We start from the raw sequence: 515,995 nt of genomic DNA on the forward strand, positions 1-515,995 counted from the left end.
CAAGGGATGGTGGGCAGCGCCCTCTGCAACTAAGATTGAACACAGCACCTTGAGCTGAGCTGCCGCTGAGCTCCCAGATGGCTCAGTTGGTTGGAGGGCATCCTCTCAACCACAAGGTTGCTGGTTCGACTCCCACAAGGGATGGTGGGCTGTGCCCACTGCAACTAGAAAACGGCAACTGGACCTGGAGCTGAGCTGCGCTCTCCACAACTAAGACTGAAAGGACAACAACTTGAAGCTGAATGGCACCCTGTACAACTAAGACTGAAAGGACAACTTGACTTGGAAAAAAGTCCTGGAAGTATACACTGTTCCCCAATAAAGTCCTGTTCCCCTTCCCCAATAAAATCTTTAGAAAAAAAAATAGTCTTGCCATCTGCTACAGCATGGATGGACCTATCGGGTATTGTGCTGAGTGTGGTTAAGTCAAATAAAAAAAGACAGATGTCATATGATTTCATTTATAAGTGGAATCTAAAAAACAAAAGAAACAAATGAAACAGAAACAAATCCATAGATTAAACAGCACATTTTGATGATTGCCAAATGGGAGGGAGGGGATTTAGGGATGGGTGAAAAAAGGGATTAAGAAGTACAAATTGGTTGCTACACAGTAGTCATGGGGATGTAGGGTATAACACAAGGAATATAGTCAATAATATTGTAATAATTATGTATGGTGTCAGATGGGTACTAGATTTATGGATGATAGATGGGAGGGATATTGGGGCAGGTTGAGAAAGGTGAAGGGATTAAGAAATACAAATTCATAGTTATAAAATTGTCATGGGTATGTATAGAGAAACATAGGGAATATAATCAATACTATGGTAACAACTATGTATAATGCTAAGTGGGTACTAGTCAGGGGTATCATTTCATAAATTATATAAATATCTAACCACTATGCCGTACACCTGAAATTATTGAAATATTGAATGATACCTGTGATTGAAATTTTAAAAAGGGGGGAAAATAAAGGGAAATAAGAGGTTCAAAATTCCAGGTATAAAACAAATAAGACTTGGGGATATAATATACAGTATAGGAAATATAGTCAATAATATTGTGATAGCATGGTATGGTATCAGATGGTTGCTGGACTTATCATGGTGATCACTTCTTTAGGTATATAAATGTTGAATAACTATGATGTACACCTGAAACTAATATAATATTGTATGTTAGCTATACTTTAATAAAAATCTTTAAAAAATAAAATTTTCATAAAGTGAAAAAAACTATCTAAAATTACAGGCAAGTATTAAAATGGAGCACTTCATATTATTTAAACTACCCACTCAAAATAGTTGTCATAAAATTTGTGTAAAATTAAAAAATAAAAAAACATAAATAGACTCATAGATACAAAAAGCAAACATGATTTTTAGATGGGAGAGGGTTGAGGAAATGCGTAAGAAAGGTGAAGGGATTAAGAAATACAAATTTGCAGTCACAAAATAGTCATGGGGATGTGAAATACAGTATGGGGAATATAGTCAATAATGTTGTAAAAACTATGTATAGTGTCAGATGGCTACTAGACTTATCGGGGAAATCACTTCATAAATTATATAAATGTCTCACCACTGTGCTGTACATCTTAAACTACCGTGTTTCCCTGAAAATAAGACCTAGCCAAACCATCAGCTCTAATGCATCTTTAGGAGCAAAAATTAATATAAGACCCGGTATTACATTATATTATTATATTATATTGACCCAGTATTTTATTTTATATTATATTATATTATATTATATTATATTATATTATATTATATTATATTATATTATATTAACTCGGTATTATTATATTATATTATATTATACCCGGTATTATATTATACCGGTATTATATTATATTATATTATATTATATTATATTATATTATATATTATAAAGACCCGGTCTTATATTATAGTAAAATAGGATGGGTCTTATATTAATTATTGCTACAAAAGATGCATTAGAGCTGATTGTCTGGCTACGTCTTATTTTGGGGGAAACACAGTAATATAAAATAATGTTGAATGTCAACTATAATTAAATATATACATATATGTTTACAGATGTAAAGTACAGCATAGGGAATATAGTCAATGATATTGGAATAACGATGTACAGTGTCATACGGGTAGTAGAGTTGTTGGGGTTATCACTGTGAGGGGTGTAAATGTCTAATCATTATGTTGTTTTGTACAATTGAAACTAATATTTTTTTTAAAAAAACTACAAAAGGAAGGTCTGGAGGAATGTCTTTCTTCTCCAACATGGGTTTGCCCATTTTGTTTATTTTATTCCTTATGGGAAATTGATAGATTGAAAACATCACAGTCACTGTTAGTTGTGAGTAAATGATATAATCAAAACTATAAAGCTGCTCATTATGTACTCAAATTTCTGCAAATAATAGTAGTGTATATACATATTTATACACATACACACATGTAATTTATATACATATGTACACATGTTTGCTTTATTTTCTTATTGTTTGTGTTTATTTGTTTTTTACTCAGGAAACATTTAGTATCTTTGTCACAGGAAGTCTGACAATATAAAACTCTTCTTATATGTGAAAACTCAAAAATAATCCAAACTGAGTGGCAAGTAAAATAATTGCTCTGAATAGCAAAAGAACAATCCAACATTTATTAACAAGTTTTTCCTGAATTTTCTTAAATTAAAAAAACACACAAGAAAGTTTGCTTGTACTCAAATTGCTGTTTTCTGTTTTTAATTTTGTTAACATATATTTCATTGCCTTTATGAGTAGAAATAGTGTATATACATAGAACCAACATTTGGGGATGGTGCTTTGCCTTTTGGGGTGCTTGCATATGGTGAGTTCTCTGATTACCCAGCTTCATCACAGCTCCCTCAACCAATACCCTCATTTAATTTGCAATATCTCTGCAAATTGGTCTCTCAATCGTACAATTAAATCACTTCTAGCCATTTTGGAATCGTATTTTAAGCAATCATCTTGACATAATTCTCACAGGCTCTGAGCTCCTGAGGGCAGAGACCAAGCATGACTTGTCTTTGTGCATCTAGCACAGGACCTGCCCAGAGCAGGTATTCAACAGATGTTTCCTGAGCAGAACTGTCAGTTACCTAATGGAAAACGAGAAGAAAGGCATTTTTTATTTTATTTTATTTTATTTTTTTACTGAAGTGACTGCCCCAAATTCAAATAGAAATGCATTTAGCCTTATGTAGAATATATATACTTAATCTCCCAAATGCAGACCAGTTTCTGACTGGTCACTCGGCAGCAGATCACAGGCTCAATCCCATCTGTTTTTGAACATCTTGAATCAAGTTCTCTCTCCTCTTGTAAAAAAGAGACGCACAGGTAGTTGTTTTGGGTCAGAGGAACATATTTAAAATATTGATATTTCAAAATTTTAGATGAAATGCTAATCAAAGGAAATTTGTGATGATTTGCTTTCTATCTCTATTCTTTAATTATGGATGACAATTTCTTAGGAAGAGCACAAGAGTTCTCTTTCACATCCCAAAATATTATTTTTTAACACACAAAATTCTTAAAACTATTTTGAGTTTTTAAAAATTGCTGGTTGTTTTGCATTTTGTTAAGTAGTTGGTTGGTTGGTTGTTTTTCTCCTAAATTTTATCTACAAAGGATTGAGTTATTTTTTTGTTTTTCACATTTCTTAACAGCAGTCTTAGAAGTTTTCAGAAAGATCGGTAACTCTAGTCAGATGGGACAAGTACAGTTAATTATCCCCCATGGCAATTATAAATATTAGGAGAGTTTTTTATGGTTGTGTCATAGCTTCCTAGTGATGCAGAATTGGTAAGACTTACATGATATATAAACATGTGACTTGTTACACATCATTATAGCAACCGTATGATAAGAACAATGTAAACAGCTTCCCCTTGCAACAGATCGTCATTAGAAGAATCACTGCATTCCAGGATCTGAGAGCATCCTTGTCCCTCAAGAAAATGTTAAGTTCTGGTCCCATCCAGAAAGCACATAAAAAGACCTCAAAATCAACTCCTCATTAAATATCCCCCCAAATTTTATAAAAATACTGAAATAATATTCTCACAAAGAAAGCAAAGTCAGAGTTTAGAGAATAAGTATCAAGTACATGCACAAAAGCTTTCATTTCACCCGTATACGAATGGCTCTAGAGAAAGATACATGAGAAAACAATCAACTACATAACACAATCTTCATGGCACCAAACTAGGGGTAGGGGAGGAGGAAATAAATAGTTCATAGGGTAAATCCTCTGTCCCACAGTCCAATCAGGGAGATTCCACGGTGTCACAAGGCAGAAAACGTCCAGATATCTTTTCAGATAACTTCCTGAGCGCTGGACTATTCAGAGTTTCTCATTATGCTCCTTCCAAATGTCAACATTATTGCCTTCAGTGTCCTCAGCCTGAAGTCAGCCATCCTGCAATATGAATGAGAACCTGTTGCACAGCTGGGTCTCGTTTAATACAATAAGAGTGTTCCTAGAAAGTAGTTTATCAGATAAATTTGAGAGATTATCTCAAATGATCAGTACTTTGTCCTCGCAAGATGTAGAGGGAATTAAAAGATCGTGTAGTCCACCCAGCATATGAAATCTTAAAGGTTCCCATATAGAGTCTAACAAGGATGTTTATGGCAATGCTTCCTAAAGGGTAATGCATAAAACATTGGTCTCTGAAAGCCTCCTTGTTGGGGTTTCTTTTTCTCACTCACTGTCATATTCTTATTCACTTTTATATTTCCAACTTGAACTGTGCTAGGCCAGTAGAAGAAGTGGAAAGATAGGACTGAACTACATATTTGCCACGATGACCAGTAGGGGAAGTGTTAAAAATAAAGTTGATATTGCAAATCTACAGGGAAAGAAAGTAAATCAGTTGGTTGCCTAGGGTGGGAGTGAGGTGGGGGAGATGAGGAGTGACGCTAATGGGTACAGGGTTTCTTTTTGGAGATGATACAACTGTTGTAAAATTAGGTTGTAGTGATAGTTGTGCAATGCTGTGACTAGACTAAAAACCATTGAATTATACACTTTAGATAGGTAATAATATTAAATTATATCTCAATAAAGCTGTTTTTAAAAGTTGGTGTTATCATAAAGGGAAAAATGGCTCTGCAGGAACTTAACAATAAACTTCATATGACTGATGATAACACGTGGTCTCCTTATTAATTGTCCTCAATGAGGAAGGAACTAGAGGAATTTTGGTTAAAGGTCATTGGAGTTTTGCTCATCATGGAAAACTATGTTTAGGTCTCCTGAAGAGTGTGGAATGTGGAGGACCACCCATAAGAATAAAGAGCCCTGGCTTGATCCGCGAGGATCTCTGCCTAACCCAATATTCGGTTCATGAGAATGATTCAGTAGGGAGGCAAATGGCTGCCCTCCATGACATTGCTTTAAAGGTTAGGAATATGACACCAATTTCCCTCAATCCTTTTGCTTAATACACTATGAGTGTTGACTAATAAATTTATCTAAGTCCATCTTGAATCAATTTATATTTTGAGCTTGTTCTAACAAATTCCATATGCTTCCCAATTTCCTTTGGATGATTGGAGTGTAATTTTTGTGTGGAGGCATATCCTGGCATACAAAACCTTGAAGTCCCCATGTCTCTGATTCTCACCACCCCATTCTCCCTGATGGTGTCAAAAGCGTCTTTTTTAAATAGGGGCAAAAGTTTCCAACTTTCCTTCTATATCTACTAGTCTTTTGCTTCCGCTGGCTCCCCTGTGTTTGGGCCCTGGTTCTAACTTGGAAAACTAAGCTGACTGGTCTACACACTGGTCCACTGAACATATATGATAATCATAGGTCCCTGGGACATCAATTCAGTACACAGATATGGCAACCTTCGCTAAGTTTACCCAGTTTAATATTATACATATGAAACAGGTCCAGAGAGACAAAACCATTTGCCCAGGGTCACATATCTGGCCAATTGCAAGACTGAAAAAGCGGTATTTCTTGATTCCCAACCATTCTGTTTTCAAAACTACCCAGATTGCCTCCGAGACTCACTGCAACACTCATCTCAGCCCCTTTCAACTTCCTCCTTCTGATTTTATTTGTGGTTTGACCCAACACTGACCTCACCATCCTGTCTGGTCTCACCCATGTCTGCTTCATCCTGGTCAAGTTCGAATTCTGTGCCACGGTCAACAACATCGACACCAGCCTGAACCCTGGGCTTCTCATTTTCCCACTTTGCAAAGCCTTTGTCTTTCGCTGCTTTGTCGTGGAACTTGGATTTCATTTTGGGGAAGGTGTGAGACCCCGAGTCCCCCCAGCCAGCTTCTGACCATACAGGCTCAGTCTGGGTGGCCTGGCTTGTGGTGGCCCGCTGCAGCCTCACAGAGATCTTCCGAGAAGAACCCGTAACCAGTGTGATGGCTCTGCTGTCTAGGTCTCGGTGGCCAGTAGCAACGCCAGGGAACTCGAACACCTCATCCTGCACTGGAAAGGGAAAGATTATTGTGATTATTTGACATCTGACTGCTTCATAGCAAACCATCAAAGTTGGTGCAAGTAACAGGCGTCTGATGGGCCAAAGTGCCAGAGGAACAGACCAGAGGCAGAATGAAACTAGCTGCAGGAGAGTCGCATGTTAGTGAGACTTGAAAGCAGAGAGATTCGAGGGGGACTCAAGGGTGTGGCCACTGCTGCTCACCCTGAAGAATGCCTTGGTGTTTATGATGATTCTGACCAGATTTAGATTCAGAACCCAACAGAGGTCCAGGTGTGGGAAGGTGAGCAGAGAGAAATCACGATGGGAAAGAAAGCACATAGAGGACATTACCTGGGGGCAAGGATGGGCTTCCAGGCAGCGACCCATGACTGCTCCCTAAGGAAGGTGCCCGGGCAAATCTTCTGCAGGCCAGAACCAGGAGGTCTTTGCATTGCTTGTGACAATTGGCTCCACAGTCTGAAAAATCCCAAAGTGTCACAGATGATCAGTGTGAACCAAGTATGTCTGACGCTGCCTGGGCTTCCAAGGTGGTGCTTGAGCTCCCCTCCTCCACCCTCCCCTCCTCCACCCTTGATTCTGTGCTGAATTTCAAAGTCTGACTCAGCCCCACAGGGTGTGACTACAGCCTGGAAAAGGGTCCTTCGGACTCTCATGTCTTCCTGGGGTTCCTAAAGTTCTCTTATATTTGTTCAGCTTCTTCCTCTACACATTGAAGCCTTGGAGAGGCAACAAGCAGGGCCTAGGCTGAGTGGGGAATTGCCTTTGCCCCAAACTAAATGCAAATCACGTGGGACTGGGGTTCTTTCCCAGGCCAAGATGGGTTCCCCACAAAGAGGCTCCCTAAGCCAGAATGAGGCACAAAGCCTCAGCTTCTAGTCTCTCCCAAGACTTTATTCAGTATTTGTCTGCATGCACACCTTTTAGGGGATACAGGACAGAAACCAGAATAAAACTAATGACTTATAGCTGAACAGTAAGATCCTGTAGTATCTTTGCTGCTTGAAAGAAAAATCCAAGTTAGACTAAGACTGATACAGAAAACTAAAGGAAATGTATTTTTTGAGCACTAAAACATGACTCTCTTTGAAGTTCAGGGAAATTCATGTTCATGCAAAATGAAGGCCAAATACTGAAAGATGGCTGGAGAAACAAGGGCATCACAAGCGAACAATATTAATCTGAAGTCATTCTGTGATCAAGTGTTTCCTTTTGTAGTTTTTTCAAGAGAATTACCAGATTCTTAAAGGAATCAGTATAAAGCATCTGCATAAAATATTCAGCAATTTCTTAATTACCAACAGTGTGTAATAATCTCATGTGTACACGTAGCAACACATCCCTAAATTCCCATTAATATTATGTATTGCATTCATCATATGTATTTATTCAGTTGTCTATACATTTTAATTAAATGAGGAGACATATGAATTAATTCATTGAAAGGGACAAAAATAAGTTTTAAGGTTTTCCCTCTTTTCTCATCATTATCTGTGATTTAGTAGAGAAAGAAATAGCTTTGTGACAGTGGCAGGAAATGCATATGTATTACAGAAATAAGTGACTTTTTTTTTCCCCCTGAAGGATAAAGTTCCTATATACAGCATTCTGATAAGGTCTTTCCCACTTCAGAATTCCCACCTTAACTGTGTGCTGATGATCAGCAAGACATTTTAGAGATGGGGGCTAGATGTATGCAGGCTGATAGGGGTGGTTTGCTTCCTATTCTAACAAGCTATAAAAATCCACTCGGGCTCTCCAACATTCCAGGGAGTCCTTTCCTGGACACATTAGCGCTTCATTTGCCAGTGGCCCAAAAGACCCGAGCTCTCCATGATGCCAAGAGCTGTTGTGGTTTCATCAGACAAATTTGATTCCTGTCCCAAATGTCACATTTTAAAAATTTTAACAAAGGAATATTTATTTACCTTTGCATTTGTATCCTTGCTTGATTATGCCCCAGAGCTGTAACAAAAGACAAAGGTATGTCAGGGAACCTGAAGAAAAATCTGGAAAGAAAACAAGGCCAGCCGAGGAGAAGGAAATCCTAGGCAGCTGATGACTCTCGGAGCACAAACAGGATGTAGCTGTCCCGGACTGACACCCTTCCTGTAGGACAGAAGAACCCTCTCCCAGCCCACTCCAGCTGGGGTGATAACAGGAATGTTGCTTCCCTTTTCTTTCTGGGAGCCAAATAGGAGCTGGGATTGGAAACTGACGTTGGTGCATTTCTTGGACTTTCGTATAATGCTCTCTCAGCAAAATTGACAGGGGAGACTTTATCACTCTATCCTCAGCCTTCTTTTTAATCACACGCTGCTCTTGGTGCCCACTGAGGGAAAGGAAGCAACGCAAGCAGTGCGCATCCCAGTAAGGCACTGATATTTTGCTAGGTTATTTTCTGAGTAGCATTTGTACCTTGAAAGACTACAGAAGAGGAAAAGAACTAGTATTTATTCATATATTCATTCTCCACCTTTGCTCAGTGTTGGGCCTGTGCCAGGGCTTTGGGAGATGCAGAGAAGGCCCAGATTCTCCCCACTGAATAGGAAATGGGATGTAGGAAGTGACAAATGTCTCACGAGAGATGTGATGGCTTACATTTCGGCGAGGGAGTGTTTGCCCAGGTGGTTCAAGAGCACCAACCTGGTGGTGATATCTTCGCCCTCCTGACACACCATAAACTTCATGAAGAAGAGGCCTTACCATGTTCTTTCTCATGCCTTCCTTAGCTCTTGCACGTGGGTACCAGAGACACTAGAAACATACAGTATGGATGAATTAAATGGTCTTAGCTCAAGCTGGAGAAGCCCCACTCCTAACCTAACTTTGGTGGTTAGGTTGGGTGACTGATATCTACTTAATAAAACGATTTTGAAAGAAGCAGGGCTGGTGGCCTCCTGGTACTGATGGAAGTGTCATTCCCAATACATTAGAGAGGAATATGCCCTGGGTGTGGGCATCACTGTCCTCTAAGAAGAGTAAGTAGCTGCCAATGTGAAGTGATTCAAGGCCTTCAGGAAGGCTGCTCCTCATCCTCCTTCTGACAAGAAAATTCCACCAGTGGAGAGTGATTCCTTTGAACTTTAGAAGTTATTGAGCCCTTTGGAATACATTGTCAAGATGCAAATGTCTCCTGGGACAGGGCAACATTTTGCTCTGGAGACAAGAAGGATTCTTAAGACAACTGACTGGAAGCAAGAGCATGACTGGAAGAGGAATGGGGAGGAGACTATACAGCGAAGGGAAGAGGGTGGGGAGAGCAATCTCATCATGTTAGAGCTATAAGGATCCTCAAGAGAATCTAATTAGCTTCTGTTTTATAAAAAGTGAGTGTGATGATCCAGGAAATTATGTAATTTGTAAAGTCCCACTTCTGGGAAACTTCACAGTGATAAGAAATTGTTTCCTCATGGAGCTCTTCATAATAGCAATAACAACAATAATGATGACAGCTAATGTTTTTAAACTCTTGCTATGGGAGAAGCACAGTTTTAAGCTCTTTATGTATATGAACTCATTTAATGCTCACAATACCCTTACGGGATAAGAATGATAATTTTCTCATTTTACAGATGAAATGACTGAGCTATAGAGCAGTGAAGTCACTTGGCAAGGTCTCACAGCTCGTAAGTAGGGAAAGGAGAAGAATGTGTAACGAGGGAAAGACAGGAAGGAAGCCATTGCTCCTGGGTGTGGTGTGTATAAGCAAAACCCATCAATCTAGGATAAGAAAGGATAGGATTTAAGAAGCATCCTAATATTGAAATGTGGCCCATTATTAGCACAGGTTCAGGAACTGCTGAAAAAGATATAGCCAAGCATGAGTCCTATCAGGAGGGGAAGCCAGGGCATTGCTTGCTAAGGCTTACTTAATACCTAGGAGACAACACTAGGCAGGAAGAAGCTCTAGGTCAGCATGCCAGCCAAGGAAAGGAGAGAGTGACCTCATTTAGAGGGCTATGCAGGAGATTTCCTACAGTCCTTTGATTCGAGACCTTGGACTGCTATAAGATTTGGAGTGACTGATTGTGGTGTAAGGAGCACTGGACTGGGAGTCAGGAGACCTGGATATGAGTCATGGTCCTACTGATCCATGTGACCTCAGGGAAGTCACTTAGCTTCTCCAGACCTCAAAATAAGGGAATTAGCAAAATTCTTTTAGTTCTTGAATTCTAACTCTAAAATAAGTATACTTAAAGTAGTGTGTTTGTTTTCTTTACCCTTAAAATAGAATTTATTTCAAAAGCAGGTGGTCTAGGGCTGAAAAAGGGTTTCTTGCATTCCCCTGTAATTCCTTTCAATGATATATTTAGAGAGTTATGTTTATATATCCCTTTGAAAACCAACAGATTTTTAAAATATTTGTGAATAAAGATCAAATTAAATTGTACCAATAAAATTAAATATATTTTGAAAAATGTAAAAGGGCTATTAAAACTTTGAGTTCATTTCCACTAAATTCCAAAAGTATCAAGGAACACTGGAAACCAAAAATAAAAAAAAATTTACTCTGAGGTATGTGACATGTAACATGTCTGATATCATTTAATCATCATAACAACATGACAGGTAAGAATTAACCCCTTTTACAGATAGGAAAACAGAGACTCAAAGATCGTCAATAACTTGGTCAAGGACAGAGATAATAAGGGGCAGAATTGAGATCCAAAGCCAGGGTTCCAGATTCCAAGTTCCGAGCTATCTACCTCATCACAGCTGCACCAAGAAACTAGCATCAGCAAACTCTTCTGATGAGTTGGGGAGAGGTGGAAGGTTCTGAGAGGTGGAAGGTCCGTGTGGAAGATCCTGAGAAACACTATCTTGCTGCTTCTGCAGAAGCAGTGCCTCCACAGAAAGGAGAGACATCCAGAAGGATCGGAGAGCAGAGCTAAGGCCCTGAAATTTGATAAGGGCCTTCCAACTCTCATACCACACACCAAAGGACAAATGTCTCAACTTGACTTTTGGCTGAGCCATGCCATGACCTAACAGATTCACTGGGCCTCGCTCTGCAGGAGAGAGTTACACATGACCCCATCCCACTTCAGCATTTTTCAGGTCTAGATACATCCCCAAATTCCCATTATAAGAGAGAAACATGAAAGAGAAGATGTGTCTATTTTACAATAAAGTGGTCCGGTGATGCAATCCCAGTGGTGAAGTATGAGAAGCTCTCCTTGTCTGGGGTGGACGAAGATAGCTTGGTTACGTTGGCCTCTCCCCTTGACCATGTCAGCTGCTGTGATAGCTTGGGGTCATCTTTGAGGTAACACTGCCTCTTATTTACCCACTCTCAGAGGGGTGTGTGCTTGAACATAAATTCCTGCCCTTAGGACCCCCAAAGCCAGTTCAAGCATAGAATGGGAAAAAGTATAATTTAGTAGTAGCACATAATATCGGCTATAGGCAAAGTAGGTCAACAATGACAGCTGATGGGCATTGATGAATGCCAACTATAATTTTATATATGTGGTGTGGTGGCTCGGTGTGGGGTCGGGGGGGTGGTGGGTGGGGGGAGGGTGTTCACAGTGTGAGGGATGTGAATGATGAACGTCTAAGTATTACCTTGTCTTGTACACCTGAAACTAATTAAAAAAAAAACAACAATGACAGCTCAGTGAAGCAAACATGATTGAGCTCTGGCATCTGGTAAAGGAGCAATAGTCATATTCATTTGGCTGCTGGGCCACCCTCAATTAGAGTATTACATTTTCCATCTTATTATAACTTGGGTATCAACTAAAAGATGTTTAGGGCCCAAGAGTCTTTGTTTAATGCCAGGGCCAAAGCTGACCTTAGGTGTTAAAGAATTATCAGATGTTGGGGGGCGGGAGGGTGTATGACATGTACAATCTTCATTTGTTGCAGTGGTGTAGGTAGAGAGCAAGATTCACAGTCAGAACACCTGCGTTTGAGTCCTGGCTCTGATAATTATTGGCAGTTCAATCCTGGCCATTTTTGGGTTATCCTCACTAGACCTCTTTATCTTGATAGGTAAATGGAGAGAGTAAAATGCCCACCTTGTGGGCTAGTTATGGGGATTAATTACACTAATATCTATGGAAGTACTTCACTACTGTCAAACGCTGAGTAAATGTTATTATTATATTCCTCTTCTCTCCGAAAAGATTTTTTTTGTCCTTTTTTTAGTTAGGAGTTAATGAGCTGCGCCGTGATGGATTTCTAGTGACTGACACCATATGAAACAAGAACTGGGAGGAACTGGCTAAGATAAATACTCTCCCTAATTGCACCCACTTGTGAGTATTAGTGACGAATGCCAGGGATCATTGGGCATGACATTTCCCAGCAGGGATTAACAGACAAACCACTCACTCACAGGGCTCACCAACCTTCTCTGTCTTCACTAGCCCTACATTCCTAGAAAGAACATAACTGAACCTGCAGATCTGGCTTTTGTTTTTAATTTAATTTTCAATTTCAGGGAGCGATCATGTTTTACTTCTGATCTGAGGCAGTCGATGGATTCTGTTTAGTGCAGCATTTTCCTACCTTCCAGAATGCTGCACAAATAACTACGTACGACAGAAAACAATGGCAGACAAACTTACAAATCCTGCACAGTGTTCGCAGAAGGTTGGCTTGAGATAGGTCATCTCCTGAAAATTATGGACAAATCCTGGTCCCATTTTACAGTGTAGTTGGGACTTAGCTCTCAGGAAGTAAGCCATCATTTCATCTTTACTAATTAGGCCATCCCTGTGAAGAGAATCAAAGAAGAGAGGGATCTTTGAATTCCATATTGCAAAGTGGTTGCCACACTTTAATCATTTATCTTCCAAATCTTTGTGGCCAAAAGCCAGTGGGGAATGTTCACTTTTCTGTTACATCAGAAAGGAGGAGAGGACCTCATAGGACAGCTTTAAGTGTCAAAGGCTTTTTTAGTATGCAGATGTGTGTGTGTGTGTGTGTGTGTGTGTGTGTGTTTGTGTACTGCAGGACACAAAGAGTCTCCTTTGTTACTGAATAGTAGCTTCCAGAAAGATATCTCCATTCTAGCCCTTGCCTCATAGTAGACTTTGCAACAATCAGGTTGCCGGAGAAAGGCAGAAAACTGATAACTGGACCTACCATTCTCAAATTCATTCAGCCTGACGTCATCCGAGCCACTGGCACTGGTGAGCCTATCTGGGAGTCATCCTGTCTCAGGGAAAGTCATGCTCCGCCCCCCCCCTCTCCAGTCTCCCCAGGACACTGCTCCTTCCAGGTCCTGCTCCTGCTCTTCACATACTACTTCCTCTGTTTACAAATATGCTCAGGATTTACCCTCCTAAAAACTGTCTTTCCTCAATCTGGCTGCCATCTCTAACACTTGTCTTTTCTCTCTTCCTTCTCTTACTCTGCAAATTTTCCAAGAGCATTCATTAGGCATTCTTTTCCATTCCTTCTGTTACTCTTTCCTCCATATATTCATATTTCTTACCCTACCATTCTATTGAAACTGTCACAATGACGTCCTCAGTGGCCTTTTCTCATTCCTTGCGCTTGTTGACCTGCTAGCAGCATGGGACATGGGGAACAGGTCTCCTTCTTTGTGACACTCACTCCTGTATGTACCTCCATGTTTCCCTGGTTTCCCTCTGCCTCTCATGCTCTTCCTTCTCTGGTTCTTCCACAGGATCTACTTCTTCCTTTCAGCTTCTACGTGTGGGGAGAGGAGTCCCCAAAGTCACATTCCTCAGGCCCCATGCTCACATTCCTCTCCACTCTCCCATCTTGGCTCACACATCTGGGAACCCCAGCTCACACCTATAGGCTGAAGACTTCACCTACTTCTCCATCCCAACTTCCCTCCTGAACCTTGGTGTCACATCTTCAACAACTTATTACAATCTCTTCCTGGATGGTCCCCTTTCCTCTCAAAATCAACGTATCTAAGACTAACAAAATAAATCATGTAAGCTATGAACACTTAAAACCTTCAGTTTTAGAAAAGAAAAATATATAGATAGATATAGATATAGGTCTATTGTTCTATATATCTCTATAGATCTATATCTATAGCTGTTGGGGCAGTCTCAGTTCCATCTAAAGAATCAGCAGAGAAAAAAAAGTAAAAAGACTGGGAAATGATTTTAAGTTTATGTTCTATGTACATGCCACTCATAGCAACAAACTAAGGGAAGATGTGGACTGTTTGCAGGTAACTTAAATTTTATTTTGTAAAGGTAGCTTGTTTCTAATAATTTAATTCACTTAAAAAGTATTTCTTGTTTGAGATATACAATAATGAGTTAAAGTTTTAAGACATTTATGATAAAGTACCAAGGGTTTCTTTTTTTTTTTTTTTTGGTGTATTGAATTACAGGTTTAATTTTTTTTAAATTCTTACACAAAAATATTAGAGGATTTTAATTGGATATAATTTGGACGTTTCACCAATATAAAATCCAGCAATTCATTACAGATCATTTTAAAACTACAAACTAATCTCATACAATTAAAAATTAATCAAATTATTAATACCAGGCTTTCTTGGCAATTATTTTTTAATCAGTATTATTTTTTTAATGAGCTGGGTTTTAGACTCTAAAGTCATCTAATTTTTCAAGCATTCTTTGAAGCTAAAGAGAAGTATATTTTTTCTTTGTTAAACAAGGCAAACTTTGAGCTGGCAAAGGAAAAAAAAAGAAAACAAAGCAAGGACATGTCTTGGCTAGCTGCAGCCATCACCTGCTCTCATGAAGACCATAAGTAATAATAATAAAAATAATAATAATAATAAATCTTAATTTCTTGGTGAGTTTTAAGATTGCCCTGGGGTTCACTGATGCTCAGGACTCTACCAGGCTAGCTCTAATCTTATTTCTCCTCTACTTTTTTCTGATGGAAGTTTTGGGGTTGATGAACGAAACAATAGAAATAATGTAGGAAATGGATAGTTGAGCTAATTTGCAAACGGGCACTTATACTCAACACTGATGATGTGTTCTGCCTTGCAATTCCATCCAACGAGTCATGTTTGTAGTCACCAAGAAAAAATTTAGTGAAAAGTTAGACTCATCAACCCACTCGGTTGAAAATGGCAAGATGTAAATTAACGGTGTCCTTGTTGTCCTCTGATAAGAATTTTCTGCTTCAGGATAGTTGCACTAAAATACAATAAAATTAAAACTTACTGATCTTTGTCTAGCACACAGAAGGAGTCCAAGAAGGGAAAGTTGGCAGCTATACTTTCAAAGTCCTCTTGGGAGATGTACCCATCATGGTCATGGTCATAGTTTCTAAACACAGACTGCAAAGGAAACACAAATATCTATTGAATGCCCAATAATGAGTTGAGCTCTGAACTCATATTGGGAAACAATGATAATTAGCATATTATTCTTTCTATTAAGGAGCTTAGAATCTAGTGAGAGAAAACAAAATCAAGAGCCTTTATGGTATAACAAGATATGAGTACAATGCTGAGGATAAAATCAGTGTGGTTTCCTGGAGAAATTGAGAGTTAAACAGACCTCAGGGTTGAGTAGAAGTTAGGCTTGGTGAATTCACAAATGCCAATACCATGACAATAGAAAATGAAGCTTAAAAATGTTAACTTATCTCAAAAGTTAAAGTATACTTTTAATACAATTTCAATCAAAATCCCAGTGGCAATTTGTTTTGAATGATCAAACTGATTCTAAAGTTCAAATAGAAATGAACACTTTGAGAACAGCCTAAAATTGTTTAAGACGAGAATAAGGGAGAATGTGCCCTATCAAATATTCTACAAAGCTATATTAATCAAAACGACATGGTATTATAACTTATTACAGAGTAGAGTCTGGAAATAGACCCAGGTTTATACAGCAATTTAGAATATCAAAAAGTACCTTTTTAAATCCACAGGGAAATTATAGATTATCCAATGATTGTTGAGTTAAATGACTAACAATCTAGCAAAATTAATTATCTCCCAACTAAATTCTAGATGCATTAAATATTATAATGTAAAAAAATTAAGCAATAAAAGTACAAAAGGTAAATACATGAAATTATATTTCATGTTTTGTAATTTTTGAGTGTGAAAGGCCTTTCCTAGCATGACATCAGAGCCAGAAGTCATAAACAAAAATATTTTATTACCATAAAATGAAAAATATCTGAATCAAAAAAGCTCAATTAACGAATCTAAAGATAAATGACAACAAATTATTTGCAACATATATAAGAGCAAAGAGACAAAATGAAAACTGGCAATCACCAAAGTAAAAATAGGAATGGCCAATACATTCATGAAAAGATGCTCAATTCTGCTAATAATAATAGAAATGCAAATGAAATGTGTGTTTTTTAACCTCTTAGATTAGAAAACATTAAAATAATTGGTAATTTCCTAGTGTATGAGAAAATAGGCACTCTCATATGAAGCTGGTGAAGTAAATAGCCAGTCTTTTTGGACGACATTCAGTGCTTACTCTCTGACATGGTAATTCTACTTCTAGGAATTGTTCTAAGGAAATAAGTGAACAAATTTGGTCAAAAATGTGTGTGTGTGTGTGTGTGTGTGTGTGTGTGTGTGCGCGCGTATGGGGGGGGATAAAATTGTACAAGGTAATTCACAAATTATCAGTGGTGATCCCCAGAGAGTAGAATTCCCAAGGCCTGAAAATAAAACTTGCATTTTCTATATTTTATGCAATATTTGAATATGTATGACTCTGACTTTCTTTATAATCAGAGAGAAATTAAAAAGATTTTTTACTAACCTCTGCTAAATTGGGTTTTCAAAAAGGTTTGTAAGATCTCCCTGCATACACATGTATGTAAACATATATGTGATCTGCAGTGCAGTTATAATGAATCTTTCTCCCTTTTTCCAATGCTTTCTGTCTATTCTACTTTATCTGTTTTGCCCTATGTTGCAAGCTGCTTCAGGAGTAATATTTTGGGAAGTAGGCAGGTATGAATGAACAAATTACTTAATTAAAATATGACTGTCTAACACTCATAAATTGTCTATAGATAACTGAATTGTACAAAATCACAAAGCATTACTTTTTGTTGCAACCCCAATATCAATATTTATCTACAACCAAACTTGCTTTAAAATTTAGCTATTATGGAGTGCCTACCATTTATAGTCTAATATCCACATTTATACTGAAAGTACAAGATTTTTTTGTGGAATAAAAAAAACCTCAGTCTTTCATTTGATTAAACCAATGTAGATAATTTGTCCAGACTGGGCCAACCCTCCCTGTGGAATTGGAATTGGAAAGAAGAAAAGAGAGAAGGTATAAGAGGCACAGAGGCAGGGAGGGAAAGGGAGAAGAAGGGAGAAACAGACTCCCCAGTGTGGATGGGGAGCAAAGAAAGTCAGTCTGCAAAGAAAGGACTGAGCATTCAGAGAAAAGCAGAGAGCAGAGTGGGGGAGAGAATAGTTCCATCTGTCTTCCACTTCTTGACTTCAGACCTCTTTCGCTGCAAGTCCACCGCACTACTGCCCCAGATCCTTTACCCATCTTCCCTGGTTCCGAGCTGGGTCTGTTACTATCACATCATCACTTCACCTTCCCTCACCTTTCATTGCTGCCTCACATGCACCATATAACTTCTTCCAGTGCCTCACAGTTTCCTAGATGATCCAAGATGTAGAACGTTCTTTTTCTTTAAACATCCTTTCTCAGCAAAAAGTACATGGTATCTCAGAGACACAATCCTATTGTGTCAGAGGTTGTACCCATCTATTAAAGTAAATTTTAATCAGGGATCACAGTTGCTAGTGCCTGAGATTTTCCCCACATTGGTGCTTCTACTCCTCTTTCTACATGGAAAATTCTGACAGAGCCGGACCCTTCATTAAATGGTATTTCTGACCTAAATGGCATTGTGCTGCTGTGTCACTGATCCCAAAATACATACTGCAAGAGAAAATATCCAGCTTACAGGATCTTCCCTACCCTCAGGTAAACAATGCATTGGGCATCTTATGGTGACTCATGTGGGTTTTTTTTTTTTATTTTAATTTATTAGTTTCAGGGACTGATGTGGGTTTTGAATGAGATTTTAATTCCCAAATAGTCCCTCAAGTTGCAGGGGCAACGGCAGAGGTGTCAAATGCTGGAGAGAGGAATTGAAAGTACATATCTGAGAGTATTTGGGCAACTGAGAACAGACTGACAAGAAAGGGAAAGGGGGACTTTTGGGGAGATTCTCTCCCCCAGAGGCTGAAGCCAGATAGAGCTAAGTGTATGCTAAAATGCTGTTACCTGCCAAGGGGCTGTTTTCATGGTCTCTATCTGATTCCTGGGCAACTACAGAATATTCTGGAAAAAGAAAGGGGCCTTCTAGGGCTCACTCTTTACTCTTCCTCAACCACTTACCTCAACTAATTTCCTTATGTGCTTGTTGATGACCGTGGGGTCTGGCTTTGGCATCACTCCTGATGCCCACTCTAGGGGCACCACAGGCTTGGTGGGTGTCGTAGGAGAGGTAGGCTGCTGACAGAAAACACACACATTTTTCAACTTTATCTGGGGCCTTGAATAATTAGAACCAGGGACACTAAGAAAGACATACGCATTTTGTGTATCAATAATACCAGTAAAAACTTGCATTTATATAGCACTTAAATGTTTTGAAAACAAACTTTTGTCGATGGAATCTAATCTGTAACTGAATACATATTTGGATAGTACATTTTGTTTAGCAACAGCCTAGATTCTATTATTTTAAAAAGATATTAATTGCTCTCCCGGACCATTTAAAAATCTACCCAAGCTTCCCAAATATTACTAAAACATTTTTAAACACCTATATAAAAATCCATACATATTTTGTATAATACAAAATAGATAAAATAGAAGTCAGAGGGGTACAAAAGATAATATTTCAAACTTCCAAGGGAAATACTATGATATCTAATATTCATCAGACACCAGGCAAACTACCAGCTTGAAGTATTTCACATGTCACACATTAGATCGTGCTACATTTCTTTCAATGATATCATTTATTTCCGAAGCAAAAAAAATCAATGTACAACAAGAAATAAGGGTGGCAGTATCCAGTCTGATTCCAAGATTTAAGAAATTGTACGGTGCCCAAGTGGCACACGTATCCATTCCTAAGTAATTGTGATTAAGAATGAAATTAAAATATTATTTTTATTTCAATGTGTGTTATTTTTTTTCAAGTGGGTACCAAGTCATTAGAACATAAATATTTAAGTTGATTGGCTCTAACTATTGTATAAGCGGAACTGTTAAGTATTTAGTTTAACCTAGACGTGGTGTGAAAAACCTGAGACACAAAGTAAAGCACAAAGAACTGGTGAGGCACTAAGTGTGCCACTATGAACAGAGAAAGGTTCACAGTGGGACTGACGGTTTAAGTGAGGTCGGCTGGCACCCACGGTAAGCGCATGGATGCCAGAGGCTCTCAGGTATATTATCCGGACCAGAACTTGTTCTCCAGCTCCCAGTACGTGTCGAACCTTAAGCACAAATTAGGATGACATTCCACTCAGAGACGAGACAGAAAGGGATGGGGAAATGTGTTTGTAAAGATACACAGGATTTTAGCCCTTGGAAGGGGCTTTGAAACTTCTTTTACAAAACAATAAAAATACTTTTCTATGTTTGATAGAAATGTCTCTCAAAATTGGCAAAAATTCATCCTGAAAATAAACTGAGTAAATCTAAAGAGCACAGATCAGTCAAGTGTGCTCGGTGGTTCCCAGCCTGTTCCTGATACAGGGGGTGGTAAGAAAATGACAGACTGCGCACGCGTCCTGCGGTAGAAAAAGCACAGATGTTGCACGCAGACAGGCTTGAGGCAAGATCACAGTTCTCCCACTTATGGGCAATGCCAGAGACCTGTGCCCACCAGACTCAGTTTCCTTAACAGAGTTAATGAGATAACGTGTATATGATGCTCTGGCTCGACATCCGACAACCTAACAGGTAGTAAGGTTCCTGGTTATAGGTAAAGGAAGGTGTCAGAGGTAGAAATGCTGTGTGCGCATGTGCACTACAGCTGACCACACCACAGTCAGCTTCATGACACCAAAGCTATGTAATGAGGGAGGAACTTACGGATTCCTTGTTTTTTCCCCCTATAACTTTACCTTTCTCTCTAGCTCTCTTAGTCATGCAAACTTTGCAGAGTCTTCCCACCCTTCCGTTCATGCTATGTCTTCCTACACGGCTCAGTTCAGCACTGTCGCCAGGAGATGGGCTTCTGGGAACTGGCAGGAGGTGAATGTGCTTAGGGAACCACCACACTCACTATTTTAACAAGATGCTACCAGGTCAACTGACTCAGATTCATGTGCGTGCCTTCCCAGTGCCAGAGAACAGCACTCAACAGTCATTCTGCCTCTTTCAGTCCCATGGTTCAGAATCACAGTAGGTAGTAATATAACAGATGAATAGACTTAGGATCTACAGTCGCTGGCAACATGCCCCAGAGTTCAACTGGTAAGGAGCTAAGCATGAGACCTTTATTTAAAAAATCGAAAAACTGGTCTCAGGATGTAGTATAACAAGTAAAGAAACACTTTTGCCTTCAACATGCAAACCACATCCTCACTGTAAATTTCAAATGCACCCAGATAATTTTTTATTAGAGCAAAACCATAGCTAAGACACAGTCCACTTGATAAAACTAATGAGCAGTGCACATTCAGTAATGCAGTTTCCTCAATCTCATATATAATGTTTCTTCACTAAGAGTTAGCCATCAATTAAGTGAGACACTTTCCAATGTGATATTGAAATTTTGAGCTGAGGCAATCACTAATAGAGAAATTTGTGAATCATGAGCAGGGTATTTAAAATTTATAAAGTCTAATTTATGTTCAATGGAATTTTTTTAAAAGCCTGGAAGGATCTAAATGATCTTCAATAAGATGAGTTATGATTCACTTTTTTTTGGTCCTATACGTAGGTGAATTTTCAAGCAGACACAACCCCTAGATCAATAATAAAACAGAGTAATTGCAAATGCTCTTTTTCTTTATTAGTCTATGTAAAGAAATAATTCTCAAACAGTCAGGGCTAAGCTGTTTCATTGCTAAAATGGGAATAATATAGATTTTTAAATGCTTCAATCTTTAGGTCATAAAGCACCACTGTAACAGCTAACTACCGTACATGACAAACCATGGTGTTTGACACCGATCCTTAGAGAGAAAGCAATACCTACCGATTTAGAATTTCTAGGCTCCAGCACCAGTGACAGTTGGTAAATATCATCTTCTGTGTGATAGAGGTCCAGAGAAAGCTACAACAAATTAGAAGGAATGATGTTGGATCATATTTATTTACACTGCTGAAATAGTTTTCAAACTGGATGTCTAAGCCTAATGTCTAATCATTGGAGTGAATGCAGAACAGTACAAAGATGGCCTGCAGAGGCAGAAAATGAAATTGAAAAGAGAAAAACTTAAACCTCGTGTGGTCATCAACATTCAGAACCACTGACTCAGTTCCTCAGTAATACTTATTGAGCAGTTTCTCAGCACTGAGCTGGAGATAAGGCACCTATGATGTTGAGAAACAGAGGCAGATTCATAAAGTAAGATTTGTAAATGCAATAAAAGCTGTGTTAGAGCTTTGATTAAAGAACCATAGAAATAAAGGAGCGGTGAACAGATTTCTGTTATTTTAGGGTATTGTGTTAAGTCCTGGTGTAAAATGGTATAAAATCATTCTTGCTCTGAAGGGCTCGACAATTTATTGGAATAAATGGGACCTGACCACAAGAAAAGATATGTTTATATCAACAAAAGGCAATACATGCTAAAAGTGAAGTAAGTTGCCCCACTGTAAGTGCTCGAGAAATTGTTCAGGGAGGCAGTGTATAAAGCCTGAGGGAGAGGATTTGGAGTTGAGTCCAAATGCTGAGCTTGCCACTAGTTAGCTCTGTGACCTTGAGCCAGTTCTTTCCTTCTGACAATCAGTTTCTATATCTGTAAAATGGGCATGATCAGAAAAGTCCTTACTGAATTAGATTTTTCTCAGGATCAAATGGAATAATGCTTGTAAAGCAGAATGCTTCACACAGAACCTGGTCTACAGTTTCTTAAGATCTCGAGAAATGTACTTTGGTGTTGTTGACGTTACTGTTATAATTATTGCTGTTACTACTAATATTATTATTATGTGTGAGGGCCACTGAAGACAGAAATGATGGGGATGGATTCTTACAGAAGCTTGTGGATAGGGTCCTAACTGGGAGGACTTGGACATAGAAAGAGAGAAAGAAACATCAGGGGAGGCATGGACAGCAAGACCAACATCGGAGAGCATGGGTGTAATCTAGAAAACCTTAAAATGCATGATCTCATTCACCTGAATCAGAAGTCATGAGACTTAAAATAAGCCTGGGTAATTCCTGTGTTCAATGTTAAGACAACTGACGAATCATAGCATTTCATCAGCAGTAAAGATAACCAAGTGCCAGTCCTTTCTTTGGCCATTTAGGTGTGAAAAATTTCCTCTAACATTGTGTCTAAAGGTAAGGCTTGTTTTTTATGGGTATATGGGTATGGAGTGAGGGGAAATAGATCTTAGGGTGGTGCAAGATAAAACTCACAGACAAAGGATATCTTTCAAGGATTTATCTTGTTCTAGCTCATTTAAAAAAGAAGTTGATATTACAAATTGGCATTTTTAATCATTAATTCATTCACTCAACAAATATTTATTGATCACTTAATATGGAACAGGGACCATTCTAGTCACTGTTCTAGCTACTAAATATAACATTTAAATTTAGGATTTTATGCATCAGGTCATATACTGCTTTACCTAGACTTTGTCACCTAAAGGTATTTTCTAAACATAATAAAATTGACTTTGCTATAAAATTGTCTCAGCATTATTTCCGATCATTAAAATCCTGCTCACAAAGAATGGACACTGTATCCACCTTCTCTTGACCAGCAATCACTCCTACATCCAGGGGCTCTGCCTTTTTGCAGGAAAGGACCATCCCTACATCACAAACTAATGCCTTAAGGAGACAGCCCATTATAAAAAACAAAAAGAGTGAAGTGGGATGTGTAAAAGGAATATTTTGATAGAGATATTGGTATAACAATGCACTATTTGGGAAAAGGGTCTTTGCAGATATAATTAAGTTGGGGATCTTTCCTCTTAGCTCAACAATAAGGAAAATATGTGATGATAAGTAGAATCTGACACTGGATCTCTGGGGTTGGAAAGCAATAGGGAATGGTGGGGTCTCTGATGAATGAGAGGCAGCCACTACTCAGCTAAGGCAAATGGTTGTCCTCCTGACAATTGCCATGTCTTCAGATTTGTTAAGTCAGAAATCTGGAGTTTTATATGAAATATCCCAATTTCTAAACACTGGCAACTAATAACAAAAATTTTTTCTGATTCCATGTAACCCAATAAAACACATCTGCTGAAGGCAGTTGCCCATTTTGTAATTCCACAATAGAAGACTCTGCTAGTCTCTAAGCCTCATGAGAGCAGGCATCGCATCTACGTTTTCCACTTCTGTTTTCCCTGTCCCAGCTTGTTGCCTAGCATTGTGACTGCTACATACATAGAAGAAAATCCAAGTGACTTCTTCCTTCTGAATTCCTTGTTACTAGGAGTTAATCTGGACTTTGTTGAGCATATTCCTGTCCTCTTAACTCTAATGGCTGGTGCTGGCATCTGCTGGAGAGGTGATGACAGCAGTGCCAGAACCTCTGACCAGAAATTCAAATAAGCCACACACTAAGTAAGGGAGATGCTCTCTCAAAAGACCCGGAATATCCTGGGGTATTTTCATATGTCAAATGGACAGATATCTAAGCCTATGATGGAGACGTTTTGATCTTCTCCAAATGTTTGCTCTCCATTGATTAGTGGTGGTATGAAGCTGGGCATGTGCTAAACCTTCTTGAATCTCAATCTCCAGATCTGTAACATGAGAATCATAAAGAATACATCCCTTCTACGACTGTTGTGAAGATTAAATTAGCTCATGTGTCCAATGGGGTTTGTTTAGAGAGCCGCACAGATGGGGACTGTAGGCTGTGACTTCCAGTCAGTTCAACAGCCAAATCCCATTGTGCTCATTGATGAAGGTGAACCTGTTCTCTGGGTTAGTCTTGCTGACTCTGTGTTTTCCCAGCCATGAGCCTACTTTCCATTCTCTGATCTCTTCTGGGTTTTATGACCCTGCAGTGTGACCTCGTCTACTTCCTATACCATTTTTATAATATAGGCAGCTTGTCAATGGGATTTCAAGAATATTCAATGGGATTTCAAGTGTGTGTAACTTCTTTTGAATTTGTTGTTCTGAAAAATGTTCTGAGTCACTGTTTGAGGTTGCTTCCATTACGCCCAAGCTTATCGGTAAAGATGGTTGTGGATTCAGTCTGGGCATTAGGACCTACATGGTCTGGACTGGGGAACTGTAACATAAAACATACTTGGTCACCAAACTATCTCCATTTGTGAGATTTTTCTTCTTCTGTTTTTTTCTTATGAGACTGTAAAAATACAGGGGCTTTCCAATTATTTGCATATACTCAGAACGGTAAAAGCAACTGATAGATCTAAAAATATTATGAAAAGAATCAGACGATTTCATATATCATGAAACAAGAAGCATCAGCTTTTAAAGCTCCTGGTACGTGAACTGGGATCACAATAAAAAAAAAAAAAATGTCTTCTCCAGATCTTTCCTGAAAAGAAGAACAATGTAAACCCCAGCAGTTTGGTGGTGTGGTGCTCCTTCCTCACGTGCCAAGGGCCGTTCAAGAGGCTAAGGTGACAGTGATTAAAACGGCATACATGTCCCTGCCCCCATAGATTTTTGTTGTGTAATTAACTTCTTTACACATCCATGAAGAGGGAGAGACAGAGAGAGATTATTTAATTTTTACAAATGTAAAATAAAATAAATGTCAACAATATCGCCACATTACAAAGTAAATGTCTATCAGAGAATGAGAGAAAGAGAGAAAGAGAGAGAGACCGACCAAGCTGGGATTTAGAAGCTTGCCGTTTGCAAACCTTTTGTCCTTTAGTAATCTCAATCTCTTCATTCTTAAAATACAAAGGGGCAGGGGTGATGTTACACACTCTGCCCTGCCCAGGCTACCTCACAGGGTGTTTGTGAGAATCTACTGGAAAAAAAGTACATGAAAAGTGCTGTGAAAACTATAATCACTTACTACAGAAAGTTCAAGCATTGCTACACGACCTACGGAACAGAGCAGGCATTTATTGATTGTTCATTAACTTAAGATTTCTCATTTTCTGTCTTCCAGGGCTCTCAATCATATATTGGCTTCCTCACCGGGGGCCATGTTTAGAAGCAAACAATCACTTCAGGCAGAAACTTGACCTAGAGTTTTGGTGCAAAATGAATTGCCCTTCAAATGCTGCACGTACAGACACCCTCACGTGCATCTGGGCAGCTATGGTCAATCGGATGGCTCTAGTCCCACCATGTAGGTGCTTCATGAAATGCCAACTGGGCTCTAGTGGGAGACTCTCCTGGGAGTCTCCTGGATCCTCATTCTGAGGAGATTAATCCACAGGCAGCTGTGACCAAAAAGAATAAATATATAATCCTGTTGCGGGGAGAGAGGAAGGATCTTGGTTTTTAAATAGAAACTGGCTTGATGACGGGTACTCATATGAGGGACTGTGCTATCCTGATGAATAGTTGGGCTGGAACCACAGAATCACATTGACACTTGGTTCCTTATTCTCAAGGCTCCATCATGCTTTACATCTAGAATCACAGAACTTTAGAGCTGGAAGTGACCTCACCAATGAGAACAAAATCCTTTGGAAAAATCCAAAGTCAAGGATAGTTAGCATGGAGACAAAGCTAAGTAATTGCAGAGGCAGGGCTAAAAGCGATCTCCCTTCTAGGATCTTGTCACTATGCTATAGTATATAACACTACTATTACTAAATATGGTGCATGGTACTAAATTTTCCTTCAATGTGAGAAAGAAAGATTGAGAGGAAGGGGAGGGAGAGAGGGAGGGAGGGAGGGAGGAAGTGAGGGAGAGAGATTGTGTCTTTTTCTTTTTCCTTTTCTTCCCAGCAAAAAGGAAATTATTTCTTAGCTTTTATTTCTAGAGCTCAGATTTTCAATTTGCACCCCAAAAACTGCATTCAAAACTCTTTCAATATTTCTCTAAATATCTGTCATGATGTCACTTGCTGCATTTATAACACAGAATTAATTTCCCTACTCTGTCATTACCTTTTGTCTGACTGAGAAATTATCTTAAGTGTAGGTCCCTGCTCTGTGATGTTTCCTCCGCATGCATCATGGAGACAGCCTGGACACATGAAACCTAGGCTGGTCTGCAGACATCACCTGTATCTGTCTGTGGCTTTGGAGTCTATTTGAGGTTGCCACTCTAGTCTCTTATTCATGGAAACAGATTTACATGGCAAATGATTAATATATGCAGGTGCCTGGATTATTGTGAGGTTTTCTTCCCCCCAGTAGAGAAAGTCTGTGTGTTTACTGTTTGTCACACAAACTCAACCCCAAGAGATTCATGTTTCTGTGACTTGGCCACTTCTGCTTTATACGAAGCGTGCAGCTGGCATCATTGTGTACCCCCCGTAGGAGTTCTCAAATTGGTGAACCATCATGTGCTCTAGGAACAGTTGGTGAGAAGGTCTAGGAACCACACTCTTACTCCAATGCAGCAGTCCGAGGGGATTTAGGCTCTCAGAGCTTCAGAAAGGTTATTGTTTTCACTTTCCATGTCCATTAAAGGAAAACAGTCCATTCAGTAGTGCAGCCAAGCTTCAGATGCTACCGTGTTACACACCCAAACAGGGAAGTTGCTACTCTACTTGTTTCAGCAAGGGTGAGAATTTGGTTATGCTTCTTTCCCCTGACAAAGAGACAGCCAATGGGAAATGTTCTCTTCTACACATCTGTTGTGTCTACAAGTGCTAGGAACCTGGAGACCAACTAAACGACCAACTAACAGCTGGGGCGGTGCCCGGTTAGCTCAGGTGGTTAGAGCGCAGTGCTGATAACACCCAGGTTGCCGATCCAATTCCCACATGGGCCAGTGAGCTGTGCCCTCCATAACTAAATGGAAAACAATGACTTGGGGCTGGCCCAGTGGCTCAGGTGGTTGGAGCGCTGTGCTCCTCACACCGACATTGCAGGTTCGATTCCCACATGGGTCAATGAGCTGTGCCCTCTTCAACTAAGATTACAAACAGCTGCTCTTCCTAGAGCTGGGCCGTCATGAGCAGCCGGAGGTTGGCGTAAGCTGCCATGGAATGCCGTGAGTGTTGAGCGGCCATGGGCTGCTGTGTGCTGCCATGGCCTACCATGTGCTGCCATAAGCGGCTGGCGGCCAGCGTGGGCAGCTGTGGGCTGCTGTGGGCTGCCGCCAGCAGCTGGGAGTGGGGCGCAAGGCTCATAATACCAGCATGTGCCAGGGAGCTGTGTCTTACACAATTAGACCGAGAAACAATGGCTTGAACCAGAGTGGGGTGGGGGGAGGCGGAAGAAGGGGGAAAGAAAAAAAGAAAACAATGATTTGACTTGGAGCTGATGGGTTCTGGAAAAACACACTGTTCCCCAATATGACTCAATAAAAAAAAAAAACTTTTTAATTAATAAAATAATAAGTAAATAAAATACAGTGGTACTTCGGTTTTCGAAAGTAATCCATTCCAAAAGACCATTCGAGTTCTGAAACGTTCGAAAATTGAGGCATGGTGTCCCCACAGAAAGTAATGCAGAATGGATTAATCTGTTCCAGACCTTTAAAATCAACCCCTAAAACTACAAATTTACCATGAATTTTACTATCTAATGATACCATAGCTCCATAAAATTTACAGCGTTCATAAACCAAAATGTTCATCAACAGAGATGTTCAAAACTGAGATACCACTGTCAAGGGATGTGACACAAATGCTGGAAAATATGAATGATGGGTGACTTCCGTCTGACCCCTACCATTCCTAAATGTAGCATTCAGTTCACTGGTTGAGCTCCTATCTATGCCAGGTATTGTGAGAGGGGCTGGGGACATGTCGTGTATAAGACATGTAAACAGAAGAAAAATCTAATGCAAATCGATATCCTGGAGTTTGAGGAGGTTGGCATTTGGGGGAGGTGGGATAGGGAGATCAGAGGAGGCTTTTGCATTACTCCAGGCTTCAGCGACAGCTGTGCAGTGAGGATAAAGAGAAGCAGATGCATTGAGGACATATAGAATGAGTTGAATAATTGCAAAAGTATGATGAAGAAAAGTGAGGGGCTGAGGACAGTTCTGGAGGGCCTTTCTGAGAACTCCAGAAGCTGGAGCTGCAGGGGTAGAGACTGGGTTCCTCAAAGCAAAGGGATATTTCTTTGGTCTGAGATTAGAGTCTTAAACCATGTGGTTATGAGTGTGTGGGGTCCCCTCCCCTCGTCCTTGAGATTTCTCCCACCTTATGACCCTGAATTCAACCTTTCTCTCTAGTGAATTACTTGCACAGATCTCATGCATCTGCAGGGAAGTAAGGTGCGGAATAGTTATTAGCACAAACCCCAGGCCCTTGGACTCACTGTGAGCAGGTTGATCAAATCCATGTTGGGTTCCAAGTGGTGAGAGGCATTCTGCAGGGAGACTAGTTCACTCAGAGTGACTGAGAGCTGGTGCATTTTCACAATGTTCACTTTGTTCTCCTCCATCCAGTCTGGGAAAATGACATGAACTGCTATCAAGTCTTTCAAGTGCACGCCAAGGATGGGGATTTTGAAGCCCTCGCAGTCGGCAAAAGCCTTGCGATAATTGCAGTAATTGCCGTTGGAGGAGACCAGCTCAGTCATTTCATTCCAGTTCTGGGAACAGATGGAAAGGAGAGATTTCAGACAGCTTTCCCTTCTGCCCACCACCAGTTCTCTAGTGTGTGGCAAGGAAATTCCTCGGCTACCAAGAGAAGTATCAATTGCACCAATGTTGATGCAAGGAAATATTAACGAGGAAAAAGAAAGAAAAATGTACTAGTGCTGGCTATGAGTTGGACAGCCTGTTCCGTTCTGCTACAACATGGAAATAGCCCACACCTCTGCCTACCTATTGCAGATGTTGGGATGTTAAATAGTGTCATGTATATGTAAGTATTTTGCAATGAATGGAAGTATTACACTTCACAAGTATAAGCAAGTATTGTATTAAGTATATAGTATAGTAAAATTTCCTAATTATTTCCAGAAAGTTGCTTTGGAGACGTTATTTGAAGGTTTATCTGGGAAAGTAAGGGGTAGGAAAAGTCACACTGAGGTGTGAGATAGTTATAATTTTGGACTCTGACACCAACTAGAAGGGTGACCTTGAGTAAGTCACCTCAGTTTGTGGGGGGGGGCCTCAGTTATTTTATGTGTAAGGAAATAGAGTTCGAATAAATATTTGAAGATATACTGGTGGTTCCAAGTTTCACCGAGATTCTATTGAATTCATATTCTTCACAACATTTAAAATTTGTTTTGCTCTTTACTTGAAATTCAGTACAAAGCTAAAGGAAAATGAAACACTTACATAATGAGCCCCATCATATTTGGAGTGAGTACAGTGTTTGAGGTCAGCAGTACTTCTGTGGTTTACATCCTCCTGTTATATGGACAAGTTATTGTTGGTTGCCTAACAGCAACCAGACCTTCCTAATCGACCCTAATTTTGATCAGTCTACTCTTTCCCAAAACAGCCCATGTGACTCACATGGAGCTGTTTCCATTCTCAGGTCCAAGGGTGGGTTCTGATTTACCATCATCATAATTCTGCCCCTCTGGTTTGTGATTGGTTCAGGAACACAGAGTTAAGCCAATCAGTACATTGTATTCCTCTGGCAACTGCGATTGGTCCAGGGGTGGGCATGTGACTTGAGATGGTCCAGTCTGTCTAAAAATAAGGTCTTTAATTCTATGGGGGCAGGGCTGAAAAGAGTTTCCCTTCTCTCCACTTTTTGTGAACAAGAAAGTATAGTTTTCTGTTGTTGCCAATAGCCTAATCAGGAGGAAAGCCAGTCTGATGGAAAAAACAAAACAAATCAAAACTGATACTCAGAGGAAGGCAGAGCAACTGAGCCCAAACTCTGATCAGACTATGCCTGAAATGAGCCTTCCAGGCGTATGAGAAGATGATCCATTTCCTTATTATTTAAGGAACTTCAAGATTAAAAAAAAAAAAAAAATCACAGCTGAGTGTCCTAATTGGTACAGCAAAGAACACCCTTACAAGGAAATCTTTTCATAATGATGAAATGTTCCTTTCTGCTCAATAAAGAAAAATATTATTATTATGGTCTGGAAATAAACATGGCAGAAATCTTGATTTGAGTAATGATCACTGTTTTTTGTTGTTCATTTTTTTTACTATCATTTTTTTTTTTTACTAAAAAGAAAAGGTGAATGGAAGTGTCATTCCATGACACTTACTCAAGGTCATTCATTTCAGGTGTACAAAACAATAGTTACACATTTACACTGCTCACAAAGTGACAACCCCTCTCCCCCAATCTACTACCCCTCTGACATCGTATGTAGCTGTTACAATTCCAGTGACTCTACTCCCTATGCTGTACTCCACACCCTGTGTTTTTTTTTTTTTTTTAATATGCTTTTGTTCCTGACAACTCAGGTATAAATCTAAGGGATTTCTATACAAGAACTACATCTCCCCTTTCCATTGTATCTTCTGCTGTGCCGAACACAGTGCCATGAACAGAGCGGGCGTTTGATGACTTCATTTGAGTAGGGGAGGGGAAGAATGATCTTATCTGCCTTGTACCCCATGTGGATCACAGTGCCTATCATGTAGTAAGCACCAAATACATATTTGTTGAATATTTACAACTACAATATGTTAATAGTATTCAAGATATTCTTACTGGGACACTTGCCACAATATCCAACCTATTTTCCAGGTGGCATGGTTATTCCATTCCTATTTTATACCCGATGTGTAACCTGCCATTGTCTAAGAAGAACAAATCCCCCCTTTGAGTGACATTTGTTAAGCATATCCTACCACTAAACAGTTTACAAATGAATTTTTTACTTGGGATTAGGATCACATCCACTGTACCTTTGTAACTTCTGAAGAAAGATGAGAATGCGTCTCTTTGAGGCGTGAAATGGAACTATGACTAAGGCCTCCCACCACTGCCATCAGGGTATTAAAATTTTTTAGCTGAAGGAGCTTCTGCAATAAAAAATGTTAACATCAATACTTTGTAACAATTTTTTAATTATTCTGAGCTTTCTGAATTACAGATGAATGCATGCACTATTTAATAACAAAGACCTAGGAAAAATAATATCAATTTTAAAATGAAGTGTAAATAAAATCCACTAGAAAAATATATCAATCATTTCACAGAAAAATAGTCATATAAAATGCTTTTAAGTATTACCACTTAAAATCAATCTTCTTGCATTAGAGAAATATGATTTGTTCATTAGACATTTATAGTTTAATTGTCCTTTGTACTGTGAATCCCAAATTTCCTTAATGACCTTTCTCAGTAGAGTGAATGAACGTCTCGAATTTTCAAAGAACCCCAGTGTAAATATGAGACCTGCATACCTTGGCAACATTGATAAACTTTGTGATGACTTCTGCCCTTTGCTGGGGGGTTGGTTTGCTAAGAACCATCAACTGGACCCATTTAGAGATGCCATTAAATAAAGCAATAGATCTCTCCAAGGTTGGGTTATTCTCCAGGCAGCCATGGATGACATAGCTTTGGTAATCGGTGAACTGGTAAAGGAAGATTTAAAGAGTCTGAATTATAATGAAGTCTTTGCAAAATCAAAAATTAGAGTGTTGCATGAAAAAGGTGAGATATTGTTTTATAATAATGTAACAATTTCTTTCATTTCACATTTGTAATGACATCTTACAAGTTTGAATATACAGGTAACTTTAGTGTGTTATTTTGCTGCGTTTTATTACACATGACAAGGTTGGTGAGGTGAAGAAGAGATGAGACTTACAGTCACATTCCAGTGAGCGCCAAATTTGCTGGATCATAATACCCACCTGGGACATTTGCTAAATAGTGGTTTCTGGGAACACCTCAGACCTAAATTTAGGATCAGTACCTCCAGAGGAAGAACCTAAGAATCTTCATTCTTCACCCATAACTGTGATTCTAATGGTCAGGCAAATTTGAGACACAATGGTATACATTAAAGAAGAGGAAATGGATAAATATAATCATTTCCAGTCACAATTTTGTCAAGTTTTTTCAAGAAAAAAAAAAAGTAGTAATCGAAGGAAGGCAGCTGTTTAACATAATGGACACATTTTCAGGAAGTCAGCATGGATGTCATCAACGACATATGAACCTTCTATCATATAAACAGTACAGGGGGTTCCCTCTTATGGCCTGCCTGCAGGGAATCATGAGGTCCTCTCCAAGGAAAAGATGACTCAGTGAAAAGAAGCAGCTATTCAGAAATGCATGCTTCTCACTTCATGTTGTTCTCTGCAAGGAGCAATGCAATTCATTCCCTGGCATTTCTGAGAAGAAGGAGGAGGAGGGACTGCCAGACAAAGACCAAGGCTGCTTGTAAACCATTGTGGAAATATTATCATAACAAGTCAGTAGTGAGTAGGTGGCTAAGAAGAGACCACAGTCAGGGGGAAAAAGAAAAGGGATGCAGAGAAGGAATGCTGTCAAGACAGAGTAGGAAAGAAGATTTAATGCAGGATTTCCATCCCTGGGAAACAAACAACCTGATGTTGAAATTCTCAAAGTCTACAATTCTTATTTCAACCTACACCCATAATTAGGCATTTATACAAATCCCAACCTAAATAAAAATTTCTTCTCCCCAAATGAGGGGCCTAGCAAAAGCCATTCACTTAGGAGAAATCAGTGGAGTTAAAGAAACCTCAAATGGTTAAATCTCCACTGAGCATTTAGAAAATCATGCTTTAATCCTATGAAAGGAGACATTGAAAATAGTGACAGCAGTGGAGCTCCTGAGCCATAAAATAAAGACAGGATAATATTTATTTTTGGTTGAAAAGGATTGTTCCTGTGAATTAAAGGCACTTTTCCAATAGAGCACAGTGACAGAGGCTGCCAGCACTTCAGAGGATGAAAACGCAGCTCTTGGCATGATGGTTGTTATCCTTGGAAGAATAAATGTCAAGTTTCTTACTGAGATCCTTCTAAAAGATTTATGCTCCAGAAAAGTGAGGTGCTCAGCCAATTCAATGGGCTCCAGATGGTCAAACAGCAGACAGGCTTTTCCCTTCTTGGATACTTTTTTCCTCTGTGTGACTCTTCTCATCCAGTCATAGGAAGGACTATAAAAGAAGAGTGAGTCTGGTCAGTGTGCCGAAAGCTCATTTCACTCAATGGAAGTTATTAACCTACTGACTTTGTAAGGCTTGGCCTACTTCCAGGGGCTTGTGCAAAATAAACGCCCTGTCCTGCATATTGGAAGAGAAAACCACTGACCCATCGCCAATAGAACATAAACTTTGAGTTGTTTTTCCAGACAGGGTGGGTTTGCACTGATCCATCCAGAAACTCTTACTTGGTCTTTCTTGTGGCCAGTAAGGTTTGGATGCTAAGGGAGAGGTCAGGGCCAGGTATATAAATCTGGGAGTTTATTAATATATAGATAGTGATTTAAGGCATGTGGGAACCACCAGAAGCTGGTTCTCACCCTTCAGCAAGATATGGATGATCTGAAAAGCTTGCTATAAAGGCAGAGGCCTGGACCTCCCTGCCAGAGATTCTGATATACTGGGAATGAACCTGAATAATCTGTATTTTTAGCAACATCCCTCATGATTCCTGGATCACTCACTGTTGATCACACTTGAAGTATTCTAGGAAAATAGAGTAGAATACGAATGCCTGGACACAAGAGCATATATTTGCAAGATGGATAACCAAACTTTAGGTAAAAAAATAGTTGTCTCTTTGCAAATTTAACTAGTTGATATAAAACACTAGCCTAATTAACACTGTTCCTAATAACTGAGCTAACCAGTTCCTGGCGCTACTGTGATCAACATTTGTACAGCGTCAGGCCAACCTCAGACGCACCACGCTACAGGGCTTCTCAAACTTGAACGAGCACATAGAATCATCTGAGGATCTTATTAAAATGCAGTTTCCTACTCAGCAGGTTCAGGATGGGGCCTGAGGTTCTGCATGTCTATTGATCTCCAGGAGATGCCACTGGGGCCTGTCCATTGACTACACTATGAGTGGCAAGGGCCTAGGAGACATTAACTAGATTCAGTAAACACTGGGCATCTATTATGTGCCAAATACTTTCACCTGCTATTTTATGTACCTGTTGGCTGCTCATGATAACCCTATGAGGAGGGTACTATCCCCATTTTACAAATAAAGAAGCTTGGAGAGATGAACTACATCCAATGGTGCTCATCATAGCAAGACTTTCCTGAAAGAAGCACACCTGGATTCTGAAATGGTATGGATTGGGGTCAAGTGGGGTCATCACAAGTCCCCCCCGCCCCATGCAGCGGACTCATCATGTTTGAAAAACGCTTGCATCACTCTTACATGCTGGATATGTCCATGAGGCTGACGTGTTTTTCATATCCTAGTTGACTAGCTACTTCGCGGAATTCCTCAGTCATACGGATCAAACCAAGGTCCAGATTAAACTCTGCAGGAAACTTTAGAATCCAGTACCTGAAATGCATCAAATATTTTTGACAACCAGATTTCAAGCTGGACCTTTATGGAAACTATTATATCATTTTACAGATTACATTTAACAATGAATCTAGGGCCATACCCCCAAATTAGCAGTCTCCTATCCCCCACCCATTACATTGAGTCTTGCTGATCCCTCCTTCAATCAAATACCCAACTCCATCACTCCCATGCTGAGTTTCTCATTCTGACTCTTTCCAGAAAGAAACCCTTCTCCCACCTCATGACAAGCTCGTAGGAATATGGATGGTGAGGGAGTAGAAAAAAAAGAATTTACTCGAAGAGCTGGTTTCATGCCCTAATCACATTTACCACTGCTTGAGCTCTAGTTTAAAAGAAAGATAAATTAATTCTACCCCAAAGGACAGAAAAGGGCCAATTTTAACAAAATCAATAGAAGGAGAATCTGAGTCCATTCTATTGTCAAACTAGGTCTACTTCTTGGGGAGAAGGAGAGTGTCAGTAATTCCAGGACCAGAAACAACTAAATTTGTAAGTATGTTTACCTCATGAAGTAGCAGATCTTTAATCGAAACTCATCGCAGCTTTCTCCACAGGCATTTCGATACGTACACTAGTTAAAGAAAAACTCTTTGCCTTTGTTTCCTTTGCACATCCCTTGCAGCTGTTTGATAAAATGGGATGACTTCTTGGTAATAGGGCCATACTGGGGACGTTTGGGTTGTGTAGACATTCAAATGGGGAGAGAAGTGGTTATTGATGATGTCAGCACTGAATAATTGAAACTATGTATTATTGCTCTGGGATGCCCTTTTTTGGTCTAGAAGAGAAGCCACTGATAAAATCCGTTTTACCTTCCTGAGCACCTACAAAGGGATGGCTGTCAACTGTGCTTACAAATATACTACCAACTAGAGATATTTAAACTTAGTAGTACACAGAAGTACCAGTTTAGCCAAAAAGATTTTGTATTTAGGATTTATACCTTATATACACACTCTAATTCCTATTTGAAAATGTCATTTTCGGGTATATTAATACACAGGTTGTGTTGCAATTGATTCTCACCTATTTATTTACACTTTTTTAAACAAATATTTGCCAAGCTCCTGCTATATGCCAGGCAACATGGGTATGCAATGAACAAGGGATCTAAAGGGAGGAAAATCTAAAGAAATGTCTATTCACAGGCAGTTTCAACTTTCATACAATCTGTACTTTCAGATATTAGACTTTACAGTACCTAAGTATCCATTTTTATTTGCATTTCAGATATCAGTGGATATATTAATGATGATAATGCTGTTTGAAGCACATTTCTTTGGACAGTGTTTGGATCCTGAGGAGGGATGGGGCCAGACTGAGTCAATTCCATCCATCCTTCCCTGCGAGCTACCCTCAATAGTGGGACCCATGGAACCCTTAAACCACTGGGGACTAGGATCTGGCTCACTTCCAGGGACCTCTGTTCAGGGTGACTGTCCCCTTACCCTTTCTAACATGCCATTCTGCCCTGAGGTTGTGGGGAAGATGGAGGGACGAAGTGGAGAGTGGAGAAAGCTTGAAGAGAGCAGATGGATGCCCCACTTGGCCTAATAACACTCCATGGACCCGCCCCCTCTCAGATTTCCCCTACCCTATAGGATTTCTCACTCCTCTGCAGGGCTCTCTGGACTTGAAGCAGGCAGTCTGTAGCAACCAACATTAGAAATTATACAAACATTAGATATTGAGGAATGAAACTTCCTTATAAATGTGAGACTATTATGCCGTTTCCAGTCGTTTGACTTTCAACCACCTTTTAGGACTGTATTATGTACAAGAGTTGACGAACTGTTGAAAGCCCTTGTAGAATGTGGGGCTTGGTTACTTTATTTTTTTTTGCTCTTACGTCAGAAGGAAATCTAAAATTAACATCAATCAACAAATTACAATAAACCTACGAGAATGTTTTTCTGTGTCTTGCCAGCAAGGGAAGATCTAAAACCTTAGGTGGTGTTTGCGCCTGAGCCAGATCATATTATTTTGGCTGGCATTTCCAAATGTCTAAAGTGTATCCTCTAGGTCCACCATTTTGCCATTCTCAGAGGAATCAATTAGGTCTTGAATCAGTGTTAAATATTCTTTCCTTGTACTAACAGCAGAAATGCTTAAGACAGGATAGAAACATTAAGCTTACAGCGCCTGTTTCATTTTATAACTAGGGATTATTTTCATGCACAGCCAAAATATCCAGATGGATAGTGCACCATTTGCTCCATCATCCAGATGTTTTGTCTAGACATTTATCTATATTCACAAAACAGCTGGATAACTGACTGAAGACTGTTTATTCATTTTGATTTACTGGCTTTGGTTAGACACTCTTTTTATATAAATATCGAACATGACTTATGCTTGTGAAAATTACACAGTAGTTGAAAAGATATATGCAGAGAAGTTTCTCCGCCAATTCAGTGGAAGATAAATACCATCGGTGCATCAGTAGAACTATTCTTGGCAAATAACTATTATTCAGCTCTCCACGGTCATCTGTTAAAAAATAAAATAAAATGAGGGGTGAGAAGGTAACAGTACAACTCTTCTCCTTTTCTAATATCAGGAGAGAAACACTAGTGTCAAAATTTTCTCATGGACCCAATTATCATTTTCCTTTTGCTTCTGCTGGCATTTTTTTGCAAGTTAAGCAGGTAGGTCTCACCTTTCTCCTGGTTTACGGTTGCCAGAATTTAGCAAATAAAAATCCAGGACACTTAGTTAAATTTGAATTAGGATTAAACCACAAATAGTTTTCTAGTATAGGTATGTCCCATGCATTATTTAGGAAATACTTATACTAAAAATGTGGTTTATCTGAAATTTAAATTTAACTGATAATCCTGTATTTTATCTGACAACCTTACTATGGTTTAACGCTTCCTATAAAATCAATTCAACAAATGACTCCTGTGTGACTCTATTTGGGTAAGGAACAATCCAAAATGCTGAAATGGCTCCATAAACAACATAAAAAGCATATAGCAGTAAAGTCTATAACCTAGTAGGAGGTGTAAGACATATATGCACATATAGAATGCAGCAGATTGTGCGACCCACACTTGTCGAAGCCAAAAAAAAAAACCCAAGAAATTATAACAGTAGCACATATACCATGTGCTATAAGAAAGTTACAAGGGGCTGAGGGAGGGTGGAGGAAGCATTCTTGACAGGGGAGATTAGGGATGGTATTGTGAACATCGAAGTGACACCTGAGATGAGTCCTGAAGCAGAATTTCAGTGAACGGGGTTTGATAAAAGTGGGAAGGTAGAAAGAGGCAAGGAATGTTCCAGAAACGTTAAGTGGACAGTGTGGATTATGAGCTGTGAGCAGTAAAGGAAAGGAGATAGAGAGGGCAGTGATACTGGGGAGACAGACTGAGGTCAACAAAAAAGATCTTAAATATCAAGGTATGGAGAATGAATTCTGTTTTATAGCAACACTTGCCTCTGAGTAGGAGGAAGTGATGGGAGGAAGATATACAAAGGGGGGAAAAGGCTCATACCAAACATCTCAATGCAAGTGCTCAGCAGTTCATCCAATGTTGCTGCTTTCCCAAGTCCACTTGACCCCATGGTTACTTAGCCGTTGTCAAAAAACTAGAGACATTTTCAGCATCAGACAGACCATCTCCATTATTGTGCAAATTGGTGGTGTTTGTGTCTAGTGGTGGTCTCGGTCCTTTGTTATCCTTCAAGGCTATAAAGGAGCAAGAAAAGAAAGCTATCCGACTAGAGTTCAGACCCCATTAAATCATCACTTTCCTACCTGAAAATATAATGACTTTCATTGGCTGCATTGTTTTACAAGAAAAGTATCAAAGTGACAGAGACTACATCAACCACCATAACGGCAAAATGCTTGCTAAGCTGTCCCTTTTCATGTACTGTGCTCTGTGACCACAGAGATGTTCCCTACTAAATACCATCTCATTTTGCAGCTGAAATATTTTTGGAAAAATCATGTTACACTTTCTTCATATTCTTATGTGATAAAACATCCAAGAATATTATAAACATTACTGGGTTTAATATTATGAGTATATAAAGGGAGATAAACTTTAAAGTGCAAATATATTTATGAGCATTATCCTTAGTGATTATGTAAATGTTGAACAACTGGTAAAAAAAAAATCTTATTTGTCTAAGTTCTCCAATAGTAACACTATTATTAGTAGTAGTAAAAATATTAACAATAATTTATTAACACCTACATTATGTACCAGGTACCATACCAAATGCTTTACATATGTTATCCAACTTGACCTTCATGATAATACTGTGAGATAGTAATTATTATTTCCAGTTTACAAATGAAGTCATGGGATTTACAAAGATTCAGCAGCTTGTCTAAAACCACAGAGTTATTATTAAGACTTAGAATCAGGACTCTATTATAAAATCAAGTTTGGGTTCCCTTTTTCCCTTTTATTAATCCCCCCAGTGTGGATATCATAAACTGTCATAATTTTGCCCCCTAATCTAGTGTGAAAAATATCACTCTTCTATACTATCTCGGAAAGAAGATATAAACTAGATTATCTGTCATAGAAGCAGAAGGAAAATGTGGAGATGACAACTGTCTTATTTTACAGCACTGTCCTATGGAAAATAGGGTCGGAAACAACCTCTCAGAGTTGCTTATACTGAAAGTATCCTGTCGGGGACACATCATTTTATTTTACAGATCCAGTCTTTGAGGCCAGGTCCACACAGGGCATGAAGAAGTCCAAAGGTCATTATGACATAAGATAGTTATTCATTTTGGATTAAACAGTAGGTAAATATGGCCACTGGAGATTCATCTTATGACCTGTTTGAAGTCACTGTCTATTTTACTTTCAAAATTAATTTATTCAACTGGTAATCACTGTGCTCAGCCCTGGGCTAGACATTGAGGCTGCCAACATGATCAAATCATTGTCCCATCCCTGCCTTTAGTGGGCTCGTAGTCCACTTCAGAAAACAAACACATAAATGAATAGAAAAACAACAACAACTAATGTCCATATGTATGGTTGTATTAGTTCAATAGGACACTGAAGAGTGATATTTGAGTGAGTCTGTTCACCAGGCACATCGCTCTGAAGGAAAATGTTTACTGTGTATTATGTCTGTGTAAGAATAATATTTCTGTGCTGAAGGTACCACTCTTAGAGCAGAGAAAGAAGGGTTATTTCATATGTGTAATAAAACTAACTGAAACCGTAGATCGATATTCTCCCAATTCTGCTGCTCAAATGGTTTCAGAAAGGGAAATATTAAAGTTATAGTTATCTGGAACCCACGCTTTTACATTTCTTAACCAAGTTACTTTATCAGTAAGAACTTTCCTGACCACCTATTTAAAACAACAGTTCTTTCAGCATGCCCACCTATCACTTGACATGTCCTACCTCACTTCCTGGATTTATTTTTCTTAACATGTACATGCATCTGACATTTCATATATTTTCTGTTTATTTGGTTTTTTTTTGTTTTTTTTTTTTAATGTCTTTAGCACTGTAAACCTAAGCTCCTTGAACGCAGGGAATTTTGTGGTTTTTTTCCTCTGGTGTATTCCCCAATTCCTAAGCTTTTGCCTCTCACATGTGCATAGAATATACTCATAAAAGCATTTGCTAAATTAATCAATGAGTGGATGAAGAAATGAATAAAATAAAAATTGTAAAAAGCTTGTCTTTGAATATATTTGTACAAATGTGTAATATAAATTCTGAAGAGGTGATTTTTAGTTTGTTTTACTAACTTAAGTCAGCTTTTAGTAAACATCACTAGCACAGAAGTTCTTGCCAGCATTCTAGACTTAATAGAATCTGCCTATATTTATAATAAGAATTTGGTTCCTCTTCCAAGATATTTTGGGGCAGCACTTCTCTGATTTCCCTAAAGTAAATTCTGTCAATCCCATTAAAAGTCAAGATTGGGCAATCGAGGAGTTTGATTACTTTCATGTATATACAGACTTTTTTTTTTATCTTATTAACTCTTGTTACTGAATATTAGATGGATTACTTTGAACCAAACAGTCTAGATTAACTAAACTAGTTTCTGAGGTCAAATTCAAAATTATTCATCTGAGCTGTTTAGAGATGGTGTTGACCTTCCACAGAGAGTTAGAAATAACCTGGTACCAAAACGCTGTCACCATGTTTGGAGTTATATTTGTGATCTGCAAAGAAGCCAGCACATGAAAGCCACGTGGGCCAGGCTATCCGGTTACAATCTGTTTCTATAATCAGTAGATGTGTCTACATCCCTGCTTAGTATTCTGTTTCCTACATTTACCTGAGATCTCATTTCATATGTGTGGATATTATTGTGTCTACAGCTGCTTTTCCAAAAGTGAACCTTCTTAACTGTAAAAGCAATATACAGTCATCATTTAAAATAGACAGTAAGGAAGAGGAAAGGAAGAAAATTTACCCATAATGTCATCATCCAAAAATAACTACTGTTAATATCATGGCATGTTTCTGTTAGTTTTTCTAGGCATATTTGTTTTGTAGATTTTCTTACATAACCTACAATAGTTTAAAAATACCTACCTATTGGTTTCACACAGATAGATTTCCAGGTCTGAAAGAATTTTAAGGGCAGCTATCATCATTGGCAAGTGAACTGGGAATGTAGTCTGCAGTACTGGCTTATCCAACTTAAATAGTAAGTACTTTGGAGAACCTGATAAAAGAACAGAAACAAATCCCTAGACAGAATCAAATAATAGAAACCCAAAAGAATCCACAATGTGTTAAAGCATTTCTAGAAACCTTGAATTATAGGTGTTGTTTGGTGTGTTTTTTTGAGATTTCTGTTTAAACCCGACCCACAAAATCAATTAAAAAGAAAAAAACATTTCAAAATCGTTATTTAGGACTTGATATTTTTTAAATCAAGCAGCTTTAAAAAGAATTCAGCCTATTAAAAACCTACAAATGGGGCAAAATCAAAATGTATACACATAGCGCAAAATATTTTAGTCCAAATATACTTATACTTTAGTCCAAATATACTTATATCAGTAGAGATTCCTCATTAAGAATGTCTAAACACTGACTTTGAAATGTTAGTAAATCTCTAAAACAGTTTGTTGTCATGACCCTCAAACTCTGACTCTAAATCACTCCTAACTGTCTCAATGTGAATGTCAATGTTATTTCGGTCCAGGCTGTTTAGTCTCCCAATGGTTTAGGAGTCATTTTAGTGTTGGTAGGTACTCTCTAGCTGCAGTGAAAATGATTGCTCCTCAGCATAGATATTTTCTCACACGTCTGAAAAGAACACAATAAGCCAACATTTTCCCAGGGCTTGAATCATTTCTAAGACAGAAGTTCTCACTTCTAAAGGGCAATAGTGTTCTATTGGGTGTCATTTCCAAAGGCCATGATGTGCTCATGCAGCAAAAAGACCTTTATTAATGTGACTGGAGAAGCCTCTATCTTCAAAAAAAAAAAAAAATCATTGTGGGGTTGCGTAGGACAAGAAGAACTGTGTTCCCAATTTTAGAAATAGTGAAAAGGAGTCAATTCCATGTTACTGCCTATTAACAGATATAAATGAGCACCCCAGGCTCTTAACTTAGCACTTTTAGACTTTAAAAAAACTAGATTTTAACATTAAGATAACCACATGAGGAAAGTTTTACTTAACCTCTGAGTAAAAGGCTATTAATGGTGCTTAGTTTACTAGATTATTTAAGGAGGTAGTGAGGTAGCATGTAAAACATATCCACCACATGGCCTGCAAAACGCTGGGTGCTCAGGGATGGTGTCTCCCTTTGCCCGCACTACCTCTCCCTTTCCGTCCTTTTCAATGGTATTTAAAGGGTTTTAAGTTGAGGGCTTAAGTTGAAGGAGAGGACCAATGTGTGGAAGTAACAAAGAGAGAGACGTAAATTTGAAGCAGGGAAAAGGAAGTAGAAGAAAAACTATTTTGACACTAGATCATCTGGTAGTGGGGCAACTGGCCTCATCAGCAATGGAATCCCATTCCTGTTCTCCAGCCAAAGCAAGGTAATGACTGTCAGAGATGCTATAGACTAAATTCCCAGACCGTGTCTAGGAAATATGCCAAAATGACAGTGAAGTTTCCTCCTGGCTTTAGGATTGCAGAATTTATGGGTGAAATATTATACCTAGTAAGTATTTTACTAAAATAGTTTTGAAATGAGGTTGGCCATATTAGAATTTCTGAAGATTGTCTTATCTATAACATTATCTCTATTCTGAGAGAAACAACAACAACAAAATAAAAATCCTTGAAGACTCTTCCCTCCTAAATGGCAAGTACTGTCTTTATGTATATGTAGGCATATATGATCATATATATGTCTTTACATTCATATGACCTTCTTATGAAGACAAGTGGTTTTCTCTAAATGCCTAAATCCTTTGTAAAAACGGGTGGTAATTATCACAAAACTTTAAGCCTTAAAGATTAATGATGAAGGTGTGATAGCATTTGTTATTCTGGCAACATTCAAGCTTTATCTCCCTTTCTCACCACACACATGAGATTTAAAAAGTTCTGTGATTACATTCTCTGAGACTCCACTGGAGAAAAAAGATGATTGAGTTCAGTAAAGAGAAATAATAGCAAAACTCTGAAAGGTAATTAATTTATTTGACAACTACTCTGAATCTATTAGACACCAGATACTAAGTAAGCAAGATAGCAGAGTAGCTGGCAGAAGAAGTTAGAGGTGAGCAGTGAGAAGGATAAATTGGTGAGCACGATAGACACATTTCTTGCCCTTATGTTCTAGCAAAGAATTAAACAAGTGATCACAATAAAGTATTCTATGAAGAAGTGGTGCACTAATTCAGTTTAGGAGCCAGAGAAGTATAAGCTAGGCAGAGAGTGGATGGGAAGATGGCAATTAAGAAAAATTGAAAGACATTTAGAATGACTAAAGTATTAAATGTGGCAAGAGATGAGACTAAGAAGTCAGTAGGAGTAGCTCATAAACAGTATTGTAAACTATATTGAGGAGTATGGACTTTTCAGCACAATGGGAAACCATTGTTTTAAAGGCAAAAGTAGAGTGGCATGATTATATTTGGATTTTTTAAAGATCCCTCTAACTGCAGTATGGAGAAGAGATTAGTAAAGACCTACACTTTAGGAAACCTGTTAGCAGTCAATTTTAACCATTCAGACAAACAGTGATAGTTATCTAAACCAGTGTGTGGTAATGGAGATGAAGAGGAGTAGTTGGCTATAGAATATATTTTGAAAAGAGATCCAACAAGATTTGCTGATCCATTGACTATGGGGAATGGGCAGAAATGAGGAATCAGGGATAATTTCCAGATTTATAGCTACACATTTGGTTGGGTTATGGAGCCATTCCTCTGAGATTAAGAAGTTGAGGGGAGGGGGCAGGAGTAGGAAATTCACGGGAGGCAAATGATGAGTTCACTCTTGGACATACTGAGTTTGAAATGTCTGAGACATCCAGGGGGAAATAATGAGTTAGCTTCTGGACCTGCTATAGATTTCTGAGTTGACACCTGAGCATGTAAGTGCTAAGAATCAGTAGAAAGAAAATTTTAAAGAACAGAAGAAAGATAATTTAATCCTTCTAACAAGGTCCCTGAGAGGACAGGAGTGCTGGACCCATGAACAGGTGGTGGAATTTACCTCAGATAAAGCAGAGAGGCACCTCTCTCAATATAACAGCAGAAAAAAAAAAAAAGAACACAAATGGGTATAGATATAGGTAGATTTATACTTTTGACAGCAGGAATTTGGGGAAATTCCTGTCTGATGTCTACTATTTATTCTATAAACAAGGAGAAAAGGTAATCTGATGGAAGGGACAACAGAGACAGGTCTGAGTTTTATCAAGAGGGGAAAATATGCAAAAGATGCTATGAAGAACAGAAGAAACTAGAGGTATAGAGCTTATTCCCATCCAGAGTAGAAGGCTAATGTTTTTCTTCTTCTGGAGTTTGTTTTGAGAAGGAATTTTAGTGTTCCTATTCCTTGGGTAATATAAGTCACTTGTGTCAAGTGTCTGAAATTATTTAAGGTAACTTTTCTGGAATAACTTATATGGCAAATCTCCTATGTATGGAGCAGGCAATTCTGAGTTTCTACTGTTATGCTGTAAATATGAATACATGCTTTCCATAAGGCTGAAGCTCAGAGCTAAAGCATGGCTGGCATTTGCTAGATGTTTCCTCAGAAGGGCATAGATTCCTGCTTGCACTTCACCTAGCTTTGCTTGCAATGGTGAAGAGGAAGAAAAACAGTACTGGAAGTGAAATAATGAAGAAATAATTTACCTCTCACCCTTTTGATCCAAGATATTTCATTCTGGAAACTACAACCACAGCCACCATCCCATGTTTTCCACCTTCCCAACCAGGCTTTCTATATCTTTGCCCACCACTCACCCTCTCCAATGCCCTCATTATCTGTTGCCTTGAAAAAGGTCATAAATCACAAGACACAGTACTGTTTTTTTTTCTCAGTTCACTCTTCACATTTGGTATTCTTTGTTTGTTTCTGCATTGGTCTCATTTTAATTTTAATTTCCCTTCTCATTTCTTTCAACATCACCTCTCAGTTCTTTGGATTTCTCTGTCTACTTTATTTCCTCCAATCAGTTACTTTTCTCAGCATGTTCTGTGACAGTCTCATTGACATCACTGTCAAAGTTGTTTTTATCACAAACCCACAGGGATACTATAAACTTAGGAAATGAGACCAATGCTTACAGCAAAGTAAAACCCTGTAAACAGACCATGATGATAACCCAGAGAATAAGTTATTGACATTGGAGCAATATCCCCAAAGGTTAGTTAACAATACAATATGGGGTAGCCATGGATAATGTTGTTTTTCTCAACTCTAAAAGAAATTTTTTTTCATTCTTGTCTTGGATGGGTTTATTTAATGTGATAATGTTTTCCTGGGTTTTCAATTTTTTTGGTTTTGTTTGTTTTTTCCTGCAAAGCGCTTTTATTAAATTAATGGAGCATTCATAATCAATGCTGTCCTGGGTTTTAGAAAACAATAACAAGCCTGTACAAATACCACTTGTGGTGGTATGTACTGTGTTGGACACAATGTTGGAAAAATTACTACTATTATGTTTAAACCTTATAACATGCTGAAAGCTGAGGATTAGCCTCTCTATTTCATGGATGAGGAAACTGAGGCCTAGAGAGGTTAAATAACTTGTCCCTATCATGTTTCTAGTTAAGATGCAAAGTCAGATCCATCCAAAAATGTGAATTTTTTCACTATCCGCACAAATTTTAGCTGTTGTTAAGGCTCACTTGCTAGATCAATTTCTAGACGTTTTCTAGAACAAATGTTTCCCTGTGCTTAGCTCCTAAGCATTCTATCACTGGCCCTATTGTCTGAAAATGAATAACCATCCTTATTACAGGAAGTTTGGCAATTCAGGGACTCACTGGTACCAAATACTGAACAGAAGTCAATAACCAGCTCAGAGCTCATCTCACAAGGCCTCCTTGGATTGCTTGGTTAACAATTAAGTAACAAAGTTAAATTCCATTTTATTTTATTTTTCTTGGTAACTGGTATTTATTATGAACAATTAAACTAACGTATTTACAACTATCTCATATGATTTGAATGAGAAATGAGAGTCTAGAAGAAGCTCTGGTAATAAATACCATGGAATTTCAAAGTCCCATCAAGGAGGTGTTTTCCTAGCATTTAGCTGGAGCCAAAAATGGGAGAGAACAAAGATATACACATGTCAGACATTTGCAATCAGGTGGTTTCCAGACAGACACATTCAGCAACATGGAAGGGCTATGATCTACTATGGCAACTCTAGTATTCAGATTGTAACTATTAATAATATCCCCAAACGAGGCTTAGAACTAGGAAATGTATAGCTCAGAAGTTAAAATTTTAAACTTTGGGAGAATTATTTATTTATTTATTTATTTATTTATTTATTTATTTATTTATTTAAGATCTGTGTTTTCTCCTCCTAAAGGTACCAATGTTGCATTCATAAGAATCCTGTCTGTTGCACTAATGTTCTGGAAGGACTGGTTCCAAATCCCTTTAAGGAGGAAGCCATCTTTCTGAGCGCACTTGTGCTAGTCGCTGTGCTGAGCACTGTACCCAATGAACTCTGGGAGTCCAGGTCCTACCCTCGAAACCCAGAAATAAATAAAATACAGCTAAACCTTGTCACTTAATTGTTACCAAAAAATGCAAGGAGGGCTTGTGAGTTGAGCTCAGAGCTAGTTATTGACTTCCATTTAGCACTTGGTATCAGCAATACTGTGTTCATTCCTACGTGCTCACCGTGAGCAAGAAGACATTTTCGATAATGGCCCCAAGTAAATAAAATTTTTAGAGATCCTCTCATTGGTACCAGATGACAACCTCAGAGGATAGAACCTACACAAAAGAGGTTCCAAGGGAACGATGACACTCTAGAGGAAGCCTCTAAGAAGCAAGAGAATGTGAACAGAAGGTGCAGCCTGGAGTACAAAATCTCTCTCTAATCTAGCATCACTCCATGCTGGGGGTCCGGAAAGGATTTTAAAACCGGTTCTAAGTGGCTACACAGGAAAGCAACAAGAAGCACTAACAATGAAAGATTGCCTTCAAAAGTATCTCCAGGCTCTCAGAGAAAAAGCATTTGTTTGGTTGAGCAAAAAAGCCAATGATTATTAAATATCTATTAAATGTTAAGTGCCGTGCTGTGGGCTGGAGAGGTAAAGAGCCTGTTTACAAAAGCCACATCCCCGTGTGGGAGACAGATTATAAACTGGTTATTATAAAATAATGAGTCGATGAAGTCCAGTGTCAGAGACACATGCCCAGGGTGCCATGGGAGCACAGAAATGGAACCGAATTCAACCAGAGAGATCCAGAAAGGCTTCCTGAAAGAGGAGACATCTCAGAGTAGGAAGTTTTATGGGTCACAAAACTAAAACAGAAAATACCAGCTAAACTCAGTGGTGCCGGGCAGTAAAGTGGCCGGAAATATCTGAGCACGATTCCAGAATTGGACATGGGATAGGTATCACCAACGTGCTATTGAGAAACTTACTATCATATGAATAAAAGAATAAAAACACACATAAAACAATATTTAGAACAAGAGCTGATGACAGTAAAATGATCGGGGTCAGGTAGGACCCTATCTGTTCTGAGATATTTTTGAATTTTTTTAAGAGAAAAAGCATAAGTAAATGAATGCACTATGAAAAGCAGAAGGGCTGTACAGTGCTGCTTTATTATTATAATTATTATTCATTTTAGTATCCAATTTCACTATTGACAGTGATAATCTTTAAAAGCTAAATTTCTTACACCATTTTGATGCTAACTTCTGTTAATAACACATAAATACAGACTTACTTGAAGATGCAATATTAATGTCTCTGTTATCATCTAAGTGAAAATATTTTGCTCTTGTTTACAAACCAGCATGTTTACAGTGATCTTTTATGGAATGGTAAAGTCTCAAGTTGAAATTATTTCTGAATCAGGGATTTGGAGCTCAGGAGTCTCATGTGCAGACTCCTGTAGAGGATAGAGTGGGGTCTGCAGAGAAACAGACTTGGGATTGCATCCTAACTCTGCTACTTATTACTGTGTGACTCTGGGCAACTTTTGCTTAACTTTTGGGTAAGTTTTCATACGTTCCTAGTGGAGATGTAAAATGATACAGCCACTTTGGAAAGCAGTTTGGCAGTTCCTCAAAACTTAAATGTGGAGATACTATATGACTCAGCAAATTCACTCCTAGGTATATACCCAAGAAAATTAAAAACTTATGTTCACACAAAAACTTGTACACAAATGTTCATAACAGTATTATTCTGAATAGCCAAAAACTGGAAACAACCCAAATGTTCCTGAACTGATGAATGGATATACAAAATGAGGTATATCTACAATGGAATATTATCCAACCATAAAAAAGAATCAGGGGCAGCTGGTTTGCTCAGTGGTTAGAGCTCAGTGCTCATAACACCAAGGTCACCAGTTCGATTCCCACATGGGCCAGTGAGCTGCGCCCTCCACAACTAGAGTGAAAACAATGACTTGGAGCTGAGCTGTGCCCCCCACAACTAGATTGAAAACAATTTGATTTGGAGCTGATGGGTCCTGGAAAAACACACTGTTCCCCGATATTCTCCAATAAAAATTTTTAAAAAAAAGAATCAAGTACTGATACTTGCTACAACATGGATAAATTTTGAAAACATTATGCTAAGTGAAAGAAGCCAGACACAGAAGACCATATCATATAGTGTATAATTCCATCTATATGAAATGTTCAAAATAGGTAAATCCACAGAGAGAGAAAGTAAATTAATGGTTGCCAGGGGCTAAGGGAAGGGAGGACGAAGAAATGACTGCAGAGTTCAGGGTTTCTTTTTGGGGGTGATGAAATGTTCTGGAATTTGATAGTAGTATTTGTACAACCTTGTGAATATACTAAAAAGCACTGAACTGTATACTTCAAAAGGGTAGATTCTAATGGTATAAGAACTATATATCTCAATTAAAATTTTTTAAATTAATAAGAAATGTCCTCTTTACTTTCCTAAACTGCTATATCTCTTATATATGTTTTCTTGATTTTGTGGTTCTATCTGCCTCCCAATATTTTATTCTAGAAACTCGAGACTCACAGCAGATTTCGTAGCACTTTCTTTCACTATCTCCATATCCAAGTATGACGAGCTACCTCACAATTGCTTCTTATATACCTCCACTCGGCTTCCTTTCCACTGCTACTCCTGGGTTCAAGCTGTCAATACCTACCCCCTGGGCTACAGCAATGCTTAGTTATAAGGCTTCCAGGTTGATTCTCACGTCCTTGTTCATCTCTACTCTTTATTTGTGCCAAATCAATCTTTCAAAATTATCAAACTCATCACATGACTCCCCTATTCAAAATTCTTCCACATTTCCCTATTGTCCCTATGTAAACCTTGCATGGCATACAAAACCTTTCATGAATAGCCCTCATTCTCTGTGCATACATACCCTTACTCTTTATTCACCTCTGCTTTACTCCCCCATGTTATATTGCTGTAAAATGAACTTTTTCATAGCGCCCGTGTGATATGGACTGAATGTTTGTGTCCCCCCAAAAACATGTATGTTAAAACACTAATCCCCAATGTTATGGTATTTGGGAATGGGGCCTTTGGGAAATAATTAAGTCATGAGAGTGGTTTGCTGTTGAAGACACCCAGTCTGTGATATTTTTGTGATAGCCTCATGCTTTGCACATATTCTTTCTTTGCACAAATGTCTCCCTTCCCCCAACATGTCTGCTTGGCAAACACATACTTCTCAAATACCTCCTTGAATTCTCCCCCTTCCTCCTACCTCTTCCAGGTAGACTTCGGCACTCAACATACTGACTTCATTTAGACTTTGGATGATTTATGTTACAAAATGGTTCTGTCCCCCTAGTAGTTTCTTGAGAACCATACCATAGCTTTTATCTTTCTAACACCAAGCACAGAAGTGTGTCTGATACCTTAATGTGGTTATCTGTCTCATCTCATTCTTCCAACATGGTCTTCAAACTTTAAATTTGACTCTTCTCCAATTTCCTTCTGTAATCCTACTCTTGTCGCAAATTTTCTCTTTTGATTATTGAATGAATTTACTGTTTGTATTAACATGTCCATAATGGAATTTTAAGACATGCTTCCAGATTTTTAGCATTACAGATTTATGTCAACAAGAATAAAATTACACTGAATACTTCTTCCAGCCATTTTATCATCTATTTAATAAACACTTATTTCTGTGCCAGACTGTGATTAACACCGTGGCAGAGGTATAAGTATACGAAGTCTGACAATTAAGTGTGTGAACTTGTTTCAAAGATGTTGCTAACCTTTTGTTGATATCAGAGGGATTACTCATTATGAATTTGTACCAACTGGACAAACAGTTAACCAAGTTTACTATTTGGACGTGCTGAGAAGGCTGCATGAAAAAGTTAGACGACCTAAACTTTTCTCCAACAATTCATGGCTCTTGCATCACGACAATGCACCAGCTCACACGGCACTGTCTGTGAGGGAGTTTTTAGCCAGTAAACAAATACCTGTATTGGAACACCCTCCCTACTCACCTGATCTGGCCCCCAGTGACTTCTTTCTTTACCCAGAGATAAAGGAAATATTGAAAGGAAGATATTTTGATGACATTCAGGACATCAAGGGTAATACAACTACAGCTCTGATGACCATTCCAGAAAAAGAGTTCCAAAATTGCTTTGAAGGGTGGACTAGGCACTGGCGTTGGTGCATAGCTTCCCAAGGGGAGTACTTCGAAGGTGACCATAGTGATATTCAGCAATGAGGTATGTAGCACTCTTTCTAGGATGAGTTCGAGAACTTAATTGTCAGACCTCACATATATTGGGCACAGATTTTGTGATCTCAGAAGCCTTAGGATCTACAGAGGGGGGCACACATGTATAGAAATTAGGGTACAAGGGCATTAGGAAAGAGTCATGAGAGAAGTAAAAACAACTTCTGACTCATAGAATTGAGATGTGTCTTGAAGCATGAGTGAAGTTGTACTAAGCAGAAGAAAGAAGACTGTGTGCCCAGAAAATGTCACTGAAAAAGGCAGAGAGGTATGGGAAAGCAGGAATGCCAACAGAAGGGTGAAGTCTTGAAACTGGAATTAAAGTGTACATGTGTCATTCTTTTACTCAACAAACACTGAGAAAGGGAAAGAGGAACTGCCATATTCTAAGCATCAGAACTAAAAGCCTCTGCAAAGGTCCATGTGACATAGTCCAATGTAGCCCTTTCTTGTGGGTCTGTATAGGCTTTACACATTTTACTCATTTAATGAATTCTTTTTGTGTAGAACTTAATGTTAAGAGCCTGGACTCTAGAATCAGATCATTGGGGTGCAATTCAACTCGTGCTTTTTAGTTGTGTGGTCCTCACCAAGTTATTTGATATTACTGTGTCGCTGTATTTTTATACCATGTTTCCCTGAAAATAAGACTTAACCAGAAAATAAGCCCTAGCATGATTTTTCAGGATAACATCTCCTGAACATAAGCCCTAATGCGTCTTTTGGAGCAAACCTTAATATAAGACCTGGTCTTATTTTCAAAGAAACATGGTAGTAGGATAATAATAGAATCTATGTTGTAGGGTTGTTAGAAGAATGAAATGAGTTAACATAGTTAAGTGCTTATTATCTGGCACACAGTATAGTCTCTATAAGTGTTAGCTATTATTATTATTTTCCTGGTAAGTGACCCAAAAGGGCCCTCTACTTAAAGAATGAAATAATCCCTTTATATCGTCTCTCTCTGACTCATAAGCCACATATATTTTATCTGCATATACATACAATGCAAAAGAAAAGAAAGAAGGAAAGAAAGGGGAGGGAGGGAAGGGAGAGAGAATGTTTCTGTTTCTTAGTCCCACCTTTTCATACATGAAGGTTTTATAATTAGGTCCATATTCTGTAGTATTAATTATTGTGAGAAGATAAAACTAGCTATCTCACATACAACTCAAACTATTCAATTATGTTTTTATTAATCAGTTGCAATCTAATTTTTATCATAAGTACTTAAGGGGTACAAAGACATATAGATGTCCCCAAAGAGGAGGTAGGAGATTTCAGTAGATACATATGAAAATGCCAGTAGTACCTCATGTGTACCAATGAGTCATGAACGGGACTTAACTCTTGATATTGCATTCATTCTTCTACATAATGGAAATAAATGCATATCAGGTGATTAATATCCCTGAAAACAATTCTTGGGAGTGTACGTTACATTACAAAATTACAAAATATTTTGTAATTACAAAATACAAAATTACAAAAATATTCCATGAAAAGCTTTGCTAATGGATCTACTAGTTACAATAAGGATGTTGAAAAGTTGAAATAGTAAGTGAAACCGAGCTGGGCACTAAAATTAGAACAAGAACCTCATCGGCTTCTGTGGTAATTTGTGGGGATTTCACAAGTCTGTGTGTTCACCCTAGCCAATATTTATCTCACCACAATATCTCATCTTCAGAGACTTCTTTTCAACACTTGCTTCTAATTTCTAGTCTAGGAAACAGAGTATGTATTTATTTATTTAACTTAGCAATCTTTAACTATTAATCAGACAAAACCTGAATGTACTTGTAGTCACCAAACATTTAGGTAAAAGACACTTCCTTGCTACTAAATGCAACATAAATTACTTATTCCATTTTTAAAACAGAAAAATGCAAATGAAAATATTAAACCTCTCGCTAAGTTATTACTAAGTTATAATGTAGTAATACTTGGTTTGAGAGATAAAGGCAAAAAGGCACCATAAAAATATCAATGACTAGGGAAAAAATACTGGAATATCTAAAGTGGTATCTAGACTGAAAAATCAAAACAACTATTTTATAAAAACTAGAAAATTCCTTATGTCATCTAGATATATCCAAATTTCCATGTCTCTTCTGTAATATGGAGCAATCTGAATCATTCAGTGAGTTTTTGGTTGAGGACCATATTCACAGCAAGATGACTGCACAGACGCCATATGCTTTACATCAACAATATCTCACATAGATGCGCTTGTGGGTCCTAACACAAAATCATGCTTTCCATAATAAACCAAGGACTCTGGCTCTGATGCTACAACAATTAGATATAAAAGTAGAGTGGCTGTTTAAACATTATAGATATTGTTCTCAAATGCCCTTCTTTCTTCATATTTTTTCTGTTATCTGAGAAAGCCTATTTAAAGACATACAAATAATAAGCCACAAGTCTTTGTTTTTCATCCCCAAATTGAAGATGGTGCAAATTATAAGCTCTCCCTTACTCAGCATCCACTGTTTATAAAATGGTGACCTCTTGGACAGAGAATTAGCCCACAGACATAATTTTTCTCTTAGGTCCACATAGGATTGACTTTCACAAAGTTAAATGTTTTAAGTAGTTGCAAAATATATACACTCAAACTTTCACTTTAAACAATCCATTTTTCTAGATTCTTGTGGAAAAATCAGATCTGCTAGTTTTAGGACTGTACCCTAGTGAGCCAGCTGGAGCTTACTAGAAATAACCTCCCAGTTCCCCAACGTCCTCACGACCCTCTGTTGTCTCCCCACACTGAGGTCAAGGGTCATTGCCATTTATCATCCCACTATGTGCCTTTCTTTTTTAGTAGATTTAAGAGAAAAGTGAAATTTAAAAGACAGAAAGAGAATTTTTTCCTATCCCTAATCCACTTCACTCATTATGCTATTTTCTTGGCCCTGCAGACACTTTCATCTCCAAGCCCTGAGGCTGCCTGCTGACATCAGAGATGCTAGGCAGAAGCTAAGGAGGGCTCTTCAATGTGTAGGTCTTCCAGTTGTTACCATTTGTGGATTGGATAAGGAAGAATCACAAGACAGCTACTACACCTTCTGACATATTTTCATTCAAAAAGTAGGTTCAACTTGTAAGGCAAACTTCACCTCTTGCTCAAGCAAGGCAGTAAGTTTGAGGATTTCTACAGCATTTGTTAAGCTTGGTTAGGCTAACAAATTATTATTTATTTCCATTTATAATATGCTTAAAATGTCTAGATTATCTCCAAGTTTTGCAATTTCTTCATATTTTTGTGTTTTTATTTTACCGAAAATTATTTTAATCAATAAAACAGATGTTCACTATTGATTTCCAACGAGCATGGGACTTGATGCCAATACCCTCTCAACACTTTGTAGATTCTGGAAATAATCAGGGAAAATAGAGTGTACACTGGGTGATCTATAAAAAAATATCTGTACCTACTCAAGCTTAGAGGCAAATACATTTTCAGATTCCACTCACTACAGTATCTAGTTTCACTCTCTCCCACTTCCTCTCTCCGTTGGTTTGGATTTGTTGACTACAACTAGTAACAGCTTACCCCTCCATGGCAAACTCAAGTAAATCACAGGTACTCTTCACTGTGGACTTTTTAGTATAATTTCCTGTGGATAATTTCCAGGATAATTTCCAGCACTTAGATAATGAGTCACTTGGATAATTAGTGACTATACAAGTAGAGCTGGTATTCTTTCTTTGTTGTTGTTTATTGAGCTAAAAGAAGAAACCAGAAACCAGGGAAGGGTTACTTACTGGTCAAGGCAGCTGCAAGGATTGGTCTCTAAACATCTGGTTTCAACATCTCACTCATTCAAGTCTTCTGATAGTGATTTTTTGGGTCTACTCAGAGAAACTATTTATAATAGAGAAAGAGATCGTGGTACAGGAGAAACACAGAACATTTCCACTTCTCAAGGGAACTTTTTATTTACCAGGTTACCTCATTTTATAAAGGAGAGCCCCAGGATCCAAAACATAACATAGTTTGCCTAGTTTAAACAGTGAGCTAATAGAAGAAAGGGAAATACTCCATCACAATGAGCTTCCACAGAATCCATACTGAGGTCCTGGGACAGAAAAAAGTACAGTAATAGAAGGCTGACTTTTAACTATTGCATCTGCTTAAAAAAGTATGAGGTTTTGGACATGAAGCATCTCTTTCGCCATTTAGACATGGAAAAATGAAGAAGCTATATTGCTGAAGTCATGGAATTTCTGCTCACAGTTCTGATTTCAAGGGAATTTGGCTCTTTGACTTTGCGAAAACTATCCAATCTAATCATCTCCCTTTGTCAAGATAATTTTCGTATTTAGGGGTCTAAAATGATAAATGATAGTGAAGGTTTTAGTAAGAAGCTGAAACCTCTGGCTGGTGGGTGCTGGATATCTGAAGCAGTTCTGGATACCTGAGATGGGCACAGATGTGTTGGTAAAGGTGAGCTGCACAGATGGAGCCTTGACACAGATGGCTCTTGGCACAAATAACTGGCTCTCTTGCTCTGACATTTGGGTCCTGAACCCTGTCTGGTCATTTACTCCTGTCATGTGGAACCCCACCTATTTTGTTGGTTACCTTTGGTCACTCAAATTTTGGCTTTTCTTTTGAAGTCTTCCAGAAAAGACCTGTACATGCTCGCTTCCCCCAATCTAAACCTACTCTTCCAGTACCACTAGGCTTTGAAACTCCGCCCCAGGTCTTCCAGGTTTGGGATCAAACAAGTTGCAAATTACAACTTCCATTGCCTTTGTCTTCAAATTCTGCCTATATCAGCTAATGGTAGCTTTTTAAAGAGGGATAAGGATGAGGTAAGTGGATTTTTAAGGAGCAAATATTTCCCACATTCCCGCCAGTTTGTTAAGGGCTTAGGTAGCTCCAATCTTAACAGTGGGGAAAGACTTCTCTACTTTACAAATGGGAATATTATATTCAGGAGGATACCTGCCTCTTATTAAACACTTGAGAGAAATTCAAGGAGGTCCTAGGTTCAGATGGACCACCTATCCAGGGGGTCAAAGTGTGTCGGTGAACCACTGCTCAAATGCACAAAGACTGAATGTCCCAGAGGATTTCAGAAGACAAAGGGGAATCAGTATTCCCTGAAGTTCCACCATTCAGTGTCATTTTTTTATACCTTAAAACAGATGGACTTGCCCAATGTAAAAGGAGAGGGGGAAAAAAAAACAAACATCATTTCCTGATTCCCACCATCAATTTTTTAGAGTCACAAAAATTTGAGATACTATTAGGTTGGTGCAAAACTGTGGTTTTTGCAACTATTTTAAACCTTTTAAACCGCAATTACGTTTTGTACCAACCTAATAAAATTTTCACTGCCTCCCGAGTCCATAAGCAGCCTCAAACTGAACATTCAATTTAAAAACATAAGGGTTTCCTTTTTGCAGAAACATCTATGACCCAGTGAAGATGTGCAGATACTACCCTTTCTTCTTCTTCCCCTTTGCTTCCTTTGCCATTTCGTTCACCTCTGTTACCCTTCAGTACTTTGGCCCGGGGTCATTGTACTGTGGCAGCCAGCAGCTTAGTGGGCCACTTTCCACCAGGCAGGGAAGCTGAGAGGAGGGCTCTGATTCTGCATAGGCAATGAGGTAATTCTAGCCTCTTCACAAAAATATTGTTATATGGTGTTCTTTCGAACAGGGCTTATAACAATGAAGATTAATGACATTTTGTTGGCCCACACCCCACCCAGAGTTCAGACATTACTGCAGTGCAGTCCTCAGACTAAGGAAATTGATAGTACATGTAATCTCTGCAACATCTTGAATGGGGCTTTGTATGTATTGAATGTCTTTCTTCAAAGATTAAAGGGCAACAATCTAACTTCATCATAGAAAATAATTCTGTAAAAGAGAGTGAATAGTATTATTTCTGTTATCAATAAACAAAACAGAAACAAAGAAATTAAGTGAATTTTCAATGGGTTACTCAATTGATCCATCCATCAACAAGCACTTATTAGACATGCTCTTGGGTTTTTTCTCTCTTTTTTTTTTTTGGAAGGTGTTTAAATGTTATCTTTTAATCCAACTAAACGTATGATTCTGACAGCAAAGGAACCTACTTCTGATTTGACAAGGGAAAACAAAGTATCTTTTTTAGGCCTAGTATCCAAATAGTTCTTCATTGACGCAACAAATATTGACTGAGCACACACCTCTACCTTCCTCACATTATGCCAGGGCCTGGGTATCCATTGGTGAATGAAACAGACCTGGTCCCTGTCCAGGGGAGTGGATCTTTTAGTGAGGAAGACCAATATCAAATAAGTAGACAGATAAATTGATGTATAATTCAAAATTGTTATAAGAGCTATGAATTAAAAACTCACATGGGATACTGGGATAGAGAATGAGATGAGGGATTATTTTAGGTGAGTGGTAAGGAAGGATCTTTTTCAAGAGATGATATTTAAGTCAAGAGCTGAAACTTGGAGATTAATTTAGTGAAATATGTGAGGGAATGAAAAGCTGGAAAAATTGGTTGGATCATAATTCCATTTACTGAGTTGGAAGTGATTGGCAGGGTGGCAGGATGGGTATATTGGAAGAAATTAAAATGTGTCAATGTTGAGATGCCTGTGAAACCTCTGGGTGCAGGTCTCAATATGCAGTTATTTATTCAAATATGGAGCTCCAAGAAAAGATCTGAGATAGAATTTTAAATCGGGAATTACCTCCATGTGAATAGCATTTAAAGCCATAGGAATGGTTCGGATGACTTAGGAGGAAAGTATAAAGAGAAAGGACAAGTGAACACACCCTTAAGCTTTAGGCATTCCAACATCAAGAGGTCAGAGAGAGGAGGTGAAGCAGCAATGCATCTTGAGAAGTTCTCCGAGATGCAGAAGAAAAATTTAAAGCATGTGTGCCATGAGACCAAAAGAATGTGTTCATGAGAGAAGAAACCATCAACTGTACTGAAGGCTACTGAGAAGTCAAATAACAGAAAGATGGAAAACTATCTGCTTTTACAGTTTTTGCTACAAGGAGGTTACTGGTAACCTTGACAGAGCAGCTTTAGTGGAGATGTGAGCAGAAGCCAGGTCTGTGTGAGTTGAAGAGGAGATGGGAGGTAAGAAATGAAGACAGCATGTGTAAAATATGAGTTTAATGAGTTTGTGTAGAATTGAAGAGAAATTGGTAGAGGATGTGGGGATCTAGGGACATTTCCCCAAGATGAGAGTTGCAGGAACATACCTGTACACTGATGGGGATAATCTAGTAGGGAGGAAGAAGTTAAATACTAGGGAGGCGGAGAGAATAACCCAAGATGAAGGGATGGGTACCTGAGATAACAAGAAGAAAGAAAGAAGGCAAATGCAGATAGAGTATATATAATTACAATGGTAAGGGGGAAATGAAAGAGAATAATGTAAATCAAAGACATATAATCATCAGGTTGGCAGAGGAGTTTATCTAATCCACCTGCTTCCGATAACTTCAGTTCCCCATCCCGAGTTTTTGAAGAGGAAAGAAGGAGGAGGGAAATGACCTCCCCTTGTCCCAGAGGGGAACATCCCAGGATGAGCCATGAGCCGTGCCCTGACTTAGGATCAATGATCCTTTTCCCAGTGCTGACAAACACAGTGTCCCTAATTCCTTTGAATACATTTCTGCTAGTTAAATATCTGTATTCTTGTTTGCCAACACCCGATGCTCTTGGCCATCAAAGAGTGCTGTGACCTTGTGTTGTGAACCACCCAGCTTGGCTTTGTGTGAGCCTTATTCTGGACTAGTCATTTTACATCTCTTTTTGTTAGTGCCCATACAGTAGTATTTTAGTAAGTGTATTAGGTCATCACTACTTACTGTTCAACAGTGGTTATGAGAAGAAATGTCACCTGTAAATCATCTAAAGTGTTTTGAAGGCATATTAGAGTAAGATTTATAATTGACTCATGGATCAGAGTTTCTCGACCTCAGTACTATTGATATTTCAGGTGGATAATTCTTTGTTTGGAGGGGGTCTGTGCATTGCAGGATGTTTAGCAGCACCCTTGGCCTCTACCCATTAGATGCTACTAGAACTCAGACCCCACGCCTAGTACTTGCAGCCAAAAATATCTCCAGACACTGCCAAATGTCCCCTGGTAAAATTGCCTCCAGTTGAGAACCACTGATATAGATTGATGTCATAACATCAAAATGGAAACTGAAAAGTCAATCAAACACCAAACCTGTTTTCTACTATCAGAATGTCTGTTTTTTGTGTAAACAAATGCATGGCTAATCATACTGAAGTTTTCAGTTTTCAAATGAATACAAGATAGCTTCATCAACAAGAAACGTTTGAAAAAAATGCATCTTCCAGACATCATCTCAGGTGGATTATCAATGCTTGAGCCAATTGATAGGATTGAACATGGCAAAATCTGACTTAATTTAAAACATTTCAAAGCTTTCTGAGTCTAAACTTATTCCTTACTCCACTAGCTGCTATATTTTGACCCTTGTTTTATTTCTGTTAATCACTTCCAGTTTTATTTTATTTTATTTTTGCTGTTTATCATAAACTGCTTTAATCTTTTTTTTTTTGGAGGAAGTCAGAGGGTAGATATTTATGAATACAGATCTTATTTTTGCAATATGTGAATAAAGAGTGCTCTTTTGTAAGAGTGTTTTACCTCCTTGCCTATTGCCCAAGTCCTGGCTCCTCTTGAGTAATCTCAGGATGACTCTGTATGGAAAGCATTACCTGTATTACAGTTTTTACTTTTCGATCATCCACTACATTACATTCTGACCCTGCAGAGTAGTTATAGGCAGGGAGTAATGCTCAATACAAAACTATTGAGGTCATTTGTTCTCATGCCAGCTCTATCACGTACGCTTATGCGTTTGGGTGTCAATTTCTTCACATTGAAATTCAATTAACATTTACTGACAGGTATATGGCTTTGCCAGGTAAATAGTGACAACTGTTTTGTTATAAGGTACGGCTACTCCATATGGCAACAACTTTTGAGGATCCATAGGTTCTCAGCTTCTCATTTTCATATCTCAGTAAGAATCAGCCATAAATTGTGTTAATCCTTTTTGAATCAGAACCTTTCCTTTTTGCAAAATAAATGTCTAAGTTTAATCTTGCTTACGTAAATTATAAATTCTGCATAAACAAATATTGAACTCTGGTTAGTGACATGTACGATCGAGTGTTTAGGTATGAAGTGTACTGTTGACCTCAACTGGTTTTGAAGGAAAAGAAAAAAACAAGCAAAAAAAATGGGCCAATGAATGGATGGAGGAGTAGATAAATGGATAGATGTGTGAAAAGGCAAATATAGTAAATTGTTAATGGTAAAATTGAATTGGTGGTATATGGATATTCACTATACAATTCTTTCAACTTTTTTTTGAACATTATCATGAGATATTGTGAAAAATTTTTCTTTCATCATTTTAAATTTACCTCTTTCAAAGCTTCAGTGTTTCAGAATTTGGTGAATTAGTCATGTTCCTTGGCCTTTAAGATTTTATAACTATTAATTAGATGTAATCAGAAGAGGTCTCAGTTAGCAGTCTGTCCAAGTGGCTCCTCTGTCCCATTAAGGATTTTAGATGCTATTCTCTCAATGTTTTCCAATTTTTGTTAATGACTTTCTTAAGGTGGAGAAATCAAAATTACTCCAAATAGGTCTCACAGTGTTGTTTGCAGGAAAATATTTTTGGATTTGTTTTCCTATAGTCTCTGGTAAATGAAGAACTAGCCTAAATTGCTTTTCAAAGAATCCCCACATGACATCAGTTAATGGCATATTTATATGCTAATTATGTAAGTTAAAATCTACAAATTTTCCTCAACTCCCTCCTTTCCTTCACTTCCATATGTAATTGATCTCAAGAACTGTTAGCTTTACTTTAAATATTTTGAAAATTCTTCCAACCTCGCCATCACCATTGATCTGAGGATTAAAACCCAAAACAACTTCTCAAACTTATATAAGTTACCTTCCACAAGTTTGATATGAGAGAGTATTCTAAATGGTTGCAGAATTTTATGCATGACATATGTCTCACTCATCCTCATAGCTGAAAAGATAAAGCCTCAATTGTTTCACGATAATACCACCATCACTTGCTTAAGTCAACCAATGTTACTGCAGCTTTCAAAGAGAGGTTGAAAGAACTATTTCTTCTGAAACACAGAGAATTAAAATAGCATGAGATATGTTCCACTGGTCCTGCTTCAAGGTCTGCTCAACCCTTTCATCTATTTGTTATCATGGCCCCAAGAAACAATTTATGGAGTAAGTATGACTGCCCCTCCTGGTGCCAGTGTTATGTCACTTCCTATAAAACATAAATATAACATAAAGCAAACTGTCACTGGTGGTGAAGTGGCCAGGTCATACATTCATGATCTTTTTGATACCTGTCATCATGTGAGATAATATAATGATTTTTGAGTGCTACCAGAGGCTTAATTCTGCAGAAGCACCTGGCCAAGGTTCAGAGCACCCCAGTTGATAGAACACCTCAACAATGGGAATAGGATGAGTGTATTCTAGGTATGGACCGAGAGGAGATGGTTGGACACAATCATGAATCCACAGAGTCCTAGGACGTTTCTTTTCCTACAGCATAACTTCTCATGGAAATGGCTATGTACTGGGCATGACATAATGTCAGTCGCATGACAACAGAATGGCGGCAGAATCTGGACTCCACCCAATGGCTTCTCTTTGCATAATGTGAATCAGTTTTTAATATAAACATAGTGAGAGACAGTGTGGTTAGAATAGAAAAGACATGCCCTTTGTTTCTAGGCAGACGAAGATCAGAACCTGGCTTCACTACTCATTGGCTTGTGATTCAAACTTCTCAGAAATGTAGTTCACTTCTATAATAGTGTCAACAGCAATGTCTACCTCTGGGAGTTGTGAAAATAAACATTGGTCTCTTTCCTGTCCCAGTAGCAGACTCAGCTTAAAAGCCTACCACAGAAGGAAAATAGAAAGAGATTCAGCTTAGAATCTGGGTGATTCGGGAAAGAAAGAAAGCACCAACATTCAGACTTGAACGCTGTCCTTGCCATAAAAAAAATAATGATCTCTAAAACATCCTGTCAACTCATAGGAGTTTGAATGGCAGGCATTCCATGCATAAATGAAATACTTTCAACTTTTAAAAAGCAGAACTGAAAGTAGAGCAGAATCCAAAGTCAGTCAAACTGAACCTATGGTATGAGTTTTCCAGAACCAAATAAGGAAATTTAGTCAGTTCTTCTATTTTAAAACTGTTTTAAATTCTTAAGTAGTTTTTGAGCTCCAGAAATTTATATTAACTTGATATTTGAGACATCATCCGTGACAGTCACAGGGGAAGTTGTTCGAGTGTGGTTGGAAAAGGACATTTGTTCCTAGCTCCTTCATTCCAGGTCTGAGGAGTTCTGGAAAACCAGGTTGGGCGGTTTTACAGTGTGTAAATTCCTCAAAAGGAGTCCCTAGGTGATACCTTCCCAAAGTGAACTCATGTAAAAGGCTCAAAAAGAAACTTCGTTCGGCCCATTTTGAATTTTTGGAAGAAAGGAAAAATATTATTATACATTCTCAAAACAAAACAGAGGAGTGACTCAACAGCTTCTTTTCCTTCCTTTTCTTTCTTCCTTCCTTCCTTCCTTCCATCTTTCCTTCCTTCCTTCCTTCCTTCCTTCCTTCCTTCCTTCCTTCCTTCCTTCCTTCCTTCCTTCCTAACATGAAGACTGATTTCATGGCAGATTCATAGCCTCTTTGTTTGAGGTCTTCTCCCATTGTCTAGCTTTTGGCTAATTCATCAATTGCTAAGGTTTCTACCATAGTACAGATACCTCAGAGAGGAAAAAGAAAAGAAATTAAAATCACTTATACACATTCAAATGCAGTTACTTGTCTATCATTTTTTTTAATTAAGCAGCAACTAAATAGTGACTAAAATGAAGTTCTGGAATTAACTATGCACTTAACTATTTCCATGATATTACCCCCCATTACTAGTTCTCTGTCAAAGATTGCACCTGGAACACATTCAAAGATGAAATTCTGAGTACACTAATACTAAAGCAAATCAATGGCATAATGATCTGTGCAAGGGTCTTGGAACATTTTGTACGGTGGGGACAGATCCACCTAAACCAACACTAAGTTATGTATAAAGATAGGGCAGCAACTTACACATAGAGAAGTCTTCAAAAAATAAAATTACCAATATGATCACATAGAAACTTTAAAAATTTTGGGATATCTGCAGTTACGTAAATCATTCATGTATTTCGTTGAATTCTCCACTTAAAATAGAGGAATCAGGGTTTATATGACTTGATAAAACAGCTCCAAGTTCTGCAGATTATAACCCACCATTGCATTTTCTTTTCTTTTTTAAAATTTTCCTTTGCTTTTTGTCCTCTTGAAAGGTGCTGAAAGTTCTGATGATTACAGTGGTCACTGAGGAAAAATACTCTTTGAGTCAGTTCATGAATTAAATGTTTTTCAGGATGTCTTAAATTCAAAGAAGGCAAACTTTCACACTCATACTCAGAAAAAGATACTTTAGAAAAAAACGCTATAATAGCTTTAATAGCTGTTACAATCATAAAGCTGTTCACCTGCTTCTGCACCACCCTCCCCAACCCCTGCCTCTAAGCCCTGGCCATTACAACGTGCAGCAGCACTGTAAAATCATCAGCTAGCACGCACTTTCATTTTTATGACCTTGCCGACATATTGATAATGCTGTTGTACAATGAACTGGGTTGCCATAATGGAAAATTGACTAGTAGTGGAGATTTTCCATTATTTCAGCAAGCTAAGACCCTCTCAGTTATAGCTATATAACTTTGCAAAGGGAAATGGTCACAGCGGACACTGTTCCCGGTCGTCAGAGTACACTCATTCCCATGGGCACGAGAGTACTGTAACCAGGCAGAACTTCCAAGAACGTTGATGGTTTTGTTGGGTAAGAAGAGTGCATGCTGTACATCAGACTGCATTTTTTTATATCTGAAAAAACAACCAGAGTTCTTCTAAAGCTGAATATTACATTATGCCATAGCTGGTAGGACTCCAGCTTAACCACACTGAGTCTGCAGGGGAAGAAAATGATCACTAAGTTTCTTTAAAAATGTGACCCTAAGCAAATACTATTGTGTCTATAACTAAGTTGACCCTTTTTCTGAAGCCAAGTATCCATAGGCTTAGAAATATCATCACTGACATGCATGCAATGGTATAGTATTGAATCAGTCATCCATTTAGCTTTTGTCCATCAGAAGATAATACAAATCACAGCACTTTTGATCACAAAGGACATTTTTATAAATATCATTTAGAACCAGAAGATTTAATTGAGCTCTGCCAGTTACTGGCTCCATGACCATGGATAATCATTCACTTTCTCTCATTCTCGATTTCCTTACTGTAAACGTGGTGATTACATCCTCTGTCTTTCATAGGATTGTAGCAAAATGCAAAAAAGTGCCTTATACTGGAAAATTCCCGTATAAATGCAGGAGTTTGTCTACTTGATATCGTGGGCTCAAAGACAATCAAAGCGCAGAGAACCTACACACCACAGACTCCAGAGATATTACTGTAATCCTCTGAAACAGCAAACAAAACCAGACTTCCAAATCCATATAACAATGGAAACGTGTCATGCAAACAGCTAAACAGCTCCAAGAACTGTAAATGAGCAATCCATATAAAGGGAAAGAGGGACCCAAGGGAGTTAACTCTTTGAGAACAGTTTCTTTGGAACATATAATCTGGCAAAAACAGAAACAAAACAGGCCCTTCATCAAAAAATTTGTTTCCTTGTCCTAAAAGTTGCCAAGAAAATAATCAAACACTATTTTGCTTCAAACCAGCTCTGGAGCATGACTTATGGACTCTGCTGTGATTTCATTCGAGTCCATCTCATGTGTCTCCGTGTAAGACCCACGGACTACACCAATTACTATGGAAATAAGGAATACCCAGCAGGAATTGGAGGTAATTTCCAGTAGATCTGTTTTAGCAGATTGTATTGCTGATGATTCTTGAGTTCTTAGTTTTAGAAGCATCAAGCAGGTGAAAAGCAGATTAAAAATTCTTTTTTCTTGCTATAAATAGCTTCATCTTCAAAATGTGTCATCTTGTCATAACAGCTTTGAAATAATGTTGATAACTTTCTCAAAGACATCCATGAAAAATCTGTCTACTTACTTAATTTTCCTCCTGATTAACCAAAGGACCTTTGGCTAGTTATGGATTTACTCAGGGCTCTTTCTCATTGCTAGCCTTCATTTTGACATTTAAACCACCTGGGGAAAGATAGAGAGCCAACAAAAATGTTTCGAAGGGTTCAAGAAGTAGGTTTCTCTAAGGGCTCTGTGTTTGGCTGGTGACCCAGAAAATCCTCAGGTTCATGGCTGGCAAGTGAGAGGGCCAGTTTTTAGATACATGGCAAGTAGAGGGGTGAAGCTTGTAACCACCAAGGCGGGTACAGGCAACATCCCAGTCTCCTCACTCCCCTGTTCTACCCAGTCTCCAGGCCTGCGACCCTCCCTCCCAGCTTAGAACAAATGAGTAAACAGAGGGAAAAAATGTATAGCTTCTATTCATAAACAACAACAATCTACATGGACAACCAACCTTCCAGGTTGAGCCGCAAAGAACAGGTCTGATAATAGTTTTATCACCACTAAGCCAGCTATTTGGGGTGGCGTGTGGGTGGATGGTTGTCCTCCAAAGGAAAGGAGAGACGGGAAAAACTGAGGCAAAGCCCAGAAGGGGCAGACAGAGCAGTGTGCTCCTGGGTAATAATAAAGCTCTCCTACCAATCAATGTGAGGGCCATTACTGAATTGCTCTCAAAGAGAAAACATACTGCAAGTCGGTGATCCTACATAGCTGGGGCTTGGATTATCACAAGGGGAAACCTCACCCTTCCTGCCATGGAGAGTTCGAAAGGGCCACGGCACACATGGCGTGTCTAATGATACTGTACTGAAATAGTCTCATTTGCATTTCACAAGCTTTTACATTTAACTGTGTGGGATTAGCAATGAACATGTACAGATTCTGGAGTCATACCTAGGTGCCACTTCTGCCTGTGCCAAATGCAGCTGAGGAGCTAAGGGGGTCTCTGAGCTTCAGTTCCTCCAACTATAAAACTAGAATAATAATACATAGCACATAGACTTATTGTGAGGGTCACATAAAAATAAATACCCTTGTTTAGCATGTCATCTGGCATAGTAAGTGCACAATAAATATATATTAAAATATTAATGCTAATATAGTGATGGTAAAGCAGGAGCTTTGAGCTCTTTTCTGGCTCTGGCATTAACTAGCACTGTGATCCAGATAAATTTGCTACAATTTCTTCATCTTTAAAAGGAAGGCGTTAAATTGCACATTCTATAATTCCTATTGGATGTACTATATGCATGTAAAATAATTATTTTTATTATTCTGTTATTAATATTTGGGAATTCAAGTTATCATTGGGTTTTTCAAAATAATCTACGGACTTTAAAAAAATCAGCACTTGAATACTTCAAAGGAAACTTTGCTGTTTAGACCCCCCATTTTATTTGTGGGTGGCTCTATTATTCTAGAGACACAGTTTCACTGGAAAGTTCTTTTCCACCATCAGCCGGTGGAAAAAGTGAAACCATACCAGAAGCAAACTCCCTGAAGAACAGCTCAGAGGGCAGCCAGCGCCCTGCAGTCAGACAGGGAAGTCATTGGGCCACGTGGCCACAGGCTGACCCAGGGACCTCACAAAAATGGCATAAAGAAGAATAGAAGCGTTGGAAATATTTTTTTCTCATTGAACACTCTAGGTTTTGTGAATTCTTCTACATTTTAAGGAAAAAGAAGTGGTGGGATAGTGTGTGGGGGGGAGGGGTGGGGGGGGGCGGAGGAGTCCTTCCCAATGCCAGGCTAACCATTTTTTTAGACAGGGCATCTGAAGCTCCTTCCATCCCAGATTTTTGGCTGATATGGGACTCAAGACCAACTATGTTGGGAAAAAACGTGGCAGAACCAGCACACTTTGGGTCATTTTCAATCCATTTCCACATACAACATGGGGTGGTGTTTGTGGAGGGACAGCAGTGCTTCCTCCAGGCAGGGGGCAGAAACTGCAAGAAAATTCTACAACCTGAGCATATATGACAAGCCATTATTCACCTGGGGAAACACTTCAGTATGCCTAGGGCTTGTCACAAGCCAAATAAATGTTTGCTAAAAACTCAAGTCAAAGCAACCACTTTCTGCCCACCCTCCCATCCTTAGTGTCTAAGCAATCCAGAAAAAGGAACTTGTTGGGTTATCTCCCCAAAATGTTTTGATTCAGAAACTAGAGGTTTACATCATCGAGTCAGTGTTCTCTCCTATCCCCTTTTCCTTTTCCTTTCATCTTAAACATCTGTCTGTAACTTTCACGGAAGGACAAAAGCCTCCAAACAACAGTTCTGCTCCAGGATGGTGCCAGTTTGCTGCTCTCCCCAAAGCAAGCTCCACTGTTGCTCAGCGAACCAGAAAAGGAACAAGTCCTCTCACTTATTTGGACACCAGACTCGCTAGAGTTGATAATCAGCTTCAGGCAACACTTTCATAATCCAGCCCATAAACAAGGAAGCAAGACTCTGAGCATCATAAAAACACGAACTTTCCCTTATTTAAAATAAGGAAGACCAGGGGCAACCACAAATTTTAACTTTAAAGTAAGGAAGGTGACTTAACCTATGGAAGAAAAGATCTATAAACTATATCTTTCAATGAATGAGAAAGTATGCCTGAAATCTAAATCTAACCTAAATCTAAATATTATCTTGTTAGTTTTCTGTATTGCAGATTATTATACATAGTTAAATCAGATAGTCTTCAAAATTGACTAGGAATAGTCAAGTCAGATACACAATACATTTACAACTTATTTCTCAAAACACAATTTTTCAAGTTTCAACTGTAAAACTGATTAAAATTAAATGTAGTCATCAAATCACTTCAATAGGTTCTCTCATAACCTGAACCTTGACTTTGAATCTAAATACCATAGATCATAAAAATCCCAAATACCAGGAAATAGACTGGCTATTTTCTAGATAAGAGTCAAGCAACAGGCCCCATTCATCCTCAAAATTAGAAAACAACGCTGCTGAAAATAACAGGTTCTAAGAAAAAAAAATCAATAAAAGTGAAAATGGCTATTAATAACAGGTACCTCCTTTAATGCTAGAGGGAAACAAAAATCAAAATTAAAAATTATCAGTGGCTTGCAACACACACACACACACACACGCGTCTCCAGTTACTTACTGGGGCAGTTCTGTCCAGTATGCCTCACACCAGCACCCTGCCTGTCCAGCTGCCAAGTGCCGGAGCTCACTACGAGCAGCTGTTTCCTTCAAGCTGGAGCTCTGTGTCTTAACCAGTCACATGTGTCTCCTGATAAATACTGCCGCCTGCGAGGAGGTCAGAAACTGAAGATCATTATTCTCCTAATTCTCAAATCTTCTCTTAACCCCTGAGCAGGCTCAGCCATTTCATTTTCATACAGAGCAGTACATTCCACAATGTGTTTTCTTTTAGCGACCAACTCCGAACAGCTGATAAGTCACACTGGAGGGCAGATCACTGCAAACGGCAAGTTGATGTGTTCCTGTAGGGAGTTGGGGGATGGGGAGGCTGGTAGTCCCTGTGCTCTCTCATTTCAATCAAGTCTACACCGTGGCTCTGAAACAGCAAGAAGAAGGAACCCACAGACTGGCCCAGCAGGTGGAAGCTGCTCTACTTTCCAGGTGCCCCTGGAAAACATCAATCTGTCGCTCCATCTTGCTTTCGTTTTCTCAGCATCCCACATTCTTGTTTGTTGGGAGAGCCACAAGACTGAATGGACTGTTCTGAGGAAAACAGACTAACAGTCTAAGAGTGCTTAGGTTTAATTTCAACACAGCCAGAGCTGCTGTGCCAAGTGATGTGGAGGGGCAAATGTGGAAGGGGGTAATGAAGACTATCAAATGCAGTTTTATGTAAAGAGCTAATGGAAGTGGTTTCAGGTAGTTTCAGAGCAAACTTCCACTAGTGTTATCTGTTGGGGTGTGCCAACATTTTGGGGCATCTCAGAGCAGTTGAGATTACCACCTGAGGCATGAAAGTGGAAATACAATTATGAAATTTGCAAAGGAGTGCTTCTGCCCCCTTTGGTGTGCTAGGAAATTGGATTTAACTGCTGCTTCCTGTGCTGCTCACAAAGGTGGCAAACCATCCTGGATGTTTTGTGGAAATCATAATTCTCACCTAAGCTGATTTTCCCAGCCCTTCCTTTTCATCCCTGTCTTCAAGGAAAGCCCTTGAACAATCTGACTTTGGATAGTATCTGACCTTGTGTAATCTCTGATATCTTGGTATAGTAAAACTGACACTTCTCAAGATCAGGGCCAGAGAAGGGTAGAGTGAGATATGACACAGTCAGCTCGTTTGGCAATGTGAACATCTGAAAAGATTTAAAAAGGTTAAAATGCCCCAGGGGATTTCTGAACCATAATGAGCCTGTTAAACTGTCAACCTTGATTTTTAATAAGTGAGATCCTACTCAATAAAGGAGCCTGTGTGGGCAATTTTTTGTATCTGGGTTTTGTCTCATAATTATTTACAGTGGTAATGAAACCAAAAGTTTTCCTCTATGCAGAGGATAGAGTGTTCTTCCAAAATAACAGAAAAAGACCAAAAGGCCTCAGTCTAATGATTCTTTCAGGGGACTGATTTGTTATCAATATCTGAGAGCCCAATGTGCAAATGGAAAAAAAAAAATTGCAAGCTTCAAAACTTATCCCTCTTTAAGAGTTCAAAGTTAGAAATAGAAATTTAAAAAACAAACATTAAAATCCAATGTGCTAAAATTAAAATGCATGTCACCTTCATAAACATTTCTCCTTACGTGATGTGATAATCATTATTCACAAACAAACAGAAAAAGAGCCTACTGAAGATTTGAAATATATATGTTGATTTATCTATACTTTGTATTTACAGTAACAAACTTTTGTGCTCTTATGGCATCCATCAATCACTTTATTTGCAACTGACAATTATTTCAACAATCCATTGCACACCACACAGCCAAAGAGAGACTTCTGGAAACCCTTCAACGACCCGTAGGAAAAAACAGCCTCGGGAAAAGTAAGCATAGAGATTCTACCCTTATTCTATTGGAAGATCGGAAGGGATGGATCCTCATCACACCTGTGAAGCAAATGTCAACACAGACCAAGACTCGACCTCTCCAACAGGCCCCAGGAGGGTAACTGAAGGTTCTACAATGACACCTTCTTCCAGCCTTGCAAAGAAATAGGGAGATGGTACTTCTCTGCCCAAACTGCCTACAGGTACCAATCATTTCCTCCAAGTCAAAAAGCGGTGCCCTCCTCCTGTCAGAGGCCACCCATCCCCTGGGCTTTGTGTCTCATCCTGCAGCTCCCACCTGCTCAGGCTCTTTCTCCAACAATGCCTTCTCTTGTTGTCTGTTCACCTTCCTCATTATCTACATATGTGCACATTGTTTTTATGGGGTTTTTTGTTTGTGTTTATTTGTTTGTTTGTTTGGTTGGTTTTTGATCCTCTACTCCTTTAATTACTGCCTTAACCCACTCATTCTCTTCACAGCTAAGTTTCTGGAGAAACACTTTTTGTCTCCTTTATCTCACATCCCATTTAAGTCTCAACTTGCTTACAGTCTGGCTTCTTCCCTCTTCACTGAAAATGATTTCTGCAAGTCACCAAAGACCAAGACTATTGGACACTTTTTTGGCTTTTATTTTTCTTGATCTCGGCTGCATTTGACCCAACCGACCAAGCACTCCTTAAAATATTCTCTCGTAGCTTCTTAAAATTTTACTCCTACCTCCTTCAGCCTTCTATGTGGACTTTTCTTCTTTCTGCTCCTTAAGTGTAAAAATCCCCTCTTTTTTCTATGCTCTAACATCTCTCATATGCCTTAATTTATTACCGAATGACTATAGTGGTTTCCTAATTAGTCACCTTGCCTCCAAAAACTTGTCTCTGCCTTCAATTTATTTATTTTTTTTTTACACTTTTGTACTGAAAGCCTCTCAGGGACTATGGTGGTATCTTGGGCACCTATGTATTGCTAGAACCTATGACAGGGCTGGAATCCCTCTTTTGTACATTCATTGCTGTTTCATTTCTTACTCTATATTATTAGGGTGGTGTAAAAGTAATTGTGGTTTAAAAGGTTAAAAATAATTGCAAAAAACGCAATTACTTTTGCACCAACCTAATACAATTAGGTCTTCACGTGTATGTTCCATCTAAATTTTGACAATCTTAGAGAAAGCTTATGACTTATTCATTTGATATCCTGCAGTGCCTAATACAATGCCTGGCATGTAGGAGACACGTAAATGAAACAATGCTGAATGAAGAAATGAATGACTAAAGAGCAGGATCTCCTGTCTATTCCTTTAATGAAAGATGTAAGTTTGCAAAAATTGATTTTATATTAGGCCACCAAAAATTTTTAAGTAATTCCCCCAAAGAAATTATTTTGCTCACATTCTCTGACTACACGGTAATAAAACTATGAAATAATTACAAAAGTATAAGTAAAAAGAAAAAAAAAGCCAAGCTTTTGGAATATTTTTATAATTCTTTTTAAAAAATTCATTGATTGGAGAAGAAATCAATAAGTTAATTAGACAATGCTGAGACGTTTTCAATGAGAACACCACATATGAAATATTGTGGGCAGAGCCAAAAGAGTTAATAACAGGCAAACTAACCCAAGAAGTAGTTGAAAAACAACAGATTAATAATCCTGGAAAAATGTAAAAGTTACTGAGAAACTGTTTCCAAGAAAAGTTTTTAGTCCAAATTACTTGCACAATCAAGTTCTCTCGAAGTTTCTAGCCACAGATAATTTCCAAGCTACATAAAATGTTCAAGTGGACCAAAGTAGCAGAACGCTAACATAACACCTCTGATTTAAAACAAATAAACTGATAAAGCATAATAAAGGAAACCACAGACTAACATCACATACACCCCAGAGATATAAAAATATGTCAGTATTAAGTAATTGAGTGCATTAGCATAATGACATAAATCAATCAAATGAAAAAAGATTTTGGATTAGCGCAATAGGTAATCTTGAAAAGTCTTTTGATAAAATTCAATATTAATTTTTCAAAATAATAAGATGGAGTTAGGAGAATTTTTCTTAGCATGCTAAAGTTATCTATGTAAACCAAACACAGGCATCATAGCTTATACTTATAGAGCCATATTAGAGGTACTAATACTAAAATAAAAAACAAGAAGAGGGTGCTCATTGTCATTACCACCATTTAGCACTGTTCTGGGCATTTGAGCCATTGCCACCAGAGAAGAAAAAGACACTAAAGAATTATGAGAAAGCGGGAGAAAAAATTATTCAACTTGCCTTTTACAATCATTTACTCAATAGAATCAACTTTTTAAAATGCTTTAAATAATTACAAATGTCAGTGAGGCAAACAGTTATAAAATAAACACACAAAATTGATATAACATATCCATATAACAGCCAAAAACTGTTTAAAAACATAATGGGGGAAAAAAAATCTCATTCATAGTTGCAACAACAATAACAAAATTTCTAGAAATAATTTAAAAAGTGAATAAAATATTTTTAAAATGTATACAACTCTACTTAGAAAATATTCCAATAAATGGGGAGTCACATAATTTTCCAGGAGTGGAAGACTCCACATTGTAAAAATGTCAATTCTCCCCTATTAAATTTATAAATACAATTAAATTTGAAACCCCAAAGTGATTTTTTTTAAAACAGGCCAAAAAGTATATCCTGAGGTTTATTTGAAAAAATATAAAAATGAGAATAGCAAAGAAAATTTTAGAGAACAGCAAGGCAGGTAGTAGGTATTAAATATTTACCGACATCAAAAATTAAAAGTTTGATACTAGTGCCAAAAGAGGCAGAGCAATGAAAAAGAACAGAAAGCCCAGAAATATAAATACAAGTATTACATTAAAATATTTCTTTGTTAAATATGGTATTTAAACCCAGTGGGAAAAAATTAATGATTCAATAACTGGCTGAATAGTTCATTATTATGAAAAATAAAGATGTAATTATTATCTCACACGGTACACAAAATAAATGCCGAGTGGACTGAAGAGTTAAATTTGAAAATAAAACCACAAGCAAACTTGAAGAAAATCATGTGATCGTTTTTATGATCTTAAATTTTTAAATCATGATTAAATACTTTTATCATAAAAATTATTTTAATTATGATCACAAAAGCGGAAACCATAAAAAGCAGAAAATTTTAAAATATTTACATAAATAAAATGTAAAATTTATGTATGTCAAAAATAACCCCATCATAACCAAAATTAAATCACAAATGGCAAAATGAGATTAAAAAATGAAACCTATATCTGGTAAATGATGAATCACCTTACCATATAAATAGCATTTATAATTAAGAACGGGGCAAGGGGATATTAGAAGAAATATAAAGGACCAGTATACATATGAAAAAGAATTTAGTGACCATAAAAAAGTACAAATTAAACAATTATAGGATACCATTTATTATCTCTAAACTTGACAAAGATGAAAATTGATAATTCCCAATGCTGGCAGGAGGTTTGGAAAATTCATACTTTGCTGGCAAGACTGTAAATTGGTACAATATGTAAGGAAGATAATTTTGTAATATGTAGCAAGAGCTTTTAAAAACATGTATACCCTTTAATTCAGCAGTTCCTGTTCTAAAAATATATCTTAAGAAAATCATATGGATTTTCATATGTATAAGGATGTTTCTCATGGCATTGTTTATACTAGTAAAAAATTAGAAACAATCTACAGAGTGCCAAAAAAATGTATACACATTTTAAGAAAGGAAAACTGTATAAAATTGTAATACTTAATATATACCAATAATAAAAAATGAATACAAGTCACGTTTGACTTCTGCAATTACAAGAGGTGCTCAGAGTGATTACCATCAGTGTCCAGACACTTCTGATTATGGAGAACTACTGCTTGAGCAACATTGACCAAAGTAGTTAAGTAAATTATAACACATTCATAAGAGATAGCACTTTGCAATTATTATAGAATAATGTGGTTGAACTATATAAAAATGCAATAATATTCAGCGTAGGTTAAGGTAAAAATACAAGTTTCTTCAGTATGATCTCATTTTACTAATATTAACATATGTAAAAGTCTGAAACATTATACATCAAACTTTTAATAGTGGTTATCTTTGGCAGTTGGGGTCACATACAGGTTTTTTCTCCCCTTCTTTATGATTATCAGCTTTTTTCTACGGTTTCTATGATAAACGTGTATCAGTTGTTCATTTTTAATTGAGATCTTTTTAACATAACGAAAGAGATACTAGACCTGCAATCATACTGAAGTACTTTAATCATCTCCACAAAGAATAGAAAGCCTTTGACAGGAAGCATGATAAAAAAAAATTTTTAAAAAGGGACCCAGAGCAGAAAAGCCTGACCATCCATTAACAAAGACAGACACTTCCTCCGGACTAAGTCTCAATTCTCTAACTTTCTGATCCTGGACCCAAGATTTGATAGCAAGTCACCAGAAGTGGTGGAACTACCAGGTTCAAAGGATGCAGGAAGAGGAGGGAAGCATGGTCTTGCTAGAGCACCTTAGATTCAGTTTCTCAGAGATATCCTGATGGGTCTTTGTGCCTATGAGGCATTCCCTTATGTAGAAATTCCCAAATGGTACCCATCCATCCCATGCACACATAGCGAGATAGCATGAACCTCCCATGTCAGCTGTCCCTCTTGAAGTTGCCCATCCATCCATCTGCCTTTTGCCAAACTCCAAACAGGCGACACCAATTTGGTGACACACCACCTGCTGGCCAATTTGAGGTACTAATGCCATATCCCAACTCCACCCTCACCTTCCTTTTCTTTCACCAGAACATTACTTACTCTCTCATTTCTTGAGTTCAGTAAATTCTACCTGGTCATCTCTTTCTCAGACAAATACACATTTTGGATTCCTTCTCTCCTTCTCTTTTTTCTTCCAACATTTGTCTAAGTTCAGGGAGAATTTTCTCTCCCGGTCCTGTTCTTCCCCTTTCCATCCCCTTGAACCATGTGTGAATCAAAATTAATACCCAGTCATAATCGGTTATCATAAGAGCTGTGTTAGCAACATGCCTATACTAAATGGAAAGAATATAATCGTGAAAGAATCAGAAAGTAGAGTTGTTAATCTCTAATCCCCCTGAACAAAGCAAATCATTGTCAATAAATGAAAAAATAGTGTCTGTGTTTGATGTGCCTAAGGATTCACCAAAGTATATGACAAAAATCTCTGCTCTCAAAGTTTATAATCTCTGGGAGAAAAGTGGAACAGGAGGAAAGCCATATATAAGGAATAATAATTACTACATATCATAACAATTAGTACCTATTAATATTATAATGTATTACATTAAAATATTATTAATCATATATAACAAGCTAAAATCTGTGCACAGTGCTCATTTAATTCTCACAGCAGTGCTCTAAGTGGATGCTATTATTACCTCTAGATGACGTTCAGTGAGATTAACTAGGCTGCCTACATCTGGTATGCCGCAGAAATACGCATGTGAACCAAAGGCTGTCTGACTTCAAACCTTGTACCTTTTCTCCGATTTAGTAGCCATAGAAGTGTTCATAGTCTCGCTTGTCTTTTTCTACTGGAACTTTATTTCTCTCAAACACAACAGCCAAGTCTATTGTATTGCACTTTGGGGTCTAATGATTGGTATTATAACAATAGTTTCCTATTAGTATCCATTGCAAATGTGTGATAGTTCACACAGGGATACCTGTTAAGTGAGTGTGGTGAAAGACAGCCTGAAAGACTAGGTGGCATTTATAATATTGTCCCTGTGGATAATGCCTTCTGTGAATGAAAAACAAGCTGAGTTCCAAATAACTGATTCACAAGTGAACCTTTGGAACACTAACAATTCATATATCAGAGACAGGCTGTATACAGATAAAAAGGAGAATGAATAAGGAGCGTCGCTTCTACCAGAGGAGGCCCCTACAGAGGGTGCCCCCCCCAGCCCAGTCTCTGTACCCCCTTCCATTCTTCAGCATCTCTGGAGAAACCCTCAGATTTTTGGACAAATTAATCCAGACTAAAAACAGACTGTTTTTTAGTCTCTTTCTTTTCCCTGTATTTTGTCTCCTCTCTTTCTTTCTTCCTCTTGGGAACATTTTATTTACTTTTTTAAAAACACAGTAGTTGCATTTACTTAATCTGATTCATTTAAATTTACTTGTATGGCAGCATTCTCCCCTCCACTGAATCAGCTTCTTAGATTAGGCTGGATTTCTAGCAGATTTCTTTGGTAAAAGATGAGAAGAAAATTTAGCATTCATGATACAAAACACCTTATACTCACATAATAACTTTTCCGCCTAATAGTTTTATTTCAAAACCCTGACTCGACAGCAACATTCATTAATCTGTGAGGATCCCACCCCTTTAAACCTCAGACTAGTGGGAAAGTTACTGACTCTAAAATGACACTATTTCCAGAATTCTTTTAGCTCTTGAAAAGAGTTGCTTAGTGTTAAAAAAAAAAAAAAAAAAAAAAATCCCTGAGGCTGCCTCTGAGACTCATTTGGTGTGCACAAAATAATAGAAGGGCAATTTTGCAATTTCTGATTTCCATTCTATATAAGTTTCAGCACCATTGCTGTTTCAAAGCTGAAAATACAAAGCTGATTTGAGGATAAATGAAGCAAAGAAAATATTTAATTTTTTTCTCAAAATGTGTGATAGCAAAATGCATGAGGTAGGGATCAGTTAGGTATTTGTAGGCTTCATAGGAAAAGTGGTTAGAGACCCTAAATCCTCTTACTCCCATTTACAAACTATAGGCCCCCTCTGCCTCACTTCTCCCCATCCTCCCATTGCTGCTTCACTCTCCTTGGGCACAGTCCTGAATTTGCTAAGCTGCCCTGGGTTCACACTACAGCCCAATGGCCTTGGCTGGAAGAGGAGGCTCAGTGTACACTTTCTGAATGAATGAATGTTCACACCACGGTTTTAATTAGAAAATAGCCATATCATTTTGATACCAAATCCATCTGCTCAAAATTGTGCGTAATTCTAAATCGTCTACCTAATCGCTTCTGTTTTACTTTAACTACCATGTTATCCAAACCCAGCTAGCTGATTACAAGCCCTGGTTTCCAGTCCTTCGTGCCAAACCACTTGCTCCAGTTTTAATCCAACTGTTACCACCTCTGTATTATAAATCTGGGAGGCATGAGTTTCTGACCTCATTTGCATATCCTTTCCTAAGGCATCACTGCCTTTATCAGATACTTCATTAAATGCCATGATTTACCCACACTGTATTTGCACAACCTTTTGGCTGCAGTCTTCGGATTACTTATACTCTTTGTGTGTAGAAAGCCTTTGGATAAGGTATTTCTTTTTATCACTTCCTGGGAACACAGAGGAAACGACAAGCAGAGTGGGAACCTGCCCAAGGAATGAGGATCTAATAGTCTTGCGACAGGATTTTCTTATTTGTAGATCAGAGGAGGGTAAACAACGAGAAAACTTTTAGAAGCACATTAAAAAAAAAAATGGTAGGGAAATTTCCAGTTTTCCTTCAGGTTTTAATTACACACGGGAGCGTTTATCCTCAGGGCTCATCTTTGTGACCGCCATTCTTATTACTGACAGGCAGTGGATCAATTTAAGCTGTGGGAAAACTCCGCAATGGAGGGGCAAGCAGAGAAGAGGGGTCAGAACTGAAAGATGGTGCTGCTCCCATAATGTAACCACAGGAAGTCAGAAGCTAACAAGCTTCTTGGCTGCTGGAGATAAACACATGGTAGTAAGAAATCAGTGCAGGGAGTATGGACTAAAAGAGCTGAAAAATACCAACCTAAATGGTGAGGCTTCGGTAGGTCTTTGAATGTCTATAAATTATTTTCAAATGTACATTCTACTGGTCGGAATAACTATATTATCACATTGAATAATAGTCTTGTGTCCTACAAAATAAGAAAAGCAGGACTCCTGTTTGTGGTTTTTACTTTATAAGATACTGAAAATTAAAAAGCAACAATGCTCATTATAGCAAGTTAAACAATGCAGAGATATATTTTGTAATCCGTCTTTCCCATCATTCTCATCTCCCTAAGATAACACACACCTATGAGAAATGTGTCTCATATATACATATATGTGTGGGGTTCTATTTTCCCATTAGAAAATTAATGTGTAATTAGATGTTTTCCCTTAACAATGTATCATGGTCATGTATACTGGCTCCAAAGCCAATAACATAGATTTAATTTATTCTTTGTAATAGTCATATACCCCTCCACAGTGTAGTTATGTCAGTTTATTCATGCTATTGATGAAAATACAAGATTCTCCCAGTGTTTTGTCTCTATAAACAACATTGCACTAGAACAGCCTTACGTGTATATTTTCAGTTTCTGGTGCTCTCTTTTCCATAATATAGATCTCCAAAACTGGCATTTTGGGGATTGCGAAGTCATTCATTTCACTATGCATTCTCAGTTATTTCCCCAAAACTAAACTAAAAGCAATGCAAGGGTCACAGCCTAAAGACTGATAAATTGCAACTTAGAGGATCAACATTATAATATGAGAAGCACTAAAAATTCATTTCAGAATCACATCCCAGACATATTAACAACTTGTTTTTGTTGAAAAATGTTTGTTTGCTTTTAATGTAGAATAATATTTTTTTAGAAACCAAAGCATCTTAAGCCAAATTGTCTAAAATATGTCAAAGCTGGAGTCTATTTCCACCCAGCTAGTCCTTATTATCTGCACACACCCAAAATTGTGCCAACTCTAAAGGCCATTCCAGTTGTAGAATCAATCGCTGATTGATTTTTAAAAATTTATGAGCACATTTATGAGAACTGATATTTTATAAAGAACAAAAATGGTAACATTGGACTAAAAATATTTTATTGTACTTTCAAAGCATGAAATGGTGCTCGTGTGAAAAAGGGTCAGTTGCACCCTCACTTGTTTCTACCTTGTTTTCTGGACTGTGACCTTGGTAACCAAAGAGCCAGCTCATTGGAAAGGCAGGAATGGGGCCCACAATCCAAACATGGGGATAGGTAGCACCCAGAGTCTATAGCTACACTCCTCCTGGCATGGGGTATTTATCTAAAAGAACTATTTCTAAATTCTATGTTTTCACTATGTCATTTGGTTTGAAACTTTGAAGTGAGAGACTGGACTATATTTTTAACAACATATATATTCCACATTACCGTTAACTCATATGGCTATACTAGCCAACACACTGTAAGACACAAATGACTGAGCATAGAGTTCCCTGCCGTCAGAGAAGAAAAAATAAGTTATGTTCAACATAAATTAAGGAAAATTTGTTCACATTGCCAAAGCATTCTTTGTTTTAGAAAGCCACTCACTGCAGGATTACAAGAAATGTTTGCACCCCTGGGTGCATTAAAAATGGCATTCAACCAACCAAAATCAACTCATATTATTCAAGAGCACATTTATTAAATAAAATAAACATGAGTCCGATTTTGGACCCAACTTACTGGCCCAGATGGTCTGTGTCCTTTCCTTCGGAACAAAAAAGTGGGGAAGCAATTCCTTGCTGCCTGTGATAGGCGCTTGCACAACCTCCCAAGGGTGCTTAAAAGTAACCTGCTAAAAATAGCCCCTCAGCTCTCACATTAATATCCTCAGCTGAGGGCCAGGTGAAAATATAAATTGTATGAAATATGTCCTCTGCATTCCAACTCCAGGGGACTACGATTAGTTGAAAATCCCCAGTAATCCTCCTGAGAATTCTAAAGTTAATAACCTTTTTCTTTTTTAACCATTTTCCAAACTGGTAGGAAAGGCAGTACATGACTGCTGAGAATATTGACACATTGGAGAACTGGAAAATGAGGATTCTCATTCCCCATCAGCCACTCAATAACTGAGGAAGTCACATAACCTTAAGTATAAAACCCTCAATTGTAAAAAGGCAATGTTACTATCCAATTCAAAAAGTGGTTGTGTGGGGTTGTAAATAACGCATTGCATTTCAGGGTTTTATCCTATTAAAATATTCAATAAGTACACAAAGATATATGTAAGACAATTCCATGTGATACTTGTAATGACAATAAAAAAGAGAAACAAACTAAAAATAAGGGGAGATGGATCAAAATAATCACAATGCATTCATTCAATGCTATATACATCAGGCAGCCACGAAAAAGATGAAATGGGAAGATGGCTTGCAAGCTGCAGAAAACACTATGCATAAATAATTATTGTTTTTAAGCCCCCCCAATCCCACTAATCATTTAGCTCCATTTTTATTACAATGATGTATGTTTTCAAATGTATAAAAAAAATCTGCCGTGACAACACGCAATAAACATATGCCCACTCTGAAGAAAAGAAGTGGGTTGCAAGGGTTGCAAGTCTTTCCTTTTTCATACTGTCCATTTCAGTACTGAGTACATTCATTTATAATAAACCTGTATTGCTTTATAATTAAAAATTTAAGACAATAAAGCAATGAGAAATAATTAATGAAAAGCACTTAGCACAATGCCTAGTGGACCTTGATGAATGGTGATTAGCAGAGTTATTTCTGTCAAGAAGCTACAGAACTCCTTAAGGAAAACTGGTTTACAGAAAACTGGCAGACCTCAGTAACATGCAATTAGTTAGGTTCCTGTGGGCACCAGATCCTTTTTTTTCAAATAGCTGTTTATCTTGATTGTGGTGATGGCGTCATGGGTGCATAAATATATCAAGACATTGAATTGTATACTTTTAATATGTGCCATTTATTATACATCAATTTACCTCAACAAAATTATTTTAAAAATAAAAAAGTGGTTTCATCAGTAATAATATGAAAGATGGGAGAATGAGATAAAAATTAAAGATTTGTAAGGTCTTTATGATGTTCAGAAGATGTCAATATGAAGATATTAATGTTAGACATTGTTAAATCAAATACGTATTTTAAGTGTAACCACTAAAAGAAAAGAAATGGATTACATAACTTCCAAAACACTAGCGGGGAGTAATTGGAATAGATAAAACTTAAAAACTCCAAAAGGAGACAGGAGAGGAGAGTACAACAATAATAATGGAAAATAAAAATGACATTATTAATACATCAATAACCACAATCAATATAGACTGTCTGACAACACCATTAAAATGCAAAGACTGTCATTAATTTGTGGACGGAAAAGGGGCTGCATGCTAAACCTGACAAGCTCAGGGCAGCCAGCATGGCGGGCCCTACAAACTCAGAGACCAAAAAGGAACCACATAGGATGGTCTGAACATAAAAGTTTCTAACTAAAAGCAGGTCATGATGGGTAGTCATGTCCTAGGCCTGTAGCTTCCTTGACAAAGGTCAGTCTTTACCTTCAGTGAGCCTGTGTGTTGTCTTTGTGCATCTAAGATAACATACCTTTGAAATGTCAGTCATCTTCTTTTCCAGACCCCTCCAGGTACAATTGCAGGCACTAGGGCACGAGACCACAGAACTCCTTGTTATCTTTTTGCCCACATACAATCTCTATATATTGTAAATGTTACCTATCCTGTACCCACCAAAGTAAAAGAAGTGTCTCTCCGTTTTGCTTTTTATCCAATCCCAGAGATTTCCCTGCTTTGCGTTCTCCCAGCCCCTTAATCTACCACCAATGGATTTCCTGTAACCCTCCTTGGGTATCCTCCTTTGATTATAATATATAAAATAAGCTGCAAAACTGCCATTCTCCAGAGCATTTTCTCAATCCATTGAGATTTTGCTTGTTGTCAGTTTGGCTCAAATAAATTCATAAAAATTTTCTACAGGTTTGGAGGTTTCTTAAATCGACAAAATAAACAAAAACGGATCCATTGTTAAATTAGTTCAGCTTCACAGGTGTAGCGTGTGTGTTGTGAGTGAGTGATTGTGTACACACACACAGATAAGAGGATCAGATACCTTTCCCCAACTCAATCTCTTTTAACTGCTTTTCTGAAGCCTTGAAATCAATTGAAGGAAAGTCCTTTATACCAAAAATAAGAGAACTAACTTGGTGGGGAGAGGAGAGGGTAAGGGAAGTGGAAGGGAGATAAAGAGAACTGGCAAACAGAAGTCAAGTTTCCCTGCTATAGCTTCAACATCACGGTCAATGAAATGCATGTGATATTGTCTAATGGATGATCAGCTGAAAATAATGCAGCCCTTCCTAGTACTCAGGTGAGGCCTTCACGGCAGGGTGGGGCTCTGGTCTGGGACCTCCCAGCAACTCCATTCCCCGAGGAGGCCTGAAGGTGGAAAAGCCTTCCTTGTGTTATGGAGCTGGAACTCTTCTGAGAATGTGAGCTAAACCTACCTAGGACAGACAGGACAATGCATCCCTTCTTTCAGGAAATCTGCAAAACTGGATGGATGGTTCTAATCAATCTTATCTGGAAAACAGATGGAAAATTTTCCCCAGAAGTTAATTCTTTAGGCTTTTTCCAAAAGGAGGCCATGTGGCTCCTCCCGGCTGTGTGTGTCTGGCAGCACTCTCTCAACCTCTACTGATTTTACATGCATTGGGGTTGGTGTGTAGGGAATTGTGGGCAAGACCCTAGGAGACTATGAACGGTTGTGCAGTTCATTGCCTGTAGGAAGCACCTCCAAATGTCCCTCCCAGCCCAGTTATCTGATCCTGGCCTGATCACTGAACGCTAAAATAGAATTCGCAGCAGACTAAGAATCAAAAGACAAGATTTCTCACACTAGCTCTGCCTTCGTCTAGTGGAGGGATAGCGAATGAGTCTATCCCATTACCACTATGAGTCTCCCTTAATAATCAGTTAAGTGGGAATGGCAATATCGGTCTCATGGATGTTTTTGGAAAGCAAATGAAATAATATAGGAAAAAAGTACTTTGAAACTGCATAATGTATTGTAGAAATGTAAAGTATACTCACTTCTTCCATCTATTGATGAACACTTGGGTTGTTTCCATTCTTTTGTGAATAATACTTCTATGAACACTGACATACGCGGAGGGATTTTCTTTAAAGCACAAAACATGGCTCATACCTCAAGGAATTTATAATTAAGTTGATGAGAGAAGAAACTCATGGAAAATTATCTATAAAGGTAAATAATGACTAAGTAAATGTGATTAAATATATTAGAGGGGGCAGCAGATGTAGGTAGATTGGGGCGTAGTTTTCCATGGCAAAAGAGAAACAAAGATGTTTTAAAGAAAATGTCCGAGAAACAAAAGAAGAGAGAGGGTACTAAAGAAGGGTGGGTTAACTGATTGGAAGGGGTGGGAGTGGTTGCAGATACTGAAAACATGGATCAAGTGTGCCTCTTTGAGCAGCATGTGGCACCACCACGCACCCATGGTCTTTATATTAGTGAATGGACCTCCATTGCCAGAGAGACAACCCAGGTTCCCAGCCAGAAGAAATTATAAAAAGTGTTCCAGAAGAGATATATCACAGGAATATATTATTCTCCTGGCCCAAATTACTGTTCCTTAAGCTACATACATAATCTCAACTCATTTATACGTCCCTAAATTTTCTTGCTGATTAGTGAAAACAACCCGTGGTCCCACTCAAGGTTTGTTGACCTTGCCTGAAGGCCAGTTAATGCCTGACTTTGCCACCCCCTCCTCATTTACTAGTGATTAGAAAAAGTCATGGTAGTGTCTGCAGGATCCTGCAGTTCATGGTACTCATGAAGCTATAAAAACTGACTTGGAAGGCTCACTCCACATGCCAAGGCCAGTTGCATGTGCCTCGCTCCCCTCCTTTTTTCCACCCTGGTGGTTGCAGGGGAAAATTTAGAGAATGATGCAAAGCTGGGTACCCTACTGCTCCGCCCTTCTTTCTCCCTCAGGAGAACCGAGAATTTGTACATGATTTTTTGTTTCACGTGCCCACATAGTCTCCTGCATTATAATCTTTCTCTCCACCTTTCTCTCTTCTTCATCTCTGCCAAATGTTACTTAAGGAAATCTTACCCTATTCGGGAACCAAAAAAGCTCCTAATTATGGCTACACATTAAGAGCAGTACTGGAGGTACTTCATCCTTAAAGAAAGGCAAATCCAAAGTTTGGGAGTAAAATTAGACATAGAAAAATAAAAGGCTTTTTCCACCTAAGAGTCACGTAGATAATGTAGTCTCCTTAGAAAAGAATTCCATCTATTTCCTCATTCTTGTCTAATGAATTTGCTTTCCTACCAACATTAACCGACAAAATAAATATGATTTATCTTTTATGCTTGTCTCGGCACCTGGTACTTCCTAGATTCTCTACCAGTGCTTGTTGCTTTGAATATAAAGAAAGTTTAGGTTGATTCAATATTTTGTTTTTTGTTTTGGTTAATTATTAATATATTATTCATGTAATGTAATCATTAACATAGTATAAATTTATGGTATAATATATCAATGTAGAAATGGTATGTTAATAAAATATTTCATTGTAAATGCATTGTAATAATTTAATAATACATATTTATAACAAATTGTAATGATTGAATAAAGAATAATAATTTTACTTAACACATTGAATACATTGTAAATATACTATAATAATTCTGTTGTAAGTATATAGTATTTTTAGGTGCACATACCAGTCACTATTTACGACTTTGTTTCTAGGAGAAAAATGGAAAGTGAATTCAGAGGGCCAGGAACATTCTTAAAAACAAGTTTTTGGAGCACTATCAATTTGTAAATCATGCAATGGATGGTCATTATTTATATTTTATATGTCTTTAACTTTTATTTTAATTTTAGAATTTTCTGACTGCTTTAACTCTAGCTTTACAACCAAACCCTAATGGAATAAGAAATGAACCCAAAATATGATTGTGCCAGTTGGCTGCGACTCATTGCCAAGTCTTCAGGAGCCCTTTTTCCACGTCTCTGCCATTGGCAGGGCCATAAGAACCTACAATGTCTTTTAGTTTTATCCACTTCCACCAGTTCTATTTTTGTATCTCCATATTTAGCACACAGAGCTATCTTTATCACTCCAGCTGACTGGCATGAGAGTCCCCAGGGCATAGTAGTTATACAAGATTATTGAAGCGTGCTTCCTACCCTTCAAATAAGACAATGCAGAATGTAGAAAAGACATCAGCAAGTGGTCACAATGTCAGAAGTGTGTGTGTGTGTGTGTGTGTGTGTGTGTGTGTGTGTGTGTGAATTGCTAAAGATTTCTTTGTGCTAAATTTTATGCAGTTAAGAGCACAATGTCTACAATGCTTCCTGGAAGTTAGTTTTAGGCTGTATAATGTAATCTATTCCTATACCTAAATTCACTGGATAACATCGTGATAAAGTAGTTCTTTCAACCATATAATCCAGATTTGAAAAATTGGGAGTTTTTAAAAAAAACTTCTATTATCCTTAATCTTAATTGAGGAATCCTTAGTTACACAGCCTAGATGAACAGTTGGATTGTGCTAATAGGCCAAAACTCAAACACTGCCAGTCCTTTGCTTGCTTTTCAATTATTCCGTTTTAATTGATACCAGTAAGAGTGGCCAGTTGAATGTCTCAGAATGGAGACAACTGTGAGCCCTAAACAGATAGTAGAATCTCTTCACATGCTATTTATGGAACTGTGGTAGTACTACAGCTCTTCTGATTAGATTTGTACCATCCAATAATGTCATCACTATGTACCACCGGAAGCTATTGACCCCATGAAATGAGGCTTGTCCACATTGAGACCTGTAGTATGCATAAAATCTATACTGGATTTTAAAGACGTGGTACAAAAGAAAGAATGTAAAATATCTCATTAATAGTCTTTTATATTGATTGCATTATAAAATGAAATGTTTCCGATATACTGGGTTAAGCTATATTCTTAAAATTAATTTTACCTGCTTCTTTTTATTTTTTTCATGTGGTCACTAGAAAATATAAAATGACACATGTGGCTCACATTTATGGCTTACATTATATTTTTATTGGACGGTGTGGTCCAGAGGCCTCCACAATAAATGGCGTTAGTCATGACCAGTAAGATAGGAAATCAAGGTGTGGCAAAACTTTACTCCAAAGGAGGCCCATCCTATAGGAATATGACTTGGAATAAAGGTTAAAGCAGCCCCTATGTGTTTAGTTTCCCCACCCAAAGAATTTTCATAGTACCTCACAGGACAGTTATGTCTATGAACACAAGCACTAGGAGAAAGAAGTGTTACCTTAGTGTATATAATACCTGCCTTTTTAGTTCTTTCCTAATTGATAACTTATCCCTCATTTTTATCTCAGCCATTATTAATTGTGCTCATTTCACATGATGGAAACTGGAGAATGAATCATGAATTCACTTGTTCTGAGTTTTGTTGTTTCCCCCCACCATTGCTGCTCAGATGAAAACTAGGAATCATTTCACAGAAATAGAAACATAAATTTGATTTAAGGTTAACGGAAAACAAACCTTTTTAAGATTCTATATATGGCAACAGGCAGCTAGTGATTATTATAGGAGCTTTATTACTGGACACAAACACAGGGAGAAGTTCCCAGTAACCCTGAATATTAATATATACCTAGAAAAATTCAGGACCAAATCCCTGATGTAGGATTACCAGATTACTGAATTAAAAACATATTGAGGGTCATTGCTGCCAGTAAAGAATTGGTGTAACTCCTGTTAAAAACAATAGTGATTTCAGGAGTAGGTTGAGAACAAAACAATAATATCTTTGTAACGTTCTGAAATTGTTGCATGAATATAACTGAGACTGGCTCCATGCATTTCTCAGTCTGATTTGCTGACCATCTTGTCTACCCATAATTGTTTTCTGCCATTCATTTCCTCCAATTGTCAATTATTACTAAAACAATTATGAAAAAAAAAGAGTGTGTGTCTTTGTTTCCTGTTGCTAATGAATGCAGTGAAGTCATAGACCAGACCAGTGCATCACAATCTTTTCCATTACAATGAATTATGTTGTCACAAACAGGATACAGCTCTTTACTGGGCAAAGAGGCTGTAAATGGGGTTGAATTAGCACAAACATTATTGTCATGACAGCAAGAAATTAGAACACTGGGGCTCAGCTTTCCACTGTTTAAAAACAAGCTGGGTTTTGTTCTGGATAATAAAAGTAGTACATGCTTATCCTGGAGACAAAATAGAAAATAAAAATCCTAATTACCCCCAACTGACCAGAGATTCCTATTGTTAACATTTCAATATATGGCTTTTTAGTTCTTAACTCTTTTTCACATGTACATACATAATTTTTAGGAAAATAAGATCACATCATGTACATCATTTTTTTACCTTCTCTTTTTCGCTTAATATTTACTCTGAACAGTTTCCAATGCCATTAACTATTTTTATGTAATTTAATAGCTCAATAAATTTCCATATTATGAAATATTATTGGACAGTTTCCTTATTTTGTATATTTGTCCAAAACTTGTCTGTTACAAATAGATAAACATTCTTTTACATACATTTCTGTCTCAATCTATGACTATTTCCTTAGGATACATTCCTAAAAGATAAACTATTTGCTTTTTACTAAAAAAATATGTTGTGTATTTTTAAGTAAATATGTGGAATAAAAGGCCTAGGAAATTTTCTTAACAATGAAGGCAGATGTGTGCATTAAAAGTTTAATAACCAAACCTGATACATGTGCCTTCCTAACAGGATAAACAAGTTAAATACTTTTAATGATTACAAAGTTTAAGAAATATCTAAAACTGGTCTACTCCAAATGCCTTTTGGGCCAGCAAATTATAAGGGTGTCTGTAGTTCTATTAAGTTCTTTTACAAAATCTCCAAGCACAACCAGCCTCCAAACCATTTAGGAGCCCACAGATAATTCCGCAGTGATTCTTTGAACTCTTGTTTTCCTAAGGAACTTGTTTCTATCGTCTGTCTGTGCTGTCTGCGGCGAGGGCTAAGCACTGTTACCTGGTACTGCCACGAGAGGGCAGCCGGGGACAGAGAGAGGAGTTGAACACCCTTCTTGGTCCTGCTTTCTTCTCAGCATAATCTTTATTTCACCAGATAAATGAGGAGAAATGGAAAACAAGGCACTGAAGGGGGAAACAATCTAGGTAATAAACTAATATGCAAATAAATAAATAAATAGACAAATAAATAAGAAAATCTCTTTGCAGAAACGATTCCCTTTTCCTCAGAGATTAACAAAAAGGTGCAGAATTCTGAGGGCTGCCAAAGTTACGAACAATGAAAGACCAGGTGTTAGCCAGGGGTGGCTAACACATTGTGACTGTAGGAATAATGCTGGAAACCAAGAAATACATTTCTATTTAATTAATTGGGAAAATTAATTGCCTAAAGGTGGCAATTTTTTTCCCCAAAATTTTAACCAGAAATCTAGTTAAAAATTGGGTTACAGCATGAACTGGTGCCCTTACATCTTTGCAGTTGGAAGAAGTGAATCCAGAGGAGATATTTGACATTCTCTCTCGGAATGAGCAGGAGCCCAGGCCTTGATCTCACACACACTTGGTTCCATTGTCTACCTGTCTCCCTAGCTAGGTAATCATGGACAAGTTACCTAACCTCTCTGAGTCTCCGTTTTCTCATCTATAAACAGTGGCTAACACTGGAAGCCGCCCAGGTGGTTGTGAACATTAAATAAGAGAATGGATATAAAAGGCTTGGCACACAGCAAAAAAATGCTCAGTGATGGTCATGTTACTTTTGGTCGCTACCTCCCTCCTAAGCTGTTTCCCATTTCCAGCTGTCCACTCATTATTTTACCTGTTCATCCCATCATCGCCTCAAATTAATATGCCTGAAACCCAAATCCTCATTTCCCTTACTACTTCCCTGACTTGCTGCTATCTCTTTGGTCATTTCTTTGAGTGGACCATAAACATAACATCCTCTCTAACACTTCCTCTCCTCCTAACCATATTCAATTAGTTTACAGAACCAGTTGATTTGTTCCCTAATGTGTCTCCATCTGGTTTCTTTCTCACTATTGTCACCAGCATGCAGGCCACGGTGACCTGTTCTCTTTGCCCCACTAGGTACTGCTTCAAATGGGCAGATCTTACTGACGTCATTTCCCTTTTCAAAACCCTTCAGTGGTCCCCAGTGTCTTTAAATTAGATTTTAAACTCCTTACTCCGGTATTACAGTCCCACAACTGTCTGACCCCAATTTCTCCAGACGCTTTTTTCTCTCTTGTTCCACACGCTCATGGCCTCTGCTCATGTCAAGCTGGTGGTGCACAGTTCCCTGGGATGGCCGCCAGATTCAGGAAATAAAAACACAGGATGCCCAGTTAAATGAGAATCAGGTAAACAACAAACAATATTTTGTATAAGTATGTCCAATGCGATGGGTCTCATCCACTCCTGTGCAATAGGACATACTTTTACTGAAAAAGTGTATGTTGTTTATCTGAAGTTCACATTCAAATGGGAATTCTGTATTTCATCTGGCAACCCAAGTATATTCTTAACTCTGCCCATGCACACAGCTCCATTCTTGGATGCTCTTATCTCTCACTGTACCCATCAGATTTCCTTCTGCCTTTCAAGGCCCAGCTCAACCTCATTCCTCCAGGAAGCCTGCCGGGATCAGGCCTTCCTTATCTGGTATTCATTCTCTACCTCATTCATTTGGTTCCATAGATAGGGTGCCTGGTGTCCTCTCTAATTCCCTTTCTCCAAGTAAATGTTAAGTTTATCAAAGGTAGAGTTTGTATTGGAAGTAGAATTTAATAAACATGCTTTGGTGGTGTGGTGCTGCTGCTAAAATAGGATGTGAGGGGGTGAGAGTGTAGGAGAAAGAGAAACTCCAGAGGCCACTAATTGGGTTTAAGGTGCTTATAGAAACGAAAATCAACACACAACTGACTCCCTCTCTCCACACAACATAAGGCCAGGTGGCAACAGCTGACTGACCTTGGCATGTTTCTCCCTGTGCCTCTCTCCAACACATTCTACAAATTGTGTGACATCTCAATTTCTCACCACTTCATTCTATTTCCTCAGTAATCTAATTTCACTGATATTTAAATGTGCGGCCAAGGGTGGCTATACTATATATCCTGTAAATACATAGTGATTATAGGAGTTAGACTGCAAATCAAGAAAAAAATTTCTATTTAATTAATAGAGAAAATTAATTGCTGCAAAAATGGCAATTTTTCTTTCAAAATTACTGCACTCTAATAATGTAAAATATTCTCAGGAGTTTGAAAGTACATCAGAAAACCTGTGATACTATTAATAAATTCCCAGGAAATCTATTTTAAATAACTGGCTTTTCATGAGTACATTTATCAACATCTACAGGCATCCAGAAACCAATAATCAACAATAAGATTTCTAAAAGGGGAAAATAAAAAAATACATTCTTAGAATAAAATATATAACTAATAATTTTATCTATAAATTAAATCTTCAATAGTGTTTAAAACATTTTTATCCTTATAACGTAACATACAGATGTATCAAATGAGTAAGTTGTTTTGAAACTGTAAGGGGAAGGAGTTCAGCATTAACAGAAATCAGGATCAATGAAAGCAATGACTCTTATCACTAGGCCCAGGTGGAGTGGCAATTAATTAGGTTACCTTAGATTTCATTTTGCGGAAATAATAAAATGGATTCAGAATTGGCTTTGCAGGAAATAAGTGCTGGAAATCTAAGGTTAACTTAGATTTCACCTTGCTGGAAATAAGTGCTAAGAGTTTGTTCTGCTTAATTCTTCAGACCCATCATATTTGTCCAATTAATTTTATTTCCCTCTATTTTTTAACAAACTAAGTTCAATTAAAAAACATTGATATTTCTATTTAAGAATATCATATTTTGCTGCACTTGCAATGGAATGAATTATAATTTCCTAGTCAGAAACAAAAAATAACCCCTTAAATTCTTCCAGGGAAGAGAAGAGCCCATGAGATTCCCCCACGGAGATAGGCCAAGCCTGGGCCTCCTATGGTAATCTGGCTGGCTCAGCTTTTCTGGCTTCCAGCTTTGCTATCTTCTTATAACAGATTCTAAACATACCAATTGCAAACAGGGAAAAGCCAAAATAACAGCAACATATTTCCTTCTGCTCTTCCTTTTCAACAAACCACCAAAAGAACCTTATTCCTTTGTTCGACATTGTGGTAACATTAATCAAGTTAGTCCAGGACACAGATGTGGATACTATCAGCAGTGGATACAAACATGGTACATCATTTAAACAAATGTACTTGTTTGATGGCAAGGAATGTTAAAAGAATTTGGAATGTCCCTAGGAGCTTTCCAAGTTTTTGTGGGCAGCGTCAACTGTTCTTGGATTTCATCCATTCCTTTTCGACCTTTCCACTTCCAAACCCAGTGACATTTTTCAGGTCCCTCAGAAAATACATGCTGAATGAATGTTTTGAAATAATAATGTAACGTAAATAATTATTGTGAACAGTGTCTATCACGAGAGCTGTTCAGCGCTGGGGTTTTTTGTGTGCTTCCAGTACGTTCTCCTTTGTCTGAAAATCAATGTCCAGGGGTAGAAGCTTTGTATTAAAAGAAATAATAACAACTTTATCTTCACTTAATTTTACACAAAATTAAAATTGTAGTTAAAATAACTTCTCTAACATGGACCATTTTTGCTTGAGTGCCTATTAAATGTATTCTAAACCAGTATTGATCCAAAAAGTGGTACATGGATTATGACTCAGAACTTCCAAAAGGACAGGAAAACAGGCAAATGTCCAGATATTATTTTTCAAAAATGATCTTCAATGAAATTACTTATATATTTAATCATCTGGTGATAATGAAACTGAGGAAAACTTAGTGAAGTTAAAGTTATCTTAAGTAAACAACTACTTTTTAAAAATTGTTTGTTATTATCAAAAACTGATGTCATAACTGAGGCTGATTTCTACATTTCTTCAGAGATATAAGCAAAGCTCAGTGAAAAGTTGCATACAATCTGTCCTCAAGTTATATATATACTCTGTAGTTAATATCCTAGTTCATGATAGGCATGTAGAAACAGCCTTAAAAATCACACTCACCTTAATTCGCAGACATGAAATCATTTCAAGTTCATCTCTCTATTGAATCACTTCTCTTTCCACTTCACCAGCACCTAACAAGCTTCTCTTCCACGTGTCTAAACACCTAGAGATTCCCGTTCTCTCTTCTGAAGTGCTCTTACCACCTCCATTGCCTAAATTCAGTTCAAAAGTGAAGAGAGAAAAAAAAATAAAATTTGCAAGCTGTTTACGCCTGACACGACAGTGAAGCTGCTAAGCTTTGAGCTCAATGAATTAAAGGTTGTTTGGCTAAATGGCAGGCACACTTCCTCCTATTCTTTCTGAACTTCGTTTTCCTGCCTCCAGTGGAGCTTTTTCCTTTCCTGGGCTATAAATAGGCTGGTCGTAAGAGTCCTGAGGAAAGAAGAAGGCAGGAAATGCATTTGATTTCAAAAAGCAGTCCTAGGTATGTGTATGTATGTGTGTGTGTGTGTGTGTGTGTGTGTTTCTTTCAAGTGAGCACTAATAAACAAACTGAGGAAAATTCAACTTTGGTATGTACGCCATAGTCAAAATTTTCTTTAATTTCCTAGAGTCTCAATTTCACTAAGTTGTCATTTCCCATAAGCAAATGGGTTGGCTTTGGAGATGTATCATTTTCTATACAAAATACCATGAACAAACCTGCACTTCATCTTTTACTTTCCAAAGAAATGCCATATAAGTTAAATTACCTGGGAGAAATTAGCATGAGAGCAGACAATGGGGGATACTATACTTGTTTTTCATTCATTCACAAGGAGGTGAAGTACTTTTTGAGGCCGAATTCAACAAAACACGATATTATCAGGTAAATATGAAAAGCAGACACTTTTGCTTAAAAGAAATTACAAATATGAGTTTACAAACCAGTCATTCATCTGCACTAAACAAATAGATTGTCCACAGTCTTGCTACTCCATGTTGTTTAACTTCTCTCATAATCACAACACAAACCAAAATAAAAATTATATGTCATTTTTCACATATCAGATTGGCAGATCAAAATTTGGGGTATGGTCTGATACCATGGACATGTGGAAAAATAAGCAATTTTATAACAGTAGTAAGTATAAACTGGCATAAGCTATTTGGAAGGCAACTCTCTATTTCTGTCAAAACATTAAGTGTACATACTCTAACAAGAGACTTTAATGTGGTTGATTCTGCAAAGTGGGAGTGTAGATCTGGGATGGGGGACAGTTTAGTTTCTGATATACATATTTTGTGCTCTTTTAATTTTTATACCGTATATTCCATGCTTTAAAAACTTACTGATGTTCAAGAAGGAATTTCAAAAACTGTCATTACTTTATATGATTCAATTTGATATCTATTTATTATCTATCTACAGATCACCCTAAACTTACTGTCAACAGGCTGCTCATTACATTGGGGTAACATCTTGAGAAACAATACAGGGATAGCTAGAGAACCACTTCAAAGGAGAGACTACTCTGAGTGCTATCCACCAACCACTAGCATCAGTAGCCTTTTGATCAGAATCTCTGGTGTGGGGCCCAGGAGCCTGTATTTTAACTTCAGGTGATTCTGATCCTCACTAAAGTATGAGAAGCACGGGTGTGTAGAATTGTTTTGTTTGTTTGTTTGTATATATCCCACCTTCTAAAACAGATTTGAGAAAATTGATTATTTTAATGTAAGAATGAGGAAAAGTTTGAAATGCTTTTTATGCTGGTGACCAACTCCTTTTTAGAAGGCTAGAAGAGTTTTTATACATAAGTTTAAGAAGGCACTAATTTCCCAATTACTTTGAAGAAGTAACCTGGAGCAAGGCAAAAGCAGTGGAAAGAACAAACTGATGGTATGTAAGGACAAGACAAAGGAGCTCTCACTTTGGAGCAGTCACAATAAAAAGGGACAAATTCAAATCAAACTTTACTAATATGTAGATTTGAAAATTATAAGTTTCCTGAGATAAGACGAAACCAAAGAAAACATGAAGAAACTACATTAAAAGTCTCTAGATGAAAAAAAAAATGTCCCACTCCCTATTCTTATTTAGTGATTTGATTATTGTTTTCTGACCCAGCCATTTCTTGTCCATTCATGCAAAGCCCTGTATATTGGAAACAATAGGCTGAACAATGAGCTCAGCCAGAGCTAGTGAGGGAAAAGCAAGAATATCTACATCCCAGGCACAGATGGGGGGAGAAAGATTTGAGAGAGAGAGAGAGAGAGAAGAGAGAGAGAGAGAGAGAGAGAGAGAGAGAGAGAGAGAGAGAGAGAGAGAGAGAGCAGTGAATGTTCTCCCTGTAATAGTAGAGAGGAAGAAGGAAGTCCATGGTGGTCAGGATATAACAGCTGCAGTGTACTCAATTGGCGAAAAGGTACACGAGTTGACACTGGCAAGAGAATGGCTGGCAGCAGGATAATATGTTTCTGGGACCAAACCCACACTCCCATGTGAGAAGAATGAACACTTCTAAGAAACTCCAAGAACATTTACCAGGCTTTCATTGTTCTATGGAAACATTCCTTCTTTTTGGGGGGGGAAATATTTTACTTCTCAAAAAGAACAACTTCACAAGCCACAAGCTCCCCATATAGCCCATCTCTAGAAATGAGGCATTAAATTATCTATGGGGACAGAAAGGCTCTGTACACTTAATCCAAAATTAATAATAGAATCTCTCAAAAAGCATTAAGGAAAAAGGTCAAAAGCCTTATGAGGAAAGGTAATGTGTGACTTTCTTCAACAATTTTCGTTCTGTAACTGAAGGAAAATAATTTTTTTAAAAAAAATTACAGTCACCTACAAAAAATTTCAGTGTACACATACAGTATAAAGGAAATCCAAACAAAAGTCCTCAAGGAAAAGGCAAAGAAAGTCCGTATATTAGTGCACAAATGAGCCAAGTGTACTATGTATATCTGAGCCTACATGCCTTGTAGATACTTTTAATAATAGCTTATCTTCGTTTACAAAGTGTGGAAGGTTTAGGTTATAACCAACTTGTGGGAACTGTGTTCTTTTGACTTGAATTGTATCATAGTAATTAAAATAAACCAGATTGCTGGACTGACTTGTCAAAAGGATGCAGGTGGGTCTCTAAATTTTAGCAGAAACACTGAAAAGATGGTTGAAGTTAGGAAGGAGTTCTACATCATACAAAAAAATATAAAAGTTAACTCTTCGAAGGAACTCTAAGATTTAGTGAAATAGAAATGAAACTTTTCCATTAATTCCATTAAAATTGGATTGTGTTCATCAGTAGTTCCTTTTTATTTAGCATATTCTCAGTAAGCAATAATGTTAAATTTACCTTGCAAAATTATAATACCACTGGCACAAATAAAACAGTTCACAGTATCTTCCAAGGGAAGTCCAGCCTTGGTAAAGTTTAGTGGGAAAATCTAAACCAGACTGCCTTCACTGGATTTGGCTTTGGCCTCTATTGGTATTCTGTTACTTTGCCATGCACCTAAAATAAAACAGTACTAGTTTCCACGTCATGAAGAAAAAGAAAAAAAAGGATCTTGAGACTTTCTGATAGTAAATGCCTAGAGCTTTTCCAGTTTTGTCAAGACTAAAACCTTGTGTCATAATAACTAAAGGAAATTCTAATTAGTTTTGTGATAAAAGGTTTTTCCATTAATTTTGAAACATAGATACTTTATTTTGCTGTTTCTACCAGGTGTGTGTTCCTTTGGACTCAACCATAGGGTGGTTTGTGAAGCTAATCACTGTTACAGGCAGGAACAAGCAAATCCATCACTGGGAGGGAATCTGCAGAAATGAAAACAGATTTTTGTAGAGACATGGCACACTTCTGAAGGCAGAGGGAGATTACCATGGGATCCAAGAGTAATGGTGCCCAAATATTACCATATTTTTGTACAACGTTTGCACAAAAGGAGGAAAGGAAGTGGGGCGAAAGCATGGCACTGAAATTGATTTACCCATCAAATATAACAATTTATTGCTTTGGCAGACACTCTGGTCTAGCAAAGGCCAAGCAGTAGGTCGGTTGCTGATTTAATAGTCCATACACGTTGTTTGAAAAAATAAAAGATTAGTTTGAATTCACAATAGAGTCAATATAGTCCATAATCCCCTGACCAATATAATTAAGCAATTAAAGAAAAGAAGTTTAAACTGAGTTGATATTGATAGTGTCATGGTGAACATAATCACAAGCCTCAGAATTCTAATATATGTAATGGGGTATAAATTCACCCCAATTAGATGCAGCAGGTTAAAATAATTGAGTTTCCTGGTCATATCCAATATGACCAAGAGACTCTTTCTCTCTCTTGCTAGCTTTGAGAAAGCAAGCTGCCATGTTATAAGCTACCTCTGGAGAGTGCCACATGGCAAGAAACTGAGGGTAGCCTCCTTCCAATAGCTAGCAAGAAACTGAGGCCCTTATTCTAATAGCATGCAAGGGACTCAGTGTTTCCCAACAACCACATGAGCTTGGAAGCCGTTCCTTCCCCAGTCAGGCCTCAGATGAAACCAAAGCCCCAGCCAATACCTTGATTGCAACCTTGTAAGACTGAAGCAGTGGACTGAGCTAAGCCATGTCTGGCCAGGAAGGCTAAAGAAGAATCTCCTATTAAGATGATTCACAGTTGTGTATAAGGTAATCATATTCACATAACCATGTATATCCCGTCACATTTGCATCATTCCATTGGTTAGAAGCAAGTCACAGGCCTTGCCCATACTCAGGGGGAAGGGATCAAAGGATGTGAATACCAAGACAAAGAGGATCATAGGGGCCACCCTAGAGTCTGTCTGCCAAAATGGGTAACCTACCTAGAAAGAAGAAGCAAGTACACATAATTCCTATTTCTAAAGGACAGTTAGGACAGTGTTACTCAAAAACAGATTAGATAAAACAGCTTCTTAATTTTTCCTCCTTTAAAGCAGTGGAAAGTGCATTGCCTTGAGAGAGAAACAAGTCATCTCTCTACCATTATGCACTTGAGCAACTCAGTAACAAAAATGTCCTCATGCTCCATCTCTGAGATCCTGTCAGTTCTAAACTTCTATGACTTTACACCTGCCCTTCCAAGCTTCTCAAGACATTTTGGAGTGCCCAAAATCCTGGTTCTAGTCACACAAAGCATTTGGTAACTTTGGTGTTACTGTTGATATCTTAATAAAATAATAGAGGAAAGAGAAAAAAAGAAAGACTAGTCCCTTAGAAAAGTTAGAAGCCACATCTATTGAGGTGTTACTATCTGATCCAATTTTTGGTTTTCCATTTGAATGTTTCTATTTTTAAAGCATGATGTCATTCTAAAACTACATTGCGATAAAACCATTATGAAATTCACTTTTTATAGGTAAGCTTTGGGCTAAGTAACATTGAGTGCACCAAGACTTTCAGGGTTAGAAAAAGCCTTCACAGACATCTATCTAACCACCCACCTGCTGGGCAAAGATCCTCCAGAATATGAAAAACAAGTTAATTTCTAAGTGAAAAGACTGTCATTGTCATCCTGTGATGTCATAAAGGTAAATGACTCTAAGCAGTCATAAGAAAAAGAAATAAAAAGGCATCCAAATTGGAAAAAAAGAAGTAAAACTGTCATTATTTGTAGGTGACATGATACTATATAAAGAGAGAACCCTAAAGGTTTCACCAAAAAACTATTAGAAATGATAAATGAATTCAGTAAAGTAGCAGGATACAAAATTAAATTCAGAAATTAGCTGCATTTTTATACACCAATAATGAACTATCAGAGATAAAAATTAAAAAAACAATTCCATTTATAATTGCATCAAAAAATAAAATACCTAGTAATAAATTTAACCAAGGAGGTAAAAGACCTGTACTCATAAAACTAAAAGACATTGAAGAAAAAAACTGAAGAGGATACAAATAAATGGAAGCATATACCATGCTCATGGATGAGAAGAATTAACATCATTAAAATCTCCATACTGCCCAAAGCAATCTATTGATTCAATGCAATTCCTATCAAAATATCAATGACATTTTTCACAGAACTAGAACAAATAATCCTAATAAATATATGGAACCAAAAAAGACCCTCAGTAGCGACAGCAATCTTGAGAAAGAACAAAATTGGAGGTAGCATGATACCTGATATCAAACTATACTACAAAACTATAGTAATCAAAATAGCATGGTACTGACATAAAAACAGACAAATAGATCAATGGAACAGAATAGAGAGCCCAGAAATAAGCCTATGCTTATATAGTCAATTAATCTATGACAAAGGAGGTGAGAATATATAATGGGGTAAAGACAATCTATTTAATAAATGGTGTGGGAAAAACTGGACAGATACATGCAAAAATAATGAACTTAAACCACCTTCTTGTACCATATGCTTATATAAGAATAAACTCAAAATGGATTAAAGACTGAAATGTAAGACCTGGAACCATAAAACTCTGAGAAGAAAACATAGGCAGTAACTCTCTGACTTTGCTTTTAGCAATATATTTTTTCTAATGGTTTTCTTGGGAAAGGGTAACAAAAGAAAAAATAAACAAATGGGACTAACTACATCAAATTAAAAAGCTTTTTTTATTAATTTATTGGGGTGACAATTGTTAGTGAAATTACATAGATTTCAGGTGTACAATTCTGTATTACATCATCTATAAATCCCATTGTATTCATCAATCACCCAGAGTCAGTTCTCCTTCCATCACCATATATTTGATCCCCCTTACCCTCATCTCCCTACCTCCATCCCCCTTACCCTCTGGTAACCACTAAGCTATTGTCTGTGTCTATGAGTAATTAAAAAGTTTTCACACAGCAAAGGAAACCATCAAGAAAACAAAAAGACAACCTAGTGAATGGGAGAAGATATTTGATAAAGGGTTAATATCCAAAATTTATAAAGAATTCATGAAACTTAACACCCCTCACAAAAAGTAATAATAATAATAATCCAACCAAAAATGGACAGAGGACCTGAGTAGATGTTTTTCCAAAGAGGACATACAGATGGCCAATAGACATAAGAAAAAATGCTGAATGTCACTAATCATCAGAGAAATGCAAACTAAAATGACAATGACATACCACCTCACTCCTGTCAGAATGGGTATCATCAATAAATCAACAAACAGCAAGTATTGGGAAGGAAGTGAAGAAAACGGAACCCTTCTGCACTGTTGGTGGGATTGCAGATTGATGCAGCCACTATGGAAAACAGTATGTGGGTTCCTGAAAAATTAAAAACAGAACTACCTTATGATCCAGCAAGTCCACTTCTGGATATTTATCCAAAGAAATTCAAAACACTAATCTAAAAAGATATATGCACCCCTATGTTCACTGCAGAGCTATTCACAATAGCCGAGATATGGAAGCAACCCAAGTACGCATCAATAGACAGTTGGATAAAGATGTGGTATGTATATACAATGAAATATTATTTTGCCATAAAAAAGAATGAGATCTTAACCATTCTGACAACATGGATGGAAATAGCGGGTGTTATGCTAAGTGAAATAAGTCAGACAGAGAAAGACAAATGCCATATGATTTCACTTATATGTGGCATATAAAGAACAAAAATAAATGAAAAGAAAAACCAATCAGACTCACAGATATAGATAACAAACTGATGGTTGCCATATGGGAGGGAGGTTAGGGGCTAGGTGAAAAAGGGGAATAGATTAAAAAGTACAAAATTGTCACAGAGATGTAAAGTACAGCATAAAGATATAGTCAATAATATTGTAATAACTGTATGGTGTCATGTAGGTTCTAGACTTATCAGAGGGATCAGTCTGTAAATTATATAAATGTCTAAACACTATGCTGTTCACCTGAAAGTAACATAAAATAATATTGAATGTCAACTATAATTGAAAAAAATAAAAATAATACATATAGAGAAATAAAAAATGTAAGACAAAAATGACTCTATTAAAAATAAAACTATGCATTTAATCTAAATGAGGCAATTATAAATTGTTTTTCTCACTGGATAAATGATCTCTTTCTTCAGGCAGAAGATTAAACTCTAAAGCATGTGGAACTTTAAACATATTCACAGTTATTCTTATGTGGACAGAAGATAAAATACATTATAAATGTTCTCTAATGCTTCATTAAAACACAGATTAAAAGTTTTAAGTCAGGTTGAAATGAGGAATGCTTCATTTCCATTTAGATGTTGGAGAAGGATACAAAGTTCAAAAAGGAAGGGACTTTTTAGAGCTATTTGAGATCAGAGCATCTGAGAGTCTGAATTTCAAAACCCTAAACACTAAAGCCAGTATCACATTATAGCTCCTTATTATATGGCTTGCTCAAATAGCAAATGTTAATGCCCAATTAATTCCGAAAGAAGCCACACGCTACAGATTATATTTCATTTGGACAAGTCCAGGGAAATACTTTTTAAAACTGTATCTTTTCAACCACACGTAAGTACCTATTAAGTACAAAGCTCTGAGCTTTAAGCCATAGAAGGAAAAATAAAATTAAACATTTGGTTCTTGCCCTAAAAGCGTCATACCATCTAAAGCAGAATTTCTCAAATTGTGCTCCAATGATAGCCCTGTATCAGAATAATATACCATTGATAGAACATGTGGATTTCTGGGCCTCAGCCTCACAGGATTCCCAATTAAGTAAACTCAGGGTAAGCCTTGGAATATGCGTTTATAATAAGCCTGTGATTGTTATTGCACACTGAAGTGATCTAGGGGACAAAACATATATTCTTAACTAATGTAAGAGAATGACCCAAGGGAACGGGTTATGAAAGTACTGAGTGAATTCTGATTATAGCTGTAGCCAACCTCAAGGTTTCATATTGGACCACATGTCATGATATCAACTTCCTTTAAAGTTACTTCTAATTTGTATCTCTTCCGGGCTCACATCCTCACAGTGACCAGACGGGAAAGGAGTCCTTTTCTCCCACGTCCGGTGAGAAAACTCCTGTGGCAGGACTCCGATTGGCTTGAGTAACATAGCCACCTCTTGTAATAATCACTGTGACCAGGGAAGAGGTCATATGACTGGCTCAGCCTGAGTCTGAGGACCATTACCAGAGCCAGAGAGGCTGACTGTTGGAGAGGAAGATGGGGAGGGGCCTACACAGAAAAAATAATGGAAATCCAGAACATTACTCCCACTCAGATACAGATTAGGGGCAATGCTAGGTCAAGGTAAGCCAAAATAAGGATGAAGAACTTGTATCTATAAGAATTCTGGCCTGGTGGCGGGAAAAGGTAGCTCTTCTTTGTGCTGTGTTAGTTAACAGAACATGAAGTGTGAGAAAACTCACTCCTGACATCTTGGGTGTAGAAAAACCTGGGAATTAGCTGATTACATCAATAAGGACCTTCTACCTCAGCCTGTGGATACCAAAGCTGGAATCATGAGCTGCCCTGGCTAAACCCAAATTAGCTCAGAACTCTGTTTCTGGTTTTCTGAAATGCTATTTCTCAGTCGGGGGAGGATGTTACTGCAAATTGGATAGAGTGCACCTATTCCAGGAGTTCGTATGATTTAAAGCCAAACATCGGCATTTCTTAAAATGGGATCTATGTGTAGATGTCGGCATTCTCTACACAAATATTTAATTTTTGAGTTATTTAAATGCTGATAATCTTTGAAGAATTAATATACAAATATTTTGGATTATCTGATCACCACCTTTTAACTACATGTTGCCATGTGATATCAGAGAAGGAATTTGCCATAAGTAAATAAGTAAAGGACATATATGGGTACCTAGAGAATAAATCAGTGGAGAACGGCGTGAACCAAAATTCCTAATGGTTAGAAGACAGAAGGTGATTAAAGAAATAAATCAAAATATTGGCCAGACTTTGAAGCTTAAACAGCAAATAGTACAACTCATATGAATGGGGCACAATTTAATCTTAGAAAATGACACCTAGCATATTAAATGAGTGCTATTAATTTAAAATACATTCATTTCACTGATTGATTTGCATGTAATTGGAAAAGCACAGGGAGTTTATGTTTTATATTTGAATATCTAAGTAACATAATAAAAAAGAATTGTCCAACACTGGGAAGCCACAAAGAAGGTTTTTAGGCTACACATTGGGGGCAGGTTGACTAGCATACTCCCCAAATTTATGTTTGCCCAGAACCTCAGAATGTGGCCTGATTTGGAAAGGGTTTTTGAAGATGTACTTTGTTGGGGATATCAAGATGAAATTATCCTGGATTTAAGGTTGAACCTAAATCCAATGTCTGGTGTCGTTATAAAAAGAGGGGAGGACATATAGAGATTAAGGCCATATAAAGACGAAGGCAGAGATTGGAGTGATGTAGCTACAACTCAGGGAACACCAAGGAACGCCTGGGCCCACCAGAAGGTAGGAAGAAGCAAGGATGGAGTCTCCCCTAGAGCTTTCAGAGAAGCATGGCCCTGTCAATATCCCGATTCAGAATTCTGGCCTTCAAAACTGGGAGGGAATAAATGTCCGTTGTTCGAAGGTAGCCAGCTTGTGGTAATTTGTGATGACAGGCCCAGTCCTTTGCCAGTTCCTAACAAGTACACTATGAATGGCTTATAGGTTACCAAGAAAGAAATGCACTCAACCTTCTGGACAGCAGGGTGGGTGGGGTTTGTAGTCAGTTGTCTCTCAGTAGAATAGGCCACACATATTTATTTTTATTTTTCTTAATGTTGAAGCATGTGAAAAGTGTTTGGAAGCTCCATGAAATATTTGTCTGGAAGCATGGTGTCATGCAGGCCCATGAGTTTTTCTAATATGCCATTTGTCGGCATTCAGAAAATGCAAAGGCCGGGACCATTACCAGGCACAGAGACACATCCAAGATGTGGCTTTTTTCATTTACTGCTCTCCCAGATTCTGGCAATGCTCTCTACCTTTTAAAGGTACAATTTTATGGAGATTCAGGTGCCAAAGAGTAGGTGTAGGAGTCAGTGATTAGAAAAAGGTTATAGGCCTGGAGAGGAATTCTCTAGAGGCAGCTGCTTGTTAGACTGTAATTCTAGATATGAGAAAAACAATTGTTCAAAATTTTCCCCAAACCGTAATGGGTAGGAGCCTAACGTGGCTTTTTTTTTTTTTTAGGAGTTTTAACTTTTTTTTTTTAATTTATTAGGGTGATGATTGTTAGTGGAAATTACATAGATTTCAAGTGTACAATTCCTAACATGGCTTTAAAAAATGTTTGCAAATTATTTGACACTTCTCCCACCAAATGGTGGAGTTTATGGTCCCTTCCCTTGAACCTGGGCTTTTATGATTGCTTTAATGAAACAGAATGTGACAGAAGTGATGACACGTCACTTTCTAGGTGAAACTATGAAAAAATAGCTTCTGCTGGCTTTTGGGGGGACAATTGCTCCGGGAAACATCGGCTGCCATGTAACGAACCTAGATAATCTGAGACCACCATGTAGAAGAACCACATGTGGGGGAGGGAGAGGGAGGTGAGAGAGAGAGAGAGAGAGAGAGAGAGAGAGAGAGAGAGAGAGAGAAAGCAATTGAGATATTGCGAGGAAGATACTGAAGGAGCCCCAGGTGTTTCTGCCTCCAGCCACTTAAATCTTCCAAGTCCAGATGCTATAAGCTTCTAAGATGATCCCAGCCTCAGCCACCACCTGACAACAGCCTCATGAGAGACCCCAACCCACCCAAGCTGCTTCCTACTTCCTGACCCACTGAAACCATGAGAGACAAATGCTTGTTATTTTAAGCTGCTAACTGTCAGGGTGATTTGTTATGCAGCATTCAATAACCAGACCAGAGCCTATGAATAACTGTAACTGCTCAAGAAAGCTCAAGAGATTCTAGGAATTACCTTCAAATTTCTCTGAAGAAAGGCGCAGAGGTAAGAAAAAGATTCTGCCACAGCTGAAGTTAGTGGCATCTGTACTGGTAAGGCAGATAGTCCATCCTCACCATGCTGAAATGAGCAAGGTGGACTTCTGCGTGAAGAGCACTACAGGCAGACCTCAAGATACTGTGGGGTCGGTTCCAGACCACCACCACGAAGCGAGTCATGACTTTTTTGCTGGAGGAGGGTCTTGCCTTCCATTTGTAAAAAAATGCAACATCTGTGAAGGACAACAAAGTGAAGCGCAATAAGACGAGGTCTGTCTGTATAATTTACTCATGCAGTATGATGGTATCAGGAATGGAAAAGTGACAATAATTTGCTCACGATTTCCGGGTCAAGAGCAGAGTCTCTGAGAACTAAAGTGTGAGTGATAAAAATGTCAAGTTATTACCGTATTCGCCGGCGTATAAGACGATTTTTTGGCCCCGAAAAATATGCCTCCAAGTGGGGGGGTCGTCTTATACACCAGGTACACTTCAGATAGACTGCCCATAGTGCTTGCCCCGTGCCATAGTGGCCTCCCGATGCCCGCCTACTTCATTCCACATACCGTTCAGGCATCAGCAGCGCTGCTGGGTGTATGCTCGGCTGTTATGCGATTTTGCTGTTATGCGATTTTACCACACTCGCAAAATCGCACACAGCCGAGCATACACCCAGTATGATAGCGCAAAATCGCTAATCGCGATACCATACTGGGTGTATGGTCGGCTGTGTGCGATTTTGCAAGTGTGGTAAATTCGGGTTACCGTATATTTCTTTACATATGCATTGAAGATTCGCGATTTTGCGCTATCATGGTGCCTGTTAGAATGTTGAAGAGCTCGCACTTGCGCACTAGTGAGGTCCCAGGGAGATGCTGATGCAAGGGTGGACCAGACTGCTATAGTGACAGGGCGGGCAAACAGGGAGCAGGGACCAATCAAATCAGGCTTTGTATACAGCCAACAGCCAACCACAATACTGCACCATTGTACAGTACAGCATAGAAAATGTCGTTGACCAGTCAAACCCCTATCATCCCTATCATGGCACCAGCCAAAAGAAAGAAGTATGATGCAAATTTTAAACTGAAAGTTATTTGGTGTGTGGAAGGTGTGCAGAAGAGGGGGTAGTCTTATACTGCGAGTATATAACAAACTCTGTATTTTGAGTGGAAATGTTAGGGGGTCGTCTTATACGACCAGTCGTCTTATACCCCGGCAAATACGGTAGTTGGGGGAGCAGTAGGAGCTGGCCCGGTGGTCAGGGTTAGGGTTGGGTTCCAGAGTAAGAGTGAGGCTGGGCCATTGTAAGTCATTATCTTTCAAGTCTAAACACCTTTCTGTACCCTGCTTTGAGACGCTGGGGATGAAACTCTGCAAATGACATTTCCACCTTTCTAGAGAGATCCCTTTTCGCTTCGATAGGGGGGTTTGGGGAAGCCTGCAAGTCTGGAAGAAGAGAGGTCCTGCTGCTGCCTGCCTCCTTCCTAATCCTGGGACATCACCCCAGCAAAGTTTCTTCTCCCTGCCCAAGGCACTGCCTTCCACAGTAACAGCTGAATCCACTTTTCAATTTTGTCCCACTTATAAAATCAGTTCCTTTGTACCTCTTCAGAGACACCAGCCTCAGCCGGCCAGTGCCACCTCCACAGATATTTGAGTTTCAGCTCTGCAGGCAATTCTGTGTATTAAAACCTCCCTGTTCACATATCTGGTGTGGTTTTTGCCTCCTGAATGGACCCTGACTGATATAGAGGTATTCCTGTCAAAGATAATCTTCAACAGTCACTTAACTGAGGTTTAAATACCAGGGAGACCCAGTTCAAATGCCAATGCAAGGACCAGAGACAGGATTTGAAGCAGTGATCACAAAGTCAGAAGGTTGAAGCTGGGCAGAGACAGAACCAAAATAAGAGTAGGACCGGAACAAAGTAGAAGGATTAGGGCAATTACTTTGAAGATAGTCCATTATCAATTCACTCCACTCCCCCAAGGTTTATGCTGCTGTGACACATAACTCAGTAAGGTGGTTAGGGCTGGCTTAAAAGTCCTGGGCAAAGTGGACATCAGTTGTCTAGATTTGGAATTGGTAGGTTCCAAGGGAAGCTTGCAAAATGATTCCTAACATATCTTGTGTATGCTTGTACAGTCGAAAAACAATTGTTAGACATGGAAGACAGGACTTCTTTTGCCTCATGGCTGTTTCTGGCCCACCATGTCCATTCCAAGGACCAGGGCTGCCTTGAGACCCAAGTTGTGAGAGCACTTACTCAATGTGTCCTCAAATGTTCTCTCTGAACATTGCAGAGTACCAAGCCCACTGACCTTCTCAGCTCCAGACTGGTCTAGCCCTAGACTCTCAACATCTCCCTCCATGTGGTGCTCCCGGGCATCTCAAACTCACCACATTCAAGACTGAATTCAATCTCTCTTTCATTTAGTTTTCCCCCATGGAAAGTAGGTATGAAGCACTAGCTTCCTTCATTGTAGCCACCAAAACCAGAAATCTGATGTCAGCCTAGAATCTTCCCTTCTCCCTTCTCTCTTACTGGCTTCAAACCATTTGAGTGATTTGTGTGGCATCTCAGTGAATAAGATGAAGTCTTGCTGCCTAGGGAAAAAGGAAAGAAAATCAGGAAGACTTTTTATTCAAATGTCTCTCTTAGGAGAGAATCATGAGAAATTGAGAAATAGGGCTGATGCTAGTGATTGAGAACATGGGAGGGAATTCTAAAGATCTCGAGCTCTCATCTGTGGGAGGAGTTTGAGAACAAAGACCCCAGGAGCTGTTGACTCATGTTGCTTGATTCTGAAATACTGAAGTCCCCTGACAGGAAACCCTGTGGAAACTACAGACTAAACTGTCCTGCCATTGTCAGTCCCACGAGGGGCTGAGCAACAATTGGAGCAAAAGGAAGTTGTTTTATTGGATTGTAATGTTTTGTTTTTGTCTTAAAGAGAAATCCTTCTTAATATTTATATTAACATCTTGAATAAAGATGTAGAAGAAATGCAACCTTGAAAGAGATAGCAACGCTATTGATTGACAGAATCCAACTCTCAAAAGATCTTGGTAGACTTAAAGGGACAAATGAGAGAAGGTAAAATTAATCAGAGCAAAGGTAAAATTCTGCCTTGATGTCCAAGACATTACTTGCATGAGTTCAGAATGGGGAGACATGGTTTAATAGGAGCCCTTACTTTCCAAATGCATTATTGATGTTATATCAATTGGGGCATGCTAATTGCTACAATTACAATTCTCAAACCTCAGTGTTTTTAAGATATCGTGTGGAGAAAAAGTACAGCGAGGATGGCAGGGCTGGCTCAGTCAATTAATCTTTTCTAGCAAGTCTTCAGGCATTTCCATTAATGTGTACCCAGTAATAGAATTTTTTTTAGATAATATGTTCTCATTTTAACTAAGTTAACACTAACATTGAAAAATGGCTTAAAAAGATTTCTGCCAAAAAGTAGCAGGTGAGGGGCTGGCCCGGTGGCTCAGGCGGTTAGAGCTCCATGCTCCTAACTCTGAAGGCTGCTGGTTCGATTCCCACATGGGCCAGTGGGCTCTCAACCCAAGGTTGCCTGTTCAAGTCCTCGAGTCCCGCAAGGGATGGTGGGCTGCGCCCCCTGCCACTATAATTGAACACAGCACCTTGAGCTGAGCTGCAGCTGAGCTCCTGAGCTCCTGAGCTTCCGGATGGCTGGGCTGGAGCTCATCCTCTCAACCACATGGTTACCGGTTCAACTCCCACAAGGGATGGTGGGCTGCACCCTCTGCAACTAGCAACGGCAACTGGACCTGAAGCTGAGCTGCACCCTCCACAACTAAGACTGAAAGGACAACAACTTGACTTGGAAAAAAGTCCTGGAAGTGCACTGTTCCCCCAATAAAGTCCTGTACCCCTTCCCCATAAAAAATCTTTAAAAAAAAAAGTAGCAGGTGAAAGATAATAGAAAAATAAACCTAAAGACAATGGCCAAGCAAACTTTTCTGCTCTGCGTTATAGACTGTTCATCAGTCACAGTATGAGGTAAAAAGCAAAACAAAACAAAAAATCCCTTTCATCAGCCACATTATGAAGTGATAATATAATTGGACCAGCAAGAAGTAATCCCTCTAAATTTAAAATTATCAAGAAGACCATTTGAAACATGGATTTACATCTGCCTCCATTAATGATAAAATTCTCTCTAGTTGGTAACCATATTATGTCTTGAGCTATTAACTAGTAATAACATGAATTCCAGTGATTAGCAAGGCATTTAAAAGCTAAGCATCCAGAACAGGAAGACAAATTTCAGCAGTTTTTCAGAGATACTTAGTTATGTGGAATAAACCCAGTTCTTGACAAATCTCACAAAACCTACTGATAATTACTTAGAAGCTTCTTTTGAGGTTTTTCACTTTACAATTAAGGACAAATGCCACAAATCTCTGGTTCTTCCTGTGATAGGAAAAAAAAGGTTGAAATAATTGTAAAACAAAAACCCAACAAACTAAAAGACATTCCTTTGTCAGCACATTTTTTGGGAAGTCACACAGAAAACATTTCTGAAGATATGAGAAAAATATGAGGATAGATCACTCTGTATTGGCCATGCCTTTAGGTGAAAGTACAAATGTTTATACCAAGTCTCGGTTTATGGTATATATTAGATTCTATTTCAAAAGTCACATTCCTGAAGAACTGCTCTTTTGCAAGGCATTAAAAAATCCTACTGAAAAATTTTATTGACAAATATCCCAATGATAAACGATTTTATGAATAAAAAATATGTTATGGGAAAATTCAGTGTAACCAATGAATTCAGAAGAATAAAAGGTATTCCTGCAGAGAAATAAAAGAAAGGATTTCAGAAAGCCCTGACAGGGGTGCTCATCTCTGTGGTGTTGAGCCAACATTTCATTCTTTGGGAAGGTAGTCTAGCAAAGAAATTGATGCTGGAAGTGAACACCATACTACTTGATGCCACTGATGTGGTTAGTTTTAACGAAAAACTTTAAACAGCAGAACTTCACAAGATTGTAATGAGATGGAGAGTCTGTTGAGATTGCATCATAACCAGTTTTCTTCTACTCAATATTGCTTCAAAAATATAAACCTGATCAACTCAGTCCCCTGTATAAAACCATTCAGCTGCCTTCCATTGTCTTCTGGACAAATTTCAGTAAATCCCCTGCTTACCTTCTCAGACTCATCTCATGCCATGTTCCCTCTTGCAGTCTGCACTCTCGTCATCCAATCACAATAAACTTTTAATTCCATGATTGTAATTCCCCTCCCTTCCACATGCATTGTTCCCAAGAACTCTCCCTACTTCAAAACATGTGTGGTGATCTCCATCTCAGAGTCTGCTTCTCAGGAAACCCAACTTTCAACAACGACAGGAGTGGTTTAAGAAAACAGATGCTCATATGGGATTCTGAAGCTGCCACCCATCTGTCATCTAGCAGTGATGATGCTGATCATCAGAAGGGGGAGGGCTGCTGCTACATAATGGGACAGAGAAGAATGTGGTGGCCTCCTGGTGATCCACTGGGGTGTCTCCTGACATTCCCTTGCTCAACTTAATGATAAGTGGACAAACACAGCAGTCATGCTTAAAAATGGCAAAGAGATCGAGAGCTCAGAAGCCTCAGGAATGAGGATCTGGGTCAGGCCAACAGGTAAGCCATCTTCTCAGCAAAGATGGTGGCTGAATATGGGCAATCAAGCATGGATAGTAGGTTATGAATATCAGTTGTGACCCTAACTGCTTACAGCTAGGGCTGCAATTTATCCTACTCACCTTCTTATTCATTTCCCCCAGGAAAAGGTGCAAGAGGATCTTGGAGAAACTCTTCCCAGAATTTACATGGAGAAGTGGACCTGAGTAGTGCAAATGATGGACCATGATTGGAGTGCCACCCTCACCCCTTTAAGACTGAAGGACTTAATCCTTCAGTTATTGAAGGTGTTATTGGATGACAGTCCTCAGAATTCATCCTTCACTGGAGAGTTCTGCCTTGCACAAAGTCATGCCTCCTTCCCCAAGGATCCAAAAACTGGTCAGTGAATAGTATAAAGACCCAGACCCCTCATTTTATCTCAAGACGTTAAAAGGCCATCACAGTTTCAAGGTCCCAACAGTTGGCCTAGTCTCTGTTGAGACTATGTCACAGCCCCATTTCTTTCTCTCTATCCAATCCCGACTGCTTCCTTCTCTTCCCTTCCTCATTGTTGATCCTGAGACAGCTCCCTATAAAAATTCCTGCACACTAATCTCCATCCCAGAGTCTGCTACTTGGAAAACCCATATTTCAGTATGAACATTATTGGGACACCTAATAAAATTTTCGCATATGAACTCTTGATTGGATAATAGGATTATATCAATGTTGAATTTTCTAATTTTGACCACATACTGCATTTATATAAGAGAATGTCCTTGTTTTTAAGAAACACACACTGAAGTAAATAGGGGTAAAGCCATACTTAATCTAATATGATTTAGAAAAAAATTGTACATGGACTGGTAGAGGATCAGAGAGAGAAAGATAGAAGAAAATAAGACAAAATGTAAACAATTGGTGAATCTGGGTAAATAGTATAGGAGTTATTTATATTTTTCTTAAAACCTTTCTGTAAGTTTGAGTTTATATCAAAATAAAAAACATTACAAAATTAAAACAACCAGACCTCATGCCATTTTCAGTGATTCTGATTCAATTGCTAACTCACCAACGTAAGTATTTTTCTTTTTAACTTCCCAGGGTTGACGATCATTGGTATCATGGGAAAGGTCAACATCAAACACAAGTAATTTCAATAAAGTATGATGAGTGTTATGAGAGAGGAGGTACTGAATTCTAAGAGAAAACACACAAAAATGGCCTAACCTAGTTAACTGGGTCAAGGAAGGTATCCTCGGAAAAGTGACAGTTAAGTTGACATCCAAATGTGCACTTAGACCAAGGAGTATTGATGAGAAAAAGAAGGGGAGTATTCCAGACAAGAACACATTGTGGGAAAGTCCCAAAGGAAGAAATAGTGAGTTACAATCATGGAATTAAAAGAAGTTTATTGTGACTGGGTGACTGGTGATTGGAGTGTAGACAGCAAAAGGGAATATGACATGAGATGAGTCTGAGAATGTAAGCAGGGGACATACTGAAACTTATCTGGAAGACAATGAAAGGCAATTAAGTTGGCTTTATATAGGGGAGAGACTTGATCAGGTTTATAGTTTTGAAACATCACTCTGGCTACTCCGTGGAGAGTGAATTGGAGGGAGGCAAGAATAGGAGCAGGCACACCAGTTAGAAAAAAGGTTGTGGCCATAGGAAGATGGCTTAGACCAGAGTAGTGGAAATGAGAAGGATGAGATATGGATGGAATCCAGAGATATTTACAACGTAGAATCAGTCATACCTCCTACTGATTGGTTGTGGGAGATGGTGGGGAGAGGGAAGGGTGACTTTCAGATTCTGGGTTGGACAACTAGATGAGGCAAGGAACATCTGAGCTCCTTGGAAGCAGGGGTCTTGTCTGTCCTGGGTACTGTTATATTCCCAAAGCTCAGCCCTAGGCTGTAGGCATTCAATTAATATTTGTTGAATAAATGAATGAATGACCTTGGAAATTAAGTTAGTGAGTTCAATTTTGGATATGGAAAATCTTGAGTGCCTGTGAGTCTTCTTTCGAAAGTCCACTCTGGGGATTATATAACATTTCATTCCATTTTGAGGGTAACCAGTAAAAAAATAATGCATGTGTCCTAATTTTGAGACCTTTATTCTCCCCTGTGTTTAGAGGTCTGAAGTCCCCATGAGACATTGTGTAATCAATATCTCATTGCTTTGAATCTGACTTGATTTTAAAATGACACTGATTGAGTATTGAACTTAACTAATGAGGGGTTTGCCTGATTTTTGCGGTCATTCAAATTTCTTTATCCAGTTTTGACTATAATATTATATTCTCTTTCCTTTTTTTTTTTCATTTTTGAACTTGAGCCTAACACGTTATATGTGTTCACATTAAGGTATTCTGATAAAAATTAACTCTAAAAGTGTGGCATTTTTAAAGTGGGCAAGAAGGACTAGCTAATGAGTAGGAAAAAAAGAAGAAGAAAAAAAGAATGAGAATAGAGGGAAATCCAAGGATTTTTACTGCCATCCAGTGGTGTTCCTCTCAGACAAATATGGGACAAAGCCCAGTTAATCTGTTTTCTACAGCAAAGTCTCAAATGCTGTTCATTCAAGTTTGCAGATTGATCTGCAACATTAACTTATGAAAATTATATTATGTTTTCCCGATTTTAAAGTAATAACTTTCATTGGTCCTCTTGTGGTCTTGAAGATCATAAACTTCTATAACAACCAGTTTACTTTAAGAGTGTACTCAGTGTACCCATGAAAGCCCTCATCTTGATGACACACCAAACTCCTGCCCTGGTCTCCCCAGCCCACCCCATATACACACCTTTACAGAGAGGGAACTTCACTGATTCACTTTCAGTCCCTACTGGACATTTCCAACTTATTTATTTATGTATTTTTTTATCTGTGCTCTTGTAAATGTGAGCTCCTACATTGACTGTTTAGGGATGATGGAAATAAAAAAGGGAATTGGCCAAACCCCAACTCATTGGTTTTTAACCAACCAAGAGCCTTTGCCAACCCACTGGAAGAAAAAAAAAAAAAAGAACATTGTTATTACAAAATTTAGAATAAATGAAAAAATTGGCCCAAGCATATCATGTAGTTTTGTATAGAGCACGTTTTGGACTTGATGAACACCATCCAGTTTGCATGAAGCTCATAAAAGTATTCATATTTCCTACTATAAAAACATACATATAGTATTCTCTGTACACTAATAATGTGGCCTGTGAACCAAGGTTTGGCCTTTCTGTGCTGTAAAGTCAAGCCCACCCACCAGCTTGTCCAAAGTCATAATCTCTGGCAGTGATGTCATTCTTTGACACTAAAAACAAATACTACCCAGATCTCTGTTTCCTTTTTCCTGCAGGTTTGTAGTCCATTGTAGAGGTGCTCATGGGTGGGGGTTCAGGAGACCACAAGGCTTTGCTTGTGCCCACTGGCTTGAGCTACTGGCTTCTAGGGACTGGCCCAGACCAAAAAAACAAAAGAAAAAAAAATGGCTTCCAGAGAATGCCGTGCAAGCTCTACTTATATAATTCATAAGGGTATGAAGACCAAAGCACACAGTTGGCATCCATTAAAGGTCAATATATATTGTATTTACTGGCAGATAAGACATGCCAGTTCTAAAAATAAATCTTGGGGTGGGGGGAATATGGAGGGAAAAGTTGAAATAGTTTTCATCTCACGTATTTTAAAGAGATTTTAAGTGGTTCTGGATACAGTATACTATATACAGAAGTCCAGATGAAAATCATTGGTTATATATAAAGTTATGCAATAATATTCTACTAACTCTGAAAAATATAAATTCATATGGTTAAAATGAAATATATCAGTGTTAGTGACTTTTGGTACTGGGTAGTCTACAGAAAAAAACAAATTTACTGATAAATGAAATCCCATATCCCATATGGAATACTGTATAAATAGATATCAATACAATCTTTCAATGAATACTGGAAACCAAAAGTAAATCACAACATGAAATAAATTAGAATAAATTTTTACAAAAACAAATACAAATCAACTAGCAAGACAAAAATACATGAGAACACTTTCCTATACAGTAACCAAAGGAGTCAGTAAAGTAAGAACTTCGCACAAACACACAGCAGGAAAATAAATGTGAAGGAGCACCCACTTCACACTCATACACTTATGCATGCATCATATTAAATAGGACAACAATAAAAAGATTTTTCTTTACAATTAAGATGCCTTCTGGGGCCCACCCGGTGGCTCAGGCGGTTGGAGTTCTGTGCTCCTAACTCCGAAGGCTGCTGGTTCGATTCCCACATGGGCCAGTGGCCTCTCAGCCACAAGGTTGCGGGTTCAACTCCTCTAGTCCCGCAACGGATGGTGGGCTGCGCCTCCTGCAACTAGCAACGGCAACTGGACCTGGAGCTGAGCTGCGCCCTCCACAACTAAGACTGAAAGGACAACAACTTGAAGCTGAACGGCACTCTCCACAACTAAGATTGAAAGGACAACAACTTGACTTGGAAAAAAGTCCTGGAAGTACACACTGTTCCCCAATAAAGTCCTGTTCCCCTTCCCCAATCAAATCTTTAAAAAAAAATTAAGATGCCTTCTGTCACCATACTGCAATTCAATATTGTACTGGAGGTCTTTCCTAGGTCAGTAGACAAGATAATTAAAAATATGAGGACTGGAAAGGAAGAAACAAAACTGTCGTTATTCACAGAAGACATAGTAAAATCCCAAAGTAATTTAAGGGTAAATTGTTCAAACTAAGAAGACAGGTTAGCACGTTTGTGATCAACATATGTCACTTGTATTTCTATACATCAGAAACAAACTATTACATATAAAAATTTTAAAAAGATATTTCCAAGAGCAACAAAAATAAGATACTTAAGAATAAATCTACTAAAATATTTGTAAAATCTTTATGAAGAAAATTAGAAAATTTCATTAACAGACATTAAAGAAAATCTAAACAAATGTAATGGACCAGAAGACTCAATATTGTAAAGATGTTATTTCTCCCCACACTGACCTATAAAATCAATCTAATTCTAATCAAATCTCAACATGGTGTTTCTGGGTTTTGTTTTATTTTTTGTTTATTTTTACTTTGACAAGCTGATCCTAAAGTGTATATATAAAAGCAAAGGGTTTAAGAGAACAAAAGACAAGCCACAGTCTGGGAGAAAAATCTTTGCAAAACATATTATCTGATAAAAGACTGGCGTCCAAAATATACAGAGAATCTTAAAAATCAACAATAAGAAAACAACCCACTTAAAATAATGGACAAAAGATCTAAACAGATAACTCCCTAAAGGAGATATACAGCAGGCAAATAAGCACGTGAAAAGATTCTCAACATCATTTGTCATTAGAGCATTGCAAATGAAAACAATGAAATCCTACCTGTTGGAATGTTGAAAATCCAAAACAGTGACCTCAAATTCTGGCAAGGTAGTGGAGCAACAGGAATTCTCATTCATTGCTACTGGGAATACAAAATAGTTCAGCCATTTTGCAAGACAGTGTGGCAGTTTCTTACAAAACTAAACATATTCTTACTATATGATCCAGCAATTGCACTCCTTCGTATTTACCCAAACGAGTTAAAAACTTATGCACACTCCAAAACCTGCACATACATAGCTACTTAATTCATAATTGCCAGAAGTTGGAAGCAACCATGGTGTCCTTTAGTAGATGAATCGATTACATTCTGGAAAAGGCAAAACTATTAAGACAGTAAAAAAGAGCAGTGAATGAATATGCGGAGCACAGGGGTTTTGAAGGTTGTGAAAGTGTTCTGTATGATTTTGTAATGGGGGATACATGTCATACATTTTTCAAAACTCATAGAATGCATAATACAAAAAGGATGAACCCTAAAGTAAACTACAATAGTTACTAACAATATATTAATAGTGGCTCATTATTTGGAACAAATGTACCACATGAATGCAAGATCTTTAACAGGGAAAACGAGGGGCAGGAGGGGCGGCAGGGTATTATAAGAGCTCTGTCCTTTCCTTCAATGTTTCAATAAACATAAAACTGCTGAAAAAAAATAAAGCCTATTATTTTTTTTAAAAGCCAAGGATGAACTTACTCCTAAAAAAAGAAGGAGGGTGAGAAATTTAGCTTACCAGAAATGAAGACCTAAGGAAAGGCTAGAACAATGAAAACAGTATGGAATTGATGCAGAGATAGACCAAAAATGATGGAATGGAGCAGAGAGCTCAGAAATAGATCCACACACAGGTGGAAACTTGGTCTATGAGAGAGCTGTCTCTATAGATCAGTGGGGGAAAGGTAACTATTAAATACAATGATTGGTTCCACCCACAGGTATATTCCTGAAATAATGCTTTCCAGTGTTTTTCACATGATGGCAAAAAGCCTGTTTCACAGGATATTTGACATACTGGGGTGAAAGGTAGAATTTTGAGGCCTCTGAGTAGAGCTTGATGGAAAAAATTAATTAAAACTTCTGTACATTATATAATCATTTTAAGAAAAATTAAACATGTAGCAGGTATAATATTAAACATTGAAGAATTTTTCTAACATTTCCTAGCAGAACGTTTTTCCAGTTTTATTGAGAAACTTGAACTTGTACCTAAAAACTTTTTAAAGTGCTTTATCTTTTAAATGACCACTTGCAGTTCCTGATCAAGACTTTGAATTTCATCTCTCAGATGCTTCACAGACACCGTCAGTGAAAACTTTGCACAAATAGATGGCTGACACTTTTAAATCTTCTAAAAATCATTCAGAAACTTAAAAGACATTTAAAATTGTTTTGAAAGAAGCTCTTCCTTTTTCATATTGGCAAATGTAAAGTTGAAATTTCTTGTCATGATGCCAGTGGATTTACAATCTAATTGATCTTTTTCACGTCGAGTCTTGCAAAATGTTGAAGCTCTAATTTGCAGAATGCCCACGTATTGTTGGCGAAGTCGTCACCTGCTCTTATGCGTCTATGGAACATAGAAACACCCTGCTTTGCAGAGATTTTTCCAGAGATTGGCTAGACTGTGACTTTGTGAAGCCATTGTAAAGTAACGAATCCTTTATGTGATCACAGTTAACAAGACTAAGAAATCAGGCTGGGAAAGAGGACAGTTTGAGAAAAGGGAAATCAAATAATTAGACGATTTTTGATACAGCAGGGACCTACCTTACAGTTCACTTGCCTGACGAGACAACTGGTACAAGAGATAGAGACTTTCGAGGTCTTAAAGCAGGCTGTGGAAGAGCCAGAAATTCGGACCCAGGTAGGTGTTCTAAGATGCCAAGTCCAGCGCGCTTTATGTAAGACCAGCTGCACTTTCTGTAAAAGTAGCAAGGGACAAGTGAAGTGACTATGTTAGTGTTCTCTGTTCTTTTTCCTAGGGAAATTTAAGACCTATGAAATTCCAATTATTTCATCTGCTCCCTAGGGCTTCCACCCTACCCCCATTCCACCTGTCCCACCCCATCCCCCTGCCATGATCATCTGGTTCCTCCTTGTTCCCACAACATGGAGTTCTAGCTTCCATAGGATTACTTACCTGGTTGAGTGAGGTACGATGAGTTGGGTTGACGTCTGTCTTCTGAGCTAGCTGTGGGTCAAACACTGCAAGTTACTCATCTCCATAGTCCCAGAGTCAAGCACAATGCCTGGTACAAACAAGCTATCACACCGAACAGCTCACATGTAGACTCTTCCCATCATCGCAGAAAGTTCTACTGGACAAGTTCTATCAAAAGCAGTGATTTCCCACAGGAGGCGAGTTTCTGCTCCACCGGTGAGGGCCCTCGTACACGCTCGACGACAGGTGACAGCTGGCTAGGGGCATCTCACATTCCTGTGATTATCAGTGTTTTATCCTAAATTAGGGAGCTCTTTTCACGGAGCAGTGTCTACTGTCTGATCAGACTGTGACTTATTCCTGCACTCTGAAGAGAGCTGCCCTTATTCCTTTTTTTCTCGTGATTGTGATTACTCATTGCTTTGCTATTGATCTGGGACAGCCATATTTAGTTTCTTCTTCTTACTCAAGATTTTAGCAGTAATTCATAGATGCTGTAGTACACACTCAAATCATTCTTATTTGAAAGTTGAAGAGAGTATTAGAATCATAGTGTTTTAATGCTGCAAGGTATTAGAACAATTCCTAAACTCAAAATTATAGTTTGTCCCCACAAGCAGGGGAATGTAGTATTGACATGCCTAGGAACTGTTTCCTTGAACTGTTGACCCAAATGAAATGTTCGTGAATCTCATTTCTTAAGCACATCAGGTTTGTCAATTTTTGCCAATAGAGGGACATTAAGATTTACCAGAATTCAAGTACATTTTAAAGTAAGAAAGTTAGTCCTTTGTGTGTCAGAATACTGAAGCTAAATTCTTTAGAACGTATATAAACATTTTTAAAGAGAAACATGAATGATGAAATTGTGTCAAACAACTTTGATATATTTAATAGGGGTTTGGTTTGCTGGATTTGCTCATTTCAGCTAACATGGCAGATTTCAAGATTATAACATCCAGCTGCACAGGCTTAAATCAGATAGCCACATCTAGTGTTTTTGGAGCAATGTTTTATTTTTATGACAATAGAATGTTATTAGTTGTTGGTATTTTAAGGTAAGGAGACCTGTTCTATGGATGGACAGAGACCTGATTCTTACTCAGGCACCTGGACAATACATGTGTTAGCATAATGGGTTATATATAGTTAGTAGAATGCCTGTAATAAGAGCCTATCTCTTCATGGCAACGAATTGGGACCACAGCCACAGAATCCCAAACCTGCAGTTTGGAGGACAACTGGGCTTTTAAAAGCAAAATTGCAGCAACTACTGAAAGGAGCTAAAAGAATTGGATGTATTACAGAAACAAAATGTTTTTTTTTCCAGGGCTATGAAGCAAAATTTATGTAACAAAACTTAACGCAAAAATATAAGAAGTTGTACTTAAAGCTATGTGTTATCATTATATATGCAGACATCTCCTGCTTAATGTTAGTAATTTGTAAAAATTAATTGTTCTGTGGGAAAATGCTAACAGGATTTATGATACTCCCCAACCAATTTTCTAAAAATACAACTAAAACCCAGTAAAACCACATTGGAATGTGAGATGCTTAAAACATCTCTTCTTGATTGTCAATGAGGTTTCACAAAGTTGCTTTGTGTGCAGTCTATCTTCTCTTCCATTCTAATTCCTCTTCTCACTCATGCACTCACGTAGCTTTTCAGTTTTTGACACTTGCTCTATTTTTTTGGTGGGGGTGGGGTGGGACTCACACAACACCAGGTAAAAACAAGGGCTAGACACACATGAAAAGCACTGTGGAAATGCGTTCAGGACAAGCATCTCCACAGTGAGCTGGTGGCTGGTCACCAGCTGATTATGACACGGTGGGCCTCTGTGCCAGCAATATCCTGGTTTCCATCCACTTTGTTGAGAATCTTTATGCTTTTCAAACATCTGTGTACTTCTAACTTATATTTTAGAAGGTTACTCAAGACCTTTTGAACACAGTATGTTGAGGATATAAGTTTCTCCTATATATAAACATTAATTGAAAAAATGTGCGAGAGATAGGTACGTTTTACGACGCTTGGGTATTGTTTTAGCTTTCTATTGCTGCTGCAATGAGCTACCACAAATTTAGTGGCTAGCTCATTAGCAACCTTCATTCCATCTGTAACCTTAACTCCCACTTGCCATATACGGTAACATATTCTTAAGACATGGACATCTTTGACGGGCTATTATTCTGCCTACTGCAGGTATTAAAAACCAAAAGCCTATCTTTCGGGAAAATGTTAAATTGGGAGATTTTCTGCTGGATATGCCTATACAGCTTTTTGGGATTTTTTTTAACTCAGATGTTTTATGAAGTAAAAAATGGACTCTGGAATTCAGTTTAAGTTATAAAGCAATTGCATGCTTGTGGATGTGGAATTTTGAAAGTTACTATTCCTTCTTCCTGAGATATGTACCTATGTTAGTTTGCTAGGGCTGCCATAACAAAGTATGACAGATTGGGTGATTTAAACAATAAAATTTATTTTCTTACAGTTCTGGAGGCTAGAAGTTTGAGATCAAGGTACTGGCAGGGTTGATTTCTTTTGAGGCCTCTGTCCTTGGCTTGTAGATGGCCATCCTCTCCCTGTGTCTTCACATGGTCTTTCCTGTGTGTCTATGTTGTAATCTCTTCTTATAAGGACACGGATCATATTGGATTAGGGCCCACTCCCAATGACCTCATTTGACCTTAATTACCTCTTTAATGACCCTCTCTCCACATATAGTCACCTTCTGGGGCAGTGTGGGATTAGGTCTTCAACATATAAATTTTGAGGGGACAATTCAGTCCTTTACAGTATCTATAACAAATTTAATCACTAGCCAGCAAAAGACTACATCAACAGAGAACCACTGTAAAAACAAAGGTGGCAGGAGATACAACTTGTACACATGTACTCATTGACAATTACTGTCAGGTAGAATTTTTTTATTCACCAAATGTTTATTGAGTACCTACCATGTACACAGGATTGTAATAAATGGGGATGGGGTGGGAATGAAAGTGGGGTTGAATACAAAAATGAATTAGACACAGTTCTCATGAAACATGCGTTCTAATGGGCAGACAGACATTAATAACTATTACAAGTGCTATAATGGAAAAGTCCAGTATGCGAGGAAAATGTCAAACCTACCTAGAGTGGGAAGGCTTCCTTAAAGTGACAACATACTTGAAGGATGAAAAGGGATGAGTCCGGTGAGCAAACGGGTTGGGAGAAGTGGGGAGAAAAGTAGCAGTCTAGGTAGATACGTCAACAAAGACCCAACCATGGGGAAGTGCTAGTGGAGTTTTAGGAGCAATGTGGGGTGGAGGATAAAAAAGAGAAGAGTGGCATGGAATGAAGTTACAGACTTAAAGTCACATCAAACATGGCTCCACTCTGTGGTTCAGAGAGATAAACAGCCATATACGGTTTGGAAATCAGGTAGAAATTTTTTTTTCTAAAAAAAAGGTAAGCTAATTTTAACATACAATGTAAATATACTGGGACCATCAAGTTTTCAAATTATTTTGCTCGGCTTACTTTATACATTATGAATACTAATGTACTTTCACTAGTTCTTCCATTTCAAGGTAGGAAAGGGATTCAACTGACACCTACTAGCAGCTTGGCTAAGAATGGACATTACAATCAGACAATACACTGTAAATATAAAGTACTTTTCTCCAAATGTGTGTAAAAGTTTTGAAGCAAAATCACTGCCTGCTCCACAGGACAGACAAGTTGGATTTTAACAATGTTCCAGACCAGGAATAGCATAACCCTGTGTAACAATACTTACAATACAGTTTAACAATATTTTATCAAAGACTTGTGCACTTGAGACTTAAAAAAAAAATCTGAAGAAAAACAGTAGCCAAGGAACTGCACAACCAAAAAAATGAAAATTATATAAAATATTTCCACCACTATTTAAATGCCAAATTTAATCAAGCAATAGTTTAAAATAACAGCACTGTTCTGCCTCTTTTCCACTGAATTTTACATATGAACAGACTATATATACTGGTTTTTCAGAGAGATGTCCATTTGGTCTGTCACACCAGTCAGGCTCACGCTGAATCCTTTCGTTCTCTTCCGAGGATATGCGACTCCGTGATGTTTCCGTTATGTCCGACATTCCGTGTTAGGTGCAATGTTTCACGTATAATACATTTCTCTCTTTTCCTTTACACAGTGCAGAGGATATGGGCTTAGGTTATGTGGATTCTCTTTTACTCCAGGTCACTGTCTTTTTCTAAATTCAAGGCAGTATTCAATGGGGTGCAGTAGTTCGGCTTGTCAGAAGGTACGTAGCCTGGCAGACACACACACTTGTAGGAACCTTCCGTGTTGATGCACTTGGCATTCTTGCAAAGAGACATCCGGTTGTTCAACTCATCACATTCGTTTACATCTGCAATAAGCCAAACCATGCAGGTAAACAAGCTGTGATATAGTTTGTGAGGAAAGGGAACCCACACCTTACCTGAGGCATCATGGCATCCGGCCTGAACACAACCTGGCTCTTCTCAGCTCTCCCCCCAGGAAACCTTTATAGTCTTTCCCATTCATGTCTGTTTCAGTCACATGCAAGATAAGTAAGACTTTCTAGATCTTACAATGGTAGATTATCAGGGAGAATCTAGAATTTCTTTCCCTAGTCTTTCACACAATAGGAAAAATTGGCCGGCCTGATTTTATAGTCAAATCTCAAGGAAGCTGGACCAACTAACTATCCTACTTCTACATTCCTTTCCACAGATATAGGAGAACAGTTAGATTTGTCAAGAGCCATACAGTTAAGAACCCAACCAGTGAGCAGAGAGCCCTCTGAGCAGCCCCTCTTAAGCTTTAAGTGACCCTCTCAGGTTTCTTTCCACAGGAAAAAAAGGCTCATATGCACTTGAAACACCTGTAATAACCCAGGTTACCTATTTTCCAGACCTACCACAGATTGAGACTAATAAAACTGCAGTAGGGAAAGGGACTGCTCCAGAAGGGAGAAGAGCCACAAAAAATAGAAGAAAAAAAACCCCACTTTGAGTTATGGGCCTTCTTGCATAGAGGCCAACAAGCCTGGAAGCCAATCTAGAGGATCATTACATGCTCACACGGAGAAGGATAAACGTTCGGTTAGTGTTCTTTTAAAAACAAGAGGAAAGGCAATGAGAGAGAGTTTTAGGAGGAACTTTTTCTGAAATGATTACCATGGAAGCTGTATTTTTTTCAGACCTCTATATTCCCTTATGCTTGTGTCAGGTATTCAGAAAAAACATTGCTCGTTGCATAGTCAAAAAACTAAATTTAAGAGTCAAAGTAATTCCCTGGAACCTTCTGGCCTTTCCTCTATATGTACTATTACGTGAATTCTTAAACGAGATATCAACTCTATTTTTTTAAAAAAAAACAACTTGTGGTACACTATACGGAACATAAATGTGACCAACTTAACTACGTTTAAGTGGATAATCCAGTGACATTAAGTACCGTTACCTTGTTGTGCAACCATCACCACCATCCATCTTTAGAACTTTCCTCATCTTGTCAAACTGAAACTCTGCAAAACTGTCTTAAATGGACTCGATTATATGAGATCTGAACATAGGGCATCTCAGAGAAAGACTTATTTCCCATACGAAACACATCATTCTTACCAACACAGGTCATCTTGGCCATATCCAAGTGATACCCATCAAAGCAGTCGCAGGTGTAACCTTCCTGCACCCTCACACAGCGGCCATTTTCACACCCATTAAGGATGCCACATTCCTCAGCCTGCAACTCCTCAAAGCTATTTAAAAAACCTGGAAAGGAAAGGGCAGAAGCCACGTTAGAAAATTTCACCCTCTAAACACCATTTTATACAATTGTATCATTAAGTTTATGGTTCATCAGATAGACACATTGCAGACCTCTAAAAGTTAACATCAAAATTTAATACCGAATATATCTGCAACACAATATTAGGCATTACATGTTAAAACTTTATATGTGTTCTATAGATTAGTCCCATAGCTTAAATTCTGATGTTCTAGATTAAAGCCACTTAAAATGATAAAGCAAATATGTTTTTTTTTTGTTTTTGCCTTTAATTATTAAAAGTTTTCATCTAAAATTCCAAATGTCAGAACATCTTTCAGGATGGAACCAACAATGAAATTTATCTGAGTTCTGGAGACATTTTTGCTCAGAAGACCCAGGAGAGTCTAAGGCAGAGTTATTCCCCTTGGAGTTCCCAGGAGAGTGGAAAGACCTCTAGCCTCACTCTGGCAAGTCTGTTTGTTTGCTCTGGCTTTGGAATGAGCCTGACAAAAGGGCTCTTGGGGGATCAAAGGATAAAGGCAGTAAAAGGGACTCAAAACATCCTGATAAATGAGAAAAGTACATCATACTTGTGTTTAGAAAACCAAAAGTCTTTTTGTATAGAAACAAAGAAGCTCTTGTTTGGCTCTTTGTATAGTTTAGATATCTTTAAACTAATTCAGGGCTAGAGTTTAGTAATATAAAAACAATTTAACCCAGCATTGGGAGTGGTTAGCTTTCTTTTGAGAGAAGACACTTGTAAATATAAAGCCATGGTGGCTCAAACACACTGTTGATGTGGCCTCTCATCCCTTCCCCACCTTCTTTCTGAATCTCACCACATATTAGCTTGGGGGAAAAAAAAAAAATGTGGCTAGAACGCTCTCTGGCCTTTGATGTAATTCTCCAGTGGCACTGCAGGGGGCAGCAAAATATCATCGCTTACTCAGGGCTGTCAGGTCTACCTCAGGGATTTAAAAATTTTAGTAATACATTCACAACAGACTTTTAAAGGAGACTTTTAAAACTTTTAAAGGAGACAAAATATTAAAGGTCATCAAGCATATGTCAGCAGATCCCCACAGCCAGTTGGGGAAATACTGACTTATAAAGTCTTAACCTATGAAAATATTTTCAAATTCCAGTTATCACAGCAAAATCATTTTGACTTTGTGACTAGTAAAGTTATTTTTTATTATAGAAATTAAAACATGAAATTAAATTTGAAATTCCTATACAGACATCACGTAGACGCTCCGAAATATACGGGACTCTAAAACGGGTCAGCACTGGGCAGCCCCTGCTCCAAATCTGGCCTGCTGCCTCATTTTTGTAAATAAAAGTTCTATTGGAACACAGCCACACCCATTCGCGGATGCATGGTCTGTGGCTGTTTTCATGAGACCATAGTAGAATCGGGTAGCTGCAACAGATACAGTATGGCTGTCATGTCTAAAAAATTTGCCATCTGGTCCTTTATAAGAAAAAGTTGATCTCTGCTCTAGGAGATTGCAGTTTTATAAATACTTCCCTAACTGAAGGTACCACCAGCTATCAGCTCAGCATTCTTAACCAACCAGAAAGCAAGAGATGGTGAATCATAAAGGTGATAAGAAAACTTAGCCTCCCCTCGGTCTATGTTTCTGTCACCCAATACGAGTGTTTTCTTTAGCAGGGCTAGAAGCTCTAGCTCCTGGCTGGGAAGGAGGAGCTCTTATTGCTCGTAACTTGTATGAAATTTAAAGGCCATTAGAATCAAACGTGGAGGTCTTGGAACTGCATTTCAACTTCCTATGTTGCTAATTAGGAAGTGGGTGTGACACCAACATGTTTTTCTTCACATTTGTAGTGAATTTTAAAAAAGAGTTTTAAGGCAATGTCAGCATTTAAAAAAAAGAAAAAAGATACATAAGCCAGAACATTTAAACAATAAATTCCTGGAATCTAAACTATACTGCGATAGAGGCTGCACACATCAACTACAGATGGGGCTGTGTCCGAGAGGTATATGGACTTAACCTGGTATTTCGGATTTCTTTTGACCTTAATATTTCTTCCTTTCTTTTCCTTTGTCTCCTTTTTTCAGGTAAATGTTTGTCGATTTACAACACATACACAGAGAAGTGTAGAAATCCTAAGTGCACAGTCTTACAGCCGTCAGTACATTTAGGCACATTTCATGAAGTTGTGCATGGTTAAATGTTGTTTACTACAAGAAATAATCTAAGGTGTCAGGAGTCAGGACAGTGGTCACCTGCGGTGGGGGACTGGGCAAGAACAGCAGGGCCTCTGGATGCTGGCAGGACCTAGACCTGGAGCAGGGGGTCACACAGTGTGTGTGTGTCAATCAACCCAGCTGAATGAACAGAAGGCTGTTTTCATGTAAATTTTAAAGCACTCTTAAATCTGTTGGATGAGCAATGCACTGCACCCTCCAAAAAACAAAAGGAAGAAAGGGAGGGAAGAAGAAAGTACGGAGGGAGAGGGGAAAGAAAAGGGTAAAGGAATAGGGAAGGAAGATAAAACTCCTTTACTCAGAATTGAAGTAGATCCAAATGCAACCGCAAAGCTTGCATTGCTCCTCAGGGACTAGCTCATGGCCAGTGTGTCAGTGCACAGGTGTCAGGGCCCAAAGGAAGCAAAACACTTCATTGTATTTTGTAATTCAGCAGCATCTTCGAAGTCCTAACCTCCACTCCCTCCCTGGTCAAGAGGGATTCCCTGTCTTGAAAATCTGGAGCAGAGGACGTCATGCTATGAAGGGGGCCTCTGCATAAGTAATGGGATGAGGCAGCTGGAATCTGTTTCCCTATTCCCTGTCTTAAAGGAACACAACCTAGTATCTACTACTATTTCATTTTGTATGGCCCTGTTTTTCAGACTTCAAATAATCAGTCTATATTTAAAAGCTCTGGTTTTCTCCATAGAAACATTTAGCTTGTGTGGCTTCCTCATCTAGGCTGCTTGGTTGTACACCGTCACACATTTACTTTCTAAATAACATGCACACTCCACCTCCCACAAGAAAACTCTGCTTGCAAATCCAGGAAAAGCTGGCAGACATAATTTCTTAATAAAGACCCTCATGAGTGGATTCTAAAAATTAATTTCTGACAGAGCAATTTTTTTAATTTATTTTTTTTACTTTCTACTCTAAAATACTTGCAAAGATCAACTCAGTACAGTTAACCTTTGTTCATTTCCTTGTACAAAAGGAGACTACAATTCTAAGTAGGCCTTCAAGAAAACCCTGGACCTCCAACCTTTACCCAGTGGGTAGAAGATGATTTTTGTTATGGAAATGATAACTTACTTTATCAATAACATAATTTACTTTACGTTACAATAACAATAGTTTATTGTTATGATAACAATAATTTACTTTAAAGACAGTGAACATAACAGCATCTCTGCCTGTGAGACAAATAATCTGATCTCAGGGTTCTCAAACTTGAGACATCTCAGGATCACCCCAAGGGCCGGTAAAACAGACTGTTGGGTCTTATCCCAGAGTCTCTGATTCAGCAGGTCTCGAGTGCAGCCTGAAAATCTGCGTTTCTAACAAGTTCCCAGGGATGACATTTAGAGAACCGCTGACTAATCTTTAAGCACACTTTAGTTTCATAGTAACTGAGGCATTTTGCTTACGGTCCTGAATGAAGTAGGGGTCAGCTTCTGGAGCATACTGTTCACTGAAGTCAACCAAGGCATCCCGTCCGTACGGCCGCCGGCTTCCTGTGATGGGGATGTTACACAGCTGGGCATAGTCATCTGAGAAGGAAACAGTGAGGACTGTGACACACCATCAACGTTTGCTCACACCTAGAGCACTGACCCCCAGCTCCGAGCAACAGAAATCTGCCGGGGCTGTCCACCGGTGCCCTACCCCACACACCACTGGTCCTGGAAGGTGTCTCAGGATTCTTCGTGGAGCTCAATACGTCTACACAATGCTTTAGAACATAAGATTCGAAACTGAAAACCAAAAACAGTCGCTGAACTGTTGATAGAACACATCCCAGGAGAGTAAGGAACTGAAAAAAATGAGCCACCTGAGAGTGCTGTTGGAAGGACAGCTTCAGCTGAACCCATTGGATGTTATCATCAAAACATTTTCAAGGTATAAAGTACTTATTCTTATAGACAGGTGCTTTTTCACTCACTAGTGAGGGAAACCATACATCTCTGGTGATCTGAAATAGAGACAACTACTAACCCAGCATGCTATGAGGTACCGTTTGAGTTTAGTAGCTCCTATGGTATTGTAACTCTGCACTCCAGAGCTGGTCTTCTGAATAGTATTCTAGTAATGATGAAGGAGGTGATACCTGATCATCACCATTGTGCAGTACTGGTAGCAGTAACAATAATAGCTAACCGTCGATAATGCTTGCTCTGCACCAGGTACTGTTATAAGCACTCAACACACATTGATTCACTAAAGCACTCACACTATTGTAGGAACAGGTGCTATTATCATGTCCATCTTACAGAGGAGGGGACAGAAGCGCAGAGTGGTTAAGTGATAGCCGGTATGTGACAGCATCAGATCTGAACATAGTATGAAGCTCCAGCTTGCACACTTAACACTCTGCCTCTCCTACAACTATCGCAGGTCCTTGGCAATTCTTATTTTTACCTCTTCTGCTCCCTGATACATCCATCTACAGTTTCCACTTTCCGAGGCTACATTCCCCTTCCAAGCTGGGTGACCCCGATGGCTTCCTGACTTCTAAACTCTCCTTTAGTCCTCACAGGACCCCACATGGGATCTTGGATCTCCGTTTGTCTGGGATGACTGAGCTTTCCATGCATTTCATGGTCCCAGGCTCCCGTCTGTATGTAGAAGCAGAGTTATTTAGAAGGTCTATAAACAAAAGCTTTAGAAAGGATGGTTTCATGTTCTGAATGCACGTTTTATAGAAATATGTTGCCCAAGAATTTATCTAGCTGATGGTGGACATTCTGGGGCGCCTTGGACTTCAACAACTCTGCCAGAGCTGTGACGTGCAGGTCAGTGGCCCCAGGACTGGAGGGACACTCTGAGGGCAAGACAACAGCCACTTGTCTGGACCACAGATGGGAAAGAGTTGCTTTCTCTTTTGTTTCCTTCTGTAACATATAAAACTAAGGTACCAGTGTGAACGCTCAAAGGCTATCTTTCATCCCCTTACGTAAAGTAGTCAAAGCTGTGTGTGTGTGTGTGTGTGTGTGTGCAAACATTGAGTGCGTGTACACCCACACACAGCTCTCTCCCCTAGAATTGCACAAAGAAAGTGTAAGGCCAGAAAAGACCATGCACCCCTGGATAGAGTGGAATTATGGTTGCCCCTTCCTAAAATTCTCCTCGTGCAGAACTACTCCAGGAACAACACACCCCAGACAACCCAACCTTTGGCATGAAACCATTTCATGAGAAATATTAATTTCATTAAGGAAATAGCTGAACCTGGAAAAAGATCCTTGACTGAAAAAAAGGAAAAAAGAAAAGAAAAACCAACTTCAAACAAAGACAACACACATGGCTGTCAGTTCTGCTTCAATGTTGAGAAAGAAGAATTAAGGATTTCCCTGTGAGGGCAAGATCACTGAAATGTTTACAAGTTTCAAGAGCTGAGGTCATTGTCTCTCATGACTTTTTATATGTATTTGTTGTACGTCTGAAAGGGAGACTTGTTCAATATTTTATATCCAATCAACTCTTGTGATCAAGAGTACATATTAAAAATAAATTTTTTTTTTTTAAAAAAGTAAGAACTCTTGTTCTTATTTTGCAAAACTCAATCCAGAGATGACTCAGCATGCTCCTCTCCCACATGTGGCCTCACCGAGACTCGAGGTCCTGGGGCTGTTGACTGCAAGTCAGGGCCATCCCAGGGCTGTGTGACCTTCCAGCCTATGCCCTTCCCCTAGACCATTCCTCCTCCACCAAGGAATGAGTTGGTCTCCACCCTCCAGGCTCTCACCACCTAGTATCGCAAAAGGAAGGGTCTGAATGTGAGAGGAGGAACAGACTTCTCTGTTCCTGTGAAATCCTTACAAGTAGCTTCCAGGAAAAGGTGCCATTTGACCTGAAATTAAATAGATGAGTAGAATTTACAGGAAAAGATATGTTGGATTCATTTTCAAAAGAGCTTACCCAAAGACATCAAGAAAGCAAACTATAAGCTGGGTTTGGGGACCACCTAATGCTCCTAAGGAAGGCTTCTGACTTGACATGGGCTGGTAAAGCGAGGCAGAGGACAGGAATGGGGGTGGGACCTCTGGGCCTTGCCCTATCTTCCTTCCCCTCCTCTCTTCCCCAGCCATGCATTTCTTCTCTTGTGATTCTAGAACTTACTGTCCTTTGCTGCTTTACTTTCTCTAACACATTAACATTCCAAAGTTCAAGACAGCTTTGGGCAGTTATCAAAACATCATTTCTGCATTAAATGTACTCTCTTTTATATTTGTAGATGTGCTGTGGTCTCATCATCGCCAGCACATGCATTTTGAGTTATTTTCTTTCTGGGAGCACAGATGGGGCTATCCCAATCCATCCATGCTGCCTCTCCTGTCGTGCACATCTGCTCTCATTCTTGGCCAGGGTCAAGGGTGAAGTGAGGATGGGGTAACAGAAATAATGTGGGCTTTAGAAGCAGAAGCTGGGGCTCGAGTCCTGATTGAACCACTTCCCTTCCAGCTTCGCAATTCTGGGCAAGCCTCAGTTTCCACATCTGTTACATGGGGATAATTCCTGTGTGCCTACCTCTGTGTTACTGGCATATAAAAAATGAGATAATGTTATGAAACTGTTCATAAATTTTGAAGCACCAAGGAAATGGAGGTTATATTCTTTTTCTCATAGGTCAAATCACGAAGTCCCTACTGCACATCTGGAAATAAATGAGGATTTTCAAAGACAGTATCAGAATGATTGATATAAATTTTATTGTTAGCCAAACTTAGAGGTGGTTGTCAATGGGCAAAGGACCATGCAGTAAATTAAGAGCAATGAAAGCACAGTCTCCAGATGCCTTTAGATATTGCTGCAAGATAACCTGGAATTTTCTAATACACGGAGAAAAACTCTAACTCAGTAAACAGAGAACAAAGTCTTATCTCAGACATAAGGCTTAAATTTATTGACAGCCTTGGCAAATGCAATTAATTGGTCGAGTGGTGATTAAGTCTGAGCAACAGCACACTTTAATGATAGACCCACAGAACTCAAAGTATCTGGGAAAAACTGATGTTCAACAAGACTTAGTACTATATATGCCTGCACTGATTAGAAATAATGTTGAGAGTAGGTTTCTACCATTTTTCAGGGGAGCAACTAGAATAGCACAGAATTTTCTAATGGGTCTTAAGCAAGGTGTCCTCCTTAGGATCTGGGCACATTCACGTTTCCAGCATGTGTGGGCCTCTGAGCAAACCCCAAGCCACAACCAGAGCCCATTCTGGCTTGGAGGAGGTTTGGTCTTGGTTACCCCTAGGGCTGGGTCATGGCTATAGGACAGCTCGGAGACACTGAATTACGGTTGGGTGAGGGAACAGAACCCGCAATAGTAGGATCCCTGAACTATTTGCAGAACTATTTGTCTCGTGAGAGCCAAGAATCTCTTGGCTGTCACTTCATCTTGCTCAACATGTGGAGATGAACATATATATTCTGTCCCCAGAGTCTTTTTCCTACTTCAAAACACACTTTATTTATGCACGTCAATAATGATTAAGCACCTAGTTGCCTGGGGTTTGGTACGAAGGAGCTTGGCTTAGCAGGGCTTGTACTTGGAGGCAAATACCATTTCTGAGACATCATACAATGGTTCCATCCAGGATCCAGCCAAATACGAATGTGAAATGAATAGGAAATGGAAATATTCACACCTCAAAGCCCCTGCCCCCACTGCAATCCCTACCTCCCGAAGCACAAATGCTAAGCTCTTGATCAAAGCTATGAAAGACACACATGGGAGGGTGTGGGACTCCGTCACTAAGTGGTCTAAACAAGATCCAGGCCATTGATCACACTCATTTCCCTGGCATGGCAGATTCATGTAACAGATGGGGCTTTGATTTTAATTTTAAATTGAAAAAAAAAAGTTTAAAAATTACCCCCTGGAGCCAGTGGGTCTGGGGCCCCTGCTGTCAGCAGCAATGGGAAGCACATTACTGTATCCTGGCAGGAAACCTCCATTCCTGATGACAGACACATCTGCAGGGCTGGTCTGGACAGTCACATGTCACCATGCCACTCTGGCATGTGGGGAAACTGGGAGGTGAAGTTTTAGTTCTGCCTGAGGCAGATTAAATTCAGCTGCTTTTAGAAATAACGAAGAAGCTGCATTTCGTTCTCTACACATCAGGGCTAAAAACTGAGTGCTCTAAAGGTTGAATTGCACCATTTTCCAATGTAGGAGAAACAAGGACCAATTCTTGTGCATTAATAAATGGGTCTTGTTTTGTTCAAATTTCTAGACCAGGCGTTTTTCTTACAGGTTTCCATATGTGTTATTAATGGATGATGGTGCTTGGAAAATATACACACACAAAACCAAGAAATGGAGAAAGGAGACAGGGAAAATGGAACGACTATTTACCCCAGTGCATGCTGAGCCTGCAGTGTAATAGGCATTTTTTTGTGGACTGAAATTAGCAAAATCTATGAAATTAGAAAAATGTTGACCATTTACAGAGCATTCCATCCAGTACAGATAAGAAAGGAATGTGAAAGAAAGGATTCCGCTGGCAATGTTACTGGTACATATACCCTATAGAACTGGACATCCATTTGGGTACTGGGTTTCCCCGAAAATAAGACCTAGCCGGACCATCAGCTCTAATGTGTCTTTTGGAGCAAAAATTAATATGAGATCGGGTCTTACTTTACTATAATATAAGACCGGGTCTTATCTATCATAGTATCATAAGACCGGGTCTTAGATTACTATTAGTAATCTCTTACTGCGCCTAACTTATAAATTAAACTTTATCATAGGTATGTATGTACAGGAAAAAATGTAGTATGTAGGGAGGGTCCAGTACTATCTGTTTTCAGCCATCCAATTGGGGGTCTGGGAATGTACCCCCCAAGGATAAGGGGGCACTACTGCATAATGGACAAGAAAGCATTAGGGAAACAAAACTACCATGCAAACGGTGGCTATTCTAGATTCCTGCTAAAGAATAGTTGAAAAAAAGGAAAGTGAGCCAACATGTACTATGACACCCCTATGTGCCAGGGGCTGTGTATTTTGCATATAATTTTTCATTTAAGTCTCAGAACAACCATACAAAATAGTGGTAATTAGCTCCTTTTGTTTCCAGTAAGAAAATTAAGGTTTATAGTGTCAAGGCTTAGTTTAGGTGAAGGATTTGAACCTAAATTGGTCTATGTGCAAAACCATGTCCTTTCCACTCCATAACTGCCCTTCTGCAACCCTAAGCAAGTTAGGAAACATACTCCCTTTGACCTTACCGACCAGGTAAGTACTTGGTTCAGCAATAAGCAATTGTGACTAAAATTCCAGGGAGAGTAATAAATATGAATGCTGATGAGCTCAGCCCCACCAAAGTCAGTTCTATCATTAGCAGGATTTATGTTTATTGATCTTGCTCGATTTATTAGGTGAAAGAGATCAAATTGCTTAATGTTCAATTAAATTGTACTTGTTGAAAACAGGGAAGTAATGAAGTCGAAAGACTTGGCAGGTTTTACATTCTGTGGCACTCCTGTACATGCTAATGCTCTAAGGAAACTCACTGGCTACAAACAAATCAGGGCCCCTACCACTTCCAAGTGCAGTCACTCCTAGCGTTTCCCATCAGATTGCTGTTTATTTAGTCAGACTCTAACTGAAGAGACAGATTTGCTGGGTCTAAATGCCAAAGCACGGAGACCCCCTTTGCTTTCTAAAATCTGGATTCAAAATTTATATACTTGTAAGAGTACTAAATTATGCTACACATGGAAAACTTAAAATAATGCTAACATGAATTTCTTATTAAAAATTACATAAAAGGTTTCCCCCATTTGTAAATACCCAGGGCTTCAGAACTATATCATTAAGTCTTACATTCAGGCAATCTCAGAGGAAATTAGGAATGAGATTAACCTCTAATATTTGGTAAGAGACAAACTCAACAATATCATGATAGACAGAGAGGCAAATAGAAGGAAAGGTAAACCTGCTAGGTTTTTATACTGATCTACTTCCTATTTCCTCTATCTGCAAGGACAGATAAACCATTTCACTTCCTCCTTTCCGGCTCTTTAAATGCTGCTCTGAAGTGACAATCTGAGAATTCAACAATTAGGAAAATAAATAAGTATGTTTAATATATGAGGAATACATTTTGTTTTCTTTTATTTGATTTTTTTTGCATTAACCAAGTAAGATTCATTTTTAAATAGGAGCTAAGTGTGTGCTTAAGAATAAAGTATGTGCTAAAATGTCACGTAACTGTTCACTTAAAAATGCACCATTTTACGTTATGTGACTGTCACCTCAATAAAAAAAGTCAAGCTATACAAAAAATAAAGGGAAAAAATTTATATATATACATATATATACACACACATACACACACACACATATATTAAGTATGGAGTTCATCTAAATTTTCTATTTTTAGTAAAATGAGGGAACTAGACTAGTTGATCTCTAAGGTCCTTTTTGGTTTACATATTCAATGATTCTAAATAGAAAATTTGTCCTATTAGGCTACAAAATCTTGGGAAGATAATTTGTCATTGGAAGTTGTGGCTATAGACATATGAAAAGATGTTCAACATCACTAATCATCAGAGAAATGCAAATAAAAACCACAATGAGATATGACCTCACTCCTGTCAAAATGGGTATCATTAATAAATCAACAAACAAGTGTTGGCGAGGATGTGGAGAAAAGGGAACCCTCGTGCACTGTTGTTGGGATTGCAAATTGGTGCAGCCACTATGGAAATCAGTATGGAGTTCCTCCAAAAATTAACCATAGAACTACCTTATGACCCAGCAATTCCACTCCCTCGTATTTATCCAAAGAAATCTAAAACCCTAATTAAAAAATATACATACACCTCTGTGTTTACTGCAGTGCTATTTACAACAGCCAAGATATGGAAACAATCAAAATGCCCGTCAATAGACAATTGGATGAAGAAATTGTGGTACATTTATACAATGGAATATTAATTGCTCTGCCATAAAAAAAGAATGAAATCTTACCATTTGCAACAACATGGATGGACCTAGAGGATATTATGCTAAGTGAAATTAGTCAGACTGAGAAAGGTAAATACCATATGATCTCACTTATATGTGGAATCTAAAGAACATAATAAACGAGCAAACTAAACAGAAATAGACTCATAAATACAGAGAAAAAAACTGATGGTTGCTAGAAGGGAGGGGAGCTGGGTGATGGGGCTGAAGGGGTTAGAAAGTACAAATCGGTAGTCACAAAATAGTCACGAGGATGTGAAATACAGTATAGGGAATATACTCAATACTGTTGTGATGACTACGTAGGGTGTCAGATGGGTGCTGGACTAACCAGGGGATCACTTCATGGATTATATAAATGACTAACCACTGTCCTGTACACCTGAAGCCAATGTAAAATAATACTGAATGTCAACTCTAATTAAATATATATGCATACATAGTTGCGAGGTGCAAAGTACAGCATAGGGAATGCAGTCAATGGTACTGTAATAGCTATGTATGGTGTCAGAGGGGTAGTAGACTTGGGAGGGTTATCACTTTGTGAGGGGTGTAAATGTTTAAACGTTATATTGTTTTGTATACCTGAAGCTAATTTTTTTTTAAAAAGCAAAAAAAAAAAAAAAAAAAAAAAAAAAAGTTGTGGCTGTAATACAAGGTAATCACCACTAGAGGATGCTATTGCCTCCAGATGGTGCTCACCTGGCTGTGTTCAGAATGACTGACAATTCTGGAATTTAACACATGGTAAGGTAAGCACGGACAAGCTCTTATTCATTTTTCTTTTGAGGAAACTGAAGTCCAGAGAAATGTAATGATATTCCAAAGGTCAAGTTAGGATAAATTCTCAAAATATAACATTTTCTTTTACCCAAAACAATAAATTATTAAAATATAAGGGTAAAGATTAAACGTGTTTGAAATATTATTTTCAACCTTGCTTAGTTTTTTAAAGTTCTGAAGCAGCGAAAGCTATGTTAGTACTTTTCAAAACTTTAGATAAAGTCAGAGGTATAGATCTCAAGTTTATGAAATAAAGACATACCGCCGAATCCATTATCATTATTAGAAGAGCAAACTCTAGGTATTTAATGTAATATTAAAGTAGCACTAAACATAGTCAACATGATTATTCATAAATATGTCTTCCATTCAATTACAAGAAATAAGAATACTGCAAAGCAAAACTGAACTCTTTTAAGACCCCTGTCTGTGTTTTATGATTTTCTCATATATTGCTATTTATCTTAAACTGAAATGACTCACTTGTTACATTTTGTTCTGGACCTGTTTAGAATGAGACACAGTCCTAGCTGCTCTTCCTTCCGGCAGTGATTTCTTTGGCTTTTCTTTGTAGGTGACCTTAGATTAACATGGGAATGGTATTTTCTAGGGGTGAGCAGTATACAACCAACACAACTGTTCACAACAGCCCTGCTTGCCACTGAGACGTGAGGCTCAGAACGAAGCATAAAGAAGGCTTTATTGTACCTGCAGCTTCCCAGTGAGCTAATCTTTTGTAATCTGCTTCTTTCTTAAGATTGGCTACTGATGCTGAGCAAAACAATTATCTTCCCAGTTTCTGCTCCTTGCAGATTTGTGTCAACACAAGGACAAGAATATGGTAGTTTTCTAAGCACCTTCTAGATGCTTTTCTTCCAATTACAAGAGGCACAAACTGCTGCATGAAGAGAGAGTTGACAAACTCTCCCTCACCCTTCCTCTGTCAGGCTTATGTGCCCTGGCCACGAGGTCCACATTTAAAAGGCAAGGACAGCCAGCGGCTTTGTTCTAGTCATAGTTGTCTTATAAGGTTAATTAAGAGAAGGTCAGAATAGATACAGCATTATTTGAACTCAAAACCTCAAACACAGAACAGGCTGTAAACAATTATATACAGTGATTTTTCTCATAGCCCCACTCATCATAGTTCATGTTTCTTAAAGTACATTTCAACTATTCTTATCATTGAAAAGAAAAATCGTAACAGCAACAAAATTTAAATATGTGAAAGTAAAATTTTGACTAAAGAGCAAATCGTCTGGTAAAAGAGAACACTGAAAAGGCGTTTCTAGAAAACTGAATGCCTATTTATAATCTCTGATTTCAAGTGAAAATTTAAACTGTTAAAATTTTATTTTAGAGATAAATTAGATGCTTCTTAATTAAAAATAAAAGTGTTGCTTTTGTGATCAGGTTGTTCATTTTACATGCATGTCTTCATTTCTCTACTTTGGCTCTAATTTAGAAAGATTCTAACAGGACGTCAGTGCAATTATTTATAGTCAGAACACAATTTATGCTCTATTCAGAATATTTTATATCACAAAGTATGGTCAAATTCTTAGCCCATCAGGGCATTATAGCTTTTAGGAAAATAAACATTGAATAAAACTGACACCGCAAAGTCCAAGCCATACACGGACTAAAATTTCAGAAGTGCTTATGACATCAACCGTAAATCTTTTCATCAAATTCCCCACATTTAACTGTCATCTAATTATCATTGACAATAGCTTCCAGCAGTCCTCGAAATAGAGAGTTCATGCTTGGGTTTGCATGAGACATTAGTTTCCACCAGTCCTCAAAATAGAGAGTGCATGCTTGGGTTTGCAGACTAACCAGGTCTGCTCGTCCTCCCCAGTGGCATTCCAAATGCTTGCTGGCTCACCCTGACTCTGGGGAACCGGGTCTGGGAACTGCCACTTGTTCTAAGATACTCCAAGTTCTGTCTCCAGCAGCTTAGTGGGAAATGGAGTCAGTATTCCCCTCTAAGAGGGTTTTGTTTTGTTTTGTTTTCTCCTTTTGAACTTTCCCCACTCTAAGGCAAACCATGTTTCCTTTTCCTCGAATACGTTTTTAATCAATGGCACAATATGATGATAACCCACATGTGGCTTACTTACCCATTGTTTTCTCTTTCTCTAAGGCACCTGCCAAAGACAAAGTTGTTTTAAAAACCTACAAATCCTTTGTAGTATTTTTCCCGTCCTCCTTTTTGTACCCGGCTCCTCTGTCATTCATTCCCATTTACTTATCCCCTTGCACAAGTCAGTATCTCTTTCCCAGTTTGGTCCTGTCTTGTGTGAAATATCTGACCTCCCACCACCCCTTGCCCTTCCTTCCCCAGGGTATATCTGGGGCAGAAGGAACAGTTAGCTCCAAACGGAAAATTGAGGCCCTTCTTTAAGAGTGTGTGATTTATACACACTTAGGGACAGTAGTGGGGACTGGAGAAGGTCCACAAAATGCAAATATAATATTTTCTTTAACTGGCTCTCAACCTTTTTCTCAACCCCAGTTGTGATGGCTAATTGCATGTGTTACCATGGCTAGGCCACAGGGTGACCAGATGTAATCGGTCAAATATTCTGTGAGGGTGTTTTTGGATGAGATAAACTTTTAAATTGCTAGACTGGAGTAAAGCAAATTGCCCTCCAGGATGTGGATGGGCCTCCTTCAGTTGAAAGCCTGAATAGAACAAAAGACTGACCCTCCTTTGAGTAAAAGCTTTCTCCAGCCCACTGCCAGCAGTCTTGGACTTCATCTGCAACACTGGCATCTCCTGCCTGACAGCCTTTGAACTGGAAATTCAGCTCTCCTTAGGCCCCCCAGGTTTTGAACTTACCGGTTTTTATAATCACATGAGCCGATTTCTTATAATGAATGACTCAATCAATCAATCAATCTCTCTGCTACTGATTCTGTTTTTCTGGAGAACCCTGACAAATACACCAGTCGATCTTACAGGAACAGGGAAGTGTGCCATCATCAGTCTAAGCCATCATCTCGAAGAAGGGAGCGCATCCCTTAGAAGAAGACACTAATTCTTGAGGGAAGTCACATGAAGTTGGAGTAAAGCTTTTCTTTATTAATTTTATCTGCCCTATTATTCTCTCTAGGGTCACTGTACTAGAAAATCCCATAACCCTAAACATGCTCCCGTCCTTGACTCCTACCTCCTTTCAAAGAGATTTCTAGCACTGCATAACAAGGTCACAGTGAGGAATAATCACTAGCTCAACTCATTTCCAGGAATAGGATTTGATTTACAATCATAGCTAACACCTACAAAGCATTTACTATATGAAAATATGTCACCCATGTTATCACATTTACCCCTCAAACAACCCTGTTGCTATTCGCCATTTTACAAATGAGGAAACCAACAGAATGACCACCTGACATCACAAAGCTCTATGTGCACAATTCACTACCAAGTTTTTTATTTTTCAACAATCCTTTGGTAGTAAGAAAAAATCTTTTCAGTAAGAAATATAAATTGCCTACTTGCCATCTCAAACGGCATCCAATTCAGTCTAGTTCGATGGGTACCAAGATTTCAGTCCCAACAGAACTGGACCACTTACCCCTGAGACCCTGTCTCAGTTTAGACATTCTGTGTGGAGGCATGGAAGCCACTCAATTTAGGATGCTTTTGATATCTTTCCTTTTGATTTTAATTCTCCACTATAGTTTGTTAACAGCCACACTTTCTTTAATCACAGTCTTTAGGATCTATGATCAACATGATAAATGCTTTCATACTCAGAGAGTATTAATTACCGTAACCTCACAAAAGAGTTCTCAACTTTGGCTGAAGGAAACTGAAGTAACTCATGCAGTGCAATTGACAGAAGCAGTGCCAAAAGCAGAGCGAGATCCCTGGAGTGCCTGAACCGAAGGCGGTGACCATGTACTGTGCCTCACAAGCACGATGTTCCAAAGTTATTATTAACATTTTTGGGGAAAACATATTTCTTGGAAAAGTCGTGACTGCTGAAAAAAGCCGTGATTGCTGAAAGGCCTTTTGCAGCCACGGCCCAGTTACAATATTTTTTCAAGTTTAGCCCATGAGTCAAATCCCTGTCTTCCTTCACACCTCCAAGGGTATTATGAATCTTCTTGCACTGAGATTTGGGGAACATGTAAGAGTCATGCGTGGGTATGGAAGAAATCACTAGTTCAATGGTTCAAAGGCAGATTCCAAGTTCTTTCACTTTTGTAAAACCTTACGAAAATATTGGAGGTAGATTAGCTGTAGGAAGTATTCAAAAATTTTGTGGGACAGCAAGTGGTAAATTTATTAAACAAGGGTATCATTTGTACATTTAAATGAGACCATATTTAGGAATAAACTATTCTAATTTAGCAATACAACATATTTGAATGGCATGCTAATTTCACAGAATTAAATTTTAAATTTCATGTAAATACAAACTGCATTTGTTTAAAAATGTGTTGCCTAGTACATAGGAGGTATTCGATAAATGATGAAATGAAGGAAGGAATAAATAATTGAACTTAAATTGAAAACAGATAAACTATAAATAATTCAGATGGCATTTCAGGCATGGTTCTTACGCTTAACCGCACCTTGCATATAACAGTTTGAAACATGTTCTTTGCCTTATTGAAAAATAAGATTTAGACATAATTCTGTCTTATGATCTATAGATATGCCTCCTTTAAAATAATGGCTGTACAGTATTTTCCACTGTATGGACACACCAAAAATAATCAACCCATTTCCTACGGAGAAGATTGAGTTCAAATTTTTTTATGCTGGAGTAATTATATTGTTCTTCCTGGCAGTCAAGTACAAGAATAATCTGTATTTTTAGAACTCAAATTTTTGAATGAAACGTATCTATATATCTATATTTTCAAACTTCTCTCTCAGCAAAATGGGGAGGACCCATACCTCTACATTCTACTCAATACTAGTGTTTTATAAAACTTTTTAAACATTTGCCAATTTCTTTTGCGACACTTCAGTTTCCTTGGAGACTTTTTTAAACCACTCTCACCTTTCTATACCTGACTTTCATCAAGAATACTTAAACTTCTGCGATTTTATTAACCAATGTCACCCCAGTAATCTTAATTTAAAAAAAAAAAGAAAAACAATATTTGTTAAAACACCTGTGATGCAGTACATTATACTACCAATAGGTGGCACTCTCCCAACACACTAAGTGTCCCACAGAGACAATTTCTTAACTTCAAAGTTTTAGATGAAGACTTTCTCAAGTCTTTATGTTCATTTTACATACAATAAGTCTAATTATTTAAAGAATTTACTTAACATAAGTGTAATTATTTTAACAAGATAACGAAGACACTGGGATCCCTGGGTACTTAAATCCAGTCTTCAAATGTGTCTAATTTTCTTTCACTTGCAGGTCAATAGGTTTTTATTTCCCTGAGATAATGACTCCCTATACATCTTGTAATCCATAGGTACATTTTCCAGAAAATTTAAGTTTATACTTTTAAGAGTATCAATAAATCAAAACATTAAAAATTTATTTTACATAAGTGCTAGAATTACCAACAGTTTTATTCACTGAGAATTACTGACTTGCTCTAATCTCTTAATTCATCAAATATATATTAGGTATCTATTTCACCCACCAGTGTGCTAGACTCTGATGCAAAGTTGATGAGACACCACCACTAAGTTTGCTAAGCTTACTGCCTAGTTCTAAAGATGTAGTTTTTCTCTTCTCTAAGCATGCAGTGTATGAGAAAATTTAAAAATCTCACCCTTTTCCCTTGGTGACTTTTATATTCTAAGGGATACTATTGATCTAAGATGTGCTTTGAGAGCTTGGGGCAAAAGGGACTGCAGACAATGAAGTAATTAAGAGGCATGGATATTGACCCAGAAGGCCAGGGTTTGAATCTGCCACTTACTGGTGATGACCATGGTGGGAAACAATCTTCTGGGCCACTGCTGCTCCTCCAGCAAAAGGAGGCAGTTAGACACCTCCTTCATATGATGGCTGGTGGAATATCTTAATTGATAGAAGCATTTTGAACAGTACCTGGCACTGTGCCATATACATGTTAGCTACCATTATTTTTTTACTACAGTGGAACAACCAAGCTACAGAAAACCCAATAAACTCCATATCTACCAAAGATTTCAAAGTTCAGATATTCTTATTATTTTCTTCTAGCATGGCACTGAAAATTCCCAGCAAGATCAAGTCATAACCATCCTCTCTCATGTATGATTTGGACACAATAGTTTGCTTTTCCTGACTTGGTTTTCCAAATTGCTTTTTCTCTTAGAAGCTGGCATGCTATCATGATAAAGAACTCAAATTTGAGAGCCTCCCAAAGCAGTTCAGCTCCTCCCCCAAAATATTTCAAGAGTGGGCAGGATTAGCTGATATTGAAAGAGAAAAGAAGAGGAGGCAGGGACAGGAAAAAGGGAACCACAGCCTCCAGAAGTCGAGGAGGGGAGACTGTCAGTACATGACCACTTCAACAAACTATTCACTGTGGCATCTGCTGTGCCACCCTCCATGGTCTGGAACCTTCTCGTAATGCCTGGTCTGGCCTCCAAGACTTTATTTGAGGATTGAAATGAAATCCTAAGCAGCCCCTCAAATGTACTGAATTACACAACCATGTAATTTTCCTCACATATAGTTACACTAACACAATCCATCACCCGCACTCATTTCCCCGGCATATGGTACAATCCATAAGATGCCATCTAACTTCAGAGAACACTATTTAAGGAGCCACACCCACCTCTTCCAACTACCAGTATTCATACATGTAGTTGCTGCCTTAGCAGGAATTAGTGCCCACGACCTATTGGACCAGAAGTGGGAAAGCCTGTTCTGGAGCCAAGAGTTTACTTGACACTGCACTTTAATGCTCAAAGCTGATGACAAGTGCTGCAATTTATTCCTCAAATTCCTCCAGCACTGTTTCCATCGGTAACTAATTGTTCCCCAAAGCAGTGCTGCACTCCTAAGGAGACTGAGGAAGTATCTGACAGGCTGGGATTAATCCAGTGCTCATGTTAACGTGGTCCTTCTCAACTAGCAAGATACCCACGGACAGCCTATTTAAAAGGGTCAGGGACAGAAATTATGAGCAAACCAGTTTTAAAATTCACACATTCTTTGCTTCCTCTTTGAAAAAGTAATAACAGCATTAAAGTCAGTTTTACTCAAATAAAGTTGGATGCCATGAGATGTCCCTAAAACCTTGCTACTGTGCTCGGAGGACCAGCAGCAGCTGCCTCACCTTGGGACTTGTTAGGAATGCAGAATCCTACCCACCTTTCTCCATCTGGGAACCAGAATCTGTTTTCTGATAAGAGCTCCAGGCAATTGATATGCCCATGAACGTTCATGAAGCAATGGCTAGATGAGAAAGTTCTATATGAGGATAATTATTTCTGCATTGGTCTGCCCTAAATTCATGTTCAGATGCTATTAGGTAATTGCCTATTTTGTAAGATCCTTGCAGTACAGATACATTTGAAAATGCCTGTGATCTGAGTCCCTCAGCAGGAGTAGCAACAGCTGCTAATAACTTCTGAATGCTTCATGTGTCAAGCACTATTCTAAGTGTTCAGGTATCAGCTTATTTAATTGTCACAACAGCCCTGTGAGGCAGGTGACATTATTTTCACTTGAGGACACCAAGGTACAGAGAGACAAAGTAACAAGGGTGTGGAGATAAGGTGTCACCAAAGGAAGATTCGAAGCCAGGCCACCCAGTTCCAGAGCCCATGTGTTAACCCCGATGCTCTAGCCCCTCTTGCTTTCCATACTCCAGTAGTAATGTGCTCAACGGGAGATGGATTCATAGAGGTATGACTAGGACACCAGGTGCTAATCAAGGGAATGCCAGCTTGTTATAGGACCTCCGGAAACATGGCTTACCTTTGCTGTGGACCTCTCTCTGCATTCAGAATAGATGATCCCTAAATCCAGCTCCAGGCCCATCATTTTAGGTCTAAGAAATATTCTTCTGGGCTGCCTAACTAATTCCTATACTCCGACTTAAATACTTAGAACAGTGCTTTTCTTTTTATAATTCATATTTAAATTTTGTTTTCAATTACAGTTGACATTCAATATTATATTAGTTTCAGGTGTACAGCATAATGGTTAAGGGTTTATGAAACTTATGAAGTGACCCCCCCCCATAAGATTAGTATCACTAGAACAGTGCTTTATCAACGTGTGTTCTCCGGGTTCTTACCAAAAGAGCCTAAGTGGGTATTCTCCCAACCAGCACACCTGGGATCTTTGATGTGAAGGAATTTATATATTGGAGGTTAAAATAATAATTCAGTTGACAAAGACTGAACAAGACCATAGATTTACAAAAATGAAAGATTAAAAACCACAAATTTTAAGGATTTGGCTGCTTATATACCAGACATTCTGGAGAATCAATCATAAGTGCTGCGCATATATAAACCAGAAAAAGTGTAGCAATCATGCACTTTTTTTTTTTTTACATTTGGCACATGGTACTTTTATTTCCTGATACCCCGTCCTTTCCTAAATATATTATACAGTACGTATTTGTTCACATTTACATTTGAACTGAGTGTTGTCAAATCTCAGTTAAAAAGAACTGATGCTGTATTGTAAACTTCACTTCTAACAGCGAAATATTTGAATACTCTTTTAAAAACGTAGTCAGTTAAATTTGATTTTCAAAGGCACTGGCTTGTCAGATTTACATGCAGTCAATACTTAATGTCACAGGCTCAGGATGGGAGACTAAAATGTAAATGCATGCAGAGCCTTTCATAAAGGAGTTTCCAAGACAATAAGCATACCATAACCCAACTGTCAAAGATGTAGGTAGAGTATGTACCAAGCTCCTACACATCAATAAGAAAAAGACACAGAGTCCAACAACAACAACCAAAAAATGGGCGAAGGATATGATAAATAATTCACTGACTAAGGAACACAAATCACATAAACGTGCTCAAATGCTCTAGAAATGAGGGAGATGCAGATAAAACTCCCTCTACATGCATCTGATAAAAACAGTTTTAAAGACAGTGGTAGAAGCGTATGAGGGACAAGTCATTTCAAACACTGCCAATGTGAGTGTAAATTTGCACAATATTTTTGGAGGGTAATATGGTAAATTTAAAGTGCACATACGTCCTGATCCAGTATTTTCCTTTGTAGAAATTTTCTTACTAAGGTACCTGTAGGTATATATGGGGTGCATACGAGTACATGAAGGTTCAATGCAGCATTGTGTATGTACAACAGGACAATCAAGATTGAGGCAGGGTGAGGCAGGGGACGGACCATCCAAATGTCCAGGATGGGATGTGAGTAAATAAAACATGGTACATCCATAAAACAGAGTCTGTGCAGCCATTTATCTTTTATTATATTCTTCCATCAATTCTAAGTTACCACAGACTTTAAAAATGCACCTTGACATATTAGATGTTAAAATGTGGAAAAATGGCTTATGGCCACTGTTAGATGCAACCAGTTCTAAGATACTCCCAGTCTCAGAGATGAAGAGTAAAACAATAAAAAAAGTGTGCCTTCGATCGATGTTATGGATGTCAGTTTAAAATATTCTTTTAAATACAAATATGTAACAATAACTAATATAAATACATGCTAACAATTAAAGTGTAGGAAAAAAGGCTTGGATGACTCAGGCCCCACTGTACTCACCGTGGATCTCGCTTGCTTCTCATTGCGGCATCTGCCTCCATCATACCATTCCCTGTGTCCCTGCTCTACCTTCATCCTCCCAGCCCCCACAACACAGACACCTCTATTTTTACAGATGAGCTGCACATTTTTCCTACATCATGCAGCTGCCCTGGGTAGTTGTGGATTCTAGACCCAGCCTGTCCTGCCCCAGAACCTGCCCTCCTCCTTCCACTTCTGAGCTACTACCACTGCCATCTATTTCTTGATGTATTTGCTCTTTATCCTTTGCTATTTCTTTTCCTTTTGCAACATTTCCAATTATTTTTTTATGTTACATTGGTTTTACATTATTTCCCAACTTAAAAGTTAATTTGTGAAATAGCTTGGCAGTTGCCTTCTAATTAAATTAACTAAAAATGAATGCATTTCCTCTTTTCAAGCAATTCTTCCCCTTTTGACCGTTCTGAGAATTTTGTTCATTATAAACTTGTTGGCTTTATATGCACACAGCATTTCTCTAGCTTTAACAAACTGATTTTAGAGTCAAAGACAAAATGATATACCCAACACTTTCAAGTGCTTTACTTTGATAAGCAGGAGTAGCTATCTTTGAGAAGAGAAATAAGCAATGAATGCACAACTCAACAGTCACCAAAGAGTTCAGCCTGGGACCTCAGTCAGCATCTTCCAGTCCTTCTCCAACGCGAAGAGAAGGGATGAAATCAAAAGTTTAGCCTGCTGTGTTTTCTCCATTTTACCAAAGCTTTAATCCTCGATCTAGAACTTGAAAGGAGATTTGTTCAAATATGTTTTCACTCACTTTCTACTCTCTTCCTTTATTGTTCTAACACCTTTCTTCACTTTCTCACTAAGACATTGACATAAAAATTTGAAGATTTTTTTTATAGTCTCTAATTTTTTATAGTCTCTGAATACGTTTTGCTCTGAGTAGAAACTATTAGTAATGAGAAGGACTGTAGGAAAAAAAGAAGCATCGGGATATATAAATTCTAAAGACCTCTGCTACTAACTGCTAAGTTGCATCACGTTTCTTTGGGTCATGTATCATTCTTTGGGGAAATGGAATGAGGATTTCAAAAATTAATGATAGGGTCTGGATTGGAGGTAAACCAGAAGCCACATGTTTATGCAATCCTGTTCTTCCCCTCCCTATACACATACATCTCTGGTGAAAGTAAGATACCAGGAGTGAAAGTGAAGACATATGACTAAAAGAGAATTGTCAGGGTCCAAAGGAGGTGAGAGGAACATGTTTCGAAAGGCCTCCAGCAGAAGGAATTGGATAAGGGCTCACCTGAATCTTTCATGGGGCAGAGGGCACACTGCATACCCCAGGCCTCTCCATACAAACAGCAGCACTCAGTGTAAGTCGTCTGCTTGCCAACAAGAGGCCGGCTACACACATACTCATCACTCAGATGCTCCCAGCACAGATCTTGGTAGACATCGGTTTCTTCAATTTGTTCTGAAAGGGAAGACATGGTTCCATGACAATTGCACTGTTATTCCTATTTCATAAACACTGTGGTGAAAGCCAGCGAGTCTCAAAGTTTCCATCCCTATTTCTAAGAGTGACTTCCAAGTAAAAGTCTGAAGCCAGCCTGGTCTTTCCATGGATCAAACCTCTGTCATCTCCTACTGGGTGTCATTCCATCAGCTGAAATTCAACCTGCCCATCATGTTCCAGTTACATCCTTTCCTCTACAGTTTCCATCATTACATACAACACCCTGTTATCTTGCCGATACTTCATAATCCTGATGGACTTCTCATTCTTTCAATCCTTGCCTTTTCACATTTACTCCTCTGTCAAATCCTCCCACTTTTTTCTATATAACAGTTTTTAGATTGAGGCTCTCTCATGCATTTCTTCTGCCAAAGCCTTGGAATAGTGACACTTCATCCTAGAGTCCGAAATCCTAACCTTTCTACCTCTCACTTGATTTCATCCAAAGTAGTCTCCTGGTGTGATGATGAACTGATCAATCCCGCCGGTTATCAGTGGCGCATCTCCTCATCGTGGAAGAACAGAGATTCCCATCAATGGCCTTCAGGGTTCTCCACCTCCTTGCTGCACTACACCCTCTGTTCTGCCCAGCCTCTTCTACACCCTCCAGTGCAATCTAGGGAACCTCCTGAACTTACATCTTTCTCAGCTGCCTTTGAGGGTGAAATGTTTTCAACCATCAGGCATGGAATAGCTCTGCCACGTGCTCAGTCACTCCATATTCTGTTTCTATTAAACCAGTATGTTCAGGGTATTACATCTCCTATGTACTGATGATATGCATCTAATGATTTTTCTCAGCATCTCATTTTCATTATTTCAAAATACCCCAGGAATTAATTTTTCTCTTTTCCAATAGCTCACATTTAAGTCAAAAGGAAAATCTTATGACATTTATGTGGACACAGACTTGCATTTCACCTCCCAACATACCGTGTGATTCAGTTGGTCGTATACACCTTTTTTCTGAGGCATCCAGGACCATTGGATGGGTACAGAAGCAGTTATAAGAACCTTCTGTGTTAATGCACTGGCCATCAGTACAACTATTGGGATCTTGACACTCATCCATATCTTAAGAGGAAAAAAAAAGTACTAAAGAAAATCAGCAACCAGTTGTACCTCATACACTTACCAAACTTTATACACTGCTAAATTTAGTCCAGATTCCAGGGGCTGCCATATTTTAATTAACTATACATCATCATCCAAAAGAGAACAGCTCTGACTATAAAACTGTGAAGTTGTATTGATTGGAAAAATAACTTTGCCCTGCTGCTGCTGATATTAAATGAGGAAAGAAAACATTTAAGAACAGGATATGCTTAGAAATTTAAGATAAAATGCCTCTTTATGATAGCTTTAAAGTTCTTTCCTTTTGCTGTGTTTTGCTGTCTACTGTATATGGTTTTCTGCTTAAGCATTGAAGTCTGGGTCAGTATTTAAAAATGACTTTCACTTGCATGGTATGAGTGATGAAATAGGAGGTTCCCCAGACCAAAAGTGACCTGAATTATAATTCCACATTGAAAATTAACTCTTTGTTTGAAATCTATTCAAACAGTAGTATGGAGGTTTTTTATTTTCTAAAATCTTGCTCAAGAAAAAGATTCATAAAACATTTACAGATCTTTTAACAGGTGATTGAGAATCAAAGATATTCTGCTTTTACTACACAGCGTTACTTTATTCTGTCTGTATATTTTCACAGCACACTGTATCCTCTTAAAACTTACCAAAGCACTGCAATTTGACGGGATCATAGTATGTCCCTTGCTTACAGTAGCATTCATAACCAGGCTGAGTGTTCAAACAGAAGCCATTTTTGCAGATTTCTTGTCCAAACAGTAGGCATTCATCTGCATCTGTGGGGGATGGGGGAAGTGGAGCAACAGAAAGAAGGATTAGGTGTGGTCTTTTAGTTAAAAAGAAGTCTAACCGATATTGGGCTTCACATAAGATACTGTGATATTTATATTCCAAAGAATCTTAAAGACACAGCAACATAAAATTCTTAAAGTTAGGACTAATGCACAGATGCAGAAACACAATCAGGTTTGTCTGTGATATTTAAGAAACAAGGCTCAAAATATTTTTAGAAAAGTTATATTTGTAAATATGGTTTCTGGGATGCTACCTTGTATTTGATGAAACAGTCTATGACATTCTACAATGGCCCCACACTATTCTCTAAAGAATATGCCTTTAAAGAAATGTGCCTTCCTATAAATGTATGTATTTTGGCCCATTAACTAGTTGAGACGAAGAAAACTTCTGAGAAGATATGATGCAACTTGATGGAAGTCTTCTTTCTGGATGGTAACGATAAGCTAATGAAAGCACAAGTTGCTAAGGGTGTTAGCAGACCCATTTCTCCACAGAATTTAGACTGCTTACCATCTCCCAAATCTCAGTTTATTCAATGATAAACTGAAGATAATAGGAGCATCTCCCTGATTCACTGATAGAAAAACCCATGTACAGAATTCAGTATACTCTCAAAAAGTGCTGCCTACTGCTTTTATTGCTATCATTATCATCAGTTCTCACATTTTAGAGCTAATGTCATTTAGTCCTCATTTTAAAAATTGAAGATTCCACGGATAAATTGCTGGAAGTTATACAGCTAGAAAATTGCAAAACCAAGTTCAAACTATATGGCTGTTCAGATTTAATATTCTTCCAACCCTTCACAGTGCTGCTAAGGTAGAGGAAGGAAGAATTTAGTTTTCTCTAAAATGGGATGACTTTGTGGTGAAATCAGGACTTTGTTCCATAATACAAAATGAGATTTAACTACATCTCTGCAAAAACATAACATACAATATTGGTGAACTTGAAAAATCATTAAACACATATCGCCAACCAAGTCTTGTTATTTAATTGGACTAAATCATAGATGTATTTAAAAAACACATATGGAACTTCTTACCCAGCTACTGAATTATACCATAGTATTAAAGTGCTAGCTTTCCAAAAAAGGATGAACAGTAAAGAAGTTTTAGTCTGTTTTCCATTGACTGAGCAATTTTCAATATTAAATTTTACAGAAAAAAATCACTTTGCATATAAAAGGTCTTAATACCTCTATCGCGGAAATATCAAGAGTGAGTGATTAATGAAGAAATATTCGTACATGTGGTTTAGATTTCACCAAAATAAAATGGCTGCACATTTATTTTAGAATTACAGACTAATAGCATTAACTATATAAAACACATCTACTTTTGCTTTCTTCGTTTTCATTCCTTATGATGAATCTGTGGCTGTTGGTAAAAGGTCCTACTTAGAAATAGTATGATGAGTTCTACAACAGCAAGAATTTTAGCTCTGCTGATGACCATTAGAGACCAATACAAAGATGGTCAAATTTATACGGTCCTAACATATGATTTCTAATATACTTCTGGAATAAAAGGATATTTATTAATTGCAGAATTTTGTGTTAGGTACTTTAACATTTAATCTCATTTAATCCTGTAACTTTTGAGACATTATTCCTATCACAGAGATGGAAACTGAGAAGGTTCAGTGACGTCCCACCATCACACAGCCTTAAGTATTCTAACTCCCAAGCCACGCAGGGCTCTGTCCAGAGTCCATGGGAGCTTTCGTCCAAAGGTAGAATTAAAGGTTTTGTAATCAGTTTCCATGGCTTATAAAAACTCTAATTCTGTCTGACCCAAGCCATGCTTTTACCTGAATGTCTGATAGGGCACATATTTTGAAAATTCATTGCTACTTGATTCTCACCTTTATAGTTCTCACCACCAACATCGTAAGAATATTCGCCAATGGGGACAAAACCTTTCCCTTTAGGACACATTTCAGTGAATTCAGCTGATTTCAGGAGAGAAGAAAAAAAAAAAGGAAGTTGAAAAAAGAAAAAAAAATCAACATCTTCCATGAATGTGTATTTTAAATGCAGTTTTTGCTTTCTCATACTCAGTAACTTTAAGGAAAATCATGCCATTTAATTCAGGCAAATAAATTCAGTACAATCTCAAAAATTATGGATTACGTGCAAATAAGTCTAAATATTTCAGAAGTTTACTTACAGTGTTTTAAAAAACTTTCTAGTTCACCCACATTTTATTTACCCATGTTTTACTTGAAGTTATGATTTCTTTCTTCATGACTGTGGTCTCTAGTATTTTAAAGGTTTAATAAGACTCCACCAAGCAAATCTTAGCTTAAGTATGCAATGTCTAATTATGGATAATGCTGTGTCCTTGTTAGCAAAAAAGATTGGTTTTAATTTTAAAATGGGATCACACTTAATTATCTTTCTAGCAGTCTATTCGGTGATGGATAGAAGAAGCTTTAGAATACAGATTGAGGTGGGATGAGGGTAATGGTTCCAGATCTGAATGAAACTCACTATTAGGTAATCTCACCTCAATGTGAATATGGTAGCTACCAGTGAATGTCATCATTTCAAAGGTTCAGTGTAGTAACCAATATGAGGACATTCCAAGACCCGTGGACACCACTGGACCAGACACGAGCGTGACTCCACCACTTAGCTGACTCTTACCAGTCCCCAAGACGGGGCAGGGAAAGATCTCACAGTTGTCTCCCCACCCAGCACCAGAGGTACAGCAGCATTCTTGTTTGGTGACGTTGGGGGCCAGCACATTATCACAGAGACTGGCATCGTTGAGATTATAGTAGCATTCTTTCTTTTCTTCTCTGGGTGGTTCTACCTCTACATCTAAACAGAGTGGAGAAAGTAAAAAGAGGATTGACAAGTCACATCAGATGTATGTGTCTCACAACGGCGTAGAAGACAATGATAACAGAAGACTGGGTGTGTCAGTAGCATTTCATTTACTGAAAGCTGCTTTCCACGTTCAGTGCTAGATTCTTTCACTGCAAGATAAAAATGCCCTCGAATCCTGAATTTTGGTGGATTTCTAACACACCCCAAGAGTGTAAATCTGTCCAAGTCATTTCCTTTTACATTAACCAATTACTTTCTTCTTCTAAATTGGGCTGTGAGTAAAGTTTCCATATCTGCTTTCTTGCCAAACATAGGACTGTTCTTTACTGAGCTATAACACCTACTTAAAATCAATGAAAATTTTCCCCAACACTTGACCAGACATGTGGGGCCACACATAATATTTAACCCTTAAGTGGTTATTTGAATCAACCATGCCCCCAATCTTTTCTGAATAGAACAAAGCAGAAGATGGTGGCCAGAAAAATACTGCAGTAGCCTGGAGTCTATAAAATAACCTTTCATTACTGAAAATCTCACTACTTAAATTGCTGCAAATATATGACTTTGAATGAAATAGTGAGTGCCAGGTAAGCATCAAGGTAGAATTTCAAGGCTGGTTCTAATCCCGGCTCAAGTGTGTCCTAGAGGAAAATACATTCTTAACAGATTCAGTTTAACCCTCTGTGATAAAAGACAAACAAAGTGATGTGATAGAATGCAAATGATGAGAACAAAATCCACCTACTGCTAGATAATACCCCAAATAATTTAATCCCATCAGATTTAAAGTCTATGAACAAGTTTGTGCTTTTCAGAAATAATCAATATTTTTAAAATGATCAATATCGAACTTGGCAAGTAATCTAACTCCTTCCCTATCATATGCTATGAAGTTCAAATTACTGCCTATGATCCAGTTAGAATTTCTTAAGTTTTTCTTTTATGCTACATCAAATAAGAAGCTGACTACCACCGTGACAAGTGCTTAGATGAACGCTAGCGAAATTTTTTCATGAGAACTCTGCTGTTTCCAGTTTTTTGTGTGTTTTTTTTTGGAGGGGGGAGGAACCTGTAGGGACAAAAGGAAGACATTTGCCAGTGATCATAAGACTGTAAGACTTTAATGTCAACACTTACCTTTTTTTTTTTTTTAAGTTGTTAGATTAGGAAAACGTAAGGAGTTATTTTCAAAATAGCTTCCTCCATATTTATTTTGGCAGCGTCAGGTTGACTGTGGAAACCTGATTAGTATACCAACTAGCAATGGTGTTTTTAAAATGTAAGGATACAACATTCTCTTAGAAAAGCTGCTGCCCTTTCTTTGCTCTTATGGCATTAAAAGCAAGCAAGGCAGCAAACAAGCTTGAACATCCCTATTATTCTTAGAACACAGAGTATCAAAGATCCCTTGCACACTTGATTCTGGCTAATTCTCAGATTATTCTGTCTTTGACAGATTTCAACGTGGACTCCAAGTTAGTGTTAATAGCTGATGACAAATTCAAACCTAGAGTAAGTGTCCAGGAAAAAAACTGAAATGCTGATTCCTATGCAGCAGTTTTATTAAGTGGTTTTAAATCATTTCCTTGTGTGTGAAGTTGGATACAACCTGCCATTTTCCTCACCTCATCTAGCTTTTATCGTGTGTTTTGTCCACTCCAGTGGCACAGATCCCTACCAGGCATCCTCTTCAAGAGGGGCTCCAAGCTCTTACACGTGGAATCATTTGGGGAAACTAAGGGTAGGTATTTTAAATTATTATTAAATCAATCATGAACCCTGTAGAACATCTGATAAACTTCCTCCAATGTTTGGGAATAAATTGACACCCTGTTACTATTAACTCTGCTCAATTATTTATTCAGTTGGCCTAAAAACACAGCTAGCTATTAATGAATGTAAAATAGAAATATAAATCAAGTAAGCAACACAACTAGTTTAGCCAATCAAGTTTATAGTTTGGGCTAAAAGAGGGCTCAATAACTGTTTTGTTTTGTTTTTCAATTGTGTACAAAGTTGTAGGTATGTCATGGTGTTTATTACAAAATGGAAGGCTAGAGAGCAGGACGTCACTGAAGGCTGCTACATTCACAGGTAATCAGAATCCACAGGCTTCTGCCTGAGTCAAGCTATGTCAAAAATTACATATACATAAACACTGTTTTCTACAATGTTTGTAATGCAGCATAAAAGCTAAGCAATAAGATAAAATTGTCTTTGCTGTTTTTCCTTTTTGTTTGCAAGGAAATTCACAGATTATTGCATAAGGGAAACAATCAATAATATCATTGTAGTATTCTGGTTTTACATTGGTTATTTCAAGTTTTGTTCCTATTTTCTTTCCAAGCAGTTTGAAAGTTCAATGTTTACACAGCTGAAATTGAGGGTTAGTCAGGCCCTCATCCGTGTTTGGAAAGAGAAGCAAATTCTTTTTGAAAAACTGGTCCACAAAGGTCATTCTGAGAAAAACTACAATTTCCCTATCTTCTTAACCATTAAATAATTAACTTCCTAGAGCATTTTTTTCCACTGGGGGAACACTCTGATCAGTAAATACATGGACTGTGATTTCCTTAAAGAATCTCTGTTTGAGTTTAGGTCATTGCTGCCAGGGAAGAAATGTTTTCATTGGAAAACAATAAAAAAAAAAAAAAAAAAGGCAATGGTTATAGAAAGTGCCAAGCATTAAAAAGAATGACTTCTTTTCTTACATATATTATGAATAAGAGTAGCCAAACTATGTATCTCATGCCATGGACTTCTAAGAAATATATGCATTACTTCTTCTCTAGCATTTTCAGATTTAATTTTTCAATTTGTTTTAAGAAGTTGGCTTCACATCTGTATATACACAGCAATTTGTGTATTTTAATCCTGGGGGTATGACTGGTGATAAGAAGTTGAGTTTTTGGAACTTTTGCTTGTGTGCTTTTTTGGAAGAAACTTTTACAGAAGCCTTTTCATCGGCTTTGCAGAGTAACTCCATTAGAAAGATGATGCAGATTATAAAGCATCCTCTCTTTCCAGAAGAGAACGTTTAAGTTGGGTCCAATGCCCCAGTGCTGTGTGCTTTCCCAGACTTCTAAGAAACTCAGCTATCTTAGCATCTCAATTAGCATGAGTGTGTTTTGCTTTGTCTGTTTTCTTTTTTTTTTCTCTTTGAGACAAATGGGGAGGGGACAGCAGTAGTAATTCCTGCAGGTGTGGCGCTCAGCTTCAAGGCCAGAGAGACAGTCGGGCAACCATGCTCTAACTGGAAAGGAGAAGGTTGGAGTTGTAGGTGCTGCTCATGGAGTTCCTAGATGCCTCTAACAGCTCCGTTTCTCTTGGTTGGTCAGACAGAAGAAGGTGTGGGCATTCACTTACAGGACTGCTTCTTCCTTTAATCATTCCCCAAGTATGTCTAAACTTAAGTTTGCTGTTGGGGTGAGGAAATCTGGAACATTTTTTTTGGTTAAAGCTGATGAGCATTCTAAATGGAACTTTGTCTTTGATTTTGCTTTCCATTTACAACGTGCTCTGAAGGTCTTTCTGAATTAATCCTCTATACCCTCTGGGACGGACAGTCAGGATTGTGACAATGACCAAAGAGTAACGGCACAAACAACAGCCGGCCACAGTGCCGAAGAAGGCACCTATTTATATAACTCTGTGAGTGTGGTAAGGTTCAGTAACTCAACAGAATTACTCAGGAAGCTTCAGTCTCTTTTTTATTTTTAAAAACACCACAGGCACTCATGTTTTCTACCAACTCATGTTTTTAATGAGAAAAGGAATTCTAGTGTAATAATATTCCAAGGAGGAGTAAAAGAGAACTTGGAAATTCATATATATCTTTTTTGCCCTAGTTTTCTCATTCAAGGACTTGGAAGATCAGGGTGTGTGTGTGTGTGTGTGTGTGTGTGTGTGTAAAGTGGAATTCAGAAGAAAGCCACCTGGTGAGTTTCGGAAAACAAGTACTGACAATAGGAAATGACTGGATATAAAGGGGTATAAATAAAAAAGAAGACTGTGGAAAGGTGGTAACTTCCGATAATAAAAGATGCGAAAGAAGTCAAAATAAAGGTTAGAAAGTGAAAAACAAGAGGAAAAATATTTCGACAGAAGATTTCTTCCACACAGCTCCCATCCTTAAAGAGGTGAGTCAGGTGGGGAGTCAGGCCAGGCCAGAGCTGGGAGAGCAAATCCTGGGCATCTACGCCACATTGTGGAAGGATAGGGTGGGCAAAGTTATCATGAAAAGCTGCCTGGAGGAGTTGACATTTGAGCCAGATTCTTGAAAAATGAAAAAAAACAAAAATTTAAAAATTGGCCAGCAAATAAAGTGTGATGGGATGAGGAGTAAAAAGTATAACTGCACTTAGCTCTGTGTGGGCAGAGTGGGGTGAGGGGATACCTGATGTGCAGAAGGAGTCCCAGATGTGACTGTAAGAGCCTGGGGATGGGGGCAGGGATGCATTAACAAGTGAACAAGTGAGAACTGTGTTTCTGACATAGGTGCTGGGATAGAAGACAACACCAGTCTCAGCTGGAAGCCTCAGACTTACAAGGCATGCAGTAAGTAAACACTTGCCAGATTGAATGTAGGGTTTTGTTTTATTTTTTCCTGGTGAAGGAGTAAGAAGAAAATGGAAGGAGTGAGGCTGGGGTAGGAACAGCCTGGGGAGAAGTAAAAAGAGGAAGTCTGTGATTTATGGAGATATGAACTAGAAACTGGAAAAGTCGGCTAAGAAAAGTGGGTAGATATGGGTGAAAGAAGAGACTCCTGCCAGCAGAACAAAGCACTGTGGAGAAAGGAAAATGAGAGAGACACACTGAGGTGGGCGAGAACAAGGGGGACAGAGGGAGAAATGAGCAGATGTCATAGCCACACAAGTACTGTCACAGACACGTGTGCGTCACCAGGGACTGTAAAGATGACTGCGAGAATCAAGCCACATGGGAAGACTCATGTAAAATGTCTGGAAACATTTAAAAGGCAATGTACAAACCATTCTTCTCCAGGCCTTATTTATAGCAAATTATTGGGTCCAAAATGCATTTCTAATGCAAAAGTGTGGGTGTTTCTTGTAGCATTAAGATAAAACGGTTTATGTATACAGTTTGAGTGTCACTTTGAAGAACAGATATGTCAGTTCATTCAAATATCAACATCTCTTTATTAAAAATGTATTATTTTAGATACTATACGTAACCAGCAGAAACATTATAAAAATAAAAGCATGGTTGGGTAATTGGTAAACTCTTCTCACTATCCTCTTTGAATGTAGGAAGAAACCTGACCCAACTTTTAACAAAACAAAAACAAATGAGCATATTTTCTTCAGCCTTGCCTACACTTATGGTATGGCTCCATTACAAATATACAGTAAGACCTTGGCAGTTGTATGACATTTTACAGTGCTTGCATTATAAATATATGTCTTTAATTTTTTTTCCTACCAAAGGCCTTTTTTCCAATCAGAAATTATTTTTTAAAAACTCTCTTAATGTTAATTGATTTTACAGGTTAACTAAACACATTAGAAAAAAAAAATCACCCTACTCTGCCAAATGAAACAGTTGAATTATGTGGTTTCCTGCCTGAAAAAAATACATACATACACAAAATGTGGTAGTGGACCTCTCTAGGAAGAGAGAACAAGAATGCTGTTTGATTTCAATTGTCAGAACCATGAGGATGGTTAGCACGTGTCCGATAGCAGGGAAATACTCCTTTTTCTCTTTTGCACCACTTGTAATTTAACCAAAGCACACAGATGAACTATCCTCCTACATATGAGTAGAAGTGTGAATAGATAATTCCTTGGTTAAGTGTACCCCCTTTATATCTTTGAGAAGATGAATAATTGTTTTTATTTTACAGAACTAGCTGGAAATGAGAGTGGGGTACAGAAGAGACGTATTCACCAACATGGAAAGGCAATTTTATGCAACAGTTACTTAGTGTCTGCCACAAGTCAGCACTGCACTAAGCAGAGAGCTAGGGTGCAGGGGACACAAAGGGGAGTAAGATAGAGTATAAGTGGTCGGGTTGCCCGCTTACGGATTTGGACTTCATGCTGTAGGCTGTACAAAGCAGTTGAAAGTTTTAAGAAGGATTTAAAACCCGACTTATGTTTCAAAAATGTACTGTGGCAGCAGTGTGGAGCAGGAACTGATTGATGGGACAGGCAGGAAGATGGGTGTCTAGGTAAGAGATGCTGAGGGCCGTGGTAACAGAGGAGCAGGGAGAGATCTGAGGGATACTACTGGGGCAGAATTGGCAAGATGTTGTGATGGCTTGGATGGATGGGGAGAAAAGTTCAAGTATGACTCAGGATTTCCAGTACTGATGTTTGGCTATAGGGAGTGAACACAGGGAGAGTAATAGATTGAGAGGGAATGGTAATTAATTTGGTTTTGGATAATTTAAGGCAATGACATTGACAGGATACCCTAGGAGAAAGGTCCAATAATTGGCAGCTGGAAATAGGAAGGTGGCACTCAGGACAGAGGTGGAGGCACAAGGTTGATAGTCTACATACACCTTATTAGTAATAGTTGACTCAGAGATAAGTAATAATAGTTGACTCAGACAAGAGGATAAAACATCCCAGGAGAAGAATATAGAGTAAAAAAAATAGGGCTAAATGTGTAGCTCCTGGGACATTATTATTTAAGGAATGGGCATTAGAAAATAGAGTCTGAGAATGAGACAGAAAAAGACCAGTTCAAGAGGTAAGAAGATACAGGGAGAAAGAATGTCCTGAAATCAGTCAAAGGCAAAAGAAGGGCGGGGGGAGTGTGACAAGAAACCATTGTCATTTTTTCTGAAGATGGAGTCTGTGATGAGACTAATGGCTTCAGCACAGAGACACTCACTGATGACCAAAGAGAAAGGGGTTTCACGCAGATGAAGAGTCTGAGGGCTGATCTCAGCATGTTCCGGATCAAATGGGAGACAGTTCTAGCAAGGTGGGGGGGCAGGGTATGGATGTACCTTCAAAGAATCTGGAAGGTCAACATGATGACAGGGAACATCCCTGGATGATGACACTGCCAGGGATTTTCTTTTTTGATATATTTTTGTATTTGCCAATTTTCTAGGAAGAATGTGCATTATTTTAACAATGAGAACAAAAACAAAGAAATAAAGTGAAAATAAAGCCAATTTTTAGAAGAATTTGGTGCAATGGGCTCCTCAGCCTTGAGAAATAGAATGGAAGTGGAAAGATCCCTAAGTTGGGTTCCTGTGCCAATTCTGCCAGGCATCAGCTGGATGACCCTAGGGATAAAACTTCAAACTTCCCTCTGGGTCTTGGCTTCCTGACCTGAAAATAAAGGGGCTGGGCTGGCAAACCACTAAGGCAGTTTCTCAATGTCTAGGGGCTAGTTTGTGATGTGAGAATCAGCTCTCAAATATATTAGAGAAAAACGGTATCTAAAGAAACCCTATAAGGAATTGTGTTAAGAACAATTATTTTAGAGTGCAATTAATTACTCCAATTTATGTTTTATAATTTCTGATGCTGTTTTCGTTCTTTGCTTTTCTTAAAGTGAGGAACGCCTACATTGATTATAATACATACATTTATATGCATTTATAATATATACAGTTTTTGCATCCTTTTCATTGTACCTTCTGTTTTAAAAATAAAATTCCCTTCCCTCCACAGAGTCTCCTCTATGCGCTAATCAAGACAGAGAACAGTATTTTGTGGGTAAGGCTTGAAGGCTGCAGTTGCCAAGACTAAATATTTACTGCTTCCTTTAGAGTGCCCAAGGACATAAAGTTTTTATTGAGCAATTATCACAGGCACTGAGGAAATAAAAGCATCGGACTCTATTTCACATCCGTGCCCTCTTACATGTGATGAGTGGTCTGGTATGGACATTTTTTTAGTTACTTCTGCTTAAGGCGCTTTTAGGCAATGTACAGCAATGTAAATTAGTGGCCAAAGGCCCAGGCAGTGAAAAACATTAGAACAGACCTACGAAAAATTAGGTGGGATATAGTTTAGAAATAAATTAGGTGGGATATAGTTTAGAAATAAAAATCTCCTAGGACATTGAAAGTTCAAAAGTACCTGAAAGACCACCCGGGACAACGTCCTGCTGGAAATGGGTGCCCTCCTGCCAGTGGGTATCCCACCTGCTCTTGGATACCTCCGAGTCATACCCACAATTTCATGAGACAGGTATTTGCTGACTGTCTCTAGTTATTGAAAAGTTCTTTGGCATACTGATCTGAAATCTGCCTTCCTGATATCCACCCCTTAGGCCCAGTTCTATCCTCAGTACGATACCTCTTCAGGTTATTGTGATATTGCTTCACTGGAATGTCTGTGGTCCTGAGGAAATTTTACAGCCAAGTAAAAATGTTATAGCCTATAATACACATGTATCTTTCCTGATTACTTCTCAGGAAAAATGAGATCGTTAGCCTAGCATGTTCGTAATGACATTCATTTGGATCCTTGTTAAAAAACTTTAAAACTTGGTAAAAATGTTTTGTTCTGTGTAATCGTAGATTCATTGGCTGGCGAATGATACAAACTCTAGCCTCCATTTCACGACCTTGCTGGATTCACGGCTGTTCTCTTGCCCTCTGACAACGTCCTGGCTAATGCCCACAGAGCAGGTAGAATGCTCACAGTCTATGCTAGGGCAGGCCCACACACTTCTGATCTTACACATTGAACAGTACGCCAACCAAGGCTCAGCTCTACTTATTCTCAAACATTCTGTGCCAGTGTACTGATTTTATCATTATATCATCAAATGGTATATAAACCAATAAAATACAAACGTGAGTAGAAGAATTGTTTCTAGAACAAAAAGCTTTAGAAAGACCAGTTAGTCTGTAAAGAGAATGCAATCGAATAGGCATAGATAAGACAACTATAAAAAAATGAGACAAGCTGCAATAAATAATCTAGAGAGATTTTGCACTCACTTTTTCAAAGGCCTTTAAATTCCTACTCCCTTTAACATTGGCAGTGTAGATAATGCATAATCGATATGGTTTATGCAAGACAAGCCAGGCAGAACTCTTAACAATGGACTTCTATTCAAAGATGAACGAATGTGCATTTATATGTTTTAAGTTAAAATTTAAATATTTAATGGATATGTTATCTTTTTATGATTTGCAGAGTCAATCACCTTTTTCAAACAACTGATCAATTATTGGCTCTGTGAAGGCAGGGAAAAGGCTCCTTTTGCATTTTATAGCTGATCCCTCTCTCAGAACACTACGATTAAGATTCACTGATATGTGGTATGTGAACCAAAAACAACAAAAGAACAAGACAAACACATGAGAAACAAAAACTCCTAGACACAGACAATAGTTTAGTGGTTACCAGAGGGTAAGGGGGGTAGAGGGAGGGAGATGAAAGTAAGGGGATCAAATATATGGTGATGGAAGGAGAACAGACTCTGGGTGGTGAACACACAATGGATTTATAGATGATGTAATACAGAATTGTACACCTAAAATTATGTAATTTCATTAACAATTGTCACCCAATAAATAAATTAAAAAAAAAAAGATGTCATCACAGATAATCGTAAGACTCCACATAATCAAAATTTGCCAAGAACTATACAAATTGAGGTATGGTAGGAGTCAGAGATACCAGGAACTATACAAATGAATAAGCTTCACCGGTTATTGTTTAATCAGATTATACGGACATGAACCAATAAAACAATTGGGTATGTAGAGGATTTAGTACAAGTCAGAAAACGATGGGGAAAATATGCAAGAAACCCAGAAATAAAAGGATTAAATATGTTAAGAACAAGGAGAAATTATGTTTTCATTGGCAGACAAGCTTTATGAGCTGAATATTCAAAACAATGCTCTCTGAAAAAGCAGAAGAAGAGTACCTAGTAAACTCTGACTGGAAGAACTTTCCAGAAAGAGAGTTAGTCAATGAGAGAGCAAGGAGACTAAGGGAGGAAAAAGGCAACGGGACTTAGTTACAGAAAAATGAAAAATAGGAGATGAGGAACAAGGTTGACAAAAAGTCACGGTAAAGTTTTAAGAAGCAGTTTATAGTGAGCTAGTCCAGTTCACCAAAAATGGTTTAGGTGGTGTCATGATCCATTAACGCATTGTGAAATTTCTAAAAGAAAAAAATGAGCAAACTGTAGAGTCCCAGATATATTCCCTAATTGAAGCTATATGTACTGAATGTCACATTACTAAAACATTCCAACAAGAAAGTATTTGTAGTTACCATTTCAGAAGAGCTCACAAAAATATGAAAAGCAGGTATCTCTTACGTGTTTGGATTATAGACTATTACTTTAATACTTTATATAGTACTTTGCCACTAACAAAAGGCTTCTATATATATATGATTTTTTAAAATCATAAAATTCTATGAGGTAAATAGAATCTTTCTATTTTATAGGTGAGAAAATCCAAACTCACAGATGTTGACTGACATGCCCAAGCTTACACAGCTGGAAAGTAGTTCGCAGACCAGAACTCTGGCCATTCCAATTTAAAGTATTACAAAATGTTTGGAAAATAAATGGAAACACTAAAATTCTCATTAATTCCAATGATCTTCTTATATATTTTCTTCTCTCCCTCCACAGATTGTGATCATTGGAATACCTTATTTTTCCATTTCACATTGCATCACATGCAATTATTATGACTACCACATCTTCCTATAGATCACTTGATGACTACAACGTTATGATATGTGAATGATTTCAGTCAAAATAATACTATGGGTGAGGTGCTACTCCACAGAACCAAAGATACATAAGAAAAAGACAGTTACTTAACCAGTGTTACTGGCCAGCCAGGTTTTTGACTTTTTGTTTGTTTGTGTTTGCCGTTATGGGTATAACTAGGATGAAAAGGCTTTGCTAGGGCTCATGTGTCGCAGAGGTGGCCACTTGAATGAAAAGCAACCCCTCCCTCCAGTCATACTCCGTCTCCTCCCCTTCACAACCATGTTGTATTACTACTGTCTGTTCATTTACATCTGCACCCCTCACCTTTCTATATTTAATAACTGAGAAGAAAAATGTGTGTGTGAAAATATGTATTCTTATATTTTATTCCCTATTCCCTGCAAAGGTAATTGTTTTACACAGAACTCTATCTTAGAAGCATGGATAAAATCAACTGAGATTGAGCAAGGAAGTAAAATGCTCTGTGTGTCGTTTTACTTGGCTCTCAAAGAACCATTTCGTCTTTTGCTTTCCTTAAAATACAACCAACCTATATAGTGACATGGCACAAACTAGAAGGGAGATCTCCAAGTTGATTAATTTGGAAAAGCATCCACTCTCCATTTCAATGTGTGCCATGACGACACAGCCTAAATCAAACTTTAAACGAATGCAAACACAGCCACTCTCCAGGCCAAATTCTGGAGAAACATCGTAAGAATTCCAAGTGGAAGTCTTTGTAGATCCTGGGAGGCTTATATATTGCTCTTAATTTAGAGACGTGTCAAGATACATCGCTCCAAGGGCCAAGAAAGAAGGATTATGCAACTTAATGAGATGACGCCATATGAATCCCTGAGCGATGGCTCTGAGTTTTCAGCAACTCCCAGTAAATGTGCTCATCACTTTGGATCCTGTCTCCTACCTCATGGCATCTCTGGGTTGGAAAGCACATTAGAGGCCAGTCATCACCCCCATCCTAATTCCACGGATAAGGCTGGCTCAGAAAGAGCATAGAAGCTTCCAGAGACAGTACTGTGCCAGAACATTTGGTTATTTCTTATCTCACTCCCAGAGTGTTTGGCCCACACCCATGTAGGTACATATCCCTGAGAGGAGCCCTCCATGCCCTACATAGTGCCACTGAGACTTACCTCCGGAGGCCCGGGAGCGGCACTGCCCCGTCATGGGGCTGTACTCCTGGTTTTCATCAGCACACACACACAGGAAGGACCCTTCTACATTTTCACAGAAGGCTTCGCCACACACGCCACTGAGTAGTTCGCATTCGTTTACATCTGGAAAAGGGAGCACAGGTCAAGTCAGACGTATGCCTCACTTCTGACAGCTCTTTGTTTTAACTGCTGTGCCAAGGCTAGTAGTACATATTCGCTGAAAACAGGGTGATCCCTGGTGAGCAGTCAAACCCATCTGCTCTTTTGGGAAGGGGGTCCTAGAGGCAGGGCTATACAATTTGGTTCGTAAGCAAGGATCAGGAAAACGCGAAGCATAGGATCCAAATTCCAATTCTGGCTTTAAGAAACAACCCAGAATTGTCTTGCAAGCATCTTATGAACCTTTGACTATTACGTTATTTCTTCCCTGACTTTCCGACATAATGAGGTCTTAAATAACCCAACATGCTTACTCTCAGTTCTTAATTCAAGGGAAATTAGCAGCATTGGCACTTTAGAAACCACAGCTTTCTTTAACTTCATTTTAAGAAATGGTTTTGAATCCACTCAAATGTCTGAAAATACAGTTCTCTAGCAGCCAAAATGTTCACAATTTAACAACCAGCATTCAGGTTGTGTAATCCCTTTGAGAAATGAAGGAAAGACCCCTGTAAATATTCACTGGGCTACATTAATCATCCATGTGAAACAAATTGGTCCAATCGCTTCCCAGTGATTTCACTGTGGCTTAATAATTCTGTTGATGTCCCAGTGTAATTTTTATTTTGCGAAATGTTTTTCTTCTGAACGTAAATATACATAATTAAAAGATATCAAGGAATGTACTGATGAGTACATTTTATTCAACATCATGCAAGTACATAGCCCTAAAGAAAGGCTAATTTCATGTTTGACTTTGTCCAATAGTACCTCTTACCTTTTCTCCTCCTACAAATTTTATTAATGAGTGCCCAGTTCAGCAAACCACCTGAATTGATATCTGAAATGCTCATGCATTTTGCATTAAACATGTACAAACATCAGCTTTCATGAGCACACTCTGAGATGGTTTATACAAAGTTAAAAATCTGAGCAATTACCCAAATCATTCAGAAAAAAACAACAACCCCATTTTCACCTACTATACCCAGTAAATTTAACAGAAAGTTTATGTACCTTGACTTATTTGAATAATTACTCACATTTCCATTTCAATTTATATGTAAACAGATAGAAACTTAATGAGCTGGGTTTTGCTTATGGAAAGATATTGTAACACAGTAAATCAAAGAGTTGGTATATTTAATCAACTTAGACAGTCATAATTTAGATCAGAAAAATTGACTTTAGAAATTTGCCACTTCACATCTATCAATTTTAGGTAAATGTCAAATGGAACTTTCTCCTTTCTAATAGACATTATTTACATGGCTACTTAAACCTCACCCATCAGACTGCATTCATTCAATCAAAAAATATCTTCTAGTTCGTGTCTGTGGGCTGGGCACTGGGGAAACAATGAGTCAGGTGGCCCAAACTCTGTCTTCATGGAGCTTATAGTCAAGTCAGGAAAATTAATCAGGTAATCTCATAGGCTGTGATAAGTGCTAAGAAGGCAAAGTACAGAGCACTGTGAAAGCACAAGACAGTGGGCCTTCAGTGCAAGAGCAGGTTAGGGAAATGGCATTGGAGCCGAGCTCTATCTGGATGGTAAGAAGGAGTGGACACAGTGGGGAAGGTAGCCAGGGTCCTAGAGAGAAAACAGCATGGACAGGTTGGGATCAGGGCTCAACCATCTCTTAAATCCTATAGAACCCCAATGTGGTGAAGTGCACATAATAGGTGCTCAGCTAATATTTTGGAAAGAGTGAATAAATAGACAAAAGGACACCTGCTGGGTTCACTAAAGTGATAACAACTATTCCTTCTTAAGGTGGCATTTTGTGTGCTGAAATGAAACATGGCATGGGTTCAGAGGGCTCATCCGGCTGCTAAGAAATGAATACTAACCAGGGGTTTGGGTGTTGTGTGGCGTCAGTGGCTCACCATCTGATATCTCAATAGGTAACAGGTAAACAATATTTACTGAGCACACACAACGGGCCAAACATTAGGCTCAGCCAGGGGAGAGAGCATTCTCAGTCACATGCAGCTCGTTGCCTGGGAGAAGGCAGCTGCAGGCAGTACTAACAGGATTAAATTATTCTAGAAAAGGTCTTAAGTCCTCTAATAGAATTTGCTCAAGGTAGTCTGGAAATAGGAGGAGAGGTCAGAGCCGAGTTTTCAGAGTGAGGGGTGGAGCAGGGATGGTATCTGGGAGGAGATGACATCTAACCTCTGGCTTCAGGAATGAGCGGGGTAAGTCCAGGTTCAGTGAAGGGGAGGTCGGGAGAATATTCCCAGCAGGAGGAGCGGACAGCCAAATAACTGCACAGTTACACGAGCAACTGCAAGCAGTTTTATGTTGCTAGAATGTAAAAGGTTAGGAAAGAAATGATGAGGCTGAGAAGGTAAGTAGGGGTCAGATCACATGACCTGTTTAGTCAAAATACTTAGTGAATGTCAGATGATCTTTATCGCTTGTATTTTAGTGCAAAGGAGACTAAAGCAGGAATTAGAACTAGCAATTATGAGAGTGTTCGCTTAAAAGTGGTTACTATTCAAGTGATTTTTATCATTAAACTTCCAAATCCATAGATTTTGTTTTCCCAGTTTAATCCGGAAGGGAAATGAATTAATGCTTTAATTGCAAATTTCCAAACTGAGAAGTTACTGGCTCCTCCTCAAATGCGTGTGGCCATGAAATAAACAGGTATTTTTCTTAATTAAGAGGAATAAAGAAGAAGCCTCGTTATCTGTGAAGTTTTGAATCTCATAACCTTTCTTCTCGTTCCCATTTAATTGCTCTAAATTACAAACGTGTTTCACAACAAATGTGATTTAAAGAAATCACGGCCCGTCAGAAAATGAAATGCAAAATCTCTTTTATACGAGCACGTGCTGGACCATGTTCTAAAACATCTGATGATATTCAAGATTCCTTCCAGCTCCATCAATCCCAGAAGACAGTAAAGAAATATAGTTGCACAACCCAAAGCATTGCTTTACGGGTGTCATTCCTGGAAACTGAAACTCTTGCCAACACCTTTGCTTAAAGGCACTATTGCCTAAAGAAGACAGACAAGCTATACCACACACCAGACTCTATTTCCTGTGCAGGAGGAACTGAAGAGTTCTGCGTACTCAGCTAAGAGTTTAAACAGATGTTCTTCTTACTATACGTTTAAATTCAAAGTCATATATCCCTAACCATTTCAGAAGCCATAGGATATTTTCGCACATCCCCAAATTGTGTGACAAAATCAAATTAGGATGAAATGCTATCCCAGTTACCTTGCTTACGTTCTCTTCTGTTGTTGATAACTTTGATTTCTTTTCCACGGGGAGATATGAAATGTGTTGGGGAAAAAAATCTAAAAACTCACCCACACACCCTTGCCCATCCTGTGGGGCCTGAAAGCCCTGATAACAGAGGCAGCGGAAGGAGCCAGCCGTATTGTCACAAAACCCATGACTGTCACAAACAGTGTTGTTTACACATTCATCAATATCTGTAAAAAAGACACAAAACACAGACTGACAAACACCAGACATTAATGTATAGACAGGTGCTCAACACACCCCGATTAGTATGAGATGAGCATGTTTACAAAGAACAAACTTTTAAAACATTTTACACATAAATAAAATGTTTCGATGAAAAGGTCTTAGACAAAACACTGGGTTCTATGAGAAAACATTGACTTTTCCTCAGGACATGATTTCAAACTGAAACGACTACTGCCATTGCCACGGTCAGTATTTTCTAAATGCAGCTGTTAACTCTGTTTCTAAGGAGAGTATTGTATATTCCTACAGGGGAAATATGGGAAGGTACTGTCACCTTTTTTTGATTGTGGTAAACGCTAACAGTTCTACTTGCAGAGCTGGGGGCTGAAAGAAGCACTTGCCTTCCTGGACATAGGTTTGAACTTGATCAAGTCTATACAGCATTCCCATTAAGGGAGAGGGAGAGGAGAAGGAAAGGAAAGGAGGGCGAGGGGGAGAGAGAAGGGGGTGGAGTGGGGAGAGATAGAGAATCTGAGGAATTCAGCTGTGTAGCCAGCCAGTCCCAGTTATTCACAAAAAAAACGTTTCCTGTCACCAAGTCATGCAAGGTCCTAAATGTCAATGCTGCTTAGCCAGTGGCCAAACTTATAAATTCATTTTGTTCTCTATAAACTTGATGACAGACAGTGGTCCTGCGCTTCCCCCCCACCATTAATAAAAATGTTCTCATAAAAGTGACATCTCAATTATACAGTTACAAATGGATTTTTAGGTATAGTTTTCCTTTATCCTTACAGTTATTAATTTTCCTCTCCATTCTTCCATTCCCATTCCCATTCTCCTGTTCACTGCCACACTGCACACTTCCACTTGCCAGGCTCTCTGTCCTGGCCGCCTCTGGACTTCAGACTCCCAAAATATAGGTTTTTGGAGAAATATTAAGACAAATGCAATTAGTGTATCCAAATACATATGAAGCTTTTGCTTTTATGTTAAAATAATGAAACAAGACAACAAATGATGAAAGTGATAGTTCATTTGCCACTTTTTTTTTTTTTTGACAGAATTTATTTTTGGGGAGTTAATGTTAATAAACTTGAGCTTTCCTTATTCTAATTTTTAAAAAAGCTCAGTCCAGGAAACTTTCCAGAAGAAAAAGAAGATACATTCAGTGATTCTCGGCAGCTGTCTCACTTCCCTTCCTAGAGTTCCTAACATCAACACTATCTGCATATGTTCAGATGTTAACCTCTAGGCCTGGTCAACATCCCGTCCTTGAACTCTCTCTTTTCATGACCAATGACAGAACATGATCCTCATTCTACTTGTAATCACTTTGGCTGTCTCTCATGTTTCCCAGCCTGAAGGTGGAGTCTGCCAGGGCTCAGTCCCTCCCTGGGATCTGCTGTGTCCCCTTCTCCACCCTTTCCCCACTCTCCAGATTTCTAATACCATGGTCCTTGGAATAAATCCCAAATCCTCCTCTCCAACCAGAACCCTTCATATTCTAAATCATTTCCATTTGATCTTCTGCTGTAACATCAAACGTATCACGCCTAAAACTGAATTTACCGTCTTCCGACTAAACTGCACTTCCTGACCTTAATGAGAATTGTCTTGCCTCTTATCCTCCATTTTTTGGCTCTATATCTTACCTCCCCAACTTGAATGGAAAACTCAATGAAATTATTTCACCTCTGAAAAAAAATGAATCCCCTTTGCAGCATCAAACACAAAGAAGTCATCCCACAAATCTTTTCTGAAAGATTTTCAATGTCAGCATAAGGCTGGGATTAAAAACTTATTTACTGATCACAACTGGGGGAGGAGTAACTGCACAGTGTCATCAAATCACTTAACACAGGCCCCTGCAATGTTAGGCTTCCTGAAATGGGCATCTGTCAAAGAGACGACGTTATTCTTTGAACAAGATCGAAGGGCTGGAAAGAGACTCAGAAATGCTTCCATGATCACTTGTACACTGATGATTTCCCAGTTTAAACTGATGATTTCCCAGTCTCTCTCAAGGGCTAACCTCTGTCCTTTAGAACCATTTATCTAATACCTATTAGACATGTTCATAATCAGTCAACTTATTATCACTCCCCTCCTCACATCTCCTCCATTTCTCTCCTCCATTCCCTTCATCAGAGAATCCAACCAGTCAGTCAAGTCAGAAATCTCAGTGTCATCTCTCTCTTGCTCTTACTTCCCCGTCTCTTCCCAGTCATACCCATTTTTCTATCTTTCCTGATACTCTTCATACTCCTACTTGGTTTCCTTATCTCCAGTCTTGTTTCTCTCCCTATAATCCTTTCTCCACCAAACTGCAAACCTGCCAGTGATGTTCCCTTGCTCAGAATGTTCAGTATCTCTTCCTGGCTAGAGGACACCAACCACTCTTCTTCGCAGGGCACAGAGCACCCATCGTTATCTGGCTCCTGGCTGCAAGTCTAGCCACAGTTCTTAGCCAACCTCCCTCCCAATAAATGCTCCAGTCCTAGGGTTCTTTGAAAACCCTAGTTCTTTGAAATGCTCCCTAGTATACTAGGGTTCTTTGAAAACCCTACGGTCTTTAACTTCTCACTAACTTTGCATATACCCCTTCCTCCACTAGAAATTCCCCCAGCCCCATCTGCTTTGCTCAGAAACTCCTGGCTTTTCAGGAGTCAGGTCAAGGGACACTTCCTGTGTGGCACCTTCTGTAGCTACTCCAAGAGCAGATTTCAGTGCTCCTCCTCTCTGCTTCCAGAGCATTTTGTGCCATTGCTATGCTCATCAGGGCTGCTTTTTGAGGTGGGAACCTTTAACTGAACCTCATCAGCAACTTCTTTCCCTACTTACATGGGATGGTGGAGAGCAAAGAAAGAGAGCAATGCTAGCAATCTGATGGCTTTTCAGTCCAAATTCTTGAAGTAAAATCTCTTGGTTTCCTTGTTATTAATTCCCTGCACTTATAGCAGATGAAGATTTCTTGTTAATGATTACCAACTCACGAACTGAATAACGGACCTTAAGATGAGCAAGTCCTGAGATGGTTAAGAATTACTGTGAATCTTGCAGCCTCAGACTTACTGTAACAGTGATTAGCAGAGAAAGTTTAGATGAGCAATATTTTGGATTTGAATGAATAGGAAAAAATAACGCGGCATGCCTGCTGGAGACTAGCTCTTCAACAACTAATATTTTATGAAAATGATATATTGTAATTCTCAGCAGTTTCACGTTTTCAACAATGAGGTGAGGTAATAGCTTAATAAGAAGACATTTGTTTCACTTCTCTCACTAATGATCTGTATAAAAAAGTCTTATATCACTAAAATTTCCTTTGATGATGTGAGCTCTCTGAGATGTTTTTCCATTGTTATTCTGTCTATAAAGACATTTATAAGGACTGCTACAATTAAGGTTTACTCTATAGCTTCTCACGAAGATAGCGCCAAAAGTTAACAAGGAAGACCCTCCCCTCCCAAAGCTGAAGCCAAAGCAAAGCCTTCAAAGGCAACAAAAACAGTGCTGAAAGGCGTCCACAGCCACAAAAAAGGAAGATATATACGTCACCCACCTTCCAAAGGCCCAAAACACTGAGGCTTGAAAGGCAACCCAAGTTTCCTGGAAGAGCACCCCCAGGAGAAACAAGCTTGACCACTGTGCCATTAACAAGTTCCCCTAACTACCGAGTCAGCCATGAAGAAGATAGAAGACAACATACACTTGTGTTCACTATGGGTGTCAAGGCCAACAAGCACCAGAACAAACAGGCTGGGAAGAAGCTCTATGACATTGACGTGGCCAAGGTCAGCACCCTGATCGGGCCTGATGGGGAAAAGAAGGCACGTGTTCCCCTGGCTCCTGCCTATGATGCTTTGGATGTTGCCAACAAAATTGGGATCCTCTAAACTGAGTCCAGCTGACTAATTCTAAATACAAAATTTTTTTCACTGTAAAAAAAAAAATTAAATTAAAAAAAGATTAACTCTTTACAATAAAGCTAAGTATTGAGAAAATTTATTATTGTATAAGAATAGAAGCCCTACCAAGATGCAAGTCATAAATGAACACGTGAAAGCCATCCCGTTTTTATGAACTTGAATTTTGAAGATGAAACTAAATTCTGAATGATTCAAATATCACAGGTTTTCTTTTCACTTCATGAAGGGTGAGTCTATTACATTACTAAGGCAATTTTGCGTAGGCATCTGTAAAAACCATGGTGTCATCATCAGTCATACTATCCACCAAATGAGTGACAAAGGAAGGGCTGTCCAGATATCTCTCAGTTGGCAACCCAAATGAATTAGGTACACTACTGGAAGAATTGCTGATTCTTCATGAAAGTTTTTGCTATTAACATTTTATTGAACAAGACAGATATAAATATTACTGTTTTAATGGAAATGAATTCAATAAAGAATTATACTGATTGAGGATAGTGGAGCATTCATGTGAATTCTCCAACAGCAAGATAATGTAAATGTCAGAAAGAGAAAGAAAGCATAGTCCTGGGCATCTAGAACTATCAGTGGCTCATTTTTAAAGTAGCAATGTTGTCAAGGACTGACAGACTCACACATTGAGGGTCTGAATCACTGACCTTATCCATATGCTTTTTTTACTTAGTACATTATCTCAACGGACAAAAAGCTTTTGAAAACCTACTGATTACCATTAGGGATTCTCCATTATAACAGCAGAACTCCAACCATGTACCCTCAATTCTCAAATAAAGGTTTAAGGCCAGACACTTGGTGTCACCCTCTTAAATAAAATTAACTATGAAATAAGGTAAAAGTATGGAAAGGAGGCATGGTTTTTTAAAAGGGGCTAGAGTCAGGAAAATCTTGTTTAGTCACCAAAAAATCACAACTGTGTTCAAAGACCTCAACAATGAAATTCATAACAAAACCCCAATAATTCCATCAGATTTCCTGTATTATGTACAGAAAAGTATGTGCAGGGGGAGAAAGGGATATCTGTGTACATTTTTTAAATTAAATGATTTGGTTCTCTTTCTCACAGATGCACTCCTTTGTTCGTTTTCTTTAAGAAAAATGTGCTTCTTTTTCTCATTTTCTTAACACATTCTACCTTTGTTTATTTTCCTTATTCTAAGCAAGATATACCTAGTTGTTGGAGGAAGCAGCTCACTGATGAGCCTTCTTTCTGTTGCCAAGGAACTCTAGAGAGGTGGATGATGGGAATGGAGCCCTATTTGGGGTAATGGATCATTCACAGGAAAGTCTCCACAGTTCTTGCATGGTTCGGAAGAAAAAGTCTTCCTGTCATCAAAACATTTTTAGATGAATGATATGGCTAATATCAACATGAAAGGAATTTGAAGATTATTCAGTTCAACCCCTTCATTTTAAGAACCAGAAAACTGAGGCATAGAGAGGGGAAGTAACTTGCCTCACGGTTACGCAACCAGTTAGTGGTAGAGCTGGCAAAGGAACAGAGCCTAGTGAAGGAACGATCTTCTGAATCTAAGTTTGTGGCTTCATTCATCACATCTTCTTGCCTCCCCTCATGGTGATGGTTATAAAAGGTCAGTCCGAGAGGATGAACAGAACTAACCAAATTGTGAGCCCAACAAACACACTGGAGCTTGTTCACTACAAAGATGGAAGCCAGAAATTAACACTCCTCATTTATTGACTTGCAGTTGAATCAAGTACCCTCATCTTGTCTTTAAACACGGCCTTGTCATCAGGTATCATCACACTTGAAATCTAAATATCTGAGGTACTGTAGTCCCAAAGATGCTATTTTTCTAGGATACCCTTGGAAGAAAGGCCCATCGAACACCACAGGTGTGTAAGTCACAGGAGGTCTCAGAACCATGTCTAGCACTGGTACTCTCTGGATCTCTTCATAAAAAGGAAATCACCCACTATTTCAACCCAGGGCTTCCTGACCAACGGGAACTGGTTAAATATTTTGTGCCAGAATCTTAAGAAAATAGAGCCAAAGGAAAGGGGCTTACACTGGAAGGGATGTAGAGCTCCTGCTTCAGGAAAAAATGCAGCCCTCATACTCCTTACCAAAAGGAACGGAAGCAGACCAGGAGACAGTAAATCCCAGCCAAGAAGTGGGATTGAATGATGTTAAACCAGCTGAATCGCTGCCCAAAGGAATTTTAAAATGGCATGGCTACTGGCCCAAAAGAGATTAAGTTCTCTCTCAGAGCATAGGAGGGAAGCCAGGATTAAACGGAAGATGAGCGCAAGGCCTGAAGAGAAAAAAAAATAAAATTTAGCCAATAGGAAATTAAAAACTGGATTTGGAGATGGTCCAGACAATACAATAGGATATGGAAAGAGCCTTTAAAAAAAAAGTCCACTGAGGTCTGGCAACATCGACGAGGCTGAGAAATATGGACCTTATGTGTTATGGAAAATAACTTTGTTCTGTGAAATGGGGATGAGCCAGAAAACAGCAAAAGATGAGATCCTTGTGCAGAGTTCGACTGCTATGCTGTTGTCTGAAAGAGAGGGTGGGGAAGAACCTGGGAACCTCAAATGTCACAAGTATGTTTTGAAAAGCTAGCAGCCTAAGATAAGCAACAAGAAATAACAGAGGGAAAAAAGTTATTGTAAGTCCAACTTTCTAGCACCACATAACTTCTAGAAAACAAGGCTGGACAATGAGAGATTTTTCCCCCCAGCCTTGAAACTCACTACTTTTAAAAAGATGTACTTAAATTATTCTGTGAAAAATCACTTAGAACAGCTTCCCATTTGATTTCTGGAAACAGAAGTTCTAGAGAAACTGAACCAAATTTTGCCCTGATTTAATTAACTAGCATGTGGACAATGTATATTCCCCATTCATACTTACACACATCCTAATGAAAATCACCCTAAAATCACAAACATCACCCTACTTATCCAAAAACATGAGACACCCTCGATTACCTCCCATCCCCATTCATCTTGTGCTTCTGATTTCATCACTTGGTTCTATCTCCAAATTCTCGCCTCCTTTCCATACTTATTTAGAATCTCACCTCTCTCACTTGAATTTCTGCGATGGCCTTGTATCTGGGTCTTGTGCTTCCAGCAACTAATTGCCACTCCAAATCCATCTTCCATGATAAAAGAATGACTTACCATTTGAAATAGTGCAATCAAATAGTTCTTTCTGTAAATGTCTGCAGTTTTCCTCCAGGGATAATAGAATAAAGGCGCTTGTCACATGCCCTGCGGAGCTCATACACACGTGGCTTCTCAAGGTATTTGCTTTTTTACTTTGCCCCTCTGTCCCTGGGTTCCACAGTCCTCAATGCCCCTGGGCTTCCTCTTAATTCTTTGGCCACTCCCACACAATCTTTCTCTTTTACTTGACTCTTACATGTTGAAGGTTTGCAGTGTCTACTCCTAGGCCCTCTTTTTCTTCTTCTTATATAATGTCTCTTAGTGTCCTCATCCATTCTAATAGCTTCAAATGCCATCTAAGTCTGACGACTCCCGGTTTATAGCTCCAGCCTAGACTTCTCTTCCAAGCAATAGATCTGATTTGATCCAATTGTCTACCCGATACACCTATATAAATATTTCATAGGCAACTGAAATTTAATACACCCAAATCATACACTTGATCTCTGAAAACATTTTCCACCATTCAGCACATAGCACCACCAAATGTCTACTTGCTAAATCCAGGACCCGGGATCCATCCTCTATTCCTTCTCCTTTATGCTCTATATCCAATCCAATACTATGTTCTAATCGAATACCAGATTCTATCTCCAAAATATTTCTTGAGTCACTCGTGTCTCTCCATCACACTGCCACTACTCTAGCCTGAGCTACCAGGATGTTTGCCCAACAACATCATATAAGACACCTTGACTTTTGTCTTACCCCTCTAATCCCAACTGTAAACAGTACCCTGGTTGACAGTTTAAAAATATAAATTAGATTACTGAGTTAAGTCAAATCTAAAGAGCCCACATATCAAAAAGAACACATTTTATGAACCACTAAGAAGGGGGGAAAAAAACCCTGCAAATTAAACTATTTCACACTTTAAAGAAAAAAATCTCATCAACTATAAAAAGAATCTCAATAAAAGTGTGAAAACATACGCATCTCAGAAATGATGAAATTTTGTATTTCACTGTCCTGCTTGAAAACCAACCAGTTTTTCAGTTACACTTAGGATGATATCCAAACTTTTGATGTTTCCTGTGAGTCTCTGTATATTCTGTCCCCGACTCTCCAGCCCACACCTCACTGTGCCTCCTTCCCTCTAAGCACCAGGCTTGGCCTTTCCACATCCCTGAATGTTCCTAGCACATCCTGCCTCCAGCCTCCGCCGTCAATACAACTCCACCTGGGAATGCTCCACCCCACCAGCCATCTCCAACCTCATACTTCCATCGGGTAACTCATTCTTCAGAGCTCAGCTCAAATGCCATTTAAGAGATCCTTCCAGTAAAATAACTTAGCTTTCCTTCCTTCTTCTGCTCATTCATTCTTATTCTTTCTTTCACAGCAGCTATAATAGTTTGTGGTCACACGCTTTGTGGATAGCTTATTGTGTATTTAGTACTTGTCTGTTTTGCTCATCACCTTATGTGCATAGCTGGGAATAAAGTCTGGCACATAATAAGTGTGCATTGGCAACATTAAATATAAGACTTGTTTATACAAAAGCAAGCAAAACTTTCACAATCCAGCCTTTGCCCACCTCTTTAACTATATCTCATATATCACTTTGCCCTCTCATACATTCATTCAACTAAAACTAACTTACGTAAAGTGTCCCTAAACCCATGCAATATTTCATGTCTCCAAATCTTTGCTTCTGGCATTTATTTTGCCAGGACATACTCCCCTGCAGTTCCCAGGTCACATTTTTCACCTAGGTAACTTTTCTCTGCCCTTGAAGCTCCTCAAGGCTCAGATGGAGCCTCTCGGAAGTTTTTTTGACCCAATCTTGTGTTGACAAATGTGTCTATTCACACAGCTTCTTCCTGCCTCTCATTAAACATTTATGAAGACCCTAAAAAGATGTCATATCACATTGTCACCAAAACCCAAGGCAGAGCACTCACAACCATAGCATAGGAGAAAGAACGACAGAAGCAACAGAGTTGGAAGGGAACAACTGGTTCCTGACCTAGCCATTTCCCATCCCATCCAAAAGCAGCAATCAAATTAATACTGCTCTGGAGATAGTTTAAAAAGTAGAATTTTCAATGCAGGAAATTCTATTTGAAATTTTCAAAGGCAAATAAATTTGAAAAGCTCTTCTTGAATGAAGATAAAAGAACAAAATGATGGACAAGAAAAGATTCATTTCTATACCCAAGATGTATAAAAGAGTTAAATATAAAAATACTAGAAAGATAAAATACTGTAAGAAAAACAGATACGTACACAACTGATCACAACAGAAGAGGGAAAATGGCAAAGTATAAAGCAACAGAAGAAATAATAGAACTACAAAATTAAAAAGCACATTAAAGAATGGGGGAATATTTGTAAAATATTAGTAAATGATGATTATCCTTAATACACACAAATCAGTTTGAAAACACTAAAACTCCACCTCCGAAAGGCAAAATCATTTCACAGGAGACAAATATAAAAGAAGTTAATCTCACTAATAATAAATGCTAATTGAAATGAGATATTACTTTCTCCTTATCAAATTAAGAGAAAAATATGAACATGAGCTTCTTTTTAGAGATGGTGTTAGGAAACAGGAAGTCTCCTTGGGTGCTGGTGAAAGCAAAGACTGGTAGAACATTTCTGGAAAGCAAGGAGGTCCTTTGATTTCCTTGCAATTAGCCTTTGATCTGTATTCAATGTCTTAGAATCTAGCCTAGGGACAGGATCATTGATGAAAATAAATGTTTATGTACAAGTCTATTCATAGAATGTTAAACAAAAACAACAACAACAAAGGAAACAGTCTTTATCTCCATAATCAGGAGGATATATTTAAAAATATATAGTACAATCATGTGATGGAATAATGTGATCATCAAAACTTCATTTTCAAAAGGATTTAAATATCAGAAAAATACAAATAATATAAATCTAAGTAAAAAAACAAATGATAAATATTATATGATCTTACTTTAACACTTAAATACTGAAAACTACCAAAAAATGAAACAGGACAAATATTAATGGGTTGGTGGATAAATGATTTTTTTCTTTGTACTTCTCAGCATTTTCTAAATTTTCTACAATGCATACGTTACTCTTAAAATCAGAATTAACTATTTGAAGATATTAAAAGTAAAAAAAAATTATTTTACTTGAATATATATGCAAGTATATTCTGCATTCTAACAGTAATAAACAAATAAAACCATATAAATGAAAGTAGAATAGATATTCATAAGTATTCTGAAATATGCTGAAGAACTTGCAACATTAAACTATTTCTTCTGATTGACAATTAAAACGTCGATGTTTTATTTTAAAATAAAGTATTTTGCTTAAAAGGATAAAAATGATTTAAGAGAAATGCTGCTAATTATTATTAATTGATAGCATATGCATATTTTAAGTTAGGAAACCATAACAATTCTCAATAATTGCAACTGCAATTAAAAACAAACAAGCAAACAAAAAAATCAAAAGCTCCAAAACAAAAAAATTAAAGGCTTTTTAATCTAACCAAGTCTGTTTGTTTCTGCATTTTGCTTTTTAGGTTTCTGGTGGTTTTTTTGCATACAAAGCTATATTTGTTGAGTTTCAAACACTGGACACATTACCCAAAAGTAAAATCTTCTGAACATTAAATTCAGACATTCTGTTGAATGAAAAATTAAACAGATAACGGAAAAAAATGGTGTTTGATGTGTGAAGGGGAGGTCCTACCTGATTGTGAAGCATTAAGGATGAGACCCTAGATCTGGATGAACCCAGCTCCCCAGGCCCTGGCCTGCTCGGCTCCCTCCCCGGAGTCCACCTGAACTGCTTGGACTGAGTTCCCAGTTCCCGTCTCTTTCCCCACTCCACATGCCCTTTCCTAAGTTTAAAAGTAAACACACCTTGTGTATGTTCTTGTATGTGAGGACAAAATATGAAATTGAATGTTTAAATTTTGTACTTGTTTTTTGAATACCCAAAATGTCCCAAGAGATTTTTCAAGTACTGAAATCATGTCTTTAGTTCTCATGTCCGTTAGGCTTTTGAAGACAAGGAAACGGGATAAGTGTACAGAAGGTTCTCTCTCTATCATCCAAAATAAGGTCAAGGATGAAAAGCTTCATGAACAAAATCCTTTTAGGTTAACCGCTTTAAAACAAACAAAAAGAAAGATCCAAGAGTATTTTGGCATTTACCTTTCAAACTGTATTACTAAGCTCACGCAGTGAAAGAGCAAGAAAAGGGGGGGAAAGTACCCTGTCTCAGGTTTCCTCCCTCAGAGCTCAGGTTCTGCCACTGAAATGGGCCTTTGGTTCGCAACCTGCAGTTTGCAGTGGACACACATCTGCCCATTCAGAGAACACGGACACAGGCTGGAGCTGAGAGAAGCTGCATGAGGAAGCCACTGCATGTGCCAGATGTTTGTTCAATTATAATACAACCTCAATATTATAGTTTAAAATTGAAGACCCAATACCGAGGACATCTACAGGAAAAAATCTGAAGTTGAAAAGTAGTAGACTTTTAATGAGAAACAAACCCTTTCTCTTTTTTCAAAAGCAAAACCTGTAAACACATGAAGTCATCTATGTTTCTTTTGAGAAAAAGAGAATCAAAGTATATTTCTGAACTTATAAAGCCATTTTCTTCCTATTTCTTCCCAGTACAGACAGACAGAATATTATATAAAAACTGTAAAAATGAAGGAGAAGGATGTGAACTGGCTACAGAAAATAAATATTTCTAAAACTTTAAAGGGAAGAAATGAGGAAAAGTTTACAAAAAAACTCTACTACTCCTGAATGTAAAGAATAACCCTAATTTACTATTATATAACGAACTATCACAAAAAGTAGAGTATTTAAATAAATTCTTCATTATGAATAAATTCTGTGACACTCAGAAAAAGTTCTTTAGATACTTATGGAAAAATATCCTGAATTTTAATTGCATATGTCTCCTATCACAATTACTACGAGCAAAAGATAGTAGGTGTGAAATACACATTTTGTGTGTATACACTGTGTGTTTACACTGTGCATGTTTTTTAAAATGCTCTACTACTTTGTCTTAACATATTTAATGATAACCATTGGATTATCTTTGCATTACTTTGATAGTTTTATATTTTCACCTGTGAGCTTTGCTAAAAAGTAAACATCTTATTCTACCTTCAGAGCCACGCTGTATGTACACTTTCTCTTTTCATATAGTCTGTTTTTTACACTCAGCGGTGCTGCCAATGAGGCCGGGGAGAGAGCCCTAAGCACAGGCCAAACATATCAAGCCCCAGATTCATCTTTTTGACACTCGTGCCCTAGAGGCAATATAAAAGCTGCCAAAAAAATTCCTATTTTTTTCACCATTCTAATTTCTCTCTTTCTATATTCTAATAGGAGGCCAAGAAAGATTAGTTTTGAAACCACAGGAAATAGACAGTGTACCTCTAGAAATAACAACTCCAGTGCTTAAATGCAAACAAACATCAGCGTTAGCCATCAGTTTATGGGCAATGGACACATGAAACATTTTAAAACTTGAAATACTTAGGGGGTGGATGGGGAAGGTTAGTCGGATAGAACTGTTAGGAAAACCAAAGGGTGAGGAATGAACGCAAATTATGCATAAATCAATTACGTACTCTATCCTATATGATTTTAAATAATCTGGGGTTTAAAAGTAGATATAGTAATTCATTTATATCCAACCTGGACTTAGAACTACCAGACAATTTAATTCACAAATACTTACATAATGTGACTGGATGTGGTATATTTTGCAAGCACTCAAATAAAAACAAACAAATGTTAAATGCTTTCTCCTACTAGGTGCCCAAATATTATGGGAAGAAATGGCAATAACGAGGGTACCAGTATTAAGAGGTGCTAAAACACTAACAGTGATTCACATTCATTGAGCATATTCTATGGGCCAGGCTCCATTCTAAGTTGATAGTTGCCAACATACATGAACATATTTAATTCCCACAACAATTCCATATAGTACTATTATTATCTTCATTATGCACATGGGGATCTGAGGCGAGAGACTTAGTAAGTCACCCAAGTTTTAGCACCTTAGGAGAGCTAAAGTAACCTGAAACTAAAAAAAAAAAAAAGAAAGAAAAAAGGAAGGAAGGAAGGAAGGAAGGAAGGAAGGAAGGAAGGAAGGAAGGAAGGAAAAAAGGAAGGAAAGAAAGAAGGAAAGCTAAAAAGAAAGAAAGTTCCAGCCCACGTACTTGTACTCCACAGCCTAATTTCTTAACCACTGCTGAAGCCAATGATTGGGCAGGTGGTGCTTGAGAGAATTAAATCTTCAAAAAATAAGTAGGGCCTCACAAAAGTGCACAACACACTCAATTTGGAGTAATCTTATTATGTCTGTTTCCTGATAGTCCAGGATGAGTTACTGGCCATCTCTTCATCCCTTCATGCATTCACCAAATATTTATTGTGCCCTAATTATTCTCAATGGCATACAGCTGTGAACAAAACGGATCAAGATTCCTGTCTCATCAACCTTAGAGTCTAGCAGTGGGGTCTGACAATAAACAATACACAGGACCAAGAAGTACAATAAGGTGGTTAAAAAGAAAAGGCAAAGGGGGGAGCAGGAAGTGTTAGGAGTTGAGTGAATGTGAGAAAGGGTCATCAGGAAAGGGTTCATTGAGAAAGTGACATTTGAATAAAGACCTCTAGTAGATGAGAGGTGACAATCTCTGCACTTCTTTTTAGTATATTTCCTTGTTTTAAGCTGTTTATTGCAGCCCAAAGTATACCAATGAATACTTATCCACCTATAGATTTGTTGTAAAGATTAAATGAGAAAATGGGTACAATGCTCTTGGCATAGTGTCTGGCTCATTATAAGAACTCAGTTAATGCTAGTTATTTTTAGCTATTGTTTTCATAAAGCCATGAAATCAGATATAGGAGTTATCTCCAGTCCACTCACACTGGGAATCCAAGGCAACCACATAATATTGTATTAGTAAGATGCCTAACCAGTAACTGATTCTGGTTACAACCAGAATACAACCTTCATCAAGAACTCAGGTTGTTGATGATATCAAAAGACTCACCGAAATAGAGGCAGGAAACCAGGTGCCCCACACCTGAGCTGGGTGGCAGTAGAAGGTGTGAGGACTTCACTTTCTGGAAGTTTCATGTCTATTTTTTGGCTGCAAGGAAAGTGTTTACTTCTTCTTCTACAAACAGATGATTTTCCATAGCTCTGGGGTTTTAAGAGGTCAGTAGTGATAAAAGTTTAGGAAGAGCTCTTGAATTTTTTTGCTACTATTTTGAATTTCCTTGTAAAAATGTTGCTATACGGGAGACAACCAAGCAATGCATGGAAAATATGTGTTCCAGGTCCAAAAGCAGCGTATTCCAGCAAAATTTCCTCAGCTTTCTCCCTAATGATTTAAACATCCATTTTCACTCACTTCTGCAGAAGTACATTTGCAGGAGGAGTGAGCATGAAGAACAGTAGCCTTTATCTTGGGAAGCCACTTAACTTCCTTTCCTTACCTGGAATGTTGTATGATCCCTTTTCTTTTTACATGTGGGAGAGAAAAGGAGCCTATTGTTAATCCAAACTCCCTTTCTTTAGAAAAGTAAGAAATATTCAGGTTGTATTCTTTTACTAGATTTTTCAGTTTCCGGCTCCAAAACTACTTAGAAACGTAAAAATCTTTGGGCCAAACAGCCAGATGTAATATTTTATTGTGTCAGGGTACTTCAATGTCCTACTTGGCAAAATCATTTTCAAAAATATTTTCTCTTTGGTGATAGATATAAAGTTCTATCTCCATGCCACAAAACCACCAATTGCCCTGGAGCGCTGTTAATACTGGTTTTATACTTTCTGCACTGTTCGTAGAAAATGTACCTAAAAGTCTGAAAACAAAACCACGCTTGCTCCCAATTCATTTTTATTTCTTTGATTTGGCAAAAGTTGCCTTCACTGTGTTTTCTGGTTTCCAATGAACACAAAATTAGCCTAAGCGTTTGAACCCAATTTCTTTTAGTCTTTCTGAGATCACTGTTTTCGGTAAAATTTAAGCTACCTATCTGAACCTCTTGCATTTGTTATGTTGTCCCGTTCAAATGAGTGAGTTAGGAAGTGGTTTATAGCAGATATCTAAAAAGGTTGTGGAATTAGGGTCTCTATAGCTATTTAACAACAGGACTTTATTGGAATTCCTTGGGATTCTGAGTTCAGGCTAGATGTTACGAAGTCCCCTTTGAGTCCTATAGTTCTCAGTTTTTGAATCAATATTAGAATGGTTTTGAAAGTGAGAGAAGCTTCTGATCACATAGTCCTCTGGGGTATTATTTTGAAAAGTGAGAAATAAACAACATTCAGGAGAGGAAAATATAGGAGTGGGATACTGAATTAAAATTAAAGGTTATGAGTTTTCCTTTCTGATGGAAAAATAGGTAATTCCAGAAATGTCTGATTTTTAAAAACAGACTATTTTTATGAGCAGTTTTTGGTTCACAGTAAAACTCCACAGAAAGTTCCCATATTCCCTGTTCCCAGAATCCCTCCGCCACTCTCCCAGGCCCCCCCAATTATCAACATCCCAGAAGCAGAGAGTACATTTGTTACAACTGATGACCCTACATTGACACATCATTATCGCCCAGAGTCCATAGTTTACATTAGGGTTGGTTCTTGATGTTCTACTCTCATTTTTTACTCCCTGTCTGGACAACAGAATTCATGTTGGCAATGGGAAAAAGGCCCTCAGCAGACAATCCCGTGCCCTCTTGTCTATTTATCGCCAGTCTATTATCTCTTACCCAGTGGATGACCAGTTTGAAAAAGAAAGGCACTTAATATGGCTTCATTTGTTACTCAGACACAAAGTTTCAGCATTTCTTTCATAAACCCAGATTAGGGAGGCAGAACTGCCAATTCTGACCACGCTAGTTAGTACTGTACCAGCTTCCCAATCCTTGCTCCAGCCCTTAGATCCCTCTTCCTCTGCTTTATTTTGTTTTTCCCCATAGGGTTTATCACTTTCTAACCTATTATGTACTTTCCTTATTAGTTTATTGCCTTCAAGAAAGTAGGGGATCTTTTTTTGTTCACTGACATAGCCCCAGTACCTAGAACAGGTAACTGGCTGGCAGAGAGTATATATACATTTAATAAATATTTGTCAAATGAATGAATGAATGAGGATGCTTTGTAAAAGACAGGGCTTTAGGGAGTGATTTTGGTCATGGTCTGGAGTCCTAATTAGCTCTGGCTAACCAGATACTGTAAGCTACTAGCATGCCCTCTGCATTTGTGAGGCTCTGGCACTGCATTCTATTGTTTGAACAGGATGCAAAGCATACTGAGGTCCAGAGATGTGTCCCCAACTCCGTTTGTTGTCATACAAACTCCCACTCAGCCTAGACACCCAAGTGGGAGAGCACAGCTGCTCCTGTCTGAAAGCAGCATGCAAAGAGGCACGTGGACAGAGTGTTGCAATATCAAAGATCAGGGGGCATTTTTCCATAGGGGTGAGGGGACCGACATGGTGACACTTAGGAATCTGACTGTCACAAATTTTCCTATTCTTTTCTCACTCACACACAATCTGGTGATGAAGAAACCAAACCCTGAGTCACCTTATGAGGATATTTTTCAAATGAATTAAAATTCCACAATGAAAAAATGAGACAAAGTAAAAGAGCAAAATAATTGTGATTTAAAAAAAAAATGGATAAGATAAATCTGGATATAAAATAGTGAGCTGAGTGAAAGAAGTAAAAAAGTTTCCTTTGCTTTTCTATATAAGATAAAAGCTCTGGCCACAGAACACAAAAAGGTGGCAGGAGGAAATGAACCATAGTTGTGAGAAAAAAGTAAAGGACATATAAAGTAGGAAGTCAATCAAAAGGGTCTTCTTGTTCCCTGTACTTTTCTGATATCCATGTGTGGGACTTGAGGCAAAAAACATCTGAGGTCTGACAATGAAGTTCACAAACTCATCCTAGAAAATCTGCTACATACCTCATTGCTGAATATCACTAGGGTCACCTTCGAAGTACTCCCCTTGGGAAGCTATGTACCGACACCAGCACCTAGTTTACCCTTCAAAGCAATTTAGAACTCTATTTCTGAAATGGCCATCAGAGCTGTCGTCATATTAGGGGCCAGACCAGGTGAGTAGGGAGAGTGTTCTAACACAGTTATTTGTTTACTGGCTAAAAACTCCCTCACAGACAGTGCCTGTGAGCTGGTGCATTGTCGTGATGCAAGAGCCATGAGTTGTTGGTGAAAAGTTCAGGTCGTTTTCATCTAACTTTTTCAAGCAGCCTTTTCAGCACTTCCAAATAGTAAACCTGGTTAACTGTTTGTCCAGTTGGTACAAATTCATAATGAATAATCCCTCTGATATCAAAAAAGGTTAGCAACATGGTTGCAACCAGTTCATGAACTTAATTGTCTGACCTCGGATGATACTTACTTATATCCATAAAGTATAACTAAGTTATATTATTAAATACAAAAACAATTTTCTATATGTACTATTTACTTATTTACCCCCAATTTCCCTCCTGGAATGTGGACAAGCACTGTGTGTGTTTTGCCCTCAGCCCAGTAACAGTGAGGCGTACGAGACAGGTACTCGGTATGTATTTGTTGAGCGAATGAATAAATGAATAAAAGAGCTGCTCATCCACCATCTCATTCTCACTGCACCTCAGATGAACTTCAAATAAGACTGTTGTTTTTTTATCTCATGTGGGAGAAGGTATTTCTCCTTCCTCTTCTAGGTACGTGCTCCCTGAGTACCACACAGAGAAGGGAAAGGAAGGAGCCAGTGGTGCTGTTTTTATTTCTACAGAATCTGCTGTGCTACTTGATACGTGAGATAGTTTATGTTGACAGACTCTGCCTCTTCATTATGGTTCAATAACTGTGACCAGAAGCTGACAACTCTCCAAGCCATGGAGAATTATGGAAGAACCCTCCTTCCCCAGCTGGGTGGGATTCATTTAGCCCTGCTTAGAGAAGGCTGTGCCAGCCCTAGCGTCAACATGGCTGCAGTTGCTTGAACGAGAAGTTCAGAAGTTTGATGAGCATGAAGTAAGAGTTCTAGCCCATTTCTCACTGTTAATTCAAGTACAGCAAGTCCTCACTTAACGTCGTCAATACGTTCCACAACTTGAAGTGAAATGACATGTAATGGAACTAATATTATGGTGGGCTAATTGATATAATGTAAGCAAGAGTTGAGGTCCCATGGCATCTCATCAACGTTATAACAAAATGACATTACTCAAGGACCTGCTGTATTATGCATAGAAGCTGCATAGCTAAGTCCCAGTCACATGGGCTGGCTTCATCCAACACCACAGCCAGGGGTAGAATCAGGACACACTCCTACTGCCACAAGTTTCAGTCCAACAAAAGAAAATTTGGACCAATTTAACATACTGGATTAAGCCCATAATAAATGAAAGCCTTGCAGAGCTTATTCTAGAACGAGAATAACATGCCTAATAATTAGAAAGATTTCTAGATATACTGCTGTGTATCAGCACACTATTCTAAACTACCTATTTTATTACTTATAAAATTGTCCAGTTTCTGGAGTAAAAAAATACGGACCAAGTGTCTAGAGAGAGTATACTCAGGTACAAAAATTCACAAAGCGCTAGCAGTTTTCTAAACACTCATTTTTAAATTGAAGTCTTTGCCAAGTAAATGCCTAACAAAATTAGAACTGCAACTAAATTAGTGATTATGTAACTCTCAAGTAACAGAAATCAGTATTTAAAACAATACAGAATTAAAGAAAAATTACTAAATACAAAAGAAAAAAATAAATGTGAATATAGTTATATTAGTATATCCTTCTGGAATTATAGTTTTGACAAGCGAGCACTTGAGGTGACTTTTTTTGAACATAGTTTTTGCATGGCACAACCATTGGCAGTTATAACTTGGACCATATTTCAGTGAAGGAAGCCCTTACTAGTCATGATTTAGAGCTAACTGAAGAAGCAAACCTGCATCTTTCTGGAATGCAGGGAAATGAGCATTTTGCAAATCGGTTTCATCAGTGACTCAGATGTTGTGATCTCTCCAAAGAATGTATGCATTCACGCAGTGTCTTTCTTAAGAGCTCTAGTCTCAGAGCTCTAAGCATAAAATTAACATAAAACTCGAACCACGGAAATATGGAGTCCTTGTAAATCTCTCACGGCCACCTTTTTATGATGTTTTTCTCTATTTCCCAATTTTCGATCACTTCCAAAATCTGCTCGCTCAAACCTCGCCCTGCACTATCTCTTTTTCACTTGAAGCCAAATCTGGCATCAATGTTTTGTCTGCTCAGCAGGAGAGCAATTTCAACAATCTCCTGCTTTTTATAAGATCAGTTTATTCCTCCCAATATAGTAATTAGTTTCAGATGAACCTGGTCGCTGTTCCTCGGCCTGGTTCCACTGTGGTATGAGCAAGGAGAGCAGATACTTCCTGTTGCACTATTTTTTAGAGCAAAGACTTTGGGTACAATCATAGACTCAGAACAGAACCTTCGCAATTTATTTCTTTAAAACATAGCTGGGTTTTGATAACCTAGATTCTGAAAGAGATGATTATGGGAATATCCTCAGTTTACTTTTTAAAAGGTTCAGATGAATTATTCCTCAATTTATCAAACTATTAATATAATGCCATCAGAAACAGTAATCTTATGAAGATAACCAGTGTGGTATCCCTGCAAACATACAGAGGTTGCAAATAGGAAGCCAAGAGTAATCTTAACCTAATTAGCTTTTAGGGGATAATAAATACTGACAGGTAAGAAAATGATGGGCTTAGAGCTAAGGATATCAGAAGAATAACTCTGGAAAACTCCTGCTGACAATGATTCTGAGAAATCAAACAAGACATTATTTTGATTAACAGAATGACGGAGATGATCTATACAAAGAATGATGAAAACAGGCACAGTCTCACGTTACACCCAGGAGGTTGCCACAGTTTTCCTTTAGGTCATCACTTGAGCGTTCTGACTCATTAATTCAGGACTAGTAGTGAAATCATCCATGAGTATTTTCACCATCACAACCTTAGGTTATCCTATGTGTAAATCCCAGCAACTCTGAGCTATGATTTCAGGGAGGAGTCAGCTTCACGCATCATGCTTAGAGGCCTTCCGTTGCGAGTTATCTCTTAGCGTCTTTGCCTGTTTAAACAGAAAGCAATCTCCTCTCTGCCTTATCACGCAATAACGACATGATCTCTTATGGTTTACCTTACCTTGACAAGTACGGCCATCTGCAGAAATTGTGAAACCCTGTTCGCAGACGCAGTGAAAGGAACCATCTGTGTTTAAACACTCTCCATGAGGACCACAGAGTCCAGGCCGTTCACATTCATTAATATCTGGAATTGAAAAGAGAGTGCCATACACTTAAAAAAATCTGTTTTGTTTTCCTATGATATCAAATGTACTGTAAAGAAATCTATTACAAAATGGCCGGCACTTATTTTTGGTGGCACAACTACACCCGTTGTACATATACTGGACCATAAGACAAGTTGGAGTGCCATGAGAGAGAAACTATTTAGGCTGAATCATATGAAATAGCCAATGTTCAATCATTTTCAACCTACCACAAAAAGCAATTTCATAGTTTTAACCCAAAGCTACCCTTATTTTAGAAATACTGGAGGCTTGAGGAGGCTAACAGAATCAACAACTCCTCTGTGCAATATTCTTCATCAGTGAGAAAGCTGTGTCCCCCTCTACCTTCTCCACCACCATGCACACAACTCTGCTGTAGCCTGTGTACCTTGTCACATCTATGTCTATGGAACCCTAGGATGTGAACTTCTTAAGGGCATGGCTTGCATGTCTTATTTATAGTATTTGGTTCATAAACAGTACTTCACAAATGTCTGCTAACTACATGAATGAAACAGACTCCAATCTATATTTCACTGAAAATTGAATAAAAGAATAAAAGAAAGAAAATACAAGAAAAAGAAGGCCTTTTAGACTAGCGAAGTTCCAATTATTTGCAGAGCTTTGTGATGATGAAATGGGTGAATGAGGGTCAACTGTTTTCTGCAGTCAAAAAGTAGTAGCTACGACTGGTACAACTTGTGAGCAAATCATGCTATAGTTTAGCTTATGCTGACCATCGCACACTATGCTTGTCTGTCCTTTATGAAGAGTGATTAGGCTCTCCATGGCCAGAGTCACGATGTCCTTGAACAATGACAAAGCATGAAGTGTTCGGAGTAAGCATAATGTTCTTTCAAGGAAGTCCTAATTACATTGACTAGCACCCCAAGTGACAACCTAAGGAATCCTGGAGAATAGTTCATTTGTACACACTGGTATGAACACATGCAACTGGCCTATTTACACTGTGTTTTAATTGTTTTACTCATCTCTGACCTTACATTGATTGCTTCTTGAGGAGAACTGTATATTTTAACTCTGAGTCCCCAGCTTCCAGTACAACACATTATAGTGTATTATGAATGTTTGTCCACCACAAAATTTCAGTTATGTTCAAATTCTACTAACAGAATAATGACTGGCTAAGATTTTCTTAGTTAATTGGGGTTATAAAGGAAAAAAGACCAAAAATAAATAAAGAAAAAAAAGATACACTAAAAAAAGAGAAAAATTAAAAAAGAAAATCAAGCAAACAAGCAAACAAAAACCAAAGGAAAAAGAAAAATCAAAAACAAACAAACAAAAAAAGAAAAACAAAAAAAGAAAAAAAAACATTACACTATCATAAACACTATCATAGGTCCTCTGTACCATCAAGAAAAGTAGGTCATTTTCCTATCTTCCTGATGTCTCCTAGACCCTCCTTTATCTCTTACTAAAGAGGTCCTGGATACGTCCTCTTAGATGTCCATCTTTAATGCAATTAAAAACATTTACTGAGTGCTTCCTATGGGAAGGTTGAATAGGATGGGGTCCCTGCTATTATGAAGCTCATAGTGTAACAGAGGAAGCAGGAATCCATATGAATAACTGCAAACCAACGAGACCTTCCTATTGACCTCTATCTAGAACATGCTTAGCCACCAACCATGAAGTTCTCTTCTGCAAGAAACTCATCCCGTCACGCCTCCAGAATTACCTGGGGCTTTTTTTTTTTTTTTTACCTTGTTGATCTCATTGTACAATAAGAAGTCTGGCAATATCATTGATTTATCCATCTCTCTGTATTAATCCTGAACTCTTTACCCTTCCATCTACCATATAATTCAGACTCGTTGGCCTATCCATTGCCAAATCAAAATAAAAAACACATAAGAAACCAAGCAGGAATTACTCATTGTCTTACAAATCCTTCCATTCTAGTTATTGTTCCTAATTTTAAAATATTTCAAGGAAGAGGAATGAATCATTTTCTACTTAACTGTTTCTCAACATAATTTCATACTGAAAAATTGTTCACTTTTTATAAAAAGTGATTATCTTCTATTATTGCTCTAACTGCTGACAATACCTTACATTGATAATCTCTATTGAACTCTGACTTTCTCTTGGCCTTCACTTTCATTCTTTCTTTCCAATCTGCTGCCTACAGTTACCTTTACATGGGCAAAGAGGTGTCAAAACGTTCCATTGGTCTAGAGATCAAGCCCAAGGTCCATATCCATTTTGCGAAGCCCTAGAGGTTATCAGAGACCACCTCCTTATTTTATCCCATGACTCAATGTAACCATTTAAAAGGCTGCCTGCTTTTCAACTTCTCACAGGGAATAATGTGCATAAAGTTCTTTCTTCAAGAGAAGTCAATGATTAACAAATAATTGTATAAAAAGTTTGATGACAGGAACTAAAAATGAATTCCCAGACTTTTTTCCAGGAAACCACTAAGAAAGAACAACACAAATATCTGGAACTAGAGAAACATATGCATTCAATTTGGGTTGTACTTATTGAGGCATTTCTGAACTATGTTGCTAGTAATTCAGCTGAAAGCCAGACTATATTTAAGTTGGGTTTCTTTCATGGGTCCGAGATTCCACAGAAATTCACAATTTGGCATGTGTAAGTCAAAACGTGAAACTGAAGTGTGTTCTGAATCTCAAATGTATGCTGCCACATTCTTAAAGAGACAATTATGGAATTTCCATGCTGTCTGTATATTAATTTTACATCATTAATTTTGCTGGGGGAAGAGACTCTTAAACACACTTCCATTTGAAAATGCCGTACTGATAGGAAACTTTCTTCATATTATCAGGTAAGGTTTAAAGTTTATGCCTATCACACATTGTTATTCAAACACATCCCATGGTTATTTGCATTGTTTCATCAATTACATTTTCAGCATTAAAACAAACTCTGAAAATCTACACCAGCCTACAGAATGCTGACATGACCATGGGATTAGGTAGAAACAGGTTACTAACTACAAGTGGAGTAAAAGATCACAAAGTTGCCTCCAGAAACATAGAAAAAAAAAGATGATTTGAAACAAGGTGAGTGGACATGCCGTCATAAATAGCCTCGATAGAAGACAGTGGGTGATAGAGCAGATTCATAGATGATATTCTTTAAACAGTATTAAAACTTGCTTCAGCAACACTTTTCATTCATTTGGATTTAAAATATTTTAAGCAGACATAGTAATTTATTCTGGAATACAGCAATTACCACTGAAGTCAACTTAATAATGATAGTCAATAAAACATGTTTAGAGCAGTCACATATTTGCAAGTTGACATAAAATCACATACAAATTAATGTACTAAGAGAAGATAACAGAGCAATTAATGAATCAGGTGACTAAATTAGTTCCTTGTGATTTAACTCTAGATGTTTAATAATAAAATTTGCAATATCAAATCAAATTCATGCTAAGACTTGGTTTCGCCTCTATTCTATCAAAAAAAAATTGTGATAAGAGATCTCAGAAAAGAAAATACTGCTTTTCAGCCAAGAAAGTCTGTAATAAAAACAGGATTCAGACTATTTGTTTGTTTGTTTGTTTTGGAGCATCTCTTGACATTTTTATATAAATCAAGATTCATTCTGTTAAGATGTAAAATTCCTGAAATGGATAGATATTCTCACATACATTTCTAATTTGAATGTTTCTTCTCTATTGCATTAAGTCCAAATACCTTTAAATTCTGCATTGGAAATATCGAAAAATTTTAAATTCACCTTATTGAACCATGATGGCAAATATATGATACAAAACAAGGTACACAGTACTGTATTTAAATCTTGGGATCGGTAAGGGAATTAATTTTAAAAGATTTTGAGGCAAAGGCCCAGGTCTTTTGTATCTCAGTGATACTCAGCTGGGTGTAGACAATGAATGATATGCACCTAGGATATATTATTCCACTACCACGTCTTGAAGAGTAAACGCCATCTTCCCTTTCAAGAATACTGTGATTTGGGACATGTGAGAGGAGATATATTTTATGACAATCTAGAATAAAAAAGTCATACGTGTTCAGTAGTAGTGGATAAAGAATAACTTCAACTATCCTTTATATGTTACTTTGGGATACAATACCAAGTTCCATAATGGCAGAGGAACAATAAAAAATATTTATCCAAGAATCAGAAATAAATATGTATAAAGATAAGTATCAGTGTGTGCTTTCAAAGTAAAAAATAGGCATGGATTTACTAAGATGAATAAATATAGGAAAACTTGTGGGGCAGCCAGTACAGCTAAAAATGTTGAGACACAGGATCTAAACAATCTGATTTTTCAGTCCCAACATCAATAATGAGTCCATGTATTGCACTGGGAAAAATAACTGAATCTCACAATCTTCTTTCTTTTGGCTGTAAATTCAGTAATAACTGGTATCGCAATGTAGAGAACAGCAGTGAAAAAAGATATTGGGTTCCAAGCTCTACTGCTTATTGGGGAGGAGCAAGTTAATTAATTTCTCTGAGCCTCAGTTATTCATGCATAAAATGGATGTGAGAAAATCTACTTTTAAGTTCTGTAAGAATTAAATGTGGTATCTACAATACTCGGTGCATAACAGGTGTTTGATTAAAGCTGTGGTAATTAGTGCTGTGTTCTTATTAGTACCTTGTGCCTACTGTACTGTTGTATGGGAGATTAAATGTGATAGTACTTTGAAAAAATATAAAGTCCTGTCCTTTATAGTTTTGATCAAATTATTAACGAGGTATTTTTCAGAAGAGAAAAAGCTGAATACTTCATAAAAAAGAGGATAAAGTAAAGAATAAACATCAGCTATGGTACAAAATGAAATATGCCTGTGAAGGATACAAAAGAGCTAGAGCGATCATTTAGAATCAAGTACCAAGGTTGGCTCATGGAAGAAACAGCAAATTGTGATCTCAGTCACCACACAGCATGCAAAGCAAGTACGCAATTCTAAAACACACGAGTTTCAGTGAATACCAAGGTGCCATGCAAAGGAGAACTACCTGTACTTACTTGACTCAGACTCAAGGAAGATATTTTAACAACACAAATAGGCATAGCTCATTTACATATAAAGCAAGTTGTAAAACCACAGACCATTATCAGGAAGCATCTAGAACTGAAGAACCATGTAAATAACTTAAAGAGGGAGAGAGAAGTACCTTGACATCCTTTATTGTCATTTAGCTGGAATCCATCTGGACAAGTACAATCAAAGGACCCTTCTGTATTAATGCAATCTCCTCCCTGGCAAACATTATTATCTTCCAAGCATTCGTTGACATCTACAAATTAATTTAAAAAATTTTAAAGATTAAAAAAACTATACCATAAACAGGTATTTTTCCTTACCTTTACACACAAAAATCACGTGAATGTGCATTATTTTACATCTCTCATAACACAAGATTTTAAACGAATGGCAGCTTTTCAACTTTCCGAGTTTTTTTAAAAAATAAAATATTTTGGGCCGGCCGGGTGGCTCAGGCGGTTGGAGCTCCATGCTCCTAACTCCGAAGGCTGCCGGTTCGATTCCCACATGGGCCAGTGGGCTCTCAACCACAAGGTTGCCAGTTCAATTCCTCGAGGTTGCCAGTTCAATTCCTCGAGTCCCGCAGGGGATGGTGGGCTGCGCCCCCTGCAACTAGCAACGGCAACTGGACCTGGAGCTGAGCTGCGCCCTCCACAACTAAGACTGAAAGGACAACAACTTGAAGCTGAATGGCACCCTCCACAACTAAGATAGAAAGGACAACAACTTGACTTGGAAAAAAGGCCTGGAAGTACACACTGTTCCCCAATAAAGTCCTGTTCCCCTTCCCCAATAAAAAAATCTTAAAAAAAAAAAATATTTTGAAAGGATTTTAACTTTGAACAATACACAAACTGAAATTTTAACATCAAATGAAATACACTGGAAGAGGAAAAGTCAAAATTCTGTAACAAAGAATAATTTACTTGGCTATATTCTTGGTGATGATAGAAAATAAAAATATCCTTTAAATACGTATTGTTAAGAATATCTTGAGTATCTATTTATACAAGATCCTGTATTATGCATCCCAGGAAAAATTTAAAAGTATTTGGCATGGTCCCTGCCCCTAAAGAGAAATGATTGTTCAAAAAAATTTGTATTAATAAAAATAAATGCGTGAAATATTAAATTGTTATAGAAGTCCAAAACAATTTAACATAAGAACTGTCAAAAATGTAATTACTTGTTAAAAGAACAGTACCAATTTCAGGTGTCACATGAATTTAGAGAAGAGATATCATAAAGGTCAAAGAAGGCTTCATGTAACAAAAGGAATTTACTTGGAGTCTTGACAACAGGATGGAAACTGGAGGAGGAGGAAGAAGAGGGGCTTTTGGCAGGAAGGGATTCAGCAAGATCAAAGCTTCGTTGAAGTCACTGACTCAGCAGCTGTCGCAAAAGGTTTGATGTTGCCTCGATTTTCAAATGTATATATTTATAGCATATGTGCAACTAGACATGGTTTACGTAACCAATAATGACTTCTGACTGTGAGCATGTGAGACAATTAATGACCCCCCTCACTTCATGAATGCTAGGCAGATCTTTCCAGAGGGCTGTTTAGAACATTTACTCCTAGTCAGAGCTCATTATTCCTAACACATTCCATGAGTCCCTCTTCTGTTGTCTGTGCAGGATTTAAATGATTAGCATAGAAGCAGGCTAAGGAACAAAACCTTCATTGTTTTTCTCAGAATTTGGCAAACTATGGCATTTCTTGCAAATAATTATGATTGCTGTTAATATATATGAGAAGCTCCAAGAGGAAGTAAATACGGAGACTGGTGCAGTCTCTCTCATTCTCCTTCCTGTCTGGTTCAAAATATGGGGGCATCAAATTAAATTGTCTTCATAGAACCCAGCAACCAGTTAACTCACCATGTGGGCCAAAAAAAGAGCTCCTTATTATTTCATTCTATCAAAATAAAAAGTTATGATGATGTTCACCCAGATTTAAAATGTTTCTGAATACGGATTCTAAAACATAAAATATAGCTGATGTGACTATCAGCACTAAAGTGGGTTATCACTTTTTCTTTAGTATGTTTTTCCAACTTCACTGAAGTATAATTTACATACGATAAATAAATGTATTTACTTTTAACAGTCCATTTCAATGAACTTTGATAAATATAGATTCATTTGTGATCACAATCATCATCAATGTATAGGCATTTCTGTATTGATTTGTATCTGCTGAGATCCATTATTGGATTCTTAAATCATTGCAAATGAGGTCATTTGTTAAGGAATGGATGAGTTATCTTTGTTAAGATTGTCCTTCTGTAGTGCTAAACATTAAGCTTGGTAACGTTTTCTTTTGACTCTTTTTCCAATCTGACCTTAACCTCTCCATTCCCATTAATCTAATGCCTTGGGTGTTACAATTGCCATGAAAGAGACAGTAAAGGAACCATCATGCACAACTAAGACAGATAACATCATGGAGGAATCAGTGTCTCCAACAAAGTCTGAATATGCCAACACATGTTTTCTTCACCAGTTAACTGACCCTTCCTTTGTATATCAAGATTTCTAAAAGTGGAACCTAAGAATAGACTTTTAGATATAAAATCTGTGAAACTAATTCTTAAGCCCCAACTCTCACCATGATTTTCAACAGGGATTGTGCCAAATGGGGACAATTTCTAGCCAATTGTTTATGAATCTTTGACATAAAACATGTACTAAACGAACAACTGGACCAACCATAAACAAAAGAAAGGTATAGGCATTTCCACTGTTCCCCAGTTTCCTTTGTGCCCCTTTCCATTTTGGCTGCGTCTGGTCAGCATAATGTTTTTGAGATTCATCCAAATTGTTGTGTCAAGAGCTCATTCCCCTTTGCTGCTGAGTAGTATTCTACTGTATGAATGTCCCACGATTTGCTTACCCATCCCCCTTATGATGACTATTTGGATTGTTTCATTTTGGCTATTGTTAATCAAGTTTCTATGCACATTCCTGTATAAGTCTGCCTGTGAACACATGCTTTCATTTTTCTTGAGGAAACTCTTAAAGGGTAGGAGGCCTGGGTTACATATAGGTTTAACTTTTGAAGAAACTATTTTCTAAAGTGGCTGTGCCAGTTCACATTCCCATCAGCAGGGTATGAGAGTTCCAACTGCTGCACATTTATTCTAATAGCTCCACAGCTATTCTCATGGGTGTTGAGTAGGAGGTCCGTTCTTCGATCTACCTTTCTTTCTTTGCTCTGTAGGAAACTGAGATGATCAAATACAAAGAAGTATATTTGATTATTAACATTATGTGAAAACCTCAATTCAAAAAAGATCAAGGAGAATCCTGAGAATTTGAATTTCAGCGACAACGGAAGCACTCCCTTCCCTTAAATGTTTGCCTCAGAATTATAGATGCACATCAGCTTTGTTGACACTACTTTAAAATAATTTTATTTTCATTTATTTTCCAAAATCCAGGAGAAATAACGTATGTGAGGAAAAAGAAGTATTATGTTTATAAATAATTGTATAGACTTTAAAACTCAGTACATTATGTTACAGTCTGATTTAGTTTAAAAAATTTTTGCAACACATCTATTTTCAAAAGCAAAAAGAAAAAAGAAAGAAAAAAGAGAAAAAGAGAGAGAGAGAGAAAGAGAAGGAAGGAAGGAAGGAAGGAAGGAAGGAAGGAAGGAAGGAAGGAAGGAAGGAAGGAAGGAAGGAAGGAAGGAAGGAAGGAAGGATGAACATGAAAAAAGCCCAACATGGGACTGGCATGCACTGCCACGGAGGGTGGTGTAAAAGATGGGTTCCTTCTAGGAGTTGGAAAACAGGCATTAAGACAACAGTCAATCTTAGTCAGCCCTCCACTGAGACTGAGTTTGTCAAAGTCACCAATGACCTCCATTTTGCTCAAACCCCCTGGTCGATTTTTGGTCCTCATTTTGCCCAGCAGCCATACTTGACACAGTTCATCACTCTCTCCTCTTTGAGATACTGTCTTCTCTTGGATTCTGGTGTTCTTCCTTCCCCACTTGCCTCTTCCTCAATCCCCCTTGCTTATTCTCACCCATCTCCTCACTTCTCAATGTTGTAGGGCCAATGTCTCAGTCTTAGGACTGCTCTCTAACTAACCTAAGTCCCTTGGTGATTTCTTCCAATTTCAAGGCATTAAACACTGTTTCTATGCCTGTATCTCCCAGCCCAGAATTCACCCCTGAATTCCAAATGCACAGGTCCAATTGCCTTTCAGATATTTTCATTTGAATACTCATTATGGGCATCACAAATTTAAACTGACCAAGTCGAGCTCCTAATGTCTTCCACAAAGCCTGGTCCTTTGGGCCTTTGCATCTGCTATTCTTTTGAACAAAATGCTCTTCCCAGAAACAATTACATGTCATCATTTCAGGGAAGCCTCTGCTTGCAATCTCATTTAAAATCACTATCCTCCTTCCCTCAGCACTCCCTATATACCCCCCTTTTATTTTTCTCCCAAACATTGCAATTTAACAAACTATGTATTAGGTTGGTACAAAAGTAATTGTGGTTTAGAAGGTTAAAACTAATTGCAAAAACTGCAATTACTTTTGCACCAACCTAATAGCTTACTCATCATGTGGTTATCTCCCTCACTAGAATGTAAGCTCTGTGAAGGCAGGAATTTCTGGTTTTGGTTTATTACGTTATGCCTTGTGTTTATGACAGCAGTGCCTCGGACATATTTAGTACTCAATAAATATTTGTTGAATGAAAAGTATAGATGAATGATTCTGACAAGGGAAGAAATACTATTACTTCTTTCCACCTTTTTTGATTTGGTCCACAAAGAAATGACCAAAAGAGAAGGACCACAGAAAGACAGAGTCAATCAGGAATATTTTTCTCAGGATTTGCAAGGGATTAGCAGGGAGCAACCACAGTGAGGGGCTGGGGAAGGTGCCAAAATAGTCATGGAATTAGAGATTGTGCCTGGAAGGGGAACAAGTCAGAGACAGAGTCTTGGAAGGTGGAGATGTCTAGACTTCTAATAACCAGGACAACCTGAGGTAACCCCGTTGTCACAGACTAAGTGGCTACTGAGCATGCTGGAGTAAGTAGCACACAGAAATGAACATCACACTTGGGTTATGTTATGACTCTAAGAGAAGGCCAGTGGCAGGATTGCAGGATAACACTGTAAGAAAACAAGATCTTTGCCAGAGTTATTAGAGGCAAGTTACACATGTAAATATAAAAGCCAACAAAAAAGATGGCTCTTCTCCCCGCAGCTGTGAGAAGCATGTGAACAGTCACAGTGCGGCTAATTACAGCTAAATACCACTAGGGAGGGTCAGAAACAGTACTCATTGCACATTAGCCAGCTGAAGTGCGAATACAGTCTCAAGGGAGCGCTGACTTAGCTGGATGGACTCCAGTCCTATTTATAACCTAGAACAGTAGGGAAATTAGCCCTACTGACCTTGTGAAAAAAAGGGCCAGTTATATACTCCACAAGAAGCTTTCTCATGGAACGTAACAGTACCTTATAAACATACATATGAATAATGGCGAGCAAGTTGGCTACAGTGGTTTTGTTTGGCTTTTCATGCAATGGATATTTATAGAATAAAACTCTTGAACTTCTATAAGATGGTTGCACATTAAAACAGCCAAAATAGAGGACCATGCCCTCTAAGGAGGACTTAATCAACGGCACGGTCACCATGTGGCTAGGACAGATTTGGGGCAGAGGGCTCTCAGCGCCTTACCTGGGCCTTGCCACACTAGGTTCTTCCATGACTGGCTCCTCCCAACAAGACTGCCTGTCCCACTTTGGAATGCCACTGTGTTGGATCATTAACATTTACCCATATGTTACAGGGTTCCCCAAACATGGTTTTTCACACAAATTTTATTATATTGATTTACCTCTGATCTGCCCATGTGCCTGTTTTCCAATATGTATGTTGATTACAACTTTTCACAGGTGTTATTAGCCCTTTGAAGACCATTACAACCTTAGGGAAAAATCCTAGAAGACCACTGACTGATTCTACGATAACCATACTGTATGGCTCCGTTGCCTGCATTGCCCTCCAGAAGGGTTGTAATTGCTTGTGCTGAGTTCTCTGGTCAGAAAAGTAGGAGGCTATAATGGACAATGGATCTTTCCCAACCAATTGGGAAGTGAAAAAGTAGCTAGGGCCATGGAACTATGGGCCACAAAACCAATCACTAGATAGTTCATGTACTACAGTACTCTAACTCTCCAAGTGGGGCACAGACCTGCCATGTTCACATTTCTGATTTCACAACTGACAGGGTCTAAATGCAGTAACAGGGGAAAAAACTGTTACCTGGGTGGATACCGAAAACAGAGAGAGTGACAGACGGGTAACAGACTGGCTCAGCAGCCCTGACCACCTGAGAGAGGTTCTGAACCATGGCAGGTAGGGAAAGTGATTACCAATAGCGAACCAAATATATGAGACAGAAGGAGACTAGACTTTGGGTGATGAGCACACAACACAATATACAAATGATGTATTACAGAATTGTACGCTTGCAACTGATACAATGTTGTGGGGACAGAGCCAGGAGTGCAGTTTCCAGGCTCTTGGCCTCACGTGGAAAGGTGCTGGCTCAGGTAATAAATGGCCATCAACTGTGATTGGATGGCCATCAGCTGTGGCTAGTTGGCCGTCAGCTGTAACCAGGGAGCCATTGGCCACTAATATAACTGCTATGGCTATGCTAGCAGAAAATGGTGGCTAGCAAGAAGATGGTGGCTGAGCTAGCAAGCGGCGGACTGTGGATTGCGGATTGCAGAGAGGTGGATGCAGCCAGCGAGAATATAATGGTATGACTCCCTCATCTATGTCTCCGGGGGTGTTCTTTTTTGGCCTCACCATGTCCTGTATTCTTATGTGGGGAGCGGGACCAGAGACCCTGCAGGCCGCCCCACATGACAAATGTATTAACCAATGTCACTCCAATAAATTTAAATTAATTAAAAAAAATAAAGTGTCCTCGAAAATGGTAAAAATGAAAAATAGAGAAAGAGAGAAAGTGGTTAACGACTGCACAATACTGTATACATGGGATGTCTTTTAGAAATGTTTTATGCAAAAAGCTCAAAACCGAATTAAAGTTTGGCTCTTAAAAACATTCCACTTATCTGGAAAATTAACTTGGATTGACTTATGTGGAACATCTGGATGCTGGGCCTGCATAAATCAGGTGTTATAGTTCTGAACTACACACCCAGGGCAAACCATCTACAGCTGAGAAAAGTTAAACTGTTCTTTACCCCTTTCGCTGGCACAATTCTTCTAGAAAAACAGTTCCAAGCAACGCAAAGAAAACCTGGATTTCACTCCCTTCTTTGCATTATTTGTGTGACCGTGGGGAAAATACTTCGCAGAGACCTAATACTGTGAAGTCCAAAGGTTGGGCTCCAGGACAGGGGCTGGGATAAACGCCCAGATTTCCCCGATTCTGCCATTTTTCTGATTTCTGATTCTGAAATCAGAAGCAATTCTCACCTTCACAATGGTCCCCAAGGGTGGATGCTCTGTAACCCTGGTCACAAACACAGCGGAAGGAGCCCTCTGTGTTCCTGCACTGCCCATTAGTGCAAAGATGCTGGTGCTGGCATTCATCAATATCTATAAGCAAGAGAGGAAAAAGCAACTGTAGAAATGGTGCTTTAAAAATACTTTTAGTCATTCATGCAAAGGAAGTCTATCAACTATCTTGGTTATAATTAACTGAGATTAGATTTTTCATCATGTGAATTACACTGTCCTCTAGTGAAAAGTCATTAATCCCCTGGTAGGGAAAAATCCAGATGAATTTAAAATTTTAATCAACGTGTTTAGAGCCTGTACCTATGTATCCCTCTGTTCACTGATGAGTAGCAAACACTTTGCTGTCATCTGTAAGCCTCCACTAGACTTCTTAGATTTCCTCCATAGATTCTATTATGACACTCTGAGTTTAAAAGCACGTAGTCTAATGCAAGGGTCAGTACGCTACAGTCCAGCGCCTACTACTATAAATGAAATTGTATTGGAAAATAGTACCACATATTCATTTACTCTCGGACCCTGAACTCTGACCCCTGATCATCGCATACACATTCACATTTCTTTTTCACTCATTTACCCTTCAGTTCCATATTCACCAGGCTTCCGATTCCATCACTCTATATAACAATGACTTTTTTGGCCAACTCTAATGGCCATTCCCTCCTCTCAGCCCATGTGATGTCTACATCGCCAACAGATCTCTCTTCCTGAACCCACATATCCCTGGGTTTGTAAGTTTCCTGTGGGCAGGGACGATGTCTGCAACAGCCTCTCTCACTTCTGAGATGCCCTAGTGTTTTACAATTGGCGGGCATTCGATTCATGTTTGTTAACAGACTTTGTTCATAACATTTGAGTATATTTATCTACTTCTGGCAACATAATTCTGGGAATAAACACAAACATCAGTTTCCACAGGGACCCCGCACCATTGCTCTCCCCAACTCAGATTACATCCTTTTGTGTTTTCACAGCATTTCCCACCTAAAATTGGTTTGCCCCTACTCATAATCTGGTGAGTGGTTCTGCATGTTTCTGACTTTTCTTTGGTAGTGATATCACAGGCTCTTCAAAAGAAAGGACTATGAATATTACAGCCTTCTTACGTCATGTGTAGACCTCTTCTCGCATTATACATTCATCATAGTTTTCTCTGCACGGCAAGCATTTGATGAATGCTTAGCTAACTGAGGTCAGGGGTCCTAAAAGTATACAACTTTGAGAGGCACTCATAGAATCTAGAACCAATTACTTAATTTATCTGTGTAGAAGAGTGTGTTTGTGTGTGTTCTAACATTCTCCAGTTTGAGACTAGGTGTTTATGTATTCTAGAAAGGGATAATTGGGGAAGGTTATGATAATATTGGTAGATAACTTTGTAGTACCATCATATATTGTCTTTCTTATGACACCATCTCAGGAGACCATTTTATTCACTGAATATTCAAAGTTTATATACAAATACTGATATATTTCCTTATAATAAAACTGATTGTGGGGACAGAGCCAGGAGTGCAGTTTCCAGGCTCTCACGTAGAAAGGTGCTGGCTTAGGTAGTAAATGGCCATCAACTGTGATTGGATGGCCATCACCTGTGGCTAGTTGGCCGTCAGCTGTAACCAGTGAGCCAGTGGCCATTAATATACCTGCTGTGGCTATGCTAGCAGAAAATGGTGGCTAGCAAGAAGATGGTGGCTAAGCTAGCAAGTGCAGATTGCAGTTAGCATGGCGGATTGCAGCTAGCAAGTGAGGTTGGTTGGCAGAGAGAGAGTGGAAGGCAGGCTGCTGATCGTGTAGCTCTTGCTTCCTGTGTCTCCAACCCAGCCGCCAGTGAGAATATAATGGTATGACTCCCCTATCTATGGCTCCATGGGTGCTCCTTTTTGGCCTCACCATATCCTGTGTTCTTGTGTGGGGAGCGGGAGCTGAGATCCCGCATGACACCCGGCATGACACTGATCTTATGTATGTATTCTGTTCTTAGATAAATCACATTTCTTTTCAGGAACTATGGACAGTTGTGCTTGTCACAGGTGATACATAATACCTTGAAGCTCAAGAAGCATATATTTATTGGTATGTAAAGTAATTTTGTATGAAGTTAAATAAAAATTTTTTGAAGTCTACGGTTAACCCCAATGAAGTCCAAAATCCTAGCATCTGTAAGAACAGGACATATTTCACAACTTTACCCCTGAATACAAGGGGGACACTATTTCAGTCTTGATGAAAAGCTGTTTTTAGTGATATATTTTTTTAAAGGAACAAAACTTTTAAAGCTAAATACACACAAAAGCTAAGGTCAATAACATTTCATGGCACAATACCAGGCTGATATAATGACCTAATTCCTGAAATCATAGTACGTAAAACTTCCCAATGAATTTAATAGACTTGATTTTCTGTAGTAAGGAATTATGGGAAGCTATAATTTTTCTTTCTTATACGAATCAGTGGATGGTCACTGATGACTAATACCATATTTTTCAAAGTTAAGCTTTTTCTATCCTGTTTTATTGACTTTCTTGACCAAAGTTTAAGTCCCTTGCTTTCTGGCATCATAAAGCAATCATCTATGTAGTTTCTCAAAGACACACTCACTTTACTGAATGCACAATTTTTCAGGCCAGATGTCTTAAATTAAAATCACAGTCGCTCACACTGCCACACTCCTACCTTCACACTGGTCTTTCGCTGCTGATAACTGGTACCCCTGCCCACAGGTACACCTGAAGGAGCCCTCGGTGTTTTTGCACTGTCCATTTATGCAGAGATTCCCTTGCTGACATTCATCAATATCTGTAAACACAAACAATAGCAATTGTTTTAAATTAGGTCATATCTAGAGACCCCCTTTAGCTCAACTTTGAGACCATAAATCAAAGCCCTCCCTTTCCAGGCTGGCCTTTTGAGGTATGACCCACAACAACAACAACAACAACAAAATTTTATAAACAAAGAAAAAGGGACCACCCAGGAGACTGTAGTGCTCTCTACAATGCATTCTGGGGTTATGATTACAAAAACAATAGCACTTCCTAGATGAGACGCAATAAACTTTAGTATGATGTAGCCCACCAGTGTCTCTCCTATTAACCTCAGTAGGCTGAACTGTAGAACAGAAATAGCTACAAATAGATGATAAATTTATGAGCAAATTAAAGCTACTTTTAATATAACACCAAGCCTTCTGCCATCTCTCTCATACTTTGGATGTAGCAGAAATATAATATGAAATATTTCAGAGAGAACCGTAAGCACAAAATAATGACAATCCAACAGTTTGTAGACCTGCAGAGTTTCATGAAAGGAGGCAGAATGCAGACTTTACCAAGAAATTAAAAAGACAAAAATAGAATGCAGGCCGTTATGGAGAGAAATGCAGATTTCTCCTGTATTTTGAAGCTGTAAAAGTGTAAGGTCAAATACTTGTGTTAAAAGACACTGAACCTATATTCAAAGGAACAAGGAAACCCAAGTGAAATGGTGGTAACCATTATGATGGCTTCTAAAATGTCAAAAAAGAAAGTGGTGAGAATTTTTTTAAGTGCCTTGATTAAACATAAAGCTATTGACCAAGAAAGAATATGATTTTTATAAATGTTCTAGAAAAAATGTATTTGTATAAATATATATTTATACAAATGAAAAAAAAAAGGATTGGCCTCATCAATAACTTGAGAACACTTGTGGTAGAAGTAGAGTTAGTTTTCTAAATGTTTTTATTTGGTCATAATATTGGTCTGATATCATTAGATAATTCTGTCCTGAACAGATGAAAACTCATCAGCCCTATACTCAAAGAGGGGAAAAAGAGCCCTAATCTAAAAACAGTAGAATTTGTTTTAAGGAACCCATGTCCTAATGATCAATGTCTGACTACTGTTTTCTTCTAAAACTATCTTCTTTAAAATGGATCTAAAAGTTTTCCCCAGGAGAACTCAATTAACTCCACAGTTCTTCCCCTCCAGTATTATTGACAATTACTTATTTCCAGAGCAAAGTTGCACTTCTTAACCTCTCATGAGACATTAATCTTCTGAATTTTATCCTGATATAAGCAAGGTCTTAGGTTATCCCATGTTTCCTGAAAAAACTCACATAAACTATCAATGTAATGGGAGTTCAGGAACTTGTTTCTTATTTAATTTTATATACAAATTAGTTTACAAGAAACTTTTGTTTCACTTATTGTGTTATTAATCCCTTTTATTTATAAATAAGTCCTGGCTGCCAACTATTGATTGTCAATAGAGAAATTTAATAAGCAAGCTGAATTTCATCTTAAGAATTATTTTATGCCTTTCCAACACACTCAGCTTTAGGAGTGGTCGACAGCAAAGAGCAGCCTACACCGTATTTTCTTTCAGCACATCCTATAAAATACTTGAGATCTTTCGGTTCAAGAATTGTAGATCAACAACAGCTCGTAGCTGGTTGGATCTCATGTAATGTCTGACGACATTGTTAGTGCCTTGGACTCTCTTTGACTTTCTCAAAGAGGATGACAAATTAAGCATTCCCATGTGAAGATATCTGCTGCAAGCATATACCCTCCATTCCAAGTACTGTCAGGATAAGCCAGACATCTTACATAAGCTACTCATTTATATTGGGAAGACTGTCAGAAGTAATTCATTATAAGTAATGACATACACATTTGGAATAACTTGAAGCAACCCAGTTATCTTGAATAAGGTGATCTTTGGATATTTAAAACAACCAAGGGGAACAGAGGCCATCTAATTCTACAGATACAAAGACATTTTTTTTTTCTTTTTGGATGAAGGACAGAAGAAAGCTTTCCAATAAAACAGGCGCGTAGGACAAATGTCTTCTCTCTTTTGTTCCAAGAGATGAATGGAAAATATTATTCTCTGTGGAAGATATTTCTTTAAGGGACTTTTTGCACATATTACTATGACAAGTCTAGCTCAGAGTTAAAGTAGAGACTAAAATGTACAGATGCAAAGAGATACAAAGACACAGAAAAGACACAAATCCGTAGTAATGAATTAACATTAATACATTATATAATGTATTTACAACTTGAAAAAGGTTGTCAGTACATTTAGTGAGGTGAAAACAATGTCAATATTTAGGACTATCAACAAGGTGAGATTGGCAGAGTTGCTAGAATGTTGGAAAAGGGACAGATTTACAATCCGGGAAGAATTCAACATCTGTGAGCTGATGTGGTTTGGGAAAGATTATGAAATAATTAAAGAAAGAGGATGTTATACAATTTATTATTGTAAAAAGGAAGGGCTTTGCTTGGGGAGTAAGGAAAATAGTTCATGAATACTGTGTTTCCCCCAAAATAAGACCTAGCCAGGTATCAGCTCTCATGCATCCTTTGGAGCAAAAATTAATATAAGACCCGGTCTTATTTTATAATATAAGACCAGATATAATATAAAATATAACATAATATAATAGGTCTTATATACTATAAGACCAGGTCTTACATTAATTTTTGCCCCAAAAGACCTATTAGAGCTGATGGGCCGGCTAGGTCTTCTTTTCAGGGAAACACACTATGTAGGTTTTAAAGCAGAAGCTGAGGATGTAGCCTAACTGTATCCCCGGCTGCAATGGAAAAACACCATGAAAATCAGAGGGCAAAGTGAAATGGCAAATGGGGATAATAGCCCTCTCCCACCTCTCCAAGCTTTGACATGTGATGTTTCCTCTGCCTACTAAGTTTTTCTCCCCTTTGTATTCAATATTTGAAGACCAAGTTCAAATGGCAACACCTCTGTGAAGCTTTCTCAGAGCACGCAAGCAGAATTAGTCACATGGTTCTTGGCTTTAACAGAATTTTGTACATGCCTATAATTTGGCGAATAACATCATTATCTACACCATCAACTACAATGTGTTATGCTCTGCCCCTGCATTATCACATTCGCCATGTATAATCTGTTCTTGTATTATCTCACGTAATGCTCACGTCAACCCTAGAGGGTATCATTATTGCTGCCTTTTTGTAAACGAGCAAGTAAGGCTTAGCAAAGTCAGCGAACTTATCTAATTAATCTTACACAGCTTCTGAGTGTCCAAGCTAGAATCTCATATGCTGTTGTTTTTTTTCTGTTTTGTTTTAGTAAACACTGGATTTTCTTTGAATATCACCAGATTTTCCATTTGTGTCATCATTCTCTTCCAGAATCCAATTCAGGGTACCACATTGTATTTAGGTGTCTTGTTTCCTTAATCAGTCTTTAGTTGTGTTTCTTGTTTTGTCTTGAGGGAATGGGCCAGAATCCCACAGAATGTCCCCGTCTAGATTTATCTGATGTTTTCCTCATGATTAGACTGGAGTTATGGGCTTTTGGAAGGAATAGCAGAGTACCCTAGTTCTCACAATGTCAGGGGTACATGACATTCACATGACATCACTGACAATGTTAACCTTCATCACTTGGTACTTAATTATCTGTTGCAGATTTGCATCTCTTCCAAGGAGTAGAAGTTCTTGGGAGAGCTTATAGCCTCTCAGTAACCTCTGCAATTGAAAATAATACCTGGAACATGTTGGTTCCTTCATATACCAGAGAGGAAGGAAAGGAAGGCTGAAGAGAAGCTTCTGCAGCAGCCCAGCATAATGCCTCGTAGACTGAAAAACAGGAGGATTCCTAGGGTTGGCATTAACTGATGGTGTGAATTCTGGGGTGCCAGAGAGACCTATTAGAGAGGGGCAGCCTCAGCTGAAATGGAAATGGCCAAGGGAAAGAGAGTGGTAATGAGTCATTCATTCAATATGTGTTTACTCTGAGCATGATCCGTCTACAGAGTCCAATCCCCAAAGTTTAGGGATGTCATGAGATCTGAAAATCTGAGATTATTTATCCAAGTTTGCATGGAGAACTACTGAAGAATCACGGTTCTGGTGAGCAGTGAGGAAAGAGATGAGTGTGCAAGGCAGGATAATCACGCATAAGTGCTTCGGTCAAAATAAGCCCAGAACAGTCACAGATTAGTTGTGACATCGATTTGGATGAGTCAGAGAATGCAAGTTGAAGAAAGATTAGTGACAAATTTGTAATATGAAGGGTGAGACAGAGTACATATGTTTTAATGAATAAGCCGGTGCAAAGACACAGGCAGATTAGAAAGCAAGAAGATACATGACAGGATATGACAATAAACTAGACAAAGCCATCAAATAAAGATGAACAATGACTTTTAATGCGTGAGATCTGCATCCACCATTAACCCAGTGTGTGAGAGGGAAGAAATAATACCTTTTAGATGATTCTCATGTTTAACTTGGTGTGAGATGCCTGGCTTAAGGAGTTCGTGGGAAAGCTGTGGATGTGGGAAAGCCAGGAGGGAAAGGCTGAGAGAAAAGGGAGGTGGGTCTAGTTTATATGCTCCACTGGGATTGGCTGGTATTCTGTTGTATGAAAGAAGTAAGGCACAAAATTTAGACATCTATGAATTCCCTACTGCTGGTGGGAGATAGTATCCTACAGATACTATAGGATAGTAGGGTACCATTTACTGCTTGCCTACCCCAGTGAGAAATTAATCATTATCTTAGATCCTTCACTTACATTGAAACACTTACTTAGGAGAGAAAATTTTTACTTCTTTTTCTCTTTGAAAGAGCATGCTTTTATGTAATAAAACAGTGGAAGAAAGCAAAAGAAAACAATCCATACATTTGACTAGAAAAATAATTAAAACTTCTTTTAAAAAAAAGAACTGTATAAAAATTAGGGAAACCTTGGACAAATTACAGCAATATACCAGAAAAAAGGTATATGTAATATGTATACACATGTACATAGGCTTCTATATATTATATATAAACTGTTCATATACTTTGATTTAAAAATCTGATAAATAGGAAAAGATATTAATATAAATGTTTAATGTTCAACAAGTTATTTATAATGTATAATTTAATAATTATATTGTTTATTAAAATAAATGTTTAATAATTCGAAGTGTTTAGGAAATTATTAAAGGAGATAAGCATTAAAAATATTAAACCTTTCACTATATTTTAAAAATTACAAATTAGTGTTCTATCAAAATAGTAAAAAAATTCAGTACATCTTATCTATAATTCCACTTTTGTGAATAAAGAAATAATCCTAAAAAATTGGTGACATAGCAACACATTGAAATGTTATGCAGCCTTTAAAATAATTTTGAAAATCGTTATTAATGAGATGCAAAATGCTGACATACATTATTAAGTGACAAAAAGCAAGATTGAGAATTGTACACAGAACATAATTACAGAAAATATCCATGAAATAGAAATATCTATGAATGCGATTATGACATTGTTACGTTATCTTTTTTACATTTTGCATTTGCTAAATTTTCTATAATGACTACAGGATTTTTTTAATAGCAATTTCACTGGGGTATAATTCACATACCATGCAACTCACCTGTTTAAAGCGTACAAATCAGTGTCTTTAGTATATTCACAGAACTGTGCAACTGCATATATGACTTACATAATGAGACAAATTTAAATAAATAGATATATGGTTTCTAGATGCCCTGTACAAATACATGTCCCCATTTATATAAATAGATCTGGTCTGTGTTTAACCACAATGAGGAGCCACTTTCAAAGATGCCAACCAACATATGCCCTGAATAGCTCAGTCAAAATAAATGACGGGTAGCATGGTCCCTTTTCTAAAGCTAGTTATACTCTCACATATTCTTAATGGAAGATGAAATAAAAATGGAAATTTGATCACAGTAATTACCTTTACAGTGCTTGTGGTCTGGAGTCGGGGTATAGCCCCGGTGACATGAACACATGTAGGAGCCTTCCAGGTTGGAGCAAGTACCATTTGTGCAGACCTTTGGTTCCAGGCACTCATCCACATCTTGAAGAATGTTGCATAATGGGAAGGGAAAAAACAAACAGATGAGAACAGAAAAAAGAAATCTAACATGAATAAAGCTGAATTTAGTTAGAAATGGAAAGAGCGGATCTTTGAGATAAGGTTTCAAATTATCCGTCAGGAAGACAAGAAACTCAGGTGCGAGCTGCATGTACGATGGTTCTATGCCTTCACTTAGTGCCTTAACTGACTTTCTGAAAAGTAACTAAAAAAGGAGTCAAACATGCTCTATGAGTGATTTTAATGGAAGGCTTGTTGTAAGGGGGAGAGGGAAAGAGAGCAGCATCCCCTGCAAAATAAAATACTCCAAGAAAGCAAAGATGTTTTGAGGTCTACCTGGGGAACTGGTGAGTTCAACAGGATGTGAGGATTCTCACAAGCAAAAGACAGGACTCATGACCCAGAAAAACTATAGGAAAATGCGTAACAGAAAGGTGAAAAGAAACTTCTAATAAAATGTTCGAAGATGGCATTAAATCAGTATCATAAAAACCAATCTAGGGTTCAAACGTAAACCTATTTGGGCAGTTTGAATGTAGGTACAGGCTGACGAAGTAGACAGAATAACAACAACAGCTAATTTTATCAACAACTTAGCTGCATGCAGGCACCAAAGGCTCTACATATATTATCTCACTAACAAAATCCAGAGGAACTAACCATTTTATGGAGAAAGGAACTGAGACATAGAAAACTTCAATAGCTTGTTCAAGGCCACACAGCTAGAAAATGGTGGCTCTGAGATTTGAATCCAGTTAGCATTAACTCCAAAGCCCAAACCCATCCTTCCAAACTGACTATAAGTTTCCCTTACAAAGTTAAGTCTAGTGACAGTCGAGAGAGAATGTCTGAGTTTATATTTGTTTTGGTTATTTGCTAACGTGGCATTTATACAGAAAATAATCATCTAAACGTTCATTGATTTCATTCCATTCAACAAACATTCATTCACGCATATGGGAGCATTTTTAATTCAATTTTGTGCCCCATTTGAATGCCCTGGGTAAGTCCACTGCATGTGGCAGGGGGGAAGACGTGAATAACCAAAAACTTAGAGGAAAAACAACCCACATCGCGCTATCAATACACAGCATCATAATTTAGACTTAATTTTAGAAGCAATCCATAACTTAAAGCATCTTAATCATAACGCGGAGAAACAATATGGAGGAAATGGCTTTTGATTGCATCCATTTCATTTCCCAGGGCTTACGACAAAAGCAGTACGGCTTCCTCCCCTCTTAATGTTAACAGGCAGAGTCACGGACACATGTGCAACAGAGATCCAGTTTTGGCCAGCAATCCAGAGCTCAGATTGCATTCCTTTGCACTGCATTTCATTACAAGTGGACTCTACTTTTTTTATAACAGAATTCAGAAATACAGCATAAACAAAATAAGGCACAAGGTGTCTGTATGTGTAGGAGTGTGTTCCATATGCATATTGAGAACAGCCAAGCACCTGGCCCTGCCAAGGTCCCCTACCCAACTTTCACAGAATCACTAAGTATGGTGAACTGACCTTTACGCCGTGACAACAAAAACAGCGCTTCTCGACTAACTGATTATCCATCCTTCTTTTGGTTGTGGGACTCCACTTTCATCAACATGGAAAGCATACAACTGGAAAGAAGCCTCCAAATACTGGAGCCCAGGTAAATCACGGGACGGAAGGGGCCTAGACACTCAGCATGCACATCTCTGACAGCAACATGAGAAGGTCATGTCTAGTATCTGGTTTGGTTTCCAAAAGGTGAACAAGTTGAAAAACATATGAGTTGCTCTCTAATTATTCATGAAGCAGGGCATGTAACTTATAGGGCTGCAGAATGTAATAGCAAAATCAATTTAAGACCATATTTTCTCTAATTAACAGACATAGTGAGTTACTATTCATGAGACACAGAACAGTTCTATTTTACCAGGCTACTACCATGATTAACAATGAGGTAGAATGCCTTGAAATATCTAGGGCAGACTGATGTGTTTCTTCTTTTATTACAGACATAATTGCATGGAACCAGAATCCTATCAAGTCAATCATTTACATGTAGATACAACAGCTGGAATTGAATGAGTATTTAGCCTTAATGGAGTTTTTATGCTTAAGGAACTATATAGGAAGATATCACTAAAGAATCTCTATTTGGGGTCAAAAGGTACAAATAAGTCATGAGGATGTAATGCACAGAATGGTGATTCTAATTGTAATACTATATTGCATATTTGAAGGTTGCTGAGAGAGTCGATCTTTGGAGTCCTCGTCATAAGAAAAAAACATCTATAGCTATGTATAGGGACTGCTGTTAACTCGACTTATGGTGGTGAGTATTTTGCAATGTATACAAATATTGAATCATTATATTATACACATGAAACTGATGTAACATTATATGTCAACTATACCTCAATTTAAAACAGGGTCTCTATAGAGAATGAAAGTGTCTAGAGCAAGGCCTCACTTGGTAGATACAAGATAAGTGAAATAAACTTAGTGTTTTATCTTTAGCCCAGACCTACCTCCTAAACTGCAGATGCCTGTACCTACTTGGTCAGACATCTCGACTTGATGTCCTCTTGGCACCTCTGACTCATCTCAGCCCAAAGTGACCTTTCCCACTGCCTTCTCTTTATGCTGTCTCCCATGTCAACATATGGTACCACTACTCACTCAAATTCTTGTCAGAAACTTGGGCGTCATCTTCCTAGATTTCTTACTCTCTCACCACATTCAATTTATTACCAAGTCACATCAATTCTACCTTCCATATACCTCTCACATACACCCACTTTATTTCATTTCTATACTACCTACCATTCTCTCTCTCAAGGGTTACTGCCACAGTCTTTTAATTTGTTTCTCTACTTCAAGTTTTACTCTCTTCTAACCCATTATCCAACCTGCAGCCAAGTAATCTATCTAAAATACAAATCCGATAAATGGTGTTGCTCTTCTACTTTAAAAATCTTCATTGGTTTCCAGTGTTCTTCAGTTTCATCAAGGACACAAACTTGTGGGGCCCTGAGTGGTCCTGGTAAATGGGCGGGCCCCAACCCTTGGGAGGATCGACCCTTGGGAAACAAGGTGGTCCCTACACACCTCACCATCTGTCACTCACAGCCCCTTACTCCTGCAGCAGAGGGAGATGGTTATGTTTTGGGTTTTCTATATTGGAGTTCAAAACTCATCTTACTCTAAGATTATGGTCTTATAGAAGAGTCACAGTACCCAAATTCTTACAAAGCATATATATATTCACTATAAAAGGGAAACATCATGAAAAACACTGCATACACAGAAAAATGGCTTCCAAACTCTTGGGACATAACTTGGCATTTGCCATTCAATGAATTAATTACCTCCCACAGTAAGGAAGTTGCCAGGGTAATGCCTATGAGGCCAGCACTTTGTGGATATGATAGTTCCAAAGCTTATGAATCTACCTCATTATACTATCTCCCAATCCAAATTGATCCTTCTCGTCTATAGTAATACCCCGATAGACTCTAACATGTGCCTTATTGAAAACTAGAAATGCCACATGCATAGAATTTCCTGTTCCACTACTCCACTAACTCTATCAGAAGAGGCAGTCAAGACAGACAGGAATGATTGGTTCTTAATGAATCCTGATGATTTTTACGATCATCACTTCCTTTTAAAAATGTGTCACCTCATCATTTGAACCCTGTAGTCCACAGTTCTTTGTCAAGATCAACATGAAGTGCTGTGGTGATTAGTTCCCAAATCCCACCTTCTGTCCTCTTTGGTGGGAAATGAGGACATTAACCTCTCTCCAGTTCTCTGGCAATGTTCGCTTCTCCACAATTTCATAGATGACTCCCAGCTGACCAGGATTTCCACCTGCAAGCTTTCTCATTGTCTTGGGGTTGAATTCATTTGGGTCAGGAACCCTTTTGAAATTGCCCTTTCTAATATCCTGGAAACACACGAGAGGGCCGGAAGCCCCTCCCTCGCTTGACCTCTAAGGCAGAGAGAAGTGATTCAGTGGCTGACCTCACACAAGTCAGCCCAAAGCTGTGCTGCCACCCCTCTTCCATTTCACATCTCAGCTCCTTGGGGTGGGCTGGGAATGGTTCCAGAAGAACAGTTTGCCTTCACTACTTCCTGTACTTTCAAGGACATGAATCTGTCAACACTGTGACAGATTCCATTCAGCCTCATTTAATTCCTTAGTGACCGACACAGGTTTCAATGAATGAGCACCATTTGATATAGTAAAAATATCTGATTCTATCACTATAGCTACATAAAAACACAGGATTACTTCTTGCCCCAAATATGCCACTAGTTCAACTGTCCTCCAACTATTCTTCACGCATAGTCTTTTATACTAAAGATGATGGGAGAACATATTTGACAGAGAAGCAAGCATGGCAAAAAAAGAGATAGATCCTGATTAGACCAACGTGACGAAATAACCTCAACTGCACGTGAGGTATAGTAAATCCTCAGGGTCTTAGCCCCTCATCAATTCTGACCAAGTTAAAATATGCAGTAACAGAGCTGCCTACAAAAATATGTTACACGTTCCTCAAAGATTCATCACTGCTTTCCCAAACTGGAAAACAGCCAACGCTATGTACATCCAAGATAAAGAGCCCGGGACAACCTCAGAAAATTAATACACTAATCCCACCAAATCACTTGCTTCTTACATTACCTTTCCAAAAGAACATTTGTCTTTCAGCAAAATTGAAATGGGGCTATCTATGGTGCGAGTCTGACATCTGAAGACTCTAGAATCCATGAGCCATTATTATTGTTCCTTGCAAGGGACGATTCCAGCCCACAAAGATCTTTCCATTCTGTGAACTTATATTTTCCTTATTACTGTGTTTCCCCGGAAATAAGACCTGCTGGACCATATAATTAATATAAGACCCGGCCTTATATTATAATAAAATAAGTCCGGGTCTTTATTAATTTTTGCTCCAAAAGATGTATTAGAGCTGATGGTCCAGCTAGGTCTTATTTTTGGGGAAACACAGTATGTTAATTATATTGTTGTGTTCTCTAATTTTCTTGGGTGTACATAAGAGAGATATAAGATACTGTATAGAAAAAAACAAAACACTAGCTTTGAAGAAAGAAGACCTGGGATCATGTCCTACCTAGCTCTGCCATTCATCACCTATGACCTTGAGGAAGCCCATTAACCTATTTGGGAATCAATTTCTCTGTATGTACTACAGGGATGAGTGCCATGAAGATCAAATGAAACATTAACTTTACAATGTTTCATTGTAACATTCATTTACAATGAAATGTTACATTCAAATGGAAACATTCATTTACAATGAAACATTGTAAACTATATAAAGAGATTTTTGTTACTATAATAATTAGTCTTCCCACACAGGCATGCTTCTTATCTTCACAAAAGTAGTTTTTTGGTTTTGTACTGAGATATAATTGACATATATAAGATTAAGTGATAATTTGATATACTTATTTATTGCAAAATGATTGACACAGTAGCATTAGCTAACACCTCTATCACATAATTACCATTTCCTTTTTGTGGTCAGAACAATTAAGATCTAGTCTCTTAGCAACTTTGAAGTTTATAATTCCGCATTGTTGTCTTTAATCACTATGCTGTGTATTAGATCTCCAGGACTTATTTACCAACTAGTTGCAAGTTTATACCCTTAAACACCTCCCCAATATCCCCACCCCTCTCATAATCATGTTCTACTCTGCTCTTTTTTGCTTTTTTGTCTTCCCTGGCATCTAGCAGACATATAGATAGGTGCTCAATAACAACTTATTGACTGATTAGAATATAATTAGCATATAATAATTTAGGGATAAGTCTGATGTTTGCACATTTTATAACATCTGTAAGAGGTAGGTGTTGAGCTCAGCTGCCATCTTATATACAAAAAAAATCTAGAGGAAAGTCTCATTTCAGATAAGTCTATGAATACAAGGTCTGACAATTAAGTTCACCAACTTGTTGCAATGATGTTGCTAACCTTTTTTGATGTCAGAGGGATTATTCATGATGAATTTGTACCAACTGGACAAACAGATAACCAAGTTTACTATTTGGAAGTGCTGAAAAGGCTGCATGAAAAAGTTAGACGACCTGAACTTTTTGCCAACAATTCATGCCTCGTGCATCACGACAATGCACCAGCTCACAGGCAGTGTCTGTGAGGGAATTTTTAGTCAGTAAACAAATAACTGTATTGGGACACCCTCCCTACTCATCTGATCTGGCACCCAATGACTTCTTTCTTTACCCGAAGATAAAAGAAATATTGAAAGGAAAACATTTTGATCACACTCAGGACATCAAAGCCAATACAATGATAGCTCTGATGGCCATTCCAGAGAGTTCCAAAATTGCTTTGAAAGGTAGACTAGGAGCTGGCATCGGTGCACAGCTTCCCAAGGGGAGTACTTTGAAGATGACTATAGTGATATTCAGCAATGAGATATGTAGCATTTTTTCTAAGATGAGTTCGCAAATTTAATTGTCAGATATGTAGTATTTATATACTTCATAAGGTTAATGATGAATCTTAAAACTTGAAAATAAATCCTAGTGTGAAAGGAGCTCCTAGAACAATGAGCTCACCATGTTTATTCTGCAGGTTCTCTGAGCTTAGTTTTGGTTAAGACTGTGGCTTAACCAGTTGTCAAGTGGATTGAATGATACAAATTATTCAAATCCCTAAGATCTATTACATTTAGAAAATGCAAATAGTAGTCACAAAGTCATCATTAACTTAATTGCAGGCTGACAAAAGATTACTCTGATAAAAATTTCAGAAATTTGTGTTCCTGAGTCACCTGGTCTGTCACAGACAATAAAGCAAGACAATAAAGTCCCCTTAAAAAGGACTACATGTATAAAATTATAGTTGACATTCATTATTGTTCAGCTTCAGCTACAGGTGTACAGTTCAGTGTCCAGGCATCTACATTATCCCTGAGGTGGTCTCCCTAATGAGACAAGTGTCCATCGGATACCCTACAAAATCTTTATAGCATTATTGATTACATTCCCGAAACTGACTTTCGTATCCCTGTGGCCTTCTTGTGATATAGTTACAAGAAGTGGAGTACCTGGGTGGAGGGGGGTCCACACAGTGTGAGGGATATAAATGATAAACGTCTAAGTATTACTTCGTCTTGTGCACCTGAAACTAATAATAAAAAAAATGTATAAAAAAAAGTGGAGTACCACATTAGGAATAGAGGCAGTGGAAATGTAACAGCTGTATCATGTCAGAGGGGGAGTAGATTGGGGGGAGAAGAGGGTTATCACTGTGTGAGGGGTATAAATGATAAATGTCTAACTATTACATTGTTTCGTACACCTGAAACTAATTTAAAAAAAACAGTTTTTTCTAAAGCACACAAAAAAATAAAAATAAAAACGAAACTTATGGAGTTTTTACAGGAGATCATGAAACTGTTCTAAAATTGATTGTGGTGATGGTTGTACGACACTGTGACTATACTAAAAACCAGAGTTGTACACTTTAAACAGGTAAACTGTATGACGTGTGGTTACATCTCAATAAAGCTGGCTTAAAAAAAAAATGGCTAGCTGCATACACCCACCAGGTGAAGGTGAGCAAAAAGGAAAAAAAAAAAAAAGTGAAAGAAAGGAAATGGAAGTATTGCAGAAACTGAAACATTTGTTAGGCATGATCAATGATCCTACAGAGAAGCATTACAATTCTCAAGAAGGATATTCCAACTAAACAGAAATGCTCGGAAGTTAAAAGGAAACTGGAAGATTGAAGATAACTCCTATTTGTAAGCAAAAGCTATGATATAGGATGAGTTAAAATCTGTATGACAGGAACTTAGAGAAAGCCAAAGAGAAGATAGTTATACAGAGAAATTCGACATATAATATACTTAAAGAGGTATCAGTTATCACTGCATTTCTTGTATTTCAGGACAAGGATGGTAAAAGGGGGATGAGAAGGTTGTGAAAAGAAGGGTTATAACATTTATTGGATCCTTCCTTATGTCAGACACCTTGCTAGATGATTTATATTGCATATCAAATTCTGACAATAAAACCTATGCAGAAAATATTTCAGTCCCCGTTTTACAGATATTAAAACTAAGCTTCGGAGAGCTCACATGGCCCAAAATCTATCTAAATTCAAGGAACTATGATCGTTATAGCAGAGTTACTAAAAGTACCTCTAAACAAATATTAGAGCATTTTCTTTGGGGAAGGTTCTAGTCAGGTTGGAGTCAGGCTAGTTCTCCATGAGTCAAAAGAATCCTGTAAATTGAGTACCTGACAAGCTGGCTTCCCTTAAGAAAAATCCTGGTTTAAGAAGCCAGTTGGACCTAGACAGAACCCAGGATGATGAAACAGTCAGTAGAGACAGGGATTGAATGGGCAACAACTCCAGGCCGAATATGAGGTCCAAGGAATACAGTGTTGAATGATGAAAGTGGCTCTCAAGAGAGGACCAAAATCCACAACTTGAAAGAAGAAGCTACATTAACAGAGGAGCCAACAAGAGTTTCCAGAAAGTACTACAGGATAGATATTTTGAAAGTGGATAATAAACTATTGAGAACGAAGGATCACACGCCCTGAACTAGTGTGTTCCTAGTGACAACACCAGCTGACATTTTACCTGTCTCTGCCCCAAACAATTTCTGTTCTAATTCATAAATCAGGAGAAGCATCCATCAGTAAGATCCAGCTTACAGGGCTTGAAGACAAAGAGGCCATTAACAGTCTCGGCAAGTGCACCATTTAGTTCGTGAAAGAAGCAGAAAATGTAACTGGCATCAAGTCCCTGAAGAAACATAAGGGTCGAAATAGCAAATCTTAATTCCTAATTAAACCATTTCACAGGAAAAAAGAACCAAATTGGCTCTTAAACTCGACGAGTGTAAAAATGAAAAATAAAATAAGCATACTGCCAAATGAAAGTACTGTTATGTGAAACACTGTACAAGTTTAATTACCTAATTTTAAAATATGCAGTCAGTCAGAGGATAGTGTCAGGAAAAAAAAGGATACTGAGACGTACAGACTAGAACAGCCCTGTGAGGTGGCAATTATCTCTACAAATGACAACTAACCTGTGCCAAGTGTAGAACTTTTCTTCAGTGAGATTTGGGAAATTTAAAAAAATATCTTTAATGTTCATTAATAAACATTAATGTTTTAATGTTCTTAAAAGTAGGACAAAAACAAGTCTCACTGACGTATCCTAAATTTTCTGGACTAAAAGGATATAAAGTGCCACTAGTCACAAATAACTGTTAGAGACAAAACAAATAGCATGATTAGCAAGGAACACCTTGTACATAATTTCTCTCCGACCACCACAGAATCTGTAACACTCCCTACTCTCCCTTACATTGCTTCTCTTTCCTTCATGGCACTCGTCACATCTGACATACCATATATTTTACTTGCTTGTTTATTTGTAAGCATCACGTGAGCTCTAGAGTATAAGTGCAATGAGGGGAAGGAATTTATTTTGTTCACTCTCAATCCCCAGAGTCTAGAAAAATGCCTGGCTTATAGTAGGCCCTCAACCGTTACATGAATGAATAATTACATGTCAAGTTGTGTTACCCATGAGCTCAACTCAAAAACAAGCTGAAGTGAGGACTGCACCTTTTGGAAAGAATCTTTGGGTATGAGAAGTAGACGTGAGAACTCAAATGGATAAAGGAACAAAAACAAAAGATATGGATGGGTATTCATGAGCATTGTCAGAGTTTCACAAGAAATCCAGTCCATTCATCGGCTCAGTGTGAACAAAGAGGCATGTTGCAATATCTATCTGTTTTCTGTCACACTCAACTTTTTCAACATTTGAAAGCTCTACCACCATTAAAAAAATTAAGATGGAAAATCCATTTTGGTATAATCTGCAAAAGCCCTCATGAGAAATTTAGACAAGAACAAGTCCAATTGAGCAAGGATGGAACTGCAATTATATCACAGAAGAGAAGCTTGAGCTATAGATTATACAGAGCCTAAAATTTTACAGAGCAGAAGGAAAAACTACACTGCCTCATTTTTATAGGAAATGCATGACCATAGGAATGCAAAAACGAAAGCTATTGCTTGGAACAAGTGGCTAAGTGTGTGACTTTGGTTGAGTAACACAGTGACCTAATATTTCTGCTTATGACTCTACTAATCTGGTTGGCAAAGCGAAATTACTTTTAAATGAGGTGCTGTGTTCCTGTCACTAAACTGGAACAAAGCAGTCACAATTAGATTGATTGTATACATCTAGGTATAAGAGGTCATTTATTATTATTACCCCATCGAGATAAATGCATTTATATTGAAGAGTAATCACTTACTAATTTGGTCAGTCACATTCCATTAGTAAGTTCATGAATCAGGGCTATGTGTATACCTCTATTGTGAATTTTAGTTATCTAAGGTAAAGTTCAGGTTCTGTTCTTGGACTATAATATGCATCTGTATGTGAAAATGAGAACACCAATGGAACCTTCATAGACAACCATAAAATTTAGGCCAAATGGGGAAATTGAAACCAAATGCACTTTCTGATCAGCACTAACTACATAAACAAATTCTTATCAAATACACAATTAACGAAAGTCTTTTCTTCTCCCCAAAGGTCAACATCTCACAACTCCATCGATAGAGACTCTTGCAGATGGGCATGAGGTTCAGGGCACGGGACCACCTACACCAGCTACAGAGGTTTAGCTCGTGCTGCCTGGTGGTGAGTTCACAACTTTGAAATTGGGAGTGTCTTTGCCAAGCCTACCTATCCCACCCTCTCTAAAATACCTAAATGTCTTCCCAGAGATGTAGTAATGGGCCAACACTTTTAACAGGAATGAGAGGGTCTGGCATGGTCCACCCCCTCATCTTGCAGCAAATCTTCCCCTGATCCCTGTTCTTCAGCCACACTGGCTTTTCGGTTGCTGGAACACGAACTGCTTCCTCTTTCTACAAGCCCCCTACATATGCTGTTTCCTCTGTCCAAACGTTCTCCCTCCCATCCCCTTCCCCAGCTAAAACTTAACTCATGAATTCTCCTACAGGCAACTCATTCTGTCATGTGTTCTTGTAACACCACAGAACCCCCCTTGCTAGCACTTGTCTGACTTTTGCATTTGTATTGATTTAAGAGATGTCTGGATGAGTATCAACTTCCCCCACTAGACAGCAGGTTCCATGAGGAAGGTACTTTTTTTGTTCCCTTAAAGTATTCCAGCACTCAGTACAACTCTGGGTATATACAGTAAGTTCTTCATTTGTGGGGGGAAGGATAGAAGGAATGAATGAATGAAAAGTTTACCTCACATTGTCAGAGTCTGGCATGGAGTGGAAAAGAGTTTTAACTTTTAAGGAAAAGATCATATGGCAGACAGAAACACCAAGGAAAACCATTAAGAGGGAAAGCTAATTAGAGCACAGGAAATGAGAACGAAAGCTAAGTTACCACTTATCTTAGTGCCTAATGTCAGTACTAAATACTTATTAAATATTTAAATCTATCTATCTATCTATCTATCTATCTATCTATCTATATATATATATGAATATGAAGGGAATGAGCAATCAGTCAGGATTTCTCTTTCTACATTTCCTACTTCTGCTACAAGTTTGTGTATGTTTCCTAATTCTATTTAGTCTACGGTAGCTTCTTTTTATGCCTTTTCTTGCTTTTTAAGCATTTTGCTTTCCAACTTTCTCCTCCCTGTGATGATTACTTTCTTTGGTTTTGGTTATTTATCACATTGGGATAACAATTTGTTTCAATCAGAATTATTTGTCGCATGTAAAATCTCACATCCTTTATGCCAATTCATTTCCTTATATTCTCCATGGTTAAAAGTTACTTAGAACTTTTCTTTGAAGTTGTGTCAGAATAATATGTTTGTTACATTCCATATATATGTATATACATATATATGTATACATATATACACATATATACATATACATACACATATACATATACATATATACACATATATACATATATACATGTATATATACACATACATATATATACATATATATGTATACACATACAGATGTATACACATATATATGTATGTATATTCATTTTGAAAGAGGGCTCACTTGGTATTATACCACTCTGTTAGAAAACAGGCTAGACAGAAGAAATAAAACTATGATGACAACATTCAATACCTACCAAGACACTGCCCATTCCATCCTCGGAATCCTTCTGTACAGGGAACACACTGGTAAGATCCAGGAGAATTCACGCACTGTTCATCTGGACAAGTACTTGCAATCAAACATTCATCAATATCTGAAAAATTCAAAAGCTAGGTCATGGACAATTTATCAGGATACAAAGCAAAAACTTACTTTAATGATAAAGGTGGAAAAATGCAGGTTCTATCTGGTAGGGTAAACAATAATTGGCTGAAAGACACACTGGGTCTGTACTTAAATATACAGTGATAATGCATGGACAAGTATACCTCAATTGAAACACTTACACATGTTCCAAGGAAGAACTTGACCCTAATTCTCCAACTCGCAGAGTGAGACCTCTCCACTATGGGAGCTGGCCGACTCCTCCAAGGCCACTTTCAAGTAACAGCATCAAACCTTTCAAGTAATAGCACAGTTTGCCAGAAAGAAGTGCAAGGAATGGGGATGAGAGGGAATAAGCCATATATCCATCTGGCTAGAGGGTGTCTCTATAGACACTTGATGCTCTAAGAAAATCCTCACTTTGGCTTCATGGGCCCAAGGACATCTTGGGTATGAATAATTTAAAACCTCTCATATGATAGGAATTCCTTGGAGGTGGGAAAAAAAATAAAACATTAGGAGAGAATAAATTCATCACATACTTCTAAGATTTTCCAGAAATGGTGATATGTGATCATATGATAATATTTTCTGGTAAAAATACACCTTACTTTTCACATTCACAGTTAAGTGAAGGTATTAATCATTGTTCTTTTCAATGTGAGAAAAAAAAATGCCTTAAATATGGTTGGGACTATGGCAGAGATAACTACTCAAATAGCTTTTGGTACTTTTAAGAAATGGGGAACTGTAAAATGTAAAATATAAGACAGATGGGTCAACAATTGAAAATGAGTGGTAATACTTTGGATACTGGCCCCATTTGAAATAAGTGTTTTTCTGGAGTTGGATTTTGCATTAAAGTGAGTGGATTCCACTAAGTGTCCCAGCATAAAACATTTACAGGACCTCTAATCATATTTCAAATATAAAGAGATTTTTCGGGACATAAGCTGAAAAGTGAAAGAAATATTTGACAAATACACTGAACATGCATGGGCATTTGATGTCTTCATTCTGGTTAATTCTCAAAAATCATCTCCCAATACAGATCACTACATGTGTGTGAAAAGATGCTTTTTCAGCATTGTCATCTCTTTCCTATCAGTGAAAAATTCTTGCCAATAGACAATGACACACATGGCTTTTTGTGTGTTTTTTCCCTTTCCTTTTTTTTCAGGACAGATGTTCTGGGACTTCTTGTTCTACACAATAGATGATGCTTGCCAGTTTCATTTTCCAAACAGCATTACATTATTCTCTGAATTGGATATTTTTTTTAAAAATAGAACTACAACTGCTAAGTCAGAGAAGGTCACTGAGATAGGTTGGTCTGGTAACTAAGATGCAGTGTTGAGGAACACAAGATAACATCTTTGAACTTCCCACGGCTCTCACCTCTGTTTGCTGTTCCTCCATCTACACATTAAGGCCTACCTGACTGGTAGTATCTTAACAGAACAAACTAAAGAGGCATGAGATAATGTCTATAAAACTACAATAGGCTCCATGGAGACTGGCGCTGTTTGAAAGCAACTTTGTTAGTGACAGCTGAGAAAACCTTCAGTGAGCCAGAAGCCCGGGGACCTTTGGTTGTGGTCCATGATGAAATTAGAAAACAGCTATGTTATTTGGCTCCTTCTTCTTTTCAAGCCTTTTCCTAGTAATAGAATTATGTATTATTTAGTCATGGAAACCTGGTAATATTTCTGTGAAATAATTTGCATGCATTGAATATTACTGAAGAGTCTCCTGTTTTCTATTTAATTTTCTAATTTCTTTTCTACTCCTTTCCACTTTCTTTCCTTATGCTATAGGTATTAGTTAATATCTTATCTTCCCATCCTGAGATTGTATGTAGAACTGAAGGATCGTATTTTATCTCTTTGGGAAAATGTTGCTTTGCACATACATAAATGCTTGTCAGATAATCTCTCTCTCTCTCTCTCTCTCTCTCTCTCTCTCTCTCTCTCTCTCTCTCTCTCTTTCTATCTATCTTTCTTTCTTTAAAAATACTCCCCAAAATATGGATGTACTGAAAAGATCTATACAAAAACAAAAGGAGTCACGGAAGGGGGAAGTTTAAAGAAATTAACACTTTTTGAGAACTAATAAGGTGGCAGGCGCCATACGAGATACTGCAAACAATTATTTTCACGACAACCTTAAGAGTTAACTTCATGGTTCCCACTGTACAGATGAAGAACTAAGTTTCAAAGGGGCTAAGTAACTGGCTCCAAGACAGATAGTCACGAAATGTGGGAGCCGCGAGCTGATGCCATCGCTCCTGTGTCTCTCCTCTGTCTATGCTTCCTCTCCAGAGCAGAGGGACAGGTCCCTGGAAGAGATGACTGGAGACACATCACATTTGCACTGTACCATGGCCCTCAGCTGTGAGGGGAGAGCTCATAGCTCCATTCTGATCTGAGTTAGTCAGAGATGCAGTAACATAAACCACTCCCACTTCTTTCTAGATTAGAACCAAAGGGGCCAAGGCAAGAGGCCAACAGGAGAGGCAGGTACAGGCTGCCAAAAAACGTCAAATTAGCTCTCCCTCCAGGCCTGGGTCATTAGAACTGTGAAGAAAACCAACATGCAAAAGCCAACGGACAGCTGAGAGCAGCCTGACCCAACTAGTGTATCCCTCCTTCACTCTCAAAGCCCAGCCATGTTAGAAAAGAGGCTGATCCTTAGACAGCCAGGCAGGGAACCCCATAGAACCAGTACGAGCCCCATATCCAGGCTCCTCAAAAACGTACTCAGAGACCCCTGCTCTTTTCCTTCACATTTCCATGGCAGGATTTAAGCAGAAGTTTAATCCTGAAAATAATTATTAAAAAAGTACCATGGTGGTTTCCAAAAGAACCTGTGTGTAACTTGGACACAAACATTGAGCAGAAATATTAAATGGTTAATCATTTGAGCCATGCTACAAAAACTCTACAAAACATTTTTATAATGAGGGAGAACTCATTGCTGGGGTCAAAATAAAGAAATTTTATCTAGCACCGTTGGAATTTGGCCTGGAGTTGGTCAGACACCGTTTCTGTCAAGAGTCAGCAAGCAAGTTCCAGAACATACATAAAAGAAAGAAGTTGAGACAAAGGAACGTAACAAGGCAAAAAGGTCAAAAAGTGAAAATCAGCAGTGGTTCCATCTGCACCATGTCCCCAGATGAATACCCCGATGCTATAATTAAGTTTGGGTTTGTACTAACTCTGCAATTAGTTGCTCTAAAATTATTTCACTTGAAATACCAGGGAAGGAAGATACTGAAGTGGGTAAGAAAGAGCATGAAGATGGAAAATAAGAGCCATGCAAGTGAGACCAAGAGGCTGTGAATCCAGAAGGCAGGAAGAGCTTGGATGAGCAAGTGCCATCACAGACTAAGTAAAGGAGAGTAAGGACCAGACTAGGGGCTGGCCAGACTCAGCACCCCCCCCCCTCAGGCCCTGCATTTCATAGTCTTGTTTACTCAGCACTCAGAAAGGGGTCCAGTCTCCCTGTTCTCTCAGCAGACTCACCCTCACAGTGTCCTCGTGGAGTCATGCGGTACCCGCTGTCACAGTATTTGCACCGGAAGGCCCCCACAGTGTTGATGCAATGCCCTTCCCCACACACATCTGGCCTCAAGCACTCGTCAACATCTACAGAAAGCAGAAAACATTGCCGAGTTTTATTCCCCAAAATATAATTCCAAACCTCTAGCATCTCCCAGGTGAGTCAGAATTTAAGAATGAAGTAACTGATTCCTACTACTATCTATAGTCTCTTTGGTTTGTTTGACATGCTTCAAAATTGCGAGGTTTTGTATATTGTGGGATCCAAAAGACACATTTACCGCCTCTGGTCTCTGAACACACTCGGACACTCTTCATTCCAAAGTGTTGGAGAAAAAAATTATATTTTTATATCTTTCAGTATCTTGCAGGTTACTATGTCATAGCAGGTGTTTGTAAAAAAAAAAAAATCTGAGTTGTCCGAATAAGCATGGAACTGATGGGATCTTAGGGGGTGTAAAAACCTGGACCTGGGAATTTATACATCAGGAAGAACACTGCCATTACCTATGCAGTTAGTACCCTCCTCACTGGCCATAAATCCTGCTGGGCAAATACACAAGAAACTTCCCTCAGTGTTTTCACAGCGTCCCTGGGAGCAGAGGTGTTGGACCTGAGTGCATTCGTCAATATCTGTTAACAAAATTATGGATGAAAGGATTAGTGTCCTGTAGCATGAAATTCTCAGTCTTCCTGTTCATGAAATACCAGCATACTATTTCGTGTCCCACACACCTTTATGGATGAGGAAAACAGTCAAAGGAGACATGACTGTTTTCCTCAAATACTTGAAAAGCTATTACTGGGAAGAGGGAATACGTATTGTGCAGTGTTTCAAAAGCTGAAACTACAACCATGATATTGGTGTTTCAAAGAGACAGATTTCAGGTCCACACAGAAGGACCTGCCTGATAACTGGAGTTACCTAAGTGCTGCAGTTTGCTGTGCAACTGTCCCGGCAGAGCAGGGACAGTCAGAGGTGCCATGAAAGGGACGCTTCCACGGTATACACAGGTGGCGCTAACTAGATTGTTATGATTGCCCTAGTTTTCTCTTTACTTTAGGGTTCGAATAGTGTATACAGTATGAACAAATGAAAGAGAAATAGCCATATTATGAACAGGTGGACCACCCCTTATGCCCCACATATATACACAAAACCAAACAGCGAAAGTCACACACGTTGTTTAATGGCATTTAGCATATTAAAGTCCTAGTAAGTAGCTACATGCCTTTGTTGCTTTATATCGTGTTTCCCTGAAAATAAGACCTACCTGGATAATCAGCTCTAATGCGTCTTTTGGAGCAAAGATTATTCTTATTCTATTATAAGACCGGGTCTTATATAAGGTAAGAACAGGTCTTATATTATTTTTTGCTCCAAAAGACGCATTAGTCTAATTGTCCAGCTAGGTCTTATTTTCGGGGAAACACGGTATTCACCTTACAACCCCTAGTTTCTAAAAAGTAAATTTAGTGTTAACACAATAAAATGATTTACCTAACACCGTTACACCTCTTCCTGAGATTTTCCAAAGAAGCACAGATTAGGTTCCTTGTTTGTAAATTCATTAATAGATTTGTGTCAGCATATATTGATTTTCAATTTAGAAATCCCTATTAGAAATTGGATTTTATCCATGTGGATGAATGTAATTCTTTATTGCAGTATATATTAATTTGGTTTTGCTAAACACGTTTATAGGTACCTATTTCTAGAGCTATTTTATATATGTTACCTGAAAAACTTTTGGAAATTATTTCACCTTTATGTAACGGTATTATACTTGGCAAGGTAGCAGGCAGTACTGAACCAAGAGGTGAGAGCATCCCAGGAGTTTAGTAAACAACTTTTTGAGCACCCTTAGCTCAGGAATAAAATTTTTAAAATATTAAACACAACATTTCCCCACAATTATAGAAAAAAAGTTCTTAATATGCAAATGTTTGATATTTAATAATTTCATCTGTCAAAAGTGTCTCTTACCAACACACTTCCTGTGTTGCTCGCTGAACTTGTAGCCCTCATAGCATATACAGGTATACCTCACCGGCAAGTTAATGCAGTGTCCTGCTCCACAGATGTCAGGGTTCACAGTACATTCATTGATTTCTTTAAAATAAATAAATGTGGGGGAGACAACAGGTATAAACATAAAGATTTCACTGCTATTTGTAAACCATTTGTGTTTCCTGATTAGTTTATTGCCAGCTATGCAATTAGAAAACAAAAGTTGACCTCTAAAATCAAGTATAAATTCATTTGATTATAATTGTTTTGGTAGGCCCACCCAAGGTCATCAATAATTCCAATGAAACAACTTCTACGATGAACTAGAGTGGGTGGAAACACAGAACGAGGCAATGTTGGAAGTTGTACGATGATCAATTCTTCCTAACTTCCAAGATGGTCTATCAATCAGTTTCTATCCACCCCAGTTCATCTTAGGTGATGGACTTTGAGTCTTCATATGATTTGTCCTGATAAGAAACATGCAGTAACTTTCTATTCATTAGCAGGCCAAATTCAACTTCCAACAACGAGGTCCAACCTCCTCCAAAATTTCTCAGTAATTCTTAAAAAAGATCTACCACTTCTAATCAATGTAAAACTTCTGAGTGTAACTTACTCTTAATCTGCCAATTCCAACATGAGCATATATTATTTATACTGGTAAAGTAGAATCTTCTTTCAAATCTTATCTGCTAAATTCCTCCCTTACTCTTCTACCGATTCCTGGTTGAGACTTGCCTCTTCTCTAAAGCCCGAGCACATTAAGCCAGAGTCTTCACTTCACTCAGACAGACTCTGTCATAGAAGCAGGATCGTAGGAGTCTGGTGGGTTACACACATAGTAAACAATGCTTAAAACACATGCTGTCATGGGTCGTGGAAGAGCCCAAGTGGCCCAGCTAGCAAAAGGAGTTTAATCACCGAAAAGACCCGAGGACCCAAAAGTGGCTTTCTGAGATGAATTACTCCCCTAAAATAGTCTGTTTTCAATGACCTTTATAAGGAGGTACCGTGGTATAGCAGTGGTCAGGAGTCTGTCAGGAGTCTTGGAGACAAGTACAGGTACAAATCTTGCTATCCTTTCTTAGGCAAGTTCCTCAAACATCCTATGCCTCACTTTTCTGCATGTGTAAAATGGGAATAATCAAAGCACCAACTTCAGACTGTCAGCTTCAAAGGAGGAAACTTAAAGAATGCATGTGGACCAATGCCGGGCACATTATATATGCTCCATAAAAGTTAGCCATTATCATCATCATTACTACTGTTCCTGTTGAAGTCATTTAAGAATATACAACAAAGAAACAGCACATTTACAACAATAGCTATTATCTCATTGTCATCACATAGTAAACAATGCTTAAAACACGTGCTGTCATGGAAGAGACCAAGTGGCCCAGTATAAGAAGATAGGGGCCTTGAGCATGACAAGCTAAAGCAGAGCTTTGTTAGAGAGTTCTGTTATTTGAATGAGAAGAAAAACAGGTGTGCCACTGTCACCAATCACCTACTATGCATTCTGCAGAGCAAGGATGTGAAAAACGGTGCCTTAGCAAAGATTCACTATGGAAATGCTCTACATTGGGGTTGAAGTTTCTCTCCCAAACCCAAACCACATTCTTCATTTCTCATCAAGTGTTACTCACTGTGCTGTGACTTTAAGACAATGATGCAAGTCATTTGAAAAGTTGCTAAACTTTATAAGAAAGCATATAAATACCCAGCTACAGTAGTCTACACAAAATCCCTTGGATCTATGAGAAAACGACACATTTACAAATTACTGATATCTTTAGTGAACCTATTTATGCTATTTCACTTTCAGAACAATGGATTTGTTTATGCTCAGTATAATATAAAGTTGTATAGAAATCAAATAATTCAAAAGGCTAAAACACTGGATGGTTCACATGACCGCTATAAAAATCTGAGGTTTTCATAAAATGCTTGATCAGTACTCACTACGCCATCCCCCACATATATGAAATTGTTGGTTCCCAAATATTTGTCACTTTTCAAACATATTAAGGATGGAATTTTTACGTGTGTAAACAAAAATCTTCAAAAATATGTGATGCTTAATTCAAATAAGGCACATTCCTCTGCCATAGTTTGCCAACATATTTAAATAGTTTCTTAAGTCAGCTCTACGATAGAAGAAATTCTTAAGAATTAGTTTTAGGAAATGACATGAATAATAATGCCCTTTTCTTCCAATCCAGTATCTTACATAGAACCTGTGAGGTTGAAATTATTTTTATGAGGCATGTTTGAGGATCTTTGGCAGATTACCTCCTATATTAATAAGTATATGAAGATGCAGCTTTTAAATGTTGATCCCAGTTGGAGAAGTACTAACATATATGAGAAAATGTTACTCTGACAACCACTAGAGGGTACTAAGAGACACATCAAAGGAGTGAAGGGACATTAACTAAAATATACTTGATTTCTACAGTTTGTCCCATGTTTTTTACCCAAGTGATTAATTAATGTAACTTTCATTGGTTTGTCCTCAGAGATCCCCTATTCATACATATGCTAGGCAGAACTCCACCCTTCTAGGTAGAAAGAAGAGTCATTACACCTTCAAAATACCTCTGCCTGCTTTCTCTTCATTAAGACATCAAAAAACTAACACTATTTTATAAGTAAAAATAAATTACTGGTCTCATACCTTAAAACTTTTAAAGCATGTCTCCCACTGCCTCCTCCCATACTTTCCCTACTTTTCTATTAGACTTTCATTCTGCAGCACATATTATTATACAGAAGGTGAACATTGGGGGTATTGTCTTGAAGAATATGAAAAGCTTTCGGCTTTTTCCACTTTTTTTTAGGGGAAACACATCATGCCTTTTATTTTTCAAAAAGGTCACTAACACATAGGTACCGTGTTTCCCCGAAAATGAGACCTAGCCGGACCATCAGCTCTAATGCGTCTTTTGGAGCAAAAATTAATATAAGACTCGGTCTTATTTTACTAAGGTGAACCTGTTCCCAGAGAATGGATCAGTTTATGTCAAAACATACATGTCTTCGAGCAGACTGTGTCGACATAAGCCCTAGAAGTATCGCAAAGGCTCACACAAGAAGCACTGGTCTCTGGGGTACTAGATAACGGTAGTGTCTTGTCTCCTCTTTAGCATGCTTGGTTTCCTAGAGAAAGCTCCCACTGGACTCTTCCATGTGTCTTTCATAACACCTATCACATGCTCTGGGGTTCTCAGGACCACGCTACCCTTTCCTACCGTATGCGCCCCCTGAAACAACTTCACCTTCACTGACTGAGTCAAGGACCTTATTCTAGTTCTTTCGCTAGAGTCCATTTGGAATTTGGAAAAACAGCCATGACCAAAACACCAATGGAAAACCAAACACTATCCCAATAACAAGGCCATGGGTGGATTTAAGAGTTTGGTATCTCTGTTACATTTTCTAGAATTAAATGAAAAAGAAAGCTTTTGACCAAATATGAAAATGAGTATGCTGACCTTCAGATATTTTTCTTCATCATATAACTATTAAAAATAAATGAACAGATAGAGCCTAGAAACATTAAAGTATGATGATTTTACATGAAAAAGAGAGTTCATTTTCCATCAACACACACAGTTTCTTGAGGCTGTAATGACACTGCTAATAGGCGTCAGGGACAAATGTTTCTTTAACAAAGGGGTCAATCCTGAGTTCTGGAGAAGATCTGATGAGCAAATAGCTTTTATAATGTTTTACAACGATAATTACAAAGGTTTCTGTAGGCAGTCACGGAAGTCAAAGAATAATTTCTGGTTGGTCTGCAAGGGCCATGGAGAAAGTTTGGGAAGAGCAGGGGGCAGCGTGAAACGTTAACTCATGGAAAGCTTTACAAAATGCCCTGGCTTCCTGACTGCCCCACAATGAGCGTAAATTGTCCCACAACAATTGAAACAGATGTTTCCACTTTGCAAATATTTGCCAGAGAAATAAAGGTTTCACTTTCCAACCTATTCTTGAGCTGTTAAGACACTATGATAAATCAAGAATTTATATGCTGAAATGTATAATTTATTTGGAAGCACTGTGCCAATTATGTTGCAAGCCACCAACTCAGCTGTTCAGAGTGGAAAATATCACACTTATTTCCTGTAAATATGTGGCTCACTTTATAATTATTACATGTCAAAGGGTGTCTGACAAAATCTGAAAAAGCTACTTCCAATCTCATTATCATAAAGATATCATCACTAGGCAACATGGAGCTGATTTTATTTATTTTAGACTCCTAATTATTCTATCCCTTTCTTCAACTTATGGGAGAAACTAATAGTGACAAATACTAACCTCCTCTGTGTTTTAGGGGGAAAATCGCTGAATAACGTTCCTAAGAGAAATGAGCACATTGCTTCCTCAATCTGTATGTTTGGCTCTTATACCAAACCAATGGGGAACATCCATATTTTGATTAAATTAAATTTGATACAAAATAGTCTTCTTGTTGTAGTGTAGATTGCTGACCATAGTGTAGCTCCAAAGTTGCAAACCGTTTTAATTCAATGGCTATTTATAATGTTCTCCCCATGGATTGTTTCAGAAAGATTCTTTTACTATTGGAAGGGGGAGCACCTACAAATGCTGCGTGAAAATGAAATTTTGATGTTAACTTGTTTCCTGTAAGGAAATATTTGGGCTTCAAACATGTGATAGCAGATGTTAGTCCTGTCTTTCTGCCAAACTCAAATTAAGCTCTTTTAACAACTTCATATAGCACAAGCTACTTTCATTCTTTTTTCCAATCAGCTCTGCAGTTCAGTCGAATCTAAGTAACTTCAGTTTGCTATTCCTCATGCAGCTGCATTTAAATGACGAAACTGCATTTATCTAGCCAAACTTAACCTCTACAAAGCTAGTTTGGAAGAGGTTTGTCCATTGAAGGCAGCCATTATTAAAAAGGCACAAAACTGTTAAAAAGTACATTGTTAAAAAGTACACTTTCATATTGGAAAATTAAAAAAATAAAAATACATTATGTAGGGGGAAAAAGCAACTAGTAAATTACATTGTCACACTGCAATTTTTGTTTTTAACACTAAGGTTAACAATGAAAAGATCCCTGCTGACCAAGATAGTGTGTTACACGTTTGTATGCCTTGCAGGGCATAGCAGAGTATCTTATAGATGTATAAAAAAGTTGGTAGACTCATATATGACTTCTGAGTGAAGGGTATGTTAGTCATTATCATTTTTTAAAAATCCCTATCATTTCACTGTATCACTCTAGAAATACTCAAAAAAGCTAACATTTTCTATCACTTTGCTCCACGTTGAGTAAAACCAAAGAACAGTTGCCCTGCAATACCGTGTTTCCCCGAAAATAAGACCGGGTCTTACATTAATTTTTGCTCCAAAAGACATTAGGGCTTATGTTCAGGGGCCATTACCCTAAAAAATCATGCTAGGGCTTACTTTCCGGTTAGGTCTTATTTTCGAGGCAACACGGTACCTGTGCAGGCCATAGCTCTGGCAGGTGCACTTTAAGGGTAACCCTACACAAGGTCAGAGAGCACAGCGGAGTCCAAACTGTGACATGCACTCCTCAGGCAAGCACGTTTCACCCTGGCAGATAGGTGCTTTGTAAAAATACTTTGCAGTCTGCTCTCTGTCAATTCAAATACTATCTAAGAGAACTCACATCCATATTTTTGAGAAAACAGCTTAAAGTTTTGGGGTTTTTTAACATGTAAATATTGTATATATTTGATATAACTGTATAAACATACCATTATATACAGTTGCATATATATATACAACTGTACATTTCTTTCTTAACACATAAAAATTACTTATTTAAGGTGTACAACTTCATGTTTTGATATGTGTATACATTGTGAAATAGGTATTAAGCACATTTCTATTTGAAAAATAATGCATATGATGTTTCTGAGAAAGGAATATTTTAAGGGAGGCTGAAACTATTAGCTTCTCCTGTGATACACTGCCAACTTCATCCTATTTTTAAGTTGCTATGATACATTTGAGTGATTCTTTTTCTGACTATAAAAATATTTGCCCACTGTAGAGTATGTAGAAAATAGAAAAAATTCTACAACATCCCCAAACCTCTTGGATCCTACTACAAAAAAATATAGTAATAATCACTGCTAATATCTGGCGTATTTTTTCCAGCATTTCCTCAATGTGTATGTCTTTTTTATATAACTAGTATAATACTTTATAGCCTGCAATTTTTATATACTTCATCTTGTATCTAACAATATTTTGTGACCATTTTCTGACAGATTTTAATAAAATTCTTCAAACATATTAAATTTTATGGCAGTATAATGTCCCAATGTAGAGATGCAACATAATTAGCTATTTCCCTACTGTTAAATGTTTAGGTTATTTCTATTTTTTCTCTACTATACATGGTGCTATTGATAAGTATCCACTTACATAAACCATTATCAGTGTCTCGGAACATTATTTCCTTACATTTGATATCACGTTTTTAAAGTTCTTGATATATATTGCCAGTTTGCGCCTTTCAGAATAGTCGAACCAGTTGCTGAACATTATTGTCAGCAATGTATAAGAGACTCAAATTTTACTTTATAAAAATTAAATACGAATTTTATAAGAATAAAGATTTAATTTGCATTTCTTTTATTACTTGTACAGTTGAATTTTCCTATTATATGTTTCTTGGTATTTTCTCTATGAATTATCTGATTATATCATTTCCCCATTTTTCTGTTGGTATTTTTATTGCTGATTTATAAGACCTCACTATACATTAAGGATATTCACTTTCAGGCTGCTGATTTGTTTCAACGTACGGTACATTTTTATAATTTGTCACTAATGATTAAAACAGTATCTGTTATAAAGAATTTCAAAAATATACTGAAGGACCTCACGATTATCCATGGTTCTATTAACTAGAGAAGGCTGAACACTTTGAGGTCTCTTCCTGTATTTGTGAACATTTAAAAAATAAAACTGGAATCATTATATTGTGTTCTGTATTTCTTAATCTTGTGACATAAGTTCTCCTCATGACATTAAACATCTTTTAAATCACTACTTTCATAGCTATGAGATATTCCACTGCATAGGTACCATAATTTACTTAAACAATTTCCTCCTTTTTAACATTATTTAGATTACCAAATATGTGCTAGTATGACTAACCCTGCCACGAGCAATTTTATATACTTGATACAATTGTGACGACGACCATACGCATGTCTCCTGTGCAGGCTGTCTAACAGAACAAACACCCCACCTACCTGTTACTTGAGTAGGTGCAATCACTTGGCTGGCACTTGATGTAGAAGCTTCAGGAGCTACTTCCACAGGCACAGGAGGTGATGTTTTTTCAATCACTACTATATGAGGAAGGAGGGGATAAAGAGGAAATTAAAGCCTATTACGTACATTGAGATCCGATTTCAAAACGCAAGTCTAATTCAGTCTAGTAACATACCACAGTAGTTGCTGGATATTAAGAACTGTTATAGGTTCCTAAAGCTCAGAGTATCACGCTATAGCCCCAGTTTCAACATTTAGCAAGAATCTCTAAGAGTAATTCAGAAGCCAAAAAAATGACCCCTCATCAAACGATGACCCTCAATAACGTTCTAATAATATACTACTATTCCTGACCACAAAAAGTAGTGAAAAACTTTCTTTTACTATTATAATACTTATAATGCTATAGTTATACTAACATTATATGAAATATTCATATACTTAAGTGTATAATTCCAGTGACTTATTAAACTTTAAAATCAAAGATTTAAAAAAAAAATTCTGATCGTACTCTTTAACTGAGAATACACTTACAAACAGCACAGACCAACAAAGGCTACCTGGAAACTGCGGACGCAAATGAATAGTTGAAATGCCTGGAGAAAGCTGGGGCTGGCCAGGCTCAAGTTTGGTTTTCTCTTGATCCAATGAAGGTATTTCCTGAATGGTTGTATTAAACAGACAAAAAAGAGAACTGAAAGTAGGAATTATTTTTAGTTTCCACATATTACTATTTTCATTTAATTAATTCTGCTCTTAGACAGGCCAGTGAATGTCACAGACATTAGACAAAAGCCTGTGCAATTGTGTGATTTTGAAGCAAATATGAACTATTCCTGTGTCATTCCTATGGCAAGTCCTTGAGTTTTTCCTGCGGTGCTGATCCATACCTGCAGTACATCTTCACCCATTTCCCAAGGGCCCAGAACAAAAGGTCCCTTGAAAGGTTTTAAACAAATGTCTTGGCTCAGGAGCCCACACTTGGTCTGGAACAAAACTAATCCCACAGGAGAACCCAGTGGCCACCTCATTCACATGCGCTCTGCCCCAGGAAGACGACCAGCCACACTTTGCAGGATTAATGAACACAGCAGATGTGCCATAACAAAAGACACAATGCATTAAAATGTTAAGCCAGTTAGTCATTATGGTTTTCCTTAACCTCACATCTAATAAGTTCACACCTCCAGCTATGGGAATAGAATAACAGAAAAGAAATGGGGCCTTAATGAAAGGAGCCCCCAGACTTCCTCTCGTGTCCTGTTGCCCACTCCTGTCCCCTGGGCCACAAGCAAAGAGACAGACTGGCACCCATGACTCAGCTTCCAGTTACAGCCCCTTAGGGTTCACGCACACTGCTGAGGCCAGTTAAGGCACTGTTGCCTCACCCACACCAGTGTGGGGCCAGAACGCTCATACCAACATTGCATTAAAAGTATTTATCAAGTTACTTGGTCACTGTTCCCCTTTTTGCTCTCTCTCGCTTTACTTACTGCCATCTTTCAGAAAGCTTACTCCCCTGGCCTCCACTTCCCTTTTACTCTGTTTCATAGTTTGAATTATCACCTTTTCTGCTTTTCATAAAATACATATCCTGCCTGAGTATCTCATGAAAGATCCAATTGGGTCAGCATGAGTACTTACAGGATAACTCCATTTAGATATTCCACAAACGCCTTAAATTCACCCCTTCCCACACCATCCAGGCTCTCGTTTCAACTTCATTTGTCAGTGTGCCCATCATTAATCCATCCAGGTTTAAAGTCACTTTTTAGTCTTCCCTTTCATTCCTCACTTCGAGCCCTGCCCATGTGCACTATTCCTTATATTTGTTCATCCTTTTCCATATCCACAGCTCTCTCTACCCCAGTCTGGACTCCGTCTCAAATGCTCTGTGTATTCTAGTACTCCAAATGGCCTCTTCAGCTTCCTCTATCTCCCTGTTAATCCTGCTGTGACTTATCTTCTAAAAGTGCTGAGCCCTTATACTTTTCCCCACCTTTCCTCTGCTTCTTAAGAATATACACTAACTTTCTATTAGCTAGTTAAAATGATTTCAGCCTCAAATATACCCCACTCCCTGCAGCCCACAATCAGTGCCAACAAGGAGCAGACAGACATCACGATCAGATGTGAACCCACTCCTGCAGCTTACGGACAGAATTTCCCCATCTGCCTGAGGCAGCAGACTTCCTGATCAACGCCACTTCTTGACAGGTAGGGTCCCATTGAGGAGTACAATCCTTCCCCACAGATTACAACTGCAATTTGGTATTCCAAGCCTCTCAGAGTTTCTCTTTCTAACTACGTCTCTCATGCTCCCCTCCCTGACCTCTCGCTGTCCTCTCCCCTCCACACATTCACACATATGATCTCCCACCCCTGGACCACCCTGCTTTCTCTCCATTAATCTTTAATATCATGAAGCCTCTGCAAGGAGTCAAGATCACAAAGACTATGGTAGCATTTTTCCCACTGCCTCCTCTCCCAACAAATTGCGGTAAAAGTATACAAGAACATTTTCAGGCCTCCTTTCAGATTCTTAATGAGAGTTACCATAAACTCAATCACAAACAGAGAAGAACAAAACTGAGATAAGATGAGCTTGTCAGGGAGCTGGCCGGCCCACTCACACGCTAAATGATTCCTCCCACATATCAACTAGAACTAAATTCAAAATCAACGAAATTGCAAACTACTGGACGTCACTGAACTTCAGAGAGGCTACGAGCTGCAATTGTTCATGTAAAAGAGGTGCATCTGTTGTACTCCTTTTGGGGTTAACGTAACATTCTTCCCTGTTGGATGCTATCACTCTAAAATCATACTTTTTTGCTGGATTCTTTCAGTACAGATAACACGTTATTCTATCTCAAATTCATAAAATAAAGATTTTTAAAACTATTTATAATAATTTACATAAGTATATGCCCCATCTAAATGCAAATACTTACTGTATTCTTGTCAACCGAATGAATGAATGACACATAAATGTATACATGTTTAATAATTAGCTAATTTTCAAGTTATTAAAGAATCAAACCAAGATTCAGACAAGGAGCAATATTACATAAACAGGACTTAGATCCAAAAGATTTCTATATTTCCTACAAATAAATCTCACAATTCATAGTCCCATTTTATACCCCAAACCAATAGATTGATAAAAATGTCTCCAAAACATCTAAGAAGCAATATTCTACTATTGATTGTAACTTTCAAGGGTAAGCTCTGTTCTTAGTTTAATTCAAACATGCATGTTAAATTTTAGTTGAATTAAGAAGTACATCGCTAGTATATATGTACTCTAAGAATACACCATACATAAACACATCAGAATCTTTCTTTCCATAGATGGTCCAGGCCATAAGTTGACATTTTGAATTGTTTACGCCTGATTCCTATTAGTCCTATCATTTTATTCTCCTTGGAATTTAAGTTTCATGAGAACAAAACTTTCGTCTCATTTGTTCTCTGTTGTTTTCCTAGCATTCAGAATACTACCAGTCATATAGTAGGTGCTCACTAAATATTTCTTAAATGAATAAATGCTATGTTTTCTTAAACCAAATGACGTATAATAAACATATTACAATATTTAAGTCTTAAAAACTCACACATATTCTAAAAGAAAATCATTGTGAAGATTAAAAAAAAAAAGACTTGCAAACAATAAATAAATTACCTTCTCAGGGGGGGCAGTTGCCACTAAAACCAAAAAAGAAAGGAGGACATTAGTACAATTTAAAACAATCTGGTATACAATATTTCAATTTTTAAAATGCAATAAAGTCCAGGGTCTTTCCAAAAGGATTAAGAATCATACTAAGTCAAATGTAGAATTATGGTCATCTACTATTTGGGAGAATTTATACTTGACTGATGGGGGAAAATTATCCATACTGTGTCATTCCACATTCTAGGAGATCAAGTAGCAGATAAGAAGTTTTTTCCATGTCTCTCATTAACTAAAAAAGTTATAGGAGGCAACATTTTCTGGCACATTATTTTATACCTAGCCTCAATTTTGTGGAACTTCCCATATCTTAGAAAACATTTTCTTTAATTGGTCACATACGTATCCCAACATAATACATAATGGTTGAAATGCTTTCTGATGTCAGTGTTAAAAAAAAAATACCACTATTTCAATACGAGCCATAAGAATGGTACTACATTCTTGGTGCATACTAATTTTTAATGAAACACTGCGAGCATTTTCAGGAAGATATACTAATGAAATTACAAAAAATAAAATCACAAGCCAATAAGATCCAATGAGAGATTAGCATCAATATGGTGAACAAATTAGATATGACACAATCGTAAACATTACTGTGGGCTGGTAATGGTGGTGGTTATGGCTTTCTATTTTGAAAGATGTGCTTTTCATTCATCAGTCCTTAGTATTAGTTCATCTCAAGCCTTAGGTGAACATTCACTAATTTTTCCTCCTGAGTCAATGTCTCCACAAACATTAGTATACAGGTTTGGTAGATGTATTAACTCCTACCATGTTTCCCCGAAAATAAGACCAGGTCTTATATTAAGGTTTGCTCCAAAAGACTCATTAGGGCATATGTTCAGGGGATGTCATCCTGAAAAATCATACTAGGGCTTATTTTCAGGCTAGGTCTTATTTTCAGGGAAACATGGTAAAAGCAATCAGGTACCAGTTTGCTACCACTGCTGCAATATTCTTGTGATTGGGAAAAGTAAACTAACCTTCTATGTTTCCTAACCCACCACCATGAAAGTTCGGAGGCAGAATCTGGACCAGAGCCCACTTCCTCCTGCTTAAGCAGAGCATGACTAGCTGCAAACAGCTGGCTATGACACCCCCCAAGTGTATAGCAGCAAGCTGGTCAACGCTGTCAATTCCCGGTGAGGTCCTGCTCTCACCTGCTCTGCCTAACCAAGGAAGAAGCACAAGTGACAGAGTGGAATAAAATAGAATAGAACACAGAAAGGTTCAAAGCCCTGAAAAAAAGACACCTCTACCAGGAAGGAGACTTCACCAAGCTCCCAACTCTTCAGTAACCTGGGAACCTTCTCTCCTTACAAAATCCATAAACAGACACCCTGAGTTCTGACCTAAAAATTAAGTGTGAAAAGCCAACAGGAGCTTTATTAGAGCCATACACACCTAAGATTTTTGTTCCCTCTACCCGGGGTGAAAATTTGTGTGGTAACAAAGATATTTAAAGTATTAGATATGCTGATTTATCTAAAGAGACAGAGATGAAGATAATCCCTGTTTCTGAATGCCAGAGGGATAGAGTTCATTGTTTCTAGACTCACTTTGGTGCTTAAGGCCTAAGCCACCTTCTTGGAAAAATGTGGTCTTCGTTCCCATCACCTACTCTTTGTATGACATCTGGCAAGTCAGGTCTCCTCTCTAGGTCTCGGGTATCTCAAATGTAAATCAAACGACTGTACTAAGTGACCTCTAAGATCCCTTCAATGGATCCTATTTTCCTCCATTTTGCCTCCCATTATCCCTGACTTCCTATTGGACTCCATTGCATAGAAGCCCAGTTGATGCTTTCACTTTAAGTGTGTGGATCCTACTTTTAAAGTAAATAAATACTTTTTAAATGGCCCTCTAGACACAGAAGTGAATTTGGGCTATTCCTTGAAGGATTTACTGTTTCCCCGAAAATAAGACCTAGTCGGACCATCAGCTCTAATGCGTATTTTGGAGCAAAAATTAATATAAGACCCGGTCTTATAAAAGGCCCAGTATTATATTATATTATTTATATTATTTATATTAATTATATTGTATCATATCATATCATAGCTTATTATACCTGGTATTATAATAAAATAATACCAGGTCTTATTTTAATTTTTGCTCCAAAAGACGCATTAGAGCTGATGGTCCGGCTAGGTCTTATTTTCTGGGAAACACAGTAAATCACTCTCTAGGAATAGACACCAAGAAAAAGAAGCCCCAAACAGCAAGACTAGGTCCTGAGATCACCACAGAATATTGTTACCTGTTAGGTACATATTGCTCTAAAGCAGTAGTTCTCTACTGGGGTAATCTGTCCCCCCACCCAGGGAACATGTGGCAATGTTTAAACACCTTTTCATTGCAACAACTGGAAGGGGAAGGTGCTATGAACATCTAGAAATTAGAGGCCAGGGGTGTTGCTAAACATCCTATATGCAGAGCGGCCCCCTACATCAAAGAATTATCTACCCCAAAAATGTCAATCGTGCCAAGGCGGAAAATCCCTGTTCTAGAAGGGTATAAACAGGGAAACCAAGGCAAAGACACACAAGACAGAAGGCTAGGTCCGGGATCCATTTCCACGCTCACCTTCTGGCTCCACCACGCCTGGCCCGTGTTCCCGGGAGAAGGTCAAGGCCTCCACTGGCTCTTCCTTGGCTGGGAGAGGTGGAGGATGAGTACTTTTAGCAACAGGTTGAGTGTTCTTTGGCTTGACAAATACAGGTCCTTTACCTACATGGTGATGGATTGGCCTGCGTCTATGAACGCCAGAAACCGTATAACCCATTCCACCAGGACAGATTTCCTTAAAAGCAGCTAGATTTGGGATGGGAAAATATTCCTTTTAAAAATCTAACAGTGCAAACTTATACAGAGGAAAACAGCATGATGAGTATCTCTTAATAAATCATCACTAACATAGTTACATTCAAAATCTTCAAAAACAGATGCAAAACGCTTGAATTTCTGTTAAACGTTCACATTTACAGAAAAAAATCCCAACCCTCTCTTTTACTAAACATTTTTCTACCTGTTAATTCCTTATCCTATACAATCAGAATTATATATATAGCATATATAAGATCATATATTGCATATATTATATGTATCAGCAAAGAATTAGGAGATATTATATATTTTATATTTAATATTATATATTGCATTACATATTACATATATGAAATATGTAATTTTTTATTTTTGTGTACAGAAGATTATATATATATATATACATATATATATATGTATATATATATATAGAGAGAGAGAGAGAAAGAGAGAGAGAGAGAGAGAGAGAGAGAATATGTGTAAATCAAAAATCAGGCTTTTCCCTCCTGCCTTGGCATACCATTAGTTATTAACAAGAAACTCAGTAACATCTAAGTTGGAGGACTAGCAAGAAGGTTAAAAAAATATCAAGAAATCACTATTGAGGGAAATGAGGTACTGAAATCTCCATAATTTGTTTCCAGTTGAAGAACCCACAGGACTCAGCCAGAATGGAGTGTATCAGCTGATAAGGAGAGATTGGTTAAGAAGGACTGAAAAGGGAGGCGTTTTTGAAGAGAGAGTCTCAGGATAGTGAGAAGGGATCCAGCAAATGAAGACATGTTAAAGAAAATGATGGATAGAAATCAAAATACAAAAGGACATACCATATTACAATGTACTTATTTTCAAGGGGGGTGGGGGATGACAAGTAGGCAAAAGACTGAGCATGACCAGCTGGTTTAATTATCCAAAGGACAGGAGATATTCTGTGCCCTGCTATCCTCGCCAGGCAAGTGGTTTTGTACAGTGAAAAAAAATGTAGACTTGGGAACATGGGATTTGCTAACCTCCATTGCATAATCCCCAGAAATAAGGGAAAAGACAAGGGTGGCAAGGCAGTGTGTGGCCCAAGGAGGAAAAATCCACCTCATCCCTTTGGTGTTGGTGTTGGAGGCAAGTTAACAAATGCAGACACCAAGGAGCTTATGTCTCCTTTTTTATTTCTACTTTTAAAATTGAAAGTAAAATAAGCCATTTCTTACTTCCACTGAACAAGAGGTCTCCTATTGAATGTTCTAGACCTAAAATTAGTTCTCAATAAAAAGGAAACTCTAAAATATCCTCCAAGCATGCTGAAACATTGTTTTTCTAAGGATCACACATTAAATGGTGGAACCTCATTCTTATGTTTATGAAACAGAATTCTTATTTGAAAGAATAGATGTTTCCTGAAAGAAACATGGTTTTCTATCAAATCAAAGTATTAATGAACAAAATACTAGTTTTATGAACATCACATATAACCAAAAATTGGTTAAGTGTAAAAATTTTATCTTTCATATTATTTTCAAATTTAGCTATTGTATTTAATGGAGGAGTCTCCCTGTATTACACTCACCATCCTGATTTACGTTTCATGTAAGAGTTACGAAGCCATCAAAATTGAACTGAAATGTGTCTATGAATTATAAAGATCATTTATTTTTTATTATTACTTTTTAATAAGGAGTGGATCAGATTCTACAGGAGGAAACTAGGGCCTTTTGGAGATGTCCAAAATTATCCAGTTTACCAAAATACTATCAACATTATACTATCCTCTGCCTTACCAGTTCTTTCTAATCCTAACCACCACCGCAGAAGGATCATTATATTTATATGTAAACCGTGTCTGCAGTGTTAAGTTACAGCTTTAAGTTCTTAATGGACCTGTAATAGTTTATGCACTTCCCTAGATGGGAAGCATCTTATCAAATAAGCAACTGAGTAGACTTTTTTATGCCCACCCCACATCAGTGAAATTGAGGACACTCCTTTGATAACATCACGGTGCCCAGCATTTAGAAGGTATGTTTCTTTCTCTTCCATTTAACTCTACTTGACTCTGCTTAAGAAGTCAGTGACTCCTTGGTAAAAGTAAGGCACTCAGATAAACTGAATCTTTCAGGGCATTAGGCAGTTATGTACCAAATCGAAAGATAAAGAATAATCAACTTCTTAATCCTCAGATCCCATGTGGAAGTTTATAGGTACTTTGGCAGGATCTACCCTTGAGTCATTAAAATTCAGTTCATTTCCAATTGGAGAAATTAAACACAATGTTCACAACACAACCTGACAAGCACATATTCAATAAATGAGTCAATGAGTCTACCTGCCCAAGGTCTAGTTACTGTGTGAGTGGTGAGTGGCCAATCATTAGGAAAGTGCATGGCCCAGCAGGGGCTTCTGGGCAATGGACACTTTTAAAAAGTAGACTTAGAGTCCTAGAAGTGAGGATAAAACGTGATGGCTTTTCTTAACATTCAAAAGGAAGTCTACTGTTACACAGAAATGGGAAAAATCTCTTTGCGTCTCATTTTTTCCACTGATTCAACCTTCTATATTCATGGTTTCTACAGAAGTCACAAAAAAACACAACAACATTGTATTATTAAAAACAGTTTAACATCAGAAACAAAAAACTAACTGTCGCTGCTCAAGTTGTCCTGTGTACTTCTGTGGCTGGGGATGAACGTGAGCGTGCAGTTGGGCATGTCTTACCTGTGCCTGGAAGGGGACATTTCTCACAGCGTGGGCCCCAGGCCTTGCCCACACTACAACAGCAGAGCTGCTTGGTGAGGTGAACAGACAGAGGGTGCATACACTGCCTTCCGGAACTGACAAGTCGGTAACAGGGCCCTTTCTCTTCAGAGATCACAGGGGTATCCGCTGAAGCAGAGACACAAGGCCTGACGTCACCCAAGAAACAACAAAAACCAGATCGACTTTTCATATAATAGTAAAACGAACCTTAAAGTCTAGATTAGAAACCATACCTTGGAATAAATCTATCTAGATTTAGGATGAAACCTTTTTTGATTGAGGAGTCAGTTTAACAAATGAGTTTTAGAGTCAGGGCACCAAATGTCCTATCCAGTCCATTCTTCCATTTTAGCAAGCATTAAATCAGATATATGGGCATAAATGGAGGAGGGGAGGAAGCTTTCAACCAAAATCTACCTGCCCAAATAAACCTAGTCGCCGATTATCAAAATTACAACCTCGTTTCTTTTCTTGTATTTAGCCATAATAATGGTAGCTCTAGAGTAGAATCTGGTGAACAACCAGGTACTGTGGAAAAATCACAAACTGAACACCGTGATGCTGTAAGCCAGCTACTGCTTTTCTCACTTTGAGAAAAGTGAGAGCTTGCAGGGCCCCATGAGGTCTCACCCTAGATTGGTGAACAACAACGCATGTCAGGCAGGGAGTAGCCACACTCCCAATGCCACACAAGGTCCTCTATCCAGCCAGACAGCACTCCAGAGAGGGAACAGATGAACTATCAACCCCTCAGAAAGCATTGCAAAGGCACACCAGCCTGTATTTATCCAATACCAAAATCCTAATTCTGATTATTCTATGCTCAAGTTTTGTAGATAAGACTTCATGAATCTAACAGCTAGAATGTCTACTGGGTAGAAAGAAAATATGAAGATAAGTAAGACACATCCCTGCCTTCCAGTTCACTTTCTAACATAAATGTGGATACAGCATGTTCTGCAGAGGCAGCTCTAGGCCAAGTCAAAACTGCTGAGTAGACCAAGTTTGGTGGTCCCTTCTCTGTACCCTCCCTTATCATAGCCAAAGCTCTTCTCTATATACTGTCCAAATGAGGTTTTCCCAATTTTCCATTCTCTTACCTAATTCCTCTAGTACCCGATGCTTCCAAACTTCCTTTCCTTCCTACTCAGACCTAAATTTTCTTTCTTCCTAAAGGGCTAACATCTCAGTTAAATGCTGTTAAGAAACAACCTGATTAAATTGAAGGGCTACAGCACAGTGAAAAGATCAAGGGTTTTTAGAGCCGGACAGACCTGGGTTCACATGATAGGTCTACCATTTGTAAATAATATGGATTAAGGGAAAACACTCTGACAGGCTGTGATGGTTAATATTATGTATCAACTTGGCTAGGCCATGGTACCCAAATATTTGGTCAAAGACAGGTCTTGATGCTGCTATAGAGATATTTTTTACATGAGATTAACATTTAAATCAGTAGACTTTGAGAAAAGCAGATTACTCTCCAGAACATGTGTGGATCACATCCAGTTGAAGGCCTTAAAAAAAAGACAACAATCGACCTCCCCCGAGAACAGAGAATTTTGCCAGCAGCTGGCCTTCAGATTCAAGGTGCAACATTAACTCTTCCCTTGGTCTACAATGTGCCATCCTACTCTGCAGATACTGGGCTTGACAGCTTCCATACTCATGTGTACTAATTCTTTAAATCTCTACACACACACACACACACACACACACACACACCCTATGGGTTCTGTTTCTCTGGAGAAAACCCTGGCTAAACCTCATTTATAAATTATAGGTTCAATGTACAGATTAGAAAGATGATGTTAAACCTTTGGCACAAAATAGACACAAAATACATGTCAGGCACTAATTTTGATAACAAAAGTAGACACTTCCATCCTCCTAAAGGTATTTGTACCGTTACTGCTTAACAGAATTTCAACAAAGTGAAGACAGTCAAAAATAGCTATTTTTGGTGAATTGGAGAATGGGGGGTTGAGGGGAATCGAGGAGACTTTCCTAAGGCTTTAAAACTTGCAAAGTCTAATAAGGCCAGCTTTGCCTAATAATAAAGTGGTAGGAGGGAGAAGTCTGAGTCTTTTCCTCTCCCATCTCCTACTCACTTTCTGGAGTCTATGCAAGTAAGATATGAAGGCTCAAAGATCACAGAGCAAAAGTGACCAAAAAAAAGAATTAAGAGCACTGCTATGACCCCCAAAAGGGTAAGTCCCTGGAAAGAACGGCCACACTCACATAGCGTGTGTATTTGTATGAATGTGTACCTATAGGTTGTATCCGTATCATCTTAAGAACATATTTTCCATAGTTTTAGTATAATCAGTTTACAAATGATTTTGCTCCAAAATTTCCTCTCCAAAGTGTTTGGAACTCACAACTCATACTTCCATAGAAACATTGTCAGGTCAACTCACAAGAGCTTATTTTGCATTTAGCAGGGCTTAATTATAATACTGATTACATTCATATTAGTCCTAGATCCCAGGAACGAGGGCCATTCAGAGCAGAGTGTCCTTAAATCCTTGAAGCTGGCAAACAGTGACATCGGACCCCTCCCACGTCCTTCTCCACAATCACTTCCTTGCATGCACGTCACCCACCCATCCGGGTAGTGACACATCTTAGGCACCATCCCGTGATACCTAACCCTGCTCGCGCCCCTATCCATGTCCTCTACTTTGAAGTAACCTACGATGCCTGTCCCCCAAACTAAACCAACACTCCAAATCAGCAGTTGAGTGTTTTAAGGGATTAATATGTGTGTGTATTATAAGAAATTAGCTGTTAATTAAAGTGAATCTTTGGTTGTTGTCTCATGCATTGTGCATTGTACATTTTGCACACATACACACAAAGTAAAATTTTAGGCATTTTATCATCTGGAGAACAAAGGTAGAAGTCTAGCAAACTAATTATTCCAAAACATCTTATCCTAAAAGATCTGTTTTATAGACCTTTGTCTTCCCTTCCTTTCCTAACCCAAATATTCTTGGGTTAGGGGTACCCAAGGGGTAAGTGCTGGGGTACCTGGAGTACTGGGGCTTTTTTTCCATAACAGCTTTCCACAGCCCTTCAAGTGGGGGCCTTTCGGGGAGTAAGAGACTCATCAGTTTATAGAGTCATCAAAAAGTTAATTGGGGAGTCTGGGAGCTTCAGACCATGTTCTAACTAAATATTTTGCCTCACCCCAACTGCACATGACAATAAGTAATAAAAAATCTAGTCCTTCAAAAATGGAAGAAAACCAAGGAAACCATTGCAAAAGTTCTACCTTATGGACCTAAATTTCATTAATGCTCCTATTATTCAAGTTTTCTTTGATCTACAACCACGTGGACAAACAAGTCTTGATTTATGTATGCCTCAGATTTCCAACAAGGTATGCCCTTTAAAACTGACCCTATTTTAATATCTAAATTACCTGTTATTCTTTTATCATTTTAAATGACTCTCATAGGAATTCCATTTATTTCAGTAAAAATCTCTAGTATTTTCACATTCTAGACATCACAACACATAAACCCAGGAACAATATACTACCTAGAATTATACAAGATTGGTGTTTCTGTTGTCTGAGTATCTTTAACCACAGATGGAAGACTAGATGTAAAGGGTAAATCATTAGTATACTAAATTTATTATTTAAAATATGGCACACAATTATCCATTCTATTGAGTCATAAAATTTTATGCTACATTTAATAAAAATCAGTAGTACAAAAGATTTCTAAAGAATAGGAGGAAATGAGTATGAGACAGAATACTGAGGAGCGATAACAAAAGGTGCTGTTGAGTCCATGTAAGTGGGTACACTGAAACAGTGGTTTTGCAGATTGTTGTTGATGGTGCTTTTTTGTTTTTTGGGGGCGGTTTAGGGGGCAGGATGTATTTTTAAGATTAGGGAAAAAAGGATTAGATACTCTATACAGAAGGAACAACACTTCAGAGACATAATAAAACCTATTGGAAATGCCACACCAGTCAGTAAGGAAAACAAATCTTTTGCTCTTGGCTAGAGACATGAGAATAATCTTCCAGAGAAATAAACTGATAGCTCCGTACCCAAGTATAGTCTTCAATCACTATATATCAAATGCTGATGGGAATTCAATTACAAAACACAGTAAGAAGGTAAGATACGATGGCTCTTCTTTCAGTTTCCCAATGGTGTATTTAACAACTTATACTTAATTAATTCTAGGGTCATAAAATAAATCTGACTGTTCTTTCAAAGAGATGCTGCTCAAATCAATTCAAATGTGAGTAAGTATCATTAACCTGGTCTAGGACCCTAAATTTGGAGGCATAAGCCCAGTTTTAAATCTCAAATGTCAGTTACTAGCTGTATGATCTTGAGAAGTTACTTAAACCCTCCTAGCTTCAGTTTCCTAATGTGTAAAAGAAGAATACATAGGGCATAAAGATGCGGGGGAAATTTAAATCTAAATGATATCTATTAATGTGACAAACTTTTAGAAGGAATCTGTCTCATCTCATGACTTCCAGGGTTGTTGAAGACCTTCCTGAGCACATTTTCTCTCTAACCTTCTATTTCTGTCAATTAGCACCAAGTCAAGAATACTATGAAACAACAAAAGACCAGGCTCAGAATTCTTTTATCTGGGCCCCTTTTTTCTGAACCTATGAATACACCCTCTGCAGTACTCATCCTGGGGCTCTTGAATTCCTAAAGAAAATTAATTGTCAGAAAGTTTTCCTACTCCGATTGCAAAGGTTCTTATACTTTTCTTGGATTTGCTCTGACAAGTCCTAAAATTTCAACCCTCATAAATAGGTAGGGACAGGTTTAGAGAATGCTACTGCAGGATTCTAAGCCACAGACAGACAGGTCAGAGGCAACAAATGCCAGAACCCTCCTACTTTCCTTCTTTTAGCTTGTGTAAATCAAGGACAGAGAATGGACAAGGAGAGAAAGAGAAATGGTTGCAACCTTTGGCTGGAGTCAAGGAATTCTGAGGGTGGTTACTTCAGTGCATTCAAGAACAGGGAGAGCTTCCCATTGCTCCCTAGCTCTTGCCAAGTGCATTTCTTTGAGTTCACAGTCAGTCACACCTTTTATAGCCTAGATATGTCCTAAATTCATGCCATCTGAACAAATGTGGTTAGTCTCCCTCCATTTGCTTGTATGTTCTATCCACAGCAGTGTTTATACCTCTCAAGAACATATATTCCACATATTTACACAATAACACCTTTGTGTGACTTTGTGTGTCTATGTGTATGAGTGTGTGTTTCTGTATGATCCCCATTCTCCTTCTGCTCCTGCCCCACGACTATCGAAGGTACCGCCATCTTGCCAACATTTTTTCCCTTACTCCGTAAACATCACCTTCTTCCCTAATTCTTCTCAGCTGTCTTCAGACTTTCCCCATCAATTTCTCAAAAATATAGTTCACCAGCAAACCAGACTGGATTGAACAAAGTCAAATCCTGAAGGAACTCTATATATCTCTGTGATGTTACATGTGGTAAATTCAGAGGAAAGAGATATAAATCTGCCCACTCAATGCTGGTACAGAGCCCAGGTTTTAACTTCAAACTCTAAATTGGAACATTTAACTAGCAACAAACTTCTCCCAATACTTATCATTTTAGTTGTTGTAGCTGAACCATAAAATTGAATTATTTATTTTTCAAATAAAAATGGATGGTTGTTTAATAAGTTTAGTATTATTTGGGCAATGACAGGGAAAATAAATGCTACGGAAATGTGTGTTTCAAAAATCTTATTGGCAAATTTCAGCAATCTTATTAAAATCTGGATGTCTGCCCTAGACATTAGATCTAGTCAAAGTTTAATAAAACCCTTTGCAACCAGTTCTCCAAGTTTACCTAATCTGTAACCTTCAATGTAGTCATTTTTAACCAGACTACAAAGTCAAATTTTTTAAGAAAAAAAAAAAAACATGCACAACAAATTCTATATCCAAACTGCAAAATCTGTTATGCTTAAATTATAAAACTATTTAAAAATATTTACTCATGTAATTTAAATCAGCCAGAAATTATGTATAAATTATCTGGATATTGTCAACAATGTAATTTTTGGCCTGCAATTTCCCAATTCTTGCCTCAGTTTTCAAACGTACCTTGTATGCAAACAATTTTACAGTCTAATTTTATCAGTGGCCACAAAAGTTCTATAATTAAGTATCTGTCTGTTTCATGAACAGAACTATCTGTGAAAGAACACAGAAAAAACTTACGTGCAAAATTTCCTAGTCTGCATTTGACAGTTTTTAAAGAAAAATAGTAATAATTAGTAACCATGTTCCAAAAGACTCAACAAAATCATCTAAAAGTAATGAATTAGACTGTTGTTTTAATTTTACTACACTTGTCTTTATTTCATCAGGTCCATGATCTCAGCTTCGAACACAGTTTAGAGACAGATGCATTTAAAATAACAATGGGATCTTCATGAAGTATACATCTTCACCAATTGGCAAGTTTAAAACTGGGGACCAGAAGGATGCAGTTTAACATATACCAAACCCACATTAAAAATAGATAAATAAAAACAAAAACCGTGCAGGACAGAAATTAATACAGAACTGTTCTTAAAATTATCCTAATGGTTTTCTGCCATGCATTAGTTTAAAAATATTTAAACTTTAATTGTATATGGCTTTGAAAAATCTGCAGGGTTTACCTACCTTGTAATAATGGGCACACCTTAAAAAATAAGATAACCTTTACAAAACTATGCATTTGAGAACTTGATATCTAAAAATGCATCCATTTCTAATCAATTCATAGTGATTAACACAAGTTTAGATTTTTATGGAGTCTCTCTGGAGAAACTATATTTTCTGTACCAGTATTAGAACACGTGATTTGATGGAGGATTTTTACCCTTACCAGGTATAAGAGAAAATCTTAGAGACAACATTTATAAGGCAAAACAGTGCAACTTCGGGGACACATTTTGGTGGTTTTTGAGGACAACAGAATAGAATATTTGAAATTAGAACTGAATAGAAAATCTGAAACGTAGTGCCTTGGTAACTATTTCCCAGACTCTTCCAACTAAGAAAGTACAGTGAAACCTCATTAAATCAGATACCAGTGACTCAGAATTTGGACTAATTAAAAACAGAAGCTGGGACAAAGTTTAACTCAGCCTAAATAATGCTTAAAATACTCGTGAAGTAAAAACTGTTTTCATCTCTCAGGTATGCTCATTTTAACTAACTCTTTTCCTTGCATCAAAGTACATTTCCTCAGTGTGCTTGCCCTCTACCTTGACTTTGAGCTATTGCATTTTTCTAAACACAATAGAAATGCATTTGGGGAAGGGTTTATTTTAACATATCAGGTCCACCTCTTCCCTCTTGTCATTTTAACGAGGTCTTCCTATATATTTACAATATTCAGTTGACTAGTGAGTATTTACCTTCTTTTGGATAACCTACCAAACCACCTCCCCTTCCCCTGCCCCCCAAAAAACTGATTCAAAATTGGAATAAAAAATGACCATTACTTACGAACACAACTTGTAAAAGTAGGATCCGGCCCAAATCCCATTTTGCAGGTACATCTATAGCTGCCCATGGTATTCAAACACTCACCATTAGGGCACACACCCTGGAGCTGGCATTCATTAATATCTGCAGGAAAGCACAATTCTTTAAGAAGGAGCATTCAAGCCCTGTTGGCCAGATTCTGGCTGTAAATTGCATTCACTTTCTTTTTCATCATAATAACCTCTTGATTATAGTAACTAAGAGACACTAGCAGCTTTTAATGCAGCAGGTGTGAATGAACTAAAGTCAAATCAAGCATTTATTGATCATCTACAACTTATATAACAAATATTTATTAAGCGCCTACTATGTACCTAGTTCTGTTCTGGATACTAGGGACTTACCAATGAACAAAACTAACAAAAGATTCCAGCCTTCACAGAGATTACGTTTTAGGGTTAGTGTATGTTCAGTATTCTAGAGCATACATAAGGCAAAAGTCTCACACTGGAGATACTGACAATCTAGTTGTACATGAAACCATGTAAAAAAAAATTTTTTTTGAAGTGTCAGTTCAAGTTATCACAATTAGAAGAAAGGCCATAAACTTGAAGCTAAATTAATATGAAATTGCCTGTATAGACAGTAAGAGCTACTAGAGGAAGCTGGAGGTAGGGGAGACTAGCATTGACAAGAAGGTAAGATTTCATCAGGCGTTAAAGTTGGGGAGAACTTGGATGGATGGACAGGAAGGGGTGAATAATCTACGTGGGTGGACACTGGAGCACAAGCACAGAGACTGGAGAACAGAAGGGGAATCAGGAAATTGTGAGTCAAACCACTGGCTAGAAAAGGATGGTATATATTTGGAAAAAGAGCTGATCAAAGCCAGGCAAGGTTTGGGTTCCATTTTATTGAGAACAGGGAGCTATGCTAAAGTTTTCTGTGCAGGAGGAAGATATAACCAAAGGTAGGCTCCAGGGAAATCCATCTGGCCAGCACACGGCTTGGATGACAATGAGAATAAGCAGGAAGAAAAGAAATAATTTTTTTTAAAGGAACAACTGACAATGCACGATGTTTGGCTAACACAACATTAGAAAGAAAGATACTTGTGAGGCTTCTAATCTGAGAAAAGAGGAAAAGACACTGTTGGTTTTGTGGAAAGTTCTGAGGAGGAAAGAGGTAGATGAAGAGATTAGTTTTATACTTGAAAGTCACACTGGATACCCAAGTATAAATATCTAGCAGCAGCAGTATAAGATTCAGAAAGTGAAAGGAAACGACAGCTGGAAATAGAGACTTAAGGTCATCTGTATATGGTGACTGAGACGGGCTAAATTATTCATGTTCCCCTCTAAATCCTTACGTTGAAATCCTAACCCTCAAAGGCAATGGTGTTAGTAAGAGAGGGCTTTGGGAGGTGCTTAAGTCATGAATGGGAATAGTGCCCTTGTGATAGAGGTTCCAGAGAGATTCCTGATCTCTGCCTCCATCTGAGGACACAAAGGAGAAGTCTGCAACAGAAAAACGGCCCTCACCAGGAGACCATGCTGGTGCCTTGATCTTGGACTTTCCATCCTCCAGAACTATGAGAAATAAATATCTGTTGTTCATAAGCTAGCCAGTCGGTGGTATTTTGTTATACCAGCCCAAATGGACAAAGACAGTGATCCAAGGGGGAATCAAAATGATTTGGAATAGGAGAGATAAAAATGCGGTGATTAAAAAAAAAAAGATTGCAGTCATTTGCAAAGGTAATTAATTAAAAATCAAAACTAGAATGTGACAATTCAAAAATGAAAAATCAGTAGTAATTTGTATTTTATTCAGTGTGGCTTATGAAGCTTAATAGTTAACAGGCTTGGCTATGAGCATTTCCTTTTCAAATAATATTTATTTCCTTCAATCATTAATTCTAATAAAACTTTTATTAAGAAGCCTAGTATTAGTTTTCTAAATTAAAATTGAACACAACGGCAACAAAATGTTACTAGCAGAATTATCACATAAAAAGGCAAATAAATAAATAAACAACCTTCAATAAATCATTATTTGCTTATATTTCATATTCTAAGCAGTCATAGATATCTGAAGGCCAGATTTTATCTAACATGTGTAGTTTTTAATTTTAGTGATAAAATACATTTTGAATGACATTCAAATGGCAAATTAACACATATATTTGTTGTATAAATTCAACAGCATTCCAACTTAGATCCAACTGGAAATTGGTACAACTAGATTATTGCATCGGCACATAACACGGTCCAGCACCTGACCATCTTATTCTTTCTTAAAAAAAAATTAATTAAGTTTATTGGGGTGACAATTGTTAGTAAATTTACATAGATTTCAGGTGTACAATTCTGTATTACATCATCTATAAATCCCATTGTGTGTTCACCACCCAGAGTCAGTTCTCCTTCCATCACCATATATTTGAGACCATCTTATTCTTTATCAGTGGGTTGGTCTGTAATACACATTTACGCATAGCATGAAATTGAAACTATTCCCTTAGAACTCATTCTTCTTAAGAAAACCACCATGCAGGACCAGGAAGAGTGCCAACTCCAGTTGGGGCTTACAGGGTATAAGCAGAACCCCTATCATATGTCTCAAATTAAACCTCAAGTTTGGGTAACGAGCCAGCGTGGTCAAAAAAGCTGGACAAAACCTCCACTCTTCCATTTCTGCTCATGCCCCCACTAAGGTGTAATTATTGGCTTTCCTCTTTCCCTGAGTGGCCTGTACTCTCAATCATTGGCCGCACCACTACACATTCCATGTTCAGCTGTTGGAACCCCAAACTTTCCCTTGCCGGGAGGTTTCCATAACACTACCATCCCAGCTTGCTGCTGGGTACCAGGTTAAGGTGGAAGGTTTTTTCCAACATATAAATCCCTCATGTATAACCACTGCCGCTGCCAATGCCCCTTTTTTGACTCTCTTCAACATTGCCCACCACCTCAACCATGATGCCATGAGAATGGACAGGAATTAAGACTTAAAACAAACAAATGAAAAACCAACTATGGCTATAGACTGTATAGACTGGAAGGAAGAGAAAAACCCACCAGGAAGGAGAATCATGTAAAGTTTTTCCTTTTCCTACTGTCTCTGTTGTAATCGGTTTCTGCCACCAGCACTAGCACCAAATTCCCCTAACATTTGACCCCAGAAACCCAGATGCGTGGAGCTTTCTTCTTGACACATTTCACAGCTTCCAGAAAAATTACTGTTTCCCTCAACTGCCTCAATTTATTTTTTATCATAGTCTCTAAAATACCATAAATTAGAGATTAATTAAATTTCTAAGTTTTTTCTTTATAAATTATATTCAACGAAGTATATCAACCTTAAGTACACAATTAGATGTGTCCTTAAGTACGCAACTAGTACACAACACATATACTTGTACATATGCGTGTATATACAGATGTAGGTGTATGATATGTGTGCATGTACTGTGTAACCACCACCCAGATCTTGTTTTAGAGCATTTTTATTGCCTGAAAAGACTCCCTGATGCCTCTTCCCAGTCAATATCTCTGCCCCCCACAGGTAACTACAATTCTCACTTCTATCGTCATGGATTAGTCTTGCCTGTGTGTGAACTTCCCATAAAGGGAATCATACTGTATATATTCTTTTGTCTGACGTCTGTTAGTCCTCCTTATACCTGTGAGAGTCACCAACTTTATTGCATACAGCAGTTCATTCTTTGACTGCTGTGTGTTATTTTTTTATGTATGAGGATATGAAAATTTATCCATTCTAATTTTTGGCTATCCCTAACAATGTTTCTGTGATCATTCACATATATGTCTTTCAGAAGGTCTGGATACTCATTCCTCTTGGTTCTGTATCTAGGAGTATGATTTCTGGGTCACTAGAAAAGGCCCAGGTTTAATTTAATAAATATTGTCCAACTTTATATAAATGTCGTCCAACGTGGCTATGCCAATTTCCATTCCCAGTTCCAACTGCTTTACATCCTTGTCAAATTACTGCCAGTCTTTTTCGCTTTAGTCATCCTGACTGGAGTGCAGTTATCTCACTGAGGTTTTAACTTGCACTTCCTTTTCATGTGTTTATTAGCCATAGGGATTGAAAAAATGTTCTCTTCTAAAATGTAACTATCTATAGGAATGCTGTGGGTCAGTCAGATTGCTTCCCCTTTAGCACTTGGGGAGGACAAGTTAGTGATTCTCAAAGAGGGAGGAGGATGTGTGCTACCTTCAGGGACATTTGGGGTTGTGGCCAGGACCGGGGACACACAGTGGGTGGACATCAGAGAGCTAAACTTTCTAAAAGTGGGGTGAGTCTCCTTCCCAAGGAAATTTTTCTGACAAAAATGGCAACAGTGCCCTCACTGAGAAACCCACACAGAGGTGATGAAATGAGGAGTTAGTAAGTGCCAAAGGGACCATGTTGAAGCAAAGCTGTCTGAAGGAGACGGTGGAGTGGAAGTGGGTGCTGGCTACATGAGAGGACTTGACGGGTTTCCTTCACTCATTGTCTATAACTTCTACATCTGCACATCCCCTGCTTTGGTCATAGAATAGATGGGAGGCTCAGCTAGAAGTAAAGCAGAGACTGGGTCCCCCAAATCCCTGAATCTGGGGCTGTGTGGTTTGGGATCGGCAAGGTCAGAGTCCTACCACTACCAAGTCTGACCAGGTCCTCACATGATTCATCAGACGTAGCCGTGATCTGCTGATTGTTCTGGAGCCTGGGTATCCAGCACTCCTGCTTTACATTAGGCGGGTATATACAGATGCCGTTCCGCGGCATCTGCTGCAAATACTAAGGTTCTAGGAGACGATGGCATTTCAAGATCTGAAAACCATTGCCTTCATATTATTTCTGTCTCAAATCACGCTCCATATTTCAACAACTCACAACAATTCACAAAACTTTAAAAAGCACTCCATTTGTAAATTTTTAATACCTCATATGGAAAATTTGACATCTAAAAATTAGATAGGAAATTCTCTTGTTTTTTGCCACTTCATTCTTCCAAACCCGTTTGGTCCTGAGAGGATTGTGAGACCCCAGACAATTTATGTCCTTTGTGTTAAAACAAACAAACAAATCAAAAAAAAACTCATGCCCCATAGTTTTTAGTTTAGAGCCTCAGAAAATATGAAATATGAGCAATTATTGAAATGACTGTCAGAGGTAGCCAAGTTCTTTTAAGACCTTTCTAAATAAACAGAAGGAAATGAGAGATTCACAAATGCATTAAGAACCAAACATTGGTTAACTAAATATGTTATATCTGGATATGAGAAGTTTAAGGAGTCCACTAAGAAAAGATGCTATCAGGCCACAATTTAACAATTTTATGGAATATGATTGGCAAATTAAGAATTATAATTCTATTTAGACTTCAATTCTTCCAGTTATTTTCTTTTTAATCAAATAAAAGCTGCTAACTTGATTATCATTTTTGTAAATAACTTACATTTGGCAAATAAAATTGTATTTAGAAGGCTCATATTTTACAGGGCCAGCCAATCTCCCTTAATGTAGTTTCCTTACATTCAAAGCATTTTAGTACTCAGTTTAAAAAACAAATGGATAAACAAATGAATTTAGTCATGGTTCTCCCTCTGCAGAGCACCGAATTTCTCTGAATAACTGTGGAATTCTATCCTTTGAAGGAATACTATAACCATTGCATACAGTAAAGTTTACTGAGTTAAAGAATGAAGGTCGAAATGAACGGCCAAAGGAGCAGGCATTGTCATAAAGCCAGTCCTACTCCCCATAACTCCACCTGAGCTGATGTGTTAGGGCAGTCCAGAATTTACAGAAGCAGGAGACAAACTCATAAAGCCCATCAGCTCCTTTAAAGTAGGCCAAATCCATAAGACTACAGGTAATATTAAGGAAATTTACATGATTTTCCACTTACTTCAACATTTATATAGTGTCTCTGCCCAGCATACTCTACCATGTCTGTCAAGCCATGTATCAAGTTCAATAATACAAAACTGCTCTTCTTACAAATCTAAAATGGTTGAATACTGATGATGTCATGTAGTTCAACTTCATACAACAGAAAGAGAAGGCTTGGAATCTAGTATCCAGATAGTACAAAAATACAGAGTAGTTTGGAAATATGCATAACAAGAGACTCATTAAACAACCAAATATAACACAGCCATAGTATTTCAGTACTAGGGAATGAAATAATTTAGTACAATGAGGCAAGAACTCTCATCATCATCACCCTTTATATTTGTATATCACATCTTATCTCATTGGAGCGTCATAACATTTCTGTATGGTGAGCAACACAATTATTTCCATTTTACAGAGATAATTTTGTCCAAGGTGATATTTTTTAAAAGGGTTAAGGGAGGATGGGGAAATCTAACGGCAGAAATATCCCACTATGATCCAGCTTTTGTCTAACTAGGATGCTAAATTATGGTGACTAAAACAAGTCACTTAATTTCCATTGACCTCAGTTTTCTTCCCCTACCACGCAAAGGGGCTGAAGCAGATAATCCCCAAGGTTACTTCTATCTTAAATATTCTGACTTCAAAACAACCTGACAGTTGCCAGGGTTGAAAATGACATGAAATAAATTGTAACATTTATGCGTAATATATTATGAATAGCGTTAAGTCCCTTATGGAAAATAAACACACTTTTATGTATCTATTCTGCGTGTTTAACAAAGTGAGTAATAATTTACTGCCCTTTTAGTGACGCAAGTTTATACAGGAAATGAGCCATGTCCAGTAACTAACAGGAATTAGGTACAAAGTGAGAATAGTACAGGAAGATCTCTATACTGTGTGAACATATGAAGCTTTCTGGAGGTTCTGCTATGTATATTCAGCATTTGCTGATGGACAGACATTGCATCAAACAATTTAGCAACATGCCTTCTCCTTGAAAGCAGAAAAAAATAACTCTTGAGGTAAACACTTTTCCTAGCCAGACAAACCATTTGGCTATTTAATAGGGATCACTCACTTTAGATAAAAGAGGAATTCATTCTCTAAAAGGACATATGGATTTCCTAAACTTCCCACTGGGTACACATATCCCTGAAGGCACATGATGATATTCCACAGGGTACGTACGTGCTTGGATATTTTTAAGGGAACCAATTTCTAGATCTTGAGCCTTTATATGTTTCTTTTTCAAAAAGTGATCTGTCTAAGAATGCATTTGCCAATCTTCTTTTTCTCTCTCTCTCTCCTTGATTCGGTGCCTTCTTCCTCTTTACAAAGTCAAGTCTCCTCTTGTCTATTTGTATTCTTTCTAGGCTTTCTAGATACATTGCCCTAGAATGCAAAATTCTCAAAGGCACCAAACAAATGAACAATTCACAAATATATCCCTCCTGAGGGACTGTCACACAAAGAAAGCGGTAAGTCTGATTTGTTTCATAATAAGGCCTGGTTTTGCCAATTAGGTTAGACGGCAGACATTATTCATGCACTGAATAAGCCAGCTCCACAGCTCCAAGGCTTTGTTGAAAATATGCTTAAAGCACATACCTAACACAAATACACCAGAAATAAATCTACTGCATGCATTTAATTTTTGATTGAAAAACGTAGACAGCAGCTTCAAAATGTGTGAATACATAAGTTTCTCAGAATTATTTCAGCAGGTAAGTGAGCAAAAAAAAAAAAAAGTTTGAATCTCAACATTCCAAAGCAATTTTACCCAAGGTAATTTACAAACCACCCAAGCTTTGTGAAGACGCTGCTAAAAGAAGGGTTCTGTGGCCAAATACGTTTGAGAAACATTACATATTCTACATAGATGAGCACATTAAAGAAAGACCCTGAGAAATCTTTTGGCAAGGATTCTTGGTTTTCTTTACCTTGGTATTCTCTACACATTTGGCCACGGAACCCTTTTTCACAAACCATCTATTAATGTCCTTCTGAATTAGTGGTCGTTGGAGCACATTTTGTGAAATGTTGCTCTCTAGGGCTGGCCCTGCAAACTACTGTACAGGTCTTCTAGTGGTTGTACTTGCTTTGACCCAGACCTCACTGCTGCCACAGCCTCCCCTCCTGACCTGTACCTGCCCCACCATTATAAAATGATAATCCAGCATAGGATGGATTTGATCACTAAACCTGTTAAAAGGAGGCAAACCATTGTGGGAGCAACTCCCTTCCTTCTAATTCTTCCCTCTTCAGAGTAACATGATAAAAGAATTATCAGAGCCCAGAGAACAGCTTGTATTTATTTCTTGATACATGTGTACTACATATGGAAAATGCTAATAACACACACATCTCTGTTGACCTTGGATTTCTGACTATAATCTACAGACACATTAATTTCTCCTTGAAACATTCACTATAACATGAATCCATCATGGGCTCTCCTCATCACTTGTGATACAACAGGCATCTTCCCATTGAGTTTATAGCCCCAGAGATTAAGGTCAAAGAGCTATTAGAAAATACAACGTGCTAATGACTCATTTCACCACTGTCTTTCCTGAAGAAAAGCGAATAAAATAAACAGACATTTCCTTTTTGAATCATATCCCAGTGATATGAGCATAGTAAGAGAATGTACCAGAAACTGATTCTAAAATGCATAGGAATGGGTCCCCAATTGATTTTTAAATGCTGAAATCTGGTGCTCAGTTCAGATCAAAATTCTTTAAGTTATTATTGAAAAGACTGTGCCTATTTAAACTAGAAACTGCAGCACGAGTTCCAAGACAGTATCTAGAACAGTAAGACTGCCCTTTCAAATCAGTGAAACATCTATTAATTCCCTCCTAGCCACGGAATATTGTAACACATGATTCAGCTTCACATTAAGTATCCCCACGGTTTCTGGGATTAAATCACTAAATACAGCAGAGCATTGTATGACTCTACATCCAGTAGCTAAATAAAAAGAAGTTTTTAACATTTTTAAGTGTTAAAGAATGGAATTATCAAGTCTGGTTAACTCCGGTCTTAGTTTATACCTATTAGTTTTCTACTATTATTTCCAAAATACATAACAATAACAATGGATTCTAAGTTTCATCTTTATACCCATATTGCTCTCCCTATTTCTTCTGAGAAAGAAATAAACATCACAGCAATCAATTCCCTTTTGATAAAGGAACTGAAGGGAACTTTAAAGACAGCACTATGAAGGGGTTCAGAACAGGCCTCCCCAAGATGTGGCACTTTGAAACATGTATTATTTTGAGCTGAAAACAAATGAGACTGTGGGCTCACTTGAAACTTTTACACCTCTCTTAAATAATTGAAATTATGGGCCTTGCCCATAATAAGAGTTATCACCAGAAATAATTTTTTACAACCTACCTATAGAGCAGGGCAAACTTCTAATTACTGAACATCTGCTCTTCTTATCGTCCTGTGAATGACCTTACCCGCTTCTGAAGCCCAAGGTGCTTTACCTCATCCTTAGCTCAGAATGTCATATAGACCTCATTTCCCTTTTCTGTCTCTGACTCTCATCTATGTAGGGTTCCGATACATACATATGTAATTAAATTTTGTTATTGTCTCTTATTAATCTGTTTCATGTCAAATTTATTATTAGACCAGCTGGAAGAACTTAATAGGGTAAAGGAAAGTTTCTTCCTTCAACAACTGTAATTGTGGAGAATGCTGCTTAAGTCAAGGAAAAACATGTTGAACGAAGGAAAAAAAAAACAGATTTTAAATGAAAAGATTTTAAATGGAAACATCAAAAGATAGTCTTATTTTACTAGCCAGAATTTCAAATAGTGAAAAAGCTATTGGTCACATGCTGCTGAGTGGAAGGCGATAGACACAAAAGAACAAATGCCAGGTAATTTGAAAGCTCATTAATAGATAAAACTGATCTATGCTGTACTTCAGGATAGTGATGATTTTTGGACAGGAGGGAGAAAGTAAAGATAGGGAAGGGACAACAGGAAGATTCTAGGGTGTAGGTAATGTTCTATTTCTTTACCTGGGTGATAACTATACAGCTATACTCCCTTTGTGGTTATTCGGTGAGCTATACACCTCTAGTTTGTATACTGTTCTACACATAGATTACAGATCAATAAAACATTTATTTAAAAACATAATTAACTACACAATTTCCAATATAATCACCAGAAAGTTTGTTCATCAATATTTTTTAGATGTTGCTCTGAGTAAAGTGACCTCAGCAGATGTAAAGTGACCTCATAATAATATAAATAAAGATTGTCATATTCTTTTTGCTGAAGGAAAATACATTTATATTTATTTGCTAAGTCAGTGTAAACCATCAGGATGTTATAGACTGATTTTTAAAATGGTCCCAATTCTCCACCTTTCCATGTACCCATGCCCTTTGCTATGTGACTTTGTAGCTCCTCCTATGAAAAAGTGAAGTCTAACTCCCCGCGCCCTAAATGTGGGCTGGCCTGTGACTTCCTTCAGCAACTAAAATATAGTGGAAATGACAGTGTGTCTAAGAAGTAGGTCTGAAAAGCTTTGTGTGCTTTCATGCTCTTTCTCTTGGAATCTTGTAACCACCATGAGAACAACCCAAGGCAACTGCCTAAAGGATGAGAGACCATGTGGAAGAGAAGAGAGTGATCTCAGCTGAGACCATCCTGGTCCATCCAGCCTCAAGCATCCATGAGCTGATTACAGAAGCATAAGGGAGGCTAGCTGAGATCATCCACCCCTGGCCAGCGTTAGTAAAACCACCCGGCCGCCCTCAAGAAGAGTGTAAAGTAATATAGGATTGTTTTATTAAAGTAATTGTTAACTGATAGGGGAAGGGAAAAGAGGTGATAGGAGAAGGAGAGAGCCTCAGAATCCAAAGGAACTTTAGCTTAAAAAACAAATCAAACCTCTAGAAACAAATATGCTTCTTGTTAAAGACTTCAGGACAAAACTTGAGGTGCAATGGCTTGTTAATGATGTAAGAGAAAAATACTTATTTTAACTACAAAGGAGACACGTTTAAAACAAGAAAATTGGATAAAAATAAACAATGAAGTGTGGACAACGCTCTGATTTCTAAACCAAACCCCTGAAAGAGCACAGCAGAAGAGTTAAACTTAGATAATAAAAGTATCATATAGCATCAAATATCACTCACAGTGTTGCAGTTTATTGAGCAAAGCTTTAAATCATGGTTACCCTACCTGTAATAAGTAGATGTGGTCGTTGTCAAGAATTAATGAGTACTTTATAAAAAGTACTTTTCTAAACTATAAACTACTATATAAATGTCAGTAGTACGAAGAGGGGAGTCCAGGCTCCTGAGGCAGATTCTACCCATCTCCAGCTATGTTATCTTCCATCACTTAATTTCTTTTAGCCTCAGGACTCAGTTTCATTACCAGTTAAAAAAATAAAAATAAAATAACACTTATTGCACAGGTTGTGAGAATGATGATATACCTAAAGCAGTTAACACAATGGCTCCACTATAGGCGTTCAATAAACACGAGCAAAATAAATAAATACTTCGATATAAACGATGTGCAGGCAGTAATGACCAAGGAGGAAATTTATTGTATCAGAAAAGAGAAAACTGGGTTAGTCTTATGCAAGTAATACCGTAAAGAGAAAAGCCTCAAGTTAATAAAATCAACAGTAATCAGGAGCAGAGCAGCAGGAGGTCTATCAAGTTCCACCTCGGGAGAAAGTCTGTGGAAAGCTGGGTAAGAATGAAAGACTGCCAGAGGAAGAACTTAGGTTATATATAAAAAGGAGTGAAACAGGCCTGAGTGCTGGGGAACTTTGGAAACACAGACCACTTATGTCACCTGCTATATCAGGGTCATTGTCACTAAAAATATATTTATGACTATAAATCATTATCTCCCTCATATAGAAGGTTCTCGAATAGCATCATTTTGTTAGAAGGTTAATGAGACACCGTAGGAACTTAATTCTTGTGTATATCAATTAGCCTATGGTAAAACTGGTTTCAGTATATGTCATTTCGCTTAAAGTCACAGAACCTATTGATGGTGAGGACTTACTGTATCTTGTTATGTAAGGTAACCAGGAAGTCCTTCCTTCCTTGAATGCGAGAAGGAAGTCCTGAACATGGTGGGTGGGCCTGAGAGAGGGGGAACTGGAGATGAAGTCAGAGAGGAAAGATGGAAGCAGGGGAGAAAAGGGAAGAAAAGAGTGCACATAGCATTTACCACTAATTTAAAGACACTTAGCTCCATGAAAATTTTCTCCAAAACCTTTGAAGGACACCAGAAATGTCAGCTTGATATAAATTTCGGAGTAATATAAATAACAAAAAATAAACTTTTCGTCTATTTAAAATATACTTAAAGAAGCTTATACTCACTAGCCATGCACCAAACAAATTTCAAATTTCGCCTGGGTCCCCCCCACCGCAAGTAGCCTTATCATTCATCTTCACCTTCACCTACACCTACACGCGTGGGATTCACCAGACACCAGCATGGTGCAGCCTCTCCCACACCTATTTTAGTTTCTTCCAGTCCTGACAGCTTCCCTCCAATTACAATTATTTGAAGGTAAAATTATTCCGACATAGATAACTCAAAAGGAACTACTGGAACTAATGCAAGTTAGATCCAATAAGACAATAAATATTAAAAAATAATCTTGCTCACAGCCATATTCAACAGAAAATACCTGAGGAAAGCCTAAATAGAAATGTTCAGGGCCCATATGAAGAAAAACATATTATTTAGCTGCCTTTTTTTGTGTTTTCAAATTTGTAAGGAAAAGGAAATAAGGGAGGAGAAGGGGACACGGCCAATAGACCCACTGCTGCTAGTGGGAAACTATACATTCTTTCAGAAAGGTAATGTACACAGAATGAATCAAAGCTTGGAAACCAGTAATTCCTCTTCTAAACATAACCATAGATTCACATGAATGTTTACGGTTTCTCTGGTTTCTAAATTTTAAGCAATAGATATGGATTATTTTGATAAATAGGAAAGACAAAGGAATATGTTTTAAAATTCAAATTTAACTTCGTTTCCTATATTTTAATCTTGCAAACCTTTTCCAAAGAAAATGTGAAGCCAGAAAGAAAACACAGGATACAAGAAATCATGCTGAGTGAAAAAACTGATAAAATGTAAGTTCATGTACCTGGATGGAAAAAAAAAACTTTCTATGTTTATATTTTACCTTCTAAAATAATGATAAAGTGATGACTCTTCTCTAAGCCACAAATACATTTTCTTTTAAATATGCAAGAAGCTGTCATAAATGGCTTTTGGATATTTCCATGTAAGGAGTGTAAATCCAATAACTGTTTTCCCAGCATGCATCACAAAGCCTGTTATTCTGTATATGGTGCATGCAATTAATCAGAAGAGCCTTGCCTTAAAGTTATGAATCACTTCATTTCACCCTACCTATCTGTTTTAACCCAGCACAGGCCACATTCTTTTCTCTAGCCCAGTACGGTTTCTTGATGGTCTCGCCTGCACTTTCTAGTCTTCTCAAGGCATTCAAAGACCAATTTTCCTCTATGTGCTTACCATACTCTAGTCACAACCAATTTTTCTGTCAATCGTTAAGAGGTCTGAAACACAAGCTCCAGTCCAGGCAAGCTCTTCATAATGAAAAAGTCCTATGAATGTCTTACCTATATATAATATTAGTCACAACTTGTGAGACTCATTTCATGACAGAGATATGTCTTGAAAAAAATGTGCATTATTTTTTCTATGGTCCAAAGAAAATTCAGTTTCATATGCACTTTGATGAGTTATCAAAAAAGGAGCCCTACAGCGAAAGTTTTACTAATGAGTATTATGGTGCCCTAATGTATCTGTTCTGTAAATTTATTTTATTAAAGCAAAAGAACTGGTGTAATAAAGTGACGCCGAAAGAAAGTTATGTGGACAGCTCTTTCATATTTGCTATAAGGGCTCATCTGGAGCCAGCTAAAATTCAGCTTGTTGGGATAGTGAAAAAAGGAAATTGCATCCTGTTGATTCAAACTGATTTAATTACACCAAATCCAAGGGCAGGAACAATGTCTTATTCATCATTCATCACATATCCTCAGACTGTAGCCCAGCAGTGCCCTGCCAATTAATATTTGTAGAATACAGGATGTTTTTTTAAGTGTTCAAGATTATCTATGAAAAACGGAAATACATACACTGGAATATAAATGTGTAGAGGTCTTCTTGTTACATATTTTGGCATTGCCCACAGTACCTTGACACCTGCTAAAAATTCAGAATACTAAGTTTATTTTGTACCTAAACACTCATGAATCAGGTTAAGTGATTTTAGAATATCAAATAAGATATTTGCTTTTAATAAAATATTTCACTAAATAGATTGGTCCCCAAGAACTTTCAGAAACAAATTCTATTTTTAAAACTTAGATTGACACCTAATTTAAGAACTTATTTATTTCACAGCAAAGTTACGGGCAAGTGAGAGTGCTTAAAATGCAAGGTAAAACTTAGCTTTAGAGTAAAGCAATGTGAAAGTAGGAGTTCCTATTATCATTATTTCCATGATATATTATTTCATTTAATTCTCATTCTACATTTAAACCTCTAGCATAATAATCAAATGACAAATGACGAATGCTGCTCTAGAGCCACAAGGAAATATAATTGTATTGTTTGTTATGATAAATGAAGCAAATTATAACAATTCCATAATGTTGAGGGTCGTGAGGCAGGTTTTAGAGCTCCATGTGTGTATATATAATAAATCATTCCTTTGAAAAGATAATTGCAGCACCGCTAGAGAGAAGAAAAAACCAACTTTGAGTGTAATTATTTGAAAGCTCCTCAAATTAACTTGTGCACAGTTGGTTCTTTGTTACTGAGCGCACATTAGTGAATGTTGTATCAGGAACGTTAGTTCACTTCATTGAAGGAAATAATGTAATTCTAGTTATTAATCACTTTAATTTTAAATGTGCTTCATAAACTGAGAAGACATTAAACTGTAAGTACAATGTGGAATGCACAAGTAATTAGATGTTTAATGGGCTTCTTTTGAAAACTTTAGGCTAACAAAACCAAAAAGTTTTAAGGCTCTAAGAAAACTGAGTGTACATATGTAATGTGAGAAAGTTCTATTTAATTTTACTGAACAAGGGTATCACAAAGGCAGTGAAATTAAGCCCTTCTATCAAAAGCAATTTTAATAGATTGTGCAGAATGAAATCATATTATTTTTATGAGCCAATCTTCTCTGTAGGTGTCATTTAGCGGTGCCTTCTTGAGGCACCATGAAATAGAATTTTCTGTGATACTTCACTTTAGAATCCATGCCCAAAAGTATACCACTGTTTTGCAAATATCCTCCTGAGACAAATGTAAGCAAGGATTTGGTGTTACTGACCATCAGTGCACATGACTGAGGTGGAACCATTTGATATGCTCAGTATGAACAAAATATGCTAAATGTCACTTTATACCAGGAGAGGAAAATACAAAAAACAAACAAACAAAAAACAAAACAAAATGAAACAAAAAAACCTCGGGCAATTATTTAAAGGATTCTCCATTTTATTTTATTAAATGAGATAGCAAGTGATGATTTGAAAATTTTTGCTTCCACTTCTACAAACTCTTAAAACCATGAATCAGTCAGGAGAAGAAAGAAAACCAAATATGAATTGCTTTGACCTGTATTAGCTCTCACAAAGGATGACATATCTTCTCTTCCAATTAGCTAGTATCTACATTAGTAATACCTTATATATCTACTTTAATATCTACATTAATAATACTTTATATATGTGTATAATAAATAACATTGGTAAAGGAGGACATATTACATATAGAAACAGAGGTGGTTTTAAGTGTAATCCTGGCTGGGCCTCTTATTATCTGAGTGACCTTGGGAAAGTTACTTGCGTCTCAGTTTCTAATAATGTCCAAGTCCTCCCCCACCCCTCCCAAGAAAACATGTGCATTCATTATCATTTAATATTCAGAAAAATCGACAACATCTGACACTCTGGAGAGTATCTAAATAACAACTAGCCATGCAGGATTAGAAGAGTGAAGGATAAGTAAGCACCGTCCTCTGTCTACAGTCTAACAGAGCAAGCAGATATGTCTAATCACAGGGGACAATTCAGGAAACTGCATGTCTAAGGGCTAAAACTTGTGAGACAGACCAAGATGTCGCTTTTTTCTTCTCATGCACAGCCTCCATCCCAGACGACAGAGTAATGACAGCATCAGAGAACGTGACCTACCCTTATGTGCTGCACAGGACAGACATTCCCTACAGCATACTGGTCAATAGTTAGAGTATCTGCTGGAGCACTTCTATGTGCAGGAACCTCAGCACATCCAAAGGCATTTCAGTGCAATGTTGGGGGACTCTAGTCCACAGAAAAGATTTCTTGTAGTTGTAAATAGGCCTCCTTATAACTCCATCCTATTGACTTTGTCTTTTGAAACAATTCATAAAAGTCTTGTTTTGTAAGGCAGTTAATCAAACATTTAAAGGCATGTTCACAAACATTTAGGCATGTTTATAAAGCAGCCACTATATTTCTCTTCAGTCTGCACTTCTCCACACTAAATACCCTCATGTTTGCAGGCCCTTCACAAGATTGGTTAACCTTATTGGGCAAAAGACCATGAACACTGAACACCCAAATCCCAAATTCAGTCTGACTGGTAGAATACAAGGTCATTACTTCTAATGCCCTGCTCATTCTGCTCCTAATGCATCCTGAAATAGGCTGGGGCTTTCATATAGATTTTTACCCAAATCTGTGAAACTGTAACATGGTTTACACTGTAGAACATACATTTAACCATCTATTCATTCATTTAATTTATTCATTCTCCCATCCCTTTAATTCAATCTTTCATCCATTTAACACAATATTTTAATATCTTAAATTTACTGATTCTTAAATAATGTTGATTAATACATTATTCCCGTGTTACTACGATTTGCAGGTATTTTTCGAAAAGTGTTTTGGACATCTTCTCCTTGAGCAGTTCATTCTAACTTTCCCCCAATTCTTTCACATATGACGAGGGCTTATAATACTTTAAGGCAAAACATTTTAGAGGCATGGTATACCTATGTGCCTTTCAAAAGAAAATTCTCTAAGTCAGCAAAAGCTCTACAAGTCATAAAAGTTAGAGATCCAGTATGGATAGACAATTTACTTGAGAAAATTCTCTGGCAATTCAGATATTCCTTTGACATGAACCATTTTACTAGGGATTAATCTATATTTTGTAACATCACCTTAATCTACTCTGTCCTATAAACACATACTGGTCAAGTACAGAGCCCCAGACCCAAGTCAGAAGACAGATGTTTTCTTTACGTGGACTTTGGTTCAATAAAACTCTTAGAAGTTTTTCCTCGATGTATTTCGAGGAATACATCGAAATTTATTTCGATGTATACATATTCCCAAGTGACTAATGAAAATACTTTCATGCTAGACATATAAGGAGAAAACAGGACCATTAAGTATCCCACAAAATAACAAACCAAGTTTGTCACCATATCTGGGTACTGAACTAGGCACTGTTAAACCTGAGTTACATATACCCATAGGAAAGTCACTTAACCAGCCCGGGCTTCAATGTCCTTCATTTGTAAAGCGTTGACACTGGGCTAAATGATCTCTGACGTTCCCCCTGCTTGTTCAACTTTGCTGTACCATTCAAAAAAAAAAAATTTGAGCAAAACCACTCAGTACATTTCACATTTAGCTACATAGTTTTACCTACCGCCTAGTTAATGTGTGTTCACTCTAATATTTAATACTTGAATACGTAGAGGTGACCAGCAATATTCGAATGAGAGGAAAAAAAGAAGTCTCTGCTGCCAGCAAATCACGTGTCAGCAAAGAAGTAGTACTTAGGGATGTGTGTGCTCAAATGTGCACACACATGTGCCCAGGCATGAACAGTAGGTGACTAGCAAGTAGACCACCAGGTGATCCGTAATGCAATCCAATCTCCTGTGCATTTCATTGCAAATTAATAGAAGGGAAAAAAGTTCCATAAAGTTTAAATGATAGTGAATCAATTCCAGCAACCATACACTAACCCTCTGTATTTCCACATAACTAAAGCGAGTGAGCAAGAGCTGGTTCCCTGTGTGACCTTCTCCCGCTGGGCTAATGAGCAAAACATGGCAAAGTAACTCAGGTTTCTAAAAAGCCAAAATAACCATTGAGTCCATACCAATGAATTCAGTTAACCTTACCTTGACAAAAGGTGTTGTTAACCCGCTTATAACCTTGTAGACATTCCATCATTTGGTTATATCCATGGTAAGCTGTAAGGGAAGAAATAATTCTTTGTTACGTGCTTAGTTTAAATTCTTACAATACTAAGCAACTATATGTGATAACCAAAGCCATTGAAGGCATCAGTGGTCTTATTTATTTCAAAGATACTATTTAAATGAATATTAATCTCTTTCACATTATCCTGTTTTTCAATATACTTCACGTTTTTGCAATAGATAAAGTCCTAATACCTTGTCAGTAGATGTTGATTATGCTAAATGAAATAATTATAACTTTTACATTTTCTTTCAATTAGTGATTCATTAGTTTCCAAAGGATCTCTTCCTCTTCAATGATTTGCTACAGGCATCTGAATTTTCTTATCATAGGTAGCGTGACTACATGTCCAAGTCTGCTTGGGACAGTCCTGAGTTATGTCCGTTGTTCCACCAAAGTTCATTAATAGCACTCCATTTCACTCTCAAAAGTGTCCCAATTTAGACAATAAATGACGCTTGCCTTAATTGCAGGCTAATGTATTCTAGTGATGAGCTGATTCTTACTAATATGAAGCTGGAAGAATAAAAAGTGATGAGAGGAAGCTAGGAGATGAAAGGGGCTGCTGTGATCAGTTGTACGGTTCATCACTCAGAAAACTCATCAACAATACAAATGTAATAGTTATCAATTTGCCAACAAAACCCTATTCACTGAAATTTGAATGCTCTAAAGTGAGACCTGAGTGTCTTCTTGACTTAGCAAATATAGCAGAAGTTCTGGCACCAAGAAGACCAACGTTCAAATCTTGGCTCTGCCTGTCAACAGCTCTACAGCCTTGGGAGACAAGTTTCCTGGTTTTCAAATGGCAATTCTGTACAATGGGAGTATCCTATCTACCAGGCAGATCAGGGTTGTTGGGGAGTGTAGAGATAATTTATGCAAATGCCTGCAACAGTGCCTGACAAAAATAAGCACCCACTTAGTGACAGATGTCACTGCTCTTTCATGCAATAAGGTATTCTGCTATTAAGAAGATAATAAGCAATAGAAAATGGGCCATAATCAAAATAGGAGAGATGGCTAGACTCCTAAAAAGACCTACACAAGGTGTAAAAAGAGAAAGCTGAAAGTAACAAAGAAATCTTCTTACGGAAAATAAAATTATTTTGCTCCAACACATGTTCTTTATTGTCACCACTAATGGAACAGGGTGAATATTTACTAGTCATGTTCCTCTCCTCCTTCACTTCCTTTCTTTGCCATATTTCCCCTCTCTTCAGATCCTTCAGAATGCGGGAAAACGGTTCAAGTGAAGAGTCTTGGATCAGTGAGTTGAAATGAGGGAGGGGTCTGCACGAGGGGGAGGGGAGTCACCCCGTTCAGCTCCTTGGCTGCGTATCTAGTCTTTTCCCACGTAACAAAGACGCTCTGGAGCAAGCTGCCTACAGAGATTGTGGGCTCTCTGTGAATTAATTGTTCAAACACAAAAGAGAGATAATAACTTGTTTAAAAAGTTTCAACAGTCTTCTACCTCAAGGCAGAGAGTCAGACCAGATGATCGCTAGTCTTCCTCAGCTTAGGGTTCAATGTTAATTTTCTTCTAAAAGCTTTTAAAGGACAAGTGACTTGTTCATGCTAAAAACACTTTTAATAGATTACAGACTGTTTAATGAAATCATTTGCAGATTTAAAATTAAGTGTTCACAGTAAAAATTGATCAACAATGAAAGGTTCTTCTGTACATGCCTAAACAAAAACTTCAAACAATAAATAAAAGCCATTTGAAAACTGAAGTTTGAACACTTTAAGTGAAAAGAAAAGGAGGGGGGGATGGAACACAAAACCATAGTATATAAAGCCAAGGAAAGTTTGCTCTCTTCCAAAATGAATATGATTTAGAGAGTAGTACCAACAAAGGAAAGGAAAGTTTTTAAATGACACAGAAGGAATGTGACCCTGAGTGTGTTTCTTGGGAGTGAGTCACTTAGTTAGGCATAAACGGAGTAAATGTCAAGATGTTACTAGTTTACTTCATTCATAATCCACACTGCCCTTCCTGAAGTGGAATCAATCTCTTCCATTTTATACATTCAGTGAGCCAATAGGAAGTTATGTTCATCCGCCTTTAGTTAAAAGTGTTGCAACTTTGTACTTTCACATTCTACTGAAATTATTATCAAATTAAGATTCAGAACTAACAAAACCATATAAAGCAGTGAATTTATTCCCAGATTACACAATTCGAGATTTAAAAAAAAAAGATAGATGGTCAGGAATGGAACTTAGGGATTGAAAAGCAAAAACAAACAAACAAAAACACTAAGATTCCCTTTACACCTGCCTTGCAACTTTGGGATTTGGAAAAAAGAGGAAACAGAAGAAGCTATAAGCAAAAGATATACAGAGAAGGGGAGAAATGAAAAAGAAAAATAAGGGATAAGGTGAGAAAATTATTAGAAAACAAAAACTTAGCCCCAAAACAAAGTTGTACGAAATGGACTTCTCATTCTTCAGTCCTTAGAACCTAGCAGTAGGAAACATACCACCCTCCACAATATTCCTAAAGACATACACAGTCAATGAAGGATAGGCAGTTTTTAATTTGAAAAAATAAAGGCAATGCTGTTCACCATTGTAGATACAGACTCTCATTTCATATTTCATGAGCCGTAAGACTCAACAGCAAGTGAGAGCTGGGAGTCAAACTGAGGTCTACCTAATCCCAAACTTCATGTTCTTTGAATCGTGTCAAATGTCTCCTAGATACCCCTGTGATCTGGTTCCCAACACAATTTTAGACAAATGGATCTTTCAGAGAGAGGGGACCACCACACTCAACCAACTTGCTGGAAATCACGTTGCCAATCATCATCAAATCAGGAGAAAGTCCACTGAGGACATTTTCTCAGTATTGAGTGTCCTTACGTATGAGGCTTTTTTCCCTAAATGAAGAATTCATTCATTATTAGAAACTTTACTGGGTATTTCCACAATTGATCCTCCAAAAGAATATAAGAGCAATATCAACAAATTAAGTGAAATTAACTTTAGGCATCAAAAGATTTAGAGAATATGTAAGTTTGAGAGACAAGGAAGTGAAAATGAGAGACAATTTAAAACAAGTTATTATGATAGAAGGATAGTATATAAAACAGATATAGGGAGCAGTGACTCCAAGACGACAGATTCTAGATTTAACAGTGGGATTTAAAAGGCAGTTGAGAATATCAACACATTAACAGATGTTTAAGAAGAGTTTAAAAATTATCCAATTGAAACAAATAAGAAATTCCTTGTAGCATAAAGTATTAAAAAAAAACAACTATAAAAATCTTTAAACAAGGCAAAGAAAGATGACAGAAAAATATCACTTGCTTTCTTGGCAAAAACGTGATGAAGAAGTATAAAAACACTCAACTTAAAACAAGTTACCTCTGTCTTTCTAAAAAATATTAGAAATCAGTTATCCAGAGTGAATACTACACTCAAAAACTAAAAAGACAAACTAATTTAGAAGTAACAGAAAGATGTAAATTGGTATTGAATCAAATCAACAGTTCTGAAAAACAGATTTTATAGAATAATCAAAGCATGTGGGCATCAGTATGGAGTCCTGTCACTGAGAATTGCCATAGCGTGAAAGTTGTGACTAAGAAGAAAATGAGAAAGTACTGTGTCCTAGTGATTATAAATTTATCTTTAACAAATCAGCAACCAATTGTTTCTTTTTCTTTTTTCAAGTGAAAGTTGAAAACTTATACTATAACAAAAACTACAACAGAAGTTGTGGCTGTTAATAAAAATTTCATTTAAGGAATTTAACCTAAGGCAGAGAACAACGGACTTTTTATAGGGTTTGAATCATTTAATTAACATTTTTAAAGCCATCTTCTTTTCTCTTCACCTGAGAAAACAGAGCCTATTTTTAGCACATTGCCTCTTAAAAGGCTCTTTTTAAAAATACGTAATCCCACTGAAGAAGGCAACTGATAATTGTGCTTATTAACAAACAGAATCCGTATGAGGGTTTTCTCAGACTGGCAAGTTTTTCTGGAAACGCAAATTACAACACTGTGTTTCAATAAGTGTTCTTTGAAAGTCTAATGCTGTCCCCCCATTAGAACAGTCATCAGGAAACAGATAATGCCACATTAACCTACAAATCAGTGCTGAAACATCACTTACATGGCTTCTTGGGGCATTTCTGGCATTTGTGGAAGCCCCAGGAGGTACCCACGGTACCACAGCAGTCCTCCTGCTTCGAAAGGCCGGGGAGCGCTTTGCCACACTGCAATGAGGGGGTGTGAAATATGCAGGTTAATTGAGTGCAGGAAGCACAGCTCTACAGCACTGCTGTGCTTCAGCCACAGTATAGAACAGTTCCCTTGTTATCGACAGAATTAGAGAGGGAAGGAAAAAAAAAAAAAGCAACTCTAAAATTTCAATACAAAACACTAGAACAGAATCAAGACGACGCTAAAATGAGTGAGCATATTGTCCAGAGTTTCTTGGCATTTTTAGAGTCTTATCTGTCACTGGTCAGAGCACTTTATAAAACGTACCTTTCCAATGTTTTTTCCCCTTAATGAGAACTTGGAAACTGAAAAGGATCAATATAAACTATGAAAATTTTAGTTTAAACTGTCTACTGACCTCTCTCCTGTGGATCACCAGGGAACAGAGCTGTAAGGGCGTGGTGTGCGTGTAAACTGGGAGAATGGGGCACTGGTCCTGTCTACAAGAGGCTTTTGGTTTTCCTATAACACCAAGGCCTGGGCAGGGAAAGGACAGGAGCAGACAGTATAAGAAATGGTCCTTGGCTCTGGCAGGGATGAAAGCTCCAGGCGGCCAAGCAGTCTGACCCAGGGAGGTCGGCCAACCTAGGAAAGTGCTGGCAAGATTAAGTAAGACCAGCACGCAGAAGAGCATGGCTGAGAGGCTCCTGGAGCAGCTCGTGCTGTCACTTGCAAAGACCCATCTCACCACCCTGCTCAATCACGGGAGGTCAGAAGAGGCTGAGAGGCAGGCGTCTGAATTGAGACCTACTCAGTGGGGTTGGGAAGGGGCTAGGAAAACAGATCCTGCTCTGAGGACAGCTGTGCAGGGAGAGCCTGCTGAGTCCATCCCTGCTGGGCAGGCTAAGCCCACACCCCACATCTAAGGGGGTCACTTTGCCTTCCTCTGCTTCGACCTCTACAAAATCCTCCCAATGGCTTCAAGGGTCATCTTTCCAAGACAAATCTGATCACATTACTGATGAAAAACCTTCCGTGACTTCCATCGTCTATTGACTGCAAACTCGTTAGCATGACACAGAAAGCCCCTATTCCTGCCTTGCGCCTTATTTTTGACATTCTCTCTGTCCCCTTTCACCTCTCTAAACCCATCCTTTAGGCAAACCAAAGGACGCACGTAGTCTAGACAAACTGTCATTCCAAAGTTGTGTCTTCTCTCTCTAATGGTCCTCCTGTTTCCTTTGCCTGGAGAAACTTTCTTTATCCTGTGAGCCCCAGCTCTGAAGAACGCTCACGTGAAGCTTCGTGTCTCCTCAGTTTTAGCATTTTCCTCCCTCCCCTGTACTCCAGGACACATTCTACACAGTTCCACTGCCTCTGCTATGCATTTTAACTGAATACAGATGTATATTATTTATCTTTATATTGCAATACACAGTACACGTTGCAAATGCTCAATAAATGCTGAGGAAGAGAAGCAAGTAAGAAGGAGTGAGGGAGGGAAAGAGGGAAGGAGGGAAAGAAGGAAGGAAAGAAGAAAAGGAAGGAAAGAAGGAAGGAAAGAAGAAAAGGAAGGAAAGAAAAAAGGAAGGAAGGAAGGAAGGAAGGAAGGAAGGAAGGAAGGAAGGAAGGAAGGACGGACGGAAGGAAGGAACAAGTTGCAGTCCATCCAGGCAAGCAGTGGCTCTGTGAAAACCAATGGAAATTAGCAAACGCGCACAGACTAGTGAGTAGAACATGGTGAGAGAACGTCTGTGCAGGTGGTAAGCCTCGGAAGAGCAGCAGGTAGTAGACACCAGTCACCTGGCCGGCCTCCAGGGACACTGCCTCTTTCCCACCAGGTCCAGGCATGCAGCATTCTGACTGTGGCTCTAAGTGATTACATGTCCAAATAGTAATACAAAATCAGAGATGGCCCAGCATAGTTGATGAAGTTTTAGTTACATCCCAGCTTTGAAGTCTTTAGGTTTTTTCACTAGTTTTTAATGATTTCGACAGGATGTTGTGTGCTCTCCAAAAACCGTATATGATGAGACAGGGAGGGGAGAGGTAACACAGGAACAAAATGGAAAATCTGAGAGAAGAAAAGCATATACTGGCTGGATTCAGGTAGTTCCCAGACTCCTTCAGCTTAATCACAGAAGGCTTAAATCTGAAATACGAAGCAAGGAAGAAGGAAGAGGAAATAATGCTCTAGGTATAAGACTAGAAACAAAATGGTATGTTAAGAACACAGAGGTCTCCACTGTTGCAATCTGCTGCCAAAGTGTGCTTAATGTTTATTTCCAATTTTATCAATCAGATTGATGTAAGACACCAGTACAGGACATATGGAGATCATTCTTGTACTGAACTCTTTAGGTTCTTCTCTTAATCAAGCAAAACTCTCAACACTTGCTGATTTTATATGCCCAAAATTTTAGTAGCAGTTAAAATCCAATTTTCACCTTGGATTCCTAGAATGTTTTATTTGGTACGGCAAAAATAAATCATTGCTCTCTACCAGGCCTCAAAAAAAGGTACAAGGTTTTCATTACAGGATTCAGGCCGCTTTATCCAATGGCTTTGTTTTTGCAGGTCCACAGCCAAGAGCAGCACAAGTCATCCAAATCGATTAATAAATGGCAGTGTAGGTGGTACCACGACACTGTGTGTTCGACTCAAGACTGGGTCTGCACAGTATGAGAATAGGCTGCAAGGGTTGGAGGTAGGCTTACAACGAAGGCACAAAGTCCTACGTGTGCCCTCTAGTCATTTAACCATGAAGAGCTTTCAGTGTGCAGCCAGAAACTCCACCTGGGAGAGCCTTATGGCCATACTCAGGGTTCTCACCCAACACTACCCAACACTACGAGGCCTTCACTGGGTGGTGGAAATATCTAGAGGAAAAGAAAGTAGAGGAAAGACCTTCTTTCCCCCACACCAAAAGGCCACATCAGAGAAAACCACAGAGAATCGGATGTTAGACTGCAGAATGTGCTTCTCTCGACTGGTAGGTTCGGCTTCTCCGTGAGACACAATCACATGGACACAGACTCACTACATTTTTATGCCCAGATTGAGAGGATTTTTACGAGTTAAAAACACAAATGGAATTTCTCCTATGTGAATCATTCACCACATTTTCAGAGAAAGCCAGTTTCTTATTTCAAGGCACAGCTTAGGTATAAGCAATCCAGAACTGTGCTAAATTTACAACCCAATATTTAGCTATTTCAAGTCAGAAAGAAAAATCTATCCGGTCAAACGAGCAATGTGCTATAGCTCACACCACCTCGGGCTGCAGATTAGGAGACACTAACTCCACACATCGAAGCTAGGATTCAGCAAACGCGAGACCCACAGAGAGGACAGCAAACAGAATAATGAAGGTTCTGGCCACCAGGTCCTGTGAGCATCAGCTGAAGAACATGAAGATAAAAAGACTCCATGTAGCCATGACAACAGAGTTCAGATATGTTAAACAACCTTGTTGCTAGAAGCTAGTGGTTGCATGATTAAGGTATTAGCAGGACTCAACGCTGCAAATCACAGAAGAGAGGATTCAAGTCATTAAGCAGGAGACCTTTCCAGCAGTTAATGCTCCCCAAAAATTGAAGGTGCTCATACCCTTGCTGGGAGCAGAGGCTGGAGGAGCATCTCTCAGGAATGCCCAGGATACAGCACTTCTATGGTTTCTACCAGGTCTAGGGTTCTATGTTCAATATCGACAGCTATGTATATGATTCAGGAAATACAAATCACTACACACTAGAGCCAATCCTAAGTCCCTCTGTGGCTCTCATGTCTATGACAAGATCATGTCTTGGCAGATGCACTGCTGACCATCTCTTTTGTCTTATTTCCTCTCTCGTCAACATCTCGAGATGCTCGCCCCAGTCTGAGCCTCCTCCCTATAGGATTATGCAAACTAGACGGAAAAGAAAAAAATAAAGAGATACTCCTGACCATGATTAACCAGTGCACTGACCGTGATTCTTAGAAAATTAGCTGCATGAAAATACTTGCTGACCCTTCCTATCTTTATATCTGTTTTAGCACCATGCCCCAGAAGGTGAGGCTATTCAAGAATCATTACAATTACTTCACAGATATCCATGTTATAACTTTTGTAACACAAAATTATTACAAGCAATGGTGTGAAAACCTCCAATATTGAAAAGTTCAGAATTAATAGATTCCAGGATAATTTATTTTTCTAAATCTTGACCTGATGGAGACTACTTTTCGTCAGACTTCAACCTCAATTTTGAGGTAATGCCTTAGCATTTTCCTGACACACAAAGTCAAGCTATGATTACAGTTGTTTTTAGGGCTCCTTATAAATACAGAAGTATGGATGATTTGGCAACCAAGGCTTACAATTTTTGTCAATTAAAGTCTTACCACCAGAGTTGCTTCAGAGACTAACAATAACTTGATGGGATTGTGATAAATATTGGAGTGTGGTTTCATGAGATTTAATTTTTATACCTTAAAATTACTGGTACCTACAAAATCCTCATTCCAAGAATGTTCACTGCACTGTGCCAGGTTCTGGAGAAGGAAGATCTGGCAATGGGGAATAGAAAGGAGCACTAGTCTGGAATCATTACACCTGGACCTGAACCCCAGCGCTCTCTGATGAGCAGTGAGGCATTCAACAGATCCTCCAACCTCTCCAGGCTAGTAATGGGACAATAATTCCGACTTCAAAGGATTGTAGTGACATCAAATGATCCACAACCACGCAAGGTTGCCTTCACCCTATCAGTCTTCCTCTGGGGACTAGAAAAGGGTGACCTTTTGGGATGTGTTCTGCACTAGGACATAGGGTTTGGTAAGCAGAGTGAAGTCTGGGTCCCCATTTTCTCCCTCAGCTGGTGACGTATGTGGGTCCAACCTATCACATGTTGAAGTGCTGGCCATTTCTCAGACTCTCTGGACACATGAAAAGAGTTCAGATATTTCACTAGTAAAAGGGCCATTCCACGAAGACGGCCACCACATCAACTATTTATAGTTTTACTATTGAAGGCATTTAAAAAATGATAATATTGAAATACAATTACTTTTACCACATATATATCTCATTTTATTTTGTTCTCATTACACACTGAAGTATAAAATTTGAATTTGCAAAAGGACCATTTTCTCAAAGAGAATATGGCACTGAGCCAAGGAACAAATAAACAAAACTTAAAATGTTAACGCAATGCAAATTTCTTACATGTTTCTAGAGATTGCTTTTGAAGTAATACATGAAAGAGGAGAGAAGGCTGATTCATCCTAACTCTTGCAAGAGTACGCAGGGCCGTGTTTAGGCAGGAGCTAAAACAAGACAGTGACTCACCCCTTGTACTGTAGAGAGAGAGAGATTCCCAAGAGATAGAAAAACTCTGCTAAGCCCAGGACCCACAACCACCTGGGAGAGGACCCAGGGTAGGCAGGTAGGAGGGGAAGGACAGACAAAGGCAGGCCAAATACAAAGGAACAGTGGGCGAGTGGGGAAAGTCAGAGAATGAGGTGGAGCTAAGCCCTGGAGAGTTTTCCAAATTTGGGGTTCAAGTTGTAACTGGATATCAAAATAATCAGGAGACAAGGAAAAGAAAGCATCCCAGTTTCTTTTCCCAAGGCAAAAAATTTTGGATTGCTTCCAATTAAGTATCTGGCATCTTCAAAGTAATAGTAAACACAGAAATATTGATAAAGAGGAAAAGAAGGAAGAGAAAAAGATTAAGTGTTTTTACAAAAGTATAGTTTTCTTTTTTTGTGTTGTTGTTTTTTTTTTTTACATCTGGTACTTCCCCTTAAAATTAAAAAAAAAAAAAAGAATTATTGGGATAGAGTATATCATTCATGGGGGAAAAAAGGAAGAAATTATATTTAAGGTAAACATGATCTGTAATCATGAAGAGGACAAAAGTAAATGAAATTGGATAATTATTAAAGGCCCATAGGCTATTCTCTTGCTCAAACAAATAGCGGGGACTTTTAATGTCAGCACAGCTGAGCTCTTTCCCCAATAAGAGAGACGTCCTGACACAAAGCCAACGCCCAGGCATCTCCATGTCCAGCAGAGTTAGCACTTCCTGAATGTGAAATTGGCCTTGCCACACAACCATGTTCCCTCTACGCCCAGTGAAAAGCAGTGTAAAGATGACCTGTAACTGAGGAAATGACAAGAGCATAACTTTTGAAGTTGGACCAACATAGAGGCAAATCCTCACTTTACCAATTACCACCCACATGACCATAGACAAAACTCTCAACCTCTGCCTGCTTCCTCCCTGATAAAATGGAACTAGAAATGTTCACAGAGCTCTAGAGAGAACTGAGATAATAACAGGAGACAGATTCTACATAAAACAGCCACAGGACCAGCACACACTAGTCTCGAAATCAGTATTAGACCTCTTCCTGCAAGGCCCACATTTTAAAACCGGAGACTCTTCAACAAAGGATGGAGGAATCTAACAGTTACTCAATATCCAATGTCCCAGAGTCCACCCACGGAGAAGAGATGTATAAAAATAAATAATTAAGTTATTTACATATAGAAATAAGAAAAGATATTCTTAAGATTTCGGTAAAAATGTTCAGATTTTCACAACAGTGCTCTGACTAGTAAAGAACTGTTCAGAGAATAAATGCTGTAAAGGATTTGCAATTATATGAATTTTGTTTGAATTCTACTCAAGAAGCACAATATGGTATCACTGAATTACAATAATTCAACCAGTTAATAAATACCATTGTTCAAGCAGCAGATAATTTCACTTTGGGGACATCATGATCAATCCTTCTGGTGCAAGAAGACCAAGATCACAAAGCCCAAATAGCTGAGCCCACTCTGTATCTCCTCCTCGAAAGCATCCACGGCCTGATCAGAAAACACTGGAAAGACCAGAATTCCCTAAGAAGATTCCCATGTCCTTTCGTGTTCAGCTAGTGTTATAGACTGAATGTTCGTTTGCCCCTTCCCCCAAATCCATATGTTGAAGCACTAACCCTCAATGTCATGGTATTAGAAGGCGGAGCCTTTGAGAAGTAATTAGATTTAGATGAGGTCATGAGGGTGGAGCCCTCGTGATGGAATTAGTGTCCTTATAAGAAGAGACCAGAGTTCTTTCTCTCTGCTACGTGAGGGTTCAGGGAGAAGGTGGGTGTCTACAAACCAGGAAGAGGCCTACCAGGAAACAAATCTGTCAGCACCTTGATCTTAGACTTCCAGGCTCCAGAACTGTGAGAAAATAAATTTTGGTTATTTAAGCCACCCAACCTATGGTATTTTGTTATGGCAGCCAGAGCCAATTTATACAGATAGCAAAAGTTTCTTATGAATCCTCCATGCCCAGAAGAGATGGCCTAAGAGCCAGGATGGAATATGAGTAGTTGAAAGAACATTGGAGTGGGAACCAGAAAAACCTCAGTTTTTGTCCTCACCAACCACAAACTCAATATAAGATGTGAAACAAATTAATTTACTTCTCTGGACTTTAACGTCCTCATCAATAGAATTTTAAGGATAGACTAATTGCTAACAGTCACTGATGCGCCTGAATGATTTTATTATGAAGGCTCTAGTGCAGGGGTTAGGGTATCGTGGGAGCTATGGTGGAATAATGTCCTGTGTCAGGGCAATTCTGTGAAGGTCAGTGTGCCCTCAATGTCCCCTGCCTGCCAGGGTGACACACTACATTCCATGATGCCACAGGCTGCCTAGTCCTAACATCGTATTGAGACCTGGACCCACTCGATCCGTGAAAATCAGAATGGGCTTCCTCTTCCTGACCCTACCTCGTGCTCACTCTTTTCCTGCCAGCATCTACTCACACACAAAAAAGCAGCTACAACTTCCTGACAACCATCAAGCTCTTCAATGGCTCCTTTCTGGATTATATTGTAATAACTAATTATAATGAATTATATACGATTACCAATAGGCAAAATATCAGAAATGACTCAAGACAGTCATATAGAAGCAGGTTTTGCATGCCTTGAGCTGTGAATGATTATAAAGTCACATTATGGTCAATCAACCCACACTGCACAGGTGTCCCATACGTTATTCCACCTGTGCAGGTGCCATGCTTACCTCACTAATACCCAGAAGTACCTTATTCCAAAGTTCTGCCATAAACCTTTGAGGTATTCTGGCAAACAGAAGTTACAGCCTCAGTACCATGAATCTGGTTGAAGAATGTGAATCCCATTTTGGGAAATCTTGGATTTCTTTCCATAAAAATCGGAATGAGGTCCCTTATGGGAAAAGTTCTCACTGGATGTAATGGGTTGGATTAATCCAGACTTCTGTCACAGCTCTTCTTTGTTCCTACCATCAATCTTTTTGCTATGATATAAACACATTTCCACTCTGGCAAAGTGACTTCTGCCCATCTTCCGAGCAAAATGGTGTTCTTTTAGCCTCTGGACCAACTATGGCTCCAAATTAAACTGGAAAATCTCATGAGAGCTCTTCAATGTCCATGTCCAGAACATTAAATATGTTTATTTCCATGTGCCAATAAGCAAAAGGGTCCAAATCTCTGAACCCTATCACTAATGCAACTGCAGCAACATATCTGATCAACTTGTTCTAAAGGCCCGTTGTCATAAAGGAGAATATTGTACGATGGAGCACTGGCAGGGTAACAGGCATTGTCTCATAAGAAGAGGAGGAAAACGCTTAAATACTTCCAGATTTTCTAAAAGGACTTGTAAAAAATTTGCTTTGGCTTGAGCAGAACATTCTTTATAGGCAAGGTTTTTTTTATTTTATTTTTTTTAAATCCACCCAGCTTTCTTTTATTAGAGTAATTAAAACAATGTTAGGCATTTTGGGGTATCTGACACAACCATAATCCTCTGATATAGCTGGGCTATTGATTGTACAAAGTAATGACTGTGACTAGGGCATTAACTGCTGGAAATGTATCCACATCGATTTCTGAGAGTGTATTTGTTTAAAGCCTACTGAAGCCAAACCATGGGCTTCAAGGAATTCCAGACGACTACTTTAGTTTATGAAACGGTCTTCTAAAAGTTACACTAAGGCAAAAAATGGTTTTAAAGTAACATACAAAGGGAAAATTTTCTTAAGCGTGAAACTTCTGATTCTACTTGACATCTGTTCTAAAGAAATGATCAAATTTGGGCTGCCTATTTTCTCCACCTCTACAATGATGGGAGCATTTGAACAGTCAAGTCTACCAAGTTGTGATATATGTGTGTCTTGCTACTCTTAAATGGCAAAAAAGAGTAATTAAGGATTCTCCTGACTATATTTCTGACAATACAAATCACATCATAAATCCTAGGACTAGATGGTGAAAATATGAAACTTATTCTAAATTCCACTACCAAGGATGTATCTAAAAAAAACAGACTCACATTGAGGGAAGAAATAAAGATGGGCATATAAGCATGGGTATTATTACTATGGCAACCAGATCACTCCCACATGATGAGCATAAAGACCTATTTGTCCCAATGCTTATTTCTAGAACTGTATTGAGAGAAATTTTCTATATTAAACTTCAATGTTTGTCAGTTTCCTTTTTTGTCAGTGTAGAGATACTGAAAGGAACAAAAAACATTTTGGGCTTCTAGCATTATGTAAATTGTAGCACGTGCCTCATTTGGTTAAGCTTTCCGTTTTCTGTGTCTTAACCAAGTACACAGAACTCAAAACTAATAATTACTTGTGGTTTGCTTGTTAGTAATGTAGAAAAACTAAGTGCCACAAATCAATATGTTTTTCAGTTCCCTGCAAGCAGAGAATCAAGTCTGTCTTGACCACTGCTCTTCCACTTGGCAGGAATATTTACTGCTCACCTAAGAACCACTTACTTCGCCTCATGACCCAGCTCCCTCACTTTATTAGTCAGCTCTGGATGCCGTAACAAAATACCATAGACTGGGGAGCTTTAACAACAGACATTCATTTCCTCGCAGTTCTGGAAGGTCAAAACCTAAGATCAACGTGCCAGCGTGGTTGGTTCTGGAAAGAACTTTCTGGCTTGTAGGAGGCCACCATCTTATTGTGTCCTCAACATGGTAAAGAGAACAAGCTCTCTATTGTCGCCTAAGAACACTAATCCTATTGTATCAAGGCCCCACCCTTGTGACCTGTTTTAATTAACTTCTTACAGACTACTATATTTTGCTGTGTATAATGCACACTTTTTTGTCCAAATTTGTGAGGGAAAAATAAGGATGTGCATTATACATGGGTAGAACTAATTTCATTCCTATATAAATGTTTTTAATTCTTTTATTTATGCTTATGAGTTAAAAGTGTAACTCTAGAAATCAATAACAATATCCATATGCAAAACAATACCCTGAAACACCATAATTAGTTTTATTGAACTTACTACGAACTTGCAACCACGAAGAGTTCTTTGTCTTCTATGATACATAAATATCATAAATTTGTTACCGGTACATAAAATTTCTTGTACCTTGTATCTGTTCTTGTGTTTTATAATTATTTGCTACATAAAATTTCTGTACCATAATATACTAAAAATGCTAAAATTTCCTTTGTAATACAAAAACAAGTACCTACATGTAAACAAATAAAATTTTGAGTTAAAAAATGAAAAAGCAACATTTTCTTTTCTCCCTGAAAGTTTGGGCCAAAAACGTGATTGTGCATTATACATGGCAAAATACAGTATCCCCAAATACAATCAATCACATTGGAGGTTAAGACTTCAACGTGGATTTTTGAGGGGGGCACAATTCAGACATAACACTACCAGTTAGGCAGGCCCATGTGACTTATTCTATACAATGGGTTGTGTTAAAGTAGGGAGTTCCCCTGGCAAGACTTCTCTTTCCCTGCTGCAGGAACTGAGGAGGCCATGTATGCTAGACAACCCAGCAGTAACATGATAGAACCACCATCAGCCTGAGTCCTGCACAGTGTGTAGCACAGAGCCCCCCGGCTCACCTGTTAGACGTCTAGTATACACAAAATAAAGGCTCTTGTTGTGTTTATTACTACAGCACCACCTAGCCCAACCTGACTAATACTAATACATTTAACGGACTACTCATCTGTGCGCAGCACTGAGCTCAGTTCCTAAGGGCCCTGTCCTAGTGAAAAGGATAAACTAGTGGGGAAGAGGAAAGAGGCACAAAATCAACAACTTTAAGACAATTAAATTCAAATTGGTCTGATTGGATTCAAAATGCAGTAAGAGTTCAGGGAGGAAGGGGGAATATAGGTTGAACAAGGACTGGAAGGCTTGTTGGAGGGGCCAGCACTTGAGAGGAGTCTCTCAAGTCAGGGTGGATTGGAGAGATCATTATAGGTGATGACTGCATTTGATGTTTTACAGTTCACTCTGTCTATAAATCCCACGCATATGTTAACATCAGTAGCACCTAAGATTGTGGAAAAGAAGAAAGGTGTCAAATCATCAGAGTCAGGGGACTGCAGGGCTAAGAGAGGCCTCGGTCATCCTTTCAGCCAAACCAGTTATTTGAAAAACAAACTGAGGGCCAGAGAATTGGTGAATTTGCCAAAATGGCAAAAAGAGCTATCAATTTGGAAATACCAACACAAGCCTGTCCCCACCTCTCTAAGCTTCAAGTTTCACTTAAGTAAATGGGAAACAAGAATACCTAACTTTTCCTTGTTTTGAAGTTGTTCTGAAGGTCAAGTAAGGTCATAAATGTGAATGTTCTCTGTCAGCTATCAATTTTACAAAAATAAATTGTCTTCCTAAGATGCCTGCCTGCCCCAAAGCCACAGAATGTGGACCATTTTCTTAACAACTCCATTAACGCTTACACATTCTAAAGGTGATCATCTTAAAGGCACTGCTTTGCTGCCTTTGTTCAAAATATTTAGATCTCCTCTGTCTGGATTTCAGAATTCTCTTCAGGGCTGGACACGTGTTACTTTAAATATCCTCAACAGTGGCACGACCCTGCTCGCAGAAGGCTGAATTGACCATGGGAAGCTTCCAGATTCATTGAGAATAGAGTAAATGAAGGAGCTGCAGATCAAAGACAGGTGAATTTCCATGTGCTGCTCATAAAGTGGTTCTGAAACAGTGCGTTCAGAACAGAAACTGAGAAACCGTTTGCCCAACAGCAGCCTCACGAGAGCAAATGCACAGTTTCCTGAAGAGATCTCGTTGAAACAGATCCTCCGATTTTACATATAAATTATTTTCCACATAAAAGGAGAGAAGAGGAGAAAGAAAAAAAAATCGAAGGATGAGAAAAAAAGAATCAGGACTACTATCACCGTGAGGGAAGGTGTCGGCTGGAATCGGGAAAGCATTTTGTTGTCCCTTAGCACATGGCAATGTTGCCTTTTTCACTACAACTCTGTGTGTGAGATTCCAGAACTGGAGATGTGTGTGTGTGTGTGTTTTGTTTGTTTGTTTGTTTAGGAAAGCAGATGACTCCACTTCATTTTTGCAAATCTCAATTCCAAGGGATCATACAGACAAAGCCAAGAAACAACATCAGACCCTACAAATGCCAGCTGTGACTCTTTAAACATTTTTGCAATGTATGGAGCCTAAATCAACCATCAATTCAGCCATGGTCTCTTAAAACTATTTCCAACATGCTCAGAACTGACATCTTCTAATGTAACGACCACAAGATCTTGCCACTTTGCCAATATCAGAAGTGATGTAACCTACTTCCTCTCTGAACTACCCCATCATTATTTTCAATGCCTATTCTTCTGCAAAAGCAAGAGTCTAATTATTAACGGGTATATTATTTTAGTGAGCCCTAGAGGTATAAAATACAGAAATCTGATATCCCATGTCATGATGAAGGCATTTTCATTGCCAATAAAATGAAAAACATCTGAGAGAAGGGGCTTGGGAAGGACCAAAGAAGCAGAAACTTGCTTGTCTATTAAACGAGTCAGGGTAAGTGAACACTCGAAGCTGACAGACCCTTTAGTGTCCAGAAGACACGGGCCTGGTAGGGACTGGCTATTAGGCATAGGAGGGTAAAGTCTGGGTCATCACCTATTCTCTGAAGCACTCTCCTTCAGTTCTAAGAATCTGTAGTTTGATTACCCTAACAGCTCAGCCCCACATTCTCAGTCCAAATAAAACTAGCAGTCTTTCCCACCACTGGCAAGAGCCCAGTGACATGCAGACATGTTCCCTTTCACATGCAGCATTTTCCCCCTTTGGATCTTATCCCTGTCTTTACTGATTGTTTCGACTCGACGGAAGAAGGCCCCTGCACCACGTCAGTCTGGCAGGGGTTGCTGGAGCAAGACCAGCCAACACTGCAGAGCTCCAGGCACCTATCACTGAGATGTGTGTCACACCTTTGGTGATACCTCTGCTGTTGACACAGGTAAGGTTTGGCACAGATGGCCATTTTAGAGGCACTAGAGACAACCAGACTCACTGACACTCAATTAAATATTTCTTAGATTATGCCAAAGGAGTATTTGAGTGGGACATTGAAGAAAAACCCAGATGGCACAGGAAGTGCCTGGTGTTAATGACTTATTCCACCTGAAGGAAGCCAAACTTCAGTAAATGCAATCAGCACACCCCAACAAGGCTCTCGTCTCATGGAGAGCACAGACATCCGCTTAACTCCGGCCCTGCCTTCCTTACGCACTGCCCAACAGCACCTCTGCAAGATGAAGTTCACCTGGGGGGGCCCTGCCCCTAAGAGGATGTGGGCAGCAGGAATGGGTAAGGGTAGAGGGCCACATACACACCTGTACCCACTGCTGACCCAGCCTGGCTGGCTCAGTTCTCCCTCCCACATAAGGGGTAATGCATAAGTGCGGAGAGATCAAGCATCTCTGGTAAGTGTTTTATAACATTCTTTCTTTAACCTTATCATCTACGTATGCCGTTTATGGTCTCAGTATAGAGAAATAACCAGTGTGAAAGTGTTACACTGCTTCTGGTATTATCCCTGTCATAATAAAACTATTATTTCATCACAAATTTAAGCCTCACCCCAGAAAGAGTCTCATAGTTAGGGCAGAAGAGAGTCTGTGGAAATTAATGAATAGGTTTCTAAGCAGAACGTAGCATCCCAGCTTCCTTAATTGTGCACTAAATGCACCTTCCATCACTCAGAAGAGTTTGAACACGCACAGCTGTCTCTACATCTATAGTAGTAACTATTCATCTATCTATATTTTTTCTGCCAGGTGAAATTGACAGGCATGACATCTGTTTCCCCACTTTCTCATTGGTTTCTGAGTTGTAGAAAACAAGAAATATTTTTCTTCAAAGTCCTGTGACAAAAGTATTAAGACTTTTTTTAAAAAGTTTTTTAAAAAGTTCTTTCAGCCATGTAATTAGGATACTTTCCACTTCAATGAGCTCACACTTTCCTGTTAATTTCTCCATGATGCTTTTTTTTAAAAAAAAAACAACAAAAAAACAAAAGCTAAGTGCATCTGTTTGGCCCTTCAGAATGGAGTGTGTGTTCCAGTGCTAAGGTTTAGAGTTTGATGATGTTATTGAATTTATCTGCCAAAAGAGACCTATCTCCAATTAAATAATCTTTTTTCTCCAAATGGCCCATTCTGTTTCCATTTTTCCTGTCCAAAAAGAACTGTTGGAACAACTTCTGAAAATTCTAAGGGGATCCCAAACAGTTCTCATATCACTTTAACTCAGTCTTGCCCCAGGTCTTATTATTTATACGACAAATAATTAAAGGAAATAAAGGATTTTCCAATGATTTCAAAATTTCACATCAAGTACTGGTCCTTTTTTTTCTTCATAATCCAATTAAAAATTATTTTCCTCTATGGAATGTGTATTAGAGAACTTAATCTTAGAGTTTGTTTCTTATGGGTTTTTTAAAAACTGTTATGGGGGATTTTATGGTTGCAAACTATAAGGGTGTGTTTGCTTCTTATTTGATCTTTATCTGTGGAAAAGCTCTGTACTAAAAATATCTTTTCTTCTGTTTACATTTACTGCAGGTTTTCCAGTATTTCTGTTCTTCTTAGTTAACTCAGGTGTTTATGTGTGCAGTTTTCTTTTTTCTTTTGGCATTTGCAATAAGGTCTTGAAGAATTTTTTTGTCTCATCTTATAATCTGTGTCTAATGAAGGAACATGTTCCTCCCTTGAACAGAGAACATATGATTTGCACAACCAGGCAGACTCTATATCGTGAGCCTGAACTCTTCTCAGACAAGAGTTTTTTCATACCATCTGGGCACTCTAAATATTCGTTTCCACCAATTAGGCAATAAAACATGTTTGAAACAATGAAAAGCTCAGATGACAAATAAGTTTCAAATTTAAGTCACAGTTTAAACAAAGGGTACCCTCGCACAATGGAAAAGGTGTACAAACATGTATATTCAATGTTCCCTGTGGTACAAAAATAGATTAGAGGGGTGTTTTCTGAAATTTGGTCTCTCCTTAGAGAGGAAAACCAGCATGGAAATGTTCAAATTTTAAGCACATGAAAACATGAGATTATCCTGAAAGCAGCTGGTACTTGTAACCACTGGAGATGTAATCCTAACTTGATCTATATACAGTGAGCAAACTTTCCAGAATGCTTTCAAATATATACGGTGTGCCGCTGTCTACTCCAGGTAGCACAGAAACCTAATTCTGTCAAAATTATGACCTGTCAAACTTGATTTACATTCAAGAATCCCATTCCTCTAGGACGCCCTATACGTTCTATTAGATTAACTTCTATTTCTTAATACTTGAAATTAAATTTAATGATGACTATACCCAGCCCAATTCACATAAAAATCAATACTCTATATGATCTTACGAATAAGAAATTATTTCTAGGACTCTGAAAGATGAAACATCACTTTCTACAAAAGGAATGATTCCCCCTGTATCTTGCTACGCTCTGTCAAGGTGAAACACATTATAGTTATTCCCAATTCCATTATCCCTACTCCTTTCTCTTTACAGTACACACCAAATGTCCTCTGTTCTCATGAATCTAACCAGTATTACCATATCTAAGCACTGACCACTGCATTGTTTCTAGCAATCTTTTCACTCCGTCTCTAACACAGCATTGGATTCCCTGATTGATAGCCAAGAATACTCCATTCTTGCTGTCAGTCAAGGATTGGGCTATTTAAAATAAGATGTGGCTACTTGTCTTCACCTCACAATCCTTCCCCAAGCAACGGTCAGTTAATCAATCACAGCAAGCATTTATCTGATTTCTGAAGCAAGGAAGTTCGTAATAGTCCAACTCATCACCATCTTTTTCTTCCCAACAGCCTATAATCAAATCCTGATGCTTCCTTCTTTACAAAAGCCCCTACATTCATCTCTTTATTGTCCACTTTTCACCCTAAATTGGACCCTGGTCATTTCACAACTGGACCAAGGGCAAGGTCTCTTCCCTGGCCTCCTCATGTCTCCCATCCCCACATCCACCTACCCCATTTAGTAGAAAGTTGAAACGTTTTAAATTGTTTTTCAAAATATTATTAAATGTGTTCAAGTTACAGCTTTTACATTCAGCTTAATATTGTATTATTCTATTGGCACACCTCAGAGATATTGCAGATTCTGTTCCAGATCACCACAATAAAATAAGTATCACAATAAAGCAAGTCACACAAACTTTTTGGTTTCCCAGTGCATATGAAAGTTAAGTTTACACTATACTGCAGTCTCTTAAGTGTGCAATAGCATTATGTCGAAAAAATGTACATACCTTAACTAAAAATACTTTATTGCTAGAAAATGTGAACCATTATCTAAACCTGTGGGAGAAATGGTGCCAAAAGACTTGATCAATACAAGAATTGCCACAAACCTTCAAAAACAACCCACAATTATCTGAAAAGTGCAATAAAATGAAGGACAATAAAATGAGGTTTGCCTATATTTGTACATCTAGAAAATTTCAATTTTTCCCCCATTCTTTTTCTCATAGAAAAATTTCAAATATACTGAGATATCCAAGGAATAATACAATGATCTCTTGCATATCCATCTCTTAGAGTAAATGATTATTATAATTTACTGGTATTTGTGGTGTAAAATGCATTTGAAAGTAAATTATAGACATCATGACATTTCCCACCTAAAACCTTCAGCATTCATCTCTCAAGAATAAGGGTATTGTCCTATACCCCCTAATATCATTATCACATCTAAACAATTAGTAATAATTCCAAAATATGATTTAATATCCAGTTCATAAACTTTCCCAATTGTTCCCCAAGTATCTTCTAGAGTTCGTTTTTTTGTGTTTTTTTTTAAAAAAAACAGGATTACTTAAGGTTCATACATTACATTTACTGTTGTGTCTCTTTAGTCTCTTTCTACAAAAGTCATTCATTCAACTTTTTTTTTCCATCGTATGATTTCTGTGAATAAACCAGACAATATCCTACATTATGAATCTGATGGGAGGAGAGCGGGTATGGTATTTTTAGTTGTTTCATTACCCTCAGTATTCCCTATAAGTTGGAGGTTAGGTGTAAAGACTTGATCAGATTCAGGTTAAACATGTTTGGCAAGAATACTTTCAGGGTAATACATAAACTTCATACTGTATCATATCAGGAGGCACCTACTGTCAGTTATCCCACTTGTAATAATTCTGAGTTTGATCACTTGAAGGAGCTTCATGCTATCTTTACCTGGATACCAAGTCATTTTTATTGCATTATGTCTCAGGTTGAAGAAGCTTCATATTTATGCAAACATCTGCCAGGAATCTCGGGCTAGTTTACACCTCCGGTCTCTTCTGACCCTGCTTCCTCACCCATTTTTGCAAAGTTCTCTTTCCTCTGATTAATTCTTCTCCCCGCTTTCTCTCTGAGCTTGGTTTTCTAACCAATCACCCGTGCTCCTCTACCACTGAAGCAGTTCCTGAAATTCTACTCTATGAAACTTTCCTGAATTTCAATACATTAATCACAGTTCATGTTGGGTTCTCAACCCCACACTTTCTGCCTAACTAGAAAGTGCCACAGAAACAAGGGCTATTTCTGCCAAATTTGCTTTGTATATGACTTCTCATGGCAATGCATAAACAAGTGCTTAGTGACAACTCCATGGCACCAAAAGTCTCGATAGTGGAAATCTGCAGCTAACAAGAGTGTTCCCAAGAGTACAGCACGAGTGAGCCTTTAAGCAGCTGCTTTTGCCATCCTTTAAAATCTACCTCTACCTCCTTCTGTAGTTGTGCATGCAAACCAACCATAGCAAAAAAGCACAAATATTTTCAAACATCTTTATAGGATACATCTGATACACTATTGACAATTTGCCAGGAATGTATATTTTTTAATGCCTGGATCACCCTGAATGCACTAATTAACTGGGCAATCATAAGTATCCAGTAACATGTCTCACCAACATGGAAGACAAATACATATGCTGAAAATGTTTCCTGAAAACAGGTCTTATTTTTAAGCTGTGTATTTGTGACTACACATGCAAAATGAATTAAGACTTGAGATCACTGTCTGGATTAGTCAGACCAAAAGTAAGAGAGTTATGCAGATAAGGCAAAAGTATTCTACTGAGTTTGAATTATTCGAGTCACTCCACCAATTATCCAACTAATTTTGAATATATAGTCCAGCTTAGGCTTAAAAGTAAATAATTGTTTTAATCTTTTCTAGTTAGCAATCATCTGTCTAATATTACACAAGAATAACAAGTTTTTTGTTTTGTTTTGTTTTTTTTTTTTTGTTTTGTTTTGTTTTTTTTTTGTTTTTTTTTTGTTAATTAATTTATTTATTAGTTTCAGGTGTACAAAACAAGGTAATACTTAGACGTTCATCATTTATATCCCTCATACTGTGAACCCCCCACCCCCCATCCACTATCCCTCCGACCTCACACTGAACCATCACATTATATATATAAAATTATAGTTGGCATTCATTAATGTTTAGCTTCTGAAGAATAACAAGTTTGTGAATACTTCATTTTTTTGCTTTTTATCATCTATATTCCAACTTGGAAACTAGGAAGAAAGTCACTGGGCACAGTTTTAAAAGGACCTGCTTTTTCCCAACCTAAGCTGGAATGACTAAATAATTCAAATGGCACCAAATTCATCATCCCTCTCCAAGGCGAATCCGGGCAAAATTGTGAAGTGTATGAAGTTTATCTTCAGCCTCACTGCCCCTATAAAAACCTGCTCTTAGCATTAGAATCTAGACTTTACTTCTAAGCTAAATTTAAATTGATGTTGTTCCTTGTCCCAAGTGTTTGCTTAAATCTGGTCTTCAGTTGATGAATGAAAAGCTGTGGCAGGTTTAGGATGCATTTCAAGTATCTGCAGGCAGACGAAGGTTGCGTTTGGAGAGATCAAGCCTTCCCTGTCTTACTGAGGTTGGCGGACATAAGCAGTCACCTACTCTGCCTATTTTTAAGTCTGACACTATTGATAGGGAGCTATCTTCTAAGCTAGTTATTTGCACCATTCTATAACATTTGCAGACCAGTGCTCACATTACCTTGTCTAATCTTGACAAAGCGCCATACCCTGTCTGCCCTTTATAGATAAGGAAGCTGGTTTCCTGCCATCAAGTGCTGAGCCCAGGGCTCTAGCCACGATCTTATAATTCCACATGGGTGTTCTTTCTGTTCAAGTCTACAGACCAATTTTGCCTTCTCCCCCTGGAAGAAAGGTGATAACCCTACCATGGCCTCACCCAGTACCTGAAAGTATTTTCCAGGTTTCTAAAGCAATAACAATTGATTCTTATTACCCCAAAGGATTTCACACACAGTATTTTTTCAATATCCAGGTAAGATCAGAGAAATAATAATAAATGCACCTTACCTACTCTTCCCATGTGAGGCTGAAAACATAACCAAATGACAGGAGGAGAACCACCGGACAAAGCTACATATTATCACATTATCACAAAACAAGTAGCCCCAAGTGACTGGAGTAGGAGAACTGATATTTTTATGTTACCATCCGTATGTACTTTCAATGATGAGTTTTAAAGAAACCTCAGCCTTTCTCCCACATTATGACATAAATATAGGCCTAAATCTACATGTCTAAATCCAATGACATTTAAAATGCACTTCAAACAACGTATTCATTACCATTCTCATTATGAATTGTATAAGAAAATAAAAGATGTCAAATTATTACTGCATGAGGGGCTCAAAACTCGACTGTACCTACTAACCTGCAAATAATTGCAAAAAGGCATAAGTATTTTCAAATGCTTTGCAGAATCTACCTCATGTACCATATCTCATGCATGACATGTTTTCTACACAGATCACCTTAAGTGAAAAAACATAAATGGCAATCATGGACTTCCAACAGCACTTCTGGAAGTTCACTACTTATAATCAGTGGATGGCAAGCTCTTTCTGTAAAGGACTTTGCCGACCACATTTTTGGCTTTGCAGGTCACAGAATCTTGTTGACACTGAACAATTCCACCATCCATAGCATGAAAGCAGGCATAAACAATATGTAACGGAATGGAGTTAGCTGTGTTCTAATACAGCTTTATTTACAAAAACAGGCCCATGGGTCAGTTTGCCACCCCTACGACAGAAAGTCATTTTACCAAGTCTGGCTTTCCTATGAAAATGAGACCTTTCCTAGAATGCACTGCCAAAACAGGCTGGGCAATACTGCTTACCTGTGACCCAATGGTTTCCTGGAAGCACCGGCCAAGCTGGGTTTTAGCAGCCACAGGATAGACATGGGGAATAACTTGCTGGTGGGAGTAGGTGGAATGTACCGTCTGCGTTTTCTGGATGGGATGCCCTTGGTAAGACAGCTGGGATTGGCCTGGCTGAGCTTCTTTAACCTTCTGGCCTGTTGGGCCATCAATTCTTGAAACCTGATGAATCTGGACTGAAGCCTCAGGAGGGTGTTTCACATGAATATTGACTATGTTGGGAGGAAATTTCACTAAAATAGATTGGGAGGAAACTTGTTAATCATGAATAATTACCACACAAGTCGGCATGAAAATAAACTTTATACACAAACATATATACTTACATGCATCTATATTATATGTAGGATAAATTATACATATACAATATAATAGATATTGTTGCCACACGGCCATCAAAATTCTTGAGAATAAAAGGGTAGACTCAAAATAAAAATTAAGCCTGAATTTATGTATCTCAAAGAAAACCAATTATAAAGAGAAATTAAAACCTCTCACAACAGATTCATAAGATCAAAAATTTTTTTTCAGGAGTCATAAAACTGAAATTCATGATGCTTGTGGTCATAGGAGAACAAATTTTATCAAAAGACGGTAATAAAGACACAAGAGTTGGATTACTTTTGAATTTCTCACAAAGCTTCTATCGTAAAAGTTGGAGAATATACCTTTCTACGTCAAAAAAGAAAATATAATTACACGAAGCAAAATTCTCTGACCCTTAGACAATATAGTGTGGGCACACTTTGGTGCTTCTTGGGACACATACACAACATACCCAAGTGTGATATTTTATACCTGTAACAAGATTTACTTTCTGCAGCTTTCAAACAAAATTCCATCTTCTGATGCTGACACTCAGGTTTTAAAGTATAAGAGCCAGCAACACTCTCTAACCCCTTTTTTAAAAACTGTGCATACATACGAAGAGATGCCAGGTTTAAAAGAATGAATTAGTCATAGAATTTCTGAGCTCCAAGTGACCTAGTTTACCTTCCTCTACAGATGAATAAACTGAAGCCCCGTGAGGTTAAGTGATCGTTTAGAATTAAAACCAAGCACTCTTCGGCTACTAAATATACTTCCTATTCATCAGCAGGTACTGTGATCCGCTAGCTTATTAATGTTGCCAAAGCCAGAATATGGCTGTGCTCATCTATCTACTCCCCAGCCCAGCCAGAACCGTGCCATGCACACTGAACAGGCCTTGATGCTAAGAGTCATCAGAGAAGGACAGGCTCCTTTTTATTTTCCATTTCCTAGATACCAAGTCTCTATGGCCTAGAAAGCACTGTAGCCACATATCTGGGACCATTTCTGTCCCCACTGTCACTTCTCAGGCCACAGATCATCTACTCCTTTCTGTGCCAATACTAGCCTTGGCCATCTGCAGATACTTGGCTTCTGGACAGGTTTGGCAGGTTCTCAGAAGTCTGACGAATGGGCAAAAGCAAAACAATGACCTTACCTTTGACTCCTTGCTGGCTAGTCATGGTCAGAGGCAAGGTATGTGTAGAGTGGACGACATGTGTTCCCAACGCCTTGGCTGACTGCTGGGAATGCTGATAAAGTTTAGGCACGCTGGCACCATGGACTGGGATCTGACAAAGCTTCCCTGTGAAATTTGGGGGGCACTGGCATTTGTCCCTTGAACTGCACTGGCCACCATTCATACACGGAAGATGGCAAATTACTGAAAGGGAAAAGAGAAAATGTTGAAAATTGGTCAGTTTCTCAAATGCTAAGTAACAATCAACCATCAAAACTCCCAAAACACATAGCCCATGACAGCCATCATATTTCCACTGACTTTAGAAATGGTAAACAAAGGAGTAACTAGATTAGGACAAAAAGAAAAGTCTCTATTATTCACTATTTTTATCTTTTTCCTTCCATCTTAGGTGGTTGTTCTTCCCCAACAATGACAAGAATTCATGAAAAGAATATATACGGTAGCGACTTAGAATTATTGTCGATGAAAGTCCTTTTAAGTATCTCTTGCGCTCTGAAATGTGTTTTCCTATTTAATTACTGACTTATTGGTTGTCTCCCTAGACTATAAACTCCTTGAGAAAAAGGGACATGTCTGCCTTAGTGACCTTTATATCCTTAGCACCTAGAATAATGTCTGGCACACTGAGGACATATTTCCTCAAAAAATAAATAAACAAATGAGAGTGCTAAAAATAATATCTGCTGAGAATTTTCTTTGTAAGACACTGAGCTAAGTGCTACCCAGAATAACGGAGTAGAGTAGTTTGAATCCTGCTTTACAGGAATTTGCAATCTCATTGGGATAACAAGACCACAGTGAAACCTAGAAGACACGGAGTGATTAGTAGTCTGGAATTTATTTAGAATACCAAAAGATAAAAAGAGCACACTGAGTAAAGAATTTTAAGAGGAGTTTAAAAATCTGACTACATTCAGCTTCTGGCCAACCTTTTTATCACTAATGAATTCTTCCTATCAGCCTTTAAACATGATCATATGTCCCGAAGCTTACAAACTAAAAGCCTCTCAACTCCATTTCCTTCCAGCTTTAAATCCTCGCCCCCCAAGACATTTTCTTTTTTTAAAAAATTTATTGGGGTGACAATTGTTAGTGAAATCACATAGATTTCAGGTGTACAATTCTGTATTACATCATCTATAAATCCCATTGTGTGTTCAAAAAGAACGCTCTATTCGCTTTTCCACCCACTACAATCTAGCTTGGGCCAGGTGGCATTTCCCTTTCCCTACCCCTCTTCTATGGAAACTACTCTTACTAAGGTTACTAATAGTCTCCATGTTGCTAGATCCAATGGACGGATTTCAGTCTTCCCTGGGTTTCCATGACATCTCATTCACCTATTCTGCTCCTTCCTCTTTGCCCGTTCCATCTTAATGTTCTTTGTAGACCCCACTCTTTACTTTGTCCTTTAAATACTGATGTGCTTTAAGATTTGGCGTTAAAATCCTCTTCTTTAATAACTCTCCATAGTATTCCTCAATGATTTCACCCTGTCATACACTGATGCCACCCAATTTTCTTTTTCCTAATCAAGACTTTCTGTTGGGCTCCAAACTGTCTACTACTATCTCTCTCCGTACAGATATTCCACAGACACTGCCAACTCTAACTGTCTGAAATCTAACTCATCACCTTCCCCCTAATACCTACATTCACGGAGAGCACCTTAACAGAAAGCTGAGTGAGGCTTTGTCATCCGCCCATCCAAACATCCAGTCCTGGAAGTACTCCCTGCTGAGTAGTCACCAACTTTGTGCACTTCCTTCCCATCACAGGGCCCCGGGTCCCTGTCAAACCTCATCACTTATGTGTCTCACCTCATTCTCTACAATCTAACGACACAGAGCTTTATGCAGTTCCTCAGTGGGTAAGGCCCTCTTGTCCCTCTCAAGCTTGCTCCATGTGGTGTCCACACTCTTTCCATTCAGCCCCCATCACCTAGCTAACTCCTACTTATCTTTTAGACTCTGCTTAAACCTCACTCCAGAAGCATTCTCAATCGCCCCTTGTGTACGGGTGGTGCCTCTCTGTGCTTCTGCGGAATCCCATTCACTGTTCATCGTGCCACTTAGCTTACTGCATTGCAAGTGTCTGATTACTTTTCTGGATGCCTCATTCAACTAGAGCTCTGCGAGGTCAGGGGCTTTATTTTGTTATGATTTACCGCTGGCATGTAACTCAGCTTCTAGAAGAAATGCTGCACTCAAAACAATACTGGATGAAAAATTTATGCCTACCACGCTGTCAAATACCATTCGAGGGTCCTGCTCTTCAAGAATGTAAGAACCAACTGGGGAGTTTGGATAATACATGGCAACTAAAAACACAGATCAGCAAATAGTGACAATTGGAAAATATAAAATGTAAATCCTATGGAACGTCAGAAAAGAGAAAAGATATTTCCAGGAAGTCAAAATAGACTTTACAAGAGAAATCATCTGGTGTAAGTCTTTGGAACTGTGTAAGATTCATTAAAAAAAGAAAAAAAGAAAAAAAAAGGGTTGCATCCTAGGTGGAGTGGGTGAGTGTGAGTGTGAGTGTGTGAGTGTGTGTGTGTGTGTGTGTGAGTGTGTGTGTGTGTGTGTGTGTGTGTCAAAAGAAGGGGAGGCAGGCATATTTGGGAGATAATGAGAAAGTCTGTCTTGTTGAAACCCTGGGTTCCTGAGGGGTGGGGGTCAGGTGATAAACTAGAAGATGTAGGCTTGCGTCAGACAATGGATAAAGGCCCAGAAAAAGTTTGGATTTTATTTTGTAATTATGAAGTTATTTTGGAGGCTCCAAGGAGAGAATTAAACAAGGCTGAAAGAGTGTTCCAGGAAGAATACTCTTGTGACGGCATGTGGGATTAGTTGGAATGGAGAGTGACTAGGTGGAGAAGTCAGTCAGGAGACTATTAAAATAATTGAACTACAAGTTGAAAATTACATGGATCAGCATGATGGCAACAAGAATTGAAAGAAACATGAAGTAATATAATGATAGAGGGAGAATCAGCACAACACGAAGATGGGACACAGAAAGTCAATAGCAGGCCATGGAAAAGGGGAGACAGAGGAGGAGGAAACAGAGAGTCAGAAAAAAATGTCCAAGGTAACCACCTAGGCACCTTGTCCAGCGTCTGATGCCATGGCCGTTCAAGCCAAAACTGCTCATGCTGGATGGGGTCTGAAACCGCTTTCTCCAGTGCCCGATCTACTCGGAGGTGCTGGGTAAGAGTAGAAGAGTCAAAGCTGACTCCAACGTTGAGTCTAAGACTTCATTAATTCCCACTTCAATTCGGAACTGGTTTTTCTAAATCACACCTTGGCTACCCTGGATGGATTCAATGTGTAATGGGAACGGGCAACAGGAGCCAGGCGATTTAAATGTACTACAAATCATTTATAACTGGAACACAGGCACCACTCACTTTGCACAGTTCCAATATGCATGAATTTCAGTTCCCACCATTTGGTTAAATATCACCAGTCCCCCAACAACATGTTTCAAACTTCAGTTGACACAGTGTATTAACTGTGAGTAATTGCCTCAAGTACAAATTTCGCTGCTAGCTCTTTGGTCCATAAACACTACGTGAATAACAGATGTGAATCATAATCGGTAACCAATCATGTATGTCCCTTCCTTCAAAGTCTGTTGGTGATTGATCCCTGCACATCTGTTATTCAGCTCACGCACACCCAGGAAAGCATGTAGCTGCTTGCCTCCTCATCTCACAGTGATAAACTCCCATTGCATTTCACAGAAGTGGATAATTAAAAGGGTCAACAACAACAAAATAAGTGCAGCCAAAAAAATGACAAGTGGTGACACTGGAAGTGAAATTGGAAAGTGGTTATGATGAAAAGGATGAAAATGTGCCAAAGGAAGTAACATTAAAGGACCTCCCAGATATCTTACAACTTTGAAAGCACAAAGGGGAAGATGTTGGAAGCTGATTGAAACTTGGAAAGGAGTACGACAATTGACCGAGGCAAAGAAAAACTACTCCGATATCATAAGTTATACAATGAGAAGAAAGCGAACATGTTCACCTTACTCTTGTGAAGTTCTACAAAGAAGTAAAACACTTCAATTCTCAGTTTTCTAACATTTAAAATTACAGGGCACTAAAGAAATACGAGCTTTACTATTTTTTGTCACTTCCTCATACATTTATAACCTACAGTAAAAGAGTTTTAATGTTTTGATAAAAAATTTTCAAGGTCATAGAACTGGTAATTTTCCCATCGATTGTTAAGATCATTTTGTACATTTTCAGCCCGCATGGTCATTTTTATAGTCCTGTACTCCCATGCAAACCTGCCTATAACCTATACTAAAATAACTGCACATACAATGTAGCCGTCTTTTTTACAAACATTAACCAATTGACTTTTACTACATGTTTCCAGCATCATAGCAGATTTGGAAACCTAACATGAATTTAATTAGTTTTGTTTAAATCTACCTTTAAACCCCTGAAATAGCTTCCGCAAAAATGTTTCAAGGACTGCACTAGTCTAAGCAGATACAGCGATAATTCCAGAACGGAACTCTAATAACTGTCTCTCTGGTCATAAAGGAAATGGTTTCTGCTTGACTTATCCCAACCAATAAAAGACCACTCTTTATAACCATCTATGAGTGAGAAATAAAATATCTATTCTCCTGTTCCAACATTTTCTAAAATCTAACTTACAATATAAAGTTCTTTGCCTCAACTCAATAAATACACATTTAGTCCTTTGTGGCAAGTGATCTTTTTATAGTTAAATAGTCTTTTATATCAAAGAAAACAAATTTAAAATCAACCTACAAACTTAAGGATTTAACTATGAATGGTTTCTTTCTGTTTCAAAAGTTCATGCTACCCTCAAAACATTGCCTAGTGATACACATTCTATGCTGCTGGTGTTCTATAAAACCTTCTCAATGCATAAAGAGGAAAAAGAATCAGTTATCATTAAGGCTGACTTGAGAAGCTTGTGATGTGCTGTTTGTAGGACTAGCTGTGGTCCATACATTTTAGAACATATAACTAGAAGGCGTCACACAGAATGTTGCCTGAAAAAATTCCATACCTTGATCAGCTTGACATTTAGCTGGCCATCACCACAATTCACTATATTGCATCATGTGGTCACCTGGGACCTACTGCAAATAACAAGAGTTATATGGGACTTCAGAAAGGTATATTCCTTTCTGGAATTAGACATTCCAGAAAGTGTAATTTCATGACAATCACTCAAAGTATCTCAAGCTACTACTATAAACCATCAAAAGGAGCAAAAGAATTTGGGCTGAAAGAACAACATATTGGGGGCTGAAATATGTCGAATGTTTCAGTGCATCCCATCACTCACTTTGGTCTCTCCAACAACCTGAAGTATTGCAGAGATTGGGCTGACAGAATCATACTCACGTGCCACACCACAAATGGGAACTTTGTTTAAATGAACAGGTATGAGTGACTTGCATATGAACACAGGTAAACTAAATATTCTAAACATTTGTACTGCAAAAAGCTATGCTCTCTTTCTTTCCTGTTCTCTTATCTAATTATAAAAGTGCTTCAACTGCTTATCCCCAAAAGACGCTGTAAGAACACCTGACTTTCGTGCAGCAACATCACAGCCCCACCACCCACGCCCTTGCTTTCTGTGCCCAGTAGACAGACCGTTTCAAGTTATTGTGGTTAAGTTAGAACAGGGAAAACAAACCTCCATCCAAAGGAAAACCTCTATCTGTCATGTCGCAGAACACATGATTTTGATTTGAGTTAGCTACCTAAACTTTCCCAATTGTCTCTGATTAGAAGAATAACTTCCCCTTAAAGGCTTTTAGCATTTTTGTTGATATCCTTTGGAGTGTGAAAAAATAGCAGTAATATTTTTAGAAAGTAAATGTTATCGCTTAATTTCTTCCCCTGAACATACCTATGTTGCTCTCATTTAAAGGGTATCCTTAAACTGTAGTCAGGCAGACGGTAGGTTAATACTATAGCTGTTTAAAGTTTTTGAGTAACAAATATGTTAGATAGTCAATTAAATGCTGCAAACCATTGCTCACTTTAAGAACCTATTCCATAACTCTCTGAAAAAAACGAAAACAAAACTGTATGCCTTCTAACTCAGTATGCATCACCAACCAACCAACCAACCAACCTGGAGCTGAAAGCCAAGATGGAGGTCACATTCTTCTGAAGCTAGAGCAGAGGAATGCAGGAGGCCTAATCCTACACGTGAGCCAAGGAAGGAGCACAGAGGCCAGTAAGCATTTATTACAATCTAAGTTTAGGGAGTGGTGTGTGTGTGTGTGTGTGTGTGTGTGTTTAATGGAATGTAGACATTTACAATTGTGGTGCTCCAAAATTGCCTTCCCCCAATTCTTGATCTGTCTGCCAACTTATACTGACTTACAGACCAAGAAAACATATGAGATATAGCGATCCACAACAACCTGTTGAAGGAGGTGACAGTGAAGCTAAACCTAGAAAGAGAAGAATCCAGTGATGTGAACAGTTGGCAAAAGAATGTTTGCAAAAGAAGAAATAACAGGAGCTGAGATCTTGGTGAGACACAGTTCAGAAAGGCCCAGAAACTGAAATGAGGCTGAGGGAGCCGGAGTGCAGGAGACAAGGAGAAAGTGAGAAAAGATGCGTTGGACAGACACACAGATTCCCACTCCTTTATACAAGCATATAGGGCAGCCTATAAAAGTAGAAACAGTGAAACAGAAAAAAAATATATAAATAAAAGCTTAAAACTTAGGATCAGGACACATACGACTCACAGGTGTCAGACCCAGGGAAAAGGAGCAAGTAACGATCGGTAGACTCCTCTATTGTATACATATGAAATGTGTACTGTACATTTTCTTTGTCCTTCTGGGCCCCTTTTTACATTTTTGAATAATGTTTTAGCCAGATTCAAGTCAAATTCCAGAAGGTTTCATTTAAAATTCACTAAATATATAATCATTTTATTGGAAGAGGATTTTTTTAATGTGTGAGAGAAGTGATTGGTGTTCTCAGTGATTCATGCAAAAGTGAAAAACAGAATCCAAAGAAATCTTGGGGCAAAAGGAAAATGCTTTAATAAGAATTAAAAATGCATCTACCATACTCTCCCTGACAGAGAGAATCTTTGTTGTACCTGCATTCGAAATTAGGAGGACCATTTTCATCCCATCCCCATCAACCAAACATTAAAGTACACTGGGCTAGAGTGAAAAGAAATGCAGAATTCAACAAATGCAAAGTATCAACCTTACTTAACACAAACAAAAATTTCAAGAATATCACTAGTTTTTAATGTTGGTACATATGAACAAATACTTCAGTGCATTCTGTTTATCATCTGGGAGATATGAAGCCCTACCACACACATGCATACCAGACCTTCCAATTTGGGATGAAGCCATTCATCATCTCAGCTTTGTTTATGGCTCTCCTTTCCATTATCATGAACCTCACCATAGCTGTGGGCTATCTAATTTGATCTAGTTTTAGACTTTGCATAACCTAAGGAGCGCCACATATTGAGCATACCACAAAATTCCACTCATACCCTCATCCACAAAAGCTCGGTCCGCAGCACTATCTTCGAAATTCTCAAACACCCTGTCAGCAGTGCTATCTCTCAGAAATTCCCAAGTGCCAGGCTCCTTTACCCTTAGGCAAAACATAGCAACATTTGCAGGCTGCAGAATAAACACAAGAATCCAAGGCACTTTGGGGTTGGGCCATCCTTTAGGAACAATCTTTGAAAACTAGGGCAAATCACTTCACTTTACGGATTATGGTGTCCCCCTCTGAAAAATGGGGTGGCCCAATAATACAATCCACAGGTTCTTTTCCATCCCTGAAATTCTGGTTTTCAACAGTCGAACCAAGTTAAAAATACAATGAAATTCGGATTTCCTCATTGCATCTAATGAGACCTGGAGGAAAATGCACGTTCCAGTTATAACCACTACAGTTCACATGTACATTCTTTGGTGGCTACATGGCCATCGTATTCTTCCATGTTATGCATTGCTACAGAGTGCTAATAATTCACATTTTTAGTAGCTACATAATATTCCATTAGGTTGACAGATGACACAGCCACTCTATTTTTTGTTTAGATTGCATTTCTTTTGAACTGGTATAGGCAAAGCTGTAATTTAGTATAGGTAAATCTAAAGTTTGTTTAGATTGTCTGCATTTCTTTTGAACTATTATAGGTAAATCTCCTCAAACATATAGTTTTATGTAGCAATTATTTTCTCATCCAGACAACTAATATTTATTCGTTGCTTAGTATGCACCAGGCAATGTGCTAGGTGACAGAGTGAACAAGACAAACATTTATGAGCCAATTACACCAACGTTACTGTCTCATGGGGAGGACAGACGAACACAGGCCTTGAGAGCAAGGATCTAAAACCAGAATTCCTCACTTATATGAGGAATCTAAAGAAAAGAATAAGTGAATGAACTAATCAGAAACAGTTTTGGGGACAAAGAGGAAAAACTGAGGGTTGTTAGATGGGCGGGGGGGTGGGGATAAGGGGAAAGGTGAGGGGATTAGAAAACAGTCGGTAACCACAAAATGGCCTCAGGGTTTTTGAAAAATAATTTGGGGAACGTAATCAATAATGTTGTAAAGATTTTGTAGGGTATCTGATGGACACGTGTCCCATTTGGGAGACCACCTCAGGGAAGATGTAGATGCCTGATCAATGTACTGTACACCTGAAGCTGAACAATAATGAATGCCAACTATAATTTTATATATATAATGTGATGGCTCGGTGTGATGTCGGAGGGATAGTGGATGGGGGGATGGGGGTCCACAGTGTGAGAGATATAAATGATGAACGTCTAAGTATTACCTTGTCTTGTGCACCTGAAACTAATAAAAATAAATAAATAAAATAAACCCAGAATTCCATGGGATGTGAATCCCAGTTTCATCAATTATTAGTGGTATGACCTTGGGCAAGTCACTTAACATTTCTCTGACCACGCCCCATCCCATTTCTTCACCTAAGAAATGAAGATAAACATTGTACCCAGCTCACATGGTTGTTCTGTGGCTTTAAAGAGGTCATATATTCAAAGCACTTAGAACTCAGTGCATAGTAAGCACTCAGCAAACATTAGCGATCAGCATCAACTTCATGTGTAGGATACAGTGGGAAAGGGGAAACCAAACCAGCATACTGGCAAGGAAAGGACGTGCATATTCTTATTACTAGTTACATCATACACTATAATGCACATTATTTCAGTCACTACTCTGTTCCCAGAATCTAGTGAGGAGATGGTTGAATTGCTGAGTGTATCAAGAGAAGAATCTTCCAAAAAGAGTGTATCAATTATTAACATCAATAGCAGTATGTTATCAAATTCACATCTTGTCAAAACTGGAGTTTATTTTTTTTAATTTCTATTAGTTTCATAGTTTCAAAATGATAACTACAGAGCTATAACATTTTAACCACAAGCAATCAGATTATCCTATCACATTCTCATTTTGCACATCTTTATATTTTTATATTTTTATTTATAAAAATCATTAGTAAATATTTTTAACATTTACTCTACAGTTGTTTATTTTAATTTCCTCTTGTTTGAACTATCTTTGCATTCATATATTTTACCTATCCCTTAGTCTTACTGTCTTAATGATTTTTTAAAATACTTTCATGATGGTTTTTATGGATAATAGATTTTAAGATCTTGTCATATTAGTGAAAACATCTCTGTAAATATATTTCCTGTTTATTTTAGTTTCATTTGTTTTAGATACACAATTTATTTTGCTGTTTTCCTGTAACTAAGTTTTTAAGTTCTTTTCTCTTTAATATAGTCTATGGTTTCATTCCTTTAGAAGCAACTACCCTGCCCTTCCAAGTATCTGATAAGTAATTTATTTCATGCTAGCTTTTCAGATTATTTTTCATCTTTCTTGCTTAATTATTTAACTCATTCCATCTGGAGATTTACCCAGTGTACAGATATGTATTATAACCAATTCTGCTTTAAATGGCAACCTAAATATCTTAATGTTATTGAATAAAATTTCCTTTCCCATTTTTTAAGATAAGCCATTATTTTGAATAGGAGGTTTCAAAAGGGGGAAGACATAATGTGGTGGGGGAAAAACCCGGCCATTTAGAATGGAGTTAAGGATGGAAGAATAGGGGAAGAACGCAGGATGAAAAAAAAAAAGGAGGCCTTGGATGACTACAAAAGCACAGAAACATTCCCTGTGAGACGTGAAAGAAGAAACACACGGGGTAATAAAATGAAATGGGGTCTGTAAAACTCAGTCAGATGCCAAAAGCCATAAATAAATTCTGGGTAGACAATATTTGGGAAACCACTACTATAAACAAAAATCTGCATGGCCCGTCTACAGCTTCCTTTTATTCCCACCCTCCATGGATCATTACCTTCCCGTGACTCCTACCTAACTACACCACCACAAGCGAGGCCTCTTTCTCTGTCCTGCTCTTTTATTCTTTTAAAAGAGCAGGGATCCCTTTCAGCCTTCTCTTCCTGAGTAGTAAGCAATCACCAATGAGCGTAAAGGTAGGTGACCCTGGAACACAGTGCAAGGAGTCAAAATCACCACGATCAGGAAAGTACCCATTCTAAAGGATATAAAATATCCTGTGTAGCTGCTGAAGGGACAGACATTTGAGAAGCTCAGTCTTCGATCTTTCTAGATAGCTGAACTGGAAAAACCCTTAGGCAGGACAACAGGCGCCCAATGCCGCTTTCCATACTAAAGAGCCCAAGCAGATTGAGGCCTTCAAACCTCATATAACACAAAAATGCCCAAGGATAACCCGTTCAGAGACCATTCTAGACTAGGGGGTAAGCTATCTCACACACTTACGGATTTCAAAGTTGTACACATAGGTCATAGGTAGAGACAGGGATTTCCTAAACTCACTCACAATAAAGTGGGCTGAATAACCACCTGACAATTGGTGTCACGAGTGGATATCAGTTTCTACTTCAGTAAGTAAGAACTGATTTTTTTTCATTTCTTTGCCTTTTAGACTTATAGGCCTTCGTTGAAGGAATTGAAGTTAGAGACAAAAGGATGGCTTTCAGAGAGTACTAAACAATACAATTTGTAAGACTGCATCACAAGTTTCAATTTTACAACCTGTTAAATTAAAAAAAATTAACGCAGATATCTGACACAGCATCCCAGTTTTTTCTTCTATCTATGCACAGAGAGAGATGAGAATGTCTAACGGAGCTAGAAGGTGATTTATGGATAGTATCATAAACTCAAATGGTAGGAAAGAGATTCCCAAGTAGTTTCTACTGGATCATTCCTCCTGAAATACAGACTCATTTGAGGTAAAGGCTGAACACATCCATTTCCTGCTTATCTGTTTCAGAGATTCTATCACCAGTGGAAGACATCGAAACATGGCGGCAGGGCTGGTCTGGATCAAGTTCTCACTGCCTATCCAGCCTGGTTTCGCACTGTTGCTGTCAAGTTCTCTTCAGGTCCAGATATAACCAGCCCTGCTCTGTTCTGAGCACTCCATGCTTCCTCACACACATGTGGTTCGATACAGGCTCCTTCCTTCCCAACTCACCACCCCAACCAAAGCCTCTGCTTAAGCTTTACCTCACCACTAAGGCTTTTCCTGATGGTGCCAGAGAAAAGCTGATAGTGCATACTCCTTGCCACATACTCACAGCAATGAATGCATGGGCACACCCAGCACAGATAGCACTGAACTATAATTGGCTGAGTGCATGTCTGACTTCTCCAAAAGGTCATGAGTTCCTGGGGGAAAGAAACCTTGTCTTTAGGACCTTGCCTCTTTCAGCGGCCCATCCCAAGAGCTTAGCAAAATGCTATCACATGGTTGGTACCTAATAAATGTTTTTGGAATCAATAAATGAGCAAATGGAGCTTTTTATAAAACATATTTTTTTGATCATGAAGCCAGCTGAATGCCAAATTCTGTATTTTTATAGTTTGCTTTCCAATTTCTTAACGTCGTCTCACCTGACCCTAAATTGACAGTCTTTAACATTAGTCATTTGCTTTTATTGTCTTTCCAAGTCATTCAATTTACTTTTCATAAAACAACTCTCTTTGCACTCATTTTTGATCAGTTCATGTGATATTTAATTAAATGATGTAATTTCTGGTCCAGAACAAAAGAACTGACCCTTCGTAGTCATTTAACTCAGACCTGGGAGGCATGATACGTGGGGTGAACGATCAGCTGGGAATATTTAGAAGGCCATGGGCATCAGTCAATGTATTTCAAAAAAGGAGGTGAGGAAGTTGGTTAATTTGTAAAGTTGGTTTTATGGATGTGGTTTTAGACAGTGTCTACTGCAGACTGCTTAAAATCACATAGAACTTTCAAGAGTCAAGTGCTAAAGCTATTCAAAGTTACATGGTTCATTATTGATGAGATGAGCCAAGATGTCTCCTTCCATTTAACTTAAATAATTTGGTATGTCAAGTTCAAGTTACTAAAATATGCCTATACATTCTTCAGGGCTCCATATATACTTCCGAAATCTGGAACATTCCTTTCAATCAGGACAATATGGATCAAAACTGACTTCCTGAAGATAATTCCGTCTAATCCCCAGTATTGGCTCATGGGTATGCTTTTAATTAACTCTCTTGAGATGCAGCTCAGACTTAGACTAAATTAATTTCTGAAACATCCTACTTCATATCTCATACTCAGTTACCACTATAAAACAATGGGAGGCCTAGATTTTGTATGGGATAAGAATCAGAGACATGGAAGAAAAGTAAATTAAAACTACCATCATTAATCAAGACTAGAAAAATTTCCAAATCCTTCTGGCAACTTTCCTAAATAAACCAAATATCATCAGGGAAACTACTTGGGTATAGGAAGAAGAATTTCAAAAACTTTTCCCTCGTATTCCTCCTGCTTTTCTTTCTCCTTTCCTTTTATGGCCAGTCAGACACTGAAGTTAAGAAAACTATATAAGGATGTTTTAATTCAGAATTTCATACAGTGATTTTTACTGACATAAAATGAAATATTTTCACAAACTACAATCATTTCTCAGTGATTCTTACACACTAAAAAACTTGCCAAATTGATTTCAAAATGAAGTTTTATAATTTATAACATATCTGATCCAAATAAGAAAGAAAGCCCATACGTTACTCTTGTATATCTACTTTTAGAATTACAGCTTTTCAGGAAGAGGGAATTTCCACAACTGAACTGGTAACTTGAAAAGCTGATGGGGAAAGAAGGAAGCCTTTTACGCCTTTTATACTTACTCATAGATTCCATGCCATCAGAGTATGAAACCTAGCAGCTTTCAAATATGTATTTTCACAAGCCATTTGAAGTAAAGCATTGTTACTAGTTCTCTTCTAAAATTCTGTTAATTCTCTGCACGGAACTGATGCATTTAAGTAACTTTACCACATTATTTAAGCACTTTACCACATAATCCACATTTTCTAGTCCATGCCTTTTATCAGGAAAGAGATCTAGCTAGTAGTTGTAGTAGTAGTAGTAGTAGTAGTAGTAGCAGCAGCAGCAGTAGTAGTAGTAATAGTACTAGTAGAAATAGTAGTAAGTACTTCCCAGATGAAATAAAATCACCTTTAGTATAGAGATTTTCACTATACACATTTAATGTCTAGTGTATCTGCAGATTTCTGTACTGGGAGCTGGGAGATGAGTTCCAGTCCTACGTCAGCATCACATAGCTCAATGACCTTCAGCAATTCAGGTCAGTCCTGTGGAACTTGGTTTTCTAACTGGTAAACCAAGAGATCTAACTGATATATACATTTCCTTCTCAGTGCTAAACTTCTATGGTCCTATAATGTATTACATTTTAAAGACTCCTGCTTCTGAGCCATAAACACTGGAGCCTAGTTTCTTCTCATTCCCAGAGCCTGCACATCAACTGTGACCAAGTCCTTCTGAGCCTCTCTCTTCAGCATCTCTCCAGTTTATTTCTCCTCTCCATTCCCCCAGGCCTTTGTCCGAGTTCAGACTGATCTCTCTCGCACAGACTATAATAACACCTTCCTGAAAGCCTACCTCCCTCCTTTCTTGCCTCTCTCCAATATATTCTCTCCATACTATATCCAGAATGTACTTTCTGACATGTATACTCAATCAACAAGCTTATTTCCATGCATGATTTTTCTATAGCTCCCTATCACCTAAAAGGAAAAAAAAATCCTGTCTTCTCAATGGAATTCTGGTAAACATACCCATGGGGTTATTGGAATCACTGCCTTGTGAGGTTTGTGGTGAGAAGTAAAGGCTCCACTCACAGTAATAGTGCATTAAGTACCAAGTGTTGCCAGTCTTATCTCCACCGTGTCCTGCTTTGGGCACTTTAGGCCACAAAACTGATCTACTTGTGATTCCCAGAACATACCACTCTCTCTGTTGAATCCATGCCGATGCACATGGCTAATTCTGGAAGAAGTCCTCTTCCCACTCTTCCTCTTTGGTTGTTGGGGCCCACCACCACTCCATGTCCTCTTCTTCAGTGAGGCCTCCTTTGCTTGTTCCCTGCAGCCCTCGGTGTTCCTGCTTCTCCCAATCTACAAACCCTTAGTACACAGGGGCCCGGTAAATGTCAATGGTTTGAATGAACCTCAGCGGAGCCAGCTCTCCAGCCCTTTGACAAAAGGCCAGAAGACCCAAAGTTAAACTCTCTCTGGGTTTATACATGGACCAATTAAGAATATTAAGAATATTTTTCCCATTACAGCGTTGTGTGTTTGTTTTTACTCCAAATGACACGCAAATAAGTAGAGTAAGAAAGCTTAAAGTGAAGTGGTCATTTTTAGCTAGCATTCCATAATATATCAGAGTGCTTCCAATGCTTTTCTACCACTATACAGAGAGCAGCAATCCTGCACAGATTTAACAGTTCTGCTACCTTACTCACAAGCCTCACAAACTGTCTCAAAACTTATATTATGTCCAAAATATTTTTAAACCCATATTTTGTATTCATTCCTTTATTTTTAACATACCGGAATATTTCCAATTGTAAGCGCTGATTTAAAGTCTCTTGACGCTTCCTCTATTTCATAGGTCTAAGAGGACTCACTCCTTACCACAGCTCTTTGCCTTTCCTTCTAAAATACAGTTGTGCCACTTCTGTTAGCCGTGGGTTGAATGACAACTGTCCTTGTCTATATCTGGTAGCTCTCTTCTGAACTCTCTACAAAATTCAACTGATCGCTCACTTATACTGTTCTAATACGAAGCTTCTACTGTCACTGGAGGAGAAAGGCTATACATATAGACAAACTTACAAGTTATTCATAATCTCTATGAGTGACTGATGATTAGATCTTCCAGCTGCTGGCAAGCTGATCCACGGCCAAGCAGAGGGAACACAGTGAATCTTACTTGTCAATTATGTGTCATCAGTCTGGTCTAGATTAGGAAAACTTAAACTCGATTTCAGAACAAAATTTCTGCTTTCCCCATTAGCATAAAAGTGTACAGAGTTCTTATAATTAAAATGGAAAATTCCGGTTTTCACAACCCAATACCCCATGACCAAAGGAAAAACAGAGATTGACAGAATTTTCCAAGCAGTTAGTAGAAAGATGATAACATCCAGCCAGAATACCTAAAGCAAACAAGAAATATTAATAATTTAAGAAGTCATTTTGATTTTTAAGACACTGCTTGAACACTGTCTTTATATGCTCATTTATTTTGTATGACTCTATTGATACACATATGAATACAAACCTATTAAATAAACATTCAGGATTGATAAACTTCACCCTTTATTCGGATACCTTCAATTCAACACTTCCACCACAAAAGGTAAATATAAACAATATTACTATCTCCCTCCAAATTTGCTCTTTTGAGCCTGACAGAACACAGAAATCATTTATCCACGGTTGCCACTCTATTCTAAAAATGATCACTAGCAGATAGGTTCCTCAACATGTGTTTCTCAGGCTCCTGTGAAGCCATCAAGGAATGCGAGCAAGCTGCCACCTACCAAGTCCCTCCACTCCCACCTGAAAGACAAATTCAAAAGCCATGGGGGATACAAAACAAAGAAAGAATTGAACTGAATGAGAACTGTCTATAAATACAAAAGAAATTATTTAGCAACTAACCTAACAATTCACAATTTCTAAGATTTATCGGGAAAAGCTATCATGAATGTTTAGTCTAATGTGCAAGTTCTTTACAGCCAACATAAACCTGTTGAAAGGTTTCCACTTACTTTGTTGATAAATTAAAATGTATTAACCCTTTTCAGCTAATACATTTTATACACAAAAGTGATGGAAATGGAAACAATGCTAACATATGTACCTTTAAATGCCTTAATGCCAATATTGACATTTTCTATCCATCTGTATGAAAATACTCTCATTGGTTCATAGAAAGCAAGGACAATAAAGTTTCAATAAGGAAATGGTGATTCGGCCTATGTATCAGGGAAAGGTACTAACAATTGTTGGACTTCTACCCTTTAGTAGGTGACTATCTTCTTTATCTCATTTACTCCTTACACAACCCTGTGAATGATGTAGTTTTATACCAAAACTTACATACAAGATAACTGAGATTCTGAGACATTTAACATTCTTCCTAAAGCACCCCATTAACAAATGGCAGAGTCTATGTTCAAAGACTACCGTGCTATTTCCAAAGTGTGTACACTGTCCCAACAGGTTTTGAAGAGGTCAGGAGACCCCATTCACTTTTGTTCTGACCAGTGAACTGCTGCAAACACCCATGAAAGCAGCAGCTGTAGGGTAGTTGCGACTCTCTTTCATCCTCTATCTTTATCAACAATTACTAATCTATCATGTCATAGACTCTGAATCCTTCTCAACACACTGCACGGGTCAGCCACAAGCAGTGGGTAGGTAAAATCTACTTTCCATCCCTAAGTGTTGTAATGATCAAGAATAATGAAGCAGAAATAGTAACTGCTACTAACACCAAGAGCCAAACAGCTACTTACCAGTATTCTTTTGCCCACAATATGTAGCTGTTCTCAATAGAGCTGAAAACGCCTGCATCAATAGTAGGTCAACCCACTGTACTGAATTCCCCTACTTTTCATTTTATTATACTAATCATTAGTAGAGGAACAAAACAAAGATGTGGTGCCTCATCTGTAAAAGCTTAGAAGCTAGTTGGAGGAAACCAAACTTATACAGTCATTCAAGCTCTTGGGAAGGCCACCCAAGGACGCTGACACAATCAATCAAAATATTCCCTTGGAAGCAGCAATGCCCTAACCACATGAATGACCTGCTCAAAATAATTCCCAAGCACTTGGATTCCATTACATTCAAGTTTTGCTATTCATCTACCGACAATTAAAAGGGGCAAGGCTCTTCAAGACCCTAATTAATTTTCCCTATGTGGCTATAGAAATGGAAATTGTCCACAATAGTTATTTTTACAGCTGGATTGAATAATACATTTCTCTGGATTGAGTACTTAAACTGTCTAGGCCTCGGTTTTCTAGTCAGTAAATGGGAATATACACTGGTTGTTCTCAGAATGAAAAGAAAAAGTATGAAAATGCCTAAAACTATGTTGGGTACACAGAAGGTACTCAATAAATATTAGTTTTTCTCTTCTTCCAGCTCTGGACCAGATCTTTCCCTATAGTTTTACTCTGGGAATTTTTCTCTTCCAATAACCCATTGAATTATTACACAGGTAGCTAAGAAGCCCAGTTTAGACCCACCCATAGATCCCAGAGGCAGTAAGTAGCTTCAGTAAAGGGCCTTCCAACAGAAGAACAACCATTGGAGTTCCTGTCTTCCCATCACTTGAAAGTATTATTTAAAGAGTTGAATGATCAGAGATTAAGAAGTAGAAGAGACGAAGACTCAAAATTCTTTCTCTGGCAATAAAACCAGTGATGTTCCTTTTAAGAGGTGCTAGGCATAAGTGCTGGTGCTGGTAGCTTTTTGATAACTCAAATTCAACAGCTTGGTTAAGTGGCAGCTCAAGTGACTGAGCCTTGACTTTATAGCAAGCATTCCAGGTTCAGAGGAACTATTATCATTAATTCAGCTGCAGCCTGGTGGGACCCATAGTTTTCATTATTTGAGATAGGAAGCCCTTGAGTTGCAGGGTCACAGAGGCTGCAGGCTGCTCCTCTCTGTGAAGACTAGCAGAGCTCAGTCAAGGCCAAGGGGAGGCAGCCCAAGCTAAGTGCAGCTGTTGCTCCAACAGCCACAGCTCACCAGGCTGCAGCTTTGTTCCCTCACTCACAGAGGCACACTCAAGGCTGGGATTAAGCAGACCCTAAGCCCCCTACATTCCCACCTCATTGCAGTCTGTCTGGCCATGAGACAAAAGGAGCGCAACAGACATTTTCATCTCACCTTAACTGAGCTCTCCAAAGAAATGTGTTTCCTGCCTCATTATACGATGTGCTAGACTAAGAATGTGTCATCAGCTTTGCAGAAAAGAAAAAAAGGTACATTCTTGTGTTTCTGCCATTTTGAAGACCAGTAGTTCTGCCTTCACAGCTACCCAGCATTTAGGTACATTACAATCCACTGGAAGGATCAAGGTTAAAGGGAAGGGGTGGTGGAAAGAGGTAGAGAAGAGAGAGAAAGAGAGGAGAAGGGAAAGATTCACTGACTTCTGCTGTTTAAAAAGTTATCACCAAGGGACTTGAGTTTATATCTCAAATTCCAGGAAGTCAAAGTGTTCTGGGTAATACATGTGGATCACTGGAAAGAAATCTTCCATTTTCTGGCTAGAAGATGACTCTTTTGATAACCACAAAGTCAATGAATCATGAATACTTTATTACTCGACTTCCTCTCCATGAGCTAAGATAAGGTTACTCAGGACCCCCGCCCACCCCCCACCACCACCACAGGAATTAGTCAGGGAAAAGTGAGTCTCCCCAGCTTAAGCTCATCTGGGATGCTCTCTCTCAATTTCTCCTCTGGGTTAATTCCACAAAATGGCATAGACTGTGGCGTCCAGTCTTTATCATGCTGGGCAGAAGGTGCTGTGAGTAATAAGTAGCCTTTTGGGGCCGGGCCAGGGAGGGCCTGCCTGCCAGTGCCCCAGGATATATGATTACTTGTACTGTATGACTACTTGTACTTTGAATTCTCAGTCTCCGGCTGTCTGGGTTTGGTATTCTCCACATCAATCCCTCTCTGAACTTCACACAGCATCATCTACTTATTCTTTTGTTGGGCAAAGGTTTACATAATGATTGGGTAATACTCTGTTCTATGTATATGGTTGTGTATATGGTGTTTTTTTTTAGTATGGTCATCCTACCTTCTCTCAGGTACCCAGTGACTTGCACCCTCACCTTATTTGGGTGAGAATGAGGTCAGTGAGAAACAACTGGAACAGAACCCCTCTCTGATATTCCTCTGTCACATGGGCAAACTACATTAGAAATCACCACGCAGTGGCATCAGCCAACAGAAGGCCACTTTAAGAAATCTCCAGACATAAAAATGTTAAACCTAAAAAGCTTACTTGGCAAAGCTATGAGAGTCACGACCCTGGGTCTGAACCACAGCTTTGCCACTAGCTGTGACCTTGAGGTAGTCATTTTCTCTCTCTGGGTCTCAATTTTCTGATGTATAAAATGAAAAGGTTGAATTAGATGTTCCCCAAGCTACTCTCAGCTGTAAGGGTCTGCCATTCATTTCACGAAACAATTCTCCACAGATTTCCTCGAAACGACTCCTCTTGCATATAAGGTTATTTGGTGCAATCGTACAATCATTATTAGCTCTCAACTTTTCTGCAGCACACCAATGACAGCAAATAAGCCACACCTGTGATATGCCATTTTCCTTCCTTCACCCCTGACTATCCTCGCAGCTCTTTATTGCATACATGTATTGGCCACATTTGAATTCTATTCGCACAAACAACTTCTTAATTACTCCCAGACAATAACAAGTCTCTGGAATCCAAACACCTTTGATGTTTGACTTACAAATTTATCAGCACCTATAATTTTAAGGTTAAATTTCAAAGGCCAAATCTTCAGAAGGGCATAAATTACGTGTGCTTTCCACGTACACCTTGAGTCCAAATAAAATCTGCTCTTTAGTGACCAATGAAGTGACTATCAACTGTGTAAAATCTGTTGTTTGAAAAACTATGAAATGTTTAAATTCTTTATGAAAAACCTCAAATAGTAAATTAAACTGAATGAAAGTTCTTTGGATCCTCCTAAAATTTATTAAAACTATGAACAGGAGATAACTTCTTTGTATCAGACTTGAAATTACAGCTAAATGACATAAAAATATTGAAGCACTAGGCTATGCTATGGAATTATATTTTGTAAGTTTAATGTACACAAGAAATGAATTACGTCAATCTCTTATCTTACAATGTGTTCAAATATATTTAAAGTTGCAGTTTAATGAACTGTATTTTGATGCAGTCAAGTACATGACGACAGTAATCAAGCAATTAATAATAACTAACAATAACACCTAACAAGGATCCTTTTCTGATAACACCTAACAAGGATCCTTTTCTGAACATAAAGATCCCCAGGGGCCCTGATGGAGGCGGCTGAGAATAACTACAACCAACTTCTCTCTACCTCCAATCTCCTAAATTAAAAAAGAGCCCACCAATGCCTACAGGGACATAAAGCAGGGTGGGTTTCAAGCACAAGCTCTATTAAATTGTACTTTAACTGAGTAATGTTCGGGCATCTGGTGTTTTCTTTCCACAAGAAGGAAAAATTGAAGCAGCTGTTAATCTAAGTAAATTAAGATAATCTGGGGAACTGGCAAGAGATAAACTCAAACATGTATCAAATGGAAAAACTACCTCTTCAATGGCTATAAAATCTATGTTCCTTAAATTCGAATTAGGTTTTGACTTGATCCTACCAATAAGGTCATTTAAATCCTTGCAGGTTAGATTTTTAATCCTAAACTATTTATTTGTTATAGTTTGTAGATGGGCCCCAGCACATTCTAAGACATGCAGGACCACATTCAGTTCTCTTCAAAAAAGGAAATTATCCTTCTACAACCTGAGGGGGCGCGACCCAACTCTCTCCTTTCATCCCATTCCACACAAGCTGTGCTTCCTTCAGGCCACCATGGAGTTGTTCTGTTTCTGGCCAAACTCTTCTGAGCACTTTGGTTTGAAAAACTAAGCAAGAAAATACAGAGTCATTTATAAGCTTGTCAAACGTTTAGGCCTCTAGCTTGCTGATCAAACTTGTCAGACCTATGACACGTCACCACACAATATATCACTAGATTTGTGTAAAATCATCCTTTGATTTAAAGTGGAAAGTGAAGCCAAAAAAAAAGTACAAAAGGGAACACACTGTACATACTTGGAAATCACAATAAATATTTTCAGAATAAAACATACTAAAAATAGCCTAGTCCCATTTATACTCTATCATTCTCCTCAGCAGACAGGCTTTATTTTAGACAGGATAATAGCATTTTAGGGCTGCAAGGGACGTTGAACAGCTACTCCTTAAACTCTTCATTTTACAGATGAAAAACATGAGACTTAAAAATGAGTCTTGTCCAGGATTAGAACTGAGGTCTCCAAAAGATTCACAATCAATATCAGCTATAGATAATGCTATAATTATGGACTTACCTTAGTACGTAGAAATTTCAGTTTTTAAAAAATCCAGCACAACAAACCAATTCAAAATTGGGCAAAGGACTAGAATAAATAGTTCTCTGAAGAAGATTTACAAATGGACAATAAACCCATGAAAAGAGGTTCAACACCATAGTAATTAGGGAAACACAAATCAACACCACAATGAGATACCACTTCACATCCATTAGAATGGCTATTACCAAAGGGGGGAAAAAAGGAAGGTAACCAGTATTGGTGAGGCTGTAGAGAAATTAGAACCCTAATACACTGCTGGTGGCAATATAAAATGGTATAACCGCTGTGGAAAACAGTTTGGCAATCCCTCCAAAAGTTAAACAGAATTACCAGTAATTCCACTTCTAGGCCTAGATCCAAAAGAAATGAAAGCAGAAATTCCAATACTCATTGCAGCACTATTTACAGTAGATGAAAACAACCTAAGTGTCCATCAACAGAAGAATGGATAAACAAAAGGAAGCATATACATGCAGTGGAATATTATTCAGCCTTAAAAAGGAAAACGCTGATGCATGCGACAACATAGATGAATCTTGAAAATACGATTCTAAGTGAAAAAGCCTAGACACAAAAAATGCAAATACTGTAGGGTTCCACTTACATCAAATACACAGAACAGGCAAATTCATAGAGATGCACAGTAGAACAGAGGTTTCCAGGGTTTCAGGGGAGAAAAGAATGGGGAATTGTTGTTTAATGGGTAGGGGCTTTCTCTTAGGATGATGAAGAGTTCTGGAAGTGGATTGTGGTGATGGCCCCACATCACTGTGAATGTACCCAATGCCACTGGAGTACACGCTGGAAAATGGTTAAAATAGTAAATGTTATATTTTATCACAACCAATGAAAAGATACAAGAGGGAAAAATCAGTCATATGAATTATGGACTTGGGGTCTCATAATGATAGGCAATAAACTGTATCGCCCCTATACTGATGAAATTAAGAACAGGCATCTCATTCACGTAAAAAAGCACAAACAACTGAAAATTCCAAGTTTCCTAGGCAAGATGACCAAAACACAATGGGGGAAACTGCTATAAAAAGGTGATATGTAAGATAAGGCAATGCTTTCACTTGTTCTCCAGGGCTCTTTCTCAGCCCAAAACCAAATGCTTGAAAACATGATACACATCATAGTCCAGCGAACTGAGAGTGTTTTAGCCACAAAGAGGTTTCCCTTTTTTCAACAAATTAAATAATATGTCAAAATTTTAATGCTTGGATAGTTTTTTCTTTCAAACTTGGCAAAATAGCCCTTCCAAAGGCATGTGTAAAGATGTCAGGGTTAGAAATAACAAACCTATACCCTCCCAAGGTGCTATGTTTATTTGAATGCGTGATGATGCTATTGTTCAAATAAACACACTCAGCTTTCTCTCCTTTGCCAACCGCCCCAGCACAGACACTTTGCAAATGGGTGTCCACAGTAGCAATGGGTAGTGTTGAAAAGTGGTTTCTTATTATACCATCACATCTGAGATGTGCAAAACAATGCCTCCTGTGCTAAGCTTTTTCCACTCATTATTTCTTACTTCAGTTTCTAAAAAATCTCCACAATAAAGGCCAATCATGGCCACTTGTTGCATCATCTGAAACATCCCAACCCATCTCAATCCTTGCACCCTTTGAAATCCAGCAAGAGCATCTCATATAAATTGTCAAATATAAATCAAGCCTCCAGGAGCCAGTGTGCAGTGTATTAGGTAACACACGTACAAGGAGGGCTAAAAGAGCTAGCTTCGGCACAATTGCCAAGGAGTACACTTGTGACAAAATACTGAAGGTTTTGCCTAGAGAACGATCTTGAAATTTAAGGGTGGGGGTTCGGGGGGTTCTCCAGGGATCTGGACAAAGTATCAGAGAGAGGGTCTAAGAGGTTGTCCAGTAGGAAAAAATGGCGATGCTGAGGGCAGGGCTTCTAAACGTCGGCACTGTTGACATTTTGGCCCTAATAATTCTTTGTTGTTGGGCTGTCTTGTGCACTGTAAGATATTCAGTTCCATTCCTGGCCTTTACACATCACATGCCAGGAGTACCCCCCAGTTTGGAACACCAAAAATGTCTCCTGAAATGACAAATCTCTCTCATGGTTGAGAACCATTAGACAAACTCAGCTGTTCTCCTTCCCGTCTGCACTGTGGGTGTGAACCAGGTATTTCAGAGTAGGAGAGGGAAACTGAGTGAGCACCCAGAGGAGGATATGCCTGCTAGATGTAGGTGAAATAAGAGGAAATCACAGATAGGGGCTAAAACAGAACCTAGGTGTCAGCAGACCACATTGGAAAGAGGAAAAGTCCAGAGGGAGGGGAAGGAAATACAATGAAGCTTTTGGTAGCACAAGGAAGTGCAATTTCAGCTTTGCTATCCCAGCTAAGGAATACATGTTCACTCTTACTTTCCATTAATGTTATACAACTTCTTTTCTGTACCGAAAGTACTCTCAAGTGTGTTCATACATAAGTCAAAATCTAGGCACTGTAGGAAGGAACATTCAGGATAGAGATTCTGTTACCGGAAAGTCAGGATGATGGCTGCATGACAGGTTTAGACAACTCAGTATCATTCAAGTATATCTTCACTTAAAGACTGTATCCTCAAATACTCTCAAAATGCTTAATATTAATCACAAGTTGGACCTAATTAAAATAAGGATGGATCTGTGTAAATATATCTCCCTTCCACTTCTCTTAGAAGAACCAATCTATGTCCTATTACTAGTAGACCAAAGGTGTCACCCTTTGCACACAGTTGTATAGACTATGGAATGGAACTCTTGTTAAGGGATTTGGGCTCTATCCCAAAGCTGAGGACAAAAGCCAGTCACAGTCCTCTTACTTCCTGGGATGCTGGCTGCACTGCACAAACCAGCTTGCTGCCGAGAAGATAAAAATTCTTTGGAGTGCCTGCCTGACACAGATCCCTTGGAATTCAGAGGACAAAGTGAGCAAAGAGACTTTCTGCCTGTCTCCTGGAAAATTCTAAAGGCAGGAGGCAGGCTACAGAAGATTGAAACAGTAGGGTAAAGAAAAAAGGCAGTCTGCACCCCAGCAATTCATGTGGCAAGGCTGGTATCCTGTTGGGACTCCACCCAAGAGGTTGCCTGGCAGAGTAAAGAAACCTCAGCTTTAAGAGGGATAGGAATTGAGGTAGGAGAGTTGCAAAGAGCTATCATCTTTTGATTACATGGTTGATTCTCTTCTGGCATTTATAAATTGCTTCCTAATACTGTATCAGGCTACAGTAACTCAATAAATCAGTATAAATTAATTCATGATGACATCGCTTTCTGAAACCGTTATTTATTGTGAATTAATAACACCGTAAGCACTTTGTTAGGCAAAAGGTGATCCATGGGCTAAGCAGCATACCATCTCTTGGGAACCTGTTAAAATGAAGAATCTCAGGCCCCACTCCAGGCCTACTGAATGAGAATCTGCATTTTGGTCAAGATTCACAGTGATCATTCTGAACAGTAAAAGGTGAGGAGCACAGGTTTCAACTACAGGATCTGGATCGGAGCTGTCCATATGTAACGGCCACCGGCATTCATTTGTTTTCGAACGACACACACCAAAAGCACTCCCAGAAATTGTGATTTAGGAAGTCTGGGATGGGAGCTGAGCATCTGCCTCTTGTTAGAAAGCCATAGAATATTCTGTTATATAACCACTGCTGAGAACCACTGCTGTAGGGGTTGGATAAGGCAGGTATTTGAAGTCAGGTTTTAGCAAGAGCTCCTACCTGCTGTCCCCACCATAAACACTGTACATAGGTGAATCCATTTCTCTTACCAGAGAGGTCATTAAGTCACTGCCAACCTCCAGCAAAACATACGATTTCCTACAGTTCGGTCTCCACGATCACCAATGAGAATTTCCATTGAAAATAATCAAGAAGGACAAAAATGGTATACCCAGTGCAGAGACACAAAACAACACAGGCTGAAAAGATACTGGAGGCCTCCAACCTGAACCCTGTCCACGGCTGCCTGGGACGTGTCAGTTCGACGCAGCATTGACTTCTCATAAGGGCTTGTTATTTGTGAATGAAGATGAAAGAAACCATTCAGCAGCCACCACCAAATTGTTAGGTTTTCTTGTCTAGATTGTGCCTTGAAGGAAGAAAGAACAGGACCTGATTTAAATCACACCCTGACTTAGCCACTGTTATTGCTGCTTACCCAAATATTCAAATTTAGCCACCACTGGAACAAATCACGTTTCAAATAACCAGCTAAAATAGAGCCCAAACTCTTGAATCCCAACCTGATTTCTAGGATAGGCTATTAGACAAATTGGCACTATTAGTCCCTGGTGCAGTATGTTTCTAAGAGTTAATTTCCTTACATGAGATCCTTCAGAATTCTAAAGTTTTCAAGTAACTGCCAGGTAAAAAGAAGAAATACTTCCTCTGGCAGAAAACAGTCTACAATATGATGAAGTTTGACAGAAGGGAAATGATAATTACTGTATGAAAAGCACAGTCAGAAGTCTTTTACCAAATAAGGTTATGATTTCTGCAGTGAGTGCATTTCAATAAAAGGGCATTTTCAGCCTGAAGAGCTTAGCTTCTTCTTAAAGAACGGTATACTACAGAGTAAATTTTTGTTCAATACTAATTCATCTATTTACCAAGTACACAACTTTGGCATGAATATTACTTTTTTTCTTTTCCATACAATGTCATGGTTTTCTGGGTACATTATGGGACCCTCAGATGTTTCTAATTACCCTCTGTGTACACCTAATAAAAGAGCTGGCCCAAAATGTTATTAATACCACAAGAAGATCCAGAGAGCTCATAAATCACCCTTTCTTCAGAAAGGGACAATGCAGTGGCAAAGAGTGACATATTCCAACCTTGCTAAATAAGAATTTCGTTTAGAATGTTCTAGTGCACGTCCTAATTTGCCCGTAAACAGGCAGTGGTCTGCTTTCTTCACTACAAAAGATCTTAACATCAAGTTTCCCTTTCACCTCTTCTAGGAAAAATTTGATGAAAATCAGGCAGAGTTTTCACACTAGGAAAGCTTAGAAAGTCCCCATAACCCAGAACAAGCTTTTATTGAATCTGAAGGGCATCTGAAATTTGGTCTCAGAGTGCAGAAATCTCTCATTACTGCATAAAGTTGTTGCTTTTTTCTACCCAATCTTACAAAAAGCCAACACTGCCGTCGTGCCAGTTTTTCAGTAATTATTGCATGAGTCTAAATTCAAGATAACGGAGTTGAGCAGTAAACCAGTCCTCAAGCCCATACCTTTCAACTAAATAGAAAATCAAGTTTTAATAAGTGTGTCAGTGACAGCATTGCATTAAATTGGCAATGGAAGGGCATCTGTTTCTTCTCATTTTCTTTGTGATATAACTTTGTGGAATGAATCTCAAACTTCCTCACTAACTTTATCCTTCCCCATTTGGTAGTTATTTTATTTTCCTGGACTGCGTAGCATGAAGATGACTGTGTGGCTGCCCTCGTAAACATTTTCACATCATTTTGTGATGTTAGTTCCAGGAGGTTTTTCCAACAATACACAAATGCATTATTCCTTCTCCACTTGGAAAATATACACATACCTTGAGATTAAAAGCTGATACAAATGTTTGACTTTTATACTAACGTGCCAACTTGAGCCCAACTTGTATGCCAATAAATGCCGCAGGTATATTCTATATATCACATGAATGTGATTTCAGTATCTACTTTATATCCAGCTTCCTTCAATTTACTCTAATGTAGGAGCCCAGAGGTAAATTACGCAAATGACAGCAAAGTGAACAGCACAAAGCAGGATCAAATGTTATAATCATATTATATATCTCTGGACATGCCCCCAACTATTCAGGATGAGAACTTTTCCTCCTGACTGCAGCTTTTGGTTCTACAAAGTGCTACACTGTTTCAGTGTGCTCACTCTTGACAGCAGGCTTGGCAACCTGTAAGAAGAGCCTCCTAGGTAAGCAAGTGAATGAATCCCGCAAGGGGGAGCATGATCCAAGACAGAGGGGCATGGTGCTATTACGTTATGTTGGCCACATGGCACGATATCTGACATTGCTTTGTGCACAGTCTAGCCGGCCCAGAGCAAGTCTAAATGTGAGCAAACCAAGAGCCTTCTGTGCACTAGTAGCAAAGGGGCAAAATGAGGGCATGACGGAAACATCCTTCTGTCTTTCTTGAAGCTGTCATGCTGCTAGGACCAGTAAACAAAGGAAACCCTGTCTCTGTGGCACATAGGAAGCATACCTGATCCAAGCTCCAGGAGATATGTAAGCACTCTCCCCCATATCACAGGAAACGGGGGTTGCGCATTAGGAGCCATCTTCAGAAGAAGACAGGGTCTTCTTCCAATGAATCCAAGCAGCCCATGTACACCTTCAGCCTGCTCCTTCTCGTGAGCCTCAGCACAACTCTGCAAGAACGTCAGGGCATTTCTGGATTCATTTTACCAGTGTGGAATCAGAGAGGCTGTATCACCAGGCCAGGATGCCAGAACCAGTCAACAGCACACCTGAGCCATACCACCACGCATCAGTTGACATGGTAATGACCAGAGGCATAACAGGAAACAGAAAAACAGCACAGGCAGAACGTTTGGAATGGAACTGGAGGTTGTGATTTAGACAGATTGTCGGAGTGGGGAGCGGGAATTCCATATAGCGGAAACAGCTAAAGGTATGGAAATCTAACTGCCCTTTGCAGTGAGTACAAAGTACACTGCAGTCAGCGTTACAAGTGTAAAATTCAAACTCCCTACAAAGTGCTACAAAGATGCCTTTTTTCATGCAACTTGCAGTCCGTGGAATAGCTCTCTCCTTTCTTGTGACCCCCAAACGCTCAGATGATTATTTCACTCCTGTGATTTCAGTTGCCTGGAGAACTCAGGATGAAGCCATGTCAGGAAAAATCTGCATGTACCCCCACTACATGGGCACCTGCAAAGACAATCTGCTCTGTCAACAGTGCATGAAGCATCTCCCAAGTGAGACCCAGTGCTGGCACTGGAGACCCAACAGGAAGTAGGCAGGTCTCTGTCCCCAAGCAGTTTAGAATGCAGGGGAGGAAACCTGCCTGAAAACAAAGCAGGGAAGTGAGGCTCTGCAGTGTGAGGGGTGCTTGGCTGACTCCTGAAACAGCAGGGGGTGAATACCCAGACTGGGGGGGGGGCGGCGTGCACCCGCCATGCCAAGGCAGTGGTGTGGACACAGAGGCACTGGAGCATTTGGGAACCTCTGGTATCCCTGGCAGCTCCGTTTGGCTGAAGCAGAGAGAACGGGCATAGCCAGAGAGTGAAGCCCAGGGAGCCAGGGAGCAGCTAATCCTGAGGGCCCCACATGCTATGCTAAGCAGTTTGGAGTTTTCCAAAGATTGTTCCATATGCTCAAGCTGAGAGGCTAGGAAAGAATACACACTTTGTGACATCGTGTAACAGACTCCAAGGAATTTTGAAAGGTCATTTATTCTAGGCTAGCCTAGCATAACCCGTTTAAGGAGTCCCATCTACCCCCATGATACAGGCCAGGCATGGCTTAAGAGACAATCCATCACACATGCCTTTCTTACTGAGATAGCAAACGGCTGAACCCTTTTTTTACCTAAGGTCAATTTCTTATAAACTGTCCTCCTGACTTCAAACATAGTTTCTTATACTACCACTGAGAAGCCCCTTACTTTCTCATCTTCAGGAGTATTCCTCTTCAACCAAACAGGGCCTCATTTTCTCCTGATTTTGGCTCTTAAGGTCAATCTATTGCTCCTCCTTAGTCTAACTAATCCCTGGAACTACCTTTCCATGCAGTTCACCTTCATTCAGTACTCTCCCCTAGAGAGAGAGAGAGAACGAGAAAGAGAGAGAGACAGACAGATGCAGGAACTAATTTTATTTCCCTTACTTAAAAGAAAACTCCGTACCAAAATCATGTGATCTGTCTAATATAAAATAATATTGTAAAATGAGCTGACACAGCTTTTTTCGTCATTCATTTCTATATCTAAAAACCTATACTTTTTATTCTAAATAACCAAGATTCCTTCTGCAATAATTCCAGGACCATTTTTTCACCCATTGATTAGCTTGCCTCTATCCTCTGTATATGAAGCTCTTTATCTACAGATACTATTCATAAGCTACCCCGATACAACAGAGGTAGACAAAACCTAACCCAAGATGACATATAGGAAAAGTTTATAGGAATTCTCCTAACACAAGCCTTCTGGAGATGCTCCGCAGTTTAAATAAGATGACAAACACAATTATAAAGTTAGGTTATAAAGTTTGTGGTGTTCCCTCCCAGAGCTCACTATTGTCTCCATGAAGGGTCTCTGCTCAAACACCATCTCACCAGAACGCCCTTCCTGACCAGTCTAAAACAGCAACCCACACGTCCCAGCAACACTCCCCGTTCTCCATCCTCTCTCCCAACATTGTATTTCATCATAGCATTTATCACTCCCTGACATTATGTCATATAGAATGCTTCTTACAGTCTATTTTGTTCATATAAATTTGGCAGACGTTTCTCTTCACATTATACTTTAGTCTTATTGTGGTAAATAAAATACATGCACCATAAAATTTACTCTCTTAACCATTTCTAAGTATACAGTCTGTAGCGTTAAGTACATTCATACCGTTGTGCATTCCATCCCCAGAACTTTTTCATCTTTCAAAATTGAAACTCCGTACCTGTTAAACAACAACTCCTTATTTCCCCATTTCAGCAACCCTTGGCAACCACCACTTTCTTTCGCTGGGAATCTGACTACTCCGGGTATCTCATACGAGTGAAATCACACAGCATTTGTTTTATGCGACTGGCTCATTTTACTCAACATAATAGCCTCACGGTTCATCCATGTTATACTGCCACATTATATATTTTTCAATGTTGCAGGGTCAAGGACTTTGTCTGTTTTGTTCATTGCTACATTCCAAATGCCTAAACCAATCACTGGACATAGTAGGTGCTCAATAAATATACAGTAAATGAATTCGTGTTCCTAATACCAGCCTTTTATGGGTGCTCCACGGCTTCAATAAAATAAAAAAGGAAATGCTTTACACTATGACATTGATTCAGTATTAGAAAATAAAATAATTTGAAAAGATTATATTTGGTAGTAGTTTCATTGACAACTTCTTAAGCATTCTAAATTGCCAAATGAAAGGGAACCATTTTCTTTTCATATTGTATTGGATCATCTTTAAAAAAACACACACACCATAAAACCTATACCATGAATTAAGAGGGAAATACAGAGCACCAGTTACTCAAAGAGCGACACATTGGCATTGCATTGGGTTTTGTGCTGGATAAACATCAAGGAATCCAAACAATAACAACACCTATACCATGAATTAAGGGGAAAATACAGAGCACCAGTTACTCAGTGACACACTGGCATTGCATTGGGTTTTGTGCTGGATAAACATCAAGGAATCCAAACAATAACAATTGGCAGAGGACGAAAGATTCAGTGTCTGAACTAAGTTGCCAGAAAAAAAATCTCAATGCTTCTCCCTCCGTGAGCAGTTATGTTGGTTTATTTTTATGCCTCATTGAGAGAATTTTCTTCCTTCCTTATGAAGAGAACCTACATAATGAGTGTAACAACATGGCCTGCTGCCATTCCTCATCAAAACACTGTAGGATTAAGTTGGTTTTGTGAGATACATGGGGAGGTTCCTAGTGCAGAGCAGAAAAACCAACCGCAGAACAGTTGAAATGAGCGAGAGGCTGTCACCGTTACTTGAGCTACTCGGCTTATTTAGACTATTAAAACACTAGCTGCCTTTCCTAAAAACTTCCCTTTCCTTTTTTTCGAAATGTCAAATACCACTGTCCATTTTCCAAAAAACTTTAGTTAAGGTCTGAAAGAGTGAAGTCCTAATTCCTAAGCTTGAAATTCAAGGCACTCCACAGCTTTGTCCCAATCTACCTTCCCAAGCTTGTCATCTATTATTACCTTTCATGCGTTCTACATTTAAGGGAAACTACACCGAATTCCCAGAAACCACCTGTATCTTTTTGCCTGATCCTGGTGGGCAAATTCTTTCTTCCCAAATCAACTTTACTTCTCCCTTCCCTCTAGTAGTTCCCATTCATCTTCATGTTAGAACTTACCAATGCTTCAAGTTGCACTGCGCCTATCAATCTACAATTAGGCAACATGTGTTTATTTACTCAGCTCCCACTATGAGCCAACCTGTTTAGCAGCTGGGGGCAGCAGTGAACTAAACAGAAAAGTTGCGTGCCACAGCCTCTCTAACACTTGTTGTTATTTGTCTTGTTGAGGACAGCCTTTCTAACAGGTGTGAGGTGATATCTCATTGTAGTTTTGCTTTGCATTTCTTTAATAGCTAGGGAAATTGAGCAGGTTTTCAAAACTGAAAGCAGCAAACAAACAACACAAACAAACAAAGAAACAAAACTCATAGACACAGACAACAGTTTTGTAGTTACCAGAAAGTCAGGGAAGAGAGTGACAGAAGAAGGAAAAGGGGTTCAAATATACGATGATGGAAGAACTGACTCTGGGTGGTGAATACACAATGTAATATATAGATAATGTATTATAGAAATGTACACTTGAAACCTATATAATTTTACTAACCAATGTCACCACCCCTCAAGAAATTAAATAATAAATAAATAAATAAATAAGTGGGGGAGGAGTTGCATGCCATCTCTTTTCGCTCAAAGCATTCCCCATCAGCTAGAAGTGGTATCACCCTCCTCTGGGCTCCTGCTGAGAGACTTCTACCTTGAATTAAAGTTCTTTACATGTATTCCTCATCTCCTCCTTAAAACATAAGGTCTTAGAGGGCAGCTGTATGATTTCACTTGTCGTGGAAAAGCTAATACAGTGTTTCATACATAATCACTTAATATATGGTCATAAGAGGCAGCATGGGAGGGCAGGAGGTATTTGGACTCTGGGGTTTAAAAAAAAAAAAAAAAACCTGACTCAAATCACCTTTAATCAAACTACAAAAGCCTGGGTACTCACATCTACAAAATACGATACTACCAGTTATCTCTCTCAAGGGAAGTCAGCATCAAATGAAGTAACGTATGGGAATACAGTTTTTAAACTAGCAAGCGCTTTTCATAATTATTCAATTGGTGCTAATGCAATGTGAGTCCCCTGTAACCTCTCAGAGAAAGAGAAAGAATCATATGAACCAAATGTGTCATTTTAACAATCATGATTACTTTTCAATGTCTCTACGAGTAAGTCATGCCAAGGGACAGTATTATTTTATTTGAAATATTCTAGCTGTGACAACATGAACTCCTATGGTCTTTTTATTGGAGGAACTTACGACTCCATAAACAACTTAAAAATACCAGAAGGTCATCTTCATTATATCCCTATGGAATGGAAAGAATCCATTAAAGCAACAACAGTTAACCTGCTGGCCCAACCCAACTGGAGATATGTTTCCATTTTTTAAAATTCAAAGGCTGCGAGAGCAAGGAGACAAGCCTCAGTGTCACAAAAACAGTTATAATTAAAAGTCTGCTTTACGTTATAATTAAAAGTATGCCACTTAATGTAAATGTTCTGTTATATCATACCAAAAGCATGTTCATAAAAGTGAGTTTATTCTAGAATCTCAGAGTACTTCCCTTGGATGATATCATCCTCACTCATGCCTCACTTTTAGATTCACATTAAGTTATACTTAAGATTTCTCCCACTGAATACTCAGTGACAGAGACTGAATGCTTAACAGTCATGAAGAATGCACCTGCCTCTCACATCTGAACAGCCCAGACTCACCATCACCCCAGACCAGAAAGACCACTATACAAAAAGCACAAGAGCAAGAAGAGACTAATGTCACCTCTGTGCCTGCTACAGAACCACCCTCTGTATACCTATTGTTATCTGCACTGTGTGGGAGAGTGCCCTGGGCCCAGGAAGAGATACAGCCAGAACATGCCCGATGGCCATGATGAAGTCAACACCTGAACCCGGGGCTGTGGGTCTCTCAGTTGCTTATTCTCTGTTGTACCACCTATCCTTCCCACAAAATCCAGCTCTCCATGAGGTCCTCCAACTTGTCTCTCCGCCACATGACAGTCAGACCCCAGGGAGTTAAGTAAACAAGGCACATAAGGAGACCAAAGCTCCTGTCCTAGCTCCTGTCCTTTGCTGTGCAAAGAAGGCAAACTCATTCAGGCCGCTATGCCGAAGTTTCCTTATCGAAAATACAGTGACAATAATCTTTGTTCCACTTCAAAAATTAAATCAAACAAACAAACAAACAAAAACACATAAAGACCTGTAAATTACCAGGCAAATACTCAAAATTAATTCTGTTATTCTATCACAATGGATTATTTAATTAAGGTGCTTTGCCTAAGAAATCCACATGGTTTTCCCTATATTATTTTGACTCCTTGGAACAGAGTCAGCAAACGATGGCACTCAAATCAAATTTGGCCCATGGGCTGTTTTGCAACATAGTCACGCCCATTCTCATACATACTGTCGACGGCTGCTTTCATAACAAGGACAGAGCTGAACAGTGGGACACAAACTGTATGGCCTGCAAAGTCTAAAATACTTACTATCTGGCCCTTTACAGAAAAATTTTGCCAGGCCCCCACCCCTATAGTGACCAAAGAGAGTAGCTAACAAGTTATCAGAGGCCAAAGAGGAGATCTAACAAGTTACAATAAATCTTGGAGTTTCCGCAAACTGTACTATTTCCATACACATAACTTATATGTCAGAAGATTTAACATATTATAAACAAATATATATAGAGAAAAGCAATTAGAAAACCACTTGTTGTAAGTAATAAAGTTATATTAAACCAGTTAAGTCCACAAAGATATCTTGTATGTCTAAAAACAAATTTCTAAAATTTTCTGTTTTTCTGGAGAATCATAATCTATTAGTTTTACAAAATTACCATTCTTTAAAAAAAATTAAATCATGTCCCTCAGATTATCCAGCATTTGAATTTAAATGGAAAGAGAAGATAGAAATAACTCAAGATGCAAATGAAACATTTCCCGTAATTGCCAACGTGAAACTGTTCATTACTAGGCCCTCTCTCTGTTTTTTAATTAAACTACTCTGCCACTTGGCAGAGTTGAGTAATGGTTTTAAAATATTTTTGTAAATAATTTTTCTGCATTTTGAACAGGCTCCGTGTATTCTGTTTCTAAACATCTGCTTAAATGCCAGAGAGGAAAGTGTTTAGCGTGTTTTAACAAGCAGACTTCCTCTGTTTCTCAAAGTCTTTAAATATTTAGTTTCAAAATGAATACACTATAAGCCAAAAATTTACCACCCATCCGATTACTCTGTCATTCCTACTGTAAGGATTTATGAAAAATGCAAGACGGGGGGAGCAGACATTGTTGGTGACGATGGAGGAGGGAAAGCAATGAGAGTAAGGAAAACCATCAAGAAAAGTAAAAGTGAGGAAAGCCATTAAGCCTGTAATAACCTGTTGGGAATTGTCTTTTCCCTTCCCTTCCTTGTTCATAACCTTCCAAAAAAGCCAAATTATAATATTACTTATTACTCATAAGAAGTCGTAAGATTTTGGAGATGGACTAAATTTTAGAGGTCATGAAATAGAAGCCATTTATTTTATGGATGAGAAAAGCTGAGGTTCAGAAATGTGAATTGTCACGCCCTGTGGATTAGCTAGTAGTTAGTGGCAGGACCAGGACCAGAATCCAGTTTCCTCATCATCAGTGCAACACACTTTCCCATTAGACTCGGCACCCTGCCCTGCTAAGCATAATGTGCCATTTGGCACCTACTAGCTAAATTCTTTTAAAAATATGCCCAAAGTACCCCTATCATAGCCAGGAAATCCACAATACCCTTTTAAACAGTATCTATGAACGCGTGTTTTTTCCAAGTACAGACTACCAAGAATACTGATTCAACCTCGTAAGGATTAGAAGTCACAATAAAGCAGAACAATCGAAGAGCTAATAAGGACTTCAAGCTGCCTTCTTGTATTTTGTCTTGATGAAAATCAGTTTGAAATAGACACCCGCTTCTCTTAAACCCCAGACATACACTCCCAAGACTAAACAGCAATATTCCATAAAAAGACCAGATCTAGCCAGTGTTATTATCTGTCTGACATTTGGGTTATTCTTGTGAGTAACTCATAAAGTAACGTGGGTGTCTGTGATTATTTGAGTACACATGGCAAACCATAATTGGTCAAAAAATAATAAAAGACATTTTTCCGTGACAAAAATACTGTATTGAATGACAACATGGCAGCGTGACAGCACTCAGTGGACCACAATACTTTCTCCATATACAAAAAAGTAAAAAAGAAACAAAAATTCTTTTTTGAAAAGAAAAGAAGCCTTTTTTGCAGTTGGTGGCTAGCACAGTTCATATTTAAATTATTGATGAAATATTAAAAGGTTTTGAGTGCTGACAGTAATCTACTAGCACAATCTTTCCCCAAATCCATGTCATATATCAATTTTTAATTCAGTCTTTTGATACAGAGCAGAAACATGGATAAAGATGCAAGTCTGTGACCCTTTCTGTAACCAAAATATAGATTTTGACAATTTTTAGAATTTCTTTAGAACACAGCTATTGAAGTAAAAATTTAAATGTAATCACCAACATCCAAATTTTACAACGTGAGTCAAATCTATCACACATACTACGTATCACTGAGAAGATAAAAATGTGAAGTTGATCAATGTAAGTTGTGGTTTAGGGTCTTATTCTAAAATCATTCCCTTCCGTCAACTGCTATCTCCCCATCACCACACAGCTGCATAAATGATAAGCAATAAAGGGTAATATCCTAGTTGCCATTTCTCTTAAGAAACCAATAATCAGGGTAAGAATTATTCCAAAAGTAATTTAAAAAGATCTTCTGAAAAAAGAATATTTGTACTCATCAACAGAAACCCATTCAAGCAGAGCACCCGTGTGAATGGGGGGGGGGGGGGTATCTAAATGCCACAATCTCATAAAACTATTTGGTAAGGACAGTTAGGGACCGTGGAGGAACTCACCCACTCGGAAGTTCGTGGCCGTCAGGGTGTCGGCAGCATGACCATTCTCACTAATGAGAGTGGTGGTGTTCCCCTTCTCACAGCTGTTCTGACAGCTGCCCTTGGTGCAGGTCACTTTACAGATGCTCGGAGTAAAGACCACCTTGATGCGGCCAGTGTGGTTACTCACTAGGAGCGGAGGCAGGGAGAAAAAGAACAACAAACACATCAGCTTAGTATCCATGAAATTGCCTTAGAAAGTTAAAAAAAAAAGGGGGGGGGAAGACAGGAAAGGAGCGAGAGGGGGAAAGAGAGAGCCCACAACCCGACAGGTTTAAGGAAAGAGGGAAGCCTTTAGTGCTTGCTGCTCTGTATCCAGTGGTGTCTCTGAAACAGGAGTAGGAAGCTTAGCAAACAGAACTCTGGGATGCACTCCAAAACCACATTTGAAGTCGAGTCACTGGAGTGGGATTACTAACCACAATGCTGCACTTTATTCACGGCAGACAAAGAGCAGTACCGAGGGCACGACAGATGAAAGAGCCAACCCTGACAGGCAGATGTAATGCAAAGAGGTTGGCTATGCACCTAGCGGTGAATAAACTCTTGTGTCCTCGCCTTGCATACTTTCCCTGTTTCTCCACTTATGAAGTCACTATTTGCAGCCCGACCCCTGGAAATGTTTTAGGCATGCGGCATGTCTGAAAACATCTGTCTCAAATCTCCTGGCACTCTCAGCTGAAGTGATCAAATCCTGTGACGCAGCCGCAGGAGCCCATTTCTTTTTCACAACTCTAGGGCATTATTTCTCCACGTAAATGTATACAACATATATTCTGTTCTACTGTGAATAGGGTCCGTCTAAGAAAACGTGAGGCCAGGTCACAGGGATAAATGGTTGCCTCCACTCAAATTCCATCCTGGAGCTCTCAGCGCTGCCATATTCACTGGCCACCTACGGCAGGTATTTCTTTCATTGCTGTGGCCCTCTCTTAACCAAATGCTGTAACGTGACTGCATAGCAGAAGCAGCACCGTATCACAAAATGGGCACACGTCTAACTGTCGGATTCTGGGTTGTAATTCTGGCTCAACCATGGTGTGACTTTGGACATGTCATTTCCCCTTTTCTCTAAAATATGAGGGAACTGGAACTGGTATTCCTAGCCAGTTCAAACTTTCACGACTCTATCAGGGGTCAGCGAACTATGGCCCCAGCATCAAATCTGACCCACTAACTGCTTATAAATAAAGTGTGATTTGAATACAGCCAGGCTTGTCTATTTACATACTATTTATGGCTGCCTTTGTGTGCTATAAAAGCAAAAGAGAATATATGGCCTCACCCAGAATTGCTGTTCCCAGCTAAGTCCCAATATATACTCTCAAGCAAAGCATACTACAAAAACCCTATTTTGATTTCTACATCTGTGATCTTCCCCCAGCCAGGTCGTTCGTTCCTCTTTCCATAGCCTAGGCAGAAAGCAAAGAAGGTAGCAGCAGATGGTTTGTCTTTGAGGCTTTTTAAGGCTGGTAGAAAGCAGTGCCCTTCCTTTTGCCACTGGGTTACTGCAGTGGCCGACGGGGAGACTGGCTCCAGGCCAGCCTTTTCTCTGCCATCTCCTGCCTGCCAAAAGCAATTCTCCCCCCTGATACTGCTTTGATTTGACCAGGATATCTACAGAAAACCATCCAAGGCCTCCATAGGCCCGCAACAATATTAACTGTGGTCCAAATCTGAGCTTGGAAACGAAACCTTAACCAAATAAACCATTAGAATGTCAAGGCTGGAATGGGACCTTAAAGGTCTTCTGACACAACCTTTAAAGATTTCTAGTCACAGGGAGCTCATTAGCTACTAAGATAACACGTTCTAGTTATGGGCAGTTCCTAACAAGTGCTCTTCCTTCAGGATCTGAAGATACCCTCACAGTCAGCTGCACCCCTTAATCCTAATTCAGCTCCCCATGGTCTCACAATGTAATGCCTCTTCCACAGGACAGCCTTTCAACTGCTCAAAGAGAACTGCCACATAAACAAAGAAAGCTGACTTTAAATAGGACTTGAAGAGATAGGCTTGGGTTGGCCCTCTCACTTCACAGAAGAAAACAATTCCTCTGGAGAAATACCCTCCCAGTGTTTCAAATGTTTTTCTAAGACCATTTCTCATTCACCATTGGCTCTAACACAGGAGATCAGGACACTCAATCTGAAGTAGGGAGATATCCTAGTGGCCAACCAGACCTTCCAGCATCTTATAAAACAACATCCACAAACTTTTTCCATAAAGGGCCAAACAGTGAATATTTTAGGACTTTAGGCTTAAAGGACTCTGTTGCAACTATTCAACTCTGTTATGGCAGCAGGAAAGCAGCCTATCAAAAATAAGATGTAAATGAATAGATATCACTGTGTTCCAATAAAACTTTACTTAAAGAAATAGTTTGCCAACCACTGCTTTAAATGCTTATATGGCATTCAAACTTTTTCTAAGACTGTATTTCAGAAATTTTAAAAAGTACAATAGAATTCTCATTCCATAATCAGACAAAATTCCCCAGTTTGATTTTTTTTTACAGTAGCACAAAAAAATTCAGCCTACATTCTAAGTTGTCAAACCATGCTTACAAATATCTTGAGATTACCTTGTATACGAATAAGTGTGTGAAGCCCGAGAAAAAAAAAGAGACAACATCGCCCCACTTCAAAAGAACATAAATGTATATTTTTTCTGGCTCTTGGTACAATAATGAAATTAGAAATGGTGTGCCAACTGTTTTGTCTTCTCTGGCATTAACTCATATCACCAGCAGCTGCCATACAGAGGCTCATACTGTTGCCTAAATTATGCTCATTTAGGCGAATTGAGACATCCAAAAAAAGCAAGCACTTAATCATTATTCCCATTTCACCTCCCAGCTACAGTAGTCACTTTATAGGCACTTGAGAATCTCCGGATCTATTGTTTTAAAAACATTATATTTCTTTGCCAAAAAAAAAAATTTTTTTTTTGGCTTAGAATCATCTGGATTTTCAAAAAGGCAGAGACAGTTTCATAGGACTTAATTCTGATGTTTACAATGTTCACATCTTCTTGGAAGCATAAGATACATTTCATTTCGTATTTCCCCTGGTGTGTTACAAGAATTCTGGTACAATCTAATTCTAAAACAGACACATGCATTCTCAGCGGGTCCTCTTGTGTCTTCACGGAGCATTTATTTCTTCATTATAAACTAGCATTAGTTTCCCACGTCAATCTCCAAATCATTACTGAAATATCGCAACTGTCTGACACTAGATTATCACTCACAGCTCTAACAGGATCTCCACAAACATTAAATGGATCAGAAAATACACTCTCCTGCCCCCACTCCTTTAAAATCATTTCCACATACGTGTATCTGGGGTATCGTGTAAAGAGGTTAAGTTTTAATGTACTCCAAACTAAGGTACACTGCTCTGAGATTCCAATTCTCACATGTGACAAGCTGAAGACAATACCACTCATCTCTCTAGAGTTCGGTGGGAATTTAGTAATAGTGGCCTTGACTACAGAGGCCATTTGGTCTTTAAAGAGGCATCTTCCTCAAATACCATGAATAAATTAATACTCAAGGACCCCTGGTGCCTCCCATAGAGTAGGTTCCAAATAAATGAGGACTAAATGAAGTGACCCAAAAGATGACTGTACAACCCCCCAGAGACTGGGGACTCACCAGATACTCGAGTCACCGTGGTCAAGGCCTTGCTTCACCTGTGGGGAAGGAAACTGAAGGCCACGGTCAAATCAGTGGTAGATCGTCCCTAGTGGCACCTATTGGCTGATTAAGAATTACAATCTGGGAAGCAAAAGTCAGGCCAGTCAGGAATTAATTGGAAAGTGTTGGCACAGCTTTCAACATGCTTGGTCCCTCTGATGAAACAATGTAAGTTTTAGATCCCTGTAGGTGAATCAGTCCCAGAATTCTTAAGCAAGCACTTTCAAACCTAGGGTTTTAGAGGCTTGGCTAGAAACACAGATTGCCTGGGGCCATGCAGCACCTCCTCTGGGCCTCCTAGTCAGTCAGTCAGTCAAGACACTCAAGAGTCAACATCCTGTCTGCAGCTTCTGCCAGACCCTGTGTGAATTTATACCTCCAAAAAGAGATCCTGGCACATGGTTTAAAACAAACCACAGATATTCGGGTGAATGGCAATGGGAATGGAAGCAAAGCTGATACCCTCTCCATATAAAAAGCTTTCATTTCTGCTCCCCCAATCATTGATGACAGAGAGAAATTCAAAAATGTGAAAATGGTTCTTGACAAATGGACTTCAGTCTAGAAAAGAGCACAGCTGCCATCTTTTAGTCATTAGACTAGGATGTGACCAACAGCAAAGGCAGCCAAAGAAATAAACATAACAAGTTCAAGACTCACATCAGATGTCATGAACACACACAGTCTCCCCTGCATTCACTCAGAATGCTCCGACAGCACCTCAGCACGCATCCAACTTAAACAGCAGGGACCCACTAGCAGAGGCCATAGCCTCTGGGAAGGAGAAGCAACCTCTCTGTGGTTAAAAGCCATCACCCTGCCCATTAACTGAGGCCTGCTTAAGGAGACCTGGGAACTGATTCAGTACCCAGGTCACCTGCGATAGAAACTGAGCAAATTGCTCATTCTTCCACTTGCAATCCATTGCTTGCCCGAAGGCCAAGAATTCTTTGAAGGACAAATCATAAAAGTACTAAATAATGCTTAGAATAACAAGACTTGATTGTTCAGCTCTCCAGGCTTGTGTAACTCCTCCTGGACTATTAAAATAATGCCCATAGAATACTCTGTGTTCCTAGAGAATGGTGCTATGTAAACAGAAATTGATATCAAACTTGTTACTTCATCAGATTGCTCCAGTCCTGGAAAACCCTCCAAAAGGGAAACTCAGATGAGATTTCTAGTTCTGATGTGGGCACTTCCTCAGATAAGAATCTAGAGTTACATTCCAGTACTGTCTCTTGAGTTTTTCCAGGCAGAAGTAACTAAATGAAGAGGTAGGGAGATAAATAGTTGCTATACCAGTGATATTAATTAAAAATCTGAGCTTCCTCCTCCGTTCAGTCTTCCCTTAATATTCACTGAAGGAAACTATGCCAGTTACTCATCTCTCTCTTACACATACATATATGATTTCCTTCTAGTTTTACACATATAAGGAGACAGACCGACAGACGGGAAAAAAAAAAGAGTATGTTAAATCATTTACTACAAGACTAAATTTTGGGGAATAGTCTGAGTTTCTGAAAGAATTCCTTATTGCTTATCAAAGAGCAGGTATCAAGTATATACCATGCTTAAAAATGTAAAATATAGTTCCCAAAATACCTATTTAGGCAGAAATGCAGACACTACCTAGTCACACAGTCTCGAGTATGACCTTGCTTATTGTTTCCCTGAGAAAATAAAAGCTCTAAAAACCCAGGCCTACCAACTGACCTGAATCTGGAGCTGTCCTGCCTTCCTCCTCAAGGAGGTGGTCCTATCTACAGCCAACCCCTCCACTGAAACAATGGATCCCCTTCCTCTCTTGCCTACTCAATGACTTCCTTCTCTATTCATTCCCATTAGTGTGCAAACATGCTGTACTATTTACCATCTTTCAAGAATACCCCTCCTCTCGTCCCCACAACTCTCTACTCCTCCTCAAAGGAGCTGCTTTACTGGCTGTCTCCACTACCTCCCCTCCCATTCTCTCTTGAACCTGCCGCAATCAAGCTTTCCCTGTCAACACTTCACCAAAGCTGCCCATTTGAAGGTCACCAGTGGCCTCCATGCTGCCAAATCCAATGGCAAATTCTCTGACTATCACTTACTCAAACTTTCAAGCTATTGGACAGTAGAACACTGCTTCACAAAATACACTTTCTTCACTTAGCTTTTGGGCACCCTACTCTCTCATGCCTTTCTCTCCTACCTTGATGGCCACTTATGATCCCATCCAGGGAGGGCCCCAGAGCTCAGTCTATATAGCCTTCTCTTTTCTATACTAATTTCCCAGATGATGATATTCTGTCCTATTTCCTGGATTTAAATACCATATATATATATATATAGACTTCTGTATAAAATGTTTCACTCTAGCCTGGATCACCTCTTCCTTGTATATGTGTGTGTGCATATGGGTACTGAAGAGTGTGTGTGTGTGTGTGTGTGTGTGTGTGTGTGTGTGTGAGTGTGTTTCTAAGAACCCAACTATCCAACTGCTTATGGAACTTTGCTCGGGAGATGTCTAATGGACATCTCACTCAAAACGTATTCAAAATTAAGCTTTGATTCCTCCCTGTATCCAAATCCAAACCTGCTCTTCTTCATGTCTTGCCCCATTTCAGAAAATGGCAAGTCTATTCTTCAGCTTTTGTCATCTGAGGCTCAATACAACAGCAAATCCTGTAACCTCTACTTTCAGAAGATGACAGTTTCTCACCACCTCCATGGCAAACACTCCGGTACAACGCACCACCACCTTTTGTCTGGATTATTTTGACAGTCTCCTAGCTGGACTTGCTGCTTCCACCTTGCCCTCCTGTACAATTCATTCCCCACACAGCATTAGGCACATCCTTTCTTAATGTATGTCAGTCAGATGAGGGTGCTCCTCCCTTCGGTCACTTCCCATCTTAATCAGAACACAAGCCAATGGCCTATAGGGCACTCCACAGCTGTGACTTCCCTGACCTCATCTCCTCTACTTCTCCCCATCCCACTCACTTCCTTGCTATTCCTTAAATACTTGGCACACTCCCATCTCGGGCCTTTGTACTTGCTGTTCCTTCTGCCGAGAACACTCTTCCCCAGATACGCACAGATTCTTTTCTCACCTCCTTCAAGATTTCTCCAGAATGTCACATTATCAGGAGGCTTTTTCTGACTACCTTACAAAACTGCAACACCTCCACATATTATCTATCCCCCATACCCTGCTCTGTATTTCCTATTTACTACATAAAAACAATTTACATGTTTACTGTTTGATTATTGTCATGAGAATACGAACTCCATGAGGGCAGGAATGTGTCTGGTCACTACGACATACCCAACATGTGTCTCAAAGTAAGTGCTCAAGAAATTATAATTGAATGAATAAACTTCACTGACAGGAAGCTAAATAACAAACAATATTTACGATGGGGTAATTGTTAGTAGTGTTAAAAGAAACAAGGAACACTTTAGCCCCAAACTATACTTGTTACATGCTATATTTGTCAGAGAGAAATGTTTTGGCCGTAAAAGTTTCAAATCAAGGGAAACCACAGTTGTTAGGAAATCCTGCAATCATTACAAAACATGTTTCTCCCAAAATCATTAAAACATCACCCAAAAATGGCCAACGATATGAAAAACTAAAAATTTTCAAGTAAACATGCCAATGAGAGAATAACTGAATAAATAACAGGAAATAGATATTTCTCAAACACTTTTTCGAAAGCAAAACCATTATTTGCTCCCTAAATTTTACAACATATTATACAAAAAATCAAATTGACACATGATGGAAACCACCTCTAATTTTACAAATAAAATTTATGATGTGTAAGGAGTTGAGTATTTTTAACCTATTTGTGATTTACTAAGTATCCATTCCCTTTGTTAGGCAAAGAACAACTAGGAAATTAAACACACTGCTACCCAGATTCTGTGAAGTGATGTGATTTGTCACCAGGCCATAAAATCCACCAAAGAACAGAAATACATTTTGGTTCCCAGCTTGGGGAAATTGGCCAAAGGACTAAACAAAAATCCAGCAATGAAGATAGTAGATTTCAACCCAAATTTCCACTTACTTCAGGAGTCAGATCTAATTCTGTGTTTCACCCATTTAATCTTTGTTTTGCCTTGATTCAAGATTGAAGGACTAAGATTTTCACCTAGATCACATTTTCTCACCTTCTGTCTTGCCCTGTAGGCAGACACCCAGGCCCCCAGTAGGACTGTAAAAAGCACACCTTGAGACTATGCAATTGTCTTTCCTTTTTTCCCTTGGAGTCTGTCCTCCTTCAATACCATTCATCATAAGTTCTTTTCTCTAAAAATATTTTTTAAACGGTCCTATTTTTATCCCTGGAACAAAATCAAATATGTGTGAAGGTATAATATATTTTACAGCCAAAAGACTAACTTTTAACCAACAAGTAGTTTACTTACCCAGCAGGATCTGACCCAGTGTTTGGGGAAAGCAAATACAGTTGGTAATAAAAGTGGAGAACTAGCCAAACAAACCAATGGCTTTTTGGCATTTTCATTTTCGGACGTTTTCCGTAAAATATTTTTCTTTAACACCATAGACCCTGAAGGGATTCAACTCTCCAGGCGGACTTCAGTTTGCAGATGAGAAATGGCCTAGACAGTGGAGGACAGGCTCTGGACTGCAGTCTAAGGAAAGAGGTGACTGCACTTGCTGAAGGTACCAGAACTAATTAGAGGCAGCAATGGGGCACAGTCCTGGTGGGCTACAACTGCAGCAAGTGCTCCCACAGTGTTTCTTGCACCACAGCTTTAAAACAGCAACTGTGCAGTCTGGAAATCTCTCTTCTGCTCCTAATGCTGAATACCAGAGAGCCTGCTTTGCCATCCCTCCCGGCATGGACAATGGTATTTGAAATGCTGTGATCAAGAGCGAAAGAAACACATTCCCCAAGATGACAAGACTTAAGTCAGTTCAAAACTGTAAAAGAAAGTCAGGGAGGGAGAGGGAGCCCACACTATACCCATTTTCTCAATTCTGACTTGACAATGCAATCCTCAAGCCTGGATCCAGAATCCTGACAATCATGGGAACCATACTTGGGGTTAAATGAGTTTGCCCAGGGATTTTTTTTTTTATCATCCACACTCAAGATGATCGTCTTTCTAAGAGTCTGTCTCCCAAGGAAGACATACCATTTAAAAGAAGCATTTTTTTCATGTGAAACACCTCTATCTCCCTTAAGAATTTGCCAGTCTCAGCAGCAGTGCAGCATTAGATTCCACAAGATGGCCATGGGATGAGAGGCTGAAGTCCAAGGAACAAGAGGAAGACGACACTGTTGTTCCCGGGTGAACAGAACAAGTTGTAGAGAAGTAAACATGTACCTGTCTCCCATCCTAATACTCATTCAAGCTGGCTAGTTTTGCGTGGGCTGCTTACAGAAAAAGTAGGTTAGATATGCTTCACGTGACTCACACTTTCTGTCCCTTAATTTTGGAACTGTATTAGGTTTTATTTATTCCCACATTTGTTGTTTTTCCAAAGAGAAGTAAATGGAGGCATTTGTTATCTGTCTATCACTCACCATTCCCATAAATAACATCTACTTATTTGTATGTGGAGAAGCAAGTCTGACTAAAAGGATAGATATTTACTGGGCTACGTGCTTACCAAGGAACAAATTTCATGACTTATTCACAAGCTTGATTAGTAGTGACCATTTCCCATGAGAGTCCCAGGTTATCTCCACCATATACTTTTTTTTTTTTTTTTTTTTAATTTATTTATTGGGGTGACAATTGTTAATGAAATTACATAATTTCAGGTGTACAATTCCGTATTACATCATCAATAAATCCCATTGTGTGTTCACCACCCAGAGTCAGTTCTCCTTCCATCACCATATATTTGATCCCCCTTACCCTCATCTCCCTCCCCCCACCCCCCCACCATATACTTTTATAATTAGGATTCCATATAAGTCCATATAATTGCTATGACAAATGTTTTGGACAAAATCAAACTCTTTCAAAAGAAATTAGGTCCCTTTCCCATCTAGATTCAGAGGAGCCTCACCTCCTGTAGCAGCCCCATATAAAGCCAGGTCATCGACCAGGGAGAACCTTCCAACAGTCCTTACTCACGCATCTACTTCCTTCACTGCAGTTTCCTCCCCATAAATAACCCTGCACCATTTTTCTCCACGTTTCATCCTTTTGACCCAACTCAACTACCACTTCTCTCCATGATTTTCAGCAACCTAGACATGACCAAACATTACTACCCTCCATTTTCACTTGGCTCTTTGTACATACTTCCATTTATGTACATTTCTCTATTTCTCCAACCTTCCCTTAGCCTCAATCAAACCAAAGACAACAGTTTATAAGCTTATCCTCCTTTTCTATTTATAACAAAAAATCCCACCTGGTGATTCTTCCTCTTTGGTAATGGGAAAGAGTGTGCAGTAAGAGAGAAGTGACACAGGAAACATTGCAGGGGGAGGAAATGAAGATAAGTGACCCGAGGGCCTATGAGCTCAGGCTGGGAATACACGAGAATTCCGTTGTCTACGGAAAGGACAGGGAAGGACTTTACTAAAACAACTCATACCTGAAGGTCACAAAAATTTTAATAGTTAAAGTCAGAGTTCCATTACCTTCATAAAGGGCATGGAAATTTCCCTCTTACACTAAAGGCAGATGCAAGGAAGAAAATGACCTATTACACTTTCCAAAATTTCAATTCTGCTTGAAAGAAAAAAAACAAAGTCAAAAGACGGGGCAGAGAAGGAAACCAAATCCTGTGCCTGTACAAGCATTTCGAGTCACTGCAGCTGCCCGGCCAGAAGTAGACACTTTGGTACTCCTCTGCGGGACTCCCCATTCTTTCAAATAGGCAATAAAAATGTAGCATTAACAAAGTTATCATCATGAGAATGCATTTCAAGAACCACTAAGAAAGTTGAAGATAACATTTTTGCAACTGCCAAAACAACTCTCAAGTTTGACGGACCCATCAAACAAAAAATCTGGTGAAGCAATTCGTTATATAGAAGAAAGCCGGCATTTTTAAATCTCTGAAGTAATTCAGAATTGTAGAATCAGGGATATCTAAGCTCACAAAATACAGATTCTGTCAATTTTTTCTCCCAAGACAAACTTCTCTCTGCCTCAGTTTTCAAATGACTCCATCAAATGGTCCCAGCTTCTCTCCCCAAGGGATGACTGTCAAATTCAATAGATCTCATCATTAGAAAAGATTTTAGCCTAAAAGTCCCTTTTTTCAAAGTCATCATATTGTATCGAGCTATGCTCCAATATCATGTAATAAATAAAATTGAAAAATGATTAGTTGGCCAACACAAAATGAATTACTGATGTGCAATTACGCATCATTGTAAGTTTTCCAGCTGTCAGTTCATTCTTTTCAGGTTACTCATTTTTAACTTCCTCTTTTGCTTTTGACTCTCGTCAGGAGAGTGCCTCTCCTGTTGAACACTACGGTGGTTTTAATATTTATCCACAAATTCTTTGATACTTCTTTCTTCAAGAAGTGAAGTATAATTGTTCACCCTTGAGCATGGGCTGGTCATGTCTAAAGAACAGGTGGCCAGTCAGCTCAGTTGGTTAGAGTGGTAGTGCTAATAACACCAACATTGCGGATTCGATCCCCACATGGGCCACTGTGAGCTGCCCCCTCCTTAAAAAACAAAAAATAAAGAACAGATAAAAGCAGAAGTGATGGCTTGCGACTTCAAGAGAGTTGGTGACTCTCTCTCTCGAATCACTCAACTCTGAGAGAAGCCAGCTCCCATGCTATGAGAATACTTGAGGAGCCTAGGGAGAAGCCTACATGGCAAAAAACCTGAAGTCTCCTGCCAATAGCCATGTGAGCGAGCCATCTTAAAAGCAGATCTTCCAACCCCAGTAGGAGCTACCCTGATGGCAACTTCATGGAAGAACCTGGGCCAGAACCAACCAGCTAAAATATTAGGTTAGTGCAAAAGTTAATTGCGGTTTTTTGCAATTATTTGTAACCTTTTAAACTGCAATTACTTTTGCACCAACCTAATACTTCCGAATTCCTGAACCACAGAAACTGCAAGATGTTTGTTGCTTTAAGCCACTGAGGTTTGGAGTAAGCTGTTACACAGTAGTAGATAGCTAACATAAACACATACACACTCCACTGCTTTGCTTTTTTGCCTAGATTCTGAGAACATACTGGTAGAAGCAGAATTTATGGACCTTTTTAAATGTACAGAGCACTGTCTGCATTAACTGATGGACTCACGAAATGTGTACTGAGTGCCTACTAAGATACAGAACTCAAAATACACACCACAACTACTTAAGTTACGCTCAGACTTCACAGACAAGGCACCTACAGAGATATTCATCAGGAACTCAACCAAGAACATTTTGTTAGGAAATGGTAGAGCTGGGATTTCAGTATGAGCTCCTGTTCATTCCTCACCACCCCAGTGCCTCTCTTTCACTATTAATGAGCATTACAATGAAACTGTATGACACTAAGCACTTGGCATGGTTAGGTTGAGACAGAAAAACAAACAGAGATTGAGCATACACTGTATGTTTAGCTATGTTTCGTATCATGTCCTTCATCAAACTTCATTCTTACAACAGTCCTATGGAATACGTGTCAGGAGTTTCATTTGACAGACAAACTAATATTCCGAGGTTTAACGGGGCAGGATACAGTAAAACCACTCACAGGCTCCACTCTCCAGGATCTTGCAATTTACAGTGGAAAAAAAGACACACACAGAATAGTGCTATCCAACCTATCTAATTCACAAGATTGTGGCAGGGACCATATGAAATAATTTGTATGGATATAATTCATAAGCTGTTAAATATTATGCAAACACAAGAGGATATCGTTACACATGGTCAGCTCTTACTGGAGCAACTGTGAGAAAAACCCAAACTAGTAGTGACATTTACCTCATGATATATTATACAGTAAAACCCATAAGAGCTTCTAAATATGGGAAAATTTCATCTCAAGATGTTTGCTTTCGTGATCATAATTACTATTAAAGACTCTAGAATAAAATTCTACTGTGGGCTTTGATTTCTACATGATTTCCAGATAAAACCTGACTGCTTGACTTTGTTTGAAAGGGACAAAAATGGATTTCAACCAGCGGTAGAAACCCACTCATTACAAAGGCTAATTTTGCATTTGAATAATTTTTGTTAAGTTAAACAATTCTTGCAAAAAGCTCTATATTTAGATAATTTAAAAAATATGTGATTGTTATTATATGTGATTTTCATACATATAATAAAGTTGACAAGTTTTTTTAAACTAAGTCAAATTTTGACTTTATACTCACCTAAAAGTAACTTACACAAAAAAACTAATGCAGCACTCTTTTCAATGAATAAGATTTGTTTTGGCAATTTCTAACTTATTATATTTTTGGTTCCTAACAAACTTATATGAAAAACATGTAGGGTATATTTTCAATTATGTGCTAATATTAGAATATTGAATTAATGAATATCAAGCATTTAGGACAGTGGCGGGTACATAGTAAGTGCTAAACAGATGAAAGAGGAAGCTAGAACCTACATAGTGTCTTTAATGGAGACAAATGAGTCTACATCCATATCCCTAATTACCTGATCTTCAGAGACAATAAGATAATTTACAACATCCGTAGCAGGTTTGCAAAAAAAAAAAAAAAAACAGTATATACTCTTGATGTAAATTAAGGTGTGGTTCAGAACCTGGGATCTCTGACAAAAAAAATTATGAATCATTTTCTCCACTGAGTCTTTTACAAATTCCTTTAAAAAGAGGCATCTAATTTTGCTATATTTCCATGTTCAAGACATGGTACAGCATGCATGATATGTATTTACACACATACCCCACTGTGGTTGCCTGAAAATCCATACCCAAAAAGATGATGAATGAATAGGAGGCATGATGGGATATCAGGAGTCATTGAAAAGGTTCCTACGCATGCTAAGGAACTGATACTGGACGTTCTCCAGTCAATGTGAGCAAGAATCACTGAGACCTTAGAATGATCTGTTAAAAATTCAAATGGGTACTCAAACATAAATAAAGAATAACACATCAAGCCCTACCTAACCCCAGACCACGGAGAACAATTCTTTAAGTGTTTCAGTGGTCTTGGGAGCTGATGGAACTGGCCCATCCACTCCTCTGTCCATCTGCCAACCCACCCCACGCTTTCTTAGAAATGTGGGGGTGTGCACAGGAGTAAGAGCTAAAAAAGGGAATGAAGTAAAGAAGCGAAGCAGCTGGGTTTTCCCTCTCTAAAAGGCAATCTTTGGTGCTCTGAGATATCAGAACGTGCAGCTGTTAGAGGGAAAGGCACAAATAGAACACGCGTTAGCTGGGGTCTCTGCTGCCTACAACACAATGTGAGGGGTGCACATTATGTCAAGTGATAGGATGGTACAGTAAAGCTGTGTGCAGTAATAAGGGGGATAAAAGTCTCAAGAAAATCCAGGAACAGCCAGACCTCATGAATACTAGGATGTATTTCAGTAACTGGAAGACATTAAGAATCCACAGTACTTTTAGTAACCCATTACATGTTGCCCTATCCCCAGCCCTTTTCAGAAAATGCTATCGAACTTCATTCTTGTACCCAACATTAATATGATACAAAGCATTTCTGGCTGTTTCTGCTTCTACATGGTATTCCACTTCTGTTCCAGTTCCTTAATGTTATACTCTAACTTACAAAGTCCTTGAGAGCTTCTGATTAATTTCATCAATATCATCCCTGGTGGGGACTGCTCTTCTGCCAGGCCCCCTTCAAGGCAACTGGCCAGCTCAGATAGGTTTTTCATGGGTCAAGTGCCACCCATTTTCTAGTCCACTGTGGCGAGAAGAGAAGGTCACCCAGACTAGGATTTTTACCAGTATGTATCCTATTTGATTAAAACAGTATCATTTACTCTACTGAGACTAACAATTGACTTGTCCGGATTGTTTTAAAAAGTAAATCTTCTGCCCAACTGATAAGGTTATGTCAGAAAAGTAGTAAATGTCAAAGGAGCTGGGCAGCAGACCAGATCTATGCCTTTTTCATGGCAGAAGGAAGAATAGAACCATGTAAAGCCTCTTAAAGCTCAGAACTGCTTCACTGTTGTTCCACCCACACTCCATTAGTCAAAACAAGTCACATGACCAAGGTCCAAGTCAGTGGGATGGGAAAGTCCACTATACCCATAGGGAAGCCATGGTAAGAGGGAGGAGGGAAGAAAATTATGCATCAGTGAGATCTGGGCATGTGGGAGGAAGAGTTCTAGTTTCTGCTGGATTTGAGGCAGGAGGCACCTGTAGCCATTCAGTGGGGTTCATTAACAGAAGGAGAACAGCTGCCTGAGGGGTGTGGTTCCAGACACCAGTCCCACACAAGAAGCCCAGAGGCCACCAACCCAGAGAACACCAGACACCGCCCTCTCGCCTGTTCTATGGATGTTCCTTCTTTCACCAAAGCTTTCTAAATCTGTTTCTAGTATACCGGGATTTTTAAATAAGATGTTCTTCATAAAAGCAACCACTGCCTATTAAATTGTTTTCATTTAGTTACAAAAAAAACCCTCAAACCTTGAGAAAACCAACTTGTGAAGTACAATAAGGACCACAAGTATTTTTTAAAGAGATAGTTGATTATGCAGATAACGTAAGAAGCTCCCAAAAGTGACTGTTTAAATAACACACACATTTATATATGATGGAATACATATGTGTATGTGTATACATATATATACATATACATACGTTATACATATAAACATGTACATTTCATGGTTTAATATTTGTCTGTCAGAGAATTACTCAAATATAACCATACTGCGATTGCCTTAGAGCAGAAAGGTTTGCCTCATACTCCAGCCATGTAGGAACTTCTCCCTACTTATGGGAACAAAGTAGACCAAAGACAGCTGGGTTTCAGTTTAATTACATTTCAATTTCACAAGGGCTCATACTAAGTAAATACTGACAAATAATGCAGAATTAAAACCATAGACAATTACAATACAAAGTCTTTTTAAAGAAATGTCATATCAAAATAAAGAGGCAACCAACTGAATGGGAGAAGATTTTTGCAAACAGCGCCTCCGATAAGGGGCTAATATCCAAAATATACAAGGAACTCATGAAACTCAACAACAAAAAAACAAACAACCCAATTGAAAAATGGACAGACGACCTGAAGAGATATTTCTCCAAAGAGGACAAACAAATGGCAAACAGACATATGAAAAAATGCTCAACATCGCTAATCATCAGAGAAATGCAAATGAAAACCACAATGAGATATCACCTCACCCCAGTCAGAATGGCTATCATCAACAAGACAAATAGTAACAAGTGTTGGAGAGGCTGTGGAGAAAAAGGAACCCTCATACACTGTTGGTGGGAATGCAGACTGGTGCAGCCACTATGGAAGGCAGGGTGGAGGTTCCTCAAAAAATTATGAATAGAATTACCATATGACCCAGCAATCCCTCTCCTGGGTATCTACCCAAAAAATCTGAAAACATTTATACATAAAGACACGTGTGCTCCAATGTTCATTGCAGCTTTGTTTACAGTGGCCAAGACATTGAAACAACCAAAATGTCCTTGGATAGATGAATGGATAAAGAAGTTGTGGTATATATACACAATGGAATACTATTCGGCAGTAAGAAAAGATGATATAGGAACATTTGTGACAACATGGATGGATCTTGAGAGTATAATGCTAAGCGAAATAAGTCAGACAGAGAAAGCAGAGAACCATATGATTTCACTGATATGTGGTATATAAACCAAAAACAACAAAAGAACAAGATAAACAAATGAGAAACAAAAACTCACAGACACAGACAATAGTTTAGCGGTTACCAGAGGGTAAGGGGGGTGGGGGGTGGGAGATGAGGGTAAGGGGGATCAAATATATGGTGATGGAAGGAGAACTGACTCTGGGTGGTGAACACACAATGGGATTTATAGATGATGTAATAAGAATTATACACCTGAAATCTATGTAATTTTACTAACAATTGTCACCCCAATAAATTAAAAAAAAAAGAAATGTCATATAAAAATCTAAGAAAAGTATGAGGTCTTTACCTCAAAGGGGGAGAGAAACTTACCACAAGGCAGTCACTTTCAATGCTAAGAGGACCCCTCTGAAAGGAAACTAACCCACAAGAAGACAAAGCATTCTGCTTTAGTTCCCTTCAGAAGATCTCATGAGCAATATTTTGTACCATCTTGTTTATTCTGAATCAAAACTCTCATTCAACTCTAACAGGGATTAATTCCCTAGAAACTATTTTCCCACTCAGAAGTAAAATCAATAAAACCCTCATTTTCTGACAAAAAACAACAACAACAACAAACCAAAACACCCTAAAGCTGAATAAGCACAGGCTCTTTTCTTTTTCAAATGCAGATTTTCTCCTCCCAAAAAAATGTTGCTTTGTCATGTCCCCTAGGCAACCTGTAAATTCATTCCTGTCATTTTTCCCTACGAATAGCATGATTTGATTATAGAAGATTCTGGAGTCATACAGTGTTTATTTCTCAGTATCCTGAACTCAGTCCCAATACCCAGAAATACCCAGATCGGTTTATTTATTTATTATGAAATCTTGGGCCATTGGGATTAAAGCGTCTTTCTCTGGTCTGAAAGGCTGCCCACTGGGGAATTTAGATTACATAATCCTTCATTCTAGGTTTTCCTCCTCTGTTGTTTTCATATTGCTGGGTCAGCATCCTGGAAGTGTTTATAATCAATCCACGCCCACCATTTCCCAGCTATCTTAAACTGTGTGTGAGCAATGGGAGGCAGAGAGAATGTTCATGTCCACATACCTTCCTGGACTGGGTCATGATCAAGCAGTTTCTCGATAAAACATACCACCCACCTCCGTCCCCCAACTGAGGTACAGTGGCCATGTCAAGACCACACATGAACCTTCTCTGCGATAGCCAACACCCTGTCCTTCTGTGGTATCTGGATTCCTAAAGACCTCGCCTCCAAAAATCTCTGGTGTTAACCTTCCCCAGAATGCTTTCTCAATAGTTTGTACACAGTATGCAGAGGCTTTGCTGTCGAGGCTTGTAAGCCAACCAGGATTTCAGGAAGTGCCAGAGAGGGCCTCTCAGAGAACTGCAGTGGCCAGCACACTGGATTTCTCCTCCTTTTCTTCCTTTTCTTTCTTCACATGATCTATGCTATCACTCATATCCTAAACTTCAATATCCAAATGAGGCGAGGTCATTTGAGAAGAGTCAGCACCAGACTCTTCTTCATCGGCATTTTCAAAGGGTTTCTTCTCTAAAGAGCTCCGTATTGCAATTCATCCTGCACATAAGAAGCTGGCCCCAGTTGTCTCGTCTGTATTTATGACACTTATATTTGCTTCTGTCCATTTGCCCCTCAAAGGTTTCCCCCTCACCCCTCACCACCCCACCACCCCCGCCTTTTGCAAAGGGCCACTAAGTGCAGGATGAATTTGGTGTTCTATTCTGAAGCCTACTTCCGGTGCTCGGAACCGTACCACAGGCACCCCCTCCTGGGGAGCTTCTGTAACTGGCACTGGGCACCCAGAGCCTTGAATCAATGTGCTGGCCCACCTCCTAGAAGTGACAGGCATACGCAGAACTGTCCAGGACAAATACTGCCTGTATCTCCTACCCTTCAGATTTGCTTTGCCAAACCAACAGACTTGGATGTTGTCCTCTAACCCTTTGCAGAACCACTCACTTCTCCCAGTCAGGGCAACCAGGAAGACACAGATGGTTTTACTGAACTTCTTTGCTGTGCCAGCCTGCAACCATAGAAAATCTTCACTCCAGACATGTGAACTTACTTCTTTCAGTGGGAGATAAACCTTTTGTGATCAAACCCTGAGATGCTTTCACATTGTATGCTTCCTGATGTCAGTGTGAACACAGCTTGATGGCTAATGCTAGCACATTCGACCAGAGAGTCACTGGAAGTGTAAAGAGGCGGGGTCTCATGCCCAAAGGGTCCACGCCTTTCCTAGTCTGAGACTATGGACTGCGGTTTGGCCAGAACTGGGCTGCAGGGACATGGGCAGCAGGGCTGCTGCTGTGAGAACAACTGACTCTGCCTCCATCTCAGTCAGACCTGAGACCTGGGGGGCTGTTGTACCTTCAAATGGGGAAGCTGAGACTTCCACTCAGCCCATGACTGGCCGCTGGGTGGAAGCGGAGACTGGTCCACTGCAAGGGCTGGGAAAGGGGCGGCCAGTTAGCTCATTGGTTAGAATGTGGTGCTGATAATACCACGGTTGCCGATTTGATCCCTGCATGGGCCACTGTGAGCTGTGCTTTCCTTAAAAAATAAAAATAAGCAAGCAAGTAAGGGCTGGGGTAGGTCAGTGCACACCACAGCTTCCAGGGCTAAGACGTCTCCTGTGGTCCCAGTGCGGGCAGGATAAGGTTTTTTTCTGTCACAGGAGACAGACCAGGAGCCGTGGATGTGCTTCCTGAACTACTATGATGACTTACGTAAGCAGAAAGATTGGGCTTGTCCTAACTTTTCTGTGTGTGTGTGTGGTAATTTAAGATATCATATGTTTGCAATACCAGTGCTCAATCTCTCTCGTATCTCAGCACAGAAGATATAATAAATTGGCAATTCTCTTAAGAGTTTGACTTATATTTGTTTAAAAAACTTTCAGAAAGTAGCATACGAGTATAAAAAAGGACACCTGCCTTTCCTGAAATTTAAAATTTGAACCTTGTTGAATTTAAAGATCTGAAATTTCAGAAGACAATTTTAAAATATAAATAACCTGTTTTTAAAAGCCAAGTATGGAAAACAACTGGAATTAGCGATGAGAAATCTCATTTAGAAAAGTTTACATTTCTAAGCATTTCCAAATATTAAAGTGATATGATAGAAAAAGAGAAAAAGCAGTTGAATATTTAAATCAGAGATTTCCCCAATCTTTTAGCTGTAGGACCCTTGGCATCATCTGCAAAGCAGCTGTCTAGGGAACCATTTTAGTTACATGGATATTTCTGCTCATCCTAAAGCTCTCCTTTTTAAGTAACTTTACACTCTACCTTAGTAAGCTCTCCAGTACTTATAACCCTGATGGTAAAAATGTCCTTCCACCACAGTCTATGAGAGAAATATTATTTTCTGGTTTTAACATTATCAAGCATCCGATGGTATTTTTACTACAGCAGCAGATAGTCTGATGTGGATACTTATTATCCTCAAGGTCTTTTTCTAGTGGGTTATGCCAAACTAATCTCTTTACATGTGAGTTATTTGGGTTTGCTCCTGAGCATATGGTATTCTAATAATCTCATCTAACCATTTTTATAAGATCGCCTTTCAAATGTTATCATGTCATTTCAACCTTTCTTCTTCCTCTATGTTAAAAATACTACTAAACCAACAGATTTGGTTTATGTACTCTTTTCTACAAGTCGCCAAGGAAAATACTGGATAAAGCAAACCACTCTACCCCCCACTATCCTTAGGCCTTTTGACAGAGCTGATGAGTTCCATTCCTTGAAGCTTTTTGAGCTACCTATTTAGAAATAATTTTGTAAATATTTTCATGTTATTTTTAACATAACATGGCTTTTAGTATACTCACAGGTTGTGCAACCATCTAATTCCAGAACACTCTTCTCAGCCCAAAAGAAACTTCTCACCCATAAACAGTCACTCCCCATTCCCTCTCTCCTCAGCCCCTGGCAACCATTATACTACTTTCTGTCTGTAGGGACGTTTCATATAATTTGCCTATTCGGGACATTTCATGTAAATGGAATTATATTATGTGACCTGGATTCTTTTGTGTCTGGATTATTTTGGTATGCTCTGCTTTCAAGTTTCATTCACACTGTGGCATGTATCTGTACTTCATTCCTTGTAATGGCTGAACAACCAATGACATGATATGCCACATTTTATTTATCCACTATCGGCAATGGACATTTTGGTTGTTCTCACTTTGGGGCTATTATAAATACTGCTATGAACACATACGAGTTTTTGTGTACACATATATTTCCAATTCCATTTCATATATAGCTAGGAGTGGAATTACTGGGTCATAGAGTAACTCTGTGTAACTTTTTGAGGAACTCGGGGGATATCTTAATGGGATGCAGTAACGCTAGATGGCCGTTACTAGTTCAAACAGTGAAAATGTTGCTTCCATCAATTATCAAAAGGCTTTCTATAAACAACCAGGAGTAATATTCATTACAATTGTAATATTCATTACAATTGCTGTGTGGCCTGTCATTCTGACATTAAAGGAAACTATACTTATCTGAGACCAGATAAGTCTTACCAGTGGTTTCCTGGTAGTTCATGCTTTTCTGGCTGCCTTCAAACTAAGTGGAGATATATCTGAGAAGCGTCAGGGTGAGGAGGGTGAGTTGCTGTGACAATGAAGGACAATTGGATTACAGACAGGGCTTTGATTCAATTGTTGTGTTCCAGGCACCAATCAGGTCCAAAACCTAGGTATTTTTAGTAGATTGAGAGGCTGTGAGGCTCTAGATCAGCAGTTGGCAAATGACAGCCCCGGAGCCAAAGCCAGCCAGCTGCCTGATTTTTTAAAACCTAGCAGCAAAGAATTATTTTTACATTTTTAAATGGTTACGTTTTAAATAGTTATATAAGTACCTATATATAACATCTTCAATTTGTGTCTTTGCTGATGAAGCCTAAAATATTTAGTAACCGGGCCCTGTAAGGAAAAGTTTGTGGACCCCTGCTCTAGATGATATTCATGCAAATTAAATTCCGTTAAGACCACTGGATGAAGCAGAACACTCTTCTTATCAGAGAGCTATCCAGTAACCAGAGAACACCCAACCCAGGATGTCAAAGTACCCAGGAAGTGACTCAGAAGGCTGGTAAATGCACCGAATCCAAATAGAAAACGCGGTGGGCACACACTGGACAGGGCTAGTTCATTATGTCATCGAAACTGGGACATTTCAATAACATAGTCATTCATGTCTTACAATAGAGACTGCCTCACTAGCAACTTGATAGTTTGTCCCTATGTGGTTGGTTTTGTCTCAAGAGTGCTAGAATTAACACTCAAAACACAACTTGCTTCACTGAAGCCACCATCTCCTATCCTCATCCTTTTCCTCCTTATTCTGGCGAATTCTCTTTTCGTGGACGGGCGTCAACAGCAAATCCTTATTCACATGTAATGCTGCTGCCTCCTCTACTATGAGCTGATGAAACTATACAAATGCTTACATCATTATTACTGCTTTCAAGGTAATAGTAAACCTACACAACTGGTAATAAATTACTATAGACCATCTTTTCAAAATCTCATTTAAAAGAGGCACACAGCTCTTGTTCTTTGCCAATCGGAATGTTTTCTATAGTCCCCACAGCTTCTCAAATGTAATGGCAATGGACTGTTAGGACACACCAGTCCCTCAGTTTCATCCCAAGGTACATCATGTCCACCCGACCATATGTCTCCTATTTTTCTAAGGAGTCAGAATCATCTTCTCTTACTGTTGGACCTTCAAACCCTTCAGTAAAAGGAGAAGTTCGTCTGTTTGCAATGGATCTCTTCCATAAAGATGAAAAAGAAGACACAAAGTTTCTGCTCTTCCACAAACTTCCCTTATTACCTTTCCCTTCCTTTCTGTTACATGCAGGTATCTTTAGGGGCTCCTTTTTATCAAACCCAAAGTTGGATGTGGGGAAACAATACTTACCAGTCCTTACTTTACTCATACCTTCTTTCTAGTTTTAATCTTTCTATTGTTGTTCTTACTCAGCTTTGCTATTTTAGTATCCTAGTGGTCCTGCCAAACTACCTCTTTTTAAAACTTTCCCATTAGCCCTCCAGCTCTCAGTAGAGTTCTGGTCTCAGCAAAAAATAGCCCCATCTCCCTTCTTGGCCTTCCTATATGCCTGTTTCAGTAAGTTCCTGGGCCTCTTTTTGAACAGCCGCCAACTTTTAGGGGGTTTGAACAGAGAACTCCATCACTGAGATCATGTGGTCACCTAAATTACTTTACCAGCTCCCAAGTATGAAGAAACCTCATTGAAACGGGATGGGTGGGAAATTTATGGACAATACAGAGAACTTATCTACACGTTCTTCTAAAGTATAATTTCATCTTCCAGACGACAGTTCAACAAAGGCTTGAGAGTTTAAAATATACACACGCGCGCGCACACACACAGTGGAAATTTTCACTCCAATAACAAATTATCGGTAACAAACCCAAACCACAGTCTAGCCTTTTAGTCTGAATACCAGTGATTCTCAGACCATCTTTTCCTGACACCTCCATGGAGTGCAGAACTCTACCTTATCAGTATGATCATAAGCTTTCAAAACCTCTCTTCCTATCACATTCTAATTTTGGAGAGCTTCTAAAAAATGCATAATCTATATAAAATCCCAAAGAAATAAGAAATACCTCTTAAAATTGGAAAAAAAATATACACTCAGGGATATTCACACAGAACAGGTTATGAACATCTATTGTTTTGCACATGACCTGGAAGTTATCCTGCCTGAAGGTCAACGAGATGGTCTATATGATATCTCCATTCTTCCCTCTCTAAAACCCCCAGAGCTTGCTTTCCTCATCATCTCAAGAAACCTCATCAAATTATTGTTCTGGAAGGTCCCAGACTCAGGTCATTGAGCAGAATTTCCTCACAAGATGCGAAGTGGGGGTTACCAACCATATATTAGATACTCTTTTCATAACATGACCAGTTCTGAGGGAAGAATCAATCACTCTAAAATAGTGACCAGTTCTGGGAGGTGGGAGTGGGCCCAAGGGAATCAAATCCACACAGATACAGACACCTAACGTGCCAAACAGCAGTAAAAATTATATCTCAGATATTCTCAAGACTCTTGGTGGTGAAAGACGGTCCTTTTCAAACTCACAACTGGCATTCTCTTTCAAGACTGATGGCACAGGCAATCAGTGAACGTGAGACCAAGCAGGAAGCTACTGGAATGAGCCCGCGCGTCTAGCTCTCGCCTTTGACTGGTGTGCCACCTCACTCCAGAACGTTTTCTCCAGATGCTGCCAGGAGACACTCTGCAATACCTAAACCACAAATCATCACATTCCCCACCCTGGAAACCAGGACTTGTCCTTGAGCTTCCCACAGAGTGAGATATTAACCAACCTGGCCACTGATACAATAGCTCTTTACAAATTCAGAGGAAAACCTGCCACGCCATCTGTTTGATATACTAAAAGGTGGACCTCTTAACACAAAAATATCCACTGTAGGTGTCCTCAGGGAATAACACAGGACATTTCAGACATTTTACAAGGAATGAATCCTGGCTAGCTTACTCAATATTTTATCAATGTAAACATGTTAGGCGTACAACTGTATCTAAAATTAGAGCAAGTATGTCTCAGAAATGGAACCATCTTGCAGAAACAGAATTAATTACAGGCAGGTGACTTCAGATTCTTTTCCAACATCCAAGAAAACTACCTTTCCTCAGAATAAGGAAACCATGCTGCTGGCTCGTTGTTTTAGGAACCAATGTGGGTTGTTGGTTTTTAATGATTCGTAAACTTTATCCACTCTGACACACTAAAGCCATTTAAACTTTCCCCCCACCAAAAAAAATGTTTCCAAACTATGACAGTATAACATAGAAAAATGATTGACTAGACAATACTCACAGTGAAAAGGCGTGACAACTTGATCTTGCCCATATCTTAAAGGGAACGAACCTTCAGTGGATTGCTCTCCCGAAATCCCCTTCTGGGCTGTGAAGTACTTGGGCTTCAGCACATATTCCTGGGTCTGGCCATGATGAATCATGACATTCTGTGAGGAAAGGGGTGTCACTCTGGGAAGAAACAAAGTGAGGATACGGAAATAAATAACGGACACTTCAAAGTCAACTCCGAAGAAAAGAGTAAGAAGTTAGTTAACCTTAGAAAGGAAGATAACGTCCACGCCAGGCTCAATTTTTCCTTCACATACCGTAGCCAATCATTTATAACACATAAGGAACTAACAGCTTACCCTTGGAAACCTCCAATATAAAAGGGACTCTGCCTGTCTAGCCAAGACAATGAAGGATAAATAGGCCACCACAGGTGGATTCTAACAGAGGATTCAGGGCACAGTTCCCATAAGCCTTCATGCAAAACACGTATCATTTTTATTTAAGAAAAAGACAGACATCTACATAAACAGGTACATATATTAAAAAGGTGTGTTTTATATACACTGATACATAAGTAGGCAAGATTGGAAATGGGAAGAGAAGAAAGGGGGAATAAAATACAGGAAGGGGATTATGTAAGAAACGCCGAGCTTTTGTGAGTTCAGCAAAATTAAGCAATTAGAGCCTGTCCAGCACACAGTGGGAGCTTCGTACCACTAGAAGGGAAGAAGGGTAACTTCTTTGAGCCTCACGTACCATAGGATCTTTGCCACACAGAGCTAAGAAACAATGTACGTAAAAATCTGAACATACAAAACTGAAACAAAATTTATATTCCCTTTTGAAATATAAACTACGATAATGACAGGGAAAACAGACACTCAACTTATCCTAGTTAACATTTAAATATTTTATGCCGTATCTATAATGATTAAAACTGTACTATTCCGGTTAAATGTTTTATCATTACTAGTTCCTAGGAATAACAAGAATAATAACTAATCATAATCTCATTATTTCCTTAGTAACATGAGTCAAGACCTCTGGGGACTCCCGAACACAATTACTGAGTTTTCACCCTCCTGGCCCAACCCTTTATTTTCTATGACAGTTCTTTTCTGCTGCATGTAATGTATACTTTAAAATAATAAGCTTCACCCAGATTGAATCACTCCCTGAGGGACAGAACTGAAATCATTAGCTAAGTAAGACTAGTCAGTAATGAAGGCTATAAAGAAGATATACTAACTAATTCTGGAAAATGCTGAATTGCTACTAAAATTGTTGGGGACAGCGCATTTTAGCAGCAAATGGAGCCTTTGGAAGGAAACTTGCTCTCCAGTGTAATCTTAAATTTTATTGACTGTGACACGTTAAAGCCATCTAAACCGAACAAAGTTTTTCCCAACTATGACACTATTAATGTAGGAAAATGGTTGACTGAGTTATAGTCACACTGACATGGTGCCACAAAACCCCAGAGACTGCCCCAAATGAGAGGCTCTGAAAAAGAGGAAGAAGGGACACCATGACAGGTCAGTATGTCAAGCCATCAAAACACCACCGCACAGGGTCTCACCAAAAACAGTAACAGCTTTGAATAAACTCAATCTATTCGACTTATTCCAGTTGGGGCTGGTGAATGAGCTACTCGGTGGGACAAGGTGTCCATGAGAAATAGAGAAAAAGAAGAAGCTGGGGTTAAGCACGCTTCCCCGTTAACCAATCAGTGATACAGATCTATCACTTCAAATCCTGTGGCCGCAGGAAAGACGAAAAAAATCCATTTGGGGCCTGGATTTTCCCAGATGCAATGCCATGCCTTTGTCACTAATGCCTTAAATTACTAAAAGCCTAAGGCTTCGGATTGTAAACATTTTTGTTTTGATGATGTAAGTGTTGGTTTGAACTTTAAGTATGTTTGGTTGGGACGGAGTAGAAAGTAAAACAGCTGGACACATCTGGTGGGGCTGATAAGAACCACAAGTCTACTGTCAGCCTAGTGAAAAGGGGAAGCCCTCCTTCTCTTCTCAGGGGCAGCTCGCTGCCCAGCTATGCTGTCACCCTGTCACTACACTGCTGGCACCTGCTGAGAGAAGTCCAGGCCCCCTCCTGTTCAGAAGAGGATATAGCCCAGCATTCCAGGAGATCTTAGTGTTGCTACATCTAATTACTGCCCTGAGCACTGCCAGGTAGGTAAGACTGATGACGGGGTCTGCCTTCTAGCTGAGGTCCTCCCTTCTTTCCCCTCTGAATCAAGGAAGAGAGAGGCAGCAAAAAGTGAGCTAAAAGCATATGTACATATGGGCGCCTTTTCCCTAAACATAATAGAAAGGTAATGGACAGACAGGTAAGACTGAGCTGTACCAGGTCTAGAATTTGAGTAACCCTCAGCCATCACTAACTGAAAGTAATGAGTGAAGAGTAATTACCAGTGTAATGGTACTTAGATCTTACTATATAAGTCCTCTTGCAAGTTACAAACATATTGCAAGCATGGAGCTACAGAGATCTGTACTTCCCTTCCTCCAGCTCCTTCCCTTTTCCCGAATGCAAGGGTGTGAACACATAGGCTCACAAAGATACACAGACACAAAGGAACAGACTGAAGTTACTCTGCATGACAATCCCACAGAGAAAGAAGTAAAGCCATGGACAGTGAGCTTGTAGAGGAGAAGCAGAGGAAAGTGTTCAATCACTCATTTCTCACACACACACACACACACACACTATATATATATATACATATATATATGTATATATATATACATATACACATATACATATATATATGTATATATATACATATACACATATACATATGAATATAAAGTGTAATCACAATCCTACTATTCTCTCTTCCTCACTTCCTGCTTTCACAGTTGATGTCCACCTTTTCCTCTAATTTCATCATTCACAGTTATTTCCACGTTAGACCATGTCTCAGCCTACAAATACAAATCCTCTTTAACTCTTTTTTTTCCTTCTCTTTTACCCAAGTGTTTCAGGAAAAGTCTTTCTCTCTTCATTTCAATTAGGATTTTCTCCTCCCACCCCCACCACCCCCCCACCGCCCAGAAAAAAAACTTTACCTATCACTTGTGAATATCAGATCTATCATAACATTCTAACTAATTTCTTTTAAAAGGGTAAACTAGAATGTTTGAGAGAAAATTAGTTTAAAAATGAAAACTGTAGGATCTCTGATTCAAAATGGTTCTTCGGGCAGCTGTATAATCTCCCTTTCCTTCAAAGATGCCCCTAAAATTATAGGTAAGGAGAAAAAAAAAGACATAAATCCAGAATTGACATTTGGCTATCACACAACAGTATAGCCACACTGGTAATTAAAATATTGAAATACTCTGTTCTGATAAACAGCTACTGTCCCAAGCTCTTTGGTATCTCTGCCTAACCCCTCCACTGGGCCCTCTAAGACATCCCCTCAATCCCATAAATAAGGAGTTGACATTCGGCAGACCTCTGGCCCAGCATCTCTCCTGATCAGTCAATACCTGATCGATTCTATACAGGATATTAGACATGGTTTGTATTACCCACTAATAAACACATGAGACACATTTCAACCAATCTATAAGATTCAGAGTGGATTGAAAAATGTTGATTGTTGTAGCAGCGGGGAGGAAGCCATGGCCTAAAAGAATTTTTTTCTAACTTCTTTTACTTCAACCTGCAGTAAGAAGGACATTTCAAATGGAGAGCCAGTACACGTCTACATATATGTCTGTGTTTTGATATAATTAAAACAGGTTTTATGAAACAGTATTTACCCGTACTATGCACAGGACACTCTGACATTTTCTTCTCTAGTCTATTTTTCAAGTGACAGTCTTTAACCACTACATTGATTTTTTGACTCCATGACTCCCTAATGGGTTACAACCAGTAGCTCAAGGGCACTGGTCAAAAAGCACTCTGGGAGGACACAGCCACAGAAGCGGCAGTCTTGCTAGGGCGCCACAAGGTTCCGGATACTACCAGCAAGTAAAGCAAGGGGTGATGAGAGAAGCAGGGCTGAACCCTGGGGTCTTAGCTAAGAGTCTCTACAGGCATCCCTCCAAGATATTGTGGGTTCGGATCCAGACCATCGCAATAAAGCGAATGTCGCAGTAAAGCGAGTCACACTAACTTTTTGGTTCCCCAGTGCATATAAAAGTTAAGTTTACACTAAGCCATGGTCTAATAACTGTACAAGAGCATTAAGAAACACTGTATATACCTTAATTAAAAGAACACTTTATTGTTAAAAATGCTAACCATCATCTGAACCTTCAGCAAGTCGTCATCTTGCTGCTGGTGAGCTCTTGCCCCCACGTTGATGGTAACACAGTTATCTGCGAAGTGCAATAAAGTGAAGCGCGAATAAAGCGAGGTATGCCTATATGGGAAGACAATTGTTCTCTCCGTTCTAACAAACAGAACATCCAGAAGTCAACCATCCACCCCCCTCAGAAGGAAAAAAAGAGTCTTCTTCTCTAAAACATGGAACTCTGTGGTTCAAACTATAAAACTTACTCCCCCAGAGTAAGGCCCTCTCATTCTGGCATTTCGAGTTTCCCTAACGTAAAGACTGGTTTCCCATATTTCTCCGAAAAGGAAGCATGCCAGGCAATGAGGAAGACAGGGAGCTTCAAGAGAACCACCTCAGGGGGCAAAAGGGAGTCAAGAGAACAGAAAATATAACTGAGATTTTAGAGACACTTGACTATATAGTGATAAATGCAATTGGTGGAATGGAAATAGGAAGAATCCATTCAAATTTGATGCTAGGAACACTTACCTTCAAGAAACACAGGGATGTCAACAATGGGCACTCACAGAGGGAGAAACCCAAGCACCCTATACTTGTCCTTGCACTGAGTGGTACATCCACAGACGTCATACTGCAAATACTGTAACCGTCAGCAACAACCCCTGTTGCCAGCGTTGGTGACATAAGTGTACAAAATGATCTGGAGGAGACTGGAAAATTCTGGAGGAGGAGAAGTGCAAGGAATACTAAGAGGGCTACTGCCCTCATCTTACAAAACAGAAGGTCATCAGATGACAGTCATGACCTTGGAAGATGAAGTCGACAAGATAAGAAATAAGTTCAAATATGCTGCTGGAGTTTGCACAAACAGAAACTATGAATAGGAAATAAAGATTTTGAGAGGAGGGGTAGGAGCAAGTGGTAACATAAATAAGCTAAATATTCATCGCCCATGACAAGAAGTTTTTAGACAACACCTAAAGGGAATAAATCAAGAAATGGCTGGATGGAAATAATTACCGGAAGGACTAATAGAACTTGAGGTTAAATGAGGGAGGAGCAGGGACAAAGGCAAAGGAGTCCAGCCATATGAAGGTTTCAAGAGCCTAGTTGATTGGAATGGTATTTTTGGTTCAAAGCCAAGGGGAAAAGTAAGAGCAAAGAAGTATGCAGATGGCAGTCGGAAGAAAGGGCCAATCTTTGAGGAAGACAATTATATTACTTTTAGAGATGGAAATGTGGGGTGGATTTTGGGGAAACAATTAGGAAAATCCTTCAAGTTTAAGAAAAGTGACGTTCTTTCTAAGAGGGGCCAACTTCTCCAGAGGCAAAAATGTTTCAGAGAAAAACATGGGACCACGGAGTTTTGGAGGATATTCATTGGAGGGCAGGGACATAAAGAGAAAACGGCGCAGGGATGAGGGGGACCACAAGGCCAGAAAAACAAAAATGATGTAAGTCCAGAAATGATAAATGGAGGAAAGTTTCTAGGAGAAAAAGGGAGAGGACCACCTACAAACTGCTGCAGAAAAAAACAGGGAAATAAAAAATTAGAAAAGGTCACTGGATTGGGTGGTACCATCAACAATGTGGTTTTAGTAGTGACAGGAGCAGAAGTGTAACTGCATAGGGTGCAACTGTGTAGGTGGTATACTGGTAACACACAGAAAAGAACAAACAGGAAAAGCAGGCCAGAGGTTAGGGGTATGGCTGGCCATCTGAAGACTGAAATCTGTGGAAAACTCTCTATCTTTACAGGCAAACGGGAAACAATTGCATAAAACTTTTCTTAAAAAAAAAAAAAAAAAGGATTAGTCACAACACTGTTTACACTGCTGCCTTCAGAGTGGCAAATTTTTGGCACAAGAATGAACTAAACTTTTCCATATTGCTACTAAGTCCATTATTTGACCTGCAGAGCAGATAGGAGGATCTGGCAAAACACAAGCCCGTTTCCACTTAAGAAAAGGGCTTTGCACTTCACCGAAGCGAACCTCCAACAGGCCATAAAATGTTTCCCAAGGAAGGCCAGTCTGACAATCAAGCCCTTTCCCCTATGATTAGCACACTCAGGTTTATAATAAGGACTAAGAAAAACCAGGAGAGGAAACAGTGCTGCAGGAGGAAGCCACCTTCAGTCTTTTGGGGATAGTTTCTGTCTCCAAAATGCAAGTGATCATGTGTCCCACTTGTGTTCCAAGTTGGTCAGAAGCGGGCATGTATGCTTCTCAAGAAATGCAAGCTACGGTTTGATGGAGTAAACCTATTTCCTGTGGGGTACTCAAGGGCGGCATGTACCTAGGGAAGGACAAAGAAAATACAAACCTCTAGGAAAATGTCACAAGGCAGTGTAACAATACACGTGCACGTGCATGCACACAAAGGTAAGGAGAAACAAGTATTTGCCATCCATAACCTAGTTCATATGGAATTATCTATCAGACAAACAACAACAACAACAAAAAACACAAGAGGAATTAGGAGATAAAAGGCTGCTGATGAGACTAAAAAACAGCACATACAGGCTGCCAATAACCAAGTAAGGCTGGCCTGTACCAGAATAAGCACAGTCAAGGTCAGGAGAACAGGAGGAAAGAAAAGATTATACCGAAAACATAAATGTAGGGGATAGACCAGTACAAATTCTTAGACCTCAAATGAGATAAAGACAAAAGGGATGGAGAAAATAAAATAAAAGAAGGTAGATGGGGGCGGGTATGGAAATTAAGGCAACTTTGGTGGTCATCATTAATAAACATGGTAAACACAATCCCGTAGTTTTCAAACCAATTGTCTTTTACCAGTGGTTCTTAACTGGGGGTAATTTTGCCCTCAGGGACATTTGGCAATATCTTCAGACATTTGAAAGTGTCAAGAGGTAAGGTGCTTGCATCTATTGGGAAGAAGCCAGGGATACTAATAAATATCCTATGATGTACAGAACAGTACATCATAAAAAAGAATTATCTGGCCAAAAATGTCAATAGTTTCAAGTCTGAGAAACACATGTGCTATTAACACCAAATAATTGTAACAGACATATGAGCAAAGAGCCAATTGCCTCGGGGAGTAGCAATAAAGAAGTCTCCAGAAATGATGGGGCCAGGCACACAGGAATTTAGACTCTAGACTGAAGAGATAAAAAACTGTACACTTTCCCCTTCTCCTCCTGGTTATTTTAAAGCTAATCTGGAAATATTTCAGCATGTATCTGTGAAAAATAAAGGCTCTTAACAACTAGTCTCAAGACCGTTATCACATCTAAGGTAAATAATTACTTAGTATCATTAAAAATCCAGGTATTTAAATTACCCTAGTTGTTTCATAAGATTTTAACAGTTTTATTTGTTCAAATCAGGGGGAAAAAATATGCATCTATTGCAACAGGTTCATATGTTTGAAATCTCTCTTAATCTGTGACTTCTTTTACCCTCTTTCTTTTTCCTTGAAATTTCTTCACTGAAACAGCTATAGATTTTGTCGACTTCACCCTTGTAATATTAATATGGACTCTGCCCCAGAATTTCCCATAAATAATATATAGATCTACAGGCTCGATCAGATTCAGGTTTGATTATTGACTGGACTACCTACAAAGTGGAGGTATGCTCTTCCAGCAAGGGGCACACCTTGTCTTTTCACAAAATGGCTGTTAGCAACCATTGGTGACCACTGCCTACACTTCATTTGCAACCCTTAGTTGCAAATGAGGGTTTTCTGTTACTGATTTCTAATTTAATTCCATTATGGCTAGGGAACATAATTTATGACTCAAATCCTTTAAAAATTACTGAAACTTTTCAGATGGTCCAGAATTTGATCTATTTCGGTAAATAGTCTGTATGCACTTATAAAACATGTTCTGCTATTGTTGGAGTATTCTATGCATGTCAACTAGGTAAGTTGATTGATAGTGTTGCTCAAGTTCTCTGTATCCTTACTGATTTTCTGTGTACCTGATCTGTCAGTTATTGAGAGAGGAGTATGGAAACTGCAACTATAAATACAAAGTGATCTATTACTCACTGCTTTAAAAAAATTTTTTTTTGTTTCATATATTTTTGAAGCTCTGTTATCACATGCACAACTGTTTAGGATTTTTTATGTCCTCTTGATGAATTGATGCTTTATCCTTATGAAATGGATATCCAGTGAATAGGAGTATAAATGAATATAACTGGCTCTGAGTTGATAATTACGAAAGCTGGAGGTGGCATATTTTGGGGTTTCTTTCAACTATTTTTTATATAAACTATTCCATAAGAGTTTACACAAATACATGAAATTATCTTTGGTAATTTTCAAAATGTGTATCAAATGAGATTATGAATTTATTTATCAGTACTTAGAAAAGTAGAAAATATTACATGTGTGTAAGAAAACATTACTTATTTTTCACTGAAAGATAAAAAGGAAACAAATAGTAAAAGACAAAAAAAATAAAGAAAAGACCAATTCCAGTCATTCACATCCTCTCATTTCTTCTATTTTTAATTACCATAAAGCTACATGCTCATGAGGCAGATATCCTATCTGCCAATAAAGGATGAGGTAATAATTCAAAAGCTCTGAAAAGCACAGAAGGCTAAAATCATTAACACCTTGAAATGAGTAAGTTATTTAGCAAGTAGCCATGGAAGGAAATATCATTAATAACTGAAGTCCTTAGCTTTGTCAAAAATGAGCATCTACATTTGTTTACTTGGAACGGTGTCCCTGAACACAAATTAAAAAGGAATTGTACCCGTCTTCTATTCATCTAAGCTAAGAAAGGCCAGAGAAAATCTAAATACAACCCAATAAAATTCCAAAATGTAAACAATAATTAAGACTTCTACCCTATTGGGAAGTGCCAATTTCAAACCTTTTGAATCAAATTCTAGGAACCAAATCCTAATACTACTACTTATCGTGGAAAGGATGGAAAGAATTAGCTCAATTTTGTCACTACAATATAAAGGTAATGATACCTACCTCACAAAGTTAATGTGAAGACAAACACAAAATGTTCTTTTTCCAATGTGTGAAAACACCTAGAATGATACCCTGATGCACAGGGTGTTAGACTCTTTTATTCTTCGACCAATAAAGAAGACAGCACAAAAACAGAATTTCACCCTTCTGATATTAGAGGTCATATTCAGAGACTACCCAAATGTATACCGTACTGTGCCATGTATAATGCACACCCACATTTTTGGCCCAAACTTTCAGAGGGAAAAAAGTCTTTCATTTTAATTTTCTAATTCAAATTTTAATTTATTTACATTTAGGTACTTGTTTTTTGTATTATAAAGGAATTTTTAGCATTTGTTTTTTATCATATTATGATACAAGAAATTTTACGTAACAAATAATTACAAAATACAAGAACAGGTACAAGATACAAGAAATTTTATGTCCCGGTAACAAATTTACCATATTTACCCATCATAGAAAGCAAAGACCTCTTCATCATTGCAAGTTCGTAGTAAGTTCAACAAAACCCTGCATTCCAGGATATTATTTTGCATATGGACATCCTTACTGATTCCTCGAATTATACTTTTAACTCATAAGCATAAATAGAAGCATTAAAAACGTTTATATAGATTCGGAATTGGTATTACCCATGTATAATGTGCATCCTTATTTTTCCCTCACAAATTTGGGCCCAACATGCGCGTTATACATGGCAAAATACGGTAAGAGAAAAGCAACGCTTGTTTCAAAGCTTTATTTTTTTAAGTCTGAAGTATTTATAAACAATCAGCTTGAAATTTACAGCTCCATTCAACAAGCTCAGGGTCAGTTGTTTACACTGTTACAACCACAAGGGAAAACCCTCCATGCGGTTGCAATACCGTCAAGGAACCCAGCATACCACAAAGCAATAGAATATAGCTTGACAGTTCCTCAAAAAGCTAAACAGAATTACCATATAATCCAGCAGTGCTACTCCCAGGTATATACCCAAAAGAATGGAAAACAGAGACTCAGATACTTGTACACCAGGGTTCATTGCAGCACCACTCAAAACAGCCAAAAGGTGGAAACAATCCAAGTTATTTCCTTCAACTGATGAATGGATAAACAAAATGTGATATATACATATAATAGACCATTATTCAGCCATAGCAGGACGAAGTTCTGACACACACATGCCACAACATGAATGAACCTTAAAAACATGATGCAAAGTAAAATAAGCCAGATACAAAAGGATAAATTTTACCTGATGTCACTTGTATGATCTAGACAAATTCAGAGAGAAAATAAAGTAGAAGTTACCAAAGAATCGGATGGGGTTGGAATGGGGAGCTGTTTAATAGGGACATAGTTTCTGTATGGGGTGGTGAAAAAGTTTGGGAAACAGGGGTGATGGTTGCACAGCAGTGTAAATGTAATTAATGCCAATGAACTGTACATTTAAAGTGAAGCATTTGTTATGTTTTACTGAAATTTTAAAATCCTGCCTGAAAAAGACCCCAAATTCGTTAAAATAAAAACAGCACTGCAGAGAAAGAGAGAGGGAAAAGTCGGGTGTTTTTACCCCCTGCACCCCCTCCCACCCCGTGGTTCAGTATTTTTGGATAATAAGTGTAAGATTTGTTCATCTCTGCCAATTCCAAATATGTTTTCGTCCCCTTTTAGACAACTATTTAAGATGCCAATTCTACAGTAATAACCAGGTATACGGTTCTATCCCTGATATTATCATTTCGATCTTTTTTTCCCTCCCGCTTTCTAACCCTCTTTACTTTGGCAGTCACTCTTTGCGCCACACTATGAAATTTCAGCCCCTGCAGCCATAACACGTTCTGTTCTCCAATGATCCTCTCCTGACAGCACTGTAAGGAAATAACATGCGGTTTGCCAGATATGGGAAATAACCTCTACCCACTTGCCTGGGAAGCCTTTCATACCAAACTTAGCTCCTTCTCCAAACGCTTCATTGTTGTAGCTGTTGTAGTTATAGGAATCTTTTAGTCAACTCTCCATCATGGGCCCTAACGGCAGCAGGGAGAAACATTCCTGGTTTTTGGTTTTATACAAATGCTAACTTTATACATGCCCTCTCATTACCTGTAAACCGGAAAGAATGGAAAAACTACTGGGAACATGGCAAATAAGTTCTCCAATTTTCCCTCTTCCTAGCCTGCACATTCCTACACAAGCTCTGTGAGAGGCATCTAGAAAAACAAGGATTTAGACAACGGGTACACGGATCCAAGAGTTCACTGCTCCAGGACTGGGCATCCACAGTGCTCACGGTGGCGAAAGGATACGCAGCACTGAATTGGTTTGGAGAAATTCAAACCGTACTTCTGCCTGTGCCACTGTATCTCTGCCGGCCAGGGGTCAAACATCAAAGTCATCTACATCTCAGTTTCCTCATTTATAAAGTGTAGGGTTCTGTGAGGTGACATTAAGGTCCTCCAGCTCTGAAATTCAGTTACAAGCACATCAAGAACTACAGCTTCAAAACTGTCCTCTAGTCACATCAAAAAATATTTCATATGAGAAAGCATTTTTTAGTGTCTTATGCACGTAGCTATCTGTTCAAAGTAGGAAAAGAATCTCTCGGGGTTTTCTTTTCCCACATTCAAGCTAAATAAAATTAATAAAAAGAGAAAAATCTTACAATTTTTAAGGTGAATGCAATCAACTCTGTTTTTCCCAAATGGTCTTTATTTTTGCCCTATTTACAATTGGTGCTAAACTAGGTCACCTAAGTAATAAATATTGAAAGCATTTAACCAATTTCAAACATCTGTTCTAATCTTCCATTAGGGCTTGATCCAGCTGAAACAAAGTATCTGCTTCCTTACAGGACCTGAAAGACCCAGTTGCTAGAAATGCAGGTGTTTTCTGAGGCCAATATACCTGTGGAAAAAAACATGGCTTATTTCAGTATGTCTACAGGATGATGAGTACAAAACTATCTGAGAAGCAACAAATTCCAGTCAATTAAATCTTGCCATACGGGATATTCCCATTCTGGGATGACAGGATTCAAATACGGGATATTCCCATTCTGGGATGATATGATTCATAACGAACTTCGTTGGGTATGTGCACAAGTTAAGCCCCAGCTTGATAGACCTATGAGCATTTAGAGAACATGGTGAAGGCTGTGTCTCTCCAGTTCCCATACATGTATACTACTACCATGTTTCCCCGAAAATAAGACCTACCCCGAAAATAAGCCCCAGTTAAGATCGTCAGCCAGACGGACACATTTAGTACGTTATGACGATGTTCCAGAAGATGACATGACCGTTTTTGAATAAACGTAGATTGTTGTACGTGAAAAAATAAGACATCCCCTGAAAATACATCCTAATGCATCCTTTGGAGAAAAATTAATATAAGACCCAGTCTTATTTTCAGGGAAACCCAATAGGAGAGCCTGGGGAATGCCACGAGGCAAGATAAAACAGAATACATAAATGTTAACTTTACCCAATGCGATTCACTTCTTTCAAGAATCAATTCCCCTCCAATTTCTGTATGCTTTCCGTTGTTCTCCGGTGCTTTCCAATAGCTGATTTGATGTTTTGTCCAGAGTTTATCATTATTATTTTTTATTATTATTTTATTTATTTATTTATTATTACTATTGTTATCTATAGGAAAGTTAGTCTGATAAAAGTTTCCTACTACTGGCATTGCCAGAATAAAAATCTTCCCCGTCTATATTTGAAAAACAGGTTTCTTTAATTCAAGGTCACTATTATTGTACATTGACAGTTACATAGATTATTGTTTAAAAGTACAGAATAAAAATACACATTCCTTCTTAATTTTTAAGTGATTACCTAAGGAATAGCAAAGATCTCAGTTTTCAGTTTCATAGCAAGTATTTGTTTACACTAATATGAAAAGCATAGGGTGTAAACTTGGAAATGATCACACATTATGCATGTTCACATTTGGTAAGAGAATTTTTTTTTAAGTGGGGGGTAAATAGATCCTCTTTAGAGGAACGGGTATATGTAGAGTATTTTTCCCATTTGGAAGATAACATCACCTCGTACATTAGTTCAGAGAACCATGGAATTTATTATCATGTGCAACTCAACTCATGAGAGCAGTCTGTTTGCTGAGACCAGCAGGATTCATCACAGTTCTGGCAATTAGGGATTAGAGTAAATGGCTTTATGTAATTCCACAGACTTAATCTGTGATTTCATGTAATAATGGTCTGGTGTTCCCCATTCAGCAAGGAGGATAATTATAATAACATCACTGATGAAAAAGTGTTCACACAGCTAAAAGACTTGCATATCATCTACTCTAACCATGTCATTCTACAGACAGAAAAACTGAGGGCCAAAGGAACTAAGTAACTGACCCAAAGATCAAAAAATTAAGTAACTGTCAATAACGGCAGAAACAAATCTAGAGCCAACTGCTTGTTTCCGTACCTTACACTATTTCTCCTAGATTCCGGGAAAAGAAAGTTAATTATGAAAGATGTATCAGAGGTAGAAGTAGTAAAGGAAAAAAGGAAACAAAACCCCTTAAATTTGTATTCTCTCACTGCTTGGCAAAAATGGGCATTTAATCTTCTAATGTCTTTAAAGAATACGAGACAGCAAAATAAACTTTTCCCAAAAAAGAGCTGCCTTGCAGAACGATTAATAAAAATAATCACAAATAGTTCACAAATATAAAGAACTATAAAAGCTCCATTGAAATTTGTGTATCATTAACTTATATTACTAACCTGCTACCTTTCCTTGCCAGAACCCATTTATCTTGTTAAAATCTCTTTTCACATCTTTCAGTTCCACATTAAACAATCCATGTGGGACCCAGGAGATGCTAAGTTCTAAGCCCTAATTTGTTGAAATGTTGAAAAGAAAATAAAAAGGACTGGTTAATTTCCTCATTTCTATGAGATTTTTTCCATAATGCCAAGGCCAGCCCTGTGAGCTCATTGTCATGATTATTACTTTATATTATTGTAATAGCTCTCTTCCATGGAGTTCAATTATTGGCTTCTGATAAATGTAGTTTAACAATCATTATTTCTCTTCAACAGAAACAATCACGTTCTTAAACCAAAATAACAAGAGTAATCTTTCTGTGTGTGTAGATGCCTACACACACACACACACACACACACACACACACACACACACGTTTTATTAAAAGTTACCTAGGTTCTTAAGAATGAAATCAAGAGAACAATTTGGAAACATTTACACTGGCAAACACAAAGGGTCCACGAAGGTAGAACTAAATTTAAAATATATTGAGCAAGCCTATCTTAGCTGCCAAAAAAATTTAAAAAAATAAAAATCTGCCAAGAAACTGTTTCAAAATGCTTTGATTGTTCTGCCTTTTTCCCCCCCAGCTGTTTCCACCAGGCAGTAAATAAATCCTATCAATCTCATTGAACAGGATGGAGAGCAAGAGCAGAAGACTACGGAGGGGAAAGAGGGGCAAGCCAAAAACGTTTGCATTTAACCATCTTAACTGCCATAAACCAAATATTTGACTTTGCTCACTTATTTCCCTTTGAAAATACGTGCAAGTGAAACAAAGGTTTGATTCAAATGTATGAGGGACTGGTTAGAATGTTATGAGTAAAATGCTCTTTCGATGAAAGGTATGTTCCCCTCTAGAGAATGTCTGCTGGAGTGAGTGTGGGTACCATGTGGTCTTGTGGTCTTGATACTGTGCATGACCTGTGGGGTGGTCTCTTTCTCTTACCTCTTAGCTTTCTTGCCTTCCACCTACACAGGATTGAAAGAAAATATATGAAATTAGAAGTGACGGAACCCTTTCCTGTCGGAAAGAGGAGCCCAGGTCTCTGAAGCAGCCTCATAAGGGAGGGTGGGATTTGTCCAACAACAACAACAACAAAAAAAACAGAATACACTGGCAGTAAATAGGTCCAGAAGGGGAGGTGGGGTGAGAGGAATTTCAGAGAGTTTAGGGTCATGGGAATGGAACTCTTTGAGGGTCCTTGCTGTTTACAGGAATCAAGAGTAGTGGGGGGAGAGGATTTCAAGTTTTTCTGTGGGATACAGGAGCTCCTCAAAGATGTCAAGTATTCAAATAAAACTGAAGCTTATTATTAATGTTCCCGCTAAGGCTAAAACCCACCTATGAAACAGCTCTCTACTACTTATTCCTCCAAGGAAAATACATTCATCCTATTATCTGTATAGAGAATACAGAGATTGAGAACATGGGGGTAAAAAGTCAGGAGGAATAATCCAAGTCTTCCAGTCTGCAGTTGTCAGCACTTATTTGATAGGACGCCTAAACCATGATCCTAAATCTACTGTTTTGCTTCTAAACCCAGGTTGATAGCTTTGTGAATTTTGTAAGTTCTAATACAAGGCTATCTTAACAGTAAATTTTCTAATTTAAAAATAAAACAGAAGTTATCGTGGCATGCCATACACTGCTAGAACTGGAGATAACCCAACCAAGAAAAGATTCTTTACACGGGATAACTAGTAGATGGATGGGCTTTGTGTGAAGGGAATTTCTGAGTCCCACAGAATTGTGCAACAAATTATATGTGTATATGTGTGTGGAAACACATTACCTACCGTGTTTCCCCGAAAATAAGACCTAACCGGGAAATAAGCCCTAGCATGATTTTTCAGGAGGACATCCCCTGAACATAAGCCCTAATGCATCTTTTGGAGCAAGAATTAATATAAGACCAGGTCTTATGTTAAGGGAAACACGGTACTACTTCAAGTCCCTCACATTACAGATGAGAAACGTACTATGCAAAAAGGACAACCTCTCTCCAGTCACATAACTAGAGGTGCCTGCCCCTGACCAGTGTGGTTCCACGGATCTGGGGGTGGGGTGAGGACTTGTATCTCAGAGCAACAGGGGAGACACAATCAGTGAGTCATACTGAAAGTCAAAGTCCAAGCAGCATCAAGGAACGTTTGGAAAGCCTTCCCTGGCAAGGTTCCCAGAGCCAGATTTTAAACTGGAAGACTAGGAAATCCAGACTGGGAGAACCAAACGGGGTAGAGGGCCTGACCGCTTCCTGCTGGCAGCCAATCACCTGAACACCTGGGGCTCTTGTCACTATTTTTATGTATCGCAATGCTACATTACATTCAGGTAAAAGCAATGCTTCACTTCCACCTACAAGTATGTACAGACATCATTCATTCAACTAACATTTATTAACTACCATGTGCCAGAGACTCAAAAATAAAAAGATGAAAAAACGAAAAAGTGGGTGAAGAGGGCATAGATGTTGACATCAGACCGTCCCCTGTAGGAATCCTCGCTCCTCCACTCACAGGCTGGATAACCTCAGGAAGTTATTGACCCTTCGAAGGCCCAGTTTCCTCATGAGTATAACAGAGCACCAAGAACACAAATGGTCTCTGTTACTGTTATTATACTAATATTAATACAGTATCTGTCCTGAAGGAGCTCATAGACCAGGCAGAACTAGAAAGAACCCACAAGTTACAGTCACATGGGACCCACGTTCTGTCAGGTATACACCAAGTGCCCATGGGAGGAGACTACACCTTCCCCATGACTGCCAATGGGAGTCATGCGTGCACACACATGGGCACACAAGCCTCATCTCATACAGCTCCTGGGACAAGGGTGCTTCATAAAAGTGCTGGTATCCAGCGATGCAGCAATCTTAGATGGTTGTTAGTTAGGCGCAACTAGAGTGCCGTGTGGCATGCAGACGTCTGTCTGAACTGAAGAAGCCATGCCTGATTCAGACAGCTCCTTCTAAGGTCACATATGTTACTCCAAGTCTATACTTCCTCCTTCCAATTCAACTTCTAGCAAAAGAGAGGGGAAACTGACTTCACAAGGTCATCCTTTTTAAACAACACTTCAACCGGCCAAGTGCATTCCCGGTCTTTGCAGCACTACAAGAAAAGGTGTTGGGTTATATTTCACTGAGGTTTTATTATTGTTGAAATTTACAGGTTTAAGGTCAGCTCTCTCTCTCTGGGTGTGTATTATCTCATTTAAAGTATCATCACCATCGTGACACCTTCTTGAAAACAGTCAAGATCATCCACAGGGTAACTTGGTGTCTTGTGGCCCCACCACCCTCTGCTCATACAACCGCGGACAAGTCACTTAACCTTGCCTCAGTTGCTGTATCTCTCACTGGGGAGACAGAATAGTAGCAGCTACCTCATGGCATTGTGATACGGATAAAATTGGGAACTCATGAAGAATATTTAGTGCAAACCCAGCATTCAGTGTCAACAACTTCACCACAGGAAACTGTACTTCAGACAGCACCCAGGAGTTGAGCAAAAGTCACAAACATGAAAACAGATACAGCATACATCAGAACCCCTTCGGGGAAACATCAGACCACCAAAGGCAACATTTGTTATCCTACCAAGTGAGTAGCTGACGTGTCACGAAATGTCCAGGAAAAGGGGTCAACTTTCATGCCAAGTATAATAAACATAAGGAATATCTTCAAAGCCTTTTCCACTCCATTCAATTATTCAGACACGATACATTGTGCAATGTCTAAATGAGAAAGCAAATGAAACTATGGAATTACCCAAATTTTCCAACTTTCTTTTCCTGCCTCAGAAATCCACAATATTCTTTCACAGGAAATAGGAATCTTCTTTCGATGTAAAAAAGTGATCAGATTTAGAATGCAGGTTGTTAAGTGCATAGAAAGCAGATAATATCATCATGTGTCATATCTATCAACATCAGCAAGTTGACCAAATGTATTTTAATCAAACTACTAACAGGTTAATAGTTCCAGTCTTCTGTGGTAGTTGTAACTATACAAAATAGTGTGTGCTGAGCTCAGCAATGATTCATTAAGTATATACTTACTCTTGTGTTTGGAAAGCAAATAACTTGTTAAGATATTATACACACACACACACACACACACACACACACACACGGAGAGAGAGAGGGATAGATATGAATCCTTGATATTGACTGAAATTGAGAGAATTAACAGGTCAGGAGAAAAAGCATGAAAAACTGGAAAAAATTAATTTGCTACATATTAACAGACTTTATCCATAAGTAATATCTTGTCCAATTTAAGATACAAACAATGACATATACTTTTTATTTTGCTCAGTATTTGACGTTATACTTTCATGACTGACTAGGACAGTGTTTCCCAATCTTAGCACTACTGATGCTTCGTGCCAGATAATTCTTTGTTGTGGGAGCTTGTCTTGTGCCTTGTAGGATATTTCGCAGTATCCCTGGCCTCTAGTCAGGGATGCCAGTTGTACCCTCCCCAGTCCTGACAAACAGTCATGTCTCTAGACATTGCCAAACATCCCCTGGGTGAGAAAATCACCCTGGTTGAGAACCACTGACTTAAGACATGTCGATTCTCTTCTCAGTTTTATTTGAAAAACACTAATAAGAATAGAAAGCAATTGTTCTATGTTATTATTAAGTAACAGGGACCGTACTGGGTGTTCTACACATACCATCTCCACAATCTCACAACCCTATCTCATCTCCATCAAAGAAAGAGACAGCCAGAGCAGTCTTTGCAGCTCTGAAGCCCAAGCTTTGCCATTCTTCTCATGCTTGTATAGTGCATTTTTAAATCATTTATTATTTTTAATGATACATTCATATCACCAGGATCATGATCAAGAAGCAGACAAGTCCATCTTACTCATATTAAATTTTACATCTTTACTTATCTGTCACTAATAAAGACGTACCTTCATTTCTTGCCACTTTTATATACCCACTCATTAAGCCAGTCAACAAACACGCATGAAGTCCCTACTCTGAGCTGTACTGGGCCAAGGGATTCAGCGATGAACACAACCAATAGGTTTTTGCCTTGATGGAGTGCACAGTCTCAGTGAGGTATTTCCAAACAGAATGCAACCCATGAAGTCATCAGCATGGGTAAGTCGAGAACCTGCCTTAGCATTTTCGCTTTAAAACCCATCTCCAGGAATGCACTGTCTGTATTTAACAAGAGACTTCTGCTGCATTAACGTGTGCAATGAAGGTAACCGCTTCAAATACCGTATTTGGAAAAGCATTTACACTTTATATGCCTGGTGCTATCCATGAATTTTATCAAGGTGAACGCCTACAGACTGAAGTTTACTCTTTTAGCACCAAAAAATTCTAATTCATTTGTTAACTGCATTTCGTAGCATTTTCTGTGCACCAGACAGTATCACTCCAAGTCTTAAATCTGTACCCCTACACCATACATCCCACCCACCAGTCACATCTGATTTCTGCATTCTCTTATTTCTTAAGATAGCAATCAGAACATTATGGTATGACTTACAAAGTAAACTCATTTCAATTTCTGCTAATTGGGGGAATGTACTTGAACAATTAAGGCCAAGCAAATTTTGTTTGGATAAACTCCGTTGGCATTTTATAAACATAATGACTTCTATTTGTGGCCAACTTTCTAAAACATAGTTTGAGACACTGCCATCATTTACATTCTGCTTTCTCCTGTGCTTGAAGTTGGGGGCAGGACAGGGGCTGAGGGTGGTAAGTGATCTGCAGGAAAGAGAATTAGGGATTTCTGACCTCAAGTCTGATACCGATGAACTATACGTTACTTCAATACCCTTACCTTGAAATACAGTGCGTAACATATTCCTTAGGACTATCTGGTGGGGCAAATGAAATCATTTCAAGAGGACTTTGCAAATGTTACAAGAGAGATACCAGGGTAAAAGTAAATAGCTATAGCATAAGTGACATTGCCCAGTACCCCATATGTCCAGAATCCAGTGTGATAGAAAAATTGGAGACCATCAAAGAAGTCTCTAAGAACAATGTTTACGATACAGTGCTCAAACCAGTCAGTTCCTATTTACACCTATAGAAGCCAAATCGCAGCAGAAATATCCACAAGATGGGGATATTCTCCCACCAATAAAAAGGAAGGGAGGGAGAGAGGATGAGAGGGAGAAAGAGAATGAGAGAGGGAGACGAAGGAAGGAAGGAAGGAAGGAAGGAAGGAAGGAAGGAAGGAAGGAAGGAAGGAAGGAAGGAAGGAAGGAAGGAAGGAAAGATAGAAGGAAGAGAGGGAAGCAGGGAGGGAAGGAGGGACTGAGGAAAGAGAGAAGAGAAAGAGAGAGAAAAGGAGAGGGAGAAAGAGAAGAGAACTTAATCTGCTCCTGTCCCATCTCCAAGTCCAGTAAAAGAGTAAAATAAATGCTCAACTACTTGGAACAATAGGAACAATAATTCAAGAAACACTGAGGGTACAGGGACTATATTCCACATCCTGAATAAGAAATAAAGGAGAACTTAAATAGCGATATCAAGCTGTGCTCCAGTTTGTAAATAATTGTTTTAAAAATTCCTCATAGTGGAGAACCAGAGGGACAGAGGGAAGGAGGGAAGCAGGGAGAGAGGATGGGTGGGAGAGAGAAGGTTAAGAAAAGATGGAATGGGGCCCAATGAGACAAGGAAGTAAAAATGATTCTGGCTACTGAATCAACAGCCACTGTCCTTAATTCCTGTAATGAATTAAAAGAGACCAATAAAGGCTACAAAGATAATTTTACTAAAAACAAAAATTAATCAAACGATTACATCGTTAAAGCCCCCTATGTTGTACTGCCCAGAAGTTGCACAGCTGAAACCTCTATTTCCTAGTTAGAATGAAGAGACAAATGAGAACATCCCATCCTGATATCAAGCACTTATTCAAGAAAGCTTCAGTCCTAATGCACATCACTGCAACCATTCGGTCATAACTCAGGTGTTTTTGACTATTTCCCGGCTCTACCTAGTTTCCATCTGATGATGGAGCCGGCTGCTGCTACAGCTACACACACACACACACACACACGCTCGCACGCACACCAGCTGACCCTGGACTTGGTGGAAGTCACTCCTATCGCATATTCACTTCTGGCGATGGGCCCCAGTTCCAGCCCTCCTGACAAGAGATTCCCATCTTGCAATTGCCTTAAATGGATACCCATCCGAGCTGGCATCTCTTTTTTTGTAAACTCCCCAGTACCTCAGTTCCCTGAAACTGGACCTCTGCTTGTTCTTGTCCTCCCCTTACTCATAAACTTACTTATCTGTCCCTAAACTCCAAACAGTGGCACCCCACAACTTATGGTTAGTCCCCTTCTGTGCTAACACCATACCTGCTTCACAACAAACTAATACACATAAAGCACTGAGAATGACGCACATAATAAGAGCTAATAGTAACAAAGTTATTACTACTGTTCTAACTCCTGGATTTTCAGTCCACCCAGACTCATTACTCCAAGATGAAACGTCTGTATGGTGCCATTTCTCCAGACTCCCCAAGTCCTGTGGACCGACATTCTGCCTGCCAGACCAGACTTCTCCCAATAGTTACGGCTGAGACTGTCACCACCCAGAAGCTCCCCCCGCCCCATACCAAGTGGCCAGGACATGTCCATACAACATGGCACCCAAGAGTTTAAAACGTGGTTTATTTTTTCAACCTAGTATCCAGGCTAAGAACAGACTTTGGAGTTCAATAGATGTTGGTTTGAATTTTGGCCCTGACTCCTACTTAACATATGATCTCATACAAGTAACTTCAATACTCTAAACCTCGGTTTTCCATCTGTAAAATGAGGATGCGAATAAATATAGGATAGGGCGGGTAGAAGTAAGGCAGTGTAGGCGCAATGCCTGACACACAAGGAGGGCTCAGCACACAGTAGCTGCTAGTCACATTAGTATTCCTAAAGCCACGCTACACGTATTACATTTGAAGGGAGAAACAGTAGCAGGACTTAGAACCAGAATTCCACTTCTGGAAACCTACCCTACAGATGAGGTGTGCATAGATGTGTCTGGAGAGGGTGTTCAGTATCTTTCAGAACAATGAGAGAGAAGTTCATTAGGTAAGAGTTTGGGCAGTGTATTAGTTTCCTAGGACTTCCATAACAAATTACCACTAACCAGGGGGCTGAGAACAACAGAAATGTATTCTCACAGTTAGCAGAGACCAGGAATCCAAAATGAAGCTGCTGGCAGGGCTGCCGCACTCCCTCCGCAGGTTATAAGGAAGTATCCATCCTCCCCTCTTCCCGCCTCTGGGGGCTCCAGGCAACTCCTGACGTGGGGCTGCCTCCCTCCAACCTCTGCCTGTCCTCACGTGGCCTTCTCTTCCTCTTCCTGCACCTTTTCCTCTTCCGTCTTATAAAGACACTTGTGGGCCCACGTGGTTAACCTAGGATGATCTCATCTTAATTACATCTGCAAAGACTTTCCAAATAAGATCACATTCACAGGTTACAGGGATTATTAGGACGTGGACATATCTTTTGGAGGGTCACCAATCAACCCACTAGAAGCTGGAAATGAGGGACAGCTGAAGTGTTTATCACAGAGACCTGGTCAAACAACTTGCGGATCGCTCCCCGCTGTGAGAAGGGCCGAGCTGGACTGATGTCCAGAGGAGGGCACCTGATACATGACGGGCGACGGCAAGCCGTAGAGCCAAATGTGTCAGGTGGTACAATTTGGATGGGCAAAAAGAAAATTCATCTGTTTTTAAACACATGTGTGCCTGTTTGGGCAAAGAAATTTTACAGGAATAAACAGGAAACGCTCCTCAATGGACGCTTCTAGAGAATGGGATGTGGTGAGGAAAGAGGCTTCCAGGAATGCGGGGCCCTCGCTTTTTATGTTACGCCCTTCTGAACAATTTTGTTTTTTATCTGCTTGGCTGCAGGCTATCCAACAGAGTCCCCTAAAGCCAGGTTATTACTATTAATTACCCAGACCCACAAGCAGCCCATGCATGAACTGCCACAGAAACAATGAGGATACAGACGAGAGCCTCTGAGACACCCCTGCTGGCAGAAAGTCCCAGCTCCCAGAGGTCTGTCTGCGTCATGGTTCCTTTCACAACTTCAAAGCCTCCTACCTCCCTGACTTCCGCTGAAGAGCCCTATGTGAATGTCTTAGGTGATCAGACTCAGCTGCAAATTTAGATGCATAAATACCTATCTAGGCACACACACAAAATAAGAAAAAGAAAAAAGAAAATCTGATACATGTATGTGCCACAAATATAGGATCATCAAATTTCACTAAGTAACTTTTCATGATTCTTTATCCTATGAAAGCCTTCTTTGTCTGTTTTCTGAAGAGTCACAAAGAGAGCCTGCAGCTCTCTTTGGAGATCTGCAGCTCACCCTTTGAATGGAATGAGAAAGCTTTTCCAGACCTGATTCTTCCACCTGTAATGCAAATTTAATTAACACTCAGCAACGGTCTACTCAAGTTAATGAACTATTACCACCAGGACTCTGTTCCGGGATCAAATGTCCTTTCAGGTCAAGAAACCCATTAGGAATTTCAGCTTCCTCCATTTTACAGTGCATCAGGAGGTCATGAAAACAAAGAACATTTCCTTCATAAATAACCTTCTGGAAGTTCCTTTTCCAGTGATTATTTCTTGACCTCTAAAGTTTCCCATTCAAATGGTTCTACAATATGGCCAGCCCTGCTGTAAGGTCAAGAGTTAATGCAAGTTTTGGAGAGTTCCTAGAACTACACCCTTGGATGAGGTCCATAGGACCCCAGCTGTGCTTTCTGTTAGGGAGACTCATTGGGGCACAGGAAATCACCAAGCCCCCTGCACACCTACATAGACCACAAGGGCCTCCTCAGAAGTCCCCCAAATCCAGTCCCCCTTTCCTCTCATGTATACTCCCCACTGCTGTCAGGTCAATGTTCCCAAAGCACATCCCTGATCCTGTCACTCCAGGATCCTTATTACCTCCCCAGTGGAGTCTATCTAGACTCCTCAAGTTGACATCTCAGATTCTCCTCAACTAAGACCCATTGGACTGGGGAAGGAGGAATTTTCGAGGGACCATAATATTTTGAAAGATGAACCAAAATTATTTTCCCTCTTTCCTTCCTCCGTTCAAGCTGGGTCCTTCTGTTATGGACTGAGATTCATTCCCACTGTGCTACCTTTCCAACTACTCCCTTGTTTAGAACCAATGTGGTAACTAACCCAATGTTAAAAAACATTGCAGACTCTGAGGTATCCTGCCCTAATGCATTTGAGCAAGGTTTCCCTTCCACATCGAATGCTCTTCCCACACTTTCATCCACTTACTCTTGCCTATCCTTCAATTTCTAGCTCGATAGCACTGCACGTGTGTGTGTGTGTAAAATGTGTGAAGTACATGTGTATATGCACCCATGTGCATGTTTTATCTTGGGACAAAATCTTTATGCACGGAGCATATCCTTTCCAGCTGAGATACTAGTACTGTTCACCAGATGCTTCAACAACTATTCACTGAAGAAAGAAAAAAAGAAATGGATAAATTAATAAAAAGAACTGATTACTTTCAAGGGTTAATTCAGTTATTTGAAAGAGTTATTTGAAACAGAACACTCTTTCACTGAAAGTATGTTTTATATATACATAATACACAAATATATGATAATATAAATGTATAGCTTTAAAAGTTTATATAAAAAAACAACAGACATGAATTAGTCTTTACCTTGGTATTATAAAGAGTGTAGATTTAAGTAAATGATAGACAAAGATAAAGACATGGAGATTTTAAATAGAATTGGGATTTTCCAAGGGCTTAAGCAAATGGGGACATTGGTTCTGCTTCAAAACGTGGTTTACCTTCTCAACATAGCAATATCACTTGTATTATTGTTATTATTGCTAGTCATGATTAAGGGCTTTTTTTTTTTTCAGCCTCCCTTTGAAACACAGAAAGAAAGGGTAGCAGGTCAGAAAACAAAAGTAATATATGGATTAAGAAGAACAATCTGAAGAAAAGGCCGTCTGCTGGATAAAAATACTCACCATGCTGAAGTGACTATAGTATATATGGTCCAGTTTAATGATTGACTACTCTTAAATTTCATTTTAAAATAACTATGTATTAAATAATTTCATTAACTCAAACTCACCTTTGGTTAAATTGTGACTATAAAATCTGATTAGATTATAAGTAACCCTATTGTGTTGTTTTGCTTTGAATTAAAAATAATCATCCATAGAAAGAATATTTATTGCTCCCTAATTTTGTTTCAAATAATTATTCCCACAATTATCTCACAGTAAAGATACATGCAATCAAAATGAGCTTGGCTTTAACATCAGTACTTCTGTCACATCACTAGTATTATTCACCCTTCTCTCTAACAGCATGGTTAATTTTAGGCAAGTTCTAATTGTTTCAAAATTCAGTGCTGCAGGCCTGTGGCTAAGTGTATGGCTGTTTCACTCAAATTCTGTTGAATCTGATTATAAAATATTTGTGAAGTTAAAAATGATGCCTTTTCATTTCCTTAAAAGAAAACATTGTTTTCTTACTCTCATATTAGTTACGTGATTAACACCAAATTCACAGTGTTACAATAGTGGTTATCAAATTTCATGATGAATGAGCTATCTCAATCATCTCAAGTATTCAGTTACCCACAAATGTCTCCAAAATGTATGCATCTAGATGTGATCCCCTTCCTAGCTCTATGTATTTACAATTGCATGCTGGGCATCTCCATCTGAAGGAACATCCTGCAGGCAACTGAACCTCAAAATGTACAACAATGAATTCATCAGCTTTACCCTCCTTCTGGTTCCCTTTGTCACAGTGAACTGGTACCCAATTGCCTCACTGCCCACATCCACCAAAAAGCAACCGAGTTCAAACAAGAACACGATTTATCGATATTACCTATTTACAATTTGAACAGGATTTTTAAAAACAATGTAACTTTGAGAGTTTCTGTTTTTAAATAAAAGCTGGGAATAAGACTTTCCCAAAAGCAAATAAGCAAATGGGAGACCCTTTAAATTACACTTAGTAATTCTTTGGAGTACAAGTAAAGCTAAGCTCAAGGAAAACTCACCTAGCAATACAACTCTCCCAGTGACTAGAAGAACCGTGGCCTGGCCATTGGTTAGGGAGCTTTTATGGGACATCAACTGCAGCCACATGATCATCTTAAAACTAGTCATGGCTGACTGTGTTCTCTTTTAAAATTCACATCTTGCCCTCCCCTATGTAGTAGGGAGCAGTATCACCCTCCTAGCCCTACCAGTTTACCTCCACTGGCAGAGGAGTAGAGACACAAATACCTCCTAACCACTCATAGTCAAATTATACACAACCCCAACCATATCCCTGATACTCCTTTTTTTCCCCCTACTACTAGTGCATTGGCGTAGAAACCAGTAATCATTTCAACAACCCAAAGAGGTTTAATTTATTACTAGGAAATCAGAAAGCTTTGGTTGCCCAACTCTCCTTGCCAATAATTCAATAGCTGAACAACATATAGAATAACCTAACAAAAAGACCCAATGTCTAGAAAAATAAGCACATTTACATTAACTAGAAAAAAAGACCCTTCAAAAGACTTGCTTGCTAAAGCATTTCACTTTAAAGTACCTGGAAGTGACTTTTATCTGAATACCATCATATTCTAAGTATGGATTATATCACTTGCTTACAGTATTAAATTTAATATCCCCCATTGAAAAAACATAACACCCAGTAAAATAGGTAAATTGGTAACAGGCAGCTGGGTAACTTCAAAGTCAGAAGTTGGTTCAAACACACATAAGGTCATTTTAATGGTACAATTTTACAGCCCATCATTCTTCCATCTTGCCAAGAAGGTGGGAAGGAATTTTTCATAAACATAAGTCTCACATAACTCTCATAGCTGAATAATGTCAATTTCTTAGATAGGACCAACAAATACATGTTTTTTTGCAGATATCTCAGGATAATTATTTTAAACCATACTAGTAACTTTACTACATTTCAAATTTTGAAGTTTAAAAATCACAATGTTAAGTAAAGTCAATCAGTGAGAAATCAAAATGTACACCTAATACATATTTACTTTTCAGAAAGATTTATTCCCCAAATATTTTTTAATCATCCACATATATCAAATCTCAATTAGCCACAGGTCACTGAAAACCTGCAATGTGGGGATAATTCACAGTATTTGAATCAAAGGTAATGCTTCCTTGACATCTAAGCCATTCTGTATAAGGTCAGCCTCCTAAGGAGACAGAATTGCAGGTGTTTAAGAGATTTCAGGATTGCTCATAAGTCAGCTCTTTTCAGCCCCCACCTGTTACTTGAAATTCTACTACCACACCGTCATTCTTTTTTATTTGAGGAGGAAGTGCCCACTCTTGCTGTATCTTCACCTAGTGCAGGGCCTAGAAAAAGTAACTGAAGCAACTGAAGCTGCTGGAGGAAGTGCCATGAAAAGAAATGGGAGACTAACGAGAAAAAAGTGGTGCCCAACCCCCTCCCAAAAAAAATCATTGTTGCACTTGGGCAAATCAGACCCGCTGTGCAGGCCCATCCATTCTCTATCAATTCTTATATGTTAATGAAGTACCAATTTATTTAAATATTTAGTTCAAGACAACATATTTTATGTTAAATCTTTTCAATATTCTGTGAAGTCTGTGAAGTCAAATACAATCAATGTCTCAGTTACTACCAGTTTCAGATCTTGACTTCAGACCATTAGCTCAGAACAGGAATAAAACATGCACTACCTTACTTCCTGGTCACCAAATATTAACAGGAAACATAGCAACAACTTTTATCTGTATATCACTTCACAATTTACCAAGTACTTTCACATATCCTGCCTGAAATACTGAACTCGGCAAAAATGGAAAACTGATGTTTGAGAGCAAATTTGGAGGTTGAATTAGATTTAATTATTTCCAAACTTCCAAAAACAGTTAATAAAACAAGCAACATAAAAAACAAATGTGAAGTAATTTCTTCAAAAAGTTTGGCAGTTCTCCTAATACCCTGACTTTGTTTGGCACAACAGGAAAACTATAAAAAAAATTAAAAATTAAGAAAATAATAATAATAAGGGATTTCTTCTGTAAAGGCAATACTGAAAGGGCACACAAAATTAAGTCAACTCTTGTTGGTCATTTCTGAGCTCATCATCAAAGCATAAATGCAGAGCAGTTCCAGTTAAGGAAGAATCTGTTGACATATATCTATATATCTGATCCACAATTTAAAAATAAAATGATTAAATGATTTTATCATTTAATGATTAAATAAAAGAGGAATGAGGAAAGACTGGTGATCAGAGCTTCTGTTCTTCAGTCTCTACATTTTCTTCCTGCTAGCTCTCTCTACTTTCTCATCTTCTATTCACTCCCCAACTCACTGCAACCAGGATATATCTCATCTCTCCACACCTACCACCCTCGCCAAAACTAACAACGATTGCATCATTGCCAACCAATCCCAACACCGTATTCAGTAGTCACACTGCCCTCTCTGTGGAGGGTGACGCTCCCAGCTATTCCCTCCAGGGGTCTCACTGGTGCTGATTACCAAATGTCTCTGAATCTCCACTCTCTGAACACATAATAGGATGTGCCCCTTTGACAGGAAGCAGGCCACATGACATCATTTGGCCAATGAAACAAGAAAGGAAATAACATGGGCTGAAGTTTGGAGAGCAAATGCATGGTTCGTCATAACTTTCCCCCCGCCACAACAACCAGCAATGTTTCAGTAGTGAAAACTTCCTAAACTCTGTCAACTTAGGTCCCACAGTAAAAATGACATGAAGAATCCCTAAATCACTTTAATGGACACATCCCAAGGGTGTTTATGTGGCACAGAGCCCAAAGCAACCTGTGATGAGTATATACATGAGCAAAAAACAAATCTTTTATTATTTTTAAGCCCCTCAGATTATGAGTTGTTTGTTATATCATAACCTAAGCCTATAACTGAACTCTTTCCTCCTTGCACTAGCTTATGGGACCACACGCTTCTGATTCTTCACTTGCCTTTCCCATTCTTACTGCTCCTGCTCCAAAACTGATTCGTCAGCCCACCATTTAGGTGCTGTGAAGGCAGCCTCAAGATGGCCCCCAATGATCCCCACCTCAGGCTCTTGTATCATCCCCTCCCCTTAAGTGTGAGGTAGACCAAGTGACTCATTTCTAGTGACTATGGCAAAAGTGATAGGGTGTCTCTTCTAATTCTGAGATTAGGTTACAAAGAAACTGGCTTCCATCTTGCACACACTCTTGCTCACTCTGAGGAACAGTAGCTACCTGCCATGTTGTGAGAGCTTCATGAAAAGGCCCAGGTGGTGAGATAGGAACAAGACCTTCAGCCAACACCCAGCAAGGAACGAAGACCTACCCAAAACCACTTAATGACTTTGGAAATGGATCCTCCTCCAGTTTATCCTCCAGATAAGACCATAGCCCAAACCAACAGTTTGACTACAGCCTTACAAGATCTTCAAACAAAGACACCCAGTTAAGTTGCCCCTGGAAACTTGACCTACAGAAATGATGAAATAAGATGTGTTTGTTATTTTAAGTCACTACTTAATGACTGTATCATTTGATATCAATTTTGTTACACAGCAATTGATAACTAACGCAGATTTAGTTATTTCTTGTTCCCCCACTCTCTATGTTTAGGGAAATTATATTCTTTTCAGTGCCACTAACTTCACATTGATCACTCCTGAATCTCTATTTTGAGCACTGACCTCTCTCCAAAATTATTCAAATGCCTACTAATTAATTTTGCCTCAAGGTCCACATATCCCTTCAACCTCTGCAAGGTCCACGTATCCCTTCAACCTCTGCAACCAATACCACCTCTACAAAACTTTCTACCCACTGTAATCCATGTCAAACGGTGTCAAAACCTTTCACTTATCATCAAAGCCAGAAACCTGAGAATCATTCTTTACTCTTCCTTCTCCCCTGCTTCCTACATCCAGTCACCACGCTCTACTAATTTGCCTTTAGCTGGCCACTGCCTTAGTTCAGAGCCACGGCATCTCTTTCTCAGACATCTCTCTCTACATCTAAGCCACCCCCCATCACAATTAGTCTACTCAGTCGTGGTGACCCCTCTAAACAGCAGATCTAACTATGTCCCTCTCCTGTTGAAAATATTTCAAAGGTCTAGGACATAAAGCCCAAATCCATGAGTCTAGAACCCACAGCCCTTGGTGATAAGCCTGGTCTCCTCATGCTGCTCTTCACTTCACAATCAAGTCACGCGTGTAGTCTTCCACACTCAGCATGCAACAGCATGCCTCTGTACCTGTACACCCCGCATCCTTTTCCCTCTACCTCACACACTCCCTTGCCCCAGGCTGCTGAGTGAACTCCTATCCTTCAAAACGACTCAGGCATCACTTCTCCTCTGAAGTCTTTCCTGCTCACTTTCCACTCCTACGAGTAAATCATTCCTCTGTACTCACCTATCGCAGTGCTTAGCATACTGTACTCTAATAACTTTTTCATAAGCCTGTCTCCCCTGTTTCTCATCTGAGAACCTCCAGCATCTAGCACAGAGCCTGGCCCACATTAGGATAAAACACACTGTGTTACACAGAATGTTATTAGGTTGCACAGAAACACTCTTCAGTGTCCAACTCAGCAGTGGTTTGATAACCAAAACTATTAAAACTGTAAGACTACTTTCAACCTTTGAAGAAACCAAAAACTCCAACCTCGTGTTCAGGTACCCCTCTGCCATCTCTTCTGTTATTGTCCCTAAGCCTGAGCCCAATTCTCCCTGTCCCCTGGCCTCAGAGCCCTCCCACTGCACCCAGAATCTGATGCTCCACATGTCAGCGTACAATATAATTCTTTTTCCTGATGTTCCAATTCAGGAAAAAAGAAAATCAAGTTTTATTTCACCTCACTACTTTTTTTAGTATTTTTAAATCCTGCACAAAGGTTTTATTTAGGACATGTTAACCTACCTCATTTGAAGTATCCTTAACTATTCAGTCTTAGCTCTTATTATCTATCTAGTCAGTTTTTAAATTTATTCGTAAAGGATAGGCAGGATTACAGGCAGTGGTCCTCAACCCTGGTCTTAAGAAACTCTGGAAAAATCTTCACTCTTCAGGCTCTTCCCAGACCTGCTGAACCCACCTTGGGGGCGTGACCCAATCATGTGTATTTAAAAACTAAAGTGCACAAGTGTTTTGATGTATAGCAAGGGTGAGACCTACTAATTTCAACAATCTCTCTTTCAACTAATAATCAGATACTGAGGAAATGCCCAGAGAAATGAGGTGTCTAGACCAAGATCTAATAGCTACTGGCCAACCTGGAGTTCTGATCTGGTTCCCCTGACCACTACACAGCTGTAATTCCCCCACACCACACTGCCTTCTCCACTGGGGTCTACTTTCAGCCAAGCACTATGGGGAAACAGAAGAAAGGCAATGGCCCTGCCTTCCAGATACTGCTTACACCGGATCTATAAACTAGAAGTGAAGGAGCCCGTTAAAACATGCCTCTTCCGTGAGCTGCAAGAATGAACTGAAGAATGGAATAGAGAGGTTCCACTTCTTGTAAGTCAGGTGTGGTCCTGGGGCTTTGGGGAACTTCCCAAGGTGGGCTGGGAAGTTCCCAATGTGGGCTAACAAGTTTAGGCATTCTCTTGGCACAAAACCACTGAACAGGAAAGAGGTATCCACTTAGGCGAGTAACTGGGAAGGCATCACTTAAAGGACGTTTTCAAGCAAATCCCAGCCAAACTTAAACTCTGGACCTGTGGCAACCAGCCATGACCAGTCACCCACAACCTAATACCAGCTAAGAGATTTCTCCTTCCTAGACGGGCACACTGCCCCTGTTTATTTTACCCTTCACTTAGGGCCACAGTCATCTTGCCACAGCCCTAAGCAAACTATCCTTGGCAGGCAACAACAAACAGCTCCAGACGGAGAAATGACAAACTATTCCAACAAACGTTTCAAAGGGTGGGGGGGAGGAACAGGTATTTTCTGTGCTTGTTTTTTTGTGGGCATCTGGGGAAAAAATAAATCTACCAAATACTAACACCTCTCCAAAAGGTTTCTTGCCAGGAGCATGATGGATGCTGTTAAGAATGCAAGTTTCCGGCAGAGAGAATGTGACACATCACTGAGTCAAAGGCAGGCCCAGCCCTGGCTAAAAATCTCTGTCAGAACAGGGTTATGCCTTCACTGTTAAGAAGTTTAAAATGAGGGCAAGGGTGAAGTCGCATCCATGAGTCATTTTCCCACATGCTATGCTCACTTCTCAACACGATCAGTAGACCAAGGTCTCAATGATTTTCCTTTGGATTGGGAGCTGCTTGCAGCATTTTGGAGAGCAGTGTCTGACATTCTAAGTGGGAAGCACTGTACCCACCTATCCTCCATATGCAACCCAGGGAAATTAAGGCTGCACAAAATAGTAACAGTACTGTGGACAAGAAAAGGGGAACGAGAGGGACCCGAGGGATAAACACTGAAACTGCACTATATTCATTCTTCTCTGTAACTGTTCTGTGAGTTGAAAACTGGTCTGTGAGCAGGTCTCTTTGCTACAGAAACCTAAATCTATGAGGCCTGAGAATAATCCTGACCCAGGGCAACCAGACGGTGTGCATGTGCATATGAGCAAATTCTCTCTCTCTCTCTCTCTCTCTCTCTCTCTCTCTCTCTCTCTCTCTCTCTCTCTCTCTCTCTCTCCCCCCCCCCCCACAGGTTTCAAGGGCTGAAGGGTCACTGCTCCTACTTCTTCTTCCCTTAGGAAACAGCAGGGACTCTGAGACAGGCAGCTCCAGCTTGCCTCTGCATTCCTGGGAGATAACGCCATCCTCTGGACCAAAAGGGACTGTCCAGAGGGAATAACAAAAATGGGTGCTGATCCGTGGAGGTTGGTATCTCAGGGATTAGAAATACTTCCATGAACAGGAGGAGAAAGGGGGGCAGGGAATGGAGGGCGGTATCCGTGCACAGAACCAGCAGCACCCTGCCTGCCTTCAGTCCAGAGCTCTCAGAAACCAAGCTTTGAGGGGTCATCCTCTCAGGGTAGGAGGGACCCCTAAAAAGTACAGACAGAGGGATCAACTGTCGTGTTTTGTGCTCTGCCCTTTCCAAGCCAACTTAACACAAGAACAAACGTAAACTGTAGGCGAGCATAACTTCTAAAGCAAACTAACCTCAGCCCCAAATAATTCCCTTCACCCCCAAACACTTTCCTTCACCACTATTGGTTTTTGAAATAGACCTTTATCAGGACATAAAAGCTTTCATCCTCCGACTATGAATAGTTACAATAATTGAGCACTGATATAAATCAGAGGTTAGCAAACTTTTGCAATTAAGGGCTACATACTAAGTATTTTAGGCCAAGAAGTCATACCAAGGATATTTATATAGGTACCTAAATAACAAAAGAAAATGTCCCACAAATTTGACAGAATTCCTAACATAATAAATGGTACAGTGGTAATACAAACCTCCAAATGTGAAGAATGACATTCTATTTGGCGGGGAGTGACAATTTGTTTACCTGGGGTTCAAAGTTAGTGTTCCCTGTGATCAAAATCAATTGTAAATACTGATCGATAATACAATTTTACATTATTTCATCTATGAAATGTCTTTGCACACAAATAGGTATTACCAAATACTGATAGGAAGCATGATTTTAATTAAGCACATTCATCATTTGGATAGCATTTAAGAAATCTGTTAGATGCTTCTCTTGATATTTTCCTTTTAGCATGGTATTACATTGCAGATTCTTCACTTCCAATTGAAATTAGGTAGACGTTCCAAGTCATTTGTAGAGTTATGGATTTTGAAATATGGAAATTTCCTTTGTACTGGCATTAAGGTCTGAAAAACACTACTGGTACTTAGCTTAAGCTAAGAAAATATATCTGCTACAAATTGGTTTAGGAACACAGATCTCTTTCTTATTTTAACTGTTGGTAGCATAAGAAGTATACAAAGCAGTTTGATGTTGCCGGTGATTCTAACAGTATCAGTTGTCATCTAAATGACTACTTCAGCATTAAGTTTCACACATAAGGCATTGTTTTGCCTTGTAGCTTTACGTTAAATTCATTGTCAAGTCTGCAGCAAAAGCAAATGGTTAGTGTCCAAAGCCATTCACTGTTCAATAATAGTAGCTAAAGCAGTTCTTCCTGTTCAGAAGAATTTTCATCTCGACATTGAGCTTAAAAAAAATTTTGCAAAAACAAACCTTTCTAAAAAGAAAAATGCTTTTACCACTGCTAGCCCATCAAACTGCTATGTAGTAAGGCAAATCAGGATATTCAGCTTCTGTTTCTGACAAAAATCCACAGAACTGACTGCGATCAGTCTACGAAAACAAATCAAGTTTACCACTGGCATGACTTGTTCAATAGCACAAGACAAAATCAAGTAGCTGCAAAGTACCTGGTGGTAAAAACAATAGCCATAGGCTTTAAATACCCTACATTTTAGCCTGCTTTGTAAATTTATCCAACTAAGCCTTTTTCTGCTCTACATATATTTTTATCATCAGTCGTTAAACCATCTTAGCAGATTGCGCTTGAGGTTATACTGAACTCATATTCTTAATGCTTTTGAAAATATTCTCACCTGCAGCTCTTCTATATAGACTATTCATAGAGGCCAACTTTTCCGTCACTTCGAACTCTACATTGATCCCTCAAGAAGACAACTGAGCAGTATTAGTAATATTTGTCAACTTAGCAAGAGTCCAGGAAAACCATTCAAAACCACATGCCTTGTTAATTAATACGGACACTGAGCCCAAAGTCCTCAACTCCTCCAGCAACTTTCTCTCCCACAAGCTAACAGTTTGAACAATTTTGTTTTCTCCGAACACATTTCTTCAATTGCAGCAATCAAACATTATCTCAACTCACCATCAATAAATGTCTTTTCTGGCTTGGCTAACAAACAAGCCACTTGGAAACTTACATTGGGTGCACCTCATTTTCGTTTTTCATTTTTAGGAAGGAACTGCTGTAAGGAGATACTCAGTTTTAAATTTTCTCATGTTTTTACCGTTGCTTTCCTATGAGTTGGGTGTGTTGTAATGAGTGCTTCAGTTGCTGATGGAGACATACAATGTATTCTCTGAGCAGAGTCATAGTGTCACTACATAAGGCTTTGCCATCTCATCAATAACACATTAACCCACACTCCATTGTGCCTTTAAAGCATAACATCCAGAGTCCACTTTTCTCTTCTTTCCTTGTTTCAACATCAAGGGTACACACTGACTAAAAAAAAATAAATAAAATGTTGCTGTCAGGTGACATACGTGGCACCCAAAACGCGGTCGCGTTTTACCTAAGTCACTGCGATTTGTGATGCATCAGGTAGTGAGAAGGGACCAGGGAGCTCTCTACAGCCTCTGTCACGCTTTGCTAATGTTGCGAGAAAGCACCTGTAGACAATATGTAAACAAATGAACGTGAGCATGGCTGCATTCCAATAAAACTTTACTTTTGGCAAAGTTTATGGAATTTGAGTTTTATGAACTTTCACATTATATATCACAAAACACTCTTCTTTTGATTGTTTCAATCATTTTAAAACGTAAAAAACATTCTTACTCCAGGGCTGTACAAAACCAGGGGGCTGGCCACTGTTTGCCAACCCATGTTCTGCATGAGATTGGGATCCATCCACGTGGCTATGCCATCATCAGACTCTCACCCTTCCACTTGAGGAAGGTGGACAGAAAGCAGAATGCCACCGGATCCGTGAAGGAGAGGTGATGGCGACAGAGAATGAACAGAGGGATTAGAGATGACACAGATAAACCTTGCCTATTTCATAGTTTTGTCTAGATCTTAGCCATTTGCCTTGGGAGAAGTTTCAGGTGACCAATTCCCTGATACCTGATTATAAGTCTGGTTATTATTATGGTAACCACCATGTAGGAACTGACTACATGTCCCAGGCAATGACCCTGAAACTTTACATTTAATCGTCTTATAACATATGACATAGGTGGTATTATCCCCTGATGAGAAAACTAAAGTTCAGACAGGTTACATAATTATACATCGGTCCTAGTAAGAGTAAATAGAAGAGCAGGAACTTGAACTCAGTTCTATCTGACCATTAAGCACTTTTCTAGAAGATCCAGTGTAAGGTACCTGGGCCGCCACAGATGTGAGCTCCAGAAGACAATAAATGCAGCCAAAAAAATAAAAATAAGTCATTCAGCAAAGAATGGCCCTTCTACCTAAGAAGATCATGCTCTTTGACCAAGACTGAGGTTTACTTGGGGCAGGCATGGCTCAGAGAAGGAAGGACTTGAGTTATCAAGCCATCTACAGAAGAACAGTCTCATCGCCTTCTCCTGGTAAAAAGGCAAGTGTATATAGGCCCCATTGGACACACCTGGCTTTGGATGAGCACAATTTCTATCCCTCCTGTGTGCCTCCTGCAGGATTGTAGGAGGTAGAAGGGGGAGGTGAAAGCATTTATCCAACTTGACTCCTCTCCCATCCCGTTCCTGTTCCCTTCCATCTTTCTGAACAGGCTGTCTTGGAAGGCTACCAATTAGATAAGGTTTAAAAGTACCCCAATCCCCACAGTGGCTCCAAGAATGAAGAAAGCCCTAATTAGAATGGTAGAAATTATTTAGGAGTATATCATAAGCCATTATCAGCCATTAATACCTTGTCAGTCTTCTAAACTTTCATTCAAAGTTCTGGTTGCCCTAGGTATTGAGAAAAGAGCAAGACTAATGGTTTTTGGGAAAGTGAACAGGTCAGGGAAGTATATTTTAAAAGATAGGGTTTGATCTATGTTTCAAAAAAGAGGTAAAGTTTAGAAAGGCAGAAGGGACATATAGGACAACACACCAGGGAAAATAATTGCTCTAAGAAAAGTAGGAGTGATGCTAAGCATTAGGGTCACTGATGGAAAGTATGAGAAATGATTCTAGATATACAGGTTGGGCCAAAGGCAGTCAGAGTAACATGAATTTAAGACTACAGGAACTAAGTGCCAATGAGTAGGGAAGTGGTATTTCAAAGCAAGGTCTGAAGAGCTATTAGATTGAGCATCTGTGTAAGAAACAGATCAAGTTGAAGGGGTTAGAATCAGGAAAACCAGAAACAAAAATCGTCCAGTGGTAGTCAGGAGAAACACTGTCTCTTAAAAAAAAACTATAGAGGTAGTCAGAAGGAGAAACATTGCCTCTTGTGTTTCTACATGACTTGTATCAGCTTTTGTTCTAGATAACCATTTCAAGGATGTTTGAAAAGGGAGATAATGTCTCTCTGTGCGGTAAAGGGCAGATTTGTTTGCTGTCCAGGAAAATGAAAATAATATCTCCCTCTGGGGCAAAGGTTAGACCAGGTTAGCTAGCAAACCCTTGTAGAGAATGGAATATCCTAAACTCAAGGTCCCTGCTTGTGACACAAACCCACTCAATTAGCAGCATCAACCTTGGCATTTCCCCATGGGACTTAGGGGCATGGGACTTAGGGGATATGGGGAACCAATATGAAGATGAAGGCCATGCTGCCTGCTGTACTATGAGTCATAAGGTCCTCTGTCTCTGACTCAGGATTTTTGTGTCTTCTGTCAGCATCCAGGAACCTGTGGGAGGCTAATTTGATAGCTACAATTAGGATAAAAATCTCAAACTCTTCACAGCTCTTAACAAACAACTACAAAACTGATGTCTGAGCTTAGCAAATTTGCGGGATACCAGGTCATCAAATATAAATCAAATGTCTTTCTATGTATTACAGCAAATAATCTGAAAATTCTATTTAACACTATTCCATTTACAGAGTCAAAAAGCGTACGATACTTAGGAACACATTGAACAAAAGATATTTTAAAGCATCTATACTGACAACCAGAAAACAAATAAATGTAAAGACATACCATATTCATGGATTGGAAAAATGAATATTGTTACTGAAGATCCCAAAAAGCTTTAATTTATGTAGGTTATAGCTATCAAATTTTACCATAAAAATGTTAAATGAAAATATTAATTCATTTTAAATCAAACTCATTAAATGCTAACATAAATTTTTATGAAAATTTATTTCTAAAACAAGAAAATTTAGTGAAAATATTTCCATAATTTTACATTTCAGCAAATAGTTTTAATGTTTAGCATAACAGAAGACAGCTGGATTTTCCTATCTGCATCCGCATCCAATCTATTACAATATCACACATTATGTAGCCTCTGGAAAACTTTATTGTACACTCCCAGAGATAATGAGAGTGTGAAATCAAATAATGCCTAAGTACTACTATGAAAATAGTTTTGAAGTGGTAAACCCCAAGGTTTCCAGATTTAAGGCAATGGAAGTCATAATCCTACCAGGCTTTAATAAAAAAAGAAAGCCAGACAAGCTGATTCTATAATTTCTGTGCAAATACAAACAGCCTACAAATATCAAAAAGCAGTTCTGAAAATGAACAAAAGTAGAAGACTTACACAACTCGAAGACTTACTTTTGAAACTATAGTATTCAAGACAAGAATCAACAAATAGATGAACAGAATAGGCTAGACACTGCCAAAAGGACTCCCACAGATATAATCAACTGATTTTTGACAAAAGGTGCCAAAGCACTCCAGAGAGGAAAAGAAACTTTTCAAAAAATGATGCTGGAACAACCAGATATCAGTATTTAAAAAATTAAAAATAAAATGGACCTGGATCCTTACCTCATGCTATACACAACTAACTCAAAGTTAATCATACACCTAAATCTAAAAGTTGAAACTATAAAGCTTCTAGAAGAAATCATAGGAAAATATTTTTATAATTTGGTGATAGGGAAAGATTTCTTAAACAGCACACAGAAATCAACCCTTTAACAAAAGATGAATTAGACTTCATCAAAATTGAGAACCTCAGCTCATTAAAAGACATTGTTAAGAAAGTAAATAGACTAGCCACAGACTGGGAGAGAAAATGCAGTTTGTGTGTGACAATTAGAAAAAAAAACCCAATTAATAAATGAGGAAAATATTGAATGGACACTTCACAAAGGAAAAGATACAGATGGCCAATGTATATGTTAAAAGCCATTCACTATCATTAATTATCAGGAAATGAGAATTTGAAACATAATATGATACCACTATACATTCAAAAGGAAGATTAACATTAAAAAGACTGGCCATATCACGTTTGCACAGATATGGAGCAGCCAGAACTCTCATCCACTCTTAGTAGGAGAGTAAAATAGTAAAACCACTTCGGAAAAAGTTCTGACAATTTCTTATAAAACTGACCATATGCCCACCTTACAACACAAAAATTCCACTCCAAGGTGTTTACCCAACAGAAATGAAAGCATAGTCCACAAAAAGACTTATACAAGAGTATTCATAGCAGCTTTATTCATAATAGCCCCAAACTAGAAGTTCAGGATTTCATCAACAGATGAAGGGATTAAAAAACTGTGATATATGAACACACAATGGGATTTATAGATGATGTAATACAGAATTGTACACCTGAAATTATGTAATTTCATTAACAATTGTCACCCCAATAAATTTTTTTAAAAAACTGTGATATGTTTATACAATGGAATACCACTTAACAACGAAAAGGAATGAACTATTTATTCAGATGACAATATGAATTTCAAGACAAATATGGTGAGTAAAAGAAGCCTTACACAAAAAAGAGTATACACTATATGATTCCATTTATATAAAATTCAGGAATAGAGAAAAATAATCTATGATGAAGATCAGAATAGTGGTTTTGTCTGTTGGGTAGAGGGTATACCTGAAACTAATATATAAAATAATACTGAATGTCAACTCTGTGTGTGTGTGTGTGTGTGTGTGTGTATGTGTGTGTGTAGTCACAGGATATAAAGTACAGCATAGGGAATATAGTCAGTGGTATTGGAATAGCTATGTATGGTGTCAGATGGGTAGTAGACTTGTTGGGGTTATCACTTTGTGAGGGGTGTAAATGTCTAATCATTATGTTGCTTTGTATACCTGAAACTAATTTAAGAGGAGAGAGAGAGAGAGAGAGAGAGAGAGGGAAATATGTACCAGTATGTTTGCATCTTGGTCTGAAAAGCATCAAGAAACCAGGATGAACTGATGGGTGAAAGAAACACAGTAGTTCCAAGGTTGTTTTTTTTTTTTTAAAAAAAAAAAAAAAAAAAAAAAGAAGCCATGAGATCATGAGATATTTAGTTAAGAAAATGAAGTCTTTCATAAATTATACTCCATACCACTTGTATCACCTTATCCCTAATTATCCCCCAAAATGAAAGGAACACGCCCACCAACACTAGCAGTTCCTCCACCTCAGAACTAGTCAAAACACTGTTGTTATTGTTGTATAACGTGACAGGACGTAATCAAGTACATGGCTACAATTCGGTTTTAGTTTTCATTTGCTCAACTGTCTCCAAGATCTGTTTCAGAAAAGATTTCATGAAAAGTAATTTTTAATTTTAAAAAAGAACCCAAACAAGAAAATTCCAATGGCTATAAAACATGAGGTCAAAAAAAATGTAAACATTGTACTTTCTAAAATTTGAAAACCAGAAGCCTGACCCCCTAAGTTCCTTTCAATGTGAAAATAATCGTCTCTCTCTGATTACTTTGCTGTTAAATACCACAAATATTTCAATTTTAGCCATCAGAAATGCATTTATTCTACGCAAAACTCTGAATTTTAAGTTCAGTGCAACCCATGGCATTTGTAAGATCCACCCCCCCACCCTCCGTATTCCGTCCTACATACATCCCATATGCACACTCACCCTCAGGATGATTTAGCAGAGCCCAAATTAAAATAAAAACTTTGGTGGCAAAATAACTGTGCCTTTACACTTTGGGCTTAAATCATTCCCAATAAGAATCAAAAGCAACACATCCCTGAACCAAAGAAACCTACCCTGATCGCAAATATTCCTACACATTAGAATTTTAAAACCTCATGTGTTCTAGGACTCCAGTTAAGCTTTAACAGGGGGAAATTAAAAGGGAAGAGATCTATTATTACCATCATCACTTAGTCTCTCCTTATTTAAATTCCCTCTCAATCCACTCCTAACACAATTTCAGAATCACAAATTCTCATCCCATCACGCAGCAGCAGCGTGTCAACTAACTTAAATAATCCCTGGTTTTAGCACTTGAACAGTAGAAGGGTAAAGTATGTGGAAGTGAAATGGAGTCTGTAGTTTAAAAATAGGCCTATGTGCAGAGTCCAAAGTCAGCTTGCCAGAGAGGAGCTCTGAAGAATTTCTGACATAGCCTGAACCAACAACATCTAGAAGAACTTTGATCTCTTCTTCCAACCTTCTGCTGCCTCTTTGCTTTCTTTCTTAAGACCTGAGTGAAATGACCAATCCGCCTGCCAGAAGTCTAGAAATAGCCTGTCTTCCTATTTGCCTTAGACGCATCTGATGTCTAGAAGGCATTTCTCCATTTCTGAGGGATATGTCTGACTTATTCTCAGAAATGCGCGCCATTTCCTTTTGACTCCATCAAAAAGCTTTTCTCCTCAAAGTTTATCGCCCCAGAAATTCTTCCAGAAGCCCACTATAATTAGGGGCCAAATGGAAAACATTCTCCCACTGGCCCAATTATCTTATGATTTCCTCAGGTAACATATTTGGTGTATGAACATGCGGTGACCCATGACTGAATATACCGCCGTACATTTCCACCTCTTTAGGCCCAGACTTCCCAACCACAAGCCTCTCAAATCCAAAGGCTGAGTGAGAGTGTCTGGCTCAGCTGCTTTAGTCCTGCAGAGGTTCTCTGTTTTAGATCTAGAGTTTTCAGTTCAGCCATTACACTGGGCGCCGTGGTCCTAACAAGTCTGAACCAAAAAAGGAGTCCCTTCAAGGTGTTTGAAATTAGATCCCAAGACTTGCTTGAAGTTTCCATGTTCATTCTTTTGATTTATGTGTCTCATTACTGGGGAAGGCTGAAATAGCTCTCTCCTTTCTCTCCGCTAGTGGCTTCAAAGCACTGTACGCTTGGGTACTCAACTACATTAAAACTAATTTAAATCACCATTTTAAGCACCAGAGTGCTCAACAAACCAGAAAAGATCCTGGCATCCAAAATAATACAGTCACATTTTAAACTTAATAGGACACAAAGTAGAAAATCCATCAACATAACGGTATAGCTTTTTATGAGCACAAGAAAAACGGTTCTTAAATGTTGTGGTACCTAACACTGCCTTTTAAATATGAAATTCACATCGTCCTTTTGTTCCTGAAAGACAAACTTAATTTCATGATAATCACTTGTAAGGATAACTGCAAGTGGCAGTAAATGTGTATGGCTGTGAAAACAAGATAAATGCCTACATTTGTATAAACCACAGGTAAAAATTAACAAATTGACACCACACATTTTCCATCCTGTCCTTGTAGCATTGTCATTTCAATGCATGCCTGTCAAGTCACTTTCTGAGCTTAAAGGGAAATGAATTTGTTCCTGCTATATTTATACTAAACTTACATTCACAAAATAAAATATAGAAGCAATTGAATTAATACCAATTAAACAGAATTTCTGGACTCAAAAGTATAACCAAAAAACTTGAGACATTGCTTTTTTATGCTGAAGGCCATATCAAAATATGAAATTGAATAAAAATTGTTCTTAATGTGCTATTAATACAAACCATCAACTTGAAATGCAAATATAAGAAAAATATGCAAAATTGATCTTTTTGCCTATTTTTCATTATATAGTAACTATGATTCCATATCTGGATAATATTCCAGAATATTCATTTTTGAAAAAGAAACAAAATAAGAAAAACGGGAAGACCAACCACATAATTCAATGGGAAGAACCAAGCATAGAAGTCATTGAGTTTCAGTCCTGGCTTTACTCAGGCAAATCACTTAAACTTAGGAAGCTTTAGTTTCTCATTTATAAAATAAAGGAGGTAAAGCAGTTGACTTGTAATTTCCTCTAAGAATCCATAATCAATGGTCTTTTGTAGGAATTAGTCTCTTTGAAATAGCTTTTAATGCTATTTATAATTCCTCTACTAAATCTTACTACTTTCATAAATACTGGCAAATTTCTATACACTTCCTTAGAGTTATGACTGCTCTACAAGAACTTTAGAAAGACCATAAAAGTCTTCTTACTTAACAGTTACCATGTTTCCCCAAAAATAAGACCTAGCCAGACCATCAGCTCTAATGTGTCTTTTGGAGCAAAAATTAATATAGGACCCGGTCTTATATTAAGATGGCCTCATATAAGATTGGGTATAATATAATATAATATAATACAATACAATATAATATAATATAATTAGACAGGGTCTTATATTAATTTTTGCTCCAAAAGATGCGTTAGAGCTAATGGTCTGGCTAGGTCTTATTTTCAGGGAAATACGGTAGCACTTGCAGGCAGTGGAGAAGTCCCAATTTAACAAGGCCAAAGTAATTGGAAATCAAAGACAGAAACATTCCTAGGTTCCTTCGTTTTGCCCAGGAGTCAACCTGAAAGAGTTCCCAATGGCCAAAGGTGGGATAATTTGAACAAAATAATGATCATATACCCAAAGAATAAAATAAATATAAGGCTAATGTAAATAAGTGACTGAATAAATAAGAAGGGGAGAAGGGACAAATCCTTACAGAAGAATTCCAAATAATGTATGAAGATGTGTCCCCTTCCCCCTCCAGAGGTAGAACTTAATTCCCCTCTCCTTGAGTAAGGATGGTATTTAGTGATTTGCTTCCAAAAAACAGAGTATGGAATGGGAAAACAATAATTTTACAGAGGAAAAATCTGGCAGGCATCACCTTAACAAAGTGGTCAAGATAAACATCACCAGTGTTAAGTAATTTTCCTATCACCAGTCCTAAGTCATGCTCCTCATATGATGTGATGAGAAAGGCACTTTACCTGTGCAGTATTCTCCAAAATCCATAATTCAAGTCTAATCATAAGAAAGCATCAATAAACCGAAACTGAGGCATCCTACAAAATACATTCAAAAGTATCAAGGGAAGACTGAGACACTGTCAAATTATAGGAGATTAAGGAAACATGACAACTGAGTGTAAAGTGATATCCTAGATTGGATCCTGGAACAGAGGAAGGGCATTAATGGAAAAACTGGTGAAATCAGAATAAAATCTGTACTGTATAGCTCTATGCCAACATTAATTTCTTAGTTTTGACAAAGGTACCATGTCTATAAAAAATGTTAACATTAGGAGAAACTGCGTGAAAAGTATGTGAACTCCTCATGTTAACCTTGCCACTTTTCTGTAAATCTAAAGTTATTCCAAATAAAGCTTATTAATATAATAATAAATCCAAAATTTTGTTTTAATATTTAGAGTCCAATGTATTACATGGTGACTCGGATAGCATTAACTGAATTAATTCACTGAATTAGAATGCGCCAATTATCCAAGGAATTTTGAAATATGTTGAATAAAATAAACATTTTAGCATTTTGTGGATGTTCCCAAAAGAAAATAACAGGTATTTTCCTAATTTTGAAACACTGTTTCATGGTAATTTGTGATTCTGTGGAATTATAAGAAAATCCTCCCATTTTCCATAAAAGAAAACTCTTCCCAGTGCAAGAGATATGTACTAGGTACTTGAACTTCCCCACCTATAACTCTTCTACTGCTTCTTCTTCCTCCTTCTCCTCCATCACTATTGTCACCATCCCAGTGCTGAAAAGACTGAAAAGTCCCTGAAACATTCCCCAATCCCTCGGAAACCAGGATGAGTCTGTAAAAAAGTTTCAATGGCCTCCTAACTTTTATGATCATGTACCATATCAGAAAAGCAAAACAAACTTTAGTCTAACCCAATATATGTATATTTCCAAATTATACACATGTTCTACTGCCTTAATCTGTACCGTATAAAACATACTCAAAAAATAGAAATTTAGAACATTGAGATAAAGATGAAATTAAGAACTTTAAAAATAATTTTGCTTTATTGATCCTTTCTGTTCTCACTAAAACATTTTTCAGTGACAGCATGATAACAATGTGCTCGTTATTTTTTTTATCTTTTTTTTCATCTATTACAGTTTAACACTGTAATAGAGCAATTCAAAGGTCTCACTCAAAGCTTGATGTGCTTCAATATTTTAGCTTCAACGTCTGGTCTAGCTTTAAAAAAAAGAAAGATAACCTGACAAAGACAGATAGATCCCAATAGAAGAAAAGTCCTTACAAAGCCACAGTACTCATGTTTCAGTCTCAATATACTAATTACTCAAAGGCATTTTTTACTAAAATTAGTAACTTTCCATTTTCCCTGTCAAGTCTTGCAAACTAATTGAAGGACATTACGTTCTGACAAGATTTTGTATTGGGTTTGAAACCATTTGGAAAGTTGTAGTTTAGTTTGTTTCCAAGATTTCTAAGTACACCGATATGAGTTTTGATATATAATACACAACTATTTTCAGCAATGAAAAGCACATAAGAATGGAAGTATTTCTATACACTTATTTTACAAATGTTCTCTCTGTAGCACAAGATTATTATTAAAAGGAAAAAGTTACTTTCTTTCTCATCAAAATATCACCTCTCCTTGGAAAGGCTAGATTTTGTATATTAGTTTTTTAATTATCTGCGAGGCAACAATACCATGCCACATAGCATGTAAAAGGCCAGCAATTTTGAAATGCCTTTCAGGTAAACAAATTAAAAGAGCTTGGACATAATCCAGGTGTCAGGGGATGAGCTGACAAGTGCGGAAAGAGAGATAGGAGAAAATGTGGGAGAAAAGTAGGTGACAGGGTTCAGTATGACCTGGTGATTGGATGGGGAGGGAGACAAAGGAGAAAGGGAAATAAAAGATTATTATGAAGCTCTGTCTGGGAAAAAAAAAATATTTTGAAATACCTACCTTGCAGGAAACATTCTTAATCCACGTTCAACAACTCCTTTAAGTAATTAGCTCCAGTTAGTTCCCCATGTCATTATGAAGTATGGCAAGATTTTTTGGCTGCTTAAACTAATATAATCTGTCAATCTACTAAATTGGGTAGAATACACACTCTTTCCTCAAAATGCCTGGGGCCACAAACCCTGCTAACCTTCTGACATTTGGACCACATGAAGGCATGATGGTCAGTCTGCACATTAACCATTAGTAAAATTGAATTCCTATTATTGGACAAAAGCAAATGTAAGTAGAATGTCGACTTTTTTTTTTTCTGCATCGTAGTGGAATGTCCTACACAGGTCTGGGGTACGAGCAAACTGACTTTGGAAAGCGCTCCGGCAGACATCGCTGTGTCAGGTCAATACTTGAAATGTTACAACCATTACTAACCCAGTTATTTGTTTTCTTCTCCTAGTAGAAAACACGAACGTTGCCCTCCTGGCAGGACAGATTTGGAGGATCGGTACTACACTCCCAGAATCCTCTAGGGTTCTGGTTCTGTCTTTCCTGACAGTACTTGGCTGTACTCTAAAGGGTAAATTCAATTAACTTCGGCCACACACCTCTTCATACTAAATACATGCTCTTAATCTCTTTCCATCAAGACCACTTGCTCCCTGAAATCTCAGCTGCTTCTGAATTACCGATTTTTGGTTCTCTTTACGACAGAACTCTGAACCCACCACTCCAAAGTGGTGCCAGATAACACCACCATGGCTCTTAACTAATTCAGGGTTCATCCCACGTAGTTTTGTTTTTTTAATGTTTTTTTTCTTTTAACAACTCTATTGAGTAAGAGGCCCAAGCACTTTTAAACTTACTTCAAAAGTGAACATACAATGTGATATATAGATGATGTAATACAGAATTGTACACTTGAAACCTATGTAATTTTACTAACCATTGTCACCCCAATAAATTTTAATTTAAAAAGTCTTCTAAAAATGAAAGCATAAATCCATACTGTGAACACATAAACCTACACTGTGAATATAAATCGGAGTCAGTAGAATCATGTGACCCTCGCCCCTTGCCTTCTCAACAACACACCTGGCCCTTCACCACCAATTTATTTTCCAAATTACCACTGCACCTGCATTGCATTCTCAACCTCACTTGCATCTATTCCCCTAATAGGAATACTCCACGCAAAGCATGCTCAGCCCAATTTCTCCTCAAACTTCCTCCCCTGAGCTATTGCTTACAGAGTTCTTCCCAAATAAAACACCATTTCCTCTCCTTTCAACCCATCCATCCACAACTGCAACATGCCGCCCCAGCCTACACTGCTTCCTCCTTCGGCCGCTCTCTTTTGGATTTCAGGCACTGCTTGTAGGGCCCTTGTCTTCTCAAAAAGATCACATTTTACACTGTTTTGTCTTTTCCAATGTCTAGCAGGTTACAGTACGTAAATTATGCCCACCCTGTAAGTTGGGTTGATTTTTTATTAGACACAATATAGATTATTTTTTAAAACAATTATAACTACATAATCAAGAACACACATTGTCTGGGTACTTCTTTTAATAAGCGGGAAAAAAAGATTTTTTTTCTCGGCCAATTGTTAATTGTGTGAGGAAGAGAATCAAAGATGCTTACATAAGAGCTGAAAAGACTCTGGGCTCAATCCCCCTACTTTAATGTATACCTAATTTCATCTGACGCAGGACTTCCTGCCATAATGTTTTCAAGCTGAGACACAGAATGTTCTCTATGCCATCACTACAGTCATTTTGCCAAGCACACCCTCTGGAGCAGGGGTTCACAGCCATTTGGGGATTACAAGCCCCTTTGAGGCTGAAGAGAGATGTGTAACCATTCCCCATAAAAATACTCATATATACAAAAGTGTATGGACAATGCCAGGGGGTGGGATGAGGCCCTGAAAGCCTTGAACCCCAGTACAAGAAGCCTGGTTGGTTTTTCCAGTGACACAGGGTCTACAAGTCTGGGGACAGGAAGGGAGTATTTTAGCCTTACAGAAATTCCTTCCCAGAAGTTTCTGCATAATAAGCCACATATTCTTCTAAAAAGAAAAAACACACACTACTAATCTATTAACATACCAATATAGATGTTGAAACTACACATATATTGCTAATATCTAGGTGTACGTGAAGGCATTCTTACCCTTCCTAGGAGTCCTGGGTATCTGCTTCGATGACTCTAGGGTTACAAAATAGTATGACCTCACTGCCCACTGGAAGGAAACTCCACTGGTCTTGCCTCATCCAATTCTGGGCTGAAGAGGATGAACATTTAACAGCCTTCTTGTTGTTGTGCAATTGCTTTTCTCATCAGAGTAAACCATCCCTTTGGCATTTCCAACCCTTCCAGCTTCCACTGGCAACCAAACAAATCCCTGTTTTCCTGTTTTAGACTAAAGATCCAAGTCCCTCCTCTACTTTCTGGTTCTTCTCTCTCTCTCTCTCCCGTTTCTCTGTCCTCCTGTTTCAAAACCACTCTGAGGAAAAGCACATCCTCACGACGCCTGCCCCATCGGAATCAATGTCCACTTTAGTTTTCCTTGGTATCGACTCCTAGAGCATCTTCTTTGAAGCACTAGATAAGCTATTTATATCAAATGCACTGAAAACCTAGTTAACAATTCCCTGAAAAGGAAGTTCTGTTACAAAGGAGTCGTAGTGACAAGAAAGCAAACAGCCCAATTAAAAAACATGGGCGAGAGAACCAATTGGACACCTCAGAGAAAACACACAAATGCAAAGTAAGCATATGAAATGGCGCTCGACATTTCTGATCTTTAGGAAAATTCACATTAAAACTGCAATGAGTTACTACTACACACCTATTGAAAAGTCACAAGGGAAAACTGACACTACCAAATGCTGGTGAGGACAGGAAGCTCCCGGAACTCTCACATGCTGCTGGGAAGGATACAAGGGAGACGGGATGAAGAAGTGCAAATTGCCAGTTACAAAAACAGTCCTGGGGACATAAAGTACAGCACAGGGAATATAGTCAACGATATGGTAATAACTGTGTACGGTACCAGATGGATACTAGACTCATCAAGGTGATCAACTTCATAAGTTATATAAATGTCTAATCACTCTGCTGTACACCTGAAACTAATATGATAGTGCATGTCAACTGTAATTGAAAAATAAATTTTAAAAAAGGCAAAGGGACTTCTGATCCATTCTACAGCATGGATGTACCTTGATGACATTAAGCTCAGGGAAAGAAGCCAAACACTGTATGATTCTCCTTACTTGAGGTACCAAAAGTAGTCAAAGTTTTAGAAACAGAAAGTATTATGGTGGTTGCCAGAGGTTTGGGGCAGGGAATGGGGAGTTATTGTTTAATGGATATAGTTTCTGTTTTGCAAGATAAAAAAAAGAGTTCTGGAGATGGATGGTGGTGATGGTTACACAACAATGTGAATGTACTTAATACCATTGAACTCAGTGTACTTTTAAAAAGATGGTTAAGATATTATGTGTATTTTACCTCAATAATTTTTTTGAAAAGAATATAGAATGGCATAATTACTGTGGAAACACAGTTTGGCAGCTTCTTATAAAGCTAACCATACAGTTACCAAATAACCCTCAACCAGCTGACATATTCCCTATTCAAACAAATGCAAACAGATGTACCTGGTACTAATTTCTGGCATGCTCTTTACCACACTGCACTAAAATTATGTGTGTGGATAGATCTTCCAGTAAATCATGAGTTCCTTAAAAGGTAACTCTCCTGTCTTACTTATCTATTTATCCCCTGCTTATTCCTTAACACAAAGCTTGGCACATAGTAGGGGTCTGAATGCAGAATAAATAATGATGTGTAACTGGGTGCTCTATTTCAGACTAGGCACTAGGAATATAGAACATGGAAAAGAGGTGGTCTCTCTGTCTTCAGAGAACCGTCTAGCTGGAGAAACAGGTTTAATCCAGAGGGAATGCTAAACCCAAGACTGAATGACTAACTACTAGCTGTGTGAAATGGTGTGGTAGCAAAAAGCTTATAATCATCCTTTGGAGTCCAACAGGCTTGGGTTCAAGGCCTGACTCTTGCTTACTAGCTGTCATTCTGGTAGGTTACTTACCATTTTGGAAACTAATCTTCCTGATCTATAAGAGAGGGGATTAATGATGGGGTTGTTGGAAGGCGGGCTGACAGTCAGCTGGTAGGTATGAGAACGGTGTTACCACAGTAAAATTGTTGCAATTCTTATGCAGCAGATGGCAAAGAGATGCTGTTCTGAGCCCCACAAGCGCTGCTCCCGCCAGAAACCTCCCCCAGACCACCCTATAATTCAGCACTAAAGTAATAACCTCCAGGTGACCTTGCCCCACAATGCAGCTGACTCTTCTGATTGCTCTGTGCCTGTGCTGTACAGTAACGATTTGAAAATCACCCAGTTACGAGATCATGCATGCATTAACGCCTGACATGTTATAAACAGCGTATGTTCTCAATAAACGTTGGCTATTGTGGAAGTTTAGGGGAGGCTCTTGGAAACTGAATTGTATCCCACAATTCAAGAGAAGATTTGAAAGGTAGAGGCGGAGAGAACGCAAAGTGTAGAGCTGAAAAAAAAGCATGGGGGTGCGCAGGGTGGGGAGGGAATGGAAAGGAAGGAGATTGGCCAACAAAGCAAAGGTGGCATGGGCTGGAGAGTAGTATAGAATGGGGTTGAGCCAGTGATACACAGACCCATATTATAGGGGGCTTTAAAATGAGTTTAGGCTTGATGGAGTAGGAAATGGTAAACCACACTCTTCTTCCAACTCCCAGAGCACCTGCTATAAAACATTTCCGATTACCTTTATCACCATGAAATATTATTCTGTGTATGTATGTATGTATGTATGTACTAAACAGTGAGTGCATGCACTAAACTGTGAGTGTTTGAAAAAGGAAAGGACTCTATTCATCATGTGTGGTTGCGAGTAAGCTCTCTCTGAGCTAGAGTTCCCAGTACGCACTGCTCCAAACATCTGAATCCACACCCACCCTCAGATTCCCTGTGAATTTTCTCCATCAGGCTCCCTCCTGCCTATAGACCGTCACTAACTACTGATGATTGCCTCCTCTAATCAATACTCAAGATTGCAAATCCAAAGCTTATCCTTCAAGTAACCCTTGCTTATGTTATTCTACGCCAAGAGATGAAACCTCGATGGGTCCCTGTCTTCCTGCACCTACACACTGTCCTGTGCTCTACCTGGCCCTTGCCAACCACTCCCAGACTCCAAAACCATTCGATCTCTCATCTGGTCTCTCCTGGATACACCTACCCTATACTGCAGGATTCTACACCTAGTCTCCTTCCTCAGCTTGTTTTCAGTACCAAGGTGAATCATATATTAAACCGACCTCTCATACTGAAAACCTCCATTTTAAGCAACCATTATCAGCCTTGCCTTGTCCCAGGACCTGCCTTGCAAAATCCATTATCACCCCATGTTTGACACGGATATACGAAACTAATGGTTGTCAAACTCCAACTCAGATTCCTAAAGAAGAAACAATATGGGGCCAAAAAAAATGTAACTTCATCCACTCTCCCAATTTAAATTTAATTGCCTATGATTATATTATTATAGCCCCCCACACACATAACATGTAATTTCTCAATGATTTAGACAAGTCTGTGATTAGAACTGGTCAGCCAAAAATACACTTTATCTCAATTTTGGTTAGAGAAGATGTTTTCCTTGGTGTCCTGATATATTTGGCAATCTACACACTGCCAAGTTACAGGGGGTCACTGCAAGGGATGAGTCTAAAACAGCATTAAAGATTATAAATTTCCACCCAAAAAAGAAGCACCCTCAAAAGAGATACAGTATTATTACTATTGATAGCTAGAGAGTGATACAGGTCAGGCGAATTCATGGTTTAAAATGGAGTTTCAGCTCTCCCTTGCAACAGCGGTTATGCTTTTTCCTATCAAATACCATTGGAGTAGGAGCAACAACATGTCTACCCTTTTCCTACCCTCAAATTACTATCCCTCTCCTCCTGCCTGTGTAATAATAAACAGAACTTCAATTTTCTCTCAAATCCTAAAAGAGAAGACTGGGATTATAACACACAAAGGCTAACTGAACCTCTGAATACACACTAATCAGTACTCTAAAAGTACAAGGTTGTAAGGGCTAAAAAAAAACGCCCAAATGAAACTACTGAGGAAAATGAAGCAAGAGGAGACAAGATTTAACTGCTAGGCAGGGGACAAAAAGACAAAGGACAGGAAACAGAGGTCCAACCAACAGCACAGGTGTCCCTGTCAGGATGCCAAGGGCCAGACATGGGGAAAAGCCGCAGAGTGTCCGACAGAACCCTCAGGCTCACTGGCCACTTGGTTGGATGAGCTCCCCAAAAGGGGGGTTTTCATAATACTTTCCATGCTATAAATGACAAGGAAAAGAATGGCTGAACCTCTCCAAAGACCCAGAGGATAGTTATTCAACTGTGATATGAGCTCCTTGTAGCACAAGGAACTTCATGGTTTATCCTCCAAATATTAGGTTTCCAATTTCTCTGAACAAAAACTCTTTAAAATAAATTAACAAGGATTGTGACTGCTGGCAACGTAGAGGGTTAGATGTCCAGAGAAAAGTTGCATGTATCAAACGACTAAAACTTTGCTGGACAGAATATCAAACTATGGTTCAGCTGGCAGGAGAGTAAGAGAAGCTCTCCAAGGCCCGAAACAGAGAACATGAATGCAGAGAAATGAGTTGGCACCAGAACAGGAATTTGCCCTGGAGGGGCACCTGCCATTTCTGGATGCCAAGATTACAGGTTTTAATGTGCTGCATGGGGCACAGGGACAAAGCCTGGTAACCGTACAAGATACGAGATCCCACAGAAGACCAAACAGCAATATGCTTAGTAGGTGAACCAAACAAAGAAAACCAGCCTACAAGTGAGAGAAAGAGAGAATATGGGCCTGTCTCAACTCGGGCTTTGGTGAACATGGAAAGTTACAGTAACGACAACAAAAATCATCTCAGATGATTTTTAGTCCACCTTTGTGCACGTTTGGCAATCAAATAAAACATCCCTGAGCAGCCAAAGCAATAGCTACTCCCAAATTTAGTTAGAAGTGGGCCTGGATAGGTAGTACCCCCAGGAACTTGTTAAACACAAATGCCCTCTGCAGGAACATGCCTTAAAACGAGGTCATAAGGAATTCTGGAGATAAAATACCAGTGAACACTTACTCACAATCAGAAGTCACAAAATGCACAAGGAAATAAGCCAAAATCAGCACAAAAATCAAACTGCAGTATCAGCAACAGCTGCCGATTAGACTGGAATTGTAAAATACAGAATATACGTATGTTTAATATAGAGAGAGATGTTGAAATTATGGCTGAGTGATAAAAGACTATTAATATAGACCAGGGAGCTTTGATAAAGAACCACAAGAACTTTGAGATATAAAAAATAAATAATATTTGAAATGCATAACCCAAAGGATGACAGCAGGTATAGCAGAGCTCAATAGAGAATTAGTGAGCTGGAATAAATTGACCTATAGGTAGTACAGAGACACAAGGAAAAATATGAGACAAAGATGAAAAGACACAGAGAATAGAATGAAAAGGTGTAATAGTTGTCTAATTGCACTTATAAAATGAGAGAACTGGGGGGAGGTAATAATCAAAGGGGGAAAAAAATGACTAAGAACTTTCCAAAAGTGAAAAACATGAATTCTCACATCATAATCCTAATAAATCCCAAGCAAGATAGATTTTTAAATCCAAACACGAAAAAGATTACTTATAAAGTAACCGGGATCAGAGCGATCATCAGATGATTTAACAATTAACAAAGGAAGCCAGAAGATGATGGATAAATGGCTTCAAACTGCTTAGAAAAAATAACTACACACCCAGAAAATCCAATGAAATAAAAAGACCCTCACCACAGGAATTTCTAGAAAAGGTATTTTAAGAAAAATTGTCCCAGAAAGAATACCTAAAATGTAAGTAGGAATGGTAAACAAAAAAAAAAAAAAATGGTAAATGTGTCAAAGATCTAAAGCATTAACTACATAAAGCAATGATATAATATCTAATTTGTAGGGTTAAGATCTTTTTTATTGAAATGTTAAAAAATAAAAGCACAAACATCTGAAGGGAACAATCAAAGTTTAAGTGTCCTAAGGCCTTACGTTATTTGGTAGAAGGGTAAAAATACTAAATACCTTTAGCCTTTGCTAATTTAAATATACATTTTGGGGGTAAACATCTTGATTATTCCAGTGAGTATCTGGAATAATCACTAAGAGAACAAAAATAGAGTACATACAATTCAAAGTAGTTTGTAAGAAGGGAAGACAGAACGAGGAGAGGAAAAAAGAAAACTAAGCAATCCAAAGGAAAACTGACAATATTAACGATAACAATTTAAGTATAAAAATTAGATCACTCTACATGGAAAGGACCCAAATAGTTTTATAAGCGAGTTCTACCAAACATTCAAGCTTAGACAAAATTTTCTCCAAAAAAAGGACCAAGAAGGAACACTCCCCCGCTCATTCTATTACGCTAACATCAACTTAATACCAAAATCATATCAAAACAGTGTGAGAAAGCAAAATTATACGCCAGCTCACTCATGAATACAGATGCAAACTGAAGGCGCTGAAAGATTTTTTAAAAGGACACCATAGCCAAGTGAAGTTTATAATACGAATGCAAGGTTGTTCCAACATTAGCAAACCTTTTAATATAATCCCCCACATTAAAGATAAAAGGAAACCATATGATCAAACCAACAGATGAAATGATCAAATTCAACATCAGTAACATACTCTTGGCAAGCTAGCAATACAAGGGCTCTCCTTAACTTGATAAAGAGCATCTAAAAAAACCTACAGCAAAAGTGGTACTCAATGGTGCAAGGGCAACAGAACTCTCTTTTAAATAAGGAACTATGCCCACTATCACTGCTTCCATTTCACAATGAGCTGGAGACCCCAGCTAATGCAATAAAGCACACAAATACAGATATAAAGATGGGGAGGGGGGGATCTTTCATCATTATGATATAATTCCCTATAGAAATCACAAAAAGAATCAGACAATGTACCAGAATTAATGAATTTTATAATTCGCTATAGAAATCACAAAAGAATCAGACAATGTACCAGTATTAATAAATTTTGCAAAGTTTCACTGTACAAAAATCATGCAACTTCATTTTTATATGCAAGCATGTTTGAACATGAAATTTTAGAAAGAATTCTATTATAATAACAACCAGGAATATTAGATCAATAGATCTCACAAAAGATGTACAAGATCTTCATGAAGAAAATTATAAAAATGTATTAAAAGACATTAAAGATCTAAATAAATACAGACAGGATGGGAAGAGTCAATATCAAAAAGGTGCATATTCATCTCAAAATTTATACGGATTCAAGCAATAATCAAAATTCCAGCCAGGTTTTTAAAAAAAGGGACACGCTGCTTCTACAATTATATGGAAATACAGCTGAACAGCGAAGAGGGAGAATTTGCCTACGGAGACATAGCATACAATTACAGTACTTAAGGTATTGACTTAAGGGTAGAAACCAACATAACAGATAGAGAATCCAGAAACAGACTTACATATATTTAGAAATTTATATATGACAAATATGGTATCACAGTTCAGTGGGGAGAAGGGAATTAGTCAATAAAAAGTCCTAAGATAATAAGTTATCCATATGGAAAAGAAATAAAATGACACCATACTCAAAATCAATTCCAGGTGCATTAAACAAATGTGAAAGGAACAGCTTAAAATATTGAAAAACATCTTAGAGCAATGGGCTTGGGAAGGATTTCTTAAACAGGATAATTTATAAAGGAAAACACTGATCAATTTAAACTACCCTATACGAGTAGCTTTAAACTTTGACAAGAGCTCACTGTAAGAAAAGGCATTTCACAGAGCAGAGTGTGTGGGTTTCTAAAACCAAAGTTTCACAGTACAAATCTCACCCTTAACACAAGTGAAACTTTTATTTGTTTTATTCCATTCTATAAAAACTCTTAAAAATATTTAATAGAAGACATATACAAAATTTCTCAACACTGTTGCACTAGCAAAACACTGGAAACAACCCAAATGCCCACCAAGAGGAGGACAGATTTATAAATCATGGTCTATTCATATAATGGTATACTATGAAAAGGACAAATAAATGAATTCTAGCTATACAGCATCAGGGTAATCAATGGTTCTCAAAGTCTGGTCCCAAGACCTATACACTAGCAGCAGTGGCAAGTTGCCAACATGGAAACGCTCCTCCCCAGAACAACAGAATTAGAAACTGAGGTGGGGGGCCCAGCAAGTCGTACTTTAGAAGGCCTCCAGGTAAATCTTAAATAGACTTAAGTTTGATTAGCCACTGTTATGGAGGAATGGCAACACCTGGGCAAGAAAAGCTGGTGTCAGAAGAATACCAAAATATGATTATACTTATTCAAAAGTCAAAAACTGGCTCATCGAAATAACACAGTTCAAAAGTAAAAAAAAAAAAAAAAAAAAAAAAAAACAGAGTAAAGCTATAAAGAAAAGCAGGGAATGGTTAATACAAATTACTCTGGGAGAGAGGGGTAAGGTATGAGGAAGGGCCACAGAGACAGCCTCTAAGACGTGATAGTGTTTGATTTCTTCAAGCAGGCAGTGTGCACGAGAATTTTGGCTTTGCATTACTATCCTTTAAACTACGTGTGTTACAAATGATGTCTTTTTGCTCAGTGCTATGTTTCATAATAAAGAATAAAAAGGCAGAGCTGGAATTTTAAAAAGTTGAGAACATAAAAAAAATTATGAACATAAAAATAGTATAGCCCGTATGAACTTGTTTCTAACAAAAGGCCTCGGAGAAATAATTGAGTACACAGCAGCAGGTATTGAAAATTTATAGACTATTAAACGTTTACAGTGATTCATATGCTTCATTCTTTGTCTTCCCAAATCTTTCACAGTGCATAAAATAACTACCCAAGAAGAATTTTTTTGTATAGAAAGAATGAACAAACACTGTATGAAATAATTTGGTTGCTCACCTCACCGTCTCTCCCATTTAAAGCTTTGGTCTCTTTTCTGTACTTGAAATCCAAACCCTGACAAAACATGCATTATTGCCTAAGGGAATATAATAGCATTCAAATCTGGTCACAAAATGTATTTTTTCTTCTCTAGTTTTCCAAAATTACTTTCATGGAACTCTACTCAGTTTTAATTACAGGCATACATCGGAGATACTGGGTTCGGTTCCAGAGAACCATAATGAAGCGAGTATCACAATAAAGCAAGTCATAATCTTTTTGCCAGTGGAGGGTCTTGCCTTCAATCTGTAAAAAACACAACACCTGCGAATAACAATACAGCTCATCACAAAAAAACAAGGTATGCCTGTACTTCTAATGCCATTGTAACAAGGTATATAGCCAGTTAGATGTGATTTTTTTTAAAGTAGAAGCAAAAAAAAATGTTTCTATATATATATGTGTGTGTGTGTGTGTATATATATAATTTAGTATTAAGTAAGACTGTAAAGCAAATCCTCTTATAAAAGCATACAAGGACTGCCTTAAGAAACTCATTTGTTTCTAATTTATTTTCTCCATTAGCAATGTGATGCTAAAAATCACAAGAGAATAAAGCATTGCTTATATGAATTAATTCCTATCCATCGGAGTGAGACAAGGGGAACCGAAAGATCGGCTTCAGCATCCAAAGAAAGGCAATTATGCAAAATGAACAAAGGAGGTGGTTCAAGATTGCACTGCCAAGAAATGACACTCCAGTGGATTCAAACCACCTTCTTCAAATTTTGGCATTCTATAGTATAAAAATAAAACCAAAGTTCATTGAAAAGCAAAGCTTGCCACCTGCTGCCCAATGGCATAATCGTAAAAGTTCAAGTTATGTCCACGTTTTTGACTTAAACCCTTTTATGAACGGATTAGTATGGATGTTTGCATTTTCTGTAGTTTTTCCTTTGCTCTCACCAGTTGTTTTTTTTTAAAGAGAAAATGTCAGCCCCAAAGTTTTTAACCAGATGCTGTTTCAAACCCTTTACATCATCAGTTGTAACAAGGGTGCCTAAAACAAAAATGAAAAACAAACAAACAAACAAAGAAAACCTTCCAAACTATTATACGTGTTGTGTATAAAATAAATGGACCCATCTGCAGTTGTGTTTATTACAGTATCCAGACCAGGGAAGAATTCCTTTGAAAATGTGCCAGCGTTGTTCGTAGGCTTCCATAGCCTGTCATCATTCTAGATGATACGAAATACTAAATCCATTTTCCGATCCATGGAGACTTTAAAATGCAAACATTGATGGTTTAACTTTAGTTTATATACGTTTATATTACAAAATTTTAAGTAGCAGCCCATCCAACTGAAAAGAAAAAACTCGAGTCCAAGATTTCACCACAGCTTTGTGAAAATGTTTTAAAACATTTAAACTTTTAAATATCTTAATTATGTTAATATTAACAAGCATTTTCATAGGTTAACTAAAATATTTCTAATATTCTTCCATTTAAATTAATTCTAAGAAACTCTGAGAAGTAACAGCGTTTTCACTTTTTTTCTTAAAGAAAACAACAAGCTTTTAAGTTTTGCCTTATTCTTCTAATTCTGTAGATTTGTATATCCATGCCATCATCCCCTTCAAAAGAAATACAAAACACTCTTAAGGAGAAAGTGAAACTCTAAATTTAGGGGGGAAATACTGTCTGAGGGGGAGGGTCCTAAAAACCAATCACAAGGCACATTGGGAGAGAGAAGGTGCAATGATTCCATATGCTCTCCTTTCGCCCAGGAAGCTGGGCAGGCATGAAATTCCTGGAAGCTTTATGGGAAACGGCCTCAACACACCACACTGGAAAGTTCTGAGGCCCCTTTGAAATAAAGCTTTAAAGGCTTTCGCCTCTGGAACTTGTCCGTATGCAAAATAGCACCAATGCTAGTTGAAGCTTTTTAGTTGTCTGCGAACTACTATGAAGCAGACAATAAAAAATAACTCATTTTCAAGACAGATGGCACCATAATGTTGCACTATTTTCTAGTGTGCGTTTTTTCCTAAACACTAGAGGCAGCGTCTCCATGCAAAAGGAAGCGTGTCCAGCTGCAGTCAGTTAGCTTTCAGATACTCTATTCCTGGGAAATATCACACACACAAATGCCCTTTTTTGCTGTGGTTGGCTCACCTTTTTCTTCAAAAACTCTACAGGCGTTATTAATTCATGCACTACTGTTGCTAGGTGTTTCCAATCAGGCAAAAAGTATTGGAAAGTATTTCTGACTCTGTGAAAGACAATCCTACTACGATGATCAAGTAGCATGTTACTGGACTGATTACTTCAAAAAGCAAATCATAAAAACTTTTCTAGCAACCTTAGGGCTCCATAGCTAAGTTAAACAACAAATGTAAGCGATGTCTGAAACCAAACAGCATTATTTATTATTTAACATCATACCGTAAGTAATGCAATTTTTGTTTCAGATTTTAATTATGGGTCATTCTTTTCATTAAATTATGTTAAATAATAACTAATGAGAACACAATCCAACTAGAAACTAGATAATGCAATGCAACTAGGGAGACATTTAGAGCCCATGACTAGGTGGGTGGTTTTATTTTTCCAAGGCTCATTCCCAGCTGATCAGTAAAGATATCACGAAAGATGTGGGGTTTCTGTCACCTACCAGAGAAGGAATACAGGTGAGGTGACCACCACTAGTACAGCATGAAAACCACAGAAATCTGATTTCAAGGGGCAGCGATAGCACGAAATGGGTTATGGCAAAAGCTACTGTAGAGCCAACATCGGAGTCTGATGAACATAAGAAGAAACCAAAACCTTGATTTTTCTACAGAGCATGATGAATTATCACCAAATATGTTTTCAAGAGTGTTAGTTTGATCAACACAGAAGGAAACAGAATCTGATTTTGATAATGGGTTGGTGAATGTGAATCCAGGGATAGAGTATAATAAGGAAAAGAAAGCATTCAAAGACAGCCCCCACCTCCCCCAACTCTTGAAGTGCACAAGATTATGTATCATTCAATTTAACAGAGAGAGAGAGAATATGAATGAATCATCAGCCCACATAATTCCTCAGCCTGGATCCAAAGGAACTGTCTTCTTGACAACTTCCCTTCTGTGTTAAAGAAAATTAGCTTTCCTCTCAAGAAGTTATGGTCACAGGTAGATACGCTACCAGGCCAGCAACTTCAGGAATCCCTTTTGCTCACCTGCCCATCAACCACCAGACCTAGCTTCCCACCATTATGTCTTATACTTCTTTAGTGGCTATCAGTGACATCTGTCCATTTCTCACAGCCCCACTCCCTGATTGTCAAGGCCTTCCATCATCTGGACCTACCTACCCAATATCATTTCCTACTCTTCTTCAGTTCTCCCTAAATAGATCAACCTCCCACTTGTTCTGTGGAAACAGGAGACTCATTCCCACCATATTTCCCAGGCTGTTACTTTCTGTACTTAAAAGCCAGCCTCCTCTTCACTTTTCCAAGTCCTCCAGACTCTGGTAAGTTTTCCTTTACTCCAGTCTCCATTGATTGCCCCTTCCTTGTTTCCCACTAGAATTTATAATAGCTACCAGTCAATTAGAGACTTATCCTGTATTATTAACTATTTTTCAGTCAAGTTAGCTGGATCCCTCCAACCGAAGTGCTTAGCACAGTACCTGGCATATGGCTGTCACTCAATAAGTTTTTGCTGATAGACTGAATGAATCAACTACAGTAAACCAAAAATTTGTGTTGTGGAGGTGAGAATTGTGATTCTGTCTTCATGGTGGTGACCTGAGATTAGGCAACCAGTTAGAAATGCACTAAGTACTCTTTAGGTTTGGAAAGTTATAGATGGCTTGGTGGTACATAGATTTATGTCTATGTCAATCAATAAGCCTCTCACACGAAGAAGAATTCTGAAATAAATTACTCAATGAATAATAGTTTGTGTTCTTGTCCTTAAGGGCGTGTGGGAGTTTTCCAAAAAAAAAAAAAAAAAATGTGTGTGTGTGTGTGTGTGTGTGTGCGCGCGCGCGCGCGCGCGCGCAACATAAGAAGTTTCTTCTAAATTTTGGGATAAAAAAAACTAAATAAGTAGTAAAACCTCCTTTGCATACAAAGTCCCTCCTTTGAGAGTTCTTGAAATGTTTGACAAAACGGGAACTTTCATATGAAAAGATTTCTTACAATTCAAAAATATTTATAAGGCCATGTAATAGAAAATGGGATAAAGAATGTTAATAGATTATTCACATAAAAATGGAAAGGGCTAATAAACATATGAAAAATGTTCAACTTCACTAAAAAAAATCTAAGAAACAAATTGAAACAAACCATATTTCATAGGAATATTTAAAACCAAGACATTACAAACTATAATTTAGTTCATTTATCAGTTTTATTTGACAGTGACCACACTTTCTTTGTGCAAAATATTAAGTATCTAATACACACGTCACTGACTAACATATTTGCTTTCACATAAAAATTACTATGTTAAATTAATTACAGAGCAACATGGCAACAAAGAAATTAATCAAGGAGATGGCAAAGTGTTTCAACCTTACGGAAAATATTTCTAATATGCATACTAAATTTTCCAACTATTTAGATTCATGGGTCACCTTTCAAGACACTAAAGCAAGTTGTAAAATGTTTGCCTCATACATGGAAATGGAGTTTTTAGGATTTTGTTTTTCTTACTCCTTCAAAAGAGCTTAGTTAAGCTTGGAAATAAATAGGAGCCACAGGAGTGGAAGAGGAATAGAAGAGGAACAGAGAGAAAAAGAGTTTTCCAAAGAGGAGCGGGGGGAACGGAATGATTGTCCTCAGGGAGTGAGAAATGGGAAATGGAGACCACTTCCTTTCAAATTTCTTTTCTCAGAGTAAAGTACACTCTAATCTTCTCAAAATGCCTATGTCATCTTCCTGTTTGGGTTAAGAACATCCTTCCTAGAAATATAATTAGGAAGGATTAGCTGCTGCATAAAGAGGCTTTGAACAAATTAAGAAAGAATGATGTCTCACTTTAGATTCTGTCCATCAAATCTCCAAATACCAGCACTTGGCAAAACACCAACAGCAAAGAAAGAAAGGCCAGCACTTTGAAAGCAATAAAAGTAATGTCTATGTCAAGAAAGACCTAACATGAGAATTTTTTTAAATTGATTTTATATGTGCGGCACACAGTCCAGCTAAGTTTTAAAGATCTGGGAACAGCTTCTACATGGGTAACTTACTATAATGAAGTAATTGTCACATTTTCTTCACGAGACAGAATATGTTTGGACTAAATGAACCCTGACTGTTTTGAAAATAAGCAACTTTCTGTTCAACAACAGTGGTTTACTTAAGAATTCGTGAAACTAAAAATGGTCACTCCCCCATCCTTTTTACTTACAAAACTACTTCAAAACACTGTGCTTTAAAACACCATGCAATTTTTTTTCTTCACTATTTTGGTTAAAAGACTCAGACAATGGCATATAAAAGACAGCAAGGAGAAGACAGACTAAGAGTTCAGGCTCAAGGCACAGCTCTGCTTCCACTTTCCCGTGTGACTCTGGGCAAAGAATTCACCCCTTTAAGTTATAAAACTTTATGGTCCACACTGGTTGAAAATTTTAGAAGATGGAAAAAAAAAAGAAAAAAAAAAAAACCCTAATACGTGCTTGTTCTATTTATCATGACGCTCAAGTAACTTTCAAACAGGACAAGTGTCTTCTATGCAAAGATACTGATATTGATAAAATATTTCTTCTTTGTTTTGGGAACAGCTAACTCCATGAATCACATCACTCTGGAATCACATGACCTCTAAGTGAAATATAATTCAAGTTTGCCTGATGTACCTGGCTGTTTTCTTATGAGCGATGAGCCAATTTCGCATCAGAGTCCAAATTATTAATATTTAATTAAATTCTTTTGCGTAGTAAGAAGTTCAAGCTCATAAACTGGATTTATAGTCTTGGTGTCCTGAATTGTCCCCAAAGATTGGCTGCTTGGACTCTGCTGTCACATTTTTGTTTGTTACTGTGCCTTGTGCCTATCACAGGCATTTAAGGAAGCGCGGGGAGCAAGGCTGAGCACTGCAAAGTCAAAGGGTAAGACCAGAAAACTAAAGGAAGTCTGATCAAGGAAAAATCCTTGTAACATTGTGAAGATATACAGGAAGTGGGCCCATCGCCACACCCAGAGATACCATGGAAGAATGGGATACTAGGTGTGAATTACTGCCTTGGAATGGTGAGAGGGATGACTAACATTTGCCTGCTCTGATCCATATCTCCTTGAACTGGTTGGTGTCTTCTCGTTACTTTGGGGAAACTGAGAAAGCCTAGAAGATGGGCTAATGTCTGCATGCCTGCCTGGTCAGACTTTCGGATTCAGAGCAGTCATGTGATATTACCTTCATTTATTCATTCACCAAGTACACATTGTGCCTGGTCGGGTAAATCACACAAACTTAAATGAATGCTGAGAAGAGAGGGGTTGGGGAAACATGCTGCTAGGAGAGCGTCTCTCAGGGAGTAAGGGAGGCATCAGAATGCTTCCCTGAGGAAACTGAGATCAGTAGAATGAACAGGTGTTCAACAGAGAAGAGGAGCATATGCAGGGGGGTGGGGCGGGGTGGGGTGACAGACAGAGAAAATGTGTCAGGAAGGAGCTGGGCAGGGTTGAGGAGCCACCTGTGACAGCCACCTGTGTATGGCATCAACCAAGGGAAAGAGTACAAAAAGAGACCAGGCAGTCTGATTGCCCAGGAGCGGAGAACTAATCTTTATCCTCAGAGCACTGAGAAGCCAGGGGGGGCTTTCAGGCAGGGCAGGGCAGAGCAGGGCAAGAAGAGACTTACATTTTGAAAAGATCCCATCAGTTGGATTTAATCCTCTCGTACTTCATAAAGTTCCAAGAGCTTGGCATAGAGGGGACAGTCAGAGCCTCCCCACCGCACTCATGGGAAAGACCACCAGACTCCAATGGGAATAGGAACAGTCTCCAATCACTATGTAATTCCACCCACCCGGTCATTCTCGTTCCTCTTGCTATCCTGCATACACACATAAATCATAACCATCTTGTCTAAAAATGACATTTTTTTCCTAGATTAGCAAATTAGGTTTCTCTTTTCCATCATGTTTAAGGAGACATTCTTTCCACTTAGAAGTTCTTGCCTCTGGGACCGTAAGATCAGCTATTTCTGCTAGGTCCTCTCTAACATATTTGAGGAACAGACAAATAGGTACATAAAAATAAACTCAACCTTGAGAACCTCGGTAAAAATATACTAACCCTAAGCGTATTTACCACATTCGTTATTTAACTTTGCTTTTTATGTCCTATGTGTGCAGATTTTACATAATTTGAGAAGTTCTTGTCACCTCTCTCACACAGGACTCACGCCTTAGAGGTTCACTCTGATCCCGGACAACTCTGTTATAAAAATTTAGTCTACACTCTGTTCAAACAAACATGAACTCTTCGCCAAGGAAAACAAGGAAAGAGGATTTAGTGTAACCCCAGAGGCACCACGGAAGGATTCAGGGGCAGTATCTATGGAATGCCAAAACATATCCAAATGGAAAGAGGAATTTTGACTTTAATCTGCACAACACCCAAAGCCAGGCTCTAAAATATTCTCATGTTTGGCATCAGCCAGACAGGCCTGGCCTAAATCTCCCGGATCCCATGTGTCAGCCAAACTGTGTTCTGTTCGAACTGCTTATCGGTGGATTCATGTGTGTTTCGACCCCAATTCCATTGTCCGTTTGCAGCAAGTCCTCTGACAACTAATTAATTCAATTTTCAGTGCATACATTTCTTTCAACATAGAAGAATAATCACATGGGAAACACTTTATCAGGCTCAAGAGCCACACTTCAATTGTTGAAGAAAGGGACATTCCTGTCCCTCTCCCACTCCTGTCTACACCTACCCCTTTCTAACTCCCCCAAACCAGAGCCCAAAGGTCACTTTGTCAATTGGGGAGGGGGAGTAATGTACCTCAAATGGCACCTAGTTATGAGTGGTGTTGACTTTTCAATCCCTGGTTCCACAAGGCTAAGGCCATAGGGAGAGCCAGGGCCCCTCCCAGGGCCTGGCCATCTCTAGGCTCTTGACCTCTTGGTTTCCCGCTTTTACCCACAAGTGCCTGAGTGTGGTAGTTACAAAATTTTACAGAACAGTGGAGACCACATTTAGACCTTAAATCTACATGAAGCATTTAAACCTAACTTTATCGTAAGAGTCATAAGGGCTGGATCTGCTATTATTTGAAGGGAATTTTGATGATTATTTACTATCCCTTGTGAATATAGCTCCCTCCCGAGTGGCAAGCAAGATTGCCAGGACAAGACTGGGTCCCTAATAAAATAGTGTGGGAGCCAGAACAACATCCCCCCCAAAGATGTCTACATCCTACTTTCCAGAACCCATAAATATGTTAGCTTACATGGCAGATGAAAGTTAAAGTTGCAGATGGAATTAAGGCTGATAATCAGCTGGCTTTGAGATGTGGAAATTATTCTGGATTATTCTGGTGGGCCCAACATAATTATAAGAGTCCTTAAAAGGGAGGCAAGAGGGAGGCAGAAGAAAGAAGCAGAGAATGGCAGAGAGAAGGACTCAACCCAACATGCTGGCTTTGAGGATGGAAAAGGGGCCAAAAGACACAGAATTAGGCGGCCTCTAGAAGCTGGAAAAGGCAAGGAAACAGAGTCTCCCCTAGAGCATGCAGAAGGAAGGCTGCCCTGCCAACATCTTGGTTTTGGACCAGTGAGTACTATTTCAGATATCTGACCTCTGAATTAGGAGACAATTTGTGCTGTTTTGAGTCACTAAATTTGTTACAGCAGCAGTAGGGAACTAATACAAATGCCATCAAACAAAGAGGCAATATAAATAAGAGGATAACTTAGAGACAGCCTGAATTTGAATCTTGACTCCACATTTGCTAGCTAAGTGAATTTAGGCAAATTACTTAATCCTTCCGTACCTGAATTGCTTCACTGTGCAAAATGTGAGAAAAATGTGTGCGAAAATTGTGAGAAGAGTAAATGAGATAAAACTTAGAAAGTACTTAATACCTCCTGGTACAGAATAAACACTCAGTAAATATTAGTTGTTATTATTAATATTATTACTACATAGCAACAAAACATCCTGATTTCTACCAATTAAACTGGGGTGCAAACTCTATCCTTTGCCCTTTTCAGTTATAAATTTTGAGTTTCCACACAATTCCTTATGTACCTTTGACCAGAATTTAAACCTAGTTACCGACTGGTTGCATCTCAAAACTACTTCTGGCCAGTGCTTCCTCATGGACAGCTCAAGGCACAAGTGACCTCCCCTACTCTTCTTCCTGCCTCTCCCACCCCTACCCCACAGTTCACTCTTCCTGCCAGGTCTTGCAGGAGGAAAAAAAGTTCCTTGCTTCCAGTTTCTCGAACATTATCTCACCCTACCCTTTTCCCCACATTCCTGTGTGTCTCAAACAAAATAGTGCTGAACAACAGATACCAATATGATCAAACTTTACGTGATAGATTATAAAGTCCTTCTCAAACCTTGACATTGTTGTACCCAGTTGGGATTGGTTTCCTGATGAGTTCACAAGGGCCTTCTTCTGGAATTCCCACATATACCTATGCACACAGTATTATTTATAAGAACCAAAAACTGGAAAACTTCCAAACATCCATCAAGAGCAGAATAAATAAGTTGCAGTATACGCATATGATGAACTAATCTTTGGCAATGTAAATGTGAAAACTACAGCCATACACAACCACATAGATAAATCTCAGACATAACACTGAAAAAATACATACTGTGTGATTCATTTATACGCGGCGTGATCAAACAAAACTGTGTAGTAAGTGTTACAATAATGGAAAGTACAGAGAGATACAGAAGAAAAACCTGGGGGAGGGTAAGCAGAGTGGAGGATGGGGGTCTACACTGAGCAAGATTCCCCTCCAACCACCCCATAGTCTGAGAGACCATCTGGGGAAACCAAATACTGACCATTTCCTTGGCCTCTCATAAATTCAGACAAAATCCCAATCTCAACTATTAATGCTACCAAAAGCTTGAAATTTCTCCATAAAGTTTTAATTGTTGGTGTAGTTTTCTAATGAGGTTTTTTTTTTCTTTAGGGGTAGTATGAGAAAGTCCAAATAAAGGGAACAAGTATACATTTTGTTATTGCTGCTGTTAATTAGCAGAGTAGAATACTCCAAAGAATATTCCACAAAGTCTCCCATCTTTGTCAGTATCACAGCATAGAGATTTTTTTAGACTCACAACCACAGTGACAGGAAGCTAAAAATTAGGCAGAGATAAAGGACATTGTAGCACCCTCTTCTCTATGCCATAGACATCACTCAATGCTGCTTCCTATCAACTGACCCATGGTAAATGGGAAGTATTCATTTCTCAAGAACTCTGAAAGTGGGACCAATCAACTCCATGTGGATTCTAAAGCGCCCTCCCTATATTTGGAAAATATATTGCATACTTACTATAAGCTTACTTGATAAATATACAACGCATTTGAATTATGCCTGTCTTTTAAAAGAACGTTTTCTAATTTGCTTCTTTTCTCTTCGCCACATCCCAGAAGATGACGGAACTGAGGGATAGAGAATGCCAACAGATAAATTCAGTCCCCTCAAGTGGTTTGAAACAGGACAAAACTCAGTATTCCAGAGAAACTAACCACAATCCTTTGTAACATCAGGACACCGTAAGATAATGAAAACAGCCATCACCAGAGAAAAAAAAAAGTCTGGATACATGTGAGCTCTCTAGATAGATTTGACATTCGTATCCTGAGTAAAACCAGACTTCCTTCTCAAGCCGAAAGACAGGAACTGGGTACCTTGTCTCCTGAAAAAGTGCTTCCTCCATATACATTACAAATAACAGCTCCCCATTTGGCAAAGCAGTGGTGACTTGTACCAACGTTCTCTCAACAACCAAAAGACGTTAGCAGCTTATGTCCACCTCGTGGTTCCATGGTCTGTGCCTAGAACACCCATCATGATTAACGAGCAAAGAGGCATTTTATACGGTCAAAACAGCCTCACTGAGCAGCACTGAGGGTTGAAAACAAACTTTTATGGGAAACTTCAATACGCCTGTGAATAATGATACTGGCAGGTGATGATGGGTAAGTTCTGGAAAATACACAGATTTGAATTTTGTCCTTTGTGGAGTCTCCCAGCTTTAACTTATGAGAATTAACACCTTTTTACTATACACAGGACTAAAGACAGACAGTGGGGATGCCCCTGTGATCTAACAGTGGCAATTCTTCAAAAAACTATGTTGACAGGCGCATGTGAATAACATCTCCAAGATGCAATTACGAGAGTAACCTGAAGTGTGACTGTGGACTTTCTAAAGAAGCCAGTATAATAAAGTGAGGTCAAAGTTCAAAGAATCAGAAAAGTGACTGCCACAATTTGTATACAGGAAGATGAAGCATCATTTGGTCTTTTCTTCAGTTCATGGAGTATCCATGAGATGGCCCAGAAAACTGGAAAAAGAAACACCATAATAATAAATTTCCATTAGAAGCAGGAATGAAATTGCCAACCACAGCAATGACTACCTCTGCAACGCCCTGGCCAGAGTCTTTCCAAACCAATAACTGACCAAGTGGTGAGCCATATACCACTGATTACCACTTAAGACCCTCGTGGGATACAGAGGATGATCTGGGTTATTCATCCATAAAGCTCTGTCAGAGACCATCCATTCACCGAGTGTCAACCACCTTCAACCTTGGAGATCCATGGTATTTGCAAAGAAATCTTCAAAAACAGCCAGATGGAGAGACTTCCATATCCTTCCTTTTCCCACACAGTCTCAAACCTAGAACATACCTGATTTTCTTTTCCCTAGCCTCCCACATTCAATTAGGTGTCAAGGTTTTGAATTTACAATAACTCTTAACTTCACTTCCTTCTAACCCATTTTAGATTCTACAGCCAGATTAATCTCCCAAGGCAGAGGAAAGATTATAGCATTCTCCATACTTGAAACTTTCTTGTGGTTTTTTTGTTGTTGTTGTTACTCTTTATTACAGAAAATTTTAACAATATAAATAGAGAGAATTGTTAAGAAAATAACATGTACCCATCCCATTAGCTTCAATAATTATCCCTCATGGCCAGTCTTATTACCTCTATACCTCAATCTACTGGATAATTTCAATCAAAGCTCAAACACCATATAATTCCACTTGTAAATACTTTAATATGATTCTCCTGTGTAGATAACTACAATGCCATTATCACAGTCCCCAAAATCGACAATCATTTTTTATATCATCAAATTTCCAGCATTTTCATGATTGTCCTACAAATCTTCATCATTATCTTTTTCTTTTATTTATAGTTTGTTTGAATCAGGATAGACATATAGTCCAAATGCTATGATTGGTTAATATGCTTCTTAAGCCTCTTTCAAACTATAGGCTACCCCCTCCATTACTTTTTTTTCCCAATTTTGTTTCATTGTATCTGTTTAGAATTGTTTTATTGAAATCTTACTCTTTAACTTGCTTTTCAACAAACCTTTTATTGCCTGCCACTAGTCTTCTTCTATATCAAGTTCCAATCAAACCACATCCTAAATATGGTCATTTTTACATATGTCCACAAATTCTTTGATATTTCTCCCTTAACACAATGCAGCTTAATTCTACTCCCTCTCAGAGTCTTGGCGACTTAGTGACTCACTTCTAATGAGTAGAATAAGGCAGACATGAAGGTATGTCATTTTCAAGACTAAACAGGCACTGCTGGCTTTCTCCTTGCTCTCTCCAATGTGGGATCAGTCTCTCTGGCAGAAGCCAGCAGCCATGTTGTGAGGACACTCGGGCAGCCCTGTGGAGAGAAAGTGAGGCCTCCTGCCACAGCTACGGGAGTGTGTCATCTTGGCAGTCGATTCTCTAGTCGAGCCGTACCTGCTGACTGCAATTTCGTGAAAGACCTGAGCCAGAACTCCCTGCTAAGCGCCTCCTAGATTCCTGACCACAGACAATAAACGTTTATTGTTTTAGTCTGCTAAGTTTTGGGGTGATCTGTTACATTGCAGTACATAACTGATACAAAATACTTTCTGATGTCATATCATTGCCATTCTTGGAAATGCCCTTCTTCTCCAGTTTGTCCCTGTCCAGATGTAACCATCTTTACAAGCTCACAGACCACCTTCCCAGAGCCATCCCTTGACCTCCACTTCCCCAGCACTCCAAACTCTGGAAACAATGGCTCCGTCCTTTGATTTCCTGAAGAACTTTGTTTGTATCTGGGTCTAAGGCAAGCTGTCTGAAACCAATTCGAACAACGGTAAACCCAATTCATCTAATACCCACCTGTGTAGTTTTAACATTACAGTGTTACTAAAGCAGCTGTTCCTCAAACATGCCAGGCGCACTCCTGCCTCAGGGGGTCTCTTCCCCACCCCCACACATCTTCATGGTTCATGCCCTCACCTCCTTAGGGCCTTTGCTTAATTGTCACCTTCTCAGTGGGGACTTCCCTGACATATTGAAAACCACCGGAGCCCTCACTCCTTCCTTCCTCACACCCACCCCGCTGTCCCTGTCCATTATTACAGTTTTATTTTCACCACAGCAATTATCACAATCTAACACGTTTTAATTATGCCACTTATCAGTCATCTCCCCTTCTCCAGAAAGGAAACCCAAAAAAGTAGACATTTTGTTTAGCTGCTCAGGGTTACACCCCAATCCTCTAGAAGGGGGCACAGTACATAGAATGTGCTCAATAAAAACTTACTCAGCAAACGATCCAGATAATGATGTAACACTAAATACTGTGATATTTTAGGTAACTTTATGTCTACAAGCACTTTAAGGAGGCTTAATCAATCTCTTCCTTCACCAGATTAAAAACAAAAAGAAAACCTTGAAACATCCCAAAAGTAGGTAAACTTAAAAAAAGATAACTTGGGCCAGCCCTGTGGCTCAGGCGGTTAGAGCTCCGTGCTCCTAACTCCAAAGGCTGCCGGTTCAATTCCCACATGGGCCAGTGGGCTCTCAACCACAAGGTTTTCAGTTCAATTCCTCCAGTCCCGCAAGGGATGGTGGGCAGCACCCCCTGCAACTAAGATTGAACACGGCACCTTGACCTGAGCTGCCACTGAGCTCCCAGATGGCTCAGTTGGTTGGAGCACATCGTCTCAACCACAAGGTTGCCGGTTTGACTCCCGCAAGGGATGTTGGGCTGCGCCCCCTGCAACTAGTAATGGCAACTGGACCTGGAGCTGAGCTGTGCCCTCCACAACTAAGATTGAAAGGACAACAACTTGACTTGGAAAAACGTCCTGGAAGTACACACTGTTCCCCAATAAAGTCCTATACCCCTTCCCCAATAAAATTTTTTTAAAAAAGATAACTTAAGAATTGTTACATTTCTCAAAAGCAGCAAAAATGGTCCTATCATATGTGTTTCCTTAGCAGTTTGATTAAATATGATTTCAGGTGATTGTGTCATTACCCAAAATCATCAGTGGGCCAACTGTCCCTGGCCCTTTGCATCCCTCAAGGTATAGCTCATTTATTATGTCAAAATCTCCTTAAGAACAGAACAGGATCTTGTACATCTTGACACTCTCTGCAGTGCCCAGATAATAGGGCAACCTGTAAAAGTTTATTAAGAAAATATCAGAATTGCTAGCATCGTAGGCCATCTCTTCTCCTTAACCCTAAGTACACAGGACACATGCCTGTAACAATGGTATCATAAAAAGCATTTAATTCAGCCGATGAAGTCTCTGAAGCAAATTATCAACTGGCATACCCCAGAGATTTGCTGGTTTGGTTCCCCAAATTGTGTATTGTAATACAGTGACTCACACAAAATTTCTGGTTTCCCAGTACATATAAAAATTCTGTTTGCACTATACTATAGTCTCTTACGTGTGCGATAACATTATACCTTTAAAAAATCAATGTACATACCTTAATTAAAAATACTTCATCGCTAAAAAAAAATAAATAAGTATTAACCATCATCTGAGCCTTTTGAAAAAATGGCACCAACAGACTTATTCGATGCAGGGTTGCCACAAACCTTCAATTTTTAAAAAATACAGTATTTCCTGAGCACAATAGAGCAAAGTGTAATAAAAGGAAACGTAATAAAACAAGGTATGTCTGTAATGACTTCTATTTTCCCAAAGCCAAGTTAGAGCTGAAACCTTAGCCACCTCTTTTATTCACAACATTCTTGTCTAAATTATACTGCTGCTACCAAAACATGAAAAAAGAAGAAAAAAGCTGCTCCTTTATCTGACATCTGACATATGGTTTTCACTAACAATCCATATATGCACATCACAGAAGGTCAAAGTCGAACAGTGGATGGTGATATTCAAGATGAATGACGTCGCTTGTAAATTACCTCACAGTTTATGTAAGTAATAATGCTAGAAAAAAAATAATTGCAATGCATAATAATCTGACTCAAGGCATAGTTCCACACAGAACTGTTCTTTGTTTTTAAGATCCAGAACAATGGTGGGAGATGTCTCATTATGATATAATCAAAGCTTTATATCATTTCAAGGACACAGTTCCATTCGTGTTCTGGCACAAAAAAAGCACGACTGTCCTTTAGAGAAAGGGTCAGCATACCACAGCTTATGGACCAAAAAAGCTGGCCCACAGCCTGTTTTTGTATGGGGCACAGGCTAAGAAAGATTTTCACATCTTTGAAGGGTTGAGGGGGAAAAAAATCAAAAGAAGAATAACATTGGGTGACATGTGAAATTTATATAACATTCAAATTTCAATAGCCATAAATAAAGTTTTATTGGAACAGTCACACTCATTCATTTTAGCATCGTCTGGGGCTGATATTGGGCTATAATGGCAGAACAGAGAGCTGCAACACAAACCATATGTCCCAAAAGATGAAAATATCTGATACTTTACAGAAAAGTTTGCCACCCTCTACCTACTTCAGAGTTTGAATCCTGACTGCCTCCACCTAAAGCCTAACACTTACTCTCCTTGTTCTGCCTCCATTTAAATTAAAACACTATTGTTCACCTTGTAACTGAACAAATTACTTAACCACTCTACACATCAGTTTCCTCATCTGTAAAATGGGGCTAATAACAGTACCTACCTTATAGGGTCACTGTGAGTTGTAAATTAGTAATATAGACAAAGCATTTGAAATAATACCTGGCTAAGAACTAAGTATTCGTTAGGAAAACTGTTACTAAGTACTAGTTATAACCACAATTCTTTCTTGTTGAGAGTGGCAGGACATTTTCCAATTGAAATGCTAGCAAAGTGGTAAGATTCCAAACAAGCCCTCACCACAATCTATTTATCATGGTGGAAGTGAAGTATGAGACAAGAAGAAATGAGAGAAAAATGAAGAAAAACAAAGAAGAGGATTGAAGAGGGAATTAAAAGAGAAAGAAAAAGTTAGAAGGACCCCACTCAGCAGGGATAGTAGGTGGCCTATTCAAAGGGTAAGTATAAATTAGGACAATTTTATCTATAGGAACAGATTAAATAACCTCTGCGGGCTAACTAGAGACTAATCACCATGTGTAAGCTGCTTTGTGGGTGGGGGGGGGGGAGAGGTAACATTAGAATCCAAGCTTACAAATGAACTGCTAGGTTAAGCCCATTTTTAAGTTGACAACTTCCTGTATTTTACATTCCTAGACAAATGACGAGTGAGAGCTGCAATAAATTCTACATCTCGTTATCCACCTAGAGTCACTAATTAAAAGGAAACAATTTGTGTAAGGACCCTGGGCAGCTGAGGAGCAGCTTCTTATGAGACTCAGAGGAGGACAGGGAGAATCGTTCTTACCCAGCAGTTCTCATTTTGTTTAGAATAGAACTTCCTAATGCTAAGAAAAGACCATGTTCCCATAAATAGAACACAAGCTCACTCACCAAAAACGGAGGTGCATGGCAACTGGAAGGTAAACATGGTGTTAATAGAAAATATACTTAACCTGCTATGGAGGCTGAGAAATTCTCTTTTCAAGGACTCGCTCTCATTTGAATACCTTCTCTGTGCAAAGCCGAGTTCCTACCTTTTCCACATATCTTTAAAAATCGCACCATTTCTCTTTTTAAATTATTATTGCAAAACTCTAGAGCACCCCCCACAAAAGAATTTTTTAACTCACAGCTCCACCACAATCAAACAACTATCTTTATTACGCCTTTCCAACCTTGGTGTCTATAATCCTCACTATTGCTGTGGTTTATGCTTCTAGTAAATCTTCCCTGCAGAGGCTAAACACACACATCAACTATTTCTGCAAGACTTTATGTGTAAGCATAACACATAAAACTTTAAGGAAAGGAAAGAAAGACATTATTATCCAAGTTGACTTCTGCAAACTGCAAAAAAACTGACAGTGCTTTAAAGCAATTCATCCAAGAGAATAATTAAGATGCTCCCGAGCTGGAGGCAAGTTCAAAACACTCACTGAGAATGTAGATGCTGGGAGAGTCCTACTGAAGGCTTCGGCTTGAGGGTCAAGGTCATGTGGGCCATGGGACTGACTCTCGGTAGAGTGTCTGCTTTCTTAGATGAAGCGTGTTTTGCTACTTGCTCAGTAGGGACCCAGGAGGAAGCAGCCCCGGGACTCTGCCCTCCAAAGACTGGTGAAGAGGTGTCCTGGGCAGCTGTTGTCTCACAGGCTTTGCCCTTGGTCCCTGGTTTACACACACAGAGTTGAGGCCGGAGACATATCCCTCCGTTCTGGCACGGTGGAACACAGCTTGCTGCAGAAAGATAACAGAAGACACAAATTTGAAGAAAAGCATTACAGACTTGATGCTCCACTACTGATTCTTCCAAAGGCGTAACAGTAGCATCAGGATATTCACCAATAAAATAAAACCATACTGAAAGACATCGAGATGATAATGATGATGATGGCAGCTAATATTTATTAATGACTTCCTGAACAAAGTGCTTCTTTTTAAGTTGTGTTCTGGAGCTTAAGCTTAAATTTTAGGTATCAAAACAAGAGTCGAGAAAATTACAAAAGTCCAAGCCCAATCCCAACGCCCCTCCCAGAGGTGCTACAACTTCATCTTGCATAAGCTACCAGAGCATGGAGACAATTTTTCAGAAATTTAGTCCTCACTTTTTTTTTACATGAAGAAAACCCAGGAGGTGAGAGGCATCCAATGTATACTCTTACACATTTACCAGTACACTGTAGACCACCCCTAATTTTATAATGGCAGGCAACCAAAAATAAATAATCTCTTTATCTACTATTTGCTAGGATGCATGTACTTGGAATCAGCAGGCTTGTGGCCAAGCAGAGTTTTAAAGTTAGCAGGGCTATGAGTCATGGGTAAATGGATTTTTTCATAGGCAAGGTCCTGTGGGAGTTCAGATGTTATTGACTTAAGTTTTATTGGGTTAATGTCATAGGCCTATGGGCATGATTTCTACACTCCCTTCTTTATTTGTCCAAATACATTTAGTTATGCCAATCTTTTGGTATCAGTGTACCTCTCACTTAAACTCTTGGTCCTGAGGCAGATCACAATACCAAATCTCCCATAAAACTCAACGCAAGATTCAGTCCACAAATAATTACAAAATAGATGAGAAATATGAACCAGAGAAGGCTCAGTTATGGAAGAGCCAAATGACCAAAACCTAGAACCGCTAAAACCTACTGATTTTCTATAAAAGTGAGAAGATACTTTTCCCATTGTTCTACAATATGATTCCTTTTGGTTATAGCAAATAATGACAAGAAATGGCTGTTCAGTGTTAGAATACTAAGGCGACAAAGTTTTCAAAAGTTGGGAATGATTCTCAGAAAAGAAAAAAAAAGGAAGAAAAATGAAAAAAATAAAAAATAATAATAAAGAAAAAAAATTAAAAGAAAAAAAGAAAAATGTAGCTAGTTCCCTAAGTAACCTTGGGGTAAGTTACTTAACTTTGGCCTCTGCACCTGTACATGTTTGGGGGCAGAGGGAGGGCAGTAGCTGCTTATTCTAAAATGGTCCCCAAGGGCATTTCCCATATTAGGCTTCTAGAATTCAAAGTCAAAAGCAACGCACTTCTAGAGTTCAGGATTCCAATTTGTCAGCGTTTTCCTGATAATCATCGGGTCCTACTAGAGTATTTATGGAATGTCCCAAGAATGGAAATGGGCTCCACCCGGAGAGAACAGAAGCTTCCATGAGGGAAGACAGAATTGGGCTTTCAAAGCTGAGCTTCTGCCAGAGACCAGCCTCCCTCCTCCCGACCCGGCACTTTCATGTATACATTCTCTTCATGCTTTCAATTAGAAACATGTTTCAGTTTAACATCTGAGAATGATTTCCGCTTCCCCTCCCTCCCAAGGTGTACTGCAAATGTCTACTAATCTACCAAGAAGGCTGCACAGAGCAGCCTACAAAAACTGGTACCTAGATAGAGGCCAAAGACTGAAATCTTCCAAAATACCATGAGAATATACAGGAAGAACCATCTTGAGGAGGGCATGGAAGAATTAGAAGTGTAAAAGCATAGCAATTTTTTTTTTTTAACTCCTGAAATTTGGCATGTGGTGGAGGTGGGGGACAGGGAAAAAAATAACAAAAGGGGAAAAAACTTTACGCTCACAAAAATTTTCTACTGGAAAAAAAAGAACATGCTATGTAATAGTATGACTATGTACAATACCACCCTTTTGCAGTAAATTTTAAAAGGACAATAGGAGAACGATTAGACAATTTTGCCTTCCACTACCCCACTTAGGCTCTGGCAGCAGCCCCCCGGAGCATGCCGACAGGAGGGGTTGGGCTGAACTGCAGGGGCAGATTCTCTAACTGCCATGACAAGCGAGCCCCTCACCCAACATGCAAAGCAAAACTCATGTCCCGCAACCAGACTTGATCCAGCCATTGTTCCTGTGATATTCGGACCTCGTGCAGCAGAGGTTCTCATGGGTCACCTCTCAAAGTGGTGCTCAGACCAGCAGCAGGGTCACCTGGAAACACTTTGGAAAGGCACCGACTTGGGCTGCTCCGGGGCTGCTCAGTACAAAATGAGCCCAGCCGTCTGCCCTCCGGGTGAGTTTGATGCACATTCGAACTTGAAAACCACTGATACACAGCGTTTGGAAACGGGCAATCTTCTGCCAGCAAGTTTTTGAGGAGTTCTATTTTTATGATTACCAAGTTTGGGGTTTTCAGACTCATGCTTGCATGATATTGAATTCTTGCTCTAATATAGGTATTTTATATTGCCCTTTTCTTTTTAAGGCAAAAAATAAAAATTTGCCATGGTACCAAATTCATAAGATAATTATGGGTCCTTTCAAAAATTTGTATGTTTGTCACCATCTACTTGGTGGCCAATGTAAAAATTTGTAGGCATGTATGGCAAAACTGTTATTTTAAGTGAGGTGTTGAACTATATGGAATATTATAAATAAATGATACAGAAGTACTTTAAAAATGTTTTTTTCCCCACCAGTTGATTCTGGATTTGCCTAGCCAGCTATGGTAACACAGTAAGTAAACACTACATTAAAATCTTGTACATTTGAAACTAATTAAAAAATAATATACCATGTTTCCCTAAAAATAAGACCTCGCCGGACAATCAACTCTAATGTGTCTTTTGGAGCAAAAATTAATATATAACCTGGTATTATATCATATTATATTGTATTACATCGTATTATATTGTATTGTATCATATTATATCGTATTATATCATATTACATCGTATTATATCTCATTATATCGTATTATGTTGTATTATATTGTATAAAACCCAGTCTTATAAAACTCAGTCTTATATAACACCCGGTTTTATAGTAAAATACGACTGGGTCTTATGTTAATTTTTGACCCCAAAGACTCATTAGAGCTGATTATCCGACTAGGTCTTATTTTCGGGGAAACACGGTATAATAAAGAGGATGAGAAGGGGAAAAAAAGGATCTTATTGGTCAGTGGGTTGGTCACTTATTGGTCAGTGGTTCCCAAACTTTACCACACATTAGAATCACCTAGGAAAATTTTATTTTTATTTTTTTATTATTAGTAGTTTCAGGTGTACAAAACAATGTAATAGACATTTCACCCCTCACAAAGTGATTACAGTTTCACTGACTCTATCCTTATGCTGTACTCCACATCCTATACTATATGGTGTGTGTGTGTGTGTGTGTATATAAATTACAGTTGACGTTCATTATTATTTATCTTCAGCTTCAGCTGTACAGCACAGTGGTCAGGCATCTACATCATCCCTGAGGTGGTCTCCCTAATAAGACAAGTGTCCATCAGATACCCTATAAAATCTTTACAACATTACTGATTATAATCCCCCAACTGTCTTTCATACCGACAGGGCTTTTAAAACTCTCAAAACTCAGGCCTACCTCCTCCAGCTGATTGAATCAGAATATCTGAGGGAGGGGCTCAAGCATCAGTATTGTTTTTGTTATTTTTTTATTAACCCTAAAGGTGATTATAAGCCAACCTTGAGAACCAGTAGGTTAGGGAACAAAATCCTAATCCAGACTTGCTGACAGATTAGTCTTCCTAAAGTGTAGCTCTTTGAATCTTTTCTTCTTCATTCAAAACCTTCCAACTCATTTCAGCTGTCCATAAGATACATTCAAGCTCCTCAGCATCTGGCCCCTCCCCCACCCACCGTCATTGCCCCTGGTCCATCCCTGCAGAAGCACACCGCTCCGTGCCTCTGCACACACAGTGCCCTGTCCTCAAACAGGCCCCTCAAGCTCTTGCTCACTGAAACCTCTGCCTTCTCTAAGAGGTCTTTCCCAAATGCCCACCCACTCCTACCATGACCTTTCTAATCACCTGAACTCCTGTCCCATTTTCATCATTCACTTCACATTTTACATGTACTGCTACACACTATTAATCATCTGGTAACGCAGTTCTCTTATTTCCCGACTAGATTATGAACTGTGAGGTCAGTTCATTGGCTCATGCAGAACATTCTGTACCCTAGGATGGGAGCCTGAACCTCATCATGGTTGAATGGCTGATGTGAAAGTAGAGCCAGTCCTTTCCAAGGGGTGCTGGGCTATAAGGACAGGTGCAGAGGGAAAGTCATCCATGGGCTCTTCATCCATTGCGTAATAACATCTACACCTCCACACTTGGTTCGCATGGTGTTCCATCAGTCTCTGATCCTTCAAAGATGTGTTTAAGTCAAAATTAATATAAATTAGACTCTGCTAGTGTATAAGATCTGCAGTGGCATTTCACAGTTGCTTGGTAAAAAAAAAAAAAAAGTTATAGAAACTCAGATCCAATGGGTTCTGGAGGAACTCTGAAGGGGAGTGAAACTCTGAAACAAACAGGTCAAGACTAACAGAAAAGAACATTGCAGTGGGCTGGTGGGAGCTATGACAAGTTACTAAACTTCCAGCACAAATGCACATTAAGAGACTTAGTCTAAGAAGTTTAGGTTCCGTAGAAAACAAGAGCTTCTGAGAGACACTCAGTTTGGGAAAAGGAACTAGAGAGGGAGCACAATTCATAACATAGATAATCCAATAAAAGGATTTCTGCTTGGATAAGCATGGTAAATTAACCCTCTGCTACCCCCTCCATTCCAAACACAGAACAATGATTTTTAAAGTTTTTTTTTTTTTTTTCAGGTTAAAAAGATGGGTTTCCAAGGCTAGCCAGAATGGAATAACTGTTACCAAACAAGTCTTTTTGCCATAAACAACTAAACAATGGATGAAAGATACAAAGCAACTGTTGGTGGACACCAAACAACTGGCAAGAGAGGACTGTAAATCCTAAGAGAAGGGGATCAAAGTGCTGAGCCCTACAGCACCCTGACCCTGCAGGAAGCACTTTGCAGACTATGGCACAAGGAGGAACCAAGCGGAGACCGTGGACTCCTGAGCTGAGACTGCAGGAGAGTGAGTGGCCGGAATCTGCAGGGCAGAATACTGGAGAGCAGAAACCTGCACACACAGAGGTCTGCATCTGCAGAGGTCGCCCATCACCAGCCACCTGACACTAAGCTGCACAGGTTAGGGCCAAACACCAGGAGGCCAAAATACCCAGGACTTGTAACGTGCAAATTCCCAGTCTTGACCCTCCAGAGTCAAGACATTCAAGAGAGACCCCAGAATTATACACTTTTTAAGAGGATAGCAAAACCTTAGTATCAATATCAGGCAAGGATAATACACAAAAGAAACGAATACACAAATCACAGTTAAGAATATAGATGCTAAATACCTAAATAAAATATGAATAAATCAAATTCAGCAGTATTTCAAAAGGGCAAGCAAAATTTATTCCAGAAATATGACAATGGTTTTAACGTCAGCAAATCAACTGAATTGCTCATGTGTAAAAATTACATGAGAGCTCTGGGCCACGCTGAGGCAGCTTTGGGCATTCTTCACGCCGCGTCTCCTTTTCATCTGCTGCTGCCTCAGCTAGCACAGCTGTGAAGACCCTAAACCCCAAGACCCGGGTGGCCCAAGCCCAGGCAGCGTTGGTGGTCAACATCAGCACGGCCCGGGGACTGTAGGACGTGCTGAGGACCAACCTGGGGCCTAAGGGCATCATGGAGATGCTTGTTTCTGGTGCTGGAGACATCAAGCTTACTAAAGATGACAACTGCTGCTGCAGGAATGTATAGATTGCTTTGGATATAATATCCATATATAATATGGATATTTTAACTATCAATTCTTTCTACCCAGGAGCATGATATGTGCTTCCATTTATTTGTGGAAATAATTATTCTCTTCAATGTCTTATAATTTTCTGAGTACAGGTCTTTTACTTCCTTGGATAAATTTATCCCTAGGTATTTCTTTTTTGATGGAGTTGTAAATGGGTTGTTTTCTTAATTTCTCTTTCTGATAGTTCGTTATTGGTATATAAAAATGCAACCAATTTCTGAATACCGTGTTTCCCCGAAAATAAGACCTACCCAGACCATCAGCTCTAATGCGTCTTTTGTAGCAAAAATTAATACAAAACCTGGCCTTATTTTACTATACTATAAGACAGGGTCTTAATATAAAACAATATAATATAATGTAATATAACATAACATAACATAATACAATACCAGGTCTTATATTAATTTTTGCTCCAAAGAGCTGATGGTCCGGCTATGTCTTATTTTCAGGGAAACACAGTATTAATCGAAAGGGAATAAGCCCATTTTCCTTAAATGCTCTTGCAAAAGAAGGCATAACAGCTCTGCACAGAGCTAAAATATGGAAAGGCTGACTCTTGCTTGTGGTACGGTAGCTCTAAATTCTTGTGATCACCTAAATCCTGATTGCTTGGGACATGCATGACTTGTCTATGAGCATACACTGGGAGAACAGAAGCTCACTTTTATTGAGAAATGTAACAACCCTCGCTCTGTCACATTACTGGTCAAAGGACCAAATAAACACACACTCACTCAAATCAAAGATGCACTCAATGATGGCTCGATGGCTGTTAAAAATGCAGTTGATGATGGCTGTGTAGTTCCAGGTGCGGGTGCAGTGGAAGTGGCGATGGCAGAAGCCCTGACTAAATGTAAGCCCCGTGTAAAGGGCAAGGCCCAATTTGGAGTTCAAGTATTTGCTGGTGCATTGCTCATCATTCCCAAGGTTCTTGCTCAGAATTCTGGTTTTGACCTTCAGAAAACACTAGTTAAAATTCAAGCAGAACATTCAACTTGGAGGCGATTTGGAGATGGAGGAGGTATAACAAATCTATAGAGAAATAATGGCCTACTTAATAAGTGGGATTGGAAAAGAAACAGTCCTCTACCTAAAAGAATTAAAATTAGAGTCCTACCCACAATCCAGATCTTTAAAACCTTTAAAAGAAAATGTGGGAAAACATTGCATGATTTAAGGAAGGAAGAATTTATCAAATGTGAAATAGTAAGTAAAAATCAAAAAGGACTGATGAACCCGACTATGTTAAAATATAAAAGACACCATCCATATACAAAACTGAGAGACACATGACAAAGAGAAGACACTTGCAATATGTTTAATGAAGGATTAGTAACCAGATATATCAAGAATTCCTACAAATCAATAGGAAAAAAAAAAACAAGGGATATGTACTGGCTATTCATAAATGATGAAATGTGAGTAGCAAATAAACATGAAATGATACTCAACTTCTCCAATTATCAAAGAAATACTAATCAAAACAACACTGAGATGCAATTCTATACTCAAGAGACTGGCAATAAGTCTGTCCAAAGTACTTGCAAAGACAGAGGGAAACAGGAACTTGTGGGAGTATTTTATACTCACCTAGGTGAAAAGCAATTTGGCAATACCTGGTAAGGTTATAATGTGAAAACCCTATTACCCAGCAATTTCACTTCTACACTCATGTGCTCAAGGAGACATTACAGGAAGGTTCACTGCACAGCAATTATAGTAGGAAAATAATGGCTCTGATAAACTGTGGTATATCCCTACAATAGAATACTATACAGTACTTCAAGTCATGACCTAGATCTATACCTAGCAATATAGACAGATCTTGAAAAGAACATTGCCTGAAGAAAAAAAATTACAGGATGCTACTTTATTAAACCCCTAGTTGTATGATTATATTATAATAACTGTCCATGTAACTTCTTAAAATACATAATATTGATTTTTATGGATACATATGAAATCAACAAACACATAAATATATGTACTGGATTAACACTAAATTCATGACAGTGATCACCTCAGGGAAGGAAGTCGAACCATACGAAAGAAAGAAATAGGTCACTTTATTGGAATTTAAAAAAAAAGGCAAATATGACACCAAGTAGACCTGTATTAATAGTGAGTGTTTACTGCTGTATCCTTTGGACTTTTCTGTATATTTTTTCAATTTAAAAAAAATCAAAATAATTTTTTAAAACTCCAACAAAAGACAACTGAGAATTGAAGATAGATAAAACCTGTGCCTTAATCAGGGTGAAAGGGCGAGGATGAGGATGAGGTTGAAGTAGCAGAAACTGCCACCATGACAATGATAAACTCAGTTCACAAATCCTGGGCTTCAGAAAGCTGACATCAAGACCTGGGTGAGAAGGACAGACAACAAAATCCTACTCCATCCTGGCTGCCAGGTTGGTCTTCTGAAAACACTCTTTCGTCATTTGAAACAGTCAAATTCACAGCTTACACCCCGAACAGTAAATACCCGGGGATTTCTTCCACACTTGAATCCTGATGTTATTTAAAAGTTCAGTGACTGTATTTTTAGGAAGTAACCCATGCCCTGAAGCAGCCTCAATTGCTTTTAATTCTAAAAAAGTAACTCTCAGTTATATTTAAAACCCGTCCCAGCCCATACAGGGCAAACAGTGCAACTCTCGGCCCCTTGCCTTTCTCCAAACAAGTTGCAGCATGTCTACCGCATGTGTCCCGGGAGAAATATGAGTCTAACTGTGTCTTCTGTGATCAGAGACAGCAGGTGAGAAATTGCTTTGCTCTGTGTGTCTTCACAGTAATTCCCAGCTGCCCTTTGAAGTTATTCAATAACACTAAGTGATATCAGATCACAAGAAACATAGCATGAGGTCACACATTTTAGTGTACTCTACTCAGTCTGCTCCTTGTACCAAACCCAAATAAATGCTGTACTTTCCTTGTAAATGTCTCTGGGTCAGCTTCCTCCAAAATCCCTAAAGAGCAAAAAATATTAGCATAACATCCCAATGCCTTTCCTATCCAGCCCTGTGGAATAATTCTACATAAGAAGTGAAGAATTCTTACATAAGAATTCTACATGAGAGAGTCTGCTAGATAGGTAAACCAACCGCCAACACATTTAATAACACTTATGGGTCTTGATCATTATGAAAAGCCATGTAAAATACATCAGGGTGTGTGTGTGTGTGTGTGTGTGTGTGTGTGTGTGTGTGTGTTTGCATTGTTCTCTCTCCTTCAGGTCAGGTTGTCAAATAGCACAGGCTTTCTGCCCACCATTTCCTGCCCCATTGCTTTTCTAATCTACTCTCCAGTGTCAACCAAGTAGTCAGGTGATTGAGCGTAACACAAATTATACAGAATAGAAGTCACAAAGGTTATGTGCAAAATCTCATGACTTTGTTCAGGAGTTTAATGCCTTTATGTCAAGTACTGAGCCCTGTCTACCTAGTTCCCCAGGAGCTTATGTTCTAGAAGGTTGAGGTCCTCAAAGCCTGAGCTCAGCAGAATGGGCTTGTTACCGTGTGATTTAATTTAAAATAGGTGGTCCACTGGGGCCAAACACAATCCTCCCACTGCCATCAATAACTGTGAAATCACTCAGAAAATACAAAGTAATTAAGTCATAAGTCACGTAAATGAAAAACCACCAGCAGTTTCTCAGGGTTCTGTTTCAGGTCTTACTATGCAATTTCATGAAGGTTTTTTTTTTTGGTGTTTTTTTTAAGTCAGTGGGAAAAAAAAAAGGAAAAGAAAACAAAGTTAAAGATCTACAGTTTACAATAAACATTTGATTTAAAATAGCGAAAGAGAAAAACCAGAAAAAAAAAATTTTCAGAAAATCAGTAAAAGTTGTCTTTAACAAACTCAGACCAAAATCAAAAAATGAAAAAAGGATAGAAACAGACAATTAAAAGAAAATGCAATTAGTAAATAAACTTGTGGTATAATGTCCCAATCAAGTCATCAAAAGAAACACAAACTAAAATGAAAGGAAACATTATTAAGGTTACTTAATTTGTAAAAAGATGTAAAATTATTAATTAAAGTACTGCAAAGGTCGTAGTATAATGGTACAAGCCTTTTAGAAAGCAGTTTAACAACACGTTTCAAATATTTCAGTAGCATCATTTCTAGAACTTTATCCGAAGAAAATAGTCAAAGAAGGAAATAACTATTCACAGGGATATGTCCAGCTGTCCACAGCAGTGTTATTTAGACTGATTAAAAATTCAAAAGAACAACACAAGTATGGTATTATAACTATTCAAAATTAGAATTATACAGTGATACTATAAGCTTTTAAAATATTGATCCTACTAATGTGAATAAAACAATGTTATTTTGTTATTCAGTCAGACAATAAGTACCTTCTTTAATAATAGTTTAATGACATCTAGTGCACTAATGTTAGTACATATGTATAAATACAAGTTTTTCACAAATCTTGGGTTTTACAAACTAAACTATCATGCACATAAAAAGTATTATTATAATTAACAACTTTATAGGTCATTGGAAGACCATACATTTCTAAATAATAAATCTAAAATCTTGTTTAAATCCCATCATATTATCTTCATTCATTATTCATTATTCATATTGAGCCCCTCCCCCACTTATATGCGAGCACTACACCAAGAACATTGGATAAAATGATCAAAGAGACAAATTTCCTGCTGTCAAGGAGCTCACAGTCTAGTAGAGAAGACAGATAAATGTAGGGGGTAAAAAATCACCATACAGTTCTGTGTTAGAATATAATGGCATAGAAGGAATGAGAAATGAGGGGCCCTAATTGGGCAAATGACAAATATCTGTGATTATACTGAAGGAAACAAAAAGAGATACAAAGAATTCTCAGGATACTTTGTTTCCGTAAGGAGATGTAAAAGCCCACCTCCTGCCCAGGCTCACCTACTGATGGAGCACACTGATCGGAGTCTGAACCACCTCCATCCACCCAGCTTTGTGCCCTTGGGCCACTTGTCAAGTTCAACCTGAGCCTTAGTCCTTCACTTAAGAAAATACTGAGCAACAATTTTGCACTAGGCACAGTCACATGCCCTATGAATAGCACAGTGGATAAGAAAACACCATCTCTAGCCCATGAACTCATGGCCAGAAGACTGACAGGAACAGTGATTCTAATCATTGCAAGCATTTCAGAAAGAGATGGATGGTGTGCAGTGAGAGCCCATCCCTGTGGGATTCAGGGTATTAGGAAGGAACCTCCCCTGAGATCATGAACTTACTGAGAGAAATAAGTAACACATAAGCCTGGCCCCAGAGTGTGGAGCCAAATGTCAGTGGTGAAACGCCTCAAAGCCACGAAGAAGCAAAATGCACCTTGACTCAACTGATTCACAATGACTTTTCATAAAAGATCAGGTTCAGGGGGTAGGGAAGGAATTACAATACATTCTTTACAATGTGTCCAGTATGCTGGTCTAGAATAATTTAATGTAACCAGCAGAGACATTAGCTGGTAAACCCAGAACTAAACATTAGTGTCTGGGTGTTCTAGTCAATACAGGAATACATAGAAGAGGGGCGTGGAGGAGACAAGCCCACTCCTACACAGCCAACGGGAGGTTCCAGGGTACAGACTTTCTCTAAAGCTACCGGCCATCCTTCAGGATTAAGCCCTAAGAAAGCTAGGAAATTTTATATTCAAATACGTCCACTACGGTTGGACAATTAAGATAGTGGTAAAATAACAATAATAATAATAATAATAATAATAATAATAATAAAACATCCTACCCATGCAACAACAAGGAATAGATAAAAATCACGGAATGTGATACTGTCATTGAAGACAGTGTTTAAAAGACATTTTTTAATAACATGGAATCATGCTTATGATGGAATGCCAAGTTAAAAAAAAGAAAAGGCCGCGACTCTCTAGAACTCATTCCAGTCAGCCAGGCACCTCTAGATGTCCACTGGATGGAATCCCGTCAGTCACCAGTGACCTCGGGCTGCCAATCCTTGAACCAGGGCAGTAGTGGATCAGGGCATCCCTCCTTCCTGACCACTTGCTTCCCGTGGCTAAGATGTCACATCCTACCAGCCCTCTCCCTACCTCACCACCAACCCGTGCTCTGTCTCCTTCTGGCTTTTCCATGTCTTCCTGATGTCTGAATGTTGACATTTCCCAGGGCGTGCTTGGTCCTTGGACCCTTCTCCTGCAGACCTCATGCCGTCCAGTGGCTTTGACTTCCATCTAGACCGTGCCCAAATTTAGATCCCAGGCCTGGTCCTCCTATTTGAACCCTGGATTTCCATGTGCAGCTGCCTCCTCGGCGGCATTCTGTGGAGATGTAACTGGCTTCTCAAATTCTATGCATCTCGGCTCCCTTCCCCCGCCCCAAACTCCACAACCTGCTCCTCCTTAGTATTCATCGCCATTCACCAAGTTGCTCACCATGTGTGTTAGTCGGCTCCAGCTGCTGTAACAAAGCGCCACAAACTGGGTGGCTTAAGCAACAGAAAGTCATCGTCTCATAGTTCTCGGGACTAGTTGTCTGGAACCAAGGTGTCAGTGGGGTGGGTTCCCTCGGAGGGCTGTGAGAACTTGTGCCATTTCTCTCTCCGAACTTCTGATCTGCTCAGGCATTCATTCCTTGGCTTGTTAAACTGCTATCCCCATGTCTTCCTATGTGTTCCCTCTAGGTGTGTCTACATCCAAACACCGTTTTTATGCGGACACCACTCATATTGGATTAGCACACCCCTTCTCTCCAGTACGACCTCTCTTTAATTATACCTGCATGACCCTAATTCCAAAGAAGGTCACATTCGGAGGCAGGGAGATTTAGGACCTCAAGATAGGAACTGGAGCGAGGGCAGTATTTCCACCCTAACACCAAGTTGTCATTATAGAGAGACTCCTTCCTCTCTTACACCATCTCCAGATCCTCTTGGCTCTTCCCTCAAATACACCCGGAATCTAAACATTTCTTACAACCTCCCCTCCAACCCTTCTCCAGGCTACCTTGCCTATTCTCACCAGGGCAGCCAGAGGGATCCTGTCAGAATCAAAGTCAGATCACATCGCTCCTCTGCTCCCAATCTTAAAAGATGTCCATCTCACTCAGTGAAATGCAAAGCCCGTGTTTCTACAGACCCACAAGTCTCTGCTTCCATGTCATTGCCTGTACTCCTCTGGCACCATCCTCCTGTCACACTGGCTTCCTTGCTAGTCCCTGGGCACACCACACCTGCCTCCACTGTGGGGCCCTTCACTGGCTGTTCCCCACCTGGAACGTTTTGCCCCAGATGTTCCTCGGCAGCCTTCCTCACATAACTCAACCCCCCCCCCCCCAGGACTGTTCATTCCAGAACAGCAGTCTCTAGGCCTCGATTCCTATACTCTGCCTCATTTTTCTTCAAAGCATTTATCCCTACCCACCATTAGATTATACGTTTTCCTTTTCATTGTTTGTCTCTCCCACAAGAATATCAGTTCCACAGGGAGAGAGACTATTTTGTTCATGGTTCTTTCCCTTAGGCCTAGAATAACGTCTAGCTCATAGAAGATAATTAATAAATGACTGTTGAATGAACACATTACTGGAGGCTGGAAGAAAAATACACTTAAATGCTCATGTGAATTATTTACCTGTGAGTGGTGAAATTGTACAAGTTACTGATTTTGTGTATGCCATATTATATATACTCCAGATTTTCTAAAATGGCCTGTTATCACTTTTATAGTATGGCAAAAATTAACAATACTTTTTTGAAAAGAAATGTTAATTCATGTTTAAAGGCTAGTTTAAAGGCTAAATGTTTAAAGGCTAGTTTAAACATACTTAAATTTTTAAGGGCTGTAATTTCTATAATTTAAACAAATGTGAGACAGAGTACTATACACTACGCTTTATGATAATTGTACTATATTGGAACTTACATTATTTTTACTTTGAAACTTATTCTTAACACACTATGATTGAGTAATATGTCTAGCACTATTATTATTAACATGTTTATTAATCTGTTTGAAAAGCTGACTTCTTCTATTTTCATCAACCAAAAACGTTAAACAAAAGAAGCTCTCCTGAAAATCAGAGCAATAAAAAATAAACTGTATAAGGCCAAAACGACTGCCAACTTGAGAACTGAGTCTCTGAAACTTGGATTAAAATCAAGGGGAAAAAAGACTTAAGACTTTACTTTTTAAACTTTACTTTGATTAGGCAGTGTCACCTAGTGGTAAAGAGCGCACTAAAGCCAGGCAGCCCAAACCAAGCCTCAGCTCAGACACTGACTAGCTGAGTCCCTCGGATGTATTTCCATTACCGTTTTGTTTTTTTTTGTTTTTTGCATCTCAGTTTCCCCATCTGTAAAATGGAAATCATTAAAAAACCAAGACAGCGTTTCTGTCTGGATTAAATGAATATATGCAAAGCACTTAGTATAGCGCCTGGTTCTGTGTAGCCCTGGACAGGTGTCCACTATTATTATTATCCCATGCACCAAATTCATCCCACACACGCCCCAAAATAGCCTTTAAGGAAGCTTGTGAGAAGCAGGTCCCAACTATGTCTGAGATAGAATTTTATTTCTACCGTTGGAGTTTTACATTTGCCTAAAACATCCTTTCGCATGGAATCAAAAATAATAATCTATGTTTTTTTTTCTTTCTTTCCCACACTTAATCATCCAGAATAAAATTGTCGTGGGTGGCAACAAAATGACAGAGAGCATCATTAAATTATTGTATGACTGTTATCACACTCAAGACTCAGATTTCCAAACTAATTTCCATAACTGAATAAAGGATAATAGCTATAATGAGACAGAGCCCTTAAAAAATTTACCATCTGATTTATTTTGACAGAGTTCTTTAAGGTAAATTAAGAGTATTATGTGACCAAGGATAGGCATACCCTGGAAGACATATACTCCAAGCCATGTCAAAGCCCTTCCTTGCTAAAACAAAAATCTCTGTAAATGTCACTGATGCCTGAGCATCACTGCAAAGCACAAATATCTGACAGGCTGCGGACATGGCCCAGATATAGAGACCACCATAATTAGGCTTACACCCCAAAAAGAAACAACAATTGAAGCCTCACTGTGAAATACAAGATCATTCCTTTACATCAGGGGTGTCTAAACGGCCCGCGGGCCAACTGCGGCTCGCAATCCATTGTTAATTGGCCGGCAGCAAATTCCAAAAATATATTTAGTTTACTTAAATAACCCAGGGGAGGCAATACTACTTCACCTCCAGTGAGTGGCCCGGCTGTTTGTGTATTTTACCGCATATGGCCCTTGGTGAAAAACGTTGATAAAAGTCTGGACACCCCTGCTTTATATGGAAGGAAGCCACACAGCAGATGATGCTATTTGCAAACAATCAGTCTTCCGGCTTCTGGCTATTTTACTGGGAAATGTGGTGTAACCATTTGCACAGCTGAAGCTGAAACAGGACTGGAGACTTCAAGGGCTCATCAGCAAGCAGTTGCAAGGAATGAACAAAGCTTTGTTTTCAAAATGTTAATATACAAAATTAAAACTGTTTAAATGGCTTTTCTCATTTCTGACATCCTTCTGAATGGAGAAATTATTCTAGTAATATTATGAATGTAAAATGCTCATTCTATCCACATACTGGGCCTGGCTTCGCAGATGTGTTTAAATTTTTTTTACTTAGTTGATCTCTAAGATCCTCTAGAATCTCTGATCATCTCCAACGTAAAAAAATGTGTAACCAGTAAACAAAGATAAATTTAAATAATTATTAAGATCAGAAATTAACAATTATTTTTCTGTTGGAAGTTGCTAACATTAAAATAAATTAACTATTTCCATCTAAAACACTATGCCAAATTTGTTAAATAATGGATGATGATAATTGGGTGTCACTATTCCCAAATTCTTAATGTTTTTATGGTTTTCAGAAATATAAGTGGTCAAAGATGTTTTTAAAAATATAATCCAAGTAATTCTTTTTATTGTTCAAAATATGCAATGAATAACCGACTTATTTTGATAGTAATTGTATTTGTCTCTGCTTTGGTACAAAGTAGAAATGCTAAATTTTCTGCTAATCAATTCTGAAAAAATATAATTAACAAAAATTAATTAAAAATATATATATATAATTAACAGAAGGAAACTAAGGAAACTGTACACAAGTCTGAAAGTAGAGATTTTAATAAATCTGTGAAAAATACCATAATCACAAATCTCTCACAGCTTCTGTTTAATAGATTATGCAGTAATTAAATCTCAAGCCACAATTCCCTAAAGATCATGTATTCCTAGTACCCATTTTTGTATTTTTCTTAGATTTCTTCCCATTATTTGTCATCACCAGCTCATACCACGATTAGGGGCAGGCTTCTATGGATTCACAATAAGGAAGAAAAAGACTATTGTGGTTCTCTGTATCTCTAAAGATAGCCCCAAATAATTCCACCACCCCTCCCCACCCCAATCAGGACATGCTGCTGCTCTGATGGGAGCATATATTCCCTCCCCCTTGAATCTGAGCTGGGTCTGTGACTGTTCTAAGGAAATGCAGAAGTGTTATTCTGAGACCTCTGAGCCCAGGAATTAAAAAGGCCAGGAAGCAATAGTTCTTCCCTCTTGGAACCCAGCCGCCATGTTATGAGGAAGCCCAAGCAACCACATGGAGAGGCCCATATGGAAGAGAGCTGAGGCCCATCCAACAGCCCTTTGCTGAGCTCCCACTCAGTAACAGCCGGTATCATCTCGCCAGCTATGTGAGTGCTCCATCCTAGAAGTAAATCCACTAAAGCCACCCAAGCTGATGCCACATGGTAGACATAGAGACAAGCCATCCCTACTGAGACCTGCTAAATTGCAAAATCATGAGTAAATAAGTGATGTTGGTTTCAAGCCACTAAGCATTAGGGTAATTTGTCTTGCAGGAAGAGATATCTGAAAGAGTCTTCCTGCAGAAGAGTCACCATATCTCATTCCCAGCCTTCTGCTAATTCTATTGTGCTAAATTACCCAGTGGTAACACTTAAAACTTGGTTATGTGGTCAAGTCTTCAAAATAAAAATTAGCACAGAAATGATTAATACCCTCTTGAATCCTACAAAGCAGGGAGAAGACCCAGCACAGGCCTCTATATCTACGCATTTTCAAGCACTGCATATGATCAAAGACGAGGTAGCTTTCCAGTGATTTCCTGGCCAAGTTAGCAAGTACATTTTCATAACACTGGCCACAACCAAGTACTATTTTACAAATTTTATGTTATATACATTATTTTATATATAACCACAATTTTTTAAATAATGTAATACACACGAGAAAACGCTGAATTGTACACTTTATAGAGGTGAATTATATCTCAATAAAGCTGTTTAAAATCATTGTGTCCATGTAAGGCAATTCCATTAGACAGCTTATCATAAAGCTCAAGGAAATCTATGACAACAGATACAAATACGTTGGCCCAGCTACGGACAAAGCTTAAGGCACAGACTCTCAGAATAAGCAGGACCTCGTCCAAACATAGAAATTCCCCTACAATCTCTCTAAGTCAAGCACCTCCAGTAAAGAGCTCTACCTACAAACAGCCCAGGCCCTCTGAACAGCTCTGTAAAAAGACTTTTCCTTATTTTGAGTAAAAATCTGTCTGCCCATAGTTTCCATTCCTTAACTCACTTTTCCACAGTATTTGAAGAAAGTGCTACCATCCCTGATTTCTTTTCTCCTGATTCAATATACCTATTTCTGCAGCTACTCCTTGTATGGGTACTGTTTCAAGTTCTTCCACCACCCGCTTGCATAGCTTTGAGTATATTACCGTATGTCCCAGTATTGGCAAAGAGCATAAGTTTTGGAATACGAATGCCTAAATTTAAATCTGAGTTCCATTACTTACTAGCTACACGACCTTTGGCAAGTTACTTAACCCTTTTAAGATTCAGTTGCAACATGTGTACATTGGAGATAGTAGAAAGTTGTGTCATCTTTTGGGGAGGAACCAGGACAAGTTAAATCAGCACCCAAGATGAAAATCACCTATAGTCAAAATTACTCTTGCAAATCTACTCAGGATAGCCAACATACTCTCTCACAAAACGTCTTTCTGTATTTGAGCAGGTCACCATTTCTTTGTTTCAACACAATCTCTCTCCCTCTGCCAAGGACATTCAAGCTCATTAACTACATGGAGGATGCAATTCCAGTATAACACAACCCACCTCAACGTTAAGCACAGGATCTGGAACACAGGAAACACATCAAATTTATTTGTTTTCATTATTCTATCTAGTGTGATTCTAGGAGAGGAGGACAAAACTTAATCTGATGTTTCAAAAGTGTCAGCCCAATGTGGAATAGGGCAGACCTACAAGTGGGACAGTGCTTAGGATAGTTTTTTAAAATGTCAAGCCCAGGGCCTCTTTTTATGTTTCACTTACCCTCTATCTACTTCCTTCAATGGGCGGGAAAAAGAGGACTGGAAAATCTACCCCCAAGAGCACTGTGGAGCAGAGATCCTGGTCCTACCCTTCCAGAGCATTCCCAAACACTGCATCTCAGCAGCTGTGTTCAACTCACCTGGAAATATTCATCCTCATTCTCAGACAGCTGCGGACCCATCCTCACGAGCAGGAAAGGGGAAAGGGGTTTGGCCTGACCCCACCCTACTGAACATTAAACACACATATTTTCTTTTCACCATCCCACAGACAATGGCCCCACCACCTGCACAAATGTAATTACCTTAACTAAACCTTTGCATTTGTTCAAGAGTAGTTAGTGGTGTTGCCCAGGTGTACTGCTGAAAACTAAAATTAAATAGATTCCAACAGAGATAGAGCTGAACCACTACAGAAGAAGCTATTGTTTCAAATATAACAATAATTATAGTCATTTTCCTGGTCAAATAACTGAGGAGGATTTCCCACAGTGGCTGGTGATAACCTTCGACCCAGACAGCAGGGCCCGTGAGCTTGCCTCTACTTGGCTACTGGGAGGACACCTCTCTCTGCCTTACCACCAGGCCCAGCTCTAGGCCAGAGTGTGGGATTCTTAGGAGGGGAGTCCTTGAAAATACCATTTAATACAGAACACTTTTGTTCTTTTCCTACTTGTTTCAGGGAAGAGAAAATATTTACCTCTCTTATAACCAGTGTTCAGCGACAGTTTGTCATACTCTCGCTTGACCAAGCCCTGGGCAACGAGAAACTATTGCCACATCCTTGTGATTGCTTTGACTCTTTTTCATAGAGTCGATGTGGGGAGTAGCAAGGGAACACACTGTGCAATGCACTTTCATGCAGAAACTACATTGTAAATGGCTGTCAGCTTGATGGGTGAGCTCGACAAAACCAAATCAGTACATACAGGACTGAACCCCAATCCTAATTTACACTGCGACCTTCAGGCCACTTACTGTTTACTCTTCAGGCAAGACATTTCCTCTCCTCATATACTTTTAACACCGAAGGAAAAACTACCCAATGAGAAAATACATCCAGCAGGGGAATGGGGCACCAGGTGTACCAACATCGAGTCGTAAGGCAGTAGTTCTAAGAGTGGCTCCTGGACCAGCCACATCAGCACTACCTGGGATCTCACTAGAAATGCAAGTTCTCATGCCTCACCTGAGATATGAGGAGCGTAGCAATCTATGCTTTAACAAGCACGAAAAATTGTGAGAGCCACAGTCATATTTTAGTCACTATCTTAAGGTACTAGGATCCGTGCTAAGGGTACTTCTCGGGTGACCGGCATTCCATTTGCTGCAAAGTAGTTTAGTACTTGTGGCAAAAGGCAGTCAGGAAACCCCATAAGTGAGGTCAGGGTCATTCAGGATGATAAGCATCATGGGCCAGGTACGAGGCAGCTCAGGGGCTGACTAAGTGACAGGAAGGACGGGTGGTCATGATGCCGGGAAGTCGTTCTGAACTATGGCTTGAAAGGTGAGAATACTGCCAGCTTCAGAGAGGTCCTGCCTCAATGGACAGCCATGACACGTTTTCAAAATTTTATAAAAAGTGAAATCCTCTCTTCAAATCAAGTTTTACACTGAAGCTTAATATATGAAACAGAGAAAGCAGAGGTGAGTGTTTGAACCCCCGCCCCCGCCACACACCTTGCTTCTCCTCTTACCTTTCCCCTTTGGAGCCTGATACATGTCAGTGGAATCCTGAGGGTCTGTAAGCAGAGTTTGAATAGCAAGGGCTACTTATTAAACATGCTGATTCCAGGGCCCCACCAGACCTACTTGAATTAGAAGCACTGGGGGTGGGGCCTAGGATCCTGTGTTTTCCAGTTTCTCCGCATAACCCTGAATCAGCCACATCAGAGCCTTTGAGCAGTGTGTCTCAGAGCAGGGCCCTGATGGGGACAGCTTGTTCATGCCAATTCCTGGCCCCTTCCCCAGCCCTACTGATGCTGGCTCTCTGGAGTAGAGCCCAGGAATCTTTATTGTTAAGGTGGTTCTTATGTGCCTCAGGCATGAGAAGCACTGTAGTCTAAAGCCAGAGAACAGACTCCATCCCTCTCATTTCCATACCTTACATAAAACTGTGTTTTCCATCCAACTGGTCCCCCCACCCCACCCTTCAATCTCTCCCTCTCCCATCTCTCACTCTCTTATCTATAAAGAAAACGTATGCTTCCTGATCTCTTCAGGCACGGGGTCCTCTGGACCAGTCCCTGAGCTTTCACTCCTGGAGCCTGGTGTCCAGTCCCGTTCTGGAACTGGAGGAGCAGGAAGGGGAGATGCCTCGGGGCCAGGATTCCTTTCCACAGTCATATCCCTGAAGTGTGAGAACAGGACTGCTGACAACCAGGCACCAACGCTTTGACTGGTGGGTCTCAACAGCATTTGTTCTATTAGAATCATCTGAAAACTTCAAAAACTAGATGTCTAGGCCCCACCCAACCCCAGGATTCTGCTTGAATTGCCTTGAGCAGGGCACTGGTGTTTTTTAAAGCCTCTCAGAATATGGTGCACAACCGGGGAAGAAAAACAGTCTGGAGCAGGGCTTCTCAAATGTGAATGCACACAGATCCTGTTAAAACGAAGACGCTGATTTAGTAGACAGAGGTGGGGCCTGAGGCCCTGCCTTTCCCACCAGCTCCCAGATGCTGCTGAAGTGCTGGTCCATGGATCACACTCCGAGCAGCAAGAATCTCGTGGTTCTCACACTTTAGAATCACTGGGAGGGCTTCTTAAACACTGATTACTGGGTTCACCCCTCCAGTCCCGATTCAATATGTCTCGGGTGGGGCCCCAAAATTTGCACTTCTGATAAGTTCTCAGGTGACGCTCATGCCGATGGTCCAGGGACCACACTTAGAGAAGCATGGAGACCGGGGTTTTTAAATATCAGTGTACATTAAAACAAGCCCACGGAGCTTTCAAAATCAGGTCACCAGACCTAAGGCGTATGATTCCTACGCCTGGGGAGGAGCCCAAGCATTACAGCTTAGCAAGCTTCTCAAGGGACCAGTGTGGCCCACCAGGCCAGGGTTCCCACTTGGGTCTAGAACCTGCAAATGCAACAAGCATTTCTAGTACTGACCGCAAATTTGACCAGAAATAGCATCTGCACATCATACATGTATTTCATAAAAGTGCCACCACTGCCCACCTCTTATACTGTCTCATAAACCACTACCAGGCCCACCAGAAGGAAGAGGGAAGAAGGATGCTTGGAACTAGGAAAGTTTCAGATGACTGCTGGCAGCCTTTCCTCTAGGGTTCCAAACCTAACCATGGGATGAGAAAAGACAGACAATGCCATAAAAACTTTTCTCAGGACTAAATCTATATGTATAAGGGAAAGCACATAGCATCGCAGTTCATTGCACAAGTGTTGGATTCAGAAAACTCAGGCTAGGATTCTGGCAAAGCTCAGAAGGCCTCAATTTCTTCATCTGTAAAATGGGGACATGATACCTCCTTTGGGGGTTGTCAAGAGGACAGGAAATGATGTATGTAATGTACTTAGTAGAGGGCTGACACTTAACTTAGCAAAATCACAAATACATTGGTAGTTCTGACTGCACAACCACAAAATCTTTGAGTTAGAAGGGAATTTAGCCCCCACCGTGGGTCCCGCCCCCATGATGCCCATGGAGAAGGTCACTTCTGTGGAGAGGGCAGCGAAGGAAGAACCCAAGAGGAGCTCCTGCAAAAGTGGAAATGAAGCCAAAAAAGGCAGCAGGAAAGGATAAATCTACAGACAATAAAGTGCAAACAAAAGGGAAAAGGGGAGCAAAGGGAAAACAGGCCGAAGTGGCTAAACAAGAAACTAAAGATTTACCTTCAGAAAAGAGAGAAACTAAAAACGAGGTGAGTCCAGCCTCTGATAAAGCAGGCGAGAAAGAAGCCAAGTCTGATTAATATCATGTACCATGTCTTATCAGCGGTCCCTGTCTCCCTTCTTGTACAATTGAGGCATACTTTTTACCAACTATTTTGTAAATGCAAGTTTTTTAGTAGCTCTAGAAACATTTTTAAGAAGGAGGGAATTTCACCTCATTCCATTTTATAAGTGTAAATACTTTTTTTTAAGAGGTGAAATCATTTGCTGGTTGCTTATTTTTTGGTACAACCAGGAAATAGTGGGATATTGAATATGAGAGGCTTTGATTGTCTTGGGTGTCAAGTTTTTATATTCTCTAATACAATGCATACTAAATGACAGTTTGGAGTCAGTTGTGCATTTAATATATGTTGAACATTTTACATTCCTTCTATTCCCACGTTTTTGGTAGAGTTGTTTCCCGAACAAAACCAACTCCTTGACCTTAGCTCTCCCTGTGAGGATTCTGTGCACTCTATAACACCTTTGGTCTTGGGAGTCCAGTTTTCCTAGTCATTTTGTTAATGTGCTGTGAAAGATTGAAAATTTGAGTATGTCGTGTGTATGATAAGATATTGTGCATTAGTGAGACTTTGATGTAACAATGTGTCAACATTTGAAGATACTGGTACTTGATATTCTATTAAGGAAAATTAGCCTCTAAATTTTAAGCTGGAAAGTCACTGGAACAACTGTTTAAAAAAGAATCACAACTACGTGACTTTTTAGGTTTTTGGAATGTGCATTAAGAACTGTGTACAGATAGTGGAAGGGGGGAAAAAGAGGGGGGTTCACAGTGTGAGGGATATAAATGATGAACGTCTAAGTATTACCTTGTCTTGTGCACCTGAAACTAATAAAAAAAAAAAAAGAACTGTGTACAAATTGAAATGTCTGTGTACTTATCCTCAAGACAACGCATAAAATCTCGGTCACGAAAAAAAAAGAAGGCACCTTGATGATCAGCCGTTAGCCCATAAAGGAAACTCAGCATAACGGAGCACAGCATAACCAGGCACCTGTAAAAAATGCAGCATCTCAGGCCCACCCCAGATCTTCTGGATCAGAATCTGCATTTTACCATGCCCTCCAGGAGATTCCTGTGCAATCAGTTTGGGAAGCACTGTCCTACAATAACTCCACCAGCTATGGTGGGCTTCAGTGGTTCTCAGCCTTGCCGAGTTGAAATCATCTGAGGGGCTTTTAAAAAAATCCATGTAGGTCCTACCCCCAGACAATCTGAGTCAACTGGTTTGGGAGGTAGCCTGAGAACCAGGATTTTTTCACATCTTCCCAAGAGATTCTAATGTGCAGCAAAGGTCGAGAACCACTGGCACAGAATAAGCATGTAGGCTCTGGGGTCAAAAGATGGGGATAATCCTATTTCTACCACTCACTGGCTAGGTCACCTTGGGCAGGTTACTTAATCACTGTGGTGTCTCAGTCTTCTTATCTATAAAATCAGTATAATAATGGTACCCATCTCATAAAGACACTAAAGATAAAATGAGACATAATTCCTGAAACACACACAGAACTGAGCCAGGCACAACAGACAGCCTCGGTGAATGATAACTATTGTTAACTCAACAGCTGGATATTTAGCTTCTACTTAAACACATCCAATGACGCGGAGTTCATGCTTCATGTTTTATTAGGTTGGTGCAAAAACAATTGTGGTTTACAAGGTTAAAAATAACTGCAAAAACTGCAATTACTTTTGCACCCACCAAACAGCACTTTCACTTGTGGGACACTTGTTAGAAAGTTCTAACAATTATAAGGACATTGCAATAATCACTAGGGTCAGCCCACTGCTCTTTCCCACAATCCAGCTCTCAAACTCTGTAGTTGGATGGTCCCTGAACAACTCCCTACACACACACGCATGTATACACACACTCCTAGCTGAAGACCCCTTTTGTCTGGGCCATCCACTAAGAAATGGAGCGCAGAGGTCCTGGCCTGGGATGAATGGGTTACTTCAAGCAGCAGGAACACCCAACATCAAGCTCCAGACTCTGCTTCTAACGAGCTGTGACCTTGGATGAGTCACAATGCTCTGGGCCTCAGTTTCCTCATCCTTTATGCAGGGGGTCAGGCCAGGTGGTCAGTGTGGTCCCTTCCAGCAATGCCCTTCTTGGATTCCCTGGGGTCACAAAGGACGGAATTATGTTTTCACCTCGTGAGCTTCAATAGAACAAAAAAGGCAGCATTCTTCCCACTGCCCACTCACTCAGTAGGGGGACGTGTGATTTACATTTCTACGGTCTCTTAGTGATTAGCCTGTAAACTAAAATTTAACAATAGGCTTTCTCTACAAGTCTTCTAAATATAGACACATTCTCTGGGAGAGCAGAGGATTTCCTAAAGGGTGTTCTGAGGAAAATAACAGGCCTAAATAATAGACGGTGTTTGGACTGAACTTGTATATATGAGTGTGTGTGTGTGTGTGTGTGTGTGTGTACAAACAATGTGATGATTGTGTTGGTTTTTTCCCCTGAGAACTCTAAGACGCTGGGAATCATTTGTCAGGCTGTCTCCACTCATTTTCTTTTCACTGTGTCTCTTGAATCCATTCCTTTCTTTGCTTTTAATGAGCCACTTTTTTGGTACTGGTTCCTCTTGTCTGTACTCAAGGCTGGACTACAGGGTCCACGCAGTCGGGGCCCCGTGACACCTGCTTCTGTGGCACCTGCTCCCGCCTGCATCCCGAGCACACGCTCTTGGATGCAGTGACTCTCCCCTCGCTAAGTTTTCCCACCTCCACAGCCTCTTCCTCTCCCTGAAGGACTTCTACCTAATATGCCCAATACCGAACTCACCCTTCTTGCCTGCCCTCCTTCCCCCACAAAATCCTGAGGTGACCTCTCTCCTCCTCCTGCCCAGAACATTACATCTGATTCTACTTTGTCAATCGATGTCTCTGCACCCCCTCACCCCTACCTTTTCTACTCCCTACTGTCACCACTATCATTACACCTTCTTTCTGAACTGAGGCAGTCAGTCTTTCTCTGCAAACTGCCTTGCACCCCACTGCAGAATCTGCTTGTGTCACTCCCAGCTTCTCTAAGCCTATCAAATTCAGAAATCCTAACAGCTGTCATTTAACAAGCCTCTGCTACATACCAGGCAGGGTGCTGGATTCCTCACGTATAGGTCCTGTCATCTTTACAATGGGCACAGATCTCCATTTTCAGTATGGGTCTCAGGCTCCGTGACAATATCTGCATTCAAATCCAGGTCTGCGCTCTTGCAGCGGCCTCATGGTGCTGCGGGATCAAACCTCCCGCAGCTCTTGGCTCAACCTGTGGCTCTTGGCCACTTTATCCTTCTCACCGTCCCTTCCTCTACAAGCATCCTATAAGCTGAGCAAATCCAACCCCCCACGTGCGGACACAACTCATGCTTCTCACCCCTGGGCTTTTGTTCACACTGACCTATTTGCCTGGAAAGCCCCTCTCCCAGACTCACGTTGCAAAAACATCCTACCCAACCAACCTCAATTCCCTCCTAATCCTGCTGGGAAATATGTCCAACACAGCTGAGTTTGATATCAATCTGTCTCCTCTGAATGCCAGTGGCACTCGGTTTCCCTCTTGTATCAATCTGTGTGCTTCTCTGATCCACTTCACACTGCAGCACACTCTTGGGTGACAAGAACCAACTCATCTTTGTGTCGCCATGTCTTCTATCCTAGCACTGAGGAGAGCACCTTGCATATGACTGACACTCAGCAAATACTTGCTGAGTTTGGAAGATGCTAAGAGATGCTATCAATGAGAAGCTCACTGAGAAAACGTAAGAGTCAGAAGTTACACGTTATGCTCCCACCTCCATGAATATTTTGAAGCATTCGTTTTCTTTTAAAATACTGGACTGTTATTGTCATCTGCAAGTAGAAATGAACAATACTAGCAAATTAATGGAAGTTATAGGGATGCACATTTAAGCTCTACAAAATCAATTTTACTTTTCACAATTAAAGTTGTCTGTAAAAGAAAAGAGTTGGTCGTGAAGGAGTGAGCTTCTTGTCTCTAAAAGGATTCAAGCAAGCGCAGTCTACGTGGCCTGTGGCAGAGGCGCCTGGAAGTTTCCTTGGTTGGAATAAGGATAAGGTAGCTGGATTAGATGAGTGACTTCCTAGATCATTTCCAAATAGGATTCTAAGCCACCCGTTTCCCGTTGTCAGGAAGATGAGAAGCACGTTCTGTCATGTTATAACAAGTGAGAACAGTTCCCTGAAACCTTATCCGATGTCACTTAGCCAAGCATCAATGTGTCACGTAATCCTGAAGTTGTGTAACGATAAAAAGCCAAAGAAGCCAATGAATTCAACCTCTGATCCCAAACATTTATTTTTATCATGAAAGTCTATGTGACTTTAAAACATATTCCAAATCCACCAAAAGCCAGCGTAATATTCCAATAGTTCAGGTGGTCATTATTTTGCAAACTTCAGCAGAAAGTAAAATTATACCACTATAATTCAAGAAAACATTCAAGTCATTAGAATCATAAAAGTTTGTTTGCAAGTAATAATGATAGGGTGTAATGATCCAAAAAGTATGATTAATGCAATTCTGGACACCTGATGTCCATTAAAATATGTGTTGGCTTAAATCTTCTGTAGTTGCAGGTACCCTGTTTCACTGAAAGTAAGACTTAGCCGAACAATCAGCTTTAATGCGCCTTTTGGAACAAAAATTAATATAAGACCCGATATTATATTATATATTTATTATATTATATTATATTATGTTACATTATATTATACCGGGTCTTACATTGTAGCAAAATAAGACCGGGTCTTATATTAATTTTTGCTGCAAAAGACGCATTAGAACTGATTGTCCGACTAGGTCTTATTCTCTGGGAAACAGGGTACTTAATGTGGGCAAATACTAAAAAAGAAAAGTGATATGAGATCATATTTTGTTTTGTAACTTTCAGCAACAAGTTCCGTAATGAGATAAAAAGCAAAATGACTCACAAATCCAAGCAAAAGATAAGCATTATTTTCTCTCAAGTCACAATTTTGTCATCACACTTTCGAAAATCTGCTGCAGCTATCTTTATTAACTATATAATTCTACTTTGAGACAGCAGTGGTAGTTATAATAATCTTTGAAAGTGAACTGTTTATCTGTGAGAGATGAACAAATGCCACTGCTGCCCGAAAGGATGGCACTCCACAGCCCTAAACAGTTAAAGGGGTGACTAATTTCTTCATGGAAAACTCTTAGGTGTAGCTTTCTTTATGTGTCACCCAAAAGCTTAGTTAATTTGTCTTCTACCCAAATGAAAATGCTGCACAGACAGGTAGAATTATAATGCCAAACTGAGTCATAAAAATTACTACTGAAACATTAGTAATTTCTCTCCACACAGCTGCTTTGCAATGCTGTGCTATGAATCTGACAAGGTACTCTGAAAACCGTTCCCCCACATACACATTCAACAGTTTATAAAACAGCCATCAAAAACGGGTATTCAAGAAACCTATACGAAAAGCATCCAAATTCCTGAAAATGTGGTTAATGACCCCATACCAAGCTTCATGTAAACAATGTAAGTAAATAGTAAAGAATAATATAACTCCAACCCAAGAATATTAAGCTTTGGGAAACTCACTCCATGTGTTTCTAAGTGAAATGTTTAAAATGGAACTCCATTAGAACTTTATAAGAAAGGTACGAAAACTAAATGAAACTTTAAAAAAATAGATTTTTACGTACCGTATACTTTGTCTCCATATGATCAGTGACAAATATTCATCACTGGGTTGAAATCTGAAAATTAAATGTGAGCTCTAAGTACTCCAGTCATGGGCAATGCCCAGAGATCACAACACGTGAGACTGTGAATTAATTGGCCAGAGACTGCTGTCAACTGCATATGCACAGAATAAGCATTGGATCAATAAAGAGGTTCCCAAATAATAAAACGCAAAACTTACACTTGGTTGTTATTATTCATCCTTAGAAATTCACAATAGCTAACACTTAACCTACCATTAGGTCAATGTTTTTTTAACAACGGTTCCCACATTTTCATGTTGCACTGGCCCTGCAAATTATGTAGCCAATTTGGTCTTGATATGACCATTCGAACTCCTAGATGCAGCAAGGCCTGAAGCCAGCATTAACTGCAGCCTCTCAGTTACCTGGCCATGAATAGCCTCTTTTCCTTTAGCCAGTCTTTACCTGGCCATGAACAGCCTCTTTTCCTTCACAACCAAAGGGCCCAGCCTAACCCAGCCTGGGAATCCAACCCAACCTTGCAGACATCCGCTCCACTGAGCCCTGGCTGCCTCTGCATTATCCTCCAGTCAATCCATTTCCTCACCAACATCATCCTAAAAGCCCTAGCTGACCCTCTGCCTGGCAGCTGAGAGTCTGAATTTACCTAAGAAATACAGACAAACCGAATTCACTCTTCTAGGTTTACAAGACTCAACTAATTGACCCAACAAGGTCAGAAAGACATGAAAGATTCATTCATTAATTTATTCAAAAATATATTTATTAGTATCTACTATATACTAGGCACAGGAGGGATAAAAGGCACCTTTTTGCACCTGCAACTTACAGCAGAAAACACCCTTAGAAAGCTTCAAATTAGCTACATCCTTCCTTCTGAAACTGACAGACACACTGGAAGCTCCACAGAGCAGGATCTTAACTACTGTGTCTTCTTAGCCCACAGCACAATGCCTTCTATGCAGCAGGCACTTCGGAAAAAGTCAGTGAATTGAAATGAAAGGTTGAGGCAAATATAAGAAATAGACCTTTAAGGACACATACAGAGATAACTCCACTATAAAAATGGTGACAATTGTTTTTCTTTATGTGTTTACCCAGACTGAGATTGAAGGAATGAGAACTAAAGTTTTTTGAAAATCCACATTTTTAAACAATTCCTCAAAATTTGGGTCTTTTCAAAATCTGAGCATTGTTTAAGACGGCAGCTTTATCTACATGGTATTTAAACATTTGGGTGCTTCACCAAAAGTAGCATGAAGCTATCTGGAAATCTTTATAAGCTTACATGGGGAAGAAAATGTACAATATTTACTTTTAATGAGGTCTAAATATTAACACAATAACTGATGATTGAAATGTGTCCTACCCCCAGCCTCAAAAATAATATATTTCTACTTGGAGAGGAACACGTTTTTAAAAGATCTAATTTTTCTTCAATACCAGGTAAAGTGTCTTTGCATTAATTTATTTTGCAGAAAGGAAAAAAAATGGAATGGGGAAAATAGTCCCATTTTCACAGGACAAGCAAACCAACTCCTTCTTCAGCTCTTTTTCCCAAGGCTTTTAGAACAGGCCATTCATTTCCTAAGGGCACAGCTAATAAAAGTGTGTGACACAAAAAAACAAACAACCCAATTGAAAAATGGACAGACGACCTGAAGAGACATTTCTCCAAAGAGGACATAAAAATGGCAAATAGACATATGAAAAAACGCTCAACATCACTAATCATCAGAGAAATGCAAATAAAAAACACAATGAGATATCACCTCACCCCAGTCAGAATGGCTATCATCAACAAGACAATTAGTAACAAGTGTTGGAGAGGCTGTGGAGAAAAAGGAACCCTCATACACTGTTGGTGGGAATGCAGACTGGTGCAGCCGCTATGGAAGGCAGTGTGGAGGTTCCTCAAAAATTTAAGAATAGAATTACCATATGACCCAGCAATCCCTCTCCTGGATATCAACCAAAAAATTCTGAAAACATTTATACATAAAGACACGTGTGATCCAATGTTCATTGCAGTTTTATTTACGGTGGCCAAGACACTGAAACAACCAAAATGTCCTTTGATAGATGAATGGATAAAGAAGTTGTGGTATATATACACAATGGAATACTATTCAGCGGTAAGAAAAGATGAAATAGGACCATTTGTGACAACATGGATGGATCTTGAGGTTATAATGCTAAGCGAAATAAGTCAGACAGAAAAAGCAGAGAACCCTATGATTTCACTGATAGGTGGTATATAAACCAAAAACAACAAAAGAAGAAGACAAACAAATGAGAAACAAAAACTCATAGACACAGACAATAGTTTAGTGGTTACCAGAGGGTAAGGGCGTTGGGGGGTGGGTAATGAGGGTAAAGGGGATCCAATATATGGTGATGGAAGGAGAACTGACTCTGGGTGGTGAACACACAATGGGATTTATAGATGATGTAATACAGAATTGTACACCTGAAATCTATGTAACTGTAATTTATGTAAACTTTAATTTAAAAAAAAAAAAGTGTGTGACGTGGCTGAAATTCTTAACTGGGTTTCCAAGCATCTCATGTATTCCCCAAGCAACTTCCAGGATCCCAAGTGCAATGCTCCCTCTCTGCCTGAACGTCCTCATCTTCACACAAGAAAATTTCGTCCTAAACAAGAATTTGCTCTTCATTTCACTTTTAAACTATTTTGGAAACAAGTAATGGCATCTGTCTCTACAACACAATGTCACATTCATTCCTATTACTTTTATTAATTTTGCGATACCTTTCTTCTCATTATTCCTGGTCTTTGACATCCTTTATTCTGGCACACCACTTCAAACCCCGGGTCCTTAAGCTTCAGTGAGGATCGGTCAGCTGGATGCTTATGAAAACAAGAGTCATGGGATCACATCTGGGGGTTCCAATTGGCAGGTCCAGGGTGGGGCCCCACAGCCTGCATTTGCTACACATCCCATGGGCATTGTGATTGGGGGAAGGGGAGGGTCCAAAGACCACACGTTGATAAATGCAGCTTTGAAGAATATGAAGTGTGATTTAAGCATCTTCCATTTTAAAGATCAGAATAGGACAAGGAATGTACAAAGGTACAACACTCACATTCACTGAAAGGCAACATGGCTTCTCTGGTGCCAAACGCAGACATATGAAATGGAATAGGCTGTACAGAACAGAATGTGTTCAGATCACGAAGTTCCCATGGGAAACTGGGAAATTTCTCCATTCCATTGGGAAGGGAGAGAAAACACAAGCTTCTAGTCCCCAAGGCCTGGAGTCCAAAGGAATCAATTTCCCTGTACTCCTCCTCCCTCCGCCCATGAAAAGGGGCAGGGGGCTGTAGAAAAGGAGGAGATGGTTCAGCTAAAGCAGTGCTTCTCAAACCCCAACTGTATCAGCATCACCTAGAGAGCTTGTTGAAACACAGAGTCCTGGGCCCCAGGCCTGATTCAGCAGGTCTAGAGCAGGGCCAGAGAATGTGCATTTGTCCCAGGTGATGCTGTAGCCCCTGGTCCAGGACCACACTTTGAGAACTACTAGATCTGTGAAGTGCCATTAAAGCAGTCTGTACTATAGGACGGAATGGGGCAACAGTGCCAGACAGTTTTGCCAGAGCCTCTAACACTCAACACGGAGCATTAAAAACTATTCCACAGGGAGGTTTGCTGTAATATTCATTCTCTCATAACAAAAGGAACTGCTTAATATAATCTCGGTATCCCCTGATTTAAATGAATTTCAGCTGGTCTTTCCCTCAAAGACAAAAGTGACTTGTAATGGTTATTAATCAAGGAAGCTTACTGAGGGTCTATTGTGTACACAGAACTGCCGTGTAGGCCAACGTCCTAATGGATAAAATATAAAACAAAACAAGGTCCCTGCTTTAATTCACTTATCATCTGTTATTATTTCACCTCCAATTACTACGATATTTTGGACAAACATAACCTTTTCAGGATCACTGTAAGAAAGAAAGAAACCTCTCTCAAACGAGGAATTCTCATCTTTGCCCGCACTCTACTTTTAGGAGAATAAAGCAAATCACAGTGGGGGGGATGGGGGATTAAAGTGGAGATTTAGGTATTTTTGCTTATCTTCAAACCAACTTCCAGGAGGTGCCCCAACAGAGACCATCGGTTAATGGGGATGATCAATTTAAAAACCTGAGACACAAGATCTGTAATCATCAAAATCCCACTGAAACATATGAGGCATTCTATTGTTCAAGACAAGAAATATACCAACACATTATAGAGAAAATTTTCACAAACTGAACATTTTTCACAGAATGGCCAGAAAAACTTTATTAGTGATATCTCTTATGTTTATATGGCACTTTGGGGAAGCCTCGCATTTTATTTAATGTCTACTACAAAATGGGAGGTGTAGCCAATAGGGGCTATTAATCAAAATCACCCAGAGATGGTGAGTGACTGCCCAAAATGCCCAGCAGAAGCTGCCTTTGCACCTACCTCAGGTGAATCCCACAACTTGTAAATTAGATGCAGGAGGTAGGGGTGAATAAAACCATAGAACAGCATTCAAATGTATTCCAAAACTTTCACACTCTCACTTTAACACATCCTACCTGTTCTCTGTAAATTTTCTATGTTCACCAGACCTGGATGGTCATCTTCAGTTTCTAAAGGATTTGACATTTTATTTTGTATTTAGTACCAAGTGAGGATCCCCACTCATTTGCCTTTTAACACAGCTGTGACCAGAGACTTTCTCTAACCCTCCAACTTTCATCCTAAATCTGGCCTTCTGGCTTTAGTGAAAGTGTCACCTTTCTGCCACAGTTCCGGAGAGGCATGTTGGGGAGAGGGACATTTCCAATCAGCATGGGGTTAGTCTGGCAATGGGGGCACAACGCCAGCAGTCAGGCTATGACAATAATTTGTGCATGGCCTTGGGCACTTCACTGTTCTATATGCAATTTTATTTATCAATAAAAAATTAGCAGTAAAGATGACTGAATGAATTTTCTATTTAAAACATTCTTTTCCATGCCTTCAAAGAAGTGCTGAAAATGCCGATTTCTTAATAATAAAATCCACTTGCATTTCTAAGTTCCCTTTATTATCTTATTTATGGTCTTACACAGCCAATACGACCTGATTGGGGATCCAGTCCTGTCTCTCTTATCACCTATTACTCTAGCCCTTACGGTGGGCCCAACAATACTCACTTCTGGGTCCCAGCATCAGGCCAGGCCTATTCCAACCTGATGGCCTTTGTGCTAGCTATTCTCTAGGCCTAAAACACTCCTCCTCCAGACCCTTTTGTATCACACAGGTCTCATATGTCACTTCCTTAGAGAGACTTCCCTGACCGCAGGCCCCTCCTCCAACCCCACCATCCTCTCACCTACCACCCTGCTTTATTTTCTTCATAGTACTAAACACCTCTGTGCGCCAGCAGCTAGTACACAGAGGGGTTCAGCGAAAGCACAACCAATAAATCCATTCATTGAGTCATTCATTAAATCATTCATTCATTCCATAAAGGTCCATGTGCACTTACCAGGTACTGAGGATAAAATGATGGCTATGTATGATATATACCCTCACAGAACTCACATTCAAGCTGGGAAGCCACACACACACACGCGCGCGCGCGCGCGCTACAATGTGAAAAGTGTTAAACATTCACAAGAATGCACTGAATTAAGTTGGGTAATGAATAGTAATCTCCCCATTCATTTTATTCAAGTTGAAAAATCTCAGAAGAGTTAATGAGTTGACCTGCTTGAAACGTCACAGCTAATGGCAGGGGCAGAAAAGTACCCCCACTCTTGAATCAGTGTAGCAAATGAGTCACCAAGTGTGGTCTTAGCAGATTTAAACACCCTTTACAATGAAACGTATTTTGAAGATGCTAATTGGTAAGAACTATCCACTTGGTGTGATGTTAAAATGAAACACATATGGGTGGCAGGCTAGAGATTCTACTTTCAATTTATAATAACAATAATAAAGTTCTTACGAGATTGAAGGTGAGATTGGAATTGTTTGGTAATGCTACAAGAAATATAAATATTTTCAAATCTATAAGGACAAAAGGTCCTCATTATTATAATATTTTCTTACTTTTATTACCTATTTCCCCTAGTGGCTTTTTTCTGGTTACATGAATCTCCTCTGTGAAGTTCCTCCCTTAACTCATTACCAAAATACCTCTGAAGGTTCCCCTTCAGCCACTGCGTTTTCACCGGACGAACTGATTCCATCGGTTCAGAAAAGCTGACCACATCAACTGTGGAAAGCAACACCTTTCTCCACTTTGTCTTCCCATCCATCAGCAAAACTCATTTTCCTCTGGTACAGTAGAACCAAAGGCATGTATTCAAAAACCAGCCCATCCATCTCCTAATTACAAAACACGACATTTCGCAAACTGTTTACTTATGTCCATGCCAACAATATTACTCAAATGTGGTGGAGTGGAAAAGCCACAGGGAATAGTGTCGTTGGCCAAGAGAAGTATTTGGGGATCTAAAATTACAGGGAAAATCCTACACATTCATTTCACTTCGCCCCAAATCTCTATCAGATGATGTTGAACAGAAAGATTCTAAAATTGGCAGGAAGAAAGGAAAAGTTGTCTTAAAGATTGGGCCATGCCAGGGCAGCCTTCAGAGAAAGAGAGAGAGAGAGCAGAAGGAAACAGAATAAGGTGGTGTGCCCTTGAAAAGCTGTCAGAACAAGAAGTGTCTATTGGGCAAGGATAACCACAGAGAAAACAGGGGGAGGAAAACCAAATGGAAATGATTGCCAAAAGGTGAGGTAAACAAACAAAAAAGGAAGTGGCATTCTTTATATATGATTTAGAACGCAGTGTTTACAACACAACATCAGAGATGCTCCTTCAATTCAATTCACATCTGTACTACAGCAAGGAACAGAGCCTGGGTCCTTAAAATGACACACAGAAAATCCTGCTCCCGGGGTGTTCCACAGTGATGGGGAGACAGATGCCTCTCCCACCTGGTCCAGCCAGACCCAGAGCCAAGTAAGAGGGAAGTGAGTGCTCCCACAGATAGACAGCGGGCAGTGATTTCCACCAGAGGATCTGAGAAACAAAACAGAGGTGTGTAAAAGGCTGGGGTGCCCGGGGCGGGGAGTAGGGAGGAAGGGAGCCTAAGCAGAAAGGGAGCCCCACCTCCTTCACCAACAGTTCAAATATTGCTGGGCAGGAGTCCTGCTCTCCAAGCACTTCTCACATATGACTTCATGTGGTCCCCCAACAAGCCTCTGAATGCTGGAACAGGCCGTCATTATACCTGCGCTGTGAATGGGGTAACTTAGCCTTGCCCCAGGTCTCATCCAATGAGCTGTACCAACCAGAAATGTCCAATCCTTAGTAATAAGCAAGGCAAATGAATGGGTGCCCATGAGCATATACAGATAAATACAGCTGGGATGTATTTTTCCATAAGTACCAAAACAACCAATTTGTGTCACACCAACCAATTATGTATTATTTTCTTTCCACTAACAAGACAGGAAATTTCATTAGTAAAACACGCATTTAGAGCAAGATAAGACAAGAGTCTCTCCCTTATCTATAAATCATTGTACTTAATTACTACATCTGGGAGCTTTTAAAAACATGACCCTGTTGGATATATTATTTTCTATGTTTTTGTGTATTTAAAATAGTTTATAATTAAAAATAGGATATTTAGTGGAAAAAAACACCCAATATGTTCCAAAGTGTTTAAGCCTTTTCAAAAACTACTTTATTTAACCACCTACATATCATTAACAATCTTAAAAATTTCCAAAACTCTTGTAAAATTAATATATTTATCAAACATTCAACTAACTAAGGAAAAATGATGAAATAATTCTATATGCTGCAATCTTTGTATATACTATTCAAAATACCAATATTTAGAGGGCCCCCGCCTTGAGAAGTTTCTAAATTGTTACATGTTGGGTTTGGCCCCTAAATTCCCACATAAAGGTTCATAAATATTGCCCAGCAGAGGGTTCTTTCTGAATCACTGTTTCTCAAAAGGTGGTTCACCTTCTTCGGTGTCACCTGGGGTGCTTGTTAAAAACCGAGATTCTTATTCAATAAAGCAGTTTAACAAACTCCTCTAGAGATCAGCGGGACATTCATGTTTAAGAACCACCAGTCTAGAATCTCTTAAAACAGACCAAACAAAAAATGGCCAGAGTCATAACCAAAATCACCAGTGGCCAATTCCTTCTCTCTCCTCCTCCCTGACGCAGCCAAAGCTCCTGTATTAGGGACAAAGCCCATCAGACCCAGTCACAGTCTATGTGGGAGGGGCCAAAAGAGCCTCCACCCACCCATCCAAGGGCTGTGGCTAGGACATCCCCAAGTATCCCAGAGGTGACCCCACCTCTCAGTATTCCACCTCTCAAGCCCATGTGCACAGAATCTACGGGCCTGTGTTATGAGTCCAAATGTACCCCCCCCCCAAAAAAAAAGATATGTTGGAGTCCTGACCCCAGTCCTTTAGTATGTGACCTTATTTGGACCTTATTTGGAGATAGGGTCTGTACAGAGGTAATCCAGTTAAAATGTGGCCATTAGGGCAGGCTCTAACACAATATGGCCGGTATCCTTATAAAAGCGGGAAATGTGGACACAAAGATAGATACACATCGAGGAAGATGATGTAAAGACACAGGGAGAAGTCAACCTTCTACAAGCCAAGGAGAGAGGCCTGGAACAGATCCTTCAGGAGGAACCAACCCTGCTGACATCTTGACTTTGGACTTCTAGCCTCCAGAACTCTGAGATAATAAATGTCTGCTATCCTAAGCCACTCAGGTTGTGGGACTTTGTTATGGCAGCCCTTGCAAACTAATACAGCTTGGAAAGTCACAATGCAAACTGAGGCAGTGAAAGCCAATCCAAGTCACAGCTTCTGGACAGTGAAGACCAAGACCTCAAGAGAGAATGCTATAGCACTGGACATCCAAGCAGCATAGGGCAGTAGAAAGATCAAATAACCAAGAGCTACAAGATCTGGGATGGGGTTTGAGCCATGCCGCCTTTGGTAAAGGGTCATAAATCATGCCTGCCTCGCCTACCCCTACAGAGTACGAAAATTTAAGAAAATGCTCTGGAGCAGCTCAAAAGTACTGCACAAGTTACCCTCATCCCATCAGCAGCTCCTCCGTGCGTGCTCTCATCTTGGTCACGGTTAAAAGAGTGGTGACACAGCCCTAGGACTCCAAGTCACCCTGTTCCTTGCTAGGAAGGACTTGGTAGCAAAATTTACATGTTAGGAAAATTTCATCTGCACTCCCAAACACGTTTGAGTATATGTTTGGAATATCCAAGACAACAAATAACAGGGTCAGAAACAGCAAACTCCTGTGGTTTGCCAAAGGTCCTTTCGACAAGTCAGGCTTCCTAAGGGAGAGGGGTTCACTGGGCAAAAAAACATTTCAATAAAGCAGGCCAGGCAAGGGGGAACAGCAGTGTGTTCAGGCAGGCCCACGGGCTGGAGGAGGGCTTCCCAACAAAGGTTTAAGCACTATCGAAACCCAGAATTTATGGTTCCTAAATGTTTGTTTTAACTAGTGTTGAGAACACATATTTGACCCAGTGTGAACTTGACCTCTGGGTCCCTCTCCCTTCACTGGGCTGTCTGTGCCACATGACGAGATTTTCCAGTTGACCTTTCCACCCCAGCTCCCAGCACTGGGGTCGGGGCAGCCCTCCCAGCAGCTGGACATTCCTTTTTACAAAATTAAAGCCACTATGCCGAAGTCCGTCTGTTTCTTTCATGGATTGAAGGCTTTTATCAGCAAGCAAGTTCACCAGAATGACTATACTAGATGTTTTTTTTAACTCATCCACCAGTATTTTAAAATTTAAACCATATATAAGACAAATTGCTAAATTTGACTTATTATGCTAAATGCTAATAAGCGGCTGCAATTTTGACAAATCCAGTCCACACGGTGATGGCTCAAGTTCTATGGACAGAACACCTAAGAATGCTTAACTTTTTCTGAGTGGAAGTAAAATTTCTTTATTTCCAATTAGTACCAAACAGAAGCAACGTGTCAAGAGGAGCTTCAACATATGTTTTAACTTAATCCTTAGAATCACAATGCATAGGGGAAATATTTTCTGATGTTCTCAGATCTATATTTATCATTAATCCATTTTCTATTAACCAGAGAAGCAAAGCAAGAAACCAACCCCACTTGTCAGTTCTGAACAACAGGAGAGTAGTTACAGCCTTGAAAACAGTCGGGCCTCAAGGAAAGAGGATTCTGGTTGCTCTTTTCAGAAAGCTTTAAAAACTATTGATGTTTTCGTTTGTTGATCTCCATGTTTAAATTAATTGTAATGGTTCTGCCATATGGCACATCCTCCAATGGGAATATTTTTTTCCTAGCTCCTAGTTCATAGGTGTGACAGAGTGATTAATACCTGAGTTGAGCGCAGAGCAATCTTGAATGCATGGTTCTGTACAACAAATTGCGCTGGCATTGATATCATCATTACCCTTGCTCAGCCCTTCCTCAGTGGTAGGTAGTGAAGACTGCATTTCAGGCATTAACTCCTCCAGGGACGCCCAGTGGCGTCCCCCCTTTTGATTCCCCAGGAGGTCAGTCCCACTTTGCCTATCATGCAGGGCCACTGTGATCATAGAAACTTACGTTTGGTGCACCTCTGGGAGCCAGGGGCCTTACTCCAGCCATGGCAGCACTGCCCTCCGCAGACATTGACCCTGAAACAAAGCAAGACCCCTGAATCCAGCAGTAGCAACACTCTCAGAGAACCCAAGCTTCCAGGGGGCTCCTGCAAGCCCAGCCTCCTGCTTCCACATTCCTCTGGCTTCCAGAGTCCTCTGAGGGGTCCCCAGGATGCCCAACCCAAAGCTGCCCAAGAAGAAGGGTAAGGACCATGTATCAGGGAAGGGTGGGAGAACCAAAAAGCCTGCATGACCTAGAACTATACAGGAGAGAACAAGGTCAAATAAGTTGTTTCTTTAACCCCCAGGGTAAAGTAGAGCTAAGTGTATTTTGCATAGTATCTGTGCCCACATTTTAAATTGAATCTTAGTGTTAGAAGTATCCAAACAGGGGTGAGATCACAATGCCTGGAATCACCCCTGAAAAAAAAAAAAAAAAAAAACCACCAAATAAGCAAAACTAGTTTTTCCCCCCACACCCAACCCGTGATGAATGGGGAGGGGGTAGGGAGGGTGTTTATGAGTCCTCTATAACAGAAACTTTCCTGTAGAAAATTCTGTCGATGCAAGGACACCCCACCCCAGGAAAGCAGACCCCACAGGTGCAGAAAAGACAAGCCCAGAATTTCTAGGATGCTGAAAAGTTCTAGGCCACAGAACAGGAACCGAAAACGTTTTTTATATTAGCTAGGGGGGAAAAAAGTGAGTTGCAAAGAGTTTAATTGATGCTGAGGAATTAAATTGTGGTGACTTCATGTTTACGCCCATCTCCTAGGAGTCGCAGTGTTCGCTCACACGAGGTTACGCCCCAGGCAGAAATGCCTTTTGTGTTTACCCGCAGCTCAGTAACAATGCACTCGGGGTTTCTCCTCAGTGAGAGTTCGTGGGTTAAAGTTCCTCTGCTTCCCCGCACTCCGTTCTAGCAACCGCGCTCCCAGGCAGGAGAAGAAAGCTGACCCACGGCGCACGCCGCCCGCGGCCGCCGCGGGGCTCTAAGCGGCCCCGACCCGCAGGGTCCCGGCGCGGGCGGCGCACGCGGGGAGGGAGGGAGGGAGGGACAGAAGGAGGGGGTGCGGGCTTACCCCTGCAGCTGCTGCTTCTGGTGAACCTGCGGTCTCGATCCCCCGCCGCCCTGGGTCTCCTGCGGCACCTTGGAGCGCACGACTTGCCTGCCTTCCTTGGTGAACGGGACAGCGGCCGGGTGACCGACGGGCTTCGCGTGGAGCTGCCTGTCGGGGCCCCCAGGACGCGCCGGCTCAGGCGGAGGCGGTGGCGGCCGGAGTCCCTGCAGGGCCGCGCCGCCGGGCTGGCTCGTGCGCCGTGTCCGCTCCGAGGGGGACCCCGGGGAGGCGCGACTGGGGGCCCCGGCGCCAGCCGAGCTGCGGCTGTACCTGGCGTTGAGCGCGACGTTGAAGGTCCGCGGGCGCGGGGGCCCGCCCAGGGGCAAGGAGCCCGCAGCCAGGCCGGGGCCCGGGCGCACCACGTACGTGATCCTCCGCACCCGGCCGTGCGCAAAGCACGCGAGCAGCCCTGCCCAGAGCAGGAGCCCCCACCTGAGCCAAGCCCCCGCCATCGCGGGTGCGAGCCGGCGTCCCCGGCCCCCGCCCACGGCCGTGCGGCTCGCCCGGTGCGGCCGCCTGCTCGCGCTCACGCTCCCCCTGAGAACTGCCGAGAGCCCGGGAAAGGCGGGGAGGAGGCAAATTCGGCTGCACGAGAGGAAGTCCTGCGGCCGGCTGAGCGGCCCCAGACCCCAGCCGAAAGCGGCGGGGAGAAGGGGGCGGGAGTGGGGGTGGGGAGCGCGGAGCTCGGGAGGGGAGGGGCGAGGGGGGCGGGCTGCGCAAGGTGAGGGTCCGCTGGCCGGGCTGCGGTCCAGTGGGCGCAGCGCCCGGGGCCCGGGGAGCGTGGGCGCGGGCGGGCGTGAGCGCGCGGGACACTCGGAGGCAGCCCCGGCTGCGAAGTCTTTAAAAAGTTTCTCTCGCGGTGGAACCCAGTGTCAGAGCTGAACAGCCAATCTCCGGCAGACGTGACGTCAGACAGCAAATCCTAATTGGGGAAAGCGTGCGATGAGCCTGAGAAAGCGCCGCCACCCTCCACAATCCACAGAGAGTGTTACTGTGCGTCGGCGAGACAGAGCAGTCCCGGTTCCCGATCCCAAGTCCCCGGAAAGGACAAAAGACGCGGCGAAGTCACGGAACGGTCCGTGCCTCCTGAACGCCCCAGAGGAGTCCTTTGATAGTGTTTGGAAGGCATGCCCAAGCATTTTCTTATCGGTGATTGCTCAGATACTTGCTGCGGGGATTGGATTAAAATGCAAGATCGGGCCCCAGGAAGGACTGCTTGGGGTACGCCAGTCTGTCGATCGGAAGGTGTTTAGATGGCTCTCTGTGGGACTGTAAACTCCGAGTGCCTGTTTCTCCGTCAGCAGCTTCTGGTACCCTACTCCACGTTTGGCATGTACGAGAGAGAGTGCAGGGCGGGCAGCAGGGGGCGCCCGCGTCGACCGGGACACCCGTAACAGAATTAACCCTCGAGGCAGCCCTGCAGCTTGGTGAAAAGGCCTTTAAGCTAGAAAGAGAGAGTTTAGGATCCAGTACAATCCCAAGCCATTCTTCGTAATTTTCTTTTGTTTTTTTTTTAAGTCAGATCAGTTTCCTCGAGCCCTATCCGAAAGGAAAGAATTGCTCACTAGAGATGACCCAAAATCACAATAAGGGGGTTGCAGAATGTTCCAGGGGACAAAGTTCCTGAGGGTCATAGTGCTCTTGGGGGAAAACCATGAAATAATGACATGTTTACTCCTAGCATTTGAATTAAACAATGTCTCCAGCAGGAATGCACAACTTTATTACATGAATGCAATAAAAAAAATCCATGGTTATAGCAGTCTTTTTTTTAAAAAGCCATTTAACTAAGAATGACAGTTTCCAAGGCCTTGGTTGTTTTAGTTCATATTTATTTGTGAGTTCTCCTTTTATATTGTTGTCTTCCTGCATTGGCTAGTAGACAATTGGTAGCAGGTGATGATGATTCAAGAATTAATAGGAAAAAAATTTAAGTTGAGGAAACTTAATCCATTAACTATTTTTTTCTGTACATTGGAGAAAGACCTCCAATATTTGATCTGGCAGGAGGGGGCTTCAGTCCATCTGTCTGAACACCAGTTTCATGTGAGAACACTCTCTGGGAGCCATTGTCATAGAGCAAATAGCATTGGGCTGGAGGGAGAGACTTCAATTTAGTCCTATCACTGTCACTAATTAGCCATAAGACCATAGGCAGTTCACTTCTCTCTGACTTTCAACTTCCTCCTCCATAACGCAAAAAAGTTGGATTAAAAGTTACTTCTAGCCTTAACAATCTGGGGCTCCAAGAACATCCAGGGTCCCTGTGGACAGGATGGGTGAGGTCACTCCAGGTCAGCCTCTGAGCCAGGCCAAAGGGAACCAGCTGAGATGACTGAGGAAGGAGGGTGGGTCAAAAAGCTGCGCTGGGTTCTGTTTGTAGGAAGGACATAACACAACTCAATAAATATCCACCAAGGGCCTACTCTGCTGGCAAGCACAGAGGCTGACCCTCTGCAGATACAAAGTATCACAAAGCACAACACCTTTGTCTTATCTGGTTAGGAAGAGGATTTAAATGAATGAAAGCTTTCAAAAAGATAAACAACTGAATAAAGCAACACTTGGAGATAATATTGAACTCACAAGGCAAGACCTTACTTGTACAATGCCAATGTCACAGTACAACCTTTGCCACCTCATGGAAGATTCACAACATGTAGGGCAAACACTTCCTACCTGCAACTCAAATCAGTCTACAGACATTTGACCTCTTGGCTAGGGATTATATAGCAGCACTTGACATAGATGGGGGAAGAGGTGTCGTAGAAACACTAACTCCATTCCGCAAAGCCAAGGCAGGAGAGGTGTCAGACAGACAAAGCTCAGGAAATAGTAAAAGCATCACCAAAAGACAAGATTTTAGTGTGGTGGTGAGTGGGCTGTTCTTCTGGGTCACTCACAGGACCCAGATGAACCCCATACGTCAGTCTCTTTTGGTCAATGAGAGACAGCTGCCTACAGAAGGCAGAACCTGGACAAGGAGCCACAGGGCTGGGCTCTAGCACAGCGGCTTCCCTTCCTGTGGGTACTTGAGCAAGTCATTTCACCTCTCTGAGTCTCCGTTTCCAAAGAGCCTGGGGATCAAACCAAGGTTTTTGCATTTAGTGAAAGCAATGACCTTTTGCTGTGCTCTGTGGCACTGCAGAAAAATGTTTTCTGCTGTTAAAAAGATACGGTGCCATCTTCCCTCCTCTTGACCTGCAACAATGAGAGGTGGGTGTTTCATCCCAGTCTTAAACCTGATTACAACCTGCCTTGTGACAGATTTGGAGAGACCACAGTCAGATCATGTCTGAAACAAAACCACAGGAAGAATCTCTAGTGTGAATGTTAATCTCATCCCCAGAGGACCCATAAACATTGTGTACGTATAAACCATTAATGTGGTGATGTCCACAAAAATAAGCAGCTCCACTCTAGTGGGGAAACCCGAGCAAGTCACAGTTTCCCACATAAATCTCTTCTCTTTATGTAACTAGCAAGATGATTCTTGAAAAATGTGTTATGCACCTTATGTACTATCATATGAGATGGGGATTCATCTAAAACACTGAACTCACTATTATTCTGAAAGTGAAAGCTCAGTTTCTTTCAGGCATGGGGACCATCCTTTGCCAAGTCCAGATCCAGTTTAATGCCATGGGTTCTGGACCCAGACCCCCATAGTTTTCAAGGTCAATTTATATTGGCATTACACAACTTCCTGTCAAAAAACAAGTCTTTAAAGATCTCATAAAACTTCTTGGACTTCAGATGGTTTTTACAAAACAATACTCAGATGAGCTAAGTGTAAATGAATCAGAAAAGAGGATAATGTTTCCCATAAAAACTCATGGGTTTGAGGATTCGGGGAAGAAAGGAAGGCTGGCAAAGGCCAAACATTTTAAAGCACTTTGAAACCATTAGTCAAACTTAAAATGTAGCCAGGTTCCCTCAACCTTATACTTCATGAGTTTTGTGATTGAAAATCTTTTCCTATATTTCAGATCAGCTGCAAAACAAATATAATGGCTGCCTGTGATCAGAACTGCTTCCATCCATGTTTTCTTCCAGGCTAAGATTTCATGGAGTGCCTTTTAGTTCCCTTCTGGTTTCATCAAGGAATTCTTAGAAAGAAAAAGGGAAGAGACCAGGGAAAGAGAGAAACAGGAAGTCAGTTAAGTTGTGGATTAAAGAAAGAGACAAAAAGGAGAGTGAGCGCAAGAGAGACATTGAAGAATGGAAACTAAAGAGAGAAGGGGTAAGATTTCCTTCTTCTTTATGGTCAAGTGATACTCCATTGTATAAATGTACCACAGTTTCTTAATCCAGTTGTCTACCGATGGGCGTTTCAGTTGTTTCCGTGTCTTGGTTATTGTGAATAGCACTGCAATAAACAGAGGGGTGCATATATTTTTTTGAATTAGTGTTTTAGATTTCTCTGAATAGATACCTAAGAGTGGAATCACTTGTCTTATTAGGGAGGCCACTTCATGGATGGTGTAGATGCCTGACCACTGCAGTGCACACCTGAAGCTGAAGCTGAATAATGCTGTCAACTATAATTTAATGTATATATAGTCATGGGATGTGGAGTACAACATAGGGAATAGAGTCAATGGAATTGTAACAGCTATGTAAGATGTCAGAGGGGTAGTAGATCAGGGGAGGGGAGATTATCACTTTGTGAGGGGGTAAATATCTAACTATTACATTGTTTTGTACACCTGAAACTAATATACAATATAAATAAATAAAAATCATTTTAAAAAGTACGCGTGTGCACGCGAGAGAGAGAGAGAGAGAGAGAGAGAGAGAGAGAGAGAGAGAGAGAAAGAGAGAGATAAGGGGGCCTCTGGGTGGCTCCTGGTGACCATGGCCTTTCCTGTCTGTACTTGCTGCTGCAGGTGGCCCTGCTCTATGTCAAGAACATTGGCTGGGGAACAGAGCAAGGAATTGGCAGATTCCTAAAGGAGCCAGGCATTAAGTCTCAGCTAATGAACCTTATTTGATCTGTAAGAACCATGATGAGAGTGCCTTTGATAATAGTAAACTCAATTGCAATTGTACCCTTTTACTATTTGGGTGAAGATCAATGGGTAAAATAGAAACTCAGGAGAGATGCCAGCAGAAGTTATTGCTTCCGTCTTTATTGGAATGTCTGTATTTTAGCTGTCTGTCCTTGGACGTGACAAAAACATAAACCTGACAATAAAACTAGAGTCCCTATTTATCTGATGTTTTTAATTGTTGTACTTAATAATTTAATTACAAAAAGATCAGATCATCAGAGGCTGTAACTATCCAGAATTGGAATACATTTGACTATTGACTGTTCATAAAAGTTCATGCTATGATAAGGATTGTTAAAGGGTACAAGACTGTCACTTATGTGTTTTTAGAGCCTTTTCTCTCTCATTTCTTAGAGATGAATTTTTTTCAAAGTTTTGAAATTCCTTGTGATTTAGCTATGATGTGAAAGTGATTATCCTCCTAGATAAAAGTTAAAGGATGTTTTTTTAAAGTAATTACTACATATAAAATGATACATAGGTAATTTGGATAATTTTATTTTGAACTCTTTGGTTAAATATTTTGTACTATTTGGTTAAATATATTGTCTTGGCTATGAAAAATTTATAATATCTATTTATAATAACTATTTATAACTATAAATAACTATAATAACTTATAATAACTATTATATTAGTTATAATAAATAAATAAATTTATAATAACTATTGAGGAGCAATACTCTCCGATTTCAGGGCAAATTCTAATTTTGTAAGTCAGATAATCATGTGATGATTATGTTCTGGTTCTTTTCATGCATTTCTTATTTTATTAATTGGCCTAAGTGATGGTATCAGATCAATATCTACATATTTTCATTGGTAGAAAAATCTGTGTAGAAAAGTCTATGCCCTTTGTACAATGATGACTTATTTTTTTAAAGTAAGAAGACTTTATTGTGAAGCATTTACATCTCCAAAAATTGTCACATGTTTCAATTTCTAGGAACAGCTCCTTAAGGCGTGTGATTCTTAATTCTTCATTTTGTCTGTCAACAGAGCGTTCATGCTGGATAAGTTGGGTTTTGTTTTGTTTTTATGTCTTAGACTATCCCATATTTGCTCATCCCACAATACAGTTTGATTCAGAAAGATTTAAACTATGTAAATGGTTTTTCTGAAAATTATCGGTTATAATATTTTTAAGGGGGTGGAATGGCATCTTTGTTTATAGGAAAACATTTGTAAATAAAGTTAAATTTTTAAGTCAAAAAAAGAAAAGAAAAGAAAGGGAGAAGGAAAAAAGGGAAGAAAGAATATGAAGGCAAAAAGAGGGGACATAGTAGAAGGAGGGACAAAAAAAGGTGGATAGAAGCAAGAATGGAAGAAGAGGAATGCATTGGAGAAGGGGAAATAAAGGAGAAATCAGTGAAGGAGAAGGGTAGAAAACAGAGAGGTGGGGAAAGGAGGAAAAAAATTCAATGAAATGTAGGGAGAGAAAAATTATACCCAGAACCTGTGGGCTAATTATTTTCAGGCTGCTCACTAAGATTCTGGCAGATGAATCTCAGATGCCTCTGACCTGAGTATCAGCTTGTCCAGGTTTGAACTAGAATTAAACCTGTGGCCTTAGAAGGTGCTAGCAGAGTTTGGGTGGCAGGCTGCCCCACACCTCATGCAAAGTGGGAGGGACAGGAAGTCCCATGTTCTCCCCCACAAGCAGCTGGCCAATGACAGCCACTCTAGCTCCAGATTCCCACAAATAGGTACTTCAGTTACTCTCAAGGTCCTCTCCCTTGTTCTTTCAACCAGTTCATCAAAAAACGGGGATGAAGGAGGTTAGAAGTGTGTGACCTCCTCCACATTTAACTCAGCTTCCATGAAAAATCACATAAAGTTTTACAAATGAAGAATTAAAGCTGTTACTCATCAGATGAAGGTGTCAGTGTGTCTTCTACGCCCTGTGGGCAAGACGGAAATGGGACTGATTTGCAGAGAAAGAAGAGGTGCCCCCTGGAATTGGGCAACAAATAGAACTGAGGTTTACCCTATGGGTTCTCTTCCCTTTAAAGCTTCAGGTTTGAAATTTAAGGATCTTTAACTGTTATTCAACAAACATTCACTGAACAACCATAAGGCTGTCAGCTAGCCCATATATATATATATATATATATATATATATATATATATATATATATATATATATATATATACATATATATGTATATAAAATATATATAAACTTACAACAAACTGCAAATAGAATTCCATTGCAGGTGAAGAAGTTTAAAGAATACTGGTTGGATTGCAGCCCAAAGTGGCTCCTGGGTCAGTGAGTGCCTACATGCTGACTCTGAGTAACAGGCCATGATCATATAGAGCCTGTCCACATAGAGCATGCATTCTGATGGGGTAAACAGGCCTGGAACAAATAATTACATGTGTGGTGAGTATTGAAAAAGGACTGTGGGAAACGGGACCCACAAGAAGAAAAAGGGTCAGGGTCAGGTTGCCTTCCTACAAATTTAGAAGAGCCAATCAACAAAAGTAAACTTCGAAAATAAAGTTTGCGGACACTGAATTTCCCTTTCTGACTATTCTGGTCCCCTTCTTACTTGCCTTACATATAATCAAGGATGGCTGTTAAAGACAACAAAATGCCTCTGCCTACAGCTAACCAAAATCTGTTCATTAATTTAGCTTTCCTTAAGGCTTTTCCTACCCATTTCTTCAGAACTTTTGAACCTAAAACATGAAACTATGTAATAATCAAATAGCGATCAATACAATTTTATTTACACTAAATAAAATTTACAATTTAAAATTTAAAATTTAAAATTTTATTTAAATTACCTATTTACGCTTGTCATTCACACCTTCCAAGCTTCATTGGGCCATTGGCTAGTCCACATTCAAGAGGACAAAAAGGAGTCACTTACTTGTTCTCAAACAGTTTGCATCTTGGAAAACCCTAAAAGGTACCCTGAACTGAAATGTACCTCAACAGAGCAGTCTATGAAACACTTGCCTTTTGATCACAAAAAGGTCCCCAATTACTTGCATTTCACTGTCGTATCTCAGTTATGAACATTTCTTTGACCTTCCACTCAGTCCATGGAATTTTCCTGGTTTCTTGGCTTAAATGTAAGTTCAAAGTTGCCCAGACACCTGCGAGGTTGGTTGAGTGCCAGGTAGGCAAGCCGAGTAATGTTTTCTCCACTCAGCTACGGCGACTTATAAATTGTGATCCAATTTTCAAAGGAACCTCCTAGGCTGCTTCAGCTTCAATGCTTCCCAGATTGTTGATTAGCTGGAATTGCTTCTTTCTTTCAATTTCAGGACATTAGAAATCATTATTTCTCTCGTCTACATTACTTTTCACCCAACCGCAGTTGAACATAATGCTGCCTGGGTTTAACATGATTGTAATTTTTTTTCCCAAATATTCTCTCTGTTGCCATCAAATTGATGAAGATATCATACAGTGCATAAAGAAGCCTAGAAAAAAACAAGAAGAGAATGAGAAAGTACTTCTTCCTTCTACATATCAATTCCTAGCCAGCCTGTGTGGTTTCTAAGACCCAAGGCCCTTTACAGATGCCTCCTCCTCAGTTTTTCAACCTCATCTTGGGCTACTCCCCCAAATGAATCTTCTGTTCCAACATTTATCTGTTTTTCTTTTTCTTTGAAAGAAAGAACGAGAGAGAGAGAGAGGGAAAGAGGGAAAGAGGGAAAGAGGGAAAGAGGGAAAGAGGGAAAGAAAGAAAGAAAGAGGGAAGGAAGGAAGGAAGGAAGGAAGGAAGGAAGGAAGGAAGGAAGGAAGGAAGGAAGGAAGGAAGGAAGGAAGGAAGGAAAGAAAGAAAGAAAGAAAGAAAGAAAGAAAGAAAGAAAGAAAGAAAGAAAGAAAGAAAGAAAGAAAGAAAGAAAGAAAGAAAGAAAGAAAGAAAGAAAGAAAAAGGCTGGTCATCCACTAACCTGCAGACACAGGACACGTATATTCCTGCCTCTAGCTTCCTCTCACATCGGTCTCCTGAAATACCTTCATCTTCTCAACCAAGTCCTCCTCTTCTTTCAAAATAGAACTTAAAATCCTTTACTTCCATGAAGCCCTTTGGACCATCCTAAACCTGTTTACCCTCACTTCCCAGTAGCATTCATCTGCCACCCCAGGCATTAAGCACATAATACATGCTTTGTAATACCCATGGAACACTTCTTGCGGTGAATCCTTTTTCAGTGCTTGATCTTAGTAAGATACACCAGAATGAAGGCAAGTCATGGTTAGTAATAGTTGAGGTTTGGTTACTTGTCTTTAGCTGTCTGCAGGCAGCGTTCTATTGAGCAATGGGGTTTGCCCCAAATTTCCCCTAAGCTAAATTACCTGAATCAAACAATGGCACTCTTCAGGGGGGAAAAAAAAAGTTTCCTACCTCTGAATTAATGGCTTGGAAAGTTCCTTAGAAAGAATTTTGTCATATTTGTGTCTGAAACCTGTTACATTGCCAGAGTTATAGCATTAAACTAGTCAATGCTTTTATAGCATCTCTTTTTTGTTGCCCTCTCAACTTACCCTATTATTGGAGACCCGGACAAACTTTGAGAATGCAACTAGCAAAAACCCACATAACATGGATGAACTGAGCAATATACAGAAGTAACTCACACCACCAAAGAAACACCAGCTATGTAAGGAGAGGCCTGGCTTTGTAAACAGTAAGGGGAGACCAGTAAAACCAGCCCAGTGTCTGATTCCTCCAGGTTTCCTAGTTGTAAAGCCCCAACTACTGCTGAGATGGATCAGGTTACATCTGCCAGCTGCCCAAGAACTTTACACTTAACCCTTTCCAATCCAATCACTTACTAGAAAGAGAATCTCCAGACTTTACGTTTTCCCGTTTTCTTCCCTACATACAAGTAACTGGCCAAAGCCCTGGCGAAGCTGCCCTGCAGCCACACTGACTCCAGGCCTCCACCTCATCCCTGGACGCCTGTGTTGAGGATGGAGACCTTGTGTGTCCTATTGCCCATGCCTAACATAGTAAATGCTTGTAAAAGGATTTGTTGAGAATGACTGCCCCTTTAGATGCCTAATTGCAGCGGGGACCCACAATAAGAAACCTTCAGACTACCATTTTTTTCATCATGAGCACAAACCTTGCCCAAGAGTCTTATGCTATCAAGGATCTTGAGATTGATTGATTTATTCGGTCATTCACTGACTCATTCATTCCTTCACTGGACATTTTTGAGGGCCATTGGTATTTTAATTAACAAAAATGAGGAAAAGATTTTAGAACTTTTCTTTTCTTTTTTAGGGATCTAATATTCCTGACTAGATCCAGGGTTCTCCCTAAAAGTTGGGGAAAATACATTTAGAAGGCATGGGATGAAGAAATGGATAGGTGGAATCTCTTCCTGCAGGCTTTTTGCAGCTAATTGCTGAAAAATCATTGGCAGAAAATCAATATGAGCACATATAACAGCATCTGTAGAATGCAAATACATAATCCTGGATATTTCCATCCCAGGAAGGAGTAGAATATATGATTAAGAGCACAAAATTTTGTGTCCAACATCCTGGGCTCAATTCTGAGTCCTGCTCCTAAGTATGGGAGTAAACTTGGGGTATTGGCTCATGTTCTGGATGAATCTAGGAAGCAGCTGTCTGGGCATTAAGGAACTAAACTCTTGAATCCCCTTGAACAATCACTTTTATGAGGGCATGTTTTTGAGTTCCTCCGAGCTATCCTGGGAACCACTACTCAGCTGGAGGCAGTTGGAAGTAGATAATCTCAGCCTTAGATTCTAAGGCTGTCAAGGCTACCATTTTATTTTATCACTTTACGGGTCAGCACACAGAATAATTTCTTAGTGATCTTAAAGTTTCCTGGTACTCAGCTCAGCCTCTACACATTTACTGCCCTAACTCTTTCCAGTAGGAGAAAACCATTTCTGGAAAAATGAAGCTTCTGCCAGGGGATTTAGAGTCAAAGATATCAAAAACTGATGAGTCTCCTGTGTTTTTTTACAGTGTCACAATTTCAGGTGTTCTTGCCGCAGAGGCAAGAGCAGAGATGGAAAGAAAGACCTCAATTTTACAAAGGGGGATGGTGATAGGAAGAGAAGGGAAAAGAATCATTCATATTCATTCACTGAGCACTTAGGGACCCATAAATAGCATGGAAGCGTTCAGCTCCTTCCATTACAGAAGGGAGCCTTTCTACAGATGCTTGCCTTTGTAACCAAAAAAGGCATTCTGTGAGTTAATAAAACTGGTACCTCTTAAGCTTCTATATTCTTATCTACAAAATGGGAACAATACCTAGTACAGGGTTCAGCACGTTTTTTCTGAAAGGGACCTGATAGTAAATATTTTCAACTTTGCAGGCCATACAGTCTGTCACAACTACTGAAATTTGCCATTGTAGCATGAAAGTAGCAATGGACAACAAATATAGGCACGCACATGGGCAGATTTGATCTGCGGACCACAACTTGCCAGCCCCTGGTCAAATCCCCTGGTCTACAGAGTGTTGTGAGGATTAAATGAGCTAATTCAAGTAACATACTTTATAGTACAGTGTCCCGCAGGTCAGAGCTCAATAAATGTTAGCCATTATCACTGCTCTGATGTTAGACTCTCCCATCTGTATGTGCTGCCTTTGCCCATTTTAGGGAGTGATATAGTCCTCAGAGTTCCTCAGGAGATATTTCCAGTCCATACCCTCTTGGGCATATGGATGGTATCAAAGATTGGGTTCTCTGAGAAGAACCCTGAGATGGAGTTTAGTGTACAGAATGTTTATTAAGGGGTGGGAGCAACCCGTGTGGAAAGGAAGAGAAGGGAGTAGAATCGGGTAAAGGGAGAAGTCAAGTTGCTCAACAATAGGCTGGGCCAAATCCCCACGGAGCTCTAGAACTAAAATGGCCATCAGAGTTGCCCCACGTTGGATCAAAGTGGTTGTGCCTCAGTAACCCTACCTGGAGCAGTCACTGGATGTGGGCTGCCCTGGGAAGGGTATGTCCTTGGGGGAGAGCTCTGCAGCTCAGGCACTCCTGAAGAGACTGCCTGGTGAAGACTCTCTGCTGACTGCACACCATAGATTGTGCACAGAAATGACATGTGTCACTTGCAGCCCAAGCATTTAATGGTTGCTGCAAGACTGTCCAGAGATCCTTTCCTCTGCAATGACCAGTGATTTCATGATGGTAGCTGCTCTATCAGTTTGGGTCCCACAGGGACAATTGTGAACAGTCCCAACCGATTACAGCCCCTATCACGTGTAATGGAAACACAATGTGAGCAAGACTTGAATCTGAATTCTTTAAAGCCACTGAGATTTGGTGGTATTGTTAGCTTTCTATTTATGAGTCCTCAGTAGCTGCAGAGGCTACACTGGACATAATTGCATAGTTTGAAGTGAAGACACCCTTACAATCTTAAAAAACCAGGGAACTGCTTTGAAAGCATGATAATGACTGTTAGCATCATCATCATAGCTAACACTAGCATTTCATGAATTTATTAATTTAATGCTCACAACCTATATATGACACAGATATTACTATTATCTGCAGTTTAGAGATAAGGAAACTGATGCTTATAGAGGTTCATTGACTGGCACAAGGCCAGAGGTGTGCAGACTATAAATCACAGATCAAATTGAGCTCATGAGCTCACGTTTTTGTAAATAAAGTTTTATTAGAACACAACCATGTCCATTCATTACGTAGCATGTTAATCATGGCTGCTTTCATGATACTTGGCAGAGTTGAGTAGTTGCATATGGCCTGCAAAGCTGAAAATACTTACCATCTGGACTTTTACAGAAAAAAATTGCCCACTCCCTCTCCTTCCCCCCACCCTCCACTCTACACAAGTCCTGGTTCCAAACTCAGGTTGTCTCTCTCCAGAGACAACACTCATAATTCAGATATAAGTAAACACTTGGAAGGTTAGAGCCTGTAGGGGTGTTATAAAACTTTCCCATTTCCATTATCCTAATTGTAGGTTTTTAAATTTAAAATTATTTTCATGACATTTATATCCAACAATATGACAGACTTACAGAGGGTAAGGGAGGTGGGGGGAGGGAGATGAGGGTAAGGGGGATCAAATATATGGTGATAGAAGGAGAACTGACTCTGGGTGGTGAACACACAATGGGATTTATAGATGATGTAATACAGAATTGTACACCTGAAATTATGGAATTTCATTAACAATTGTCACCTCAATAAATTAAAAAAAAATATGACAGACTTAAAATCTTAAAACCGTTCCCCTAAAAAACACCTATAAAGTGCTAGCTAAAAGGAAGAGCTGATTGGCAAGAAATTAAGATAAATCTTCAGAGGCCAAAAATGAATAAGAGACCAGAATCCAGAGTGAGCGTGGTAAATTCTCATTCAAGCAAGCAGTGGACCCCTAAGAGCATTTGCTTGGGGAGGCAGGCGACAAAGTAGTAAAGTGTCAGCATAGACACTTTAGAATGAATCCCCAAAGACCTACATTTCCAGTGAAAAGCTGGACTGGAAAGTATTTGCCCTATACAGGAAGACAATAAAGAAAATTTTGTGTCTCAGCTTTGAGTTTGGTTGGAAGAAAAAAAGTCCCTTTATCCTCCACCCACTACCCACCCAGAGCTTATAATCACTAATTATAGGCCTCATGCCTGGTGTTGAAATTCACTTTCTTGCCTATTCTGAAACTATTTTAAGCCAAAGAAATTTAAAATGGTCCCAGACTAGTATTATAGCTTCCCATGCACTTGGCAAAAGTAAATACAAACAGAAGGAATACTCTAAAGTTAAGTCTCATAAAACTCTCACAGATAATGCCCCAACAAAATGAGCTCACAATAAAAATCACAAGATCATTCACAGAGCAAGATAGCATGAGAGAAGAGTTGGCAGAAACATCGAGCAGCTTTAGATGTTAGAATTATCATATACAGCATATCTTGGCAAACTTATTCTCTAAAGCGCCAGCTAGTATATAGGCTTTGCAAGCCATTCAGTCTCCATCAAAAAGACTTAACTTTGCCATTCTAGTGTGAAATCAGACACAAGCACTATGTAAATTAATGGGCTTGGCTGCGTTCCAATAAAACTTTATTTACAAAAATAGGGAGTGTGCCAGATTTGGCCAGCAGGCCACAGTTTAAAAAGTAAGTATGTTTTCAATATTTAAAGAATTTAAAACATAAGCAAGGAATAAAATACTATCATAAATATCCAAGCAGATTCTTAACTTCTGAAAGAAAAACATGTAGTTGAAAGTTTAATGAGTTAACTAGCAGAGTAGAACTAAAAAATAGAATTAGTAAATTGAAAGTTGGATATAACAGAATTACTTAGAAAATAGTGCAGGGAGACAAAGAGGAGGAAATTATGAAAGAGAGATTAACAAATATGGAAATTCTGAGTGAGAAGCTCTAATATTTATCGAATCTGAGTTCCAGAGGAATGATTAGAAAGAATGGGAGAGAGACAATATTTGAGAATTTTTATGGTTCCTTACATTAATAAGTTCAAAAAAGTCTAAAAAAAATATATTTCCACCCGGACACATCCTGGTGAAATTGCAGAACATTAAAGACAAATTACATAGCTTAAAAACAGCCTGAGAAAAAGGCAGCTTACCTGCTTGATATCTGACTTCTTATGAACATTAACAGAATGAAAAGACTGTAAGATAAGTCTTCAAAGTGCTATCAATCTAAAATCATACACTCAGCAAAATTTATAATTCAAGAATGAGAATGAAATAGAGATTTTTTAGATGAGCAAAAACAAGATAATTATTATCAACAAACCTTTAGTAAAGGAACTTCTGAAAGGTATATACTTTAGGAAGAAGAAAAAGGACCATAGAAAGATATCTGAGATGTAAGAAAGATGGCAACCAGGTAAGCAAAGAAAATAGTAATCATGTGGATAAATCTAAATGAATATCAATACTAATAGCAACATCTAATTTGTGAAGTTAAAAATATAGGGGGACACACACGGGCTTCTAAAGTAGACATAATACTCTGTTTCTTAAAATAGTAAGTACATAAGTGTTCATGAGTCTGTGTGTGTGTGTGTGTGTGTGTGTGTGTGTGTATACATGCTGTATACTCTTTCTATATAGGATACATTTCACAAAATATTTTTAATAGAAATAAAATACTGAACAAGAATAGCCTATAAGCTGGAAAGAGTTAAAGCACTCTAAATTTTAGAAAGAGGATAAATATAATAACATTAACCATTAAAAAAGTAGAAGTAGAATCTTTAAGTTCCAAACTACTAGAGGAGACAAAAAATGGAATAAGAAAAGAACTTCACAGGACAAATAGAAAGCATGAAAAAGATAGTAAAAATAAATCCAAATATAGCAATAATCACAAAAAAAACCAATAATGAATTGAACTTGCCAGTTAGAAGACAGTTACTTTTTTAATCCAGCTGTAATCTTCTTATAAGAAACACACTTAAAACAGAAGTACATCAAATATTTGTGAGTAAAATGATGGGAAAAGCTATATAAGGCAAATGAATTTTTCCAGCAAAAAAACAAACAAACCCTTTCCATTTGCTTTCCGGTATAACCTTTGAATCCTCATAGACAATGACATAATAAAACAAAGAGAACAATTAAATGTAAAGAGAGAAATGAGAAAAGAGCAGGGTTCAAAATTCTCTGAAAAACCTAAACATATGAAACGATAGTTCCAGGTGTGCTATACCTGTGGAATTCAAGCAAGCATTGGTGAAAACCTGGGGTTTAATAGTAAACCAAAAATGAATGCAATTTATCACTACTGCCATTTGAGTCAAATTTCTTGACTTAAAAATGGCATTTACAAAATAATCAGGTAACATTCCAAAATTATTTGCATTTTCAAAGGACAGTGTAATCACTTTCAACTGCATGCATGTAACCACTTTTAACTGTGTTAATATCACTCTAAAATTTATGAGACATTAATATAAATATAAGGATTCTAGGGAAAATATGTAAATAAATATGAAGTGTGAATGGATTTGACTATTTTAAAGCTTCAGAGATAAAAATGTATGTACAAATGTGGATAATTGCTGCATTAAAATAGAGAAAGATTAGAAAGAATCTAAATAAATAACATAGGAATGTTTAAAGTATGAAGCATGTGTATAGTGAAATATTTTCACAACTATTTTAGAGACATGGGGAAATACCTATGTTATAATTAGTTAGTAAACAAATAAATGAGGTCAATTAGGTTCGTGAACGCAACCTAGAAAAAGTGCTACATGCCTCGTTGCAGAATATCACTACAGTCACCTTTGAAGTACTTGCCTGGGGAAGCTATGCAATGATGCCAATGCCTACTCCACCCTTCAAAGCAATTTTGGAACTCTTTTTCTGGAATGGTCATCAGAGTTGTCATCATATTATCCTAGATGTCCTGAATGTCATCAAAATGTCTTCCTTTACCTACAGGTAAAGAAAGAAGTTATTGGGGGCCAGATCAGGTGAGCAGAGAAGGTGTTCCAATACAGTTATTTGTTTACCGGCTAAAAACTCCCTCACAGACAGTGCCTGTGAGCTGGTGCATTGTCGTGATGCAAGAGCCATGAATTGTTGGCGAAAAGTTCAGGTCTTCTAACTTTTTCATGCAGCCTTTTCAGCACTTCCAAATAGTAAACTTTGTTAACTGTTTGTCCAGTTGGTACAAATTCATAATGAATAATCCCTCTGATATCAAAAAAGGTTAGCAACATGGTTGAAACAAGTTCACAAACTTAATTGTCAGACCTTGTACAAAACTATAATAACAAAATTATCACAAATACATTTAAATGTACTAACATGTGCCTAGAAGCAGGATTGGGAGGAAAAACAACAGGATATTAAGAGTGGGGACATGAATAATATATATTTTCTACTTTATACTCTATTTTCCAAGTTTTTACAATGAGAACTTTTATAATCAGGTAGCAGAATAATTTTATTTTACATCTTTACTATTTTGTGTGTTTGTATATATTATGGTCCAGAATGCCTGTGAATAAAAAAGTGCATGAAAAATCAATTCTGGAAAGAGAAAACATGGCAAGCCTTTAAGAGACTGTTTTAGAGATAGGAAAATTGCTAACCTAATTAGTATATAACTTAATATAAAGTAAGTTCCTCACTTAAAATTTCAAGAATGTGCAACAAAGCCACACCCAGAGGTTGCTATAGCTACAGAGGTATACCTAATTAGGTCTGCATTCACTCTGCTTTCTGAGGTGAGGCAGGAGAGAGAACGCAGGGCTCTAGAATGAGACAACCTCCCACCCCTTTGTGCTGTCTTCTCTCTTCCCCCATCAGTTTCTCTTCCCTCCTACAGCTCTCCCCACTTCTTAGCCTCCAGTGTGGTCAACACTCACAGACCCTGCTCCTCCTGCTCCCCTCCTTTCTGGGCCTCCAGAGGATGTGGCACTTTCCTGAACACCTACCTCACCATAAGCTCTGGAGGGCACAATTTGTCTCCCACGGCCGCCTTCATGCCCAGGACCTGCACATTAGTTGCCTAATAAAGATTTTGTGGACGAAATGAATGAGTGAATGAAATGAATGGAGGCACTTCCTCAGTCTCCTTTGTGGGCTCCCCTTCATTTGCTCACCCTTAAATATGGACATTCTCCAAATTTTCATGTGCAGTTGCTTTTTCTTTTCATTCTGTACTTTTCCCCTGGATGACCTCTCTTCCCTTTGCTTTAGCCAACACTCATATGAAAATGAGCCCAGCTTTTTAACTCCACCTCATCTTTTTCCCCTCATCTGTATTTCAAACCGCTTTCTATTGGACCTACAGACATTCCATAGTCTCATCTACAACACATCATTTTCTCCCCAATCATTCTACCTCCTAAGAGCTCCAACTTCATTAACATCACCACCATCCCTTCAAAAATCCTGGCTTTGGGCTCGTAAGAGACGGATATTCCTCCAGATCTCTCTGATGAGCACTGGAAGTGCATCTCTCCTTTCTATCCCATTCCCACTGCCCTGTTCTACTTCTCACCAAGATGATCGCCAAACCTGGAGAAGTGTCCTGACTTTGAATCTGCGCTTTCCATGGCTGCTGGGTTTATTTGTTAAATAGCAAAACTCATCATGTTCCCATCTTGTTCAAAAACTTGAGATGTTTCCCATTGCCTTCGGAATAAAGCCAAGCATACAAGACTCCTCCCAGTCTGGTTCAATCTCTTTCCTGCTTCATCCCCATCACATGCCCCATAGCCGCCACTCTGCGATCTAAGTCTCTCTGTCTCTGCCTCTCTGTCTCTGTCTCTCTGTCTCTTTCTCTCTCTCTCTCTCCTCCCCCCCACCAGTCTTCTGACCAGTGTGACACCTCCCTGACTGCTCACATTTCTCTGCTCCATGGATGCCATTCTCCCACTAGTCTGCCTCTCAAATTGCTCTTCCTCCTCCAAAGCCCATATCCAGTGTCACCTCCTCTGCGAAGCCTTTTCCCAAACCTTCAGTCAGGATTAAGGGCACTAGTCTCTGTGGTCAGATTGCATCTTGATAGCGCCTCCTTTATTAGAGCAAGCTCAAGGTTGTCAGCTGCAGGTGGGTAGACAGAGGGAGACAGGCGGGTGTCCTCGAGAACATGAGCACCAGGAATGTAAGGTTTCCCTTATAGAGTGAACCCATAAAAGCAATACATAATGGAAAAGAACAAAAGTGTCTGCTAGGTTCACAGGAACCACTCCTGTTACTACCAACAGCTGTAGCATTTAGCCAATGATGTTAATACAGCTGTGTTAACAGAAGCAAGGGCTGTGAAAGAAGGGTGGGATCCATGGAAGCACAATCTGGCATTTTCCCAACCTTTTCTGGGGAAGACAATGCTGGGGTGAGGTAGAGGGGACATGAGATTCCAGGCACTGTTGCCTGGTGATGGACACGGCTAGTTTCCTTTTCTGGGCTCACCTTGACCTGAACTACGTAACTATCCCTGAGCTCCCTGCAGTGTGTCATGCTAATCAGGAAACCTGGTGAGAACTAGCCAGGTTCTTGGGTGAGCACTGCAGTATGTAGAAAGGGCAGCCCTGAGAAAGCATTCCGGTCCCTGGAAGCATTATCCCACACCATACATTTTTAGCCTGTAGGTCAGTCTTTCATTTTGGCATCTGTCAGTCCATCACAAACTTTGTTGTCATGTCCAGGTGAACTTTCAAATTTCAGTTTCTGGGCTATAAGGTTGAGGGCTGGTCCACCAATCATGGTAATGTCCCTGGAAGGCACCCAGCCAGCTGTCCTCTCACCACCATCGCCACCCACAGACAGAAATTAGAATTAGCCATGCATGGCTGTGTCTCTCCTACAAGTCTAGGGGCTGACCAACTTTTTCTATAGTGGGTCATACAGTCCATATTTTAGGTTTTGTGGGCCTTATGGTCTCTGTCGCAACTACTCAACTTTGCTCTTATAGGAGGTGTTAAAGCAGCCATAGGCAACATGTAAATGAACAGGTGTGGCTGGATTCAAATAAAACATTATCTACAAAAATAGACAGTAAATCAGATTTGGCCTGCTGGATACAGTTTGTCAAGTCCTGAAGCAGACTGTGAGTTTGTTTGTTTTTTCAATTAAGATACCCTGTTTCCCCGAAAATAAGACCTAGCCAGACAATCAGCTCTAAAGCATCTTTTGGAGCAAAAACTAATATAAGACCTGGTCTTATATTATAGTAAAATAAGACCGGGTCTTATATTAGTTTTTGCTCCAAAAGACACATTAGAGCTGATTGTTCGGCTAGATCTTATTTTCAGGGAAACACGGTATAATTGCCATATAACATTATATTAGTTTCAGTTGTACAACCTAATAATTAGATATTTGTATATATTGTGAAACAATCACCACAGTAAGTCTAGTTAATATCCATCACCACACATAGTCACAAAATTACTTTTCTTATGATGAGAATTTTTAAGATCTAATCTCTTAGCAACTTTCAAATATACAATACAGTATTATTAAGGATAGTCACCATCCTGTAGATTACATCTCATCACTTATTTGATAACTGGAAGTTTGTATCTTTTGAGCCCTTCACCCCTTCACCCACCCAGACTGTGAGTTGATACCAGCAGTTGTGTGGTTCCTCTTTAGATGCACCCATGTGTGCCTACCACATACGATACGCTCACCGTGTCTATAGAATGGGGCTGAATTCCTTCCTCTTTTATCGCCCACAGGCCTTTGCGTGGTAGGCATCATGGTGAACACAGAACCATGGTACCTAAAGGAATCCTTGAGGTGCCTCCTCTCCAGTGAAGAGCTCCTTCCATAGTATCCTTGGCTCGTGACATCTAGTTAATATACTTCTGTGATGCCTCTGTGTTAGTGCTACGATCTGTTTACCCACTTGATGGCTGTGGGGGACTGCGTGATGGCTGGAAGACTGACACTTCACTCTTGTGTTTACTGCCTCCCAAGAGCCACTCAGTAAGGATTTGCTGTACAATTGATGCTTCAGAGGCAGAGAAGACAAATGACCTACTAAAAGCATACAGTCGCCCTTCAGTGGCTATGAACTCAGCTGTGGCGCTACCAGCCTTCTGTTCATTGGGTTGTATGCGGGCTGCAGCCTGTACCTAAAGGGAGCAATGGAGCTCCTGTCAAGTGGCCACTGGAACCTGGGGATCTCGCTGTGGCCTGCGCTCTGGCAAGGCGGGAGGTTCCAAGGAGGCTGAGTGGGTTATCTCCAGTGCTCACATCCACCCTGGATCAGGCTTTAGAATGTGGCATCTGGGAAAAGATACCTCTTTGGACTGTGAGCTCCTAAAGAGCAGACACTGAGGATTGATTATTCATCTTTGAATCCTAAACAGATAGAAGAATGCTTCAGACATGGCAGTGCTCAGTAAAACTCCTGTAGGTTGCCTTGGAAGGCATTTCTGTATCCTGGTTACCTGTATGTGGCCTTGGCAGAGCTTCCAGTGATATCCTAACAGGGGACACACCAGATTCCAGAAAGTCTTACCCACAATCCCTCACTCTTCTGTACTACTTTAAAATTTGCAAAGTCCTTGCACATGGTCTCTCTCTCTTTTAATCCACACTGAAACCCCATGAGGTACAGGAATCTCAAATGTCCCCAAGCCTCACCAACTTGTGAGGTCCCACTAAAATGAAAGCTCCATCAGTAGGATGATAGGCCCTCAACTGCCACCTAATCCCCCTGCTCATGCCCTCATCTTCTAAAATCTTCCCCAGTTACTCTGGGTGTTCTAGAAGCTGTCTCAGGTTAGCTCATAAACAAGCCTGCACCGCCCGTCTGCTTTTCCTTCCTCATAAGTCATAGATCCATGGCCCATAAGCCAAGTGAGAACAGCACTTAAATGCTGGTATTTGCTCTGAGCCCACGGGGTGCCACAGATTTGGGGTGGAATTGGGAACAGTGGTTCTATTCCATCTTTGGGCAGGACTTTGTCACCTGGGCTGCATGACTTGGCTCTATTCCAAACCCCATTCCATTAAGCCAGGGGTGGGGGTCAGGAGCAGGGAAACTTATACCCAGGGTGGGGGCTGAGGGCATGGGACACAGATGCCATACTAACCTTCCATGGTCAAGGACACCCAGAAACTCCCTTTTCCTCCAACCGAAAAAGGGAAAATTCTTGTACATATTATCACATTCATACAAATGGCTTCAGGGAAGGGTCCCTTGCCCTCACAACTCATTTCTGCTAAGCCTCAGCCAACCCTGTTATCTAGGCATTATCTTCCCATTTTCTGGTCAAGAAAATGAAGGTTTACACCTGATGTAAATATTTGAATAGCAGAAGTGGGGCTTGAACCCAAGTCTGACTTTGAAACCACCCCTCCTTTCACTTCTAAACAATTAATGCTCAATCTCATCTCCTTGTTGAATGAGATCTGATCCATTTTCTACCTTTTAACATGTCAAAGTTAAGCTCTGGCCCATTCTTGATTTCTCCTTTCTCTTCCCACGTGTGATTATTTGGCAGCGCTAAGAAGTGGAAGAGAGGTTCATTGGCTTCAAGAAAAAGTCACTGCCATAGGCAGCTAAAGCAACAGAATATTTTCTTTACAGAAGAAATTTTGGCAGAACCTGGTTGTTTTCTGCAGACATTTTAGGCAACCAAAGTAAGGATCGTGATTGTATTTCCTAACCAGTGAAAGCTGCCTCTGTTTAGCTCATGCTTCCCCCTACTCCTTATGAAGTGGAAAATTTACAACAAAAGTAATGCCCTTCATCTTTCCACCCTCTTCACAATGCAATCCCTGACCTTCAGAGCCTCCACCTAGAGTTGGAGCATAACGACTAAATAGGAAAAAGAAACATACACCACAGGAAATAAAGAGTTCGTCATACAAAGCATTACATTCAAGCCATTGTCTCGAATGTTTCAGATAACTCTAGTTTTTAGTTTAGGAAAGAAAATGTGAAACAGAACAATTACATCACAAATGGAACATTTATATAGTTCCTGGGATAGAAAAACATTCAGCAAAGGGAAAGGCTGCATGATTTCAATGAGATCCAGGTGGAATAGCCCTTTCAGCAAATGTCTACACACCAGCCCATAAAAATGATGGAAAAGGCATAAGACAAGAATAAAAGCAACAAAGTGCCAGGTGCTCATCCTGACTAACCCCATATCCTCTCTGAATTGTCCCTTCTAGCATCTCTTACTGTCCACTCTCCTTCTCTTCCAAGGGCTTGAGTCTCTCCTGTGCTTTCTGGGGATTTCTGTCCATTGTCCTCCTCCCCTCCCTTACCTGACAACCAAAGTCTCTCTCCTAGCCCAGGGCTGAGGATGGCAGCAGGGAGAACAAAATGACCAATACAACTAGTAATGTAATAACTTCTGAGGCCCTTGCTAAGCATTGAGTGCTAGGTTGGGTGCTTTGCCTGGATTATCTCACTTGATCTTGACAACCCTACACAGTCGGTTCTATAATTGTTCCCATTTCATAATTAGGGAAAATGGGCGTTAGAAAGGTTAAGTATCTTGCCCACCATCACACAGCTAGTTAGTGGCAGAACCAACTCTCAAACTTACTCTAACTCCAAAGTTCACCCTAACCAGCAGTCTATGTATCTCCCCAAAATAGCTACTAATTATAGGTACTATTTAATGTACTCATTTATCTTCTCTCAAAATAAATGACAAAAGTTGATGCTATTTTATCCATTTTATATATGAGAAAACAACTGATACATCAGCTGAGTCTATACTACATGCCAAGAAACATGTGTGTGTGCGCAGGTGTGCGAGTTTGTTAAAATATGTGTGTGCATAGCTAGGATTATTTTCCATGTTTTACACTTATGGGCCCCGAGACTCAAAATAATTTCCTGGTTGGAAAGTGACGAAATTTGGATTATAACCTAAATCTACTTGTATCTAGGTTTAAGATACTGACTGTATATCCCATGCTACCTACAAACGGGTCTTTTAATAAACCTCAAATTGCAGCCCATAAACACATGCCACCTCCCAGGTCTGCACCTTCAGGTACAGTGTATGAGGCCAGGTGTAAAAAGCATGGATATAGAGACATCTCATAGGGGAGCAAAGGAGATTTGGGGAGGGGGAGGGGCAACAGGTCTGGGAAACTTGGAGATGAAGCACCCTGCTTCCCTGAGGTCCTGCGGGGAAGCCACCAGGACAGGCAGTGGAGGAAACAGGACGTGGACAGGTGGGATACAGTCCTAGCAGGAAGAGGGAAGGCCATGTTGAAGCAGGATGGGGAAGGACTTCCCTGCCAGCCCCTTGGGAGCCAGAAGGACAGATAGTCTGCTTTATCTGCTGGGAAGGAGGACAGAGGAGGCCAAACCCTGCAGGCCTCTCCCCCCTCCTCTCCAAAGCCCAACAGCCCCCCTCCAATCTCTCCTTCCTAGAACGTCCTCCTCTCCCAGCTTGTGCAGGGTGCATTCTTTATTTGTTCCTGGAGTGATCATGGAGCACGTTGGCTGTGATCAAAGGAACAACTTTCCATACACATGATTATTAGTAAAAAAAGAAAAAAAAAGACTAAGCAAGGTGGAGGACTAGGAATTCAGAAGTTAAGTCTTATCAAGGGATAAAGGAGAATGGGAATCAAGGTTGAGACTAGTAGGACAACCTGCTGGATTGCTGGACCGCCGTCGCTGGTACGCCACACCTGATTCTTAGTTGAAGACGAGAGAAACTCATCTGGAAAAACCCTTATGTGTTAAAATATCTCTGGGGGCAGCTGGGTGGCTCAGTTGGTTAGAGCGCCGTGCTCATAACACCAATGTTGTCGGGTCGATTCCCACGTGGGCTGGGCCAGTGAGCTGCACTCCCCACAACTAGATTGAAAACAATGACTTGACTTGGAGCTGATGGGTCCTAGAAAAACACACTGTTCCCCAATATTCCCCAATAAAAATTTAAAATATCTTTGACTTTGATTCATAAAAAAATGAGAGGCAAAGAAAAGAGAACTTGGAATGTTAACATAAGTACAGCCATTCTCACATAAGCGAGAGCAGGATACCTGCCTCAAACGCAATGCAGCCATTGAAGGAAGTAGCAGGTTCAAAAGAAACAGGAAGAAATAGCCTTCCTATTACATAAAAAACAGATACAAAAAGATGGCATAATCCTGCCATGGCAAGGATGAGGGTTTCTGAAGATGGACCACGTCACCACAAGCAAGCAGTCATAGGGATAGGGACTTGAACTATCTTTATGTCTGTTGGAGGTCACATTTTGCTAAAATAGAGTCGCTTATAAAAATTTTTAGCATTCCTAGCTAACAATTTCAGCTCTCAGAGAGAAGGAGTAACTGCCATTCTAGTTATAATTTTAACCAACAAGAAAGAACTGGTTTCTGTACAGAAATTATAGGGACCTTGGGAAACATGACTACGTCTTTTGGGAGTCCATAATAGCAAGGAAGGGGAGCATTACGTAAATTCTAAAGCAATGTAATAAGGAAGAATTCTAGTGAAAAGGAAAAGGATAAGTAAACTCCTAAGCCAGTGTGGCCACACGGAAAACTTTCTCATGAACACATGTGTGTTTAAAGGGCATGTTAAGACAATGAGAGACACATACCCAAGAACCAATGCAGAAAAGAAAAAAAAAAAAAAGGTTTTCAAGAAGGCTAAAGCCTCAGCTAACAGGAAATCCAAGAAACATGAGAGATTAAAAGGGTGTGCCACGAAAGCTTCAGTTCAGAGAAAGACAGAGAATGGGATAGAAGAGAAAGGGGGCGGGGAGGAGGGAGGAAGAAGAGAACAAAAGAAGAAAGATGTAAGAAGGGGGGAGGGGAGGAAGAAGAGAAGAAGAAAAGGGAAGTGACAAATCCAAGAAGACTGTGTAATGTAAACAAGCAACAAAAAGTTCAAATTAGCAAATATTCAAATCCCATCTTCTAGAGCAAAAAGAATAGATTTTGAATCCTAAATGTGCAAAGAAGCAAAGAAGACCACAAAAGGAGGAAAATGGAACCCACAATAACTTAAGGAGTAATAAAATTATAGGCATAATAAATTATTTCAAAGCTCTAGGTACAAATTATATTCCAGAGTGTGAAAAGAATTTGCAGATATAATCTCAGAGCCACTGGCATTGAGTTTGAGAAATCATGGAAAATGAGAAAGATGCCAGAAACCTTGGGAAATGTTCTATTTTGCGATATGCTGGAGGCAACCCCAACAGATCCTGAAAACGAAAGATCTATAAACTGAGTATGATTCTCATCGAGGAGAATGAGTTCAACTAGACTCCAAGGCGGCAGAACACACCTGCTTTTTTTATGAGGGATGTTGTCAAACTAGAGTCTGACAGCAGAAAATGATCATGGTGATTAAGAAGCTGGAAGCCACACCATACAAGGAAGGTTGAAAGGTCCATACAGACCAGAAATCAAATGACTAAGAAGGGTAGCAAAGATTTGAAACGTGATTGTGTATAAGAAGCTGTGGAATCATTTTACATTGCTTTAGAAATCAGAAGGAGAACCCATAGTAGAAATTTTAAACAAGCACATTTTTCCTTAACTTTTGAAAGTATTTTCTGTTCATTCATTCATTCATTTGATGCGAGTTTATTGAGTACCTACTTTGTGCCAGACACTCTGCTAATCAATGAGGCTATATTAAAAAATGGGAAATATTAATGTATTTTCAAAATGTTCTATTACCCTGTTCAAAAAATATATATGGCTCCTAACTTCATTGGATTTAGACTGTTATGGAGGAAAACAAACAACAAATAAGTAAACAAGGAACATAATCACAGATTATAGCAAAAGCCAGGAAGGAAAGAATAGGGGATGAAGAGTAACAGAGGGTATTTACTTTAAAGATGGTTTTAGGGACAACTTCTCTGAGGAGGTGACCTTTGTGCTGAGACTCACATGACAACAAGGGTAGAATTATATGAACACTTTGGGGCAGAGAGAAGAGTGAGTGCAAAGGACCTGAGACTCAAAAGAGCTTGACTAGTTCCTAGCACTGAAAGGAGCCAGGATAGTAAACTTGGTAAGCAAGAAAGATGAAAATGTGTGATAGTGAGATAAGGTTGAAGAGCTAAAAAAAAGTCAGAGAATAAGATGTTGCCATCACAAGGAATTTAAAATGTCTTCTAAGAGATAAGAGAAGCCATTGAAAGTTTTGAGCAGGGCAGTCAATGGTCTGCTTGATATATATGTGTTGGTGATTATCCCAGCTGCTGTGCGGTCAATGGATCAGCATGGGGCCAGAGGGGAAGCAGGGAGAGCCTTCAGGAGGCTACCCTAGTATTTAGATGAGGCTGCAATATGAATGGAGGGTGTGGAGTCAAGTTGGAACGAAGTTCATTTGAACATTTTTTGAGGTAACAGAGAAAGAATTTACTAATGACAAATAATGGAGTTTGAGGGCTAGGAAGAAAAAGGACTAGAATCATTTATAAAAGGACTCAGGTGGCAGGCACTGAACGGCCGCCTGAGAGGACACTGTGAAATGGGACCTGGAATTGGGTAGACAAAACAGACAGGAAAGACTAAGGTTCCATTTGACTCCGTGATGACAACAAAACTCCTAAAAATATGTGTCAAGTACCTACTTCATGTTGCAGGTCTACCAAAAGCCTTAGAAAACAGGCTTTTGGTTTGGCACAATTCTGAAACTGTCACTGGTTATAAACTCGATCACAAGCACCAATAAATCATTTCTATGGAAATGTACAGTGGTCCCAGGGAAAATAACAATACAAGCAAAATTATACTTTGCTATACATATATATATATATGTACATACATACACACATATATATTACATGTACATATAGCTTATAAAATTGTAGACCTTGGCTCATAACTTAAAATATAGAAGGCATCCCATGCTTTCAACGCAGGATACACATTAATACCCAACAGATACAAATACCACAAGTTTTACTAAAGACAGCACAACATTTTCATCATGTTACATCATCAGGAGAAACTCTCTCTTGAAAAAAACAGATTTTTAAAAATTTAATAACCTTAAGATTTTTTTCGTGTCAGAATGGATCCCCAAAATGAATCCTCCCAATAATCTCACCTTCCATCCATGGAAAAATTCCTACCTTCAAGTATGATAAATATTGGGTACTAACAGCAGTGCACATGAGAATTTCATTGTGGCTAGGATTTTTGTCTAGAGTATATCAATCTTTAAAAGATAACCAGACCCAAACCACAGATAACTTTTGAGACTCGATCTGTTGTGTTGTCAGCCGTCTGGCAACAATTAAACATCAGGGTTTAAACTCCAAATCACAAACAGCTTGACCTCAGCCATACATACCACTCAAGCTGTGCATAGTTAAGCCACCTAAAATATCACAAATTGAATTCAGTTTATGTGGGAACCTCACCCTAGGTCCTTTTCTCATTATTACTTTCATTTGATATTTAATTTTCTTTGTTGGAAAAAAAAAAAAAAAGAGGAGGCAAACACAAGCTGTAGTGTTGGCCAGCAGGTGTGACTTTGCATGATTCTTATTCAGGGGACTAGACTGTGGTTTTAAGTCCAGTGGGGTGTTTTGTCTAACTGTCTGGGCCGTAACGTATGTTGTCCCACGAACAATTTGTCACACCATGAGAGTTGCATATTTGGGGACAGATATAGCTCATGCCATATGGCACAATGTGCTACCCTTGTCAATTATTGTCCTCAGTGGCAGGTAATTTCTTAGACTGGATGTCATGAACTCATCAGAGTTTTGTGTCTATTGAGTGCTAGGTGATAACCTTTGCCAGGCAAAGTCAGCCAAGAAAACACGCCTGTTAAAAACCACAAATACAAATGGCTAAAGGACTTTCACACAGTAGCAATTTGGGGATGGTTCTTTGGAGAGAAAAAAAAAAATGTTTGAAAAAAGAAAGATTTTACTAACAGATACACGTTTTGGCATAGATAACCTTAATGATGTTAACGTGGGTCTTAAAAATGTCTACTTTTGATTTTTTTTCCTCTGAAACGTTTGTTTTATCCAGCTGTACTGGTGAAATGTCTTTATAGAAAAGTGTACAATTTAAAAGACAATGGAGTCAGCCCGTTGAACAAAACATTGCAAAATAATGCAGTTGTCAATTAAGCACGGTCTCATAAGAAGGCTTCAACTCAATCAGGGGCAGGCATGTGTGGAGCTTCTCTTTTTCAAAATCATCCTACTGGCATTCCGCTCATTTTTATCCACAAGAGAAAAACAATTATGAGCTATTGTAAATGTGAGAGAGAAGAAGCCCAGGGAAAAAATATGGGCCTGCCAACGTGGAAAAACAGTGGCGGGCAGAAAAGAGAACTAGAGGAGACTGGTGAAGGGGCCAGAAAGACAAGGCTGGAAAGATGGAAGGGCAAGTTGAGAAACATCTAAAAATAATTTTTAAAAAGAGATTCACAGAAAATAAAAGGAAAAGATGGCAGAAAAAGAGGCTAGGCCCCTTGGGGCGCTCTCTTTTCCTGAGTCATAAAACCCTCTGCTTTCCCCTTGTCTCAAATCACTGTCCACAAGCACTAGAAACCATGTGTTCTTATTTTCAGTTCTGAAAAGATAAACAACCACGAAAACCATTTTAGGGTAGTTTTAGAACAGAGGAGAGAAAATTTTCGTTGTATGAAATTAATTAGGATATTGGGGAAATAGACCAGCGCTAGTGTGGAGGGGAACCAGCGCTGAGCCTTGTTCCCAGGACCACCACCCATCCCATGGCTGGCTTTCAGTCATGGCTGCCTGCATGTGAGCTTTCATCTTCCACAGGAGTCATTAAGAGCATGTTCACTTTAGCGCTGACTCAACTGAACAAATCTGCACTGAATATGCATAAGAGCCTTTCTACAGATTCAGAGAACGAGATGGCCTAGGCAGATTTTCTGAGGCAACGCCAGCACTTTGATCTTCTAGGGGCTCTGACATTTGTTCTTGCTGTCTGCACATTCATACGCGCATATCAAAGCTCATAGGAAGATCATGGAACAGCAATCTGAGGCCCCCAAACTTGTCCAAAACTAATAGAGCCGAGATTTACACTTTTGAAATAACAGCATCTCACTAATGCAAGCCAAGAGGCAACCAGCTCACTTGGATTATAAAATACATATTCTATGTGCTGCGGAATACAGAATAATGTTTTAGAAATGAATCTGAAGTGTCCCAGGCTTGCTGGCCCTTTCGTGCAGTCTTATGGCCGAAGTTATGATGACTTTCAGCCCCCACGTGGATCTTTAGCCATCACCTGCTCAAAGGTTCTCCCCAGTTAACAAAGCAGTGCTCAGGAACAAGGTCCCCTCACTCACTAGCTCTGAGCTCAAGCCACAGTGAGGGGCTGCTGCCCACTCAGGGAGCCACCCCTGCAAGGCCTGGCTGTTCTCTGTGGTGGCATCTCTGAGCCGTTGGAATGCCAGAGCTAGTCCATGGATCACGAAGGCTAGCATGACCTACATGTGAAATCTTGTAGCCTGGGCCCAGAAGCCACTTGTTTGACCCCAAGCCTCTAAGGCCTTTCATGAACACAGCTCCTGCAGCTGCTGTGCTGAGCTCTCACACGTGGGGATGTGCTTTCCAACTTGCCAGCTCACCCAATCCTCTCTTTCCTATTACTGTCCTGTTTACATAGCCCCTTCCATTTATGAGTCCTTCATTAAGCCAGGGGATTGGCTGCTGGTGGAACTGCAAGTATCATAGCAAGTTATGGAGATGGTTTGGGGGAGGTAGGGAGGCCTACTCTCCTCTCAGATCCCACTCTGGGAGGAATTGTCTTCTCCATGGGAGCACTCTCCTCCCAGATTCTTGCAAGACTGATGGCTCACTCTGGGTAAGGCTCAGGGGGGTAAAGCATTCATGATGTATATCTAGATGGAAAGGAGGTATAGGGGTTGGGAGACATGGTTCTGTGCTTGTCACAATTACCCGACTCCTAGCCTGTCATGGCTGACCGACTTCTAGAGGTCACCTCACCTCTCTAGGCCTTGTCAATAAAATCAGTCTCACTCAGCGGGTATCTTAGGCCCCTTCGAGCTCTAACTGGCCTAAGGATATAATGTTGTGATAGAAAACAAAGTCAATTTTCTACCTTTTGATAAGGAAGATTTCTACATTTCAAGGAAGAAATGATAATTTGCTAAGTCAGGAAAATTTTTACAGCCTTTAAAATAGACACAAGAACCCAAGAGAAATGACTACAACCACACAAAAACTTGTACCCGAATGCTCATAGTGGCGTATCTCTTAACAGCCAAAAAAGTGGAAACAACCGAAATGTCCATCAACTGGTGAAAAGGTAAGCAAAATGCAGTAGATCCATACAATGGAATATCATTTGGCATTAAAAATAATGAAGTACCAACACATGCTACAAAATGGATGAACCTTGAAAACATTATGCTAAGTGACACACACATGCACGCACACGTACACACACACACACACAAACTACACACAGAAGGCCACATCTTGTATGACTCCATTTATATGATATGTTCAGAAAAAGCAAATCAAAAGAGACAAATTAAATTAGTGGTAGCCAGAGGCTGCAGGAAGGGGGATGTGGGGAGTAAATACTAATGTGTAAGGGGTTTCTTTTATTTAATTGTCTAGTGTGGATATGCCACTTATGTTTATTCATCATTAGTTGATGGACATTTGTGTTGTTTCTACTTTGGGGCTATTATTAATAATGTTGCTATCACCATTCCTGTACAAGATTTTGTATGAACATATGTCTTCGATTGTCTCAAGCATATACCTAGGAGTGGAATTTCTGGGTCATATGGTAACTTTATGTTTAATTTTTTAAGCAACTGCCAAACTGTTTTCCACAGTGGCGGCACCATTTTATACTTCCAGAAATACATGAGAATTCCAGTCTCCACATCAATGCTAACATTCATTTTCCATGAAAAAAATTTTTATTATAGCATTCAATGGTGTGAAATGGTATCTCATGTGGTTGGATTTGCATTTCTTGAATGGCTACTAAGATAGAGCATCTTATTGTGTATTTATTGGTCATTTGTATATAGGAGAAGTGTTTGTTCACATCCTCTGCCCATTTTTTAAATTGGGTTTTCTTTATTGTTGAATTGTTAGAATCCTGTATGTATTCTGAATACTAGGCTCTTATTTGGCATAGGATTTGCAAATATTTTTTCTTTTTCTGTAGGTTGTCTTTTCACTTGCTTGATAGTGTCTTTTGACATACAAAAGTTTTTAATTTTGATGGAAATCCAATTTATCTTTTTTCCTCTGCTTATTCATACTTTTGATAACATGTTTGAAAAACTATTGCCAATTCCAAGGTCATAAAGATTTACACCTATGTTTTCTTCTCAGAGTTTTATAATTTAAGCCCTTACATTTAGCTCTTTTATTCATTTTGAATTAATTTTCACATATGGTGTGAGGTAGGGGTCTAGGTTCATTTGTTTGCATATGGATAAGCAGTTGTCCCAGGACAATTTGTTGAGAAAAACATTCTTTCCCCATTGAATGGTTTTGACACTCTGGTTGAAAATCAATTGACCATAGAGGTATGAGTTTATTTCTGGAGTCTCAGTTCTATTCCATTGGTCCATATGCCATTGTATGCGAATACTACACTATCTTGATTACAGTAGGTTTTGAAATTGAGGAATATGAGTCTCCAACATTATTCTTCTTTTTCAAGAGTGTTTTGGCTATTCTGGGTTCAAAATTTTTAATACACCTTCCACCCATGTTGTGAATCTGGGTTCTCTCTCTGAAATGCCCCATTAAAAGAAGTAAAGAGAGCAAACAATGTCGTAATACCTTTGCGTTTCTACTCTCACTTCTCTGAGTTGGCTATACTACTTGGTCTTAAAATACAAAAGGATCTTTTCTCTTTATCTCTCCACATTTCACTCCACCATCCCCATGAACGTGTATAATATTTCTCTATTTGCAAAACCCAGAATTTATGTCCATGTAAACATGGTAAAAGGCACCTATATTCCCTTTTTGCCAATGTCATGCTTCCTGGGAAAATTCTGTGATGGTTCTAAAAGGCTGAAATCCCTTAGAGTCTTGTATTTCTCATAAAGAACAAGTGTAGGCCTTTGGCCAATTATTTCCATTTGGGGTTAATGCCTATAAGAAGTTTAACTCTTTCTAGAGAATGAAAACAAACAGCACATAGCAGTTACAAAGTGAAAGCAAGAAGAAAATCAGACACTTTCCATTTTAAGAGTCAGAGGCAATGCACATTTCTGGAAAAAAAATAATTAGAACTGTTGCTTTTTTCTTTCGCAGTCAAACAAAAATAAAGTTCTTGAACAACGTAGCCTTCACAGATAAACTGTTATTCGGTCATAGACCCTGGAGACAATTGTGTGATTGACAGGTGGTCAGCAGAACGTGAGAAAAACAAAAATTGGTGTTGCTCTCTGTGAACTGATCCTGCAGTCAATACGTCTGTCCTTTTAGCTTCTGATCAATAGAACAAGGGTTTTGACAATTATTACAGAAAAGCATTAGGCAGCACGGACGTTCTGAAATAGAAGCACAAGAAGCACTGGCTGCTCTCTGAAAGTTAGATGTTTCACAGCAATATTGGGGGCAATAGTGTTGGTTCTAAGGGCCTTTTCTGCTGTAACTGGCTTTCTTAGAACATGCTGGAAGGCCTCAGACAGCAACCACACAAGAGTAAAGCACAGTCCCAGGCAAGCCTGCTGCTTCAACGGCTCCCTAAATCTTTCCATCCTCGACTACAGAACTCCTCCACGAAAGGAAGAAGTCAAGTTCTGAATGCAAGAGGTACTGAATTTAGGCAGCTGTGAATCCTTTGTCCCTTTTATCCTCCATAACAGAAACCGTTCTTGAGACATTCTCAGAGATGAAAATAACTTCAGCTGAGGAACATCAATTGGAAGAGACTGGATGTGTTCAGTGGAAGACAAAAAACATTATGACGTACCACAGATCTATAAACCCATAAATGCATGGGATAACGGCTTGGGATAAAAAGTAGTACAGATTTAATGTATAAATATATTCTTCAAATACCAAGCCAAGTGCAAACAGAGACTAACAAGAGATGGGGAATTTAATATTACCTAAAACCCTTGGAAGTGGGAAAAAAAAGGTAACGATGTTACATAGTTGTAAATCCAGTTGTAAGGTTAGGATTGATTTAGAGGGGAAAAGTGTATTTTCACATTCTGTTTCATAGCATATTCAATAATATGGCAACCATTGAGATCAAATTTGATGACAAATAATGCTGACCAGGAGAAGCAGCAGGTGGTGTGATGCTAAACATGTCTTGGGTGTGTCTGATTACTAAAATATTCTAGACTAGGAAAAAGGTGAATAGAGGTACCGACCAGGACCCATTTCAGAGTAACTATGTAGATCTTGGATTTGCTGCTGTGTCCATGTAAACTTTTCTGCCTGAATTTTTTTTTTTTTAAATCCTCTTTCTTCCTCCCAGCTCTGACCATACCACAGTGCTTCCTTCAAGTGGGGGGGTGGATTTCCCTCAGAGATGGTGCCCCCCCATCTTTCCATCCTCTTCCCTACTCAGCTTCAGCCTGAACTCCACCCATAAAGTTTTTCCTTGGGAGTGTGCTTTTCTTCATCCTTTTGAAAAACCACACTTCCGGAGACCAGGTCAAAGAAGTACAACCCCCTAAAAACCAGCCTGCTTGGAAACGACCTTCAACTATGGGTGGCGATCACTGCCAGACACAACATAGCAGATTATTCCTCATCTCCACAAGGGAACATCAGTGTGTAATAGACTAACACCACAAAAAGGTCTACAGAAACCAAGATAAATGTAAACCAAGTGCATCCTAACAAGAACCACAGATTGGCTCTAATGTTACACAGAGAAGGGTCTAGAACATCTCTGCGAATCACAGGCATGTAGAGATAAGGCCTAAGAGGTTTAGATACGGGTGTGTGAAAACTCATGGAAGGTCCAGAGTTGTATTGTCCAACACAGTACCACTCCACCTGTGGCTACTGAACACTTGAAATGTGGCTAGTGTGACGGAGGCACTGAGGTTTATGTTTTATTTAATTTTAGTTTTACAATGGACGCAGTGTAAAATATTTTTCTATTAAACACAAATTGGTTTTGGTAGAACTACATCTGACTTTAACGATTATATCATGTAAGATATTCATGCTGTAATGCACATGTCAGCACATACATTATTTCTAGTATTGATTAATAATTTTATAAATATTGTTTACCGGTTGAAACAATAATAGTTTTGATCTGGGGGTTAAATAAAATATTTGTTAAAATTAATTTCACCTCTTTTGTTTTAATACCTTAATGTGGCCACTAGAAAGTTTCACATTACGTATGTGGCTGGCATTATATTTTTATTGGATGGTGCTAGTCCATAGGACAACTGGAGATCCTCAAATGCAGGAACAACTAAGCTGTGGCAGACCCTGCCAGGAGAAGAGGTGGAGAGAGGGGTTACGTTACATACACTGGTATGGCTTTGGTTTTTATCCAAGGGCTTCATTTCTTTCAAACATGGGAATACTGAAAATGTTTAAAGTTTGAATTTTGTGTGTGACAATAATGTTTAAAATGCTCGTATATTGCCAACTGGCCTTCTGCGCCTAAAATAAATTCTTAAACTAGGGAATAGAATGACTTTTGCATACAATGGTCCACAGCAGCACTGTTTGACCTGCAGCCCCAGACTCTCAGAACAACTTGGAGTTATTGTAAAGCGTCCCCCAATCCATGTGGGCCACACGCTGTCTGTAGATTGAATAAATAACCTCTGCCTTATACTGGCACTACAATTTTTCAAAGGTGTAGGCGTTGCTGTCATGAATGAAATGTAAGTTCACCTTAATGTGTTACTAAGTTCAGAGTAGTTAAGGGGTCATGATATCGTTTGTCAATCAGCTGCTCGCTCCTGGGTCTGGGAAATGTTGGGTCTTTGCCAGCTCATCTGGTGCTTTTGTGCAAATTAGAGGAAGGCATACCAGGGAGTAAAGTCCTGATTCATCCCAAGGGCATGACCTACACTGACAATATGCTGCTGCCCTGATATATTTTAATATTCAAAAGGTTCTTCACACTTGAAAAGGCTTAACTGTGCCCAACAACCATCAAATGAGAAACAGATGCCTCACCTCCAAGGAGCCCTGACCTGGCCATTGTCCAGGGTCTGTGTTCATGCTTATCTGGTGAGGTGTGTCCCCTACGATCTTGGCCAGGTCCACCATTGGCACGCATATCTCTATCCCCATGGGGAATGGAAACAGGAGCTTGTGGCCTCATTGCCCAAAAGGTTCTAGAAGGAGCGAAGTAAAGTTGGAAAGAAGTTGGAATCAGGATTCTTTGACCTTTAATCCAGGAATTCACAATGGATGAAAAATTATGCTATTGTTTTGAAATGGGTTGGAATTTATTTAAATTTAGAGCAGGGTTTTTCAACTTTGGTATTAGGAACATTTTGTTCATTCTTTGTTGTGGGGCTGTCCTGTGCATTATAGGATGTTTAGCAGAATCCATGGCTTCTAACCCACTAAATGCCAGTAGCACTCCCCTCCCAGTTGTGATAATCAAAAATGTCTCCAGACCCTACCAACTGTCCCCTGGAGGGTAATATTGCCCCAGTTGAGAACCACTGACTTAGAATACCAAAACATTATTTTTGGCATTAGCTTATTTTCATCATGTACATATCACAGCTGCAAGTACAGGGACTTTGAAATCTGACATATCTGAATTCCAATCTGGCCCACACATTACTAGCTGTGTGACCTGGGGCAAGTTACTTAACATCTCTGCACCTCAATTTCCTCACCTGTAAAATGAGGCAATAACTGCTGTCCTCATAGAGATGTTGAGAGAATTAAGAAGATAAAGCTCCCAATAGATGATCAGTAAATAGCAACTAGTATACTCCCAAGCCCCTTTTTGTGGCCTAATATCGGATATCTGTGCATTTACTCTGCCAAGGCTGCTTATGGTCTCTGTGTTAGTGTGGCTGCTAAGGACCTGGCATCCGAAGTCAGAGCCTAGGTTTCACATGCCAGGTATAATGTGGAACAAGTTGTTTAACCTCTGAAGATGGTTTTCTCATCTGTTGAGAGAGAGAGAGGGAAGGAAGGAAGGAAGGAAGGAAGGAAGGAAGGAAGGAAGGAAGGAAGGAAGGAAGGAAGGAAGGAAGGAAAGGGTGGATGGAAGGAAGGAAGGAAAGGGTGGATGGAAGGAGGGAGAGAAGGAGGAAGAAAGAAAAAAATGAAGGAAGGAAGGGATGGAGGGAGGGAGGAAAAAGAAAGAAAGGGAGGGAGGGAGGGGGAGAGAGAGAGAGAGAGAGAGAGAGAGAGAGAGAGAGAGAGAGAAAGAAAGAGAGAGAGAAAGAAAGAAAGGAGAGAGAGAAAAGAAAAGAGAGAAGGAAAGCCTCCCTAGCAGGGCTGAAATGACAACTGCAGAGGCTGAACTTCTTAACCATTATTAGGTGCTACAAGTCTGCATGTGAATGCAGGAAACCGCAAAGGAGGAGGTTTTATAAAATTGCACAAATCATGGTCTTTCTCAGCCTTCCTTATCTACTGGTGCCCCACCCCACCCTGAGGGAATTTGCTGGAACCCCAAAGCCCTCACACTCGTTTTGTAAATGCCTAAACGGATCACGTCAGTTCCTCCCACCTACCTCTTGGGAATCCTCTTCTGGTTTCTGAAGTTCTCCTCGGTCTCCTTGGGCTGTGCTGTTCCCAGGTCCACTCCGATGACCCCCAGTCTCTTACTGTGGTGAAGCCAGACTTTCGTTCATGCCACAATCATGCTGAAGTGGAGGCAGTGCCCTCCCCCCTCCAGCTTGCGGTCTGATTCAGCCACAGATTCTCTGTTGAGCCTCAATTTCCTCACCTGTTACATGGGGCGGTTCAAGCCTCCTTTTCTCCAGGAAGCCTTGCCTCACTCAAGACCACAGGTGCTTCTCATTTATGCCACGCTGGGCATATCACTGTGATTCCACCTCACTTTCAAACAAACCTGTTTCTGTTTCTAAACCATGAACTCCCATAGGTCAAGGACTATATCCTATTCATATTTATGTCCCATAACGTAGTTCTTGCCACAAGTTAAATCCTCAATAAGGGTTAGTTGAGGGGATGAGTGGGGGTTAGTGGGGCATGTGATCACTTTAAACTCTCTGAGTGGGAGAGAGTGGGGTTTTCTTTCCTTCTCGCCTTCCTTTTGCCTCCACTCCCATCCCTACCCTTTGCTGGGAAAATATCCTTTGTAAGATGAAGCAGAGACTGAAATCTGTGAAGACAATAACTCATGGAGGCTATGCAGAAAAGTGGTTAGCATTTGTAAAATAAACGTGATTTGAGTTGGGGGGTGGTGTCTCTAGGGAGAGCCTACTTTACTGCTGCCTCTTCAGACTGAATGCACTTGGCTGAGAACTGAGGGTTCTGGGAAGAGCAGTCTGAGGGCAAAGGAGATGGTGGGATACGAAGGGACATCCCAGTTCACCTCCAGGGTGGACTCCATAAGGACTGGCAGTGCCCTGATGGGAAAGGAAACAAGTATGTGGCACCATCCTTTGCAAGTCTTATAAGCACCTAAGAGTAAGACTTCCTTTCTGGAAATCATGCTACCTGGAGCTTCCCACCCTCCAACGAAATAACCTGACATAAGCAGGAGATGACATCAAGCAAACAGACCAGGTTGATATTATGGTTTATCCGTGGTGGTTTAGAATTACCAAGGTGTCCTTTGGGTTATCTATCAAGAGAAGGTTTTACTGACACTCTCCAATCCAGGAGCCTTGTTGCACAATTTACAGCTGGGTCCTGACTCACATGCCGGGGTCCCAAAAATGAGACGGTTTATAACTTCATTGTAGGACAACTGGATGAACTAACGAGCCTCCGTGTCGGTACATGGCAAGGAGAGGGAGAAACGGATCCTAACATGAAGTCTGCCGATAATTTGAGTGTGACCTTTTCTAAGTCACAGCTTTCCCAGACTTTAATTTTCTGACATGTTCAATGGAACTAGTACTGCTGAGTTACTGAATTCACTGGGCTGTTGTAGAGATAAAATGAGATGTTAGATTGAAAAGGACATGGAAACTGTCAGGTGCTGTGCACATCCAACATGCCTTTGTTACCAATTTATTAAATAACTAATGTTTGAGAGCTTCTATTCATTCAATGGACTGTATATTCAGTACCCAATTAAGACAGTTGCCGAAGTGTGGGTGGAGAGCCAAGGGTGGGAAGAGCAAGACAACACTCAAGTGAGAAAGATGTGTTCCTTTGCCTCAGGGATCTCCCTCTGTCCCCAGAGAGATAAAGCACACACAGCAATGTCTCAGGCAGAATGCGTTAAATACCAAAGAAAGCACTTCTGGAGGGCAGCTTGCTTCTCATTCACAAATGGCAAACACCAAACTCTTAGGAAGCCAGTGGAAGTACATGGATTTGGGGTAGTAAACTCTATTCTCTACAGTTCTTCTTGGGATGTAAGTTGGATCCAACATTAGACTAGTTGAGCACGATGGTTTTGTACCTGTTTGCAGCACGTTGTGACTAGGAGGTCTAACTGGGGAAAAAATAAACCCATCTGTTAAGTAGAGATGAAAGTTAGCAAGATCAAGCCCATCACAGACACACATGACACAACAACCCACGTGACTTTCAGCAACACTTTTTCCAGGCTGAACTCCACATAATAGAGACTGTGCTGAAGAAGGGAACAAAGAAAAAGCCATCTGGGAAAAGGGCAGCAGCTGTTTTCAAAATAGCCTGAGCTTTTCCTCTGAGTCCCAGGGAAGATGGTACAGAAGAGTGAGTCTCATCTTCTCCATCATGTGGTGCTCACTTGGCCCGCACGGCACCCACAGTCCTCGTGACTAACCCGGGGCTGCAGTAAGGTGAGAGGTGGAGGACTCCCAGCATCCTACCACAAGTACTTGGCATAGCCCCGTCATTTCAGATAAGGGCTTTTCACCATTTCCCAGTGATCAAAAGTTGACTCCAGGCTTGGACATTTGGGTCAAGAACATTTGTTCCGTAAGTTCCTCCCTGAGTTTTCCTTTGCTCAGTTTCAACTTTTCATGTTGATCTAGTCTCCGAAGCCCTAACCCATGCTCCCTGTCTGGTGTGCGCAGGACCATTTATGGACGGAAGTCCTACGCGTCCCTTGGCTGTCTGTCAGTCAAGCTCTTATCAGGGACTGTTGCACCTGTGGGAATAAAGCTGAGCACATATGTGGTCCTTTCCAGCTTTCCCTCAATTAGTTCAAGGGAACACCCTTTTGTTCTAAAGTAGTATCAGCCTGAACCCAGCCTTCCACATGGCTTTTGAAGCATGTCCTCTGGGTCTATATTATTCTCTTCCTCGTTCTCATTTATATTGCCTGTTCCATAGTTCTTGCCTCTAGAATAGTACCTAGAAAACTGGTAGAGGTTGCCCATATTCATATGCACCAAAACCCCAGACTTTTCATTCAGATTGAAAGAAAGCACCTCAGTTTTTGCTATATTAGTTTCCTATATTAGCTGCTGTATCAAATAACCATACACTTGGTGGCTGAACAGTCAGAATCTAAAACCAGCTTACCGGGCCAAAATCAAGGTATCCGTAGGACCGCACTCCCCCTGGAGGATCTAAGGGAGAATTCTTTTCTTGGCCTTTTCCAGATTCTAGAGCCCATTCCTCGCATTCCTTGGCTTTGGGCCCTATGCTCAATCTTCAAAACCAGCAGTGTAGCATCATAGCTCAATGTCACATTTTCTTCTTCTTTTGCGTCCAATATCCCTTTGCTTCCCTCTTATAAGGACACTTGTGGTTGAATTTAGGGGCCACCAGATAATCCAGGGTAATCTCCCCATTTCAAAAGCCTTAACGTAATCCTATCTGCAATGTCTCCTTTGACCCAGTCTCAGGACTCAGTCTGAGAGAGGTACTCCACCCTCCACAATAGCTCAGGATTGGACTTGTGTGAACAGCCCCTTCAGATAGCCCGGACTCCAACACTAAAAGATACTCCTCTCAAGGACTCTTTTCCTCCAATATTCCTTGCTTCTTCATAACCATATTAGTCATTTATGGACAAGGCAGGGTTTTCACAGCTGTATGAAATCCATATTTCATAATTCTGAAGTTCCCAACAGTGGGCTGCTTGGAGATTAACATATTATCAGGGAGCAGCGGAGCGCTCCAACTGCCTCTCTTCAGAGGCCGAGTTCGTCTGGGCTCCTTGTTTACCTCACTGCACATTGCTAGGGACTATGAGCATCGTTTTAAATCAAAGCACAGTGGTACATCTACACACGGCACGAGATGCTAATACAGAATGACTCGTTTATTAGACGAGCTAACAGTTACACATTCACGTGAATTTGGGCCTTCAATGTTGTACCCATGGGAGATCGTACTCGTACACAGATGCAGCTGCCATTGCATAAATCATTTTTTGGAACTCCTCTTTGGGAAGAATCTTCAAAAGCCTGTGGCATACTTTATTTAATAACCCAGTGGTGGCAAGTCTTCATCCACTGAGAGTGAATTTTATTTTGAAGAAGAACCATGTTATTCAGATCCAAAGGCCATGATCAATTTATAGGTGAAATAGCTAAATTCTGAAAATAAGGTACATATAAACAGTGCTTTTCCTAAGTTGCTCCACCTGTTTTTAAATGCGTTCGCAAGGTATTATATACAATGACCAAATTATTGTGAATAAGATCATAGCCTACCAAAGTGACTTCTTTGAAGAATAATTTATGATTAGTGTTTTATAGGTTATAAAGGGGCTATCACGTACATATTCTATGAAATAGAAAGTGGAAATACTTTTTAAGACTAATTATCATTAAATTAAAGAAATAAGAGGTTCACAGACTGTGTTTTCACAAGATCTTACATCTGGTAAGTGGCAGAGCCAAGATTCAGGTTTCAGTCTTCAAATCCCAAGTCCAGCGGTCTTACCATTAAGCCAGGAAGGCAGTTATATAGCCCTTTTGTTTCCACTGTCCCCAACCATATTCATGGCAGACCTTGCTATTAGATGAAGGCGCCCTTTCCTGTTGAGCTAGATTCAGTCTCAGAATCCCCAATTCATCTCTTCAGGGAGTCAAAGCAACGAACTGCTGTTGAAATTCAACTTACTGTGTCTTTTGCATTATACCTTATTGAAGAGGCTAGCTCTGATTTGAATATACTATTTCTAATATATTTGTTTAAAAATTAGAGTCCTTACTTGATCACTGCAAAATATGCCAGTTAATGTCTTTGCTCTTGGAATTTGTTTCACGCCATGAAACCTTAGGATTGCTTGGAACCTAATATCTGTAGGTGTTCAAATCATTCATATTTCTCTTCAAAGATCTTCTGAAGAGTTATACAAACCTGCCTACACAAACAGATACATATCTGAAGATATTTTTGTCTCCCCAAGCTGTCTCATTATGTCTCGTTGGTTCACTGAGGAGCCACAGCCCAACATGAGAGCAGCGCCTTACAAAATAGAGTAACTACCTGGCTTCTGGCAAGTATAGACTCTGCTTGCTTCCATGTGCATATGTTCGTTTAAATTAAGTTATTTTGTTTTTAAATTTGAGCTTAGTAAAGCAATCTGATAGGTTTGCTGATGATCTTCCTTAGGTCTCGATTGAGGTTGATTTGAATTTTCCAACTGCCAAATACTTATTTTGACTTCAGGCTTTTAACAACAAATTGGTGTTTTTCAAAAGATACCTGGGGACTTCTGCATCAGAATCATCTTGGGAACTTTTTACTACCCTAGATATTATCTGGTGTCTGGTGGTATTCTCACAAATATGAATTTTGGCTGATTTAAGGTGGTTTAAGAACCACTGCAGGTTCTACTTCCAATTAAAATGTAGACAATTATGAGAAATTGTTGCTCTTGCCAAGGGGAAAAATATATCTGTATCTATAGCTATATCCATATCCATATCTATCTCTTTAATTCTTTAAAGCCAGTGAAGAACTATGGACATAAAGAAGGGTGGATGAACTAAATTCACGAGAATGCTGCATACAGAAAAATAAAGCATCTGAGAATATGAAGACAAGTCAATATAAATGATCTACACTGAAACATGAAAGGGAAAAAAAGATTAAAAACAAAAATATTAGAAACTCAGGGGATAATATTAAATAATCTAATATATGTGGGATTGGAGTCCCAGAAGGCAAGGAGAGGAAAAAACTGGGTAAAAGAATTATTTGAAGATTTAATCAAGAAATTTTCAAATTAATGAAAGACATTAAACCACAGATGCAAGAAATGCAGCAAATCCCAAGCTTTATATGAATACAAACATCACTTGTAGGCACATTATAGTCGCTGAAAATCAAAGACAGAAGAAAAATGTGTAAAACAAGCCAGAGGGGGAAAGAGACACTTCATATTTGGGGAAAAGTGGGGAGAAGAGACACAAATGACAGCTGACTTATACACAGAAATAATAGAATCCAGAAGATAATGTAATAACATTATTAAAGTGATAAAAGAAACAGTAACAAATGTCAACCTAGAATTTTACATCCAGTGAAAATGCACCTCAAAATGAGGAAGAAATGAAAGACATTGTCAAACAAACAAAATCTGAGAGAATGTGTTACCAACAGATCCAAAGTACCAGGAATAAGCCATGTTATTTACATCACTACAATCTCTAGAGGTTTTTGTAAGCTAAAGGGAAGTCACCCCAGATGGAAGACTGAACCTATAGGAAGGAATAAAAAGCACTGGAAAAAGTAAATATGTGGGTAAATATAAAATACTATATTTAACTTTTTTTCATTTTTAAAAGATGTTTGAATGTTTACATAAAAAATAATAGCAAATATTGTGGGATTTATAACATACGCAGAAGTAAAACACATGACAAAACGGCATGGAGGAATGGAGGGGTAAAATGAAATTATAGTGTTTTAAGGTAATTGCTTTGTCCATAATAGTATATTTATAATATTTATTCAATGCTATAATATTTATTCAATGCAGACAATGATATATTAAGGTTGCATATTGAAATCACTAGAGCGGCCATTTAAAAAAATAAAACAAAGAGGCACAGCTAAGAATTAAGAGAGGAGATAAAAGAAATAAGAAATAATAATCAATCTAAGAGAAGGCAGGAAAGAAGGAACTAACAACACATGGACAAATATAAAACAAAGCAAGAGGATTCATAAACCAAACCTATCAGAAATTGTATCAAATATAGAGACTAAACATTTCAATCAAAAAGTAGAGATTTTTAGACAGACTAAAAAAGGGACAGCCATCAGTAGGCTGTTTATAAGACATGCACTTTATTCTGCTGTTTTGGGGAGGAATAATGATAGTTTTGTTCAAGTCTTCTCTATCTTCATTTATCTTCTGTATTTTTATGGATTTCCTTTTTTCTATTTGTTTTATCAGTTACTGAGAAAATAGTGTTGAAATCCCCAGCTAAAAGTGTCTATGTCTCTATTTTTCTTTAAATTCTGTTTTTGTTTTACCTACTTAAAAGCTCTGTTATGACACATTAAGGATTGTTATGTCCTCTTGATGAATTGACTTCCTTATTATTATGAAACATTCCTCTTTATCTCTGGTAATATTCCTTGTTATGAACTTGACTTTGTCTAGTATTGATGTATCTACTCCAGCTTCCTTTTATTTAGTGTTTGACTGCCAAATGTGCTGCCATCTTTTTATTTTAATCTATTCTTTATTTAAAGTGATTTCTTACATACACAACATACACTGGATCTTGCTTTATTTTAAAAATTCAATCTGACAATATCTGGTTTTTAACTGAAGTATTTAGACATTTACAAATAATGTAATTATCTATATGGTTGGATGTAAATCCATCATTTGCTATTTTTCTATTTGTCCTGCTTTTACTTTGTATTATTTTTCCTCTTTGTATCTTTTTTTGGGTGGAGGTATCATTGCTGTTCTACCTGCTTGATTATTTCATTTTTATTAAAATTTAAATTTTGTAATAGTTTTAGATTTCTAAAACAGTTGCAAAATAGTACAGGGAGTTCTGGTATACCTGATCCCGTTTCCCTTACTGTTAACATCTTACGTTTCTATGATACATCTATTATTACTAATGAACCAGTATTGACACATGATTAATTATGGCTCATAGTTTATTCAGCTTTCCTTAGTTTTTACTTAATATCTCTTTTCTGTTTCAGGACCCAATCCAGGATACCATGTTACATTTAGTTG

At 38.9% G+C, this 515,995-nt stretch overlaps 2 protein-coding genes and 1 pseudogene across 21 annotated transcripts; 1 reads left to right on the forward strand and 2 right to left on the reverse strand.

Moving 5' to 3' along the window:
* Nucleotides 1-2,449: 2,449 nt before the first annotated feature.
* Nucleotides 2,450-38,859, reverse strand: RASGRP3 (RAS guanyl releasing protein 3). Of its 2 annotated transcripts, XM_081068466.1 has the most exons (16): nt 38,675-38,859; nt 37,543-37,664; nt 35,678-35,745; nt 35,016-35,147; nt 33,631-33,778; nt 32,045-32,218; nt 31,544-31,660; nt 29,026-29,301; nt 21,649-21,726; nt 18,825-18,941; nt 15,633-15,748; nt 13,065-13,212; nt 8,418-8,454; nt 6,823-6,948; nt 6,115-6,479; nt 2,450-4,439 (listed from the first exon to the last, which is right to left on the reverse strand). In XM_081068466.1, the coding sequence occupies exons 1-16, from the start codon at nt 38,742-38,744 to the stop codon at nt 4,431-4,433; spliced, it is 2,103 nt and encodes a 700-aa protein (XP_080924592.1). In that variant the 5' UTR covers nt 38,745-38,859; the 3' UTR covers nt 2,450-4,430. The 2 variants fall into 2 exon arrangements, with proteins under 2 accessions (XP_080924592.1, XP_080924591.1); XM_081068465.1 differs by lacking the exons at nt 37,543-37,664; nt 38,675-38,859 and having other exon boundaries at nt 35,678-35,739.
* An 81,634-nt stretch (nt 38,860-120,493) lies between these two features.
* Nucleotides 120,494-471,729, reverse strand: LTBP1 (latent transforming growth factor beta binding protein 1; the record flags this gene model as incomplete). Of its 18 annotated transcripts, none has more annotated exons than XM_081068156.1 (34): nt 120,499-122,105; nt 123,346-123,495; nt 127,142-127,264; nt 146,482-146,652; nt 147,628-147,768; nt 148,431-148,559; nt 150,448-150,534; nt 151,232-151,408; nt 163,258-163,401; nt 166,764-166,889; nt 187,275-187,400; nt 192,586-192,708; nt 199,948-200,070; nt 202,669-202,791; nt 208,734-208,856; nt 221,064-221,183; nt 224,719-224,841; nt 225,262-225,387; nt 226,742-226,867; nt 234,040-234,138; nt 234,622-234,721; nt 237,747-237,769; nt 240,390-240,458; nt 243,336-243,503; nt 250,895-251,017; nt 269,054-269,125; nt 273,264-273,366; nt 293,906-294,180; nt 295,416-295,640; nt 332,156-332,323; nt 356,590-356,759; nt 431,146-431,443; nt 470,122-470,192; nt 471,239-471,729. In XM_081068156.1, 34 exons carry the CDS (start codon nt 471,727-471,729, stop codon nt 121,924-121,926), a joined length of 4,998 nt encoding a protein of 1,665 aa, XP_080924282.1. In that variant the 3' UTR covers nt 120,499-121,923. The 18 variants fall into 18 exon arrangements, with proteins under 18 accessions (XP_080924280.1, XP_080924282.1, XP_080924272.1 ...); XM_081068146.1 differs by having other exon boundaries at nt 240,390-240,617; XM_081068160.1 differs by having other exon boundaries at nt 234,040-234,135; nt 471,239-471,647.
* LOC308506189 (non-histone chromosomal protein HMG-14-like) lies at nt 453,454-453,730 on the forward strand (annotated as a pseudogene). The gene has a single exon. The product of its transcript is annotated as a non-histone chromosomal protein HMG-14-like (transcript).
* Nucleotides 471,730-515,995: the final 44,266 nt, after the last annotated feature.

This window comes from Rhinolophus hipposideros (genome assembly GCF_964194185.1).
Source record: "Rhinolophus hipposideros genome assembly, chromosome: 12".
In the NCBI taxonomy this organism is placed as follows: Eukaryota; Metazoa; Chordata; class Mammalia; order Chiroptera; family Rhinolophidae; genus Rhinolophus; species Rhinolophus hipposideros.

Excerpts from the sequence above, each read along its gene's own strand:
- RASGRP3 (XM_081068466.1), bottom strand. The coding sequence starts at position 38,744 with ATGGGGTCAAGTGGACTTGGGAAAGCAGCAACATTGGATGAACTGCTG. Across the intron at positions 35,148-35,677 it reads AAGATCTGCTACTTCATGAG|GTACTGGATTCTAAAGTTTC; the intron begins GTAAACATACTT and ends GATGCATTTCAG. Across the intron at positions 33,779-35,015 it reads CTCATGGACATATCCAGCAT|TCCTTCCTATGACTGGATGA; the intron begins GTAAGAGTGATG and ends CTTCTTTTATAG.